General features: G+C 41.0%; 1 protein-coding gene, 2 long non-coding RNA genes and 2 pseudogenes across 4 annotated transcripts; 3 read left to right on the top strand and 2 right to left on the bottom strand.

The window, feature by feature from the left end:
* Positions 1-26,653: 26,653 nt before the first annotated feature.
* Positions 26,654-65,314, top strand: LOC105718028 (uncharacterized). 2 transcript variants are annotated; one of them, XR_001107649.2, is made up of 3 exons: positions 26,654-26,768; positions 44,572-44,705; positions 64,970-65,314. It is a non-coding gene; the product is annotated as an uncharacterized LOC105718028 (long non-coding RNA). The 2 variants fall into 2 exon arrangements; XR_001107648.2 differs by lacking the exon at positions 64,970-65,314 and adding an exon at positions 53,744-53,937.
* Positions 65,315-81,136: 15,822 nt separating this feature from the next.
* On the bottom strand, positions 81,137-82,577 carry LOC105717364 (histone H3.3C-like; annotated as a pseudogene).
* Positions 82,578-145,820: 63,243 nt separating this feature from the next.
* Positions 145,821-470,147, bottom strand: UST (uronyl 2-sulfotransferase). Its single transcript, XM_064360586.1, has 8 exons — positions 469,406-470,147; positions 332,463-332,506; positions 279,728-279,883; positions 268,389-268,468; positions 258,126-258,279; positions 203,799-203,896; positions 201,612-201,769; positions 145,821-149,105 (listed from the first exon to the last, which is right to left on the bottom strand). The coding sequence occupies exons 1-8, from the start codon at positions 469,650-469,652 to the stop codon at positions 148,822-148,824; spliced, it is 1,221 nt and encodes a 406-aa protein (XP_064216656.1). The 5' UTR covers positions 469,653-470,147; the 3' UTR covers positions 145,821-148,821.
* LOC135268322 (uncharacterized) lies at positions 192,531-201,903 on the top strand. Its single transcript, XR_010336585.1, has 3 exons — positions 192,531-192,618; positions 199,196-199,305; positions 201,179-201,903. It is a non-coding gene; the product is annotated as an uncharacterized LOC135268322 (long non-coding RNA).
* Positions 470,148-572,349: 102,202 nt separating the features above from the next.
* On the top strand, positions 572,350-572,981 carry LOC135268268 (small ribosomal subunit protein uS2B-like; annotated as a pseudogene).
* The last annotated feature ends 3,735 nt before the right edge of the window (positions 572,982-576,716 follow it).

Consider the following 576,716-nt stretch of genomic DNA (forward strand, 5'->3'; position numbering starts at 1 on the left):
CTTTCCAATGTTCTTTTTTCTTTCTTTTTTTCCTTTCTCCTCTTGTCAAGTACCTTCTAATTATCTGACACACAAATTGGATCCAGTTATGGTAAAACTGTCAAACACAGATAGATTTTGATGGCCTACAAGTAACTTAAGTTGATATTTCTGATATTTCAAAAGATTTGTGTCCCTGTTGCCTCTTTTAGAATAATTACAAGTTTTCCATTTCCAGTGTTGGGCATATAAGCTCCTGAAAGCAGAGTAAGTGTCCTCATCTTGTCGTTCAATCTGGCAATAACGTCTGTAGCAAATTGCAGTCCTAAATATATTCTAGCTGAAAATGCCAGCTTTCCAAAACAGGATTAACAGGAAAGTATTAAAAGAAATTTTTAAGCACTTGACCAAAGCACAAATTCCAGAAAGAGACCAATTAACCCCAACATCCTTTATATACATAGAACTGAAAAATGGCCAAAAAGCAGCATATGCTATCAATTACACTGACACTTTCTAAAAAATGTGTATGTAGAAGAAGATACCTTAATTCCTTTGTCAGTTCTCCTTTTATTTTTCAAGGGCCTGCTTAACTCCAACATAAAGGTATGTAGGGCAGCATTAACCTACGCATCAACCTACGAGTTGAAAAGGGAAAGCAAAGTATATTCTTACATGCCATTTTAGGACTGGTTTCTTCCTGTGGCTCTTTTGTTCTTTGAGACGTCTGTGGTCTCCCTCACCTCTTGTGGCACTGTGGGCTGGCACTCTGCCCTGGACAGGCAGCAGACTCCCGCAGAATGAATATTTCCTTCATGTCATCTGAGTGAGAACCCCAGCAAGTGGTGCCACAAGTTACACTAAACCGAGGATTACCAGGAGCCAAAGGATAACAGGATCCATCATTTCAGAGTTCAGCCCAGGAGCCTCTGATACGCATGTCAGCATCTGACAGTACAGACAGGACGATTTATGGGAAAAGTCCATGCCATTTCACTTGATCCAGGAAACATTTTTTGAAGCTTCAGAGGGCAAAATTAATACATTTTTGATAAAATGTTCCTCCTTTTCTAAAAAAGGAGGCTTTGGCTATCTTCCAAAATGATTGGGTCACCATATTGTAAGATAATACTTAAACGCAATTAGCTCCTTGTACTATTCAAAGTGTGTGCCAGGAATACATGATCACATTTCGTTCATTATCACCCTTCCTGACTCACGGGCTGCTATAAACATCATTTTTTCCCAAGGTCAGCTGTAGTTACTACACTGAGAACTGCCGAGGCATATTTAACTTTGGAGATGGGTCCAACATGCCGTTTTAAAAGGTGGTCGTATTGTTTTTCCCTGCTTTCCATTTCCGAAAAGGCGAAGCTTTGGCCAGTGGGTAGTCTACGTATCTGGCTGCAAAGAGATTACTAGGAGCCAAGCAATGTGGTGCCTAATTTCAGCATTCACTTAAGTAAAATTATTTATGACAGTCTCTACATTTTTTTTTCTTTTCCTAACGGGGGAGGTGTGTAATCTCAGCCAGAGTAAAGGAATATTTTCATTCAGCCTCAGCTACTGATACGTTTAAAATATGGCTTTGAAGGTTTTAACTAGGGATGGTATATAAAAAATGGAATTACATGTCAGAAAATGGCAAGCAGTCATTGAAAGCATCACTAAATCAAGTACGCAAATGGTAACACAGCTTCACATTTTTTCCCATAAGCAGCTGAAACAACATGAGAACTCTCTAAAACCGTAGAGGCAGTCAGTCTGTATCAGGCATTTAACCCCCTAAGCCACAGAAAACCTGCATAATGGGGACTTGAGTGGAGAGAATTGTCGTTTTTATCCACCCAGGTTTGCATTACAAATTGAAAGCATTTTCCAGCAGATTAGGACAGAGCAGGGAATCTGGACCATACTTTACAAAATAGCAAGATGATAGACAGCAAGAACCAGGCTCTAACTTGGAAACTCACAGGCACTCTTGGAATCGTTACATTTCAGAGCTGAAGGAGTCTTAGAAATCAGTTGTTTTAATTTCTCTTAGCTGCACAGATTCTGCAAACTAAAACAAGCAAAAGAGGTCCTGGAAAAGACTGACTGAGATGTCCTTATTGATAGGTCACAAAGCTCTGAGAACCGAATTCCACTACAGAAACAGAAAACAGACTGGGGTGTCTGTAAGAAAACAGAGCTGGTGAATCCTCATTGTTTTATCCAAAAAGCTTTTTGTGAAGAAACAGTCCTTTTGAATTTAATAGGATAGTCTTTTGAGTTTGTATTTCGTAAACTCAATATATATCAGTATTTCGTGTGGCATGCTTGTTGCTACTCAACAAAAAATAATTTTTTTTATTAGACTTGATCTTAGTTTAGAAAGTGAGTTTGATGCAGGAAATAATGAATAGAAGGGAGCAGTTGTCACAGGCTAAGAGAAAGATGGATTTATAATACGCTCTTCTTTTGCTTAACATTGCTTATTAATTAGTAATTCCTAACAGATGTGGTATGGATTACTTAGGAAAAAGTGATTCTAGTCAAACAGTTTTTCTAACTGCATTGAAGCCTGAGATGAGAGAGAGATTGAGGGAGAGACACAGTCTTGCACTGCTGCCTGTGACCAGGCATCAGCAAGAAGAGTGCAGGTCACACTTCGAATCACCTGTGAGTTCCTGGTTTTCAAAGGGAGTAATTGGTATAGAGTGCATTAGCCAGGGATCTCCAGAGAAACAGAACCAATGGCACATATGGAGATATATAAAACAGGTTTTTTGTTTTTGTTTTTGTTTTTGAGACAGAGTCTTTCTCTGTTGCCTAGGCTGGAGTGCAGTGGCGTGTGATCTCAGCTCACTGCAACCTCCAACTTCCAGGTTCAAATGATTCTCCTGCCTCAGCCTTCTGAGTGGCTGTGACCACGGATGCCCGCCACCCCACGCGACTAATTTTTGTATTTTTTGTAGGGATGGGGTTTCACCATGTTGACCAGGCTGGTCTCCAACTTCTGACCTCAAGTAATCTGCCTGCCTTGGCCTCCCAAAGTGCTGGGATTACGGGCATGAGCCACCATGCCCAGCCAGGAAAGGTTTATTATGAGGGATTGGCTCATGTGATTTTGGAGACTGAAGAGTCCCACAGTCAGCCTCTTGTAAGCTGAAGGCCCAGGAAAGCTGGTGGTGTAATTCCAGTCCAAACTGGAGGGCCTGAGAACCAGAGAAGCCAATGGTGTAAGTTACAGTCATAATCTGGAGGCCAGAGAATCAGGAGTGCTGATGTCCAAGGGCAGGAGAAAATGGCTGAATGGCTGTCCCGGGTTAGAGAGAGTGAATTCACCCTTTCTCTACCTTTTTGTTCCATTTGGGCCCTCTACAGATTGGATGAGGACCACCCACATTGGTGAGGGCAATTTTTACTCAGTCTACTGATTCAAATCTTAGTCTCTTCCAGAAACATCCAGGCGTCCTTTAGCCCAGTCAAGTTGACACATAAAATTAGCCATCACACATACATTTATGTGGTCAAGAGCAGATGAGTAACTTTCCCTTAAGTCTGGTAGGGGGAATGGAAATCAGGGGTTGGAATGCTGGCATTTCCCAACATCAGACTTGGGCTCAGACAATCAGGAACTCACTTCTCCCCTCCTTCATTCCAGGACTGATTATCTAGCAGAGCATATTCTACTTAGGCTTCATAGACAAAGTCCTCCCTTTGCCCTTGCCCTTCTTCCTAGACTACACAGAAGGGCTCTTACCGGTGAGTTAAATGCCACAATCAGAGTGTGTTAAGTGTTGCACTGTGAGAGGGACAGGGACCAAAAAAGTCTGGCTTTTGAGGATCCTCCCTCAGTTGGCTGTAGGAGTGGCTCTCTGTGATGCCTCAAGCCCTTTGAGGGGAACCATGAGGTCAAAACTATTTTTATGATAACGCTGAGACGCTATTTGCCTTTTTTACTGGGTTGCCTTCCCACCGATGATGCACTGGTCGTGGAGGCAGGTGAAATTGGCTGTGCCTTAGGACAAGGCAAGGCAATGGATGGCTGGCAGCAAGTTGTGCTAGCTGTCATTGTGCTGACTGTCACACTCTGGCTTGTAAAATATGCTAGTGTCAAGAATGCCCTTAGGAAGCAGTAGAAATTAATTGTATTAATCTTGATCCTCGGTTATGGGTCTTTTGAGTATTTTCAAAATGGGAAGTACACATAAAGTACCTCTGCTGCTTATATTAATCTAAGTGCCGTGGCAGGCGGGAGGAAGACCGCCATGTGGTTGTTGAGTTGTGAGCTAAACTCGCTGCTTTGTTTGAGGAGCACCATTTTACTTGACAGAATGACTGACAGGCAAACTGTGGTCATTCACACTTGGCTACATGGCAGAGATTTTCTTGAAAAGAACTAAGTGAAGTTGTCATCTCAAGGAAAATAACTGACAGTATTTGTTGCCAACAATACAATTCAAGCTTTCAAGTGGAAATTAGATGTTTTAAAAACTTGAATCCTCAGCCAGGCATGGTGTTTCACGCTTGTAATCCCAGTACTTTAGGAAGCCAAGACGAGGGGATTGCTTGAGCCCCGGAGTTCGAGACCAGCCTGGGCAACATAGCAATACCCTGTCTCTACAAAAAAAATGCAAGAATTAGCTTGGCATGGTGGTGTGTGTCTGTAGCCCCGGCTACATGGGAGGCTGAGATGGGAGGATTGCTGGAGCCTGGGGATCAGAGTTGTGGTGAACCAAGATTGTGCCACTGTACTTCAGCCTGGGTGACAGAGCAGGGCCCTGTCACAAAAAACAAACAATCAAAACCCCAAGTTGAATCTTTCAGTGTGGGGCTAATAGCTTCCCAAAACTTCAGGACTTTTCTGTTGCTATTTGTAGTGATATTAATAGATGTAATCTTTGGGGATATTATATAATATGCCAACAGTTGGAAGACCTGAATAGCTCAGTGAGCTTCCAAATGACCAGTGCATGATGTCACATAATTGTGTGTATATTCATAGTGAAATATAGTCCAATAGAGTTTAAAATAACAGAGTAGGAAAAGTTCATTGATAATGAATTTGATTCCATTTGCAATAATCTTTTTTTAAAAACTACCACTTGTAGAGTTTTGTTTTTGAATGGCATTAAATAAGGATATCCACAAGTATCTGAAATGGTTATAAAGATATTCCTCCTTTTTCCAACTACATATCTGTATAGAGCTGAATTTTCTTTATGTATTTCACCCAGGACAGCATATCATAACAGATTGAATGCAAAAGAAGGTATGAGGATCCATATTCTGTCTTCTATTAAGTCAGCCATTAAAGAGATTTATAAAAACATACATATCTTACTAATTTTTAAAAACATGGCTTGTGCATCATGAAAATGTTATTTATGCAAACATTTGATGGGGTTATTATTTTTTAAAGGTAAATCAATCAATTGTTTAAAAATATCCGAGTTTTTAATTCTGAAATGGTACATATTAGTAGATCTGACCCACATAAACAAAAATTCCTTGGGGTTCTCAATAGTTTTTAAGAGTGTAAAGAGGTCTTGAAATTGAAACAACTGGGAATTGCTGGTCTACAGGTTACAGTAAGGGTCTCTTGGGATTACTTTCAGGTCTGTCAGAAACACACTGGGAACTATCAAAAGTAACGAAAGAATCTGGCGAGTGAGGGTATGAAGAAGAGTTTCTTTGAAACAAGAGTAAACTGTGTCTAGAACACCACATCTATGCATAAGGTGCAGCTGGTGAATCAGAGCCACTGATTAAAAATAAAGGCAACATAAAGTACTGGGTAACTTTGAAAACAAAAGAGCACAGACTTCTCCGATCTTAGTTGGTCCTAAGAAATTTTTTCCAGTTCTTCATTTTCAAAAAAGAGAAGTAATTTAAAGAGCAGGTTTAAATGAACAAAAACTCAATTGGAATCCCAATAAGGCCACTTCACTGGCTGTGTAATCTGGGCAAACTAATCCCTTAAGGTTGACTTTAGTTTCCTTATCTGTAAAATGGGGTAATAACATGCAGTTGCTAGTTATAAAGTATAGCATTGTATACTTATATACTTGTCCCAGTATGTGGCACACAGCAAGTGTTCAGTGGATATTGGCAGGTTAATTAAACACACACACACACACACACACACACACGAAACATTTGGTAAAGCAAAAGTTAACCCTGGAAACAGGTTTGGCACATCTTTGGGAAATGGTGGCCCTGCCTCACTGAGAACAGAGATTTTCTAACTGTGAAGCTTCTGGGCTTTACAGCAGTATGAATTTTGGGAAGGGTTCTGTATGTCCTTTAACTCTCTGGCTGTCACTGAACACTCCCAGCCCAATTCTCCCTGGAGACTATTGTAATTAGTAACTAAGTGACAATGAAAGAGGGCTTATAAAGAAGAGATACGCCATCCAAAAAGAAAGTTCACAAATTTCCTGGACACAGCTCTTTCTTTTCTAAATCTGGTTTTTGCTGTCAGGATATGAGCAGTCTCTTTCCTTTACAGTCATGGATTTCAATGGCTTTTTGAAAAGTACTAGGTCTCCTTTCTTTACTCATGGGGTGCATGTCCCAGGCAATTCTACAGAAGTTCAAGCAGACTTCGGACACAAGATCACAGAAGATCCTTTTTCTAGAAACAATGACTGTTTCCTGTCTTCCCTGCATTCTCAGTTGGTTTGCTCTGGAGAAATAAACTTAGCCTTAAATCCTTCTTCATCCAGGCAGTCATATTGAAACTGGATCAGACAGGGTTTAGATCTTTACTGCCTGTGGTCCTGAAGGAATTCACCTCACTGAGCATTAGTCTTCTCATCTGTAGGAATATAAAAGTGTCTTTCCACCCCTACCCTGACCCTGTCCCATTGGAGGGCTTGCTTCTAAGAGGGCAGCTCCTTCTGGAAGCATGAGCCAGAGACTTGACTTGAACAAGTGTCAGCCTAAGACTTGGAGTCTCTCTTCAGGCTTAATGCCACTCTTCTTTTGCTTGTTCTTTCATCTTCTTTTAAATCTTAATTCCAAATGAATCTCTGTTTTTGTCCCTGAATAAGCCTTTTAATAAATCTTTTTTTCCTTGAATGAGTATTAATCCTTTCCCCTGAATAAATATAAAACATGCGCAATGTTCTTTTGGCCTTCTGCAGGAATACATCGTTCTGTGTGGCCAAGAACCAACCTTTCCAAGTACAAAATTGACTGCAAAGAGTTTTTTAGATAGTGTCAAACAAGGGCCATTGAGGGCTAATGATAAGCTTTTTACTCTTGAGTGTAGATTTGTCTAGTATATTTGTTAAGACTAACAAACCATCACTGAGTGCAGAAAGCCCAAAGTTGCTCAAATAAGTTGCATACCAGGTTAGTATGCAGTTCTGCAGCTCAGGGACCTAGGCTCCTTTGTTCTGCTATGAATGGCCTCCATTCTCATGGTCATTGTCATATTCTGTCACATTCTGAGGCTGTTGCTCCAGCTTCAGCTTTTGCCTCCATATTTAACATTTCAGACTCCAGAAAGGAGGAAAGGGAAGTCCAATAAGAATTTTTTCCCCCCAGAAAAAATGCATAGCTAAAATTATGCCCCATTGGTCAGGACTCAGTCACATGGCTGTATCTAGTAGCAAGGGAGTATGGGAAATTCAGTCTTTCCTTCCTTCCTTCCTTCCTTCCTTCCTTCCTTCCTTCCCTTCTTTCCTTCCTTCCTTCCTTCTTTCCTTCTTTCTTTCTTTCTCTCTTTCTCTCTTGATGGAGTCTTGCTCTGTCTCCCAGGTTGGAGTACAATGGTGCAATCTCAGCTCACTGCAACCTCCACCTCCTGGGTTCAAGCCATTCTCCTGCCTCAGCCTCCCGAGTAGCTGGGATTACAGGCGTCTGCTAATTTTTGTATTTTTTAGTAGAGACAGGGTTTCACCATGTTGGCCAGGCTGGTCTCAAACTCCTGATTTCAGGTGATCCACTTGCCCTGGCCTCCCAAAGTGCTGGGATTACAGATGTGAGCCACCATGCCAGGCTGAAAATGCAGTCTTTATTCCAGTCATGATGTGCAGGCTAAAAAGGGGAGAGGATTCTATTACTATACAGAAAGGGAAAACTGGGTATTGGGAGGCAACTAGCAGCCTCTGTCACCAGTGGTTTTCATGCTGGTCTCACCATCTGGCCAGGGAGGAGAAGCACAACAGGCTAAACCCAGAGTTGTCAAATATTTTTTTTGTAAAGGGCCAGGTAGTTAATATTTTAGGCTTTGTGGCCATGCCGTCTCTGTTTCTATCACTGAGCTCTGCTATTATAGTGAAAATATGCGTAGACAATATGTAAATGAATGTGTGTGGATGGATTTGACACTTGGGCCTTAGTTTGCCTCCTACTGGGCTAAACAACAATACTAATACTAAAATTAAGACATATTCTCCACTTACTGTGAATGTGCGAGGCACTGTGCTGAGCTGAGCACCTCATAGACATTTTCTTAATTTCCTACAAAATCTCTGTGATGTAGATAACATCATCATCATCGTCATCATCAGTTTTATCTGTGAGGAAATGGAACCATGGAGAAATTAAGTGATTTGCCGAGGGTCACATAGCTTGTCAGTGGCAGATGGGTTTTGAATGGAGACGTCAACTCTGTGACCCATTCCTGCCCTCTCTCTCTGAGCAAGTTTGGGCAAGGGGGTAACCAGAGGTTGATGACCAAGTAATTGCTCCAAGGCAGTGAATTTAGGAGGCACGAAAGACTTAAATAATGGCTTCAAAAATTTAGTACCTAGTTAGCAAAAATAGTTGGTTGAAGTGGGAAGAAGCTGTCAGAGTGTTGGTAAGAAACCTCGCTGTGAGCTGCGTCAAGAACTACGTTGTTGATTTAAGGGCTTCTTTAACTGATCTTCTGAGAACATTAATTTCTCCAAATCAGGGTAACTGGCTTTATGTAAATATTGGTGGCGCTTTTTAGGGAGAGGGCCTCACCGCAGGTAGCTGTCGCTAGGTCGGGGCTGCTGTGTACTAGCATGTGGCCATGAGGAGAGCATGAAGCGACAGGTGTAGCTCCACAGGGCTGCTCAGGGCACAGTCTGAACCTCCGTATGAGGTGGTCTAGTGGCGGGAGAAGGCAGAGGAGACAGAATTCCAGGAACCGGGGGAAGCTTGTTTGAGTAAGGTGAGAGAGCCCCGGGAGCTTTCTCTTCTCCCCTCCCCTCCCCTCCCCTCCCCTTTCTTTTTTCTTTTCTTTTCTTTTGAAACAGGGTTTCACTCTGCCCCACAGGCTAGAATGCAATAGTGCGACCTCAGCTCACTGCAGTCTCAACCTCCCAAGCTCAAGCCATCCTCCCAAATAGCAGGGACTACAGGCAAGCACCGCCATACCTGGGTAATTTTTTTTTTCTTTTTTTTCTTTTTTTTTTTTTTTTGTAGAGATGGGGCTTTGCTATGTTGCCCAGACTGGTCTTGAACTCCTGAGCTCAAATGATTCACCTGCGTCAGCCTCCCAAAGTGCTGGGAGAGCTTTATTTTCAGATAAAGGGCAAGACATTTGGTTGGAAAGAGAGATGAAAGAGAAAGTGCCCCCAGATCTTGCTGCTAGAGCAAAGCTTGAACCCAGCAGAAAACCTTCCTTTTCTGTAGGAAACTGGCAAGTCTATATTTTTAGCACCTAGGAACCTTGTATGACAAACAGGTTGCTAGGTGCTAAGATTGCCCTGCAATGATGCTGTCTCCAGGGAGGGCTATTCAGCTAAGCAGAGCACGGGTCTCCTTGGCTAGAGCACAGACTTTGCCACCACAAGGCCTAGAATTCCTTTCCAGCTCTTTATAATTTCTGGAAAGTCACCTGATTTCTCAAATCAGGGTTAATTTATTATCAATAATCTGAACATTACATATGATTTGCAGAGCAGCTGCATGTGTATTATTTCATTTGATTTTCATCAAAACTCTGAAGAGAAGTGGTGAGCAAAATGAAATTAACACATATGGATCTCAAATGCTGGGTGCGGCTGGCTTGATACTTTGCTGCATACCATCTCCCATACAGTCCTTCACCCGTCCGGGAGGCACATCATTATTATGTGCCTGCTTTAAAGATGGAAAAGCAGACTCAGAGAACTTAGATGATCTGCCCAAGACCTGACGACTCGCAGCTGGCATGTGATATTGCCTGACCTCGAACTCCATCTTCTGAAATCAGTTTCAGAGCCCCTCTCACTATTGTTTAACCGTGGGTGCCCTCAGAATGCACAACAAGGAAGTGAACACTGGTGGATATCAAGGACTTGGGAGGAAAATGTTCTACCCAAATTCCAGAGCTACTGGTCCAAATAAAATTAAAAAGCAACAGCACTCCCCGAAGAGAATTAACCTTTACAGAAAAACCAACGGGCCTTTCAAGGGGTGCAGATCAGGCCTGGACACATGGTAGGGGCTCAATACACCCTTCTTTAGTAATGGACACCTGTGGCTGTGCACGGTGGCTCACACCTGTAATCCTGGCACTTTGGGAGGCTGAGGCAGGTGGATTGCTTGAGCTTAGGAGTTTGAGACCAGCCTGGGCAACATGGTGAAACCCCATCTCTGTCACAAATACAAAAATTAGCCGGATGTGATGGCATATGCCTGTGCTCCCAGCTACTTGGGAGGTTAACGTGGGAGGAATGCTGGAGCCTGGGAAGTTGAGGCTGCAGTAAGCTGTGATCATGTAACTGCACTCCAGCCTGGGTGACAGAGCGAGACCCAGTCTCAAATATAAATACATACATATGTACATACATAAATTCTAAAAGAGCAATGGAGATCTGTGTTCCTGATGGAACAGGGAACCTAACCAAGAAACCGTTGTTGATTTATTCAGTCACTATTCAACTGACGTATTGCGAGTCACGCTGTTGAGATGCAGGGCATACGAAGGCTGATGTCCAGATGCTACTTTGCAGTTAGGCCAGCTGAGGGTTTACAGATGGGCATCCCTTCTGATGGGTTGGAGTCTATGCCAGACCTGTTGTTAAATAATTTGGATACCACCACTCAATATAGCAAATGAACAAGTTCCTACTGTCGTGGACCTTATACTTTCATGAGGGGTGAGAGCTGATTTAAAGTCAGGCAGAGGTAAGAGCCATAATACCAATAGGACAGGGTGATGTGATGAAGGTGCTTTAGACATGGTAATCCTGGAAGGCTTTTCTGAAGAGATGATATTTAAGCTGGCACCAAATGTCAGGAAGGAGCCAGCCTCTGCAAGAAGGGCATCTCATGGAGAGGGAACAGCCTCTGCGAGCGTCTGAGGTGGGAATCAGACTGGTGTGTTTGGGACAGAAAGAAGTTCTGTGTGACTGGAGCCCAAAGGGTGAGGGAAAGACAGGGGTACACAGGAGGTGGGGGGAGGGTGTGACTGATTCACACAGGACTCTGAAAGTGTTTGAAATTTCTCGTAAGTTTCAAGGAAACCATCGGAGGGTCTTAAACAAGGAGTGACATGATAGGATTTATGTTCCTAGAAGATCATATGGGTTGCAGTGGGGAGAATGGGTTCTAAGGGGCAAGACTGGTTGCAGGGAAACTTGCTGGGAAGTTTTACAGTCATCTGGAGACTGTGACATGGACTCTGGAGAGATCCATGGTGAATGAGTGAAGTGGATTGCTTTGTGCTGTGTTTTGGGTATGGAGTTGACAGCTAATTTTCCATACTGGAAAGGGAGAGGAATTGTGTTTGCCTCCTAGGCTTCAGGTCTGAGCAGTAGAGACGGAGAAGAGCAGGAAAAATCAGGTTTTTCTGTGTTAGATTAAGTTAAAAGTCAATATGCTTTTATGTGCAAGGCTTGTGGTATAAAAAGTAAACTACAGCCAGGCGCAGTGACTCACGCCTGTAATCCCAGCACTTTGGGAGGCTAAGGCTGGCAGATCATGAGGTCAGAAGATTGAGACCATCCTGGCCAATATGGCGAAACCCTGTCTCTGCTAAAATACAAAAAATTAGCTGAGCATGGTAGTGTGTGCCTTTATTCCCAGCTACTCGGGAGTCTGAGGCAGAGGAATCACTTGAACCCAGGAGGCAGGGATTGTAGTGAGCTGAGGTCGCGCCTTTGCACTCCAGCCTTGTGACAGAGCAACCATCTCAAAAAACAAACAAAACAAAAACAAAAAACAAAAAAGAGAAAAAGAACAAGTAAACTACACAGATACCATACGGAGAATCTCAGTCACACAGTTGGAAAGGATTTCTTAAGGCTTTTGCTGTGTAAGTGCAATAACATGTCAACACTCAGGGAAACTCTAAGGTGGTTAATTTTGGAGCCCAAGGTGTTTGCAGGAGAGTAGTGGAAGAGAAATAGGAGAAGCTGGGGAGAACCAGCGCATGAGAGGCCTTGTAAGGAGATGATGGAGGAACTATTGAAAAGATTTGAATGAAGAATGATGTGGCCACATTTAGTGTTTTAAAGATAATTGTAAATACAATATGTAGAACAGATTGGAGGGACGTGAGACTGGAATCACAGCGAACAAGGAAAATTTATTGCTAGCGGTCCAGGTGATGGATGACAAAAGCCGGAACTCAGCTGACAACCATGCAGAGGAAGCAGAGTGAGCAGATGCAAGAGATTTTCAAAAGATAGATTTGACTGTACTCGGGGATCTTTTGGCTGCGAGTGTGACAGTTTTCAGCCTGGGTGCCTGGGTAGATGCTGGGGCCATTCAATGAGATCCATAGCATAGGTCCATGAGGACGCAGCTGGATCTTATTCCATCCTGTTTTTGCTGTGCTAACCCTTGTGCCCATTTTCATTCCAAGGAGCTGATTGGCTTTAGCCTTTCCACTAGGTACTTTCTCATTCAAGAAAGCCTTGATCAATGACTTAGCCAAGAGCTAAATGGGATAGCTGGAGCAACAGAAACATTTAATAGGAAGGCATTAAGGATACTTGGTAGGTGTCAGGAGAACCAGAAATCTGGGGAGCCTGGAGCCAGCAGAGTAGGAAGTGAAGAAATGGTCACCAGCAGCACTGAATGCCAAGAAAAGGTCAAATGAGACAGGGACTTACAAGTGTTCTTTGGGGTAAGGCAGCAGGAGAGTTAACCAGAGCAGCTTCAGTGGTACAGTGAAGGTGGAAGCCGGGCAGTGATGGGTGGAGGAATGGACAGGACAGGAAGTGGAAAATACTTGGCTGAAAAACTTGTGGGCAGTGTGGACAGAGTTGGGAGTTTTCTCACTCATTTCTCTGTTTTCTCTGTGAATTAGGAGGAAGCAGATAATCTAGTGAAGCTGAAGGAAGCCATGTGGAAGATTTAAAGTCAGCAGTCAGTTGAAGAAAAGAGTCTTAGAGAACTCAACTTTGAGAAATAAAAAACTTCGATACTCATTTCTAGCTCACCCTAACCTCTAGAATTTTTCTTCAAGGAAAGACCTCTCTGCCCAAGAGACTTGAGTTTGACCTTGAGTGAGCAGAAGTGCAGAGACATGAAGTCTTCTACTTGAACTCATAGACCATGTCTCTGTCTGAACCCAGCATTAATCCTGGGGAAGGGGGCACACTTGAATGCCTCTGCTCTTGATTTTGAGCTTGGTACCCTTAGCCTTTGGTTTCATTTAGTATTCCAGGTCAGGCCAGTTGGTGGATTTCCGTTTACAGGGTTGATTCACTTCAGCACTTCCAGTAAACACAGAAGAGCTTGCCTTTGGACCTCTATCCACTGCTGACCCCAGTAGAGGCTGGGAGGCTGTTAGGCATTCTAAGTGCGGCCCTTCAGAAAGAGACGTTACACTCTTGTTTCTTCTGATAGATGTTGGTAGCTGTCCAGAGAAAAGTTAAAGTTCCCATTGCTTTTTCCAGAAAGAGTAATGGGGAGCCCTTGTGCTCCAGCCAACAATCCCTCTTCTCAATAAAACAAATAGGTTCTAATGCTGGCAGCATTCGAAGCTGTTGCTGAGAACATAAAGGCTGCTCTGTCTCACTCTGTGGTAAATATACAGCAAACATTTAACTCATTACTAGATAAATCACACTGAGATGACTCAGAAGAAGATGTGTCTGATACTGGCTTTTAATTTTTTTTTAACCTTGATGAATATATTTCTCCTTTCTTGACTAATTCATTCCCCAAGACTTAAACATATTTAACAACAGCAATTGAAACAAGGCAAATAATGAGAGAGATGAATTGTTTAAAGAAAATATGTGGCAGAGATTCTTCACGCTGACCCGATAGTCAGGTGTTCCTCTCCCTTTCCACGCCTTCATGGGCCAGGTGGGTCAGGGAAAATTCTGGCCAATGGAAAAATGGACAGAAGTGAGATGAGCGTTTCTAGGTAGGCCTGGCACTGAAAATCATCCTGTGGATTCTCTAGCTCTCTTTTCCCTTCTGTGATGGCTACAGAGAACATGTGCTGTAGTTGGAATGCATTTAAAATGGAGGAGGGCCGCCCAATTCATATCAGGCACTATGTGATCAAGAAGTAAGCCTTTACTGCATTAAGCCACTGAGATTTCTTTTTTTTTTAATTGTTACTGACAAAGCTTATCCCAATCCAATTGATACATAAATCAAATGATATCACCTGATCAGGGAAGACAAGGTCTTTTATGAGTCCCCAGAGATAGCAGACGCTGGAAGGAAGCAGAAGAGTTTTCTATCCCAGAGCTGTCTAGACAAAGGTCTGCTTTGACTTAACAGCGTGATCTACACATCGGTAGAAATTTCCAGAGGCTTTTGCATTTAGTTATTATTGTGGACTACAGTGTATTTCTTTGAGGCTTTCAACCTTCAACTAGCAGTCAAAAGAATGACTATCTATGGTCATTTACTCATGTGCTGGCATTTCCCAAGGCCCCATTCACCTGTGAGTAAACAGTGGTTGTGATCACAAAAGCCGTCCGTGGTTCCCTATCTCTTTTTGCTTCCCACTGGTACAGATCCTGTTATGGGGCATCTCTATGATACCTCCCATGAGATACTGAACAAGCCTGAACATCTATAGTTATCAAATGGCATGCTCATTTGTTTCTTCTTTTGTGGCAGCCCCCTCCATGGGGTACTAGGTTTCTACCAGGTATTCCTTCCTGCTCACCCTGACATGCCTACTGCTGAGTCTGTCTGAGGCCATCAGGGACCACCTGTAGCTGGGCGTTACTTCTGTTTTTGCTGGGCACAGCCGGTAGATAATCCTAGTGAGAACACAGCGCTGTACTCAGACTTACTTCCTCCTGCAATGACTAAGTCAAGCCATCTGTCTCATTTTCTTAACTTTTAGAATAAATTTTACACAGGAGACCTTTGTTGGGTCCACCTCACCAGTTTTCCAGATACATGCCAGACAAGTTGAATCTAGCCCTTTTTATGAGGCTAACGGTGAGCGCCCTGTGACACCTATAATTATCATTCTCTTTAACATTTTGTAAATGTTGATGTTAGATGTTTACTAAGCTTCCCAGGAGATTCTTAACCATTTTTCTTCACTCTCTGACTCTCTTTGGCTTAGGCGCTTCCCATTTTGATTGCATGACTACAGGAGAGACAGTGCAATTTGGAGATTAGGAAACAGATGTCTGGGGACTCTGAGTCCCCTCACTGGGCCACAGTTTGGATAATACCTTCCTGCTATTTACCCACTACAAATAGAGCCCCAGACTCGGTGGCACACTGAATCTGGGGTTATGTCTTGACTCCAGTTCTTTCTAGCCCATTTCTAAAACATATGCCTCATCTAAATCTGCTCCCTGGAACCACAGCTAGTAAAAAGCTGGTCTGAGAAGGCTGGCTTTGCAGGGGATTGTCTCTGTTGTTTGTCAACCTATTTAAAACACTCAGTGCAATTGTCAGGAAATATGCTTTGACTGCCTGGAAGAAAAGCAGGAGTAGCAAGCAAGTAAGTGCTTTGAAAAACCTACAAATATCTAAGAATCCCTCTCAATCACATTTTGTTTATATCCAAATATGCTGAGCCTTATTTGACCTATTTTCTCATCAGCAATGGATGTGTTTTATTGAGTTCGTTCTATGTGCAAGACAGTCTATAAGATTCCTTGCATATATCATCTCATTTTTCATGACAACTGTGTTGACTAAATGTTATCTCCATTTGGCAGAAATGGAGATTAAAGTTCAAAAAATTTAAGTATATTGCCCAAAGTCGTTGAAGTAGTAGATGGCAATGTTGAGATTGAAACACAGGTTTATCTTTTTCTTAAGCCTATGTATTTTTTTTTTAAAACCATGCTGTGCTGTCATAGAGGAACGTTTCTAATCACTCCAGCACTACTTATCTACCCTGTGCAGCTAAGCCTGGGCTTACTATAAATGTTCAGAGCAGTCTTGAGCACTTTCAGCTCTCTCTTCCATGGCCTCTGCCAGTATGAAGGGGTTAATGAGCCTCCTCCTTCTTACTAGTCTTGGACAGCAGGAATAGGAGTGAGGATTGAAAATAATAGATCACATTTTCTTTATCCAGTCTATCATTGATGGGCATTTGGGTTGGTTCCAAATCTTTGCTATTGTAAACAGTGCCACAATAAATGTGTGTGTGCGTGTGTCTTTATAGTAGAACAATTTATAATCCTTTGGGTATATATCCAGTAATGGGATTGCTGGGTCAAATGGTTTTTCTATTTCTAGACCCTTGAGGAATTGCCACACTGTCTTCAACAATGGTCCAACTAATTTACTCCCACCAACAGTGTAAAATCATTCCTAATTTCTCCACGTCTTCTCCAGCATCTGTTGTCTCCACAATTTTAATGATGGCCATTCTAAGTGGAGTGTGATGGTATCTAAATGTGGTTTTGATTTGCATTTCTCTAATGACCAGTGATGATAAGCCTTTTTTCAAATGTTTGTTGGCTGCATAAATGTCTTCTTTGAAAAGTGCCTGTTCATATCCTTTTCCCACTTTTTGATGGGGTTGTTTGTTTTTTTCTTGTAAATTTGTTTAAATTCTTTGTAGATTCTGGATATTAGCCCTTTATCAGATGGGTAGATTGCAAAAATTTTTCCCATTCTGTTGGTTGCTGGTTCACTCTAATGATAGTTTCTTTTGTTGTGCAGAAGCTCTTAAGTTTAATTAGATCCCATTTGTCTATTTTGGAAAATGTGGCACATATATACCATGGAATACTATGCAGCCATAAAAAAGGATGAGTTCACGTCCTTTGCAGGGACATGGATGAAGCTGGAAACCATCATTCTCAGCAAACTGACACAAGAACAGAAAACCAAACACCACATGTTCTCACTCATAAGTGGGTGCTGAACAATGAGAACACATAGACACAGGGAGAGGAACATCACATACCGGGGCCTGTTAGGGGGTGAGGGAACTAAGGGAGGGATAGTAGGGGGTGGAGGGATTGGGGAGGGATAACAGGAGAAATACCTAACGTAACTGACATGGGGATGAATGCAGCAAACCACTATGGCATGTGTATACCTATGTAACAATTCTGCATGGTCTACACATGTACCCCGGAACTTAAAAAATATATATGTATATGTATATGTATATGTATATGTGTGTATATATATGTGTATGTGTATTTATATATATATATATAAAAATATACACACATAAATAGATCAAATGTGCTCACACATCTCCCAAGAACAAACAGTATGATATGGTTTGGATATTTGTCTTGCCCAAATCTCATGTTGAAATGTAGTCCCCAGTGTTGGAGGTGGGACCTGGTGTTTGGGCCAAGGGGCGGATCCCTCCTGGCTTGGTGCTGTCCTCACAGTAGTGAGTGATTTCTTAGAGATCTTGTCATTTAAAAGTGTGTGGCACCTCCCCCATCCCAACTCTTTCTTTTACTCCCACTCTCGCCATGTGAGACACCTGGTTCCCCTTTTGCCATGATTGTAAGCTTCCTGAGGTCTCCCCAGACATCATGCAGATGCAGGTACCATGCTTCCTGTAAAGCCTGCAGAATGGTGAGCCAATTAAACTTCTTTTCTTTATAAATTACCCACCCTCAGATAATTTTCTATAGCAATGCAAGAATGGCCTAACACACAGTAATTCTCAGAAATATCCACATTCAGAAAGAGTGGCATTTTTCCTAACATGAAACACCCTCCGCACGGATTTTCCCCATCCAGAGTGTAACATGTAAAGCAGTTACTTAGTCAGTGAGTGGTGTCATTAGCTTCTTTATTCACCTGCTGGCTTCAAAATTCTCCACTCTTTCATCTTTACCTTCCCCTTTCCATGTCCAGGAAATAAGAATTGATATAAAATCACTTGCTCCTTAGCTAGACAAAAACCTAGTCAAATACTTGAAATTATTGCTTAAAACATTAAAGAAATAATAAAGGCACAAGCTTTACAACATTTAAATAGTACAGAAGGAGAGAAAGTAAACCAAAATAAGCCCATTCCTGCCCACTCCAAGTCTAAGTCCTGAGAAATAATTTTTATTTGCTGATGTTTTGAATTTTTTTGGTGGCTACTGTAACGCCATTACACTAGAAACATGCTTATGTTTCTTTTAGGAAACAACACTGGGTAGGATCTATTGGCTGCCCACTAAGAAACATGAGGGATTTTGCATACAACTATTATTTCCCACACACATCTTCTGACAGTTGTGCTGCATTTGCAGGGGAGGGAAGGTGGGCACTGGGGTCTGCTCTCTTAGCCCATTGGTGGTCCTTTTAATAGTCACCCCGCTGTCTGCCCCCGGCCCACTCCTGTTCTCTACTAGTTGACTCAGAACTTGGCATCTCCTGAAGCTTGATCAGTCAGGGGTCTGTCAGGAAAACAGAACTTATGCCAGGGAGTTCAACAGAGGGAATTTAATTAGGGGAATCAACTATAAAGGTCCTGGAAGAGCTGACAGAGCAAACTGAAGAATGAAGCAACTCAGACTTTAGAAGTAGAGGCGAGTTAGAGGATGGCATTCCCAGAGTTTAGCCTATCAGGCCCCCTTGCTGCATACTGGGAGAGCCTCCCAGCTATAGGAAGCCTTCCAGAAGGAACTAGAATCATGGAGTAGAGGTAGTTACTGCTGGAGACACTGCCCAAGGCAGAGATAGAGGGAGAAATGCCCTGGCTTCTTCCTTCCTCCCTTCTGCCAGTCCCTTGCCAGTGTCTCCTGTTGGTTGACACTAGCCAGAGCCAGTTTGGCAAGGGAGTCTGGAAAATATAGATTGTAGAGATTAATACTTTGAGACATAGAAAGGCAGAGAGAGAGAGAGAGAGAGAGAGAGAAAGAGAGAGAGAGAGATTAGGAAATGAATCTGAAAGCAAGTAAGTGATGTGTTACAGGTTAAATTGTGTCCCCCCAAAAGGTAAAAAATACGTTGAAGTTCTATTTCCTGCTACCTTAGAATGTGACCTTATTTGGGCATAGGGTCATTAAAGATATAATTAAGATAAGATCATACTGGAGTAGGATGGACCCTGAGTCTAGTATCACTGGTGTCTTTATAAGAGTAGAAGGCTGGGCTCAGCTCATGCCTGTAATCCCAGCACTTTGGGAGGTCGAGGCAGGCAGACCATCTGAGGTCAGGAGTTCGAGACCAGCCTGGCCAACATGGTGAAACCCCATCTCTACTGAAAAAAAAAAAAAAAATAGCCGGATGTGGTGAAAGGTGCCTGTAATCCCAGCTACTTGAAGGCTGAGGCAGAAGAATCACTTAAGCCAGGAATGGGGAGGTTGCAGTGAGCTGAGATCACACCATTGCACTCCAGCCTGGGGAACAGAGCGAGATGCCATCTAAAAAAAGAGATGAAGACACACAGAAACACTCAGGGAGAACCGACATAACCACAGAGGCACAGACTGGGGCAATGCGACCACAATGCAAGGGGTGGTGAGGACTGCTGGGAACCCCAGAGGCCAGGAGAAAGGCACAGAATATATCTTCCCCCCAGAGCTCTCTGAAGGAACTCACCTTGTTCATACCTTTATTTTAAACTTCCAGCCTCTAGGACTGTAAGATGATACATCTGTGTTAGAAACCACCCCATTTGTGCCACCAGTGCTTGGTTATGGCAGCCTTGGGAATCTAATGCAGATGGGGACAGGGCTCTTTGGGGAAAAGAGTTGTCACTTTTTGCTTTGATTTTGTGTCAATATGATCCTATGTATTTGGTTTTCAGAAATATGTCAAAATCTCTGGTCCACTGCACTCAGTACTGTTAGGAATTTATTCTACTTAAATGACTCGTGTCATTTAAGTGGGATTCCATGAAGGAGAGCAAGTAAATAGATGCACTTAATCTGCCGTCTTAAAGCTCAGCCTACTGTTCTATGTGAACTGGATTAAATGTTTAGGGTGTCTGCACCTTCTCCTGTCCAGCAATGGAGTCTTCCAATCACACATACAGTGAACACTGGGTGTATCACACATAAAACAAAATTTTGAATTAAGAAAATCACTATGTTCCCTTTATTGAAGATGTAACCTTTACATCTTTTATGTATTGATTGCTATAACTTAATTGAAATGTTGCTATAACTTGTTAAGTTAATTGAAATGTTTAGAGTATATAAAGATATCTATCTCATCTATAAAGAGACCTGGTTTGTCTTTCTTTAAGATTTATTTTATTAAAGTTACCATATTTCATTGTTACTGTTTTTGAGAACAAATATTATTTAATGTCCATTATGCATAACAAATGTTGGATAACATTTGCTCCTTCTGATAGCTAATTTGTTGGATAACAAACATTTGCTCCTTCTGACAGTTAATCTGATTCTTGGTGTTTCTAGAACTTCTTAAAATTCTTAAAAGAACATTAGTAATCACCACCACCACCACCACAACCCACGTGGTACAAATTGCCTGAGACACAACCATTGGCACTAAGAAAAATTACTGGTTGTGTGCCTACAGACCCCCAGGTTTAAAGGGGCCACGGAGCCACACAACTTCTAAAGTTCTTGTATAGTCTTATCATGGGCCTTGGATCAGCTATTCAGCAATTTCTTGGGATAATCTTGTCTGATGGGAAGAAAATAAAGGCAGCCTTATGATATATGATATTCCTGCAAAATGACTAATACCAAGGATTTAGAGAATGTAAAATCATTATTTTGAATGGCATTCTTACATGGCTAGTGGTATTAAAATGAATGGTTTTTATTTCTTTTCTAAAAGAAAAGAAAAGTTATCCAGATCCACTTTTCTATCTGTTTTAAATTATTTTTCTCCACCTCCATGAGAGAAAAATGATTTCCAATGGAAAAACTCTTTGCAAAGGTATATTTTGCTTTCTTGTGTATGGGAGGAGAAATCAGGGACTTACTTAAAAAATTCTTTCAACAAGACCTTCTACACTGTGATCTGAGAGGGCTCTTATTTCCTGGATTCATGGAGAATGGACTTGGTTTGTTGAGATAATCCCATTTGTGTCTGAGATTTAAGTTGGCAACATTTACTTGATTTTATTTGGAAGTTGTAATCTGTACAATACTTGTGTATTTCATAGGAATGGAAATTACTGTCTGTACCTCAATGCCTGTATGTAATACTGTACTTAGTAGAGGACTGATCATTGCTTGTGTATGAGGCTGGGGAAAGACCCATCCTAAAGGCTTACAGGGAATGGTGCCTGGTGCTCATGCAGGCCACCAGCCAGACTGGAAACCCTCCTAATACACGGGCACTGGGTAGAGAACTCAAAGGGCTTGCTTCAGCAGTAGCACAAAATTAGCTCTAGGTTAATGCTGCTCCAGACCCATCTAACAATATTAAAAACAACACCCCAAAGAGTCAAACTGTTTCCAAGTAACGTAACTGCATCCCGGAACAAAGCTCAAGAATATTTATAGGAATACAAGAATATTCAGCACCCAACATGGGAAAATCCATGATGTCTTGTCCCTAGTGCCACCGTTCAGTGTTTTGTTTCAAGTCTGGATGACTCAAAAAAATCTTGTCTTTTCGCCATAAATGGAAAGTTATTATCCTGGATTGGAATTCAAATAATTTTTGCTTCACTGATCAGTTGAAAATTCACTAGAAGAGAGATTCACTAGAAGAGAGATATTTTGTGTCTCCTGATATGATCAACAGGAAGTACCAGCTCATTCCATGAAGTTCTCCTGCTGAAAAATTAAACTGGAATCTGATCAAGCCTCTAGATCCAACCACCCTTACAGGAAATACAGGGGATGGGGAGTATGTTGAATGACACCACAATGATGCAATTAGCCAAATTCAGAGCATGGGAAGTTCAATAAGACAAATGACGTGGTTGCCTCAACAAATAAACAGCGTGAATGGTGATATGGTTTGGATATGGGTCCTCACTCGCAGCTCATGTTCAATTGTAATCCCCAATGTTAGAGGTGGGGCCTGGTAGGAGGTAATTGGATCATCAGGGAAGATTTCCCCCTTTGGTGCTGTTCTCCTGATAGAGTTCTCCTGAAAGCTGGTGGTTTAAAAAAGGGTAGCACCTCCTCCCACCTCTCTCTCCATCCTGCACAGATCATGTAAGACGAGCCTGCTTCACTTTTGCCTTCTGCCATGATTGTAACTTTCCTGAGGCCTCCCCAGAAGCCGAGCAGATGACTCGATCATGCTTCCTGTACAGCCTGCAGAAATGTGAGCCAATTAAACTTCCTTTCTTTATAAATTACCTAGCCTCAGGTATTTATAGCAATGTGAGAACAGACTAATACAAATGGGGTGGGAAGGAGGGAGGAATGGTATAGATTTAAAGAGACTTAGGTAACACATGAACCAAATTTCTTATTTGGAATTGATTCAATCAAGTTGACTGTAAAAAGATGCTTTTGAGACAAGCAGAGTATTTAAACATTGAGTGGACATTAAGAATACACAGGAACTATATAAGGAGTCATTTTTAATTTTTATTAGATATATTAGTAGTAATTTGATTATATAAAATAAGAAGAGTCCTCTGTTGGAAATATGCGCTAAAAGACGATATTGAGAATTTGCTTTAAAACATTTCAGTGAAGAGGACGGTGAGAATTGCAGGGTAATGTACAGACAAAACAAGACTGGCGAAATGTAATCATTAGGGCTGTGAGACAGATACTAGGGGGTTCATTACACTATTCTCTCTACTTATGCATATGTTTAAATTTTTCTATAGACAAATAGCAGAACTTAAATGTAAACATTTAGTTTACTATTTTATCACTTTACATTCTGCGAAATTTCTTATTTTCCTCTCACTCATTATGGTGCTATTAACTTCATTCTAAAAATATGTTAGCTCAGAAAAAAATAAAACTATGTTTTCAAATGTCCCTATATGTTACACTGAAAGAAATAGAATTACCTTATAAAATATTAAAAGACATACAAAAATATTGTGATTTCTTTTTGCATGATAATGTTAGCATCAGATAAATCACAAAATTAAAGCATGGAAGATAAGAAAAATCAAGCACTTTTTGAACTTTATATTTTTCTAGTCTCCAAAATGGGCCCCATAGAGATTGTTGTCTCTCAAGTAGAATGAGAGTCAGTTCGTGAAAATGAACCTTTAAAAAATAAACCTGCACTAAGCATGGTGTTAGATGTTCCTCTATTCCTCTTACTGACCTTGTGAGATAAGAGATTTTTACAGAGAAGGCAACTGGGCTCCAGTGTTAACCTGCTTGCTTGAGGTCCTGGCAAGCTAGATGGGGGAGACAGGCTTTAAATTCAGGCCCATCTGACTCTAAACCCATTTATTTCCCCATGGCAGCAGTAATTCAGCAGAGCCTTTTGATTGTTTGCTTTGTACCAGTTTCAAATCACATTAATTATTTCTAATTCCATATAGACGATAATTCTTTTGTGGCAGAGAGGGAGTAAGGTTTTTCAGCGCTGCAGGATGAGTTTTTCTGATATCACAAATGAGGGCTTGCTTTTTTTTTTCTTCCTCTGTTTTTCTCCTGGGGTTCCAGACCAGGATTACTAAGGAGACAAATACTCTTTTAGCAAAAGGAAGGGAGATGCCACAGAACTGTTAACTTAGCAGTGGGAAAGCTGTGATTATTCCACCTTCCCAGCCCTGAAAACAGCCCTGAGAAAGAGAGCTTCGTTTCCTTTGTTCTCTTCCAGCCCTCAGGATTCACTGCCCCCAGCACCCAGCAGTGGCTGTTAATCTGAAGAAGGAGATGGGCACTTAAAGACAAAGAGAACTCCAGGTGTAGAAGAGGTGGGCCTTTGGTTTGGGGAGGGTTAAAAATGGCAAGGAAGGCTTTCTTCAAGACTACTGTAATAGGGGAGAGAAGTTGAACTCAACTCCAGATACAACAGAAACAAGAGGAGATGTATAGCCAACAGGCAGGTGAGGAGGTGAAATGGAAAGTCACCAAGAAGAACGTGGTTAGTATATCAAGGGTGGAATTTTGGATAAACTGCCTTAGCAGGATTTTTGTTTTTTAAACTGGGCTCAGCAGGCCAAGGCCTAAGGATGAGGCCTAGCTTAAAAGTGGGCTCAGAGGAGCCTGACTGAAGTTCATCCAAGATGGGAGTCCTTGCCAGGAGGAGAAGAGATTCCCAGGTTTGGAGGATCAGAGGAAAGGGAGGATGGGTGGAGGGTCAAAGTCAGAGAGGGCAACTGGCTACAAGGGAGTGACCACATGGGCACTCAGAGAATCAATTACCAGGCCTGCCCCCTGGGAAACTGGGAAAGGCACCTGGAATACAATGGGACAATACCTGGAGTAGGACCCATAATAGAATGCATGGTTCAAATTCAAAATATAGATCTGCTTTACATATTTTTCCTATATTCTGTGTATGATTAGCAGGCTAACAGTAGGCCACGTAGGGGATATTGACTGCCCCCTCTTTTCCACACTCCAGATGTAGTGCTAGGGTAGTATTCTGAAAGGTTGTCTTACTTTTAACATTAATTACACTTACTGACTTCTCTCCAGACAACTCTCCTTAACGGTAAGTCAACTGTTTAGAACTGTATCTAGAGAGTTTTAAACAGCATTCTCAAGTCAGAGGAGAGAGCTACACACAAAGCAAGGAACTGCAGTTTCCAGTCCTCACTGTCATTGACCATTGGTCCCGGGAGTCTCCAGTCCACAGCAGCTGCTGACCAATATCTAAAGATGAATGAGGACAGATTGGTAGGTTGTGCCTGTGTTGACTCTTCTCTTGCTCTCTGTTACTTTAAGTTGTTTAATAGTGGGCAACATTCTCCTGGAAAGCTGCTGATGGATTAAAACATGATGCTTTGTTGAGTGCTGTTGTCCTCATAGGATAAGCCATGGTAAAGCCTGGGAAGTCCACCTTCTTACCTACTAACAAAAGAAACAAGCTACTGAACATCAAACAAGCAGCTTGGGACCATCATTTTCTTCCATCAAATCATTTAGAGTTTGTCAATGAAGTAGATTACAGGGTTAAATCAGAAATCCCACAGGTTCTGAATTCATTGAAATGGATTTCTATTTATTAGCAATGCCTAACTTCAGGGAGTTAATTATGCGTTTTTTTTTTTTTTTTTTTTTTTGATGAGAAACAAACCAGATCGAAATGAATGTGGCATTTGAATTAAGTGGGGAGTTTTTTTTTGGTGTTGATGTTTTGTTTTTTATAAAATCTTATTCTAAGCAGTGCAGATAAGGACCTTGTTCAAATGATTCCTCCCAAAATGCACTTGGTTACTATTGTTTCCAGAGCTAAGCAGAGAAGCTCCAGGGGAATGAAATCTTCCTCCTTCCCACTGTTCTGTTGTCTTTGAAAACAGCAGAACTGCCAAGATCAGCAGTTTGAAAGCTTCCTTTGAAGTGTTCCTCATGCCTTTTTCACTGGCTTGAGCAAAACAAGCACCTAGACTGTGTGCCCAGTCCCCAGGGGGGATACCCGGGGGGTTAGGCAACCAGGGCAGCTTAATGAGCAATGACACAGTGGAGACAGGGAGCTGCGGGAGTTGGGTTGGATCTGGGGACTCAGGAACACCGGGAAGTCACTATCAATACTTGTCAAAAAATAACGTGGGTCTGGGGTAGAACAGGGACGGGTGATCAGGGGTGCTGCGTCCACATCACTGGCCTAGAACTGTCACTCTGGGACCTGGAACCTCTGTGCCGTCCTTAAAGTACACATTTGATAGGTTGATAGGTGCAGCAAACCACCATGGCACATGTATACCTATGCAGCAAATTTACACGTTCTGCGCTTGTATCGTGCAACTTAAAAAAAAATTTTTTTTAAGTTCACATTTGTCAAAAGAATGAGATATGCCCCTTAACTTATAATTGTGAAAAAAAGCAGTATCTTTCTCATAAATATGAGAAAATGTTTCAAGATGCAATTAGGGAAAAAAAATCTTTTCAATCTTCTAGGGAATAGATGAAAAGACACTGTGGAGATGAACAAAAACCAACTAAATGAGAAATGCAGAGGCTATTCATTCAGAGATTGCAATTGCAAAGGAGTCGGCCAGTGTCACTGTGATTGGCAGAGAATCAAAGGCAGGCAGAGGACTGGGAAGGCTTTTAGTGGGAAACAGAGAAGCTTCTGGTGTGCCCCAGCTGGAGGCTGTTGGCAGGCGTAGCTGCAGGTGGGCTATCTAGGAGCGGGGCACTCACGTGATTGGCCAGGGCATTCTCTGGTTGGTCTTAAATTGGAAGTGTGGAAAAAAATTAGGGAAGTTGTTTATTATTAACCAAGTCCTGGGCAGTTGGGGCAGATTGTTCCAGAAGTTATTGTTTACCTTTCTAGTTGTCTGTAGCGATAACAATCTGGTTTCCGCCAAGTCAGACTTAATAGCAGGCTGGCTTCCTGGGTTATTTGTTGGAGATGAGGGGTTTGATTTCCTGAGCACGTTGTGGATTAGAGCCCTGTTTTTATGTATGGTCTGGCTATTGGCTGATGAGATATTCAGTCTCTCAACAGTAAGTAACCCCAAACAAGGAAACCAGCAAGTGGGAAGAGGAGCTTATGAGTTAAGCCATGCCATTTCTCTAGAAAGAAACTGTAACCGGGATTTCATGAATACAGATTAAAATTGAAATCTATATTTCTTTGTGCTTTATGACTCTCATGGGTATTTGGTTTACTTGGCCATGTGGCTTCTAGATCCACATTCTCCCATGCTTCATGCAGGAGGGACCCAGCACCCTGCTGAATGGGAAGAAAGGGTGCTCCTCTACCCTTCCTCAGCTTGTGGGCTCCAGAGATCCTTTCCTTGGAGACAAGGGCAATCTTGGCTAGGAGAGAATGGAGAAACAGAAATCTTGTCTTTTAAAATAACTTTAATTTGGATTAAAATACCCTAGTGTCTAATGTAGAATGAGAGCTTAGCTCTGGATGTCAGTATTTGATCAGATGTTGTCTCATACCACAGGCTGGGCGCCTGAAACAACAGACATTTATTTTCTCACAGTTCTGGAGAATGGAAGAACATGATTGAGGTGCTGGCAAATTTGGTTTCATTCTGAGACCTCCTTTCTTGGCTTGCAGGTGGCCACCACATAGCTGTGTGCTGACATGGCGTTTCCTCCATGCATGCCCTGAGAGAGAGAAAGGGAAAAACAGAGAAAGAGAAAGCCGTGTGGTGTCTCTTTTTATTAGGACACTAATCCTATTGAATCAGGGCCCCACCTTATGACCTCATTTAAGCTTAAATATATTTTTAAAGGCTCGATTTCCAAATACAGTCACACTGGGAGTTAGGGCTTCAACAAATGTATTTTGAGGGGACACAATATTCAATTCATAAAAGATGTGGACTGAATGTGGCAGACACATTCTGCTGGAAGGTGACATCCTATTAGCCTGTAGGTGTGTGGTGAAAGCCAATGAGATGACCCCTAAGTTGTTCTTAGCTGATTAATAATTCCTACTGCCCTACAAATAAGAATATAGAAAAATCAAGTTATAGAGTTTTAAGATTTAATATGTTTTTGATTATGAGACAAGAATCTTCACCTAAGATAAGATGTAGATTGATGAAATAATCATAATCTCATCAAATCACAAGAAGTTTTAAAATGTAATGGTATTTAAGAGGGTGCTACCTTTTTTTCTGAGATAGTATTTTGAAATAAAAAGATACATAAGTCAATATGAATACGGCCTTTTAAGGATACCATAGATCCTTAAAGGGAGATGAATTTTTATTAAATACCACCTATCCCATTTAAGCTGTCCTGCTGCTTCCATTGGCTACCAAACCTTCCATCGTTTTTCATCTTTGACAGATCAAAGTTCAAACTCTCTAAACCCAGTCTATCTTTCTAAAATTCTCTCCTAGTTTTTCTTTTCTTTGAGATGGAGTTTTGCTCTTGTTGCCCCGGCTGGAGTGCAATGGCAGGATCTTGGCTTACTGCAACCTCTGCTTCCTGGGTTCAAGGGATTCTCGTGCCTCAGCCTCCCGAGTAGCTGTGATTACAGGCGTGCACCACCATGCCTGACTGATATTTTGTATTTTTAGTAGAGATGGGGTTTCACCATGTTGGCCAGGCTGGTCTCAAACTCCTGACCTCAGGTATCTGCCCACCTGGGCTTCCCAAAGTGCTGGGATTACAGGTGTGAGCCATGGCACCCAACTTCTCCTAGTATTTTTATGCTAGTAACAGTAGTAATAAAAGTCATTACTTACTAAACACTCACTGTTTGCTAAGCATTATGATAAATGCTTTACATGCATTGTTGTTAGTTATAATAAGCATATAAAGTAGATACCAATATTTCCCTTTGACAGAGGAGGTTAAGTAACTTGCCTAAAGGCCCCGGAGTTATTCACCCAGGACTCTCACTCAGGAAGTAGAACTCCTATCCAGGACCATCTGACTCTAGAGCTCCTAACCACTATATATCTAAACTGTTCCCCACCTGCAGGCATGGTTTTCTGAAAATCTTCTGTTCCTGCTCTTGCTCTCTTTAAGGTTGTTATGTCTAGTGCTGTAGGCCCCCCAAAAGAATATACCCTTAAAATGTTGAGCCAAGTTCATAAAATAAAATGTCTTGAAATGAAGTAGACTTTCCTAAGCAAGACTAGAGGTCATAAAGGAAAGAAGAGACATTTGATTATATACATTGTTCAAAAATTGTTTGTCTTTTGTCATTTAAAAGACAAATAGTAGACTAAAATTTTTTTTGGTATATATACTCAAAAGAGGCAATCTGAGAGTTTTGGAGTTTTCTTTCTGTGCAGCTCTCTCCTCTCTAGTATTCTGCCCTTGAACTCTGGCTGCACTGATCTCCCCAGAATATCAACTTCATCTCTTTAATTTAAGAAATCTGCTGGGCTCTACCTAGATTACCCCTCCCTCTGTCATGGCCTGGAAACACAAGGTTACATGCTGGAGCAATTGTAGGACTCAGTTTACTCATTTAATTTTTTCCTTTTTTCTTAGGAATTATTCTTCTTCATTACCTGATATCCATTGTCTTGAAAACTGTTGTTTTATATATTTTGTCTAGTTTTATAGTTGTTTCAGGGGGTAAGGAAAATTATGTTTCTCTATCTTGACAGAAAGAGAGAGACTCTAAGTGGACCTCTTAACTATATTTAGTCTACCAATCCATGAACATGGTATAACTCTTCATTTATGTACAGCTTATTTAATTTTTCTTCTCAAATATTCTTTTAGTTTTCAGTGTAGAGGACTTCTAGCTATTGTTTTAGATTTATTCCTAGGTATTTGATTTTTCAAAATGTTTTTCTGGTGCCCTTTATTGTTTCTAGCAGATCTATGCTTCTATCTGGTATCAATTCCACTGGACATGAAAAACTTCTTTTTAACATTTCTTGTTGTGCTGGCTTGCTGGTCATGAATTAACTCAACTTTTATTGATCTACAAATGTTTGGCTTTTTAAAAACTATGATTTTGTAGCTTATCCCACTTGTTCTCCTTGTTAGGGTCTCTATAACATTTAAAAATACTTTAAAGCAACTTATTCTAAAACAAAATCTCACATGGAACCTGAATACATAAAACAGACCAAACCTGAATATCCTGGTTAAAACATATTTGATAGGGGCTGCCAGAGGGGGAAGACGATGTTCTACAGATGTTCTCGTTACTCTTTGCAATGTCTGCTTGGAGAAATTTTTGAGTTGTTTGAAAATTTCTGGTCTGATTATTAAGTGTAAATCTCTTGTTTGGGGGCCTTGGTCTTTACTGTATGGTTTGGCTTTCTCTATTTTCAATGTCCAATAGTCTCTTTTCTTCTTACATGCCTCAGCTTATGTTCTTCCCTCTACATAGGATGCTTGCCTGTGTCCCAATTTAAATCTCTTACCCTAGAGGATCCAGCTCACCCTTAAGAATTTCTGCATCCTCAGAGCTGTTACGGCCATTACTATTTGGGCCATACAATTTAGACATAATCTGCTGTGGTACATCTTCTCCTTGTTTGGTTAGGGTTACTTTTGCTTTGCTAGCTGACCATCCTTCCTTCCAGATAGGGACTATGTTGGAACTTTTCTTTTGTCTTATTTGGCGCTGGGAGGGATAGGTGAGCTATGAATATTTGCTGTTATCACCACTCTGGAAGCATAAAAACTGTCTTTTGGTTGAGGATTCTATGTGAGCCAAGATTGCCCTGTGTTCATGGATTAACATCTTTGTCTTGAAGCCCACATGACTTATACTTAAAATGAGTCGATTTCAGATCCTTGTCAGCTCTTCTGAGCCAGGTGTCTGTCTTTGTTTCCACAGCTATGCCATGGGATAATAGTGATGCCTGAGTACTCAGGCATTTAAACCGAATACAGACATTTAAACTGTCCTGCTTCTTCCATCCTTTATACCCTGAGCCGGTCAGTTGCAGCCATGCTAGCCTGTGCTCCATCAAGCCTTGCCTCAGTGGGGTAGACTGGCTGTGTTCCAGAGCTACACTTCAGTAGGATTAATGTGACTGTAAGAGGCGCCAACTGAGAGTGTGTCTTTTCCCTGATATGCACCGAGCTGTCAGCAACACAACTGGCCAATTGCAAGGTGGCACCCAGAATATCTAGGCAGGCTCTCAACATGTAATTGTGAGGATTTGAAATTAGTATGTTACTCTTGATTCAGCTTGATTGCTTTTCCCAGAAACAGCTATTTCCAGGCAGATCAGACCCAGAGATTTCTGGGAGATGTTTTGTCTTCAGCCCCAAGGAAATTGGAGCAGTTTTACCTTTCCCTTCTTTGGGGTAACTCAGCCAGCCCTCTTCCTCAAGTATTTTCTTTTTGAATCTTGGGGGTTGTTATGGTGATAACAATACCTACCTTACAGCATTGTTATGAATATTTAAGAAGGTACTAGCTTCTTTAAATTCTATGGACATTCTTCAATATGCATGTTTTTCAAGGCCTTTTCTGCACATTATGCATATTCTTTGTGCATGTTTTATGAATTTTCTTCAAGCCCTTTTATACGATAACTTGAGGCCAAAGCAATAAAGAAAATACATAAACACCAACAAAGTTGTTTTCTTTAAAAGGCCCAGACTTTAGAGAGGCCAGCTCCAAGTTCTAAGATCACAGAGTGAATTTTCATTGCAGCATTCAGATCAAATTAATGGCACATCTAGAGTAGGGGTACATGGGCCCTGAAGTTGCAAGCATTTGAAAGCTACATATTAAGAGACTCAAATATAATTTCATTATATTTCCAGGGGTGCACTCAACTACAATTTTCATTCATTAGATTTACATATCTTCCTCGAAAAAACCAAACTTCCACTGTGCCTTTTGTAGTGTCTAAGCCTGTGCCTTCATTCTGCTTTCATTAAATCATTTGCCCAGTGGCATTCTGTAGCTCTGAGCTTTACACTGATAAAAGCTAAAACTGAAAACCTACTCAGTAATCAGGTGGTAGACTGGGACTCTATTAACAACTCAAAATGAATGTGTTTGGGAGTTTGTGTAGCTTTAAGTCCAGCTTTAAATTTTCATGAATTGGGTGAATCCCGCCCTCTGGTAATAAGTGTGGGCACAGGTGGTCAAATGACTATGAGGAACACCAGGAAGTTTACAGTAAGAGACAGTGTATTCTCTCCCCTGCTTTGCAAAGGGAGTTATTGTTGTTAAAATTCCTTGGGACTTGGATTGCACCATTTGAGTACTTTATCATCTCTGTTCTGAAATGCAATCTCTTGGGGAGTGGAAGGACTGAAACCCTGGCTGGCAGCAGTGATGGAGGAAACGGGCCCTCTTACCAGCTCAATGGGTGAGGGGATTTACTGCTGGTGTAGATAAGATTCAATGTAGTTAGACATTGTCAGCACATCCTGGTGTAAATGCAGTGCCCTTCCTTGACTTTCCCAAGGGAAAAACAGAGCTCATGACACTTTTATTTCTCAACAATAACATTGAAAACATCTTCTTGTAAAGGCAGCTGAGATACTGGTCTTTACAGGTCTTTGTTGCTGGGCAGACTTAAGAATGTAATCTGACGTGCAGTGTTATCATTTATATGTGGACATGTTTACAAGTGCATATACTATTTTATTTAATTATTATTATTATTTTTGAGATGGAGTTTCACTATAGTTGCCCAGGGTGGTGTGCAGTGATGTGATCTCGGCTTGCTGCAACTGCTGCCTCCTGCCTCCTGGGCAGGAAGGAATGAACTAAGCTCCACTGTAGCCATTTTTGTGCTTGGCTTTGAGTTAGTTATTTATTCACTCCATGATTCTTTCTTTCATTCAGTGCTTTGCGTACGCACTATTTGCTCAGGCTGGATACTGAAGACATACCTTAAAAAGCATAGATTGTCCCATTAGGAGATTATAGCAGAATGAGAGAGACAAAATGAACAGGTAATTGCTACCCAGCAGGAAAGTGGGGTTGCGGGGGCGGTGGAGAACACATTGGAGGGTCTCAGTCTCAGGGCACGGGGCCTAGGAAGAACAAAGAGTCCTGCAAGAAGTGACCACAGCTTTATATTAAACATTTGATGGCACAGGCTCACTTACTCTCATCTTGCATTCTGTTTTTTCAAATTTCCCTGTTTTTTATGTTCATTCTTCTACATGAGCTTTGTATCATTTTTATCAAATTTCAAATTTAGATTATAACAAACTTACAGACTAATTTGGGGGAAAATCACTGTCTTTATCAGGATTGAATTTTCTTATACCAGAAAAAAATGTACTTTCCTTAGTTTTTTTTTTTTTTGTATCTTTAAAGATGACGTTTAGTAGAGTTTTATCAATATATGTTGCACACTTGTCTTTTGTTAAGGTTATTCTTAGGTGTGTTCCATATATATGTATAGTATTTTTTTTGTGATTAGCTTTTTTCCCATTGCATTTTGTAGCTGATCAATTGGAAATAAAAGAACTAGTGACATTGGAATTTATTTTTTGCCTGGGCATAGAGCGATCCCACCAGACACGGGTGATTCCCCTCTTATTTACTCATTGCCTTAGGTCAAGCTCCCTGGGAAACAGATTTGAAGTTGGAGGTCTGTGTGCAGAAGCTTTATGGATGTGTTCCCTCAAGAAAACATCCATGAGTGGCTGGGCACTGTGCTGATGCCTGTAATCCCAGCACTTTGAGAGGCCAAGATGGGCAGATCACCTGAGCTTAGGAGTGTGATACTAGCCTGGTCAACATGGGGAAACCCTGTCTCTTCAAAAAAACATAAAATTAACCAGGCATGGTGGCATGTGCCTGTAGTCCCAGCTACTCAGAAGGCTGAGGCAGGAGGATTTCTTGAGCCTGGGAGGTGGAGGATGCAGTAAGCTGAGATTGTGCCACTGCACTCCATCCTGGGAGAAGACAGACCTTGTCTCAAAATAAATAAATAAATAAATAAATAAATAAATAAAAGAAGAAAAAAGAAAAGATTCATGAGGGGTGAGGGAGGGAAGCAGGATTGGGAGAGGGAAAAATGAACCACAGGAAGGTTGGAACAGGGACCTCAGCTGCTCCCACAGGGAGCTCCAGAGCTGCGATGGTTCTTCTGAGTTGTCCTGAATTGGGGTAAGGAGCCCAGGCCTTTGTACCCCAACATTAACCCCTCATTGGATGTGGGCTACCCTGGAGGAGAAGATGTAAACTTGGTTCAGGCAGTTCCCTTTAGCAGAGAGCAAATTCAGCAGCCTTTAGAAGTCAACACTCTGGGTTGCTGGGAAACTGAGTGACTTGGTCTTGAAGGAAAGGGCTGGGCCAGGCACCGCAGCATCTACCACACTGATACTGGTTTTCTTAGATGCCTAAATGACTACCAGCAATGACACTAACAACACTGAGAAGCCCAACAGGTCAAAAAATACCTAGGTAGCTGCTCCTTCCTTTATTTCTAAAAGTCTTGCTATTTAAATTTACCTTTTAGAGGCTTGTAAAGGTGTCTCACTATTGTTTTTAATGAAGTTTTTTGAACACCTGTGACCCTCATTTTGAACTCACATTGATATTCCTTAGAATATTAAATAATTATTCTCAGTATAAGGGAAATTTCCAAGAATAGAACAGTGGGTCTTTAGTCCAAATACTATTGGATGAAATTTTAAAATGCTTTGACCAGTCCAGACCCATTGGGAAAAATGCCAATACCCCCCAACACACACACATACGGGAAGGTTTACCTATAACCATTTGCTTTTTCTTTCAACTTTATTAGGGTGTAATTATGTAACATAAAACACATCTATTTTAAGTGTAGAGTTGGATGAGTCTGACAAATGTATACACTCATGTAATCACCATGTCAGTGAATGTATAGAACATTTCCATCATTCCCTTTGCAGTTCATCCTCCTACTGTTTTCCCACTCTGCAGCCAGGCAACCACCGCCTAATTTATAGTGTTTTCTGTCACTATAAATTAGGTGAAGAAATTTCATATATTTGGATCCATAGAGTATATATTCTTTTGTGTCTGATAGCTTTCATTTGCTGTAATATTAAAAAAATAGTTTTATTGAAGTATACTTTGTACCCAATATAATTCATTTATTTTAAGTGAACAGTCTGATGACCTGATAAATGTATACAATTGTGTAATCACTGCCACAATCAAGATAAGACATAGAACATTTCCACGGCCCTCCAAAAGGCTCTCATTACCCTTTGCAGCCAATCTGTAAGGTCTAATCTGCTGTTACTCTTATCATTTGTATTTGTTATATCAGATTTTTTTTAACCTCTACAAGTTCCATTTGGATCTTTTTCATATCTCCCATTTCTTTTATCATTATCTTTATGTTTTCTTTTATATCTTTGAACATGTTGATAAGATTTTAAAATCTTAATTTTTAAATTTTAACTCTTATAAGGTCCTTCTCTACCAAGTCTGTTATCTCTGGCATTTCTGAGTCTGTAACTGATTGATTCTTCTCCTGGTTATAGGTAATCTTTTCTTGTTTCTTTATGTGCTTTGTGATTTTTGATTGGATCGTGGGCATTGTCAATTTTATGTTTTTGAATCCTCATTTTACTGTATTTCTTTAATGAATATAGATCCCCCTCCGTTTAGCAGTTACATTACTTGGGATCAGTTTTTTCTTTTTAAGACTTTCTTTTAAGCTTGTTATGGTGGGCCCACTACATCCTTTACTTAGGGCTAATTTAGCTCTTCTACTCTGGCATCATGATTCTTGACAATACAATGTTATTGTTTTTGCTTTGAAGACTTTAAAAATTTTTTATAAAGAATATATTTTCTTAAATATTAAAATTGAGGAAAAATGATCTTTTGAAAAAATGATTATCTCACTGGCTGCCTGGATATAAACTTGGAGCTGTTGGGGGAGCACAGTGGGATTGAGACTGGCCTTTTTGGCTGCATGGGAGTTGGGTGAGGCCTGTCACTGCCAGCTTTCCACTACTTCCCTGGCAACTTGTGTGATGCAGCAGAGGCAGCCATAATCCCCCTGGGTACATAACTCTGTCAGCTGCAGAAACACACCCTCATCCCCATAGCAGCTGCAGCAAGCCTTGCCCAAGGAGAGTCTGAGCTCAGACATGCCTAACACTGCCCCCACCTGATGGTCTTTCTCTACCTTCTCTGGTAGCCAAAGACAAAAGACATAATCTCTCTGAAGCTCTGTGGCCTTACCCATCACCTGGCCATCCTAGGGCAAGCTTGTATCCTCCCTGTACGACTACAGCTGATGCTCTCTTGAAAGCACCACCTCGTGGCTGGAGGTCAATCAACACAAACCATTACAGCAACTCATAAAAGAACAATCTTGCCCCAAGAAAGGAAAAAACAACAGTTAACTCCACTGTCTGTAACATCTTTGATAATTAGAGGTCCTGAGTCTGTCTACATGACAACTTTACTGCCAGGACAACCAGCATTAGAGAAAACCAGCACACTAAACAAAACTACAACCGAGGTCCAACACAGAGTCCACCTCACTCTTCTGCTACCTCCACTGGAGCAGGTACTGGTATCCAGGGCTGAAAGAGCTGAAGATGGATCATATTACAGGACTCTTAGCAGACACTCCTCAGTACAAGCCCAGAGCCTGGTAACTACACTGGGTAGCTAGACCCAGAAGAGAAATAACAATCACTGCAGTCTATGTCTTAGGAGGCCCCATCCCTAGGGGAAGGGGAGAGTGCCACATCAAGGGAACACCTGTGGGGCAAAAGAATCTGAACAGCAGCCCTTGAGCCCCCAGATCTTTTCTCTGACATAGTCTACCCACATGAGAAGGAAGCAGGAAAACAATTCTGGTAATATGACAAAACAAGGTTCTTTTATATCCCCAAAAGATCACACTAGCTCACCAACAATGAATCCAAACCAAGAAGAAATCTCTGAATTGCCAGCAAAAGAATTCAGAAGGTCAATTATTAAGCTACTCAAGGAGGAATCAGAGAAAGGTGAATACTGACTTAAAGAAATTTTTAAAATGTTACAGAATATGGATGGGAAAATCTCCAGAAAAGTAGATAGCATAAATAAAAAGTAATCACAACTTCTGGAAATGGAGGACACTCTTAGAGATAACACAAAATACACTGAAAAGCCTCAACAATAAAATTGAATAAATAGAAGAAAGAACTTCAGAGCTTGAAGACAAGGCTTTCAAATTAACCCAGTCTGATAAAGACAAAAACAAAACAAAACAAAAAACAAAAAAACCAGAATCAAAATAATGAACAAAGCCTCCAAGAAGTTTGAGATTCTGTTCAATGACCAAATGTAGGAATAATTGATGTTCCCGAGGAAGAAGATCAATCTAAGTTTGGAAAACATATTGAGGAAATAATCGAGGAAAACTTCCCTGGCCTTGCTAGAGATTCAGACAGCCAATTGCAAGAAGCTCAAAGAACACTTGGGAAATTCATGACAAAAGAATCTTTGCCTAGGCACATAGTCATCAGGTTACCTAAAGTCAACAAGAAGGAAAGAATCTTAAGAGCTATGAGGCAAAAGTATCAGGTAATCTATAAAGATAAAGGTTTATCAGATTAACAACAGGTTTCTCAGCAGAAACCCTATAACCTAGATGGGATTGGGGTCTTATCTTTAGCCTGCTTAAACAAAACATTGCCAAGAATTTTGTATCCAGTGAAACTAAACTTCACGAACAAAGGAAAGATATAGTCTATTTCAGATAAACAAATGCTTAGAGAATTTGCCACTCCCAAGCCAGGACTATAAGAACTGTTAAAAGGAGTTCCAAATTTTGAAACAAAACCTTGAAATACACAAAATAGAACCTTCTTAGAGCATAAATCTCACAGGACCTATAAAACAATAACAATGAAGGAAAAAACCCACAAGGTATTCAGGCAACAACTAGCATGATGAATAGAATAGTATCTCACATCTCAATACTAATGCTGAATATAAATGGCGTAAATGCTCCACTTAAAGGATACAGAATGGCAGAATGGATAAGAATTCACCAACCAAGTATCTGCTGCCTTCAAGAGACTTATCTAACATAAGGACTCACATAAACTTAAAGTAAAGTGGTGGAGAAAGATATCCCATAGAAATGGACACCAAAAGCAAGCAGGAGTAGCTATTCCTGTATCAGACAAAACAGATGCCAAAGCAACAACAGTTAAAAAAGACAAAGAGGGACATTATATTATGATCTGAAATATATATGCAGCTAATGCTGGACCTCCCAGATTTATAGAACAATTACTACTAGACCTAAGAAATGAAATAGATGGCAACACAATAAGGGTAGGGGATTCCAATACTCCACTGACAGTACTAGACAGGGCATCAAGACAAAAAGTCAACAAAGAAACAATGGTTTTAAACTATACCCTAGAACAAATTTACTTAACAGATATTTACAGAACATTCTACCCAACAACTGCAGAATATATGTTCTATTGATCAGCAAATGGTACATTCTCCAAAATAGACCATATAATAGGCCACAAAACAAGCCTCAATAAATTTAAGAAAATTGAAATTGTATCAATTACTCTCTCAGACCACAGTGGAATAAAATTGGAAATCAACTCAGAAAGGAATCCTCAAAACCATGCAAATACAAGGAAATTAAATAACCTGCTCCTGAATGATTGTAGGGTCAACAGTGAAATAAAAATGGAAATTAAAAAATTATTTGAACAGGATGACAATAATGACACAACCTATCAAAACCTCTGGGCTATGTAAAAGTGGTGCTAAGAGGACAGTTCATAGCATTAGATGCCTACATCAAAAGAGTCTAAAATTAGAGTACAAGTAGACAATCTGAGGTCACATCTCACGGAACTGGAGAAGCAAGAACAATCCAAACCCAGCAGAAGAAAAAAAAAATAACTAAGATCAGAGCATAACCAAACAAAATTGAAACAAAAAAATTACAAAAGACAAATGAAACAAAAATCTGGTTCTTTGAAAAGCTAAATAAAATTGATAGACCATTAGTGAGACTAAGAAAAGAAGAGAGAAGATCTAAGTAAGCTCAATTAGAAATGAAACAGGAGATATTACAACCAATTCACGGAAATACAAAAGATTGTTCAAGGCTACTAGGAACACCTTACATACACAAACTAGAAAACCTAGAGGAGATGGATAAATTCCGGGAAATATACCACCCTCCTAGATTAAACCAGGAAGGAATAGAAACTCTGAACAGACCAATAACAAGCAACAAGATTGACATGGTAATAAAATAATTGGCAACAACAAAAAAGTCCAGGACCAGAGGGATTCACAGCTGAATTCTACCAGTCATTCAAAGAAGAATTGGTACCAATTCTATTGACACTATTCCAAAAGATAGATAAAGAGGATCCTCCCTAAATCATTCTATGAAACCAGTACCACTCTAATACCAAAACCAGGAAAGGACATGACAAAAAAAAAAAAAAAAAAAGAAAGAAGGAAAAGGAAACTACAGACCAATATCCCTGATTAATATAGATACATAAATCCTCAACAAAATACTAGTTAATTGAATTCAACAGCACATCAAAAAGATAATGTACCATAATCAAGTGGGGGTTTCATACCAGGGATGCAGGAGTGGTTTAACATATGCAGGTCAATAAATGTGATACATCCCAGAAACAGAATTAAAAACAAAAATCACATGATCATCTCAATATTGGCAGAAAAAGCATTTGGCAAAATTCAGCATCCCTTTATTAAAACTCTCAGCAAAATTGTCATAGAAAGGATATACCTTAAGGTAATAAAAGCCATCTATGCCAAACCCACAGTGAACATTATACTGAATGGGGAAAAGTTGAAAGCATTCCCCTTGAGAACTAGAACAAGACAAAGATGCCTACTTTTACCACTTCTATTCAACATAGTACTGGAAGTTCTAGCCGGAACAATTAGACAAGAGAAAGAAATAAAGGGCATCCAAATCAGTAAAGAGGAAATCAAACTGTCACTGTTCACCAAGGTTACGGTCATATACCTAGAAAACCCTGAAGACTTATCTAAATATCTCCTAGAACTGACACATGAATTTAGTAAAGTTTCACAATACAAAATCAATGCACACAAATCAGTGGCACTGCTATACACCAACAGCAACCAAGCTGAGAATCAAATAAAGAACTCAACCTCTTTTACAATAGCTGTAAAATAAAATAAAATAAAATACTTAGAAATATACCTAACCAAGGAGGTGAAAGACCTCTACAAGGAAAACTACAAAACACTGCTGAAAGAAATCACAGATGACACAAACAAAGGGAAACACATCCTATGCTCATGGATGAGTACAATCAATATTATGAAAATGATCATACTGCCCAAAGCAATCTACAAAATCAAAGCAGCTCCCATCAAAATACCATTATCATCCTTCATAGAATTAGAAAAAAACAATTCTAAAATTTATCTGGAACCAACAAAGAGCCGACATAGCCAATTCAAGATGAAGCAAAATGAATAAATCTAGGGGCATCACATTACCTGACCTCAAACTATATTACAAGTCTATAGTCACCAAAACACCCTGGTAGTGTCATAAAAAATAGACACATAGACCAATGGAACAGAATAGAGAGCCCAGAAATAAAGCCAAATACTTACAACCAACTGATCTTCGACAAAGTGAGCAAAAACATAAAGTGGGGAAAGAGCACCTTATTCAACAAATGGTGCTGGGATAATTGGAAAATCTCATGTCCGAGAATGAAACTGGATCCTCATCTCTCACCTTGTCTGAAAACCAGCTCAAGATGGATCAAAGACAAAAATCTGAGACCTGAAACCATAAAAATTCTGGAAGATAACATTAGAAAAACCCTTCTAGATACTGGCTTTGGCAAAGACTTTGTGACCAAGAACCCAAAAGCAAATGCAACCAAAACAAAGATAAATACTTGGGACTTAATTAAACTAAAAAGCTTCTGCACAGCAAAATATATAATCAGAGGAGTAAACAGACAACCCACAAAGTGTGAGAAAATCTTCGCAACTATGCATCTGACAAAGGACAAATATCCAGAATCTACAAGGAACTCAAACAAATCAGCAAGAAAAAAAATCTCATCAAACAGTGGGCTAAGGACATGAATAGATAGTTCTCAAAAGAAGATATACAAATGGCTGACAAACACATGAAAAATGCTCAACATCACTAATTATCAGGGAAATGCAAATCAAAACCACAATGAGATACCACCTTACTCCTGCAAGAATGGCCATGATTAAAAAATCAAAAAATAATAGATGTTGGCATGGATGGGTTGAAAAGGTTAACACTTTTATACTGCTGGTGGGAATGTAAACTAGTACAACCACTATGGAAAACAGTGTGAAGACTCCTTACAGGACTAAATGTAGATCTACTATTTGATCAAGCAATCTCACTACTGGATATCTACCCAGAGGAAAAGAAGTCATTTTATGAAAAAGACACTTGCACACACATGTTTATAGCAGCACAATTTTCAATTGCAAAAATATAGAACTAGCCCAAATGCCCATCAATCAACCAGTGGCTAAGAAAAATGTGCTCTATATGTACCATGAAAATTCAACCATATAAAGGAATGAAATAATGGCATTTGCCACAACCTGGATGGAATCAGAAACCATATGCTAAGTGAAGTAATCAAGAATGGAAAACCAAACATTGTATGTTCTCATTTATGAGTGGGAGCTAATCTATGAGAACGCAAAGGCATAAGAATGATACAATGGACTTTGGGGACTCAGGGTAAGGTTGGCTGAGGGATAAAATACTACACAATGGGTACAGTGTACACTGCTCGGGTGATAGGTGCACCAAAGTCTCAGAAATAACCACTAAAGAACTTATCCATGTAACCAAATACCACCTATTCCCCAAAAAGCTATTGAAATAAAAAAACAAGTGGAATGGGGGAAAAACACCGATTGGTGAATACCTCTCAGGATTTTTTTTTTTGTCTAAAAAAAATTTATTGTCCTCATTTGTTATTATTATTATTTGTATTATTTTTGAGACAGGATCTGGTTCTGGCACTCAGTCTGAAGTGCAGTGGCACAATCTTGGCTCACTGCAACCTCTGCCTCCTGGGCTCAAACGATTCTTCCACCTCAGCCTGCTGAGTAGCTGGGACTATGATATGCATCACCATGCCCTGCTAGCTTTTGTATTTTTTTTGTGGAGATGGGGTTTTGCCATGTTGTCCAGGCTGGTCTTGAACTCCTGGTTCAAGCAATATGCTTGCCTTGGCCTCCCGAAGTGCTGGGATTATAGGCATAAGCCACTGCACCTGGCCATGCCTTCATTTTGAAAGGTATTTTCTCTAGATTTAGAATTCTAGAATGATAATTTTTTTTTTCTTTTTGTACTTCGAAGATGTTCTATTCCCTTGTAATTTTGTTACTAACAAGAAGTCTGTGGTCATTCTAATTCTTATTCCTTTACATAGTGTGTTTTTTTTCTTCAGCTACTTTTAAGGTACTCTTTACCACTGGTTTTGAGCAATTTGATTATAATGGTGTTGGTGTAGTTTTCTTTATGTTTCTTGTGATTCTTTGAGCTTCTTGCATCTGTGGTTTATACTTTTCACTAAATTCGGAAAAATTTTAATCATTTTTTCCAAATTTTTTTTTCTTGGACCTTTCTTCGTCCTTTTCTTGGGACCCTGATCACATCTATACAGATCAAGTATATTGTCCTACAGACCACTGTTTCATGAAAAAAAATTTTTTCTCTGTTTTTCATTTTGCATAGTTTCTATTGCTATGGTCAAGTTTAATAAACGTTTTTTTCTGTGTGGTATGCTTTTTAGCCCAATGAGTATATTTTTTCTCTTCAAATACAATATTTTCATCTCTAGAATTTCCATTAGAGTCTTTTTCATATTTTGTTTCTTACACTATCATGTTCACATTTTTCTTACGCCATGATCATAACAATAATATTTGTATTAGCCGTTTTAAAATCCTTGACTGCTAATACCATTTTCTGCCATTTCTGAGTTTCTTTCTATAGATTAATTGTTTTTCCTGGTTATGGGTTATATTTTCCTTCTTTGCATGCCTGGTAATTTTTGACCAAATACCAGACATTACAAATTTTACATAGTTAAGGGTTGGATTTTTTTCACATTCTTTTAAAGGGTGTTAGGCGTTTTATGGCAGGCAGCTAAGTTACTTGCAGTTGGGCTTAATCCCTTTGCGCTTTAGGGCTAACCTCGCCTAAGGACTGGCTCTCCTGAAATATCTCCTCAGCGCCTTGCGTACTAAGTGAAGTCTTTCTACTTTGCCTCATGAGAAACAGAACTATTGCCAACCCTGTGTCAACTCTGGGAATTGCCAGTGTACCGTTCGCTGGTGACTGTTCTTTCTGCAGAAGTTGTTTTTGCCTGGCCTTAGGAGTTTTTACCTCACACATGCGCAGACTGGTATTCGGCGGAAGACTCCACGGGACTCCTGCGCAGGTTTCCGGCTCTCTCTCTGCCTGACTCTTTCCTTACAGCTATTGCCCCTCAGAATTGCCTTGGACTCCCTAAAGTTGAATCTTTGTCTCCTCAACTCAGCAAGATTCCAGGGCTCTGTCTGCATTCCAGCATCTTGCACTAAAGTCCAGAAAGTTCTTCCAGGCAGAAAGCCTTGTCAATGGTGATGCTCACCTCGCCTGTTTTCCTTTTCTTGGGAAGAACAGTCCTGAACTGCTTGTGGTACAATTTCTGAAAACAGTTGTTTCCTATATTTTGTCCAGTTTTCTGGTTGTTTGTGACTGAAGGGTAGTTCCAGAGTCTCCTAGTAGAGCTTATGTATATACTTGTTTTTTTGTGTGTGTTTGTTTTTTGTTTGAGACAGAGTCTCGTTTCTGTCGCGCAGGCTGGAGTGCAGTGGCGCAATCTTAGTTCACTGCAACCTCCGCCTCCCGGGTTCCAGCGATTCTCCTGCCTCAGCCTTCTGAGTAGCTGGGATTACAGGCATCTGCCACCGCAGCCAGCTAAGATTTTTGTAGTTTTTAGTAGATATGGGGTTTCACCATCTTGGCCAGGCTGATCTTGAACTTTTGACCACTTGCCTCGGCCTCCCAAAGTGCTGGGATTACATGAATGAGCCACTGCACCCTACCTTATATTTTTATTTTTTAAGTATATGTTAAAGTAAACGTTGTTAGGGTTTTGAATTCATTTTGCGATTTTTTTTGTTATGATATGAATTTGATTTCTATCAATAGGGCCTTAAGTGCTTTTAACAAAAATAAGGTCATTGACATTTTATGGTTAAAAACCTACGAGCATTTAGGTGTAATTCGGTGGTTACCAGTATCGTCAGATATAATACATTATACTCCCTGATAGGAATAGCAGTTTCAGCATTAATATGGAAAAAACATTTTGCCTAGTATTACAGCAACAAATCCAAACCCCACAGAAGAGAAAACAGTGTAGATTTTAGTCATAATTAGAAATAAAACTGCACACATATCAGAAGCTGCTCAAGGAAGTTGGTATCTCTATACCTTTTCTATTTTTTCTACTTCCATGAACGTGGTTTGCTTGCTTTAAATGATCTCTACACATGAATAGTCTTCACCAAAAGATCAAGGAAGACTATGTCCCAACCATGAGTAATTGCTTATGTTGCCAGTGCCTAAAAATAAACCATGATGTAGTTAAAGAAATCAGGCAGTAAGACTACGTAGGGTTAAATGTCAAGACGGCATTGAGTCCACCTCTGAGCAGGAGGGCTCTGTCCGTTCCTAACAATGCTTATGGGTCTCGCTTTAGAATACTTGGATTGACCCCTCCAGAGAGGTATCTTCAGCTGCTATAGAGTCACCTTGCCACAACTTTTAGAGCTACAAGGGATTTTATAATCAGTGTCCTCATTTATTCTTTGTAGGGTTCATGATTTTTTGGTGCCCGGGAGGCTGCTGCTACAGCTGTTGCTTGTTGGCCAGAAGGGAAAGTATGTTCCTGGTACGCTCTGAACCCAGGATGTATTTTTCGTAAAAATCATTCCCAGATGAGGATGAGGTAAGTTGCAAACAAGTCATCCTACTCGTCTATTTATAAGACTATATACAGGAGACAATATATAGGAGTCTGTATATTTTAGGAAATAAATTGGCTTTGGGGCTAGATGAGGAACTCAGTTTCTAACACAATATGAATTTCAAACTTTAGGGGGTCCTTGCTACTCCCATATTCATTAGAGGAGTTCCTTCGGTTATGAGGTTGCAGGATGCAGAGGGAAACCAAAGTTGGAGGCAAGCAGAAACCATCGAGGCCTGAAAACTTTGCCAGTGATCTGACCACTGGGGAAATTAGTCCTTAGACAAACAACCCTTCTAGCTTAATGCTGGAGTATTTCTCAACTCACCATGTCAAGGCATTTTGTGGCTTCTCTCTTGCTGATGGTCAGATGTTAACATTCAACAATAAAGTACAAACTCCTGAGAGCCAGGAATTTATAAAATCTGTCAAAGTAGTGTTGGAGAATTGTTGGAATCACATACAGAGTGTTGACAAATGAGAGTTTGGCGGTGTTAACCTGATAAACAGCTGAAGGAGAGAAATTTAGGAAAGGTTCAGCAGGACATAACCGTAGGCAGAAAATAATTTCGTCACCAAAGGATTAAGGGACACACTGGGAAAATTAATGATTTCCTAGAAGTTTTTTTCTAATTACTTTTTTTTTTTTGAGATGGAGTTTTGCTGTGTTGCCCAGGCTGGAGTGTAGTGGCATGATCTTGGCTCACTGCAACCTCCACCTACCAGATTTAAGCAATTCCCATGCCTCAACCTCTTGAGTAGCTAGGACTACAAGCAAGCGCAACCACGACCAGCTAATTTTTTGTATTTTTGGTAGATACCGGGATTTTCCATGTTGGCTAGGCTGGTCTTAAACTCTTGACCTCAGGTGACCTGCCCACCTCAGCCTCCTTTCTTTATGACCCCACTGCAAAAGCCAAACATGAATGACAAGTGAACTATGTCATTTTAGGCTATCATGAAATTTATTTAAAATATAATAATCCCCTCCTCAAAAAAAGCCTTTATGCAATTTGTGTTTTCAAAAGTTAAGGCATAATTACATTTTAGCCTATATTTGGTTGAAAGTGACATAAATTTATCTTTTATAAGTTTTAGTTTTATTTAAGTTTTTATCAAAATGTTTTTGTACTTAGTGTGAAATTTTGGTCCCCATTTTAAGAGGGTTTACTGTAATTGACATTTACTTATTTATTGACAAATAAAAATTGTATATATATGGTGCACAACATCATGTTTTGATATTTGTATACATTGTGAAATGCTAAATCAATCCATTTTAACATATGCTTTATTTCACAAATTTATCCTTTTTTGGTGGTAAGAACACTTAAAACAAAATGACTCTCTAAGTGATTTTTAAGTATGCAATACATCGTTATTATACTTTAACTGAGCATTAACTAGGTGTGTTACTGTATCTTTTTATAATGGAAATTTGGTATTTTAGTCCTTTGCTAAATTGAGAACCAAAAGGAAATGCCCCCAGGGGACTTTTCTAGTAGGAGATTTGGGGATGAATATTTACCTGGAGGTTTCCAGAAATGCAAATTACCCATAAGAGACTAACCACATTGATGGACACTAGCTATGACCCATGGCTCTGGCCCAGTAGATTTTTCTGGCTTTCTTTATGGCAAGAAAAGAAGGACCCTGCAAATCCCAGAACATGGGAGGTCTTCCTGCTCCAGCCCTGTGTTTTATGGCCTCATCTCCCCCTTCTCCCTCCCCTGCCTACCTCACCTCCTCCACTCTGTCTCCCTTTCCTTAGACGTGTCACTATCTTTCCTGGCCCTAAGGAGTTCTGGTAGCGACAACCATCATCCTGGTAATTGTTGGAGTGTGTTGTTCAGCTTTAGATTGACAATCAGATGTGAATTATCCATGCTACCATCTTGGGGTAAAATATAGTCACATATCTTTTATTTCATTTCTCTAGAGACATGCTGAGCTGCCATTTCCCTCTTTTAGCAGGAAATTTATATTTTTCTCTTCTCTTTCCTATTCTCACTCCCACAATTACTTAAGCATTCTGGAGGCTTTTTCAGTCCAAGGAGCTTAGTCTTGTCTCTAAATGCCAGTAGGTAAAGAACTGGAAAATCTGATTAGTCTGCTAGAAGGCCCCAGTTTATGAGTACCATGACTCATTTTTAGCCCTTTGGTGGAACCACTGTGAAAACCGTCCTGTGTGGGCCAATGTGTCTTTGTTCAATGCTTTACAGATAGATGCTCTTTCTCATCTAGTTCTGCCAGGTCTTGGCACTATTGGCATGGGTTTTTTTTTTTTTAAGTTTATGCGTTTATGCTCACACACCCAACCAAATGATCCCAGGGCATAATCTGTGTGAGAAGGGCTATATCTGGAGGGATTTGCAGCCTCTGCCATACACTGTGCCAGAATGCCACCTCTGTCCCTTCCACCTCCTTCCTCTATCTAGTTGGTGCTGGGGTTGAGACTGGACCATCAGTCCAAACTCCTCATCCCTTCATGATGCTGTCCCCTTTGGGACCCTAGGGCTCCTCTTCTACCAACAGACTTCAGTAAAGACCTTTCTAACTTATTAGATAACTTCCCAATAAAATGGAACCTTAAAAAGGAACAGATGCCTGGGAAGCTTTTGCAAATTTGCCTGCCTGCAGTCTCAGTGAACAGCTCTGCGTCTCCAAGATGTTTTTGTAAAGTGCAGTTTCACACACCACAGTAAGATCTAGTACTGCTTTCCAGAGTCCTGGTGCCTGCCCACCTCACTTCGACCTAATCAAGAACGTTAATGAGCAGGCCACTCGAATGACTGCTCCTTGAGCTCCCAGAAAGATTCTCTAATCTGTCAAGCTCCCCACGCTACTAGGGGACCATTAGAGTCTCTTGCTAAAAAATGTTGGCATCATTATGCATCCTGCTACTTTTTTTTTGCTTTTGGACCCAACTCAGTACCTGGCACATAATAGGCATTTAGGGGAATATGTGTCGAGTTACAAAACTTAAAATAACAAAGACCCAATTGGATGGAGAACTCTGCCCAGGCAGGGTTCACAGGGAAAAAACAGGAGGTTGGGGAGGGCAGGAGTGTAGAGAGGCGGTGAGGCTTAGGTGTGTCATGGGTAAATATAAGTGTTGGGAGTGGTTAATGTTGATTTCACAGTTGAATTAAAACATTTGATACCTCTGTAAACAGACTCCTGTATGTTTATGTAAATGGCACACTTAGCTTGTAGTTATAAGGTACTAAAATAACTGCATGAAAATGAAAGACTCCATCAGTCAAATGGTTGTTTTGCCTATGTGAAAGTCAAACAAGCAATTGGACTGACTTTTTTTTTCTCCTCTGAATTGACCCTTTGTTATGTGACCTAACACTGTAGTGCAAACTGCCAAGTGAAGGCAGTGTTGTGCAGATTACAACCTTCCTCGGGTTCCTGTGTGAAAAACGAAGCAAGGTAAATTCCCAAAACACTGATGCTGGCTCAATAAACATTTGTTACTGATTAGGATTGTTTATTCATTGAGGTTATCAGGTAATGATTTATTCTTCCAAGGCATTATATAAGTGATTAAAGGGAGAAATGAGTGGAATAAATATGAAAAGTAGGTTCCGTTTTTGTCATTTTATGATCTAACTTAAGGGTAATCTTTTATTTTTATTGTAGTAAAGAGAGGCACATTTATGTATCTGTGTAAATATGCGCTACTTAAAGAGCCTGTGGTAGGCTGAACAATGGCCTCTCAAAGATGTCTAATCTCAGGCACCTGTGATATGCTATTAGGTTGGTGCAAAAGTAATTGCGGGTTTTGCAATTAAAAGTAACGGCAAAACCCGCAATTACTTTGCACCAACCTAATACTTTGTATGGCAAAGGGATCTCTGCAGACATGATTAAATTACGGGTTTTTGAGACAAAGAGATTATCCTAGATTACCCAGGTGAACCCAGTGTAATCACAGAGGTCCTTTAAATGTGGAGGAGTGTGGCAGGAGGCCAGTCAGAGAGAGAGATGTGAAGCTGTAGCAACACTGTCAGCTCTGAAGATGGAAGAAGGGGCCATGAGCCAAGGAATGCAGGTAGCCTCCACAAGCTGGAAAGGAAAGGTCATGAATATTTCCTAGGACCTCCAAAAGGAGGCAGCCCTGACAACACCTTGTGTGATGGTTAATATTGAGTGTCAACTTGATTCGATCGAGGGATACAAAGTATTGATCCTGGGTGTGTCCGTGAGGTGTTGTCAAAGGAGATTAGCCTTTGAATCAGTGGGCTGGGAAAGACAGATCCATCCTTAATCTGGGTGGACACAATCTAATCAGCTGCCAGCTCAGCTAGAATATAAGCAGGCAGAAAAATGTGAGAAGACTGGCCTAGCCTCCCAGCCTACATCTTTCTCCTGTGCTGGATGCTTCCTGTCCTTGAACATCGGACTCCAAGTTCTTCAGTTTTAGAAATCAGACTGGCTCTCCTCAGCCTGCAGATGGCCTATTGTGGGACCTTGTGATCATGTGAGTTAATACTTAATGAATTCATATATACATATATTCCATTAGTTCTGTCCCTCTAGAGAACCCTAATATACCTTGACTGTAGGACTCATTTTGTGCTTCTGACCTCCAGAACTGTAAGAGAATGAATTTGTGCTGTTTTTGGACACTGCATTTGGTAATTTTCTACAGCAACAATAGGAGGCTCGTACAGATGCAAAGGCAGCTCACATTTCTCTCCTGCATTATCTGGGGGGCTCCAGTGTAATCACAGGGTCCTTATAAGAGGGACGAGAGAGGGTCAGGGTCAGAGGAGATGTGACAACAGAAGCAGGAGGTCAAGTCAGAGAGAAAGACCTGAAGATCCCATGTCGCTGGCTTTGAAGATGGAGAAAAAGGCCACAGGCCAGGGATGTAGATGACCTCTAGAAATGGAAAAGGCAAGGAAATAATTTTTCCCTAGAAACTGCACAAGGAATACAACCTGTGGATGCCTTGAGTCTAAGCTTTCTGGCCTCCAGAACAGTAAGATAATACATTTGTATTGTTCTAAGCCATGTAGTTTGTGATAATTTGTTATAGCAACAATAGAAAACAGATCTATTAATTGTTTAGCAGAGAATTCTCTAAGTTTGCTTGATAAATATATTCAAATATGAATGATTCATTTGAACATTAAAATATTGTTATAAAACAAAGCCAAGCTTATTCCATGATAATCCTCCTACAAAAATATTAATATTTGTATCTTTCCTGTTGTGGACGATTGGTTTTTAGCTGATGAAGAGTTCAAGTAACAGGTGGAAGTGGCAGCTCTGTCCTTTTGGTGTTGACTCCGTGTTGCATTATTCATTGTCTTCAGTCTGTTCAACTTGCTTGTCTATTTTGAGGTGGTTTATTTGGTTGAACTCAGGTACTATGATTCATAAATATACCTAACCAGATACAGGAAAGGCACAAAACATCAGAATATGCTGCCAAGGAGAACAGAGGGCACTCTCAAACCTTGGGGCACTGCCTGAGATACCCCTGGCCTGGGTGACAGAATGGGGACGAAGAGGTACAGGGTGGTACAAATTCGTTATCCCAGCCATACAAAAGGCACTTAATAAATTTTGACCTCTCAAAATGGACCTATAGCAGTCTGAAGAGAAGAACTTGCTTCTAATGTAATATTATTTTAGAACAGTCTCTAAAGAGCCTTTCCATGTTTGAAAATCCTTATATGGGAACATTTATCAGAACCAGTCCAAGGCACCGTCAGAATCTCCATTTCAGCATTCATGAAAAGGAAGAAATTGTGAACAGGTAAAAGCTGGCTAGGCAAATACTGTTTAAGTGCCTAGTAAGAGCATTGGAAAGTGGGGCTCCTTTCCATGGAGTGATGAAATCTAAGAAAGGGGTGCAAAACTTTGTAAAACAAAATCACTGATTAGCAACTTCAGAGGCATGGCCTTTGCAGAGGGGTCCCTCACCGAGTCAGAACACACAAAGAGCAGGATTATCAGAGCCCCTTTCAGCAAAGCGAGGACTTTGAGAAAGCTCAGAGACAGAATCTGAGATGTTTGTATGAGGTTCCAGGTTTTTTCACGGGCTGCAGTCTTTGCCGTCTTCCTTTCCATGTGTAGGTCCAATGTCCTACCCTCCAACTGAGCAATCTGGCAGACTGACTTCCACAGCTCCCTTAGGACTCAGCTTACTTTTTCCTTCCATAGAGTCTACCCTGCAAACTTCAGCACCAAAGAGTAGCCCCTTGTAGATGCAAGGGCCGCACTTGCATTTGCTCTATTATAACACATTTGCTGGATAGACTTACCCATCACCTTACCCAGGTGGTGACCTGCTTTAGGGGAAGTACTGCATCTTTTCAACCTTGCAATCTCTGTGCTGAGTGTAAGACATAGCCCATTATAGGCATTCACTAAATCTTGGTTGAATAAAAGAACCATAAGCAATCTTTTTATGTACTTGGAGCAAAGGCTTCTCCCTGCCCCGCCTCACCTCTTTCCCTTCCTCCTTCTTCTTCTTTGATTGTGGTCAGTATTCACTCACTGGACATCCCGGAACTTCAGTGAGCACTGGTAGAGGGAGAGGCAACAAGTTCAAATGGAGAGTTATTGCACTGGAACCTCTACCTTCTCTTTTCCCCCTGCATCCCCTGCCCCAGGCAGGCAGAGAACATCTTCGCAAGACCCCTACAAGCAAAGTCTCCAGCTATAGCTCTTGTTCACATCCATCCTCTTTGGCCAAATCCTAGAGTTCTGGGATTCTTCTGAATTCACTCTCTAAAAACACCTAAGTCTAATTTTTTGTATTTTAATAGAGACGGGGTTTTACCATGTTGGTCAGGATGATCTTGATCTCCTGACCTCGTGATCCACCCGCTTCAGCCTCCTAAAGTGCTAGGATTACAGGTGTGAGCCACCACATGGTGGCGTGCGCCTGTAGGCTCAGCTACTCGGGAGGCTGAGGCAGGGGAATCTCTTGAACCCAGGAGGCAGAGGTTGCAATGAGCCGAGATCGCGCCACTACACTCCAGCCTGGCAACAGAGCAAGACTCTGTCTCAAAAACCAATCAAACAAACACCTAAGTACCTGTGCTAGTTTCCTAGGAATGTTGTAAGAAATTACCAAAAATTGGGTGACTTAAAACAACACGTCTTTATTCTGAAATCAAGGTGTCTACAGGGCCATGCTCTCTCTGAAGGGTCTAGGGGAGAAACTGTTCCCTGGCTTTCTTTTGGCTCTGGGGCTGCCAGCAATCCTTAGTGTTCTTTGCTCGCAGCCGCATCACTCCACTGTCTGTCTCAGGCTTCACGCGACTTTCTCCCTGTGTGTCTCTGTGCTTCTGTCTCTTCTCTTCTTGTAAGGACACCAGTCATTTTGCATTAAAGGCCCCCCTTACATCAGTGTGTTGTCATCTTAATTTACATCTTAAAAATATCTGCAAAGACGCTATTTCCAAATAAGGTCACATTCACAGGTCCCAAGGGTTGAGATGCAACATACCTTTTTGCAGAGCACAATTCAACCTGTAACAGCCCCTTTCTCTAGGGATCTGCCCTCATCTTGCTCAGCTGGGGAGGGCCTTTGAGATGTTACCTGTCCCCTGTGGCTGTATCAGTCAGCCTTGTTTTAGATGAATTCAGGGAAAGGGAAGCCTATGACAGGAATACACATCTAAAAAATAAGTCACTACCATCCCAGGACAGGAGCCCGGCACGGTCTGTCCTTGTGCATGCTGAAGCTGGAAGGAGATTCCTGATTTCAGGAGGTCCCGGGGACTTCAGCAGTCACAGTTGTGGAAGTACATTCTCATGCTCTTCCCTGAACATCTTTAGCCTGATTCGGAGTGTGGCTTTTTTCTTGCCTCACAGCAAAAGCGGCTTCCATCTCGATTCATTGATTTCAATTCTGCTCCCTGTCTCCCCTCCCCCGCTCCAACTACAGCTTGTCCTGGACTTAACTTTCCCAGGCCCGATTCTGCCTCACGACACTTCAGTTCTACGGTCCAACATCAACTGACCTATTCTTGTCATGTATCTTAGTTCGCATGCTGTTATGAACTGAATGTGTTCCTCCAAAATTCATATGTCAGAGCCCTAACCCCCGACATGATGGCATTTGGAAGTGGAGTCTTTAGGTTTAGATGAAGCATGTGAGATCATGAGGGTAAGGCCCTAAGTGTAAGGTTTGTTCTTGGGTTCTTGCCAAGTTTAAAAAGAAGAAACTGAGGCCAACACAAGAAGATCCAATATAAAGGGATTTATTCAGGCTCCCGGGCGAGGTTCTGCGGTTCAACAGGAGGGGCCAGAGAAGTCTCAGGGACTCCTCTCAGACGTGGGGTTTTATAGGGAATGGAGACGTTCGATTGGTTGTGGAAGAGCAGGGTGTGGGAAAGACGGGACTGCTATTGGGTAGGGTTACAAGCCTTTATTTGCATACAGGACTCGACTGCTATTGGCTAGAGTTACAAGACTTTGTTTGCATACAAGACTTGACTGCTATTGGCTAGAGTTACAAGACTTCGTTTGCATACTGGCTGGGTTTTTTAAGGGAAGGCTAGGCTGTGCAAGGGGGTGGACGTGTCCGAGCTCTCGGGAAAAAAAGGGGGGGTGTGTGCGTCTGAGCTCCTGGCGAGGCGACCGGACTTACACTAAGAAGGGATTGATTAGTGCTTTTTTTTTGTTTTTTTTTTGAGACAGAGTCTCACTCTGTTGCCCAGTCTGGAGTGCAGTGGTGCCATTTTGGCTCACTGCAACCTCCGCCTCCTGAGTTCAAGCAATTCTCCTTCCTCAGCTTCCCAAGTAGCTGGGACTACAGGCGTGTGCCACCACGCCCAGCCAATTTTTTGTATTTTTAGTAAAGATGGTGTTACATCGTGTTAGCCAGAATGGTCTCAATTTCCTGACCTCGTGATCCTCCCACCTTGGCCTCCTAAAGTGCTAGGATTATAGGCGTGAGCCACAGTGCCTGGCCCTTAGTGCTCTTCTAAGAAGAGTTAGGTGGAAGCATGTATTCTTGTTCTTTCTCCCTTTCTCTCTTTCTCTAGACCATATTGGGACATGGCAGAAGGGTGGCCATCCATCTGCAAGCCAGGAGGAGAGCCCTCATGAAGAATTGAATCTGCTGGCACTTTGATCTCAGACTTCCAGCCTCCAGTCAATGCAAACCAAATATCTGTTGTTAAAACCACTCAGTGTCTGGCATTTTGTTATAGCAGCCGGGCTGGCTAAGACACATGGCTGTGGGGAGATTCGGAGTGGCTTGGGTCCCCTGTATGAGGCAGGCTCCAGGCCAGGGCTTGTGAGGGTCAGGCCTGGGATGCTGGCTTCACGATTTCTCCTGGTCCCAGGGTTGGACTGAATGTGTTTTTGTGTCCAGGAGTGGTGCTCTAACCCCAAGGCTCCCATCTGTAATGGCCACTGAGACTTCTTGAGGCTTCTCCAAACAAAGAGGCTGCCCTTGGTTCTTCTGAGATGAAGCACTCACCAGATTGGGAACAGGAAACTTAGAGAAATTCTCAACATCCTTACAGGAAACCCTTGCCATTGTATATGGCACTGCGTGCTGTGGAGAGAGGCTTGTAGTGTTTGCTCTCAGGACACCCGCTGCAGCACTGCCCCCACATGTGAAACCCAGGAGCGTGGGGATTTAAGCTTGTTTGTTCTTAGGTTACTGAGGAACACCCTGTTTCATAATGAGTAGAGGCCGCCAACACAGGGCTCATGGATCTCCTTTGCTGAACCTATTCCAACTCAGAGCTGTAAGAGCCCTTGTCAAATGTAAAGAAACCCCTCTCCTCATGTAACTGAAATTTTAAGTACCACTCAGGTCTGGTTTCAACTCTGGCAATAAAATAAAAATCTTTCTCACCATCTCACAGATTGGGTCTCCCTGGTATACTTCAAATTAGTGCAGTTAGCTGAACCCTCTAATGTTTCTGGATATGAAATGGATAGGGGTAATTCAGCCTCGCAGCTCAATAGCATCCCACTTCCCATCACCGGATCACAGCTATGGAAGGGTTTTGGTTTTCCTAGCTGGACAAGAAAGTTTGATGGAAATATAAGTCCCACCTATTTGAGAGGTAAAACTGATGAAGACATAACATACAGGTCTATGCATTCTGAAGTCATTGATAGGAAAGAACTTGTTTACTCAAATCTTCTAATCCGCCCATTTCAAAGAAAGTTGTGTGCAGCACAGTTGACACGTCTTCCAGGTTCCAAAACCAACAGAACTGAGAGTTTCAGGTTACCAGAAAGAAGTCAAGCATCTGGCATTTAATGAAAGCACGTGTGGACTCAGAAAACGGTAAAGGGTGAAAGGGCAAAAACAAGACCTCACGGTAATGACATCACCTTCTAGGGTGACTCTGCTGGGCTTTCTGAGGGACACAAAAATAGCAAAGCAATAGTGCAGTCTAGTTGGGGAGATAAGATGTAACTCAGGGGAAAACCAAACAGCAGTAAAGTGTTTGAGTGACATTTTAATAGAGAGCAATGGAAGAGCTATTTCACGGGGATCCTGGGCTAGTTGCCAAAGCCATCCTATCAGCAGTAATTGCTCTGCGTTGGAAGGGGATAGCCATTACTCCAGGCTGTGAGGGTCAGAGACGTAGGGCTTGACCAAGGGAGTGAGTCGGAGCTTGACGCAGGCAGGGGAGGGGTCTTTCCTGGCAGGCTAAATGGCATGGGCAGAGGGCACAGAGGGGAAGTGAATGTGTTCAGGAGAAGCAGAAATAATGTGGTAATGTTCAGAAAAGCTCAGGCTTTTGGACTTCATATTTTACAAATACTCCAAGAGAAACGGGAGGAAAAAAAATCAATTCTAAAAGTCTGAATTGTAATGATTGCTGACAATTTTGGCTTTTTTACTGCAGACGTGTTTAAATGCGTGTTTTATTATAAAACTTCAAATAAAATATTGTGTATCTATACTGAGATAAAAACTATTAAAAACATCAGAATTTTAAAGGCCAATTCTTATACCATTTCTGTGATAGGTCTTTTTTATATCAGGTCTTTTTTTAAAAAAAATCATAGAAGAAAATTTTGCCTTATCCAAAGTGGTTTGAAATACCTCACATGGGAAGGTTTCTCAATGAGAAAACAATTACGTCATTACACTCATGTTTGTCTCATTTCTGTACACTTTAACTTCCTAGAATTAAAGCTTCTTGCTGAAGGAATTTCCCAGAAACCTCCCCAATCGTAAAACAGAACTTTGGAATGCCACCTTCATTTGGGAAAGCTGGTGGCTTTAGACGCCGGGCTTTGTGGTAGTTTGCGATGTGTCAATGGGAGGGGAGCTTGGCTGCATTTTAGTCACCCGTGTACAGCTGGCTTCTAGCAGACGGACCTCCTACAGGCCCACAATCTACAGAACCTGTTTGTCACCCATACCCTAAGTCACGGTTCTTCCGCCAGGTGACTTTGCAAGTGGTTCACACAGAGCTTGTCAGCACATGAAGGGAGGAATACAAATGACCCCTCAGGGCAGCTGTGACTGCCTTCTTGGTGTCCCCCCGGCACTTCTGACCACTTCTGACCATGCTGGTGTGGCACTGAGATGACTCAGTGGTATTCAGCTATACTCAGAAAGCATTTAGGCAATTTTCCCAAAAGCTGAGCCTGGTTAGCTTCAGAACTCTGCCCTGGCCCTGGCCTTTTAGGAGGGCACAGATCACTGTTTTACAAAGCCCATTGAGATGTAAGCCCACACCCAGAAGTTCATATTTGACTGCTGAATGTGCCCCATTGTGGCTTTGTATATGTCTTTGCTGCCAGTGGGTATTCTGTAAAAGGCCTGTTTGTATAAGCCAGTGGAAAGGGTTTAAGTGTGACAGAGTTGCTGGGTTCTGGCGAAGTGAGGATGGAAAAGCAAGGTTTTCAAGGCCCAACCAGAGGAGCCTGGAGACTCGACAATCAGGTGTTTGTGGAGAAGATGGGAAGAGGTGAGCAGGCGCAGCAAGAGACAGACTATGGAGAAGAGAGGGCTGATAGTGCCAGTTCATGGAGGCCCCCTGATTGGAGTTGGGGCTGAAGAGGGAGGGGAGGAGGACAGGAGTCAGGCGGAGAGACCTACTCAGGTGCTTCTATGTAGATGGGGTCATTCACGTGTACATGCCTTTCTGGAGTCCCCCTTCCTCTCCCATAGGACCCCAGTGCCCTGCGCTTCAGTGGATGAACCGTGACTTTTATTTTCTGTATTCTAATGCTTTGACATCCAGAGCCTTGTGTACCCTGGAGGGACTGCCTCTTTCAGGGCTAGCCAATTCCTAGAGATAGTAAACAACTTGCCCCAGGGCACAATTTTCAAATACAAGCCAACCAGCCTAGAGTCCATACCCCCAACCACCTTCTTTGCTGGGCTCTCATACTCGCGGTCACTACCCATCTGCCCTAATCCCCCCAGGCCCAGGTACTAGACAACTAGGGACAGTCCCTCTTCCCCAGAGCTGCTGAAATAATTCAAGCCATCCGGTCCTAACCAGCTTACCCTGTCTTGTTTGTTCCTTCACACAGAAACCATAGTCAAAGTTTTTGCCTGTAGTTTCTTCGCTCCCTCTGCCTCCTGATGGGCCCTGGTTCATCCCCGTGTGGCCCTCATGGTGCGGTGCCCCTTCCTCTTGGGAACTATGAGTAGCAAACTATCTTTTCAATGGTGACTGTCTCTTGATCTGTTGGCCTCACCATACCTAAATAGTAATAAAGCCTGTCAAAACATTCAGTTCCAAAAACTCTCATGAGGCAGTGCCGTTCCCCAGTCATGGCCCCATACTCCCAGGTCATCCCTCTGATTGTTCTCTCTTTCTTAGTGTTAGAGACATTGTCTGGCTGATAAATAAGTCATTAAAGAAAACAGAAGTGAAAATTGAGTTACCAGGTCACAAAAGAGCCCAATATTGTCTTGAAAATATATATTTAAGGCTGCAGTGAAAGCTGAAGAATCAGTTTTCTTAGATGTCCAATGTTTGGCTTGGGAGCAGAAAGCAGGTGAAATTAACAAGGAGATGGGAGATCCATTGACCTGGAGAGATCTGGGCCATAAATGGGCTGGGCTTCGGTGGCCATCCTAAGAGAGGCAAGGACAAGAAAAGTCTAATATTCATTGAGTGATTACTATATGGCAGGACTGTTCCAAGGACTTCACAGTGTATTTAATCCTCCAACAAAACTCCGAGGAAAATACTGTTATTTCCATTTTAAATATAAGAAGTGGACTGGGAAGCATTTTGGGAGGCCAAGGCAGGTGGATTACGAGGTCAGGAGTTTGAGACCAGCTTGATCAACATGGTGAAACCCTGTCTCTACTAAAAATACAAAAATTATCCAGGTTTGGTGGTGTGCGCCTGTAATCCCAGCTACTCAGGAGGCTGAGGCAGGAGAATTGCTTGAACCTGGGAGGTGGAGGCTGCAGTGAGCCGAGATCGTGCCACTGCACTCCAGCCTGAACGACAGAGCAAGACTCCATCTCAAAAAATTCATTCTTCGCTTTCACTGTAGCCTTAAATGCATAATTTCAAGACAATATTGGCCTCTTTTGTGACCTGGTAACTCAGTTTTTACTTTTATTTTGTTTCATGACTTACTAATCAGCCAGACAATGACTTTAATATATATTTACATATAGATGTCTCTAATATACATATATATATATATATAAAGACAGAGGCCTAGAGATGTTGAGTAATTTGCCTAAGCTCACATGGCTAGCTAAGTGGCAGACGTAGGCTTGAAATCCAGGCAGTGTGGCTTCAGAGCCTATGCCCAACCACTACTCTGTCTAGTACAGTAGAAATAGCCAGACAGATCCATGTAGACGCTTTGGCTCTACCAATTTTAGTTGTTGTGAATTTGGGTTAGTAACTTGACCATCTATTATATAAAGGTCCACCTGTAACACAAAGGTGATAATACTTAATCATTTTCTCCATCTATAATGTAAGTGTGGTAATACTTATCCACTAGGGTTATTTTGAGGATTAATAATTATGAAAACTGAGCACCACATCTGGTGCATGAATGAGTGGTAGATAAATATCAGTGTCCCTTTTTATTCCTAAGCAAGACATAGCTGGCCATTGCATTATTACTCTACTCTGGTGAGCCCATAGCTGCCCATACCTGGATTATTCTACATGGGCAGAGTCAAAAAATCGGAAAATGTATTATTAGAAAAAATTTACTTTTTGTTTTTTTTGAGATGGAGTCTCACTCTGTCACCCAGGCTGGAGTGCAGAGGTGCAATCTTGACTCACCTCAACCTCTGCCACCCAGGTTCAAGCGATTCTGCCTCGGGTTCCCGAGTAGCTGGGATTACAGGCACGCGCCACCATGCCCAACTAATTTTTTTTGTATTTTTAGTAGAGATGGTGTTCCACCATGTTGGCCAGGATGGTCTCAATCTCTTGACCTCATGATCCGCCCACCTCGGCCTCCCATAGTGCTGGGATTACAGGCGTGAGCCACCGTGCTCGGCCTGAAAAATATTGCTTCTCAGGTGGGATGCAGGCAGGCAAGGTTGACATTCAGCCGGTATGCTCTGGTATGCTCATGTCAGTTGCTAAAATATGGAAATAGGTCCACATGGGTTGGTAGTCTGATGTTGTCCTCAGTCTTTTCCGGTGGCCCCCGTCACTCCAAGCACCCAGTTTCCTCTGCAGGGACATTTGGCCCAAGCCAGGCCTCCAGGATGCTGTTTGCAGAGCCCTGGCTGGTGCCCATCCTGGTCTGTGGGAGCCTTTGCTGCCCTGGTTGTTAAACACTCAGATCACCACTGCAGGCAACAGCAGCAGAGGAGCTGCACCGCCCTCAGGCCCGAAGACCCCAGAGCCTTGGGTGTCGGCCAGCAAAAGCAGGAAGCATGTGCGGGCATTCTGCCATTCTTTTACGTGTGTAGGGATCAAAGAGAAAGCAAGCTAGCTGGGTTTTCCTCCTTCCTTTCTTCTCCTCTCCTCATCCTCACCTTCGAAAAGCGACCTCTTTGGAGGCAAGTTAACATTTCTCGACCCTTAGCAAAAATGAAAATGTCTATGTTTATGAAAGTAATATTCCAAAGTGGATCTGTGCCACATTAATTTGACCTGAGAGATAAAAACATCACCTCTTGGGCTCAAGTCAAATTGCATGTGGGCTCTGAACCATAATGTCTTGCAATTACAAGGGCCACTTCTTGAAAACACCCTACCACAAATTCCATCTGCACTGGGACCACCCGGTCTCATTCCCATTTACTATCAGTTTGGATACGATTGGCTTTGATTGTATCTTTTGAAAACATAACTGCAGTTTCCTGTGAGCTGAGCCATAAAGCCAGGAGGCATCTTAACAATCACATTTGAGCTGTCACAGTGGAGCATGGTTAGGTTACTTTGGAGTTTGAGCCAAGACTTTATCCACTGTGCTACAGGCATTTGGGAGAAGGCTTCTGAGATCTGGCAAACTAAGCTAAAGATTGTTTATGAACCGTCTTTATCACACTGCTTTCAGAGAGAAATACCTGAATCGTATTTCCTTTCATATGAAAAACCTGGACAGCCAGCCAAGTAATTCTTCATGCATAGTCTTGGGCTGCTTTCTCAAAAATCCTATAATTATCCCATTTTACGGATGAAGAAATGACATTTAGAGACATTGATTTCCTTGCTCAGTGATAGAATGTAAATAAAATCTTTCTATATAATATTCTGCCCTTAATCAAATTGCTTGGAACTGAGGAACATAGATCAATCAAGTAATAGTTTCTAGGAAGTAAAGATCCTTTAAATTTATTTTGACTTTGTTTTTAAAGAGGTTGATTAACTCATCTCCACCTTCTTAATACAGTGAGAATCTAAGAAATGAGGATAAGTTTGTATGTGAAAGCTTGTTATTTACATATATTGCAAGAACTAGAAAGGGCCTTAGCGATTAGCTAGCTCAATTTTCCCCAAAGTATATGTCTTAAGGTGTTGGTGGATGTTACGCATTAAAAGAATTTCATGATCAGATAAAGTTCAGAACAGTTGCTTATACAGTTAAACACATGGCGTTTACTATAGGGCTATCAGGAGTTTCATTCTTTTTTTTTTTGAGACGGAGTTTTGCTCTGTTGCCCAGACTGGAGTGAAGTGGTGCGATCTCAGCTCACTGCAACTTCTGCCCCCTTGGTTCAAGCGATTCTCTTGCCTCAACCCCCCGAGTAACTGGGATTATAGGTGCCCACCACCATGCCTGGCTGATTTTTGTATTTTTAGTAGTAATAGGGTTTCACCATGTTGGCCAGGCTGGTCTTGAACTCCTGACCTCAGGTGATCCACCTGCCTTGGCCTCCCAAAGTGCTGGGATTACAGTCATGAGCCATTGCACTCCACCTAACAGACTGACATGTTTGGGACTCAGAATATGCTGCTAATGCTTAACAGCCAGTTCTCTGGAGTAAAAGCCCTGCTTTTGCAGCAGCCGCTGATTTCTATGGTGTAAATATTCCCACTACAGCCGATTCCCAGCTACCAACCTATCAATGATTGTGAAGCTGGGGAGAGATACATAGCAGCACACGTTACATAGCACTTCCACAAGACAGATGCAATAGATGTAAACAACAGCACACCTAACAGTAAAAGGTAGTCAATTAATTAGGAACTATTGTTTTTGGTAATCATTGCCTTTTTAATAGAGTTTATTTAATTGGAAGTTTCTGCAGTTTCAGTTTTAATAATGACCGGGTTTAACGATTGGCTCACAAACTTCCTAGACATTTAACAATTGACTTTTGCAAGCTGGAACAAGCCGGTTCCAGCACATCACTGCTGATGATCCCCAAAAGGATTGGGTGGGTGGGAGTAGATCATGTGGTGCTCCACAAAATTATTTGACCCAAGACCCTTCCTTCAGGTAGGATTTTATAGTATTTGTGTTCTATAGAGAACACTTCAGAAACTGCTGATCTAGTCCAACTTTGTCCAATATTTTTCCCCCTAATTTTTCTTCATTTTCAAAGCTCCCCTGGCTTCCTGACTACTCACTGGGAGCTTAACATACCACACTTCCATGAAATTCAATTCAATAAATATTTATTGGGCTCCTGTTATGTACAAAACATTATGCAAAGACTCCAGAGAATTCTATATGACTGAGGCTTAGTTTCTGTCCTTAGGGGGCAAACTGTAGGACAGATACAAAGAACCACAGTGGGAAGCAGCATATGCTGAGTGCCCCTAGTGTGGTACAAGCCGTAACTTTGAGAGGTTGAAGAAAATGAAATCACATCCAGCTGGAGATGTTATGATGGGAGACACTCAAGTCCAAAGGGGGCCTGAGATTTAGCAGTGCCCCTTGCCTGGGACTGGAAGAGGCACAGGTAGACAGAGGGGCCGGTGTGTGAGGCCAGTGTGTGCTCCTCTTATTCAAAGTATGTGTACTCACTCGTTTACCATTCATTCAGCAGGCAAGGATTGGGAGGTTCTGGGGCAAGGCCAGTAAAACCTGTATTTTTAAAACTTTGCATGTGTTCATTACCAGCTACGCTTAGCATCTGCTCATGTACTAACTAGTTAGCTATTTGGTTTTCTCTTCTGATGAATTGCTTGTTTGTATCTTTTGGCTATGTTTGACAGGCTTTCCTTTCTCTTCCCTTGTCAGTTTGCAAGGGTTTCTTGTATATTCTTCTGTGTAAGTTATAGATATTTAAAATGTTTCCCCCAAGTCTCTCACTCACATGTTTAATTTGTCTCTGTTGTCTTCCAGCAGCAGTGTAGGGTAGTGGTTAAACCCGAGGGCTCTGTCTTCAGCTCCTAAATTATGGATGTGACCTTGGACAAGCTATTTAACCAACTTGTGCCTGACTCCTCACTGCTAAAATATGGTAATGACAGCTTCAACTTCTTAGGGGTGTTAGGAAGATTAGGTTAATGAATACACATTAACAACTTTGCTTAGTAAATATTAAGCTTTATTCACTGACCCAAAATCTTTAATTTTGATTTCATTGAATCTGTCAGTTTTTACTTTTCTGGTTTATGTTTTTGGGGGATTTTTGGAAAAATTCCCCAACCTTTTCTTCTATTAATTTTATATTTTTATTTATTCTTCTTTTTTTTTGTCTTGAGGCAAGGTCTCGCTGTGTCACTCAGGCTGGAGTGTAGTGGTGTGATCATGGTTCACTGCAGCCTCAACTCTGGGCTCAAATGATCCTCCCATCTCAGCCTCCTGAATAGCTGGGACTACAAGACCACGCCACCGTGCCCAAATAATTTTTAAATTTGTTTAGAGATAAGGTCTTACTGTGTTGCTCAGGTTGGTCTCAAACTCCTGGCCATAAATGATTCTCCTGCCTCAGCCTCCCAAAATGCTGGGGTTACAAGGATGAACCACTGTGCTCAGCCTGTTTTTCCTTTAATGGTGTGAAGTGAGCCTCTAAATATATTATTCTTCATGTAATGAGCCAACACCATTTCTAAGTAATCCATCTTTTTGTAAGCAATATAGCTATGATTTCTTTTACTTTTAATTCTGTTTTCTCTGGTATTAATATTAGATTAAATATATTACATGTAAATATTAAAACTGCTGTCTCATCTTTCTTTGATCCATATTTGACTAGTGTATCCTTTTTCCATCACTTCAACCTTTCTTTATTTTTAAAAAACATTTCTCTTGGAAGTAATAAGTAATATTAATTATGAATAAGCTATTACTACTACTACTAATAATAAATGCTAAAAGTTTATTTTTATGTGCTTTAATTCTGACATTTTATTAATAACATTAGGTATAACATGAGATATAATGGTATATAGTAATCATCATAGAATGCATAATAAATATTTCTGCCATCTGATTTCATGTTTTCCATTTACCATAGCTTTAGTTTATTCTTCTTTCCTATTTCCACTGGCCATATCAAATCTTCTTTTGCTTGTTTGAAAGTTGTACCTTGTAGATCACACTTATGAGACTATCTCAGCATTATCTATTCTTTAAACAAGTATTATAAAATTCTCCTCTGAAACTTTATTAAAGTCAAACATTAAATTGACTTTAATACAAGTAAAACTTTGTTCAATTTCCCTCATAAATATATGCAAATTAAAACCACAATTGGCCAGGTGCGGTGGCTTATGCCTGTAATCCCAGCATTTTGGGAAGCCAAGGTGGGCAGATCACGAAGTCAGGAGATCAAGACCATTGTGGCCAATATGATGAAACCCCGTCTCTATTAAAAATACAAAAATATTAGCTGGGTATGGTGGCATGTCCCTATAGTCCCAGTTACTTGGGAGGCTGAGGCAGGAGAATTGCTTGAACCTGGGGACAGAGGCTGCAGTGAGCTGAGATTGTGCCACTGCACTCCAGTCTGGGTGACAGAGTGAGGCTCTGTCTCAACAAACAAACAAACAAATAGATAAATAAAACCACAATCAAATATAATTTTTTAACCTCAAAAATTGATAAAATTTAAAAATTTGATAATATCCAGTGATGGGGAAGGTGGCTGGAAACAGTCACTATTGGTGGGGGCATAAAGTGGTGCAAAAATTTTGGCAGTAATTTGACAAATATCTATTAGAATTTTAAATGCACATGCTCTTTGGCCCATCATTTCTATGTACAGGAATACATCCAATGGATAAGGACTTTTATTGAAACATTGCTTGTTGTGGTAAAAATCCATACTCTTTTCAACCTTCGGTACTATTTGAATTTCTTACTATGAACATGTATCACTTTTATCATTAGAAACATACTATATAAAAATTATACATACAATTTACATATAGTGCCTTTGTGTATATATTTTTATGTAGTGTATATATATAGGTGTTTGTATATACTTGGAAAGGAGAGAAATGTAGAGATCTCACAAAGCCAAACAGAATTTCTGATGTCAAAAATTTGGGATTCTCTAACCTAATGTATCAATTTAATCATTTTCTAAATAATATTGTATCTCAGTGAAATAAAAATGGGGTTTTCTCTACTCTTGTATCATCTTTCATCTGGTTCTTCCAGAATTCAACATATAGTTTTTCTCAATTATTTCTATAAGTGGATTATCTAAGCTAGGAAGAAGTTAAAATAGCTTAACTAACTTCCCGCAGTGAGTTAATGCAGGTGCAGGCAGAGCCCTAAGCTCTGACTGAGAGGTGCACTCATCTAAGAGAAACATCACTGAGGTAACAGTGATTTTCATTTCTCAGTCATTGCTCAGTGTTTTGTATATCTGTACCAAGAGGAATAAACTCTATCCGGAATTTATCAATAAATTTCATTTATTTTTAATTTGATAGACTGCCTCAATCCATTTTTTGTGTGGCTACTACAAAATACCTGAGACTGGGAGGTTGATAAAGAACAGAAGTTTATTTCTCATGGTTCTATAGCCTGAGAGTCCAAGATCAAGAAGCCAGTAGAGTTGGTGTCTGGTGAGGGCTTCTCTCTGCTTTCAAGATGGTGCCTTGTTGCTGCATCCTCTGCAGGTGAGTAACGTAGTGTCCTCACATGGTGGAAGAGGAAGAATGGGAAGAGGGTTCTCCCTTCACCCCTAAGTCATTTTATAAGGTGCTAATGCCATACATCACCTAATCACCTCCCAAAGGCCACACCTCTTAATAGCACCACAATGGGGATTAAGTTTGAACATGGATTTTGGTGGAGAAACAAAGACTCAAACCATAGTGTGGACAATTCAAACTGACGAGTCATCTACATGGCTTGGTAATCAATGAGATTCGACAATTTTACTGGCTTTCTATTAGGAAGAATTGCATAATATTCCATGAAAATTTTGCATTGCATTCTTTAAACAGGCCTAGAGAAGGCTTAGAATGAAAGCAATGGGAAGCATGGGTTTGGAATAGACAGACCTGTTGAAGCCATGTTCCTGAGATCTGAAAGCAAGGATTAGGTGATGGAATTCGCAGACTCAAGAGGGCTTCAGAACAGGGAGTCTAGGCAGCCCCCACTCCCAGCTTTGATTTATGGTCTGTTCAAATGAAGCATCTTGCATCCTGAATGCCACTTTGGCCGAATTTCACCAGAGTAGCAATTCTTAATCCAAAGCAATCAAGAAGAATTTGCTCAGTGGTCAAACAGCATTTTTCTACTTGGAAACCATGAAGGTCCACTGTTGCACAATATTCTTGAGCAAACAAGGTAAAGGTGTCTACAGGAAAGAGGAAAACCAGTAAATGTACCAGAGTAGGCTGGGGTCAGAACAGTTCATTCACCTTGCAGCTCCCATTCCAGTCTAGTCCCAAGGTGGCAGATTTAATTTTGGTTAATTCTCAACTTTTCAGGAATATATTATTCACTACTTCCTCTATGCCTCCAAAACACTTAGTCCATATTTTCGTTAACATCTTAGCCACATTCTATCCTTGTTAGTAATTTATTCACCTATTTTCACAAATAGACTTTAAGCCCTTGAGACTGTGTAGAGTAGACTGTGTCTTCATCTTTATATTTTTCAAAGCCAAATGCAATGCCTGGTACATATTAGGTACTATATATTGTCTAAAGAATAAAGGTATAAACCAATGTCTGAAGTCTACCTGTATTCTGATTATGCAGTTACAAGATACTTTGAAAGAATAAATATAATATTTACCAATGCAAAGATTCAAAACAGGTGTGTGATACAATATTAGAAGACAAGATACAGCAAGGGGCTTTTTTCTTGGCTCAAAAAGAAAAAAAATACATCATTATCTTTATATTTGAACAAATTAAGAGCAGTTTTCGTTCTGATTATTCATTACCTAAACTCCTGGCCACCTGGGAGACTGGAATGTCAAAGGCATACAAGTTTGCATTATTTAAAAATATTTTCTTAAAGCTCTTTGGGATATTAGTAAGGTCACAGAAAAAGCCAGTGTCACAGGTCAATTTAAATCCTCTCTTTTTGTCCATAAAACTTTCCTATATGAAAAGAAATCATTTGAATTCTTACCCACCTTGAATCATTAACCCCAATAATTTTTTTACTAAATGTACACTTTTTTTTTTTTTTTTTTGAGGCTGGATCTCGCTCTGTCACCCAGGCTGGAGTGTAGTGGCACAATCACAACTCACTGCAGCCTCAACTTCCTGGGCTCAAACAACCCTCCCACCTCGACCTCACAAGTAGCTGGGACTACAGGTGTGCACACCTGGCTACTATTTTAATTTTTCTTAGAGACAGGGTCTCATTATGTTGCCTAGGCTGGTTTTGAACTTCTAAGCTCAAGTGATTCTCCGACCCTGGCCTCCCAAAGTGCTGGAATTATAGCCATGAGCCACCACGCCCAGACTGAATGTACATTTCTTATTTCCAATTAATTTAATGAACAAAATTGTGCCAATTATAATGGATCCCTAAGTTTCAGTTACTCCTACTACTCATTTATATAATGGCAACTTAGAAGGCAAATTTATATACTAATAGCATATTCACAGGCCTCTGTGTCGAAAGGAACTTGTATTTCAAATGAGAGGCAAAACATCTTTTTTCAAACCAGTAGGGAGGAATTAATTTGAATTAATGGGATTTTAGGAATGAATCTTTAGACAATTGGGTGTAATTGGTTAATAATTTTTAGAGTTGGAAATAACTGGATCATAACTTCCAACAGAGAAAACTCTGGGCCAGAGGAGTAGTGTTCCTTAGTCTGAGATTCAGTATCAACAGTTGCACTGCTTACTCATCAAAGAGATTTGAGGATGGGGGCAAGCGCAGAAGACAGTAAGAGACGCTTGCCACACAGCATCTCAGAAGGTCAAAGTTAGAACTCAGGAGAAATAGACGAAATCGAGATCATGATCAATAACGTCAGGCACTTTTATTTCTTAGATGTAATGATGGCATTTATGAGAAAAGACTGATATGGACCTAAAGTAGAGAAGAGAACCTAAAGGAGAGAAGAGTGGGGCCTGGGAAATGAAACAGAGAAAAGGGTACCTGTTTCTAGGGATCAATGGACTGCCCCTCACCCCCCAATTTAGGGGTGGTTTGAAAAATAAGAGAAGTACTTTGAGTGGTAGTCCTTGAATTCCCAGTGGGGACCAAGGGTTCCACCTAACATGAGAGGATGCTTTGTGATATAACTAGCACTTTGACATGCCCGCTGCAAGACTATTCTGTTTTGTTAAGATGCTGGTCATTTTCTAGATGGGAACATCAAGCTGCTTGTCTTCCTAGATTTTGCCTGCCAAAGGACTGCCATCTCAAGAGCAAGAATATTTCTCCCGGCCTGAGACTCTACTAAGCTTAGGGCCTTCCGGGTGGAAGGGGAGGGATGAGTTTCCAGAACTGTTCTTAGCTAGTGAGACAAAGCAGGGACCCCTCTTGGGGACTTGCAGCCACTAAACCCCACAATAAGAATGTAATTAAAGGAAAATCTTGAGTTACTTCAAGGGAAATTGCAGGCACCTAGCTAGCCCTGAGAAATAAATGAGCAGCTTGACAAGAGAGTTATAGTTGCTTAAACAGTATCCAAGGAAGTTAGAATCATGAAATGTTTGGTTCCTCTATAGAAACTAAAGACAACATCTTAACCTATGTCCCTTAGTTGTTTTTCAGAAACATGGACCCCATTCCCCCCAGTGGATCTCCTCCAGATAAGGGGGAACCAGAGACTAAAGTCTTTGTTCTAAATTTCTTCATGAGGAGCCTGCAGGAGGTCACCCCGCTGGGCCAGAACATTCTACTAATTCCACATTTTTAGATGATGCTTTGCTTTCTTAACTAATTGCAAATCGGAAAATCTTTGAATCCCCTATTATCTGTGGGCTCTTGCTTGGAGTTGTCCTGCCTTTTTTGGTCAAGCCAATGTATAGCATCCATGTATCGATTTATGACTTTGCCTGCAACCTCTGCCTCCCTGCCTTAAAAACTCTTACCTGTAATCCATCTGGAGGTTTGAGTCTTAAGCATTCACTGCCAATTGTCCTTGCTTAGCACCCTGTGAATAAATGGCTTCCTTCCTCCTGCTGCAAACCTCAGTGTGGATAGCTGGTCTTAGTGCGCCGGGCAAGTAGAGTCTAGTTTGGTTTGATAACACTAGGGGCAGGGAGAGTGTGCGTTCCTACCATAGCCACAGTAAGACCCCAATGCTTGAGGTGACTTGGATGAGTTCCTTGCAACTGAAGGAGTTGAACAAGAGCGGACATGTTTGCATGGCACCATTCCTGATGTCCAGATTATATTTGTTGATGGAAACTGAATTAAGTTTAACTGACCTTCCTGTCTTTTCCTCAGAGATGGAACCTGTGAGAGAATTGCTGCTGCTGCTACTGATGATGGTCAAGCTATTTAAACTGAACTGCATTTTGAGGTTTTAGTCCTTTATTTCATAACAACCACCGTGAGGTAAATAGGTAGCTACAGTTGCACATTCCAGCTAAGGTAGCCTCCCAAGTTCCCAGAGGTTATCTAGGCATGCAAATTAAATTTAGCTGAATGCAAACGCACTTTCCTGCTTTGTTTCAATGTCCTGCATATGAAAAAAAAAAAAAAAAAAGAGAGAAAGACAAAGAAAAGGTCTTTAAACATTTTTCATCTTTCTAGTTTTTCCATATCTTTCTGACTGGGGTAGTTCAAATTAGTATAATTCTAAGATACTATTTTAGATCACTTCTTCAAGTCTGTGCTCTTAAGACTGATATTGTCAAAGAGCAAAGGCTAAATCTGATATATTTATTCAGTGTTGAAGCTGCTGAAGCCCCTGTAACAGAGCCTGGAACTCACTCAATAGTTTGTTGGATTTTTTTAAGTGTGCCTGGTCTTATAGATCCAAATGCCCCGTTCAGCCAAAGATTCTGCCATTAATCTAATCCCTTTTGGAATTCTTTTATTGGAATTTCTATCCTAGACCAAGGCATGTGGTTTGAAAGATTTATTGGTGGCAAACTTTGGTTTTGCGAGAGAATCTGCTATTTAGAAAATGCAAAAGGCATCTGGTGCCCAGTCTGGTAAATAAGTTGAGTAATCTAACTTTTTAATCTCATTCATATGTGATTAGAAATGAACAAGACTAATTTTCTGATGCATTTCTCCATAAACTATTATCTAAAAGCAATTCCAAAACAGAAATTCCACAGACATTTTAAAGAATGGTAGTACCACTGGAATACGTGTATATCTAGGTGGGCAATCACCTTAAATGGAATTGCATTCCCATTATGCATATTTTTTAAAAACTTATGAAGCTTTGAGACTAAAACACAAAATTCCAAGTGGTCCTTATTCCATATTCACAGGCACTGCCTGGAGTGGGCCCGATTGCTGTGATGAGTATGAGTTCGTGGCCATTCTTGCAGAAAGGACGGTGCTAGTACCTTGGCTTCTTGAGCCAATTATGTTTTTACTGGAATTGGACTAACGAGCTTCTGTGCTACCTATTAACTTCCTACATGCTGAGATGAGAATAGCTTGAAGCTGTGGAAAAATGCTGATATACTTAAAATAAAGAACCAAAATAGCCATATAAACAAACCTCAGGGAAGTTTAACCAAGAAATTACTGCCAAATAAATCTGCAGCCAGTCAAAATGCTGAATATTTTATTTTGAAAAGGAACTATATTTTTAGTCTCTGCCATGCATGTCAACACTCCACTGTAATAATAAACTAAAGTATTCATTAAAAAACAAAGATGGAAGTGACCTTTTTCACAAACCCAATTAGCCGCCTCATGCACTAGTGGAAGCAGAAATGCGCAAGTGACTGCTGGATCACAAACACCAGGTCGGGGCATGTGTAGTTCATAACAAGGAAGAAAAAACATCTACTGTCAGGTGGGAGTTCCACCACAACTGTTGGCATCTGTGGGCCCTTCCCACAAGAACAAAAGATGAGGTGAAAAATAAAAGTAAACTCTGGTCATGTTTCACTGTAGTTCAGTAACCTTTTCTTCTCTCCTTTCTCCTTTAGTGTTCATTTTATTGAGCTCACCGTTGTGAAGCGAAAGGCTGAAGAAACTAATTTTAAGAGCAATATGCATCCATCTTAGATAATTTGGAAAATAAGCCACTAATCAAAAATAAAATAAAAATTACCCGTTCCCCACCATTCAGAAATAATCACTGTTGACATTTTGATATATTGCCTTCTTCTTTAAATGCATTATAGGTAAATAATTTAAAATACAATTAGGAGGATGCATATGATTTTGTATTTTTCCCTTAGCATATTATAAACATTTTTCTATGTTAGTAAATAGTCTTCAAAAAGATAATTTTTAAAGGCTGCATGATAGCCAACCATATGCATAGAACATAAATTTGTCATTGATATTCCTATTAATAGATATGCCACTTCTTTTCAGTTATATTAATACATATCTATAATGAATGCCTCTTTATAATGTTTTGTGTACTTGTATTAGTCTGGTTTCACACTGCTAATAAAGACATACTAAAGACTGGGTATTTTATAAAAGAAAGAGGTTTAACGGACTCACAGTTCCACAAGGCTGGGGAGGCCTCACAATCATGGCAGAAGACAAAGGAGGTGCAAAGGGACATCTCACATGCGTGGCAGAAGACAAGAGAGCCCGTGCAGGAAAACTCCTCTTTATAGAACCATCAGATCTCGTGAGACTTATTTACTATCACGAGAACAGCACAAGAAAGACCTGCCCTCATGATTCAATTGCCTTCCACTGGGTCCCTCCATGACACATGGGAATTATAGGAGCCACGATTTGAGATTTGGGTGGGGACACAGCCAAACCGTGCCTGTACTGTTATGATTGTTTCCTTAGTATGCATTCTAAGAAGTGAAATTCTTAAGTCAAAGGGATTATGTTCATGTTTTAGCTAATAAGTTTCTTGTTAAAAATAAATTATGCTTGTATATAAGTAAATATTGAAAACTACTATAATAATTAACCCCCCCAATTTACTTTTCTTTTAAAGATAAGCATTATCCCTTGAACCTCAGGATCATTAGTCCCATCTCTATTGGGTGGCTCCATATAAAACCAAACATGATATACAGGTTCCCTGACATGGATAATTTGTCTCTCACCTCACTGCCTGCCAGAAGGAATATGGTGGAATTTGCTAAGGGATTCGAATGTATACCCAAGAAATGTTGCAAATATGTTTGGGGTGCCTGAAAAGGTCAATCTCCATCCTTAGACAGGTGTCTGCATAGACTCTGCTGAACAATGGGGCTGGACATTTTATTTTTATAACAGGTAGGTCAGGGGTATCTGACTCTACCTAAAGGACTCAGACAGAAACCACAAAAGTTTGACTGAAGTGGCTAAGAGACTGTTATTCCATAAAGGTGATTTCTTCTAGAAGATTGAGCTGCAGCAGCATTTTTAGGCCATGAGGACTGGTGAGGAAGCAGAGAGAGCCAGAGGCAATCTGTGAAGGAAACCAGAGGAGGGAGAAAAGGCACAGGAGGAAGCAGAGAGACCATTGGGGTGGGAAGGGAGAGAAAAATAGAGCAAGCGTTTAGTTGCCAAAAGATTTGATTTCCTGTGTATACTCTTCAAATTTCATGAAATACTCCTCTCATCTTGCAGTAAGTTCCCCTTTACTCAAGCTAACCCAAATGTGAGCAAGTTATCCTGACTCAAATAATGGGACTGATGTTGATCAATCTTTCCACTGTGGCAAGCTCAAGCACATGCTGTTTGTTATATGGCTAGGTGCTGGTCAGTATATGTTTTCTTAAAACAAGAATGTATAACTGCTGAATGTACCTTAATTTGGAAATGTTATTTTGTCTTGCCTGTAGATAGGTCATATTGGTCAGACCACATGCTGACATGTGAATTTGTTCCCGCCAAATGAGTCAGTTGAGATTTTAAAAAGCAAAAACAAAAAACCCAAACACCTCCCAATTGTTCTGGAGGATAAAAAAATGAGCTAGTTGGTCTTATTGGCTTGTACTAACAAAAAATAACCTAAAAAACCTGGCTTCAGTATATTTAAAACAATAACATTAGCTGTTTCTGTTATCCCAGTGGGAACAGAGTTGTAATAAACTGCACATTGTCTGGATTGGTGTGATTTTAACCTGATAATGGGATAAAAAAATGTTTGCCACATGGTCCAAAGTTAAAATGGCAAGAACAAATTTCCTTCTTATTCACATTTTCCCAAGAAGCTCTCTGTGCATAGAAAAGTGTGAGCCTGGAATGAGAGAGCTGAGACACACTTTGAGGGACGTCAACCCCTGCTCATTGCTGCCTAGATAACGAATATACTAGAATTAAGACAAGACTCTGGAGTGGCTTTGGCTTTTGCTTTTATTTTGGAGTAGCAAAATATATAGATGAGGAGAAGATGATGCAATTTTTGTAGGTGAAAAGGGTGAAGGGACAGGGTGAGGAAACAAAAACAAGCAGAAGCTATTGCTTCTCTTTCCCCATCTTCCTCCAAACTTGAAATGCTGCAGTATCTTAGGCACAGTTTTCTGTAAAAAGGCACAGAGATGGTGTCTTAGTCTGTTTTGGGCTGCTATAAAAGGACACCCAGAGGCTGGGTATTTTGTAAAGAACAAAAATTTATTTCTTGTAGTTCTGAAGGTGGAACATCCAGGATTGAGGGGTCGGCATTTGGTGAGGACCTTCTTGCTGTGTCATCCCATGGCAGGAGCAGAAGGGCAAGAGAATGTGAACACATGGGAGAAAACAAGCAAGAGAGGGCCAAACTCGCTTTTCTAATAAACCCACTCTCACAATAATGAACCTACTCCCATGATAGCAGCATTAATCCATTCATAAGGGCAGAGCTCTCATGACTTAATCACCTCTTAAAGGTCCCACCTCTCAGCACTGTTGCATTGGGATTAAGTTTCCAACACATGCACTTTGGGGGATACATTTAAACCACAGCAGATGGAGATTTACATGTGGGAGGATCATGAGGAAGCACTCTTGGAAACAGCATCTGTGAGGAAATAAATGAAGCAGGGCTGGGAAAGGCAGAAGTGAAGCTGCAATACAGCTACAACAGAGGTCTCAGCTGATCCCATGGTTTCTGGAGCCGGGCTGTCCCTTCAGATTTAGCTCAAATTGAGGCAAGGGGAGTGGGCCTTATACTCTGCATCATCTACCAGTCATTGGATGTGGGTTGCTCCTGTGTCTGCAGCAGGAGGCATAACCTTGGGCAAAGCAGCTTCTGTCTGCTGAGAACTCTTCCTGTGGAGGTTCAACTGTGAGCTATTGGCAGCCAATGCTCCTGATAGCCAGAAGCAAATGCCTCAGCCAGAAGCAAATGCCTCATCCAGGGGGATCTGAGCAGTGCACCACAGTAGCCACTGGAGTCCACATCTCCCACAATTTGGGGCCACTTGCTTCATATAGTAAGTTTATCCCAACTGGGATAAGCTCCTCCAGGGTTCCTGGATAAATCTGCCAAAGGTAGGTTATTAGGATAAAACTATAGCCCCTGCTATTGCACCTGGTCTTGAGGTTTCAACTTATACACATTGTCTCTCCTATGACCCATTTTTGATTCCCTTCACCCTTGGTTGAGGTGGGTTGTCTGGTGTGAGCAGACTTCATTCCTGAAAAGTCTGAGCGCTGGCCACAATTCCCGCTTAGGCTGTGGCTGGGGCATTTGCCCATTTATCACTAAAATTAGGCCAGGAAGTATAAAGAGATGCTTCATTGTATCATTTAGGTGCCCAAAATATTCCTTCCTGCCATATTGTATCATTTCATTCCCACCTCTGATAATCTGGGCCACTTTACCCAGACGACTTACAGCATCAAGGATGATGACCTTTTCCTTGTCTGCTGGTCTCTTAGCATGAGGCTGTTGAAGTAACTGGGTGGCAGCTACAGTTTACGGTTAACTGATTCTTACTTTGTTACCTGGTGGAAGCATTGCCCTCTGGGAATCAGGATCTCTAGACCACAGAGCCAAGTGTTGCAGGGATGGGCAGTTTCAAGTCCCCACACTGGAGTTGTGATAAACAGGGCTGCTCCTACTTCCACCCCTTGGTTCCTGGACCTGTGTTATAGATTACATCAGGGGACATGGCTCAGTCATGTTTATTGATTTAGGATGTGTACAACATTCCGGAGAAGAGTGCTCCATACTTGCAGAGTGTCACTTCTAAGCTAGTGCCTCAGCTGTACCTTCAAAAAGCTGTTTAATTTTTATCAGGCACAAATTTTCTAGGTGGTACTGTATGTGATAGAACCAGTGGATCCTGTAGTTATGTGCCCACTGCTATACTTGCTTTGCTGCATAGTAAGACCCTTGTCCAAGATGATGTTAAGCAAGATCCCATATCAATTGGTCCAACACTTGGTAAGGTCTGTGATTGTGGTGATGGCTGAGGCTTGGCAGACAGGAGAGCAAACTTGTACTTGAAATACATATTTGCGCTCAGTCAATATGGGTAGAAATGGTCCAGTGATGTCAACTTGTCACCAAGTGGCTGATCTCTTTGAGGGATGGTGCCAAATTGGGGGCTCAGTGTTGGCTTTTCTCCTGTAAGGTTGATTGCAGCAATAGCAGCACTATCGGGCCCATATATAGCCTCCAGGCCTGCCCCCATAGCCTCTGTCCACAAGCCCATTGTGCCAACACTTGGCATAACTGATGACAGAAGCTGACTGTTGTCAACGGGTCAAATCATTCCATCTCCTTGGTTGTTTAGTGAGTCTTCTATGATGAATGTTCTGTGATGGACATTAACATGGGCAACAAAGCCCCTCCGACATGGTTTCTGCTCCCCTGTGTTCATCTGCAGCCTCTTCTCCAGATCCCCTTGTCTCTAACTTTCTAAACTTTATTTTGACAGATCCAACCAACCAGTCACATGGTTTGTCACCGTTCATGAAGCCACCTATCATCTTGACTTGAGCCACTCTCTTACCACATCATGGATGATTAAGTGTGCTGCCCAAAGCTCTGCCCACTGGGAGATCCCTCTCCACTGCTGCTTTCAGTGCCATTTGTGAGAGGGCTGTGACACAGCAGTCACCCATTTTTAGCTCTCACTCACTAAAAACCATCCATTGGTGAGCCCTGCTCAGCTTCCTTGAGCTGCTCATAAGTGATCCCCCTCCCCCATGCAGCCGAATTGGTGAGCTCAGGGAGAGTGCATGTGCGGCACTGTTGGATGTCAGATGGGGTTGGGTCACCTCTTCATGCAGCGTTGAGTGCTCTGATCCTGCTGTACCACTTCCATCTTACGGCATATTGCTGCTGGGTTTGCCACTGAGCTTCTTAGTGAGGCTTGCTCCCTTCTGAACAGCTCTGTCCTTGCTGCTCAGGTGAACAGGCTTTTTGGCTACATGTGATGTAAATTTTCTAGGTGGTACTGTATGTGATAGAATCAGAAAATCCATTCTGGCATGCTCACCTCTACAAGCCTCTTCTCCCCTTCACTGTTTGCTGCAGCAGGTCTAGCTTTTCTCCTTCATTTATTGCAAATACGTTTCCCAAGAGGCAGAGAGCCTCTTAGCAGCATATCAGCATCACCTTCTGGAATCCTTGCAAGAGTGTTGAATTTTGAATTACAAGACGATGCTCCCATATCAATGAGCTCTCCCTCCCTGATCAGAGTTTATCTTGTCTTCTTTGACTCAGCACCTTGGAATCCAGTTCCATGCATGCCCCCCAATCCCCAGCTCTAGCTAGCACTAGTCAGCTAGGTCCTGTGGGTTTTTTAAAGCATAGAGACCCTGTCCTGCCTGAATAAGCTCAGCACTTCCCATGCTGGCTTGTGTGACCTGATCCTAGTTATTGGTGTGATTTCCAGGCAGACAGATAAGGGTAGATCCTGAGAGGCTCACATGCTGTCGTTAAGTTAGAGGATCCTGTAGTGTCTTCAAGCAAGAGGTCAATGACAGTCTTATAGAAGGCAGTAGGCTATTTCTGCAATCCCAGAGCACCGCCATCCTGTAATGTCTTCAAGCAAGAGGTCACTGTCAGTCTTATAGAAGGCAGTAGACTACTTCTGCGATCCCAGAGCACCGCAAAGCCTGGGGATTTTTAAGGTTCTTGAGCGCATCAAGCCAAATCTTCACAGAGCAACCGTTAGGGTCCCCCACATACTCTCAATTTTTTGTAAGTAGAATCATATGATTTTTTTGCAATTCTGTATCATCCTTTTTTCGTTCAAAAATATTTCCAGGATATCTTTCTACGTCAACACATATACATTTATGTTAGGTTAAACTATGTGAAAAGACTGATATTCAAATGTTTTGAACCTGCAGAAACAGCACTAGAGTTTAACCTAATGGAACTTATGGAACTTGTTTTTCCTGCAGAATTCCTATTTCGGTTAATGGCTGTTCCACTTCTCCAGTTGCTTAGGCCAAAAAACTTGGAGTCATTTTCTTCCCCCTCCTTACTCTTTTCTCATACCTCTAACCCAATGTGTCAGCAAATTCCATCTAGTCTACCTTCAGAATGTATCCAGACCTTGTACTGCATCACTTTCATGGCTACCACTCTGAATCACCATTTCTCACCTGGGTTATTCTAATAACCTCCTAACTGGTAACCTTTCTACTGCCTTTATCTTCCTTCTAGCCGTACTTTAAAAACAAAATTTGTTTTTTGTAGAGATGGGATCTCTCTAGGTTGACCGGGCTGGTCTGAAACTCCTGGCCTCAAGTGATCCTCCAACCTCGGCCTCCCAAAGTGCTGACATTGCAGGTGTGAGGCACCATGCCCAGCACTTTCTACCCACGCTTAGCAAAGGAGCCAGAGAGATCCTGTAAAACATAAATAGATCATGACTCTTGTCTGCTCAGAATCACCCAAAGATCTCCCGTGTCACTTAGAATAAAAGCTAAAGTCTATGACAAACCCTTTGTGACCTGGCATCTCTGATCTTACTGCTCCTCTAGTTTACTTCTCTGCTGCTCACTTTCTCTTCTTATTTCACCAGTCTCCATTCTGTGCCTGGGCACGTCTGGCTTGCTCGTGCCCCAGCGCCCTCGCATCTACTGTTCCATAAAGCCTAGAAGGCAGCTGATCCTGGTATCCATGTGGCTCTCCCTTTTCTTCTTCACATTTTTACTCAAATGTCACCTTCTCTCATTTCCCTATTTTAAATGGCATCCTTCTAGTCCCCTTCTCTGCTTTATTTTTATCCATAGTGCTTCTCGATGTTTAACATATACTATATTTTCCACTCTCTCTCCACTGGAATGTAAGATCAAGCAGAACATTTTGCCTGCTTTGTTTACCTCTGAAGAAACTGGAATAGTGCCTGACGTACAGTAACCACTCAAAAAAATAATATGTTGAATGAATGAATGAATGGATCATTCTCAATGACTTCATCATCTTTGCAGATCTTAATTTAGCCGGTTCACTCACTGGTGGACATTTGTTTCGATTTGTTTTCATTATGAGAAAAGCATCCTCAAATATCCTTGTGAAAACATTTTTGGGGACAATCTTCTAATCCCAATGGAACTCACATTTCCCAAAAGAGAAAATGGAGTTGAATAACTACAACAACGCTTATAAACGGAACATTGTTTTAACTTTATCTTAGGGTTACAAAGCTTGGAAAATACACGTGAGAAAATAGATGTCAACTGAAGAACGGCAAATAAATTTCCTTCTCAAAACGTCTAGGTGAGGTTTGTGTGAAGGCATGCCGAAATACATGAAGGAAGTGAAGAGAAAAGTTCTTATCTTTCTCCTGTGTGCAGTCCATCCTCCCTCTTTGTTATTTACTGTCTTGGCAACAGTGGAGAAACTCTAATTTAACTTTGACTCCTCTTTAATCCCCACACCGCACTCCATCATAGGGTGTCATCTTAGTGTGCGAATTCTGGTGCTTATTATCTCTTACATTTTTCTTTTCTGTATTTCCCTTCCCAGTCCCTGCCTACCCTATTTATCTCTCACCTTAGCTGAATCCCTGCAAAGTTAAAAGCCAAAAGAAAAGGCAAAAGAATTATTTTCCCAAACTATTTTCCCAAGTTCTGTACCCAGAGGGATTCTAATCTGGAAACCTCCTTGCAGAATGAAACCATGTCACCTGGGGTCTGGAGCACATTGGGGTTAGGTCGTTGAGAAATGTTTAAATTAAATTAGGACTGGGCACAGTGACTCATGCCTGCAATCCCAGCTACTCAGAGGGCTTGAGCCCAGGAGGTCGAGGCTGCAGTAAGCTATCCTCACACCACTGCACTCCAGTCTGGGCAACAGAATGAGATCCTGTCTCTGAAAAAGAAAAATGTTACCTCAATTGCATGAGTGATTTTGTTTATGAAAACATGAGAGACATTTTTGGGGGACCCCAGGAAATATTTGGATGGAATTTAGAGGTGCCCAAGGTCTTGCACAAGCAGGTAGGGGTAATAAGTGATTACATGGATTATTGCTGTTACTGTAACAACATCTGTGTACCTCCGGTGAGGTCTGCATCAGTTAGAGACAAATGCAGTGACATTTTGCACGTCTTAAGCTAGCAACCAGCACTGAAGTGTTTTTTATTTGTCAACCCCTGCTTGTCAGAAACAATTGGAAACTCCCTCACCCGTAGTTTCAAGATGTTTGTAAATTTTCTTTTTCGTTTTAGATACTTTATAGTCTAAGAATAAATTTTATCTCTAGCTTATCCTCTAGACAAGTATGTAATGCCTTTGTGAATTTCTAATTCAGAACATTAATTTCCCCCTCTGAGTTAGCCTTGTATAAACAAATGATTATAGAAACGATAAAACAAATATCAAAGTAAAATATTAAAGGGTACAGAATTTCACAAATGAAAAGATACAAAAGTGTTGCAATCTGGGTAGGGCAGGGAATTGGAGAGAAGCGTGGGTATGCAGAAAAGCATTTTGAAAGTATTTCAGCAAGTGATTGGGTAAGAAGACAGAGTCTAAGTTTAAACCAGGGCTCAGCTTATTGGCCTGTGGCTTGGGCAGTATCATCCGGTCAGCAGTGGCCAGTCCAATGTCAAAATCTCTAAGTGGACACATCCCAGCTCCTGCGGCCAGCCAGAGGTGCTAATGCTTGTCTTCACTAGGCAAGTTGGTAAATCCAGAATAAAAACTCTGATGTAATATTGCTATTGTTATATAAGGCATGTATTTGTAGGGATTGTATGAATGTAATAAGTTTTGTCATTTACTATACTACTTTACATACGCCTTATCTGATTTTAAGATATGTGAGATCAAAGTAATTGACTTTATTATGTTTTAAAGTTTATTAAAGTTATAATATAGATTTAATGCTAGGAACGAATGTTCTCATTAAATTTATTAAATCTGCATGATAAGCATTTGAGCAATTCAGATATATTAAATACCTAATTATAGTTCAAAGTGTTTAAGAAAATTTTGTTAGTTATTTAAGAGAGAAAACTTGGTTTTTAACTTATGAACTAATTTAAACATTTATAAAGAAACGTGAAAATAGCTCTTCTTCTTTTTGGACAGTTGCTGTATTTCTAAATAAAAAAGGAGGAGATTTGCAAACCTAATTTAAGTGTTCAGAAAAATGGAGATTTTCTTAATTTATAGCTTTAATAACATGAATACTAATGTGAAACCTTGCTGTAGTCAATGATTGGGCAAGCAGACAGAATCTTTCTGGACATAAAATCTCTCATTTTTAAGAAGTCCATTGATAATTCCCATTGTGATATCAGAGATATAGAATAACTTAGGTGCTCGAGATAGAAAAAGCTATGGGGAAACCTTAAGTAAGTTGTCATTGATTTTTAAAATCCCTCTCCAGTATCCAGGTTAACACAGTCTTTGTTCTGTCTTCGTAATCTTTACATCAAATCATGCCTTTTATTCATCTTTGCTTCTTCCCTCCTTGGGGATACCATCAGACAGCAGGTATAAATACAGAATGTAATTTTTTCTACCTGGATTCCTAAAGGGGAGTTGATTGTAAACATCTCTATTTCTTTCCAAACTCTTTTACCTCTTTAATTTGCCTTCTAACCTCACTTTTCTCCCCTTGCGTCTATTCCCAATAAGCAATTTACTTACATAGAATTTCTAGTGGTTCATAAAAAAGTGTCCAGAAGAAACAAAATTTGGAAACTGACTTTAAATGTTCATGAAAATAGATATATTTTTTAATTTAATGTATTTTAATAGCAAACTTACAGGAACAGCACAGAAGACAGACAACATTAAAAACATGTACTTGCATGTAGGACAACTCAGTTAGAAAAGTATAGTGAATGGATGGAATCTACTGTATGATAAAAATGCTACAAACACCATTTAGTTGCCGTCAATAAGAAATTTACTTGTTTTAAAAAAATCCAGATGCTGGCATTGTCCAGAAAACTTTAACAGGTTTATTTATAATTATTATAAAGTTGAACCGCTGAAACTTGTTCACTGAAACATTTTAACTTGCATTAATGCTTTACGTCTCTGCATTTATATAAAAAATTCACACACAAATGAAAATGGAAAAACTGCCAATACCTGATTTCGGTCCTCTATTTTTCCACTCACAATCATATACTTAGGTACCTTTTGACCCCATGGGAAAAAAATTATCTAACGTTCAGAACTACCAATAACAGGAAGAAGAGAAAATTTTTTTTTTGAGAATGAAATGTTTCCCATCATAGTGGATTCTTAAGCACGTTCTCCACGTGTGCGGCGTGCTAGCTGCGTGTCTTGGCATAATTGTTAGGCCTTTGGCATGGATAGCACAAAGATTGGTGTCTTCAAAGAGGCCAACCAGATAGGATTCACTTGCCTCCTGCAAAGCACTGACAGCTGCGCTCTGGAAGCGCAGATCTGTTTTAAAGTCCTGAGCAATTTCTCGCACCAGATGCTGGAAGGGAAGTTTGCGAATCAGAAGTTCAGTGGACTTCTGATAATGTCTAATTTCACTGAGTGCCACAGTACCAGGCCTGTAACAATGAGGTTTCTTCACCCCTCCATTAGAGGGCGCACTCTTGCAAGTGGCTTTTATAGCTAGTTGCTTCCTGGGTGCTTTACCACTGGTAGATTTGTGGGCAGTCTGCTTTGTACAAGCCATGGTATAGAGACCTCCTTACTTATCCCTCTTCTTCAGCTGAAGTTCGGTGTGTGAGAAGCAACACTGGCGGTGGAGAGTGACCAAAAATAGAGATTCTTAATGTATAGCTTCAATAACTTGAATACGAATTTTAAACCCTGCTATAGTCAATGATTGGGCAAGCAGACAGAATTTTTCTTTCTGGACACAAAAACTCTAATTTTTAAGAACTCCATTCATAATTCCCATTGTGATCTTAGAGACACAGAGTAACTTTGTCCACACAGATCGAGTTCCATACTGGGGAAACATGTCCTGGGGGAGGGGTTGTGCGTGTGCAGTTCCCAGACGGGTCACGCTGTTTCTAGACTGACTGGAATGACCTTTCCTTGCTTTGTCTAACTCACTCCTCATTTTTCAAAGTTTCATCTTTTCACAGCTGCTTGAATTCTTCAAGGTCTTTCTTCTCTTCTACATTATTTAGACTCATCCATATTGCCATATGTAGTTATTTAATATTCATTCCATTCTATGAATGTTCCACTGTTATTTCTTCCTTTCACTGTTGATGGAAATTTCAGGTTGTTTTCAGTCTTTTTATTTATGATAAGCAATTTCTGTTATAAATAATCTTATACTTATCACCTGTTTACATATGCAAGAATTTTGCTAGTATCCATAAATATCTAGGATTAGAATTGAAGGGTGAATTCAAATAGGTGATGGTGAAGGTTGTACTGATTTCTGCTGTACATCAGCATAGGATACATCTTGTTGCTTCACATCTTTATGAATACTTGATGGTGCCAAGATTTTTAATATTTGCCAGTCCTATAGGACTAAAATTATATACACCCTTTTATTTTGAGATAAATGGAAAAGATAAAAATAGTACAAAGGACCTTAGTATACCCTATTTCTAGATGCACGTATTATTTACATTTTACTACCATTTTCTTTTGCATTCTTTCTCTCTCACTTTTTTTTTTTTTTTTTGAGACAGAATCTTGCTCTGTTGCCAGGCACCAGGCTGGAGTACAGTGACGCAATCTTGGCTCACTGCAATCTCCGCCTCCTGGGTTCAAGCAATTCTTCTGCCTCAGCCTCCCTAGTAGCTGGGACTACAGGTGCATGCCACCACATCCAGCTAATTTTGTATTTTTTAGTAGAGACGGGGTTTCACCATATTGGCCAGATCTTGATCTCTTGACCTCGTGATCTGCCCACCTCAGCCTCTCAAAATGCTGAGATTAGAGGCGTGAGCCACCGCACCCGGCTTCTCTCTCACTTTTTGAAAATCTCTTTCTTGAAACTTTTAATGGTAAAATAAGTAAATCATGGCCCTTATCCAAAATACTTCCAATATATTTTTTTATGAATAGGGATATTCTCCTAAAAGTTTGAAAAATTTGCTTCCCCCATTTAAATCCTTGGTCCATCAATAACTCATTTTTGAGTAAGTTATGAGATAGAGAGACAATATAAATTTTTATGGAGCGATCTAAGAGTCTCACACTGTGAATAACCCAAGCTTTCCTCTGCAATGTTACTTGCAACAAATATCAAGATGTCACATGTGCACGGGCTCTTCAGTTTGTCCCTTTCATCTGTTTGTCTGTCCTGTTAAGATAGGCTACATTATCTTAATTACTACTGCATTATAGTAAGTCTTGATATCTGGTTGAGGAAATTTCTCTACCTACTTTGTCTTCTTCAAGAGTGTTTTAATGACCATAAGATTTTTACTCGTTCATATAAATTTTAGAATTAGTTTGTCAATTGCCAGGAAAAATCAGGATTTTGGTTAGTAATTCATGAAATCATTGAAATTAAATACAGGAGGCCATTAAACTGAGGCTGTCCCTATACCTTGAGTTCCTATGCAACAAACTACAACCTAACTTAGTGTGTACACAAACTCAAAATTTTTTTCTAACAAATGGCTGGGTTTCAGCTAATCACAGGTAGCCAACTTATTAGATCATGTGAAAACAAGGCAAATTCCTAGCTGTAGAGATTCAGATGGTTTCTCTACTTGGCTTCTATATTCAGTCTATGGAAGCTCATAGCTCATGTTCCTGGGTAGAGCTCTCTGAACCTCTTCTGGTTCTGAATGCTGCCTGATTCATGAAATGTTCTTTGCTCAAATAAATTCTGCTAAACTTAATTGATCTGAAGTTTTTCTGTTAATACTATAAATCAATTTTCTAGGAACAGACATCTTTGCAAAATTGAGTCTCCTGATCTTTGAAGTTAGTATGTTTCTCCATTTTGTTAGATATTTAAAACATCCTTATAATATATATTTGTAGAATATTTTTGTGGAAAAATATTGCCCATCTTCTTCATATTTATGTCTTAGTATTGTATATATTCCTTCATATTGTAAATGGTTGTTTTAAAAAGTTTAAAATGCTAAATGTTTGTTATTGGTATATAGAGTACAAATTGATATTGTAACTTGTAAGCTGGCTAGAAGCTCTATGTTAATAATAAGTCTGTGAAGTTTTTTAGGTAGTCTATGCATACAATTATATGATTTGCACATAGTAACAATTTTGTTTCTTTTTTTCCCACATCTTCATATCTTTCATTTTTTTTCTGGACTCTTAAAACAATATTGAATAGAAGTGAGAATAAAGGTTCTTGAATTGTTCCTAATGTCAAAGGGAATAATTTGTAGTATTTCAACAGTGGATATTTACTGTCATTTTTTTGTGAACATCTTTTATCAAACTAGAAGTTTTCTTCTCTTAGTTTATTATATATTAAATCTCATTGAATGCTCTTCCTGAATCTCTATGATGATTAATTGCCCCTCTTTAATCTGTTAGATCATTTACATTAATAGATTTTTTTCTGAGTTTGAACTAACCTTTCATTCCTAGAATAAAGCTAACTTGATTGTGATATAATATATATTACATAGGATTACATTATATAGAATTCAGTTTGTCAATATTTTGTTAAGACTTTTGCTCCTATTTTTATATGCATGAGTTTTTTTCTGATTTTGGGAAAAAATACAAATTTTATAAAATAAGTTGAGGTAATGTTTCCTCTTTTTCTGCTTGCTGGAAGAATTTGTTAAGATTGAAAGCATCTGTTTCTAAATTTAGTGAGAACTTACCTGTAGAATCATTTAGGCTTAGAGTTTCTTGTGGGAAGATTATTAATTACTGACTCATTTGTTAACAGTTATCAAGCCATTCATATTTTCTATTATTGCCTGACTCATATTTGGTAGTTTATATTTTTCTGAGATTTTGGTTGCTTTATGTAGTTTTTCAAATTTATTTTTATAAACTTACTCATAATATTCTTTTTTTATCTTTATAATTACTGCTACATCTGTGGTTTGGTCTTCTTTTTATCTCTGTCTTAATATTGTTTATTTATAACTTCAGAGTGCATTCCATGCCTTTTCTTGATCAGTTTTGCTGTAAGTTTATCCATTTATAAGTTTTTTGGAATATACAACTCTTAGCATCTTGAACCTCTCTATAACTTTTATATTTCCTATTTTATTAATTTCTTCTCTTGCCTTTATCATTTCTTTTCTCCTACTATTTTTGGCTCTATTTTGTTTTTCAAAGTTAACTTCTTAAATTGAATGTTTAGTGCAGTCATCTTTAATTTTTATTTCTTACATATACTCAATATAATGATTATAGAAATTTATAAAATAAGTTGCCTTATCTGTACTGCTTTTTTTCCCCGCTACTATTTGGAAGTTGTGCAGTTTATTTCTAGTCTTTTAGTGTACCCTAGAATTTCATCATGTATATTTAATCAGTGTGTCTAATGTTAATGCATATTTTATTCTTTTGAATAATTTAAATATATCCATATGCTTTTCTTTCAATTACCTCCCAGTCAATTTAGATGCTATTGTCAGCAGGTAATAGCTGTATTTAACTCAGTCTGGCTTTTATTTTCTAATCTTCACAGGTTAGATATTGTTATCTCTAAGTTACTCCATGATAAAAAAGTAATCACCATTTTGGGTTCCAAGGTAATTACTGCAAGTCCTAAGGTCATTCACTGACTTACACTGGGCTTCATTGTCCTAAGGAGTGAAGACTTTTAGCCTAGGCCTGATTTGAAGGATACCAACCAAAACTATTTGAAAAGTCAAATCTGTGAAACTCTTGCTGTTTCTGAGAACTACTTACCTCAGACAAATTTCCCTTTGATTGAGATGATCAAACAACGGCCACTCTCTCACCCTTTCCTGTTTTCATACCCTGACACATACCGTGTTTTCTTTCTAATGAAACAAGTCTAGGGGATTTTCTAGTACCCCTAAAAACCTGCTTTTAAAAATAAAGTTCATGAACTATTTGCCCTCTTACTGGGGTTTCACTGATTCCCACTCATTCCCTTTCCTTTCCTTGCAACTGAAGCCTTGGCTCTTTATTGGCAAATAAAGTATTTGGGTAAGGCATGGGATATTTAATATGTGAAAACAAAAAGCCTCAGTAAATAGTGGAGATGTGGGCTTTACTTGTCAGAGTGCATTCCATGTGTTTCCTGAGTAAACATTTCAGAAAAACCCTTAAAGACAACAGACTCTAACAGGCCAGCACAGCACACATACACAAAAAAAGGCCAAGTGAAAGCATAAGATAAGAGCGAATTATGACTATTCTCTCTGAAAAGGAAAGCTCTATTTCTGAAACTGTAGAGTCAAAACAATTGAATTCTTCATGCTTACAGTCCTTCTGGGAGTGAAGAATTACCAGGTTTCTGGCCTCCAAGCTCCAATTACTAGGGCTTGCCTTCAAGCTGTCAGACTCTTAAACCCATGACCTGACGCAAATAACCCTCTCAATGGATCCCTGGTACCCGCGTTGAGTTCCTTGATTTTGGTCTCACTTAAAGATCATGGCGTGACAAATTCATAAAAAGGGAAAGCCCGTCTGTGACCAGATGAAGCAACTCTTACCTGGCTATGACAGTGCTAGATCACAGCAGACCTGCAGGCCCTTGGGGGCAACGTGGCTTCACTGCAGACGCCCTGCAGGTGCTGGGGTGAGAAGACAACAGGCCTTTGGAAGATGTGGCTGCAAAGTCAAGCCACAAAGTGATGATGATACCTCTGATTGAGAAGTAGAAGAGGGGAGGGAGACTGTTAAAATGTGATCAAGACTTTGATTGCAAAATCTACACTCAAAATTATCTTTTAGGGTTTTTTTTTGAATCCATAAAATGGGTTTATCTGAGATAAACAGACATCTCTTCGTTCAGTATGGGGAAATTTCTTCCATAAATAGGCAGTAATAGAGGATTTTTTCCCTTTGAAGTTTACTGCTTATAGTACTTCTAAATCTCAACTTGTGAACATTACCAGTATTGCAATATTTTGCTTTATCACAGAGTGTTTTGAGTTTTACTTCCCACTTCTTGAATGGTTGTGGAAACTGTCAAATGGAAGTCTGGGGCATATCTTTCCTAAACTTTCTTAGAATCCTTTCAGAGCTTATCTTATTCTTAAGATTGAGGGCTTTCATAGATGAATTTAAATTTCTTTCTATGTTTCCAGTAGAAAATTCATGTTTAATTTCTAAATGAATATAAGGTATTCTTTTTGAGAGTTTTATTTTTTTAAATAATGATCACTTCAAAAACATCTGAGTGTTTTGTGAGGATAGAAATGTTGTAATTTTATATTTATATTTATATTTATATTTATATTTATATTTATTTATTTATTTAGACGTTGTCTCACTCTGTCACCCAGGCAGTGGTGCAAACTTGGCTTACTGCAACCTCCACCTCCTGGGTTCAAAAGATTATCCTGCCTCAGAGTCCCGAGTAGCTGGGATTACAAGCACGTACTACCACGCCCGGCTAATTTTTGTATTTTTAGTAGAGGCAAGGTTTTGCCATGTTGGCCAGGCTGGTCTCAAACTCCTGACCTCAGGTAATATGTCCATCTCGGCCTCCCAAAGTGCAGAGATTACAGGCATGAGCCACCGTGCACAGCCTATAATTTTATATTTAGACATATGTTCATATGTGTTCTTTATTTTAAATTATATTAATATTTGTCCAGTGTCCCCAGTGTACCAGCTACTACTGTGTCTTACATCTAGTAATTTATTTGATCCTCATGAAAGCCCTATGAATATGTACTGTCATTATTTTCATTTTGTATGTGAGGGAGCCCGGGCACAGAGAGGTTAAGTGACTTGCCCGCATTCACACAGCTCGTGAAGGCGGATCCACGGCTGCTGACTCCTGCAATGCTCTGCTGTAATATAATAACTCTCTGGCCAGATGTGCTCAGCATTTAACCTGTTTCCCAGGTTCATCCAGATGTTGAAGTTGCATTAACTTTTAAAACCACCAGGATATTATGCTAAGCCAGACATCAAAGGACAAATGCTGTATGATTTCACTTGTGTGACGTCCCTACAATAGGCAAATTCATGAGACAGAAAGTAAAATGCAGGAGGCTGGGGAAGGAGGCATGGGAGTTGTTGTTTAATGGGTGCAGAGTTTCGTTTTGTGAGGGGAAAGGAGTTCTGAAGATGGATGGGGGCTCATTGTACAACATGTGAATGTGAATGTACATGTAAATTTACTGCTATTGAATGGTGCACTTAAAATGGTTAAAAATGCTAATTTCTTTCTTTCTTTTTTTTTTTTAACCATAGTTTAAAACACCCCACTAAAATTTCCTTCAACAGGCCAATGATTCAGGGAACACAGAGCATCTCCTGTCACTGGGAGTTCCTGGGCAATGGAAAAGTTGTGTTCAGCTACTTTGAACACTTCGGAAGCAAGACAGACTTCAAACTGAGGATTGACCTGAGAGATAGCTATAATTGGAAAACTGTGCGTGGCTTTGATTCTGTCATACGCATTTCACCTTTTAGTTTCTGCTGTGTGTTGGTGGAAAGAGAAGCTAGAGCTGTGTCTGGTGGGAGGGCTGGGGACGTGGTGGCAGTGCCCTTTCCTCCTGCACCCGGAGTAGGGGAATTGTCTTGCCTGCTGGCAGGCCTCCCCGGACTCGGCTCTGTGAGCCTCTCTCTCAGGTCTGGGCTCCAGCTCTTGGATGTTTTTGCCCCTGAGTGACCGTCTCTGGCTGCTGTGGTCTCTGTGCATCCCAGCCTGCTGCCTCCCTGCGGTGCTCCGGGACTGGGCCTCCACTACAGTCATAATCCCCACCGTTTGATCAGGCACTGGGATACACACAGTCAGGTGTAATCTTCATAGCAGCCCCTCAGGTCGGCACCAGCACCCCCTGATTAACAGAGGAGGATACTTCCTCCAATCCCCACTGATGAAATTAGCGCCCCAAATACACTTTCTCATAGTACCCTGTACATTTGATCCCAGCCCTTCCCTCCACAGAGTTGCCAGGTGGGTGTAATTTGTTGTAATGTCTAGCTCTCCTATTAGACAGTAAGCTCTGCCTCTGTTTTTGTTCCTAAAAGTAACTCCAGCAAGGGGCAACACAGTGCTGGGCATGCATGAGGCTTTTGTCCAACATTTGTAGAATAACGAAATGAGTTGCATAACATGTCCAAGGTCCCGTTGCAAATAAATGACAGGTTAAAAAACAGGATTAAAATAAAACGCTATCACATATCTCTTCCTTGTTCTCTGTTTTAAAAATTATATGTCCACAAATATGTTTGCACACAGATGTTCACATGTACATGTGTATGTGTGTACATATGTGTGTGTGCATGTGTGATGGACATGCTTTTTAAAAAATAGCATAGGAAGAAGAGAAGAGGGAGATCTGCACTTCCCTAAGGGAAGAAGCAAGGAGGGGTGAATGGCAGCCTTCAGTGACAGGCAGGGCATGTCAGAGACAGTCAAGGCCAGAGGCTTGGCTCCTGGTTGGGCAGCAGAAGCCCTCAGGTGACAACCCTCCCTCCCAGGGCTGGGATACATCAAGAATCAGGTGGAACTATTGATTGAGATCAGAGTCCACCAAGTCCACGCTGCATGCAGCTCAGCCCTCCTCCACACTGACTATCCCATCTCTGTCAGCACCTTCCACCACTGTTGCCTGCTGTGGTCTGAGAGTTTGTGCCCCTCCCAAATTTATATGTTGACACCGAATCCCCAGTGTGATAGTCTTAAGAGGTGAAGTCTTTGAGAGGTGATTAGGTCATGAAGGCTTTGGCCTCATGTATGGGATCAGAGCTCTTACAAAAGAGGTTGGCAGAGCTTGTTCGCCCCTTCCCCTTCTGCCACATGAGGATCATACAAAGCACCATGAGCCCTCTCCAGACACTAAATCTGCTGGCGCCTTGATCTTGGACTTCCCAGCCTCCAGAACAGTGAGCAATACATTTCTGCTGCTTATAAATTACCCAGTCCAAGGTATTTCACTACAGCAGCCTGAAATGGACCAAGACACCCCCATTCACACATTAACACACACACTCAGACACATAACACTCATGTACCTTCACACACACAAGCACACCCTCAAATCTACACATACAGACTCGTACACTTATACACACCCACACAGATCCACATAGGAACATACACACAGACTCACATCTGCACATACACTCACACATGCACTCACACATAGTCACACACACTTGCCCATGTGGGAGTCTGAAAAGGTTATTTTCACACTTTCTGAGGCTCCCTATTTCCCTCAGAATTATGTTCAAACTCCTTGGCATAGCATTTGGGGCTGGTCACAGGGAATGGGAACATGTTTTTCTGGCCCTTTCTCTTCCCACACACTTCTATACATGACATCCATCAGGAGGGAATTGGGTTCCAGCCTGGATTCTATTGGTTGGCAGGGAGAGTGTGAGTTGGAAGCTTGACGTTGGGAGCCCTCTTTCCTTGTCTACACCATCAAAGCTTGCATCACTGTGACATCCCTGAGGGCTGTGTAAGGGAAAAAACCTCCTGGTAGGACTTTTCACATGTTTGTTCAGGATTTTTAAATCTTCCCTAATCCTACCTATATCTATTGATTCCTTCAACAAAACACAAACAAAAGCACTACTTAGCAAATTGTTCCGCAATCCCTTTACCCAGGGGAAAACGCTTCCGAGCCCTTCATACAGAGCACTTCCATGCAGGTCTCTGTATGCCTCCTGTGCCACATACCAGCCCCACACTACAGATGCTTGGCTTCCTTCCTTCATTAAGTCTGCAGTCCTCAGACTCAGGATGCTTAGGTGTCATATTTGTGTAGTTTCAAAGACTTTAACAGGATACCTGTACAAATCGGGTCTCCAAAAAATCGTTTATTCCTCTTTGATTTAAAAGGCTATTACATTTTTTGGTCAGTAAATTCTTCCATAGTTATTTGGCTCAATTAACAACATTGTGTGTTGAAATGTATTGAAGGCAACCATTTGACTGTAAATCTCATCTGATAGGGAAAAATCGCTAGGCCAATAACTCCTTCCTGAGGTTGGTTTACATGAATAGCTCTTCCCTGGGCTGGTCTTAGGGGAAACGGAATCCTGGGGCGACCAGATGTGCAAGGGTGTCAGGGAAGGGCCAGTTTATGGGATCAAATTCTCGGTGGGAAGCAGGAAGAGGCAGCTGGGTCATAAGATAAAAGTGAGAAAACTTTAGAAAAAGGAATTCAGGGAAGGAAGAAGATAGGAAGAAGGACATAACTTAACAGAACTTAAAAGTCCCATTTCTCTTAATTAAAAACTTTTGCCTTGATTGGGCATGTCAGGTCATAGGGTCAAAACTGAATTAAGAGTTTTGTGCAAAAGTATTTCCATCACACTTTCTAAGTATTTGTTGAAGCAAACATTTTCCCACTAGAACAGTTCAGTGATTTTTGCTTCGTTGTCCATTATTTTAAAAATGATCTCTCACATGAATAGCATATCAGCATTTATATAAGCTACCATGGGTTATGAGCTCTTAAGAGGAAAATGCCTATTCCAGTAAAAAAATATTATTATTGCTACTTTATTACTTTTGAATTCAGCTGAAGCTTCGTATTGGGGCCATTGGGACATCTTACATGCATTGCTTTGATCTCTACATTATTTATTTCCCTATCAGCATGAGTTTTTTCCTGGGGAATCTCTAGTTTCTGGCTGAGGGAGTCTTTGGCAGTGCAGATGCTGTGTCGAAAAGAGTAGGTCCTTGGGATTTGCCATACAGTTCAGCATGTAGATTTACCTTTGAAGGCTTAAAAACTATTCGAAGTGGGGTTGGGAAGAAAAGAGTTATTTTTTCTTCTTACCTCTGAGTCCAATTACCTAATAAAGATTCATCATTCCTTTTGTCCGAGGAGCCCTGTGACCTAATTTTGCTCCTTGCCTGGTTTCAGATATCACAACCCATTTTTGTGCATTCTGCTTCCCTAATGAAATCCACATGTCTTAAATCAATAAAGCCATTGTTTAACTTCCTTCTCTTAAGCAGTGCCTTTTTAGCAGGGTCTATTTTGTTTGCATACTTGTTTGTAGAAAACACAGCCCCTTATCTAGAATCTTCCCCTTCTGCCCGCCACTTCGAGATCTTTTTCTTATCCTTCCTTTCGATGATTATCAGTTTGATGGTGTGCAGCTATTACATGCTCTTTAATGGACTAATGAAAAGAAAATTTTGTTTATGCAGGTTTTCTTTCTTGTTGTTTGTTTGTTTTAGATAGGCTACAAAATTAACAGTGGAAAATTCAATGTGTTTGTTCAGTAACTTTGTATACTCTTAGAATGTAAAAGCCCACCGTGCAAACTTCAGAAACTCAGTTTTTATTGCCTGTTCCCAGACACCCCAGTCTGTCCCTTTTTCCATCCAAGAATCACCAGTAAACACTACTGAGTTTTAGATCTTTTTGTACTTTTGAGGCCCCTGGATCACGGCAAGACCCTCTTAGTGGCTTTCTGTTCCTAATAAACCTAAAACTCATGAAAGTTCCCTGATGTGAAAGTCAGGCTACTTTTACAAGGAACATTTTTACTTATCTCAAAATCCAGGGATTCAACATAGAAGCCTACTCAAAGCCCCAGAAATGGAACCAATGGGTGTTTTCTTCTTGAACGGAAGAAGAAAACACCCATTGGTACCATCTCTGGGGCTTTGAGTCTCGCTGTAAATTCTAAGTAGTTCTTCATCCCGTCACTGACTTCTGATAAAGTCGGTCAAGGGCTGGCCCCACAGCACTTCCTGTGAATCCTCTGAGAATCTTCCCTTTCCAGTTTCTTATGGAATAAAATGTGAGCAGGGTTATCAAGTAGGTGCTTGAATGTGGAGAATGAGGATGAGGACGATGGAGCACCATGCTCCACTTACCATCCTACAAATTCTCTTGGATTTAACCTTGCCCAATGGGAGAGCTAGAAGAAGGGATAAACAAATGACACGTCAGACCCTCTAATGTTCACACATTCTTCGTGACCCCATGCTTTTTCCTTCCTTCATCATCTTTCTTGGCCTTTGTGTGGGATCCTGCCTGCATCTCTTTTTCTCATTTTAAGCCTCTTGCCAGAGTCAGGGCAACTGTCCTCTTCCCACATCATCTTCGTTTTCTGAACTTTTATTTAAATCCTATCCTAAAGGTGAAAAAAAATATGGCCTTTCTTTTCCTAAAGACCTCTACTGTTACCATTCTGGACTTGATGTGAGAAGGTGAGCTTGGAATCAAATCCCTGCACACAGCAAAAGTAACTAGTTAGTCACTTTAAAAATAAACAAAACCCAAAACCCAAACCCTTCCACTATCATTTTATGGACATCTTTTCTTTCAGGGCTGTCACTGAAGGGCAAAGGAGTAAGCACAGTGACCTGCTTTGTTTATCTGAGAAACACCAGAAGCTCCCAGACACTTCTGCTTTCTTCGAGGAAGACAAAGAGAGAATCCGGCTGTATCTGCTGTGACCAAGGGTCAACCCCTTCTTCTGTCTTCCACATTCTCTCCTGCTGGACTCTTCTTTCTTCTGAAATGTTCCCTCTTCGACGTCTGGGATGACCTCTTTCACTTCAAGTCTGTGCAAGAGTCAAACATTTCCTGAGTGTTGGCCTCCTTTGGCGCGCCACTTCCTTCCTTTCTTTGAACAGGGGAGGCAAGAAAGTTAAAAGCAGAACCAGAAGGCCAAGCTTAGCTTCACGGTGTCCTGTGTCCTGTAAAAGGGGACATGGTGTGGAAAAGCTGAATGAGTTCCAGGAGGAGAGTTTGAGACGTTCTGTTTTCTGCTGGTGACAAGATCCACAGGTGGTTGCAGGGCTGGAGTGAGCCTGGAGAAGCCTGACGGACCCTCCACACCTAACACTAGTTTGAGGCTAGGCTCCCCGTCTCCCTCTCCAGCACGCTCTTCTCTGCACACAGGTATTTGTTTCTAACTCTACCCTTAATTGGCCCAGGCAGCAAAACGGGGTGCTCTGAACATTATCAGGGGCTGCACTGGGATTGCAGCATTGGCGGCACAGCAGAGCCGGCACAACAGGCTGGCCACACCCATGTTGTTGTCATCATCATTTACTGACTGGGCAGTGTTGCTATGGTGAATGTGTGCCTGAGTTAGAAATGGTCTGAGATGTCTTAAAAGAAGACAGATCGTGTATAAGGACAGGAACAGCAAAAGGGTTTCATTTTGATTGCTAGTCCCAATACTGGCACCTAGAATGAGATGCTAACAAAGATTTTGAAGCTTTCTTCTGGCCCAGCAAGTGGGTGATTCGTTATGGGAGAGAGGATGGCAGGAAAGAGTGTTTTCCTTTGGGTTTACTTCTTCTGCTACCGGAAGAACGTGACTGAAAGGCAAAGGAATTGGCCTTCTCCCTTGATTCCTGGTCTGAGCCTCTCATTCCTTGCTACGTTTCCCAGGGCCCCTTTGGTGCCTCCCAATCCTGATGTATCCAGTCTCACACCATAAGTTCACTGGAAAGAAGAGTGAAGAGAGGACCAAGAAAGCAGAGACTCAAGAAAGAGAAGAGAACCTTATACGTCACACTCCTGGGGAGTGTAAGGAGTGTGTGCCCAACTCCTCCACTCCTGGCTGGGAAAGCTGGAATGATTCTAACCTCTCGGTGTGATAACTCCCCAAATTCTAGCATGAGGATAATAGAGGCTTGTTGTGAGAATTAGATGAGATAATGTATAAGAGCTCTTAGAACATTTTACTGGCTCCATAAATGTCAGCGATTGTTATTAAAGTATATGTAAGCTCTCACTTTTCCTAGTACAAGCTCCTCTCTTATGATGGCCCAGTGACTTCCCTAATGATTTCATCATGGCCTGATCCATGTCAGGGTTTCTCCCTTTTGGGGCTCTCTGAGCATCTTCTCTAGATAGAATGTGTGGCTTTTGGGGAAACAGAAGCATCGCAGGATCAGAGCATGGTAAGTCCAGAAGGCATCTTGACAGTCTTCTAATTGCCACATTAGAAATTCATAGCATGGAGCCAGAGCTGGGCTGGAGAGGACGTTCAGCATTTCTCAGCAGGTCGATGGGGACTTTGATAAAACCATAATGAAGATGATGAGGGGTGCGAGGACTTCCTCCTTCCCTTTCATACTCTCCAACTTCCCAGCTGCCCTTCCTTCTGGTACCCAGAGCTCACCTCAGTGTGTGGTCCAGGATGGATCCAGGCCTTTTCTCATGAGTTCAATAAACCTTCGCTCCTTGGGAGAAGCATCATGGTTGGGCTTTAGGAGGTATGTACTGGTAGAAATGGCTGATACATGGGATCACTTGGCAGTACTTAATACCTTTTAAAAGGGAAGGCCACTAACCAAGATTATGGTAGAATGTGGTACATTTTTTAGCTTGGAAGGCCTTTCATTCTCCACCAATATTTCAGAAAATCAGTACTTAGTAAATCAGTCCCTGTTTTTTGTACTGTTGGCTGCTAATCACTGATTCAGAGAGAACCTTCTCTTCAGCCATACTGGGGTTAATTAAAAAAAAGATTCAGGAAGGAGATGTCTACTTCGTCACATAACTCTCCTTGACTGTTCAAAAATCCTCACTATCAGGATGTTTTCTCTTGTATCTAAGCTAAATCCTGTCCGTGCTGTTTGATCCATTTTATTTCCTCTTGTCCTGCCCTCAGTGGAAACAGAAAACAGCTGGTGACTCTTTCTTGCACACAACAAAGGATTCTGGGTCCTAAGCCTATTCGATTAAAAGGAAACTCACTAAAGCAGCCACCCCCGGTGCAGAGCTTTGGGGCCCCAGCTCTAACCGCTGGGCTGGGGTCTTGCACTTCAGAAAACCAGAGGCACCACCATACACCAGTTTTATGTCCTTGCCGTGTGTGTGACAAATCCTGTGTTTAACTTGGGCGAGCTTCAGAAGGTTCTCGTTGTACCACATTCCAGCTAAGAGCCTGCCCCAGGAGGCCTGCATCTGAACCCTGCTGATGTTCTCCACAACCTTTCAGACTTCCCTAATGGAGCTGACAAAGTAGCTGCCACGGAGGACATGGATACTGTCACCATCGTGGAAACGTGGTGTTTATCCACTTGGAAGAAAAGGGGAGTATGGAGAGTGTCAATACGTAAAACCACAGGCCACTTCCCTGTGCATTCTCCTTTGTATTATTCAGCGTTTCATTTCACAGAGCAAGACTCCTTAGCCAGCTTGGTGAAAAAAAAGGGGAGACAGGTTTCATTTGTAATGAACTCAGGACTCTTGACTTCAATGTGGTTGGAATACAAGTCTATGCTGAAAGGTTCTTGCCAATACAACAAAAGCACTTCTGAAATAGGAATCAATGTTCAGGCTCTTCCCTGGCAAGTTTATCTTTGCTGTGTCATCCGCTGCTTTTCAAGTAGGATCTAGGGACTGGTGTAGAATTCCAGAAAGTAACTCATAATAATAAAAACGAACATTTGTTGAGCACACATGCCAAGTATTGGATGCATATTAACTTTAATCCTTTCAACAATGCTCTGAAGTAGGCACTGCTGCTACCGCCATGATACAGATGAAGAAACTAAGGCACAGAAAGATTAGGAACTTGCCCAAGTATCTATTATAGCAAGAGGTGAGGCACAACTTGAATCTAGGCAGTTTAGTTCCAGAGCCCAGACTCTCAGCCAAGCATGACATGACATCTGTGGCCAAAGCCACGAGTCGAATACTGCCACCTCTCTGAAAGTTCGTGTTGCTCAGTAATGAGTACTTCAACACATCGTTGTTTTTTTTTTTTTTTACAGTGATAAAACAGACGTAGCATGGAGTCTTATGCAAACATGCAAAAGCAAAGAATTTTTAGTATGCAGTGAATTGCTTCAAGCTGCACCTTGGGGTCCCCTGGGGCATGTACTTCACCTCCCGACAGCTGATGAAAAATTTAAGAGCTGGAGTGGTGTTCCTTACCTCTTCCTCTTCTCAGTTCCCCTGCACTGAAGTCAGAGGTCAGAGGTCAGATGTTAGGTGCTGATAGAGAATCTCTTGTCATGTTTTTTTTGACCATTGCTCTACCACCTTCTTTCTGGTACAATTAAGGATAGGAAAGGGGTTGTGGTGGTTAATACTGAGTGTCAACTTGATTGAATTGAAGGATACAAAGTATTGATCCTGGGCGTATATGTGACGGTGTTGCTAAAAGAGATTAACATTTGAGTCATTGAGCTGGAGAAGGCTGATCCATCCTTAATCTGGTGGGCACAATCTAACCATCTGCCAGGGAATATAAAGCAGGAAGAAAAACGTAAAAAGGAGAGAGGCTGGCCTAGCCTCCCAGCCTACATCTTTCTTCTGTGCTGGATGCTTTCTGCCCTCAAATGTCAGACTCCAGGTTCTTCAGTTTTGAGACCCGGCCTGGCTCTCTGCTCCTCAGCCTGCAGACGCCTATTGTGGGACCTTGTGATCAAGTAAATTAATACTTAGTAAACTCCTCTATCTATCTATCTATCTATCTATCCATCCATCCATCAATCATCTGTCTAGCTATCTGTCTATCTATCTATCAATCATCTGTCTATCTATCTATCTGTCTGTCTATCTGTCTGTCTGTCTGTCCATCTGTGTAATTGGTTCTGTCCCTCTAGAGAACCCTGACTTACAGAGGAAGAGTTGGGTCATGCCAGTGGCCTTATTGCAGGGTGAGGAGGGAGCATTTCCTTAGACGCTGGGGCGCACAGCCCAGAAGTAGGGTCTGTGTACTGTGGCTGCTCAGTCACTCCTTGTGTCCTTCCCAGGCTCCTGATGCCCCACCCCTGGTGTGCTGCCCTCCCTCCCCAGTGCTCTGGGCAGGAAGAAATTGAGCTACTCTGCTTGCTCATCTGCACCTCAGCTGTCTGCTGGTGACACCACAAAACTGTCAAAAGATGAGGAGACTCCTGGTGACACCACAAAACTGTCAACAGATGGGGAGACTCCTGGTGACACTACAAAACTGTCAAAAGATGAGGAGACTCCTTTCTAGTCTTGATATGTGTTTGTGCCACGCTTCAACACACTTCCTGCCTTTCTGGGAATCAGGAACACAGGGTTCAGCAAAGCGGGACCCTTATCAGCTCTTCCCCCATTGCCTGTTTACAAGGAGAAGCCAACACACAGCTGGAGATTGATCTTTGCTGGGAAACAGCTGGAAGATGGGTGTACCCTGTCTGACTGCAACATCCAGAAAGAGTCCATTCTGCACTTGGTCCTGCGCTTGAAGGGGAGTGTCTAAGTTTCCCCTTTAAGGTTTCAACAAATCTCATTGCACTTTTCTTTCAATAAAGTTGTTGCATTCCACCCCCCCACCAAAAAAAAGTGGATATAAAAATTTGTGCTCAGGTATTGGTATGAATGTAAGTGGGTGGGCCTTGAACACCACCAAGAGCTGTGCTCCCTTTCTCACTGAGGGGTCAACTGCTGGTGAGTGCAAGTTTGCGTTGGCAAAACAAATTCACTCTGCTGACCTTGTTTTATTCCTTTCTCTTCCCCACTGGATTATTATAAACAAAATGCTAAGAAAGGCTGTGGTCATAAAATGCACCTGGATCACGAATAGTGTGCTGAACCAGAGTCTACTTTGAGAATTTTCTCCTTGTGCTGTTTATATGACCTTTTTCTCTTTTGTGTGTGTGTTTTTAATTAAACCTTTTATTCTGAAATCACCATAGATTCACATGCAGTTGTAAAACAACAACGATGCAGAGAGATCTCCTGTACCCTTCACCCAGTTTTCCCCGATGGTAACGTTCTATAAAACTGTAGTACAGTGTCACAACCAGGATACTGATATTGATATAAAACTACAGAACAATCCCATCATCGCCAGGATTCCTCATGTTGGTCTTTTATAGTCACATCGACTTCCGTCCCTCCTGACTCAGCCTCTTCTTAACCACTGGCAACCACTAATCTGTTCCCCATTTCTATAATTTTCTCATTTCATTAATGTTATGTATGGAATTAAATACGGGATTGGCTTTTTCACTAAGTGTAATTCTCTAGAGGCCATGTATATCAGTAGCTCAATTCTTTTTATTACTGAGGAGTATTCCATGGTAAGAATGTACTAAAGTTTGTTTAATCATTCACTCATTAAAGGACATCTGAGTTGTTTTTAGTTTTTAGGCTATTAGGAAGAAAGTGGATATAAAAATTTGTGCTCAGGTATTGGTATGAATGTAAGTTTTATTTCTCTGGGATAAAAACCCAGGAATGTAATTGCTGAGTCATATGGTAGTTGCAAGTTTATTTTTTTGAGAAACTGCCCAACTGTTTTACAAAGTGGCTATACCATTGTACATTCCCACCAGCAATGCATGAGTGATACAGTTTCTCTGCATCCTGGTTATCCTGATAGATTATAGTAATATCTCATTGTTGTTTTAATTTACATCTCCCTGATGGCTGAAGACGTGGAATATCTTTTTGTGTACTTCATTGTTATCTGAATATCTTCTTCTGTGAAATGCCCCTTATGCCTTTTCCTTATTTTTCTAACAGGATTGTTAAGGTTTTTACTGATGAGTTTCGAGAGTTCTTTATATATAATTCTAGATACTAATCCTTTGTTGGACGAGTGGTTTGCAAATATTTACTCCTAGTCTGTAGTTTGTCTCTTTATCCTCTTAGCAGTGTTTTTTGCAGAACAAAAGCTTTTAATTTTTATGAAGTTGAATTTGTCAGTTTTTCTTTTGTGTATCATGATTTTGCTATCAAGCTTAAGAAGTCGTTGCCTAACTCTAAATCATGAAAATTTTTTTCTATTTTTCCCCCTAAACATCTTATAGTTTTACATTTAAGTCTGTGGCCCATTTTGAATTAATTTTTGGAGAAAGCACAAGACAAAAGTCTAGAAGTCTAGGTTCATTTTTTTTTTTTTTTTTTTTTTTTTGCCTGTCAATGTCCAATTGCGCCAGCACCATTTGTTGAAAATGGCTTTTTACTCTGCTGGACTGCATGTTCACCATTGTCAAAAATCAACTGGGCATATTTGTCTGAGTTGAATTCTTCCTATTTTTTCGATGGGGTCTCACTCTGCTGCCAAGGCTGGAGTACAATGGCTATTCGCAGGCGCAATCATAGTGCACCGCACCCTCAAACTCCTGGCCTCAAGCAATCTTCCTGTCTCAGCCTCCCAAGGAGCTGGGACTACAGGCACTAGCCACTGTGTCTGGCTTGTGTGAGTCTAGTTTTGTGTTCTCTATTCTGTTTCACTGATCAATGTGCCCATTATGCTGCCAATACCACACAGTATTGATTACTTATCGTATAATAGTCCTTATTTCAGAAGTAACATTTAAGATTAGATATTATGTAATGGTTCAAATTAGATAGACTGATTTCTCCCATTACTCTTTTTTTCAATTTTTAAAGCTAGTCTAGTTCCTTTGATTTGTCATATACATTTTAGAGCAATATTTTGTCTTTCCTGCAAGGACTTTGATAGAAATTGCATTTAAAGTTTACGTTAATTTGGGGAAAATTGGTATCATTATTATGTTGAGTCTTCTAATCTGTGCATATACATCTATTTATTTAGATATTCTTTAATTTCTCCCATTAGCATTGTGCATTTTTCAGCATATGGATCCCATATATAGTTTTCCAGATTTATACCTAAGTATTTAATTTTTAAAGTAATTATAGATAGTAGTATATGTGTTTTAATTTTCTTTGTTAAAATCAATTGTGGATATTTGAGATTTACGACAGGATGTTATGGGACACATATAGACAGTAAAATCATCATCTGTGAGATGATAAATATGTAAATTTGTTTTACTATAGCAACTATTTTACTACCAATAGTGACACAATTGTGTTACTATAGATAACAAGAGCAGCTACAATCTACTTATTTAACAAAAATCCTCAATACAGTATGATTTTATTAACTATAGTTCTCTTGTAGATTAGATCTTTAGTCTTGTTCCTACATGTCTGCTACTTTGTGACTTGACCCCCATCTTTCCATTTCCTTCCTTCCCCTGCCCCTCACTCTAGTAACCACTGTTTTATTCTTTATCTCTGTATATTTAATCTTTTTTTAAAGAAGGATTCTGCATGTAAGTGAGATCATGCAACATTTTTCTTTCTGTGTCTGGTTTATCTCACTTAGTGTAATAACTTTTAGGTCCATTCATATTGTGGCAAATGGTAGGATTTCCTTCTTTTTTAAGGCTGAATAATATTCCATTTTGTGTGTGTGTGTGTGTGTGTGTGTATACACACAGCAACACTACCTTTTCTTTATCCATTCATTTACTGAGATACTTGGGTTGTTTTCATATCTTGGCTATTGTGAATGTTGCTGCAATGAACATGGGAGCACAGATATTTTTATGAGGTAGTGATTTCATTTCCTTTGGGTATATACCAGAAAAGAGGGATTTCTAGGCCATGTGGTAGTTCTAATTTTTAATTGCTTTAGGAACCTCTACACAGGCACACCTTGCAGATATTGTGGGTTCAGTTCCAGACCACCACAATAAAGTGAATATTGCAACAAAGTGAGTCACACTTTTTTTTTTGTAGTTTATGTTTTTTATTGCTTCATTCTTTTTTCTTTTTTTTAATTGCATTTTAGGTTTTGGGGTACATGTGAAAAACATGCAAGATTGTTGCATAGGTGCATACATGGCAGTGTGATTTGCTGCCTTCCTCCCCTTCACCTATATGTGGCGTTTCTCCCCGTGCTATCTCTCCCCAACTCCCCACCCCCCACTGTCTCCCCCCACTCCCCCCTACAGACCCCAGTGTATAGTGCTCCCCTCCCTGTGTCCGTGTGTTCCCATTGTTCAACACCTGTCTATGAGTGAGAACATGCGGTGGTGATTTTGTGTTCTTGTGTCAGTTTGCTGAGAATGATGGTTGCCAAGTTCGTCCATGTCCCTACAAAGGATGCGAACTCATCATTTTTGATGGCTGCATAATATTCCATGGTGTATATGTGCCATATTTTCCCTGTCCAGTCTATCATTGATGGGCATTTGGGTTGGTTCCAGGTCTTTGCTATTGTAAACTGTGCTGCAATGAACATTCGTGTGCATGTGTCCTTATAGTAGAACGATTTATAATCCTTTGGATATATACCCAGTAATGGGATTGCTGGGTCAAATGGAATTTCTATTTCTAGGTCCTTGAGGAATCGCCACACTGTCTTCCACAATGGTTGAACTAATTTACACTCCCACCAACAGTGTAAAAGTGTTCTTATTTCTCCACATCCTCTCCAGCATCTGTTGTCTCCAGATTTTTTGATGATCGCCGTTCTAACCGGCGTGAGATGGTATCTCAATGTAGTTTTGATTTGCATTTCTCTAATGACCAGTGATGATAAGCATTTTTTCATATGTTTGTTGGCCTCATGAGTAACACTTTTTTTTGTTTTCCAGTGAAAACAGAAGTCATGTTTACATTACACTGTGGTCTATTAGGTGTACAACAGCATTTTGTCTAAAAAAACAATGTACATACCTTAATTAAAAAATACCTTATTGCTATAACATATCAATGATTATCTGAACCTTCAGTGAGTCATAATCTTTTTGCTGGTGGAGGGTCTTGCCTTGATGTTGACTGTTGGCTAATCAGGGTGGTGGTTGCTGCAAGTTGGGGTGGCTATGGAAATTTCTTAAAATACAGCAACAATGAAGTTTGCCACATCGATAGACTCTTCCTTTCATGAAGGATTTCTCTGTAGTGTGCAATGCCATTTGATAGCATTTTTACCTATAGTAGAATTCGTTTTCAAATTGGAGTGAATCGTCTCAAATCTTGCTGCTGCTTTATCAACTGGGCTTATGTAATCTAAATTCTTTGTTGTCATTTCAACAATGTTCACAATATCTTCGGCAGGAATAGATTTCATCTAAAGAAGTCATTTTAGTTGCTCATCCTTAAAAAGCACCTCCTCATCAATTCAATTTTTATCATGATATTTCAGCAATTCAGTCCCATCTTCAGGCTCTACTTTTAATTCTAGTTCTCTTGCTGTTTCCACCACATCTGCAGTTACTTCCTCAAATGAAGTCTTGAACCCTTCAAAGACATCCATGAGGGTTGGAATCAACTTCTTCCAAACTCCTGTGAATGTTGATATTTTGACCTCTTCCTTTCAATCATGAATGTTCTCAATGGCATCTAGAATGGTGAATCCTTTCCAGAAGGCTTAGAATTTACTTTGCCCAGATCCATCAGAGGAATAACTATCTACGGCCGCTATAGTGTTACAAAATGTATTGCTTAAATAATAGGACTTGAAAGGCTAAATTCCTCCTTGATCCATGGGCTGCAGAATGGATCTTGTGTTAGCAGGCATTCATCTCCTTGTACATCTTCATCAGAGGTCTTGGTGACCAGGTGCATTGTCAATGAGCAGTAATCTGTTGAACGGAATCTTTTTTATCTGGACAGCAGATCTCAACGATGGGCTTGAAATACTTAGCAAACCATGCTGCAAACAGATGTGCTGTCATCCAGGGTTTGTTTTTCCACTTATAGAGCACAGGCAGAGTAGATTTAGCATAATCCTTAAGGACCCTAGGATTTTCAGAATGGTCGATGAGCACTGGTTTCAACTTAAAGTCATCAGCTGCATTAGATCCTAACAAGAAAGTCAGCCTGTCCTTTGAAGCTTTAAAGCCAGGCATTGACTTCCCTTCTTTAGATTTGAAAGTCCTAGAAGACATCTTTTTCCAATTTAATGTTGTTTTGTCTACACTGAAAATCTGTTGTTTTGTGTAGCCATGTTCATCAGTTATCTTAGCTAGATCTCCTAGGTATCTTGGTACAGCTTCTATATCAGCGCTTGCAGTTTGGCGTTGACATTGTATTTTTATGTTATGGAGATGGTTTCTTTCTTTAAACTTCATAAGCCAACCTCAGTTAGCGTCCAACTTTACTTCTACATCTTCCTCACTTCTCTCAGCCTTCACAGAATTGAAGAGAGTTAGGGCCTTGTTCTGGATGAGGCTTTGGCTTAAGACAATGTTGCGGTTGGTTTGATATTCTATCCAGACCACTAGCACTTTTTCCATATCAACAATGAGGCTTTTTTGCTTTTTTATCATTTGTATGTTCACTGGGTAGCACTTTTCAATTTCCTTCAAGAAATTTTCCTTTGCATTAACAATTTGGCTGTTTGGCACAAGAGGCCTAGCTTTTTTTTTAGAAGCTAAGACAGGCTTTCAACATGCCTTCCTCACTAAGCTTAATCATTTCTAGCTTTTGATTTAAAATGAGAGACTCTTCCTTTCACTTGAGCACTTAGAGGCCATTGCAGGGTTGTTAACTGGCCTAATTTCAACACGTTGTATCTCAGAGATAAGGAGGCTTGAAGGAGAGAGATGGAGAAAGAGCCAGTTGGTAGAGCAGTCAGAACAAGCACAACATTTATTGATTAATTTTGTCACCTTATGGTTTATGGCGCCCTAAAGCAATTACTGTGGCAACGTGAAAGATCCCTGATCAGATCACCATAACAGATATAATAATAGTGAAGTTTGAAAATGTTGTGAGAATTGCCAAAATGAGACACAGAGACAGGAAGTGAGTACATGCTTTGGAAACATTGTGTTTGTAGACTTGCTTGACATAGAGTTGCCACAAACATTCAATTTGTAAAAAAGGAAAAAAAAAGTAGAATCTGCAAAACATCACAAAACGAAGTATGTCTGTAGTGTTTTCCATAATGGCTGTACCAATCTATATTCCCACCAACTAGGAACAAGAGTTCCCTCTTCTCCACGCCCTCACCAACATTTGTTATTGCTTTCCTGTTTGTTAATAGTCATCTTAACAGGGGTGAAGTGATACCTCATGATGGTTTTAATTTACATTATATTTTTACTTTTAGTCCCCATGTGTTCATTTCATATATATATATAAATATAATTGTTTTTTGTATGTTTATTTGTGTCTTGTGACCTTGCTGAATTCACTTATTAACTCTAGAAGTTTTTTTATATATTCTCGGGATTTCCTATGTAGACAGTCATACCACCATCTGCAAATAGGAACAGTTTTGTTTCTTTTTTTCCAATCTGTATGCCTTTTATTTCTTCTTCTTGCCTTATTGCACTGGCTAGCACTTACAGCACTATGTTGAATTAGAGTAGTGCATGTGGACATTCTTACCTTTTCCCTAATTTTAGGTGGAGAATGTTCGATGCTTGAAAATTGTATAAATACACCAATCAAAAGACAGAGATTGACAAAGTGGATTTTAAAAAATCAACCAAGATCTATCCTAGGTACAAGAAACTCGCTGCAAATATAAAGACATAGGCAAGTTGGAAATAAAAAGATAGAGAAAGATAAAGTGGAATTTCAAGCAAAGAAAATTACCAGAGACAGATAAAGACATTATATAATGATCAAAAGGTCAGTGCATCAAGAAGACATAATAGTTCAGTCTTTAGTTTCCAAATATTGGAGATTTTCTTATCTTTCTGCTACTGATTTCTAGTTTGATTCTTTTGTGATTAGAGGACATACTCTGTATGATTTCAACTATTTTAAATTTATTGTGTGTGTGTTTATAGCCCAGGGTATATGTGTTTATAGCCCAGGGTATGTTCTATCTTGGTATATGTTCTGTGGGCGCATGTAAAGAGTGTGCATTCTGCTGTTGATGTGTGGTGTTGCTACTATCCTATGGGGTGTCTGACATCACCCTGGCATAAGGTGGGGGTGGAGAGTGGGGCTGGGGTACCTTGTTGCAGCTGGTAAAGATGGAAGTCTAGGCTCTCCTATTGGCCTTTTCTGGTGTGAATGAGCCATAGTTTTTTTCTGTGGTCTTTGTAGGAGAGTGGTTATTGTTTAAAATAACCATTTACTACTTGGATACCCTTTCCTGGCCCTTTGGCTAGAGAGAGTAGGCTTTGATTGAAACTTTCATTTGTCTGTGCCCATTGGCATTCCCAGTTACTGGCTTTTTCAGCTCCAAGTCAGGGATTTAAAGACAAGAAGAAAACCCAGGGAACTCACCACCAGGTCATTCTTTGGGTCCCAAGTTCTCTAGCTGATTTGCCCTCTTCTTTCTACCTTTCAGGGTTTCCTGATGTTTGTTTTATACAGAATGTCCAGGGTTTTTAGAAGTACTTAGCGGAAGGAATAGGGGAAAGCATGTCTACCTCATCTTCTGGGAAGTAGAAGTCAGTTTTTCATGGTTTGACAAACGCTATGAACATGGAAAGATACATGATGCTCTAGACTCAGCTGCTTGATAATCCAATTCCTTCTTTTTCTTAAAAATTAGGCCAAATAATTACATCCCTTTGGGAGAGGCTTGATGTGAATGAGGTTGCAATGTTGCTTGTGTTACTGTGAGTTTGTTAGACTCCACCCCCTGCCCCTTTTTCCAGAAAGTAAAACGTGGGCTTCCTGTGTTTGTCTAAAGTGGCTTGTTCTTGGCGTATGTTCTGCATCCAGAGTGCCAAATATCTTCTGGAACTGAGGTCTGGACACAGATTAAGGATAAAGTTAAGGCTACTTAGGTGAAGCGGCCATAACCACGTGGAAGCTAGAGTTGGAGTGTGAGTGGTCTTAGCCAGGAGAAAAGCTCTGCATTAATTTTCTAGGGTTGCTATAACAAAGTACTACGCACTGGGTGGTTTAAATAACAGGAACTTATTTTCTCACAGTTCCAGAGGCTAGAAGTTCAAGATCAAGATCTCACCAGAATTTGTTTCCTTGGAGGCCTCTCTCCTTGGCTTGTAGATGGCTATCTTCTTCCTGCATCTTTATGTGGTCCTTCCCCTGTGTGCATTTGGGCCCTGATCTCCTCCTTTTTTTTTTTTTTGAGATGGAGTCTTGCTCTGTCACCAGGCTGGAGTTCAGTGGCACGATCTTAACTTACTGCAACCTCCGCCTCCTGGGTTCAAGTGATTTTCCTGACTCAGTCTCCCAAATAGCTGGGACTACAGGTGTGTGCCACCATGTTCAGCTAATTTTTGTGTTTTTAGTAGAGATGGGGGTTTCATCATGTTGGCCAGGATGGTCTCGATCTCTTGACCTCATGATCTGCCCACCTCGGCCCCTAAAGTTCTCTTTTTATAAGGACACCAGTTAGATTGAATTAGAGCCCACCCAAATGACCTCATTTTAACTTAATTACCTCTTTGAGACCCTGTCTCCAAATACTGTTACATTCTGAGGTACTGAAAGTGAGGACCTGAACATATAAATTTGGGGAGACATAATTAAGCCCATAACAATCTCCAAATCAGGAAAACGTGAGGTGGAGGCAAAAAGGGTAGAATGAGCCCCTTGTTGAGAGACTTCAGGATGGGCCAGGTCAGCAGAGGAAGTTCTGAGAATTTTGCTGAATGGTTTTTCCACCTGCCCCTGGTGTGATGTTTAATCCCTGCTTCTCTTCCAAAGGGTCCTGGCCTTGCCTAATTCAACTTCTAACTTTTTGTGTTTTAAACCAAAAAGCAAAGTTAGGTGACTAGGGAAATTTTCCCAGACATTCAATGTATGTCAAATATATTTTAATTTTCATTTTTTATCGCAAGATACAAGTACATAAACTACATCAAGCTAAAGTGTGTTGCTCACTGTTTAAACATGTGTACACATTTGTACCCACCATCTGGATCAAGGCGTCACAAGTCTAGCACTCCAGAAAATTCCTCATACTCTTTCTAGTCAATCCCTGCCTCTCCACCTGGAGGTAACCACTCCAGACGTGCTTCTGACCTTTGTATAAATGAAATCATAAAAGGCGTATTCTTTTGTGACTGGCTTCTATTTTTCTATTGTGAGACTCATACGTGTTATTGTGAGTATCAGAAGTATGTTGCCTTTATTGCCAAGTAGGATCTTATTATGTGGATATAGCCTAAGTTATTTATTCATTCTTTTGTTGACAGACATGTGGGCTGTTTCCAATTTGGGGCTATTACACATAAAGCTGCTATGAACATTCTAGTACATGTCTTTTGGTGAATCTGTGCACAAATTGCTCTCAGGTACATAAAACCTAGGAGTGAGATTGCTGGGTCATTTCAAAGCTACTAGTTAAATTTGATAAACACATATACATGAATTTAAGTCACTTCTCTCTTTTGTTAGGTTGTTTTAGCATCAGTTCTGTGGACTTCAATCATGAAGTTCATATATCTTTGCAATATCTAGTTAGGACATAAATTTAATCGAAGATTCAATAAACTATTTTTAAAATGCCCACTTAAAATGTACCGATTGACATCTTATATTAGAAGATACACTAAGGTGGGAGCTATGTTCTCACTCATAAGTGGGTATTGAACAATAACACATGGACCCAGTGAGGGGAATATCATACACTGGGACCTGTGGGGGGAGGAGGGGTTTGGGTAGGGATAGTAGGGGGTAGGGGGATAGGGGAGGGATAGCATTAGGAGAAATACCTAATGTAGATGATGGGGTGATGGACGCAGCAAACCACCATGTGTATACCTATGTAACAAACCTGCACGTTCTGCACATGTACCCGAGAACTTAAAGTATAATAATAATAAAAACAAAACAAAAAAAACAAAATAGAAGATGTGTCTTGAGACCTTTTGGTGGGGTGTCACCAATCAAAATACAACAGCTTTTTGCCACAGGCTTTACGGAAGGAAGAGATAAAATACAAACTGCCCAGTAATGGTGTGAATCGTACAAATTCTCTTCCTTCATATGCTTTCCTAGGGCATTGTGGACATTTTAGCATATAAGAGAAACAGAATTGATCATGTATGAACAGAATGACCCTTCATCATCAGGAGTTCAGAGATGCTGAGTGATTTTTAGACTGAGGTGAAGTTGAGGCTCAGAGAGGGAAGGTTTTAGGAAGCTGCTCCAGATACCAAGTAGCTGCGTTAGTTCCTGAGCTGCCCAGCGGAAAAATACACACATTAGTGAAAGCAGGATCGGGCTCCTCTGGATTTTCATACACCCTTCTATTGACTGGACCAAGGCTTTCAGTGATGTGCCCAGACTTGGGTTCCTTTTTCTCGGCGTGGCCTGGTGGGGTCTGGGGTTTCCAGAGCTTCCTGGGCTGTTTGTTGTTTCTGGGTGTGAGTGGCCCTGTTTATTAACCTTGTTCTCCGGTGTGTGGTTCAAATACGATCATGTTCCCCATGCACCATGACAACAGAGAGGATAGGAAGCGCTGTACTGGACCATGTTCCCTAAAGTTAAGTTGTACAACGCATCCCACACTTTTCTGGGAGAGCTTAAGTTTCATTGATTCTCCTTTCCAGAGGCTCAAGACACAGACTCTTCCCTTCTGTTTCATCTTTTTTTCTTCAGGTCCTCACATGAAATAACTTTTGTAAATAGGTATAGTATAGATAAGGCATCTGCCTATTTCCCTTTCAGGCCAAGCACTCCTGAGAAAACTGTGAGATCTGGGGCAGACATGCCTGGATGGCTACCTGGGAGGACATGAAAGAACTGGGCGTCTTCTGGCCATTTGCTGGGAAATGGTGAAGACCACTATAGACACGGAAATCCTCTTCTGTGGATCAGTGGCACTGCCCCAAGCCATAGAACAAAGAGTGATGACCAGAGAGGGGCATGGAGGATCCTAATGCTGGTGAGGAGTGAGGGATGGACAAGGAGACCTGAGCTCACAGGATCAGCAGATTGCTACCTCCCTTTCTAGAGACAGAATACAAGGGCCACTATGGGAATCTTTGCCTGATGGGATCAATTTGGGGAGCAGGACATAGACCCTTTCTGCCCCAGTGCCTTTTGCAAATGGCATTGGGGCAGAGAAGTTCTGTGTATTGCCCCCCATATGATTATTACATGATTATTAAATCTAACTCATTTTCAAAAAGAGAGATACAGAACCACCAATTACAGTTTTTGATGGGCACAAGATAACTGGCCACCACCTGGAGCTGATGTGACTCTTGCCAGGAGCAAAGCAACTCAGCATTTTTAACCTTTTCTGCCTGACCATAGTGCAGACCTAGGTATGATTTCTCCCAGCTCTTATAGAATATCTAAACTAGCTAAGGAATCCCCTGTTTCTGCCACTGTGGATACCAGCCGTCTCAGGGGGCTATGGCTGTTATGTAACCACCAGAGACCCTAGTCTGGGTCACTAGCAGGCTCCAGGGAAATTCATTCTGTAGCACCCAGCCCCTGGGCTTCTGGTCTGATCCCAGGTTCCCTGAGATATGGTATCTACTCTGCCCTCTCTTCTCCACCCCTGCCCCACCTTGATGTCCTAGGAACTTTCAGGGGTCAGCACAGTGTGACTGGAAAGAGAATAGGGTTTGGAATCAGACAGACCTGTGCTGGCCATACAGTCTTGTTATTTACATTTCCTGAATCTGTATCCTCATCTCCCAAATGCAAAAGATAATAGGATTAATTTCCTAGGCTCTTAGGAGGCTTCAGAGAGAAAGTGTGTCTATAGCAACTGGTACACAGTAGGCTTTTCAGTGCTATCCTGTTCTCATGTCATGGCTTCTCTGTGCCCTCAGAAGAGCATGGGACTGAGGGTGTGTGAAGGCTCTGCTTTGGCAACTCAAAACCGAGGGCATCTCAGAGCTAACCCAAGACCCACATTCAGAACCACTGGCAAGTGGAGCGGCTTCCTAAGGAAGCTCCAGGTTGGCCCAATACTAGACTGAATCTGATGAAATTAGAATGGAGCCAGGCCAGCTAGAGGGAACATGGTAACTAGAAAGTCAGCAGCCTGTCATGAAAACTAAATGGCCCCATCTAGGACAGTAAATAACAATCTGGAGACTTGGGGCAGCATGAAATACCTTTTCATCTATGCAAGCAGTTTACTTCTTGACAGGATCTACATTTTCACATCTCCACTAATGCTAGCAACTGCCACTGAGAAAAATTAAACCTTATGGTTCTTTGAAACCATTGTTTAGTCAAGTTTCTGTTATTTGGGGCTGAATGTAAACACTAACCAACCCAAGATGGGATGATGGTGAAGAAGGTTCTAGAAATGGAGTAGCAAAACCAATCAAAGAACCGAAGAGGTGAGAATGAAAACTGGGTTGCAAGAGATGCGACATGTGGCAATCTGCATTTTGTGGGGAGACAGAGCTTCTGTGAACATCCAGACCTCATTTGCATACATCCCTGGGCCAAACAGGTATCTCAAGAAAAGAGAAGTCACAAGTAGACTGACTGCGCAGGCAGTGCAATTCCTATATGCAAATTAACACTTTGACTATGGGCATATCAGGCTGTTGATAATGAACCTAATTTGCCTGACTTTCCATTCAGGCTGGATCACACCTAGGGACACATGGTATTGCCAGTTTCCTAATATAATCTAATTTTAAACATAATACCATCATTCTGGATGTAACAACGTACTCTTAGTTTTCCTTTCATAATATCCTGGATGGATTCCACTTACCTTCCTGGAACTGGGCCCTGGTCGGGCAATGGAAAAACCAAAGCTTGAAGCCACAGCCATCTGCTTAACCCAGCACCACTAAGCAGCTGGAAGACCTTGACCAAGCCACTTAAATACCCCGTGCTTCGGGTTTCTCATCTGTCAAAAGACAACAGTTATCCTGACTTCTGTGGATTATCATTGAGCATGGCGGAAAGGCTTAGCACAACGCTGATCACGCTGCAGGCAAAGAACTAAAGAGTGGTACCTACTCCCTGCCTTGCCAACCTCCCTGTCTTCCCTCACTGCTTGTACTAAATTGACTCTGAGTTTCACCTGCTCTTTTAAATCTGACATCAAATAAGGAATTCTCCACCTTGAAACTCTTCCATATGTGAACTCTCCCCGTACTGGTACCTGAGTTTGCTTTCTCACGCATTAAGTGATGAGTTTGGCCCTTTCCTCTCTGCTCCCTGAGTTCCTGAGTTATCTCTAATGATTGCTACTGGTCAGCATCCCCACACTCTGTGAGGCCCTGAGGTTAGAACCCTGTTGTGTCTGTTGTTCTATCTCCAGCTCCCAGCTCAGTTCTTGATTCATAGTTAATGCTCACAGACTCATGGAATAAATGAGTGAATGAATGAAGTCCTTGAGCATCATATGCATCTTGGTAGCACAGAAAGGTCCTAATAAAGTACTTTGTGCAGGCAAAGGCTCAGAAAACTTTTGTGGAACAAAAACGTTTCAGTCCTACCTTCCCAGCTTTGGTGATTAATTGCTATGAATTCTTATCACTTTTTTTTTTTTTGAGATGGAGTCTTGCTCTGTTGCCAGGCTGGAGTGCAATGGCATGATCTCAACTCACTGCAACTTTCGCCTCTCGGGTTCAAGCAATTCTTCTGCCTCAGCCTCCCGAGTAGCTGGGACTACAGGCGTGTGTGGCCACGCCCAGCTAATTTTTGTATTTTTAGTAGAGACGAGTTTTCACCAAGTTGGCCATGATGGTCTTGATCTCTTGACCTCGTGAGCCGCCCACCTCGGCCTCCCAAACACTTCCTTCTTTTTTTGCAAGAGAAGTAATCAGAGCAACACAGAAACCCCCTAGAGCTCTACAACCCTGTAACTATGTATTATAATAGCTCCGTTCCTTCACAAACCTTCCTCCTGCTTCCTGACCTACGCACAGGAGGAAAACTGGGAGCATTATCAAAACATCAGTAGCTCATCTCTGAAAAAAACATTTTTCCCTGGCTGGCCAAATTGAGCATAGCTAAGCACATTTAAGAGATTACAATGGAACCTTGAAATTATACCATTTAATAGTGACAACTACCACCACAACTGACATTAACAAGCACCATGACATGCCAGGCAGCGTCCTAAGCATTTCGTTTATCAGCTCTTCCCAACAACCTCATGACAGAGGCAACATCAGCATTTCACTGATGAGAAAACCAAGATACAACATGGTTAAGAAACTTGCCTAAAGTTACTAGTAACTGATGAAGCGGAGATTTGAATCAAGGCTATCTAATCTAGAACTGGAACGCATAACCACTGAGCTATACCAAAGTTTATTATTATTATGTTGGCCCACATATTAGGTAACATTGATTCAATCAAAAGACTTCTTAGTTTTTGGCTTACTGAATAAAACTCCTGAAAGCACAATTTCACATACATGTCACTCCCCTTCCCCCAACTGGGTCTCAAAGACAATATCAAAGAGAAATTCCACATTAGCTTGCCTACTCCTATTATGGCCCAGTCAATGTTTTTCTATTTTATTTAGAAGAACTTGTAATCTGGTTCCCGCTCTTCTTTCTTTGCATGTTTCACAGAACACATCTTGCTTGCAGAGAGAGCAAACCACACCAGTCTCTTGTGGAGCCCACAGTGCTGTGTGCTTAGTGCAGCAGTTGGGCCAGGAATGAAAACAACTACACCATAGTAACAATCCTTCATTCTGTCCATCTGCTACCCAAGAGGGATCTTAAAATAGTTTCAATTCACCTTTAAAATCCACTGCTCTATGAAGGGCTTATAACACTTGGCGGCCTTGGAAGCCTGCCTGAGAAACAGGACTGCTATTCGGACTACTGGTGTCCAGCTGTAAGCCTCCTTGGAGGGAAACAAGCCATCCATTCATTGGGCTGTTGTGAAATTTTCCTTCCCCACCAGCCCTCCCAGCCAAGAAGGAGAATACCTGGAGAAATGGCATTCTGGATTTTTGTCCTTCCTAATGTAGGGCTTGAGTTTTTACTTTCTTAATTGCCTACTCTTTTTTTTCCTTCCTGCTTAACCCTCTTCTGCTCCAACTTTCAACCTTACAACTTTCCCCTTCTTTTAACTTTTCTTTCTTCAGCCCTAAAACTGAGGGATTAGGTGTGGATTGAGGTTTTATAGTCCAGAATTTTAAAATTGATAAGTGGGGTAACTATCCCCAAACTGGTACACTTTTAATTAGGGTAGGAGTAATGAAATAGGAGGTTCCCTGGACCCCTTCTTGGGACTTGAAACAGGGATGTGGCTCATTTGCGTGACCACGGCATGCTCAAATCCCTTACAGGAGGGGAGCATGCAGGTGAGCAGGTGCAGGAGCTGGGGTGAGTGCTTTTGGGTTCTGGCCCCATGGCAGTGTCTAGGAGTATTACAATGCTTTTTTAGCCCTGCTGTCCGAGGGGGGCTTAAGTGTTAAACAGCTCAGTGAAGAGTCAGGGTGACTGACAGCATTTTTGCGTTCCTGAATCCAGTGTGTCCCAAATTCTTGTCTTGCATCCAGGAAGAATTAGGTCACATGGACTTGAAGGATGATGAATGTGGGATTTTATTGGTTGATGGAGGTGGCTCTCAGTGGGATGGGGAGCTGGAGAGGGGATGGAGTGGGAAAATGATCTTCCCTTGGAGTTCAGCTATCCTGAGGCCGATCTTCTCTCTGAATGTCCCCAGCTGAACTCCTCTCAGATGCTTCCTCTCTTCTCTCCTTCTCTGCCATGCCTCTCTGCTGCTCTGCCACTCTTCTGCTTGTGGGGCCTGGGGTTTGGGGTTTTTATGGTTACAGAATGGGAGCATGGGGGAACAGGTTGGTCTTGGAAAAGGCAACATTTGGGGGCAAAAACAGGAATGCCTGTTCCCATTTAGAGCTTCGGGTTTCCAAGCTTGAGGGTGGGGCCTTTGCTGGGAAGCTGCCCTCTACTACCCAGTATTTCCTTGCCTCCTGTCCATATCAGTAGTAGGAGTAAAGTGAGACCTTCCTGGGCAAACCCAAACATCTGGTCCCTGGGTTTAGCTGTGGCCGCACTGAGCAGCACCAAAGAGCATGGAGAGATGCTCAGCATGTGGCAGCTGGAGAGAACAGCATCGCCCTTTGTTGGCTCTTGGTTCTAGTGCCTAATTGTGTTCTAGATCTCAATGGGGCATGGCCAGTGGGGATTAAAACAGGACAGAAGAGTCTACTTCTCGCTATTTCCATTTGTTAAAAGGTTGCATTCTCAATATTCTCATAGTTTAGCCTATCAGATCTCTAGTGTGAATTTGAAAGTTAGATTGCAAAATTTCAATCTCACACATTTTTTTCCACTTTAATTTCCATTTAGGTGTGAAACCTAGCTTAAAATAAACTTACAGTTATGCTTCATATGCATTCTTTGGGGATAGTGCTATCAGATCAAGAATATCTTACAGGTGTAATTGCATACATTCTCACTTGTCACCCACACCAAAGCCATGAGGTAGGTGGCACAATTGAATCTTTTTTGAACACAGAACATGCTACTTTAATTTAAAATCAAATTATGGCAACTAGAGCTGGGCATGGTAGCTCATGCTTGTAATCCCACCACTTTGGGAGGCCAAGATGGGAGGATCACTTGAGCCCAAGACTACAGCCATTTGCACCTGTGCCCCCTAAATCCCCCACCCAGAACCTCACCAGCAGAGCCACCTGTACTTAATTCTGAAAACACTGGCTTTCCCAGCTCCCTTTGCAGCCATCAGCATCTAGTTAAATTTTCGTAAATTAAACCAGAAAGTTTTCCCTGGAGCTTCTGGAAAAAATCTTCCTCTTAAGTTAAAAGAGCTATGCAAGGGAAAATTAGTGCCTCTTCCTTTGGATACAGACTGAACTGTAACAGTTCTCTTGCAACCTCAAGGGGACAATCCTGAGGATAAATGACAGCTCACTGAAGGTAGCTGAGCAGAAAGATGACAGTCACCTGTGTTATTTTTCACCTCATTAAGCCACTAAGCCAACATTGAAAATACCTACCTTTGGGCTTCTTGTTTTACAAAAAAAACTGACATCTTTATTTTTCAAACCACATTAAGCATGCTGTTACTTGCATCTAAAAGCATCCTTAATGACTCACCATATAAATGGTATTGCCATAGTTCACTATCAGACTTAATTTCCTTTTTATAGGAAATTTTTTGTAACATTTCTTTTAATCTCTTGAAATTAAATATGTAGGTAATAAAACTTACTTCTAAACATAATTTTGAAATTCAATAGAATGTTCTTACTAAAATATACATGAGAAATGTGTAAAAAATAATTTTAAGGAGGAATGTACATTTAAATATGTAAATGCGTGGGCACAACTACAACAGAAGACATGATAAAGTAGTCAGAGCTTACATGTCTATGTAGAATCACCATGAATGTAATGGCTCTCACATGTAGCATGTTACAGGTGTGCTTCGCTGGTGACTCAAATCCCAACAGAGGTGTAGATATTAGTATTGTGATTTTTCAAAAGGTGAACAGCTCTTGGTAAAGTTCCAACAAAACAATCTACAATCTTACATGGACTTATGTGGTAGCTGCATTTTTGAAAAATTCAGTGTACATTTAGGACTGTGCAAAATTTTTTTTAGTACCTAGAATCACAGATCTATAAATATGTTTTCAGCCTCATGAATATCGGATGATACAATTGGGAGTCACGTGACACTTTGGACAATTCTTTGCAATACAGAATTAGCCTAGACATTGCAACATGTCTGGTGTCTCATCCAATAAACACTGACAGTGTCCCCCTAATTATTGTGACACCAAAACATGCCCCCATAGGTTTTCAAAGCATCCTGTGGGGACAGTCCTGCAGCCTCTCCCTCACCATGGAGGACGGTGTACTGGGGCAGGCACTCTTGGTTGTCTGCTCTGCGTAGGTGTCAGAAGCACTCCTTCCTTATTTCTGACTCTGCAAGTCTTAGACATGCTTCCGTGGGTGCGTAAGTGGAGGGAAAGTACAGAAGCAAATGGTGGATTGCTTAGGATTGGTGCTATTGCTGAATTTCAAGAGTCACTGGTTCATTACTTTCTCAGTAATGAAATTTTTCTAAGGGATCCCCACTATGTGCAAGGAATGATGGTCACTGCTGGTAGACACAGAGTTGACTAAGATTTCCTTCCTGCCCTTAGGCAGATAGAGGACTAAAATAGAAGTGGAGAAAAGTATCACATTTTAAGATGGAGCAGATGTTCTTAGCCTGAGGTCTGAGGAATGTGCTTCAGGGGATCCTTCAAAATCCTTGAAATTACGGACAGCAATGGGTGTGTGTGTGTGTGTGTGTGCACGTGCGCACATGCATGTGTATACATATTTTTTTTTAATAAAGGGTGTATAGATTTAATCACATTTTTAAAGAACTCCAAGACACAATAAAGGTTACAGCTGATGCACAGGGCAGGCTGATACACAGGTGGTAGCCTATCTGATGGATTTTCAGAAGTTGCCCTCTGTTCCAAATATCTCTTTTACTCATATTTCTTTCACTGAACTTCTACCAATAGAGATTCATTCCAATGAATGGATAGTTAGCATGGATCTCTCCAACACTGACACTCCAACAACTTTCAAGAACTGTCTATTGAGTTTCTGCTGAGTACCAGGCACTGAACTAAGGACCAGGGATGCAGCAGTGAACAGAATAGAGCTCACAGCCGAGTGAAGGAGCTAGAGTGGGAGCAACAGGCAGGTGGGTGGTGGGGGGATGAGGGGTAACTTGACCCCAAGGCCGTGGAGAGGTTCTCAGGAAGAGATAGGTGCCTGGGCTGTGTTGATGTAGTTTGAGTAATAGCTAGCTGTCTTGTGTGAACAGAGGGTCCTAGTCCATGAGAACGCTGCCTTGGACCTATGGACGCAGGCAGGCTGCTGAGGCAGAAGGTGGAAGCCTCTTCCAGCACCAGACCTCAGCTGTGTCTCAGTTTTGCTTGGGTTGGCCTCTGGGGGGAAGAGGTGGGTCTTGCAGGATGACCCTGATAGCATTATCTGCATTTTGGTGTGTATTTAAGATTCTGGTTTACATGGGCTCCTAGTTACACGTTGCAAGAGTGTATGTGAAGCAGACTGCAGACTATCTGGGATTGCAGAGTGAAGGGGAAGGGCGGTTTATAACCTGGAAACTATGTGCTGACTGTGGCCCTGTTGAGATGCAGTGTGGTTTCTATGGGTTCCTTCTGGACCTCATACATTTCAGTTTCCCCTGGAACAAGGCCTTTGCTGAGAAGGAAAACATACATTGGCCATGAAAATGCAGAGGTGCTGCCTGGGCTGCTCCAAGCAGCTCTCTAAGCCGAGGCTTAACTTGTCCTGAGGCCATCTTGTCTTTGGAAACCCTATCGAAGCAAAACACAGATCTTTTTATGCCTTCCCGTTCTTTACACAGACATTGACTAAAAAGGAGCAGGAATAACTGCCAATTCAGTAGGCTCCTTGCTCTTTTGTGCGTTTTAAAGGCATTTGCTGTTTGGGATTTGGAAGAAAATCATGAGAACTGAGAAGCTCTGGCTGTCTTGGCGGGAAGCAGGCTCATTGTTTGCAGAGAGAGCTGGTTTCCATGGTTTTGGACTACAGACAGCTGCTTTTTTTTTTTTTTAAGAGTAGTTTCTACTTGCAATTGAATCTAATAAATAGTCAAGGTAGCCAGTCTCTCAACAGCAAAGGGTCTTTGAGTTACTGAAAACACCCTAGTATATTACCATTCATGACCAACTGTACCTGGTTTTTAGTTATTAAAAGTCATGCATTCTCTCAGGATAGGTCCTGTTTGGCTCAAATTCTGCTTTATCGAGGGCAGCCAATTATATTTCAAGCCTAAGGTTCTAGTCTTAAAAGTAAACACATTCCTCTCTTTTAGGACAGGAGACTTGGGATGGTCTGGGAGAAGAATGCAGGCTGGGGGCCTGCAGTCCTGCAGGTCTGAGCGGCAAGTGCTGGAGTTGAGACTATGGGAGGTTCATGGCCTCCCCCACTCCGCTAAGCCTGCTGGCACAGCAACCATATGGTGCACTGCAGAGAAGCAACATGTGGAAACCAGTCATTTTACTTCTGTCACTAAAGTAGGACACCTGACAAATTTTTGCTTCTTTCTTTCATGACCTAAAAAGAAGAACAAACTACATTAAAATGAAAATATAACATTTTTCGGCCAGGCACAGTGGCTCACACCTGTAATTTCAGCACTTTGGGAGGCCGAGGTGGGGCAGATCACTTGAGGTCAGGAGTTCAAGACCAGCCTGTGGTGAAACCCCATCTCTACTAAAAATGTAAAAAAAAATTAGCCAGGTGTGGTGGTACAGTCCTGTAATCCTAGCTACTTCGGAGGCTGAGGCATGAGAATTGCTTGAACCTGGGAGGTGGAGGCTGCAGTGAGCTAAGATGGTGCCACTGCACTCCAGCCTGGGTAACAGAGCAAGACTTCATCTAAAAAAAAAAATAAAGAACTTTTTTTTTTTAAATTGGGACACTGGCTTGGAATTTAGGAGGATCAGGTAATGAATTTAACAATTTCCACAGTTAGTAGCAATATTAAAGCAATTATAGTGTCCCTTGTATCTCGAGCAGTGGGCTTGGCGTAGTGGATGGAACAAAAAAGTCTAGGTCTCACCAGCATGCCAACGTTACCTGTGGCTCTTACAACCCTTTAGCAGAAACCTAAGCTCTTTCTAAATAGAGGTGAATTGTGTGCTTACTCTTAAAACCACTCATGTCCCCCAAAAAAATCTCTTTTTTTTTATTGCATTTTAGGTTTTGGGGTACATGTGAATAACATGCAAGGTTGTTGCACAGGTGCACACGTGGCAGTATGATTTGCTGCCTCCCTCCCCTTCACCTATATCTGGCATTTCTCCCCATGCTATCCCTCCCCAACTCCCCACCCCCCCCACTATCCCCCCTCCCCCGCAACAGACCCCCGTGTATAGTGCTCCCCTCCCTGTGTCCATGTGTTCTCCTTGTTCAACACCCGCCTATAAGTGAGAACATGTGGTGTTTGATTTTGTGTTCTTGTGTCAGTTTGCTGAGAATGATGTTTTCCAGGTTCATCCATGTCCCTACGAAGGATGTGAACTCCTCCTTTTTAATGGCTGCATAATATTCCATGGTGTATATGTGCCACATTTTTCCTGTCCAGTCTATCATCGATGGGCATTTGGGCTGGTTCCAGGTCTTTGCTATTGTAAACTGTGCTGCAATGAACATTCGTGTGCATGTGTCCTTATAGTAGAACGATTTATAATCCTTTGGATATATGCCCAGTAATGGGATTGCTGGGTCAAATGGAATTTCTATTTCTAGGTCCTTGAGGAATCGCCACACTGTTTTCCACAGTGGTTGAACTAATTTACACTCCCACCAACAGTGTAAAAGTGTTCCTATTTCTCCACATCCTCTCCAGCATCTGTTGTCTCCAGATTTTTTAATGATCGCCATTCTAACTGGCGTGAGATGGTATCTCAATGTAGTTTTGATTTGCATTTCTCTGATGACCAGTGATGATGAGCATTTTTTCATATGTTTGTTGGCCTCATGTATGTCTTCTTTTGTAAAGTATCTGTTCATATCCTTCGCCCATTTTTGAATGGGCTTGTTTGTTTTTTTCTTGTAAATCTTTTTTAGTTCATTGTAAATTCTGGATATCAGCCCTTTGTCAGACGGGTAGGCTGCAAAAATTTTTTCCCATTCTGTTGGTTGCCGATTCACTCTATTGACTGTTTCTTTTGCCGTGCAAAAGCTGTGGAGTTTGATTAGGTCCCATTTGTCTATTTTGGCTTTTGTTGCCGATGCTTTTGGTGTTTTGGTCATGAAGTCCTTGCCTACGCCTATGTCCTGAATGGTTTTGCCTAGGTTTCCTTCTAGTGTTTTTATGGTGTTACGTCTTATGTTTAAGTCTTTAATCCATCTGGAGTCAATTTTAGTGTAAGGTGTCAGGAAGGGGTCCAGTTTCTGCTTTCTGCATATGGCTAGCCAGTTTTCCCAACACCACTTATTGAACAGGGAATCCTTTCCCCATTGCTTGTTTTTTCAGGTTTGTCAAAAAAATCTTTTGTAGGATGTTCCGTTCTTTTCTCCCTTTCCTGATCTTACAGCTGGTGTTCCAGTTTACTTTTTATTTTGTTGGCTTTATTATTATTAGTCCTTTTTTGCTATTTGATTTTCTTCTGTTTAGATCTTGCTTTGCAAGTGGATTTTTAATCCTTTGGGAGCAGAGACTACCAGAGAGTTTAATTTTCTCACGTGTTCTGTTTCCCCACCTAAGATGGATTTCTGAGTCTGGCATAGAAAACCAACTGGGAATATGTCAGACTTTCCTTCCAATGACACTTTTGTCAAAGAGAACAAGAGATAATGCTTTCCCCATCTTCTTTAAGCATCATGGTTGCTGTGGGTTAGCAGTTTCTGAGGATCACTTATACACAAATTTGCCACCAAATGTATAAACCAAAGAACGGAATCTGTTGGAGTGACTCAGTAGAATTAGATTAGTGATGGCATAGAATGGAATTGGGGAAGCTAAGGAGGGGCTGGTACTTTAATCAGTGATGTAAGCACTGCAACAACTTGTTTTTTTGCAGCCACTGCCTGTTCTTTTGGCAAGAACAAGATTTCTCCCCTAAGTGACTTACATTTTCTAACTTTCAGTCCCCTCTTAATTGTATTGCTCTATTTCTTTCTTTTGTCTAGTAATATTTATGTTATGAATTAAAGTGCTGCAATGTTGAGTGCTTGTATATTTAGGATTGTTATAGTCTCCTATTGAAGGATCCCTTCATCACTACATAATGACCTCCTTTGTGTTTTTCTAAATTGTTTTTTTTTAATTTAAAGTCTGTTTTATCTGTTATCCATATAGCTGCTCCTTACTTTTGGTTTCTTTTTGTGTGGAATATTTTTCCACCCCTTTACCTTTAGTTTATATGTGTCTTTATGGGTAAGTCGTAGGCGGCATATACTTGGATCATGACTTTTTGTCCATTCTGCCAATCTGTATCTTTTAAGTGGAGCATTTAATCTATTTTATATTCAAGGTTAATGTTGATATGAATAACATTGATATATTCAAGGTTAATGTTGAGGTTAACATTGATTTGTTCCTGTCATATTGGTAATTGCTTTCCCATTGTTTTAAAAGTGTATTTCTCTCTCTTTCTCTGTCTTGCTGTCCTTGTGGTTTGATGAAATTCTATCATGTTGTCATTTGATCCTTTTCCTTTTCTTCTTTGTGTGATTGTTTTATAAGAACAGTGCATTTTACAATTCCATGTGTTTTGTAATGGTGAATATTGACTTTTTGTTTCCATATTTAAGATCCCTTTAGACATTTCCTGACATTTCATGGGTCTAGTGGTGACAAATTCCCTCAATGTTTGCTTGTGTAGGAAATACTATGTCTCCTTTATGAAGTTTATTCTGGCAGGAAATAAAATTCTTGGCTGACAGGGTTTTTTGTCTTTTGTTTTTTCATTTCAATACTTTGAAAATGCAGTCCCATTCTCTTCTGATTTGTAAGGTTTCTGCTGAAAAGTCAACTGTTAGGCTGATGACGTTTCCTTTATAGGAGACTAGACATTTTTCTCTTGCTAATTTTTAAATTATTTCTTTCACTTTGACTTTAGACATTCTGAAAATAATATGTCATGATAAATTCCTTTGTGTAATATACTTAGCTGGGGCTCATAGGGCTTCCTGGGTTTGAATGTCTAAATATCTTGATAGACTTGGGAACTTTTCATCAATTATTTTCTTAAACAGGTTTTCTAAACTTTTTGATGTCTCTTCCTCTTTGGGAATAGTGATAATTCATAAGTTTGCTTGTTTTATGTAGTACCAGACATCTTGAAGCTTTGTTCATTTTAAAATTATTTTTTCCTTATTTTTGTCTCACTGGATTATTTCAAAAGACCCAACCTCGACTTTTGAGATTCTGTATTCTGCTTGGTCCAATCTATTATTGAATCTTTTGTATGTATTTTGCATTTTCTTCAATAAATGTTTTAGTTTCAGAATTTCTTTCTGCCTTTCAAAAAGATATCTGTTGACTTGGTAAATTTCTCATTCATATTCTGAGTTGACTTTCTAGTTTCTTTGCACTGGTTTTCAGATTATCTTGCATCTCATTGAGTTTCTTTAATATCAATATTTTGAATTCTTTATCTGGCATTCTGGGGAATTCTCTTTGATTGAGATCTATTGCTGGGCAATTCTTATTGCCCTTTGGTGGTGTCATAGTTCCCTGCTTCCCTGCTTTTTGTGCTTCCTGTGTCCTTCTGTTGATATCTACTCATCTAGTATAGCAGTTACTTGTTTCAGTTTTTTTGAAGTTGCTTTTGTGGGAGAGATTTTTTTCCTAGAAATGTATGTGCATTGATTGAGTAAACTACTTTGACTTTGATTTTGGTTGCCAATGGTACTGTGATCTTTGTATGACTTCCTTGGTGATACACAGTGTCAGTGGTATCTGTGATTTCCTTGGTGACTTAGGGTATAGTTAGTTATTAGTTGAGGTTGTGGTGAAGTTTTGCTGGGGACTTAGACACCAAATGAGCCAGTCTTCAGGCCCAAGTGGTAGCAGCCATGGAATGAATGTGCTGTTTTTAGGTGCTGGCTCTGGTGTTAGTGGACCCTGGAGCACTGATTCTTGGGCCTCTAGGTGGCTTGCTTAGAAGCTAGTAGTAGGAGTGGTGGGCCAGGTGTGTAGGCAGGTTCTCAGGCCCCTGGGAAGCTGGTGTCACGTGGGTGATGGCAGTAGCAGTGGTGGAGCAACCCACTGGGACCCAAGCAGTTTGAGTAGGTATTGCCAGAAGCTGCAATGGGTTGGGTCAGTGGGATGAGCCAGTTGTCCATCCCACAGATGCCTGTAGAAGGGTAGTGGGTATTGTCCTAAGTGTGCTTAAGGGAGCTTTGTCTCCTCTGTCTCTTCCCTGGCTGGGTGGCAGCTGCAGCCACATCACCTCAACTTGGTCTGAGGGTGGGGCATAGCCCAGTGTTAAACTCTAAAAATGGTGCTAGCCATGGGCTTGTGGCAAGAAAATATGAGGGCTTGCTAAGGCAAGCAGTGTGGGCAAGAAGCTATTCAAGTCTGAGTTTCACAGCAGCCCATAGCAGAGTGGTAGACATTGTCCTGAGTATGCATAGGGGAATCTGGTTTTCCTGTCCTTCCTTGGCCAGGTGATGGCTGCAGCTACATTAACCCAAGCTTAGCCCAAAAGTGGGACACAGCCCAGCATTAATGTTGGGACCAGGGAGGATGGTCTCCATCCCAGGCAAGCAGTGTGGGCCAGAAGCTGTGGGGAGTGCAGTCTACTCACATCTCAGTTTCCTTGCAGCCCATTGCAGGGCAGTGAGTATGGTCCTGGATGTGCACAAAATAGCCTGGGTTCCCTGTCTCTCCTTGGCTGGGCAGCAGCTGCCACCATGTTAGCCTGAACTCAAATCAAGGGTTGGGCATAGCCCAGTGTTAAACTCTCAAAGTGGCACCTTGGGCTTACCAGAGAGGGCTGGGTCCCTCTTAGGAAAGTCTCATGGGCAAGAAGTGTGGGAGATAATACATAGTTTTGGAATGTCTCCAAATGTGAAGTTCTAAGTAGCCACTTGTAAGTGACCGAAGGAATAAGTCCTGCAGGAGTTCACAGGGTAGTTGGGGGAACCAGAAATGAATGCAGACTCTGACGGCAATATTAATAGAACTGAGTAAATATCTATTGGAATGAATAGACAATTAGCTAGAATGCTTTTATCTACAATAACTTTGGATCAATGGGGATTCATTATCTATAACTCCCAGGCTCTTCACTCTGAACATGGACAAAGACACCTGGATCATTGAGATCCTCAGTTAAACAGCAAATAGCTGAGTACACAGTCACCAGAAATCCTAAGATCTTACTTGAATGGTCATTGTATTGGCTTAGTTCTTACAACCTCAATGATTGGTCCTTCTTTAATAACTGAGACTCTGGCTTGGGTGCCCCTTCTCTTATTTTCCATGATACCCTTTGACTGAAGAGAGTTGACACAGCAGAAGAGGGAAGGACAGGAGAAACGGTGTCCCTAGAGGGTCCTTAAGCCTGGTCATTTCCTTAGACTTCATTAAGAGTTGAACGTGTGATGAGAATTTCCCCTTTCTGAAGGTTCAGGCTGCTGGGAAAGAATGTGTGTATAGGGGTGGTGGGGGGGGAGATGGGTGGGGTGATGGACTGGAGCACACTGCTTTCTGCTTTATTCACGGAGGGAAAACCACACAGACCTACCCCAACATTCTTTAAGCCTCCTCACCACTGGAAAACACCATCTCTACTCAGGGCACCAGCCAGTCTGATCTTGAATGTTTTATATACATAGTATACACATCAATAAACAGCCGGTGTCCACCATTGTTAACTATACCGGACCTGCTTGGGAATAAGAAACCCTTATTATCCCATGCAGCATTTCCAAGCATATGGTCATCGATGCTTGCTCCGAGCTTGTTCAATAAATTTTAGAACAAATTCTTTTTTTCCTATGCTGGCTTAGAATTCAAATAATTTCTGTTGAAGTGTGATCTAAACCTCAGTCCCAGAAGCCTTCCTATGCAGTCTCCTTTTCTTTATATAGTAACTGTGATTTTCAATGTATGGATTTGTTTGATTCCTGTGATCCCAATTATTCCTCAGTTTATGTATCTAACCTGGTATCTGTAGAATTCATGTCCAACTTCCTTTAAAATCTCTTAGCAACTAGTAGAAAGATGAAGCCCAACAAAACACACACACACACACACACACACACAAACACACACACACACATACACACACACAATGCTTGTCCATTGAGTAGCTGAGTGGATTTAGCTGTTACTCAAAGGGGAGAAATATGTAACTTCAGGTCATTTTTCAGGCTAAGAATTAGACTTCCTGAGTTCTGGGTAGTGTTAGGGTTTGTTTCAGATTCCTTGAATCAGAGCCCTGAGTCTGCACACCAGCCCCATGGCAGTTACATTACTGGAATCTTGATCTCCTTCCAAGAAAGCTCAAAAATTACATGAAAAGGTTGAGTGAGCTGACCTGAAAAAAATTAGATGAAAGAAATAGTGTTTTTCATCATAGTATGTTGCTGTTTAACTATCAAGGATGTCTAGGTTTCTAGTCATTAAATGCTCAGTGACCTTCAGAAGTGTGCTTTCCTCCCCCTAGAAGACAGTAATACTATGGTTGCTGAAGTCAGAATACACAGGTATTTACTTGCCATGTAATCAGCATAATTGCAGAGGATCGTTCTGTGTATAACTTGGAAAGTATTTTTTTAACCTCTGGAAGCTCTGCTATCTAATTACTGATTTTCTGTTTCACGTACCACTTCCCTCTACACATAAATCTGTGATGATGTTTTTAACAAATAAGATCCACTAAAATTCTAGATGATTTGCAAGCATCCCAATTTCAGTTAACCTTTTCTTTAACAGACTAGTTTAGGTTTTCAACCCAGTAGCTAAACATACGGTATTTATCTTTAGTTTAACAAAAATTCTAACAAATCCACTTACTAATGATTAGCTGGGTTCTCCATTGCTTACTAAACTATAATGCTGTTGAAAGACAACTTTTCACTCCTGCCTGGGTGTGTCACACTTGAAGTTCTTGAAAAGCTCTTGAGGTACTTTCTTCCCTTTCTTCCTTTCTTATTTAATTAAATTATTTGTGTAGTGTGTCAGGTTCAGCTGCTGGAGGTTTTATGGGAAAAGTCACTTGCAGGCTGTAATGTGTTGTAGGTTAAAGCTTAGACATTCTTTTCAAAATTAGCGAATTTAGCATTACTTTCTTTGGACCTCCCCTGGGCACCAGTCTACTTTCTTTGAAGGGAAATCATCAAAGTTTCACTTGGCTTTTTCATACCTCCCACTCTCCTCCATCTAACCTCCAAAGACTCCAAGGTCATGATCACTTAGGGGCCTCTTGCCGGCAGGAACGTGGACCTGTGGGTGGAGGAACCTCTCATTCAAAGAAACAGGCAGACTTTACTGCTGCTGCTGATCAATATACCATGAAGGGATGGATAAAGAAAGAGGGGCAGTCATTGATGTTGTAAGAACTAAGCCAATACAATGACCATTCAAGTAAGATCTTAGGATATCTGGTGACTGTGTACTCAGCTATGTGCTGTTTAACTGAGGATCTCAGTGATCCAGTTGTCTTTATCCACATTCAGAGCGAAGAGCCTGGGGGTTATAGATAATGAATCCCCATTGATCCAAAGTTATTGTGGCTAGAAGCATTCTAGCGAATTGCCTATTCATTCCAATAGAAATTTACTCAGTTCTGTTAATGCCCAGGAAGAGAGAACTGAGGAAGCCAGGAGCAGCATCAAGGTGATGGGAAAGGCAAACCTCCTATCAGGGATGGAGGAGACCAGACACATTTCAGGCCTACCACAGAGGGGCAGTGGCGCAAACGCCCAGCCACAGTGTCATGCTAGGCCTGGGGTATCTCCAGGTATCCTGGTCTGGCTTATTGGATCTGTCTTCCTTCTTTGGGCAAATACAGTCTAGTCCCACTGAAGAAAAGCTTGCTGCATGTTTTCTCCCCAGGCTTCGGAATGCTACCAAAACTGGAAAAGAAAATTCCATAAATCTCTGCTCATCCAGATCTTTCTTGTTCTGAAAAGAAACCCAGCACGAGTTCCACAGCTCCTGCAGCCCACACCGCATTCTCCCTGTGAGCCCTACAGATTCAGGCCTGAACCATGACATTCAGCCGTTAATCATCCTCTGACATTAACCATTTTCCCAAGAGGGAGTGTGGAACCGAGAAATCCTGGGGCACACGGGGGCCTGACAGCTGTGTCCGGGGCCAGCTCTGCTCCTGAACACCATTATGCTTATGCTGTCTCGGTTTCCTTATCTGCATCATTAGAAACACAGGCTCGGTATCTGTAAGTTGACTTGTTGCTGTAAGACTTCAAGATTTTTATTTTTTTGAGACAAGGTCTCACTGTCACCCAAGCTGGAGCACAGTGGCGTGATCTTGGCTCACTGCAACCTTTGCCTCCCAGGTTCAAGCGATTCTTCTGCCTCACCCTCTCAAGAAGCTGGAATTACAGAAACCTGCCACCATGCCTGGCTAATTTTTGTATATTGAGTGGAGATGGGGTTTTTCCATGTTAGCCAGGCTGGTCTCAAACTCCTGACCTCAGGTGATCTGCCCACCTTGGCCTCCCAAAGTGCTGAGCCACCATGATCAGCCTCTCTTTGTTTATTCTCTGTTTCCTGCTTGCCCTCTCCCAAACCGTCAATCCAAAGAAGCAAGAACCGAAGGGCATAGAGGCCACAAGAAGATAAGGCTCTCTAGGCTACAGAACTGGAATTCGTGGTGGGGCAGAAGCCCATGTGGCCTGGCTTTCCAAAGGGCCAGAGACCCTTGATGGCTTCTAAGTATCCAATGACTGAAAGCCAAGTTCTCAGTGAGGTCTTGAAGACCTGGACAAGTATTTATTTTATTTTATTATTATTTTTTGAGATGCGGTCTCTCTATGTTGTTCAGGTGGTCCCACGTTCCTGGGCTCAAGCTATCCTCCCACCTCAGCCTCCCAAGTAGCTGGGACCACTGATGTGAGCTGTTGCACCTGAAATTTTATTTTGAGTGTTTTTATTTTAAACTTTAAGTTTTAAAAGAAAGAATGCAGCTGAATTCCACGAACATGACCATAATCAAAATTATACTGTGTTGTACTAGTGCTATGAATTTTCTCAAGTGTATAGTGTTCTTTTACTTTTACCACAGTCTCGTCAGAAGAAAACACTAGTATTAGTCATGTATTCCTATTGGGAAACTGAGGCATAAATAGATGAACAATAAAGCCATGGTTTTGAGCCCGGGTCTCCTGACAGCCAGTCCAGGGGGCTTTCCTTAAGGAGATGCTGGGAAAAACCTATTCTTAGAGGTCTGTTTTTCTCTCAAATGAGGTAGCTGCAGAGTTCAATCTGAATTCTGAGCAAATTAGTATTTGGAATGGTATCTCAGAATATCCCAGGGAGGAGGTTAAATCATTTTGTCCCTAACTTAACATCTGACTTTCAAACCCAAAGCCTTACTTTTTCCTTAAAAACCTGCCTGTCATTTGCCCGCAGGAGGGAAGCAGGGAGGGCGGTGATCAAGCCTAACTCTCTGCATTTACAGCCACGTTACACTCTGATATCAATCTTGTAGCTGGAAAGGTCTATGTAAGAAACAGCCACGGCCAAATTCTCTATTTTTTGGCAACCCTGACTCCATTCATCTTGATGGCCGACAGACAAATCAGTTTTATTCTAAATCAAAATGATGGGTGTCCTGGCAGTTCCTGCCCAGGCCAAGGAGAACTTAGGATGGGAGGGTGCAGAGGGCTCCCCTCGCCCTTAACTCTCCTCTTCAGGTGTCTTCTTTAGCCAGGTGAGATCAGGCTAAAATTAGACTCTAACAGGGAGGAAGAGGACAAGATTCCAGAAAACCCAGACCTGAGCAGAGTTTGTGATTCACAAGAGGAGGGCCTTCACCCTGGGGAGCAGCGTACTGAGAGTGAGGCCCTCTCTCTCCCCCTCCCCAGACCCCACTCACCTAGTCTTCACGGCCAAAGATCCTCACCGGAAGAGATGATAGCATTTATTACACCTTAGTGTGTAATAACTTAGTCTCAGTGAAGAGGAGCTTAATCTCAGTTCCTCTTCATAATTACTCTTAAAGTACATTTGCCTCTTTCACAGAAGAGAGAGCCTAGGTCTCAGAAACCTGAAGTAATCTGCCCTGGTTAGTAGGTGGCAGGGTTCGTATTTGAACCTGTGTTATTACAAAGCCCATATTCTTCTCCACTCGTCCATCCCCTGGTTCCCCAAAGCCTTCCTGTGAGAAAATAACAATGAGAGATTGTTTTTTTAAATACCAAATCACATCTTTTTCAATGTGGAGATTATGGTCTTAGTTTTTTGATGTGAAAATGTCTATTCTTTGCCCCAAATCATGGTGATGGTAGATAAGTCACCTTCTCCTCCTCTTCCTTTTTCTTCACTTGACCAATGGTGAAAAGAAGCTGACAGTCCTATTTTGGTTCCATGTTTCCATTAAATTTTTTTTCTTGGTTCATAAATCCAAAAGTCTGGGTCCCCTGCTTTACACAGAGCAACTCATCAGAGTGTTAAGAACAGCAGAGCTGGGACCCAGGGCCTCAGCCGTGTCCTAGGTAACATGCTGTTAATTCGATTTAGGATTTACTATCTGACATTGTACAATTGGTTCAAGTTTGGTGATAAACTTAAGTATGGCTACCAAGGACTTCTTAGTCAAAGGCCATCTCTTCTGTAAGCTGAAGCTTCTTTTTCTTTTAAGATTTCCACTTTCCTTCCTGGCTGGGTCCATATGTCTGGGTTCTGGTTTCTTAACTCAATAGAATGTGCTAATCAGCTAATATTCTCCTGAACCCTCTTTTATTATGTTCTATACAGTTATTTTTCTAGGTTGAAGCTGGAACATATTTTTTCTATATTAAGTGTTCTCGTGATTTTTACAAATGGTATGAGATTGCTACAGGCCTTATTAAATATTACAACACCCTTAAACTTGAACAAAGCCAGTCTGGGACAGACAGTAAGTCCGCAGCCTGACAGGCAGCCCTCCCTTGCTGACTGCACATGCTGCTGTGTTAATCAGCCGTGGGACGGGGCCACTGCTGACGCCGCTCCTCTTTTGAACACCGTCACCCGTGGACTCAGGGCAGCTGCAGGCCCTCCACTCCCAGGAGCTACATCTTCAGACACAGCTCTGTGTCTGCGTCATCCCAGCTTCAGGGCCTCCAGAGTGTCTCTCAGCTCTGAGTCCTGCAATTTCCTTTATGGACGCAGTAAATCATTCTACACACCATGGAGCAGAGGAACAGTCTGAATTATTAGACCTACCTGCTTGGCTGTTTTAGAGGCAGATTCTCATATTGAGACATTTTCCTGCTTCACTCATTATTATTCTTCTTCTTTTAGTTTTTTTTTTTTTTTTTTTGTTTTTTGAGATAAAGTCTCCCTCTGTCACTCAGGCTGGAGTGCCGTGGCACGATCTTGGCTCACTGCAACCTCCGCCTCCTGGTTTCAAGCGATTCTCCTGCCTCAGCCTCCCTAAGTAGCTGGGACTACAGGTGCATGCCATACACCCAGCTAATTTTTTAGTAGAGGCAAGGTTTCGCCACGTTGGCCAGGCTGGTCTCAAACTCTTCACCTCAGGTGATCTGCCCAACTTGGCCTCCCAAAGTGTTAGGATTACAGGTGTGAGCCATGTGAAATATTTAAATAAAGCACCCATGGAGTGTTCCTTAGAAGCTGACCAGGGGATTCTGGTTCTGTTGGGCCACTAGTGTTGGTTTCACAGAGGTGGCAAGGCTCTGTCACTTTCTTTCTCCATCTCTCCTGTTCACTCTGCCCTCCGCTTTCTGACTCCATGTTCTCCACCTTCCTTTGCTCGGTGAAAAAGAATTAGTTCAATTCATTCATTCAGTCATTCCCCCATTGGTTCATTTGTTCATACCTTCATTCTGAGTGCTGCATTTAAGTGCCATGGACACTGCAGTGAGCAAGACGGGTGCTGCCTTCACAGAGGGTGTGGTCTGGGAGGTGAGACAACAGTTAAGTGGGCATTTACAATGTAGTGTGGTGCGCGCTACCCTGGGGTTGAGCACAAAGGGGCCCTGGCCAGCCTTGGCCAGGTCAGGCAGGGCTTCCAGAAGGCCTGCACTAAGCCGAAGTCTGAGTCCTCAGCACTGGGGAGGCAACCAGGCAGCTAGGCAAATGCTAGTGTCTTTGGCTCTCTGGAATCTTTGCATATGGGCTGTATGTTTTCTGTTTGGTGACTTTAAACTGGTTATCTGACCATGATAGGAAACTCGGTGGCGGATGTGACAGGTAGAGGAAATAATGGCATGCAGAAGCTGAGAGATGATGGTGCCTGATTTTGATGTAGTTAAATAAGCAAAAGTGCAAACGGTGATTTGAGTGCATGCGTGTTTCGTGTTGTGTGCGTGTGTGTGTGTGCTATTCATTTCGTTTCCCATAATTAATCCAGTTTTCATATTCTTGTGAATTAACATCACTGAACTGAGACTAGATTTTCCCCTGAACTAAAATAAGGAATTGAATTAAGAGTTTAAGAATTTAGGAAACTTTGCTTTCAAAATCAAGACCAATAATATCTCTTGCCCTTTGATTTTTCTTTTTTCTCTTGAGGGGAGCATTATTTTGATATATTTTTGCCATTCAAGTATTCATAAAAGATTTCTGGAAGTTGCTTTTTACCTTTAATGAGTTGAAGCATGATTTCCGATCAAACTTGCTTTGCAATCTCCTTTTCACTCCTTGCATCTGTTTTCATACTTAGGGAATATATGAATGCAGAGAACAGAGAAAAAAAATCTTAGAAGTGGACTAGTGCTCCATGAGTGACATCATTTATGTGTTCCTTCTTTCCACGATGTGGATTTGTTAAAATTCAAGTGAGGCAATTTTAACGCAGAATGGTATTGGGGACTTTGTTTTCCTGGCTGCTGAATCAGAAAGAAGCCATGCATGGCTACTCTGATTGTTAGTACAGGTGCAATTATTCTTAGTCAAAAGTCTCGGTTTTCCTTTATCTATAAAAGGGAGAAGAAAATGGGAATCTGTCCTCCAGATAGATTATGAAAAACAATGAAAACAGTCGTTAAAAGTTAGTGATTAAAAATCTAAACAATAAGATGACTATAAGTAACAACAATTCATTGTGTATATTCAAATAGCTAGAAGAAAGGACTTCGAATATTCCCAACACAAATTACCCTGATTTATTATCCATCGTAGACATGTATTCAAATATCACAATGTACCCCATGAATATGTACAATTATGTGTCAATTAAAAATAATAATAAAAGAAAAAAGCTCAAGCCAATCAATCAGGCGACAATCCAAACTCTAACAAAACTTCCCTGGTAACTGGAAAAAAATTGTTTTTGATCACTAGCACTGTGCATTTCCCTCATGTAAATTATACTTCAATAAAAATCAGTTATAAAAATACATATACAAAAAAAGCTTTCAAAAAGACCCACTCCTCTTTCTGGTGTCTAGAAGAGTTTAATTGAAATTCATCCTGAAATTGTAAGGGAAATTGTTAAACAAATGAATTAGCTGCCTAACTAAAGCCTGCCACGATCTAGTGATCTTTTATCATATTACTCTGTTTTATTTTCCTGATAGTATTTATCATTATCAAATTATCTTGCTTATTTGTTTCTTTATTATCTTTCTCCTCTAGAATGTTAGCTTCTTGAGGTCAGAGACTTCATCTTGGTCATGTCTAAATCTTCCTCTTCTAGCATGGAGCTTGGCACATGGCAGGGCTTTCATAGGCATATGTCAAATAAATCAATGAATGAATATTTCTATCAGCAACTTTCTTAGGTTTATATATATATATATACATGTTTGCTGTTATACAATCAAGATTGCTTAAGTAATTCAGATTCGGGGGCTGAAAAAAAATTGAATTGTCATAGGCTTAAGGATCAGGAGCCCAGAGCCCAGTAACATTTGTGTATAAACTTTGGTTAGATGTTGGATTGCACTTACTGTCAGTTTGTCATGTGAAAACGCAACGTTAGTTTTTATGACATACTAATAGCTCCTGAGAGTTGTAATTAAATAGAAGCAATTTTTGTGAGATATCAATATTAGGTCTGGAAATAACAGATGAATGAATAAAGAAAACAGAAGACAGTAAACAGGGAGTTTGACACAACGTAGGCTGTTACATTTATGGAAATGGAAGTAAGTGACATTTGAGGGATTAAAAAAATCTTTCACAAGTATTTTTTTTTTATACGCACAAGTGGATTTGGCTTACTGAAACCCTGATCACATTATAGAATAATACTTTAACTCAATCATAGGGGAAGGGCAAGTTTTTTCATCATGCATACGTAGTGGAACTGAAAACTGTTTTAGCAACGTGCTCTTATGTGATATTAGGCCACTTTCTTTGGAAAAATTCAAAGTGCTTTTCAACAAAATTACTCCTCACGTTCCAAGGAGGAGATGGTGACATCGTATAATTCAAAAAATGAGAAACCAAGACCCAGGAGAGCCTCTCTCAAAATCAGGATGGGGTTCCGGAGAATCTGCTAGAATACAATATGAGCCTTATAATTCTCAGCTACCCCCATAGATTTTCTCAGTTGTTTGATCCAGTTGCTTTCCAAGTGGCAAAGAACCTATTTGATCAACATACCTTTTTGATTCATCAAGGTAAACTCTAAATTTTGCTTCACATGCGCTGAATGGAATCAACCAAGAAACACTTGGGAAGCCTGAAATCATAATTGAGAATCAGATCTTCCCGTCACTGAGGGAAATGACTGTGATGAACACCTAACAGTATGGCAGTCAGAGAATGAGATGGAATGAATGGAGGCACTGAAGCAACAGAGATGACACAAAGCAGGTCAAGACCTGAGAACGTGCTGTTCAAGTGGTGGCTGCAGCTTGTTCTCCCTCAGCCTGCGCTCCCTGGGGCAACGCAGACCCAAGGTGAGCTGAAATTGTACCCACAGTTCTTGTTGAGCAAGAAAGGGTTTTCCCAGTAGAATTCCACAACTGAGTTGGAAAATAAAGATTAAGATACAAGCATGTGCCTCGGGACAGAGAAGGTGACTTCTATAATGTGGAGAGAATGGAGCTATGCTGCACAAAGTGGAAAGGGAACGTTGTCACCATTAAATAAATGTAGGCAGAACAGACTCAAAGGGCTCTGAAGGGTGAAGCCCACTGAAGTTCTGTATAATTCACTATGGAAGGGAGACTCGAATCATAGCTGACTTAGTTGAACTTACATAGGTGAATCGATAATTTGCCTGAGAGATCCAATGTTGGGTTTAAATGATCTAAGTGATCTTGCCCTAAAGTCAAGCTCTGTCCAAGAGCCCCAGTAATTGAGGCAGTGGAACAGCTCTAGGCCAAACCGATTGGGTCAGCTCTATCCACGCCTTTGTAAGTGGTTTTAACCATTTCACAAGAGTCAGGCATGATGTGAGGTTAAGGGAGCTTTCCTGGGAGAGGATGCTGGGGAGTAGGACGGCTCATCCATAAGCTAAGGGTCTGGCTTGAGCATTTGTGGTTCAAATGCATGCATTGCAAGGTATGGTTTGCCTTGTGTCAATGAACCTGAGAGCAGTGAAAAGTAAAATATTAAATACGTAGCAGCTGTGAGTGTATTGTAATTTATGTGAAAGTGCTTTGAAAACTTGAATGCTGCAGTATTTAACCTTTTTCTTTGGTAACAGACCATTTTGAGAATTTGATGAAAATATAGACCCCCTTCCCAAAAGAAGTACGTACCAATATGCTTATACTTTTATGAGTTTCTATTCAAATTCAAAAAGTTCACAGATATTCTAATGTTGTAACTCCCCTGATATAAAGAGATTTATAAGTATAAAATGTTACTGAGTATTCTTTTTACATAGTAAGTGAATAGTGGTATGTAGAGTTGTATATTTAACATGATCTCAATGGTATCATATAGATAGAAAAGGATATAAGCATGTGGAAAAGACTGGAAGGATATGCACTAAAATGTAAATAGTGCTTATATTTGGGTGATGAGATTGTGGGTGATCTTAATTTTCTTCTCTAAGTCTTGTTACATTTTCTCAATTAAAAAATATTTTCACTATTTTATTGTTAACAAGAGTAGCTGTGCCTTGTGACAGATTACAGAAATTTGGGACAGAGCTTTCAAAAGCAAATCTAGGTTGGGCGTGGTGGCTCATGCCTGTAATCCCAGCACTTTGGGAGGCCGAGGCAGGTAGATCACCTGAGGTCAGGAGTTCGAGAACAGCCTGGCCAACATGGTGAACCTCCATCTCTATTTAAAATACAAAAATTAGCTGAGCAGGTGCACGTCTGTAGTCCCAGCTACTCAGGAGGCTGAGGCAGGAGAATCGGTTGAACCCGGGAGGCAGAGGTTGCAGTGAGCCGAGATTGCGCCACTGCACTCCAGCCTGGGCAACAGACAGCAAATCTAAAAAGACCCTGTAATGGACCCTCTTTTGGGTGGCTGCTGTGTTCACAGGAAAGTAGTCTCCTTTATCCTCTGTTTCACTTACTGCAGTTTAAGTTATCCTCAGTCAACCTTGATCCAAAAATATTAAGTTATTTGACCTGGGTGGGTGGAGGTGGGTTTGGAGAGGGGAAGTCACATCCACATTACTTTTATTTTGTTATGTGTTCTAGTTTATTATGAGTTATTGTTGTTAATCTCTTATAGTTCCTAATTTATTAATATAAATTAAACTTTATCATAGGTGTGTATTTATAAAAAAACACGTAGTGTATGTGTAGGGTTTGGTACTATCCTTGGGTCCAGGTATCCACTGGGGGTCTTGGAACATATCCTCCTTCTCCACCAGGACCACGGTATTTACCAGTCTCTGAGATCTGGTGATTTATACCATGGGAACATTCCTCCCGGCCTTCTGATTGGTTCAAGGATGGAGGCCTCTGACTCTAGCTAAACCAATCATTATCTTTTCCCAAGATTTTTTCTGAACTGTAATGAGCAAGAGGCCAGCTCCTCTGTGGTGGCAAAAGCTGTGAGAGTGAGGCTTGGAAGCTTTTTATTTTTCAGTGAGGGAAAGGGAGCACATTTCCTGCTGGTTTGGATGAGAGAGAAAGAGAGGGGCGTGGGAGAGAGGGAGAAATACCTGATGGCATTTCAGTCCCTGGCTCCAGTGGCCCTTGAGCCCACTGCACCCTTGCCCAGCTTGCATTTTGCTTTTTCAATTCTTTTTCTGACTTTATAGATACCCTTCTACTCTTCCAGTAGATTTTCTTTTTGCCTGAACTCGTTAGAGTTGGATTATTTCTGGCACCCAAAACCAACAAGCACATACAATTAACAAAAGTATAAGCAGTCATATTATATAACTTGGATTATATTCACAACCCCAATTGTGGAGTACAGAAAATCACCAATATTACTTGGCACAAAAAGTGATTGACTTTGTGTGTCTGACCCTGTGCAGGACAGAGGGAGAGAAAAGAAACAGACAAATTGAAATTTTTGGTTCAGATCCTGAAATCATCTTGTTTGCTAAGGAGGCAAAACTTGTCTTCTCGGCTCTATGCAGAAACAGACAATAAGAGGATTGTTCAAACTCTAGGTTATGACCATTCAAATTACAAGTCTGTTCTCTAGTTACGAATGTGATCCTTCAGATAACAAATTTACTGAGTATAAAAGAGAAATATATGTTCTAACTCAGTGAGCTAGAAAAGAATCTCTGCATTAACTTGGCAACCTGAAGATCTCTGAGCTCTGCTAAAGAGAAAATCTCAGCAAATCTGTAGAGATTCTCTACAAGAATAATTAACTCTGCACATGCGTTTGTGCTCTTCATAGCCAATTCTATTTCAACAAATGTTTAACTATAATGAGATTAGCAATAGATACTGGGACAATATTCTAGAAATATTTGACGTAGTAGAATTTCATAATGATCTTCTTAATTAAAATATAACTTACCTAAGTGAAAAGCTCCAACTTCAAATCTGGCCCTACCTGTATCCACAATGACAGTGTGGAAGATTATATCTGCCTTTGACAAATGTGTGTTTCTACTGGGCTGAGAAATGGCCTGCCCAGGATAATGTGGCAAGCTGGTGATGATGGAACCACTTCTCTGCCTTTGGAGGCTGGTTATGGTGGCACGATCAGAAGGAAAGAGTTTTGAGGTTGGTCAGGCATGGTGGCTAACGCCTATAATCCCAGCACTTTGGGAGGCCAAGGTGGGCAGATCACCTGAGGTCAGGAGTTCAAGACCAGCCTGGCCAACATGGTGAAACGTCGTCTCTACTAAAAATACAAAAATTAGCCGGGTGTGGTGGTGGTGCCGGCAGTCCCAGCTGCTTGGGAGGGTTGCAGTAAGCCGAGATCGCACCTCTGTACCCCAGCCTGGGCGACAGGGCAAGACTCTGTCTCAAAACAACAACAACAACAACAAAACCCACAACAAACACTGAGATTCTATTTTGAAACCTCTACCCAAAATACTTATTTCATAGCTATAGCATCAAATCCCAAATGTAGAATCATCTAAAGATGCTAGACTTTAGATCAAATTACTCAAAGTCTTAGTCTAAAATGTGATAACAATATCTCTCAGCCTTCAAGAAACATGAATATAGCTTTTACTTGAATTAGAATATATAGGTTATAGTATATTGCTTTAAAAAAATTTGGTCTAAATGAGACTTAAAAAAATTTAGTCTCATTATCTTAGAGTCACTCTAGATGTAAACCTCAACATTCTTTTTTTTTTTCTTTTTGAAACAGAGCTTCACTCTTATTGCCCACGCTGGAGTGCAATGGTACTGCAACCTCCACCTCCCGGTTTCCCGGTTTCCATTGATTCTCTTGCCACAGGCTTCCAAGTAGTTGGGACTACAGGCGCACGCCACCACGCCCGGCTAATTTTTTGTATTTTTAGTATAGACGGGGTTTCACTGTGTTAGTCAGGATGGTCTCAATCTCCTGATCTTGTGATCTACCTGCCTTGGCCTCCCAAAGGCAGGGATTACAGGTGTGAGCCACTGCGCTCAGCTACTGTGGATTTTTATCTGAATTATCAAATTACTTTTCAGAAATGTACCAATTTTACTCCCATCAGCGGAGCGAGAGTAAGTATTTCATTATTCTTTCTCCTCATCTCAGGCATTCACATACCTAATTATGTTTGCCCCAAAGCATCTCCACTGGTGCCGCATTGCTTCTGTTCAAACTTCTTTGATTATTAATGAGGAAGAACACTTTTCCTGTTTCTTAGCTTTTGAAACAGCTGAGGTCTGAGAATGAATATGTCCTTTACACATTTTACTCTTTTTATTGATTTATGTAAGCTCCTTCAGAGTGGCAGTTTCAATCTTTTATCTGGCATGTCTTCTACAAATGTTTCCCCTCATTTGCTTACTTTTTAGCTGTGTTCTTTTTTATTTGAAACTCAGAGATTCTAATATTTTTTCTTTGTGATTTCTTTCATTTTGCCTATGTTTAAAGTCCATCTCCACCCCCAAAATCAAATTCATCTGATTTATTTTGACAACATAAATAAATCCTGTCAATTCACTGGAGCACAAGAGATATCTGAAGTAATAAACTCATTTTAATTTTGAATTATATTTTTTGTTTATGCTATTTTAAAAAGAGAGAAAGGAGAAGACAAGAAAGGAGGGCAGATAGAAAAGGCAAACATCAGTACTGCCAGGATCTAAGAGTGTTTGGGGGATCCAAGGCTCTGTGTAGAAGCAGAAGCCACCAGTGACTTACCTCTGCCCTGGCAGTTACTTCTGGGTTTCAGATTAGTGCTCTGACCAGTCTGGAAAATAGCTAGAGGCCTGGATTTGCTGTCAACAGCTGCAGTGCAAGTTAAAACTGAAACGGGAACCTCTCCTATCTCACCTGACCATCACAGGGGTTAAGTACCTGGAAATCCAGTGATGAAATGAAGAGGAACTTCTGAAAGAAATCACAAAGAAGTAAGTGGGGGAGAGACCGGGAAGCCTGGACTCCTGACTTTTCCTCCTCCTCCGCGCCTCCCCTTCCCTACTCAACATCCTGCCCCAAGACCTGGATATCGATTTACAAGGAGTGGGAAAAGGGGACATTTTTTAAAATTTCTACTCAACCAAGCTTTTGTCTAAATTTAACCACACTGCCGTTTTTCTCTTTACATCCTTGAAACTCAGATTTGTGCAAAAAAGGGTAGGTAGAATATAGTAAAGACCAAACCAGATAAAACGTAGGTTTTAGTCTGGTAGAGTCTTCTCATTTCAGGTTTGTGTCTGGAATTAGAGCTTTAAACATTGCCCCAAATGAACAGTAATTGTCTCTATTATGATTAATCAAACTTTCAGACCAAGAGTCCAAATGCTGCTCCCATTGGCTCACCGGGGAACACTGAAGTTATTATGTGATAAACATATTCAATGAATGATGAAATGATTTTCCATACATTGGCTATGGCAGCATAATTTAGACAAAAGAGTGCTAGATAAGCAGCCAGAAAGTCCTAGAATCAATTATACCCACTATGTGACCTCTTGAAAACCAATTTGCCTCTTTGAGCCTTAGTTTCCTAATCCATATAACTATCTACACAGAGAATAGAGATCTGCAAAGAAGTAGGGAGGGCTGGGGGAGACACACAGGGTGCTAATTAGAGGAACGAAAATGATTTCTTCATGTCACTTTCGTGTTCTGAAATGCCCAAGGCTTCCTCATTGCCCTTATAGTAAAATAAAATTGTCTTCCAAAATTTGTAGCAATCCAGCTCAATCCTATCTTGCCTCCTACAAGTAATAAAAAAAAGGCAAGGGCATGTTAGATTTGAGTATGCACCCTGGCCTTGGTATTTACTGTGCTACCATGGGCTCATTATTTAACTTTTCAGAGCCCTTATTTCCAACTATACAAATAGCGATGACAATACCTCTTTCTTGCAGATCTGCTGCAAGGGCAGAGTGCTATTTTTGCTTATGATCTGCCTTGCTGTTATCTGCAGACTCCACTGTTCTAGCTCAAATCCGACATGAAACCTTCTTCCTGAGGTCTTTACTGACCTCCCATGTAGCCCCTACATGTGCCAATAAATTTTTATAGATCAAAATAATTTAAACTGAGAGTCACCTGAATCTTTTTCTAGTGTGGCCTGCCTTGATAACAGGGCAATACCGCTTTCTTGACTCTTCCTACACCCTTGTTTTTTTGCATTATACACACTTTCTACTTATCTCTATTGTTGCAATTACAGTATTGCCTGAGCGTTATCTGTGACAGTCATCACATGGATCACCTCTTGATTATTGAACCAGAATTGTAATCATGTTGTAGTTAGATGAGAAACTCAAGAAAGATGATCTGATAAAGACTGATTTTAAAAATACAATAGTAATCTAAAAACAGCAACAAAACTAAATCAGGGCAGAAGACCTGGGCAAGATAAGAACTTATTGATCAACGGACAGTGTGTTTGTACACTGGTGAATGTACCAGGTAAATACACCAACCATGAGTTTCTTCCGGGTCATACTGGTCTAAAGCAATGAAGGAAAATCACCAAGTAGGGGAGAGAAATCAGGTTCGGAAAGACCTTGTGATACCTTGAGTAAATTGTTATGGATACAGCGCCCCCTAGTGCACTGAACAACACAGGCGCCCCAGTGTGCAGTAGCTGAGAGCTCCGGAGCTGAGCAATCTCATCATCCCCGTCCCCAGCCTAACTTGAAACACCTGCGATTTCTGTTTTGCCATTGCTTTCCTTTCCACTGCACAAGCAACTGTAGGCCAGGGAAGAAAGGGGGACAGATGTCCTTTATTTAGTTGGATTTAAGCACTGATTCTCATGGGAGTCGTGAATTAATTCGAGGTACCCAAATAATATTAAAAAGTATAAAAAAAGTTACCGTGAAAAGAGTTTCTACTTTTTCCTGAGATAGAGGAATGTAATTAGGAGAATAAGCAAAACTGAAAGATGATTCCTTGTTATTTTCTAAAAATGTTATTTGTCCCCATCTTCTTTTTATCAAAATGTTCATCATCTGATGCAAACATATTTGCTTCAAGCAGGATGCATGGACCAAAATTGAACCACAGCAGAAGGAAAGCAGCTCTTCTAACGAGAAAAAACGGAATGTAATGATTTGCGCTAAAGCCTTGTTTCTCAAAGAGTAATCTCCGGAACACTAGTTCCACAGGATATTAACGGGTCTTATGCAAATAAGGGTTTCATGGCAAATAGTTTTGAGAAATTCGGAATTCAACAAAGATAAACTAATGTTTTAAAATTCTTCAGGATGCATGCGTCCTCAGTATGCTCTGAACATCCCACCATCCTGTGTAACACAACGCCATGAACTGCAGCACTTCCAAAATCATTTAACACAATGATTTCTTTTTCATGCCTATCTCACACACTTGGTTGATGAATTATCTTTTGGCAATATGCATTGGACCAGAATTTCATTCGTTTCCAATCAAAGACGGACAACACATAGGAAAGTGTGCCGAAAGGAGAAGAAGAAAATAGTAAATCTGATACGTGCAAAACTTAAGGTGACTATAAGCAAGTTTGTGGTCAGTGTCGTAACTCTCTTCTGCATTTGGAAGATCAGTAATACGACACATTAAGTTTCAACGCGGCAGTCCAATGGGAGTAGGAAGAATCAACCATGCTGAAAACACCACCAGCCCGCAAGATTATTGCCAGGTTTCTGTCACATCACGGCAGTGCTGCTACTTCTGAGAATGAGAAATGACCCTCCAAGAAGTTTAGTACCTCCGTCCTGCCAGGTTTCCATTTTTTACTAAGACTTTTCTTTGTGCACAACCTGTACTAATACTCATGGATGTTTTAGGCTCATTATTACTATTAGTCATGGGATCACAGATACACACGGTACTTTAAAGAAGTTAGAGGAAGCCCATATTTAGTACAAGCTGTGAATTAGAGATGAATCTTGTAACTCACAGCTAGACAAACTCATCCCAAAGAATGATTGAGAAAAACAGAACTCCACAGAGTGGTTCATCTTGGATAATGGCACGGTAAACGGAAGAGTGGAAACCAGGCCAGGAGGAGGGGACTGATGGTTCTTCAAGACAGGTCCTTGCTGCATTTGCTCTATCTCATGCTAGGAGGATGTGCCTGCTCCTGGCAGCTCAGTTCACATTCAGAAGTGCTGCTGTCCACAGACTTACAGCATGTTGGACAACACCACTTGCAGACATGAAGGAGCGGGGACTTCAGGCGACCTGGAATGGTTATATGTAATTCTGTGCCCTCTTGCTGGGGATGTAGTGTTTTGGGGCCAGAACAAATCTTTCATCAGCTTAGGAAGGGTTGTGGCTCTCAGTCTTTTAGCATTTAGGGGCCAAGGGTGGGATATGGTTCATACTAGAAGCAGCTCTTGGTTTTCAGTAGGTGCTCTATTTTCTCTCTAATATTTTCCAGCTGAGTTGATTTCAGACAGATGGAGGTCAAATGATTTACTCTGATGCCCAGTGAAACAGAGCAGCTGGGACTTGAACTTGGGGACTTGACGGGTGAGCAGCTCACACCCTAGTCAGTCAACTGCTCTCCCCCCAGGTTTTCAGCGCCTCTCTGGTTGCACCTTGAAGGCAGCCTGCTGAGTCTGGCAGGGCCTGTCCCCTGGGCCATCGCTGCTCAGGGCTGGAATAAGAGGCCTGAAGAGGCCTGTGACAGGTCAAGTCTGAATGTTCTGGCAGAGAGGCGCAGGGCAGACTGCTCCACGCCTGCTCAAAGCACACAGCGTCTGGTGAAAGCCAGATTGAAGATAGCTAAATGCTCATGCCAAGATTCCAAAAGGAAAAACTTAGCTCACAATTTTCCTTTGCATGGTGATTTTTCATCCTCTCCTTTTTCTTTCTGTAAAAAGGGAATCCCGGTGTTTACAAGTTGAAATCCAAAATGCACAAGTGGTCAGTTCACAATTCTGTGACCCATGAACATCTGTGGGCCTGGGTGTTTCTTGGGAATCTGCAGTGTTCAGAGCAGTGAGCCAAGCCTGCCCTAGCAGAAGGGAATTCTCCAGTGAGTCAAACAGTTCTGCGAGTGCCCGGGGTCTGCCTCTCCTCTGGTTCTGCTTTCCTGGGACATGCCTGTGCTTGACTTCCACTAGTTTTATGAACTGCATTTTGACTATATTTTTGGAGGTGGGTCCATCTGAAACTCCTTACAGGAAGTAGGACATGAATCTTCATTTTTCCTTTAAGAGAAATAAAACTCTGAAATCTGAGATGGGCAAGCATGCCCCAAGTCTGTTTACCAAGGAACAAGAACCTCTCTGTGTCCTTTGAGCAGACAGAAAAATCAAGAATACAAGATTTATTTGGCATTTGTCTCTGAGGACTTAAGTGACTGAAAACCAATAGGGCCTCCCCTCCTTCTGTGGAAAGGTGAGTCCCATAGTCCTATGTCCCCCAGGAGAGCCCCACAGAGAGGCTGCTCCTCTGTGGCAGGTGGTAGTGGGTGTGGCTGAAAGTGCCTCATCACTTTCATTCTGGATCCTAGATGGGTAGATGGGCTTTGGCTGTATCTTTTTAAATTTTTAATTTGGTAGATGCTCAAAAGTTAAGGGAACCCTCAATGGGCAAAGTTAGCATGTGACGTATTTGTGTCTCCTCTCTGGACCTTGGTTTCCTTATCTGTAAAATGAGGGAATGGACCAGATCACTGCTCCAGAGCCCAATGCAACTCTAGGAGTCTATACTTTGAGGCTTGCTTCTCTCCTAGTCGGAGTTCAGTTCCTCTGCCCTAACTTTTCTGCTGTAATCTGGGTGTTATGGGCTGAATTGTGTGCCCCACCTCAAAAATTCAATTACTGAGGTCTTAACCAAGTATCTCAGAATGTGACCACTTTTGGACATAGGGTCTGTATTAGTCTGTTTTCACACTGCTAATAAAGACATATCCAAGACTGGGTAATTTATAAAGGAAAGAGGTTTAATTGGCTCACTGTTCAGCATGGCTGGAGAGGCCTCAGGAAACATACAATCATGGCAGAAGGGGAAGCAAACATGTCCTTCTTCACACAGGAGCAGCAAGGAGAAGTGCCAAACAAAACGGGGAAAAGACCTCATAAAACCACTGGATCTCATGAGAACTCACCATCACAAGAACAACAGCATGGGGGTAACTACCTCCCACCAGGTCCCTTTTACAACACGTGGGGATTATGGGAACTACAATTCAAGATGAGATTTGGGTGGGGACACAGTGAAACCATATCAGGGTCTTAAATGAAGTCATTAAATTAAAATGAGGTCATTAGAATGAGCCCTAATCCAATATGATTGCTGTCCTTAGAAGAGATCAAGACACAGACAGGCATGGGGGGAGACCACGGGAGGTCGCAGGGAGAAGGTACCCTCTGCAAACCCAAGAGAATGGCCTCAGGAGCAACCTACCCTGCCAGCACTTCGATCTCGGACTTCCAGCCTCCAGAACTGTGGGACAATAAATTTCTGTTGTTTAAGATAACCAGTCTGTAGTACTTTTTATGGCAGGCCTAGCAGACTAACGCCACATGATACCACAGTGAATGTGCTAGGCTGTGAAAGAAGTTCTGTGAGTTTTTCTTAACAGATTCAGATTTTTGGTTTTAGCTTAAAATAGGTTTTTCTGTGGCAAGATATTTAAAACATGATGTTTGTTTATTTTTTACAAGTTTCTTTATCATTAGATGTGAAATAAACCATTTTAGTAAAATAATTCCTTTTTATCTTTACTTGAAGGGGATTTCACAATTTTGACTCACAGGGCTATCTTTTTAAAATAGCTATGGATTATCATCCTGCCTTTTAAGAAATACTGTCATTGTCTATAAAATTCATTTAAGGCCAAATAGCTCATTAGATAAACCCGCAGATGATGGCACATGTATAAAGAACCTCAGACCACATAAGCAACCGCAGATGTGTCATGGTCCAGTTTTCGTTTAGTACTTTTGGTTCTAAAGTTCATTCAGAGCAAAACATCATTTGATTTGAGTTACAGAAGGGCAAATAAAATGACGAAGAAAGGTTACCACTTATCACTGTTTAAGATTCTCATATTCTTACTTGAAATAAAACATGCTATGACCAAAGTGGATTTTTCCTTCCTTCAATATCAACATTCTGATTCTTTTACAAAATAGTCACATATAATTGGAATGTAGCATCAGATATGTAAGAAGCATAGAATTTCTTTCTCGTTGTAAGTTCCATTTGACCGCAGCAGTGAAATTTCCTGAGAAGGGTGTTTTGACATCAAGACTGCTCACTTGAGAGGTTAGAGTGGCCCAGGTTTTGAGGCTCTACAAGTCTGAGAAACAGATCATCTTAGACACCGAGAGCTGAGGCACATCCTTCTTTTCCTACCTTACCGTGAACATGCCCCTTAGATGCTGAATGACAGACACTGATAATTCAGATGTAGCACCCTGACACCAAACCAACCATGGAAATACCAATAAAATCAGTTGTTTCGTTTTTAAAATGCACAGCATGAATAAATGACTAGTTCGTATTTTTAGCCTCCTTTTTGCTATGATATAATTGCAAGAATGAAAATTTATTTTTTAAAATACATCTTTTCAAAATCCCATCTTGAAGAAAAAAGCTTGGCCAATTAAGAAGGCTGAAGGGAGGAACTGCAGGCACTTTTATTTCCAGCTATCAACAGAATGGAAAAAATGTCAACTTATTTACATTTATTTATTTATATAGGTGATGAATAAGTTAAGGAACGCTTCATGTCAAACACATATTGCTTTTATTTTAGCTAAGTTAATGTTTCAGTTCCATATATATTTTTGAATTTCCACCAATGCCAAACACCATTTTTTTCTTTCTTCTTAAAAAAAAAAGATTTACAAGCACTTTTACAGCACTCGAGAAAGTAGGCTGAAGGTTCATAATAATAATTTTCCTTTTAAAAAACATCCATCAGACCAAAATAAAATCATTTTAATTAACTCCTTCCTGAGTAACTAAAACCTTGGAATGTGCTGAAAGGTTATAATAAATAAGACAGTCAAAGATCAACTAGCTTAAAAGGTTTTTTTTTTAAATTAAACTATGTAAAATGTACAATATGTTTCATGAAGTACAAACTGTTGGGCCCAGGGCCAAAAAGATGCTGCCATGTTTGCCAAATAAGCTGACGAAGTTTCTTGACTTTTAGGACCTACGGGGTGTTGGTTGGGACAAAATCCAATTAAGGCCCCGCAAGTCAGTCCATCGGTGTCTTTTGTTGTGAAGTTATAATGATCGCTGCTGAAAATAAATGCCTTTGAACACACAGGTAAAAGTACCCCGGTAAACTTGCAGTAAGAGGATGAATGGTTCTGAGTGACCAATTGTCCCGATGTTCCGACAAGAGCAGAGAAAACCTAGCCAACTGAACTTTATTTTCAGATTGCGAGATTGCACAGTGTGTAAACTAATCATCACTCTTTATGTGGAATTTCATAGAAATGACTCACAGCGTACCAGGCAGCAGTTCCTGTCCTGGTTTTGCGTATGATAGCTGCTCTGCAGGTTGTTTTTGAAAGTATGCCTAATGGTAGGGCCTTGGTCTCTCTGAACAGAACAAAGGATATTTCCTTCTCTAAGAACATTTCCCTTAATCACTTCTCTGCCCCAGCCTCTGAGGCAGAAAGAAGGCCCACGAGTGGCCAAGTGCTAGACTCTGTGCCTCTGTGGTCCCCTCCTTCCCTCGACTCCTGTGGGCTGGAGCCTTCTTACCACACATCTCATGATAAAGTAGCTTTAGCGCTCACTCGACAGGTTCCCAATGACTTGCTTTATATCTTGGCTACCATCCAATTTTAGTGAAGGAAGAAAAAATTCTAGAGAGACTTGGTGGTTTCTGAAAAGTAGAAAATGTGTAGCTTGTGTAAAGTCAGAGTCTTATTTACTGCTAACTACTCCCAACTCACACATTTGCTAGGGCTGGCTCTAGGGGACAAATACAAAATAGACAAAATTTGTTGCAAGTATCCCTGCTGTCACCACTGAATCTCGGCTTCTCAGCTAGCTGTTTATCGTCTCCCCAGGAGAATGTGTATTTTCAGGACTTCTTTAAGGTGAAAACATTTCAGAATCCAAAGGAACAGATTTCTAATGACCAAGGCATCATTGACAGGTAGCAGGGGAGGGGCAGTGGGAGGTGGAAAGAAGACATAACTCAGGACAATGAGACTGCCCGACATCTACTCGCATCCCATTGGAGGCAGCCACCTACTTACAAAGCTGGCCAAGCAGTCTCTGCCTTAGAAGCTCTTGCTACTTCTCTTTTTGATGACTCAAGTAAGAGTTCTCAGGAGCACACAGGTCCCATAAGAAATGGGACTCTACGTGCACAGAATTCAGGTAGTTCTCGGGTAGTTCTGCCACATGCACAGAACTCAGGACCCCTTTTGACTGAAAGTGGGTACCTCTTAGGGGACTAGAAGTTACGATAGTACATAATACCAGGTCCTATAGGACCCACCTTGGCCACGGATTGTGCTTGACAGATTGTATACCATCTGTGGTCAGGCTCAGAACTTCTGCTGGAAGAGTCAAATGCCTGAGCTAAACTGGTTCCTGGAACTTCCATTTAAAGCAGTGCTGGGAGAAGATGTTTCATACTGGGTGCAAAGGACACCACCATGTCCTTTCCCTGATGCCACACAACCTTCAGATTTATCTGTCTTGTCTACATTCTTCCTTACACAGCAAACCAATTATTTTCCCTGCTAGGCTACTTAGATATCTGTCAGCACGGTGCTTGGAAATGGAACGTCTCAATGGAGCTGGCCATGCACTTTGACCTTGAAAGGTGCTCCAGGCTGTGGACTGGTTGGGGATGTGGTACAAGCTGACTTGCTCTTCTGGAGATAATTACACTGCTCTTGGTGAAAGTGCCCCCTGAGAAGGACCAGAGGCAGAACTCTACCCATGCAGGTAGAAACCACTTACTCAGGGACATCCTCCTCCTTAAAAAAAAAAAAAAAATTTAATTGAGACATAGTCTCACTCTGTCACCCAGGCTGGAGTGCAGTGCTGTGATCACAGCTCACTGTAACCTCAAATTCTTGGGCTTAAGTGATCCTCCCACCCCGGCCTCCTAAAGTGCTGGGATTACAGGCTTGAGCCACGGCACCTGGCTCCATCCTCCCTTTTGATGTCCTAATCTGTCTTACCTTCTCTTAGATCCTTCCAGAGTAGATTCCCTAGTCTCTGAAGTGATTTTGTATTTCTACTGAAATATGCAAGTCTGTATATCTCCTACCATTGAGGTAATATTTTTATAAGTCATTTTACAGATGATAAGTTATTAGGCTATGGGCTATATTTCTCCCCCTTTTCCCATCATATGGGGTGGGGGAAAGCTGTTTTATGACGAGATGCCTTGGGATGGAACCATCTAGTGTAACTGGGAAAGACCCAACGAGCCAGGAGAAAACACAAAATAAAATTAAACAAATAAAACCCGCAAAACCGGGCATCTCCCAATGACCCCAACATGTGGGAATGTTTTGTTCTTTTTAATGCACCCGAGCATTAATTTAGTCCCTTAAGGATTTTACTTCCTCAAACAAAGAACTTTCTGGAAAAGGGAGATAAAGCCATGGAAGCAACACAGTGCTGCCATCACCTCTTATAAATATCTTCCAGCCACTTTTCATCATCCTGTTCTTCATCATCGATTGGCTCGTCAGTTTCCAGTGGCGTTGGGATAAAGAAGTGTGGCCTTAGTGGGGGCTTGCTGACGCGAGACTTAAGTCCAAACTTGCGCTTCAGCAGGTGGAACTGCTCTTTGACATAGTGGTAGAACTCATACTCGTACCTCATCCGCTGGTAGAGGATCTGCACGGCCTCGGGAGAGGGGACAGTCTTCTTCACCGTCACAGTCATGTTTCCAAGCTTCCTGTGCTCTGGAAGAGAACCGGGGTCGCACATGAGACATCATTTGCAGTGCTTTAGCTTAGGCGGAATCCCGGTGAGGACCCACATGACCTGTACAACTCCGATAAGGAAGCAACTGCATATCCAAGTATCAGAAGAGAAAGGTTACTGACAATATTTGGAAGGTTTATGCAATTCTAGGTGTTAAGGTCAACATTAGTTGCCAAAGCACAAGCTACCTAATTTCCTTTCACTGGATGTGAACCATGTGCTTGGACCAAATTCAATTATTAACTGTGAGTTCTACATTCGTTTGAACAGCAGAATCTATCTGTTTTCCCTCTTCCATTTCCTGTTACACCAGGAAAGGGCTTTACCCTCAGAAGGAGGCATGGAAGCGCTGTCTAACCACTTCCTAATCATCTTGTTTTGTAAGTTTAAAAATATTGACATAAAGTTTAATTTGATACAAAATCCGTTTCCATCGCACTATTTCAACAATGCATTTGTCCAGAAAGTAAAGGAAAGGCTGCCAGTTTTCTTAATATAATTTACAAATTTTTAAAATTTATTTTTATTTTTTGTAGAGACAGGGTCTCACTATGTTGCCCAGACTGGTCTTGAACTCCTGGCATCAAGAGATCCTTCTGCCTTGGCATCCCAAAGTGCTAGTATTATAGGCATGAGTCACTGCACCCAGTCTAAATATAATTTTAACTGTTATAAATTTTAATTTTTTTTATTGTGGTAAAATATATATAACTAAAATATGCTTAATTTTATACTAATAATAAAATATGATTTTTTATATTCAATGCTGAATAGCATGAAAATATTATATATATAGGATACAATTTTAACTATTTTAAAGTGTACACTTCAGTGGCATTAATTATATTTACCATGTTGTGCAACCATCACCACTACTTTGAAAATCCTTTCATGAGTCTATACAAAAACTCAATATTCATTAAACAATAACTCTCAATCCCCCTCCTCTCCTTACTCCACCCTAGGTAACCGCTAATGGATGTTCTATCTTTATGAATTTGCCTATTCTTAGTACTACATATAGGTAGAGTCATACAATATTTGTCCTTTTTTTGGTCTAGCTTATTTCACTAAGCATAATGTTTTCAAGGTTCACCCATGTTGTAGTGTGTATCAGAACTTCATTCCTTTTAAGGCTGAATAACATTCACTGTATAGCTAGACTGCAATTTGTTTATCCTTCCATCCATGGAGAGACACTTGGGTTGTTTCCATCCTTTGCTTATGATAATGGACATTTGCATTCCAGTATCTGAGTCCCTGTTTCCAATTATTTTGGGTAGATACCTAGGAGTAGAATTGCTGGGTCATGCGGTAATTCTAAGTTTAATGTTTTGAAGAACTGCCAAACTCCACAGTGTTTGTACCATTTTACATTCCTACCAGCAATGTGTGAAGGTTCCAATTTCTCGAAATTCTCTCCTACAATTGTTATTTTCCTCCCTTTTTAAAATTGTAGCCATCCCGGTAAGTGTGGAGTGGTATCTCACTGTGGTTTGGATTTGCATTTCCTAATGACTACTGATAGTGATGCTGATGCTAATGGTTTCCCTAATTTCTAATGACCTTTTCATGTGCTTGTTGGGCAAGCACATGTCCAACAACTGCTGTCTGTGCGTATATTCTCTTTAGAGAAATGTCTATTCAAGTCCTTTGCCCATTTCTGAAGTGGGTTTTTTTTTTTTTGGTTTGTTTTCTTTTGTTTGTTTTTGTTGTTGAGTTGAAGGAGTTATTTATATATTCTGGGTAATCTGCATATATATCAGGTATATAATTTACAAGTATTTTCATCCATTCCATGGGCTGTCTTGTCACTCTGTGATGTATGAAAGTTTTTAATTTTAATGAAGACCATTTTATGCATTTTTCTCATATTGCCTGACTTTTGGTGTCATGTTAAAAAAACTATTGCCAAATCCAAGGTTGATGCATAAAAGTGTTACATTTTAATGGAGACCATTTTATCTATTCTTCTCTTATTGCCTGTCTATTGGTGTCATATGAAAGAGGCCATTGCCAAATCCAAGGTCATGAAGATGTGCCCTCACATTTTCTTTTATAATCTTGTTTTTGACTAAAATTTTTGTCACCAAATTTGAATAGGTATATAGTTTACTAAATATAACTCCAAATGGCTATTTCCAAAATCAGACTCATCTGAAAGGACACAGACTTCCTATTTTTTAGGATATTTGAGATACCTTCTGAAGCCTCCAGTAGCAATTCTAAAGAAGGAATTTGAACAATTCTCTGCGTAGAGACTAAGAAGGTAGTGGGGGAATAGGGGACAGGTGGGGATGGCTTATGGATACAAAAAATATAATGAATAAGACCTGTTATTTGATAGCACAACAGGGTGACTATAGTCAATAATAATTTAATTATACACTTAAAAATAACTAAAACAGCCGGGCATGGTGGCTCATGCCTGTAATCCCAGCAATTTGGGAAGCCAAGGCTGGCAGATCACAAGGTCAAGAGATTGAGACCATCCTGGCCAACACGGTGAAACCCCGTCTCTACTAAAAATACAAAAATTAGCTGGGCATGGTGGCACGCACCTGTAGTCCCAGCTACTCAGGAGGCTGAGGCAGGAGAATCGCTTGAACCCATGAGGCAGAGGTTGCAGTGAGCTGAGATTGTGCCACAGCACTCTAGCCTGGAAACAGAGCAAGACTCTGTCTCAAAAACAGCAACAACAACAAAAAACTAAACTAAACTAAATTAAAAGAGCATAACTGGATTGTTTGTAACACAAAAGATAAATGCTTGAGGGGATGGATACCTCATTTTCCATGATGAGATTATTATGCATTGCATGCCTGTATCAAAACATCTCGGGTACCCCATTAGCTATTAATTAAAATAAAAAATAAATAAATTCTCTGTGTAGCCAACAGCCTTATTGAATAAGGGTATTACTTTTCAAACTGACTCTTTTGAAAGTTCTTGCCAGGTTGGGTCCTTTGCACAGGGGATCCTAGCTCCTTGTAAATAGATAAAATGGTCTTCATTAAAAATTAAAAACATAACACACATTGGATATATCAGTTCTAGAATTTCTGTTAAAGAACTTGGCATAAACTCTTCTGAAATTGGTTCCTAATAGAACATTTTATAGTATCTGTCTTCTCTACAGATATGAACTCTAGCTAATCTGGGGTGGGTCACTGTTCACAGGTCTTAAGTGTTCCTTTTTGTTTTTTAAAACAGGATTTAAAAAAATCTGATGAAAGACAGACAAGAAACAAAGAGTTTTAAGCCAAACATTGAGAGGCAGAGGAAGAATAATTCTCTCATTGAAAGCCTCCTTCAATCCCTTCCTCTTAGAGAACTGTACATTGTGTAGGGTCTTATTATCTCATACAAAAAGAAAGTAAGTCTCCCAGGATTAAAAATGAATTCATTAGTTAAATTGTTTGGCCCAATCTGGCAAAGGACCCAAGGGGATAAGCAAAGGGGAGCCTAGATTCTTGTAAAGAAGTAATTTGGGAATCTGTTCTATTTCACAGCCTCAAAGCTCTTTGTCTTAAGGTTGAAACAGTAATTTCCTGAAAACAATGGACAGCAAGTATAATCAAATAAATTCCCTGACTACAAAACGATCTAAGAAATATCTATCAAATGTTTAACCTAGAGCAAGGTAACTTTCTAGACTAGTCTTCGATTGCTTGCAAAATGTTGGTCTATATAATTGATTGAGTTGACTTGCTCTAAATGGTTATTAACTTTAGGCCAGAAAAACTTTGGGAAGATTCTTTAAAAGTTACAGTATGATGAGTTTATACATTTCTCTCTTTGATTATGATGAGGTGACTGGGTCAACTGCTATAAGGCTACTCCTAGTTCATGACAATAAAACTCTCTTCCCATTCAGGGAAGAGAAGGCATTCAGCATTCCTCTATAACTGGGATGGGGGAGTTGGTGGATGGGCAGAGCAGATAAATACTCTGTCAAAAGTGACATTATATCCTTCTGAATAGTCGTTTCTCCAAATAAGACATACAAATGGCCAAGAGGTATATGAAAAAACTCAACATCACTAATCATCAAGGAAATGCAAATCAAAACCACAATGAGATATCATCTTACTCCAGTTAGAATGGGGATTATTAAAAAGACAATAAATAAAATATGCTGGTGACAATGTGGAGAAAAGGGAACTCTTACACACTGTTGGTGGGAATGCCAATTAGAACAGCCACTATGGAAAACAGTACGGAGATTTCTCAAAAAACTAAAAATAGAACTACCATATCTTGCAACTCTTCTACTAAGTACCTATCCAAAGGAAATGAAATCAATATATCAAAGGGATACCTGCACTCCCATGCTCACGTTTACTGCCACACTACTCACAATGGTAAAGACATGGAATCAACCTGTGTCCCTCAATGACTGAATGAATGAAGAAAATGTGGTATTATACACAATGGAATACTATTCAGCCATAAAAAAGAAAGAAATCATGTCATTGGCAGCAACATGGATGGAACTAGTGGTCATTATGTTAAATGAAATAACCCAGGCACAGAAAGACAAAGATCACGTATTTTCACTCATCTATGGGAGCTAAAGAAGTTGACCACATGGAAGGAGTAAGAAAATAAATACCAGAGGCTGGGAAGGGTGTGTGGGTGTGAGAGAGGGTTGAAAAGACGTTGGTTAATGGGTGCAAATGTACAGTTAGATAGAAGGTCTAAGTTCTCATGCTCCATAGCAGAGTAGGGTGACTATAGTTAGCCACAATGTATTGTACATTTCAAAGTAGCCAGAAAAAGCTTGAAATGTTCCTAACACAAAGAAATGATAAATACTCAAGGTGATGAATACCCTAGACACCCTGATTTGATCGTTGCATGGAAAAAAGATCATACATATCCCATAAATATGTAAAATATTATATATCAATAAAACGTGATATTATGTCCTTCAAGTACAAGTGAAAAGAACCAGGACATATTTGCATGATTAGTTAACTGATATGGCATGAGATGGTGACAGTCCTGGCTGAGCCTGATGCTTTGTGGTGTATTTTTATAGTAACAGCTAAAGTTAATGGGGACTGATGTGTAGCAAGCACTGAGCTAAGCATGTGAACACACAATCACACTTAGTCCTCACAATAGCCCCTTGATAGAAGAGCCATTTTACACATGAGGGAACTGAGGCCAAGACTATAACTCGTTCAAGGTCACGCAGCCAGGAAGTGGCAGAGGCAGGAGGCTCCTCACGACAATCAGCTGCTGTGCTTCTGCTGTGTTGTTTCTCGGTGTGGACAGGTGAGCAGGCTGTAACTGCTTCTGACACCTTTCTCCACCTTGTGGTAGCGCATAATGGCCATTGTCCATGCCTAGAGCCCCGTGTACTACACCTCATGTTGACTGAGGCACCCAAACTTAACAACAGAGCTCATAGGAAACTGGTAGGTGTTTTGGAGGGAATGGCTAATGGCTTTATACTCTGGAAGAAGAAAAGGGGCTGATAAAAAAAAATTGGGCTTGATCATCTCTGGGTCCAATCAGAAAGCCCAGTACCCATAGAATCAATGATGAAAACCACCCCAACAAACACTCTTTGGAGAGTTCCACCTCAGAGGTAAAACTGTGCCCTGGTGCTTTATTTAGCTTAAACTTATAATTTTATGTTTCTAGTAGGAAACATTCAATCCCAGGCAGAAATTGACCTAGGATCTGCCATGTTTGGAAAAAGACAGACTTCTGGTGATGACCAGCCTCTAAAATCCCAGAGCACTCCATCGACTCTATGACTAGGAAGGACTGGCTCTGATGATTCCATTCAGAGCCCCCTACCTTGACATATTTTATCCAACTTTTATAAAGTAGCGAGAGGTCTTTCATAAGATTTATATTTGATAAGATCCCAGGTGGCCTTTCTAACCACATTTTAATTATACGTCCCCTTCCTAGCCTGACGAAGGTGCTCTGGCTGTTTGATAGTGCTAGTCAGAGCATGAGGAGGCTGAGCCCTATGTTTGCTAGAACACTCTACAGAGAGGACAGCCTTTTCAGGCAAGAGGAAAGGGGGACGTTTTCATGTTCGGATACAAGGCAAGAGCTTTAAAACATTTCTTGAATAGTTAGGGATCCAGGGAGGGTGACCCCCAAATAAGGCACCCCAGTATGCTGATATTTCAAATTAAAGGCCATTGGAGACCAGTACATGCTGGATGAAGCTGTCCTCTGAAGTTTCCTTATCTACGTAGAAAGTGTACCTGCCAAAGAGAAACAAACTTGCCTTCAGTCTCCTCCCCTAAAACTTCATTAACCAGAGAACATCAAAACTCATGTCACAGAGGAAGGGATTGAAGATTAAACATCACACCCAGAGCCCAGACAAACATTGTCCCAAACTATTGCCTGTTCTCAGGTCCCATTCAATTGCCAAAGAGAATTATTTACCTTACATTGTCTGAGCATTGGGCCCATTCATTCCCTTAAAAATTGTTTACTATTCTTCAAAATTGCCACATTTAACCCCCATTTCCCCTCCCTTTCCCCATGAAGAAAGGTATAGAAAAAGCTTGACTTCCCTGGGTTATGGCGTAAACACTTTCCTATGATTTTCTCCTGTGTACCATTTTATTTTTAAGAGGTAGGGTCTTGCTCTGTTGCCCAGGCTAGAGTGCAGTGATATACTATAGCTTGCTGCAGCCTCAAACTCCGGGGCTTAAGCCATCCTCCCCTCAACCTCCTGAATAGTTGGGACTACGGGAGTGAGCTACCACACTTGGTTTCATGCATATTAATAAAGTATATTCCTTTTTTTCCTATTAATCTGCCCTATTGCAAGTTCATTTTCAAGAAAGCTTCAGAGGGTGGAGAAGAAGCTTTTCCCATTACCCCTCCAGTAACAACAGATGGCCACATGCATTCCAGTTACCTCAGTCTTCTTTACTCTTCTTAATCCCTCCCTAAATCCTCCATCTAAACATGAGGGTCAGTATCAGCTGGTTCGGCAGATTCTTATGAGATCTAGTGTTTCCCTAAGCCCTAGTTTTGCACTAATATCCAATTCTTGCTTCATTTTTCTACCCACCCTGCCTCCTTGGAGCTTCCTTCTCTCCCTCATCCACTCCCTCTTCTTCACTGTCAACCTCTCCCTCTCAACTGGCTCCTTCCCATCAAAATTCACTTCCCTTCCTGAAGAAACCCTTGTCTCATACACCCTCCCTCTTTCATTTCTCTCTCCTCTCCATCACAGCCCATCTTCTTGAAGAGCTGTCTACATTTGTTATAACATTTTCAGCTTACGTACGTGACTGAACTCACCAAAGCCTGCTTTCTGTTATTTCTGTACTCCATTCAGTTACTCTTGCTTCCTTGTTGATAGCTCAGAGGGCACCTCTCAGTATGACCCCATCACACTGTGGGCCACGTGCTCCATCTTGAAGCCCTCTCCTCCCCTGGCATCTGCTACAGTGTTTTCCTGGCACCCTTGCCTCTCTCTGATCACTCCCTTTCCATCCTTTCTACGCCCTCCTCTGTTCCAGCCTGCCTTGTACCAGTCCTCCTGGGGCTCTGTTCCAGCCTCTTCCCTTCTCCCTGGTTCCTCCCTGGGTGGCAGCATCCAACCCTCTACCGTTTAGTCCTCATAGCACTGTGGACAACACAACCAACAGTTTATATAAACAATGACAGCTCTTTTGACCTTTAGTTTTCCACAGAGCTGCCAAATTTAATAAGGTTAATGACATTGCCAGAGGGTTATGTCGCGGTCAGAAACAGGAGTGCTATTTTATGCCAGGAGAAACAGAGACTCAGATTCAACCAATATTGATGGGGAACTCTCATTATGAGTTTGGGTTGTTATATATGTAGTTTTATTTGATATTCTCAGTAACCCTGTGAGGTGAGTATCATGACCCCTCTTTTGCAGATGGAGAAATAGAAACCTACCCAAGGTCACACAGCTGGTTGGTAAGTGAAGAAACTGAATTTGAGTCTGGGTCCCCATCTGTGTTATGGTTTTCCTAACGGTAAGTACTGCGCCATAACAGGGCAGCTTTCGTGAACCTGTAGAAAACTATCACCTTCATATGGAAAGACCAGAGGTGGTTTGTCTTGTATAACAAGCAGAGAATTCTAAAAAATCTCATTTCAAAGACATATGGATGTGTATCTTGCTGTACGATAACCAGCGCTATGGAAAAGTCATTCCATTGCTAAGTGTTCCACATTTTTGTAAAGTGCCAGACTTTCCATCCAAACAAAACAAAGCTACATGAACTATGGAATCAGCCTCTCTCCAGATTGCCATAATAGCAGTTCTAGAGGAAGTTGTTGGGATTTTTTTTTTCAGACTGTTGTTATTTCAGCCACAAAACAATTATGCTTTAGAAATCTCTACTTATTAGTAGCATCCCTTGGGAAGGGAAGAAGCCCTTGTTAGGTGGGCATATACTATAGGATTAACCATTACGAAGTAAAGACCTCACTCCATGAGCATTTTCTGATCCTAGCAGGAACTGAGAGTAACTTCAGGGGGCTCATGTCTCTTGCGCCCACTGATAAACATTTTGAAAGAAAGAGACAAAAACAGAGCTCCTTGCATTAAGGCAGAGTGGCAAGAAGGCAGCCCAAGATCGGACTGGCAGGCAGTGTGTTGTTTGGCCCGTGGGGTATTTTGTTTTAGAAATTGACTCAGTTGTTGTAAGGCTTGGTCTATTTCACATGGAAATCTGGATTTCTGGCTTCTCTCAAAGGGCGGCTGCATTCTGCTGGAGCCAAGTGTGACTGCCCCCATGAAAGCAGCCAGGGCTCTCCAATTTGCCTCCGACCCTAAATGCCAGTTCATTCTTTTAAGTTACCTGCCTGACTGTTATAGAAATTCAAGATTTATACTTCTGCTTTAAAGATTTTAAAATTCTGGCTTTCCTAAACCTAGGGAGTAAGTACTTCTTGTCAAAATTAAGGCTTCGATGATAAACCTCATCGGTGTACCCAATGTCATCTTCCTTCCCTCTTTCTGCAAAGGTTTATTGAACAACTATTCTGCACCATGCACAGGAATTGTTGCAGTGAATGGGGCATCATCATTAGTTGGCACTTTCAGAACTTTCTCTGTGCCAAGTACTGTGAGATATCTAAACACACATTTAATCCTTATAAAACTCCCAATGCTGTAGGGTCTCTTATTATCACCATTTACAGCTGTGACACTGGAATTTAGAAGTTTGCCCAAGTTCACACAGCTGGTAAGTGGTGAAGCCAGAAGGGTGTGGGGAAGTCTGACTAATAAGCCCAGGTTTTTAACCCTCCACATTACTGACGGGTGGATGGAGCTCACAGTCTAAGGGAGATGCCTGCTCACAAGGCTTGTCACCGTCGGGGCAGAGAGGACATCTCACTCTGATTCGTTTGCTGGAGGCAACATTTCTTCTGCTTGGTCAGAAATCCTCACTAGAGAGACCAGGCTTAATGGGCTTAAGTACTCTGCATGGAGTTTGGTCTTTCATACTCACTATATGATCACAAAGATTCGCTGTATTTGCTGTGTGTGCACATCTGAGAGTACAGGTTCTGTGTGTGTATTTCAACCAAAGAGATGGAAAACTTTTAGGAGGTCTCTGAGGCACTATCCACCTCCTGAAAAATTTTCTCTAGATTTTGCTCTTAACATCTCCACCAGGTTTCATTTAGCTGTTCTTCCAATGAGGCTTTTTATGTAGAGAGTGATGAGGACAAAAGCGATACCCCATTTAACTCTGTATTTCCACAGCTCAGCACCTGGGCAAACACAGTGCTCCTCTGTGCGGCTTCTTGAGGGAACAAAGGAAACCATCAGAAGGATGGGCGTGCTGTCAGATTCGAGGAAGGCTTGACTGTGTCTGTGAGGTGGAGACACGGACAGCTGGGCGCAAAGTCGGTAACTGAAGGAGCTTCCCAGAAATTCCCAAGAGACCCATGAATGCTGGGTCCTTAGTGGGAAGAAGTCTACCCCTCCATCTGGGGTTTTTCAGCTCCCACTGGGGTCTGTACATTTCAGTGTTTAGCTTTGCGGTTTTGTTGCCTTTTGGGACCGACTGTGCTGGTGAGGCACCTTTTTCTGCCTCTCTACCTTAATTCATCAATACATTTTGGCAAAGAGAAGCTGTGGCTTCGGGATGTTTTTGATATTTAAGTTTTTTCTTATTTGCCTTTAGGGATTTAGCTAAGGGTCAAATGATCCCTTTAGTTATGTTCATGATAATTACTGCAAATTTCCTCAAAATAGGCACTGGTTTTGAGCTATGAAATGTGCAGAAGAGGGAAAACAAAGTTAAAAAAAAAAACACAACTTTTGACCCTTCTATTTAAAGAACACAATAGAGATTGTCTTTTCTTTATAGACATGTCCAATCAGCCATAGAGTAAGGGACACAGAAGGACAGACTCTTCTAGGATCTGTGCTATCCCTGGGGAGGGAGTGGCAGGGACCCTGCAGAGTAGTTACGGTCCTGAGTGGAGATTCTTCTTACAGCTGATCCCAGTGACATCAAAATCTGAAGCTGGCCACCCAATGCTAGTAGAGAATAAAACCTGGCATGAGGCCAGGAGGGGGCTGCTTTCTGTATTATTAAAACTTTACAAATAGTGGTCCAAACAGTGCAACTTCCCATGCAACTCCTGAGGAGAAGCACATCCCTCTCATTTTCATAGGGCTCTGTGGATTAATGCGCTTTCACATCGCCCCTCACTACCTTGCTCAATCTTCCCAGCAACCCATTTTACTTACAGATACCCAGGGCCCCAGAGGTTGCAAGATTCGGCTCAAGGCTGTTCGACCAGGACGTTTCAGTCCCGAGACTGGAAAGTGGGCTTTCTGATTCCCAGTCTTGCACCTTTTTGCTACACCACAGGCTGTTAATTTCCAAATTGAGTGGAAATCTATAACCACCCACTTCTCCTTGCCCTGTGTGTATTCTGGCATTCAGGGACTCTGCTGAAAAGAAGGGCTTGAGTGTTCTAAGTCGAGGGGAATGCTTTGGTAAGTCTGGGAGGATCTGGTGAAAAACCTGCCAGCCAGCAAAAATGTTTTCACATGGAGAGGGACTGTGTCTTTTTCATTTTTAGTTCCCCAGTGTCCAGTTCCACGCCTGGCACCTAATGACCCTCCATAAATGTTTGTTGATTTGAAACCTGTATTTTAAATCCATCTGCAAGACTGGATTAACCCAAAGGGCAACTTTCAGTGTTGACTATGCATACTTCACTTTTTAGCTAAATTCCTTCCTTAGTTGAGGGTCCTTCCTGAGCAAACTTTGCATTTCTGGAAATCGAATTTCTGGACGGTAGGCTGAAAGAGAAGGTTTGGATCACAGGTTGCTCTGGAGAGGTAGTGGTATTTGCTTTTCTTAGCCACTCTGTTGAAGAACACTATGCTATGGTGACAGAACGCTTGCAGGTACTTAGCCGAGCTTAAGACATACAATGATAAGGAAGGTTCACCACAAACATAACTAGCTATGTAGAAGCCACCACCTTGCAGCTAATGAATTTGTGCTGCATATGTTACTTACAAAAGATTTAATGAATCTTTAGCCATTAACTAAAGATTCAAACACTGTTAGTAAAAAGACATTTCTTTGTGTGACCTAACTGCTGTATGAATGCTGGTCAGTTACTTAATTTGCCATCACTTTTGGTACTTTTTAATGATGTTTCTCCATTAGCAAAATGGAAATGTTTTATTTAGAAGGAAAACATTCATTAGATCACATCCATTTGACCTATGTGCCAAGGACTTTGCTGCAGATGCAGTTTGAACTGTGGCTCTTCGGTCAGTCTTGAACACTTCCTGGTAGAACTTAGCCCAGGCTTTTGGGAGTATTACAGAAAGCTGGTGTCTCAGAGAAAAAGACTGTAGGGAAATAGTTCTACTGGGAGCTTGGAAACACATCTATGCCCAGTACCAGGCACACCCATCTGCATGAAATGCACATGTCAGTGGATTGTACACAGATTCTGGTTTGCCAACTCAAGGGCTCCTCCCAATGCCCTGCCCAACAAACACTGGGACTTAACTTCTGGATGTGATGATAAATATCACTCACCAGTAACCTGTCGGCATGCAAGACTGGGCAGTGACAAGCATGATGTGCTTACTGGCCAGGATTTTGCTTTGATTTTGTTTTACTGGCCAAGATCTGAACATTTTTGCAAACATAGCAGCTTCTCCAACTGTGCTGCATTGACATTATGTTTGGACTGGTTCATAACCTTCTGTACTCCTAAAAGTCCCTTTAATGTAAATAAAAAGGAAATCACAGACCTGTTCCTGGGAGTCCCCCTTCCCACCTCTCTTCAGCTGTCAAACATGCATAATGGAAAAATGGTGTAGCCCTGGCTCTGGGCCAGAATAAACAATCTGGAAATACTGTATAAATCCAGCTGCTGCACCGGAGGACAGAGGCCTCGCTTTATGACCTCCGAGATGGTTAACCATATGCAAAATAACAAAAGCTCACCACCCTCTTGCAGTGTATTTTGATGCTGGGCTGGCTCTGGCATTCCTTTCCTTGATCTGAGTGAATGCACACTCCGTGCTGACCAGAGCTCTCTCCCCTTAACAATCTGCACTTGTTTTAACCTGGCCCAGCAGAGATTATGTGCACCAAATGAATACTACATTAATAACAACCAAATGTGAGCCCGAAGTTTACCACACAAAAAAAATGATCATGGTCAAAAGAGAGGCATCAATTCTACAGCTTCAGGGGAGCTGAGTGGTGATAACTGAGAGGCTGGCTGTTTTAAAAAGCACCCTGTCTAAGAAACTGACTTACTCATCACAGGTTAGATTATAGCCAGAGATTTCCAGCACACAGGGATAAAGAACATTTTCTTAGGCAACAGGTGTGCTGAAAGTCACAGTCAAGTGGAGCACTTGGAGTGGAGGAGGAAGTATCTATCGTCCGTGTACTCCCCAGGGTTGGCAAACGCCTGCCACCTCCGTTCCCATACAGCCCCTGCACCATGCTGGCTGCTCCCAAAACCGTGTGAACATGATGCTTGTCACAGATAGAGTAAACTCATTTCCTGAATTATATAGGGAGGCCACACAGTTCAAAGAGACGTAATATAACTGCAGGGCCGCTGGACTCCCTGGGCTGCCTCCAAGGGAAATGAATGTGTGTCACTGTGGCTCACGGCGATATGTGCTGAGCTGGCTGGGCCAGTGCTACATTTGCCACTCAGGCATGATCGATGGCATGTTGAGAGCACTTCTTGGTGCCATGGCCGTTAAGGAAGGAAAGAACAAAAAGCACTTCATGGCTGCCTTGGTGCTGAGGGTTGGTAAAGTAAACAGAAAACTTTTGGGGCATGTTTGCAGTCTTTTATTCAGATCTGGAAATATAAATGATTAGAAATAATTTGAGATCACTTGGACTTTCAAGGGAATCTTTTCTCTATGTAGCCAAGTAAAGAAATGTAAATAATTAAAAAGAATTTGAGATCACTTGGACTTTCAAGAGTATCTTTTCTCTATGTAGCCAAGTGAAAGTTCATGACTTTTTTTTTTAATGCAGAAACTGTTAGGTTCCTTTGATGAAAGAGAATGAAAGGTTTCTAATGTACACACTTTGCTTTAGATTTTTGGCAGAGTAACACAGTAAAAGGAATCAGGAAGAGAAAGTATTGGCCTGTGCAGAGTAGGTCACTGAGGGCCCACCAAAACCAGGACACTGGGCCCCTGTGGAATGGAAATCAGCCCAGAGGGGGAATGCATTTTCAGGAACATCACAGAGGTGGGTCCTAACCCCATGGAACTGGAGGTGAGAGCAGCTCATTGGACGGGCTTCCAGGTTATTGCCTGGGGGATCCAACTCCACACTACTTATGCTCAGAATCTGCTGGAATTGCTGTGGCGGGAGCGGGGGGAGTGGGTGGTGATGGTGGTGGTGATTAGTTATTTTCTTGCCTTGATTTTTTTTTGCTTAGTCATCAATGCCGTGCTGAGCACCTACTAAGCTCAATGCTTGATTCCAGGAAATAAGATAAATAAAATAAAAGCTAAAAACAGAGGCTCTTTCTTTGAGGAGAAAGAGTAAACAATAAAGGGAGAAACAAAGTGCAATCCTTCCAACAACTTCCTGGGCAATCTGGAGATCTCCGTTTCACTGTGGATGGGATGGATGCTCCTCATGGTGGGGCATCACAGGAGGGAGAAGAAAGGGGGATCACAAGGAGGTGGCATTGATGGCCACAGATGTCCACCTTTCGTGTCCTTCTGCAGGGCCAGGTGAACACCTTGCTGGACAAACTTAATGTGCAACGAATCACCCAAAGAGCCTGATGCTTGCAGAGACTTCAGTTCTGAGTCGCTGATCAGCATCTCAGCTCCTGTTGATGTGGGAAACTTCCAACCTCACTCTCAGATCCTAATGCCTAGACTTGAACATGTCAGGGCTGGAGGAGATGTCCAGGCTCAACTCCTCCTGTTCCAGACACAGGCACTGAGAGTAATCAGTCCTGGGGCAGCTTCATTTCCCTCCACAACCACTCCCAGGGTCAACAGCTCCGACTTCTTGGCTTTCCCTGCTGCCCGGATTTACCAAATGAAGGGCAAGTTGCTACATTTCTTTTCTACTCAAGTTCAGCATCATGGCCCAGACCATTAAAAAGCTGACATATTTGTTTGAAAGTATATGCTACAGTAAGTACACATATGTGCTTTCCTCAGCATAATTTTTACCACTAGAATACTGGCTTGTACGTGAGGATGGCAATAAAAGAAGGATTTATTTTCACAACAACAATTGAATGAAACAGTCCTGTTTAAAAATATCTACTTCTAAAAGGAAACTTATTGGAAGACTTACTATGTCTTTATCAACAAAATTTATCTCTTTCTTAAAATATACTTTTAATTTGATATAATTATTGAGAAATGTGTTTTTATTGCTTTTGTTACTTTATTTGAAATGATATTACAAAGGCCAGAATCAATGACTGATAAGGTTTTTCATCTGGATAAAGAAGATCAAGAGAAATACTAATGCAACAGTTCTAAATTCTTTTGGTATTTGACAATTTCATAAGCTTTGCTTTTGCTTTATGGACAGGATTCTTTTTCTCTGTTCCTCATAGTCTGTATGGCATTTGCAGGTATAGGCTACTTCTCTCTCTCCCTCTCTTACACACACACACACACACACACACACATCATCCTTCTTTGACGGGGAGGAGGCCCTATCCTGGAATCACACTTCATTACCTACATCTAACCCTGATGATGTTAAAGCCAATTGTTGACACCGTCACACTCTGGGCACTCCACAGAGGGTGATATGGCCACAGGACGGTTCTTGTCTCATTTTTAAATGTTGGTCTATTATGTTTTTCTCCAGAATTTCATACAGATCAAGCTACCTAGCTAATTCCACATAAGATCATCAGAAAGCCCCTCAGCAGTTTATAAGCTTCTTAGCTTTAAACCTTAATTCTCAGAGAAAAATAATTTACAAAGTAAAATTTTTTTTTCTGGTTGTGATGTACACATATGCTGTATACATGTATATATGATGTGTGTATATACATATACACTTACATATATGTACATATACACATATGCAAATACATAGTAAAGTTTTTAGGAAACTTAGGAAGACAATTAAGAGTATAAAATAACTTTTAATCAAGCCACAATTTTTACTGCACTAGTATATTTCTTTCTAGTCTTTTTTTATGCCTATTAATTGTAAAACACATCTGTGCTATATTGTTTAGTTAGTTTTATCATCTTTAAAACTTAACTATCCATAAGCATTTCTCCTATATGTTTATTATTACCAATTATATCTTTTTTTTTTTCTAAGACGGAGTTTTGCTCTTGTTACCCAGGCTGGAGTGCAATGATGGCGTGATCTCGGCTCACCGCAACCTCCGCCTCCTGGGTTCAGGCAATTCTCCTGCCTCAGCCTCCTGAGTAGCTGGGATTACAGGCACGCTCCACCGTGCCCAGCTAATTTTTTTTGTATTAGTAGAGACGGGGTTTCACCGTGTTGACCAGGATGGTCTCGATCTCTTGACCTTGTGATCCACCCGCCTCGGCCTCCCAAACCAATTATATCTTTAATTATTACCAATTATATTTTGCAATGTGTTTTTATATGCTCCATTTTATAGATGCCTTAAAGGTCATATAACCATCTGCTTCTGTTAGATAATTGGGTTTTCTGTTTCTACAACTCAAAATAATATAAGATGCACAACCTTGTTCATAAGCAATCATGTGCCTTTTTGCTTATTTCCCTAAGATAAAGGACAGCTTGAGATATTGAGCAGGAAGTTTTCTTCTTATAGCTGCTAAGGTCTTCCGTTCTGCCAGCTCTTAAGATACCACTTATCTTCTATTGTCAGAGATCCTGAAACCTTAAGACATTTGTTTTATTGTTACATGAAATCAATCTATCACCTACCTCGCTAAAGTTTCAAAATGCACAGGGCCTTTTGAAATTCCTGCATCTCTTGACTGTGAGAATGTAAAGGAGTACAGTGGTGCACTTAATATGGGTGTATGGTTGCTTGTAAAACATTTAGTGCACCAGAAATTCTTAGTAAATTACACCACGGGATGACTATAATCACAGTGATGAAATCTTGCCTCATTTTTGGATTCTATGAGCTGAGTACTCTATGAACTGTGAGGGCAATCACAGAACTTAGTATTTTTTTTAATAGTTAATTCACAATGCATTTTCTTTAACAGAATATATCCTACTGCATTTATTGTTTTATTTTAACATTATATTTGTCACAATCATCAGCCTCGATGAGTGAACCAATGGTGAGTCTTAAGAGCCAACAACCTGGATGTTCTCTCTGGAATGTTAAACATGGGGAAATTTTGATAAACCCTTGAAGGGCTGTGAATGAAGCAGCTGTTCATGGAAGCTGAACATGTAGATAAGTGAGATATTTAACCTTCTGCCCAGGCATTAAGAAGTTAGGTTAATAGGAGGTGCTACTCAAAATAACCATTCCCAAGTCAGGAAAGTGTGAAATGAAGTTCCAAGGATGCTGTCAATTCTACTGGGAGAGTCTGCAATGTTACTTTAAAATTAAATGTACTTTATCTGGGTAACCTGTAGCCCACTGGTAGTACTCAGTCTTAGGGGAATGCAAATTAACAGCCCTACCTCCACATTCTCTCCCTGTTAAACACCAGCTTTACAACTGCATGCTAAGTAAAACAGTGTGGATATCTAAAAACATCCAAATTGCTTTAACCAGGCAAAACCCTAAGAAAAAAAGGAGATGAAACTGCAACCTTCCCATTTGTATGGGAGGTCCATTTGTTTTGCTTAAGGAAAGTTTGAAATTGACAAGCTAATGTCAGTAGACACTAGGACCATGTGAAGGGTAAAATCCCTGGGTATCATGGCTATGACTTTAAAAAGCAGGGATAGGCCGGGCGCGGTGGCTTATGCTTGTAATCCCAGCACTTTGGGAGGCCGAGGCAGGTGGATCATGAGACCAGCTTGGCCAACATGGTGAAACCCCACCTCTATTAAAAATATAAAAATTAGCCAGGCATAGTGGCACATGCCTGTAATCCCAGCCACTCAGGAGGCTGAGGCAAGAGAATCGCTTGAACCCAAGAGGTGGAGGTTGCAGTGAGCCGAGATCATGCCACTGCACTCTGGCAATAGAGCAAGACTCCATCACACACACACACACACACACACACACACACACACACACAAAGCAGGGTAAAATGTTTAATATGGACACTGACATACTATAAAAACATTACAGACATATTAAAACTTGCAAATGTAATCTGGGAAGAAAAAAATTAAAACATTTTCACAATATATTTTTAAAACGTTTGGTGTAGTACAAACTTGTATTACTATTTGTAACCAGAACTTTCTCCTAATGAGAAAAAAATAATCTCTTTCATTCTTCTAACATATGAAAAAAGAAAAGGAGAAAAGCATTGACATGCATTCGGTTTTAGGTCAACAACAGGCTATAAATGAAGGTAGTTGGGATGATTTCTTGAGCTGAACTTTAATGGCCAATGGTTATGAGAAGCTGCAGAAGCTTGTGATGTCAGATGGAAGAGAAGGGACTGATTGGCAGGTTAGATTTCATGCAGAACAAACTTAAAATTGTGGTGCAATGCACCGGCCGTTAGCCACCAGCATTCCCCTTTGATGAGACATGGGTGGAAGTGACAAAGGGGAAATGAAAAAGAAACAATCTACCAATGCTAGAAAGACTATTCCGCGAATTAGAATCAGGTAAGAAAGAGGCGCTAGTGTGACGTGCTCCTTTATGAAACGTGCTCATAGGTATCATTAGGTTCCATCAGGACTGGTTCACTTTGGAAACTGCATTAGAGACAGGTGGGAGAGGGGACAGGAGAAATGGGTAACTTGAATGACATTCAAGGTATTCTTAAAAAGTCTGTTCAAAGGATGGAAAAATCAAAGATGTTTGAAAGAGAAAAGTCAACAAATGGAAAAGCTGTAACCCATTATAGTTTAGTTTTATTGGGGCATGAAATGAAATTTCATGATGTTCTAAAAACAACAACTTGACTGCATAAAACTGAATCAGTGAATTGGCATTAAATCCATACCATATTTTTAAAAATCTCATTTTGATATAATAATAGAAACTGGTTAGTTAGGTCATAGTCCTCTTCTTCAAGTCATGCACAGTTAAAGAAATATTTCCAAAAATTTCGAATTGCTCCTACATTCTAGCAAAACCATACATTGAAATGCTGGTTGATTTATGACTTTCCAGTAACCTTTACTCTCAAATGGCTTCTACCAAATGATTTATTTACTTGGTCTATGCTGAGGTAACCTCCTGGTTGGGCTGAATGCCGTCCTTTCAGCGCGAAGTGTGAAGGACTGAGTCCCCATTTCTTGAGTTTCTGTGAGAGCTGTGGGTTCTCATGCAGATAAACTGTGAGTCCTAGGTTCAATTTTGAAATGTCTTTCTTTTGGATTGCTTGAGACTGGGGGGGGGTCTAGGCTGCAGTGAGCTGTGATTGCACCACTGCACATGAGCCCGGGCAACAGAGTGAGACTTTGCCCAAAACAAACAAACACTGTCACTCCTTCCTCGCCATTTCTCTTTGGAGAAAAAAGAAAATCATTGACAATTTCTGACCCACTGAATAATGTAAAGTGGCAAAGTTTCATACCTTTGCCAAAGACTTCTAATTTCAAGCCTTTTTCCGGTCTGCGGTGCTGTTTCACCTCACTCTTATCTTTCCTGCCTAGTTTCCTCTCTTAGATTACAAACAATCTACTAAATGCCCACCCCCAACAACAGCAGAGTTTTTATAAGCGTTGGTGTCCCCCCAGCCCCAGCATGTAAGATGCATACAGAATCTGGATGGGAGACTGCTGAGACAAAGCTAGGTATCTGACACATTTTAGCTATAAGCTCGAGATGATGTGGTTGAACATCAAAGGCAGTGGAACATGCTACCAGGAATCAGCATGTCCTCACTGAAAACTTTTACACCACTTCTACCAAAAAAAGATTAAATTCTAACTGAACGCCACTTAACTGACTCACCACCTCTTGGGTTTTACATTCGACAATAAAACGAAGGCCTACTGGTTACTGGTTGGCTAGAAGGGAAAGCAAGTGAAAGCTCTTTGGCTCTTCTTTGGGTAGATTTAATCCCACCCCCCGCTCCCTTCCTGAACATTTACAAAACCCTCTGGAGCGCAAGTATTTCTCTTTCCTTTCTTCTCCATTTTTTTCCCCATGAGATCCAAAGTCCCAGGGAGGGAGCTTCTGGGCATGGGGAGATGGAGTGAGAACAGGGTAGGGAACCACACCTGCTCTCAAATTGTGCTGATGTCTTAGACAGGGGTGACAGATGGTGGCATGAGAGCCATTATTGCTACCCTGTCAAGCTCATGGCAGCCATTTCACAGAGGTCACGGCCAGGCTCACTCTGACTATACTCATGCCAAGGTTTCTAGCTTCTGTGATCAACTGTCCAGAAAGGCACTAGATATGAGCCCCAATTCTTGCACTTTTTGGCTAAGAGAATGCTTCAAAGGCTTTTTGACCATCATGCTTCTGTGCATTCCCTGAGGTATTTAGACCCTGTGCTTTAATAAATCAGTGATTGTAACTGAGCACATAATTCCTTCTATCCACTTAGAATGTTTATGAGATAATTGGTTCTGAATTTCACACAGCACCATCAGTTCACTTCCTGATCAGATAGATTACATGAGCAACTATTTTTTCTGAAGTATGACAAACATAGTTGAAATCAGTTGACATTAGGTTATACCTCATAGAGCATAAAGTAAATAAGTCATTTCCATAACTGTCATAGAAAAAACTGCTCAACACATGAGTTTGGGTTTATAGACTCAAAGAAGAACATAGAAGATGGGGAAAAATATGACCCTGAACAAGAGCATGGAATGTTTTCAAACTTACTGATATTCACAGCCTTTATTCATAGCATCTTGATCGTATTCATGAGTAACAAAGAGCTTTGTGGAAATATCTGGAGGCCAATAATTCTTTTTAACAGACTAACGAGACCATATTATATTAGACTGATTTCAGTAGTTGGTAACCATACTTATTTCTGGTAGACTATATATTTCAAGAAACAACTTGAAAAACCAATGTCACTCAATGTCAATTCACTATAAATTTAACAGTGAATGTGTCATAAAATATTTTTATATCTAAACAACTAAAATAGGACCCTAAAAAGACTTTTAAAAAGTGTTCACTAATCACATTTTGTTCTATATAATAAATCATGCACTCTAAGAATTTTTAAAACTCCAATAGATAGTTGCTGTAACTAAACTGGAAAGGGTTCCCATTTTTGCTTTGCTATTTTAGAAAAATAAGCAGTTTTCCTTGGATTGTTTGCTTTCTTAAATTCCATTCCTCGATTCATTAAAGCCCTTATGAAAACCAAAGCTGTTGACATGACTGAAACAAATGGCTTTACTGTTAACCAGATTGAGTCTTTGCAAGCACTTTATTAAAGCGATTTTAGTAATTCCAACTAGTAAAGTCTTCCCCCCCGACCCCCGACAAAAATATAGAACAAAGTAACACATCTAGAATATCAATGAACATCACCTCAACAGAATCACTAAGCTTTCCAGAAACACTGGATTCTTGAGAATTTAGCAGAATAAAATTTCCTAGAATCCTATGTTTTATTAACTACCCCATCTCCCTCACATCTTCATGTTTTGGATTTTTCTCTTTCCAGAAAGAAAGAGAGAGGGAGGGAGGAAGGGAGAGAGAGGGAGGGAGGAAGGGAGGGAGGGAGGGAGGGAGAGATAAAGAAGATTAGACAAGTTAAGAGCATGGTGTTGCTAGTCACCTGGCCTGGGTTGAGTGTTCATGCTGCTAACAACCAGCTAGCGACATAGAAGCTTTATGAATCCTAAGTTGGCAGTTTCTTTATCTGTAAAATGGGCATAATAATAGTATCTTCCTCACAGGGTGTTCTTAGGATTAAATGAAATAGTACATCTAAAGGGCTTAACAAGATTCTTGGGACACAAGAAGCTCCCAATGAGTGTTAAAGATAATAACAACTATTATTATTATGGCTGTTATCCTTCTCAAAATATATTCCCTTGAAACGTCAGTATTCTGCCACTAAAATAGAAAAATGCTAATCTTCACAAATGAAACAATTTCAATGTAATTGAAACTTAATTTGTTAATGATACTTCATGGAATTACAGACATGAAGACTTTGAGATGCTCTGCTCCTATAAAATTTTAAGGTCTGGTGGTTTAGTGAAAGTAAAGATCCATATCCTTTATAGTACACATGTGCATTTATAGATCAACTTTCCCCACCTATATATCCATTAGCTGTATAAAATTTCAAAGCACTTCTTGATCATGAAAACCATATGACCTATAATTAATTATTTAATTCTGTAAAAATGTCAAAAATATATTTGGGATGTCTCATGTATTTTTCCCTCCCTAACAGAGTTCCATTCGGGTAGTATACTACCTCTTTTCTATTCATTGTTTATCTTCTACTATACCTTCTTGCCTGTATTAGGCAAATAATAAGCGTTCAAAAATCATTCATGACTGCAGCATCTGAAACACTTTAACAAAAAAGGAAGAAAAGTAGAGTTTCGTGAGACACCCGCCATCATCATGATAATAGCTGGGTGGTTTAGGGCAGAGAGAAATGCAAGAAGATACAAAGTGGTGATACAAAGGAGAAACCATGGCCCTGCTGAGGTCAGGAACTGTATCATTCAATTCTCTCTCAATTTCCTGGGCTATGTAATTCAGACAAAACCAATTTGGATTTGCTTTCTTAAGGAACGACATGCTACTTAACTAAGTACTGAAATGCACAGAGGAGCCACTTCAGGTCTTCAGTCAAAAGACCCAGTGATGCCCCTGAATTGGTGTTAGAAATGTCAGGCCCATTTGCAGGCCTCTCACTTCTCTGTGTTAGCCTTTCCACTTTTTCCAGAATGCTGTCCACCACTTGGCAGAGGTTACCAAGGGTATCAGAGGGCCTGCCTGACTTTCTAGGTCATATCTGGTTAGCTGCATCTCTCACAGGGATGACCTGTATGTGGCTGTTAGGTGTTGCGGAATTCTCTCCTCTTGAGCATAGATGCTTCTCCATTGATATGGCTGTGTAAGACCTACAGTTCCATGTGGAACTGAGATTGTACCAACTCCTGAATGAGGCTTGTCTTGGCTGCTGAGTCCGAGCTCATGGAATCCATATTTCACCATGGAGGTTTCTGGTCAGTGCTAGTCTGTGACCCTCACTCTTAGCATTATTCCCGAACTCCAGCATCTTTCGCTGGGTTGCCTGATCTGTGTCTCTAGACTGAAACCACCTGATGTGCCCAGAGCTTGGACTGCTTGTGCCTTCTGCCATCTCTGCCTAGATAACCACCTGCCCGGTGGTTGCCCTACCTCCAGATCCACAACTAGCCTTGGTATGTGGGCTTTTACAACACTTTCAACAAAGGAAAGGATTAGAAAGAGATGCTAAAATAGTCACATCATAGTCCACATCAAATGGGAGAAAAGGCACAGCACTTCACCTCCACATCTCATATCCTCACATCTTCTGACACACAGTATTTTTGTACAACTCATGTTTTACTTTCTAAAAACTCAGAATCAATTTATATTTACCAGGGGTATGATGGCTTTGCCTAATATGTATCCCAAAGAAAAGTCCATAGCTTTTATTTTTGTCATTTCATTTTGGAGGATAAAGCATATTTAGGAATATACTTTATTGAAAAATATCAAGCTTAAACTTCACTCCTGAATAATGCTGGCATTTACCTCTCAGAAAGGATCCTCATCAGTCACTAGGAAAAGCAAATAGGCAAATGTCATTTTAACATTCCTTCAGGACTGTGCTGTGGACTGTGAGGGAGGTTGACTAGAGTTTGGAGTGTCTACACTTACCAAACATAATAAATCAATGGCTTCAAGATATCGTAGCATGAAGACTTTATTAGGTGACATCTGTAATCACTCAATGGAAAACAAATAAAGGATATATATTTAAACGTCAGTTCTTGATATGAAAATAACCTTCAGTTCCCATCCGATTTGCTAAACCATGGTTATAATTTTTAATCTTACTGTTACAGTGACTTGTGAAGAGGAGAGTCTGGAATTTATTAAGGTCCATGGTATAAGGAAAGACTCTATTTTTTCCCTAAACATTTGGCTAACTAATTTACACCTTTATTTATTTTTCTTTTTAACGATCTTTACCATAGAGCACGTTACCTTACTTAACCTACTGCACAGTTAAGACAATGTGTTTTCAGATTCAGGACTGTTATGCTGCAATGGAAAAGATTTATGAGCTACCTTCTTGTAATTATTTTAAATATCTGTATTCAGGACTGGAAAGCCAAGTCCTGTCTTTAATGATGTTTATACCATAGTTCATATGGTAGAGAAAAATGTCAAGACTATTATAAACAGTGAAGTACAGAGTTATGGAATTTTAGTATTTTAGGGCTAGAAATCTACACACGTTTTATAGCTTCTATATACAAGAAAGGGCTGTGTGTGTTTGTGTGTGTGTGTGTGTGTGTGTGTGTGAGAGACAAGGTGAGTTTTTAAAAAACTGTCTAGAATTTGCCAGGCGAACTGATGAAATCCAAATGACAGTTGCCAAAAAGAGGTTGGAAGTCTTAGAGAGAGGGCTGGTAAAGTGACAAAAAGTGGAACCTGGGATTTCATGTGCACGCAGTTGTGCTGCCCTCCAGAGAACGACGTTCTTTACTTGCCCTCTTTTCATCCATGTTGCTGCGGACGCAGGAAAGACCGCGAAAGAGACAGGGATACAAATTCCGTGTGCTCCTAGCAATCCCACAGCAAGCCAGTGGGCTTTCCTTCTGCTTCCATATCATTTTTATCTGAACATTCAATTATTTTCCTAAAATTCATGCTTTTCCCATAATTTAAAATGCTATGTGCTTACTATCTAACAGTTGGGAAATGAAGAAAATAAATTACGAATAATCCTACCACCCAGAGATATGACTAGCAACATCAACATTCTGAGCTATTTCAATTTAATCATTTCCTGTGCTCACGTAGCTTTTCTAGTAAAATTGGTATCATACTGTAAGTATGATTTGCTATCCTTTTCTCCTTTACTTCATGCAACATCAGATTTCAAGCAATCATTTAACTGTTTTTGAAAGCATGATTCTACTAATTTAGTTGCGTGATGTTCTTTACGTTGACATATTAAAATGTATTTAGCTATTCTCCTATTTTTTCAAGAATAGCTTTTATGTACCTGTCTGATTTTTTTTCTAGCATTGAAATGGGTCAAAGGTTGTGAACATTATTTCCTCACCAAGAAATCAAGGAATCACTTACATTTAATTAACATATCAGTTTTAATATAAAATTTGATGAGTTTTGAAAGCTATATATACCTATGCCCCAACTACCACAATCAAGATACAGGGTTTTTCTATCAGTTTCGCAGCTATGGGCATTTTGAAGGCTTTTCAGATGTATCGCCGACTTTCTCTTTACCACAGGGGTACCAGTGTGCTCTCCCTCTAGGAGTCTCCTGAGGTGCCACTTACCTTCATCCTCATCCTCATCGGGGACTCCATGACTGCTCAGTGTTTGTCCATGTAACAGACAATAATAATTTAATAGAAAATGTGGTTTCATTTGAATATGCACTTCCTAGATTATTAATGTGGTTGGGCTCATTTTTTAGTGTATTTGTTGGCAACTTCTCCTTCTCTGTTGTTTTGTGTACTAACAAGGAAAGACTCCATTTTTTCCCTAAACAGAAAGCTTTTCTTACAGATTTGTAAAAAATGCTTCATATTTTAATAAAATATAACATATTGTATCATTGTTGCAAATATTTTGCCAACCTAAGTATGTTTTAAATGTGATTAAGATTTCATTTAAACAATTAGACATATTTACTCTTTACTCTCTCTTTTTTTTTTGGAGACAGAGTCTCACTCTATTGGTCAGCCTGGAGTGCAGTGGCCCAATCTCAGCGCACTACAACTTCCGCCTCCCAGGTTCAAGTGATTCTCCTGCCTCAGCCTCCTGAGTAGCTGGGATTACAGGTGCCTGCCACTATGCACAGCTAATTTTTGTATTTTTTAGTATAAATGAGGTTTTGGTCAGGCTAGTCTCAAACTCCTGACCTCAAGTGATCCACTTGCCTCAGCCTCTTAAAGTGCTAGCATTACAGGCATGAGCCACCGAGCCGGTCTTTTACTTTCTCTTTGTATGAATATGTGTTCTACTACTTTTATGCTTAGTAAATCCTTAGCAAAACCCCATCCCCACAAAAACAGTCACCTATATTTTCCTCTATTCCTTTTATGTTTTCATTAAAAAAAAATTAACTCTTGAGGCCATCTGGAATTTATTAAGGCCCATGGTATAAGGAAAGACTCTATTTTTCCCCTAAACATTTAGCCAACTAATTTACACCTTTATTTATTTTTCTTTTTAATGATCTTTACCATGGAGCACGTTACCTTTTATATTAGCATCTGTTTCTGTGACTGTTTCACTGACTTGTCTACCTGAGCTTGTGCTCTACACCATCATTTTAAACCCAGGAGTTTTCTAGTGTTTTTGAATCTTGTCAGGCATATCTCCTCTCATTTCTTTAAAAAACAATCACTGGCCATGCCACTTGTTCATTTTTCCAGATGAGCTTGAGAATCACTTTAAGCTAAAAAACAATTCTTTAAGTTAATGTGAGGACAATGGCATTTTCACGATATTCCATATTTTCATGCGTGAACATGGCCTGTCCTCTTGGTTTGCATTTCTGTGGTTGTTGCTGTTCCCTAAGTAAAGTTTGGTGCCCACATTTCAAGTAGAAATTCTGGGCTAGAATTTCTCACAAGGGCTTGAACTGTTAATGAAAAACTCTGACCTCATTTAAAACCCCAAAATGGCCTAGGGGTGGGAGAACACATAAGATTAGACTTCAGAAAGCCAAAAGGACTTTTAAATTTTGAAATGCTCCATAAATGATTATGAAAATGTGTTTCCCTGACTCTGACTAATGAGCCTTCGTGTGAAAAATTCTAGTTCTGTTGGATTTCTAATGAAATCCTAAATCTATGTCATTAAAGACATAAAGAGTATAATTGCAGTGCCATTTTGTACACATTCCTTAATTTTTCTTAAAAGCTCACTGTTACTTTGACATTAGCAACTGCTAGTAAAATATGAGTAAGTATCAGGCATTGTTTCTCCCCCATTAGTTAGCTTACTCCATTTCACAGATATGTGGAAACAAAGTCTGGCTTCAATTTGCATCTGAGATGGGGTGTGTATATATTTTCACTCTTGGTTTGTATTAAAAATAAACTAGAAGAGCACGTGGGAATGTGCCACAGGATGTGGTCACTCAACTTCATGCGACCTCGACATTTGCATTCAAAAACAACTCTAGTGACTTCAAAGGTGATTTTCAAAATAATGCAGAAGGAAAATCATTCCTCTTTAACACCAAACAGAGACACAGCCAAGAAGTCAAGTCCACTCAGATCAGTAGGCACTAGATGGGCAATTCTACTGCCACTAGAAAAGCCCAAGCCAGGAGAGTCCTCATGCCACACTTCACAAGGAGTCACACCATGGAACGCTGGAACTTGCACCATGACAAATAGACTTTGGAATAATTGTGTTGGTCTCTCCTTTCAAACTCCAAGACTTGACTAAGTTGAACACTTGAAAACCCTGCCCTATTGCAGACGGAAACAGAAGAATCAAATGAAATGATTAGAAAAGTGCCTTGGAAACTGTACATTGGTGCAAAAGCACATTATCTCCATGAATCCTCAGAACAGCTTTGTGAAGTCCCCATTCCCTGCTTTCAGACGAAGAAACAGACGTTCAGAGAGGTTAAGGAGCTTGCTCACGGTTGAACAGCTGGTAAGAATTAGAGCTGGGATTCAAACCCACATCTACTGACTCCAAAGACCATGATTAACTATGTACTATATCATTTTCACATCTCAGGAAAGGAGAAGAAAACTTCACGAACAGAAGATGTCTTCTTGTTAAAGAGCAGCTTTTAGCTTCCTAATAGATGGTCAAGAATAAGCTGAAGTGAAACAGGGTCCTAAAGATCAGCCAACTCCATAGCTGGCTGACAGGCAGTGGTGGCCCTAGCCCTGGCCAGTAGATGGTTTTGGGAGCAACCTATAACACTAACTGTGTGTGACCTGCACATTCCCAGCAGAACGAAGCCTCTAAGCTTGCTTTTATTAAACTTCCAGAATAGAGCTGAAGCCATTCTTGCTTACATTTTGTTCACCAAATAAGACTCCAGGCTCCATAAACAGGGATGCACAATGTACTCCAGGCACAGGTATGTTCTAAGTGCATTAAGGCTGTGTATGGATTTGAAGGGAAAATCTTTCTCTATTGAATATTTCTTGACTGTGGTCTGCAGAAAACAATAGTTGTTGACAGTCACACGTCTGGCATCCAGCAATCTGGCATCTGTGATGGTTTCTCGGCTCTATGGTGAGCCGGGAAAATATCCAGAACGTTTCCAAGCAGATATTCTGGGAGATGGTTTTTTTAAAAAGGTATAATTGAAAGGACTTCAAGCTTCCAAACTTGGGTAATTGGCAAAATCGTGGCACTGTGCAGTAATCCGCATCCCTTTAAATAAATAAAACATGAAATCCCACATCGATGGTTAAAGAAAATGGAGAACTAGAAGGGGGTTGCCTTGCTGTTGAAACCCCACCTCTCTTTCTTAGAGATTTTTGGTGGTTTTAAGCTCAGTCTTTCAATACCAGAAGCAAGTTGTTCAGTATGTGAGAAGGCAATACTGAACTAGAATCACTTGGGGTTCCTGGCACGTTCCAGTCACCTCTCTGGGGTGGACAAGAGAATTGTTATTAAGTCTGTGCCTAGAGATCCTCAGGGTACCCACACACACTTCTGGGTGAGTGCTATCTGTCTCCTCTCTGTTCTTCCTGTCCCTAGCAGGGTTGGGCGCATCCTCGGGGCTCAAAAACATGTTTGCCATTACTTTTCATGACAAAAACTATAATTACTTTTGCACCAACCTAATATAATAGAGTTTGTGGGCCAAATAAATCCCTTTTCCTTATTTCTATATAGCATTGCATCTTAAGTATAAATGAAGTTTAGTATACAATGAAGGGGAACTTACGGAAAAATCAGGAACACAGGAGCAACTCTCAAAACAAAAAACCAGTTTCACAAAAAATGACAAATTTCAAATGCACAGGTTTCTGAGCCCCAGATGGCTAATGATACCCCTTAACAGCCAGGAAAGCCTGTCCACACATCCACACTTTGTCTAAAGACCCTGCCCTGGAACTCAACTTCAGAAAGCCTAAAGGTCTCTGAATCTGAAAATAGGACCAGATTATAAAAGCAGTGTTTGATTAGTTACACCCCTAATTAAAAAAATAGTACTTATCATCTTAACAGAATTTGGCATACAGTTGATACATTGATTGTTTCAGCAACGTGTGCTCACTATGTGCTCACTTTGTAAAACAAAACAAAACACTAAGCCTTTGATGCTGGCATATTGGCTTTTTCTCTTGGGTGGATTCCGCTTTGCAAGTGTTTCCTGCCCCAGATTAATCTGATATCCAAAGCACGTGTTACTGGAAGAGCTTTTTGCTATTTGTGCCCAAAACGTTAGACTACTGAGCACATTATTAAGCAAACTTGAAAACGAGTTGGATCTTTTTTAGGAACTCTCCAGATGGGTTACCGCCTTTCAGCTGGGCCCAACATTCTTGTCTCTGGTGGTATTAAGCTGGAGCCACAGGCATGTAGCAGACGCCATTTCACCAATAAACCACATGGCCGAATGCGGCAGAGTGGGCACCAGTCACACTTAATATTAAGCTCAGCCTACAGATGTGGATGTCTGAATAACACTCCCACCGACCCCCATCCCCTTCAAAAGCAAAATGTGGAAACATAGGGAACTACATTTGATGTTGAAGTCATTAGCACAGATCCAGTTGTTCAGACTGTCATCTGACATCGTGTTTCCTCACTGATACTAGGGAAAAAGAGAGTGAGGGGAAATGGGAAACTTTAACCACAAAACCATAATGGAGGCCACAAGTAAGCTACTGTGTGTCAACAGAAGTCAGATACTGACAAGAGATTTTTTTTGAAATGGGAAAACATCGACATTTTAAAAGAATACGCTGATATTGCTTGAGAATTAAGAACTGGTAGAAGTCTCAGGCTGCACAGAGGGAAATGTTTAGCAGAACCCTCATGAAATTGATTTAAGTTTTACGAGGAATTAAATTACAGTTTTTGACTCTGAACCATTAAAACCAACCATTCAGCCAAAAATGTATTTGGGATTTAACATTTTCTTTTGGAAAAACATCTTAAAAGTGATGTACCCTAGTCACTTAGAGGCTGTGAAACTCTATTTTAACAATATGGTGGGGCCCACTTTCAACCAAAGCGAAGCCAATAATAATATGGTCTAAGATCAAGACTAATAACACATGTGGTTTAGTATCTACTTATAGACACTCTGGGAGTTGTGTGGTCTTCCATGATAGCCATTGGGGCTGTTTCTGGGTTGGTGAATGTAAGCTAATCTTCCATGGCCAAAGCCAGGGACCAATGCACATGCCCTATTATACTTAGGCAAACAATATCCTATGTTATAATGTGGAAATATGGAAGCATGGCAGAGCCAGAAGTCACCCTGCAGAAACACAAGGCTTGGTCACCATTTGGAGTATCAGTGCCGTACCCTGGCTCTGAAGAAAATGGCTGGCCTCCGGGACTCGGGCCAGTTCTCCTGACTGAGATCAGCTGGTGGCTCCTCCTGGTGGCTCTCCATCAGATGACGCCTGCCACAAAAAGGCTCCCACCAGGGCGCTTCCTCTCCCTTGGCGGGGCTCACAGGGGCCAGCCTTCCCAAAGGGAGGCCACAGCGCTGGCCTTCCACACAGACCGGAATGCTCACTGTTCTAGGGGATGCAGATGCCTGTGAAAATCTGAACATTCTTTGCTTCCCAGAAAAAAAGCAGGAACATGAAAATTTTTTTCTTATAAACTGGATGGCAGCCAGGAGTTGTGGCTCACACCTGTTGTCCTAACACTTTGGGAGGTCGAGGTGGGTGGATTGCTTGAACTTAAGAGTTTGAGACCAGCCTGATTAGTGAGACCTCATCTCTATAAAAAATAAACAAAATTAGTAGGTATGGTGGTGCACACCTGTGCTCCTAGCTACTTGGGAGGCTAAGGCAGGAGGACCATTTGATCCCAAGAGGTTGAGGCTGCAGTGAGCCAAGATTATGTCACTATGCTCTAGCGTGGGTGACAGAGTGAAACCCTGTCTCAAATAAATAAATAAATAAATAAATAAATAGAAAATAATAATAATAAAAAAAGATGGTGATGGAGCAGCTGAAAGATTCCCTGAAAGGCCAGTGTGGTGGCTCACGTCTGTAATCCTAGCACTTTGGGAGACCAAGGCAAGAGGATCACGTGAGTCCAGGAGTTTGAGACAAGCCTTGGCAACACTGTGAGACCCCATCTCATCATTTAGGAAAATATATGTAAAATAAAATAAAAATTCCCTGGAAACCACGTGGTGGACTTCAGGTTAAGAACTTCTGCTGTGGGCCGCACCTAGTGTTGTATGAATGGCACAGTTTGCTGGGAGGATGAAAAGTACTACTGAAAATCTGCTCTTCTGCCAAAAGCCCTCACTCTTAGTAACATGGCCCATGCCTGGATATCCACCATGAATGACTCCTTCCTTTGAAGTGGAGTGCCCTAGCTCGGGGCTCGGCTGGACCACAGGCGGCAGGGTGGTGACCTGGGTTCAGGTCCTGGCACAGTGTGGACCAGGACAAGCTACCCACGAATAGGGTTTCTCACCATACCCCATGGTAGCCAAGCTTCAACCCTCTGCCCACATTGCTAATGAGAGGAATGGAAGGAAGGGCCAAAGATGTGAGGTAATGAACCTACTTAATGGTCAACAGCTCACATCACACTGCCTGTATTTTTAGTGCACCAAATTTGGATAAACAAAATAACATACTTCCTCCTAAAATAAAAGCTCTTTAAACTAATTATCAGTACTTGTATAATAAAAAGTACCTAAAATGATTTTTTTTCTAAGCAGCCTCCTCATAAAATGAGTGATGTCATATATATATATCTCTTTAAACGTCACTTTCCTCATCTGTGAACCAGGAATAATAAAAGTGCTTACGTCACTGACTAAATTTGCACATAAAATGTTTATCACAATACATGCATTCAGCATTAATTCAACATATTTTTACTGTATACCCACTATGTGCAAAGCACTGTTCTAGTATTACTATGATAATTATTCCTATTATTAGAAATTTTCCTGGGCAGGACAAATTGTATTATTGTCAGCTGTCAATACATTCATTGTTCTAGAATGATCTATTAGGGCCCTTAGAGAGTGGGCCACAGGACAGCCAAGTTTTGGGAGAGGACAGTTCTGGTGCCAAGGGCAGTCAGCATGGAGAGGGTGGTCTAGGGCATGGGGATGGAGATCTGGAGGCAGGCATGAAGCAGGGGAATCTGTCCGGGAAGATGGAGTAGGAGGACGCAGAAGAGAAACTCTCTTTGCTCAGAGGAGGGTCTGTTCTGGTCATGATCTCCAGTCGTGGGACAGAACAAGCGATTGAAGAAGGATCTGAACAGTGGTGCATTTCATCACGACCAGAGACTGCCATCAGCACTCTGTGTCACTGTGGAGAGAATCTTCATGCCTAAACTGAAGGCCTGGTGTGCAGGGGCTACCCTGGAGGAGATGGGTTCCCTCTAGAAGAGCAAGGGGCATGGATAAGGGGACAGGTAGAATACAAAAGGTAGAACGTCCCAGCTCCAGGTCTCTTCCCTGGCTATGAACGTCCAGAGGCCAGTCAGACTTCCTGGGCACATTGCATTTGTGCTCCTATCTCAAGCCTCTGCCCGCTGCCCTCCTGCAGGATGTTGCAGTGATAGCTCGCTGGCTGGAGGTCCAAGAGAGGTGTTCTTCGTCCACTAATGAGCCAGCAGGTTCCAACCCCTCCTGGAGTGGATCACAGGGGGCCAGCAGTGGTTAGCAAGAGGTCCCAGGCAAGGCAGAAGTCAGCACAGAGATCAGGACTATTAAATGCATCCATTTTCATAAAGCCTTTATGGTGCTATGTGGCCCATAATAAGTGCAACATCACCAGTGTTTTGTTAAATAAATGGCCCACCTGCCTCTCCCTCAGGAAATTTCCTTTTCATGGCCAACCTGGGAAACATGGGCTTTCTTTAGTTTTTTTTTTTTTTTTTTTTTTTTGAGATGGAGTCTCACTCTATCGCCCAGGCTGGAGTGCAGTGGCACCATCTCGGCTCACTGCAACCTCCGTCTCCTGGGTTCAAGCAGTTCTCTGCCTCTGCCTCAGCCTTTTGAGTATCTGGGATTATAGGCACACACCACCATGCCCAGCTAATTTTTTTTTGTATTTTTAGTAGAGACGGGGTTTCAGCATCTTGGCTAGACTGGTCTTGAACTCCCGACCTCATGATCTACCCGCCTTGGCCTCCCAAAATGCTGGGATTACAGGTGTGAGCCATTGCACCTGGCCTTTCTTTAGGTTTTATTTAAAAAGGGCAACGTTTCTATATAACAGAGGTCCACCCAGGCTCCTATGGGGACACATAGGCGGTATCTCAGAGCAAGGAGGAGGATGTCACACAATCCATTCACTGGGGCAAAGGATGTCTCTACTATGGCAGTTTAGTAAGATGGTTGAGAAAATGCACTCAGATTGCGGAAACAGAAGCCAGTAAAGAGGCCTTGGGAGTCTTTACCTGGATGTTTCTGAGCCCTCACAAAGCCATGCCATGGAGTTGAGTTTGCTAGCAAACTCATGCTGGAGAACTCACAGAATCACAGGTCTTTCACTGACTGACTACATACAAAAGAAAATTTTATCTTATTTTATTTATTGATTATTTATTTATTTATTTAGAAGTTTTGCTCTTGTTGCCCAGGCTGGAGTACAATGGCACAGTGTCGGCTCACTGCAACCTCTGCCTCCTGGGTTCAAGTGATTCTCCTGCCTCAGCCTCCCGAGTAGCTGGGACTACAGGTGCCTGCCATCACGCCTGGCTCATTTTTTGTATTTTTAGTAGAGACAGGGTTTCACCATGTTGGCCAGGCTGGTCTCGACCTCCTGACCTTGTGATCTGCCCACCTTGACCTCCCAAAGTGTTGGGATTACAAACATAAGCCACTGTGCCTGGCCTATAATTTTATTTTTACAATGCCTACCTACCAGTATCTACAGACATTTGCAGAAAAAAGTACAAATAATGTAAGTAAAAGCCAGATCAAAATACTGGAAAGAAAGAATAAGACAAGTGAAAATTAAAATGCTAGGGTGACACTGTGATATATTAATGGAATCAAACTAATTGCGGGTCTTTATTTAAAAAGCTCTTAAATGCTTAGCTTTGTTACTGCCAAGGTTTGAGCTGTTTGAGTTGGAAGGGCTCAGGGTGGTATGAAAAAGAGAACAGTGCCAATTTTTATCTTCATGCCTGACCAGCCTTCGGATCTGGGGGTGCTGGAGGAACAGGACGCTGGTCACCCAGGTAGGCATGTCCAGGTATTTGTCCCAGACACGCTCAGTGAGTAACCGTGTTTTACAGGCTGTTCTGACAACTCTGCCAGGCAGGAGGTCAGAAAGGAGAGAAGGACGGGAGGAGAGCCAGCCACGGCGTTTGATGGAGAGTGTTTTGCGGCAGGTGCTGTGGGTCTCGGGAAGCGATGAGTCATGGTCCGTGTCTTCAAGAAGCCTCTGTAGAGTTGACAGCCAAAAAAAGAGGACTCCTCCACTTCACGCAAACCACCCAGGACAGAGAGCACAAGCAAACCCTCCCCTAAGGGGCCACAGCGACAGTTTCCTCGACGCTCAGTTGTGGCCCTTCTCTCTGTCCTTTTTTTTTTTAATCTGATCACAAAAATAGAAGAAACTACAAAGCACGGTGGGAAACCCACAGGGTTTGGAGCCAGACAGGCTCTGCCTTGCACCAGCCATGAGACCCTCCCTGGGTATGGTCCTTAGACTGTGGATGCGTTTTGTCCTTTGTAGAATAGCAATACTAATATCTAGCTTGCTGTGCCGCTGTGACTATTAGAAATACACATATATCACAGACATAGGTCTGGACATGGATGGTCCCTAATACATGTGGCTCGCTCTCTGTGATGCACGTGTTCACAGGAGAGGCAGAGAACACAGAAAAGTCTACAGGAGAAACTAAAACCATCCAGAAACCACCACAACTAACAACTGCGATTCTTTTGGTATTTTTCCTTCTAGTTTGTTCTCCTAAGCATATTGTGTGTGTGTGTGTGTGTGTGTGTGTATGCAACAAATACATAAAAATATTGTATAATATTGTGTCAGATTTTTCACTGTTTTTCTTTTTTCCAATGTATTAACATTCTTCAAAATAAAACTCGAATGGCCTCATTGTATTTCATGGCATCACTATAAAATCACTTATTAAGCTTTCCCCAAATGTTAGACATCTCTTTTTTCCCCAAATTCCTTTCTATAAGAAAGAAAAGTAATCCAGAGGACAATGTTCATTTTTGAAGCCAAAGGCTCTTCGTCCTAATCCAGGATTTGCTCCTTGTAGCTGCTTTGAACGTGGGCAGGTCTTACTATCACAGACCCTCCAGGTCTTCACCTGGAAATGGGGAGGAAAAGGACTTGTAACTGCATTAGTTTCCTATGATAACAAGTTACCTCAAACCAGGTAGCTTCGAACAACAGAGGTTTATTCTCTCATAGTTCTGAAGAGCAGAAATCCAAAATTAGGCTGGGCACAGTGGCTCATGCCTGTAATCCCAGTACTTTGGGAGGCCAAGGTGGGTGGATCACAAGGTCAGGAGTTCGAGACCACCCTGGCCAACATGGGTATTTTTGTATTTTTTTACTAAAAAAAATACAAAAATTAGCCAGGCATGGTGGCATGTTCCTGTAATCTCAGTTACTCAGGAGGTTGAGGCAGGAGAATTGCTTAAACGACTGCAGTGAGCCGAGATTGTGCCTCCAGGCTGGGCAACAGAGCAAGACTCTGTCTCAAAAACAAAACAAAAACAAAAAAGAAACCCAAAATTGATGTATCAGAAGGGCTGTGGCATTTCCCTCGAGGGAAGAATCCTTCCTCCTCTTCGAGTTCCTGGGGGCTGCTGGAAACTCTTGGAGCTCCCGGGCTTGTGAGAGCATCACTCCAGTCTCTGCCTCGTCTTCACTGGCCTTCTTCCTTGAGCCTTAGTCTCTCTCTCCTTTTAAGGGCACAAATCATTGGATTTAGGGTCCACCCTAATCTAGTATTACCTCATTTTAACTTGGTTACATCTGCAAAGTGCCTACTTTCAAATAAGTTCTCATCCACAGTTACGGGGGACTAGGACTTCAGCATATTTTGCAGGGGAAGGGGTCTCAATTCTTAGGAGACTCATAACACTACCTACTAGAGATGCGAAGAGTGAACCAATGTAAGTCTAAGATACTTTGCTAATGTAAAGTGCTATCCGAATGCAAGCTGCCACTTTTAAAGGTTTTAGGTCAAAAAGGAACCAGTTTTAGGATGAAAGAATTTCACTGTCTTTAGGTTTGGGCTTCTGGCCACCGCTCTGGGGCAGCACGTGTTTCAGCTTTGAAGCCAAGAAGGCCAAACCCTACGGAAGAATCATGGCGCCTCAGAGGCCCCGATGCCTTAGGAGGGGTCCTGCCACTGGATGGCCTTCTACCTCGCTGACCCAGGCAGCCCACGCTGGGAGGAAGATTGACGGCAGTACTTCTCCAATAACCTGGGATTTTTTTTCCAGATTGATACTTTTGTAAACGATGCCAAAAATAAATTGTCAGAAAAATGACCACAGCCATGTCAAATTCCCATCAAAGCTCCCAAATGCTGCTGCTTAATTTCTGCCCTTATCTCGTCACGGGCTGGTAGCAGGCAGCTTGCGGACTGGCACTGGTCCGCGGACCACACTTTGAGTCACGGTGCTCGCCTGTGGCCAGGCCACCGTAGGCACAGGGGCCCCACTGAACACATTCCTGCTCCCGGGCAGGAACACGCTTCCTTCTGTGGCGGAAGACTGTTCCCCCGCCTCCAGCCTCATTCCAGGGGGCATGCCTGGCTGGGGAAAACTCCCTCCCCCCACACCTGGGCCTCTGTGTTTGCTTTGCTTGTGTGTTCCCACTGATTGACTTTCCCTTCAATCTGGACTTTAAAAACAGTTTTCTGAGTGAACGCAGGCGATCCCAGCAGCCCCGACACCACGGCTCATATGGAATGTATTTAGAGAGGGGGAAAAAACTCAGATGGAGTGGTTATCCGATGTTGAACTGGCTTGGACCTAACATGGCTGGAATTTCGGTGCTGGCTTTTGTTTGCATTCGTCATGAAACATTTGTTATATGAGCTGCTGCTCCTGCTACTGAAGCAGCTGCTGCAGAGGAGCCTTCACAATGGCTGCTCTTCCTTCCGTCCATGAGAGGACTGGCCCTGCTCGCCCGCCTGGGGCCTTCACGCCCCACTCCACGCCTGGGCCACCGTCGGAGCTTAACCCGGGGCACGCGTTTCCCCCAAACTGACGCCTAACAGCACAGAAAACGAGGGCGCCCTTTTATATCAGGTTATACGGAATGATATCTTTAAAGGGTTAATCGCTCTGCCTCTGATCACGAGTCTCCCTTTTATCAGTTCTTATAATTTACATTTCCTCCCACAACAGGCCTCCAATACAGCCCTGATTTGTCTTCTAGGTAACTTTAAAATCATCGTGTTAATTTTGGAGCCTCATGATAGTAATGTCATCCAGGAAAAACTCAAAAAGAATTAATGAATCAGTTACCATTAAAGGATCTTGTTTTTGTTTGTTTGTTTTGCTTTTGAAATTTTACCGGGACTATAATCCCAAGACAGAGGTGCTGAACAGGCAGCACTAGGGTAGTCTGAGTCACATCATGGCTACGCAGATACTGCCTAAAAGAAATGTGTGTGACAGATCTAGCTAAGAACTGTAAACACGAAACTGGCAACAGAATCTTAAAGATCAGGTAGTTAGAACATCCCCAGTTAAATGGGCTGATTACATGCCTTCAATGCCTGTCCTTTGAAAAACTTCTCTAAAATGACAGTGAAGGAATTATTATTTTATTAAAGATGGCAAAGTCACAAGGATAAAATGCTGGAGAAGGCTTATCCGTGGAAAGCAGACCTCCACCAATTTCTGGAAGGTGAATTGCGGTTGGAGGCACACATCCGACTAGGCAAAGCAGAGGAAGAGAGTCTGAAAGCTGGCAAAAAGGAACACGGCTCAGGAATGGCAGCTCATCCAGCCAGGAGTCACAGACGGAGCACCACTGGGTGTCCCTGAGGGGAGAGCTGGGCCTGAGGCTGGCAGTCTTAAGTATGAAGCAGCTAGGGCCCCAGTCCCCTCCACAGTCAGGGGCAGGCAATCTTAGGATGGGTCTCCAGAGAGTCTGGGCAGGGTCTCCACAGTGATTTGCTAACCCAGAGGAGAGGGAAGGAGAGGTGTGGGCTAAGATTAGAGCGCTGCAGAGGCTGGCGCACTGACGGGTGCATTCAGGGAGAACCTTCAGGCCTGTTCCCACACAGCAACCAGCTGCATGCATGCTCCGCTGTCCCACCACACTTCACCTCCCATCCCCAAAGCAGGCGTTTGGATGATTTTTCAGTGGGAAAACTGGACAAACTCCAGAGAGAAAAAACTACAGTTATTAACAAATGTTTTTCCAGCAAAACCTCTATTTCTATTTGATTATCCTAAAGGTCCACTGGTCAATGAGTCTCCTTCATTCACAACACTTGCAATTAGCTTTTTTTTTCCTTTTTTCTTTTAAGATGAGGCATTACTCTGTCACCCAGGCTGGAATGCAGTGGCGCAAACTCAGCTCATTGCAACACTGCAACCTCAGCCTCTCAAGTAGCTGGAACTACAAGCGCACACACACCACCACGTCCGGTTAAATTTTTTTTTGCAGAGACAGGTTTTACCATGCTACCCAGGCTGATCTTGAACTCCTAAGCTCAAGTCATCCACCCACCTAGGCCTCCCAAAGTGCTGAGATTACAGGTGTGAGTCACTGCGCCAAGCCACAATTAGCTGTTTAGTGCCTTACTCTTAAAACCTAAAGACAGACAAATGTCACCAGAGGAAGCCTTCAGACTGAAAAACAGCCCAAACCCAACCAAGCATTACCATACAAAGAAACCTGGGGCAAGCAGAGACGAAGCAGGGAGTACATGAAAATGCTTGAACCAATCTCCATAATTTTTAGACATTTAAGGTGATATTGCGTCCATCCGCTAACAAGAACAAGATGTTATGTAAAAAGAAGAAAGGCTGAAAAAGAGAAGATTCAGCAGAGTGACTGGAATACAAATTGAGGAGCTCTTCCAGAGAAAAAATGTTCAAAAGATGGAAATTGAGGGAGGAAAAAAACAGCAAAGCATGTAGAAAGGATGAATCTAGAGGTTCAAGTATCTGACCACTAAAAGCATTCCAGAAAGGAAGCAGAACATAGTGGTGGTAAAATCATCAAAGACACAAAATGTTAAGAATTCCCAGAAATAGAAGACAGTTTTAAGCCTGAAATATCTACTGAATACTTAGCATACATACTGAGGCATATTGTAAAATCTCATAAAAGGAATAAAGAGAAAGTCCAAGGAGAGAGAAAGAGAGGAAGGAGAGAGAGAGAGAGAGACAGAGAGAGAGAGAGAGAGAGAGAGAGAGAATGAGCATGAATATGAGAACTAAACTAGCCATCAAGTTAGAGTAGAATACTGAGCTTTTCAGACCTTCAATGACTCAAAAAAAATTTCCCTCCCATGCACCTTTCATGAGGAGGCAACTTAGGAACATCTTGAAGTAAAATGAGTTATTAAATCAAGAAATAGCATCCCTGAGATTAAGAAAACCAGGGACCCAACAGAGAAATACAGTAAAGGGAAGTGGCAGTGAAGCTGTGTAGGGAGTAATGAGCCCAGATACAACAGGAGCAGAGCTCTCGGTGGAAAGAGGAGAGGGCCTCTGGGGGAAGGGAGGGCAGGTTGGGCTGGAACTGACATACTTATCTGGTATTAATACTCGAATAATACCAAAAGTAATACTGAATGCAGCAGATCTAATGGCACATATGAAAATTTTGGCTGAAAAATATGAAATTTTTGATAGGTACAAATAAATCTAAGCAAATAATTCCAGGAAACAAGTTGTGCAAGAAAGGAAATAAAATCATGATGTCCTTGGATCGGCAGCCAGCAGGACGTATATAGTCACAGCAACGTCAACAGGACCATGCATCTAAAATGTGGCCATGACCATCTTAGGAGGTTGGAGAGGAGCAAGGAAGGAGAAGTACAGGTAATGGAATAAGAGAACTCAACCATGACCCCAGTACATCAAGAAACAGCGGCCTGTGCGTACTGGTTATAGACAGTGCGATGATCATCCGAAGAAACATCTAGCTGTGTTGAAAGTGATTGGCTCTGCAAAGTCAGACTTCATCTTTGGGAGGGTTGGAATAGGAAAGTGCTGCTTTTCGTTATACATCTTATAGTACGATTTAATTTTTAATTATATACATGCACGATTTAATAAATATAGTAAAAAATGCAGGGAGGTAAAATCCTAGGAACACATGTTTTAAAAAACAGTTCCAGTAGAGTCTGGCCATGACAAAAGCAGAAGCATCTAGAAGCATCTAGAAGCATATGGTAAGGTAAAGACGGGGGTTGGGGGTGGGTTGAGACCTTCAAGTCAAAACATGTGAAAGCCCCACTTGACAAACAACACTCTCCTTTTCTCATCAGTGGGGAATTATGTTGGATTTCTCTGTGGGTTTGTGGGTATTGAAATGAATGTTCTTAACAGAACCCACAAGAAACCGCACACACAGAAGCCGCAGCAACGTGATGTGCGCAGGTATATGTCCAGCTTTTCGCTGTATTCTTTCACAATTCTGTGCCGTTTGCGAGACGGTAAAAGCCAGAACATTATGTATTGGTAAAAATGTCTGAGACATGAAAAATATACAGACCAAGAAACGATATTTTTATTTGAAAAAGATTTAGCCAGACAAGAATAGAAGCTTCCATTGTAAAATGTTGAGTCATGCAAAACGGGTAAGGATTGTACTTCGCCCCGGCAGGGGGGACATTTTACAAGCAAAGAATGTCAGAGAGCTGAGGCCATGAGCCAAGGGCCTGAAGACAGTTTGGAAATCCTTTGTCTAGCGCTCTCTCCACACCACCACATTAATCCCCACGGGTGGACCGGGACCTTGGCAATCTAAACACAAAAGAACAAAAAGACCGCAAGGTCGTTTTTATAAAGATCAACTGTCAACCCCTGGGGTCAGGTTTCCAATCTTTGCCCAAGCGTTAGAAGCCTTTCTGTTTTGTGGAGTTATCAGGAAAGTCCAAATATCGAAATCTGTGGTGACTAATTCCACCCCCTAAAAATACTCAGTGCAGAGCATATTACTGTCAGCTCAGCTAAAAACTACTCAGAGTAGAAGTGATTAAATTCTAAAGTAGAAAAAATTCACCTCTAAACACGGAAACACACTGGTACCTCCCCCGCAAACCCAGATAGTATTAGGCAGCTTCTTGCCTGGGGAAATGAATCATGAGAGAGAAAACTGTACAACCCCCAAGTCTGACCACACTGAGTAACTCGGGTAGACACAGAGCGGGGTATCTGGGGCTCTCCAGGGGTCAAGGTTGGGACCCAGAAGAGATGAATTTCCCTGGGTGCATAGGGTGGGAGGGAGGTGGGGTGTGAAGAGCTTGTTCTGGAGGGATGATCCTGAAGGCTCCCAGTGAAGGAGGCCAGGAAGAGCAGAGGATGGTGTCGGGGGACCCAGGCAGCTCAGGCCTGGCTCAGGCAGTGACTGGTAACAGAAGGAGAGTCCACACTGGTGGGCCCAGGGGAACCTGGGTGGTCAGGCAGGGCAGTAGTTGGCATCTGGCGACCTCCTGTATTCGGTGCAAGTCACAGGGCGCCTGCAGGAGCCGGTGTGAGCCTGGGTCTAGAGGATGGAGAGATCCTAGCAGGAGAGACGGGGAAGAGAGCAGGGAGAAGAACTCAGGCCGGAGGAGGATGGGGGCCTGGGAGGATCCCTGCCACACTATTAGGAAGCCAGGGAGCTTGGGTCTTGGTAAGGATGGGAAGAGGGCAGGGAAATGGGGGGAGGGTGACACAGGCCCTCTGGCAGCAGCGGCTTGGCCACTGGCGCTGAGATTGGTATGAGTGACTCAGTGCCAGGTTGCACCACAGAGGGCTGAGGCTGCAGATCCCTCTCCTGCCTCGGGTGAGACCCTCTTAAAGGCAGGGTGAGTGAGGCTGGCTCCCCAGGCTGGGCCCACAGGCGTGGGCTGGCGTGGGCTGGTGTGGGCGGGCCCAAGCCCCAGCTCTCCTCACTCTGGGTACTTCTGTGCTTTCTCACCTCCACGCCTCCATTCATGTTACTTTCTTCTGATTAAAATGCCTCCTCCCACGCCCACTTGGCAAACTCCTATACACCCTTTAAGGCCCTGCACAAATATCTCCACAAGGTTATACGCCCCAGCCCTGTTAGTGACGGCTTTCCAGCTAGACATGGTTTCCATCTTTCTACTGCCCTTCCCAAGACAGGCACATCACAGACACTCAGAAATTTATTTGCCGGAGGTGTTTGTTGAATTTTTCTGGTATTTTTCAGATGATACCTGCTATTTAAATATTAGTTTTCAGAGAAGAGAAATATTTTTGCAAAGTTACTCCTAGAAAGTCAATGTCTGTAAAGGAGGTTCTATTTTCCTGTTGATCTTTCATAAGAACATTGTAAATGCTTTCTCCTGGAGGAGAGATGAGCCCAGCAAGAATAAATTAGTAAGCAAGAGAAAAACACATTTCAAGATTATATAAAGTAATGATCCTTTCCAATAAAACAAACAGTAACAGTTGAAATAGGCCAATGCACATATATTATGCTGCAATTTAAGCTTTCATGAAGTAAATTAAACAAGCCTAGAGGCTGAATCCTTGTGAGTTGGTGATGTTTCTATAAATTGAATGAAGTTAGCAGCCTATGGTTATAGAGTTCCCCTCAGAAAAATGTTCGCTAAAAAATCACAAGCATTTAGAAGTTAATTTAAAGGGGTTTACCTTATGTGTACATTTTAATGTACTGTTTGCTCAATAGCTGCAGTTGAAACAGTTATAGGCCTTCAGCTTAGATTTTTTTTTTTTTTTTTTTTTTGAGAAGGAGTCTTGCTCTGCCACTCAGGCTGGAGTGCAGTGTGTGATCTCGCCTAACTGCAACCTCCACTTTCTGGGTTCAAGCAATTCTCCTGCCTCAGCCTTCTGAGTAGCTGGGATTACAGGCATGTGATGCCATGCCCAGCTAATTTTTTATTTTTAGTAGAGACAGGGTCTCACCGTGTTGGCCAGACTGGTCTCAAACTCCTGACCTCCTGATCCACCTGCCTTGGCCTCCTAAAGTGCTGGGATTACAGGTGTGAGCCATTGGGACCGGCCCAGCTTAGATTTTAGATGTTTTACTGTTCCCCATGTCCCCTCAACCCCCACTGAAAAGTTATCAGGTGTTGTCGAACAGATCTGTTCTCAAAATTATTGTTTTCTGTGTGGATCGCCTCGTACTGGCTTAAGGTAACACACTGGTGACCTATAGTGATTCCCAAACTCATGTTTCTTAGTGAAAAGACAGTGGTTGGACAGAGATAATCTATAGATTTAATTTTAATTTTTTTTTTTTTTTTTTGTAGAAATGGGATCTTGCTATGTTACTCAGGCTGGTCTCGAACTCCTAGGCTCAAGTGATCCTCCTGCCTTGGCCTCCCAACGTGCTGGGATTACAGGTATAAGCACAGTGCCCAGCCTAGATTTTATTTTTAAGCTCTTACCTTTAATGGCAATTTATACTAGGAAAGCTTAATATTCACTAACTTCTGAGTTAATGATTAAATATAAAGAATTTTAGAGGATCACAAATTTATGATGTTTTGTGATGGGCCTGGGGACAGAAGCTGGAATGTCAGTGCTGTCCTTTAGGACTTGGTGACTGTTGGCAAGTCGTTCAGCCTCTTTGAGCCTTGGTTTTCTTGTTTAGAACATGAAGGAAAAAAAATTTGTCTTCCTCAACTTCAGAAGATTTGTGTAAGAATCAAATGAGATCATCTATATGAAAGTGTTTTATAACTGCAAATTGTTATACAAATAATTATGACTTACAAACCTACTGGTTTTGTGATCTAAGATGATTAAATGAGATATTAGCACTATATAATAAGGAGTCTAGTTGTTTGAACATGGGTGTGTGTACCCACACACACATGCACACACACACATACATGCACACACACACGCACACTCTAGTGCTGACATTATTAGGATCTGAACCTGGGACATGACTGGTGAAAAAAAAAATATGGGGAATATTGATGAAAAATGAACCAATAGCAAATTGGAGTCCTGGTTTTACCAATGATAACCGAGTTTTTAAAAACAAATTCATTGCCTTCTAAAAATAGCTAATCTGAATTTCTCCTAACCATCATTGTATATTTGTGAGGTTCCAGAATATTTTTGAGTTTTGTTGTAGCACAGAAGCAATAGGAAGTGGAAAATAAAAATGGAAATGAAAAATGAGACAGAATTTGTTTAATTCAGACATTAAAAAATGATAATTTTTAAAAATAAAGTGAATTAGTGGTGTATCTATATATATGTTATATATTATATAACGTATATACACCATATATAATATATATCATATAATGTATATATATATAATACATATATGATTTATACATACGTATGTATATATATTTTTTAATTCACATAGACTTACTTGATTGCAAAACTCTACCCTCTTCCCCTAGTCGCCGCTGGCTTTCGTAAGTGCAGTTTGAACTACTGCAGTCAATTGGACTTGGAATCCTTTTAATATTCAAAATATCATTTTTAGGCCCCAAGTTGGACATAATTGTACATCTGTGTTCAAGCATTATGTAAACTCCCATCTGCAGAAGCAAAGTCTAACAGGGAACCTAGTGCACTTTCTTGAGAAAATGGGGAGACATCGCCACCTGCTGGACAAAGGTTATTAATTCATTAATTTAGTGTTCTGAAGTACGTAATTCTGAACATGGAAAAGTTTTTCAAGAGCTGAATCTTAGGAATCTTACTTAAAAAACTCTATTATCATCCTATATCTATTAAATAACATGGTATAGAACAGTCAGCAAAATTCAATATTCAGCATAAGTTAAGGGAATTGGCCCCAATAACATCTCAACAGTGGGTTTCATTTAAAGGTTTTAGCTCCCTGATATTTCTGGTAAGAGTTCAGGCATAAAAGCAGAATATGATTTTTTACAAACCTCATTAACTTGGATTATGTGTGTATTTCAGCTCATTAGCATGTCACTGTGGTCATATTTCCACTCAACTTATTCCCTGTGATTATTTCTGGAACAGGCTATTGACTAGAACATAATTGTTCTCCTCTGCCGAATTCAGTAATACAGAAATTTTTTTTTTTTTTAAGGCAAGAGATTTCCTTGTAATATATCAGCTGTAACTGGTGAAATAGGTCAAGGTTTATCATTTCCTTCGTTTGTTCCCTCCAAAAAAAATTTTTTTCCTTTCTTTTATGTAGACATTACAAAGAGAGCCTCAAGTCCTAGTTTCTCTCAGGGACAGCCCTGTCTCTCCTGTGACGGGCTTGGTGGGTGGGCTAATTACTGAACATTCTTCATATATAGTAAGGCTGGGCTAAGGACTCTACATGGATTGATCAGGCAAGACTCACAACAACCTATGAAGTAGATAAGATTAAGAATATTTATGCATCTTATTCAGGTGGGGAAACTGAGGCTTCGAGGGGCTATATCTTGCCTCTGGTTATGGAGTTAATAAGTGGAGGAGGGGCTCTAGCATGCAGGCTGTCTATCCCAGAACCTGTGCTCGAATCATTATGACATACTGGGCTGGGTGCAGTGGCTAATGCTGGTAATCCCAGCACTTTGGGAGGCTGAGGCAGGTGGATTACCTGAGGTCAGGAGTTTGAGACCAGCCTGGCCAACATAGTGAAACCCTGTCTCTACTAAAAATAAAAAAATTAGCTGGGAATGGTGGTGGGCACCTGTAATTCCAGCTATTCGGGAGGCTGAGGCAGAAGAGTGGCTTGAACCCAGTAAGTGGAGGTTGCAGTGAGCCGAGATCATGCCATTGAACTCCAGCCTGGGCAACAAAAGCGAACTCTGTCTCAAAAAAAAAAAAAAAAGGTGGGCAGTGGGTATAACTCAGTGGTAGAGCATTTGACTGCATTATGACATACTGTCTTCTCCATGGGCATGTGTGTGGTATGAGGAGAAAGGGATGCATATTGTGATCAGAGAGTTTGAGTTGGGATGCTTGTCTTGATCACTAGAACATCAGCAGCTGCAGGGAAGAGCACATTCTGAAGGAGTAGCTCTTCAGCCAGGATTTCCATCTGTCCTAGAGGACACCAAGAAATGGAGACTGCCCCACAACTAAACTTCAGGATTACTAAGGCAACGGGGACTGTCTAGGAATATTTTTGAAGGGGTAAAACACCTCATAATTGTGCTAACTAATAAAAGATAGAACAAGAAGCCTTAAAATATTCTACATGATACACTGGTATTAGAATCATGAGATCTTAAAGACCATCCACTTGAAAACTGTAACTGCCCTAAACTTAAGGATTACTAAGGCAACGGGGACTGTCTAGGAATATTTTTGAAGGGGTAAAACACCTCATAATTGTGCTAACTAATAAAAGATAGAACAAGAAGCCTTAAAATATTCTACATGATACACTGGTATTAGAATCATGAGATCTTAAAGACCATCCACTTGAAAACTGTAACTGCCCTGTGGCATACGGGCAGAACCAGGGCAGGCAAAGAACTAGAAGCTCCTCCTAATTCCAAACTCAACATCCTTTCCTTAAAGAATGACTGTACTTTATTATAAATAGGCCAGTCTTTCATCATTTAGTATTGAATTCAGGCTGATATTTTCACTGATGGATAAACATTTGAATTATTTCTGTAGCATACTATTTAAAAGTTTTCTTCCACATATTTGTTATCATTTTCTAGCAAATATCCTCAAAATTGAAAACTGCAACATAAATGAAATCAGTATGCCCACTACTATCTTCCTGATAGGAGATCTAATTTATCATTCATGCATAATAAAAAGAAAAAAAAGCATAATATTTAAATGTGTACTCTGTGATCGTTTATAAAAAATATTTAAGTATAAAAATAATATTTCAAACAAAGCACTCAGCTTATAAATGAACTTAAATCCTCGAAGTTAGGATTTAAGTCACTCGTTTGGAATTCGTTACACATTTTTCCTTTGTAATAGTTGGCGACCATATTCTCAAGGCAGCCCACAAAAGTCTAGTAAATTCCCTACTGTGGCTCCAGTGTTTACATTTGTAATGGAAACATGTTGAAAATGAATACTAATATAGCGCTAGGCATGGAAAGTATTTAAAACACAAGGTAAAAGAATTGGACACGTGAGTTTTCAAGTCGCTAGGAAGGCGGAAGGTAATGGGTTAATATTAGGTCACAGAGTTCTATGTCTGGATGCTAGGTGGCGCTATTGAACCAGAACAGCTTGGTTATTTGCCAAGTCAGGGGTTTATACAGGATGCTCTTATGACTGTTCCTATTACACATATTCACAGGCTCCTTGTCTTTCATGTGCTTATTTATTTTGGCCCTTACCACCATCATTTTTAGGAGATTTTAGCTCCTAAAAATTATGACTAGAAAAATATTGATGGCTCATAGCATGTCTTTAAAAGTTGAGGAGAAAAAGTATTCAGAAATACATTAATGTTCACCGCTCAGAAATAGGTGAGTCTTGCCCTTACACATTTTTGTGGATGACTATGGATCAGTCTCTCAACTTCTCTGGGCTGGCTTCAGTTTCTCATTTTTATTTTATTTTATTTTTGAGACAAGGTTGTGCTCTGTCACCCAGGCTAGAGTGCAGTGGTGCAATCATCATAGCTCACTGCAGCCTCAACCTCCCCAAGGCTCAGGTGATCCTCCCACTTCAGCCTAACCTAGTAGCTAGGACCACAGGCACATGCTACCATGCCTATTTTTTTTTTGGGGGGGGGGTGCTGTATTTTTTTGTATTTAAAATGAGGTTTTGCTATGTTGCCCAGGCTAGTTTCAAATTCCTGGCCTAAAGTGATCTGTCTGCTTTGGCCTCCCAAAATGCTAGGATTATAAGTGCGAGCCACTATATCCAGCCTCAGTTTCTCACTTTTAAAAGGTGATAAGTAATGAACAAATGTAATAGAGATTAATCAATAAAAAATATGTATATGATTACACATGTGATCATATGTAATAATTATGTATATATTTAACCAGTGAGGTTGCTCCTAACCAGTAAAGTCTGCTGGGGCCTTGGTGCTCCCTAAAATTCAAACTCATGGCCCGGACTGGGCAGTGTTTTCTGAATGCACACTCCGAGGTACTTGTCCCAGTATCAGCAGCTGCCCACTGGCTGGAAGAAATATCGAACATGCTCTCTTGGTTATCCATCTTGCTAAAACTCTAATTTTTATTTCATCTCAAGTACTTACTATCCTAAGCTTCTGAGATACTCTATTCTGTCTCTGTGAAATGCAAATATTAATATAAGATGACTATTTAAAAACACTTCTAAAGGCTAAGTTTCTCAAATATTTTTGGTAGGAGACAAATTTACTTGATATCAGCATACATTTCTAAAAGAAATGAACAGAGGAAAAGATAGTCAAGCTGTTATTGAAAAGGTTATTAACTTGTCTAAATGGTGAGTTACTGGGAGAGGTAGTATTGATTTGAAAGAATTAATGAGGCTGAGTGTGGTGGCTCACACCTGTAATCCTAGCACTTTGGGAGGCCAAGGCGGGTGGATCACTTGAGGTTGGAAGTTCAAGACCAGCCTGACCAACATGGAGAAACCCTGTCTCTACTAAAAACACAAAATTAGCTGGATGGTGGTGCACGCCTATGATACCAGCTAATTTGGGAGGCTGAGGCAGTAGAATCACTTGAACCTGGGAGGTGGAGGTTGTGGTGAGCTAGGATTGTGCCATTGTGCTTCAGCCTTTGCAACAAGAGTGAAACTCTGTCTCAAAAAAAAAAAAAGCATGAATGATTATCATTTCAATCTAAAATAAGTGACAAACCATATGACTAACAGACATTACAATTTTTAATAGTTCTCCAAATAGTCATTGCTATTAGTGTTTTATCTTCTGTAACAAGACCGGTATATATATTTTTACTATTGCTAGAGGGGAATTACTAAAAATCAGTAAACTCCTGCAGTTTTTTGTTGTTGTTTTTCAGTAACAGGATAAACACCAAAGAAAAATGGCAAGTGGTGTTTCTGCATCTTAATTCAGCTCATCAGACTTAGTTCATCTGCAGTGACTTAAAGGTGACTAGATCCCTTAACTCAGTATCTTAGATTTTAGTTTTTCTTCTCTCTGTTCTCTAATCTACTCAGTTATCAAATTCTTCAATAAAGGGCAAGAGTAGCAATTTCAGGATGCCCTAATACATGAATTTAGACTAAAAATACAGCGATGAGATGGTGAAGGGACTAGAAACTTGCAGCTATTCTTTCTTTAACCTATTTGACACCAACTCAGCTGTGGTGATGGGAAAACGATATGGGTGCTGAGTCTTCCCTGAGGCTAAACTATATTGAGAAGCTGGCCAGGAGTGTGTGTTGATCTCTTGTCCTCTGCCTCAGGGGACATGGAAACTTGTTGGGACAAAGGAACTGTGGACTTGCTTGGTCTTCAATGTTACCATAGAAACATATCACAAGAAGATGCCCAAGAGATCACAAAACACCATAGAAGTTACTGAAGCAACAACTCAAAGGTTCATTTTATTGGGCATATAATGTGTGGCAGCTGAGAGAGTCATACTGGGGTGATATTTAAAGTATTTGACAGCCAGTGCCACTCAAGGACTGAACTCAGAGCAGTTGCTGAGTGTGGGGTCCTGAAGATCCCTCCTGAGCCACAAATTAGTCCTCTCGTTACATCGCTGCTGGAAAAGGCGGGGGAAACAAGGAGGGGCGGCCAGGCTGGCAGGTGCACCCTGAAGGCCACATAGAAGCATTTCACCGTTTTAACCACTAGTCCAGCTGGATCATGTGGGCTGGCCAAGTGGCCTGGCTTATGGAAACCTTTCATCCTGCTACACAGGAATACCAGATGTCCTTTATTCTCTTTGAGATATTTACTATGTCAAACTCTGAGGGAAAAATAATCTTCAATTTATAGGTGGAAAGATCATGGCTGAAAGTAAAAGAGCTAACTAACTCGGTTTTCAAAAATCATTTCTCCTTGAATTAATGTACTTTCAGATCACAGGATGAAGGCCCACAATTTCTGAGAAGTCACATATTTAAATGGAGAAAATAGGAAGCCAATATGATATACCTTGACAAGAGCCACCATCCCTGAGACGGTGAAGGTAAGTGCATCCTCTGGGCTTAGCTTTTTATAGGTGGTTTATCTGTATTCAAAAGCATGAGGTAAAAATATCTTCATCTAGGTCCTCAGGTCCACAACCCTTGTGCTGGGTTTTGCATCCTATGAATGGTGTGTTCTAGACCCCAGGATGAATGATGATGTAATTGGAAGAGGACTCTCATGTTGGCTCACTAATCCTCCTCCCAAATGCTGAGACAAGAGCATGCTCATGAAAAAAACAAGGCTCTGAGGGTCAGAAATTCAGGGGTAGCTTAGTTGGGTGGTCCTGGCTTGGCATCTCTCATGAGGTAGTCATTAACATGTTGGTTGGGGCTGCAGTTATCTGAAGTTATCTGAAGGCTTGACTGGGGTCGTAGGATCTGCTCCCAAGATGGCTCACACACGTGGCTCTTGGTTGGAGGTCTCAGTTCCTCGCTATGTGAACCTCTCTTCATCCATAGCAGTTGACTTCTCTCAGAGCAAATGACTGAGCAGACAGTAGCCAAGTTGGAAGCCATAATATATTTTATGGAGAGTGTTCATCTCTTATGTCACCAGGATTTAGTTAGCCCTTTATCTCAGACTGTGTATTAGACACACCACACCACACCACGCCAAACCACACACACACACAAACACACACGCATGCCATACAACAAGATAAAGCCAAATGGAGAAAATGACTAACATAAACCTTTTTTTCTTCCAAGGAGTCTAATTTAGGGTAAGACCTCTCCTTGCACAAAGAACGGAGTTTATGTTGTCTTCTAGAAAAAAGAATCATATCACATCAATCACGTCACATCAAACTCTTTACATTACAATTCTGTAAACTCTTTAAATGGCTTGTTGTTGAAAGGGCAAAGGAAATCCTAGTTTCAAAACCCACTATTTAAGGTTTATTATGCTTCTAGCTATTTAACTCACATTTCCTGCTGAGTAGACACACCTGCAGGGCACACCTTGAGCTTTCGGTCATGTTCCTACATACAGGTACATGGGATCTGAACTCCAGTGAGAGCTGGGAGGCTAAGACAGCCTCTGCCAGCTATCCACCTTCCTTCAGCAAGCCTCTGATGGTGGTAGGGCCACCTTGACCTCGTGCAACAGGATCCAGGGCTCTCTGGGCGAAGACCAGTTTACCTGGGCCTTGGGACCTGCCAGTGATGCAGATGGGGTTTGGGTTTGGCTGTGGAATGTGAGGCAGCAGACTGCATTTGGGGAGCTTTTCATCTGCTGCTTCTTTTTTTTTTTTGGAGACAGTGTCACCCAGGCTAGAGTACAATGGCGCAATCTCGGCTCACTGCAACCTCCGCCTCCTGGGTTCCAGTGATTTTCCTGCCTCAGCCTACCAAGTAGCTGGGATTAGAGGCACCTGCCACCCCACCTGGCTAATTTTTGTATTTTAAGTAGACAGGGTTTTGCCATGTTGGCCAGGCTGGTCTCGAATTCCTGACCTCAGGTGATCCACTTGTCTTGGTCTCCCAAAGTGCTGGGATTACAGGCATGAGCCACCCCGCCGGGCCTATCTACTGCTTATTTTTACAGGGAAAAATGCGTTCTACCATTTCAGGACAACAAAAAACAAAACAATAAAGAGGTCACTGAATGTGTATGCAAGACTTGTTGTCACAGCAGTACATTAAGAAGAATAGGAAAAAAACACTGTTGTTTTTCTCTTTGGATAAAATGACAATGAGAAAAAATAAATGACGGATTTCTGAAAGTAATTATACTTATGACGATACCACAGGCTGCCCTTGCAATTGCTTTGCCACGTTCTATTTCTTGCTGCTACTTGGGGAACACTTGGTTTGTTAGAATAAAATCATAATTGTATTTTCAATTTGCTGCTCTATCTATTCCACTGTCAGGATTTGATACACTAGAGTGCTTTTATCAAATGGAAGTTGGGCCAGAGAGAATGCATCACAAGGATGGCGCTTTCGTACTCACGCGTGTTTCCATCAGTGGAGTCCAGGTGGGCACCCACGGATTCATTTGCACACACCCCAGCAACATGCTCAAGAAAAGGCTGATGGAGAATGTTGCCAGTTTCAGTTTCCATGGGGAGAAATGGAGCCATTAAGCCTTTGGAACATGGTGATTTTATGTTTGAACATAAAGCTCAAGATTTTGGAATCTGCATCTCCTGGTTCTAACTTTCCTTTGCCAGCCCAGGGAACTAACTGCCCTTCATCATCAGAAGAGATTGTTTCACTTCTTTACTTCCTCAGGCCTTTTCAAGGTGAGCAACCCTGGACACAGACCTCTCACGGAGAAGAGCTTGCTTACAAATGGAGTTACCTGGGTCTTTGTAGATACTGAGCACACCCTTGAAGTAATGAGGTAAAAATCTTTCCAGTAAAAGCAGCACATCTTCCAGCTCTTCAAGAATCCCCACGAGCAGGAAGTTTTCATTCACGTTCAGCTTTGCTCTTTCAAGGGCCCACTCGCCAGGCTCCCTTTATGGATATAAAAATTATTTTAAAATCAGAGATTCATATTTGAAATGCAGCAACAAGATGCTGAAAGTTTATCCCCTCTACCTCCCACCTTCACTTGCATAAGTCCAAATCCTGTTTCCCTCAAGGACCAGCCCAGATGTAGCCCCCTCCGGAGCCTCCCCAGTCCTCCCGGTCAGTGTCCTGCCCTGCTCACGGTTTCTTCTCTGTCACTTTCATCTGTGCTTCACACCAAGCCCAAGGCCTTGAATTTAGAGACCCTGCCTAAGTATTGTGGAAGAATCAATGCAGGCACAGGCTGTCAGGTCCTGACAAATACTGATCAAGGGGTGAAAAGAATGGCTTTTTAATAGGAGGACCAAATTGAACCAATTAAATGAATTTAGAGGTGTTGAAATACGAAACATACTGACATAGTATTTATGTAGAAATCAAAAGAGGCGTCAGGTCATGCCTGTTAATTATCTTATTCTTTGGAAGAGTTAAAGAGAAATGTTTGGATTTTTGTTTTGTTTTATTTTGTTTGTTTAGATTGCAGAAGGAAAGCAGCCTAGTCTCATTTGTAGATCAGATCTCTGAACTGAAACTTAGGTGAGTCAAAAAAGCCCCGGAGTGCGGGGCTCCAGGCCTGGCTGCCATTTATCATCTGGGGGAATTGGGTGAGTCAAGGTTCTCTTTTGAAAAATGGTAATAATAACCGTTACCTAGTTCAAAGCCTTGTTGTAAAGATTGTACAAGGTGACACGATGAAAGAGTTGTAAAAATCATTGTGTGTGTATCAAGGTACGGCATCATGAGTCACCTCTCCAAGATTAGGAAATTTAAAAATCTAAAAAATACTACACAATTTAAAAAGCACTTTAGGGAGTTCAAATCATATTTCTTGTTATAAAGACAGTCATTGTGATCACCAAGTGAGTCATCCAGCCCCAGATCTTCTCAGTACCGGAAGCGCTAAATGTTAACCAGGAGGTATTTATTATTGAGGCAAGGGTCGGGAGGCAGCGGAGAGACCACCTGGACTCAGGGAGCTTACGGTGAAGTAAAAAACGAACACTCCTAGCCCTGTAATTTGGACCATAAGCAAACTCTTTTGTGACAGCAAATGAAACAAGACAGGAATAACAACAATACGCCTAATACCAAAGCAGAGATCATAGCACGAGCAAAAAAAAGTACAACGAATGCGTTGCCAATGTAGAAGTAGCAGTTCTCGTCTGGCCTCTTCAGAAACACAAGGACCCTCTAGTTAATGTTTCCTTTGGGAAAGAACGTCACTTCTGGTAGCAGGGTTCATTTCCTACCAAGCAAAGATAATGCTTCATGGTTGCTGCCATTTCTTCTCCAGGCTACAGCATTTGTCTAGTACAGTGGATTTCAACTATAGCTACACCAGAAGCATCTGGGGAGGCAGCTGCACATGAGACTATGATTGGGTGGGGGTTCTTCACAAGTATGCAGGGGTGCTGATGCAGGGCCTGGGCAGACCACACCCTGGGGGTCCTGCCTATCTGAGTAAGTCACTTGCTAAAAGTCATGCCTTCAAGTAAGGTTGACAAGTGATCACTACAAAACATTTTCTTCTCTGCCTATGAAGTGTATCTACTATAGGATTGTGGGTGTGGGCTTCCAGTGTCTCAGACCCAATGAGACATGCCGCCAGGGCAGGTTGTTGGTTAAGTCAGTCACTGTACAGGAGCAGGCTGGGTGTTCGCTCCTGATCTTCATGATCACATGGGTTGAGTAGCGACAAGAATGTTTTAGGTATAAACAAGGGTTTGGTTCCATTTACAAAGCTTTATATGGTTGTCCCATGAGGCCTCTGTCAGACCCTGATTTTTAAATTTCATTATTTATAGGACATGTGCAGTCTCAAATGTTATCTTGAAAGGATGAATAGTAAATAGGAACTGAATTCCAGAAGGTTGAGAGACTAGGGATACAAAAGATTCCCACCGGGTACCAGGCTGGTGGGGTTCCTGCCCTTGTTGTGCGCATGTGCATGCCATGAGCCTGCTTTAGCCCTTACCTGCATCTAGGATGCTGTCCACAAAAGTACGGGATGATGTAAAATAACCTGGGGTTGGAACACTCGGGATAGTTTTCGAGAATACACTCATTGATATCCTAGAAGAGAAAACACAGCAGTCAAATGTCTTGTAGTCTCTGCAAGGCTCTATCAAATGCCACACAGTTTAAGTAAAATTCATGATTGAATTACACGGGCAAGCCTTGAGAAGATGGAGAGAATTCATAGATTTCATGAGAAAACTTCCTTTTTGCCTCCAGCATCCGGCTCCACTGGCCAGGCACACATAGGGCTGGGCCATTGTAGAGAGTGCATGCTCTGTTGAGTAAACTGTATCTCTGCACTTTCTGGTGGCTCCAAGTCTTAAGCTTGGTCACAGGCCTTGGGAGAGCAGTTGCGCCCACTGTGCTTTGTGGTGGCCCCAGCAGTTGCCAGCAAATGAGTAGGCATACAGTTGGCAACTCACAAATGTTTGTTGCATGAATTCAGTGTTTCTCTGTGTATCGACGCGTCCAACGATTAAGTACCTACAATAGTCTCATAAGGGTTTGTGCATTTTAGAGGGGCTGTAAAATCATTTCTAACTTTACATTAGCTTAAAAAGTAGTGGGATGTTTATATATAGATACCTCACTTTCAAAGGCAGCAGTTGTGACTTCCACGTTTTCCATTTCTCTTATATGAGGTTGGACATGGTGTTTCTGAGGGCATTACGAGAGCTTGAAATGGCTTGGTGGGGGTAAGAAGAAGGGCTCAAAATCAACTTTTATCAAAGTAGACTACATTAGACATTATAAATAAGACATGCCTGGTTCTCAGGTATTCCTAAGGAGAAAAGATAACTCAATCTACAAATAAACCAAACAGCTGTAGGATGTTTTTCTAGAGACAATATTGGCAAGGCAGATTAAGAGTGGATTTAACTCCCAAACACGGTTGATGAAATTTATGAGTCGGTAGAAGCTACTGTATCTGTATCTGTGTAGGTGTAGGCATTTAGGTGTGGGTGTTTGGCTATTAACAATTTTTTAGTTCAAGTTGGGAATGAGAGAAATATAATTTACACTTTTTCCTAAAAACAATAATCCCTTCATACTTCTTCAGGTTATATACCAATTAAGTAAATTACACAATTACAATAACAAATTCAACAGAAATAAGCAGAATCTGTAAAAACACAATTGAGAGAACTCAAGCACTTGGGTTTACCATGAGGAGCAGAGGTGCAGTTCCCAGGGAGGCACATATGAGAAGTGAACAGGGGACTACATCAGTCCATTCAGTCATGCGGTTAGGTGAAGGTGATTAACAGCATCTCATTGTGTATGAAAACCCATTAAAAATGCACTAGTCCTGAAATACTTTTCTAGGAAGAGTTTGACACTGAAAGATGTATGTGTGTATATACATGGGGACGTGGATTGCTGCAATGAATTTATTTATTACAACAAAATATGGCAGAATTTAAATCTTCATGAATGGGGGATTGGTTTTAAGAGAAATTACGGTACATTGACACAATGAAATACTGGATACTTGGAACGAATGAGGAGGATCTATGTGTGCTATCCTGAAAAGTCCTTGATAAATTTTCAGGTGAATAAAGTTGACCATAGGACAATATGAACATGTAGGACAATATGAAAATAAACATGTTTACATAAACATAAAAGCATCTGGAAGGAGACACAGCACACGATTGAAAGCAGTTATTTCTGGTAGTTGGCATAAAGGAAGATGAGAATACACTGAATTGTTCTTTATTCTTTTTTGAAGTGTTAGCTTTTATTACAATATATGCATCTTACATTTATCGTGAGAAAACGGTACAGAGATTTACACACTGTGAAACAAACCGAAGCTTGTGTGGGCAGGTGCCTGGGCTTTGCCTTGAGGATGCTCTGAGCCCCATTCCCCCTCACATTTGAGGGTGTCCTCTGGTAGTTGGCCTACCCCCAGGACCTGAGCCTTTAGTCCGAGGGACCCAGTCACCCTGGCGGCCTCCCTCTGTAGCAGTGGCAACAGGGAGGGGGCCAGGAGCTAGGTGAGAAGCAGAGCCTAGGCCAAGGCAGTGCTCATCTGCTGAGGTCGAGATTTCACAAAGGACAGAGCAAAGCGATGGAGGGCAGACAAAGAGCTGTCCCATACACAGTCAGCCCCCAGAGTCCTGCATTAACAGGAGGGGTGGGGCCACAGAGACTGCCAGAGCCTCCTACAGGGGCTCTCATGGCACCTGTTGCTTCTCCAGAGTTGCCCTTGAGCAAGTACGTGTGAGCTTGTTTAGGTTGTAGGTCCCTCGGAGCACAGACTGTTCACAGCCTCTCTAGTGCTCAGCACCCTGCCTGGACAAAGCAGGAATGCAATAGATACTGAATGAATGAGTGAATAAATGGCAGAAGGAGAGAGACAAGACACGCAGCTCCAGAGCAAGAAAGGAAGCAGATATTTCTTCCATTTGCTGACCCTGCCAGGTTCTTGTTTTCAGCAACCTTGGGCTCGCAGAAGTAGACAGAGGGCATCAGCTGGTTGGTGAGGGGAGGGCGGAGGAGGCACTGGGGCCTAAGAAGGCCACTTCCCTATTGGAATCCACAAATAACCTCACGAGGTCAATTTATGGGAAGACATAAATTCCTGGTTTTAAAAGTGCAGTTAACAATTCTTTTCTTAGACAAAGGCGCATCCTGGGGGATTTCAAAGAGCTCCATTTGAGCCCATTAGGTTGATGAATGGTGTTCATCACAACCCATCTAAGGCGATGCTATAGGAGGATATAAATAAAGATGACTGGACCGGAAGATCCGGAGGAAGCGGAAATGAGCTGAGAAGCCCCAGACATTGACATTGAGCTGACAACTGCTTGGCCACAGCCACAATAAATGGGGATGCTGCTGCCCGGCAGCCTGAGAACCAGGGGTCTGCAGGAAACTGCTGCTGGCACCTCCCACCCAGTCCACTCTTAGCAGAACCGAGACCTTCAGTGAGCGACATTTCAGCCTCCTGGGAAAATGAACGGGACCAGTGGGCTGCACTTACAGTGGCCTGTTCTGACGGGTCTCCTGGGACCATATGGTAGCCCCGGTGTTCATGATTTATCTTTGGTGTAAGATTTATTATCCTGCGTTGTTTTACAATCACCTTTTAATACCAAAGTTCTCTTAGCACATATATTTTCTAAATGATTATGGAACTTCATCTTTCCTTCCATGTAGTGCTTCTAGGGTAAGATTCCTTTTTTAAAAAAAGAAAAAAAAACCATTTAATCTGGATTTCAAACTCCTGTCTAAGATTGCCACCGCACTGATGTCTTTAGGCAAGCCAGCCTGCTTGCCAGCACTTGATCTATGACGTGCTCGCCTGGTTCCTCGGTCTTGGCACATACTGTGGGCATCCCTGCAGTGCCCTTCCCTGCCAACTCTAGCCCTCTTTATCATGGGGTCTTAATGTGAGAGCCCACACTGCTCAGGATTTTGCATTATTAGGGAAATGAGATCGTCTCTCTGAGTAAGCATTCCAGATAACTATGATAATCCTTTTTACTGCCAACACTATACAAAAATTAATCCATTTGTGTTGCAATGTATTCTAAACTATACCATTTTAGAAAGCATAAGCTTTCCTCCCTCTAGATTTTCTTTGTGGGTTCGTCTTCTTCCATTCTGATCTTACAGGAAATTCATCCTTTATCCATTTGCTCCTGTAATGTTTCCACCAGATTGATGGTGACGGGTGACCCTCGCCCTGAGTCTAAAGAGCCAGCTGGGCTCAGAGAAAACGCGAGTCACTGCCTCCAGCTCGGGGGAGTCCTTCCTGAGGCCTCTCTCACCCTCACTCCCACAGCCCCTCTTCACCCCCACAGGATGCTGACTGCAGCTTCCCAGCGAGCAGCCAGCTCTTCCTTCCACCTCTCTGCCCTGCCACTGTGCAGCCTCCAGAGTTGCCCCAGTCGCTGATCTGAAATGCAAATCCATCTACTGCACTTCCTTGCTCTCCTTGGAGGACTCTTATTGACAATGCAACAGGGATAACAATCAGGACACCTGATACAAACAGTGAATTCCCTGGCGGGACTTCCAGGGTATTTGATATGCAGGGCCAGGAATCTGCATTTGAAAGGAGGACCTCTGGCGACTCTGAAAGGATGGTCACTCTTCAGGAGCTGTCTGTGTGTTAGGTAATTCATCCCATGCCTTTGCTGCTCTTCCTCTCCCTTGCCCCTTCCTCCTCACCTGGTCTCAATAGCAGACCCAGGTTTCTGCCCGGGAGAGTTAACACACTCCAGTCCACCTGAACTAGCACTTACCGGGGTCCAGGAAAAGGGGGCAGATGTGGCCATGGGCTTCCTTCCATGCTGGCCATTCACTGCCAGCCACATCTGGCAGGTGGGGTCCCTGGGACAAGGGCTCAGGTGCCCCACATCGCATACTCTCTCCACTGTTGGCTGGAACCCAAATGTCTCTAGGAGTGGGGTCTGTCTGGAACCTCATCTATCGGCTGGGACCTGGCACTCTAAGCTAGCTTTAGTCCTTAGGGCTAGATCTGCTCCCAACATTCCCTGCCAGTGGCCAGGATTCTTTTAGAAGTGGACAGATTTCCTCCTGCTGCCCATGAAAGGACTTCCAAGCTGGACGGAGTGCCACCTGGCATCCCGAAATAACCTTCCCACCCACCTTGCAGGGAGGGGCTCCTCTGTGCATCAGCAATTGCTTCACCCACATTAGGGCTCGCTCTAGAGATCAGACTGTGCGCTGGAGGCCTGGACACCTCCCACTCCCTCCCTGCCAGCCAATTTCCACAGCCCTGCCTCCTCCTCCTCAATCTGCATTGCCAGGCCCACAGGCCTCTCGCCTGCTTCTGCCTCAGACATAAAACTGCTCATTTATTTCTCTGTAGATCAAGAACTTGACAACTGCTTCCTCTCTTGGATTTCTAGTTTTAATTTTAGAAAGGGTAGAAGGAAGAAAATCCCAAGTGGAGTTAATTTTATCACAAAAGGTGAACTTAGAGACGATCCACATGCTATTTATTCTTTTATAAGACAGCACCTTGTCTAAAAGCTGCTGAACTGAAAAAAGGGTTATTGGTGTTTTTACACAGCTCCATGCTTGAAACATGATCAGCTTTGTCCATATGGCCTGTGGCTTTCGAAGACAGGATTTCTGGCTGCTTTCAATAGCAGAATCCTTAAGAGGCCATATGCAAAGTTCCCTGAATGAGGAAAAAAAAATTAGGTGCTGGTCTCAGCTCTATGACTAATTAGCTGGGTGTCCTCAGCTAAATCATGCAATCTCTGAGTTTCTGTAAGCTACATAATCTCAGTCTATGAAACTGCAGATGGATGTACCTGGTTCCCTAAATAACCAACTCTTCTTTTTTTTTTGAGATACAGTTTTGCTCTTATTGCCCAGGCTGGAGTGATGGAGCAATCTTGGCTCACTGCAACCTCCACCTCCTGGGTTCAAGCGATTCTTCTGCCTCAGCCTCCAGAGTAGCCTGGCTAATTTTTTTGTATTTTTAGCAGAGACGAACTCAAACTCCTGACCTCAGGTGATCCACTGGCCTCAGCCTCCCAAAGTGCCGAGACTACAGACATGAGCCACCATGCCTGACAATTCCCAACTTTTAAGAATAGTTTTACAATCTCAAGATCTAGAAAAAGTGGTAATTTCCTAGATTCCAAAACTTATGAGTTAATACACGTCTTTTACTCTGCATTTATCATTTAAACTTTTTCACCTTTCACGAATGGCAGAGAGAGAAAAGCACCAAGGTTGATATCAGACAAACCTCAGTTCAAATCTTGGCTGTATCTCTTGTGAGTTGTGTAGTCTTCGGCAAATGTTCACTTTTCAAAAGCTCAACTTCTTCATCTGTAAAATGAGGACAATAATACTTGCCTCATAGACCTTTTGCTAAGATTAGAAATCATGTATGCTAGTTATTTTACCTGCCACTCACCTGTTAAGATTATGCCATCTTTATTTTACCTTCAGCATTTCAATTACATTTTCCTTAATCTTATATTTAAAAACACAATTCCTGGCCAGATGCAATGGCTCACGCCTGTAATTCCAACACTTTGGGAGGCCAAGGCGGGCGGATCACCTGAGATCAGGAGTTCAAGATCAGCCTGGCAACATGGTGAAACCCCATCTCTACCAAAAATACAAAAACTTAGCTGGGTGTGGTGACAGACTCCTGTTATCCCAGCTACTTGGGAGGCGAGGCAGGAGAATTGCTTGAACCCAGGAGGCAGAGGTTGCAGTGAGCCAAGATCGCGCCACTGCACTCCAGCCTAGGCAACGAGCAAAACTCCGTCTCAAAAAAAAAAAAAACACACAATTCCTGGTGATTCCGATAGTTTATTTTTTTATTTTTAAAATAGTGACTCTGGCTTACTCACAGAGAAAACAGAGAGGAAGAAAAATATGGAAACATGTAATGTGCTATCTATGTTAATTCAAAACAACAATAGAATTTGATGGAAACACAAACACTGTTATGCAAAATATACCTCTGTGGAACTTCGGACTTCTTATAGTTCATCTTTCTCTGCACATGACTCTACGTAACATGATGATATAAAAAGCTCTTTTTCAACGTGGATTTAAAATTGATTTTGGAACCAGTCTTCACATGCTAAGAATATGGATAACATGGAAAAGGAAGGCTTCTCTTTTTTTTTTTTTTTTTTTTTTTTAGTTGGAGTTTCGCTCTTGTTACCCAGGCTGGAGTGCAATGGCGCGATCTCAGCTCACCGCAACCTCTGCCTCCCGGGTTCAAGCAATTCTCCTGCCTCAGCCTCCCGAATAGCTGGGACTACAGGCATGCGCCACCATGCCCAGCTAATTTTTTGTATTTTTAGTAGAGACAGGGTTTCACCATGTTGACCAGGATGGTCTCGATCTCTTGACCTTGTGATCCACCCGCCTCGGCCTCCCAAAGTGCTGGGATTATAGGCGTGAGCCACCGCGCCCGGCCAGCACGGCTTCTTATGCTGGCTGTGTTAGAAGTGGGAGAGGGAAAAATGACTGAGTGTCATTCACCATTGAAACAGAATAACCCAAATCCTTGACCCATAAGTGGACCATGGTAATCAGAGTACAAGTTTAATGGGCTAAATGGAATTGGATGTGGTCTAAGCTAATTTTTATTGCCTCACACACTCTTCCTTGTAAGCCTTTTTCAAGCCTTGTAAAAAATTTTGAGCCAGAACCAGAGGAGTCAAACAAGACTTTTTAGTGAGGCTTAATGGATTTGAAAGTGGCAGATGGCCAGATACCATCATTCTCCCATTCCATGCTCATGTCTGGTGTGAATCACTGATGACACACTCCAGCTGAGATGGGAAGTGTCCTTCAGAATTCTTCTCGATACAGCCATCCAGGAAGCACCAGCATCAGGCAGAGAAGCACTTTGCTCTCCCTGCTGTAAGAACAGCATGCAATATTGGATGTTTAATATCTGTGGCATCTACTGTGGTGGCTTTGTGGTCCTTTATACCACTTCTGAGTTTATGGCTATATGTCTGATGGCAGGATGGCAGATAAAGAATTTCAGGATAAGTGAGACATCATGCTACATTGACTTTATTTCACTTTTTTTCATGTGACTTAAGCAAAGCTTTAATAAACTAATTTTAAAATTTTGGGGAAAATAAAAATAGAAATGTCTTGTTTGTTTGTTTTTTGAGACAGTCTTGCTCTGTCACCTCGGCTGGAGTGCAGTGGCGCCATCTCAGTTCACTGTAACCTCTGCCTCCTGGGTTCAAGCAATTCTCCTGCCTCAGCCTCCTGAATAGCTAGAATTACAGGCATGTACCTCCCACACCTGACTAATTTTTGTATTTTTAGTAGAGACAGAGTTTTGCCATGTTAGCCAGAGTGCTCTCAAGCTCTTGACCTCAGGTGATCTACCCACCGTGGCCTCCTCAAAAAATAGAAATATCCTTGGAATTTGTCAGAATACATTTTTTGGGGGAGCAGATCTATCACCTCAAGCATTTATTATTTGTGTTACAAATAATCGAATTATATACTTTTAATTATTTTAAAATGGACAATTAAATTATTTTTGAACATAGTCACACTGTTGTACTAGCAAATACTAGGTCTTAGTCATTGTGTCCAACTACGTTTTTGTACCCCATAACCCTCCCCACTTCTCCCTCATCCCCCCATTACCCTTCCCGGTCTCTGGCAACCAATCTTCTACTCTCTATCTCCGTGAGTTCAATTATCTTAATTTTTAGCTCCCACAAATAAATGAGAACATGCAGTCTGTTTTTCTGTGCTTGGCTTATTTCATTTAATGTAATGACCTCCAGTTCCATCCAACATGACTTCCATGTTGTTGCAAATGACAGGATCTCACTCATTTTTATGTCAGCATATCTACATTTATTTTAGCGAATATCCTTACTCACTGGGGACGCTAGTCCAATGGAGCTCTTAAATTCTGAAACTGAAACACTTATGGACACAAGAGACCATCTTTTTAAGTCATTTGGATTCTAAGAGTGTGCGTTTCCAGTTTCTATTGCATTGAACTAAAGACAAAGAAATAGTCACAGTTTTATGCTGAAATGTTCCATTATAAGATGAGGACCAATCTAGTATCCAGCTCAGTTTTCATTAGATTTTGGAGGCTCTTTTCAAAGAACTACAGCAAAGTTTACCAAGCATTTGGGATGACTGTGGGCGGGACCGTGTGCAAGCTGTCAGTGCCTCTCCCCCAGAAATATCCCTGCACTTCTTCTGGTTAACACAGTGTCACTAAAACAAGGAACCACGGTCTTTGAGGTTCAAGTGGTTTTGATGATTTTCAGAGATGGCGAGCCCACAACTACAGTGGTTTCATAGAGAGTTTGGAAAACATGGGGCGTCTAACCAAATAAAAATAACACATCCCCATGGAGTCGAACTGGCTAATAGACAAATCGGTTGCTTTTATTTCCATAGCAAAATATTTATCATAGTTATATTTAAAAGATCAAAAATATAACCAATTCAATTATAGAGATTAGGGAAGTTGTAATACATGTCATTGTAAATAATTGCAGGCATTTAAAATGTTTAAAAAGAATATGTAACTATAGGAAAAATGCTTATCTGAGAAAGTCAGGATAAAATTGTATATATAATATGATTACAACTCTATTGGTTTTTTTAAAAAACCTATATTTTAAATATAAATAGGAAGAAAATAAATTTTAAAAAAGTTTTAAATGATTGTGTCTGAGATGGTAGAATTAAGGATTTCCCCCTTTTTCTTTTTTAGTCTTAAAATCTTATTTGATGTATATGTGCTATTGAAAAAAAATTCAAAAATGTTTGTCAAAGTAATATGTACGTGTCAAGAAAAAAAATGTTATAATGAAAAGCAACTGTCTCTTGTTCTGTGCCTCTCTGCCTTTCAGTTGTGCCTCTCAGAGGTAAGAACCCGTTTTAACTGGATTCTACTTGTTTTACTTTCTCGTTTTGCTTGAGTAATTCCCCAAGTAACTTTTTGCTTTGCTGTTTTCTAGCTTGCCAGGAATTTGTTGCTAATAATGTTCTTAATATTTTGCAGGTGATGTGTGTATGTGTTGTGTGTATGTATGTGTGTTTCAGCATCAGAGGAGATTGTGTGCTCTTGATTTTCTGAAATCTCACTGTGGTAAACCTAGCATTGTGCTGAACACTTTGCAGGCCCTTTTAATCTGGGGCCTCATGTCTTTCGGGCTTAAGATATTGTGTGTGTGTGTGTGTGTGTGTGTGTGTGTGTTTAAATAATTTTCTCTCCTTTATTTTCTGCATTCTTTAATTCTAGATTTCCTTGTAATTGGCTTTTGAACCTTGAATGATCTTTTATAATTGTTACTCTTTCATCTTTTCTTACTCTTTTTGCTCTTCTTTTAAGAGATTTTTTGATCTTCCATGTCCTTCCATTGAATTTTTGATCATGACAATCATATTTTAATATCTAAGAATTCTTTATTGATGCATGCTGATTTCCTTCCTATAGCATCCTGCTCTATCTATGGATGTAGCATTTTCTCCAGTCTCTCTGAGGAAACTAAGTAAAGCTCCCTCTTAAAGCTTTCTTCTTTTTCTTGAAATTTGTCTCCCTTAGGATGACTGTTTCCGTTTGCTTATTTTAGCCCCTGTCTTTTAAGGCGCAGTCTTTCTTCAAATAGCTATGTCTGTTTACTTGTCCATTCATATTTAATGATGAGTCAGTAAAAACTGATGGAGAGCTGTGCTGACATTGGCAGAGTTTATCAACCAGTGGGCATCACCATCCTGCTGGTGATTATTTAATGGTCAGATTGGAAGGTCTTTTCCCTGGAGACATTCAAATATTTTGGGAAAGAATCAATTTTTCACCCAGTAGACAGCTGCTGGGTGCTGGGCTTTCCCAGGTAGGGATGAAATAAAGGGATCCTCTTCCAGACAGACAGCTCCAGTCCATCCTTCTGCGGTCAGTCTCTCGCTTTATCCATTGTCCTTGGCATTTCCAAATAAGCCTGGAGTCTTATTCAACTGTATTTTCTCCTCCAAATTGCACTGGAGACTGTGGCTTCCTGGCCTGACTTTATCAGCTATCAACATTGTATGCCTTCTCCCAGGTATTTGTTCAAGGGTTTCAACCTTTCATTCTCTTCACTGTTATGTGTCTGACCCTTTAAAATGTCCTTATCATCATCTTAAGGGGCACTGGGTGACAATTAAATACTGCGGTCCACTTGCCTTCTTAAAGTGAAGACTGTTCACAAGAGCTAGTTCCACCCACCTCAAGCACATACACCATGAATCATGTACAGATGGAGAAACTGAAGTAAAATCAATGCAAAGGAAAACTTAATGGCAAACACCTGAGATCTCAGAAATACTGATTGCAAATCCCTGAAACTTCAAAATAGAATCTTATCTTTTGACTCAAACATTAATGCAACATTTTAACATGTTAAAATATCTATAAATATTAAAAATGCCCTATTTTTTACAACATAAATTTCTGCCTCTCTGGGAGATTTCAATTTTTCTCCCTCAAGGCTATGGCAAATCGGCAGAAAAATCTCTCACTAAATAAGTTAGCTCCTGGACTGCACAGCAAGGCACCATAACCAGCAGCAACAGTTGGTGGCTTACCAGCTGTGAAGTAAGGTAATTTCCTTACCCTAACCTTACAGCAGCAACACTATATCTCTTAAAGAAGCCAGGAGGCAAATTTAGATAGAAGTTTCTGAGTATGAGCAACATGGGTAGAAACAGACTAAATAAATAGATCTGGGCTCTCACTGCACCTTAAAAAGAAAAATGAAATACAAAAACGTAAGACAGCAAGAGGAAGCAACTGAAAAATCCTCTTGGTTTTTCAGGCTCCTCTGCTCCTTAGGGGTGGGGACAGATTGGGACCTCTTTTGTACAGCCAAAAAAGCCGTTGTCTTAATGTTTGCCTGGAATGACATCTTGATCTCTTTTTGAAATGTTTTTTAAAAAGTAGTTGAATTCACGAGGTTAGCCATGATTTTGTGATAAAAGTCCAGTTAGGAGAAGTCATTCATTCATTCTCTCTATTGGAAGTTGAAGTTCCTAAAATCATTCAGAAAAACCCGTCAAAAGGATTACTACAGACAGAAGACAATTAATGACAGTAATATACCAAGACAGAGACGATGCTGACTCTGTGGTTATTGAAAGTGGGAAAGATGCAAAATGGAAAATTAGTTCAATATTTATGGCACAGAAATCAAAACCACAATGAGATACCATCTCACGCCAGTCAGAATGGCGATTATTAAAAAGTCAAGAAACAACAGATGCGAGAAAGGCTATAGAGAAGTTGGAACACTTTTACACTGTTGGTGGGAATGTAAATTAGTTCAACCATTGTGGAAGACAGTGTGGTGATTCCTCAAGATCTAGAACCAGAAATACCATTTGGCCCAGCCATCCCATTACTGGGTATATATCCAAAGAAATATAAATCATTCTTCTATAAAGATATATGCATTGGGATGTTCACTGCAGCACTAATCACAATAGCAAAGACATAGAAACAGCCCAAATGCCCATCAATGATAGACTGGATAAAGAAAATACGGTACATAAACACCATGAAATACTCTGCAGCCATAAAAAGGAACAAGATCATGTCCTTTGCAGGGACATGGATGGAGCTGGAAGCCACCATGCAGGAACAGAAAACCAAACACTGCATGTTCTCACTTATAAGTGGGAGCTGAACAATGAGAACACATGGACATAGGGAGGGGAACAACACACACTGAGGCCTGTCAGTAGGGTTGCGGGAGGGAGAGCATCAGGATAAATAGCTAACGCACGTGGGGCTTAATACCTAGGTGATGGGTGCAGCAAACCACCATGGCACACGTCTACCTATGTAACAAAACTGCACATTCTGCACATGTTTCCTGGAACTTAAAATTAAAAAAAATATTATGGCATAGGATGAGTGCAAGAAATGCCCCCTGTGAGTGGACTGCAGGTGGTGGTCCTGTCCAGTTGTTTTTAGTGGGTTAAAGGATCTCTTTGGCCACAGTGGGGACCCTCCTTGAGGCAACCCCCTTCAGTCTGTGCCCATGGTCAGGTTCAGCCAGAGAACTGAGCCAGGTGCAATGCTGTGAGGATCACAGCAACCCTCAGGTCTGCATTGCTCCCTCTTCCAATCGGCCACTGTCCTGGGTGTGACTGTGTTAGTGTGAACCCTGTCATTACTGCCTTACCCCAGTCTCTTGAGGGCCTTTCATCACCCACAGTCATTCTTTTCTGATTCCCATCCATCAAACATGGCTCTCAGCTAGGTGTCTGGTGGAAATGATTTCATAAATTAATGCACACAGAAGAATAAATAAATAAGTTATCAAGCTCAATTTGCTTCCCAGAAATATTTGCATTTTAGTGGAAATCAGTCCTTTAATTCAAAGAAATGAGGTCTAATGGTGGTGCAGAGAGGGAGGGAGAGAAGAAGGAAGGGACTAACCTTTACTGAGTATCAATAATGTTATTCAGTAAACACTTCTGGAATGAATGAAACGTACACTGGACACTTTGCTAATTCTCTCATTAAATGAGCAAAGTTCGGGCCCACTGTCAATTGGGTGAGATGTAGAGAGACTATTTTTAAATGGGGAATGTGGCAGCCGAGGATGCCACAAATCACACTCCTCAGGTTGCGTGCCCTTTGTCTTCTCAGAAGGCTCCCAGAGGTCACCTTAAACTTCCTGTCAGATCCTGAATTCTTCTCCGGCTTCTGGAGTCTTCTTTCCTCTACAGTCAGGGCCACTCAACCCTCTCCAATCCTATGGCTAATCCTGGGCCCAGAGGAGAGGGATGTAGGGCGTTCCAGTAAAAGGAAACATCAACGTACACAGAGGGTGCATTGGGGAGGTGCTGGATGGGCAGGGCTCCAGGACCCCCTGCCCTATCCAAGCCAGAAGAGCTCTGCTTTGCCTAGGTTTACATATTGGCTTCTCTGTAAGGCTTCATTTGATATAAAGGTTCTAGATCTGAGAATCATTGCTCTAGGCCAGCACGCTAAGGCTCAAGACATCTGATCACCAGCCTGGGCAACAAAAATTTGTTTAAAAAGTCTACAAAAAAGTTAAAAATACAGCTGGAGGTATAGTGGTACTTGCCTGTAGCCCCAGCTACGCAGGAGGCTGAGATGGGAGGATCACTTGACCCTGGAGGTTGAGGCTGCAGTGAGCTGTGATTATACCACTGCACTCCAGCTTGGGCAACAGAATAACACCGTGTCGCACGCACACACACACACACATACACACACACCCCACAGGATCAGCTAGAATGACCCTATTCCTGTGCCCTAGTTCTGCCCACTGCATTTCTTCCTTGTTTCTGAGTTTTGGGCCCACTTGATTCTCCATTTCTTAGCTGAAGCCATGTGTTTTGCTGCCTGTATCTCAGCCTCTGTCTTAGTAGTTTGCTCAGTACTCCTGGTTCATTGAGATTCTGGAAGAGGGTGGTCTGATTTGCTTTCGCTAGGCACCACCTCCAGCGGAATAGTCTTGCTTGTGAACATCAAGCCAGTCACCAGGCCCGGTTATGGGCATGAGCTTTCATGTTACCTACCCCTGGATTTGGGGCCTTTTCCTGGATGCCATGGGCTCTTCATCATGTTATTGCTGCTTCAATTTGCCCACTGCCACTCTGTGTCCTGCCTATCTCAGTGTGGACATCTGGCTCTTACAGTGCTCTCCACTTGTCTATACAAGCAGGCCCAGGAAGTCTGATCTCAATAACTGGGTCATGACTGCTGGATCCCAAGATTAAAGAGCACCTTGTGGAAAAAACAAAAATGTGAGAGAAACTTTACCCTCTTCCTCTCCTCTCTGAAGTCCTGCTGTTGATAATTCTATTCCTCTGCCCACCTTACCTTCAAAGAAAAGAGGGAGCCACCACGTCCATGTTAACAAGGCGAAGCGTAGGTTTTTTGTGTGTAGAATAGCATTAAATACTATGTTCTATTAAATACTATATTCATTACATTAAATACTATATTCAATAGCATTAACTACTATGACCTATTTTCTAAGTGCCAAAAATACCTTTTAAAACACGTGGCATCATTTATTAGAAAGAAATTTAAGTTGTTGTAATTCAGCCTATAGTGTCATCATCAGGTATTTCCAGCAAAGCATGTCAATTCCTTGACTATTTTAGTTGTCATTATCTACTGGGAATGAATAGAGGCCCTGTGAGTCTATTAAATGCTGGGGACACCAGCCTGGCCTTCGGGAAGACACACATGTTCTGGGGTGCTGGGCTGGCTTCCCTAATTCCACTCTGTGAACCTTCTAAAAGTCACACCTGCAGATCCGATGCTCTTCCAGGCTCCAGGGCAGAAAGAGTTGCCAAATACGCAGAGTTTTGCCAGGTTGTTTGGTCACTTTATTAGGCGAATAAAAGTCTACAGATTTTAGTGCAAAACCACTGGGCCCAACTCAGTTTTGCACAAACACTTCCAAAGGTAAAAGTGGAATACATTATTAGCCACTGTTCTCACCATGATAACATTTTTGGCTAAGAGTCATTTTCCTTCTGTTTATAATGTCTGAAACCTTAGCACAAAGAATGTCTTTCAGCAGAGGTTAGCCCAAATGGGAATTAGTTACAAAGCCACTGGGGGCCCTAAATTTTTTTTACCAAATTGGACATCAAAATGACCTTAAAATACTTTGGCACAAATTTTTGGGTGCAAATTTATATAATCATAAATTATAAGGACTGAATCCAGCAGTTAGTTGAAGAAATAATGAGGAAAACGGGATGGGAGAGAGCTAATATTATCTCTAATGCCATTGATTAGAAATGAAACACAAGGTAAACTTCACTTGGGATTCTAAGTTTAAGTCTTCAACTATACTCTTCTAATACAGTTTAAAGGGCTCCTATACAGGCATAGTTCCATAGGCCATAGTTCTATCATGCCATGATATGGTCTACTGTAATTTTATTTCAGAGATTCTTAATTTAGTTTAAGATGATTTGCTCATTGTATGTAAACAATTCAAGCTGGAATCTTCAACCCACAAATGCCAAGATTCTCTAATTACATTATGAATTAAGTCATCTACTATACATAAGGCATCACAGTAAGCACTCTAGCTTTAAGCAACCAACGAATAATTGGATTGATTTTCCTTTATTTGTAGTTTATAATATGTAAATAAGCTAATACTTATATAGAATATCTTCTTGGTAGTTCTCCTTATTTTTATAATTTTTTAAAATTAGTGCCTTTGCCTTATATTAAAATGTGTCAATGGCTGGGCGCAGTGGCTCACACCTGTAATCCCAGCACTTTGGGGGACCGAGGCAGGCGGATCACCTGAGGTCAGAAGTTTGAGACCAGCCTGACCAATATGGTGAAACCACATCTCCACTAAAAATACAAAAATTAGCTAAGCATGGTGGTGTGCACCTGTAGTCCCAGCTACTCAGCAGGCTGAGACAAGAGAATTGTTTGAACCTGGGAGGCAGAGGTTGCAGTGAGCCAAGATCATGCCACTGTGCTCCAACCTGGGTGACAGAACAAGACTCCGTCTCAAAAAAACAAAACAAAGAAAACGTGTCATATTATTTTTCCTACACTAAATTTATTTAGTTTTTAACTGGTAACTCCCCCAATCTGATTATTTTCAGCCTCTACTTTCAATAAATAAGCCTCCCTATTTTTAATAAATTAATCATTTACTTTTATTGAGATTAAAATACTTAGATTTGTTTCTGCATCTTACTTTGTGTTTTTTAAAATTTGCTCTTCTTTTTTTCTCTGTCTTTTTTCTTTTCATGTCTTCTGTTGGTTTAATAGAGTTTTAAATAATATTCCTTCCCTGTCCTCTACTGCTTTAGAATCTAAGGATTGCATTTTACCCTTATGTTTCTTTTTTTAACATTCTAAGTTTTTTTTCCCCAAACATATGGATGAATCTTACAGCTTAAAAAAATAAAAATAATAACAAAGTAGCTTAAGATACTTTCATTACTGAGAGAGTCTGAGGAAGGACACCAAATTTTAAAAATTCATTTGTAAATAGATGGTGAGAAAGATGAGTAAATGGAAAAATTTAAAAATGGAAAGATGAGTAAATGGAAAAAGGTGAGTAAAATTTTTTCTAACATTCAAACTTGACTAATTTTTTTTCTAAGTAGAAAAAAATGAAGTAATTTGGTTTTCTTCTATTCCTCCAAATCTGAGAAGAATTTTAGCAACTTTAATTCTCCATTAAACACCACTCACCTCCTCTTTTTAACGTTGCCTAATTACAATCTTTTTTTTAGCATATAAACAACTTTAAACACTTAATATTTAACTCATTTTACCAACATGCTTTAATCAACAGCTATGTTCACCGTTGCTTTTTATGCCCTTATTCCTTAATTTCCCCCATAATTCTTTAACAATGCTTTTGGTGAAGTCAGTAAGGAGGAAACTCTCTGTGTCTGAAAAAGGTCAGTGGAATGATTGTTTGCTGGGTGTAAAATTCCAGGTTGACAATTATTTTCTCTCAATACTTTGAAGATATTACTATAGTGTCATCTGATATCTATTGTTGCTGGCAAGAAGTCTGCTATGAGCCTAATTATGGTTCCCTCATTGGTCATCTGCTTTACTTCCTTTTCCTTGATAGCTTGCAGTTTCACTCTAAAATACTTGTGTGAATATTTAACTTTGTTTATTCTGTTCAGTAATCACAGTGTACTTTTAGTATGAAAAATCACATTTGCAATTTTAGAATATTTTGTCCTTTAATTGCTTCAAATATTTCTTCCCAACCATTTTTCCATTCTCTTTTTTCTGGATCTCCTATTAGATGCCTATTGAAACTTTACAATATTTTTTCCATATCTTTTAACTGCTCTATCTATCTATCTGTCTGTCTGTCTGTTTATCTGTGTCTTTCTAAATTGCATTCTTGGTTAATTCTTCTTGAGTATTTTATAAATTCATTAATTTTCTCTTCAACTTTATTTAGTTTAGAGTTTATTCCATTTCTTAAATATTTACTTCAATAACGATATTTTTCATTTTACTTATTTTGAAGGCATCCTCATGTCCTCGTTTCACGTCTCTCTTATGATTTTCTGCTCTTTTAAAATGGAAGCTATACACCCTTTTGTCTTTCCAAACATCCTAGGCACATTTATTTTAAAGACTTTACCAGGTTGTTCCTTAAAGCCAGCTGGAGTGTATTCATATTCCAATACTAGATTGTGCTGCCTGCCTTTCTTGGTATTAGATTTTTTTCCCCATGTTTCTTAGAATTTTTGGTCTGTAGGCTCATTTTGGGTGGAAAATTCATAATCTGCCTTCATCTCCATCTCTTTCTGCTATCTCTCTCCTCTCCCTGTCTCTCTTTCTTTCTCATTCTCACCCTCTGTCTAACCCTAGTGGTTTTGTGGCTACTACCATCTGGACTTCTGGATCCTCAGTCCAGAATCAGGTCTTATTTTTATTTCCCATTTTATGAGAGCGATGGGAATATTGCACATTTGGTTACAAAGGAGCAAATAGTTTGGTTCACTTCTTACTTGTGAGTTTGTGGTTTCATTTTTCCACCTCTTTACGTCTTTAGCTTCCTATAAAGGCATAGTTCCAGGCAGAAGATGAGCAGTTGCAACGTTTAACTTCCCTTACTTGAAAGTGAGGGGAATTGCGGCTTCTCACCCCAGGCCTTGGTTCAAAGCACTGAGCCTGATCTGGCCCCCATGTGAGCCAGGGCACTTCTAGTCTCCTTTACATTGTCCTGTTCTTGGCTGCCACTACTGGATTCTGGACCAGAGCCCAGCTGGCCTGTGGATTCATCACTTCTCACCACTCTGGAATTCCTCCATACATGACGATGTTCTTATTTTATAATAAAACTGGTAAATCCTTTGAATGTCCTCTTTTTATATTTTATCAATCATTACAATGTATTTAGAACCAAGGGAGTGTGAACTCACTATATCATCTTGATTGGGAGCCCTGTGTGGGCTAATCATTCTTCTTTGTGACCGTGAGGTCTATCAGAAGAAACGCTGAGTGCAGAGGCATGGATAACCTGGGGCGTAAGGAGTGAAACTTGCTAAGTCAGAGGAAAGAAGTTTGGGGAGATGTCAAGTCTGTGCCAAAGCAAGGTCACGTGCTTAGTGAAATGTAATCATTTTTGCTCTGTATGTCAGACAGCAAAGGGCAATGCATAGTTTAAGTCAGACATCAAACAGCATGATACCTGAGGGTTCTTCTTACAGACCCTGTAAGACACTATGTTGCATCACAGCAGTGACTTTGTCTTAATGGTGTTGCTTTGAGTCTATTAATAGTGTTGCGTGTTGCCAAAAGTTCCAATATTTGAAGTATGCCATGAATATAAAAAGTTAGTTTTCGTTCTATATACTCTGTATTAGAAATATATTCTAACCTAGAAGATTTACCTCTCTATATTATGGTACCTATCCAGTGCCAGATAGGTATTGTATTATAGTTCCTAAAAGTTGTCTTCAAAGATAATGACATTTTTATTTGAATTATGCTATGCCTAGCAAATCACCATGGGAGTCTGGGTGTCTAATGAAAGGTTTCAGATGATACTACTGCTTTTCAATAAACAACGTCATAAAAATCTCACCAGTAAAGTGAAGTCCAGAATAGAAGTACTATTATATTTTGAACAAACAGTAAGTGATCATGTAGATAAAGATAGATCATTGTTGATACTTTTGCTTACTTGATACCTACATGACTGAAATGACATTAAATGACCTTTCTTATAACAGGTGACTACTCCCTGCTGGAAAAGATGCACTCCAGATGTGGGTTCCACTTAGAGGAAAATGACTGAGATTTTGGATCTTGGTTATGATTCTCATCTCCACAGCCCACAAGGAGCCACATGGCTGGATCTCTGCCACTTGACAACTGCTGTGAGTGCTGCCTTGGTTAACCAGGCATGCACCAGCCACCTGGGCTGTAGTGCTGTGCTGCTTGGTGTATTCAGACCAGCACACAGATGGCGGCAGCCTTAGCCTTTAAGGGGCTGTGCTGATTATATTCTGAAGCATACAGTCAATGGGACTATTTATGCTTCTAATATTGACTCACCTTGAGATGCTGATGAAACTCTTAAAATAAGCAGGAGATCAGGTTTATAGAAGTGCCCCCATCCCTATCCCCTACTTAGTCACATAGAAAATGGAGAGATTGCCATTGAGAGTTTTCTCTAGGAGAGGCAGTGTGATATCATATGAATGCGCTGCCAGTGCACCCTATGGGGGCTACAATTTTGCTATTCTCAAGCTTAAAATAGTCATGGAAATATATTTTAACGTTTTTGTGTTCATGTAATACCAGAAGGAAAATGTATAATACTGCTGATGTTGGCGAAAGTTGAATTGTAAGGTGGAGAGAGAAGAATCATTCACCTCAAATCTGTTCGTTTCACCTGTTATAAGAAGCCCACAGCAGAGTCCACGTCTCCACAGTTTAGTACTTCCTGGAGGCAGTACTAAAAAGAAAGTTCAAGCTCAAACATCTTCCCAGCCAACATGAAGCTTTGTGACAGTAAGAATGGCAGGAATTCCTGGGAAACTAAGAATGTTCTTTAAGGGTTTTTATACCATAAAAGTTATTTATGACCCCTTTGGGCCACGCAAGTTTTGAAAAGCCACAGAAACTGTCTTAGCCTCAGAATTTTAATGATTTTGCCCTCTTAGCTGAAGAGGTTCAGAATTTCGTTTTCTTTCACATCCAATAGTCTAATTGTTTTGGCTTAAGAACCCAAAACAAACCACAGAAGTCACACTTTCAACCTCTGGTTATCCAGGGTATAAACAGCATGTTTGTGGATTTTTTTAGGCCAGCCCACAGCTTCTCATTTCTGTGGCTCCATAATCCCAACTCAGAAGGTCACTAAGGACCCGTAATAAGTTTAATTAAGAGAAGTAGAAACATAAAATAATTATTTTAAATTAACAGGGAATTTCAGTTTCTCAAGATTTAGTATCATGAATGACTATGAATTGTCTATGAAATGGAGCTTCACTGGACTATTCTTTTATGAATATTTAAATTTTTCCATAACATGTAAAAAGCAAACAAAAAAATCCCAGAAAAAATAAATGACATGAGTGTAGTCTGTTTCTTAGTGTCTTTTCTTGTCTTCAGAGGATATGAAGCAGGATTTATGTCGGTTCACTAAATGTATATATCCTAAAACATAGCTGCATATAATAAAAATATTAGAGAACATTCTATAAGGAAGCTCAATTTTTTTCCTGCCTTCATTTTCCCTTTTTCTAATTAATTTTTTCATTAATTCATTCATTCATTCACTCACTCATTCACTCATTCATTTTCCGTCTTTCTCACTACTTTAAAGCTTCTTGGACTGTTTATCTAGTGGGTCAGAGACCTTCACGAATCCTCAGACCTTTACAATTTTCCATCCTAAATTTATTTAGAGATCTCATTTCTGACCCTTTCATTGGCTCTGCTCCCTGGATTCTTTCTCTTCTAGAATAAAAGATGATTACATGGAATCCAAGAAAAAAAGCACAAAATCAAGCCCCTTTATTATGCTGGTATTTGAGATTTCTCTTACAGCTTCCTTATAGAATGTTCTCTAATATTTTTAGTATATGCAGCTATGTTTTAGGATATATACGTTTAGTGAACCAACATAAACCCCAGTTCATATCCTCTGAAGATGAGAACAGACACTTGGGGACTCCAAAAGCAGGGAGGGAGGGGGCAAGGGCTACAAAGCTTCCTATTGGGTATTATGATCATTATCTGGTGACAAAATCAACAGAAGCTCAGACGTCATCATCATGCAATATACCCTTGCAACAAGCCTGCACATATATAACCTGAATATAAAGTTAAAATTCTAATTAAAAACATAAAAAATAAAGGCTGTTATAATAGCATTTTTCTCCTTATTACGCTTTTCTTTCTCATTGATGTTCCCTCTCCTTTTTAGGTTAAGGGCTCATGAATCAAATCAAGGCTCTATAAACAACAACAAAAAATTCAAGTCACTAGAATAACTTTTTGTAGCTTTTTTTTAATGTAAGTATTGAAATGAAGAACTACTAAAACAGAATTTCCCAGAACTATCTTTCCTCTAATTCTCCCAAGTTGAGAACTGAAGCCAAAGAAAAGCAAATATACATGCAAGTTAAAATACATTAATTACTCTGATAATGAAGAGATCAATTCCACACACTAAGTGTAGAATTATGTTTATTATTTAGACACACAAGAGAAAGAATCTGTGGGAGGAAAAGCAGAGTCTTCCTGCTGAAAAACTGATTGAACAGGCTGGGCATGGTGGCTTGTGCCTATAATCCCAGCACTTTGGGAGGCCGGGGTGGGTGGATTACGTGAGGTCAGGAGTTCAAGACCAGCCTGGCCAACATGGCAAAACCCTGTCTCTATTAAAAATACAAAAGTTAGTTAGGTGGTGGCAGGTGTCTGTAGTCCCACCTACTCGAGAGGCTGAGGCACGAGAATTGCTTGAATCTGGGAGGTGGAGGCTGCAGTGAGCCAAGATGGTGCCACTGCACTCCAGCCTGAGCGATAGAGTGAGATCCTGTCTCAAAAACAACAACAACAAAAACCCGATTAAATATTTGGGAGGGGGCTCTTTCTTTTCTCTCTCTTACCATGAATAGCTTCCAAAGCCACAGAGTGGAAGAATCAGTTCTCTATACTGAGATAAACACTTTCAACACTCAAGGTATAACACTCAATGAACGTTTGAGTGTTGATGCTAACACTCAAAGAGTAGCATCCTTCAGCGCTGCTCTTACTGGGTTCCCAACATCTGCTGGGCACTGTGTTGTGTGCAGTCTGTCCCCACTCTGCCCCCCCACCCCTTGCTGAACACACGCTCCAGACAAACAGCAAACAGCAATGCCCATAGGTGCCTCCCAGGTCATGGAAATGCATGAATAGGGCCATGTGCCTGCAGACACCGAGGGGTGGAGAAATGCAGGGCAAGCTAGGAACACACATGCCCTGTCTCCAGAGCCCAGATGCTGGCCAGCTCCAGCCAGTTTCTGCCACACAGAATTTGTCCCAGGGTTGCCCAATATTCTCACCTCTCAAGAGAAGCTAGAATTTGGATTTGGATCTTTGTGTGAAATCTCTTAATAATTAAATGTTGGTACTCAAACAAAAACAAAACCTGTAAGTGAAATAAAACACATCAGCAGGTCAAATGTGGCCCACAGGTGGCTGGTTTATGCCCTGTTGTCTTTAATCATAGCCATTTCAAAATAAGATTTTATAATGGGAGGCTGAGGCAGGTGGATAACCTGAGGTCAGGAGCTCAAGACCAGCCTAGCCAACACAGTGAAAACCCATCTCTACTAAAAATACAAAAATTAGCTGGGCATGGTGGCATACACTGGTAATCTCAGCTACCCAGGAGGTTGAGGCAGGAGAATCACTGGAACCCAGGACGCAGAGGCTGCAGTGAGCCGAGATTGCACCACTGCACACCAGCACTCCAGCCTGGGCAACATAGCAAGACTCCATCTCAAAAAAAAAAAAAAATACTAATGCTGGAAGATAAGGAACAAGTGTTGTTTGTAATGAGACTAGAACACAGAAGATATCTGTGGAATAGAGAAGAAAACCCTGGCTTAGCTACCAGATGATCTGGGTTTGAGTCTTGCTTCTGTGCTAGCTGCTGAGTCACAATGGGGGAAGCACTCCATGTTTTTGAACATCAGGTTCCTACCTCTAAAATAAGGACAGGACTGAGCCGGGCACTGTGGCTCATGCCTGGAATCCCAGCACTTTGGGAGGCTGAGGCAGGCGACTCACTTGAGGCCAGGAGTTCAAGACCTGTATCCACTAAAAATATAAAAATTATCTGGGCGTGGTGGTGCATGCCCATAATTCCAACTACTCGGGAGGCTGAGGTAGGAGAATCGCTTGAACCCGGGAGGTGGAGGTTGCAGTGAGCCGAGATTGCCCCACTGCACTCCAGCCTGGGTGACAGAGTGAGACTCTGTCACACACACACACACACACACACACACACACACACACACACACATATTAAAGACAAAGATTAAAGACAAAGAAAAAATCTGTGAAAATGCTTTACAGACAACAAGATAGCATTAAGCAGAGTTAAGGTGAACAGGTACTTTGAGGTTTGAACCCACAGATTAAGGGCTATGAAGTGTTCAGCAACATTGGATGAAGAGGTCATGGAAATGCAAAGACTTAAGGATTCATCTTGGCCCTGGAAGAGAAACTGCAGTGATGGGGGCAAGGAAAACACAGGAAAAAGGAAAAGAAACTGGTGGTGGGGACAGAAAGAAGAGCTGTGGGTCTTAGAGAGTGTGCCTTCCTTTATGAGAAAACAAAGTAGGACTGTAAGACCACAGTGAAACTCTTGACCAGCAAATGGGTGAATATTTGCCTGGTGGATTATTTGTGGAAAATTTAACATCACAGGTTGGCTTCCTAGTCTTGGAATAGTTTCAAGACACCAACTGAACTCGCTATCCTTGAGTCAGAGAATAAGAACTCATTTCAATATTAGTCCCCCAAAAAACAAAATCAGAGGAGACCATGATGCTAGAATACTTTCATTAATTCTAATATTAAACAGAGAGACTCTTTGGATTATCAGCAGTTTTCCACTATCAGCACCAACATTCTCTTCTATTAAAGTGAATAAACTATTTTTCATTAATTTACAACCATCCCACCAGGAGAGCAGAAAATTTTACTATGGGGTTGTTTACCAGTCCTTTCTTGCTTTGCTATAAATATCTGAGGGCAGGCATGGTGGCTCATGCCCAGCACTTTGGGAAGCTGAGGCAGGTGGATCACTTGAGGCCATAAGTTCGAGACCAGCCTGGCCAACATGGTGAAACCTCGTTTCTACCAAAAACACAAAAAAAATAGCCATTGTGGTGGTACATACCTGTAGTCCTAGCTAGTCAAGAGGCTGAGGCAGGAGAATCGCTTGAACTTGGGAGGCAGCGCTTGCAGTGAGCCAAAATGATGCCACTGTACTCTAGCCTGGGTGACAGAGTGAGATTCTATCTCAAAATAAATAAATAAAAAGGCAAGAAATATTTAAGACTGGGTACTTTATAAAGAAAAGTGGTTTAATTGACCCAGTGTTCTGCAGGCTGTGCAGGAAGCATGGTGCTGGCATCTGCTCAGCTTCTGGGGAGGCTTAGGAAGCTTCCAGTCATGGCAGAAGGTGAAGTGGGAGCAGCCACATCACATGGCGAAAGCAGGAGCAAGTGACAGTCAGGAGGGGCAAGGCCACACACTTTTAAATGACCAGATCTCCTGAGAATGCACCCACTATCATGAGGTCAGCACCAAGGGAATGGTCTAAACCATTCATGAGAAATTTGCCTCCACGATCCAATCACTTCCCACCAGGTCCCACCAGGTCCCACCTCCAATACTGGGGATTACAATTCAACATGAGATTTGGGTGGGGACAAATATAGAAACGATATCAGCTTGTTATTGGTTTTATCCTTTAGAAAGTCACACAAGTCTCTAAATTCTTTTATCCTTAACTTTTATCACTAAGGTCTAGACAGTTTCTCCAAGTATAATAAAGCCTAAGGATGCTAGTTTGATTTAAAAAAAAAAAAAAAAAAAAAAGAGGAAAAAAGTTTCAATATAAAACATTTTTTCTTTCAAAAAGAGTAATCAAATTTTTAGAAACTCCCACTGGAGAATTCTCAATGTCCTAGACTGTTATGCAGATGGTGCCCAAGATCTTCCTCACTCCTAGCCCAGGGCCACACCCTCCTTTACGAAGATTGTATATTTAGCTGGTGACATGTGCCACTAGGTCTTACGGAAGGCTCAGGAGAAACTCATTCTTCTTATTCCACTTTCTTTCCATGGTTTTATTAGACCTAGAAATTGAATTTACTAACATTCAGAATTTGGGCATTTAAGATGTTAATTGACTGGGTGTGGTGACTCATGTCTGTGATCCCAGCACTTTGGGAGGGTTAGGCAGGCAGATCATGAGGTCAGGAGATCGAGACCATCCTGGCTAACATGGTGAAACCCCGTATCTGCTAAAAATACAAAAAATTAGCTAGGCATGGTGGCACGCGCCTGTAATCCCAGCTGCTCAGGAGGCTGAGGCAGAATAATTGCTTGAACCTGGAGGCAGAGGTTGCTGTGAGCCAGGGTCATGCCACTGCACTCCAGCCTGGGCAACAGAGCGAGACTCCCTCTCAAAAAAAAGAAAAAGGTGTTAACTGACCTAGAAACAAATGTGCTGAAAAACAAGTGTCGCCTCCTTTGGTGCTCCTCCTTGCCAGTTGGAACTGAAGGAAGCAAGTGGTTATTAGCCTTGAATGCTGAGCCACCCAAAGGGGTCTGTGGATAGAAGTGTATTTCAGTATAATTTGTTTTCTTTGTAATTCTAAGTATTTTATGATATGCGTTTAAAAACATTCTGAGAAGAGGTCTGTAGACTTCATTAGACTGCTAAAGAGGTTCATGACATAAAAGATGTTAAGATTCCCTCAGGTATTGGTTATTTCTTTCCTTGGGCAGGGCCATTCATTTGTTCCTGCTGTAAAATGTATTTCTTGACCTGTATTCTAGTGCTAGGTCTCTGGGGCCATGAAAAAAAGTCAACAGAGGATTATTTTCTACTGAGATTTAAAAAATTCTCTCTTAATAACTTGGTTAAAATTTCAATTTTAAAGAGTTGGACAGCAAAACTACAACAACCAACAAATTTTATGCAAATAGAGTCCTCTGGGTGGTCCAAGTGCTCAAATGAATCTGTATTTACCATTTAATCTCACACAGTGGTTCTCTGTGAGGTCCACAGACCCCAGGCAGGACTCTAAAACTCTTTCAGGGGTCCACAAGAACAAAGTGGTTTTCTTAAGAATCTTAAGGTGTTCTTTGCCCTTTTGATGGTGTTGACATGTATGTGGATGGAGCAAAGCTATGATCATAAAGAGCTGGTTCATTCACAGGACTGCAGACAGTGGATCAAACTGTTCCACAGGTCATGGTGTTCTTCATCACCACATGCACGACACCAGCTTATCTTAACAATGTTCTTGATGGAAAAGTAAAAATTATTAATTGTTCTAAACATCAACCCCTGAGTACACACATTTTTAATATTCTGTGAAGAGGTATGGGAAGTTTGCATAAAGCACTTCTACTGCTGACCTCCTGCAGTTTGATGTAGTCTAAGTATTCACTTTCAGGGCAATATGCTTAAATGTACAAAATAAAAAGGATTACAAAGGATAAATCATTATTGAATGATTTATCAAAATACTACAAAGTTGTGATAAGTAATATACATGCTTGTTCAATGTAATGAATAACAAGATTTCTCAGTGGGTCTAATATCTACCATGACACTGATTCAAGCATTATGTTAGTATGAATGATTGAGACATCTCCAGTAATAGCTGATGTAAAGTATCTATGAACTCTATTGGAGGCATTATAGGTACTGTTAATACTGCCGTTGTTTGTTGTCTACATTCAAAAATGAAGGAAATGTTAAGTTGGTAAAACTATGATGCATTTTTTCCACCATCATTCAGAAATTCTCTGTAATTTACCCATGAACTTTTTTTGTGGGGATCTGTGGACCCCATACAGAGAACACCTGCTTCAGAACAAACTTTTGATTCTTGACATAAATAGCAACCACAGTTACTCCCTGTCCTATTATCTTGCTTATTTTTCTTAACTTTCTGTCACCACCTGATATATATTATCTGCTTATTTACTATCTGTCTCACCTCACTAGGATGTCAGCTCCATGAGAGGCGGGGCTTTGTCTCCCTCGTGCACTCCTGTTCCAGGGTTTAGGAGAGTGCCAGACCACAAGAGATGCTTAACCAACATTTTCTTGACTGAATGAATAGATATGATCAGCTTCCAAGACTTACTGAGTCTACACGGAACACTGCTCTTTCCGCTTCTAGTTCCTGCTCCTAGTAGTGTGTCACTGTGTTTTTCAATATTTGTATCTCTTATAAATATTGTAGTTTGCAGCTAGTCTCATGATTTAATCTGAGGTTTTAGAAAGAAGTTGGTGCTTTAAAAGAACCTCTTAATCAATTAAGAGGTTTGCACTTTCCCTGGGATGTCTGGGGATTGTCAGGATCTACTACTGTTTCCTACTGGCTTCCACAGAGAAAAGGCCAATGACTGAAACACAGGCCAGAATTTTCTGCAAAATCCCCAAAGTAAAGCTTTTGTGGGCTAAGATGGAAAATATGAATCTGAACGTCTGAATATCTGGGATTGTAATTTTATCCAGGAAAACACACTGGTGTCACGTGGAAAGAGGTCAAACAGCTAAGTGGAAAAATACCATGTAGTTACCTTATCATGAAACGTTTCTTTTGGCTTCTCAAGCTTAATAGGCTGACCTGCTTAACTATTTGGATTTAAAAGAAAGAAAGATCTCATAGCATCAAAACTTACTCTTTGTCTTCAAGTACTTTTATTATAAAATCAGTTCCTGTTTATTATATAAAATATGGCCAAGCCAAAAGAGACAATAAAAAGCAACCATAAATCTGCCACACCAAGTAAATATTTTAAAATGAAAGATATATAGAATATAAAGAACATAAAAGTATATTGGTGTATAGCACTTTTCAGTAATTTTTATATGAAAGCCTGTTTTTCTTACTGTGAGTTGTCCTGACTGTAATGCCAAACTCCAAATAAAATATTTAAAAGAACAAAGGAAGCAAAAGCCTTTGAACTTTCTTCCCCTATACGCTTAATTTTTTTTGTACTTAAATGTCCACAAAGAGGCCAATGTTTCTTTAGCTGAATTTTCATTGACTTAGACATTCTTCCATCTAAATCACAAATGGGGAAGGATAGACTGAACAAAGCAAAATTCATTCGATTATCAAAAAAAACTCAGAAGAGTTTGTTGTTTACCATATGAATTGGTAACTTCTCACCAGCTCCTTTATTTGAGGCAGTGGCATGAAGATGAGACCGTGTCAGGTGGGACAGGTCCTTTAGCCTCTTTAATTAGAATGGGCAAGGACTGGATTGGCTTTGGTTTCTCAGTTTTACAGGCTCCCTTCTTGGGAGACTGAATGCGGTTGCCTTAATTTAACAAGGTCTCTGTTCACCTGGAAGGACTCATGACATATATGATTTCCGTTGGCATTTTTGCAGTTGGTAGAACAGATACTTCTGTTAATGCAATCCAAGTCGATTTCAGTTTCTCTGAACAAGGACAAAGGTAAATCCCTCTTGTGTTCCTTTTATTTTGGTAGCAGTCTCGTGGCTTACTTTTTAATTTAATGCCGTAGTCTTCTTTTAAGTCAGTTTATAAGAAGTGTTGGTCACATGCTAATGCAGTTTGTAAAAAGTAACAGAAATTCAGGACTTGGATTTCTTTGGGGGCTCAGCCACCTTCTTCAACAAGGAAGGTTCTGAAACTTTCAATCTCTTAATAATTCATTCTCAGTTCTTCCCTCCCTTCGCCATCCCCATTCCTTTCGAAATTTTAAACTTTTTAATCAAGGTTTTCATTTGGGGGGCCTTTGCTGAAGTCAAATATTTAATTCCACCCTCATGAGGGTCTCACAGACTGGAAGTAGCTTCTTTAGAAGTCTAGAGGCCTCAAATGATAACAACAGAAGCATTGAATTATGTGCTTCTTGTGTTTTCAAAGCCTTTGATTCTCTATTATCTCATTTTTATTGGCTGCATTTCCGGGAGGGCCATTCCAGAAGGAGCAAATGCCAGCGGGACTGTAAAGCTCATTGCTCGGTTCACTCATTGTTGGGACAGAAGCGCTGGAATAAGGGTGGGGGAGAGTGACGGACTCAGGGTTGCTGCCCAGTAGGTCAGTGAATTAACAGGAGCAGAGGGCAAGGAGGAGGAGGAGAGAAGGAACTGCATCCTTGGGAACAGGCAGAATTCTACTTTGAAGGGTGGACTTGGAAATGGTGGAGTGGAGTGGACTGGGGTGTGGCTGGGAGGAGATGGGGAGTGTGGGACAGTATTACATCTACAGCTTCAGGTTAGAGACCAGGGAAACATCCTCATCTGGCTTCCTGCCTGTCTTTCAGAGAACACCAGAAGAAAGAAAGATGGTTGTGGCTACAGGTGTTGCTATTGTTGGTTTTTGAGACAGAGTCTTGTTCTGTCACCCAGCCTGGAGTCCAGTGGTGAGATCTTGGCTAACAGCAACCTCCACCTCCCAGGTTAAAGGAATTCTCGTGCCTCAGCCTCCCAGGTATCTGAGACTACAGGCACACACCACCATGCCGGGCTAATTTTTGTGTTTTTAGTAGAGATGGGGTTTTGCCATGTTAGCCAGGCTGGTTTTGAACTCCTGGCCTCAAATGATTCACCTGCCTTGACCTCCCAAAGTGCTGTAATTACAGGCACAAGCCACTGCATCCAGGTTGTTTTTTGAATAAATGGAGTAAACCAGGTAATTGACGCATGAAACAGGATCTGCCTAGCTGTTCAGTGTCAAGTTTCAGTTCTTGCTACCTTCTGCCTCAAACTTTATACCCCAGCACCCTTCACTGCCTTTAGTTCCTCCTCTGTATAAAGCTATTTCGAGTTACACCCTCTCTGCTTGGATCTTGTACTCATCCTGCAAGACTCAACTCAGGTGACACCTGCTTCAGGAAGCCTCACAGACACGAGTTCCCCACACCTCTTGTGGTGCTCCTAGATAAAGCTCTGACGTTAGAACCCTAGTTATGTGTCTGTCTCTCTCCTTAGACAATTCCTTGAGAGCAGAATGCGTATCTTGTTTCTGAAGCCCTAACCCTCACCACTGAGCTTGGCACAAAGTAGATGCCCATGTCTGTTTGGCTGAAAGAATACACATCTGATGAATGAAAACACACGATGAAGAAGATAAAGAGGTTTGGAGCTAGAGATGACACTGCAGTGTTAGCGTCACGGCAGCAGCAATTCTCATTCTATTGACTGATGTTTCCCAAATGGTGTAAAAAGTGCCCGTCACACAGTGGGTAATGAAACAAAATTTTTAAAATAAATTAACAGTGAAGAAACATTTTTGGAAGTGATGTACAAGTGGTGAGCTACAGATTCTTTTGCCGTGTCAAAAGATTTTAAAGAGCTTTTCTTGAGGGCAAGGGTTCTTTTCAGGAGAGATCCATTTTTTCATCTGGAAGAAAGCTTCAAGGCACAAATTCTTCTGCAGCTTATTCATGTGCAGTAGAAATATTATTTTTTGGTAATTCACATGTTACACAGTCTGAAATGAGCCTAAGATCTGAGTCTTCTGAAGTCTCAGTGCCATGTAGGGCACACCACTTGGTGCAGAGACTGCAGCCCCCTGAACCTCCTGACCCTTCCTGGCTTGTTCTTTGCAGAGCTAAGCTCTCAGGCCCCAAGACACAGTGAGAGAAGAACCTGGAGATCTGAAAGCTTCTGCATACCTCCCTGCTTCCAAGCAGCATGCATATTTCATTTTCTACACAGAGCTGGGAGGATAAACAATTTCCCAACAAACAGAGTGGCCAGGAAGGCAGGTAATTAATGAGTCTACTGGTTTGTGGGTGGGAGTGGGCAGGAAGCATATCAACCAGATCCCTGGGCTGTAATGGATGTTACAGGTCTCTTAAAAGGTCATCTTGAGGTTAAAACACATCTTTCCAATAGTGTCTGCCATTATAAACATAAGATTCAGGAAGATACAACTGTATGTAGCACAACCGTTTATATTATTTCATAGATGTTACCAATCCCTAGTCATGAGTAGGGTGAGGATGTATATCAATCAGTATCACCTTCAACAGCGAACATTTACTGAGCAGCGTGGTGTGCAGGAGACCGCAGAGACAGGGAGCATAAAGTGATTGTGCTCTCTGTCCTTGAGGAACTTTCTATTCAGGGAGGGAGACATAAAAAATGATGACGATGGCAATGCAGGGAAAGGCAAAACAAAGGGCATGGCAAGCTCTTCCACAGGGATTCTGAGGAGGTGGGTGGTTTCAGGAATTTTTTGCATCAGAAATCTGTTGGGGAATCATGAAGACAACTGTGTGTAGCATAGAGGTTGGAGAGTCAGCTGTAGCGTCAGATGACCTAGCTTCAAATCAGTGGCGTGCTGGCAAATGCATAACAACCATCTTTTCAGACAGAAACAGACAGACAGACAGACAGACAGACAGACAGACAGACAGACAAAGGCCTGATGTGTAGCATATGCAGATTTTCATGGTGTAAATACTCCTACACGGCCAAATTTTCAAGCTACCATTTTCATGTCAACTGACTACTGCAATTCCTAAAAATTTAAAAATTGACTCAAAACTAGTCTGCACCAGCTCTAACACAATACTAGCTGAAATCCAGGTTCTGTTACTTACTAGTGGTGTGAATTGAGGCAAGTTACTTAACCTCTGTAATCCTTGGCATCTCATCTGTGAAACAGGTATAATAATATCAATCTTAGCTGGGCGTGGTGGCTCACGCCTGTAATCCCAGCACTTTGGGAGACCAAGGCGGGCATATCACCTGAGGTCAGGAGTTTGAGACCAGTCTGACCAACATGGAGAAACCACGTCTCTACTAAAAATACAAAAAAATTTAGCCGGGTGTGGTGGCGCATGCCTGTGATCCCAGCTATTTGGGAGGCTGAGGCAGGAGAATCGCTCGAACCCAGGAGGCGGAGGTTGTGGTGAGTCAAGACTGCGCCATTACACTCCAGCCTGGGCAAAAAGAGTAAAACTGTGTCTCAAAAATAAATAATAATAGTATCAATCTTAGGGGGATGCTGTAAAAATTAAATGAGATAGTATATGTGTGGTAGCCATGAATCTCTCCTGCTGCAGGAAGAGTAAGTAACCAATGGTCCCAGCTGCTTTGTTCTGATTTTATTACCTCATCTGTGCCAAGGCCATGCTTCCCATGGGCTAATATCAGGCAGTGACGCATGCGATAAGTTGCCTAAGGCAGGCCCATTCCTGCAACACACAGGACTCCTCTGATGAATGACTTTGGCTGACAACTTCCCCTTGGCCTGTCAGAAATTTTCTTAGAACTACACTATGTTCTAAGGCTCTCCTTACCCGCCAGTCCTCCCTCTGTTCTTGATAGCAATCAAACCTACTATGGGTCAGATGGTTCTTCCCTCCTGTTTTTCCCTTCACAGGCATTTCCTCTAATCAATCTTTTGCACATCCAGTTTCATCTTGGCATCTGCATCTCGAAGGACCCCTTTGGGTTATGTATGTAGTATATGCTCAATAAGTATTTTTTAAAAGAAGAGTGATGTGGAATCTCCTTGTCCTTTACATTCTGAGGACCTACCTCTTCCCTTGGTAAGTGATTCTGAAAGCGAATGTGACAATCCTTACCACCCGGGCATACCTCTGCATGCCTCACCAGGCCAATGCAGACCAGACTTCCCTACTACTATCTCCATTTTTCACACGGCCTTCTTGCCGCATATGCACATCCATCTTGCTTCTACCCTTGTCACTAAATGGAAACTGCTCTTGCCAAGATTACTAGAAATCTAATGGTTACGTTTTCTATTCTCATTTTAGATGTTCTTCCTAGAAGCTTCTGACAGTCATGAACCTCACGGAACTTTTTCCCTCTGATTCTCTGACGCCACCACATCTCTATATTGCATTCTTCCTGGGACTCTCGTTCAGTGTTTTTTTGCTTCCAAGTCCTCAACTGTTGCTAAAATATGGGTGACTCTGGGCTCTTTTACTTATCCTCATTCCTGATACACACCCCATGGCTCTAATTCATCAACTTCAGTAAATAATTACTGAGCACCAACACTGCTCCAGACATGATCTCAACCTTCTCAGAATAGCTATTTTATTAGATTGATTACCCTCTCTTTGGATACTGATCACTTACAATTCCACATATTCAGCCCAGCCCACTTTTCTGCCCGCTGGATGTCTCCATTCACATGTACTTCAGGTACCTGAAACTCAGCATATCCAAAGCAGAATTTATTTTTCCTGCACATCTGTCCCTTTATTCTCTAGCCTCAGCAGTACCTTGCATCAACTTGCTCCAATTAGAAACCTAGAATCATCCTGAATGTCTTTTTGTTCTTTAGCCCCATAGCCAATCACTCATGAAACAATTGTTGATTTTATTACATAGACATGTCTTAATCTATCCATTCCTCTTGATCTCATGTGTTGTGACAATCCTGTCCTAAAACAAAATACTTTACTTTGCTCTACTCCAAACATCTTCCCCTTGCATAAGATTCTAAATGAAAATCTTGGCTGAGTGCAGTGGCTCATGCCTGTAATCCCAGCACTTTGGGAGCCCAAGGCAGGAAGATGACTTGAGGCCAGGAGTTTAGGACCAGCCTGAGAAACATGGCAAGATCACGTTTCTAAAAAGATAAAAATAAAATAAAAATAAAAAAGAAAGAAAAATTAGCTGGGGTAGTGCATACCTGTAGCCTTAGCTACTTGGGAGGCTGAGGTGGGAGGATTGCTTGAGCCCACATGTTTGAGGCTGCAGTGAGCTATGATTGCACCACTGCACTCCAGCCTGCAAGACAGAGTGCGACCCTGTCTTTAAAAAACAAATAAATTAAGAATAAATAAATGAGAATTCTATCACATCATGATGTCTAGGACTTTGCATTGTCTTTAGCATAAAGCTTCAAATATTTAGAATATCTTTTTAAGGTCTTTGATGATTGATCTATTGCCTACCTCTCCAGCTTCATATTACACCCCTGTTCTCTACTTTCTAAACTCCATCCATATGAGATTCTTGCAGAACCTGGGACCCTGGACTGATGAACATATTCTGCCCATGGCCTGATCATCTCTCCCAATTACTTGTTTAATGTCTGTTTTCCCGGATAGATTATATATTCCGGGAGGGCTAGAACCACATCTGTGTTTTTCATTAGTGCATTCTCTGCATCTGCTAAAGGGCTGGCTACAGAATAGGTGCTGTGTATTTGTTGAAAGGAAGAGTGAAGGAACTGACCTTATCAGAATATAAGTAGTCTAAACATTTGTGCACATGATGTATATAATCAATTGCAGATGGGTAGGTTCCCGAAAAGATGTTGGTAACAAAATGCCAGACCCACCAGGTTTATTTATATTTAAAGGGAAGAACCCAGGAAAAACAGGGTTCTTCATTTTTTAAAAAACTTTTTTTTTAAAAAACAACTCAAATTTCAGTCATTGGCATCAATGTTAGTGTGTCAGTGTTTGTACGAATGCATGTGTACAGTGTGATGCGGGGGTGGTGGCGATAGGGTCTCCTGTGGTGATTTAGTCACCTTGAAGACTGCATCTTCCTTTTCTGGACAGGCATGAGGTTGCACTAGGCTGTCTTCAGACGTAGATTGGTGAACAACAGATTGGAAAACTTTAGGAAACAGCTGTCACTTCTGGGTTTTACCATTTTGCTTCAGAACTTAACATACACTCTTTTCAGACACTCCTGTACTTCACAAATTTGTTCTTGACATTTTATTTCCTAAATTCACTTTGCCTGGTAAACACCCCACTGGGTTCAGCCTTTGCTGGCAGCCTCATAACAGGGGTTAACTCTGTGTGGCGTTTCTAACCCTCCTGCTCCAGCCGTAACAACTCAAATGAGCGGCTGAGATGAGATAACTTCTTGAAATATTATGACTAATTGAGGGATGATTTTTTTTTCCTTTTATCAACTCCCTGGGCTCCCATGTTAAAAGACCTTGATGACAAATCCTGTTCTTCCATTTGGCTTCTTGCTTCTGATTGTTTTCATTCCTGCCTTGTTAGTGGCCTCCTCTTCTACTGTGCCAGTGATGGTCGGCTCACAGGTCAAGGGCCTACCCAGTATGACTCCATTCCAAGAGCCCCTGGTAAAGATGTTTAATTGCTTCTTGCCACAGCTTTGTCATTTGCAAAAAGGGATTAATAAGGCTACCTTGGCGAATAGCACATTCTTGGAAGATGGTAGACTTGATGTGTTTTGAGTTTTTTAAAGCGAAAAGTCCTTGAAAACTTGGTGTTAACTGATGCTGTAATGTAAAATTATTTATTTTGACTCAATCTTAAAATTCTCAGTGCTCAATATGGCTTTGCAGATAAATTAAATATAGACTGTGCTCTGATTTTCACTAATAACATTTAGAGAGAATTAGATGAGGTGTCTTTTATTAAAAACATTTAAATCAATGCTGTATTTAAAAGGCAGGCCCAAGTAGTTTTAGGTACAGGGAATGAAACAAATAATACCTTGCCCCAGTTGAGAAGAACTTTCCCAGGAAAAGGAAACCTTTTTGAAAGTTACACTCTGAAGGTTTGTTGGACTAATGACAACATTTTATTTATCTGTAATGATTAGTATTTAAAAGCAAGTGCTCATAGACCTCAAGTTTAAAGGCACTGTTAAGGCTGCTAAGCATAACAGAAGTGTTTCTTTTTGATAATAATGTATTAGTTTGGGTAAACTGGTGTAGCTTAATTTCATCAGCTGTAATGGAATGATGTACTCTGAGATCCGCTGGGCCCTGGGTAACAGCTGTAAGATCTGAACAAGCAACAATTAACTTTGCTGAGGACAACGAAGCATCCTACTATGGTTTGAATGTGGGCGCTCCAGAACTCAGGTGTGGCCAATGTGATAGTATTAGGAGGTGAGCCTTTAAGAGGTGATTGGGCCACGAGGGCTCTTCTCTTGTGAATGGGACTAGGTGGCCTTATAAAAGGGCTTGACATGGTGGGTGTGGTGGCTCATGCCTGTAATCCCAGCCTTTTGGGAGGCTGAGTTGGGTGGATCATTTGAGGTCAGGAGTTTGAGATCAGCCTTGCCAACATGGAGAACCCCCGACTCTACTAAAAATACAAAAGTTAGCCAGGTGTGGTGGTGCATGCCTCTAGTCCTAGCTACTTGGGGGCTGAGGCAGGAGAGTCACTTGAACCTGGGAGGCAGAGGCTACAGAGAGCCAAAATCGCACCACTGGCACTCCAGCCTGGGTGACAGTGTGAGACTCTGTGTCAAACAAACAAACAAACAAATAGAGCTTGTTGGAAGGAGTTCACTCGCTTGTCCTTCTGCCTTCTTCAGTGTGAAGACACAGCATTTTTCTCCTCCAGAAGAATCATCTTAGAAGCGGACAGAAGTCCTCACCAGACAACTGAACCTGCTGGCACTTTGATCTTGGACTTCACAGTCTCCAGAACTGTGAGAAAGAATTTTCTTTTCTTTATAAATTACCCAGTGTCAGATATTTTGTTACAGCAGCACAAACAGAGGAAGACATATCCATTTTATAGTTTAGAAAGAAGGGTCCAGCTTAATTAGCAGCAGTGACCCAGAGGCAACAGACATGCTTGCACGGAAAATACAGATATGCAAATTTATATGTATGAAAAATATGCAAAGGATGCACTGATGTGATCATACATTTTTCAAACTGTGAACCAAATATGTATGCATTTATTCATTTACTGAGATAATAATCTTTGAGCACTTATTATGTGTCAGACCCTGTGTGTGTGTCAAGCACTAAAGAAGTACAGGTAAAAAAGACAAGAAAATTCCCTGCGCACATGCAGCAAGTTCTAAGACCTTCCTATGCGATAAGCTCCACGGCGGCAATGGGGTGTAAATAAAGCAGTGAAGATAGCTCCTGCCCTTTGGGAGCTGACTGTCAGGCTGGGAAGGACTAAGGAATCAGTGAGAGTGTCACACAGGACAAAAAGGACCAGTTTAGCATAGTGGTTAAGAACATGGCTTCTGAAGCCTGTTTGCCTGGGTGGGAATCCTGGTTCTATTACTTAATGGAGAGGCAGCTTCACTTTAAGCAAATTACTTAACCTCTCTGAGCATCAGGATTCTCAACTCTAAAATAAGATCACAGTCACACCTTTTATAAGATCATTATGAGGATTAAGTTGAGGATTCTAGTGCTAAACAGTACCTGGAACACAGTGTGACTTCAGGAAAAAGAAATGGGGTAAAGCACAAGGGCAACTGGGACTCTAGAAAAGGAAAACACCTCAAAGGCTGGGATCGAGAGAGACTGCAGATGAGAATCTGAAAGGTGGATAGGAGGTGGAGAGAGGAAAGACAAAGAAGGCCTTTTAGGCCAGGTGCAGTGACTCATGCCTGTAATCCCAGCACTTTGGTAGGCCCAGGTGGGAGGATCACTTGAGCTTAGGATTTGAGACCAGCCTGGGCAACATAGTGAGACATAATGAGATCTCATTTCTACAAAAAAACAAAAACAAAAACAAAAACAAAAATTAGTCAGGTGTGATAGCTCATGCCTGTAGTCCCAGCTACTTGGGAGGCTGAGGCAGGAGGATCACTTGAGCCTCGGAGGTAGAGGCTGCAGTGAGCTGAGATCCCACCACTGCACTCCAACCTTGGCAAGAGAGGGAGATCCTATCTCAAAAAAAGAAGAAAAAAGGGAAAAAAAGGCCTTTCAACTTAGGATATCAGCATAAGGACAAGGATAGAGATGAGGATGAGCTTTTCTGAAAGATGATGTCAGCAGCTTGGTTGGATTAGCATGTATTTGGGAAAGCAGTAAGTGAGGGCTGGCAGGACAGGACCAGATTGTTAAGAGCCTTGAAAGACAGAGAAAGGCCCATAGGATTCATCACAGTGGGCGGGAGTCACCAAACTTCTTGAGCAGGAAATTAAATGGTGTGATGTGAAGTGCTGCTTTGGGAAGCTAATCTGGCAGCACTATGCAAGCTGAAAGAGACAGAGAATGTCTGGAATTTGAGGAGAGCAGTTAGGAGGCATGGCAGAGTTGAAAAAAGTTAAAGACTGTTGGCAGCAGCAGTGGAGGAAGAAGGGGACATCTGAGAGACATTCTAAAGAAAAACTAAAAAGCATTTCACTGCCAATTGTACTGACTGGATGAAGGAAATAACTCTTTTTAAAAAATCAGGAGCATGGTACATAAGTGATATATATGTGTTATTCAAAAGTTTTAAGTAACAAGCAATCGTACTGGATGAAAATAGATCTGACAAGATGTATGAAACTGACCGCATAAACTCTTATTGGATACCCAAGAAAGACTGTGAGTCCTAATAAAGATGAGGACCAAAGGACTTAGGGAAGGAAACAAATATTGTGAGGCATGACAAGGCCATCTGTGATGGGCCAGGTACAAAACCCACCATTCCAAACAAACAGCTGCTCGAGCTTTAATACCTGGGGTTCGCGCATAAAGGTAAAAGGCATTACGCTGATCTATGAAATTAATAATCTAAATGTAATGGGGGGCAGCTGCAAATAACAAAGTTAAAATCTCAGATACATCTTAAACTAAAACAATTCAAGTGAGTTGGTTTATTCCCTCACTCCAACTTAGTTTCCAAAAGTAAGGGAAAAATAAGCGTCGCTGCTTACTGACCACACAGAGCTAAGAGTGGGCATGGCAGGAAGTAGAGTGTCATCACTTTGAAGTTCTTAAGGTCAAACTTTAAAGAGAAACATCATCCAACCAAGCATCAATATTCTTCTCAAGGATCTTGGCTTATCTGCGTCCATATTTGTAGCTGAATGGATGGACTGAAAATTACTCAAAGCACAGGGTCTTAGTTAAAGATTTCTCCCTTTTCCAATGCCAAGTGTGCTCAGGGTCAATTCAAAGACCTTCCCAGTCCTTTTGTAGCAGCCCCCCAGGAAGTCAAAGAAGCCTTCATCAGAAGTCAGGGAGATGTGAGGTCTCCACATCAGAGGTGAACCAGCCCTAGCCAAAGACCACCTAGGCTTGGAGTAATTCGTTATTACATCTGCTGTTATAATTTAAGTAAAGTAAGATGGGCACCTCACACGACTTTCAGCCTCCAGTTGTTTTTCATCTTTCCTTTTTATTGCAAAACTAAGAATTACGGTTCTAGTCTGCATTTATTACAATTTGTTAAATGTGGTCACTGAGGAACTGACTGCCAGGGAAACCACACCCATGGGAAAAGACATAAGACAACATCCAGCCCAGAAGCCTCAAGAAAGGACACACTTGAATTTGGTGACACAGCCAGTTGAGAAGGAAGCCACTCTGGAAGTGGTGGGTTATGAAAAAGGAAACGTAGGTTACAGGTGGATGCGGGGCCGGGGGTGTTAATGTGATAGTCTTTGTCTTTTTCCTTAGGTTTTTCTATCACTAGTTGTTGAGACTGATGCTGCTTATATTCTCCCTGAAATGAAATCCCAAAGGATCTGAATCCTAAACATCATACTCTAGTAGATAAAAAGGAGAAATGAATTTGACAATTAGCAATTTAACTTTTACTTCAATTATCTGACTTGTATGATAAACCAATTTTTTTTAAACTTTTACGTTATGTTCTGGGATACAGGTGCTGAACATGCAGGTTTGTTACACAGGTATACATGTGCCCTGGTGGTTTGCTGCACCTATCGACTTGTCATCTAGGTTTTAAGCCCCACATGCATTAGGTATTTTTCCTAATGCTCCGTCTCCTCTTTCCCTCCTACCCTCTGACAGGCCCCAGTGTATGATGTTTCCCTCCCTGTGTCCATGTGTCCTCATTGTTCAACTCCCACTTATGAGTGAGAACATGCGGTGTTTGGTTTTCTGTTCCTGTGTTAGTTTGCTGAGGATGATGCTTTCCAGTTTCACCTATGTCTTTGCAAAGGACATTAACTCATTCTTTTTTTATATATTCCATGGTGTGTATGTGCCACATTTTCTTTATCCAGTCTATCACTGATGGGCATTTGGGTTGGTTCCAAGTCTTTGCTATTGTAAATAGTGCTGCAATAAGCCTGCATGTGCATGTGTCTTTATAGCATATATAAAGACTATATACTATAAAATATATATGATTTATAATCCTTTGGGTATAAACTCAGTAATGGGATCGCTGGGTCATTTTGATCACAATTATATTTAACACTGTTCAAGAGATACAACAAAAACAAATGGATAAGAGGTATAAAAACTAGAAAAAAGAAAAAACTATCACCTGGGGATATAATTTTATCTAGTAAACTGAAAAGAATCTGTGAAAATTCACTCACGAAGGTGACTGCGTTAAAGATAATATATAGAAATTAGCCACAGTAATAATATGCAACAATTGCAACAACAACAAATCAAATATCTAGAAATTGACTTAACTATGCAAGATCTAAATGAAGAAAACTTTAAAACGCTGGAGAGATATAACAGAAGTTCTGAGCAAATGGAAAGGCAAAATACATTCTCAAGTAATAAGACTCCACATAAAGATGTCAATCCTTCCTATGTTAATCTAAAGCTCAAAGTAAACCTAATACATAGGGTTTTCTGGGTATGAATGTGGGGTGCGGGTAGGCGGCAGCTAAAAAAACTGATTTTAAAGTTCCTAAGGAAAGATGAACAAAGACCCAGGATAATTGGGGAAAAAGCTGAATAAAGAGGAGAGACCAGACCCTGCCAGATAATAAAATGTATTATACAATAGTTACTCTCTATATTATTGCATATTACATAATAAAAATATGTATCATGTAATTATAGTTTACAACAGTGTGTGTTTATATATAAAATACAAATATATAGTGTTCTGTACATAAAGATATACATTAATGGAACAAAATAAAATGCAAAAGAAAAAATAGATCCCTCTAAAACAGAGAGTTTATGATATAATAAAGGTGATGCTTTAATGAGGAAAAAATTAATTATTCTATAAATGTGGGGATAATTTGTTAGTCAACTGGAAAAGAAATAAACTACATTGGTATGTTACACCTGACATCAGAATAAATTTCAGAAGTATTAAAGGTTTTAATTTGACATGAATAACAGCAAAACTCTAGAAGACATCATGGAGAATTTTTTTTTATAGTTTCAGAGTTAATAAGATCCTTCTGAATGTAACACAAAACTCAGAAGCCATAAAAAGAAAAAAGTTGATAAATTTGACTACAAATAAATAAAATTAGGCATGGAAAAAAAACAAGGAAAGTTAAAAGATTACCAACTAGTAAAACAATACTTGCAATTTATATCATAAGTATTGGGCAAATTTCTGTAATTTTCTGAAAAGTTTTTAGAAATCAGAAGTTAGCAAAATGGGCAATGATATGATGAGAAAGGAAAATACGAATGCCTCTTAAACATGTGAGAAGATGCTCAACTTCACTCATAAAGAGAGAAATGTAACTTACCCCACTGACACATCATTTCTCATCTCTCCAGGCTGGCAAAGATAAAAACATACGATAACATGGTGTGCAGGTGAGGGGCTGAGGAACTGAATGATGCACAAGAAGGACCACATTCCCAGAATCCTGATACCAGAAATATATGGACATGTCCATTCTGATGTACTGTTGACAGCACTGAGTATGAATCAGAAATGTGCTAGAGCCAGATAGTAACAGCTTATAAGAGGCAAATGCCCATCTCTTAACTCTGCTGTAGTCAGCGATGTCATGTTAGTAGTTTGAAATCACCATGCTGAGAAGTATTTACACCACAGAAATTGGCAAGGTTACAAAACAATCCCCCACCCCCTCCAGAGGTGGTTGTTAAACATTTATGAGCACTCCACTACTTATAGTTTCTGAAGTCTCTACCAGTTTAATACATTGAAAGTGATATATTGCTTTAATCTGCAATTTAAAAATTATAGATGAGGCTGAGCATTTTTTAGATTATCTGGAATTGTATTTGTAATTTTTCAGTTGGGAATTAGTCATGTTTTTACTGATTTATAAGAGCTCTTATATATTAATATCTTCAAGAACATACTCTCGTCGGCCAGGTGCGGTGGTTCACACCTGTAATCCCAGCATTTTGGGAGGCTGAGGCGGACGGATCACGAGGTCAAGAGATCAAGACCATCCTGGCCAACATGGTGAAACCCCATCTCTACTAAAAATACAAAAAAAATTAGCTGGGTGTGGTGGCGTGTGCCTGTAGACCCAGCTACTTGGGAGGCTGAGGCAGAAGAATTGCTTGAACCCGGGAGGCGGAGGTTGCAGTGAGCCAAGATCGCACCACTGCACTCCAGCCTGGCGCCTGGCTACGGAGCGAGACTCTGTCTCAAAAAAAAAAAAAAAAGCAAAACAAAAAAAAAGAATAAACTCTCATCATATTTGTAAATATTGTCTCTATTTGATTTGCCTGTTAACGTTGCCTATAATGCCTTTTTGTGAAATAAACTTAATTTATCTAAAGACAAATCTAAAATTCATTTCTTTTGTGATTTCTCCCATTGCCTGTGTGCTTTGCCATCCTCTAGCTCAGTTACATCTTCTTCCACAGCATAGACAACTCACAGCCTCCACGGCTCAGACACACATCCTTCTGATTTCTCATATTTAACCTTTTTAATCCATGTGAATTTATTTGATGTATGTCGGGTTCCTTAACTAAATTTTTCCTGCACTACTTATTGATAAACCTATCCTTTCTCTATTGGTGCACGATGCTTTTTTTCTAACTGAAATTTTATTGAGATAACTATAGATTCACGTGCAGTTGTGATGGTTTTCGATAAAATAATAATAATATAATAATGATGATAGCTAATATTACGTTTAAAGATCAGAAAGACATAGGAGTGTTTTAAGCAAGGCAATGATGAAGTCAGATATACACCCTGAACACTTTGACCATGGCTTGGAAGAAGATGAACTGGAGACAGGTTGACAGTGTCTGGCATATTACAGGTGTTCAAAATATGTTGAAATTGCACATGCAAGTGGGGAAAAGAGGTGGACGCTGTTGGAGCTGCACACATCCTCGCCTCCTTTTAATAATAAGCCTCTGTTGTTGGGAGTTTAACAGGGAGCTGTGATGGGTACTGAGACTAAAAAAGATGGCATTCTATTATCAAGTTACATTTTAGTTCAAAACATAAGACTTAGAGTAATGAAATAACTGAAGAGTTTAAGAAGCAATGTAAGAGAATGTCAAAAAGAAATACCTACACTGAACAAAACCGGTTTTGGCTAATCTTATCGCCTTGGTTCAGGACCCGTTTCTTAATCTCACAGGGTTTTTATTAACAGTGGTGAGACACAGAATGCCATCGATTATACCTGACATTTGTCATCAAAGTTTCTTTTATTTATTTATTTATTTGAGATGGAATCTCGCTCTGTCGCCCAGGCTGGGATGTAGTGGCGCAATCTTGGCTCATTGTAACCTCTGCCTCCCGGGTTCAAGCTATTCTCCTGTCTCAGCCTCCTGAGTAACTGGGACTACAGGCGTGTGCCACCACACTCAGCTAATTTTTTTGTATTTTTAGTAGAGATGGGGTTTCACCATGTTAGCCAGGATGGTCTAGATCTCCTGACCTCATGATCCTCCTGCCTCAGCCTCCCAAAGTGCTGGGATTACAGGCGTGATTCTTCATTGATTATTGAACTTGCTAACTTTGTCTTATACATCTGCTGACTCTTCCTACAAGTCTTATCCAAGTGGTTAATTACAAAACCTGGGATGAAGGATTAATGCTCTGCAGGGTGGCAAAGAGACAGCCATCTTGCTATAAAAATCACATCAGTGTTATTTCATCTTCAATGCAAAGAGAGATGCCTATGCAAACTTTTAGCTGAATGTTGAGACAATTCCATTGTGTTTTTACTTTGTAAATAAAATGCAGAGCCATATTTTAGGGAGTCAGTGCCTTACTCATTTGGCAACTGGGGCTTCTTGCAGATAGGTGTTTTAAAAGCTTTGTCAGGAAATTGAATAAGCTTTGGTTGAAATTCTTTCATTCAACTGTGAATATCTGCATGGGTTTAGGGTCAGAGAAAAAGTGCTTTGTTCTAGAGGCTGTGTGATTTTGTAGCCAGTTAAGCCCCCACCTGTTCCATTCGTTCCTGGATGCTTTCCCAGAAAGCACATAGGCTGAAATCAAACTTCTTAGGAAATTTCTGCCAAACCACTTTTACTACTATCATTTCTACTCTGTCTGAGACACTCATTGGTCAGTCAGAAAAGGGAACAAAAGTTGTTTGTTACATGTGCTTAGCAAATCTCAATGACTATAAACCAGGACCATCACAACGTCCAGGCTAGATTCTTTATTGTATAACTTGTTCAGGTATTTAATTTTTTTAATATTATAAGGCAAGTTTGAACTTTCAACTGCATTTCAGGAGATTAGGCATCTATATTACCTGTTTCTATCCAAGATTATTCTGAAGCTCCAAGATACTTAGCATGGCCTTGTCTCCCCACCTACCCACCTCCTTTTAATAATAAGCTCATGCTAACATCGACATTATGCTCCATGCTTTGGGAAGCATGCTTTGTCCTCAATATGGTGACAAATAGTCAGAAATTCCCTCCTCTTAGTTTCTATCCTTCTTGTAGTCAAAATATTTTAGCCTTGTCCTTCAACTTCCAGCCATTAGAGGGCAAGGGTGCTGCAGCTAACAAATTCTGAGTCTTGCTTTGAGAAACCTGAGTGAAGCAAGTATTTTTCCAATTACACACTATCTAATTCAATTTACATTTATTAGAAAAACTGCCAGCTATTTCATGTTAATATTGACATTTTCATAAGTACTCGCAATTAGAATTCAAGCTGAGATTCCAATAAATCTCTTAGATGTTTTACACTTACTTTTCCTGTCTTTAGACTTTGCAAAATATTTTTAAGAACATGTTTGGAGGTCATTCAGCCTCTAGAGAATTTATACTGTGTATGTAAAACAGTTTGGGCTGAGAAAAAAATATTACAAATGGCAAAGCAATTGAGGACAACTGCAGAGGCATGCCAACTTCTGCAAAAATAAGTGTGGGGTATAAAATTCAAAATTTTAACAAAGTTAAATGGAGCCATTAGTTTTTCACTTTATGTAAAACCTCATCCCACAGCTTCCTTCGATAGCAAGCCCCCTGACTGCATTCAGAGAACATTTCCTGACTGCCTTTAAAATGTAGTTCAACTCACCCACGTCTTTTAATTTTGCATTTACATGTCTTTGTATGAATTGGCCTGCATTTAAAGAATGTCACATGTCTCTTTGAAGACGTGGCAATGGACTCCAAGTGGCTTGTCAACCAAAATAAAAAGATGTCCATATGCTAAAATCTTTTATTCATCAAAGTGCTCATTCTATTTTATTGTCTAAAGCGTGGCTTCCTAAAGTGAGATCTAAAATGTACAGTATAATGCACTCCTTGGTTTGTGGATGATAAATACTGTCTACTTCAACTTTAGAATAAAGTCTGACTTAAGGCATATCTAGAATATTCATAAATACAACAAATAATATTGCACTATACCATCAAGCCTTTTTAATGACATTTATTTGCATATGCCAATTAAAAGCCTAACAAATAAAAATGCCTAAGGGAGGACAAATACAGGTTTTTCCAAATGGGCAGAGGATAAGAAGGTAAGCTTCCATAAGGCATTCAGGATGTGCTTCTCGCAATGTAAACAGCTCCTGCTAAGGCAGTCAGGAACCGATGTGTTGTTAATTCCTCAGTAGTTCTGAACCTCAGCTACACGTTGGCATCATTCCTGAAGCTTTTTTTTTTTTTTTTCAAACCCAAAGCCCAGGCTGCACCCTAGACCAATTAAACCAGAACTTTCCGGTGTGGGATCCAGGCATCAGTAACTTTTAAAGCCCTCAGGTGACTCCATGAGTGGCCGAGGCTGAGAACCACCGCCTTAGTAAGCGTTAGCCACCCCCAGCAGGGGCGCAGCGCTGAGCGCCAGCGGTGGGACACAGCTGCAGCAGCTCCACTGACTCACAGCGAGGGGCGGGGCTCACAGCAGATGCGCTCAGCTGACAGGTGGCCGGCGGATGCACCTGGCTGTGCTCTTGCGTTGGGTGTGCCTGATGGGACCTTGCATGGAGACAGCAGGTCGGGCAAACCTGCCTTGGCAGCCATCAGAGAAGCTTTGCTTTCCCACAACTGGGACATCTGGAGAAACACTTCGCCGTCCCCAAGCTCCTCGCCTTCTTAAGCCCTCTGCTTCTGCCAAATAGGTGGTTCACCATAGAGTGAGCCTCTTGCTCTCAGGCTTTTACACACTTTCTAAAGTGTCACCTCACTTGTAACTGTCTCCTCCTGCTGTCCCCAGAGCCTTCTGCCGCACCTGCTTCTACCCCTAAAGACTGCGCCCACCTCTCCTCTCCCCTCTGCTGCTCTTCTGGGAAGCTGCTCCCAACCCCACTCTTGCTGATTTCGTTCCTCCCCGCATTTTTCAGATTGCTAATTTAACACATCCCAGTCAATGACAAGTCCTGTATGGCTGCACTGAGCTATTAGTATCTCTCTCCTTGTTGGTGTTAAGCCTTTCGAGTTTGAGTCTTCTGTTGCTAACCAGGCAGCAAGCAACTAGAAGCACAGCAATGAGTCTTCCACGTCTTTGTAATTGCTCCCTCATCGCTGCCCCTGACCCCAACTGGAACTGCTCCTTGCACATGGTTGATGCCCCATAAATACTTGCTCCTTGGTTTATCTTGCACTTGGATCAGTACAGTAGCCTCTGATTAGCTGGTCTATCCACATCTAGTCGAAGCCCTTCTCCACTCTGTATGTTGTCGCCAAAGTGATTCCTCCACTGCAAAATGTAAAAGATCCAGGATGCCCTGTAAACATGCTTCTTTTGCTTTAAGTTCTTTAGTGCCTCCCCGGAGATCTTTAACAGGGTCTGGGAGGCTCTCTGGGGCCCACCCACTGCCTCCCCAAATCACTGGATTCAGCTCTTTCCTTTCTCCCTCAGCCCACCCTGCTTCAGCTTCCCTGGTTCTCTTCCCTGCTCGCTGTGCTCCCTCCTGCTGCAGGGCTTTGTATGTGCTGTTCTCTATGCCTGAGTGTTCTTCCTTCTCCTCTTTCCCCTTAGATCTAGCGCAATCATCACTTTTCTGACTTCCAGACTTGCCAACTACCCCATTCAATGTCTGGACAGCGCCATGTCCACCCCCCCACCCGCCACCCATTGTAGGATGTGATGCAGCTGTGACTTCACATACATTTGTGTGGTTTTAGGATGAATGCCTGTCTCCCTTGCAGTCTGTGAGCTCCGTGAGGACTGATGGTGTCTATTATAGCTCAACATTTGATTTCCAGTTCCTACTATAGCTCCTACTATACAGAAAGTACTAAGTCAGTGTTTATTGAGTGAATGAATGAATGATGGATGGATGAGTCACTAGTAGAAGAAGAAAAACAAAATGTTTGACTGGACACTTGGTTTTGCAGATCAGGGACAGGACAGCCATGTTTTGGTGCCACTGCACAGTAGAATGCACAGTGGCAAGCACCTGTAAGTGGCATAGCCAAGTGTCAGAATGCCTGTCACACCCACATCCTCTCCATAGTCCTCTCTGCCCCATGCTGAGTAAGTCGTCCTTGGTGACATTGTAGTAGGCAAAAATGATGGACCCTAAAGTTGTCCATATCTTAATCCCTGGGACCTGTGACTATGTTACCTCGTATGGCAAAAGGAACTTTGCGAATGTGAGTAAGGTTACAGACCTTGAGAGGGGAGACTATGGCGGATTATCTGGATGAGCCCAATCTAATGACGTAAGTCCTTAAAAGTGGAGAGCCCTTTCCAGCTAGGCTAGAGAAATGAGATGGAAGAAGGAGAGGAGTGAAGCATGAGAGGGGCTCAATCCAAGGTTGGTGTCTCTGAAGATGGCTGAAGAGAACTGAAAACCCTGGTGCAGCCTGGCCACTGACACTTGGGTGCTGGATGTGGCTCTAAGTCTCAACAACTTCTAGTTTCCATGTGACTTGGCTGTGCTGTGGGTTACACACTTCCCATGGGGCCTGGCTCTTCCTGGCGTTTCCTGGTCTTCACTGGCCTGCCGTCCTTTTGTCTTCACTCCCACAGTTCTCCTGCCTGCTGGCTCCTGTTACCAGAGGCGAGCTGAGTGAATCGTAAGCCCCTTGTAACTAAGGTAGCCTCATGCAACTCCCCCTTGTTGGTGGTTTGATCTTAACCACCCCTCAGCCTCTCTGGGATCACCATCCTGGTCCATAAGAGGGGACTGAGGAGTGCTCATAGCTACACCAGGGGAGGCTGTGAGGGCAGATGCCCCAACATGAGGCAAAGCATGCTAACCTGCTACACGCCACATGCATGGCTGCTGCTGTTTGGTGGTGGTAGCACAGGTGGCAGAGGGTTGCATTCTATTCTGGCTCCAAAATCCCTTTGTTGGTTCCTCCTCTCCTCCCTTGCCCCCTACTTCACCCATCTTGTTTTCTGTTTGCCTGAATCCCCAGGGATACCCTCGGGTCTTGCTCACCCCTAGAAGTGGCCTTTGGTCCTAAAAACTCCTGTGACTCCTTCTTTAGGAGGACACAGGAGTTTACATTTACCCAGGACAAATGTATTTCACAGCATATCTCTGAAGCAGGGGCTTCCTGGTCTTCCATGCTCCTGGATGGTTTGCATCAGCCTGGCAGAGCATTCGGCTCTGGCGTGCCTTTCTCGTTACCCCTTGGCGGGGGAGAGGGTGCGTGTATATGACTTTCCAACCCAGGGCCTACAGGAGCTTAGGTTTCCAAGTAAATAAACACAGGACAAATGTATGCCAGCGGGCTGGGATCAAAACACATCTCCAGCTGTTGGGAACACAAAGAGAAGCAGTTTCCTTAGAAACGGGTTCCCAGGGGAAGGAGTCTAGTGAGGCAATTTGAGACCACAGCAGAAGTAGACCTGCGGGTTCAGGACCCAGTATGTCCTGAGCCCCAGGAAAACAGCAGCCCCTGTGGACTCCCTGAGAAGAGGAGCTCCAGGTCTGTAGGAAAAAATGGCCCCTTTAGGTCATGTGGAGCCAGTAACAGAGCCAAAGGGGTAGGAGCATCAATACTGAAATGTGTTCTGGAGAGTTTTAGCTTCCAAAGCACTTCTGTGTGGAATGCTCAATTGACTCTCCAACAACCCTGTAATGCAGGCAAACTAGGTAATATGGTCCCATTGTACAGAAGAGACAAGCAAGGTTCACAGAGGCTAACTCCCAGGCCAAGTCACCCAGCTAAGGCAGCTGAGAAGGGAATATAAATACACCTTATCATGGGGCCCTAGCTCAGCCTGCAATTGGAAGCTAAATTTGAACTAGTTGAAGACCAAGAGACTAACTTTCTTATCTTCACAGATTTGGAAAACATAGATATTTACTGAAGCACTTAAAAAGCAGATAATCCAAAGCCCTCTTCATTTTATTTATTTACGAAAAATGATGCTTTAGGAATAGAGGCGATGCCTGAGGTTTCTTTCATTCACAGGACAGTCTCAGCTGGTCAAGACAGAGTGGAAATTTCCATACACCAGTGTTTCATATGTATACTTTCAAAGTTAAAGGACGTTCCTAGTCCAAAACTTTCAAGTAGATTAAAATGCATAGCTTTCTAAAAACCTTTGCTGACTCTGGCCAATTTTCAGACTTCTCCAGAATCCAACAGGGCCAACATGATTCACTGAATTCTTTATGAATTAAGAAGCTGTAAATTACGCATCTTTTCTTTTAAACATGCATTACTTTCCACACTTTACAGCCAAGCCGAATAAATAGTGTCACAGAGGCAGTGTTTTCTCTGGGAAAATTTTCTCCCTTCTCTTCCTATTCTTCAAATGGAGAATGGCCTGGTGAAGTGGCAATAATGGTTAGGGCAGGAGCCCAATTTGACATTTTTGAGAACTTGACGTGTGTTACCAGCCGGGTGAAAATGACAGCACAAGAAATCCACTTTCATGGAAGCTCTGAGATTAGAAAAGGAAGAGGTTTCAGCAGGAATAAGATGCCCTCCCTCATCTGGAAATGACAACAGTTGCTCTTCATTAGAAAAAGCTTTTCATCATTCATTCTTTCATTAAATATGGTCTGTGTGCCAGGTATTTCCCTACACTGGAAATAAAGGAGGCTGGACATGAGCTGGCGAAGAGTCTCAGGTCCTGGGATGTGTTCAAGTGTGCCTGGGTTCAGAGGACCCTCACCCCCAAAAAGGAGGCAGCCACTTCAGCACTGGGGAGTTTCCAGCTATGGTCAAAAAGAAATGAATCTAAGACAACTGCCTTTTCACAGTATGGCTGCTAGAAGCTGAACTTGCATCTATGCGAGCACTGATTCATTTAAAAAATGATTTTCCAGCAAATGCAAAGAAAGAAGAGTTTGAAAAGAAATAGAAAGTTTAAGAAAACCTAGTTGTTCCCAGAAAATAAGGAGTAGCTATAAGATGCTTGCATATTTGAAAACAAATTGCTGTAACAGCGACGTCTTTGTACAGATGGACAATGTTCCATAAAATGATTCTGCTTCAAAAGCATGGGACTTGGCCTAGTCCTCTTCTCCCTTTACCCTTCAGGAGGTAAAAACGTAAGGTCTGAGTGGGCAAACAGCACCAAGGTGGAGTCAGGAGGTCTGGCTTCTCCTCCTGGCAGGGACTTTACCCCACCCCGAATCCCAGGCCTATTTCCACACCTGTAAAATGAGTGTCCTCATCCTGCTTGGAGTTCCTGCAAATCCTAGGATTTCTTTACTCTTTCCATTTTCTTCCAAACCACCCTGCCTCACAAGATGATATTATTTCACCCCCAGAGCAGGCTCAGAGGCAGGCACTGGCTGCTCCCAGCTGTATGCTAAGCAGCTCTGTAAGGCTCAGGGCCAGGAGCAGAACTGTCCGATTTTTGGCAACTGGATAAAGCAAGAGGCTTTGGAGCACTGAGATCTGGAACGATGTGGTAAATCAGCAGACCCATTTCAGGCCAGCACCCAAGACCCTGTGCCTGCGGTGTGTAGGGAGGGACCTCTGACGGGAGGGGTGGCCTGCGAGGAGGGGATAGTGGGCTTCTCACAGCTGCCTGTACCCCGCTGAGACACAAACAACACCCTCTTTTGAGTCAAACAACTGACCACCCAGGCTTTGCCAAAATGAGGACAGACCCTTCTGAAAGGGGGCAATTTTATTTCAAGGGTCTAATGGGATCAAGGAGATGGAATTAAAAGTTTCAGCTATTAAAAAAGGCAATAAACCATCTTCTTCCAAATAAACAAACTATCCTTTGAACAAGAAGACAGCCTTCTAACCAGGTCAGGGTAGAACCAGATCATGAAGGGGACACACTCCCCCCACCAGCTCTTCTCTCTTGAGTTCCCTGGGTTTCTGCTGTGCTGCTTTGGGGAGCCCTGTACTTTCCTGCGGGGGCCTTGCCAAGGATCAATCTCATGACCTCATCTGACATAGATCCTTCCTGAACACAGTGCTTACATTTGGAAAGGGGCCCCTACAAATCTCTAAGGGCAGAATTCCAAGCAGGGAGATCTCCCTACAATCTCTCAAGTCACATAATAAAGGCAGTTACCAGCTCTTCAAAAATATAAGACTTACCCCAACTACCAACTTTCAACATTTTATGACCTTTTTAAAAAAACTCCAAACCAAGCCAGGTGCGGTGGCTCACATTTGTAATCCCAACACTTTGTGAGGCCGAGGTGGGTGAATCATTTTAGGTCAGGAGTTCGAGACCAGCCTGGCCAACATGGTGAAACCCCACCTCTACTAAAAATACAAAAATTAGCCGGGTGTGGTGGGAGGTGCCTGTAGTTCCAGCTACTCAGGAGAATGAAGCAAGAGAATGGATTGAACCCTGGAGGTGGAGGTTGCAGTGAGCAGAGACCTCGCCACTGCACTCCAGCCTAGGCAGACTCTCAGAGACAGAATGAGACTGAGACAGAGTGAGACTCTGTCTCAAAACAAAAACAAAAACAAACAAATAGAAACTCCAAACCATATTTTTTCCCCTCACATTTGCCACCTTTCTCTCTAATGATTGCAGTTTATTATTTCTGTGAGTGTGTGAAGACTACGTCATATGAAATGATTTACAGGATGGCAACAAAAGCTTGACAGAGCAAAAAAAGCTAGATCATTTCTCTCAACTCTTACATTAATATTTGAAGAGCAGTGTTCATAAGACGTGTTTTTGTATCATTGGTTTTTCAGCGTTTTCTGCTATCCTTTGGTCCTAACTTTCTTAGCATGAGGATTGAATCAGAACTATGAAAGAATTATCTGGATTAAATGGAATGTATGCTGTTTTTAAAAGAACATATAGCTATATTAATCAAGATCCAAAACAAATAATGAAGATAGAGAAGACATTATTCTTCTAGTAAGTGGTTCTATACTACAATTACACATCTCACTGAATTAAAAAAATATGGTCATATTTATAACCTATAGTTTATTTTTAAATTTTTATTTTATTTATTTTTATTTAAAAATTGTTTTTTTGAGATGGAGTACTCTGGTGCCTAGGCTGGAGTGAAGTGGCATGATCTCAGCTCACTGCAACATGCACCTCCTGGGTTCAAGAGATTCTCCTGCCTCAGCCTCCCAAGTAGCTGGGATCACAGGCGTGTGCCACCATGCTTGGCTAATTTTTGTTTTTTTAATAGAGATGGGATTTCACCATGTTGGCCAGTATGATCTCCTGGCCAAGAGTGATTCTCCTGCCTCGGTCTCCCAAAGTGCTGGGATTACAGGCGTAAGCCACTGTGCACAGCTTCATAACCTATAAAGAAATAGATTAGGGTTTGGCAACAGAAAAAAAAAAAAAAGCCACTTCTAAAATAGATCATCAGCGGAAGAAAATAAAAACAAAAAACATATCACCAAAATACTTCACTGAAGCCTTAGGCAGTGGATGAAATACTGAAGGTGAGTGGAAAGCCATGGGTCTGGTGTCGTCATCCAGTCCTAGAAGTTAGAGACACTAACTTCTCTGTATCTCAGTTTTCTCTACTCTAATAATGGATTTGAAAACACGCACATGACACTGAGGGGACATCATCCCTAAATGCTCCCAGCCTCTGAACATCCACTTCTATTAGGTTTTTAAAATGAGATGAGGAAGCAGCCGTCCTGGCCGTGGCCCCGAGATTAGGTGCTTTCCTCCAGCGGCCAGGCTGCTGCGGAGGGCATATCAGCAGTGGCTTCGGCGCTGGGCGATCTTCCAGCCCTGGGAGCGACACATCTGAGTGATCCTCAACACTTCCTTCTTTTCTGCTTGTGCCCGGAGACAGCCCAGGACGGGTCCGGGTGAACCCCAAGGGCTCTCTCAGACAGAGACCAGGATTTCAGCCTACTGGGCACTAAGCTGTCAACATCTCAGTATTTCTCAACATAGTGATGGGAAATGTCCCTTTCGTTCTAGTGCTGAAAGAAAGACATGCAACTCCACACGCCATTTTTGTTACCAACCTCTGTGCTGCGGAAATAATTACTGGGTTCATCCCTTACGGAGCTGAGGGTCTCAAAACAAGTCCAGAGAAAGCAAACAATTATTGCTGCAATGACAGGGTTCTATCGTGCTGTGGTGGAAGGAACACAGACCTTGAAGGCAGGGGATGGTCACAGTTGTGTCCTTACCTGAGAGACGACTGTGGCAAATCCCACAACCTTTGGAATCTCAGGGTCCTCATCTGAAGACACCTCTCCCTCCCCGGGTTGCCATGGGACCTGAATGGGCTGAGGGATGAGAAGGGGCGCTGCCACCCTCTAACAGACGCCCCCAACACCTCTGTTCCTCTTAACCATGTCAGTGCTAGTCAGGACTCACGAAAGACTGTTTCTGCTCTGGGACCCCAAACCTAGCGCTAAAGACAACTGAGCAAAGCAAAATCAGAAAATCATTTGAGGAAATGTTCATTAGGGTCTGGGTCACCTGGAACCAGTTTCTCTCGCCAAGACCTCCTTCCGGCGGAAGCACCCTCTCTGCGCCACGCTCGGTGGAGGCGCCACGGGAAGGCCGCGGAAGGGGAGAGTGAGCCTCCTCTGCTGGCGGGACCGCTCTCCGGGCGGTGGGGAGACCACCTTTTGCTTGCAACATGACTTACCAGGTAGCGCTCCTCCTGCCTCATGCTGGGGGTGCGGATCATGTGATTCTGTTCCCCTCTCCAGTCTCCAAAGCGACGGAAGAAATAGTTAGATAAGAACCGGTTGACGGGGTCTCTAATGATGTTGATGTAGACAGGCTGGTCTCCTCCAAACCTAATACACAGGGACACAAACATGGCGTTCGTTATAACCCATCACTGCAGGAGGAAAACAGGGTCTACTTAGACATCTCCCCTCGAGGTGAACTTATTGAAAGACGACCTCCGGTCTGGCATGCTGGCTCACGCCTGTAATCCCAGCACTTTGGGAGGCCGAGGCGGGCAGATCATGAGGTCAGGAGTTCCAGACCATCCTGGCTAACATGGTGAAACCCCGTCTCTGCTAAAAATACAAAAATTAGCTGAGCGTGGTGGCATGTGTCTGTAATCCCAGCTTCTCCGGAGGCTGACACAGGGGAATTGCAAATCGCTTATGGCTTGAACTGGGGAGGCAGAGGTTGTGGTGAGCTGAGATCGTGCCACTGCACTCCAGCCTGGGCAAAAAGAGCGAAACTCTGTCTCAAAAAAACCAAAAACAAAAAAACAAAACAAAAAAAGATGACCTCCTATGCTAAGGTGCCAATGACACATAATAAGCAAACAGTGTTTCCCAATAGACATTTTATTATTGTGCAGGAAATGGGAAGGATGATACCTGTTCCAGGTACCTGTTGAGAGGCTGTGAGGACATTTCATAGTATAGCAAGGTACAAATCATGCCATTGTACATGTTAAGGAAGAGATGGTGTCTAGTTTTCTCACTAGGCAGTAGGTTTCTTGAGGATGGGGGCCACTCTTTATTGGATTTAGTATTCCCAGTGTCTGGCACAGAACTCATGGGTACCCAGTTGGCCCTTGGTGAATGTTTCAGTTGATTGGTAGGTTCTGAACTGCCTTGCTGGGTGAGACAGCACTTCCTCTACATTGTAATTCACAGTCCTGGGTGAGGTGCTCTGCAGTAAGCGGGTGAATAACAGCCAGTCTTCACTGAGCACTTGCTATTCACCTTGTTCTAAAAACCTCATGCAACCAGCTAGCTGAAGCCTTATAACATGTCAGTGGAGTAGAGACCATAATTATCCTAATTTACACTTGGAGAAACTGAGGCAGGAATAGGGTCCACATCTTGTAGCTGAACTAGGATATGGGTCCAGACAATTTGGCTCTAGAAACTGTGCTCTTAATTATGGAAAGGTGAATTACAGAGTTGAGGAAAGTTTGTGTGGGATATCAAGAACGAAAAAAAAAATCAATATAATTAACTTCAAGTGATATCCAGTGGCTTTAGATAGAAATAGAGCAAATAGCCAGGTGTTTCATGTTAATTCCTTCCATGAAAGGATTAGACAAATGCACTAAATCCTGGCCCAAGAACAAGGTCTTCCTGAGGCAAAGTGATGAGGTTGGCTGGATTTGTCTTAAGAATTCCTTCTTTTTCCCTTTGAACTGCTTGAAACCAGTAGCCCTGAGGAGTCCGGGGAGAGTGCCCCAGTCACTGTGCAGAAGTCATGCTCTGGTGACCTTCTGAGGGGCCTGCAGACTTTTTTAGCCCTATGATCTTGTGACCTTCTGAGGAACGTGCCTGGACATTCTGTCAGGGGTCAGAAAGAGGTAAGAGAAAACTGACAGGACCCCACTCCTGCCTCTCTCCAGCTGGCAGACTCCGTTCACCTTTCAAAACCCAGCCTGCAGTCACATTGCATGCCTCAGCAATCAATGCCCAACCGAGGGTCCATGCCTCCTTCCTCTATGCCCCAGGCCCTCTCTTCTGCACTGTGTGGAAATGTCTGCCTCTCCCATCAGACTATGGGCCTCCTGCAGTCAGGAGCAATACCCTGTAGCTCACTGTGTGGCACACAGTAGGTGCTCAACAAATGATGACCGAATGAAGAAATGAACATCTGGGTGTGTGCCTCTCGGTCGTTAACGTTTCTTCCCATATCACGGGCTCTGTTGTCAGAGGAAAGGCATAACAATCCACCCATCCTTTTTGTGTAGGAATTCATATAATGTGGTCCCTAGTTTGTCTGCATTTTTAAAAAGAATCTTCAGAGAGAAGAATCCAAAGGAATGACTGTGACATAGTGGAATTGCAGGCACCAGGACACATGAAGGATACACTGGAGCCTGTAAATGCTACCACACTGACACTGCTCATGGGAAAGTTTAGCCTTGCAGTGTGAATCTTGTTAGTTCTCAGAAATACACATTCATGCAACTGGATGAACAACTAACTGGAGTCCCAGGAGTTAGCTGTGCCAAGCACTGGCTCACTACTGTACACAGCCCAGATTTATCACCCCTTTAAAATTAAATTGGGTTTCATATCTATGATAAACAGCAACCAAAGTAACAAAGCTAGGGACTAGGAAGACAAGACTTGCATACCAAATATGCACCTAATCAGACCCTCAAAATTGCTTCATGCTTTTAAAATCCTCAACTGTTCTTCTATGCTCATGTAAAGAACGACTACTAGTGCTAGTTAGCAGAACTGCCCAATCATGTGAATCCATGCACAGCTTCCCATCAGGAGATGGTTCTCAGCCTCACAACTGCCATCTCTGATCAATGGCAAGAGAAGTAAGGACTGGCATGTCTTGATGAGCATGGAAGACTTGCTCTTGTTTGCACATTGCAACCCAGTGCAAGATTTCCAGAATAATTCCCCAAAATGGAAGATGAAGATCCGCAGCAGGGCATAATTCTCTAGGAACTGTAACCGCATGGTTCTCATTCTGAGAGGCATTTCCAAACACCTCATGCTGAGCATTTTCATCAACAACTGTCCCACTCTGCTACCTCAATCAATTAATCAACTCATCAATATTATTAGTCACTTCTTCAATAGTTACACAAAACACTTGGGGAAAATTTTGTTCTGTTTTGTTTTTTTGAGATGGAATCTCCCGTTGTCCAGGCTGGAGTGCAGTGGCGCAATCTCGGCTCACTGCACCTCCACCTCCCAAGTTCAAGTGATTTCCCCTTCCTCAGCCTCCTGAGGAGCTGGGATTACAGGCGTGCACCACCACGCCTGACTAATTTTTTTGTATTTTTAGTAGAGACAGAGTTTCGCCATGTTGGCCAGGCTGGTCTTGAACTCCTGACCTTGTGATCTGCTGGCCTTGGCCTCCCAAAGTGCTGGGATTACAGGAGTGAGCCACCACGCCCAGTCTGGGTGAAAATTTTTGCTATATTTTCATCAAAATTTGAAAGGCATTCTTCCTGAGGTAACAATTATTGCACATGTTAAATCAAGACTTAAGACCAGAATTATCCTGGAGAACTAAGACTATTCTGTACTCCTATTACAGCAGAGATTACTGTGATTGGAATCTGCTTTTGAAAGTGTATCTCGTTCTTTTAAGAAATTCTGGTAAAATACATATTTACCCTTTTCATAATTTTAAAGTGTACAATTCAGTGGTATTAAAACATTCACATTGTTGTGAAATCATCATCACCCCCCATCTCCAGTGCATTTTCATCAGCACAAAGTGAACTCTGCTTATTCAACAAAAAAATCCCTTTTTCTGCTCTCCCCACCCTGGTAACCACCATTCTGCCAAAAGCCTATCTCCTTTTTAGCACCTGGCCTAGAAGTATAAGTTATCTTTGTGCTGCTATCTACATTAAAGGGTGAAAAATACCATAGGCCAGAGGCACAGGACTTTGATTCTTGTCAGTGAGGGAGGAAGACACTTTGAAGTGAGAGAAAGGCCATCATGGAAAAGGACAGGACCGTTTGGGGACAGAGTAAGGTTAGTGGCTGAGGCGGGGAAGGGTAGTAGAGCTGACTGTTTTTTTTGGGAGGGAGTTTCACACTTGTTGCCCAGGCTGGAGTGCAGTGGCGCAATCCCTGCTCACTGCAATATCTGCCTCCCAGGTGCAAGCGACTCTCCTACCTCAGTCTCCCAAGTAGTTGGGATTACAGGTGCCCACCACCACACCTGGCTAATTTTTGTATTTTTAGTAATGATGGTGTTTTGCCATATTGGCCAGGCTGGTCTCAAACTCCTGACCTCAAGTGATCTGCCCACCTCAGCCTCCCAAAGTGCTGGGATTACAGGTGTGAGCCACTGTGCTGGGCCAAGCTGGCTGTGAAAGCGCTCTTTGCTGGAGCCTGTCACAGAAAAAAGAGCCTCTGGGAAGTCACTGATGTCCAGTGGGGGCCAGCATGGCAGGGAGGTCTGGCCTCTGTCCTCACACCCCCTGCAGTGGGCACTTCCATCTCCCCTGCCCAGGACTGGACCCCTCACCCCCCACCACTGCCCATCACAAAACACAAGCAGAGGAGACAGCTGTGCTCTGCTCTCCGGTCTGTCCCAAGGCAGAAGAGATGGAAACATTTGCTGTGAGAATCTGAGACAAATGGGGAAGGAGGTGGGTCGTTGGGTTAGGGCTCCTACTCGGAGAGGAAAATAAATTGACAAGGCATAAAATAAACAGTAAGGAATAATCAGGAAATGAGGTGGGCCGAGGGGAAGTCCAGATTATATTCGTCCCTGATGGGCCAACACAACTAGTGACCCATGCAGCAGCAGAGATCCACTCCCCATAGAGGGAAAAGCAGAATTGTGAGGTATAAAGTGCCATTTTAGGAAGACGAGCCCAGCCAGGGTTCACATAGGGAAAACCCAGAGAAAACTCGCCCTTGTATACAGAACTTCTGTGCTGTGTTTAAGTTGACAGAGACGGTGTTAACTGCTAATACCAATTTTTACTTTGGTGTTTTCTTCAGAGTTTGCAGTGTCTGTCACATGATAAGAGATTTGAAGGGCACAGGATTGAAATGGATCACTTGGCTAAGAAGAATAAAAAACAAAGTCAACATTTACAAATAAGAGGTGGAAACCAAGTTGACTTGTGGAATTAGCGAAGTCTGATTTGTTTTGTTAAATGATGCCATCAGAGGGCAGAGTTTGTTCACAAAAGTCGATATGAAAAACACTGCTCACATCAGCACTTGAGACTTCACTTGCAGGGAAGAGAAAAGGTGTCCAATACACACTCCCTTGCACATCGCACTGCGCTGCTTTTCTGGTGATTGACTTATTTTCACATTTTTGTCTGTTTGTTTTTGCAAGTGACTGTTGGCACTGGAGCCACCATCTGAGATACATGAGAAAACAGAAATGGACGCAAAGGAAGAGAGGGGTCATGGGAGAGAAAGAAAGAATGACATGTAAAAAGGTTAAGGGAAGTGGTGGCTTGATATTATTTAGCTTATTGGTGTTTCTTATAATGCATTTAGACTATTTTGATAACACTGGGCTCTGAGGCAAAGCTTCTTAAGGTTTTCCCTGCAAAAGCACATTTGGAAGAGTGAGGGGCATTGTGGATTGCAAAAATATTTATACTCCCCCAAAACATAAAAGCATAGAAAACAAATAAGATTGGGGGCAGGGGATAGACAAATTTGGATTGTACTTTGTCACAAGGCTTTCTAGTGTGTAGATCTAAGATAGATTTGGAGGGATGCTGTTGATGATGGAATGTTGATCTTTTTCAGAAATTGCTTCCTAAAGTTACTCTGAAGACTGGGAAAAGATACATGCAATCATAGTATGCAAATACTGAAAACCCTACTGAAGCATCCTAACAAAGAGAAGCATCTTTTAGGCTAAGGTAGTTTTGACTCAATTCTCCAGATAGTCCAGGTGAAAAACATTCATCTGGCTTGAATTTCCAGGGAGATCTAAAACTGTGTGAAAGAGCAACCCAATGTGAAACTCAGGAGTCCACACCGAAGCTTGAGATCTCATAGAGCTAGTTGTGCGTAAGTCCCTGGGCAGGAAACCTTCCCTGAGGCAAAACACCTGATTGGTCTGAACCAATTACTTCCCATCTTTGGATTCATGAAACTAGATATAGTCAAATGGTTCCTTCTAACTCTAAAAAAAAGAAAAAGAAGAAACAGGATAAGAAGACTATACGGTGAAAAAACAAAATAGGTCAGCTGTAGAAACACCAAGTGCTCACAGGATAGCATTTTACATGACTCATGAGTGTCTAAATTTCAAGGTAAAATGCCATCTTTAATGAGATTTAAAAAAAAAGAAAGGGCAATTAGTTATGGTATAATGCCATACCCTTCAAAAGTTCTGAGCATTTGTGTGCAAAAAAAAAGTGTAGAGAGAGAGGCCTGACTTTCATGCTTAAAAGTCCACTTGCCAGCAAGTATCATGCAGCATGTTAACGATGTGCGATGGATTGGAAATATCAACAAAGAATATTAGGTTACAGTATCAATTCTTCTCATGGGAACCTTATTATCCTGAAACAAGCAATACCTCTGTCAGCAGTTGTAAGAGTAGGTTTCTTAAGATCCACTTCATTATCTTTATACCTTATCATTGAAAATACATCTGAAAATTATTTTTTAATGTATGTTACGTTCCTTGGCTGGGTGCAGTGGCTCACGCCTGTAATCCCAACACTTGGGAGGCTGAGGTGAGCAGATCAGTTGAGGCCAGGAGTTTGAAGCCAGCCTGGCCAACATGGTGAAACCCCAACTCCACTAAAAATAGAAAAATTAGCTAAGTGTGGTGATGCATGCATGTAATCCCAGCTACTTGGGAGGCTGAGGCAGGAGAATCACTTGAACCCGGGAGGCAGAGGTTGCAGTGAGCTGAGATCGTGCCACTGTGCTCCAGCCTGGGCAACAGAGTAAGACCCTGTCTCAAAAAAAAAAAAAAAAGGAAAAGACTAAAAAGTATGTCAAAGTCCTCTTACTTAACAAGTCCCAACTTAGTTGTTTTTCTCTGTCAATTGCATATTGATGGAGAAATTTTCCTTAAATAAAGCAATTCCCTTAAAGAAGGAAAAGCTGATTTTTAATGTCCCATGATTTGTGAGTGAAACGATCATAGTCTTGTCATATATTAAAGTTCAAATGATCATTCTCTTCCTTTTTATGGAAGTCTGGTAGCTAAGGTTAGGCCCTGGCATGTGGATGTGAAGAGAGGAGGAGGCGGTTCCTCCGGAGTCGGTTTTGGCTTGCTATTGAAAACAGCAGAGCTGGTCAGGCAGTCTCTTGTTATTTCTGCCTAAAACTCTGACTGCTGTTCCAGTCCTGTCATGTCCATCCTGGGCTGCACTACATCCCTTTCAGTTCCACTCCGCACTGCTCTTCTGCTGGTCGCTGTGCTGGGAAGAGCACAGCCGCTCACTTGTCTAAAGCTGACCCATCCCTCACATCCCTGCAGAAACACCTTCCCTGAGTCCTTGTCCCTCAGGGAGGTTCGTGCCTCCCACTTCCCCTAGGAGAAGCCCTGTGACCACCTTCTCCTTAAAATCCATCATACTTTAATATAAGAACTTAGAGTTTCCCGAAGGCAAGAGAAACATTTAATGTTGACTGCAGAAGCCCAGTTCTCATGCAGTGTATAGAAGAAAGGACTCCATAGATATGTGTTTAATTGAGCAAAGTGAAACTGGGGGAGGAGAAGCAGAGCCCAGCCCTGCCCTCAAGGTGTTGTCATAGAAACCAAGTCAGGAGCTGGGCAGTGGGCTCGGCTCGAGACGTCTACAGGACTGCCTTCTTAAGTGCCCCTTTGAATGTCTATAGCATCTGATACAGTTTGGCTCTGCGTCCTCACCCAGATCTCATCTTGAGTTGTACTCCTGTAATTTCCCTGTGTTGTGGGAGGGACCCAGGGGGAGATAATTTGAATCATGGGGGTGGTTTCCCCCCTACTGTTCTTGTGGTAGTAAGTTTCATGAGATCTGACGGTTTTATCAGGGGTTTCCACTTTTGCATCTTCCTCATTTTCTCTTGCCGCCACCATGTAAGAAGTGCCTTTCACCTCCTGCCATGACTCTGAGGCCTCCCCAGCCATGTGGAACTGTAAGCCCAGTTAAAACCTCTTTTTCTTCCCAGTCTCGGATATGTCTTTATCAGCAGCATGAAAACGGACCAATACAGCACCCTTCTCTGAGAAGGCCTTTCCTTCACAGGTTCAGAGCATCCCTATATGGTAGGGATGACAGAACTGTCCCTGTTTTACAGATGAAAAATGGAAAAATGGAGACCAGCAAGAGGTTGAATGGCTTCCAAGAATCATGACCAGTAGGGAGGCCAGTTCTGACACTAGAGGTCCTGACAGCCAGGCCAGCACTGTTTTCTGTAGACATGGTATCTTCTAAAAGGATTTATCATTTTTTTCCTTTCAGAATTAAAGCAATGAAGACTAAACTCCTGTACATGTGTTTGATGGCAGAGGCCGTAACAGAATATGGCCACCATGTTGTGTTCTGCTAACCTAATTAAGATAGTGGCCACGGCTTCTAACTTGTGTTTCATACTACTGTTCAGAGATAATTATTTAAAATTTGTGGCACTGCAATCTGTTTGGTTGTAAAGCTTTGACCTATGAAGCGAGAAGTGTTCATGAATGAGGTTTGAGGACGTCAGGGGTGACTTAGAAGGAAACACACTAGAACAGCAAGAATCAGAGAAGCAGTGCTTTTCTCTTTGCAAGTCATAAAACACAATGCCTGAAAGAGCTGACAAGCCTTGTTATCTAATCATGTCTAATAATATGCTTGTGGCCTTCTAGAATTAAGAGGCAGGGCACACACCTCGGACAATCCAGTAACAAGCCACTTTATAAATGTGGTTGAAAACACACTCCTAGCTGCCCAGCATCTGGCTCTAGGTCACTGCAGAAAATTTGCAGGTGTCCTGTTACCATCCCAGGGAACTCTGGTTATCAGGAAGGCCCAGGAAACTTCAGGGAACACTTGCTTTGAAAGATAAGGCAGCAACTCCTTTTTTCTGCTTAATCACTTGCTTTACTGAATTTCATTCTTTGCACTTAATTTGCCCAGGAATTGCTGCACAGCAGGAAAGTCCTTGCAGGGCCGAAATTTTCTTCCAGCCAGGTGGGTAGTCAGGCACCCTGGACCAGGGCAGCAGCTCCTCCAGAGCCAGCCTCCCTGGTGCCTGCAGGAGCCACTAGGTCGGCACTAACTCACAGATGTTGCTTGCTGCTCTGGGACCTTCGGTGCTCTTGGGTGGACCTGCAAGGCACTGTCATCCCCATGTTAAGATGACAGAAGTGCTGTCAGATGGCCGACAAGGGAGGCCCGGGGGTTCCAAGGCTGGTCCCCAGCAGATCTGCCTCTGGAACCAGTGATCTGTCAGTCATTAGACAGCAGCTGTGAGTGCAGACTTGGGCCAGCACAGGGAGAGCGGGACACTAAGGGCCATCAGCTCAGGAATGAGGCACAGTGACAGTCAATCTATGCTAATGGACCACTGGGGAAGAGAATACTCAGAACTTGAAGCTAGTAATTTAACAATAGAGAGTCTAAAAACCTAAATGTGAAGATTTGTATTGTTATCAGAAGACCACAGCTGCTAGGGAAAAAAAACCTCAGGATTCTAAATACCTCCCCAGCATCAAACATGCAAGGCTTAGAAAATCAAACGGTATACAGTCATGCATTGCTTAATGTCAGGGATACATTCTGAGAAATGCATCATGAGGCGATTTCGTGGTTGTGCAAGCATCATCGAGTGTGCATACACAAACCTCGATGGTGTAAGCCTATTGCACATCCATGCTGTATAGTATAGCTTATCACTTCTGGGCTACAAACCTGGACAGCACGTGACTACACTGAATACTGGAGGCAACTGTGACACAATAATAAGCATTTGTGTATCTAAACACAGAAAAGATATGGTAAAAATACCATAATACAATCTTATGGATTAATATGTATATGAGGTCTGTCATTGACCAAAATGTCATGATGTGGCACATGACTGTGTTAAAAAGATAGACAGAGGCTGGTACTAGCTCTTTGGATCCTAGAAATTACTCATTACTCTACCACTAAATTATTCCCAGAGTTCTGTGCAGGTTCAAATTGTATAAAAATGTGCAATAAAATATTAATGCTAAAATACTCATCTCCTGACTTCTTATTTGTTTCAATACAAAATCTGATTCCTTTTTAAAAAAGAGTTATTAGGTCAAATGGCTTCTCATTAAAAAATAATTCCAAGTTTTTATAAGATTTAAGACAGTAGTCCAGGAAGAAATGACGTTTCTGTTCAAATATTTCAAATTTTGATCCATCCGTAGCAAAAATAAATGGATTAAAAATGTCTGTTCAAGGGCAATTGTACTACCTTGTAAATAAAGGTGGATTTCTGAAGTAATTGTTCATTAGAAGAAAATGAAAGAACCATTAAACTGGAAAATGTCTTACCTTGAGAAGTTGAGGAAATGAACGTGTCGAGTGAATAAATAGGGCTGTTCGGCAGTACTTATATTTTTAATCAGTTCCATCTATTAAAAAAAGTACAGAATTAGCACATATAGGATCTGATTTACCAAGCCACATTAAGTTAAAGGTTATCTATCTGACTCTTTTTATTCCCACTTATTACGGCTGGACCAGAGCCAAACAGCTGGACTTTGTGCAACATTTATGAAGTTTTACATAAGGCTCCTTAGTGAATAAAACAGTGCTATCCAAACTGAAGTCCTGTGCCTCATTTAGGCATGGTAACATGCCTGTTACCATGAAAGCATTTTGGCTGGAGAAATCAGTGTGTTGCTGCACTAAGATGTAAATAAAAGAATGCCTTCTGTCCCCTCCTTTAAAGGCAAATCAAGGAAAGAGGTTAGCCATTTTCTTATTCTATAATGATATTATTGGGATCTACAAAAATATTGAAACAGGTGCTGCGGAATTTAAAAATGGGAATAAAATGAGGTGCTACTTCATTATTCTCCTTGTCTATAAAATTTATAAAGAAAATATTTTATAGGAAACACGTTAAACCCCCAAATGTCTTGGTTTGTGGTGGGTGGTCATCTGAATTATTTATTTGCAGTTATTGGCAAAGCAAAAAGCAGTTTATATTCATATAAACTAACTTTTATGGCCTTCTGGAACATGTCATGATACAGAAAATATTTAGTAAAATCTGTTAGAAATTCCAAGCATTCTTATGACTCCCTAACTTCCTGAACTTCTCTTTCCCCAGTTTTTCTAATTGGCCCCATCAAAACAGACGCACGGTGGAATTTTTAAAAAGCACATTGCAGCTTGCTACTTTGGATGAATGTCAGAAGTGCAGGATTTCATGTTTTATGAAACAGTTCAAGTTGAAAAACTGGAAACAAAACCAGTCATTCACATGTTAACCGCAGTAGCAACAAGAACAATAAAGAGTCTGGAACTCCAGGCTTGTCTCAAGCATGACAGAAAACCCGAGCCTGCCTTGTTCCTTCATGTCTGACACAGGGTTGACACATATATAAGTGCTCGATAAATATTTGTTCAATGAATTAACTCCAACTAGCACACGCTTTATAGATTATTATGCTAGGATCTCAGTGTGTAAACCTTGTAATTAGATATTGGAGCTCACAATGATTGAAGGAATGAAATTGAATTTTAAAGGTAAATGACTCTCAGTTCACACACCCTGTGCTTCTGTTAGTCAGTGGCAGGTATGAGTGAATAATGGTCTGTCTGTCCTCGAGCTTCAGAATAAAAGGAAATTGAATCCTGCCTCTTTATCTACTGTTTATCCTCAACACACCACCTGCAAGTGCTTGTTTTTGGTAGTAAAACTTCCTGCATGGTCACATTGTTAATTTTGACTTTTGATGGATTTGCTAATAGAATTACTGATTTAGAGACATACCCATAGGTAATTTATCCCTGAGGGTGCCTGCTTGGAAAAATAACTCTTGACTGTGTGTCTGTTTAATGTAAAGACCAGTAATGCTTTCATCTCTAGATTATTTTATTCAGATATTTCTCTGCACACAGAAGAGTCATACAAGAAAGCCCACTAGTCCTGTACAAGAAAACTGAAGAATAGGTCAGAAGGAAAAACATTTTCTTCACATATTCAACATTATATTATATTCTCTAAACACATGTCAATGTGTTAAATTTAATGGAAGAATAGTAGTAGTTAGATTTTGAGAACAGTGTCATAATAGTCATAAAGCTGTCTATTTCACAAGGAAGAAATGGATTAGCAGTGACAATGTATAACTCTCTCTAGACGTATCTTTAAACATAGAATGAAGGCACTAATGCTCATGTTTATTGCATTAGCACAGTGAAGGCAGAGGGTACATTTCAGCTCTCAGTGGTTTGATCTTCGCAAGTGCTAAGACTCTCCTTGTTTCTGGTGACAAGCAGTCATCTTCTGAACTTGTTGGTGCCATCACTTGAGGTCTCTCGCCTGGTCCTCCCGCCATGGCCAGCAGCCTGCCTCTTTCCTCGCCTTAATCTTGTTTGCAGGAGAGTCATCGGGGGTGAAATGGCACCACCTAAAAACACCACCAAGACCACTTCTCCTTTCCCGGCTCATGCATGACCATTCCCAGCCTTTATTCTGATTCCATGGCATAAATTCACTCATCATTCATCCAGTATTTATTAGACACTGGAGATAAATACAGGAATAAGGTGGGTGGGAAGATGCATGTAGAAGACAATGGAGTATGTCCCAACAGTGCCCTCCAATCCACCATGGCCACAAACACACTTAATCCTCACCTATCTTTACTCTATCCAGCCTCATCCGTCTCTGGATGGTCTGGTTCAGGTTAATGGTGCTCGGCGTGCTCCTACCTGTGATGCAGCTCTTTCCTGGACTTCCACATTCAATTGCGTGTTCAGCCGTGTGAATTCTACCTGTGCTATTTACCTCAACTGGCTCTCAGGACCACACATGCTGTGGTCAGCCAAATGACAGCACTCCTTGTTCCTTCCTCACACCAAAGCCTGACCAAGTCCAAGCTCAGGTTTAAGTCCCCTCTTCTAGAATGTTCTTCTGCTACTCCTTGTGTGTCTAAATACTAACCACTCTTTACCTCTGGCTAAAATATCTACCACCTCCAAGTAGCCTTCCTGGATAGCCCTTTTCATTCAATATCCATTGATATCCCCTCTGTGTCAGGCAATGTACTGCTCGGGGTTATGGCTATGGAGATGATGGGTTTGGTCCTTGCTGTTAGGAAGCAGAGTCTTATGGGTGAGGTGGACTAAGAGGCAGGTACAATCATGTGATAACTGCCATGAGGTAGATGGTAGATAAGTGAGGCACGTCTTTCTACCTTCAGATGGGGAGGTAATGCTTCCCCAAGGAGGTGTTCCTGAGTGGTCTGGAAGGGCCTAGAGGAGTTAGCCCAGAAAGAAAGGAATTCATGGCATTGCAAAAAATCAAGAGCAGATACAAAAGGCGAAACATAAAATGACACGACACCAAGAAACTGCAGGAGTTCAGTGTGCCGGAGGTGTTCAGTAATCCGAGATGGGTTCAGCAAAGTAGCAGGTGAGACTAGAGAATCAGGTAAGAGCTGGATAATTGAGGGAAGTGCAGATCACAGCAGGAATTCTGACATTTATTCTGTGGGTGATCACTAGCCAGAAAAGACTCTTTTTTCCAGATCTGAGGGCAGGGTGGAGAATGTGAAAAAGGGTGAGGATTAGATACAGAAGCTCAGCCAGGAAGACTGGGCGATAATCCCAATGGTAAATGACAATGGCATGAACTGAGGTGATGGTTTTCAGTATGGTCCCAGACCTCCAGCATCAGCATCATCTGGTACTTGTTAGAAATGCAAATTCTCACGCTCCACCCCAGACCTTCTGAATTACAAGGAACTCTGGGGGAAGGGGTTCCAGCAGTCTGTGTTTTGCCAAGCCTTCCAAGGGATGCTAAGGCCCAAAAGTGTGAGAACCACTGAACTAAGTCAATGTAAGTAAGACAGATGAGGAGGTTCCAAAAAGGTTAAAGAGGTGACCACCTGGCAGTGGAAGGGAGGCACGGGGAGTGGCCGAGAGAGCTTCCTTCCCAGATTCCTAGCTAGAACAACTGAACACGTGACGGTATCCGTTTGTGGAGATGGGCAATGCTGGGGAGGAACAAATTTGGCTGCAAACAAGGGAGTAAATGGGCTTGGTTTTGAACATGACCTTCCACGGCACTCTATCTGAACATTTTGCAGGATATGCACTTTCTACATTACATTGAAGTTGAGTTTGTGCATGAGGTTTGAGCTGGAATGTAACTTCTGTGAGGGTTGGGGGCAGGCTTTATCCCCTAGAAAGCCTACTCAAGCTACCTGCACAGAACATACACCCCAGAAATATTTATGAAACGAAGATATCATCTTTAGAAATCCTTTTTCGAGTCAAGAAATGTATAGTTAGCTGAAAACAGGATTACCTAGCATTCAGACTACAAATTTAGCCTTTTTGAGACAGACCCATACGTTCATTATCCTGTTGTTGCATGGAGCAAATAGTCTTACCATCATAATATCCATGACATAACACCATTAAATAGACTCCCATTTTTTGAGTGCACCAAGGTGTTCTTTATACACGTGCTGTCATTTAATCCTCACAAGAACGCCATGGATAATAATAATAATAATAATAATTGTGATTATTATTTTGAGATAGAGTTGCCCAGGCTGGAGTGCAATGGCACGATCTTGGCCTGTTGCAACCTCTGCCTCCTGATTAAAGCAATTCCCCACTCTCAGCCTCCTGAGTACCTGGGATTATAGGTGCCTGCCACCATGTCCAGCTAATTTTTGTATTTTTAGTAGATACGGGGTTTCACCATGTTGATCAGGCTTGTCTTGAACTCCTGACCTTAGGCGATTCACCCGCCTTGGTCTCCCAAAGTGTTGGAATTACAGGCATGAGCCACTGCGCCTGGCCATGGATGAGTATTATTATTCCTACTGTATAGGTTAAGAAACTGAGGCATGAAAGGCTGCATTAGTTGCTTTAAGTCTCATCCATACAAAGAGGTAAAGCCAGGATTGAAATCCAAGTCTTTCCAATCCCTAAATGCTATTTTTTTTTTTTAAATGAACTGGCTGCAATCTACTCACCATTCCCACTGAAATTTGATACGTATATAACCTTTCAAAATGGAAGGAACAGATTGGTTAGCACAAAACTCTGGAGAACAAAGAGAGTTTATGGAATAAATGTTCTACTTTTCTTGTGATGTGCTGAAAATTTTAAAGAAAGTTCTAACAGATGAAAAAGCATTAAGAAATAATACAAAAATAAAAGTTTTAGAATGCCAGAGATAATACTTTTTAATTCTAGGTGAGAAAACAGAGTATATCCTAACAAGAACAGGAAATTAATTTTTTGATACTAAAAAAGATAACTATGTAATGGAAGATATCTAAAAGAAAAAAAAAAATCAGATCACAGTGTATCAGGAAGTAGTTTCTAGTCTTTTGCTTTCAACCTGACTGGCTGGGATGATACAGCAGAAGGCCTTTACCTGCAGTTCTACCAACATAGTCAGACTTTGCAAATACTTGACAGCAGAGATGGTATCTAAGCCCATGTGGTTCATGAGTGAATTCTGTGTGACTCATGAACACCTAAATGTCCTATAATTTTGCAAAGCATTTTAAAGAAAGAACATGTTTTTAACATATCAAAGCAAAATAAAGAGTAGCTCAGAGGAGGATCCTTGGCCCTTGAACCTCAGAGGCCAGGAGGATGGCTGGAGGCTCCGGTGACCCTTCCCTCTTCCCGCAGTACGGAGTAGCCCTGGTAAGCTGGAAGCAGGATGGACTGCAGGAAGCCGTCAGGGCCACACACGCCTGCAATGAAGAAGAAGTCCACCAGGGGGAGCAATGACATGATCAAGGCAAGAGCCGGGTTCTGAATTACAGAGAAAATCAGTGTCATGGCTGCAACGGGAAGGAAAGGAGAAACTAATTTTATGTTTTCAGGACTTGCTTTTCCCTTTTTTTTTTCTACCAAGTTTCTATTAGCGGACTCAGTTTCTGTCTGTAGGGCTCCAAGACTAGACGTCTGCAGGGCTGTGTGAACTGATCCCTGTGGCGTGAAAAGGGACCAGGTTCCTCTCTTTGGTTTGACTCCAAGGTCCAGGTGGAGCACCTCTCATGCCTGTGGACACTGTCCCCACTTCTTTAAGATCGGGAAGAGCTGAGGGTCATTCTAAGAGAGGCTTTTCCAAAACCTGTCAAGCCAGAGAGAGGTTCCCAGGATAAATACAGAGGCTCCTGCAGAGACACTTTAAAACTTCCGGGACGCATGGAGTCTTCAGGGGTTTCAGAGTCTCAGGTGAGAGCGGGAATTTCCTAGGTTAGTGAATGATTCACTCCAATATAGAAAAACTTTCTAATAATTAAAGGCTTTCGTGCAATGATTCCTCGCCTGAGCTGTGCGTGAGGACCTCTTCGGGTGTTTTCCCCCAAAATACAAATAACTTTGGCTCTACCTTTACAAGTTTCACTCTGTATTTTGCAGTGGCACCTGGATACACATATTGTGAGAAAGCTCCCCAGCAGATTTTGGTGCTTAAAATGGTTAAGAACCATTTTTTATTAACCTTTGAATGCCTAGTGTTCCATTATTGGAAGGCTAAGCATTCCAAAGAGTTATTTAAATCCTACTGCTCAAGGTCATCGCCAAGGTCTGATTGCAAAAATTCAAAAAATTGCAACCTCAGGCATAAATGTGTTAAAGTTTACCACTGTCTACTGAAGAAAGTTCCAACTCTTAAGCCCAGCCTTTAAAGTTCAGGATTTGACCCCTGTTTGCTTTCAAGTCTTATTCTTCCACATTATTCTTAATTTACACTATATTTTAATCAGATTCCTGTACACACTTACTCCTCCTTCTAAAATGGGGTGATAATGCTTTTCTAAGAATGTTGCCTTGAGGATTAGGCATAGGGTGCATTAATATCTAGTGGGCTGTCTGGTGTTTAGTACGCACATTAATACTAGGTCTTCAATAAATATTCATCAAAGTGAATGAACAAAAAGCAGAGAAATCTGCTTAATCTGCTTAAAAATGAATAAGTGCACCTTTATTTATTTATTTATTTTTTGAGATGGAGTCTTGCTCTGTCGCCCAGGCTGGAGTGCAGTGGTGCAACCCCAGCTCACTGCAATCTCTGCCTCCTGGGTTCAAGTGATTCTCCTGCCTCAGCCTTCCAAGTAGTTGGGATTACAGGCGTGCACCACCACGCCCAGCTAATATTTGCATTTTTAGTAGAGACGGGGTTTCACGATGTTGGCCAGGCTGGTCTCAAACTCCCGACCTCAGAAGATCCACCTGCCTCGGCCTCCCAAAGTGCTAGGATTACAGGTGTGAGCCACGGCACCCAGCCTACCTTGATTAAATAGAGGCCCAATAACCATGCCTTAGGGATCCCCGTAGCCTCTAGACTTTTTCAAAGTTAACATGGTTTCTTTAGGTGAGTTGGGTGTTTTTTCCCTGTAAGTCTCATTGCTTTCTAGTCACCATTCAGACTTGAACATTGCAGTGGGCAAGAGCAGTAGGAGAGGGATGTTTAAAATATTGTAAAGAAATACTGTTTCGATCAAGAGACTAAAGCTATCTAGGGCACATGGGCATAGGAGCTCTCTCTTCTCCACCCTTTACATAACTCTTCAAGGTTTTAATAGTTTGAATAGCTGTGGGTAAGAGTCAGAACAGAGGTGACGTTCATAGTGACATAGTACTCTTCATTGCTTCAACTGGTAGAAGGACATGGACTTGCCTAGTATTCTACAAACCATGAACTGGAGCTCCGCGCAAATGAATACAAATGAGTCAGAAACATTCATAAAGAGTCCCCTGATCAATGAAGACTGTAAAGACAGAAACCTAGTTAGTTTCTTTATTTTTGTTTGCAGTTTTGTTTTTAATTTTCAAAGTCTTTAAAATGTGAATAATCATTGTGAATTGATTCGTTTAGGACAAGGCATGCAACATTTACCACACTTATTGAACCATAATATTTTCTTTCTTTCAGTGTCTTAGAGGGCTAGGATTCTCAGGAACATACCGAGGGGAATGCTGATGTGATGATTTCGACAGAGCTTCTTAACACTGGCTGCATCATAAAATCTCTTATGGCACTTTATTAAAGAAAAAGTTTTCTGGGCTCTTCCCCAGAATCTCCAGGAGAAGTGCCATTGCAACTCCAGGTTTTAAAAGGCTCTGCTGGAGATTCTGCTGTCCAGCCAGAGCAGATAAACATTGCATGATGAGAATGCCTTTTGGATTAAGGAAGGCCTAGGTTCAAGGCCAAGTGCCACTGATAGTCATTATAATGTATTTGGAAATTTACAGTCTGATTGTCTTAGGTGTCTCATCCATAAAACAGGGATCATACCCACTCAGTAGTATATTTTTAGGTCCAAAAAGTTCAATGATACAATGAAGGAAAACAATTAGTATGTAGTAGGTACTGTATCCAATATGTAATCCTCAGTTTCAATAGAAATAGAAGTAGTAAAATTATTTGCCTTCTTAGTACGCTGGTAACTTTTGCTTTTCTTTAAAAAGAATGAAATTAATTGTGGATTCTCATAGCTGTAATATGCCTGCAGCATGTGGCCTTTATTGTATTTAGAGCAGTGTTTGGAAAGCTAGTGTCACTTCTTAACCAAAGATAGTTATGAGTTTTTTTGGCAATCACACCCTACATCTTCTGGGGAAAAAATGTCCTATTTTTCAAAGCTGTATATAATCTCTATTTTTCAAGAGATCATTTCAGCCAGCTTAAGGACCTGAAATCTGGTTTTTGAGCATAAGTGCAGCGATATCATCACGGGTTTGCGTTATGAGCTGTGCAAAGGTCCAACACTTGGCCAGCAGCAGTTGCCCATGCTCTGCTGTTGAGGCGGAGTTTTCCAAAATACGAACTTCAGAGGTATTCTATTTCTATAAGGACAGATGTAGTGGGATTTTTATAGGCATTCTAACATTTGGTGTCTTCACGTTCCCTTTCTTTTTTAATAATCCCTTCAGAGCAATGCATGTGTGAATCTGACTGTGGCCCAGAGAGGTGCCTTTTTGTATGAATGAAATGGAATAGATAATTCCAGTCCTTAGAAATGGATACTATTTCAAAGTTCATTTGTAAGTCTGTAGTTTGGAACTTGGAGCACATTTTCTCATAAAAGAAATGCTCTACATGGTGGATAAAGTCCCAGGCCAGCCCGCAAGAGTCTGTTAACTCACACTGCACCTGAAGCGGAACGGTTATTAACTCTAGAGGACAATGATTCTATGGGAACAAATTTTCAGAATTCCACTGTTTATGGGTAAGAACAACTGGCTAAAATTTCCACTAGTCTTCTAAACCATTTCTCCTTCATTCCTCTAATAAATTACCAAAAAAGGAGCTCTTCATACCACAAATTATTTCTTGATTATATTATATTAAAATAATATTTTTTCTGTTTTACACACATTGAAACTTTAATAAAAGCAACACATGGACCAAAACAAAAAAGTGAAAGTGTTACTCTCGGTGTGGTTGAACTTCAAACTGGGTTTCTCGTCATTTTATTTCCTGGCTACTCTCTCTCCAGGCCAGAGCCAGATGAACTGGCTGCAGAGAGGCAATGGTCACTGTTATTAGTTTGTTTTTACATTAAAATTATATATTTGTTTTTTCTACCTTATCTTTACCTTTGCCATGGGTTTTTAAAACTGCCTTATGATTTAATAGAAATCTGGAATACGGAAGTAATGAAATACATTCTAGGTCACACTGACCACAGGAATCAGAAATGTTTCAACTGCACAATACACAGATTATGCTAGAAGTTGTACAAATATGTCACAGAATCACAGGGCTGGAAAGAAACTTAAAAGATTGTCTAGTTTATTCTCTGGCTTCCAGACAAGCCAACCATTCCAAACAGATGACAGTTAGCCTATATTTTAGAAGAGAAGGATGACTTTGTCTTTAACCCTTTCTGGATCTAACAATCTATGCATGGTTAGTAAATTACTGGTTAATTTTTATTCTAAATTCTTCCATTCATAGTTACAATTGTATTTTACTTTTTCATGTCTGTTCCTCAGAGGAAACCAAGTAGGTTTATCTATATAAAATCTCATGCCATATTTAAATACTGCACTTTGTGTTCTTTCTTCTAAGCATCCTGAACATCCCAATGTCTAATCCTTGAGTTAACATTTGTCCTACTCTCTGCGGGTAGTTTGCACTCTCTCCTGCAGTGGGAACTAAAATCTAGCACCTGTGTTTTAAGAGACATCTGGGAACTGAGCATGATTATATTTAAGTATAATCCGATAAGCAGGCCACTAAGCGTTAAAAGAAAATCAAATTTAATAATTATAATAAAACTGCAATAATGCATTTATTTATTTATAATTTCTTTCAGGCAGTAAAAAAGGCATCACTAGCCTAATTATATTAGCTCTTCAATCAAGTAAGGTAATCAAAGACAACCTGCCCCTATTAAACAATGTGATACATAAAATTCAATATCCTTAAATGCCACCAATGATCATTCTTTTCAACGGAGACCCTACTACGGAACCTACAAGGTATAATCTTAAATATTTTCTGCTGATTCATAATGACGTTTTCACTATTGGTGCTGGTAATGACTATTTAAACTCGATACTGAATGATTCTTTAAGGGAAATTTGCAAAGGAGTGGGCAATTTGATCTCTGTATTATGAAAGACACAAAACATAGTGGCTTTAGAACAAGTGTGGTTGGCTATGTTACTGCTGTCTTAAAACAGTTCCACCTTCCCCCAAGATAAAACGGAAATACAGAATTGGTAAACTAAGAATGAGATTCCCTCCATTTGTGAGGTTCTGAATGTCTCAAAGCTGGAGATTACGTCCAAAGAAAATGGACATGGGTGGAAATTTTTATAATGATGATCTCAACCTGGGAGTGAGCCACGTTCTTTGTTTCTTCCCCACATGTAGCTACCGCTCATTTGGTGGCTGTTCATCCTCTGTATGTAAGGGGACAGAAGCAAGTTTCTGAGACCAGGATGACAAACTCATCTCTGTAAAATGACCATGAGACCACTCCATCTAACTTTTCTACATTAACAAAGCACCTCCACAGAGACTGTTGCCCCTACCTCTGTACAGGTTTGCAAAGTAAACCCTTATAGCTTCTTGGAAGAGAACAGCACTCCCATCCTACCACCAGCATGTCCACTGGTACAGCTCAGCTATATTACGGCAAAAGTGTTCCTGTAAAGTGGGGTGATTCTTTTCCTTCCACTGAACATTCCAAATGCTGCTCTGAAAGCCTAAGATCCTCTGAGTTCTCCATAGCAGGAAACTCATGTCACATCAACCAATACAACCCTAAAGATCCTGGACACTGGTGGGAAAATGCAGAGGAAAGAATATTAAAGTAAAATCTTCTGATTTTGGCAGTGAGGATGTCAGCATTATTTATAGCTTGGTGGTGTGACTCTGAGTTGTATATATTGCTGATTTTAGCTAATTAGACAATGGCAGGTGCACAAAGTCCTTCAACAGTCGTAAAGGAAGTATACCTCCGTGGAAATTCCCTGGTTTACAGAGTTCTTGTGGAACCCTTAACTTAAATTTCCTTCCACATTCTAGCAAAAACACAGCATGAAATTGAAACTCTGGTATTCATTCATCAGGAGTCTGAAGGATGACCTGTAAGGCACCCACTAGTTACACAAATGAGCTGAAGCAAAATACGGTTTAACAACAGGCAACGTCAACTTACTTGTTCATTTTTAGTAAGCCTGGTTTTGTTGTGAATGTCTGATGTGACCAAATTAAATCCGTGCTTCTCCGACAAGATTCTCAGAAGCAAGACCACGGTACGGCTCCCACACTTGCCTACTCTGTTGTATACCACCTGGCTTGGGAAAGGTAGTACCTGGGAAAAAACCAAGAGAACAACCATGAAACGTATGTATGGAAATACTTATGATTCTTCCCTCAGTTTCAGAACAGTAAGTGTTCGATATAATAAATCTCAGTGAAAAGGGTCTACAATCAGGTTAACAAAAAGGATGTATATCGTTCATCAGAAGTGATAAACTCTATTTATCTTCATGGTATAACAAGAGAAATGTTGGCCTTATTTCTCTGCACTGGTAAATTTCATGCAGTCTCTAAGCTTGATTATTAAATTTGTTTTGTTTCTTTTTAAAAACAAAATACATAAATATGTTCCTAAATGCCAATATTTTTTGCAAGTTTATGCTTTATGAGAACAACTTAATCTATAGAGTGATCAAGAAAATACATGGTAATTTTCAAAACAGATATAATTCACATACTATAAAACATACTCTTTGTAAATGCATACTTCAGTAGCTTTTTGTATATTCACAGAGTTTGCAACCATCACAACTGTTGGATTCCAGAACGTGATTTCATTGGCCCCAAAAGAAACCTTATACCCATTTGCAGTCACTTTCCATTTCCACTATTGCCCCTGGACCCTGGAAGCCAACTGATCTACTTTCTGTCTCTGTGGTTTTGCCTATAGGAATCTGGATATTTCCTATAAATGGAATCACACAATATGTGGCCTTTTGTATCTGGCTTCTTTTACTCAGAATAATGTCTTTCCAGGCTCCCCCACGTTGTAGTGTGAGACAATACTTCACTCCTTTATATAGCTTAATAATATTAATAGCACATTGTATAGATATACCATATTTTGTTTACACACTTGTCAGTTGATGAAAAAGTGGATTGTTTCCATTTTTTTGGTCACTCTAAATAATGCTGCTATGCATATTTGTGTACGAATTTTTGTGTGGACATGTTTTTGATTCTCTTGGGTATATACCTAGGAGTGGAATTGCTGGATCATATGGTAATCCTACATTTAATTTTTTGAAGAACTGCTAAACCATTTTCAATACAGCTGTACTATTTTATATTTCTACCAATAACATATGAGGGTTCCAATTTCTGCACATCCTTGCCAACACTTGTTATTGATATATATGTATTTTTTCTTTTTGGACAGGGTCTTGCTCTTCTGCCCAGACTGGAGTGCAGTGGCATGATCCTGGACTCACTGCAACCTCTGTCTCCTCAGCTCATGTGATCCTCCCATTTCAGCTTTCCAAGTAGCTGGGACTACAGGCACACACCACTGTGACTGGCTGATTTTTGTAAATTTTTTTGGTAGAGACAGGGTTTCATCATGTTGCCCAAGCTGGTCTCAAACTCCTGAGCTCAAGCAATCTGCTGGCCTCAGCCTTCCAAAGTGCTGGAATTATAGGCATGAGTCATCACGCCTGACCTGTTACTGTCTTTTTGGTTGTTTATTATATCCATCCTTGTGGGTGTGAAGTGGTATCTCATTGTGATTTTGATTTGCATTTCCCTATGACTAATGATGTCGAGCATTTTTTCATGTGCTTATTGGCCATTTGTATATTTTCTTTGGAGAAATGTCTATTCAAATCCATCATCCATTTAAAAATTGTCTTTTCATTACTGTATTTTAAGAGTTCTGTATATATATTCTGGATTTGCAAATACATAATCTGCAAGTATTTTCTCCCATCCTGTAAGTTGTCTTTTCATTTTCTGAATGGTGTCCCTTGAAGCACAAAAGATTTTCATTTTGACTAAGTCCAATGTATCTAATTTTTCTTTGGTTGTTTTTGGTTTTGGTGTCATATTTAAGAAACTATTGCCTAATCTAAGAGCATAAAGATATACATTTATGTTTTCTCCTGGGACTTTTATAGTTTTAGTTCTAACATTTAGGTCTTTGATCAATTTTAAGTTACTTTTGTGTGTGGTGTGAGTTAGTGGTCTAACTTCATTCTTTTGCATGCAAATATCCAACTGTCACAGCACCATTTATTGAAAAGATTACTCTTTCTATTCTTTCCCCACTTAGCTGCTTAGTACCCTTGTCAAAAATTCACTAACCATAAGTGTATTTGGGGTCATTATTATTTCTGGATTCTCAATTCTATTCCCTAATATATATGTTTATCCTTATGTCAATACCACACAGTCTTATTATAGCTTTGTTATAAGTTTTGCAATTGAGAAGGTAAGTCCATATAACTTAGTTCTTCTTTTTCTTAGGCTACTCTGGGTCCTTTGCATTTTCATGTGAACTTTAGGGTCAGCTTGCTAATATCTGCCCAAAAATGTATTTGAGATTTTGATAAGGACTGCATTGAATTTGTAGATGAATTTGATGACTACAGCCACCTTAACAATATTGTCTTCCAATCCATGAACATGGGATGTCTTCCTACGTAGTTCTCCTTTAATTCATTTCTTTGATATTTTGTTGTTTTCATTGTTCAAGCCTTATACTCCTGAATTTACTTTTCTTGATGTCATTATAAATGTACTTCTCCTCTTGGTTTCATTTTGGACTGATTATTCACTGGTAAAAATACAATTGATTTTTCTACATTGATCTTACATTCCACAATCTTGCTGAACTCATTTATTAACTCAAATTGCTTTTTTGTGTGTGGATTCTTCAGGATTTTCTATAAATAAGATCATGTCATCTACAAGCAGAGAAGTTTTACTTCTTCCTTTCCAATATGAATGCCTTTCCTTTCTTTTTCCTTTCTAATTGCCTAATAGATAATGATTTTTATATATTATTATTTACTTTTTATCTATCTTGATATACTACTTTTGATCTATTTTGATATACTATTATCTACTATTCATACTATTATCTACTTTATTATATACTTTTCATAGCTATTATGAAAAGCATCCATGATTAATCATTTACATCTGCAATAAAAATATTATTTCCATTTTGAATGCTCAGCATTGATTAACAACTGACAATAATCAAAAGATTCCTTCATTCAGCACATACTCATAACAAAAGGTCATTTTGAAAAGCTCAAAACTAAATAATAAAGTACAGTATAAAGTTATAAATATACTGCAAATTCGTCTACAGTAGGCCAGCTGGATTTTTGCCTTTGCAATTATAGGTTAATTTAATTTTCCTGAAATATTTGTATGCAGAGTAGCATTAAATAAATTTAAAGCTTAAAGGCTAGTTGTCACTGAAATGAAAATACAGTATTGATATCAGTCACTTAACAACCAGTCACATGCCATTTTGGTGCAGTATTTCCATTATGTATTTTTTTCTTATGGTAAGACTTTATTTCTTGAGGGCCAGCCTACTATGTGTCCCCACAGTGCCTAGAATGTGCTTTGTACATAAAGAGGCTTAACAGACACTGAATGAGTCCTGACTGCTCTAAGGAATTTAATGCACCACTTAACATTAATTAAGACAATGATTCCCACTAAAATATGAAACCAAGAGTATCTTCAAATACAGCTGCTTTATTTGACCAAATGCTATTCAAAGTTATCAGGGAAAATAAAAAGATGGTCATTTTAATTGGTCATTTTTACTCATGGTTTCATCAGCGAGTACTTCAAAAGTCTGTTTGTTGGCAACTATTGCATAAATCCAGATATTCAGAAAAATAAATTACATTCTTGGCCATAAGATTATGAACAGGAAGGCTGAATTAGGCTTCATGTTTAGTTTAATGATACAAATAGCATTTATAAGATAGACTTTCCATTACAACCAGGCTGGGGCATGAATTATGGCTATGACAGAGCTGCCAACATAAACTCAAGAGTTTAATTCCTCCATAGAAACAAACTGTTCAACAATTGGGATAGATGCATTTTTTTCCTGCCTTATAGCACATTACTGAAGAGCAAGGAAGAATTCGTTACACCTGAATTAATGATCTAGAAGATGTGAGTTACCACATAAGTCAGCACTTTATTACAAAAGTACAGGTACATCTTGGACAATTTAAGTGAGTAACTGAGGCACTTATTTAGAAAACTTAGGTGAAATCACTTAATTTCTCCTGAATTGTTTGGGTAATCAACACAGTAGCAGGCTTAGTATCTATCTTATTCTTTTCACTAATAACCAACAATGTTACTTACCTTTAGGCTATTGATTAATTCATTTTTTTTAAAAAAGTTAATTCTATTTTTTTAATAGTTGTGGCAAGCTCCCAACTAACGGTTTAAAATTTTGTTATTTAAAAAGAACACTTATATAAGAACAAAAAATCCTGTATCATTCCTGCAGCTGGAACTATGATAATAATTTAAGATAAAGGAGTGCTTAACATCCTCACTGGGACTGTATTTCTGTCATTTCTCTAAACACCAACACACGCCTACATGATATGAACCTAAAGGCAGGAAATGTGTTTTCACTAAAATTTCTGGAATCAGACTTGTGTGTTTTAAAGACATCTTATGCACTACCACAAACATAAACCTGTCTCAAATTTAGGGTGGGGTTTTTAATCATTTTCTAAAAGAACCTATGTAATGCACTGAAACTTGTTGAATTAAGCAGCCTAAATCAATGTGTTCATTTTGGATACAGTGTTAAAATGAACAACAAGAAGTGTGGTGTGCGCCTGTAGTCCCAGCTACTCAGGAGGCTGAGACAGGAGAATCGCCTGAACTCAGGGTGTAGAGGTTGCCGTGAGCTGAGATTGTGCCATTGCACTCCAGCCTGGGCAGCAGAGTGGGACTTCATCTCAAAAAATAAAAATATAAATAAATAAAATAAAATGAAATAGATTTGTTTCTGAAGCTCTGCTTTAAAAATGATCATCACCTTTTATTTGAAATGTACTTTCTGGAAGGATGACAGAAAAAAAAAGGGACTGATTTTTAAGGAAGGAAGGCTGACCCTGTCCTAGGTTCTGTGCCGTGTAAACCTTTTCATCCTTGATTAACAATACAGAATCAAACAGCATAACTGTCTTTTACTCTGGCTGTGCATTTCTCTAAGAGCGTAAATTATCAAATGGCTTAATTATCATTAGTAGCATCTAAGTAACTCCTCTGTGTGCCCCCCATATTCCTCGTAGTCACAGATTCCTAGCATAATGGAGTTTGAGGTCCAAAAGCAATTTAGAATAATCCACCCATTCAATACTACCCCCCACAACTATCACCCTCTGTGACCCCCATCTCCAGCCCAATCTGTGTTTGATTTGGATAAAATTTTCCTATACACTACGTAGATATTATAATTATTTTCACATGAGTAAACTGGGGCCCAGAAATAGCATTTGGCATCTTCAAGTTCACAAAGCTAGTGACACAATCACAAAAGCCCAGCTCTCGGCTCTCCTGACTCCTAAGATGACATTTCTTTTAAGACACAAATCAAATAGTGAAGAGAATTTTTAGTTTGACTTCCGTGACAGAGATACTATTTCCTTTTTAATGTCTTACATGTATCCAACCTCATTAACTACACTATTTTTCAACAGTCAGCGATCACAACCAGTACCACCAGCCGTTACTCAGTCGTGACTCAAGTCCCTAGAAGGCTTAAGTGGAACTGACAGGAGCAGATTAGCCTCTCTCTCCCTCCTAAGGACTCTTTCTAGAAAACTAATGGAAGCCCAGAGTGTCAACGCAGCTAATGGGAGAAGAAGGTGGCAGGATGTGTATTCTTCCCTTCCTTCCTTCCTTCCCCTGATATATCACAGGCAGTCAAAATGGACAGCTGGCTCAAATATTGCCAACTGCTTGCACTGGGGGAAAAAAAACAAACAGGAAGCAGTAAGTTACAGTAAAATGTATACACAATCCTAAATACATTTGGAATGTCTATCAAGACAAGCAAACGCCCTCAAATGATAAACTCAATCACTGTGAGAAGACTTTTAAAGACTTCTTCAAATCAGTCTCAAAATCCTCGTTATCCTTAACCAATATTTGCAATTGTCAGGCAGAGAGCTCCATCCTCTATTTTAAAGTTCCTATTACCATTTTCACACCGAGTTTGAATGCTCACTCTTTCTTTAGGTGCCCTGTAAAGAAGTAGACATGAAACTCCTCAAGCACCCTCTCCATCCCCCAAGTGATTCTTCATTTTTGGCAACTGCGGTTATACGAATGTTATGTCTGTGATTTCTATTTTATGGCCAATTTGTAAAAGTGAAGGGGCCTCCGAAATATTTCATTCTATGAATTATATATTTTTGTGCTGCCTGCCTTGTAAGTTCTGCAAATGCCACAAATCCCCAGAGCCTGACAGGCTTGTGTGGGGCATGCCAAATAAACAGAAATCTTTCCAAGTCCTGAGCATGACAGTAACCATCGCCAGATGACATTCACAAGTTCAATAGCTCAGCCCTGGTTTGAAACGGGGAGAAGAGAAGGAAGGCTTTCTAGGTAAAAAGCAAATGTGGTCTGGATCACAACTTTCATAGTCTGTGAGACCCAGAGTCTGCAGGGCTCTTCTGGGGATTGGTAATGTTGGAAGAATTAACATCGGTGCTGCTTTTAAGTCTTTGCAAAATGATCCTTAATATAGTACAAGGTATGGTTCCCAAATAACTGCATATTCAAATTCCTCGTGGAATCTTTAAAAATGCAGATTTCTGGGCCCCACTTTAAGACTAACTGAATCAGAAAGTCTAGGATGAGAGTCAGGAGTCTCTCTCTACAAAGCTCACCAGGGCCCTCTGCCACCTCCACTAGCTTTGAGAAAGGGCTGTCACAGAGGACTCAGCTTTCTGTATTAAGTGGCTGAGTGGGTCCTTGCAGCCTTCTGAGGGATTAAGGCTGGGGCGAAGGTTGCCTGTGGGATCATGGCGGGGAGTTGAGGTGAAGGGCACTGTGGTGTCTTCCTGGGGTCTTACTGTGTGTTGATGGGCTCCACTCACATTTACCAGTCATAATTAACCTCAAAGTATGCTCACACTCTCCCCAACTGGTTAGAGAACAGGTGTGTTGGTTAACTGAATGTGTAGGTTAATGGAAATTTATACTAAATGCTGTTGAAGCGTTAGACCCTTAACACGAGTATGATACGCATGCGAACTGACTTTGCTTGACGAATAAAACTGCACTTGATGACTTTTCAGCACCTCCATTTCATGGTTAATCACACTAACACTCAAAAGAGTCACAGCCAGGGCTCTGCAAGACCTGGATTCAGAGATAATTCTGTTCCTCACTGCTGAGGAACAGAATTGTCCTCACATGGAGCAGCTTAAATCCACTCAGCTAATCTGCATGTTAAATTCCTAGGAGACTGTGGTGCTAAGAGTCAGTCACTTCACATCCTTGAGCCTCCATTTCCTCACCCATAAAAAGGGGAAAGTTAGGTTATAACCCAATAAATTATATTTTCTTCTGAAGCTATTAAATTATTAATTTCAATCTATATTGCTACCAGGATATAACCTGGAAAATGCCTTAAAAGTTAAAACTAGATTTTACCATGTTTCCTTGTGGAATATATTCATTAAAGAAACAGAAGCACCAGGTGTACTGGCTCACGCCTGTAATCCCAGCACTTTGGGAGGCTGAGGTGGGTGGATCATGAGGTCAGGAGTTCAAGACCAGCCTGGCCAAGATGGTGAAACCACATCTCTACCAATAACACAAAAAAAAAAAAAAAAAAATTAGCTGGGCACGATGGCAAGCACCTGTAATCCCAGCTACTTGGAAGGCTGAAGCAGGAGGATTGCTTGAACCTGGGAGGTGGAGGTTGCAGTGAGCCTAGATCATGCCACTGCACTCCAGCCTGGGAGACAGAGTGAGACTCCATCTCAAAAAAGAAAAGAAAAGAAAAAAAAAAAAGTTCCATTAATTTGTGCTGATGATATGGGTTCCAGCTCCATGGGCATTCTCACTATTATTTTGGAAACCCTGGCTGTCCTATTCTTATTTGGGCTTGTCGCATAATAAATCTACCTTTATCTTCCTTTTATCTTTCTCTTCCTTTCCACAGTTTTAATCATTCCAAGATTCCTGTTTTGAGATCATTGCAAGAGCCTCCCAGAACTCGGCAGTGACTCTCACTGGCCTTTGCCCATCGAACCATCTGAGCTCTTCTGTCACACGCATCTGTTTTCTAATTGTTATCATCGCTCCTGCTCCCAGTCTCCACTCCTCCGTTCTAGAGGAGGAAATACACAGAACCCATCTAAGAATTCTATTTCCCCTCATTGCAATCCTCCTGAACAGAAGGCTCTTTCCATCCACAACTCTCAATGACATCCTGCGTCCTTCTCATTATTCAGGCCCATCTTCTCCAAGAGCCATGCCAAATCTGAACCTTTGGCTTTCTTCTCTTCCCCTGCTCTCACTTGAAACAATTCCACGTGTACTGCTACCTACAGAAAAATAAATGTAGCCATTGATCATTTACAAGTCCATCTGGGACTATCTGTTATGTGCATAGTGGATAATTAATAAAAAGAATCTATCTGTTACATACACAATGGATAATTAATAAAGAGTATAGACTAGACTATTGGGATGAAAATCCTATTATAGTAAGTGTTGTAGAACAAATGCTGTCGTATTTATTAAGGATGCTCTTTCAGTTATCTCTTAAAACTATAAGAAAATCTACCGATTTTTTCTTAACATCATAATATTTTGAAACCCCTGATATGCTATGTCTCATGAGAAAAAGTCTGTTGAAGTAGAAGGTTCCCTGCACTGAAAGTCATGAAACTCTGGCATTGCCCTTGGCTTTATCACACTAAGTAGTTGAGTGACTTTAGCAAATGATCCTGAACAACTTCTCTGAGCCAAAGTTTCCTCAATAACAGAATGAGGGTACTGAACCCAATGATTCCCAAGGCTCCTCCCGTCCGTGTGTCGTAATGTTAACTGAGAGCTAGGCAATGCTTATGGATAACCACAGGGTGACCTGAGTGGCATCCTGCACTTCTAAATATTCATCTCATTCTGTATACTAATGTCCTGCTATCTCCATAATGGACATCGTCACTACACTATTCCCAGGAACACAGCACCCTGCATACTGTACCAGAATCTTCCCACAAAGAAGCAATCTTCACAAGGAGCCAGAAGTCATTTTCTGGATGTGATAGTTAAGCTACCATAGTTGGATCCTTGAAGAGTGCTTCAGGAAAAAAATACAAGTCTTCCAGTTTGATTAGGAACTCAAATTTCAGGTGATACTGGTGAATCCTATCAATGCCATAGATCAAAATATGAATATTTTCAAATTTCAAATTCACAAATGTGAAGAAAATATACATACGAGGAACAAAGGGATTCACTTTAAATTCTGCAGTATGCTTTAAGCTTCTTTGGTCAGTACACAAATAACGGGCAAAAAGAAGTCCATAAACTGGGTATCTCATTGCCACAGAATGTTAGTTTTTTGTTTTTTTTTTTAGACAAGGTCTTGCTCTGTTGCCCAGGCTGGAGTGCAGTGGCACAATCTCGGCTCCCTGCTACCTGTGCCTCCCATCCTCCACTGATTCTCATTCATCAGCCTTCTGAGCAGCTGAGATTACAGGCGCACAGCATCATATCCGGCTAATTTTTATATTTTTATTACAGACATGATTTCATCATGTTGGTCAGGCTGGTCTCAAACTCCTGACCTTAAGTGATTCACCTGACTCAGCCTCCCAAAGTGCTGGGATTACAGGCATGAGCCACTGTGCTCAGCCAAGAATGTTACAGTTTCTAAAATTCAAACCTCAGTTCGGTCCATAGGAATCCATGGAATACTTGTATGTTTGACAGAAAGAGAAATGAAATCTACATGACACACACATGAAATGTAAGCACAATGGGAGAGTGCAAGTTTGCAAGGCTAAACCATCCTGAAGGCGTATTTCAAAGAGTTCACCTAAGACTTGTCTTGCTTTTGCATACACACGGTAGCCCCTCTGCACTTGTGCTTGGCGCTTCTATCCGCTCTTCTAAGAGCCCTTTCATCTTCTCTAAGGCTTTTTATGATCAATATCAAATGGGGACATTCATGTGGATGTGGCAGTCCTGTTTAACCTCATCTTCCCGTGAACATTTGTTGTGCATGTGTATGTGCCCTGTCTGCTTTTGTTGTGTTCAAAGACATTATGAGTAATATTATTGGAGTCACATCTGACTTCTAGCCATTTCTGACACTTTCCTACATGCTATCTATTCAGTGGTCCAAAAGTTCCTTATTAGACAAAACTCTGAGGATGAAAGTAGCAGGGTCCTCAAATTAGTTATAGGTCTGCAGTTGTTCCATTTTTAGCATTAATCAATTCAATTAGCTTTTTACATTAACTTTTGGACAGGAGTATGGAATTACAAAAATGCACTTGGATAGATAATCTCTCCATCAGACCCACACACTTAGTTTGACTATCCATCCAGATCTGTAACACATCTTTGTTTAATCACACAAATCTCCAAATGAAACATGCAGAGATACTTTTGTATATATAGACTTCTAAGATTCAAGAGTCTGCTCTAAAGCTAAGTTTCATTTCTCCACATTTGCCCTATTTTGTTTTAGTTAATAATTTATACTCTGAGCCCAATCTGAAAACTCATTTGTTGTTATACAGATAGAAGAGAAGTGTTGGTTATTGATTGGAGGTTTCATAATTTATAGCAGATATTGTTGGCATGGGCCAACCACTCGATTTAGAATGGTTTTCCCTGGATGTTAGTGGGGAAAGAGTCCGTTATTCTCATTGCAAACCTCAAAAGAAAAGACTGCCCTTATTGTAAATAGTATAAAGGCTGGGGAAACAGCCACGCTTGGCCGCCAATACTCCTCTCATGAAAGCACTGTGCAAAGATTTTTAAGACCAAAAGCTTGGATATACTGTTCACTGTGAATCACATCATTATTTTCCATTTGAAATGTCTGAATCAAATGTTAGTTTCTTGAGTGTGAATTTTAGTAAGAAACTTATTCTTAGACTCAAGATCATTGTTTAAACCTGTTAGCTGAGTTTCAGGCTTATATAACATAACTCAGAATTTAAAATAAGGCAGATTGGTATAGTAATGGCCCCTGACCAGTCCCACCTCTTCCTCTCTCTGCACCGTGTGACCTCCTTCCACATGGCCCTCTGGACTGGCCACATGACTTGCTTTGACCATTAACACATTAGCAAGTGCAATGCGAACAGATGCTTGAAAACAGCCTGCCCGTGGGGGCTTCACTTCTCTTTCCCCTAGGAGCCTTTTCACCACTATTTGAACTTAGGCTAGATTGCAGGAAGATAAAAGTGGCAAGGAATATTGAAAATTCTGTGACTAAATTCAGCAAGTAATTATTGAGCACTTACTGAGTGCTAGTCATTTGGTTAGGCATGAGAAATCGGTTGACTATTGTAATTATTTGATTGTCTGTCTCACTAGACTTTAAATTCCATGACTGCAGGGGTCACATCTGCTTTTCCTGACTATTGTATCTTCAGTGTTCAGCTCAATGACTGGCACATAGTAGACACTCAATAAATAACTGTTGAATAAGTGAATACAGCAAAGGTTACAAGTCTCTTGCCCTGTAAGAACTCAAAATCTAAGAAGGGAATCAAACACTGACACTGACATAGCTTGTGCCGATACCATGTGGTAGGTGCCTCACTAGAGATATACATACAGTGGAATGAGAACAGAAGAGGTGATTAACTTGACCTTGGGAACTCAGGGAAGGGGTCACAGATCACATGGTATTTGAACTGAGCCTTGGTATCTCTAGAAATTGTATGGCCTCAAAGGGATAGCCATTTCCCCTTTGCAAAGTATACCTACCCAATTCCTGTTGATTTGCATTAAAAAGAAACTTTCTAGCCCCCCTCCCATGTTTAATTTGGCTATGTGGAATTGGCTTCCCGGTATTTTTCACATTGCGTGTGTGTCTGTGTGTTGCAACACACCATACAAAATTCGTCAACTCTCTGGCCTAGTGTTGCCCCTCATACATACTGAGCACAGCAACACAGCAGGACAATTGAGGAGTTGGAGCTCAAGAATAACTGGGTTAAACATGGCTAAAGAACTTCTCTGCTTTATGTTACATCTCCACATATCAATAAGAGGATGCTTGTGTCTGCAGGTAACCAAAAACCCAATGCAACTCAAACAAAAAAGATAATACATTCTCTTATAAATAAATAAATAGCAAAATATATTCTCTTACAAAACAAAAGTCCTTAGGTATGGAGGTTTTAGGCCTCATTCCATATTTTCATTCTATCTTGCTCTGCCATCCTGGAATGTCAGCAACGTCCTCAGACTAGCTTTCCTTACGTTTCATGACGGTTGCTGCAGTTCCAGTCATCCCATGCAGAATTACAAAATCCAGGGCAAGAAGAGACTTCTGGGTGCTTCCTTTAAGATCTGGAAATCCTACCTAGAAAGCCCTGAGAAAATTTCTCACATTCTGTTGGTTTGGTCTAAACTACCAGTGCGCATCTCAACTAGCCATGAGCAGAGAAAATAAGACAACCATGCTAGGCTTAGATTAATCAGGACCCACTCGTGAGCTGGGGATGGAACTGTCTTCCTTTTAGGGCAAAACTTGAACAAGTCAGATATCTGCTAAAGAGGAGGCAGCTGTGGGAGAATGGCTTTTGGGTAAGTAACCAATAGGGTCTGCTGTACCCCACCACTCAAAGGCCCTGTTGTTATAGATTCTTCTAACACCTGTTCATGAAAATCTCCATTCCTCATCTACAGAAAGGGAGTAAGAGTGGCAAACACCAAGGACATTCTTAACATGTGCCAAGGGTCCATGGCTGTGTTCTATCTGTATCCCCACAGCTGCTCCCTGCCTTAGGCATAGATTTGCTGATAGCTGGAAAAGAGGAGAGATGAAATATATTCCTTTCTACGTAAAATGACATTGCCTCCCACACACTGAAATGAGATGGAGAATTAGCAACAAGGTGAACTTGAGCTGGGAGATTAACTCCACAGAAGAATCCAGAAATCATAAAGTATTTTTAGCTAGAGATGGAACAAGACATTTAAATTGCTCTCAGATGAAATTACGTCTTAACTGCCTACATGTTGGGGGCTTTTCACAAGTACACCTTTTTTATAAATGAATTAATTTTGAACAAATGTGGCATGGAATCTAGACCCAATCTACCCGCATAGATCTGATCATGGAATATCCTTTTCCACAGTATCTATTGGCTGGTTTTTGCTTTCATTTGTTACTTGGTCCTGGGTAAGCAGATTTTTCAGAAATCTCCATCAGGATGGATGAGGGATCCCATTTCCTATAGGGAAGTGTTATCACATTCAGGCTCTCAAACAGTGCTAAGTAAAAGCAATCATTATTCAAAAAATATTGGCCGGGCGCGGTGGCTCATGCCTGTAATCCCAGCACTTTGGGAGGCTGAGGCGGGTGGATCACGAGGTCAAGAGATCGAGACCATCCTGGTCAACATGGTGAAACCCCGTCTCTACTAAAAATACAAAAAATTAGCTGGGCACGGTGGCACGTGCCTGTAATCCCAGCTACTCAGGAGGCTGAGGCAGGAGAATTGCCTGAACCCAGGAGGCAGAGGTTGCGGTGAGCCGAGATCGCGCCATTGCACTCCAGTCTGGGTAACAAGAGCAAAACTCCGTCTCAAAAAAAAAAAAAATTTAATAAAATAGATACAGATATTTTCCATCTCTTGGGAGTTTGCTATCTGATGGAAAGAGAAGAGAATGGCAGTTTGCAGAGCAATGATTGTCTCTACAGCTAGACTCACTGAATGGATGTAAAACTTCTGATTTCCCCTATAATGGTTGAGGAGTTGGGCCTGCCTAAGTAATAAGAAAATCCTTCTCAGCAGAGTTTAGTTAAAGACACAAATGAAGGAAACAGAAGTTTAAAATAAGGGTAAGAGCCCCAGGTTTTAAGAATCTATTGCTGATCTCAGACTGTACTTGCCCTGGGGCAATGGAGGAAAAAGGAAAAATCCTAGTGATTGGTTGAGCACTCACTTGGGCCAGAGTGTGGGCAAGGCCACTGTTTGACCTTCGTCATTATAGTGCAGGAGCTTATCCTCCACCAGTGACACAAATACCTCCCCTCCAGGCCTTCACCAGGAGCTGTACCATGGAGAGCTGCTTATGTCTATCAAAAGGCTGGCTGAAGGACATCATAAGTACAGAAGATTGTTTGAGGACACAGAGTCCATCCATTTCTCTGTACATTTTGAACTTTTAGTCTTGGTCCAAGTAAAAAAACATCAAAAGACTGGCTACTGAAGTATAACTTCTTGGCCCCATCGAGAGCTGCTTTGACTGAGTGACATTTTGGCATCATATCCTTGGTGGCTGTGAAGGGACACCATAAGATAGAGCATCCCACAATCCAGTTCTGTTTTGGAATGGGGATGTCACTGAGCACATTGTCTTCTTTCTCATTTTTTTTTTCTCATCCCAGGGCTCTTAATTGGCTGGTGACTTTCATGCAATATCTCACTTAATTTATAAAATGACCTCTCAACCATGAGTACTAGTGCTCCCATATTAAAGAATAAAAGGGTGGGAATTAGGGGGATTAAACAACTTGTTCAAGGTCTCTTCGAGAGCTGGCACTCAAGCCAAAACTCTTGCTCTCTGAGCCACTACACTGTATGAAAAATGACTATATTTCTTCTTCTGACGGAAAATGAGAACTACATAACCACTTATGGCCCCATTTTCCTTGGCTTCCAGAAAATCCAAAGTAAAGTTTGTTCAACTACAGCAATTAGTGGTATGATGGTTCATATAATTCTTTTTCACCAATTATGCTAACCTGATGAACTCACTAGCCTGTCAGGCTATGGGAAGGCCAAGACTTCTAAGTATTACTATGATATTTTCCTTCCCTCCCACTGGTCCTCCGCCTCTTCTTTCCCTACCCTTTCTCTCCCTATCTGTCTCTTTGTCTTGTTCTCTCTTTGCAACTGTACTTAGCCCAGTACATAACAGGGATGTAAGTACAACTGAATGATGGATGAATTCTTACCATGCTCCAGCAATAATGTCTTCAGAGAAGATTTTAAATTCAGAAGGTAAATATATCCTATTACTGTATTGCCAATTGCTTTCTTTCATCCCTACAGAGTCCTGACCTTCAATATGGAAAAACATTTTTTTTTTTCTGAGACAGAGTCTCGCTCTGTCGCCAGGCTCAAGTGCAGTGGCACGATCTCGGCTCACTGCAACCTCCACCTCCCAGGTTCAAGCGATTCCCCTGCCTCAGCCTCCCAAACAGTTGGGACTACAGGTGCCTGCCACCACACCCAGCTAATTTTTTGTATTTTAATAGAGATGGGGTTTTACCATGTTGGTCAGGATGGTCTTGATCTTCTGACCTCATGATCTGCCTGCCTTGGCCTCCCAAAGTGCTAGGATTACAGGTGTAAGCCACTGAGCCCAGCCTGAAAAAACATTTTTTTTCAAATCTATTACCAACTATATAGAATATTTTGAAATGACAACCTTCTATAGCAGATTCTTTTAGTTGCTTACCTAAAATCTACTTTTCCTCTCTTTCTAAAGGAACCATGACTTCATTCTAGGTAACAATATGCCTAGCTAAAAGTGTTCACGTTCTTAGACTCACCTGAAGTTCGGAGTGATAGAGTGATCAAGTTCTGTCCATTCATTCAACAAATGAATGAGCTATAAATGGACACTGCTTAGTTGGCCTCTTGGGCAATCTTTTAATGATAGACAGATTCCTCTGACATCCATTGACTTTCTATGCTTTTCTATTCTGTTCTCTGCCTTGACTTTCCATTCTTTTCTCCTTCCTGGGACACAGACACCATGCCCAGAATTGCAGAAGCAATCCTGTGACCATGAGGCAACACACATGAGGGCCATGCTATGAGTCGAGATCTCCAAGCTAATGAGGACAGAGAAAGAAGAAAGGAATGGCTCACACCTGTTATACCAGCAATTTGGGAGGCTGAGGAGGGCAGATCATGAGGTCAGGAGTTCAGGAACAGCCTGACCAACATGGTGAAACCCTGTCTCTACTAAAAATACAAGAAAATTAGTCAGGTGTGGTGGTGCATGCCTGTAATCCCAGCTACTCGGGAGGCTGAGGCAGGAGAATCCCTTGAACCCAGGAGGCAGAGGTTGTGGTGCCAGCCTGGGCAACAAGAGCGAACTTCCATCTCAAAAAAAGGGAAGGGGAGGGGGAGGGGAGAGAAGGGGAAGGGAAAGGAGGGGATGGGGGAGGGGAAAGAAAAGGGAAGGGAAAGGGGTAGACCCCAATGATGTCACAGTGCCACTACCCTGGACCTGGACTGTTTAATGCATGAAATAAACAGGGCTCTCCACTTATTTTGGGTTACTCTTGTCAGGTTTTCTTTTAGCCCAATGCATTTCTGATACAGGCCTTTCTCTTTCTAATTTTTTGGTAATTTTATTCATTATTTAAAATGGCCACAGGTATCACTATCCTCTGAGAAAATCAAGTGCACTCATGGTGAAAAGAGCTCTAGGTCTCAAATCACTCCTTTTGATCCTGTAGTACACTGACATTGTAGCAACAGCACTATTAGCTTCAAAATTCTGTATCGATGATCAAAATATGTCAGGGGAAAGGAGCTCATAAAGTATGCTGCTTTCTTTCTTCAGTTACTTTAGAAGTCTGTCATTAAACATTTTTGGGGGTAGTTTATAAAATATTTATGGTTGGAAGCCAAAGGTAGCTGGAAAAGAAATGTTTGTTATAAATATATTTCTCTACTCATAAGCTGTCAAAGTAACTCACTGTAGCTTTTGTAATCTGCTGGGCCATGGTAAAGGCTCCCTTCTGTGAACATATGTGGTCTACTTAAAACAACAATACCAACCACAGTAATTTGCTCAGAAGTACAGCTAAAGAATCCTTCAGCCCCTGAGTAATTTTAGTGTAAGTGCATTAAAAACTCATCTTGCACTTGGAAATTACGTGGTCAATAAACAACTTTTGACCAAGTTGTGTGAGTTGCTTTCAAGGTCAAACTATGTTCTTCAAATCATCATGGGGAGTGACAAAGGGTCACTTGCATCCAAAGGCGGAAATGCAATTTTATTTTTCAGGAACTTATAAACAATTCCTTTGAAGAGTCAAGAGAAGTGAATATTTAGTAAGCTTTGATATTAAATGTTTAGAATCGTGACTTGGAACTATTCCCCACTTTCCTCCACTGGCCAATATGTTTGCAAGCAACCTACACATAGGTAACCTTTGGAGAAAACCTACTACTATAAACTTTAAAGGCTTTTTCTTCCTTTTTTTTTTGGTAGAAAGTTCAAAAGTCATTGTGAGTTGCAAATCTTTCATGTGCATTCATCCCTTTCTTTTTAAAATTGTTCCTTATCTGTTGAAAAAGACTGTGCCTGCTTTTGCCTGAGAATTGTAAACTGCTCAACTCAGATCGCTGGAAGTACCTTAAACCTCTGCTGCCCTCAGACACTCAGTGTCCTGCTTTCATCTTACGTGCTTTAATTGGTGGGCTCTTTCGGACGTTTTTATGGAGACAAGTAGTCAGGCCACAAATCAGTCTCCTTCTTTCTTGCTTACACACACAGAGCTCAAGTTCATTGTAAAAATCATGTTTAGCACAGAAGGAACCAAAACAGGAGGGCATATCATGTCAGCAGTGTTTGCATGGCTAATTCCATCAAACGCCAGTGAAAGCTCTGGGGTAAAGGCAATGCATCAGCTTCTGTATGAGGAATTCAACATAAACATGAATATTAGAAAAAATAAGTGGAGACTAGAAATTCTTTGAAAATGCCCCAAAGTAATAGAATCAAGCAGGCATAGTCACGCCTGCTTTTTAAATTTAGAATCTCAAAAACACTCATTCCACTTTCTCTCAGTCTAGGCCCATCCAAGAGAATGCAAATCCTGAATTCATGCAGCCTGGCTGAGAGAAAGCTCTGTCTTTCCAGGAGGGGCCCAAGAGTTACTGGATCCGGATCTGTTACCCACAGGCCAAGTTTCTTCTCCGGAAGAGAGTTGTGAATTACCAAGAAATATGTTCCCGGGAAGTCCAGCCCATGTGTGACGGCCTAGGGGAAATTCAGTGTCCCTCCATGCTAATGAATCTGGGGACACCATTAGGGCAAGGACATTGCTCTGCTCAAATGCAAGGCACGGGAGGACAGCTGAAGCCAAGTGGCAGTCTCCTCTCCCCGTAGGACTTAAGCAAAACTGTGCAGCTGGCAAAACTGTCTTCCCGACTCCCTTTTCATTCCCTGAACTCATACCTGCTAACCTCCTACTGTGTGCCAGAGGATGCAGGAGAAGCTGCTGATTGTCTCCTAGGGATTTCTTTGTGAAAGGGCTGTCAGAGATAAGTACAAAGTGATAAGGAACTAATGAGTAGGGACAGCTAGCTGATCCTGAAGTGGGAGTGGGCCGGACACGAACGAGGGGCTGTCAGAGAAGGGCCTAAAGTAAGAATCAGAAAACTTATGTCACATATTCTTTGCTTTTACTACAACCCTTTAAAAAATGTCAAAACAATTCTTAGCTCGTGGGAGGTAAAATATTAGTTTGATGTAGCCTATGTGCCATAGTTTGCTGACCATCTTCTAGAGAAAATAATACCTATGCCAAGTCCCTTAGGATAAGTAAGACATACAATTAACTACTCTTTAGTAAGCACTTGGAATTGTCAGGTCTTAGACCAGTTGCTTTATAAAGTTCATTTTACTGAATCATCACAATACCATAAGAGGGCTTTAGTCATCAGAAGGAAATATTTTTATCAATATTATTTACTGATGGGGAAACTGAGGTCCAGGGGCATTAAATCCCTTGTCCAAAGTCAGAGCCTTCAGCCCAGCTGAAACAGGAACCCCGGCCTATCCGGCTTCCAAGCGACCAACTATAAGCCAAGTACAGTTGTATATATAAGTCCTGCCCTGGACAAAGGGATTGCAGGAGGGGTGAGAGGCGAAAATTCTGACCACAGCCTACTGGCCAATCCCTGATCCTGGGCGAGGAGCTGCACCCAGCCTGAGGTTGGAATGGAGGTGTTTTTCTTTGCACAGAGGTGCCATGTACTGACCAAGTCACACTCTTAAGAGGCTGTGTCAGCTGGGAAGAGAGGAGAGTCTCTTTCTAACTCATTCAAAGCCTATGATCCTTAAAACTGTAACTAAAAATAATTAGGAAGAGACACTAGCATTTTGCTTATATTTCTGAAACACAAAACATGCCAACCGTTTAAACACTGATTTAAAAACATGGAGTAATCACAATGAGATACCACTTTATACTCACTTGGTTGACTATAATCCAAAAGAGGAACACCGATAAATGTTGGATACAAAGACACTGGAAGCCCCCTGCATTGCTGGTGGAATGTAAAATGATGCAGCCACTTTGCAAAACAGTTTGGCAGCTCCTCAAAGAGTTAAACATAGAATTACTATATGACCCAGAAATTCCACTCCTAGGTGTATACACAAGATACGTCCCCAAAGTCTTGAATAGAAATATTCATAGAAGCATTATTCATAATAGCCCAAAAGTGGACACAACCCAAATGCCTATGAAATGATAAACAGATAACTAAAATGTGGTATGCCCATACAATGTCACTATTTTAAGCATAAGCATATTTTTTTAAGGCTGGGAGTTGGGTGCAGGCAGATGGACATTAGAGGAAGACCATCTTGACCGGGCATGGTGGCTCACATCTATAATCTCAGCACTCTGGAAGGCCAAGGAGGGTGTATCACTTGAGGCCAAGAGTTTGAGACCAGCCTGGCCAACATGGTGAAACTTCCTCTCTACTCAAAATACAAAAATTAGCCAGGCATCATGGGGCATGCCTGTAATCCCAGCTACTTGGGAGGCTGAGGCATGAGAACTGCTTGAACCCAGGAGGTGGAGGTTGCAGTGAGCCGAGATCATGCCACTGCACTCTAGCCTGGGTGACAGAGAGCATCTCTGTCGAAAGAAAGAAAGAAAGAGAGAGAGAAAGAAAGAAAGAAAGAGAAAGGAAAGAAGGAAAAGAAAGAAAAAGAAAGAAAGAAAGAGAAGGAAAGAGAAAGAAAGAAAGATCATCTCTATTCAAATGAGGAATAGTGTTCTGCCATAGAAAGGAATAAACTGATACCTCCTAAAACATGGATAGACCTTCAAAACATTACACTAAGTAAGAGAAGTCAGACATAATAGGTCACATATTGTATGGTTCCATTTATATGAAATGCTCAGAATCCTATAGGCAAAAATCATAGAGACAGACAGTAGACTAGTGTTTGCCAGAGGTTGGGGGTCACAAGAGAAGTAGGGAGTGACGGTCAATGGGTAATTTCTTTTTGGAGTGACGAAAATGCTTTGAATTGGACAGTGGTAATGGTGGCAAAATTTTGTGAATATACTAAAAACTACTAAAGTGTACACTTTAAAAGCGAGAATTTTCTGGTATGTGAATAGAATTACATTTTTGAAAAAAGTAGTGTACATCTTGTCTCTCTTCTCCATTCTCCTCTCATGCTAAAATCTGAGGTTGTTTCCTGTGGCTGACGTCCTCTTTACTAACCCTGGCTCTGACGACGCTGGCTGTGCGGGGAGAGGGAGGCGACTGGAGCCATGATCTGGGCAGAGATGCATCGTGTGGCTGGGGCACAGGCTGGGGGAGTGGGACATGGGTGGGGGCAGTGGGGACAGCCAGCTGGAGGGAGATGGTTCTGCAGAGGCACCCGACCATGTGGAGTGGCACTTCATGACTGTGATTGGACGCTGAAGGGCCTCTGTCCCCTTCCTGTGCTTGCTTAAACCACAGGGCTGCTCCAAGTCCATCCTGCTCAGAGAAAGTTTCTCTATAGTTGTCCACCTGGTGTAGAAAGCTTGGTGGGTCCCTCCTCTTGGAGATGTGAACATTCCAAAAGATGGCCCCAGAGAGGGCAATGCTTAATTAATTCTAACACAATATCTTGTTCTTATAGGCTGCCAGACACTGAGAGTCCCTGGAGAGGTAGAATTTTTGTTTTGAGGCTCTAGCCTAAACTCCCTGTAGGAACTGAATGCTTTTTTACAACAACCTAACAAAATGACAAGCATACCATACAACACATGAAATCACTTAGGAAAAAGCAAGTTATGATTTGTGTTGAACCCAAACACTCACATCTTCTCCATCTCTGGGGGAGTCTCCTGTTCACTCATTGGACTTAAATTATTAGCACAGAGCTCGGCACTACATTATTCTCAACTCCTTAATCTGCATGTGTTCAATCTTCCCAGAGAGGCTACAGGCTCCTCCAAGGCAGGAGCTCTGTCTTCCTGGATCTTTTGCCCTTCCAGGCAAAGGATGAAGCTCAGCCCAGGGACTCTGGATTGTGTCTGTCTGATTGCCACCAGCAATTGGACAGTTGCTGTCCAATTTAATTGGACAGTTGCTGTCCAATTTAATTGGACAGTTAAATAACATTAACTGATGTTATTTAAACCTTCCTTGTTAGAGCTAATTAATAGACTCCTCTTGTGTACTATCAAGAAAATGCCTCTGAGACTTTTACAAGTAACTGCATCTAATTACCTCTCCAGCCATCTATTTTAGGTGCCAGAAAGGCCTAATGAGGAGAGCTTACAAAGGGGTCCATAACACTTGCTGGTGGGGGCTCACTCAGCTTCTGTTTGTCCTTTTGACGCTCCTGATGGGAGCACGGCTAGGGTACAAACAGATATTTATTAAAAATAACACATCATCTCTTAAAGAGTCCCAGTCTTGCTTTTAAAAGAGCAGGCAATAAATCACAAGGACTTATTAAAAACCAAAAGCATTGGGAGGCCAAGACAGGTAAATGGGTTGAGCCTGGGAGTTCGAGAGCAGCCTGGGCAACGTGGCAAAACTGTGTCTCTACAAAACACAACAAAAATTAGCCAGGCATGGTGGCATGCACCTGTGGTCCCAGCTACTCAGGAGGCTGACGTGGGAGGATTGCTTAAGCCCAGGAGGTTGAGACTGCAGTGAGCCAAGATTGGGCCTCCGCATTCCAGCCTGAGTGACAGAGCAAGACCCTGTCTCAAAAACAAACAAACAAAAGCAAGCAGAGAAACCTCTCCAGAGTGGGCAGGGGGGTTAGGGTGGAGAAGAAGAGGGCAGACCTGTGCTCCTCCCCCTTCCATCCTGAGGGCATCAGGAGAGGTTGAAGCAGGAGGCCCCCAGAGGGACCACATTGGCGAGTGTGGATGATGGAGTGGTGAGGGCGAGGTGGGAACCAAAGACATCAGTAAGATCTGTCTCAAAACGTACAGCAGTTAGGACCAAGAGGCTCACAATGTGTCCTCTAAAGATCAATATCCAGCATCAAAAAAACCCTAAAAATGAAACAAAATCTACCATGTATTTAAGTGACATTCTTCTAAGTATGTGAGAGAAAGCTTCCCAAGGGGAATCTGAAACAACATGTGAGGACATCGGGGGGGTTGAGGAAACCCCTGTGGCTCTTCTCAGGGTGGGAGTAAAACCTTGGGCCATTTGCTGGACACGTGGCACATGGCAAGACTCAGCTATGTGGACCTCTCTTATCCCTCACACCAGCCCTATGAGCTGGAGGCTATCACTGCCCTCAATGTGTGGGCAAGAAAACTCTGAAAAGGTTACTAACCAGCCAAGTTCTCCTTGTTAAACTAAGTCAGATTATTTTGAGTTGCTACGTAGCAAACTGCAACCTAACTCAGTATGTAAATGAATGGAAATCTAACTGGGAGTCTAATTTTTGTAAAGATAGCTGGATCTCAGCCAATTACAAGCCACTCTGAGCTTCAGCCAATCACAGGCTGCCAACTGATCAGATCACACCCAATGAACCCAAAGCCCAGGTGTAGGGAATCAAGCTGTTTGTGTACCTGCCTTGTATTCTGCCTATAAATAATGCCTATGATGCAGGGTGCAGCTCCCTCTGAACCTCTTATGATTCTGAGAACTGCCCGATCCATGAATCACATTTTGCTCAAATAAACTCTGTTAAATTTAATTTGTTAAAAGTTTTTCTTTTAACAATGTTATGTTAGCAAATATGGGCCTTTAAACCTGTATCTGCCTGACCGTAGTCCTCAAACTCAAATTAAGCCATTTTAATGGATGAAGCCACCTGGCAACACCCTGGAAAATCAGTGGTCGGAAACCACCTGGCAACACCCTGGAAAATCTAAAAGGCTTAACTGGCACCATAGCCATAAAAAAGGAAATATGCTTCAGAAGTAATGACATAAATTACTTGTTTCATCAAAGAGGACAAATGTTTAGAAGAAAAACATCAAGAAAAAACTTGGCACTGAATAAGTCTTCAGAAGACAAGCTATTTTGAAAACTTTTGGGTTCTGCATTTTGCCATGACCACCATAGTACTTATGGGACAAGATCACAAAAGCATAATTTTTTCATTATGTAGAAAACCTTCTTGATAAACCTTCTTCCCTGCTGGCCTGGGAACTCACTGTGGCTACAGAAGCAGGTGTTCATAGTCACCTACTTGTAGCTCCTACCAACAGAAGTGTACACACACACACACACACACACACACACACACACACACACGGCTCTGACACTGAGCACACTGTGGAGAGAAAGAGCAGTTCTCCCAACTTCAAATTGCCTCTGACGTTTTCCTTGGCTGGGCCGGAGCAGGTAGGGAGAGCAGGAACTACCACAGCTCTGAGCTGGAAAGACCTCTGGTGGTGGCAGCCATGTTGGAAGGCGCTCAGTGGCAGTGAGGAGGTAGTGGAACCCTTGAGAGCCTAGTTGTAGAGAAGGTGGAGGTGCACCCCATGGTAGAGGTTTCTGGAGGGGAAAGACATATCCTAACTGGGTGGGAGGAAGCATTTGTATGTAAAGGATGCTGTGAGTTGGAGACCAGGTATTAAGGGGTTCAGTTTCATTTGTCTTGCAGGAAATTAGAGTACTGTAGTAAAGATCACAGGCTTACAGCAACATCCATGCAAAGATGGTGGTGGGAATCAAAATGAACCAAAAGTTGGACAATATGAATTAATATCTTGGTTTTCTCTATTCGTGCTCATTAAAGATACATAGGTACACATATCCTAGTTTATTCCAGAAAAGTTGCAAGGTAGCTGACAAAGATATCTTCCACATTAAAAAAATGCACACATTAAAAATACAACTAAAAAAAGTTTAACAATAGAAAGAATGAGATAAAGAAAGTAAAGAAAAAGGACGTGCCTTGGGACCTAGCACGGTGCTAGGATTGAGTTCCAATGTGCACCATAAGAAGGTTACCGCTGCACCTCTGGCATATTATTACGCATGGTAGGAGCCATCTGTCTGAGCCTAATGATAAACTATAGTTAGGAAATATGGACTCAACCACACACATTTCCTGTGGTATTTTAATCATCATAAGAAAGCAAGTAAGGGTAATAAAAAAGAGAGTATTTTGTTTGATAAAGAAAAATCTAAAGACCATGGCCCTATAAAATTTACATCAAAAGCACCAGCAGGCCAATTTTTTCAAAAGCACATTGTCTGCAGACAAATTCAGATGTCAGCTGATGAAGATCACTGAAGGATGAGAGAGTCACCAGGCGCTCTATTAAATCAAATGGCTATTTAACAGCTGAAAGTAGCGGAGATAGGCTGGGGGAAAAGTCATTAATTTTGATTACATATGTAAGACAGGATAAAAATGTTTCTTTTCCAAGTACACTCTCAAACAAGTCTTTGTAAGCTTTTTACATGGAAATCGTATCTTAAACTCACTCAAGAACATTCAGTGAAGATTCTGAATGGGAAAAACCAAAGTCCAATTGATTTAGGAATAGTTCCAGGTGAGTATTCAATTCATAAAGCAGTGGGGTTTTCCTCCTTACCAATGGTTTTGCAGCAAACACTAAGACCCTTCTGTGATTTTAACCCCACGAGGGCTCAGCTTCCATTCTTAAAGTCGTCTGGCTTCAGACATGACAGTGCCCCTAATGGTATACGGTACATGTGGCTTGCAGCCACCTGAGACCCACAGTTATCGATGCACTGAGAGGGCAGCATAGGGTATCAAGCAAGAGCGACAGAGTTTTAAGAAAGATCCAGAAACGCTGCATAGGTCATTTCTCAAAATGAGTTCCATGGTCTACCTGCCTTAGAATCTCTGGGGACACACGTTAAAAATTCAGATCCCCATCTCCACTGAATCAGAGTCTCAGGTGAAGCCTGGGAACTTATATTTTTAACAGCATCCCAGGTAATTCTTCCATTGATGAATGTCCAAGCATCCCCTCTTTTAAGAATCAGGGGATAAAGACTGTGTCTTTATAAACAATCAGTATGTGATTTCAGCTTTTATGAGTTCAAGAACTGTGATAATAAATATTGAATTCTATTCATTCAATATTTATTGAGGTCTTGCTATGTGCATGACCCTGTGTACTAGGTAATGGGATAAATGCAGCTATGAAGGTGAGTAAGTCCCAGCTCTCAGGGCAGTGTATACAGTTGGTGGAGAGAGAGGCAGATATTCCAGAAAACAGAGCAAATGGCTGAGGGGGAAGAAAGGGGGTTGGAGAGGCTTCTGCCCTAAGCAGTCTTTCTCCCCAGGCCACTGTCTCAATTTGGAGCCTATAGGGTGATCGTCATGGCCTCCAAGCTCTGCCTAGGACCCCTCCCCTCCTCTTCCCTTTCTTCACTCCTTCCTCCTCTTTGCACACCGCACGAGGCTAGGCTGTGTTGTTGCATCAGATCAGAGGAGCACATGGGAATTGGAAGGGAGGAGAGGAAGGAGGGAGGGCTTGAGGGATTGGCTCTAACTATGCAAGGTGATAAGCAAGGCAGGAAGAAATTGCCTCTGTGTTGGTCCACACTTTCTGTCAAGGCTGGGTTTTGCTATACGACTAAATTAAAATGGCTTATCCATGCATCTCAGTGCAAGTCACAGGCCAAATACATATTACAACACTGAACTCAAAATCTGAGGCCGGCACAATCTGGGAAGTGGTGTGCTCAAATGCATGGTGCTGGGGCTCTGTAGGGCTAAGGGTCAGTTTCAGGGTAGGGCTGAGGCGTCTCCCACAAGGGATGTGACTCAAAACTGCTCTCAGAAGTCGAAGACGTGAAGGAGTGGTAGAAAGGAGGAGGGGTGGCAAGTTCTAGGGCCTAAGATTGCCCTCAGCTTTCTGGGCTCAGATCTGCAAGTGAGTGAGGCGCTAACGAGGGGCAGCAGCCAGGATCCAGAGAAATGTCTGCACTAACACCACGAACCCCAGACAATCTCTTCTCCCCGTCTTACTTTCTATGATGAAGCAAATTAGAGCCAATGCCGTATTCTCTGTCTCCTTGTTTCCCTTTACGATTTACAAAATATACTCAGGGGAGGATCTGTGTGACAGTCGATCTATTATAATACAGCATAGTGCCAGGGTTCAAATCCCAGTTCTAGCTCTTATCTGCAGCGTGACTTTGGGCAAATTACTTAACCTCTCTGTGCCTCAGTTTATCTATCCAAAAAGTGGGCTAGTAATAGTGCCAATATTATGGCCTGTGATGTCTAAATGTAAACTACTAAAACAGTGTGTGGCACGCAGTAAGCATCCAATAAATTTTAGCTATTACTCTCTTCCTATTCAAATCTCCTGCCAAAACAAACAAGAAAAGCAAACAGCTAAACAGACCATTTACTTGGAAAATATAAGTGCATAACAACAGCTTAAACGTTTAGAGAAGTGACAGTCTGTTGGCTCTGGTTGCTGGAGAAACTATTTGTTTCGTGTTTCTTTATATCACTGAGTAAAACTATGAACACCTATGTCCCACCACTGGCTTAAGCATCCATTCCCCGCTAAAAACCCTCCCCCACGCCATCTTCCAAATCAGGAGTCCTGCCTCTTTTTGGACAAACCTGACTTGGCCTTCCATTTCAGCCTGGTGTTAGCTAAGGATTTCTCTGGATTTTTATGCATTCCTCTATTTTTCATATTGAACCAATCTTTTTTTCCAAGATGTGGTAATCATGCTCACATAAGAACAGTTGCACTAGGATGCAGTTCTACACTACAGGTAATGGAAGTTTACCTTATCAATATTTTGACAGCTTCCCACAGTGTGAATCCTGACTTTCCAACATGTCCTGCTTTTGTGGAAGGTAGGAATGCCATTTTGAAATAGGCAGAAGTCCTTGTTTGGGGTCTGGGACTGGCTTTGCTGGGAGGTAGGGCTTGTTTTTCCTACCCCCTCGCCTCCATGTCTGTTACCAGCCGGAGAAGCTGATAAGATGGTTAGAGCTCCAGGGAATATTTTGGAATATGAGGCAATCTTAAGCATGGGAGACATGCACCTGAAAATGTGTTTCCTAGATGACTGTGGGGATGTCATACTACTCAGAGCTGCTTATCTTTAGGCTTGCTACACTGCCATCTTGTATAGGCCATTTGTATTTTGTCTTTTCTATGACACGCAGTCCAATTGAATCTGCTAGCTTTTGAATGTTTGTGTCCTTCCAAAATTTATATGCTGGGACCTAATCCCTAATGTGATAGTATAAGAGGTGGGCTTTTGGGAAGTGATTAGGTTTTGAGGCATAAATGAGATTAGTGCTCTTATCAAAGAAGACCCCAGAGAATTGCCAAGCCCCCTCCACCAGGTGGGAAGGCACCATCTGTGAACCAGGAATCAGGCAGTGACCAGACATTGAGTCTGCTGCTACCGTCTTGATCTTCTGACCTTCCACCCTCTGGAACTGTGAGAAATAACTTTCTGTTGTTTATACGCTACTCAGTCTATGGTATTTTGTGATAGAAGCCTGAAAGAAATAATCTTTTTTATAATATATATAATAAATATAAATTTATGTATTATATTTTATATATTTAGTTCTATATACCATATTTCAGGGATCCCCAACCCCTGGGCCGTGGACTGGTATGGTCCATGGCCTGTTAGGAACTGGGCTGCACAGCAAGAGGTGAGTGGTGGGCAAGCGAGTGAGCATGACTGCCTGAGATCTGCCTCCTATTAGATCAGCGGTGGTATTATATTTTCATAGGAGCATGAACTCTTATACTATCACATTAGGGATTAGGTTCTGACATATGAATTTTGGGAGAATACAAATACTCAAACCATTGCGAATTAAATTGGACTATATATCACAGAAAAGACTGAACTACACATGCATGTGTAGGTAATATATTAATAGGTTACACGCTCCCTGTGAGAATCTAATGCCTGACGATCTGAGGTGGAACAGTTTGATTCTGAACTGTCATAAGAAAGTTAAGACTATATTTAAAGTTAAGATTATATTTAACAATATTGCAAAAAAAGAGAAACGAAACCTTACGTATCTCCTAATGCAGTACAATGGAAAACATTCACCATCAACTGGGACACATTTTTACCAAAATACTGCACTGGAATGGAAACTGATTTCCCACAGTTCTGGAAGCTGGGAAGTCCAAGAGTAAGTTGTATCTCTTCCTATACGGGCACTAATTCCATTTATAAGGGCTCCACCCTCATGAACTAATTACTGCCCAAAGGCTCCCCTCCTAGTACTATCACATTGGGGATTAGACTTCAACATATGGATTTGGGGGAGACACACTTGGTCCCTAGCACCTTAAGTTGGTAACCAGTGCAGCTAAAAGATGGGTGCATGTAGGGCTTTGTTAACTCATACTTTTGTTTTTATATGTTTAAAATTTTCTATAATTAAAAAAATATTTAAAGACAATAGTCAATAAAACTCCTGTATTTTCTAGTAGATTCAGTGTTTTTCCTTATTTTGATAAGATGACTTTCATCTAACACAGCAGATCCTTTCTATAGAAGCAATAATTAATAAAACCAGAAGCTTGTATGAACTGGCATAGGAAAGCCAAAGCATTGGAATCAGGATTTCATGTTAAGGCATCAAAATCCCAGGAAAAGGATAACTACTCACTATTACGGGTTTCTTCTGAAACTCCTTATTGTGTCTAAAACATTTAGGGACATTCATTACTGATAATGAAATTATCTTTTGTAATTTAACAGAAATACATCTGATCCATTCTAACTAGTTCCTTGGGTCATTCCTAATCCTCAAAAAAAGATTTTTGGTCCCCATATGGACGGTAGAAATTGCTTGCTCCTGTAAATACAATGTTGTACATAGCCTTAGAAATGAGTCCTGTAGCTTGCCGGTGGACAGAGTCTAGAATAAAGGCATTCTTGAAGCTACTCTTCCAATGGGCAGTCAGAACATCAGAATCAATTCCGGGTGGATGTTTGCAGAGGTGCTGTCCTGGCCAGCGACAGGATTTTCCTTGCTTAAGCTATTAGTTTCCAGTTGGGCAATTTCCCTAATGACTGGCAAGCTGAGGGGCCCATAAAAGCCACTGGCATTGCAAGTCCTGACTGGCTCCACTCATTCAATAAGAAATTTCTGCACAAAGTTATTTGAGACCTCTAGGGTCTCTCAAACTTTGCTGTGTAAAGTGAGAAACAGGGACCAGGCATCAAAATAACATGGAAGCATGTCAAAAATGCAGAATCTCGGGCCCAGCTCCAGACCTACTGCATTTTCATAAGATTCCCAGTGGATTTAAGTACATGTTACCACTGATAACTGATCCTTTAAGAAACAGCTGTGCAACACCCCGTATCTGCTCCATAGTACTGCGCAGGGTACAGTTCATTGTGAAACGACCACCTTGTTGGCATGCTGTAAAAGAATTAAATACTTATTCTCCAAAGAGATTTTGGTAAAAGTGCTATCTGCTGTGCTCATCAAGGGTGATTCATTGCAAGATAAAAATAAAACACCTCTTCTTGGGAATAGTCTACCACACCTGATAACTCCTTATCTTCCTGTCTTGCCAAAATATAAACAGGTTCTGACCGGCCAGGGGGAGTTTTTCTCATTGCTTGTTTCTCCTTGTGGATAAATTATGGAAGCCATTACAGGCAAAAGCAATGTAGATAAGAGTTGCTTCTCCTTGATCCTGTGTTCTCTTAAATTGCACACTACATGGCTAGAGTTATTGATTAACAGCAAGGTCCGAAACTCTTCAAAGTACAGACTTTAACGAAACATGGCTCAGGACTGATGCAGTGGTATCAGCCTGCCCGCTCTGCCTTTGTCCTTTTCTTCTGTCATGGTTAATGTTGTTTTATGTCCTCTGATAAGCAGCCTTGAGATGAAAAGAAACAACTCATGGATTGAAACTTTCACTGAGGTATTTTTTCAGTGGTTTATGTGAACTCAGGAAATGCACACAAGGTGCCACATAAAAGACCCATAGAGAGAGTATTTGAATCTATTTTATTTTATTTTATTTTTTGAGATGGAGTCTCGCAGTGCCACCCAGGCTGGAGTGCCCTTGTGCGATCTCGGCTCACTGCAACCTCCATCTCCAGGGTTGAAACGATTCTCCTGCCTCAGCCTCCTGAGTTACAGGCATCCACTACCACGCGCAGCTAATTTTTGTATTTTTAGTAGAGACGGGGTTTTACCATGTTGGCCAGGCTGGTCTCAAACTCCTGACCTCAAGTGATCTGCACGCCTCAGCTTCCCAAAGTGCTGGGATTACTATGCCTGGCCTGAATCTATTTTAAATTATCATTTCTTTGCTGGCAAAAAGAATTTGAGCCAGTTTACCACTTTCTCCATCCCTCTTCCCTCCAGAAAGCAGGGAATGAATAAGACAATACAAGAACAAAAGAAAGACGTAATTTAAAAAGGAATGGAGACAATATAGAAAAGAAGACAATTTCGGTTTCATGTCTGATTGTTTTTTTTCTGATAATTACTTTCTATCTTCTGTTCTTTTGAGCTTCTACATTTTCATTTGTGACTTTTTGGGAAAGCTATTTGGCCTGAAACCTTAAATTTTCCAACGCCAAATGATTGAGAGGAGAGTGGCATGGAATCTAAAGAGCAAAACCTGAAGGAGGGAGGCATCAAATGTATCAACAGAACCAAAGGTTGGTAAGAATAAGGTAACAGCTGCTTCCCAAAAGGAGACAAAGGTTCAATTAGTCAACAGGATGAGGATAAAGAGGGACAAGATCAGATTTTAGAAGCTGTTTGGGCCCCTAGGAAAAGGTCTAGTGGTCCTCTCCCTTGGGCCAAGTGGTCTAGGGAGGAACAAGTTGACAGAAACCGCAGATGTTCTGTGAGTCCTACAGAACAAGGGGCTGGCCTCCCACGGTGTGAGCTCCGAGGCTCTAACCCTTAGAGAGAGGTCTGGCTTCTTATCAGAGCTTGAGATTCAGAGTGGTGGTGGCGGAGCGACCTTCTCAGACACATGATCCTGGGGCAATTCATGATGAGAACATTTCTGGAATTTTTCTGAAGCTCTGAAAAGGGGCTAGAGGGGTCTGGGGTCAGGGCAAAGGGGATGCAGGGCCTCTGGGCTTGATCAGAGACCCTAGAGGGGACAGGGTCGGCCAATTCAGACATGGCAGCAAGGGGCTGAATCCCAAGACCAGGCCTAGTGAACTGAGACAATCCTGGACAGAGGAAAGCACCTGGACAAGGGTCTGCTCTCCTAAGGCCCGCTGGGAACTTGGATCAGCCAGAACGAGAAAGGAAGAAAGAAAGAGAAGGGGAGACCCCTGAGAAGCTGAGATTAAACCATTAGAAACAGACACCTTTCTACCATCAGTGGAAATGGGCAGTTCCTGTGCTTGACCTTAGGATGTACATTAAGTATTATCTTAAATAATGTAAATGCACCTTATTTAACCTATAATGTTACATTTTTGCACACCTAACTCATACCTTTTATAAACATACATATAACAATATAGACACATTTAGTAGAAAGTTGAACTTACTCTGATTGATGAGACAGCAGAAGAGAAGGGCCCGTATAAGGGTTCTGAGTTAATTTGGCTAACTTTCTTTAAAGATGTGAGCCTGTGGTTGTGACCTAAAGAACAGGTGGGCTGCAGTATGACAGAAGATGGAGATGGCTTAACTGTCCTTCACACCTTGAACAGGGTTCTGAAGGAAGGAAAGAAAGCTGAGTAGAAGTGGGGGTGTCACAAAAGCATCCCAAGCTACCTTGGGAGATTTAAATAATCAATTTTGATTGTGAAATGTATCTGTATTTCCCAAGGTAATCAAATTAATGCTAAGTTCCAATGACAAGAAGCAAACTTCCAAATCATTAAATAGCAAACATTTCTTCCCCAAAACAGTGCAGAACAGTTGTCTATTGCTTTTCCTCAGTAAGCTTTGCTAGCAATTTCTACATTTGCATAATCAAGACAATAACTCTTAAAATATTATACACTATCCTGTGAAAATGCAGCTTGCCTGTTTAGCAGTTATTTGAACGCACCATGTCTGCCATCATTTTTGCTGGGGGTCGGGGGGACAGTGCTTCAGGAATTACTACATAGCAAAAGATTTATCTTCATTCAGGTACTTTGAGCGTAGCAAAGTACTCACTTAGAAGGCAGGAGCACTGGCTGGCAATTTTCTAAGTGAAAATGGAGGTGGTCTGCCAGCACACATCCTCGCTGCTAATGCGGAGTTCCAGGAACCGCATGTTAAGCGATGTTGCATGAATAATGTAGATCCTGAGAGCTGCTTCATCCCTGAGGACCCACAGACTCTCTACTGCCAAAACAAAAACTAATCAAAAACTGCCAGGGCAAAGCACCTTTGGGTACCTGCAACTGGAATACAAGTAGAGTCTTTTTAGAGTAAGATGGAAAATCTTAATTTTATACATATAGGTAAAAGAATATTAAAAAATCAAACATCTATTTTTGGTGCCTTTACCATGATTATAAGAAAACCATTGCCATATCTGAGCGGTAGGAAGCACACGGGTATCTCTCTATATGGATGGGACCCTTGGAATTCTGTTGAGGCTTCTCAGGGCCAAAACCATATGAAACTACCTATTACATCCTTTAGCAGCCATCACAATGATTACCATTAAAGTTCAGTGCTCTTTATAAAAAAGTTCAGTTACTGTCTATTAAATTTGAATTTCTGACAAAATGAATTGAGGAGGAATTTTACTATAATATACTTATTCTCAAAGAGAAAATCATAAGATAAATATTATTTCCAATAAAAAATTGTGAAATGTAGCATAATACAGAAGAACATATGAAAACGCATCCTTGTAATCCTTAATTTTGAATGAATTATAGCTGTGAGCTATACTCAAGCATTCGATGGTCATACAACCATAAAATCAACAATAAATAATTAGACAAGAGTAAACTATTAAAATATTTTTTACTAAGGTTTAAACAAGAGATGCACATGAACTGATAGAATAATTTAAGTTCTTCGACCTCCAATAAATGCTTCAGTTTTATCATCAATAGCCTTTTGTTATGCTATAAAAAGATTTTCTTCTTTTTCAGCTAATTCTAGTTACAAGATCATTTGGCAACTAAAATAAGGGAAAACTGAACTTTCATTGGCACTTTTTGAACTAGATATAGGTAGCTGAAAATATGTTGTTTGCATAACTCAATAATTCAAATTACTCAGGTTCACAGAGTCCAAAATAATTTGATATTAATCATTAAAATATAAAATTATAAATCTATAAATTTGTTTTACACACATTCAAAATACAAAAGCCTTGTATTTCAGTTAAATGGCAAAGAAAAATAATTAAATGTAATAAGTAACATAATATCTTCTGTTATTTGGGATAACGATAACAATGGTTGATTTTCTCATATGCTAAAATTAAAAAAAATACCACCAAACGCCCAGGATTTTGAAATGGAAATGATTATTCATTTGGTGACTTCACTGATATACTAACTGTCTTGAAGTATACAATAATCACTAAGTGGTTCTTAGATTTCTGATGAGATGAAACATTATTCTAAAAAGGTATTCCAACACATCATCAATTAAAAATATACCATATATACCTACTAAAAGTATTTGGTAATAAGAGCACATTTTTACTAGGAAAAAACACTAATTAAAACAAACTTTTCTGGCAGATTTAAAATTGATCTGCCTTGAACCAAATGCCACAAAACATAAAATTACACTTAGCTAAAATGAGACCCTGGTCAGGAGTTCGAGACCAGCCTGGCCAACATGGTGAAACCCTGTCTCTACTAAAAACACAAAAATTAGCTGGGTGTGGTGGTGTGCACCTGTAATCCCAGCTACTTGGGAGGCTGAGGCAAGAGAATTGCTTGAACCTGGGAGATGGAGGTTTCAGTGAGATGAGATTGCACCATTGCACTCCAGCCTGGGTGACAGAACAAAACTCTGTCAAAAAAAAAAAAAAAAAAAAAGCCCTGAAAGACGTTGACATATATTACAAATTGACAGTTGTTAAAATAATATCTATAAAAATTAGCTATTCAGATCAGTAAAACACAATTCAGTTAGCCACACTAGGGAATTTAAATTATGTCACGAAATTTGTTAGCACTTTTCCATTCTAGGGCTCTGTATATATTGCAGAGTTGCAGAATGTTCTCTGCATCAGGGATTTTTACACCCTGCAACTCATACCTGAGCCAGTGCTAAATAAACCAAAGAAATGACTGAAGGCCGTAAGAAAATGGTCACCGTTTTCTTTCTTTGCATTAAGAGGTCCTTGAAATGAAGTGGTTCTCTTTTGCCATGTAATTGTTCCTACAATCATCTGTCATAGTCTTGATCTTTATAGAGAAAAAGGCCCATGTCACCCTATCTCCCTTCTGAATTTTTATGGACCTCAAATTAGCAGGGATCATTGACAGTGCATTTTTCGCTGGGTGCAGTGGCTCACGCCTGTAATCCCAACACTTTGGGAGGCTGAGGCAGGTGGATCACCTGAGGTCAGGAGTTCAAGACCAGCCTGACTAACATGGAGAAACCCCATCTCTACTAAATATACAAAATTAGCTGGGAGTGGCGGCACATGCCTGTAATCCTAGCTACTTGGGAGGCTGAGGCAGAAGAATCGCTTGAACCTGGGAGGCGAAGTTTGCAGTGAGCCGAGATTGTGCCATTGCACTCCAGCCTGGGCAACAAGAGCAGAACTCTGCCTCAAAAAAATAAAATAAAATAAAATAAAATAAAAATAAATAAATAAAAGTGCATTTTTCCCCTATGTGTGTCGTGGTATCTCTACACCATATGCTTCCTGAGATCTGGAGTAACATTTAGTATAAGTATACCTCTGTAAAATATCTAGAATGGTATTTCCTTGCAGAATAGAATTCGGTGTGATCTCCAAACTATGGTCTGCAATACACTCAATTTCTTATCTTAAATGTAGTACTTTTCAGTAAACAACTGCTGGATAATTATGGCTCAAAAGTATACTTAAAATAGCTTCAATTCCACTGTTGCCCAGACTGAATACAAGTGAAAATACTAATCCTACCAAACACAGAGATTTTTCTCTCTCACATTATTTGTTGTGTGCACATTAAAGAAAATCTGTTTTTTGTCTTACTGTAATAAAATAAATAAAACATATTCATTAGTCTTGCTTTAATCCCATCTGTGGTTAACCAATTTAGAATAACTTGAAACGGCAACATCAGAGGTCAGAGCATGCACTTTTGAAGGCTTACATAACTCACACTCTGCTTGTTGCTGTAACTCTTAGAACCCTTCCTCTGTATTTGCACAGGCATACTTGTGTGCACATCAAACCCACTAACTCATACCACACCGACAACTGACTAGACTTTCATTAATCCAGGACAGACTAGGCCTGTACTAAGCATTTTCGATGGTTTCTTTCCATTAATTTTCTGAACAACCCTATCAAGTAGGATCCTTTGTTCATGAGGAAACTGAGGCTAGCAGAAATTCATAAATCTGTCCCAAATCATACAGTAAGAGGCAGAGTCTTCAAGTGAATGTAGGTTCACTAAGCTTCAGAAATTAAGAGCTCAACTACTATACTATGACCTTCAATGACAAAAACCACCATCACTTTTGACCCAACCTAATACAATGGCCATTAAGCTAATAATATCTCTTCTCAGTGACTATCTTGTATCTGAACACATTTTGAAACTTTAGAAACATCAATTAGATAACCCTCATACCTTGTCCATTAAGGAGACAGATGACAAGCCCAGATCAGTTATTTTTGCTTATTTTTTTTGCAATATTCACCCATGATGAAGTTAAATTGTAGCAAACTATCATATTCTAAATCAAAGGACCTGAAATCCTCATAAAACTGCAGTCTGCACATTTCTCATTATTAATGCCCTGACATACCACTTCACTGGCATATCTTTTTGGCCAAGGGGAAGAAGGTATCTGGTTTTGAAGAGGAAGAAAGAAATGGGAGAGGCATGAAGATCAAAGCCAGGCAGATAAGTGACTCTGGGCAAGAAGCATCCACCTCTCCAGATCATCTGCGATGCCCCACATCCTACAGCACCGCGCTAGGGGCACTGCATCGTGGAACCATGCTGGATGCGGCTTCCGTAACTGCGAAGTTCATTCCGGATACCTCTGACTCCTAGATGAAAGGATTCCTCTAGGTACATATAATTAGTCCATATCCATTAAGCCAAAAAAGATGTATAAAATATGTTCCATTCCCTTGAGGAATTACAATACAGTTGGGGAGATAAAAATATATGCATACAGGTAACAGTACGACGTATAATGATGTGTGCCAGCTTGTTACAGGAGAGTATTATCAGATCAGAAGTGACATTCTCAGTCTGCTTTGTAGTTTTGCACACTGTGATCTCTAACAGGAGCTCACGGCTGCCTTCCTCTTAGAGGAGGTGAAGTCCTAAGATCGTGTATTCCTCAAGGACAAAATTAGGCTCTGGTGACAGGAAATTATACTCTCAAATGCTACAGGGATGGTACAAAGGGTTTTCAGGCTGTTTTCCACTTGGTCCCTTCCCTGGGTCTCCTTCTGTTGTTGGCTGGCTTCACATTGTTCATTTTTGTCTCATGTCCTACACAGATAGGATAGAAAGTAAGTAGCTCCCAAAATTTCCCCTTAATAGGGCCTGAGAAGGGAAAGGGAGCCAACGGGGCATCCAGGTGCATCTCGCCCAAGGGAAAGGCAGTGGGGAAGGCCCTGCTGGTTTTGCTCTGCTCTAGGTTTTAGGGGGATACAGTGACTATTCCCTTTCCAAGGGGTGGAAGAAGGGGAGCTCAAGGTCAAGATGCGGGCATGAGCCTAGAAGAGAACTGCCAGAGTCTCCGTCCAGTCTGCCTTTCACTAGGCTTTAGGCTTGAGGGGAAGAGGAGCCCTGTAACTGCACATAATCAAGCCTGCTTGGCAGAGCAAGAGGCCACGTGGGGGTTCATTTGCAGGGTGTCAGGGACCTGGAAAGAGAGAAGTAATGACTCAGAGGTTTGGAAAACAGGCCAGTCCATCTGTACCCATCAGTGCACAGCCAGCACCTTATGGCTCCCAAAGCACTTCTATAAACGTTAACTTGATTTCCTTTTCCAAAAATGTGAATGTGAAGAATATTGGGAAATCATTACTTCCTATTTTATAAGTGAGAAAAACAAAACTCAGAGAGAGACAGTGCTTAGCTTTGCCAGGATGAAAACTAGGAGGAGTGGGAGCTGGGACTTGGACCAGCATCTTCAAACTCCTGCTGCTGATGTCTTCCCAATATTGAGCTTCTGCCTAGGGCAGCTGCAGGAGGTGGAGGCTTTAAGCCCTGCAAGATGGGGGATCTGAGCAGGAGCAGCCCACTGAATGCTTTGGAGACAAGCACCAAAAATTACTAAATTGGCCAGGTGTGGTAGCTCACACCTGTAATCCCAGCACTTTGGGAGGCCAAGGCAGTTGGATTACTTGAGGTCAGGAGTTCAAGACCAGCCTGGCCAACATGGTGAAACCTAGTCTCTACTAAAAATACAAAATTAGCTGGTTGTGGTTGTAGGCACCTGTAATCCTAGCTACTCGGGAGGCTGAGGCAGGAGAATCACTTGAACCTGGGAGGTAGAGGCTGCAGAGAGTGGAGATCACGTCGCTGCACTATAGCCTGGGTGACAGAGTGAGACTCTGTTTCAAAAAAAAATACTAAATTGTAAATAAGAGTCAATAACCACTAACTAATATTCCTGTTGGAAATATTTTTCACTAAGTTTCTTATTTTGTTATATATAAAATAAGAACGATCTTATTGGATTCAAGAACATCAACTCCAAACATTAGCTATCCCTTTAAACAACCCTGCACTTTTCCTAATCCATTGTGGATTCATCATCCATGAATATATATCAACTTTTATAGGGACTGATTTATAGTTTTGGCCTGTACTGTCATTTGGGCAAATGAAGTCCAGCTGTTTACTACCTCCCACAAGAAGCAAAATGTCCTTCAATTTGCCTTTGATATATTGTATTTAAGATCTGAGGCACATTGAGTCTATTTAATTTCAGACCAAAGATGTGTTCAAGGCCTTGGTGAAGAGTTTTGTGTGCATGTCAAACACACCACTGCTGGTTTTATAGACTTTGATGATTTTCCAGAGTCAATGTCTCTCCCGACAAGAATCATAATTAATTTAGTCTTTGCTTCTACCTCCCAAGATCATTTTGGTCCTCAGTTTCTGAATGTTCTCCGGCCAGTTATGCCTCTCTTGGTCTTTGTTGAGTAAAACTGCATAGAATCTCTCAGGCATAGATAAATCATAGCTTGCACAAGACACAGTCATATTCTGGGCTCAGGGTGCCCAGTGCTTTGACAGCCTCTTCGGGTTGTAGTACTGGGCTGGGAGGAGGCCCCTACATTACAGGCGACAGAGACTCTGAGTTTAGTAGATAATCCTGTGGTTCAGTAGTACCAGAAGAAAAATTAGAGTCACCTGCAAACTCAGAGTTTTCTGAATATCTCCTCTTCCAGGTCACTAGTAAAAATGTTACAACAAATCAAATATTGATAAATGGTGCCTGTCTCCACTTCTCAACCTGTCTGTCCCCATTAGATAATAAAATGAAATTGAATTAAGCTCATTCAACACATGTTTCTGAGGGGAAGATCACAGGCCACAAAGGAAACACATTTTCTCAAATAATTGTATGCTTTCAGGAAATTTGAAAATGATATTTTGTTAACATGATAAAGAGTATGTATGTTAAACTAAAAATTACAATTATACTCAACGATAGAACATTTTTAATATTAAAACTTGAAGCAAAAGAGAGATACTATCTATAATGATCATTCATTCACCTGACATATATTTATTGTCAAATAAATAGGTACATGTCCTAAATGTGGAGGACATGATGATAATTAATATATGGTCTCCCACCATGGACTTTACATTACTTAATATCATTCTGGATAGTGCTAATGTGTGTGAAGGCTCCTGGGAATTTACATAACTGGAGAAAAGTTCAAGGATAAATTGGGGATCATAGAACAGTATGTAATTAAATTTACAAAACAAGACAATTACTTGTTATAAAGGGAATGAAAAGACAAGCAGGAAAGGAGGCATAATCATAATGGCTCAGCTGTCACTCCTGTCTGCCTAGTCTCAACAATAAAATCACTGGGCATTGATTTAGCCCCAATAACATACACCGAGGCAAGAAGGATGGATGACAGAGAAGGGTGCTGGGGGTGGTGGGCAGGTCAGTTGCAGTGAAAGAGCTAAATCCTTCTCTTCCACAGGCAGTGCCTGAAGCTGAGTGAAATCTGGAAGCAGCAACATAGCAGGTTAACCAGGGATATGAAGTTAATACCAAAGAACCAGATAAAAGAGCAGAAAGTGATGTGCAGGGCACTGTCAGAGGCCACTGTTTTTCAATGAGGCCTTTGGTTCTGTAAACTCTGTGTGTTACGTGCATGCACAGCTTTGATTAAACATACAAGGACTGGCAAAATATTTGCATCGAATGTGACAGAAGGCTTGAATATTATTAATATACTATAAAGACTAGACAGGCTTGTGAAAAATGATTCATTTTAGTTGCCCTTGCATGGTGGCATAGTGGGTGATCATTTTTTCCTGCTAGTCTATAATTTTCTGTACTTTCCAAACTAAAACACAATAGAAGCATGCATAATTTTTAAAACAAAGAAATGATCATGCAGTCAAAGAAAAAATAAACAAGCAAAGAATTAGGTAGCTATATTGGGAGCTGCTAAGATGACAAAGTTACTACAACTTCGAAAACCCTGAGGCAGCTGCTACTCTGCCAAGGAGTGGTGGTATGGGTTTTCTTAATTTGCTAAAGCAATTTCTTGATTAAATATGCTTTCCAACAACAATGCACAATTTTAAAATTTCATGCTTCATTTAAAGCCCTTCATTTTTGTTATAAACATCCCAGCCCCAACAACCAGTTAAGCCCATGATTGTAACTAGTGCTGGTTTGGATAAGGCTTGGTGAATATCTTATCAGTGATAACTGGCCCCTGGGGATTGGGGTGGGGAAGATACTGAAGGAACAATTGCATAAACCACATATTTTAAAACCTGTGGCTTCATAGAATTTTTTAAACAAAAAAAGTGAAAGATGTGCTTAATAGCACTAAACATTTGTGGAGGAAGAAATGAATCTGTTATGTTCTTCTTGGGCAAGAGTAGACACATTACATGCTCATAAAATTGATAAATTTAGAAGGACTGTGTCTGAACTTGGACATGGATCTTCACTGAAAGCTGAAATCTCAGAAAGCAGCCAGCTGGACCAAACACTTCCACGTAAATGGTTTAAAAACTGTGATGAGCGTGAAGTAAGAGTGAAGTGAGAATACAGATGACTTTGGGATTAAAAAACAATAACCCTATTATGTAAGGTTGATTTGTTTTCCTTTTTCAGATTCTTTCACCTTCTAAGCTATTAATTACCCATCTCCAACAGAATACCAAAGCATAAAGTTCTTTATAGCATACATTGGTCTCAGAAGCTCTTAGAATTATTTAAAAATAAAATATTCATGTCATTAATTTTCCTATCACTTGCAATGATAAAAAAAAATGAGAGGGTGGAAGGGACTCTTTCAAGGTCATGTTCATCAGAGAGAAACGGATTCCTAACTCCCAGCCTCATTCTGTCTTGCTGGGTCTCTCGTCCTCTAAACCTGATATATTTATCATGAATCATTAAACACAAATCTATGACCCAGTGCAAATGATTCTTCCATAAAATGAAAAGCAGTTTCACTTTTGTACTTTTGTAGGATAATTTTTTTTTTTAATTTTAAAAAAGGACTTTGAGCAAAGTCAGGTTTGAACACAGAATAATATATTCTTAAGGAAAAACAAAATGGCGAGGGATTGTGAAAGGCCTTATTTAGTGTCCTCAATTAGCCCAAAGGCATCAAAGTGGGGATAACTACCAGACCTCAACGTTCTTATAAGGTAAGAGATTCGTACATGGTATACCATCTGGCATGTAATTGCTTTTAAAATTCCAAAGAAGCCAGTTGCAGTGGCTCATGCCTATAATCCCTACACTTTGGGAGGCCGAGGCTGAAGTATTAATTGAAGCCAGGGGTTCAAGGCCAGCTTGGGCAACAGAGTGAGACCCCCCATCTCTACCAAAAAAAAAAAAAATTAGCTGGGCATGGTGGCACACACCTGTTAGAAGGCTGAGGCAGGAGGATACATTGAGCCTAGTAGGTCAAGGCTATAGTGAGCTATGATTGTGCCACTGTACTCCAGCTTGTGCAACAGAGCAAGACTGTGTCTCTAAAAAAAGATTAAAAATAAAAAGGTAAGACTGGGAATGGTGGCTTACAACTGTAATCCCAGCATGCTGGAGGCCGAGACGGACGGATCACTTGAGGTCAGGAGTTTGAGACCAGCCTGGCCAACATGGTGAAACCCTGTCTCTACTAAAAATACAAAAATTATCTGGGCGTGATGGTTCATGCCTGTAATCCCAGCTACTTGGGAGGCTGAGGCATGAGAATCACTTGAACCTAGGAGGAGGAGGTTGCAGTGAGCCCAGATCATACCACTATACTCCAGCCTGGGCAACAGAGTGAGACTCAGTCTCAAAATAATTAAAAACAAATAAATAAGGTAAAAATCCAAAGATAATAGGGTGTGGGGTAGAGTGGAGGATTGGAAACTAGGCTTGCTCTAAGTTATAGCAAACTGAGTTACTTGAATCTATATCAGGGAAATAGCTACAAAACCAAGGACCCATTCTGGGTGATTACCGTTGAGTCAGGCACCATGCTAAGTGCATTCTAGCGATCTCATTTCAGACTCATAATCCTAAGAGGTGGGAATTACTATCCTCTTTTAGAAATAGAAAATTGAAGCTCAAAGGGGTGAAGTACTTATTTTAGGATATCTAGGGTAACTAGTGACACAGTTAGGATTTGCACTGAGATCTGATTCTAAAACCCATGCTTCTCTGCCTCCTCCCAGGCACCAAGAATGAATGGGAAAGACAGAAGGAAGCATACAAAAAGTTAATACGGTCTCATGTTTTCAGCCTAAGGGGTGGATGAGTGCATTGGGCATATTGGATATATATTTTATTAGTCTCACTCATTTTTTGTGTTTGGAATAGTTCTCAATTAAAATATAATTGAAAAGTTAAAAATAAAGAAGCTTCATCATTTCAGCCTTAGACAAAAATAAGTAAGTATCATAAATTTCTTGAGAATGCCAGTTCTTTGTTCTTCAAAGAAAATCAGACACCGTGAGTTTTGACCATGTCGGATGTTCTTTACAGAACAATGAAAAGCAGCCGTGGAGCCAGGGCGCCCTCTTGGCAGCAGCAATGGCTCAGACCACATGGAAGCATGCTAGGCAGGGTGCCCCGCACACAACACAATTTTGTGCCAGAGATTTACTTGCTTCTTCTAGGTCCACACAGAGAAGAGGAAAACCAGGTAGATGACCGTGTCTATATCCTGAAAAATAGGTTTTGAGGTTTGGGAGATAGAAACAAGAAATCCATTTTTCTCTGAAATCTACTCTTCCAAGTAAAAGTGATGCTGACCGAAGGAGAGTATATACACACACAACATCCAGCAATCCTGCTCTCTGGGAAATGGGGACTTTTGGCTCCAAAAATCTTCCCCAAGGTCACCCATGCTTAGCCAAGCCCACTCAAGGTCATTGTACTCTCAATACCTTCTGTAGGTAATTTATGTACTATGATTATAATATATTTGAGTTTTCCTCTTTAAGCTCAAAGCAAGGAATGGACATTACGGCTTCTTTACTACAAAACATTAGACCTTTTTCTGCCAATGTGTCTCCAAGTCTAAAGAAGTTATTAAAAGGGGAAAAAAAAAAACAAAACAAAAATGTACAGGAACTTGGTGATAGTTTTGTGTATTAGTCTGCTCTCATGCTGCTGACAAAGACATACCCAAGACTGGGCAATTTATGAAAAAAAAAAAGAGGTTTGATGGACTCACAGTTCCACGTGGCTGAGGAGGCCTCACAATCATGGCCGAAGGTGAAAGACACATCTCACATGGCAGCAGACAAGAGAGGAGAACGAGAATCAAGTGAAAGGGGTTTCCCCTTATAAAACCACCAGATCTTGTGAGGTTTATTCACTACCACAAGAACAGTATGGAGGAAATCGCCCCCATGATTCAATTGTCTTCCACCGGGTCCCTCCCACAACACTTGGGAATTACAGGAGCTACAATTCAAGATGAGATTCGGGTGAGGACACAGCCAAACCGTATCATATTGTTAACCATTAGGCTGAGAAGTCCCTGCAGATACAGGGACACCTGTTTTGAAAGAAAGCAGACTTCCTTACTGTTTTCCTTTGTTGCTCTCGTGTGCCTCCGTTGTGTTGCAACGGGACACCTCTCTTCAGTAACTTTGTTGTAAGTGAATTGTCACTGAGATCCTTTCCAAAGAAAGATACGATGGAATGTAATATGTTTTTTATATAGAAGATAACACAATTTGAACAGTAGAAATAAATTTTAAATAGATGAAATTGGAGAGAATGTTGTAATAACATAGCTAAAAACATGAGAATGACGAGGAAACGTGAAGAAAGAAGGCTGGGGAAGAAACCTGAGTAGCACAGAAGATTGGAGAAAACCTTAAAAATGCACTGACGGTATCCTAAGGATAAACTTCTAAAAATGGTTTCAATGTTTCTTAAACCGAATAATGCCTAAAAGGCATAATACTTAACGGTATCCTGGTAACTGAAGATATTAAACTCAATCCATTTGTATTGCTACCTGGGGCTGCTGTGACAAACTACCACAAACTTGGTGGCTTAAAACAACAGAAATGTACTGTCACAGTTTAGGTCAGAAATCTAAGCAAGGTGTCTATAGGGCTGGCTTCTGCTTGGGGGTACAGAGGGGAAACCTGCTTCATGCCTCTCTTCTGGTTGCTGGCTGCCAGCCATCCTTGGTGTACCTTGGTCTGTGGCAGCATAACAGCATAATGCCAATCTGCCTCCATTGTCCCTATGGCATTCTCTTGTGGGTCTCTATCTCTGTGTTCAAATTTCCCTCTTCTTTTTTTTTTTTTTGAGATGGAGTCTTGCTCTGTCGCCCAGGCTAGAGTGCAGTGGTGCAATCTCAGCTCACTGCAACCTCTGCCTCTCGGGTTCTTGTAATTCTCCTACCTCAGTCTCCGGAGTAGCTGGGACTACAGGTGCATGCCACTATGCCCAGCTAATTTTATTTTGTATTTTCAGTAGAGACAGGGTTTCACCACGTTAGCCAGGATGGTCTCGATCTCCTGATCTCATGATCCGCCAGCCTCAGCCTCCCAAAATGCTGGGATTACAAGTGTGAATCACCACGCCTGGCCCCTCTTCTTATACAGACATCAATCATTGTCCACCCTACTCCACTATGATCGCATCTTCATCTGCAAAGAGCCTAATTACAAATAGGATCCCATTCACAGATTCTGGGGTTAGGATTCAACATATCTTTTGGGGAAACCCAATTCAATCCATGACACCATTCAAAACTGGATTTGTGACTGATCATTTCTTTCCTACTCCACAATTATATAGACACCATTGGTCTCCATTACCTTAGCTATCACCTTTTCTCTCTCTTTCCTGTTAAAGCCAAGCTCCTCAAAGCAGTTCATATTTCAATTTCCCACCTACCACTCTTAAAACTCCAGCAGTGAGGCCCGTCCCTTCTCATCCTTTCCATCCTAGACTTTTTTTTGTAAGAGATGGAGTCTCATTCTGTCATCCAGGCTGGAGTGTGGTGGTGCAATCATAGCTCACTGTAACCTCCAACTCTCTGGGCTCAAGCGATCCTCCCATCTCAGCCTCCAAAAATGCTGGGATTAGAGGCATAAGCCACTATGCCTGTCCCCATCCCAGATTATCTGATCTATTTAGTTCCTCCTACTCAAGCTTCAGGACTCGCACCTGGAAAAAAGGTCAAGCTGAGCTTCCTGTGTTCGCCTTGTGTTGAGTGCGCATCCGTATCAAAGCACCCAGCAGCCCACTTAGCGTACTTACTGTACGAATCTGTTTGCCAGCCTGTCCTTTGACTGGACTAAACTCATAGAGGGCAGAGACTGTGCATTCTGTGGGATAGCCTCAGCACCCAGTACAGAGGCCAAGGCAAATTTGATGCATAGTAAACACTTGGGTGAATGCATGGTGATCTGCATGTAGTCATTTAGGCTTAAGAATCTATCAATCACAGAACCATGTGCTCTCAGTCTTTGATTCCATCAAACTTTATGATGCAACCAGATTATAAACTGTTAGATGACAGAGATCATCTTCAATTTTCTTTTTTCAGACAGAGTCTTGCTCTGTTGCCAGGCTGGAGTGTAGTGGCACGATCTAAGCTCACTACAATCTCTGCTTCCCAGGTTCAGGTGATTCCTCTGCCTCAGCCTCTTAAGTAGCTGGGACTACAGGTTGGCACCACCGCACCCGGCTAATTTTTTGAATTTGAGTAGAGATGGGGTTTCACCATGTTGGCCAGGATGGTCTTGATCTCCTGACCTCATGATCTGCCCACCTCAGCCTCCCAAAGTGCTGCGATTACAGGTATGAGCAACTGCACCCAGCCCATCTTCAATTTTTTAAGTGTCTTCCTGATCCCTTAGACTAAGTAGGCATTCAACAATTAATACTAAAGGGAAATTAGCTTCTGAAGGTGTGGGTAGGAAGGACTCACCTTTATTGAGCAATGGTTCATTGCCAGACACCGCAAAGCACTATACAATTATTATCTCAGTTCATATTACTCCTCCTCATTCATTTGGAGATTGCTGGCTCAGCATAATAATTGTAAGCCTTCTTATAATAAGCCCATTTTACAACAGAATTTTGAATACTAATATTTTATATGCAAAAAATAATATTATTTTATATATAAAAGTGCCTTTATATACAAGTGTAGACTTCAGTAACATACCTGAACCCTCAATATACTATCAGTATCCACTGAACCCACTTTTAGTATTTTAGATTTTATACATTTCAAGCAGTTCTAACTATTTGTATGAATTAATATTTTATAACTTCATTCTTTCTGAGAGATGTTATAAAGAAAAAGAGAAAATATACTTTTTTTTAAAAAAAAGAAAGATAATAAAACTCAGTCTACCTTGCAACTACCGTATGGGTCCAGCGGACTGTTTAAGAAAATCTAAAATCCACTATGGAATCTTGGTGATTTTATTATTCCTATATCTTGAAACATTTTGCTATCTCATCATCTCAGGAATAATTACCCACCAGTTATATATCAAATATTCCCAAATAAGCTTTCAAAAGACTAAAGTAATAGAAAAATATAAGAACAATGGAATGGATTAGGACACTGCTGTTTAGTAGAATATTTCTTGATGATGAAAATGTTCTATTTTTCCTTGTGCAATACGGTAGCCACTAGCTGCATATAGCTACAGAGAATTTGAAATGTGGCTAGTGCAATGGAGAAACTGAATTTTTATTTTTTAAATTTTAGTTAATTTAGATTTAAATAGTTATCTGAGGCTAATAGCTACCATATTAAACAGGGCAGGCCTAGGGGAATGACTCATTAGTGAAATAAATTGTCACTATTGCATCATCCTCCAGATTTCTTACTGTGTTTCCCAATGTCTTACATTATCTTTTTGGAAGATCTAAAAGGAGAGTAGAGACACCACATTTGTAGTTTGTTTTAATTTTCATCGAATAGAGTGGAGCATTTAGAATTTTTCATTCTTGCCTATAATGAAAAAAAGAAGAAAACTGACAGAAAGAGAGATTTCACAAACAATAGAAGCATCAGAGATGAATGCAAGCCATCAGACAATGGTACTGAAGACTCTAATGATGATGATAAAATTGATTATGGAAATACAACCTCAGACTCTGACTCTTCAGATGATGACATCATAGATTAATTGTCTTAAACTCTCTAAAAATATTGAATGAATAATATTTTCCAAGGATTAAAAAAACATGCTATTCTTATATAGTCAATCATTCAATAGGAAGGATTCCCTCAAATAATATTTTGTGAAAAGAACCAGAAACATCTTGTTTAGCTAAATGAATGTGGGATGGTATTCTTTCACCTTTTCAAATTTGTACACCAAAATTTACTTTATATACAGTTTGAAAATGGTCAGGTGCTGAAGGCAGGTAAGTATACAAAGGTTACTATAAGAAAACAGATAAAGTAGGTGTGAAAAAATTCACTGCATTGATTAAAAAAAATGAAGTGTCCTTTGAACCCAAATAGTAAATGGTGATGACTATTTTTTTCTGGCATACTGAAGGGTAAAATTTGTGTATTGTACTAATCAATGTACCACATTGCTTATTTAAAAGTGCAAAAATTTAGAAATAAGGTAGAAAATTATTGTATTTCTACTTGAATTAGTAATCTTGAAATGGCTAAAAACATGGGCTCCGGAGCTATATACACAGCCCTGGTCTGGAATCCCAAGTCCAACGTTTACCTAGTGTGTGACCTTTGGCAAGTTAGCCTGTCCCTCCAAGATCCAGTTCCCTCATTTGTAAAGTAAGCATTTAAAAATGACTTCCTCTCTGATATCATGTATAGAGATTAAGTTTTGCATGCAAAGTGCTTAGCATAGTGCTTGGCACACAGGAAAAAACAGACACAGTATCAGCTGTAGATAGGGATGGTGATTATATTATCTTTGAGGTGCTTAGAAAACAGCTCTCCCCTTATCTATGGGATTTTGGAAGCTAATGTATGTGAAACGATATCCACATCCTATTTGTTAGCAACAGAACTTATCATTGCTGCTGCCTGCTGCTTGCACCAGGTACCCACGTCCCAGGTGAAGTGAAGCCAAGGGGGGATAATGTCAGCTTCTTGGGTCTGTGGACACTGCAGATAATGCTGCAGAGGACAGAGCACTGAAGCCTTTTCAACCCCACTTTAATCTTCTCTCACACCAGAAAATTTCTTTTTCTGATTTTTAGATCCAGCAGGTGTTACTTTAATGACCTCAAGTTATGCAGAAAAGTATACAGAACTGGGTAAAAACTTCCCCAAATCTCACCCCTTGGAGAAAACACTATTACCCTTTCCAGGCTTGTCACTGTAGAGGTATATGCAAACATATGCATGCAATTTTACAAAAAGAGATATCACGCTTTTGTTTTTGTGCTTCCGATTATCTTTCTGTTTCATTCGCTAGAGAGCTCCATGCTCATTCTTAATCAGTGCTCTAACATTAAACCACTGCATTCTGTGTACATACAAAGCAGTAGTAAAATGTGGCAACCGAAGGAAAATATTAACATCGACCTTCAAATAATGGCCTAGCTCAAAAACTGAGGTGAGCTGTGAGGTTCAAGTGGATTTTAAAAACAAGTGAAAATCAGACGCCTTTGTTTTTTTCTTATGAAAACACTGGAGAGAACGAGGACCTGGGCCCAGTATGTGCTGTGTGGCACACCCCATTCCCTAAATCGCTATTACTTGTGGAATGTGAAACTTGTGAAATTGAACTTCTAATAAAATGAGAACTCGCCTGTAACCTCAGTATATTTTCAGGGTTTAAAAATCTTATTCTATCTAAATCTCAACTCTTTCAGTCTTGGCATCAAAAAGTTATTTTTGAGCGCTAAACAAATATGAAAAAGATGGGTCTGGATTGAGTCTTGCTTTTCCCTGCCAGGGTGAGGGTTCGCTCCAGAGGCCAGACATGTGTGAGTCCTTGTCCTCTGCATGCCACCCTGTCCCTGGATAAGCCAGTGGTCTGTAGAGCTAAACAACTGAGGCCCCGCCCCAGGGGACGCTTGAGGGGCCTTTATCCGGAAGTCTGACCTCATCACTTCTGGGATTCATTTCCACCCTGCCAGAAGCAATAAGACGGATGAGAAGATGTTCACAAACCAGTGTTACTTTTACCCATTGTTATAGTCTTCTTATGGGTACTGCTTAGAAAATCAAGAGTGTTTTTGCTACTCCAATCCCAGATAATGAAAATATACTGAAAGATTCTGTAAACTTCTGCTGATTTAAGAGGATTACGCTCCCAATTTTCAAACTTAGGAAAGAGTTTATAAAACTGGATTGACTCTAAAGAGGTCTGAATAATCTGCTATAACCTGATAATTTTTTGCGTATTCCAGGGAGCTTTAGTTACAGGGTGGGGGAGATGGGGGTAGTTAAAGAGCAGACTGCAGGGCAGAGGGAAGAGGCACAGCTAGGGAAGACCCTATGGGAGAAGGGGAAGTGAGGCCAGCAAACACTGAATCCAGACACTGACCCTCCCAGCAAAGAGGCAGGCAGGACAGACAACCTAGACATAGCAAAGCCAGCAGGAAGACCAAAGTGATGACTCAAGCTGGCCACCAGGGAAAAAGTTCAAAAAGGCAACTTTGTAAAAAGAGGGTCTGGGTCTTCAGACCAGGTAAAACCCTGTTTATCAAGCCAGGAACAACAAGCCATTGAGGAAAACAGCTGATGGGTCCCATTGGCAGAGCCACCTAATCCTGCTCCCTGACATCATGACAGGGCAGGGGGCTGTGGAGGGCTTCACCTGGCCCCTACTCAGGAGACAAAGGAAGTCACTGATGGGGACACCTACCAGACCTTTGGCACCATTTGTCTTTCCCCCTCTATCGTCCCTCCTAGGCAGGTGATTGACCCCTCTAAAAACGTTTTCACTACAAGAAAACTTACAATGGTGAGTCATGATTATATTAATAAATAAACTTTAGATAATAAGCCATATCACTCTCTCTAGGCTACTAACAGTGAAAACACTACAGAAAATATCTAAGGAAATGGTTCTCTTTATATTCATGGCCTTTAGAACAATGGCTCTCAAATGTGAACCCCAGATTCACAGCATCAGCATCATGTGGGAGCTTGAGAGAAATGCACATTCTTGGGTCCCACCCCAGACCCACTGAATCAGACACTCTGGGCCCAGCAATCTGTGTTTTAATAAGCCTCCAGGTACTTCTGATGCAAGCTAAAGTCTGAGAATACTGGCTTAGTGAAAAACCTGGGATGGAAGCCAGAAGACCTAATGCAGATTCCAACTCTGGATTCCATGGTCTAATTCAGTGAAATTTAATGAATAGTCGCGATGTGCCCCTGCGCATTGAAGCTAATGCAAGAATGTGAGGATACTGAGATGAGTTAGACACGGTCCTTATCCTGAGAGAGAACGTAATCCTCTACATTCTTTTGCTCCTCTAGAATGGAGGCTATTTTTGTTGTTGTTGTTCTTGCTTTGTTTTGCATTTGTATTTCTACTGCCTGCAGCATCAGAGTCATTCAATAAACAGGTGGTGGATGAAGTGACAGAACCATTCGATGACTGTGATAAATACAACGATTTTAATGTTTCTGCAGTCTAGTTAATGCCAGCCACCCTTGATTTAGTGTTTATTGCATGTCGGTGTCAAGTGCTCATCAGACATCAGCTCATTCAATCATTTTAGGGGTCCTGTGCTGTGGGCAGTATTTTTAGTCCCACCCTGCACATGAGAAACTGAGGCTCAAAATATTAAGTAGTTCATCCAATGTCACACAGCTAGAAAGTGGCAGCACCAGTGTTGAATCCAGAAATATCTTCTTCCAAAGCTCATGCTCATGAGTGTGGTGGTTGCCCGACTTTGGGGCTGATTTGCTTTGGATCTGTGTCCCCACCCAAATCTCATGTCTGATTACAATCCTGAGTGTTGGGGGGCCCAGTGGGAGTGACTGAATCATGGAGGTGGTTTCTCATGTCTGATTACAATCCTGAGTGTTGGAGGGGCCCAGTGGGAGTGACTGAATCATGGATGTGGTTTCTCATGTCTGATTACAATCCTGAGTGTTGGAGGGGCCCAGTGGGAGTGACTGAATCATGGAGGTGGTTTCTCATGTCTGATTACAATCCTGAGTGTTGGGGGGCCCAGTGGGAGTGACTGAATCATGGAGGTGGTTTCTCATGTCTGATTACAATCCTGAGTGTTGGGGGGCCCAGTGGGAGTGACTGAATCATGGAGGTGGTTTCTCATGTCTGATTACAATCCTGAGTGTTGGGGGGCCCAGTGGGAGTGACTGAATCATGGAGGTGGTTTCTCAGGGTTTAGCGCCATCCCCATTGGTGCTGTTGTGGTGATGGTGAGTTCCTGTGAGATCAGGTTGTTTAAAAGCATGTGGCACCTCCCCCCATCTCTCTTGCACCTTCTCTGGCCATGTAAGATGTGCCTGCTTCCCCTCTGCCTTCCACCATGATTGAAAGTTTCCTGAAGCCTCCCCAGAAGCTGAGCAGATGCCGGCATTATGCCTCTTGTATAGTCTGTGGAACTGTGAGCCAATTAAACCTCTTTTCTTTACAAATTACCCAGTCTCGGGTATTTCTTTATAGTAATGCAGGAATGGACTAATACAGGAGTACATTTCCCCAAAGCCTCTAAGGTTGGTGGTTCATTATCTTCTCACCACGTATCACAACTGCATTTTGTAGGCATCACCTTAAGTGGTCAAAGACTAAGAAGACCAAGTACGGGGAGAGCTAGAGTGCTTGCGTCTATACTTCAGGGTTTCACAGGCCAGATAGAACATTCCTGAAGTAAGAATGACAGATAGGGGGTTGCCAACTTCTTATTTTGCCAAGTACAACCCCTTCCCAGGTACTAATCAACTATCCCCATCATTTCCTACAAGAAAAAAAAATGTCAAAAAAGTACCAGGAACATAAGGTTAGAATAAAGGATAGTTGATTGCATCGCATGTATTTTCTTATATATAACGATGAATTTGTTCTCGTTTTCTCGTTTTTCAGTAGATTAGCATTTTGTTTTCATTGAGCTCAAGAAAGTAAACAGTGTTAGGGAAACTCTACTAAAGGACCATTCTGCCCTTTAAGTCAGACAAAACTGCTTACAGGAAAAACAAAAGCAGACTCACAGGCCAGGCCAGCGCAGCCTTGAGGAGGTACTGGCAGAGCCTCGAGTGGAGTATCCCAACCCAGTTAGGCAGCAGAGAGCAGGACAGATGCGATTCTAGCCCCAAAGCCCGAAGGCATGGGGAGGCCGGGTGTGGCAATAACACCGTGGGCCAGCATCGATGCCAAGGGAAATGAAAATGAGGTACAAACAGGAGAAGCTGCCAGAGGTCTGAAGTCAGTCTCAGGCTCCAATGCCTTGGCAGCTACAGCCACTGGTTCAACGATGGCTCCTTCTCCCTGTCATCTGGCCTGTCTTCATGCTCTTCTGCTTCCTCCCTGTTAGAAGCTAAACATCAATTTCACATCTGTCATCTGCTTCTTGTGAATGATTCACGTCCAGGAGAGATCTGTTCCTGCTTGTTGGAGGCTGTAAGTCTGATAAAAGAAAAAGGGAACTTATATCCCAAGCAAACACCTTACCTTACTAGGAGGTGGTCCATGGTCATCCAAGTAAGTGGAATTTCCTAGAAAATAAAAAAGTTGATGAATCAATTTTTAAAATCACAAATGAATTTAGTGCAAAGTCACTGAAAATCAGCATTCTAGTTACACAGTATTTCTACTCAGACAACAATGCCAAAGAAAAATAGGCAATTAATCACTAGTTTGACAATTTTGCTGGTATTACCATGTTTGATTAATAGTTTCAGCTGTTACAAATATTCTACACACATGGATACGTATGCACACAAACATACATAACAGACGCAGTAACACGCAGCATTATTCCTCACCCAATATCCGCCGAGTTTAGCTTAGATCATTGGTTCTCAAATGTTAGTGTACATCAGAATTACGTGTAGGGCTTGTTAAAACAAGATTGCCCAGACCCACTCCGAGAACCTGCATTTCTAACCAGTTCCCAAATGATGCGGATGCTGCCAGTCCTGAACGCCACACTCTCTTTCTCCAGTCTGTCTTAAAATTGTCCATTTCTCTTCTCTCCTCAGGCTAGCGTGCTTCCGGAGCTTGATCTGTCTTCACTAATAGCCATTTACTGGCATGTGTGTATTCAGAGTGCACGGCTATTGTTTCCTGATGAATTAAAGACTCAGAGGGATTTGGAAGGGAATTAAAGTTTACTGACTTCCTTTCATGTAGCAGGTACTTTGCTAAGTGCTTTACAGGTATTTATTTAGTTAATGCAAATACCAGAGGTGGATTAGAAGTGCCCCCTTTTAACAGAGGAGAGAACAGAGGCCTGGAGAAACTCAGAAACCTGCGCACAGTCACGCAGCTGGTAGACTGCAGAGAGGAGAGGAGACTGGTTTTTCCAGGGCAGGTTCAGGCATCTACCCATCTGAAAAGCCTACCTACCTAGAGTCCTGCCATCTCAGGCTTTTGCGTGGGGCAGGCATGGTAAACAGTACCATCTGGAGACGTTTGATCACCTAGAGGAGCCAACGATGCAATCAGTATAATCGGAGGCGCCTACTCAAAAAGGGAGCTCTTGTGAGTCTAGAAAAAATCATCTCAACTCTTGTGAGTCGAGAAAAAGTAAAAATGACCAAACTTGCGAATGGAATGAAATGTAGAAAATCATGGAGCCATAAGAATACTTCTGGAGAACAGTAGATGATTGGGGAATAAGATCAGTGTCTTAGTTTGAGTGGATGAAAGGTGCTTTTGACAGTAGAGAGCAAAAATGACTTAAGAAACTGGACTAAAAAAGAGGAAGCAGAGCTTCAGCCAGGGACAGTTGAACTGGGGAAACGTATCCAAACATAATAAATAAGTGGGTTCTGGCTTATAGGTTTTTCCATACGGAGTCATCAGCCATCCCTTTTTCTTTGTCATCTTCTGATTTATAGCCCACTTGGTGTCCACAATGGCCATTTGTATACAGTAAAGGGACATTGGGGTCCAGTTTTAGCGTACAAGACACTCAAACACAAACACCTGGCATGCCCATGATTGGGCTATTTTAGGATCTTTTAAATGTGAACATGACGAACAATTTGTTAGACCTTAATTAATGTACTGAACTCCACCGAGAACGTGCATGAATAGGATGTAAGGTCTATGTCACACTTAGTAAAGAGGTTATATGTGTCAAAGAATTCAGAAAAATAGCTGCCTGTGCCTGGAGAACTATTTAGAAATATTCTACCATCATGCAGCTGATGTGGTTGCCTGGAGCTCCCATCTGCTCAGCATGGGAATCTGTCTTTCCCAGGGGAAATGTGAGAAATCCCAACATACACCAGCGTGTTCTCCAGGAATCAATCTCGAGGATCAAAGACAGCCTTAACAACTAAATATTTCTAAAATACTAAAGGTTTCCATAAGAATCAAAGTTCCTAAAAACTCCTAAAAAGAACGATTGAAATGCCTGACTGCTACCTCAAACTCCAGGCTCGGTTACCTACTAACTCCTTAGCACCTCAGCTTGGATGTCTAAAGGCATCTCACATTTACCCTGTCCAAAACAGAACTCTACTTGCTCCAATTCCATCCTCCAAATTTCTGCCTCCCCTGTCTTCCTTATTGGATTATACAATATATCCCATCCCCAAACATGGCCCATTTTTCAGGCCAAAGCCCAAGAGTCATTCTTGATCCATCTGTTCCCCTATGCTGTAAATACCAACCCAGTGACAAGTCCTGCTGCCTTGGCCTTCAAAATATAACTCAAATCTGATTACTTCTCACCAGCCCCTCTGGGCCATATGAGACATGTCCTGTGTCCTACCCATATATCAACCAGAGAGATCTTTCAACCGTATCAATCAGATTATGGTAGCCCTCTGCTTAAAATCAATTTTTCTAAACACACAAGAGTCAACTCCTTACCACAGTCTGTAAGGCCCTGCATCCTTCAAGCCCCGCTCCCACTTACACACACCACCAGCCACCACAACCTTCTCTGGGGTTCGGAGCACTCCAACCTCTTGTTAACGAGGGGCCTCTTGAACTGGCTCTATCCTGTTCCAGAAAAGCTCTTCCCCACCCTCTTCATTCAGTCTCTGTTCAAATGGAACTTCTTTATAGATGCCCACTCTGAATACCCTGTCTCAAACAGCACACTCATTTACTTGCTTGCTGTCTATCTCTTGCAGCTAGTGTGCAAGTTTTATGAGAACAGGGACTTGTGTGACCTGTTCATTGCTTTAGTTCCTAGAACAGTGCCTAGGTAGGTAGTCAGTATTCACTTAATGAACGAAATACCACATTCACTAACTCTTTACACCAAAATCTTAGCAATGGCTTGTAAGAAGAAAAATACTATCAGTGCATTAGCCCGGTTTGCTCCTTAGCCATAGGGTCTCCAATTTTGTTTTGTTTTGTTTTTTTGAGACGGTTTCACACTTTGTCGCCAGGCTGGAGTACAATGCTGCGATCTCAGCTCACTGCAACCTCCACCTCCTGGGTTCAAGCAATTCTCCTACCTCAGCCTCCCGAGTAGCTGGGATTACAGGTGCACATCACCATGCTCAGCTAATTTTTGGGGTATTTTTAGTAGAGACAGGGTTTCTCCATGCTGGCCAGGCTGGTCCTGAACTCCTGACCTCAGGGGATCTGCCTGTGTCAGCCTCCCAAAGTGCTGGGATTACAGGTGTGAGCCACCGCACCCGGCCCAATGCTTTTAACAAGTGAACAAAAGTACAAATCATGGAGTTTTGGGGAAAAGACCTATCTTAGAGGACAGAAATTGTGCAGAAGTCTGCCTCATTTATCCCCTTATAATTCAATGCCATGACTTAGCTATCTGTATGATACTGGGTCATTTTCTTAACCTCTATCTCTCTCTTCTTGTGTAAATGAAGAGAATGATGGTATCCAGATCATAGCCATGGTGTGGGATTAAGTAGAATAATGCATATAGAGCACCTAAGTCAGGACCAAGCACCAAGAAAGGCCTTGATACAAGTATTGTCACTCTTGTTATTATCATTGTCTATTCAATCTCAGTGGAAACAGGAAGTCCAGTTTGTAAAGTTTCTACATAGATGTGTAGAATACTCAACAGTTCCATAAGAACCAAAGTTTCTAAAAACTCCTAAAAAGAATGATTTAAATGCCTAATTGTTTCCTCAAACTCCAGGCTCGGGTACCTACTAACTCCTTAGCTCCTGAGCTGGGCAGGTCTAACAGCATCTCACACTTCCTTCCTGACACTCCTCACTACCTTCCACCTGGTATTGGTCTGAGTCCTATAGCATACCTTTGACTCAACAGTTAAATCCTTTGTTAGTTCTAAATGTGAGAAATACTGAAACTACAACAAGACAACAGTGTATCACAGCAAAATGGTCAATTCTATCTTTTTTGTATTCAGTGACTTTTTAAGGACACTGGCTTCATGGCAGTCTTAACAGTTACCTCTACACTAAATTCTTTTCCTGGTAGAGTTAAGCATTACCTCATAATTGAGAAGTGCTGATGGGCATGATGAAAGTTCCTAAGCTGGTAACAAAAGATGTGGCCAATGTGGGCAGCACTAGTTCTTTACCTCCCCAGTAGGCATTCTCTCACCTAGATAGTATTTACAGAGCACTTCCTATCCTGTAGAAGGACCTAGAAACCAAATAAGAAGAGAAAATCTGATTTTTTTGCCACTGGATTGTATAACAACCTTTATAGAAGGACCTAGAAACCAAATAAGAAGTGAAAGTCTGACTTTTTTGCCACTGGATTGTATAACAACCTTTATAGAAGGACCTAGAAACCAAATAAGAAGTGAAAATCTGACTTTTTTGCCACTGGATTGTATAACAACCTTTATTGAATGCTTACTACTTGCCAGGCACTTTATAAAGATGGTTCTATCTAATCCTCACAAGCTCCCCTCAAGGTGATATAAGTTGAGCATCTTACCCATATTGCCAGTAAACACAGCAGAATTCAAATGCATACAGGTTGACTACTGTGGACACCTCCTGCTCCATAAAACGCAAAAGTATTTTAAGGTAATTTGTCATTTTCTTATCTTTCCCCTTCTTTCTTTCCTCTCTTCCTTTAACTTCCTCCTCCCCCCATTCCTTCACTGTAGACTTTGATAATCAGATGGCACATGACAGAAATTAGACAACTCTCTTTTTTTTGAGATGGAGTTTTGCTCTTGTTGCCCAGGCGGGAGTGCAATGGCGTGATCTCAGCTTACTGCAACCTCTGCCTTCTGGGTTCAAGTGATTCTCCTGCCTCAGCCTCCCAAGTAGCTGGGACTATAGGCACCTGCCATCATGCCCAGCTGATTTTTGTATTTTTAGTAGTGACGGGGTTTCAACAGGTTGGCTAGGCTAATCTCAAACTCCTGACCTCAGGTGATCCACCCGCCTCAGCCTCCCAGAGTGCTTGGATTGCAAGTGTGAGCCACCGTGCCCAACCAGAAATGAGACGACTCTCTTTAATGCTTCTTTCTTTAATGCACAGAATGGGGATTCTCAATGGAGAATCTCACCTGGACCGTGGGCCCTGTTACCTCAGTTATCTCGCCAGCAGATCACCATGCTGCCCCGGGTTCTTAGAACACAGAGACTATACATTCTTTGCTCTAATAAGAGAGGTATAAAAAGGTGAAAAGAAAAGTAGCACAGACACAAGGTATTTCTTTAGCAGAAGACAGCGACTTTCTCTTCTTCTAGGGTATAACTATTTTATTATTTGATATTTAGGTAGAGCTTTTCATCCTAGGATTTTACGCTTTCATCAGAGTGCAAAGTCAACAAAACTGTCAGAATTTTTAAAAATGGAGTTGGTAACTTGCACCCTGTGGAGATCAAAGGATGAGTGCTGTTATCAAAACGAGCTTTCCTGGAGAGGCTCCCAGGCATCAAAGGAGCTTCTGGCTGCTCTGCCTTGTCAAGGAGTCCATGGTGGGTGTTAAGTTGTGGGAATGGAAGGGCAGACGCAGACACTCCAGGCCTTTGAGCATGGAGCTCGAGATCTAAATTCAGGGAAGGGAAGGAAAGGTGGAAGGGGGCTGGCAAGGATCTGCACCAAGACAGAGGACAAGCACGCTCCTGACACCCTCCTCCACGTGTCCTGTGCACACCCACCCAGGACACCCCAGGCTCAGATCTAGACGGCAGCACTCTGCCAGGCGGGACATTCTTATTTTCAGAGGCCTGTGTGGGTAAATCATTTCATTTCTTTCTGGAAAGTAACCTATACCTTTAGAGTTTTGATTCCAGCCTTGTTTTCATGGCTCAAGTCCCTCAATTGGGGATCACAAATTACAGTGTCTTGTCAAGCCAGAAAAACCTGGCACATTTCCATTCCTATCATCAACCAAACTTTCTGGGTGACCTGTCACCTAACTGCCAAGAAACCACCAGTGAGGGCTGGCCATAGAGCTTACCCTCTTAGAGGCCTCTCAGGTAAGTGAAGGAGATGAAGGGTGGCTTTGAAGCCCTACTCCATCCCTGAGAACCCCACGCTGCTGTTCTATACCTTGCGGCTGGTGGAGGTTGCATGACTCTGTACATTTATAGAACAATACATCAAACCGACAACAATGTTAACACATTTATAATATTATTATAGTATTGTTCTATAGTATCTTTATAGCATTCTTCTATAAATGTGTTAACACTGAAACCAACAACACTACACTAATGATTTAACATGTTTTTAAAATGACCTGACTAGAAGGCAAGTGATCTTAGACTTTGCAACCAGCTAAATTACAGCACAATCGAAATTTCACCTTACCCATCTAGGCCTTCACCATGGGGCCCTCCCAGGGAGGCTGTAAATGTAACATGAGCGATCACATGCAAAGGCGCAAAGGCGTTAAATCCAGGTAACAGGAGTTTGTGCGCTTGGAGGACTTCATTTGTACTACTAGAGTCTCTGCATGGCAGTATGTTATCAAGGTCTCTCTATTTTGGCGGTTTTATAAACTATTTTGAGCAAAGATGCATTTCAAGAAACTCATGTGAAGTCTGATTCTAGGAATTAGGCCAGGATTTGTAACTCAGAATCTGAAGATCACTGTTTACTGTATTACACCTGGGTCTCAGCTGTCATAAGTCTTCTATGACAAGACAATGGATATGAAAAGTCAGATATCTGGCTGGGCGCAGTGGCTCATGCCTTTAATCCCAGCACTTTGAGAGGCTGAGATGAGTGGATCACCTGAGGTCAGGAGTTTGACATCAGCCTGGCCAACATTGTGAAATCCCACCTCTACTAAAAATACAAAAATTAGCTGAGACTGGTGGTGGGTACCTGTAATCCCAGCTACTCAGGCGGCTGAGGTGGGAGAATCACTTGAACCCAGGAGGCAGAGGTTGCAGTGAGCCAAGATCATGCCACTGCACACCAGCCTGGGTGACAGAACAAGACCTTGTCAAAAAGTCGAAAAGAGGAGGGGAGGGGAGGGAAGGGAAGAGGAGGGGAGGGGAGGGAATGGGAGGGGAGGGGAGGGGAGGGGAAGGGTGTGAAGGGAAGGGGAAGGGATGGGATGGGATGGGAGGGGAGGGAAGGGGAGGGGTCAGATTTTTTGTGTTTCTGCACCTAGACAAGCAGGTTACATTTCACCTTTGTAGTAGAGAATGCCCCAAGAAATGTGATTCCACTCTGAATACATTGCTGTACCTCCTCAAAGTTTTTCATGTACTCATCTGTAAAAACGAAATAAGCTGATAGGTCATTGTAAGGAATTCATGAGAATCATTTTGTTCTAAGAAAAACGCTCAGAACGCCAGCACGTGCTAGGCAGCTAGCAAGTGTTCACCAGCGGTACTAGTTGCACTACCAGGAGCGGCAGAAACAGTTCTAGAGCCACCTTCACTCCGTCTCCATCTTCTCACTTAAGGTTTTCAGCCCTCCCTGCACATTCTACTTGCCTGCTTTTAAGAAATGTTGCTGTCAGGGCCCAGCCTTAGCGATTCTGATTTTAATTATTCTGGGACAAGTCCATGGTATTTGGTATTTTTAAAGTTCCTCATGTAATTCTACTGTCTAGCCAAGGTTGTGAGCCACTGAGCTGCAAAACACAAATTCATGTACTTCATAATTCAGGCTGAATCCCACTTTCCAGAAGCAAAATATAACAGATCTTACTGAGGCTCATTTTCATCTCAGGTCACCGCCATCATTTCCGGTGGGAGATTATACAACACAAGCTTCTTGTCGAAAGAAAATGCTGATGGAGTGTGGATGATCACAGAACTCCCAGCGACGGGGGAGCTGACCAAGCAGTTGTGGTCAGCACCTGTTCCAGGGGGGTGCAAAGAAATTAGAAAAGACCAGGCCCCGCTCACAGGCTGCCTGGGAGTGGGCTGACACAGGGCACCTCTGAGCATAGAGGTTATCCCCTAAACCATATTGGAGCCTCAACCTTTCTGGGGCCCTAAAAATCTTTTCAGAAATAATTTTCAGAGCTTATAATTTCAGAATATATAGTTCCTGCAAACAATGTATTGTTTTATTGAACCTTTTGTTTCATGGGTAAAAAGAGGAGCTAAGAGCATCACCCTTAATCTGTCCAGAGTTCTCTGGGCCCCACTTGACTTAAACCACCAGGGGATATTCTATCAGTCCTGGAGACACTCACACATGATCCCCCCACTCACATGATCTCCACACTCACACATGATCCCCCACACTCACACATGACACCCTCTTGCATGATCCCCACACTCACACATGATCCCCCACACTCACACATGACACCCTCTCGCAAGATCCCCACACTCACACGATTCCCCGCACTCACACATGACACCTTCACACATGATGCTCACATTCACACATGACACCCACACTCACACATGATCCCCCACACTCACATGTGATCCCCACACTCACACATGATCCTTACACTCATACATGATCCCCACACTCACATGACACCTTCACATATGACCCCCACATTCACACATGACCCCCACACTCATACATGATCCCTGCACTCACACATGATCCCCCACACTCACACATGATCCCCACTCACACGTGATCCCCACACTCACATGACACCTTCACACATGACCCCCACACTTGCACATGATCCCTGCACTCACACATTATCCCCCACACTCACACATGATCCCCACACTCACATGTGATCCCCACACTCACACATGATCCTTGCACTCATACATGATCCCCACACTCACACATGATCCCCCACACTCACACATGATCCCCACACTCACACATGATCCCTCACACTCACATATGATCCCTGCACTCACACATGATCCCCCACACTCACATATGATCCCTGCACTCACACATGATCCCCACACTCACGCATGATCCCCACACTCACACATGATCCCACACACACTTTGTGGGACCCCAGGATCCAAAAGTAAGGGCTCTGGAAAATCTGAAGCAAAGACATCCTCTGGTCTCATTCCTGAAAGGCACCTCCCCTCTTTCCAGGCTGTCAGAGTGGGATGGAGAGGAGATAAAGAAACGTAGTCAGTACAGAAGAGTTCAATGCCATGCCCATGTGAATTCAATAGAGAACAACAACAACAAAACAAAGAAGAAATTGTTAGAATTGCTGACAAGGGAAAGGACTATTGAATGATCAGGGTGCCATGTATTTTAAATAGTCACAATCATGCATATGTAATGTGATAATGAAAAGGAGCCAAAGGGGAATCACTTAATGGATTCAGTAGAACTGACTAGTGACAAAGAATGTGGCCCAGGGGTTGTAGAGTCAGTTCTGCAGACTGCAGAGCCAAATGACCTGGGTTCAAATCTCAGACTTGCCCTCTACTAGCCAAGTGACTTTGGAAATCCCACTTAATTTTCCTGATGTTTAATGACCCCATTTACAACTTGAGGACATCAAGTCACAGAGTTAAGATAATTAAATATATTGATATAATTTGGATGTCCCCTCCAAATCTCATGTTGAGCTGTAATCCTTAGTGTTGGAGGCAGGGCCTGGTGGGAGGTGTTTGCGTCATGGGGGCGGATTCCTCATGGCTTGGTGCTGTCCTTGTGGTAGTAAGTTCTTGCAAGATCTGATTGTTTAAAAGTGTGTGGCACCTCGCCAACTCTCTCTCTTGCTCCCACTCCTGTCCCGTCTTGTGAGACCCCTGTTCCTCCTTCACCTTCTGCCATGCATGTAAGCTTCCTGAGGCCTCCTGAGAAGCAGATGGCAGCACCATGCTTCCTGTACAGCCTGCAGAGCCATGAACCAATTAAACCTCCTTCTTTATAAATTACTCAGTCTCCAGTATTTCTTTATAGCAATGCAAGGACGGCTTAATACATATATTTAATGTAAATTTAAATTTAAAGTCAAATGTAAATTAGATGTATTAAATGTGTACAGCACTATCACACTGCCTGTCCAGGATATAGAAAATGCTTGATAAATGATCGCTACTTCCCCATCTTATATTACCGAATTTTATCGGTTATATTTCTTTGTTTGTTTGTTTGCTTTTTTGAGGAGTCTCGCTGTCGCCGAAGCTGGAGTGCAGTGGCATGATCTCGGCTTAGTGCAACTTTTTCCTCCCCAGGTTCAAGTGATTCTCCTGCCCCAGCCTCCCAAGTATCTGGGACTACAGATGACTGCCACCACACCCAGCTAATTTTGTATTTTTAGTAGAGATGGGGTTTCACTATGCTGGTCAGGCTGGCTTCAAACACTCTGACTTCAGGTGATCTGCCCACCTCAACCTCCCAAAGTGCTAGGATTACAGGTGTCAGCCACTGTGCCTGGCCAGTTATATTTAGTTATAATTCTATTTATTATTCAGAAAATCAGAAGGAATCCTGAGGCCAGGGAATAGTTTACTGTATAAAGGACAAATATCAATGTAAAATAATTATTTGATATTTCCTATTACTTTCCAATATTGTCTTGATATATCTTCTAAAACACACACACACACAAACAAAATTCCAATTATCTGAACTACCTTTAACAATGTGCAAATGAACTTCCAGAACCTCAGGGCCTATAATTTATTCTTGACTCTGAAGCCTTGCAATAGCAGATTTATTTTAGTCTGAATTAGTCCCTGAAGAATACAATGTTTTAATTCTAAATCACCTTATGGAAACCATAATATGCATTAGTGTCAATGTCAAAGAAACTGCCTTGACATTGTGTCAATTTTGATCAAACACAAGCAATTCTTTTAAGAATCTTTCTTCAACAGGTCCTTTTCAAATCATAATCACAAGTAATTTAAATCCTTTCCCTTTTATTCAGAAGGAGCCATTTCCCACAGGATTCTGGTTACCTACAACACGATCATGTGGCGGCATCTCGCCCCTGGAGTCCAGGCCTTGATAAGACACTGTTAATGAAGGAGTCACTGTGGAACGCAATGCTGCAACCACAGCTTTGTCCCTGCCAAAAAATTATGCTAATGCCACACTTTCCACCATTAAACCATGGGTTGCGTTTCCCTAAGAGGTGGCTGTCAGCACACACCAGCCATTGCTAACAATGAGGAGTCTGTGTGCTGTGTAAATGTCTCCAGCAGCTCCATGGCTCATAATTAACACAGCCCCAAAACACTGTGATGAAGGAAAATTGCTGGCACAGCTTTATTTAAGCCGTAATAAAATTATTTTCCACTGAATTAAGACAAATGTCTTTATTAACCATCAATATTTAAATATTTTTACAACAATATCTGCTTAAAAAAAACTTGAATGCTCACCCGACTGGTTAACAAAGGCAAACATATCCTGAAAATATTTTCTTGATCTTAAATGTGAAAAATGAGCATTCCAGACACTGAAAAATAATATCCTAATTAAAATGCCATCAATTATGATATAGAAAGTCATTCCATTTCTAATAAAACTTAAAAAGCAAATTGATGCTCTTTCCTTATTATTTCAGGCTCAAAAACACTGCTTTGTTTTATAACACATCTTTTTTTCCCATTAAATCTGAATATACATTTTAGGATGTCAAGGGTAAATTTGTAGAAGGAAATTACTTTTGGAATCAAATGATCAGTGCACTGCTGCTATAATAACAACCGAAATATAAATATGTGCAATTTCCACATTAGCTCAGGAATTCGTCACAATATTATATGATCTTATGCAGGTAGAAATGGATTATCAAAGAGAGATGGAATCACTTAAGGTTTCTGTTTCATTCCATCTGAAGTCATTGCTGCAGTCAACTGATCCCACCTGTGGAACTCCAGTGCACCTGCTAATGCAGCAGCCCAGCCCTGCACATGCCAAGCCTCTAACCAGCAGCCGGGTAGGTCCTTTTCCATCAGGACCTAGACATCGTGTGGCTGCCACGATGACTGACACTATCCATAGTGCGCTTATTGCACGAAGCACCCCGATAAGTGCAGTGCAAGGTAAGGTGAAGATGACTAAGAATCTACCCTGGGAAAGAAAACAAGACAAGGCTGAAAACATCAGCATCCTCATTCTCACCATCAGTGGTCAACACTGATGCTGCACTCAGCACTGTGCAAAGCACTCTCCAGACCTCATTCTATGGCTACCTAGGAGGCAGGAACCCCAGTTTACAGCAGAAGCAGCTCAGGAAGGTGAAGAGACCTGCACCCTGTCAGGCAGCTAACCAGCAGGAGCACCAGGATTTGACACCAGCGGCCTGACTCTGAAGCCCTGTTGCACACCCACACACTCACTGCCTTGCTCAGATTTCAGATTCCCATCTGGGAGCCACAGCAGGCTTTTGAGATCTTCATCCCTTTGAGGCTGATCTGTCTAGGGCTGCTCTGGGGTGGCCTAAGCAGAGTGGGGTCTTAGCTCTGTGAGCAACATCCAGCACTCCCCAGCTAGATGTGTACTTTAGGCAGAGTGTCCCCCGCCCATCAAGGACAAAGGGCTGCAGAAGAGCCTCACTCACGGAACCCAAGGAGCCTGCACAGTACTCAGCGGGGTGATAATAGCGGGTGGAGAGGTACAAGTGAGACGGGAGGCTTCATCTCAGCAGCCACTCAGAGGCTCTGCTTCTAGCTGATGTGTCCTTTTCCTGGTCCTGGTTAGCTACAAGATGGCTATTCTGCAAGGGTGTGCCCATTCCACAGAGTCACCATCACTTTGAAATATTTGATATAAAAAGTGATCTTGGATTAGAAATCCATTCACATTATTGCAAGAAATTTCAGCATTACATTTGTCAGCATCAGAAAAAGAAACTCTGCTTGATTCTTTAAATGTAATTTCAGTTGACGGGAATTTTTGAAGGGTGGTTGCGATCAGCTGAACAATGATGCCCCCACTACAACGTTGTCCTCATCTCCAAACCCTGTGAGTCTGTTACTTTATGTGGCAAAAGAGACCACAAGTCAAAGAATGCAGGCGGTTTCCAGGATGCTGGATGATCCTGGATTACTTAGGAGAACCAATGTCATCACAGTGTCCTAGTCAGAGCCAGGCAAGACGGTCGGAGTGGGAGGAGGAGGTGTGACACTGGAGTGATGTGATTTGCAGATGGAGGAAGGGGCCACGAGCCAGGGAATGCAGACAGTTTCAAGGAGCTGGAAAAGGCAAGAAAACAAATTCTTGCCTAGAACCTCCAGAAGAAACACAGCCCTGCTGACATCTTAATTCGAGCCTGTTCAAACCCAGTTCAGAGGAACTGTAAGGTAATTATTTTGTGCTATTTTAAGCCATTACCTTTATGGTAATTTGTTACAGCAGCAATAGGAGTTAATAGTTGAGTAAATGATTTTTTATTTTTTGTCATAGCTTTATATGAACAAAATTTCTTGTAAGTGGGAACTCTCTCAAGAATTTGAAGAAATATTTTTCCAGCCATGCGCGGTGGCTCACGCCTGTAATCCCAGCACTTTGGTAGGCCGAGGCGGGTGGATCACAAGGTCAAGAGATCGAGACCATCCTGGTCAACATACTAAAAATACAAAAAATTAGCTGGGCATGGTGGCACGTGCCTGTAGTCCCAGCTATTCAGGAGGCTGAGGCAGGAGAATTGCCTGAACCCAGGAGGTGGAGGTTGCGATGAGCCGAGATCGCGCCATTGCACTCCAGCCTGGGTAACAAGAGTGAAACTCCATCTCAATAAAAAAAAAAAAAAAGAAAAAGAAAAAAGAAAAAAAAGAAATATTTTTCCAAAAGGCTCATCCGAGAACTGAATGAAGCATTTCAAGTTTGAAATCCAAAGACAGGTCATCACTCTCAATTACCAAACGATAAATTTTTAATTTGGAGGTTTCCCACAACTTCACAATTTAAAATCTTCCCTAATGTTTGTATTTTGTTTTATCCATAATTACATAATAAAATGTGGTGAAGGTTTTCATCAAGCCTCATGTAGACACTGTCATCTCACCAGTTTACTTCAGCATACCATCAAAATATTATCATTTTTAAGTATTCCATGATTTGAAAAGTTTTGATGCATTGCTTTGCTTAACAAATATATAGAACATCAACAAACATAGTGCTGTCTTTGAAAGGGGGCTTTAATTCAACCAAATTGCCATTGCGCTAAGCCCGTATTCTCTCTGGCTTTGTTGCCAGAGTCAGCACAGGTTGCCTGCCCCACAAGTGTGTACATGTGCGCACGTGCACACACACACACGATTCCAGAACAGAAAAATAACCGTAGATATCACATAGTACATCCCCTCAAGTTACAGAGGAAATAACCGAAGCAATGAGAGGTTTAGTAATTCAGCTGAGATGCATGGTTGGTTAGGAGTGAAGGTTAGAACAGCCCGGGTGCCTGCTCACTCCACAGCACAACAACCTCACGACCTGCCACTTTTGACCCTAAGTGGTCCCAATTTTCAAGCTTGATCACCTAGCTTACTCTCCAAACTTGAATTGGAATGAGTGGTTTTTTCTTATGTAATGAAATTCTTTCCATAATGACACATATATATCCTCATTGAGAGAACTCTTCTTAAAAGCTTCAAGCATTGAAGTCACTTCCCAAATGTGATACTCCAAGTGTCGTGCACATGGCTGCAGGGAGTTTACAGCCTCCCAGCGTTACTACACTAATGGAGATGTTCATGTTTTAGCATGTTTGTTGAAAAGAAGGAATACTTGTGAACATCAATCTCAGTAAATGACTCAAGCACATCAGAGACCAGGCCTGGGCAGTAATGTGAGTGAAATGCTAGCTGTCTGGGAAAGGATAGAGGGAGTGTGACAGGTGATGGGCAGAAATCAGGCAGGACAGTCACTACTGCACCCATCTAAGATTTATTGAAAATTTAATTACTGCATGCTGGGCATGGTGCTGGATCCTGGGGATACAGTTGTAGTTCGGACTGCTGTAACAAATTGCCACAGACTAGGTGGCTTAAATAGCAAGCGTTTATTTCTCATAGTTCTGGAGGCAGGAAGTCTAAGTGCAGGGTGCTGGCATCGTCAGGTTCTGGTGAGAGCCCTCATCCTGCCTGTGTCCCCACATGAGAGAGAGAGAGAGAGAGAGAAAGAGAGAGAGAAAGAGACAGAGAGAGAGAAAGAGACAGAGAGAGAGAAAGAGACAGAGAGAGAAAGAGACAGAGAGAGAGACAGAGAGAGATAGAATGCTCTGCTGTCTCCTTCCTTATAAGGTCCCCAATCCCATCATGGTGGCCCAACCCTCAAACCTAATCACCTCCCAAGGGCCCCACCTCCAAATATCGTCACAATGGGGGTTAGGGCTTCAATATATAGATTTTAGAGGGATACAACCATTGAGTCCATAGCACTGTCCCTTAGAAATCTGCAGTAAAAAGAGGTGACAGACGTTAAACAAAGGATGATAAAATAAGTATTGATTTATGATTGTGATGAGTCTTACAAAGGTAAATACAGAGTGGTGTAGTCAAAAAGGAACAACAGAGGCCTTGAACTCCAGGAAGAGCAGGAGTGAGGGTGAGAGCATCCCAGAAGACGGCGGGCAGCCTGTGCTGGGCTCCAGGTCAGGAGGGAACAGGCCACTGTGAGTAACCAAGAGAAAGCTGGAGTAAATGCATCCCGTGGTAGAGTCAGGCACAGCTCCATGTAAAGAGTCTCCCCACCTGTATCTGGAAGAACAGAGGGGCAGTGACAGCAAGGGAAGGGCAGACACACCTGGCCAGGGCACTGGGTACCTTCAGCAGGGTGTGGCACTGGGAAGAGGGAGGGGCATCTGCATACCCAGGGGACTGCTGGATGGCAAGTCTAAGTTAAAGATGTATTTATGACTTGAAACCAAGATCAGAAAAGGTAGTCTCATTCAAGAGGCAAAAGGAAGTCCTTGCAAAGACAACAAAGGGATTGGGGCACATCTGAAATAAGCTTACATGTGTGCGGAACTTTAATCTGTCACATATCATATTGGCAGCCCCTCCCATCAACCCCAGGGGTCAGCAGGGCACTAAGACTCTCACCCTTCATAAAAAAGGAAGCTGAGCCCAGGTCACATGGCTGGGTGGTGTCAGAGCTGGGCTCAGACTGGGTTCAAGTCCCAGTCCAGGACAGTATGCACAGCAAGGCAATGGGTAGACTGGTTTCCTGCTGCCACTGTGTGTGTGTGTGTGTGTGTGTGTGTGTGTGTGTGTGTGTGTGTGTGAAACTTCACCACCATGAAGCTGGAAGAAAGCTAAACCCAGAATCCAATAGAAGTAGTCTATGAGAACTAAGTAGGCCTTGGTGCTTTTCTATGAATGGAATAATTCTCAGAAATTATGGGTATGGGTCACGTGCATGAAGGTTTGTGTCAATGCACACATAGTTTTAAATGGGAAAATAAAACTGTGCTTCCGGTTCTGCCTCCTGTTTGATGGGTTTCTGGCCCAAGACCTGTTGTGGCTGGTCATGAGTGTCTGTGTCTTTCACATTCTAAACGGATCAATCCTATATTTGACAGAGAAATGACTTGTCACTTGCTAATTCTTCTCATGCTTTAGGGAAATGCGTAAGAAGGAACATTTTACCGGATGTTTCATATAAACTGCATTAAAATGATATGCATGTGAACAAGAGACTTGAAGAGCTGCTCATAAATGCTGATGCTGATTTAGGAAGTGTGTGGATGAAATGGATTTGATGCCAACGTCAGTCTTATACAGATGTTGTGGGACAGACAGAACCATCCCATCTGGGATTATGCTTTCCTATAAACTTCCAAGTAAAACAAGGAAAAGATCATAGTTTCTCTATATTAGGCCTTCAAATGTAAAAGAAGATTTTTAACAGAGCAGCAGAAATTATTGAAGTCACTTGGAAGGGTAATCCTCACAAAATTAACCAGCAATCTAACACATGAATCTGATGGTGTCTATTAAAAAGGAGTAAGCTTTAATAAATTCGTCACTCTCCTTTTCCTATCACCTTTCTAGTTCTATTTTGTGTCAGCTTTAATAGGATTTAGGTGAAATTTTGTGGTTCACGGAACTATAATATTGGAAGATAAACGAGGATTAGCATACCTCCATATGTTACTCTATGCACAGATAAACACAACACCAAAAAACAAAACTACACCAAAGCCAAACAAATTGGTACCTTAAAATCAGAAATTTCTTGCCAAAAATGAGCTGAAGGCAAAGGGAGAGAATGCAGGGGAAAGAATGTGAGCGTGGCAGCCAACAGCCCAAGGTAGTCATCTACTTATTGGATGTAACCTTGGCAAGTTCTTAAAGTGTCTAAGTTTTAGTTTCTTCATAGGTAAAGCAGGAAGAATAAAACTTACCTCAAAGGGCTGGGGTGTATGGAATGGGGAGTGGTTAAAATCATCATTTATAAACTACCTGGCATACAAACAAAAAGTTTAACTCTTATATGATTATATTTAAAATAGAGCCAATTTAAGAACATAGTGCAGTAAATAAAACATCTTCCAAGTAGTCACATACATAAACATCAGTCTGGCACTGAAAGATATAACCCTTGTTATGCTCTTAGAATGGCCTGTCACAGTCTTCCTCCACGTTTTTCAGGATTTGTGATCAGGGGTTATACCTGGGCATGAATGAATGTAACTTTTAAAACCCTGGCAGGGTTTGGGTATTCCTACACTTGCATTATGATTCTGAAAGATAGAGCGTACTGTGGCTCATAAACACTCTTTAGCACTTAGTAGATCGGTTTTCTCTTCTAGTGAAGTCTTAGTTCTACGTTTCAACAAAATGAGTTGGGGAATCCTTTCTAAAACCCTGGCTGTTTTGAATTCATCATAAATCCAGAAATATTGATGGTCTTTTCAAAGTCAAAGTGAGTCACTCACTTTTGAGTCACTGAGTTTAAGGGTTGATGCAGATACAGGCTTGAAAGCAAAGGCCAGCACTAGACAAAATCAGAGTTCGTCTTTGCATCAAAACAAACATCAAGTTTTCTGCTTTGCAGGGAACTAATGGAGAAAACATATTTGTGAATTCCAAATATATCCAAGCCTACTTAACATCAACTTACTTGTTGGAAAATGCTTCTTAATAGAACAATTTTTCTGCAACAGCAGAAAACATCAATCAAGTAAGTCTATCCTTACTAAAAGTAAAGTCATGATCATGGTGCAAAAGGGAGGAGCAGCTCATCAGAACAGAGCTTTTGGTCTAAGGAGTGACCTGACATGGAGTGGGGCCTTAGATCACAGTGTCTTCGCAAAGAAATGATGACACCAGGACTGCCCAACAGTGGCGAGCTCATCAGTGATGAGCAGTCTCTGACTGAGACATTAAGAAGATTACTGTGCTGGATGGGAGGAGGCACAGGGTAACCTTCCAATCTTCCTTCCAATTCTCAGATTTAGGGACTCCCTGAAGATCCCTTATGGCAACAAACAAAGCAAACTGCCTATCTTTTAAAAATCACCTTATTTGTTATGTAGATTTCAATCCTACAAATAAGTGTGTATTAGTCTATTCCCACTCTGCTGATGAAGACATACCTGAGATTGGGTAATTCATATAGAAAATGAGGTTTAATAGACTCACAGTTCCATGTGGCTGGGGAGGCTTCACAATCAAGGCGGAAGAGGAAAGGCACATCTTACATGGTGGCAGACGAGAGAATGAAAGCCAAGCAAAAGGGGTTTCTCCTTATCAAACCATCAGATCTCATGAGACTTATTCACTACCACAAGAACAGTATGGGGGAAGCTGCCCCCATGATTCAGTTATCTCCCACTGGGTCCCTCCCACCCATTCTCAGGATGAAGTTTGGATGGGGACACAGCTAAACTATAACAAAGTATGAATGACAAATATCAAGAAGAAGGATATTAATGATATCAAGAAGGTATTTTAACGTGGGTATGACTCTTTATAGCACAGAATTTTACAAATGGAATGGCTTTCAAAAATACATACATCCACATATATGTGTGTGTATATATATATATATATAAAATCAACAATGCCTCAGACAAAGGTAGAAATGGGAAGGGAAAGCTGTTTGATTAATGCAAACTGGGTTTTTCTCTCAGGAATGACTTTATGCCAGGCAAATGACAAAGGTTCCACAGATTTTTCACTACTGTGACTAGCAGGCAGATGTCCTGGTTTACGTCCAGTGCAGGGGTAGGAACTGGGGTCATGTGAATAAGAGATTATCTGACTTCAGGACACAAAGATTGAAGTTAGTTGAGGATAAAAGAAGTGAAGATTCTTGCTTTCACAGCTAAGGTTTTACAAGAGAAGCCACAGACCAGGCAGTAAGAACAGGACTCGGCTGCCCTTGAGGCCATGACCGTTTCAGAATCAAGCAAAGCCATTACAAACCTAAAGAAAAATAAATGCTTTGTAGAGGTCGTAAAAAGATAAATCAAAGGAAGGTACATGTAACAGAGAATAATTGAAGAAACCACTCAGCGATGGAGGAAATACATTTCATGACAGTACAAAGAGGCACCAAAGCAAAAATAACTTGTAAGGATTATAAAAATAATAATGCAGGGTTATAAATGAGAAATTGAATATGCTAATGAAATTGTGATGTGGAAAGCTGGAAAGGCAGAATAAAGTTATACTAGCTAATAGAAATATGAAGCAGTGGAAAATGAATTTTTAGGTAGGGAACCCTTGATCTTTTCCTGAAGTCCAGGAAAACAGAACCGAACTGGCATTTATTGTGTCTATCGTGAGTTGTGCATTAGGCAACTCACTAAATGTAGCTCTCTCATTCAACCTTCAGGTGCATGTTGTTTTCTTATCATGAGGAAACAACCCTCAAGGGCTCAAAACATTTTCCCAGGAAGGGACAAGTAGCCAATGGTAAGAGGCAGGACAGATTTGGAACAGTCTGTTTCCAGAGCCCATAGCTGACTTTCTTATTCTGCAAATCTATCCCCCATTACTGGTTTTTCTGTTTGTATAACATAAGCAATTTAATAATGGCACAGATTTTGAAAAATGTCTTTCCAATAAATAAATGACAGAAGTAAGGTTTGGGAGCCCATCACCGGTTTTCTAAAGTACACTATTTTATTTTTTAGTTATTACATAAAATAACCAGTATTGTCATGGAACAAAGCAGGGAAGAATTTAAAGTCTAACTCTTGCTTTCCCCAATATGTATATGTATTTGTATATGCATATATATATACATACACACATATACATACACACACATATATTCTAAAGTTATATAAATAATGTCACATAAGGCTGTGCATATATGTAAGAGAAAATTGTCTAAGGAAGCCTGCTTTCTCAATTTAAAAGCCTCATACATACATTCCATGCATATTCCCCCAAATATTTAGAGTCAAGTTTACAAAAGCTTGTTTCCTCACCTGGAGTGTTTTTATCCTATTTTTCTACCTATCCAAATTTTAGCCATTCATGTCCCCAATTTCTTTCATTAAGTCCATTTCCAACACTCTAAGCCACATTAATCTGTGTCTTCTCTGAATTCACACACACACACACACACACACACACACACACACACACTATTTCAGCAAGGAAAGAATGGGCCAACGCCCAGCCTGGATGCTAATCACATTTGATTGCTGCATGTTTCATTTCACTTTGGCACAGAGCCAGCTTGCCTAACAACCAGGTGTTTTTTTTCTCTCTCTCTCTTTTTACATTCTTTCTACTAAAAGTAATAAGTAAATGACTTTTCCTAAAAAGCCAAGGAATTTAAGAAAATACCTGACTTTTCTCTATAGTGTACCTCTGATCACAAAATTAGACACCATACTGAAAATGCAACACTTGATTCATTTCTGTGGAGAGTCTTTCAAAAGCTTTAAATATCATGACCCCACGCCTGAAAGGGCACCTGAAAGACAATTTCAAAAGTAAGCCCTGCTGTCACTCCACTCCAGAGATCATTTTGAGCTTCGCTTCCACCATGAATGTCACGAAAATGACCTACACACCAAGAGAGAGAGCTGCGCTTTGAGTCCAATCCCTCTAACAGCAGTCACTCTTGAACACGCCGCACCAAACAGATGGAGTCATCGATGTACTCTGTGTAGCACCTGTGCTTTCATCTAAATGCCACCTGCAGTACAGGCCAAATGAACTTTTAAAGGTTCCAAGCCAACGTAACGTTCACAATCATCACCACTTCTAGGCCTAAATATTACAGAGTACAGAGTCGCATTTTGAGTTAGCTTACCTAGATTTTAAATCTTTTATGAATAAAGCACCTTTATACATAATGCACACCACATTTTAAAAATTTTTATTAGCACTTGTGGAGAAAATAGGCATCAGCCTTTCTGAATACTGAGCATTGTGTACTGAGGGCAAAACAAGGGAAACCAGAAAACCATCTCACTGCCAGTAAACTGGACAGCAGACCACACTATTTTGTCAAGTTACAATTCCTCCCTTTGCTGTAACTATTGATTATGACATTTTCAGAAACAGGCAAGGATAACTACTAAGTATTACATCAATACATAACATTCCTGTGATGGTTCATATTGAGTGTCAACTTGATTGGATTGAAAGATGCAAAGTGTTGTTCCTGGGTGTCTGCGAGGGTGTTGCCAAAGGAGATTAACATTTGAGTCAGTGGACCAGAGAGGCAGACCTACCTTCTCTCTGGGTGGGCACCACCTAAACGGCTGCCAGCACGGCTAGAATAAAGCAGGCAGAAGAGCGTGGAAGGACTTGGCTTGCTGAGTCTTCTGGCCTTCATCTTTCTCCCGTGCTGGATGCTTCCTGCCCTCAAACTTTTCAGACTCCAGGCTCTTCAGCTTTTGGACTCTTGTTACACCAGTGATTTTCCAAGCACTCTCAGGCCTTTGGCCACAGACCGAAGGCTACGCTGTCAGCTTCCTTACTTTTGAGGTTTTGGGACTCGGATTGACTTCCCTGCTCCTCAGCTTGCAGACGGCCTGCCGTGGGACTTCACCTTGCGACCGTGTGAGTCAATAATCCCTAATAAACTCCCTTCATATATACATCTAGCCTATTAGTCTGTCCCTCTAGAGAACCCTGACTAATGCAATTCCCAACCAATTCCTGCAAAATGCTTTCACAGTCTTAGAAGGCAGTGTGTGTATGTTTGCATCACACAATATATTCTACAATGTTGCTACAAGTAAACATACTCTTTGCAATCAACACATGCTTGGATTTTCTTCATTTTTACTCAAGTGTTGGGTTTTTGTCTAATGAAGATCCCTATTGACTGACAGGAGAGACTACCATCCTGTGGTTTCTCAACCACTGGCCACCCAGACCTGGATCAGACAGAAAAAATAAACAACGACGGAGAAGCACTCGCTATGCTTCTTCCTCTTCAAACATCTGGGAATTTTTTTTTTTTTTTTGAGACAGAGTCTCACTCTTTTGTCCAGGCTGAAGTGCAGTGGCATGATCTCGGCTCACTGCAACCTCTGCCTCACATCTGGGAAATTTGGTAAGGGGTAAGAGCACTTCAAGACCACCTGGAATCTTCGCCATGAATAAGCTCTACAATATCGGTCAAGACATTCAGCTTTTCTGAGTCTCACTTCCTCATATGCAGATTTGGAGTCAAGATGAATATAACTAAGTATCTAATGCCATGGTGCAAATACAGTCTGTGCTTTAAGTTCTGTCCTTCTGGACCTGTCCGTAGCACTTAGATATACTTACCAAGTTGTGTTAATTGACTGTACATTCACAGGAAAGAGTAGAGATAATGTTGGCAGAACTTACAGCGGAAGTAATACATTAGTTGTGCCTTAAAGGACGGGTATGACTCGACTTAGTTGTGATAAAAGGAATAACATGTACAGTGGGAAACAGTACGGCCATGAGAATGACAGGCAGAATCAGCTTGGTGTGTATGTGTGTGCTTAGGGGACTCTGACTGCGAGCGTTATCTGTGGGTCTCCTTCAGGCGTCCTTACAATTTGTCACGGATCTTGTCGGTGAAAATTCACAGTTGAAGCCAAATTCTGTTCACTGAATGTGTTTACCAGTTTCAAGATGTTGTTAACTTCCTCATGAAAATGATGAGGAGCCCAAAAAATTCTAAGATGACATACTCCTACACCTACATTCATTCCCTCCTTTAAATTATATATATATGATTATATTATGTGTATATAACATATATTATACATTTTATTATGTATTATATGTATATAATATATGTATATTACATGTAATTGAATATATATATCATAAAGCTCTCATTGTCAATGTTTAGCAATTCAACTATAAGAAATTATTTATTCTAAAATGTTATCTCTGATTTTCTTCCTTAGAAAAGGAGGAAAAAAGAGAAAGTCAGGGTTTCAACCATGGTAACATGGTTTAGATCCCAATTTTCAATAAGCTTTGGTATGAAGACCAACCTGAAATGTAACTTAGGGCGAGTTTATACCTGTCATTTTTCTCTTCTAGTCAGTTCAAAGGCAGCCTTCCTGACCAAGGCAAAAAACTCATGCATAAACACTTGATTTACCTAGATCATCTCTGACATCACACAAGAGATTACATGGGAAGCCCACCCCGCTACAACCAACCCTAGTCCCATCTCTTCAAGAGGTAGCTACTGCCTAGTCACTGGCCTTTACTGACTAAAGGAAAAGCCACCACGCAGACATGCTAGGTTCACAGCACCTCTGCACAAACATTATCACCTGTAGCTGTCTCTGATGAGTAGGACTTAGTAGATATGTACTTTGATATACAATCTTTTACTGCATAATGTTATGCTGATGGGTGTGGTTCTGGTTTTGTTTATTTGTTTAACATGAATCATTCCTGTGAATATTTCCCATATTTATCTTACATAATATTAATCAAAACATATTTTTTCAGTTGTAAGCAATTTGACTAGGTTGTAGAAAGTTGGAATTGATCACCTAAATACAAAGGAAGAAATGGGTCATCTATCAATTGACTTTTTTGTCATGTCCAAGTGCTGCCCTTCTTCCTGCCAGTTCAAGTGTGTATAATTTACACAATACAAATGGTAGTGCACAACATCTGCAGTGGTACCCGTGGCCACACTCCAGGATACACACCTTGCTCAGCTTTCTAGTAAATCTCATTATAGGGGTCTCCTTTTTCTCCTGAACTATTAAACTCAGGCGAAAAAATACAGATTTCTACCTGTGTGCGTGTACATGGAGACATGGAACTGCCTTCTGCCAAAACCACTTTCAGAAACTCATCCCCACCTTCCTCGATCCTTTTCTACTCTGATTGGAAACTGCCGTTTAATTTTCTTAGTTATCTGGCTTTCAGGCTCCAAATAAGTCCCTCTCCCTGGGAACAGTGACCTTCCCAGCAGGGAGCTTGTTCCTTCTCTCCCGTCTGTTCCCACTGGCCTTCCTCACTTGGCCTTCACCAGAAGTGGGTATTTCTTTAGCTAAGACAGCCCACTGCCTGCTTTCTGTGAGTGAATCTTCCCCTGGTGAAAAAGGGGAGTGATCTGAGAATAAAAGGAAATTGTTAGAGCACTATGAGAGAAGATAACTAATCCCTGGTGGGGCAAGTAGGCTGCAAAGGAATGACTGTTTGAAGCACACTGTGTAAAAACCTAGGAAGACCCTGATACGGTTTGGCTGTGTCTCCATCCAAATCTCATCTTGAATTGTAACTCCCACAGTTCCCATGTATCATGGGAGCGACCCAGTGGGAGGTAATTGAATCATGGGGGCAGGTCTTTCTTGTGCTGTTCTTTTGATAGTGAATATGTCTTCTCGAGATCTGATGGTTTTAAACACAAAGAGTTCCCCTGCACAAGCTCTCTCTGCTTGCCGGCATCCACTTAAGATGTGACTTGCTCCTCCTTGCCTCCCACGAAAATTGTGAGGCCTCGCAAGCCGTATGAAACTCTAAGTCCATTAAACCTCTTTCTTTTGTAAATTGCCCAGTCTCGGGTATATCTTCATCAGCAGCATGAAAACGGACTAAAACAGACCACTAGTGAAGAATTATCATTGGAATAATTAACGTCCACTACAATGCAAAACTATTTCAACAACAGAGGCTTCTAAAATGTTTTCCTACCTTTAATTTCTACCCTCTTGACCCAAGTGTTGTGTATTACACCATGATCTCACCCCATTCACATATTAACTTCAATTCATCAGGAAACAGGAGCTCACACCTCCGCAACCTATCCTTGCTCCTTCCCCTACCTGATATTTTTATTCCAGTGCAATACTTGTCTAGAGTTTTCCAGCACTGACTTCTACCAAAGTGATAATACTAAAATTAAGATTTGTTCCTCAGTGAATTACCTTTTCCTAAAATAAAAAACTAGGATTGTGTTTCTGTAGACAGTATACCGTAATGCTGAGAATGTAAGTAAATATGGAGAAAAGCACATTTAGACCAAACTTAATTTCCAGTTCTACAAAAGGAGAAGACAAAGAGTAGCTAAGATCTTCTGTGGGGAAAATAGAATAGCCTTTCCAGAAGTGTGTAATTTATCATCTTGAAATAGATTGGGCAAGTTCCAACACAGCCACACATTCAGGATCAGATCCACATTCTGTGCACTCACAATGAACAGGTCCGTGCCTCAATTCCAAGATCCTACAGCATGGGCTCAGTGGAACAGGGACAGGTGCACAGCTTCAGGACAGACGTAGCGGAGGACCTGTATTTGGGAATGCTCAATGCAATATTTCCAAGTCATATTTTTATAATCAAATCAAGGTGATCTTACTCTGAAGATTCACAGGCTTGCTTTTTTTCTTTAAAAACAAAAAAATCCCTTTTGTTTGTTTTTATCAACTACCTGCCACTAGCTATCAGACTTAATCATGTATGATATCTGTTAGGGAACAAAGAAAGAAATTTGTTATATGATGCAAAAGTCACACATTTTTGTACTTATGTATCTAGAGGACTGGAAATCTAAAATGTCACCCCAGTATTTTGGGTATGCAGGGGGTAGAGAGGTGGCTCTGGGAGCAGAAAGTGTTACTTGGAGTGCAGGAGTCCCTTACTGAAGAACAAACACCTTTAAGAAAAACAAACAACCCTTTTAAAAAGTGGGCAAAGGACATAAACAGACACTTCTCAAAAGAAGACATACATGTGGCCAACCAAACATAAGAAAAAAAGTTCAACATCACTGATCATTAGAGAAATGCAAATCAAAACCACAGTGAGATACCATCTCACATCAGTCAGAATGGAGATTATTAAAAAGTCAAGAAACAACAGATGCTGGTGAGGTTGCAGAGAAACAGGAATGCTTTTGCACTGTTGGTGGGAATGTAAATTAGTTCAACCACTGTGGAAGACAGTGTGGTGATTCCTCAGAGACCTAGAACCAGAAATACCATTTCACCCAGTGATCCCTTTATTGGGTATATATCCAAAGGAATATAAGTCATTCTATTATAAAGATACCTACACATGTATATTCATGGCAGCACTATTCATAATAGCGAAGACATGGAATCAACCCAAATGCCCATCAATGATAAAGGAAATATGGTACATATATACCATGGAATACTATGCAGCCATAAAAAGGAACAAGATCATGTCCTTTGCAGGGACGTGGATGAAGCTGGAAGCCATTATCCTCAGCAAAGTAACACAGGAACAGAAAACCAAACACCATATGTTCTCACTTATAAATGGGAGCTGAGCAATGAGAACACATGGACACAGAGAGGGGAAAAACACACATTGGGGCCTGTTAAAGAAGGGAGGGAGAGCATCAGGAAAAATAGCTAATATATGCTGGGCTTAATACCTAGGTGATGGGTTGATAGGTGCGGCAAACCACCATGGCACACGTTTACCTATGTAACAAATCTGCATGTCCTGCACATGTACCCCGAAAGTTTTAGATAAAATAAAAGAAGACAGGTGTCTTCATTCATTCAACAGGTATTTACTAAAGTCACATGACAGGCACCGTCCTCGGTGCTGGACATAGCAAAAGGGGGCTGGAGGGTTCTGACCCTCACAGACCTTACAGCCTGGGGAGGTTTGGAGACAGGAAAGCAGTGGGAAGCTAGAAAAGCCCAGTGGAGGAATAACCAACTCAGGCTCAGAGGGGTCAGCACAGGGTTTCTGGGGAAGATGCTACCCGAGCTTCCATAAAAAAAAATAAATAGGAATTAAGCGACAAAGTTGTGGATTGGCAAGAGAGACATTCCAGGCAAAGTGAACAGTTCACTAGGCAACTCCTACCCTACATGCCCTCAAAGCAATCTCCTATGCTCCAGATCGCTGAGGATTATGATATTTCTTCATACAAATGGATAAAGTAAAAACAGACTTGGCTTACATGGTGTTAGACTGTAATATGTATTTCAGTAAAATCTCCAGATTGAAAATCAGTAAGTCTGAGAATATAGGAGTCTCAGTGGAACATGAACAGGCCTAGGCTCTTTTCCTGAACTATAATCGTTTAAACACACATCCAGATCCAGGGCATGCAGCACAGCCTTGGCAGCAGGAGGGCAAATAAGAGATTAGCATTTAGCCAAACACAACATATGTTTTCAATAGATTTAGTGTAATTCGTCTATTTACAGGGACTGTCTCTTTTTCCCAGAGGAAAAATCAGTGGTCTCTGTCCATGTTTGTTTCTAAACATTTTAAACACAAAATATTCCCGACTCTGCTTTGCTTGAGGTCATTTCTTAATGACTACACTGGCATCAATCACAGATTCACAACTGTGGGTGCAGGTAAAAACGCCCTTTCTGGACAGAGATGAAAGAGCATGGCTGCTGGTTTGCTTAATCCCTTTTGCTGCTAATTAAATCAGCACCCAGACATCATCCTCGGATTCCTTGCACCTGGTTTGAACAAAGGTAAGAAGTCATTGTTTGATACCTTTCCCAGCCACATGCAGTGTGGGCCTCACTCGCTTGGCCTCATCAGGGGCAGCCCCTCGGTCGGCAGCCACGGTAAACACAGGGTCAACACCAGCCACTTCCATTTCAGCATTTGTCCTCTAAGCCACCAGGCAGTGAGCTGGAGGGCTCCTCTGGGCTTTAGTCATTCTCTTGTCCCCATGTACACATAAAGTCTCCAAAGATTCAGGAAAAATTGCACAAACCCAGATGTTCTGATCATTCTCTTTCCAGCCATCACCTCACCCCAGGAAAGCCCAGTCACAACATTCTTCTTATTTCTATGGACTAAAATGGTGATTCACGTCAGCATTGATTGACCATAAAGGTCGCCTGTCTGAGTAGAAAAGTGTGCCAACGGCCTGCTTAGTATGGTTAAATCTCATACAGTTATTTCTGTAAGCATAGAGATATACATTATATGTATATATGCATAGAGATTTGCATGAAAGGGTATTTAAAATGCTAATGTTCCCTTTTTAGTAAATATAGCAGTATCTGTGAGTGGCTGGATTTCCAGGAATTTTTACCGTTTTTTTTTCTTGTTCAAGATTTGCATTTTTTCTTTATAGTTTTTTTTTGTGATGCCCAAATTGCCTTTATATTGGTAATGTTTCATTTTATTATCAGTAAAAACCATTTAAAAAGGTGTATGTGTACATGCATATGTGTGTGTATAAACATATTACATACACTTTTTCAAGTAAATCCAGCAGGCTAGTCTGTCCCTAGGCTATGTGTCAGGGATGAGGGAAGCTAAAAATCCACGACAATAACTGCTTGTTGCGCAAGATGTCCAGGAGCAGGAGCGAGCCTGGCTACCACGGTCCACAAGGACTGGCTGAGCTTTCCTCTGCCCCTACTGACACCACCTCCAAACAAGGGCAGGAGGTCCTGAGCCATCAGCTTCACAAGAGTAAGTTTTGGAATGGCATGGATACAGTTTAAAGCCCATTTGGAATGATACGGTGAGTTTCAAAGGAAGAGCCTAGGGGTTCTGATGCTTTGCTCTACCCTCCAGCCCAGGAATCCCAGGAGAATTCCAGTAGAAAGACCGCAGACGATACAATGGGAGAATCTTCCCTGGCTCCTAAATGTGGCTCTGTGAAGACCTCTTCTGGGTGAGACAACGGGAATCATGGTGAGGGCCGAGTCCACAACCTCATAGACACCACAACCACACCTCAGAAACTGCTCATCTGTTCCCATTTTTCCCTTCTTGGCTCCTCTGTAATCCCACATGTCAACCTGGAGGCTGCACTTCCTTTTGCCCATTGAGACACTTCACAGACCTCCATCCATTCCTGCAACTTTTGGTGTTGTTTTCTTATTCATCTGGGAAGCATTTTTTGTTGCCCTTTCAGGACCATAATGAGGCCATTATTGCCAGGCATTTACTTTCTTTAAAATAGTGAAGTGTGGGCTTTCTTAGATTGGTTATCCTAACCCAGATGCTTGGGCCAGGCTGGAGCAAGCGTGCTTTTTTGGTTCATTTGTTCTCCTTAGATAAAAGGCGCTGGTTTGTCTTGGACTCTGGTTGATTCTGCTTCTTCAGCGTCAGAAGGGTGGCTATGGCCTACACATGCAAAGGTAATGGATTCTTCAAGACTGGGTGTAGCATGATAGTTAAGAGCAGACGCTGGTCCAGGCTGCTGGCATTCAAATGCTGGCTCCACTGTGGACTGTTATGAAGCCCTGGGCAAGCTATTCAACTTCTCTGTGTCTCATGTGCCTCTTCATATAATTGGAATAATAATGGTACCTATATCACAGAGTTTATTAAAGGATAATTTTCAAAAAGTGAAAACAGTATGGTCATAGAAATATAAAGTGAGCATGCGTCAAATATTTATTTAGCTCATTAACCAGAGAACCAGCAAGGTGAGAACTAGTATATGTCATAGAGCGGCTATATATCCCTAACACACACACACCCCCCACATAAAAGTGTACCTGGCACATGACAAGCAGTAAGCACTGTATAACTATATATATGTAACTATATAACTACAGTTATACAGTATCTAACACCATCATTATTTTGTAACTAAAATAAAATTGCTCTTTCAGTCTGTGTCTGATGCTTTGGCCCTGTGTCTCCACCCAAATCTCACTTGGAATTGTAATAATCCCCACATGTCAAGGGCAGGACTAGGTGGAGGTAAATGAATCACGGGGGTGGATTCCCCCATGCTGTTCTCATGATAAGAAAATGTGCCTTCCGCCATGATTGTAGGTATCCTGAGGCCTCCTCAGCCCCGCAGAATGGTGAGTCAAAATGGTGAGTCAATTAAACCTCTTTCCTTTATAAATTACCAAGTCTCTAGTATGTCCTTATAGGAGCATGAGAATGAACTAATACAGCATCCATCAAAAAAGGCATTTTTTTCCTCAACGTAAATTGCCTGGAATGAATTTGAAATGTGGCAAAAGGAGTTTCTGGATGTCTATTAATATTGCCTTTTTCAACTAGAAGACATAAATATACTATATTCTACTTCGCTGGAGTGATTAATTCTTATACTCAAAGAAGGTTTATGTAGCTTATTAAGGAGATGAGTTTTTAAACTTTTACATGCAGCTCTATGGCTATAATGGTTAATTTCAGGCATCAACTTGATTGGAATGAGGGATGCCCAGATGGCTGGTGAAGCATTGCTTCCTGTGTGTCTGTAAGGGTGTTTGCAGAGGAGACTGGTATGTGAGTGAGTGGACTCAGTGGGGAAGATCCGCCCTCAACAAAGGCAGGCACCACCCGCTCATCCAGGACTTGGACAGAACACAAAGGAGGAGGAATGGCAAATTCAATCGTCTCTTCCAGAGCCAGGACACCCTTCTGATCCTGCCCTAGGACATGCGAACTCCAGGTTCTTTGGCCTTTGGACTCTAAGACTTGCACCAGTGGGCCCTGGGGCTCTAGGGTCTTTGGCCTCAAACTGAAAGTGGCATTAGCTTTGGTTCTTGGGCCTTCCATCCAGCTCGCAGAGAGCCTATGGAAACTTTGCAGCCTCCTTGATTGTGTGAGCCAATTCCCGTAATCAATCTCTTGTCATATGTCTCTCTCTCTCTGTACAAGAAACAGAGAGAAACTTTCAAACCTATTAGAATAGTGTAATCATTTTTTTTATAGCCTGAAAATAAGCCTTTGTGCTTAGTTCAAATTTGGGGTAAAAGCATTTAATATTTTTTTTAACAACCAAGAATAGGTAGAATAACTATACTATGGTCAAGAACAAGACTCTGCTGCCTTCCTTGACTGTCTAAACTCTCCAAAGCTAAGTGTTAAAGCCTGAATATCTTCCAGGCAGCTTCTAGCAAGTAAAATATTCTATTTGCTCTGTTTCTCATACATATGACTGACTTCTTAAATTAAAAAGATTCTCCCAAAAGCTATGACAAGTTAGTTTCATACGACCCTAAGATTTTTTTCTGTGTGTGGTCAGGGCTAACCATTCCATTCCAGATAAGCAAATTTATTGACAAAAAAAAAAAAAACCAAAAAAAAAAAACTGGCTTCCTACACTTAGGTTATAGGGGTCATTCTGCCAGTCTCTTTAACCCATGGCAAATTTCAGAGCGAAAGCTCCATCCAGGAGCAGATTAAAGACTCAATTCACCTGCACTGAATGAACCCACTGATGAGTATTTATCCAGAAATCACTTCATGTTTTCCGATCAATCTTCTGTACCAGTGAACATAATTTACCCAGAACAGGCTCTCTGTGTTGGAGATAAAGTTGGAGCCCCTGAAATGATTAATTAGAAGAGTAACAAAATGTAATACTCCTTTTGGGTCAAAACAACTACTTTCCTCATAGTATCTGTATTTTTCCACTTTCTAAAAAGAATTTTAATGGAACATCTGTGACAGACTCCCAGAGAACCTCCCAATTCTCCCCACCTCCTGGTATTCACGTCCTTGTGTAAGGAATGAGGCCAAATTGCAAACAACCACGCAATGAGGGGAAATTTTAACTGGGCCAGAGGTGACAGGGAGTGACTGGGTTTCAAACATCTTATGTCAGGCCTGAAAATGAATGCTGAGGCAGCAACTATACTTCACAAACTTATGACAGCAATGAACCTGGGGCGGCCTCTGGCCAACATTCAGCAGGCAACTGAGGCCCCCAGTCCACCAGCCCATGTTTACCTGAATCCTGTAACAACCACTTGAGCTTGTTAGCAGCTCCTTCCCCAGTCAAGCTTTGACTCACCCACAGCCCCAGCTGACTTTGACTGTAGCCTTGTGAAGCAGAAGACTCTGCTAAGTTATGCCAGACTCCCGGCCCACACGAACCTTCAGATAATAAATATGTGTTGCAATGAATAATGTGTTGCTTTAAGCTGTAAGTGTCTTCTCATACTGTTATATAGCAACAGGTAACTAAAATATCATCCTAAAAGATAGCAAGTCAGAGGTCGACAAGCTAAGACATTATGGTTTCCACTGATATCAGAGTGGACTGTTCATGTCAGATGGACCTATTGCTGAAGCATGGTCTCCCAGCACATAGTGGGACTCAACAGCCTGTCTCACTCAGGAGAGCCCATGCCTGGCTGGTCACTCAATTCCTTCTGAAGATCACTGATCTGCCACTTCACCTTTGAAAGGCTGCTACCCTCTAAAGGCAACTAGCCAAAGCCCTTTCACTGTAAAACTACCTGTATGCCCCATAGCACATGGTCAAGGTTCCAAATTGTCACTGCTAGAAGGGACTCTGACAACTGTTTCTGCAATTCTCAACTTACAGCCTCATGTGCATTATATTTATTGCACCATACACTGAGCTAAGCATGGTGGATACAGAAATGAATGGCACGTGTTTCCTGACCTTGAGAGGCTCAAAGTCAAATGGGAAAGACGACTTTTTTAAAGTAGCATAAAACTTAAAAAGACCATCAGCACCAAATATTGGGACAAATATGAATTAGAACACTCATACATTGCTAATGGGAGTGTAAAGTCATACAGACACTTTGGAAAATTGGCAATTGCTTATAAAGTTCAACATGCTTCTACTCTATGACCCAGGGATTATATACTTAGGTATTTACCCAACAGAAATGAAAGCATATGTCCTCAAAAAGATTTTTGTACATTCTTGTATATAAAGAATATTCATAGTGGCCTTATTCACAACAGTCCCAAACTAGAAACCATCCATCCAAATGCCCATCAGTAGGACAATGGATAAATAAACTGGTATGTTCATGAAATGGAATACTGCTCAGCAATAAAAATCAATGAACCACTGATATGGTGGATATCTTCACATATCACAAGATGGATGAATCTCAAAAAATATTATTTTGAGTAAAAGACATGAAAGACAAAAAAGAATACATACTCTAGAGTTCAATTTCTATGAAGTTCAAGAACAAGCAGCCCTACCAGGCTGTGGAGAAACAGAAATGTATATGCACTGTTGGGGGGAATGTAAGTTAGTCCAGTTAGTTCCAAACTGTGGAAAACAGTTTGGAGATCTCTCAAAGAACTTAAAACAGAGCTACCATTCAACCCAGCAAAACACATTACTGAGTATATACCCGAAGGAATATAGATGATTATACCACAAAGACACATGCACTCTTATGTTAATCACCATGCTATTCACAATAGCAAAGATATGGAATCAACCCAGGTGCCCATCAATGGTGGATTGGATCAAGAATAAGTGGTACATATACACCATGGAATACTATGCAGCTGTAAAAAAAAAAAAACAATGAAACCACGTTCTTTGCAGCAAAGCTGGAAGCCATAATCCCAAGCGAATTAGCACAGGAACAGAAAACCAAATGCCACATGCTCTCACCTGTAAGTGGAAGCCAAACATTGAGCACACATGGATATAAACACGAAAACAATCCACTCTGCAACCTACAAGAGGTGGGAGGAAAGGAGAGGAGTGTGGGTTGCAAAACTACCTATTGGGTACTATGCTCACTACTTGGGTCCAGTATACCCGTGTGACAATCCTACACATGTACCCCTGTATCTAAAATAAAAGCAGGAAAAAAATAAAATTCGACTGAGAGAAAAAATAAAGAAATAAATTAATTAATTTAAATAAAAAACAGGCAGCCCTCATCCTGAGTAGCTGGGGCAGACAAGGAAGGAAAATGAGCTAACTTTCTGATCAGTGGACATGTTCTATATCTTGATTAGATCAACGGTTAAGCAAAGGTCTGTATTACCAAAACTCATCAAACTATACAAGTAAGATATGTGCACTTTACTGCAAATTTTACCTTAATAAGAATATACAGGCTATAGCAGAGTTCCTATTGCATCTTTGAAATTCACTAACTGTAAGACCTGGGGCAGGTAACTTATTCTCTTTAAGCCTCACTTTCCTCACTTGTAGCATAGGACAACAGCCCTACCTCCCAGGGCTGTTTTGAGGATTAAAGAGACAAAATGTGTAGATTATTTAGTTTAATGCCTGGCGTAGTGCACAATAAATAAAAGTTATTTTCATTCTTACTTTTAAAAAATGACATGGAAACACATAGAGAGCACTAAGTCATACACAGATGAGCAAGCAATTCTGCCTCAGTGACAAAGTGGGTCAGAGAAAGTTACCTAAAGGAGATGATGGTATAAATGAGCCCTTGAAATAGTATTTTACCAGGTGAACAAAAGTGTGGAGAGGATCCATCCCTGAACCCTTTTTTTTTTGTTTTTTGGTTTTTTTTTTGAGATGGAGTCTCGCTCTGTCTCTAGGCTGGAGTGCAGTAGTGAGATCTCGGCTCACTGCAACCTCTGCCTCCCGGGTTCAAGCAATTCTTCTGCCTCAGCCTCCCAAGTAGCTGGCATTATGGGTGCACACCACCACACCTAGCTAATTTTTCTGTTTTCAGTAGAGACAGGGTTTAATCATGTTGGCCAGGATGGTCTCACTCTTTTGACCTCGTGATCCACCCACCTCAGCCTCCCGAAGTGCTGAGATTACAGGCGTGAGCCAATGCGCCTGCCCCCTCCAAATCTTTTTAACCAGAGTTACTTTGAGTTTTTTAAATTAAGCAGCTTTCATGGGGCTCAACGTATCTGAAATGAATTAATTCAGCAAGTATTCATTAAGTATGTGCTCTATGCAGAACATTGTGCTAAATGCTGTAAATGGGAGAAATAACAAAACACAGAAATACACCATAAATACCTGGATAATACTGGAAGTGTGGTCAATTTCAGCTAAATGGAAAACCTAGTCAAATCACAGATGTAGTTGAACTTGCTAGGTCCACTTGCATTGGAGCATGGCTAGCAGGTGTTTTAGGGAAATGATGTAGTTTTAGGTAGACAGAGCTGGGTCTGGAATCTGGAATGAGCCACTTTCCAGTGGCTTCTGCAAATTACTTCACGTCTTAGAGCCTCCATTTTCTTACCTGCAAAATGCCTAAGAAAGTTATCTTCGTGATTAAATGAGACAACCTGCGTATTTTGCACAGGACAAAACCAAAGTAAATAACAGAGACGTGAAAACATTGGCTCACTTCTGAGAAAGGCTACAGAAATCCAAAGACTTGAGTGACAGTAGTGTCCCTTAAGCTCAAACTGTAATCATATCGATTGGATCACTGCCATTTAAAAAATTCTCCTTTTAAAAATATATATTGTCAAGGTTTAAAGAAATCTATATTTTAAAATCACAAAACAATTCCACAGTAAGGACCAGTATCTTCTGAGTTGGCCAAAAGTCCCCTAGTAGAAAATAAGTGTGACACTGACCTGGACCAGCGGCCTTTGCCGACTTATGTAATAGGAAATGGAGCCATTCAGAAGGGATGTGAATTTTAGGGGCGCCTGTCTCACTTACCATCTGCTTCCCCTTCCCCCTATGATCTGTCAAAACTTTTCCAAAATATTTTACCCAAATAAGACACTTGATAGATGTTGCTTTCCTGAAATTTTAATCTGGGAAATGATGTTTGTTTATCTACAGGAATCTTCAGGTGCCTAGACCACACTCAAATTTAGGGTTGCAAAATTTCATTTCTGGCAATAATTACATAGGTGTGTTCTTCATTTTATTTCATATCTCTTTCCGGTGTTTTATTTAGCTTCCAGAACCACACAGAGTATGTCATCACTGCGACAGAGTGGTTTGTAAACCCACTAAGTACTACTCACTAGGACGGCCACAGACTAGGCCTGTTATAAGAAACCTCTTAAAATACACAGACGAGGGCCACGCTGTATTTGCCTCCTCCAAGGGTAGGAGTGAAAGGCTAAGTGCTAGCACATGCCTACCGAGGAAATGGTCCGACACTTTTTAAACATATCAAATACTCCAGCAAAATAAAGCAATACATGGTTTAAATATTTTCACTTTGCTGGGATAACCACAGAGGGAGGAAGTGCCGATGGAAAAACTCCCCACAACCTTCCCTCAGGCTCTTTACTCCCTAGATCCCTTCTAAAGACTGGACCCCATTTTCCTCAACAAAGTCAGCCTGTTGCATCCACACTGTAGTGATCATGGCCTCATCTCCTTCACGCACTTCTGACTTGAAACACATGCAGCTAAAACCAGTTTTTGCAATTTCCCTCAAATAGCTAGATCTTGTCAATAAAATCGTGATTGGTGTGAGACAATTACATACAACAAATGTGCACATATGATCGTCTGACTGTCCCTCAAAACACAGATGAGAAAGAATGGCTTGGAAAGCCCCTTCTTGTCTACACAACAAATTAACTGAGGCTTAGCTTGGTTTTTCCTGGAAAGTAATTAAGACAAATTTTCCTTATTTCACTGATGTTTTCTGTCCTAAGGATGACTGCAGAAACACTATGTGCTGCTTTGGGAGGGCCCTTTGGATTTGTTTTTTGGTTTTTGTTTTTGTTTTTTTGAGACAAGACAGAGTCTCCCTCTGTCAACCAGGCTGGAGTGCAGTGGCGTGATCTCAGCTCACGGCAATCTCTACCTCCTGGGTTCAAGTGATTCTCCTGCCTCAGCCTCCCAAGTAGCCGGTATTACAGGCGTGTGCCACCACACCCGGCTAATTTTTGTATTTTTAGTAGAGACGGGGTTTCACCATGTTGTCCAGGCTGGTCTTGAACTCCTGACCTCAGGTGATCTGCACACGTTGGCCTCCCAAAGTGTTGGGATTACAGGCGTGAGCCACCACACCGACCCACTTTGGATTTTGAATGACACATGATTAATGTACGGATATTATAGTATTTTAAGGGTAGTGAAAAGTTAAGTGATCATTCTTATTCTTCAGAGACTGTTATTTGTTCTAAGTAAACCAAAGGAAATTATTCAGAAAAACTGCTCAGATACACATAGAAATATGACACAGCTTTTTTGCATCTTCCCTAGAAAAAGCAGCAACAATTGCTATTTATTTAAACATATGACAGAAAAAAAAAAGGCACCCTTGGGCAAATTATAAAGCACAGCCAGGGAGAAAATGAAAAGTACTTTAAATTTTTTAAATAGTAATTATCAAATAGTAATTAAACCAAAGTAGAACAGGAACAAACCAATCTATCAACTTAGGGGATTTACTGTCTCCCTAGTTACAAGGAATATAACTTTTCACAGATGAAACTTGATGCAGGGTAGAATTCTGGCATTACATAAATCAATAATTCATTTTCTCCTTAAGTATTAATCATAAGAGAAATTATGTAAATAAATGCAGGTTATGGAAATTTGTTTAATGAATATAAATTAATTACTGATGCTGTAAGAAATTTTCTATCATCATTTTTATGTATTCACTTAATAAAAAACGATCTTTCTCTGCTTTTTAAAAACATTCTTCACAAGCTATGAGAAATACATTTTATTCTATTCTAAATCTTACGGGTCTTTTTTTTTTAATCTATCAAAATATCAAGAAGAGTAATTGTAATTTTTCAGTTTTGTTTTTGTTGGTTTTTTTTTTTTTTTTAATTTCAAAATGTTCTTGGTCATGGGAAGAAATACAAGGCAGAGCATGAAGAAAAGTTTTCATTAATAAATACCAGAGGCTACAGCATGGTAAGGACACACACCAAGCTGTGTGACCCCGACCCAGCAGGGTGACCATTGAAGGGGAAGACACAGTGAAGGCAGCGGAAGACAGGCACCCGGGTGTCCAGCCGCTGGGGCTCCACAGTTGAGGGGCTCCGTAGGTGAGGGGCAGGCCCAAAATCCCAAAGAGCACAGCAGTTGACTCTTAAACATAGGTTCAAACTGGGCAGGTTCACTTACATGCAGATTTTTTTCAAAATACAGTTGGCCTTCCATATCCACAGGTTCCATCTGCAACCAAACATGGATTGAAAATACAATATTCTTGGGGTGTGAAGCTTGTGGATGTGGAGAGCTGACTTTTTGTATCCACAGGCCCCTCAGAGTCCACTGTGGGACTTGAATGCGTGTGGATTCTGGTACCTGTGGGTGGTCCTGGAACCAATCCCCTGCAGATACCAACAGCCAAGTGTATTGGATTCCTTTTGATGCCAACCACTAGGATATGGCCAATAGCTAAAGAAAGATTCAGCATTCAGAGTATCTACTGGCATTCTTGCACATACAAAAGAGAAGCATTCTAGCAAATATGGCCTGAAAACTGAACGCGTAAATCAAACCCGTTTTCCCACGGACAATTCTTTTGAAACAGGGTTTGGATTCACATGGGGCTGAGGGTCTGGGAGAAACTTGGCTCCAGTGGTTCCAGCGTGGGCACCAGAAGCAGTGTCTCTAGCAGAGCAGCAGATGCAAGCTCCAAGTTTCCATCCCAGGATCCTAGAAGTTGCCTGATATCTGGGAACACACCTCCCTTAAGGTTCCTTCTGCAACGATTCCTTTTGTTCCTCTCACCCTCTCAATACCAAACCTCTTGTACTAGATACCCTCTGTTTGCAATAGCCAATGAGTTTCTGTTTCCTGATCGGACTCCGATTCAGACAACATTTCCTTCAATATCTAGCACAGTGAGTTTTGCCCAAAATAGGGAAGTAGAGAGGAAGTGTGGTACTATGAGTTTTGCCCAAAATAGAGACGTATAAGGAAGTGTGGTACTATGAAAAAAGCTCTAAATTTGGAATTAGAACTAAGTGTAAATCTCCATTCTACCACTTACTGGCCACATGACCTTTGGCAGGTTACCCTTTTTATCTCCTCTGTACAATGGAAACAATAGTACTAGCCACCCACCTGGGAAATTGCTGGAAAGCGTCTAGTTCTGGTTCTCAGCCTTAACTGTACCAAAGCATCACATGGGAAACTTCTTCAAAAATCTCCCACATTTGGAATCCTCCCAATGTGGGAGGAGAAGCTAATATCAGAGAAGCTGATAATCCATTTCCGGTGGGATCCAAGCATTGGTAGTTGCAAAATCTTCCCAAGTGACTCTCTCACAGCGTGATTTGAAAAACACAGATGTAGCAGCATCAATGTCACCTCTGAGAAAGGCGGACTCTCAGGACCCACCTCAGTCCTATGAAATCATGTCAAAAGATGAAATTACAACAGATTTATTTTAAAGATCGGATAAGCTTTTCTTACTGATTCTAGAATCAGGCAACACCTTATTCCATATAAAATAAAATAGTTGTTCCAAGGAGCTGAGCAGAGGAGGTTGGCTTTATAGACAAAAAAAGGTAAAAGAAAGCAGAGACGGAAATCAAAAACGTGAACTGGTGGTTTCAAAGTTCCTTTTATCAGAGGGTTAAAGGAGAGGGGCCTTCTGATTATGCTGACTCAGGTTGATTGGAATCTCCTCTCTTTTAGGAAAACTGGCCCGTTTCAAAGTTCAGTTTGAGTACATGGCACTTAGCACAAGTGACTCCATTCCGGTTTGATCTATTCTGCTGCGGCTAATCCAAAACAATGGCCTCCCATAAACTTTAACTGAATCCACATTTTGCAATTTTCCAGGTGATTCCTCTGCACATTAAAGTTTGAGGAGCACTTGGTCTAAAATACAGTAAGTACTCAATGAACAATAGCTAAATCTGAATATTAGCCAGTTAAATGGATAATGAAATCGAATATTGGGAAGCTGCATATGGGGGCACATACCTGTGCAGGACCCTTCAGGGGACCTACTGGGGACCTGCTAGACCGTCTATTTTGGAGCCTCACGCTCCAGTCACACTATCCTGGATGCCTATGCCCTCACATGTAGTTCAGTAGCTTCTAACTGGTCTCTCGCCTCTACTCTTCTTCCTCTGTAATTCTTCACCCTCCATACAGCAAAGTGATCATGTAAAAAAAAATTCTGTAGAGACAGGGGTGACAGGGGGTCTCACTATGTTGCCCAGGCTGGTCTCCAACTCCTGGCCTCAAGTGATCTTCTCGCCTCAGCCTCCCAAAGTGCTGTGATTACAGGCTCGACCACCACGCCTGGCCCAAAGTGACCATTTTAAAGGTGAAGGAGAGCCTTGACTCTGACAATGAAGTCTATGGACCAGCAGCAACAGCATCCAGGGAAGATGTTAGAAATGCAGAATAGCAGGCCCCGCCAGGCCTCCTGAATCATGGTCTTCAGCTGAAGTTCCTAGGTGATCAAAATACACCTGCTTCAATACTCAAAAGGCGTTCTGCTATCTTAGGAGGAAACCTCACATTCCTGGCTGATCTGGCCCCACTTCCTCTCTGACCTCGTGTCCTGGCACTGTCCCCACACTCACTGGCACCCACACATGCTGGCCTTCCTTCCGCTCGAGCCCACCCTGCCCTTTCCAACCTTGGGCCTTAGAACTAGCTGCTCCCTGTTACCCCCACCCCCAGGCCTTTGTGTAGCTGGCTCCTCCGCCCATATGGCCCCTCCTGAGAGTGGCCTGGCCTGGCTACCTATTTAATGAGTCACCTTCCTTCACTCTATCCCTGGTTGTTCTCTATCATATGATACTGCTTTAATCTCTTCAAGGCATTTGTGAACATCTGAAAAGATCTTATTCATATGTTTACTTATTATCTTCCCCCTCCAAGGATGTAAGCTCCATAAGAAGAGGGACCTTGGCCAGGCATGGTGGCTCATGCTAGCTGAGGTAGGCAGATTGCTTGAGCTCAGGAGTTCAGGACCAGCCTGAGCAACATGGTGAAACCCTGTCTCTATAATAAATATAAAAATTAGCTGGGCATAGTGGCACATGCCTGTACGCTCAGCTTGGAGGACTGAGGTGGAGGAGGATTGCTTGAGCTCAGGGAGGTCGAGGTCGAGGATGCAGTGAGCTGTGTTTGCACCACTTCACTCCAGCCTGGGTGATAAAGTGAGACCCTGTCTAAAAAAAAAAAAAAAAAAAAAAAAAAAAGAGGGACCTTGTATGTCTTGTTTTCTGCTGTACCTCAGAACCCAGAAAAGCGCTTTGTACTTGATAGGCATTTAATAAGCATTTGTTGAATACATATCTTCATATTTTCCCACTACAATTCCCAATGTAACAATTAGTTCAAGGCTAATCGTTAGGAAGAGTCTTCCCTCCCCGCCCCTTGGGATTCCAAGTGAAGGAAATTCAGCTATAGGATATTCCTGACCTGACATCTCTCCATCTCCTGTTAGTAACCTGTCTGATAGATGAACTTTTGGAGAAAGCAGCAAGACATTTCTGCCTTTTAGAACAAACCTATCTCCTTGATTCTGACACTCTTTGCTACTAGGTTGTCTGCATGGAGTAGGCTTTGTCCCAGGAAGGGGTGGGGATATGAATTTAGGAGGATAAGTTCGATTTAGAGGAGAGTCAGGGAGTCTTTGGGATATAAATTAAAAGCCATTTTTTGTCATAAATTACCTGCCTTCAGTGGTCTAACATTGCTCCAAAATTCAGGAGATAACTAAAGGGGTATTATTTATTAAGCCACCTAAATTGCTAACACACATCACATTACATATCAGGTGTGCTGATAATACCTATCAGTATACACGGGATCATTTGAGAATGAAAAGTCTTCCTCAAATATCCATGGAGTAATCTAGAATTCTGTTCTATGCCCTCATGAGTTATCAGCTGAGGAAAATGATCCTAATTCTTGTGATTTTCCATTACTACTTCTAAAGAGAATTGCTAATATTTTCTTCATAGCATAGTAATCTAGTCACCCAAATGTAAGTGTCTTCAAAGCTTAGCTCTGTTGAGCATCTGTTTCACCTGAAAGTGTTCTGCTTTCTCACCCACCGTGAAGGCAACTCCTTGGCTCCCCAGGGGGTCACCTGTGTACTCCTGGATCATCCACCCCTCCCCAATCTGGATACTTGTTGGACCCAATGTCCATCTTTTGCAGGGCCTCTGTGTTTCCAGTGGCATCTTAAATAGTAACAAGTCTCAGAGAGCTGCAGATTCATCCTAGGAGCAATTAGAAGATGTTCATCAAGTTCAAAAATCTCTAATTTCCTTCAGAGCTAGATGGAACTTAGAGATTTTCTAATCCAATCCCTGTACCAAGAATCTACTGCTCAGAGAAGTTCAGTGATTGGTCCAAAGTGACTCAGCCAAGGGGTGGCAGTGCCTGAATGCTGGAATCAGTTCAAGAAGGACCATCTCTATAATGGATTTTAATAAAGGAACTAGGCAGTTGTGTCAAACACTGCCAGATACCAAGTAGGTCCTATGAAATTTGTGTTTGTTTGGGTTTTTGTAAGATGGAGTTAACACACGCAAATGTGAGCCAGACATAAGAAAAAATGATGAAACGCTGCCAAGTCATTATAGTACCAATAACAACTATAGCTAAGAAAAGTAACTCATGACTCAGAATAAATAATTTCCATACACATTAAATTAGCATTGGCTTTTGGCGAGTACATCTTCGAGCACACGTAGCTGCAGGGCTTAACCGAGAGTGCTGTTGAGCAGATGCTCCCTACACCCTCCCGTGTGGGTTTGGGCTGCTTTTCCTCTTCCACAAAACATGATGAACTCTGATAGTTCCAATTAAAGAAAAAATGAAAGTCCCCAAAATTCTGCTTTCAGTCACCACCACCCAGACCTGTAAATCAGCACCGCTCATTTTAGTAAGTTATTGGCCAGACGACAAGAAAGGTGGTTTCTTTGAGTCCTCACTGAACATAATTGTGTGCCATCAATACAGGAAAACACATACCCATCTTTAAACTAACCAAAGTTTCTAACATCCCTTCTTAAAAATAGCCATAACATTGAAAAGGAAAAATATTTTCCAAGGAAAGCTGATTGCTCTGAACTTCCTACCCCACACACTCCCGTATTTTTACACAAACGTCAATACTTAGGATTCAGAAATGAATCAACCAGGCTGCATCTTGGAAAACACTAAAGCCCCCCACAAGTCATGGAGACTGGCCAGTACTCTGGGGAGCCAGGGATGCCTGGCTCGGTACACTCAGGGTGCCCATTATGCAACATGACAAATGACAGATTGGAGACTCAGAAAATGATGGCATTTGAGCTCTTTGAAACAAAACCACTTGATGGATAAGTCATTAAACCTTAATAAGTCAAGACGAGAGGTGACCAGGGACTAATATTCAATACCAGGGGACCAGAGACACGCTTGATTAAGACACAGTCTCTCTGAGAAAGCTTACTAAGCTATTGCCGTTCTCCCAACTGGAAAATAGACTATTGACCACCTTCTATGTGCAGTCATCTCTCAGTATCCAAGGGGGACCAGTTCCAGGAACCCCACAGACACCAACATCTGAGGATGCTCAAGTCCCTGATATTAAATGGCATAGTATTTGCATATAACATACACATGTCCTCCAGTATACCTGAAATAATCTCTAGATTACTTATAGTACTAAATACAATGTAAATGCTATGTAATAATAAAGTTATTTTACTATAATTTTTTATATGTATTATTTTTATTGCTGTATTTTTTTTTCTGAATATTTTTAATCATTGGTTGACTGAATCCACAGACACAGAACCTGAGGATCCAGAGGGCTTACTGTACTGCATAGGGATCGTAACATGTTTTATATTCCTGTTTAATTCAATAACAAGTTTTCAGGTTTCTTGGGATAAAATTTAAAGTTGGTAGCAACATACTGCCTTAAAGATTGACTATTTATTTGTATACTTTGGGTACTGCATGTTAATAGTTCATGCTAAATGGCTGTTTTCTATTAGTAAACTGGAAGAAATTTATCTTTAAAAGTATGGATGCTATGATAGCAGGGTCTGTGTTTTTCTCATTTAAAAATCCCCCCACATAGCATAGTTCCTAGCTCATATGCTCTCAGTAACTGTTTTTTGGTTGTTTGCTTGCTTTTTTTTTGAAACAAGGTCTTTCTCTATTGCCCAGGCTGGAGTGCAGTGGCACGATCTTGGTTCACCTCCTTCTCATAGGCTCAAGTAATCCTCCCACCTTGGCCTCCTGAGTAGCTGGGACTATAGACGTGCACCGCCATGCCTGGCTAATTTTTGTATTTTTTGGACAGGCAGGGTTTCATCATATTGCCCAACTCTTGAGCTCAAGCGATCTGCCGACTTGGCCTCCCAAAGTGCTGGGATTACAAGCATGAGCCGCTGCGCCCAGCCTCAGTAACTCTTTAATAAACCAAGGACTAAATGAATGAGTGGCTTCGTTATCGGAAATAATGCTGCTTTGTAAAGAGAATGCTTTCTCAGAAATGATTTACTTTCACCTAGAAAAATCTAATGGTTACCTACTGGTATCTTAAGGTTTTCCTGTTAAGAAGTAACAAAATGGTAATATATTGTTTTATTCTTAAAATGTGGTCAAGGAATTAACATTATTTTGGATGTTATTTATCTTTGTTTAAATGTATTCAAAGTTAAAATGAAATGAACCTTATAACTTTATGTGACTTTTTCTCCTGGGTATATTAGTGCTATTCTTTTGAAGTCTTTTTAAAAGCTGTTAAACAATGTAAAACCACGGAGACAAAAGATGGAAAAAATTACATATCTAGACAGACTCTTACCCATATTGTTTCAATAACAGCATCAATTTATGAACAAAAATACAAGATGGGGAAAAGGTCAACACAGCAACTACCTCTCTCAAAATCAACCATTTCACAGAACGCTCACATTGATAAGAAAAACACTTCACCCTTCCACTGTCACGGTTTATGCTGGCCCTTAAGACCGTGCTAAGATGTTGAGAAATGTTTTTTCCTTTAACCTTTTGGATGAAATGGGTGGTTTTAAGAAATAATATTCAGATTCATGCACGTTGAATTTTAATCACTCTGCTTCTCTGAGCTGGAGATCTATACAGTGAACAACTCTGTGAAGTTTACAGGTGGGCGGTTGGAAAGGCGACACTATTTCCAGCAGAACTAGAACATCTATAGCCTGCTTGTCTACACCTAAATTTCCCTGACCACAAGGTATTCTTTTCATCTTGAACATATATTTTTTTCTTCCTGGAACTTTCTTGTTCTCCTTTAAAGCCAAGGTTAAGTCTTCCTTTTTCTTTCTATAGTTCCACAATTTTCTTTCTCTTTCTCTTTCCATTTCCCTCCCTCCCCCTCTCCCTCCCTCCTTCCCTTCTCCTTCCTTCCCTCCCTCCCTCCCTCCCTCCCTTCCTTCCTTCCTGTCTCACTCTGTTGCCCAGGCTGAGGTGCAGTGGCATGATCACAGCTCACTGCAAGCTCTGCTTCCAGGGCTCAAGCAATCCTCCCGCCTCAGCCTCCCAAGTAGGTAGGACCACAGGCACACACTACCGTGCCTGGCTAATTTTCATATATTTTAGAGAGAAAGATTTTGCCATGTTACTCAGGCTGGTTTCCAACTCCTGAGCTCAAGTAACCCCTTCACCTCAGCCTCACAAAGTACTGGGATTACAGGCATGAGCCACTGCGCCTGGCCAGGTTCCACAATTTTAAAAAACATGCTTATGATATTTTTCTATTATTGCAAGTAACTGTTTCATTATGCCCTATGATACTGTTCATAGTCCTAAATGAAACAGTGGTGAGAAGGTCATGAATGATCCCGTGCTTTTTCTGGGAGGATAAGAGGTCAAGAATGATTCCATCAAATGGTGTTGGATAAGGGAGCGCATATACTTTCTTTTCTTGTTATTAACGATTTGAGATGATGGCTTCTTCTCATCCTTTTCTACCAACTATTTGTTCTGACAGTTATGACAAAGAAAAGACAGAAAACAATACTGAGTTGGCACTGCTTGTTAGTTTTAAGAAGCAAGTTGAAAAACAAATCAAAGAATATAAATACTTTAGGAGTTTTGAGTCCTTGCCTAAATATCAACTAAAACTCATCTGACCGAGCTCCAAATGGAAATTGACTACACTTCTCCACTGGGTATCCCAACTCTAAGGCTTATGCCGCGGGATTTACATTTCTTTCTTTCCTTCCTTCCTTCCTTCCTTTCCTTCCTTCCTTCTTCTTCCTTCCTTCCTCTCTTTCTCTCTCTCTTTCTCCTTCCTTCCCTCCTTCCTTCTTTCCTTCCTTCCTCCCTTCCTTTCTCCGTCCCTCCCTCCCTCCCTTCCTTCTTTCCTTCCCTCTTTCTTTTGGCAGAGTCTAGCTTTGTCACACAGGCTGGAGTGTAGTGGCGTGATCTCAACTCACTGCAATCTCTGCCTCCCAAGTTCAAGCTATTCTCCTGCCTCAGCCCGCCACCATGCCCAGCTAATTTTTGTATTTTTAGTAGAGACAAGGTTTCACTGTGTTGCCGGACTGGTATTGAACTCCTGACCTTGTGATCCACCCGCTTTGGCCTCCCAAAGTGCTGGGAATGATTATAAGCATGAGCCACTGTGGCCAGCCAGGTGGATTTGCATTTTTCTAGTTCACTTTCCAATGCAAGATTACCTTGACTTCTGCTGAAAATGTTTCTCCAAACAACTAAATCACCATCAGGTTTATAACCAACTCAATGTGCAATAATCCTGACACCATTACATCACCTTAATGTGGCGGTGCAGACCTGGGGATGTGCTGCACACAGTTATTTCACTCTAGTGGATGCTGATCAGTTTCAGGTCTCTCTCAGTTACACCTTTAAATTACACTAGTGCTGTATTCACATCCTAAGGGCTTCATACTAAGACATGTAAATTATATTCATAAGCAAGATGTTTCATTGATACTTTTTTAAAGGATTTAAAAAAAAATATGGACCCCAAAACCTGGCATCCCATTTTGGATGATTTCAATAAGGATCTCATAAGTCAGATACATCTCAGAGTCAGAAAGAATACAGTTACGGTGTTTGGTCTAAAGTCAATTAATATTCTTTTGGGAGGCTGAGATGGGTGGATTACCTGAGGTCAGGAGTTCAAGACCAGCCTGGCTAACATTGCAAAACCCTGTCTCTACTTAACATACAAAAATTAGCCAGGTACAGTGGTGCATGCCTGTAATCCCAGCTACTCAGGAGGCAGGAGAATCGCTTGAATCTGGGAAGTGGAGATTGCAATGAGCCAAGATCATGCCACTGCACTCCAGCCTAGGCAACAGAGTGAGACTCTGTCTTAAATAAATAAATAAATAAAATAAAAAGTCAATTAATATTCTATCAAATGTATCTATAAGTTTTAGACCCATTGCTTATCATCAGGGTGGGTAATTGAGTTTAACTGCAATGAGTCAAAACTGAATTTGAATCCACCACTTACTAGCAGCTCTATACATGACTTTGGGAAAGTATTTAAACAATCTGGGTCTCAGTTCTTCCCCACCTACTTCTTTTTTTTTAAAGAGACAGGGTCGTACTCTGCCCAGGCTGGAGAGCGGTGGCACAATCATAGCTCACTGCAGCCTTGAACTCCTTGGCTCAAGCAATCTTCTTACCCCAGCCTCCCGAGCAGCTGGGACTACATGCATGAGCCACCACACTCAGCTAGTTTTCCTTATTTTTAAAATAGGGGATAATAATTGTTCTCATCTCTGAGGGTTATTGTCAAGATTATATGACTTCTTATTTGTCAGGCACTTAGCACAGTGCCTTGCTTCCAGTAAGCACTATATAAATGTCTGCTAAGTGAAAATAGAAAATACTCACAATGCCTGGTGCACAGAGGGATTCTATAAATGATAGCTAAATCTGAAGCCAATAGCAATAAAGACTTAATAAAACAAAACTAAACTATAAAGCGAATTTCCTATAATAATAAAGTAAAAAGAATACTCGTCTATGAGACATGAAATGACTGTCCCAGTCACAAATACACCCCGTGGCTGTGGAAAAGACACTTCCTCTCTCTGCACCTGAAGTTTTTTCATCTGCAAAATGAAAGAATTGTACAGCAGAAGTTACAGTAGTTTCCAGATGCTGGTAAGTGGCTACGAACCAGTCGGCGCTGGTCCAGTCTGTGAGAAAGGAGAAAGCAAAGGGCGCAAAGGCCAGTGCATTGATCTGCTTCATAAAGTTCTATTTCACAATTTTAAAGTAATGTCCTTCAAGATTGATTCCTCCCACTCTTCCTCTTTCCTTTTTCTTTCACCTTTCATTTAATTTTCCTTTCTTTCTTTCTTTTCAATGTGAAAATTTCCTTTCTTTTATGCAATGGTGATGAAAGCAGAATTTGATTGTGGTAAAATACCTATATAATTGACCATTTTTAAGTGGACAGTTCAGTGGCATTGAACACATTTACAATGTTGTACAATCATCACCACTATCCATCTCCAGAACTTTCTAATTAGCTCAAACTGAAACTCTACCCATTACACAATAACTCCCCATTTCCCCCTCTCCCCTGTTTCTGGCAACCACCATTCTATTTTTGTTCCTAGGAATTTGACTATTTTAGGTGCTTCATATGACTGGAATCATAAAATATGTGTCTTTTTTCATTTTGCTCATTTCACTTAGCATAATTGTAGAATATTTTAAAATGCTTTTACTTGACAGTCCCCAAGTAACGCTCTTCCTAGTTTCTAACCCAAAAAACCACTGGACTAGAAAACCTCTGAGGTCTCATCTAACACTAAGATTCTATAGTTCTATGATCAACGGCAGTGGTCACATTTTCAATGCATTGCGGCACCCAACACTTTATGGGTGAGTGCTCCCGAGAGGAAATGATGTGGCAGGACCCCGGGCTGCTGCTCAGTCCAGTCTGCTGCTCAGTCTTCGTTGGGGTAGAACTGGATAGAGTGTGTGTTGGGTCTATCACCTCCCATATTAATTGCCATATCTCTTTTATGCTCTAAACTAGTTACACTATAAGTGTAGAAATAAAAGAATAATGGAAAATACGATTTTTGAATCCATGCATCATGTTGCCAGACAAAACCTGGCCCACTAGCCACAAGTTGGCAAGAATTTGGTGGGTGTGGTCCAGTTTCCAGCAAATTCTACAAAGCACCTCCTCATGTCTGACCTTTGAGCAACTCAGTAAGTGGCTCTATGAAGGGAACTATTTTAGGGAGGTATTGGTTTCTCTAATTACCTTTAGAATCACAGATCTCAGGTTTTGCTGTTTTTCACTCACCCAACCTCATGGACAAGAGGCTTCAGGAGTTGTAGGCTCTCTGTGGCATTCATTATCCATCTTTTAAGTGTAGTGTCGGTGGTTTTTAAATGTTAGCAGAGTGGTATGCAAGTCTTTCCCCATGCTACTAACCCCAGGATGTTCTTGCACTTTAGGTCACAAACTACGAAATTACTTTTTAAAACACCTTCCAAAATAATATTCCCTAGGTTAGACTAACACAAGTAGAGAAATACATAATGATGGGTGTGGTAAAATAGTTTTGTGTTTTGAGAACTGAAGCTACAAGTAACTATTAGAAAGAAGAGAAATACGAAGAACAAAAAGTCTTACAACGAGAGTTTCTGAATGTATAAAAATTAGCTCCCAACCATTTCAAACAAACTGAGGGTAAAAATAAGGAGTAAGGACCAGAAGAACACAATGGTCATAGGGAGGGGCTGGTGCAGAGTCCAGCAGAGATATCATGGCCTCAGAAGGGCAAGTAGAGATGGTGAGAGTGAGGTGGATTCGAGCAGGATTTTGGAAGTAGATTGAACAGCACAGAAAACACTTAATTCTCGTGTCTGGAATCTCACACAATATATCAGTAGCCCATGTGCTCTCCTCGCTTCACAAAGATGCCCAGATGTGGCTGACGATGTCTGCATTTTTCAGATAGGGAATCTGGGCCTAGAGATGGTCATTAGCGCACAGGGTCCCTGCTCACATTGTTGTGTGGGAGGAGCAAGGCCAAAAAACATATATGCATGGTTACAGCAGACCCAGGTGCAGAGGTGCTTGCCCATATGAAGATGTACATTGAGACCTCTTTCCTCTAGCAATGTGAAATATGGTTAATCTTAAACTTAACTAAAATCTATCCATCTGTCCATCCGTCCATCCATCCATCCATCCATCCATCCATCCATCCATCCCAGGGCTTAACTTGAAATGTCCACTTTGTCCCTGGGTACCTTCAGCTAGATCTGGGGCATATCTCTTCTTAAATGGATTTTCCACTTCTTACTTCAAGGAATTGGTGCCATTGAGTTTCTGGTAGATTATGCATATTTTGAGTAATTCCTGCTTGTTCCCTCCCAAATAAATAGCATCTGCTTTCTAATTTTTAAGGAAGAGGCAAATCTGTTTTCAGCTGAGCACTAATGAAGAGTTAACCACAATGTACTACTGGTTATAAAATGTTATTGTAACATTAAATTATTTCTAATGTTGATCTGATTAATGTAATGATTCATTAAGACTTGAAAAGTGGCTGATACTTAGTAGGTAGTCTGTAATTACTTAATGAATACTTTTGCTCTAAAGCTTATTAATAATAATAAACAATCATCATTATCATTGCAAATACTTGCATTTACTTACTATGGGTCAGGAATTGTTCCAGGTGTTTTATGTGAGTAAATTCATTTAGTCCTCTCCACCATTTTACAGGTGAGAAAGTGAAACCAAGTGGGGCCAAGCAACCTGCCAAGGACATAAATCTAGAAAGTGAAAGCCAAGAATTTTAACCCCAGCAATCTGGTCCCAGAGTCAGTGCTCTTAATAGCACATTATATGCTTGTCTTAAGTGAATGAAACATACTTTTTAAAACCTAAGGAGCATGTGATAATTTCAATATTTTCCCAGAATATTATATTGCTATAACTAGCTCTGCATGCTTAATTTTTCCAGTAAATAATGGCATTATTAACTTACAATTTTCCTTTTTCTGAGCTCTTTCTACATGTAATTCTTGACCTCAAGTCAGGCATTAAAATAAAAATCAGTGAAATATCACAATTACAGTGTTCGTTGTGAAAAAACAAAACAAAACAAAAATAATACAGACTAACAAAGTATTTAGGAGCATCCATCATCAGACTTAAGTTGAACAAGTCAAGACATATGACTTGTATCAAATTACGTATGATTCAGAAGGGATTTCAATTCAGAAGGTACATCGTTCAAATTCATTCTTAAACATATGTCAACATTTGACAACCTCTATGAAAAAGTTTTTTTCTCCAAAAAGAACAAATGAAAATCGATTGTTATAGGAAGAATTTCTTACTCTCCTTAATGCAATCACTCCAAAAAAGTCATAAAAACAAAAAAATGCTTTTAAAAATACATGCTTCAGGGTAAAAATTCTCTACCATCTGTTTTAGTAAACCACATATGCTCACCTAAATATCATGTCAAGTTTTATTTTAATGAATACAGAGTACACTTTAATTCACAATTAGGTTTTGTGGTTTTTTTTTTTTTTTTTTAACAAACTAGAATAATTTCAAAATTGAGAAAATGGCAAGCCAGGATTATGACTAATATTCTCACTGAGATCCTCTCTTTGGGAGTTTAGACCCTTCTTTTTTCTTTTTTGAGACAGAGTCTCGCTCTGTTGTCCAGGCTGGAGTGCAGTGGCATGATCTCAGCTCACTGCAATCTCCACCTCCCGGATTCAAGTGATTCTCCTGCCTCAGCCTCCCGAGTTGGGGTTAGAGGCATACATCACCACGCCCGTTTAATTTTTATATTTTTAGTAGAGACAGGGTTTCATTATGATGTCCAGCTGGTCTCAAACTCCTGATCTCAAGTGATCTGCCCACCTCAGCCTCCCAAAGTGCTGGGATTACAGGTGTGACCCACCTTGGCAGCCCCAGACTCTTCTTTTTTCAATGAAAGACTACAGACTCCTCTTTATATCTCATGTAATTTTAAAAAGTCGGAATCTAATTCCACTCTACAAGTAGAATTAAATTAGCAAATCTATTCTGATGATAATTGGAACTGTGCAAAAGTCCACTTGCCAGCAAACCTCAAAGTGTGTCCCTTGCATAAACCACATGCATATAGAAAAGAAAAATCTTCTGCATTTCAGGCATTATCAACAACGCCCTTATTTATTGGCCCTCAATGATGTTTATGTCCTAACTCCCAGAACTCTGTGAATATGTTACCTTATGTGGCAAAAGAGATTTGGGGAGATTGTCCTAGATTATCTAGGTGGGCCCGATGTAATCACAGAGAGGCAGAACAGAAAGTCAGGGACTGAGGTGTGATGATGGGAGCAGGGTCAGTAAGATGCAACATGAGAGGCTCTGAACCTGACTTCATTGGCTTTGAAGATGTGGGTGGGGGTGTGAGCCAAGGAATGCAGGCAGCCTTTAGAAGCTGAAAAGGCAAGGAAACAGATTCTGCCCTAGAACTTCCAGAAAGGATAGCAGCCCTCCTGGCCCCTTGACTTTAGCCCAGGGTATGTGTATTGTTTTAAGCCACTAAGTTGGTGACAATTTGTTACAGCAGCATAGAAAACTAATACAGGTACATAAAGTTGAAAGTTAGACAATGCCAATGATTTCACTGCAAATTCAAATGGCTCATGAAATTTAGGTATCTAGGAAGCATATTGTTCAAGAAGAGCAAAACTGTGGGCAATTCAATTTAAAAAGCACATGTCATTTTTGTATAAAGACAAGTGAATGTTCTATAACCTATGTAGGTCATCCATTAAAAAAATTATGATGGATAAAAACAGGAGCCTGAGTGCCATGGCTCGTGCCTGTGATCCCAGCACTTTGGGAGGCTGAGGCAGGTGGATCACCTGAGGTCAGGAGTTCCAGACCAGCCTGGCCAACATGGCGAAACCCCATCTCTACTAAAACTACAAAAATTAGCCACGTGTGGTGGCACATGCCTGTAGTCCCAGCTACTTGGGAGGCTGAGGCAAGTGAATCACGTGAATTTGGGAGGCAGAGGCTGCAGTGAGTGGAGATTGTACCACTGCACTCCAGCCTGGGTGACAGAGTGCAAGGTTCTGTCTCTAAACAAAACAAAACAAAACAGGTTGCTCGTAGACAGAACTCATTTATCTACCCACTGTCAAATTCATGCTCTTGTCTCTGATTTCTAGGTCCCAATCTTGGCTCATTCCATGATACTTTGCAGAACATCCTAGCAGCTCTCACGGTCTCTTTGTGAGACCTCCTTAGCCCTTAACCCTATTCCTACAACACCGATACCTTCAACTCTGCTTCTCATAATTCAAATGAAGGAGGTATTTCCCCTTTGTAGAAATTCACACTGAGGCCAACCTTCCCTGTACTTCCTCTTTTCCCAGATGCTACATTATTCTAGAGACTTCTCCTCCCCCACCCATGGGAAGACATAGAAAAGTTGATCGCTGTCCTCTGCATCTATTAGGCTGAGAATTCTTTGTTTGGGCATAAAGGCAGCTGAGTCAGCTTCTGCTGAGCTCATGGCAATGTTATGCCAATATCTGGCTCTCTTGAGATTTGTATACCAGCGGGTTCGTGGAAAGATGGATGGTCTCATAATACATCACCAGAACTCCTTCCTCCTGGGTAATTTTGGATGGCTTGTGAACTCCAGGAGGTGCTAGAGACTCAGGAAAGTAAAGATAATAAGCCATAAAGTATTTACTAGCTATGCCAAGATTTAGACTTTTCTTAAGTGCCTACATGGCTCAAGTCCTAGGCTTAAAAGTGTTTTGTATCTAATTTCAACACTTTTTGGGTAGGTAGCAACCATTGTTTAATTAACAATGTGCTCTTCCGCAGGGGATGCACAAAGGACCTGTGTTCCTGTCTTTGCCACTACTGAAGCCAAACAAGCAATTTAAATACAGCCTGCCCAGCAAAATAACGTCAGGCTCCAACCGAAATAACAGAATGTGCTGGCCTACCATCAGGGGACATATTAGTCAGACTGCCAACCCACATCCCTCCCACTTTCGGTGTCCACTGCCTGCCTCTCGAGTCCAGAAAGGGGATGTGTCACCCCACTCTCCACCCCCATACCAAGCCACGTGATTCAAGTGACCCAGGAAACTCTATTGAGCAGATTCCGTACTAAGAAAATTCCATCTATTCCCCTCAAATTGGACTCAGCGGTAGTGAAAATAAATCATGAGTATACCTCCTAGCAAAAACCATCTCCCAGTAGCTCACACCTCTTCAATGTATCAGTGATCTTATTGATGATGCTAATTGCATATGTCAGAATGGTATCCACCCCTCGCAGAGGCTGATCCCCAAAGCTCTCCAAGAGCAGCCAGTTTCTTATACTGCGCAGTCTAAGTCTTCAAGAAGACTCCTGTTTTGCTGACCAAGTAGAGTACATTGGCTCTGAGATTGCTGAGCAGGAGGCCAGGGAAATGTCTCTTCCTGTATCTATATTGCACAATCACCTAGTGACTGGGACACAGATCTTGGCGTGAATCATCTTCTTTTCAAAGCTAGATAATAGCCAGCGTTATCCAATACGTTCCTGTGAATCAGTGCTCAACACCTAATTTCTCCAGACCATCTGAGCATGCTTCTTCAACACAACTTGAACTTAGAGGTCCAGAAACATGAGTTAAAGTTCATGAAGCCAAATACACTCAGATGCTCCTAACAAGCCTAAGAGTTAAGTTATAGTGGAAAAACTCTCAGAACATTAAGTACATCTTCAAATTTTCCTGCTATTATTAGTCCTTCATTCTCATTTCCTTCCTGTATTTCAGCTTTTTCTGTTATCTCCTTGTATCAGTCAAAGCCATGCTCAGACTTCTAAATCCTTCCATTTTTGATGATTTATGAGTGACAGGAAAATTGCTTGCAGACAAATAGTGAAAGACTAGAAGTCTACCTGGAGGGAGAATAACATCAAACATGCCTCATCATCACCTGGAGGTGATTTTTTTCCCTTTCATTCATTCTGCATCTAAAATTCCATAAAAATCTCTCTCTTCTCAGTCTACAGAACACAAGATAAAATCCACCAGAGAGCAATGTCAACTGATACCCTAAACACAGGGGCTAATCTTTCTAATATATGAGGCAAGGTTTAAGAAAGCTTTTATTTTCTATCCTTCCAAATTAAGGTACACTGCTACCAATCCTAATATCACATTTCTTTTACTGTGCGATCAACTTAATGATGAAAAGGAAATGTGAGTAACAGGATAAGGCAGCACCAGTAGCTAACAGATTAAGGAAGAAAATATAATCCTCCTCTAAATTATGCTTATCACAAAAATGCACAGTTCCTCTGTGGCTTAAAACACAGAAGGGCAACTGTTCTCTGCAGGCAATCAGATTACTATTGATTTCAAGAAGATCTGATGTTAGCTGGAGATATAAAAGGCATTCTTAGAGCAAAGGGCTGCAGATTAATTTATAGGTAACTATTTCCCAAGGGCAATTTTTATAATGTCAATGATAAACTTCCTTTCTTTCTAGTTTGCTTTATTTAGATAAAAATCTTTCCAAATCATTCTTTCAGATTTCGTCATTAACCTCTATGCAGTCTGAAAGAGCATGCAGTTATGCAAGAAAAGTGCTCTAAAAATCAACATCTTACATGATATTTTACATTTTTCAACTAAAAGAACAGTCTCTGCCAACCCCCTCCTCTAAAACTAAAGGAAATTATCTCTACCTCTCTGGTGATGTAGACAGATGTGGGGAAACACACTACTCAGTGTATGTCCACACGTGCGTATATTCCCACTAACCCACAAATACAAACACACTCGAGTCATTTAAGAGCCAGGTAAGAGCTGTAAATACATTACATCAGCTCTATTAGCACTTTTTACTGGTTAGGTTATTTAATTTGTTTATTAATAAAAACAATTAAAATATTATTTATTCTTTACACACACACAAATTTTTGCACTATCCATAATATATATAGTTTGCCTTTTCAAGTTCTTCCACTAACATTTTTGCTTTTGATGCAAAAGTAATGTTTTACGCTTATTAACTATGCTCTACATTTGAGATCACAAACCCCCTCCAAAGTATGAGAAATCAGGTTTGTTTGTATCATTGGAAACAGCAAATTACTCATATTCCCCAACAGAGATATTTCATACCTCATGGTGACTTAGGCTGTAGAAGTCAAAATCTGCCTTGAGACAATACATGGGGCTTGGTTTTATAGGCTATGCATAATACTATATTCTCTCTCTCTCTCTCTCTCTCTCTCTCTCTCTCTTTTGTGAGATGGAGTTTTGCTCTTGTCTCCAAGGCTGGAGTGCAATGGCGTGATCTCACCTCACTATAACCTCTGCCTCCCAGGTTTAAGTGATTCTCTTGCCTCAGCCTCCCGAGTAGCTGGGATTACAGGCACCCACCACCACACCTGGCTAATTTTTCATATTTTTAATAGAGATGGGGTTTCACCATGTTGGTCAGGCTGGTCTTGAACTCCTGACCTCAGGTGATCCACCCGCCTCAGCCTCCCAAAGTGCTGGGATTACAGGCGTGAGCCACCGTGTCTGGCCTCTCATTTCTCTTTCTATGCATTCAGTCTCTTTCTCTCCTTACTTCAGTTTCATCAATTTTGCCAACTAAGAATTATTGCATCTTTTTTCTCATGTGGGGTCAGGGCCAGTGGATCAGAGCCAAGGAGGCAGCCCAAAGGTATGAGAATTGGGTATACACAGAGACTTGAGCAAAACAGTAAATATATTGACAATAACAGAGGTCAGCTTCTTCTGAAAGAGGGAGTTATAAATATGGAAAGAGGAAAGACTAGAATAAAACCAGAGTGTTAGGTTAGAATTAGAATACTAATGTAAGCATAGGATTTTTCAAGGACAGACATCTAGAAATTGATATAGATGTGTGTATGCATGCGTATATATTCAAATATTTTTCTATCTCTGTTCTCTGATTCCTAGAAGTGGCAACCTTCCAGTAGCAATGTGCAAACCTAGCACCCATATCTTGGTTAATAAACACCATTATCTACTAAAAAGAACCAGACATCCTTAAAGAAATAGCTGATTACAGTGCAGGGAACATAAAAGGTGAGTCTGAAACATCTTGTTGTATCATGAAGTAAGGGAAACGCTCAAAGGATGACGGGGACATGTAGAAAGAACACAAGATCCAACTTGATGGGATTCCCGCTGGCCAAACCTGGGAAAATTTGAGCATTAAAATAAATACTGATAATAATGGATTGTAGCCCATTGAATCAAGTAGGATGCCATGAATCTATACTGATAAAGATAAATGAATGAATGAATAATAAGTAAACAGGGGAGAGAAATTTCTATTTCACAGTAGAATCCCAACTTATAAATCTACAAAGAATGAGAAGATAGAAAGTCATGATTTGGCAGCAATTTGGTAATAACTGCATTCATTTGGTAATAATTGATTCTGTCAAGAATCATCAATGAATGCTAAAATGAGTAGATAAAATTCTAATGAAAAACAGAGTATTTACATAGTTTTAGTGGCTCCTTATAAAATATTTATTAACTACTTGTTAGTTATAAGCACAAAATAGTTATTACTTGAATTTATAATATAGAACTTGGCAGATGCCATTTTATTGAAGTGATAAAAGTTAATATCACCAGTGATAAGACAAGTCAGCCTCATGTACTTCCCAACATGATGCACTGAGAACGCAGCCTCCCTTGTGCAGTATTTATTTCTATAAAACAGCGTAATTTGTATCTAACTATGAGGAAACATCAACACTACCAAATTAAGGGACAAGGTAATTCTACAACGTTACTGGCTTAGACTTAAAAAAAAACAAAAAAAAAACACTCTTCCAGAAAGAGGCTGAAAGGACATAACAATTACATGTAATACATGATCTTGGATCACACTGTGGATCTATAAAAGGCATTATTGAGATAAGCAATGAATTTTAATGGGGTTTATGCATTCAATAGTAGTGTTGTATCTCTGCTAATGCCCTGATTTGATGGTTGTTCTGTGGTTATGTAGAAGAGAATTCTGGATTCTTTAAAAACATATTTTTAGAGGGAAAATAAGGTTTAGAGGTAAATGAGGCACTGCATCTCCAGCCAACTCCCACATAGTTCAGAAAATTCAATAATAATGATATGCAGAAAGAGAAAGTACATATATGCACACATACATGTGTCTAGAGGGAGAGAAAAGAACGAGTATGGTTACCTTGATGTCGTGGCCTCTGAGTGACAGCATATGGAAATTTTTTGTTGTGTTCTCGTGATTTTTTCATAAGTTTGCAATTATTTTTGAATAAGTATTTTTAAAGGAAAAAGATGAGAGGATTTTAGTATGTCGATATTTTCAAACGGTTGTCACTAAGCACCTACTGCATGCCAGGCTCTGTCACACAAAGGAGCCAGACCTGACCTCTGGCTACCTAGAGGAGCAGGTGAACACAGGTAATACTATGAGAACAGCCTGAGACTAAGCTGGCACCCAGAGAGAGAGGGCCCCATGGGCACAGATGGGCCTTCAGAGCATTCTATTAAGAAATAGCAGCTCGTGAAAAAGTTGAAGGGTATAAACCCCAGAAAAGTTAGGAAATTAGAAGCAGAGTTTTGTGGAAGGAGGTATGGATAATAAGGACACTCTTTTTGTTTGTTTGTTTGCTTGGTTCTTTTTTGAGATGGAGTTTCGCTCTTTTTGCCCAGGCTGGAGTGCAATGGCGTAATCTCAGCTCACCACAACATCCACCTCCCAGGTTCAAGCAATTCTCCTATCTCAGCCTCTTGAGTAGCTGGGATTACAGGCATGTGCGACCATGCCCAGCTAATTTTTTGTATTTTTAGTAAAGACGGGGTTTCTCCATGTTGGTCAGGTTGGTCTTGAACTCCCGACCTCAGGTGATCCACCTGCCTTAGCCACCCAGAGTGCTGGGATTACAGGTGTGAGCCACTGTGCCTGGCCAGCAAGGCTACTCTTAACCAGAACTTCCAATGGAAGATGCTATTCTTTTCTTTTTCATCCACAAAAAGATTCTAGGCAGGCTACAATATGTTTGGTACAATGAAAGAAGAGAGTGTTACTAATCTTGATGGTCATACTCATTATTTGCTAACATAAGTCATTAGTGATACATACACAAAATAATCCTTTTTAACAGCCACCACATATTGACTTTTAAAAACAATAACAAAAAATACAACTCCAGTTCTTAACCTGTCAAAGAGCATAAAATACATAATTATCCATCTGGATGTCCTTTCATTGGAAAAGTTACAAAGTCTATATACGTTGTCAGTAGGTGAATAAGACAAAGTGATGTAAGAGATTCTTAATATTTTTCTATCTCTAAGTGAATAGATTTTCCAGTCCAATTCGAATCACAGTCTTGATTACTTTTGCAAATGTAAGAAGTATTAGGTAACAGAGCTTAGTTTTCTGACCCCAGGGTAACCATACAATGAACATTATGTCAAATCATATTTTGTTCTACTGAGTAATGAGAAAGCATAAATCAAGAACTCACAGTGGTATTTTTACAAGTTTTTTTTTTTTTAACATTTAAACCATACTTGCTTTGCATTTCATCATTATCTCTGCTAACAGGATCAGTAATAGAATTCAGACTACTTTTCAGGCTGAAAAGCAACCAAAATTGAAATCTATTACTTTCTTTTGCAAATCTGCCCTACCTTTGTGATGTGAAATTCACTCACAGAGCCCAGCGGGGTTCTGCTTCAAATGCAGCCTTTCTATAAAAGTGAAAATTCAGTGAGTATTAACCCTTCATTTCTCAGGTCTGAACTAACTTTTTTCCCCTAAAGAGTGGTTTTACATTACATAAGAACCCAGATTTTGATTATCCCCAAGATGGAAAACCAGGATATTATATGGGCCTGAAAACCATAGCATTTGGGCACTGCAAGACAGAAGAGAGGAGCAAGACCATTTTTTCCTTTCTCATTTCTCCCTCTCTTTCAATATAATCCTCTGTGTATGAAATTCAGACACAAAAACACAAGTATGAATGTTCACAAATATACAATTTGAATGGACTCAAATGATGTTAATTTATCATCCCAATCACACCCAATGAACAACATAATCCTGTCCTCAAATAACTTAAAATTGTCTTGAATAGTTCACATTTTTCTTATTATTTGGCAAAGACTCTTTGAACTTGGCTAGCAGCCTAAAATTTCCTTACAATCACAGAATTTGCCCCAGGGTTAAAAGCCAGCCACCCAGGTTTGAAACATTTACGTCTGAACCTGCAATTTGTTGGCCACCCACACTGGCTCATTAAAATGTTGGAACCAAATTTGCTTTGCCAGCTTAATTATCAAAGCCAAGAAATCCATTTCCCACCAATTGAATTAGGGACAAAGTTCTCTCTTAACGGAAAAATGAAGACCTGTGTTTTACCCCTTTCTCCAGGTTACTTAATTGCACCTGTCTACTTCCAATGAAAAGTGATATTAGAACAAGTCTTCTGTACACACCGAGGGTCAAACCTAGCACGAGGCCAGGGGGTTCCTTCACCCCAAGTCACACTTTGGCAAATAAAATAAATCATTTATTTCTGTGGCCTAAGACACATCGTCTATTGTAAAATTTATACCACTTCACTTTAATCTTCTGTTTTGAATGTATTCCATTCTAGGTCTTTTTATCTTATGTGGCTATTGGAGACAGACTTCTGACAGACTAGCAAAATATCAAAGTCTTCTGGTGAGGGTCTTATTTGTTCTAAGGGGAGTAAATGTATCAGGTAAATATTCATCCTTTAGCAGGTGGTTGGCAAACTTCCTGTAAAGGGTCAGATAGCAAATGTTTTAGGTTTTGTGATCTCTTTTGCAACGACTCAACTCTGTCATTGTAGTGTGACAGCAGCCACAGACTATACTGTAAATTAAAAATAAAATTCTAAGGTCCCCCAACCATCTGAATGGACTTCCTTGTTGACCAGGGCGCCCTTCAACTTTAACCTGAGACTGGTTCAGGCCATGATTGAAGTAGGACATGCCTCCTGATATCTCTCCAGCACGAACCTCAACAGACATTAAGTCTCATAAGAAACACTTTACAACCTATTATCTCTGAAGCATACTACCTGAAGGCTGCCTCTGCAAATAAGAACTCTGTTCTTTATAATCATTGATCTTAACCCAGACATCTCCTTTCTATTGATCCCAGGTCTTTAGATAAACTCAACCAATTTTCAACAGAAAATGTAAATTTGCTTATAGCCTGGAAGCTCCCCTACCCCATCCAGTTGTCCGGCCTTTCTGAACCCAACCAATGTATTTCTTAAATGTGTTTGACTGAAATTTCATGTCTCCCTAACATGTATAAAACCAAGCCACACCCTGACCACCTTGAGCACATGTTCTCAAGACCTCCTGAGGACTGTGAAACGGGCCATGGTCACTCATATTTGGCTCAGAATAAATCTCTTCAAATACTTTACAGAGTTTGACTCTTTTCATCAACAATACCTAAACAAATGGGCATGGCTGCATTCCAATAAAGCAGTATTTACAAAAATAAAAGAAGGGCTGAATTTGGCCGGCAGTCAAAGGTTTGCTGACCCAGCTTTAGTGTTTCTTGGCTTTGCTCTCTACTGAAAGTTAGCCTTTATTTAGCCAAACCAAAACCAAAAAAAAACAAAACAAATGCAAACACTGGAAAGGGGTTTCTGAAAGAGCAGCCATGTGCCACCTGCACCAAAATCTCCTAGCATACTTCAAAACTAGTCCTATCTCTGGGCTCCTATCCTAATTTACTCAACCTGGATGCCCAAGAGTGGGGCCTAGGAATCTGGATGTTTACCACTTTCCCGATTAACTCTTTCAGTGCCAAATTTAAGACCATAAGGGCCATGACTTCCAGGTAAGATGGGACTGCATCTATTCGTGGTAATGGTCTAAGGAAATTCTATTATCCAAACAGTAAGTTCAAAGGAGAGATACATTCATTCCAGGGACTATTCGTTATCCCACAGATGAGTATAACATTTAGCTGTTTGTTGAAAAAATTTTTAAATCCAAAAAAAGGAAATAAATGTTCTATATCCTCTCCTCTGTTTCTCCCATATAGCCATTTAAACCCAGCTTTGGTTTTCTTATATAAATAATACTTTACAATTCATTCTTCACCAGTCCATTTGCATATACTTGATAGCATCACTCTTTTTTCCTTTTTTTCTTTTTTGAGAGAGAGTCTCACTCTCTTGCCAGGCTGAAGTGCAGTGGCATGATCTTGGCTCACCGCAACCTCTGCCTCCGGGTTCAAGCAATTCTCCTGCCTCAGCCTCCCAAGTAGCTGAGACTACAGGTGCGCGCCACCATGCCCAGCTAATTTTTGTATTTTTAGTAGAGACAGAGCTTCATCATGCTGGCCAAGATGGTCTCAATCTCTTGACCTCGTGATCCACCGGCCTTTGCCTCCTGAAGTGCTGGGATTACAGGCGTGAGCCACTGCGCCCGGCCAACATCACTCTTTTGTTATGTTTCGTTTTGGTTTCTTGGAAAACTTTTCTTTTAATAGGAACCAGCTATTTAATATGCTGCACAGAATTCTATTAACTCCTTTTACACATTAGACTTTGTAGAAATGCCCTCATCAGGGGTCTAAACCTATTTGCTGTTTAACCTGTCTCTTCTTTCAGTAACATGCTCAGTATGGAATTTAACTATTCTTCCCCAAACAGACACACCTCTCAGGTGGGTGCAAGGGTTCCTCTCTCTGCATAATCCATTTGTCTGTCTGGGTGTTTGGTGATTGTGTGGCTGCAATTCACTGCTCGAGACCAATTAGGGGACTATGGTGCATCACAAAACATTGGCTTGCTTTCCTGGACACCTGAGAATTTTAACTCAAGTGTGCAAATACCAGTGAAAACAGCACAGTGTATAATTTCAAGTACTCTATCTACATCCCAACTAGCCCATCCTGAGGCACTCCACAATCCCGTGTTGCAGAATGCAGGTGTCGTGTAGGTCACAGCCAAGCCCCCTTAAAGAGTTTATGCATTGGCATGAGACACGTCAGATGTGTAGTTCATAAGCAATGAAATGTACCAGACAGGAAGGCAAGATAAAAGGTGGGAAGCTGAGTGTAACGAAAAGAAAAGCAGATTCACGACTCAGTCTGTCTCTAATCACAAAGCCGAGGAGTGTCTGATTAGCAATAAAATTCTCCCATTCTACAATTTCAGTTCATATAATCAACTATTTAAATCTGAAGACAGGAGTTTATACAGAATAGGAAAAAATGTGAGAAACATTGACAAAAATAATGTATCCAAACCCAAATTCATTTCCTCCTGACCAAGACCGTGATTCATTCTGAACTCCTTTTTCTGTTTTTGTTTTTCTTTCTGGCCAAGATAATTTTCATATTGAAGGGCAACGATGTTTTAAGTATGTAATATAGACATTAAAATAAAAACCAAGGGTGATTTTTCCATGTGATACGTATTTTTTCACTTAACAAATATTTATTGAGGATCTACCACGTGCTAGTCACGTGCACACTGGGATCGTATGGTTAAAAAAAGGTTGGGGAGCGGGGCAGGGACTTGGCTCCCTGCCCTCTTAGGGTTCACTTGTTACCCCCACCCCGAGCTTCGATTCCCCCAGGCCTTATTCCAACATTGTTTTCTTTCAACATTTTATTTATTCACTCGAGGTTCAAAAGGCACAGAAGGTTGCACAGTGAACAGTGTCCCTCCCATGCGTGTCCTCTGGCTCCTGAGTTTCCTCCCTGGAGGCAACTAATACTATTTGCTTCTTATCTAGCCTTCCAGACAAATGTTATACTATTTAAGCCAACAAGTATATTCTCCCTCTTTCCCTTTCTTTAAGTACAATAAATATTCATGTATATGTTCCACTTTGTACCTTGCTTTTTACAAGTAAGTGTTGGAGTTCATTCCATATTGGTGCATCTTGTTTATAGCTGCATAGTATTCCACTGTGTGGATATATCATGGTTTATTTAATAAGTGTCTTTAATGCACATTTATGTTGCTTTCAATCTTTTGTTATTGCAAACTATTAATGTATATTCTATTACTCACATACACACACATCCTAATATACAAAGCCAAGCTATCATCACTAATGAAGTAAGTTGGTTTAGTGTATTTCTTGCGCATACAGGGGGTCTCCAACCCATAAGCAAAAACAACAGGGGCTGACCCTGACCCCTCTGCACCAGGAAGCCCCTATCACTCCGAAGAGATATGTTAAAGAGAATTCACTGCCATTCAGATCCTGTTGTGCTCTGTATCCTGGAAAGTTTCCTCATGAGAAAGGAAAAGTGAAGAATCCAGTAGAGATTCTGGAAATCTGTAAATAATTATCATGCTTTTCTGAGGTCTACAAACAACCACAGTGAACTGCATCAACCCCTGGTGCAGCCAGAAGCTGACCAGGTCAGCTACAGGGTTAAGAGCTTACAGAGCCACAACGCTGGTGTCACACACAGAGTTCAGACATCGGGTGTCATAATCTGCAAGAATTCCTTGCTCAAAGGCCCTCTTGGCATGATTTTTTTTCAAAATGCAGTTAAATGTTCAGGGTTTTTCTTCATGTCTCCCTGCAGCTGCAAACTCTACTGGCTCACATGCCCCTACAAGAAGGCATAACTGGTGTGTTTCCTTTTAAATCAAACACCTTCTATAGGTACTTTGGCAGCTCTTCTAAGTCTCTAAAAGCAGAAGGGGCAGAGAAGACCACCCACACAGTTAGGTTTATTTGTACAGCATGATCCTTACAGCGGACTGTAAAGGGCAGCCCCTCCCCACACACCCCTCATACAGGTGGCTCCTCCTGCCCTCTGTTCCGGCTCCTCCTGCCCTCTGTTTGCATTTCATCATCAGTGCAAACCATGTCATTAGTATGAACAACCAGAGTCCTGTCCTTATTACCCCATCATTTAACTTGGTGATGGCAATTTATTGAGCGCCCATAACATGGAAGGTGCTATAAAATTTATTAAATTTTGAAATGATGGAAAGTGCATCGTGTAAATGAATCCAGATGGATTTCTGGAAAGGCTGAAAAGATTTTTACAGACATGAAAATGAAACAGTTATATTTTATCTCACATAAATGGCAAAGGGGGGGTGTGTGGACTCAAAATATATGAGTATTAATTGAGTATTCATTTATCACATATTAAATTAGTTCACAGATTGTAATAAAGGCTTCAAAAATTACCTGATATATAGAATGGCCCTTTCAGTACCCTGGTCTAGAGCACCAGTGCCTTACATTGCCTCAGAAATATAAAAATGGCACAACTGTAATTCAGCATAAATGATGAAGGACACATTCTGTTTTATAATGGCCAAGTTTCTTGGCAATTAAAATTTCCTCTGCTATAGGAACTATTCGTGGCAGTGGCTTATATTAGGTTGGGGGCAGTATGGCCTAATTTATAGAAACCAGGCACAAAATTTAAAAGTAAAAAGCTTCTGGGAGATGACAGGAATCAGCAGTTTCCCTCTCTCATTTCTCATCCCAAACCATAGCCAACCAAGGGCACTTTCTGGAAGTTCACTAGCAACTACATGCTTTGTAAAATGTAGTGAAGCATTTTATGTGCACATTAAAACCATAAGGATAATTATGCAAAAATATAAAATATAAGAATATCTTACAATGTAAATATATATGTGTATATATCTACATATATACACACACACATATATACATATATGTGTGTGTGTATGTGTGTGTGACTACCTTAACATAAAAAAGGGCCACTATTAAATGGTTGATCTCTATGATCTGATAATTCTGCACAGGGGAATATGCTAAAAGTAAATGGCCTCTTATTTACCAACAAAAAGCAATTTTGAAAGATGTTTATAGCAATGTATAGTGTCCAGGCTTCAAGATGACCTGTCATTGATCCCCACCTCTTGCCATTCACACTCATGAATAGTCCTCTCTCATGCAGTGTCAGGGTTGGTCTGTGTGACCAATAAAATATGGCAGAAGTTAAAGTATATTACTTCCAAGATTAGGTTATAAAAACATGACTTCCATTCAAGTGTTCTCTCTCTTTCTCTCATCACTCATTCAAGGGGAAGTCAGCTACCATGTTATGAGCACACCTATGGGGAGACTCATGTGGCCAGAAACTGAAGACTCCTACTGGCTGCCATGTGGGTGAAGTTGGAAGTGGATCCTCCAGCCCCAGTGAAGCCTTCAGATGAGACTGCAGCCCCAGGCAACAGCTTGACTGCAACCTCAGGAGAGACTAATGAACAGTTAAGCCACTCTTGGATTCCTGACCCCAAGAAACTGCATGAAACAGTAAATGTTTACTGCTTTTAAGATGCTATGTCTTGGGATAATTTGTTACATTGCAATAGACAACCAATACATGATGCTATCAAGTTAGTGTAATTGTAATAACAGAGATACTCAAACTGGGAAACTGCTAAGCAAATTATGATATATTGTCTTGATGAACTCCTGGATAATTATTCTAAAAATTACAAGCGTTTTTGTGTTTTCCCTATGCATGTGTATATAAAATGACTTGAAAAAACTAAAGTGCAGATATATGCACTAATTAAACAATACAGAAAGTATGCATGTATGCATTTTCTCAAAGATCACTGAGAATTTGGAATGAAATAAATAGCTATCCTTACTCATTTCCTGGACTAGTTTTAAATATACAGAACTATACAAAGTAAGAAAAAATTCTGCACATATAAACTGCAAATGCACTATTTAATGTGAATGGTGAATGCTAAAGATAATAACACCATGACCTGACATTGCAGAATGGGAGAACTGATTTCTCTCCACGAATAATTGTGGTAGATTAATGGAGACTTTAAAACCTCTCTGACACTCCTTGCACCGAGAGGTGAGAGGTATTTTCCCTCCCTTTGAATTCAGGCTTATTAATGGCTTGTTTGTTACCAACAGAAGTTACTGGAAGTGAAGACATGTGGCTTCCAAGGCTGCATCAGACCAGCTTCTGCCTGGTTCACTTGGGACACTCATTCTGAGGGAAGCCACCTGTCGTGCTGAAAGTCTGACTACTCACATGCTGCAAAAGCCATGTGTAGACACCAACTGCTATCCATGTGGGTGAGGCAAGTGACTCCCAAATGAGAACTGCCAAGCTGAGCCCTTCCCAAAAGCCTAAACCACAAAGCTGTGAACAAAAGAAGACAGCTTCCTATTACTGAGTTTTAGGGAACGTGCTAAACAGCCATAGTAGCCAGAGCAAGACTGACTTTTAAAATGGTGCCAATTCTCATCTATCCCAATATCCATACTTTTCACTCTAAGACACTGAGAAGCAGAGTTTCTTTCCTCATTTTTTGAATCTGGGTTGGACTTATGGCTTGCTCTGATGTGCAGAGAAGAAACGGTGTGCTGGTTTTGAGCTTAGGCCTCATATAGCCTCTGCCTTTCCACCCTCATAATACTCGGGCACCACTGAAAGAACAACCTAGATTTGTCTGTTGGAAGATGAAGGACCATGTACAGGTGAGCTGACTTATCCTCGATACTCCCAGACCAATCAGTTGGGGAGTCACAACACATAGGTAAGTCCCCCAGGCAAGATCAGAAGAACTGCCCAGCTGATCTATAGATCATGAGCAATAATCAATGTATCTTTTTGTATGCCAGTGAGATTTTGTGGTTGTTTGTTACACAGCATTACTGTGGCAATAGATAGCTGATATAATCATCACATTAAATCAATGTCTTTGATAAACTGGTGTACCTTTCATAAAACTTGAAAATGCCAGCTTGGAAAAACTCAATAATGTCATCTTACATATGTCAATTTCTTTTATGACCTGATGCAGGTTAATTAGTATACAACACTCTCAACTTTCTTTGGGATATTAGTTTGTATTTTAGGTGATAATATATAACTCATAATGATAGATAGGAAGGGATACTATTTGAGAAGTAGTTTTAACATCTGAGTCATGTTCACTGGCAATGCATGGTGCTGGTAGTAATAATTTTATAGGCTTAAAAAAAAATTGTCCTTCCTCTCTGGTGGCACCTCCTATTGTAGCTTTAGGGATTGTAGGGAGTAAAGAGAGTTGAGCCCACCTCCCGAAAAGCCAAGGCCAGAACTACCCTGGTACTTACTTTGACCCTACATTGCTTGGCAGATGGGTAACAAGGTTCAAACAGAACCAAATAGCAGGGTGGATTTTACCCACACAATTTTCCTAATAATAGCCATGCAGTAATTATGTGCATGGCAACTATGTACCACACTACGTGGGGATCTATTTAAGTAATAGAAACGGAAATCTCTACATACTATACTTATTACTCATAGGAAAAGACAAACTTAAATACTATTTACATCAATTCAGATAATGCACTACGACTAAAGCCAATAGCAAACCATATAATGAAGTGTTGAAAGAACATTTTTAAACCATACTTCTGGCCTTTATTCTAATCCTGATCTATGGGAGCTTACCAAAAATTTCCAAAGGCAACTATAATTCTAAGCAGGCTAAAAATATATTGCTACTCAGTCCACTCTCTTCCTAACCTTTTAACCCCACAATGGTCAGCCATAATGTTCAATATTGTGGTCAGAGTCCAAAAGTTTTAATCTTCAGCTTACATCTGGCTACCAGGTTTTCTCTTCTAGCTACTAATTTAACCCAACTGCATCCTAAAATTGACCTTGGCAATGCATTTTTAAAATATGGGAAAAACAGATAAAATGGCTCTGTCTCCTCCCTGTCCTCCAACAGAAAACGCTTCTTCCCACTCAAACTGATACCAACTTTCTGTACATGATACTGTTGCAGCTGCCAATTCGGATCTAGCAGCAGAACGGGGGTGAGGACGGATGTATATACACACTGGGCTGAACAATGTAATATTTAAATAAAAGATTAAGACAACAGCTGGAATAATGCCACAGGGCAGTACCTGTGAACTGGAGACTAAAATGTGGCTTTGGACAAAGTGGCATTTATAGTGTCTTCCAACCCTGAGACTCACTGATGGGTATCTACACAAATGGCAAAGGTATTTAAAAGAAAGAGAAGCTTCCAGCAGGTTGAGATAATCTGAAAACGTAGGCGTGCTAGAAACAATGATACCCCAGAGGCAATCCGCGTACCTAGCTCCCAGCTTCTGCTTTCCAAATACCCTTCCCAGTTCTGTTTCTGCTAAGGATATAGAAGACTGCCAGAGAATGCCACTCCCACCCTAACAATAAGAAAAACAAAAGCGGATAATCCACAAAATCATAACTTTTTGAGCCTGTTAGTGTTGAGATAGAAAGGCAACCAAGTGAACTGACTTCCAAAGGGCACCATGCACCTCTGAGAAAGAAAAGACACAAGCACGGTTTCAGCTTTGACAGTGCATGGGAGAAAGAGGTGGCAGCAAGAAGAGCAGGTGAGGAAAAAAAAATCAAGATTTTAAGAAACTCTGTGTGGGCTAGGGTGACAGATCAAGACTTCTGAGATCCCCAAACATGAGAAGTCTGTCCCTGCTTCCAACTCTTTTTCCACAGGACTCTAACTCCCCTGAGAAACTCTGAGGACAAAGCCAAAGGCCCGAGTGACCTGTGCTCAGGACATAGGCCCTGCTGAGGTTTGAGCTGGGGACAGGAGACTCCTGACAAGCCCATCTGCACTTTAGGCCTGGCTTAAGTACAAGGTGATGATCAGTTGCCAATGAGGGACAGTGTCTTAGTCAGCATGGGCTGCTATAACAAAATACCATAGACTGGGTGGCTTAAACAACAGACGCTGACTTCTCACCATTCTGGAGGCTGGGAAGTCCAAGATCAAAGGGTCAGCAGATTCGGTTCCTGGTGAGGGCTCTCTTCCTGGCTTGCAGATGGCCACCTTCCCACTGTTTCCTTACATGGTGAAAAGAGAGAGTTCTGGTGTCTCTTCTTCTTCTAATAAAGGCACTAATTCCATCATCAGGGCTCCATCTCCATGATTTAATCTAAACCTAATCACCTCCCCAAGCCTCCACCTCCCAATACCATGACATTGGGGGATGAAGCTTCAACATGAATTTGGGGTGACACGAGAACATTTAGTCCATAGCAGATGGTACTAAATCCACCCATATCCCAACTCTTCTTTGATTTATATCAAGCAAAAGCCATCTGCTGCTGGGGAGACAGAAACCTGCTCACATTCCACACCTGACTTTGCTTCAGCATGAGACAAAAGCCATATGCTACTAGGGGTGGGGCAAGAAACCCTCCCACCCATCTATCCCCATCCCAGGTAAAGGGTGGCTGCTGCCAGGCAGGAGTAGAAAACCCACTCCCCTCACAAGTGGGCAAAAACCATATCTCCTGGGAAGAGACTCATGTTTAGGATCCTACACTGGAAAAAATATTTTAAGAAAAGCAAAGGTAAGAAAACATTTGCCTGTGAGGGTGGAGGAATAGGGTGTCTGTTGCTCTTGCTGTTCCCAAAGCCACAGGACGTAAGAGACTAGGTAAGAAAAGTGAATGTCCCCGAGGAGACACTAGGCTCCCTCAAGGCCTGCCTGAAGCACCCTTTCTGTGAGTGGACACCCACTGATTCCAGCACGAATGCCCCTCACTCCTCTCCACTTTAGAACGCCCATGGAAACTCCAGCCACCTCCAAAACAAGGGTGCCTGTCCTTGGATGTCTTAGCTGTATCACTGACATCTGTGACCCCAACCAGCCCCAGCCCTGTCTCCATCCTGGCTTCCCCACCGGCTTCTGTTCATTGCCCACATTTAAGTATTCATCGACCAGGGTCAAAGTCCAGTTCTGTGAACAAGGCAGTGTCTTGTTGCTCCTTTTTGGATGGTTTCTTCTCAGCTAGAAAGTGAGTTCAGGGAGCTTATTCTTTCCCTTCTGAAGTCTTTAAAACCATGGTATCAGCAGATATTCACACCTGACAACTTCTTGTTATATCACAAGTATCCAGGGTGAGCCTGCAATCCCTTTCAGATATACTAAACACATCCCAAGCTGGTTACAGGCTACCCTATCACGATTTCCCAATATGAAAATACAGCCTTTCCTCTTTGCTTCTTACCCAATCCCCCTAAACACCCTTGCTGAAGAAATCTACAGATATATCTGTAAATGTATCATGCACTGTCTCACCCTGAGCTCCCCCGGTGTAGTTCATCTTACTGATCCAGCCCCCTGTCACCTCACTCCTGACCTGCTTGCTGACCTTCCAGAGGGAAGAGAGAGGAAAACTGGTATTTACTGCACACATACTAGGCAAATATACATTCCATTATTATAAACTCATTATTATCCCTCAAAAGAAACAAAAGCTCAGGGAACTTATAAATGACCTAGTGGTTGATAAATGGAGAACTGGGATTGAAACCACTAACCCCATAGGTCTGGCTTTTTCCTCCATTCCTCGATGCCTCCTTTGAAGGCCTGAAGAGGTAAGGGTAATGAGATCAGGTAATGTGGGGGAGGCTTAATCAGATGTATTTTTCTAGTTTTCTATCCAAGTCATTTTCACCAATGTATCAGTAAAGGGGCTAATGCTTCCCACTCTCTGCAGTGGATGGAGAAACTGACCAGACCCATAAGAGAGGTATTTTCTAGACTTTGACAAAGTTAACTCTCCCTCTTTGCAGGCATTTTTCATTCACTCCACTCCTTTATACCTTAGAAACTTGAATACTTAGCTATTTTCAACACACAGAGATTAACAGAGAAATAAAAAGGAAACTGCTGTAGTTTAATGTCCCCTCCAGAACTCCTATGGATTGAATTGCCACATTAACAGTGTTGAAAGGTGAGACCTTTAAGAAGTGACCAGGTCATGGGGGCTCTGGCCTCACGAATAGGCTAATGCCGTCATAGTGGGAGCGGGTTAGTTATCGAGGGAGTGGGTTTCTGATTGAAGGATGAGCGTGGCCCCTCCCTCTCTTGCTCTCTATCTGATGCACTTGCACCCTCGCCATGTTTTGATGCAGCTAGAAGGCCCTCACCAAATGCAGCCCCACGATCTCGGACTTCCCAGCCTCCAGACCAGTGAGTCAGCTCAGGCATGCTATTACAGCAGCAGAAAACAGACTAAGAGAAAAATGAATTTGAAAGGCACAGGAGCCGGACTCAGTGGCTCACACCTGTAATCCCAGCATTTTGGGAGGCTGATGTGGGCAGATCACTTGAGATCAGGAGTTCAAGACCAGACTGGGCAACATGGTGAAACCCCTGCTCTAGTAAAATACAAAAAAAAAAAAAAAAATAGCCAGGCACAGTGGTATGTGCCTGTAGTCTCAGCTACTTGGGAGGCTGAGGCAAGAGAATTGTTTGAACCCAGGAGGCAGAGGTTGCAGTGAGCTGAGACCCCACCACTGCTCTCCAGCCTGGGTGACAGAGCAAGACTGTCTCAAAAAGAAAAAAAAGAAAGAAAGAAAGAAAGAAAGGCATAGGAAAGATAAATCCTTTTAAGTTTCAAGACTAAGCTTGGATGGTGATCACTTTTAAAATAATACAGCCATAGGCAAATGCCTGAAGATTAGTCTGATTTAGCATGAGTCTACAACAACCAAAAGGTGAATCCAATTCAAGATTCTCCTCAAAATTTAATTTGAATAACATGGTTCAGGTTATAAACAGTAAAGCACTGGCTACTTTCAAACTAAGCAGTAATTATACTATATAAATCGACAAAAGAAAAAAAGAGTGTTCCTTTGATTTCTCAAAATGTATATTCAGGCCAGCCAAGAAACTGGTCCTCCCAGTTCCTGTAAATCTGAGCACACATCTTCTTTTTCCCCTTGAATAAGCTCTAGTACATCTGTAAAGATAATAGAAAAACACGAAGAGTTGCTTAAGAGCACCTAAGGTAGAATTCTGCAGTTAAAGTCTCTATTCGCTGGCTCCATAAAGTTTTTTTAGTAGAGATAAGAATGTAAAAAAATGTTTTGAAGTTATAAAACATGTGTTCTAACCTCCCTCATAATCTGGGTGTTCCAATCATTCACCACTTTCAAGACACAGCAGAGTAAATTTAAAATTTCCAAAGCGCCAAATGATTTGAAGGCCTATGAAAAGTTTAAGAAAATGAAACTTTAAAGCCCGTATTCTGAATAGTGTTGGCAAATTACATCGACTTTCAATTTCCTCTCCAAATGTGAATAGCCTTAAAAAAAGAGGTACTCTCTATTCTGGGAAACTCATTCCAGAAATCCTCACCATTTTGCTGTCATTTTCACTTATAATCAAATGACCTTTTAGGGTACTGGGTTAAAGATACAATTTTTCTCCCCTTTTTATGTCATGCCTTTTCTACATACCCTTTAGAAGAAGAACAAAACAAAAACAGGAAAACGTCCATAAATTTTCCAACATCTCAGGCTTTTTCCAGTTGACTTTGGATAGTTGATCATGGAATCAAAACTTCAGGCAGATTATTCATTTCCTATTCTTTTTCTAATTAACATGATTTATGAACATTTCTACACAATGTAACAAACACTGAAATATTTCTTGTTCAGAATCCCATGAAGACATTTATATCAACAACTAAATTGCATAATGACTTTGGGATACTGAAGAATATCCTTCAAATGTGAAATTGGAAATAAACAAAATTATATGGGAAGAAAAATGTGAAGCCCTTAGCTCTACAAAATGGTCTATTTTATGTACATGTGTACATCAACCCTCAAATACAGAACTTTCATCATGCGAAACTCAAAATAATATGCAAACATAGAGGGGCAGCACACTGGAAAAATACTGTATGTAAAAGATAGAATTTTATACATTTTGCAAGTAAATTTTCATTTTATGAACCATATACATATATACGTGGCTTATAAAATGAAGTATATATATTTATGTTTATATATTTATATATATTTACATATAAAAATAGTAAGCACAACAACAAAGTGCTTAGTAATTACAATTTCATATATTTCCCATTAAATAATTTTTTTTTGAGTCTGAACTCTGATTTCAAAATAATACAAAATCACTTACATTTGCAGTATATTATATTCTCACATAATCCTTAAAGACAAATGTTTTTAATACTCATCAGAAAACAAATGACAAAATTCCAGCTGTAACTTCTCCCCCTGAAACATGCTTCCAGAAAGCCTTGCCCATTTAGGGAGGAAATGTAAGGATGGTATATACATGGTGAGGCTGTTTACATGGGACACTCATTAATTAAGCCTTGTAAACACACAGAGGAGCACCAAGCCACTTCACCCTTGCATAGGGCACTGCAGTCACCAACGGTGGCCCTCCAGCAGGTGGAATAAGAGGGGCCCATGACCCCTCTCACATGCACACAGTGCAGACAGATCACAGAGGATACAGAGCTGAGAGGGGAAAGGGGAACATCTAGAAGGCATCATCTTGCAGGGAGGGTTTACAAACACGATCAGCTGTAAACTCCTGAATGTGAAGAGAAGGACCGTTTCCCTCCCTCCATCTCTGAGATCAGAGCATTCTATATTGGCCACTCCAACTGACTCCTCCTGATGTGACAATGACTCAGAGATTCATACAAGTCACGTCTTGAGTTGCAGGAGTTTTTCAAAAGGAGGCTAGTTGCCCTGTCTTCAGTTCCTGCATTTCCCTCATTTCTTTTATTTATTCATTTAACAAACATTTATGGAGTCCTTCTGTGCCAGGCCATTGTAGGCCCTGAGGATACAGTGGAGACAAAACCCAGACATGTTCTCTGGCCTCACAAAGTGCATAATCAAGGTCGGGGAGATGATGGAGTTCCAGGAAAGAGTTTAATGGGCAACTTAGGCAAGACTCTCCTGAGATCTGAAGGAGAAATAGGGATTAAGTCATGTCATGAGAACTTCCTGTGGTGAATACTGCATGCGCAAAGGTCCTGCAGCAGGATGTAGCAGGGCAAAATCAAGAAGGCCTGTGTGGTCAGAACCAGGACACCAAGGTGAGGAATGATGGAGAAGCAAGAGGAGCAGGTAGGGTCTCCTCAGCCACACTGAAGGAGTTCTGGGAGTCAGGGAAAACCACTGAGGGTTTGGGAGCAGGATAGGAGAGGTGTGGGGGCTGGGATTTATCTGATTTCCATTTTGGATATTCTGGCTCCAGAGTAGAGAACATTCAGCATGAAACCTGAATAGATACAGGTAAGCTAGTTAGAAGACTACTACAGAAACCTAGGGGAGAGAATTCTGTGGCTTCTATAATGGTGTTAATAGAGGAGCTGCATAGAAGAAATAATACTCAAGAGACATTTCAGAAGTAAAGTCATCAGGAGTAATGATAGACTGTGTGTAAATTTCTTTTAGAGGTGATGCCCAAAAATGAATATGGACTCTGGCCTATATAGAGAAGGAAAACTAGGTCTCTAGAATATCCCAGAAATGGTAAGAATCAAGAATCAAGATCTTGTTTTCAGTTTGATACCATGCCTAAGGTTTCTTTCTTCCCTTTCCAAGAAGGAGAGTAGAAATGGATTGAGAAGGAGTAGACGGGAGGGAGAATTATTCTTGATTCTAGGGAGATTCTATGAATCTACAAAGTACCAGCCTTCACTGGCAGAAAATACTATAATCTGAAAAGTCAACAATTACAATAATATCATCTTGTTCCACAGACTCTAAAATCAGAACTCCAGCCCCTGCCACAGAACTTACTGGGAAGACACATTCTCTAACGATAATAAAAATAATGATAATAATAAAAATGTTCGTACACATCACCATTATCAATAATCTAAAATAATTACCTTTTATTGAGAGCCTTGTAGAAGACAATATATCAGGTATGTTTCATTCTTACAAAACAATGAAGCTCAGAGATGTTGAATCAAAATCTGTGCTAGCAAGGGAACCAAAATAGCCTCCTTCTGGGTCTACCATTCTGCTCCAAGCTCTGAGACCCCCTTCACAATTTCAGTTCTAAAATTGTTCTTGCCTATTTGGGTAAAGGGATATGTTTACTCCTGAGAATGCCTTGGTCTCCTTGAATTTCTTCATGCTTCCCAAGCATAAAATCTGGGACAATACATTAGCATTTCCTCCCTCCCTGGCTCTCAATTCTCATCATTTACAAATCTGGCTGTAGTTAAGAGCCAAGAGAGTGTATGTAAAATTCTCCATATGAGAAGGAGAGAGCACAAGAAAGGGAAAATGAATCGATGTGCAACTTAAAGTGATCTCTGAGGCCCTTAGTCCCTAACTTTGAATTGGGTTGGTGCAAATAATCTTCCCTACTCATACTTTTATGCCCAGATCCATCGTAGTCTTGCTCCATTGAGCCTTAAATAAACTTACATATTCACTGTGTTCTCACAAGTGAAAATATAAGATGACAAAAAGTTAATTTCAAAAATACGACAGATGGTTTATTCGTATTTTGCTGATTTATTAAACTCCATCTAAACTTTGAAAGTAATTCATCTTTGGAAGAACTATGACTGCTTGGGGTTGGGGGAAAGCATTGTGATGATGTCTTAGGTTAGGTTTCCTAGAAGCAGAGTCTAAGATAGGAATTTGGATGCAGTTCTTCAGAGCAGCAGCAACTACGAGCCTTAGCAATCTACACTCACCTGCACTGGGCAATGGAGGCATTTGCCCAGCCTGGGGACTTGGGCAGGATATCAACGACATGCACTACAGGCTGTTTTTACAACGTGAACTTGCTTTCATGGAAACTTTTTAGTATATTAAGTGTCTGTGAGGTATTATGCACCCTCCTCCTTTACAGAGGAGAAAACTGAAATTTAAGAGTGCAAAGCCAGAGAAACAATTAGCAGAACCAGTACTTTAACCCAAATCTTCAAACTTCAACTTCCATTTATGTGGCCTGACAGAGTCAACCTGACAACCTGGAAACTCTCCCAGGAAAAAATACATAGAAATGTTGGATAAAATATAATAAACATCCTATTACAAGCTTGGTTGGGCTCAGAGAGAGAATGGGATATGCCAGGGGCCAAAAAGAAAGGGGAGGGTGATTGCTAAGCATGAGCTGATGCTCAGGAAGCCCCAGGGGAATGAGGGTGAGAACCCAGGAGCTTGGAAGTTGATGGCCAAAGAGGGTTAAGGGTCTAATCTTGGCTGCAAAAATGGAGTGAAATGAGAAGCAAGTACTTCCTGTAAGAGAGACCATCCCAAGTCTACCACACTCTGTGCAAGGATGCTGGCCTCAGTATGGGCTTTGGGTAGAAAAAGAAAGAAAGAAAAAAGAAAAATTATCCCAGAAAATTCATAATTGGAAGTTGACTGTCATTTGGGTTGTGAAAGAAAATCTACCCTACCATCTAGTCTAGGAATCCTAATAAAAAGGGATTAACATAAGTGGTCTCAGATCAAAGTTGTCCTGGTGCTGTTGTCAGAATTAAACACTAAAACACATCTGTAGAGAAACACCCTTCACCAGACCCCATGAAATCCCACAGATGAAGTACACTGAAGATGAATCCACAAATCAAAGCTATAAAATACCTCAGGGGGGGAATATCCACTGGGAATGCATCAATAGACATAATAAACAGCAAAACTAGATCCTCATGTTCTCAAAACCCAAATGTTCTTTCTACTATTTAACTTCCAAGAGACTAAACTAATGAGGCAGCTGCACTGCTGATCAACTTCATTGATGGAGTTGCAAGCTATGCTCCAGTTCATTAACTTCAAAGATCTATTAAGCTTGTCAAAAACACTGCTGTTAGAATTTGATTTTAAGAGAAAAGTGGATATGCTCCTCTAATTCCTAAAAAGAGAGGGATTTACCAATATCTTTCTTAGATAATTTAAATGTAGATGCAGCCAGAGGCAAGCAAGTGGAATAGTTTTCTTCTTGAATCCCCTTAGGGTTTTAAGAGTCCATGAGGATTCCTCTAGAGCCACGTGTCTCCAAAAGCTTTCCAAAAAAAAAAAAAAGAATCTGATCTGAAAATGTTATGCAATCATTGGCTGTAATCAAAAAGAGGGTGGATGAGGAGGCCGCATTCTGTGCCAACCAAAACAGTAACTATGTAAGAAAAACCCAACTCCTTTGTTTTCGGCAATCCCTCTAATTTTGAATCACAGATGATGCAAATATACCTTGCAAAAATCTAAAGTGACCCATTGTAAACAAATATATAATCATTGCTGGTAACCAGTAACACAGGTCATAGACAATAGCCCAAAGTCTCAGACCATAAGACAAGGACACTTTCCAACTCAAACTCAAAGCCAGATTCTTAAATAAATAAGGGAGAAAAGAAATTCTTTTCCTGCATAAAAAGATTATTTGACTGATTTTCAGTGCTTTGCTCTAATTAAGGACAAAAGATGGGGGAGGAAGAAAGATGAAGTAAAAATGTGAAGTAAGGGAAAGAAAGGAACCTTCAGTTCTGACTATGATATAGGCCCTGTGTTCAGTGATTTGCAAACAGTATTTCAGTGAATCCTCACAAAATCCTTATGAGGCTGGCTTCTGAACCAGACTCACAGATTAAAAAACCCAGTGAGGGTCAGTAACTGCCCACAGAGCCACTGAGGAAGAGCCTTATCCACGTCCTTCTGATGCCAAAGCCCAGCATTTTTATTAGACTTTGCTCATAAAATCCATATTCAAATTAAAGGCTCATGGAAGCTAGGAAAGAAAAGAATCTTCCTCATCAGGATGCAGACAGCTCTCATATTCACCTTAGGGTTTGCAATTTTAATGTCAACTATTTTTATATTGGCACCTGACAAATTTAATAGCATTGATATTTGTTAAAACACGAGATACAGCGAGAGAGAGGGGGCGAGAGGGAGCGAGAGAGAAAAAGAGCGAGCGAGAGAGAGAGAGAGAGACAGCGAGAGTTTTCCTCTGATACCTCATTCTAATTCTACTTCCCCATACAGGCCAAGATTAAGATCCAAAATATATTTCACAATGAACACCACCACCAATCAAAAGAATGCCAGCAATATTCTGCATATAGGCACAATAAAGGAATTAAGTACAAGCTTCATCAGCTTCTAGCTACTTTCTGATAAGAGTGTGTATACAAATAGCAACTGCAGTAAAAGAGAGATAAGAAACTGGCAAGAAAAAAAGAGAAAAAGGGAAGGACGGAGGGAAGGAGGTTGGAAAAGAAAAAGAGTGACAGAGACCTAAGTACAGATAAAAGAAGAGGCAAACTAGGACACGCTTTTTCTTAAATGGTTTAAGTAGGGAGGGATGCAAATACCTTCCCTGAGCAAGAAGGAGTCCCTGAGAGTGGAGTTTTACCACTCAGCTGCTGGGAACCACCATTTCTTCAACCTTATCAATGCTCCCAGATAGTATCTATTAACTGACCACTTTGAGCCAAAAACCTTGCTACAATGACTGACAGACATAAAGGAAAGCACACAGTTGCTCTGGCCATCAGGGAGCTGAGCGTCGATCTGTGGCGATCCATCTTGTAAGCAAATAACTCCCCCATCCCAGGACTCGGAGAAGTCATAATGTGTGACCATGGTAAATCACTACCTTAACCTGGGATGTCTACCCACCTTTCCTTCATTATCCAAACCTACCTACATTTTAAAGTCTTTATTTAAATCCTATCCCCTGGCCAGGTGCAGTGGTTCACGCCTGTAATCCCATAACTTTGGGAGGTCGAAGCAGGTGGATCACCTGAGGTCAGGAGTTCAAGACTAGCCTGGCTGACATGGTGAAACCCTGTCTCTACGAAAAATACAAAAATTAGCCAGTCATGGTGGCACATGCCTGTAGTCCCAGCTACTCAGGAGGCCGATGCAGGAGAATTGCTTGAACCAGAGAGGCAGAGGTTGCAGTGAGCTGAGACTGCACCACAGCACTCCAGCCTGGGTGACAGAGCGAGACTTCATCTCAAATAAATGGATGAATGAATGAATGAATGAATGAATGAATCCTATCTCCTCCTGCATTGCTTTTTCTGACCACTCCAAGCCTCAGTCATTTCCCTCTCCTCCTAACACTCAAGAGTAACAAATGTTTATGAGCACTGACTCTGGGCTAAACACTTTCAGCAGTGTTTAGCCCTGGTGAGCGTTCCTTCTCAAAGCTCTCCCCTTCCGTGGCCCCCATAACATCACTGTCCTGGTTGTCCTCTGGCATCTGTGTCCTTTTGAGGCTCATCACTTAAATGTGAGTGGTCCCCAAGGATCCAGCCTTGGTCCTCGTTCTCACACTGGCTTCCTAGGCTCCTTTATCTGCATTCTCTAATCTACATGGCAGTCACACTGATGACTCCATAGCCTCTATCTCCAGACCACAGCATGTTCCTGGGAGCCTGATCTGTACCATCAGATCTGACCATCTACTCATCATTTCCTCTAAGATAACCCAACCCACCTGCACCACAAACTCAGTATTCCCCAAACATAACCTGTTAGCCTCCCTCCCATTCCCCACCACTAAGCCCACTCTTCACATATTAGCAAATGGGGAAACAGAACAAACCAATGAAATTCCTTCTTTCTAAAAGTAACCACTCCTCCCCTTGGCTCTGAGGGAAGCTCAAAGCTGAGCTGTGTAATGTAGATGCACCCCCAAGTCCACAGTCACATTCTCTAATGTCCCATTCTGCTTCCATCATGTGCCTACTTGGTGAGCTCTCTTTCTTCTCTGGGCTGGATTATTCCTACATCTGCCCCCAGCCTCCACCTCAGTCTGTTGCACACCATTTCCCTGATGCTGGCTTCAGGGAAAACACTCTAAGAGTCAAGCCTCACCATGTTGCTCACCTACTTCAAATGGTTTGCCATCCATTAGGATGATAGCCAAACTCCCAACCCCTTAATGGAGTACACAGGTGTGTTCTTTACAAACATGCCACTGCTTACCTATCTGGCCTCATCATTTGCCACCACCCCTGCCCTCCTACACCCATCCCTTTATCCACGAGGCTCTAGACATGTTAAATGATTGGCTGTTCTCAATATCATCACACTGATCTTCTCACGTATTGTTCTTCTTGCCTGAATTGCCTTCCTTCCCTCCTCCTGTGAACAACTCCTCCTCATCCTTCAAAACTCAATGCAAATATCAACTCCTCTGAGAGGCCCTCCATGTTTATTCCAACCACCATCCCTCTATGCTCCCACGACATCCTATGGATACATTTTTCCATCACTAGCCTTATCACTGTGTACTCTGAACACTCACTTACCTCACTGTCTTCCCTTCAGAACAGGTGCTGAATGATTTTAGACTTTGTATTCCTAATGCATGCATACCACAATGCCTAGCACACAGCAGGTGTTCCATAGAAGTTTGTTGAATAAATCAAGAACATATTAGGAATGTTTTTTGACATGGTTCTTTGTTTTTCCAACGTATTGACCTTTGAGTCATTTGTAAGAATTAAAATATATAAAGCAGCATATACAATTGTGCTATTTATTATTTTGTTGTTACTGTTGCTTTTGTGGGGTTTGTTTGCTTTTTTGTTTGTTTTTAGAGACAGGGTCTCATTCTGCTGCCTAGGCTGGAGTGCAGTGGTATGATCCTAACTGACTGCAGCCTCAAACTCCTGGGCTCAAGTGCTCCTCCCACCTCAGCCTTCTGAGTAGCTGGGGCTGCAGGGGCATGCCACCACGCCCGGCTGACAGTGCTTTCTAAACTGTTAAGAATTATCATAGAAGGCTGGGCACAGTGGCTCACACTTGTAATCCCAGCATTTTGGGAGGCCGAGGCGGGTGGATCACTTGAGGGCATTAGTTTGAAACCAGCCTAGCCAACATGGTAAAACCCCATCTGTACTAAAAACACAAAAAATAGCTGGGGATGGTGGTGGGCACCTGTAATCCCAGCTTCTCGGGAGGCTGAGGCAGGAGAATCACTTGAACCTGAGAGGCAGAGGTTGCAGTGAGCTGAGATCACACCATTGCACTCCAACCTAGGTGGCAGGGCAAGACTCCATCTCAAAAAAAAAAAAAAAAAATAGAGAATTATCAGAGAAAGCTGGTTTTTAAAGAGCAATAATGCTGGGTGACGAGAGCCTGTACTAGGGAAGCAAGTGTACCTGGGCTTCCTTGAAGCCTAAGGGGTATCAGTTTTCATTTCAGCGTGCTTCACTCTCTCCCTTCCAGCTCTTTTTTTTTTCTTTTTTTTGATGTGGAGTCTTTCCCTGTCACCAGGCTGGAGTGCAATGATGTGATCTCAGCTCACTGCAACCTCTGCCTCCCAGGTCAAACGATTTTCCTGCCTCAGCCTCCAGAGTAGCTGGGATTACAGGTGCCCACCACCACGCCCAGCTAATTTTTGTATTTTTAGTAGAGACGGGGTTTCACCATGTTGGCCAGGCTGGTCTCAAACTCCTGACCTTGTGATCCACCCACCTTGGCCTTCCAAAGTTCTGGGAGCTCCTTCCAGCTCTTAATCTGTGATTTGATTTATAAAATGTCAACCTATATACAATTATCCAGAAATGTTTCTGTTATCAACAAAAGTTCTGTATATAAAACTTCAACTTACATACAATTATCAAGAAATGTTTGACCAAAATCCTATGTCCTTTGTAGGTGTATGGACAAATATACTGAAATAAAGGGCAAAGTCCCAAGTTTCTCATCTCAATCCTCATCCTGGAGAGGATAAGGATTCCAAACCACCCTTCAGTTTCTTGGGCTGTGAAACTGCACGGAAGCAGTCTGCCCGGGCATCTCAATGGGAATTTTGGTGTCCTGTCTTGTTTGTTGAATGATTAAACCACAGTTACTTCAGGTCTAAACAAGATTAACTAAACTATAAATATTTTCCCGGGGATAGCATATGCAGGTGTAGTTAAAAGCCAACCTTTTGTTCTGCTTATAATAAACTGTCTCTGAAAATAAAACAAAATTAATGGTTGTTTATCACTTTAACCAACCCATAATGAATCGGCAAAATAAATGAGTCAATATTATTACATTAACATTTATCACACCTGACATAACAGATATATAAATCAAGCCTGTGTCATGGTTTTAGAGCTCTGTTAGAAGGCAAAAATAATCTCAGCAAAGATGCAAGATTTTAGAGCAGATTTGAGAGCATGGACTACAGACCCACGCCCATCCCACCACCCCACTGGAAGAAGCTATTTTGCCTAAGGGTATAGTTGCTTTTTTTATTTTAGTCCCTGGGTAAAACATGGTAGGCATTAAGAGGACTTTTTGCATACACAGTAGAGAAAAAAGCTTTTTAAGACTTAGTAATAGACCCTGCCTAAAACCTACTCTTGAAGAAAACATGTTCACACTAAGTCCAAGAAATCAAACAAGGAGACACTTTGTATCACAAATCAGAAGCACATCTGCCATGATATGCAGGTGCTCGTGAGCAAAGCCTCGGCAGGCAACCTTTTAAGTTAACCAGCCAGGACAGCCCTCCCACTGTCAGAGCACTTCCCAAGTCCATCGAAGACCAGGCAACTGAGCCTCTGTTTCCAACCACACATTGGTACCACAAGCTGGGGACACCCTCCTGTCCCTTCTCATTCAGCTCACACCTCCATCCCAAGCCTACTTCTCAAATATTTCTTCCTACAGCTTTGCAAAGTTTTGAAATTTAATTTTCCATGATGAAAAACATATTACAAATCACATTACAGAAAATTACAGAAAGGATTCTTTGCAACTGGACCAGAAACAGAAGTCAGGAAACTGAAGATTGGTTAGGCGCTGCCTCAACAACAGTGCCCTTTAATATTTAAAAACAACATGAGTCAGTATTTAGTATGACTGACTGCCTTTCCTTAGGATGTGGAAAAGACAACGCAGCCCTCAAAGAGGCTGTGGACCTGTGTTCTTAACCGGCGAATGCTCAGAGATGAAAAGGAGTGTTAAAAGGGTGAAGGACACCCACAGCTGTGCGGTAGAAACAGACGGAATAACTTCCCCAACCTCCACACTTCATTAATTATTCCATGTATTCCATTATTCCATTAAGTATTCCATATATTCCATTAAGTCTTCCATGTATTTAAGGGCCTCAAATGAAAGACCTTCCACACAAAGCTTCTGCTAGTTCATCCGATGTTGTTTGTTATTTCACCTGATGTTCTTTCTGTACAAGCAGCCACTTCTATCTGGCCAGAGCCAGGTAAATGCTCTGGCTCTGGGGTCCAGCAAGCAACATGGAAACTAAATTTTCTGGCAATGGGCCTTGCTGGTCTCCCAGGAGGTCATCAACTATTTCTAAATGGGGAGGACATTGACTTTTTTTAAAAAAGGTTGCCTATAAGATCATCATATCTCCTAGTCTAAAGCTGACAACACTTAGAAAAGGATTCTGTATTTTTTAATCATACCACTCTAGCATTTTTTACTCTAAAAGCAGCTTCATTATAAATAAATTTCTGTTCATTGGAATAAAAAAGTATGATACTCTCAAAATTCAAATAATGCAGTTACTAGAAGAAAAACGTTGTCACCTGTTCTTCAGTCACAAGAGGTATAAGAAACTTGAAGCTGTTCTGAGGAAAGAGAAGGTTCATCTTGAACCATCAAACACCACTCACCTAAAAAATGTACACAATGACACAAGAGTTTTCTAGAACATCTAATTGATATTCAACTTATAGCTGTAACCATAACAGAGATAAAAACTGTTTCCAATATGACAGCATCAAATGATTTAGGAAAGTTGAAAGCATTCTGAAGAAATCTTATAATCAGCACTGGAAAATATAGAGGTGTAAGGGTATGTTGGTACAACCACTCCAGAAAACTGTTCAGCAGTATCTACAAAAGCTGAAGAGAAATATATCATGCGAATCAGCATTTCCATTCCTAGGTAGCCCCGAACAGAAATGTGTGCTGATATTAACCAAAACAATGTTCAGAGCAGCACTATCCAGAATAGTGCCAAACCAGAGACAACCTGAAAGTCCATCAAACAACAAACAGTAAAATGAATGAAAGCAAGGTGGTATATGTACATAATGGAACTCTGCAAAGCAGTGAAATTGAACAACAAAAATAATGTTGAGCAGAAGATGCCACGAACCCAGAAGGACACATACTATATTATTCCAATTGCAGTCATGAGTCACATATACAATGGTGGTTCCACAAGACTACAATAGAGCTGAAAAATTCCTATGGCTTAGAACTGTCATAGCCATTGTGATATTGTAGCGCACTGCATTACTCATCTCTTGGTGGTGATAATGATGTAAACAAAGCTGCCACACTGTCAGTCATATCAAAGTCTAGCACGTAACATTTCTCAAAAAGTGTCCCCATCATTAAGCAGCACATAACTTCATTTGAAGTCCAAAAAAACAGGCATTCACCTCTGTAGTTAGAGGTGGTGGAAGGTGAGGAGGGTGGGTTCTGGAGACCTGGTCGATCCCATTTGAACTGGGTTTGGGCTATATAGGTGTCCTTACTTTGTGGGAATTCAATAAGCTGTCACTTATGATTTGTATACATTTCTTTATGTGTTTCACAAACATCACCCTTATTTTTAGTAACTTTTTTTTTACTTATTACAAAAGTAACTCCTATTCAGTGTAGAATATATTTAAAATGCACATAAGAAAAAAAAATTACATGCTCATAATCTCATTACCCAGAGGTAACCACTGGCTACATTTTTAGCATAAGTCTACAGGGATAATTCCCCTTCACTATAACCTTGTTTCTCTTAATATTAAAACTCATTTCATGTCATTAAATGGTCCTTTCTGTCTTTCTCAACTGCTGTATCACAAGTCATACCATATACATACAGGATAACAAATTATTTAATTACTCCTTTCTTTCCTTGATATTTAGGTTGCTTATACTTAATCATTATTGCAATCAACACTGTAAAAATCATAACTGTAGCTAGATCTTTGACCACAGCTATCAATATTTCCTTGAGATAAATTTTCAAAAGAATGTTTAGATCAAAGGATATGTAAAAAATTATCCCCAGGAGGAAGTTTGGCTAATTTACTTTCCTAACTGTTGTGTTTAAGAGTTTCTATTCATGTAACATTAATTTTTGAATAGTACAGCAAAAGACAGTTAAAGCAATGTTGTGTCAAACATTAAATTTTTCTCCCCCACTTATGGGATTTTTAAAACAGATCCCAGAAAATGGTTAAAGTTAAACTATATCATTTCCCATAAATTGAAAACCCCAGCGACACGAGACACACATCTCTGACTGAAATGTGAGCTCCCACAGTTTGGGACAATATCCTTGAGCCACAGGCTGACAGCAAAAAGGTGGCCAGAAGGACCTCATGTTCCCTTTCAGAAGATTTTTCAAAGTGTCTGGGAGACTGCATAGTTTACACAGTTCACGGGCACAGGGGACTTTGGGGTTTGCTGAGCACTAAAGCCTGGGGCTTGATGTTAGCAGGAGAGCAAGACTGTGAGCCCTCATTGCCGGCCCGGGGTCAGCTCTGGATGAAGTGCAGCCTCTTGCTTTTATATCATTTATGAAACTCACACAACTTGAATATATTTTGGTCTGCATAGTGCCAAGGATAAGTTATTCAAGGGTGGAAAATATTTTAAAACTCACGTTAATGGGAAACATCATTCTCTAGGTCATCAGCAATAATCAATCCCAATATCCTAAAATTCCATAAGGTCAGAAAGAAGCAGAGAGATACATCCATCTTCCCCTTTGAGCTATCTGCTGACTCCGAGGCTCTTATTCCCTCTTCTCAGACCCGCTTTCCCGGCTTCCTCTGAGGATTTTGCAATCTCTTTCCTCTTGGATGCTGCTTTCCAGAACCAAAGGTAGATTACACTATTTGAGAATGGGGTTTCCATTTGAGTCTCCTAAAGTAAGTGTGCAAGCTTAGCTACACCATCCTGTATCGCGTGATTGATGCGCTGGTCCTGACTTACTCGCTCGACAATCATTTACGAGTTTTGTGCTAATAAATATGAGTTCCCATTTAATGCATAAGACTGGTAAGAAGAAAACAGGAAACCCAAACTGCAGGATCCTGGTATGAAATTCCTGGATTTACATTTCTCCCTTATTGTTACTCTAGACAGACAGGAGGCAAGAGAAATTATTTATTATTTCCACCCCAAGAAAAACAGAAAATCTAGGACAAGTGGTCACAGGACTTAGGATAACAAGAGTATTGTATTTAAATGTGCTTCTCCTGGGTGCTTAGTGATCAGTACTGCTGCCAGCCTCAGGATTACAGAATAGAACTCATGTTTGTTTTTATCCCCAAGAAGCAAATGAGTGGAAATACCGACCTTGAGTGGCACTTCTCTGACCCTACACACTTCTTATGTGTTGTCCGCCAGTAAATGTAAACTACAGAAAACACATGTAACAAAAATACATTTATTCACATGATAGTTTTAATATGGAAGATTGAAACACTGAGTCCACATCCTAGGAAAATATGATGGAAAGGCAATATTGAATTCTTACTTCTCTATCTTTGTGACCGATGCTCATCCATGCATTGAGCAGTTTCTCAGCCTCAGCACTACTGACATTTGAGTCCAGATAATTCTTTCTTGTGGGGACTGTCCTGTGCATTGTAGGACATTTAGCAGTATCCCTGGCCTCTACCCTCTAGATGCCAGTAATAATCTCAAGACTCCAGACAAAACCAAATGTCACCTGGGGAACAAAGTCACCTCTGTTGAGAACCACTGCACTCGAGGGAGTCAGAATAGTGGAGTCAGAAAAGCACTAGATTGAAAAAGGTTCCAGTCCAGATTCAGGAGTCAGCTAAGTGTAACCCTGATCACTGAGTGTTGTGAGATTCCATTAACGCACGTGCCTTTAACTGTTGTGCAGACCTTGAGGTAGAGAGGTGCATGTACTCAGACACAACCTGCAAAGGAGTGGAGATGCAGGAACGGGTAGAGAGAGAAGGCAAACTACGATGCAGCTGTAACAGAGCTCAGCCTGTCCCACAGGAGCTCTGGAACCGGGATAACCCATCAGAGTTGTCTCGGATTGATGAAAGGGGATCAGACCTTTGTATCCCCGCATCAACCAGGCATCAGATGTGGGGTGTCCCAAGAGAAGAGGCATAACCTTAGGCAAGGAGGTTTTCTTCAGCACAGGGCACAGCACTCCTTCCAGGCTGAAGGAGGGACTCAGCCATGAGCCATCAGTAGCCACGCTCAGAAGCTGGCAGCCTGAGTGCCTCTCTGAATGCTGGCACACCACAGCATCCACTACATTACCTGAAAAGTACAGGGCTGACGTTCACCAGGCATGAGGTAGGACATGGAGGTGATTCAAAATCAAATTCCCCAAGGAGGAATCCCATCTACCCTTGGGCACACTGCCTTGACCTCATCTGAATCACTGGCCTCTTTTTCAGACCCTTGTGGTCTCTACTACTCCAGAAACAGCAAATACATAGTGAAGGATTATTCTACATCTGACATCATGAGGTGCTGGAGATACAGCAGATGGCAAAACAGGGTCTCTACTTCCAAAAGCTTTCATTCTAGTTGGAGGCAAAGAAGAGCAAGGAGTGAGATTAGCATGAGCATGAAGGAATGAATCCGAGGTAACCACTCAATCCACCTGGCGAGGCTGTTGCCTGAGGAGGAGACACTGCATGACACTGTCGGGAAACTAGTTACAGGAGGCAGCTCAAGTCTGACACTGCTGCAAGGATAAGAAGACAGCAATGTGAATGCATTATTCCCAGAGAAAGAAAAAAGCTAAAGAAATCAGCTTTCCCAGACAGAAAGGATAGGCACTTAAAGCTGAACAAAAAAATCCTGAAATATTGATGACAGAAAAAAAGCTGTTGATTTTCACTGACATGTGTGATATTTACTTATGAGTCTTCATTATGAAAATGATTTTCATTTTCGGCCAGGCAAAGTGGCTCATGCTTGTAATCCCATCAATCTGGGAGTCTGAGACAGATGGATCACTGTGGTCAGGAGTTTGAGACCAGCCTGGCCAACATGGTAAAACCCTGTCTGTACTAAAAATACAAAAAATAGCTAGCCATGGTGGCAGGCATCTGTAATCCCAGCTACTTGGGAGGCCGAGGCAGGAGAATCACTCAATTTGTGAGGTAGAAGCTTCAGTGAGCTGAGATCGTGTCACTGTACTGCAGCCTGGGTGACACAGTGAGACTCTTGTCTCAAAAAAAAAATATTTTCAATGTTGCATTATTTTCTTTTCATTGAATGATCAAAAACATTTATATAAATAAGATACGTTTGAAAGTGTGTGTGTGTGTGTGTGTGTGTGTGTGTGTGTGTGTGAGATCTGCACAAGAGTTCTAGATCCTTGCTACTCAAAAGTGTGGTCCGTATAGATGTTTCCATTGCATGCAGCTTCTAAGAAATTCAGTGGGATTGGGGAGGGCCTGAGATTCTGCATTTCTAATAGTTTACAGGTGATGCTGATGCTGCTGACTCACAGAATACACGTTGAAGAGGACACTTTCTAGATCATTCAGCTAAAATGGTTATTAAAATTCAGGTGAAGAAATAATTGAGCATTCTGGAGAGGAAAAGAAATATGGAAACAATATTGCACCAAGAAACTGGCAGCAAAGTGAACCCTAATTAAAACTTTCAGCAAACCAAAAGATAGTTCCTTCAGCATCTAAATGTAATTGCCACTAGATCTAGGACAACACTAAGTAGGTATCATTCATGGGCAAGCATAGGTAGCTACATGGACTCTGAATGTATTATTTACAACATAAATACCACAAAACAAGACCTGAATAATATTATTCTGTGTGAAAATGAGCCAGCCCTTCACCATAGCATTTTCTTGAACTGAACTGGCACTCATAACCATTCACTTCAAATGTCAGAGCTGGGCCCTTAAGTAAAAATAATTTGCTATAGGCAGCATGTTGAGACCATTACTGAACATTTGTAATAAAGGAGTAAGATTTGATCTTAAAATAAGTCAAAGATCATTAGAGACAAAATTAGTTGAGTTTCTCTTGACAATTTTATTCTAGATGCCTGGCATCATTCAAGGATTTTATCCTTCTTTTAAAAATTAAGAGCTCTTGGGAGGAAGTTCCAAGATGGCCAGTTAGGTGCAGCTCAGGATTGCAGCTCCGAGTGAAAGTGCAGAGGGTGAGTGGACGCTGCATTTCCAGACGAATTTTTATTGCCCACAGACCAGGAGATTCCCAGGCAGAGGAGCCCCACAGGTCACCAGGGCGGCTGTTTTGGCTGGCACGGCTGTTTTGCCTGCACCCCGGCACAGCAGCTCCCGGTTCAGAGTAAACACGACTGTGTTCCCACTTAGCCAGCAAGGGGAGCTGAAGTAGGGAGCCAGGCCAGGAGATTCCTGGGCAAAAAAGCGCCACAAATCTCAGAGCCGCGGTTACAGCCAGCGCAGTGGGTCGCCGCACGGGAAATCACACAGATCCTGGTGCCTATTCAACAGGCGACCAGGACACCTGGGAGAGAGCCAACCATTCAACTAAAAAACAAAAGTTTCTGAGGCAGGGAGCCAGGAGATCAGGCCCTGCTGGTCCCACCCCCACAAAATCAAAAACAAAAACAAAAAACAGCAATTGGAAATGCTCTGGGTTGAGAGTTTCACAGCAAGCACAGCTGAACCCGGGATGGTCCAGCTCTGTGGGGGAGAGGCGTCCACCATTACTGAGGCACTCCACCGTTACAGAGGCAGCCTGCCATTGCTGAGGAAACCTGCCGTTACAGAGAGTCTCTCATTACAGAGGGGGGGCCAACATTGCAGAGGCAGTTCTAACTATACCATATAAACAGGACTGCAGGGAAGTTCACACGGCAGCTGGGCAGAGCCCACAGCAGCTCAGTGAAGCCTCTGCAGGCTGAGAGTGACTAGGCTGTCTCCTTGTGGGCAGGGCAGCCCTGAAGAAAAAAAAAAAAGGCAGCACCACAGCGGAAACTCATAAAGCCCTAACTCCCTGGGACAGAACACCTGGGGAAAAAAAAAAGGGTTTATGAGTTCTGCTGCTGCAGACTTAAATTTACCGGCCCAGCAGCTCTGAATGAACAACAGGGCTCACAGCTCAGCACCTGAGCTAATATAAAGGACAGACTGTTTCCTCAAGCAGCTCCCTAACCCCCGTATATCCAAACAGTCACCTCATAAAGGAGAGCTCAGACTGACATTTGGCAGGTAGCCTTCTGGGACAAAGCAGAAGAAGAAACTGGTAGCAACCTTTACTGTTCGGCAGCTGCTGCAAGTGATCCCCAGGCAAGCAGGGCCTGGAGTGGACCACAGCAGTCCTACAGCAGAGGGGCCAGACAGTTGAAAGGAAAACTAAGAAACAGACATAACTTCATCAACAACAAACAGGACGTCCACTCAGAGACCCAATGAGAAAGTCAACAACTACAAAGCTGACAGGTGGATAAATCCACAAAGATGGGAAGAAACCAGTGCAAAAAGGATGAAAACACCCAAAGCCAGAACACCTCTCCTACAAGGGATCACAACTCCTCACCAGCAAGGGAACAAGACTGGATGGAGAATGAGTGTGATGAAATGACAGAATCAGCCTTCAGAAAGTGGGTAATAAGAAACTTCTGTGAGCTAAAAGAACATATTCTAACCCAATGCAAAGAAACTAAGAACCTTGAAAAAAGATTTGACGAAATGCTAACGAGAATGGACAACTTAGAGAGGAATATAAGTGAATTGATGGAGCTGAAAAACACAACACAAGAACTTCGCGAAGCATGCCCAAGTTTCAACAGCCGAATTGACCAAGCAGAAGAAAGGATATAAGAGGTCGAAGATCAACTCAGTGAAATAAAACGAGAAGGCAAGATTAGAGAAAACAGGGTAAAAAGGAATGAACAAAGTCAACAAGAAATATGGGACTATGTGAAAAGACTTAATCTACATTTGATAGGTGTACCTGAATGTGATGAAGAGAATGAATCCAAGCTGGAAAATACTCTTCAGGATATTATCCAGGAAAACTTCCCCAACCTAGCAAGGCAGGACAATATTCAAGTCCAGGAAATACAGAGAACACCACAAAGATATTCCTCAAGAAGAGCAACCTCAAGGCACATAATCATCTGATTCACCAGGGTTGAAATGAAGGAGAAAATACTAAGGGCAGCCAGAGAGAAAGGTCATGTTACCCACAAAGGGAAGCCCATCAGACTCACAGCAGATCTCTCAGCAGAAACCCTACAAGCCAGAAGAGAGTGAGGGTCGATATTCAACATCCTTAAAGAAAAGAACTTTCAACCCAGAATTTCATATCCAGCCAAACTAAGCTTCATAAGTGAAGGAAAAATAAAATCCTTTACAAACAAGCAAGTACTCAGAGATTTCATCACCACCAGACCTGCTTTACAAGAGCTCCTGAAAGAGGCACTACACATAGAAAAGAACAACCAGTACCAGCCACTCCAAAAACACACCGAATGGTAAAGAGCATCAACACAATGAAGAATCTGCATCAACCAACGGGCAAAACAGCCGGCTAGCATCAAAATAGCAGTATCAAATTCACACATAACAATATTAAAGCTAAATGTAAATGGACTAAACGCCCCAATCAAAAGACACAGACTGGCAAATTGGATAAAAAGCCAAAAACCATCAGTGTGCTGTATCCAGGAAACCCATCTCACATGCAAGGATACAAAAAGGCTCAAAATAAAGAGATGGAGGAAGATTTACCAAGCAAATCGAGAGCAAAAAAAAAGCAAGAGTTGCAATTCTCATCTCTGATAAAATAGACTTTAAAGCAACAAAGATCAAAAGAGACAAAGAGGGACATTACATAATGGTAAAAGGATCAATGCAACAAGAAGAGCTAACGATCCTAAATATATATGCACCAAATACAGGAACACTCAGATACATAAGGCAAGTTCTTAATGACTTACAAGGAGACTTAGACTCCGAAACAATAATAGTGGGAGACTTTAACTTCCCATTGTCAATATTAGACAGATCAACAAGACAGAAAATTAACAAGGATATCCAGGACTTGAACTCAGACCTGGAACAAGCAAACCTAATAGACATTTACAGAACTCTCCACCCCAAATCCACAGAATATACATTCTTCTCAGCACCACATCACACCTACTCTAAAATTGACCACATAATTGGAAGTAAATCACTCCTCAGCAAATGCAAAAGAACAGAAACCATAACGAACAGTCTCTCAGACCGCAGTGCAATCAAGTTAGAACTCAGAATTCAGAAACCAACCCAGAACTGCACAGCTTCAGGGAAACTGAACAACTTTCTCCTGAATGTTGACTGGATAAACAATGAAATGAAGGCAGAAATAAAGATGTTCTTCGAAACCAACGAGAACGAAGACACCACATACCAGAATCTCTGAGACACATTTAAAGCAGTCTCTACAGGAAAATATAGCAATAAGTGCCCACATGAGAAGAAAGGAGAGATCTAAAATTGACACCGTATTGTCAAAATTGAAAGAGCTAGAGGAGCAAGATCAAAAAAACTCAAAACCTAGCAGAAGACAAGAAATAACTAAGATCAAAGCAGAATTGAAGGAGATAGAGACACGAAAAAACCTTCAAAAAATCAATAAATCCAGGAGCTGGTTTTTTGAAAAGATCAACAAAATAGACAGACCACTAGCCAGATTAATAAAAAAGAGAAGAGAGAATAACCAAATAGATGCAATAAAAAACAATAAAGGGGATATCACCACAGATTACACAGAAATTCAAACCATCATCAGAGATTATTACAAACAACTCCATGCACATAAACTAGAAAACCTGGAAGAAAGGGATAAATTCCTGGACAGTTGCCTCCTCCCAAGCCTAAACCAGGAAGAAGTCGAAACCCTGAATAGACCAATAACAAGGTCTGAGGTCGAGGCAGCAATTATGAGCCTACCACCCAAAAAAAGCCCAGGTCCAGATGGGTTCACAGCCGAATTCTACCAGACATACAAAGAGGAACTGGTACCATTCCTTCTGAAACTATTCCAAATAATCCAAAAAGAGGTAATCCTCCCCAAATCATTTTATGAGACCAATGTCATCCTGATACCAAAACCCGGCAGAGACTCAACAAGAAAAGAAAACTACAGGCCAATATCCATGATGAACATAGGTGCAAAAATCTTCAATAAAATACTGGCAAGCTGATTGCAACAGCACATCAAAAAGCTTATCCACCATGATCAAGTAGGATTCATCCCAGGGATGCAAGGCTGGTTCAACATATGCAAGTCTATAAACGTAATTCACCACATAAACAGAACCAAAGACAAAAACCAAATGATTATCTCATTTGATGCAGAGAAGGCCTTTGACAAAATTCAACAGCCCTTTATGCTAAAAACCCTCAATAAACTAGGTATTGATGGAATGTATCTCAAAATAATAAAAGCTATTTAAGACAAACCAACAGCCAATATCATACTGAATGGGCAAAAACTGGAAGCATTCCCTTTGACATCTGGCACTAGACAAGGATGTCCTCTCTCACCACTCCTATTCAATATAGTACTGAAAGTTCTAGCCAGAGCAATCATGCAAGAAAAAGAAATAAAGGGTATTCAATTAGGAAAGGAGGAAGTCAAATTGTCTCTATTTGCAGATGACATGATTGTATATCTAGAAGACCCCATCGTCTCAGCCCAAAATCTCCTGAAACTGATAAGCAACTTCAGCAAAGTCTCAGGATACAAAATCAATGTGCAAAAATCACAAGCATTCCTGTACACCAATAACAGACTTAAAGACAGCCAAATCAAGAATGAACTGCCATTCACAATTGCTACAAAGAGAATAAAATACCTAGGAATACAACTAACAAGGAATGTAAAGGACCTCTTCAAGGAGAACTACAAACCACTGCTCAACGAAATTATAGAGGACACAAACAGATGGAGAAACATTCCATGTTCATTGTTAGGAAAAATCAATACCGTGAAAATGGCCATACTGCCCAAAGTAATTTACAGATTCAACGCTATCCCCATCAAGCTACCAATGACCTTCTTCACAGAACTGGAAAAAACCACCTTAAACTTCATATGGAACCAAAGGAGAACCCGCATAGCCAAGTCAATTCTAAGCAAAATGAACAAAGCGGGAGGCATCACACTACCAGACATCAAACTCTACTACAAGGCTACAGTAATCAAAACAGCATGGTACTGGTACCAAAACAGAGATATAGACCAATGGAACAGAACAGAGGCCTCGGAGGCAACACAACATATCTACAACCATCCAATCTTTGACAAACCTGATAAAAACAAGCAATGGGGAAAGGATTCCCTGTTTAATAAATGGTGTTGGGAAAGCTGGCTAGCCATATGCAGAAAGCAGAAACTGGACCCCTTCCTGACACCTTACACTAGAATTAACTCCAGATGGATTAAAGACTTAAACATAAAACCTAAAACTATAAAAATCCTAGAAGAAAACCTAGGCAAAACCATTCAGGACATAGGCGTAGGCAAGGACTTCATGACCAAAATACAAAAAGCATTGGCAACAAAAGCCAAAATAGACAAATAGGACCTAATAAAACCCCACAGCTTCTGCACAGCAAAAGAAACAGTCATTAGAGTGAATTGGCAACCAACAGAATGGGAAAAAATTTTTGCAGCTTACCCATCTGACAAAGGGCTGATATCTAGAATTTACAAAGAACTAAAACAGATTTACAAGAAAAAAACAAACAAGCCCATTCAAAAGTGGGCGAAGGATATGAACAGATACTTTACAAAAGAAGACACACATGAGGCCAACAAACGTATGAAAAAATGCTCATCATCACTGGTCATTAGAGAAATGCAAATCAAAACTACATTGAGATATCATCTCATGCCAGTTAGAATGGCGATCATTAAAAAATCTGGAGACAACAGATGCTGGAGAGGATGTGGAGAAATAGGAACACTTTTACACTGTTGGTGGGAGTGTAAATTAGTTCAACCATTGTGGAAGACAGTGTGGCGATTCCTCAAGGACCTAAAAATAGAAATTCCATTTCACCCAGCAATCCCATTACTGGGTATATATCCAAAGAATTATAAATCGTTCTACTATAAGGACACATGCACACGAATGTTCATTGCAGCACAGTTTACAATAGCAAAGACCTAGAACCAACCCAAATGCCCATCGATGATAGACTGGACAGGGAAAATGTGGCACATATACACCATGGAATATTATGCAGCCATCAAAAATGATGAGTTCGCGTCCTTTGTAGGGACATGGATGAACCTGGAAACCATCATTCTCAGCAAACTGACACAAGAACACAAAATCAAACACCGCATGTGCTCACTCATAGACAGGTGTTGAACAATGGGAACACATGGACACAGGGAGGGGAGCACTATACACTGGTGTCTGTTGGGGGGAGTGTGGGGGACAGCGGGGGGTGGGGAGTTGGGGAGAGATAGTTTGGGGAGAAATGCCACATATAGGTGAAGGGGAGGAAGGCAGCAAATCACACTGCCATGTATGCACCTATGCAACAATCTTGCATGTTCTTCACATGTACCCCAAAACCTAAAATGCAATAAAAATAAATAAATAAATAAAAAATAAAAATAAAATAAAAATTAAGAGCTCTTAAGGCACATTATAAGTCAACATTTTGGATCTTTTTTAATCACAGCCATGCAGATCGGATGTATCAGAAAATTATTATATGAGGATGATAAGTGATTTGTACAAACAGCTCAAGTTTATGGATGTTAGTAGAACTTTATGAAATGAATAACAGCATAACAGCATTTTTAAAAGAAATTTCTGATTATTTCAGTGATATTTTCATACAATAACGTTTCCTCAAAGTGACTCAAATCTAGTTTAAACACCCAATAAGGCTTATCCTGGCTAATTAATAACTTTCACTAAATGTGTGTGTGTGTATATTTTATAGTTGAATGATGGTATGGCTTGGCTCTGTACCCCCACCCAAATTTCATCTTCAACTGTACTCCCATAATTCTCACATGTTGTGGGAGGGACCCAGTGGGAGATAATTGAATCATGGGGGCAGCTTCTCTCATACTGTCCTTGTGGTAGTAAATACGTCTCACAAGATCTGATGGTTTGATAAGAAGAAATCCATTTTGCTTGGCTCTCATTCTCTCACTTGCTGCTGCCATGTAAGAAGTGCCTTCCACCTTCCACCATGATTGTAAGGCCTCCCTAGCCAGGTGGAACTTACAGCCCATTAAAACCCTTTTCTTCTCAGTCTCGGGTATGTCTTTATCAGCAGCATGAAAACAGACTAATACAAACAATCTATTTTTTAAAATTGACTTAAAAATTCAAGAACGTAAACTATTCAAAAATTATCTAATAGGAAGAAAGTATTCACAAAGATTTACCATGTAATATCAGTGGCTTTCATTATAATTTTTTTAATAGCACTGTCACTAGCTCGGTTGCTCATGGATAGGAAGAATCAATATTGTGAAAATTACCATACCACCCAAAGCAATTTATAGATTCAATGCTATTCCCATTAAACTACCATTGACATTGTTCATATAATTAGAAAAAAATTATTTTAAAATTCATATGGAACCAAAAAAAAAAAAAGCCTGAATAGCCAAGGCACTCCTACCCAAAAAGAACAAAGCTGGAGGCATCATGCTACCTGACTTCAAACTATACTACAGGGCTACAGTAACCAAAACAGCATGGTACTTGTATAAGAACAGACATATAGACCTACGGAACAGAATAGAGAACCCAGAAATAAGGCCACACACCTGCAACCATCTGATCTTTGACAAACCTGAAAAAAACAAGCAATGGGAAAAGGATATCCTATTTAATAAATGGTACTGGGAGAACTGGCTAGCCATATGCAAAAAAAATTGAAACTGGACCCTTTCCTTATACCATATACAAATATCAACTCAAAATGGATTAAAGACTTAGATGTAAAACCCAAAACTATAAAAAACCTAGAATAAAAACTAGGCAGAAAACAAGAATTATTTTATTTTGCTCTGTTCAGACAAAAAAAATCATGTTAGCTTTTTAAATAATATGTACATACAAAAATATCATGTTAACTTTTTAAATAAAATTTCCAGCTTATTTTAAGTTCTGGGGTACATGTGCCCGATGTGCAGGTTTGTTACATAGGTAAACATATGCCATGGTGGTTTGCTGCACCAGAACATCCCATCGCCCAGGGCATAGGCATTCAGGACGTAGGCACAGGCAAAGATTTAATGATGAAGACAACAAAGGCAACTGCAACAAAAGCAACAATTTACAAATAGGATCTAATTAAACTAAAGAGCTTCTGCACAGCAAATGAAACTATCAATAGAGTAAACAAACAACCTACAGAATGGGAGAAAATTTTTGCAATCTATACATCAGACAAAGGTCTAATATCCAGCATCTATAAGGAGCTTAAATTTACAAGAAAAAAAATACCCCATTAAAAGTGGGCAAAGGATATGAACAGAGACTTCTCCAAAGAAGACATGCATGCATTCAACAAACATTTGAAAAAAAGCTCAACATCATTGATCATTAGAGAAATGCAAATCAAAACACAATGAGATACCATCTCACACCAGTCAGGATGGCAATTACTAAAAAGTCAAAAAACAGACGCTGGTGAGGTTGTGGAAAAAAGGAATGTTTTTACACAGTTGGTTGGAGTGTAAATTACTTCAACCATTGTGGAAGACACTGTGGTGATTCCTCAAAGACCTAGAGGCAAAAAATACCATTCAACCCAGCAATCGCACTACTGGGTATATACCCAAAGGAATATAAGTAGTTCTATTATAAAGACACATGTACACATATGTTCACTGCAGCAATATCCATAATAGCAAAGATGTGGAATTAGCCTAAATGCTCATCAGTGATAGACTTGATAAAGAAAATGCAGTACAAACACCCCATGGAATACTATGCATTCATAAAAAGGAATGAGATCATGTCTCCTTTGCAGGGACATGGATGGAGCTGGAGGTCATTACCCTTAGCAAACTAACACAGGAACAGAAAACCAAATACTACATGTTCTCTCTCATAAGTGGGAGCTAAGTGATGAGAACACATCAATACCTGGGGAGGAACAACACACACTGGGGCCAGTCAGAGAGATGGGGGTGGGAGGAGGGAGAGGATTAGGAAGAATAGCTGGGGGAGCTGGGATTAAAACCTGGGTGATGGGATGTTCTGGTGCAGCAAACCACCGTGGCACACGTTACCTATGTAACAAACCTGCACATCCTGCATGTGGACTCCAGAACTTAAAACAAAAGCTGGAAATTTAAAAAAAAAGGAAATTAATAGCATAAAAACCCTTTATCTAAAGTAAAGTTAGTCTAAAACTCAAGAGTTGAAACTCTCCGAGGCAAATTTAATGAAAAGAGAATCATATATATCTGTCAGAAAAAAAAAGATTTGTCATAGTAGAATTTACATCAAGCAAAAATGTCTTAAGATTGAGATCCAATTGTATATATTATTTAAAAAGCTAACATGATATTTTTGTCTGAACAGAGCAAAATAAAATAATTCTTGTTTCTACCGCTCAAAATATCCATAGAAGCAACTCCTACAATTCTACTTCTCTATATCCAATGATGGTTCCTCAATTCATACATTTTTTTATAAGCAAGGGATCAATAATGAGTAAATGTATATTTTAAGGAACTACTTTTTTAACACATGTGGTTGGGGTATCAGTTAGAGTGGATTCTTTTCCTAAGCTTTTTTTTCCTGAACATTTTATACTATTCAAATATTCAAGTGCTGGTCACAAAATATATAGAAATAGCTTGAAATCTCAGCCAAATGACTAATTGTGTTAGTATAGCTTTGATGTTAAAGATATTTTATTGTAATTATTTTTAACCAGAGACATGTACTATACTTCTATTATCCAGAATGTTAAAATAATCAGCATGCCATAGTCTTCAACCATTCTGCATAAATGGCAGTTCACTGGTCATTTTAATAGTATGTAATTTCAATACAGGCAAATTAATATAGCACTTCAGTCTTTATAAAGTAATTTTCATTTGCATTGCCTCATTTTAACCCTCACAACAACCTTTGAGGTAGACATTATCATAGTCCTCATTTTTATATCTAAGGAGTCTCAAAGAGATTATGCAGTTGTCCCCAAATCATCTAGCTATTGAGTAGTAAAATCAGAAATCAAATCTTGGGCTGAGATGCTTTTCTCCTCTTGATGCATAAAGTGAAGTGTGACACAGACTATAAAATATAATGGTGCCTAAAATGCATATATGATCTTCATTATCCATTAAATATTCCATGGCCATGCTCTGCTCTTCCTGAGTCTGCTAAGTCTTCTACACTGCATATCCACTGCGAAGGCATTTCAAAGTGCCTTGAAACAAAATGCAGCAACCTGCTTTCACCAGTCTATTGTTTCTGCCTGACTTGAGATAGCACTGCCATTCACCATGCATTCATCCATTCATTCGACAAATATTTACTGGGCTTTTATCATATAGCAGGGACTGTGTTTTCAGTCTTTCTAATGGTGTCAGTGGACACACACACAATATAAAAGCCAACATATATACAATTCCCCACTTGTTCTTTCCAATAGTATACTCTGATTGCCACCAAGTCTAATACCTTACAGTTAGCTTAGATACAGACAGAGGTATGATTTGCCTGACAAAGCATTCCATTTGGGGAGACTTCCTTATGAATGGGTACACAGCTCACTCACTGCCAGAACTTGGAGAGGATTTGAGATGGTTTGTAGGTTAGTAATTTTGTGGACTTAGGTTCAGAGAAATGTAGTTTCCTTCGTAATTTTCATTCAGTAATTCTGATTACATAAAAAATAATGTCATTGTTTGGGGCTGCTGTATGTTTAACCTCTATAATTTTCTAGTCTCTCTTTTTAGCAGAGAGAAAGCTTCAGGCTCAGAACCTTAAGCAGGCAACTTCAGTTAAAATTTAATATATTTTTTCATTGCATTTATTTTTAGTGTTACCTTTTTCATAGTGAGTGAAATGTGGTTACATTTCCACATAGAATATGGATAAAGTTTCTTTTATAAATTATTCACACATAAAAGTCAGTCTATATTTAACATGATGAAGCGTATGATGGTTGGGGTTTTGTGATACGCCATAAGTTATGGAGGCAGGACAGAAATCACTGACACTGGGAAAACTTGTAGGCAGAAAAAGCAGTGGATTGATCAGCAGCAGCCTACTCCTAGGCCAGGTTATGTGACTTTGAAGATATTGAATTTTGTAGCTCCTCATCTTCATCTTTAAAATGTGGGGTTGGATGAGATCTATAGTGCAACCTTTTTCCCAACCCTCTGGGGACAGAAAATTCCCACTGCACTGAGGAACCTTACTACTGTAATGTTGGCAGACTAGAAATTGGAAGGTTAGCAGGAAATGTGTAGTTATTCCAAGTTCCCCAGGCTTCCACTCCCAAACATCTTCTATTCATTATGTTAAGAGCATGGTTAGGGGTTGAGAATCACCAGACAAGATCATCTCTAAGGCCTCTTGCAATTCTAAAACCGTAAGAAGCTCTGATTTTACATATAAATGTGCATGCAAAGACATCAAGGACATTTGGTAGCTGTGAGAAGAAAATATGCCCATAATTTTTCCTAAGAAGGAAGAATTATTTAAACTAATGATAGGTGTGCTTCTTTAGGGGAAAGGTATAGATGGGAAAACTCCAGGAGAGAAATGCTTTTTGCTAGGTTGATTAAAAGCTGAGCTCTGTTAGTCAATGAGAATATGGCTTCTCTGAATCTGGCAAAAACTCCTATCAGATTAAGGAAATGTATTTATGTATATGTGTGCCAAAGATATTGGAGGTTCAGTTCCACACCACTGCAATAAAGCAAATATGATAATATAGTGAGTTTTTTTGTTTTCTAAGGCATATAAAAGTTACGTTTATATTACACTGTAGTCTATTAAGTACGCAATACACCTATATCTAAAAAATAATGTATATAACTTAATATAAAAATTAAAATGCTTAATTGCTAACAATCATCTGAGCCTTCAGTGAGTTATAGTATTTTTGCAGGAGTAGGGTTTTGTCTCGATGTTGATGACTGCTAATGGATCAGGATGATGGTTGCTAAAGCTTGGGGTGGCTGTGGCACTTTCTTAAAATAACAATGAAGTTTGCCACATTGATGTACTCTTCCTTTCCTGAAAGATTTTCTTGATAGCATTTTACACACAGGAGAACTTCTTTCAAATCTAGAGCCAATCCTCTCAAACTCTGCAGCTGCTTATCTGCCAAGTTTATAGAATATTCCAAATTTCCTTTGTTATCATTTCAACAATGTTCACAGCATCTTCGCCAGGAGTAGATTCTATCTCAAGAAACCACTTTTTGGCTTATCCATAAGAAGCAACTTGGCCAGGCATGGTGGCTCACACCTGTAATTCCAGCACTTTGGGAGGCTGAAGAGGGTGGGATCAGGATTTCGAGACCAGCCTGACCAACATGGTGAAACCCCGTTTCTACTAAAAATACAAAAATTAGCCAGGCATGGTAGCAGTTGCCTGTAATCCCAGCTTCTCAGGAGGCTGACACAGGAGAATCACTTGAATCTGGGAGGTGCAGGTTGCAGTGAGCCAAGATCACGCCACTGCACTCCAGCCTGGGTGACAGAGCCAGATTCCATCTCAAAAAAAAGCAACTCCTCATTTGTTCATCCATACAAGTTTTATCATGAGATTGCAGCAATTTGAGTCCCATTTTCACATACCATTTCTCATTCTAGTTCTCTTGCTATTTCCACCACATCTGCAGTTACTTCTCTACTGAAGCCTGGAACCCCTCAATGTCATTCCAACTTCTTCCAAACTCCTGTGAATACTGATATTCTGACCTTCTTCCGTGAATAACAAATGTTCTTAATGGCATCTAGAATGTTGAATTCTTATCAGAGGATTTTCAATGTACTTTGCCCAGATCCATCAGAGGAATCACCATGGCAGCTATAGCCTTATAAAAACTCCAGCCTTGGTGACAGAACAAGACTCCATCTCAAAAAATAAAAAACATATTTCTTAAATAAAAATACATGAAAGTCAAAATTAGTCCTTGATCCATGGGCTGCACAATGGATGCTGTGTTAGCAGGCATGAAAACAACATTCATCTCCTCATACACCTCCATCACAGATCTTGGGTGACTAGGTGCATTGTCAATGAGCAGTAAGCAACCTTTGAAAGGAATCTGTTTTTCTGAGCACTATTTTTTAAAGCCCAACAGTGGGTTTAAAATAATCAGTAAACCATGCTGTAGACAGATATGCTGTCACAGGTAGAGTAGATTAAGCAAATTCTTAAGGGCCCTGCGATTTTCAGAATGGTAAATGAGCATTAGATTCAACTTTTAAGATACCAGCTACATTAGCCCTTAACAAGAGAATCAGCCTGTCATTTGAAGCTTTGAAGCCAGACATTGGCTTCTCCTCTCTAACTAAGAAAGTCCTAGATGGCATCTTCTTCCAATAGAAGGCTGTTTTGTCTGTTGCTTAGTGTAGCTGCCTTCAGCAGTGATCCTAACTAGATCTCCTAGATAACCTGCTGCAGCTTCTACATTAGCACTTGCTGCTTCACTTGCACTTTTATGTTTAGCGACAGCTTCTTTCTTTAAACTTTATGAACCAACTTCTGGTAGCTTCCAACTTTTCTTCTGCAGCTTCCTCACCTCTCTCAACCTTCAAAGAACTGAAGAGTTAAGGCTTTACTCGGGATCAGGCTTTAGCTTAAGGCAATGCTGTGGCTGGTTAGACCTTCTATCCGGACCACTCAAACTTTCTCCATTATCAGCAATGAGGCTCTTTAGCCTTCTTATCATGCATGTGATCTCTGGAATAGAACTTCTCATTTATTCAATAACATTTCCTTTGCTTTCAGAACTTGGTTAGCTCTGTTGCTAGAAACCCAGCCTTCAGTTTATCTCAGCTTTCAGCCTGTTTCAGCTTTCGACATGCCTTCTTCACTAAGCTTAATCATTTCTAGCTTGTTATTTAAAGTGAGAAACGTGCAACTCTTCCTTTCACTTGAACAATTAGAGGCCACTGTGCTGTGGGGTTATTCATTGACCAAATTTCAATATTGTTATGTCTCAGGGAATAGGGAGGTCCAAGGAGAGGGAGAGAGACAGGGAGCTGCAGATAGGTGGAGCAGTCAGAACACACACATTTATTGAATAAATTTGCTGTCTTACATGGGTGCAATTTGTGGCACCCCCAAACAATTACAATAGAACATCAAAGATCACTCATCACAGATCACCGTAACAGATATAATAATGAAAAAGTTTAAAATATTGTAATAATTACCAAAAGGTGATACAGAGACACTAAGTGAGCACATGCTATTAGAAAAATGGTGCTGACTCTTCACAATAGCAAAGACACAGAATCAATCTAAATGCCCATCAACGGCAGAGTGGATAAAGAAAATGTGGTACATACACACTATGGAATACCATGCAGCCATAAAAAAGAACGAGATCATGTTCTTTGCAGGAACATGGATGGAGCTGGAGGCCATTATCCTTAGCAAACACAGAAACAGAAAAACGAATATCACATGTTTTCACTTATAAGTGGGAGCTAATTGATGAGAACACATGGATACAAAGAGGGGAAGAGCAGCAGACACTGGGGCCTCCACTGAAGGGTGGAAAGTGAGAGGAGCAAGAGAAACAGAAAAAATAACTATTGGATATTAAGCTTAGTACCTGGGTGATGAAATAATCTGTATAACAAACTTCCATCTAGTAATGGAAATTCCAATAGGTAAACAGGAAATGAATTCATCTACATAACAAACCTGCACATGTACCCCTGGACCTAAATAAATGTTTTTAAAAAAAGAAAAATGAGAAATGGTGCTGATAAACTTGCTCGACACCAGTTTGCCACAAATCTTTAATTTATTTTAAGAAATGCATTATCCGTGAAGCACAATGCAGTGAACCACAATAAAGCAAGGTATTCCTGCATAAGTATAGATATATGTGTACATGTATTTGTATATGTATGTATCTATAATAAAATACAATCGTACCTCACTGATCCATAACTCAGTGTCTGGAGACCTCTTGTATCTGGAATAAACCTGAGTATCAGTAAATAAGCAGCCAAAATCAATATCACAAAGTCTTTCTGCTTTGGTTAACATGCCCTCCAAGAACACTCACAGCAGTTCATAGAGGCAGCTAACAAGAGGGGGAAAAACATTGAGAAACACTAAGTTAAACAGAATTGAAGAAGATTTCTTTCCTGCAGGACGTAGGGGAGCCTTTAAAATGTTAAGATGTGTAGAGAGCCCCCAAGGAGAGAATAATTCACTATTTTGTAAACGTACTTGACCAAAAATGCCCTTTTCTTTCAAAGCTATACTAATATTTCTAGTCATGATGGCCCCTACATTTCTAGAGCCACCTTAAGGTTTGAATTTTCCAAGTGTTTCTACATATATCACATCTCATTTTGTCCTTACGACATCCGGTGGAGCTGGCTGAGTGGGAATTATTTCCCTGGGGTGGTGGGAGCAACAGAGGCAGGACCAGGACCGGAATTCTCTCAGCCCTGCTCATTCCTCCAGATGTCAGCAAGTTCGCGGATGTCAATACATGACATTCTCCTGGATTGCCTTCAATATGTCTTCCCAGAATTGGAGATTTCCTTTTTCTGGTGAAGAACCAAGAGGAGGAACTGACGTCAAAGAGATTCCCTTGAAAACATCCTGAAATTCTCAAAGTATTCTTGAAAAGAGTTGTGATGAAATTTAATGTTACATAACACTACTTCTGAAGACTGTATTTCATTTGCTCGACAGAATGACAAGGGTCTGAAATCCACACTTGAAAACGAGACAAAAGTGCTGAGTCAATGGAAGGAAGTACAGTGATGTTTCTGAAATAACGAGGAATTTTCCAGGAGGCTTGAGGTAGCACTTTCTGGTTGAAAAAAATGTTCCACAAAGAACATTCTTTGGTAAAGTAAAAGCTTCGTCATTCGGAAGAAAAAGAGAGAAGTCCCACAGCGGCATCCATAGTGGGTAAGGCCAGCCACAGCTGCGGCTGCAGCCCAGCAGGGTGGGGGTCAGCCTTGCAGAAGAGAGCAATGGGCTGAGCTGCTGTGACCGCCAGGAGGATGGAAAACAGAGGGAAGGGAGAGAGGGGTGACAGCCTTGGCCAATGCAATCTGGTTCTGGATGGGATGGAGGGGGCAGGCCTTGGGCACCATCAGAGAAGACCAGAGCTCTGGCTCAGGGCTCCACCCCCTACCCTGTAATGGCTTTATAATCCTTGGCAAGTTGCCCCAGGCCCGGAGTTTCAGTTCTTAAGTCAACACAATGTCAGTGATGAGGGCTTACTTGCCTGTGGACCACAGGTGCCCAGACAGACCCTGCGAGCCTCAGGACTCAGATCTATGAGCCCCTGATGATGTTCCTGCCAGGCCCCACAATCCCGATGCAGGGATTGTCACAGGATTGCACCCCACACCAGCCTGTGTCCCCCCCACCACGTGGCCTGGGAGGAGGGGCTGAAAGGGAGGCCATGCTCCATTCACAGGCCATGGAGCCGGCGTCTGCCTCAGGAAGGGCACCATCGTAGAATTAGTCCCAAGGAGTGACTTTGGTGTTCCCCACAAGGCCTCAGCATGTCGCCTGGGCCCCGGATTCTCTCTCAGGTTTTTCAGTCGTTAAGTCAAATCACTTAATATAAAAGAAAATAAGACCAAGAAACAAACCTCTAATAGGCAAAATCTCCACACCTTGCTTCTGAAATTCTTGTTTAAAAGAGATAAACAACGCTTTCTGAGTGGCCTCGGAAAAAAATTGGAACTGGGGTTCTGTACTCCAGGAAATCCTTATGGGAAAGGAGACTAAACCTCTATTCTTCTTTCTAAGATGAAGGTTAAAAGTTCAGTTTATCATTACAATTATTGTATTATTTTTTAATTTTCCATTTTGCTGATATGTAACTACAGCCATTCATTGCTTAACAATGGGGACACATGCTGAGAAATGCATTGTTAGGGGATTTCATCATTGTGCAAACACCATAGCGTGAACCTGCACACAACTAGATGGTACGGCCTACTCTACATCTAGGCCAGATGGTATAGCCTACTGCTTCTAGGCTACAGACCTCAACAGCATGTGACTGTATGGAATATGGAGTAAGCAACTGTAACAGAATGGTATGTACTTGTGTATCTAAATATATCTACGGCAGGTGCGGTGGCTCACACCTATAACCCCAGCACTTTGGGAGGCCGAGGCAGGTGGATCACCTAAGGTCAGGAGTTCGAGACCAGGTTGGCCAACATGGTGAAACCCATCTCTATTAAAAAAATATATAAATTAGGTGGGCATTGTGGCGGTTGCCTGTAATCCCAACTACTAGGGAGGCTGAGGCAGGAGAATCACTTGAACGCAGGAGGCATAGGTTGCAGTGAGCCAAGATCGCATCATTGCACTCCAGTCTGAATGACAGAGCCAGACTCCATCTCAAAAAACAAAAAAAAACTAAACATAGAAAAGGTACAGTAAAAATAAAGTATTATAATCTTATGAGACCACCATCATAATATGTATCTATCCTTGACCAAAATGTCATTATGCGGCGCACAACTATACAAAAAATCACAATTAAAAATATTCACACTGTGCCTTGTTTTAGCAAAACGAATCTTTTATGTGTGTATGGCTTCACATCTGTTTGATTAGGTATTACCTGAGAGAAACTGGTAACTGCATAATTCAATTAAATCTTATTTATTCAGTCATCCATCAGGCTTGCTTATGTAAAACACAACTGAAAATAGGAGCTAATGGCCTCACGTCTAAAAGAGGTAAAGAGATAAAGATGAAGCCTGCTGTTCCCTTATTCATTAAGTGCAATTGGTATTAAGTGCGGTAAGTGAGCCGGCACACCAGGATAAAATGGCTCCCGTCTCCAGGAGAGGAAACGCCCAGCAAGCATTCAGAGCTCTAGCAAGGGCCATTCCCGCCGTTTTACAAATACCAACAAGTTTTATATTTGCTCCCTGAATTTACTGTCTGTTAGAAGCAGCAGTTTAGTGGCTACTACCAGCCACTTGAGAGCAGGGAGAAGGCTAAGTGATCACACAGGAGACGCACGCCTACAACAGACCCAAGAGTGCACCCCGCAGGACAGACCAAGGGTGGGACAGTGGGTCCCAGCCACAGTGACAGATCCAAAGGATGGCTGGATCACAGCCAGATTCCAGAAACGATGCCTTACAATATTCAAACAATGGCTAATAGTTCCACTGGAGAAGAAAACCATGTGAAATATATTTTAAAGAGATTTCCAACAAATGGTTAAAGAAAAGGGGGATGGATAAGATGGTTAAAGCTCTAAATTTTACTTTCTAGAAAACACCATCATCTGGGCTCTTCATTCCACGCTATTCCAGATAAGTAAGTCCTTACACTATGTTTTACTACAATTATCTCTCTTTACGTCTTTTCAAAATGCCCAACTCCAGCTGCTGTATCTCATTAAACTTTAAGTTTCACTGCAAAACTCACCACGTGCAGAAAAGAATGAGATGATTTTGCACAAAACTGGTAGTCATAATAAAACAGCTTTATTTCCAAGTCGCTGAAATGCTCGGTTGTGTCATCGACCACACTCCCACCCTCAAAAATCCACCACAAACACTTCTGCTGAGAAAAGGATTGAACACATAGGAAAATGTAAGCTAACGGTCATATTTTTTTAGAAACTTGGAAGAAGATCCGCCAAGTGCCTGAATGAGAACCAGAAAAGTGCTCCAGAAACCAGGACTGGAGGTCTGAAGCAAAAGCCAGAATTTCCCAAAGCAGGACAACACTAGGCTGGTATTTAAAGAGAGGATCTGTCTTTGTCGTTTATTTTTTTTCTTTCAGAGGAGGTAAACTTGCCCTATTAATTCAGCCAAAATAAATAAGGACAATTCTCTGGAATTCACATGTCCTTTAAAAAATGCAGAAAATAAAGTGTAAGTAATAAAATTTCAGCTCGTAATTCCTCCAAGTTATAAAACAATAGCAACAATAATCAAATAGAGATGTCTTGTTCTCCTAGAACAAGGTATAAAATTCATATTTTACCAGGCCAGGCACAGTGGCTCACATCTGTAATCCCAGCACTTTGGGAGGCTAAGGCGGGTGGATCACCTGAGGTCAGGAGTTCAAGACCAGCCTGACCAACATGGAGAAACCCCATCTGTACTAAAAATACAAAAAAACAAAACAAAACAAAAAAAAACAGCTGGGTATGGTGGTATGCACCTGTAATCTCAGCTACTCAGGAGGCTGAGGCAGGAGAATCGCTTGAACCTGGGAGGCGAAGGTTGCAGTGAGTTGAGATCGTGCCATTGCACTTCAGCCTGGGCAACAAGAGCGAAACTTTATCTCAAAAAGAGAAAAAAAAATTCATATTTTACCAAGTGTAGATAATTGTGATATCATAAAAATAGTTCCCATATTTAAGGTTCTTTTCCTACAAGGTCAAAACCATGGCCAATGACTCTTCACTGCCAAGGACTGACAATGGAGAGGTTGAGAGTGTATGATCTGGAGGAAGACAGCCTAGGTTCGAATCCTGCATCTCCACCTACCTCACAAATTACTTAACATCTCTCAGCCTCAGTTTGTCCACAAGTAAAATGGGAGGGCTAATAACGCAGGAATTTGTGAAGATCGAATAAAATACATGACATGGGGACTGAATCCAGAGTAGGTGATCACTAAACATTTGTTTTATTTTGTTTCGTTTCATAGACTAAAGCTGCTTAAAGTTCTTTGGGTCACAGTAGGTGTTCAATAAATATTTTTGAATAAACACATCAATATACTTTAAAATCAGTAAAATTCCAAATTCCAATTTAATTCTATCTGCGTTGCTTTTTTTTTTTTTTTTTTGCTAAGTGCTAATACAGCACCAGATACTGTGACAATCAAATAAGGCATGCCTGCCCTGTCACGAAAGAGTCTGCAAACAGAAGTGAAATAAGGCACACAGCACAGTTAAATAGCATCCCATAAGGATTGTCAGGATCAAGCTGGGTGTTACCTACTACCAGCACCACCAAAATGGAAGATGATTTTTACTATGACAAAAAAAAAATGACGTGATTATTTTTAATCCTGGCTGCCTCTAAGAAACTAGTAACTAAAGGATTTTCTATTTGCTGGGTGAGGGGATGGGTGTGAGAATGTCAAGTATGGAAGGGCTCAGAGAGAATTCAGATGCTCCAAATGAGATCAAACAACCTTGCAGATAGAAACTAGCAGTTTCATTTTTTGTTCCTAATTAAGCGTGTAAGTCGGAACAGTGCTAGGTTGGGGAAGATGGGGAGGGGTATAGAGCAGGAATAAGAAGGAAGCGAGAATGGATGGAGGAACTGGTTTTCTATGCCTCTCTGGCAAGTAGAGGCAAAACCAGGACATATCTCGATGTGCAACATGCTCTGGGCATCAAGACCTGTTAATAGCCCCTGGTGATCAGGACAGTTTCTACCATTGAGAAACTTCTGAATACACCATAGAAGCCCTTTCCTCCTTACAGTCAGTTAGGAGCTCTCTCAAGAGAATCACAGGTGTTTAGGACAGCAACGACTATTCTGCATCATGACAGCCTTCAAACTTCTGTGATCACATAACCCCGTAAGAATTTTGAAAAACTCTATACACCCTAGCATATCTTAACTTCACATCCAGAATTTTTCCTATGTTTGAAAAGTAGCAAGGGATGTAATTTCTCACATTATATATATCAACATTTAAAAATAAAACAAACTATTTGTACATATAAACATTTATTTTATATAAAGTTAAAATAGCCCAGGTGCAGTGGCTCATGCCTATAATCCCAGCACTTTGGTTGGGAGGCTGAGGCGGGAGGATAAACTGAGGTCAGGAGTTTGAGACCAGCCTGGCCAACATGGCAAAACTCCACCTCTACTAAAAATACCAAAATTAGCTGGGCATGGTGGTGGGTGCCTGTAATCCCAGCTACTGGGGAAGCTGAGGCAGGCTTGAAACCAGGAGGCGGAGGTTGTAGTGAGCCAAGATCGTGCCACTGCACTCCAGCCTGGGGGATACAGTGAGGCTCTTCCTCCAAAAAAAAAAAAAAATTGAATTAAATTAAAAAAAAATAAAGTGAAAACCAACCAAAACCAACACAGTTTTCATGGATGTGTGAGTGAGTGTATGATTTATGTATGCACACCCACATGCACGCGTGCACACCCATATGCACACACACACACACACAAACACACACATAGAGGTAGTTTCACAGCGACTGCTGAAGCTTAAATTTCAGGAGCCCTTACTTTTATGTGCTCATTTCCAAGTCTGAGGCGGGGCTCTAACAATAAATGAAGATGCTCCATTTTTAAAATCTGCAAAAGGAAGCTATTTCACTGCCACTGTTACAGACACCGCCTCGCTCCATCCTAACTTCCCTTCTCCACGCAGCCTCTCGGACCGGGTGACACCGCACTGGAGTAGGCATTTTTGTTTTTTTACTGACAATGTTTTATACTTTGTCCTAAACCATGCCAAGTTTTGCAGGGCTTCAGTATTGAAGTATAGAACAATAAAGACAAGACCAAGAACACTAGTTACCTTAGGTAAAGGGGGGACCCTGGGAGGGATGGAGAGGATAGTATATGTATAAGTTATTCTCAATATTGGGAAATCCTTGTTAGAAGTGAGATCATTATGAAGTCAAGGAATAATTAACATGCTGTTCTTTCATGCACTCTTTTTTTTTTTTTTTTTTTTTTTGAGATGGAGTCTCATTCTGTGATTCAGGCTGGAAGGCAGTGGCACAATCTCGGCTAACTGCAACGTCTGCATCCCGAGTCAAGTGATTCTCCTGCCCCAGCCTCCCCAGTAGCTGGGATTACAGGTGCCTGCCACCACACCTGGCTAATTTTTGTATTTTTAGTAGAGACAGGGTTTCACCATGTTGGTCAGGCTGGTTTTGAACTCCTAACCTCAAGTGATCCACCCGCCTTGGCCTCCCGAAGTGCTAGGATTACAGACGTGAGCCACTGCACCTGGCCTCATGCACTCATTTTTCTCTGAAATTCACAAATCCTCTAAAAAATGCTAAAAAGAAAATCTGAGTAACTTTCTTTTTAGCTTTTCAGCTTGTATTTTCATCCTATTCCCCCACAGATTTTTGTTATAACAGATTACACTTCCTGCTTGAAATTATTGTATTGATCTCTCTGTTCTATTTCTATATGACAAAACTATGTAGGCAAAGTTAAATTCACTAAAAAAAATTCGTGTGACCATATTGCTTTAAGAGCTTAGACTATATATCCTGAATTTGAGTTATTATTAAGATTACTTTTGTTTCATAGTTGATCAAAACAATATAAAGATTTTACACATTTCACAAATAATTAAAACCAAAAATGGAATGTGCTCACAAATGCATTGAATAGGGCCTTGTCTATAAGTGAATTTCACTGATTTCAATTTTATTCCTGTTTATTCATTATGATAAATATGAACCTTGTTCACAGTAACAACAGACAGGAATGGAGAGTGTTTAATTCTAGCCATGTCACACACTTCTTTAACATCTTTCTAAATCCCATAGTGATCTGTTGATGATCTACCTGAGGAGACAACTAGCTTACATCTTCCTTCACTTTGGTTGAAAGCAGCGAATAGGAACCACATGACACGCAAAAGGGTTTGCTGTAGTCGCTCATCATTCACTTTCTCTATGCGAGGATTTTGAATTCTTACTCTGGCACCTGGAGGTGTTTGACACCAGCACAGAGTCAGTTAAGCTTCTTTATAAAGTCTGGGAGAATAGAGGGGAACTGGTGGGAATTGGGCTGTAAGGCGAGTTCTCAGGGAGGTCAGTTTTAGAGAAGAATAATCTGGCGGCGGACATTTGGCAATTTGATTCTTCTTAGACAATCCCTGCTTAACACCCGCCCCCTGCCCAGGAAGTCTTTATGTGCATGGTACCCCACGTACAAAGAAACCCAATTCTGAGCCCTAAACCTGACATTTGGTGCAAATTCACACCTTCGCTCTGACATCTGTCCCTCACACCATCCTTTTCTTCAGTGTAAAAGGAAAGTATGAATGTCCTATAAAAATATTTCAACAAAATGTCACCCAACAGAAAGGATTGGAATATTTACTTTTCCTTGTGTACTAAAAATAATGTGGTTTTGTGCGTGCAAATAAAACAGTTTTCTGGTATTTGTGTTTACCTAATTTATACTTGAAAAATAAATTTGACTTAATACACATGTCATATAATTCTACACATGAAAATCAATCACCATTTTAAAATTCATATAAATTTAGGTGAAATTAAAAGATATGGAAATTTAAGTCTCAAATTATAACCTATTTTATAATTAGTTTCAAAATAGATCCTATTTTCTATAATTTTTTTTAAAAGTTCCTTAAACACTTTTGTAAGATCAGGTACCCGTGAATGTCTAGAATACGTTAAGACTTATGAAAGTTTGCTGAATCGGAAAAAGAGGTTCTCAAAAACATTTTTAATAAAGTTGTAGAAAAATAGTAAAATGAATTCCATCATCTAATTGGCAATGGTTGCAAAATTGGAAGTATGTTTGATTTTTTTTAAAAGTTCCTCTAATAGATAAGGTTTTAAGACATTCAAAATATGTTCATTTAGAACTTCCCCCTTTGAGAAAGATTCTGGCCCAGATCTCATGTCTTATGGAGGAGAGTAACCCTGAAAGTTCAGAAGGGGCCGGGTGCTGTGGCTCAGCCTATAATCCCAGCACTTTGGGAGGCTGAGGTAGGAGGATCACTCGAGGCCAGGAGTTCAAGACCAGACTGGCCAACATTATGAAATGTCATCTCTACTAAAAATGCCAAATATTATCCGGGCATGGTGGCACGTACCTGTAATCCTGGTTACTCAGGAGGCTGAGGCACGAGAATCGCTTAACCCCAGGAGGCAGAGATTGCAGTGAGCCGAGTTTGTGTCACTGCACTCCAGCCTGGGTGACAGAGTGAGACTGCATCTCAAAAAAAAGAAAAGTTCAGAAGGGCTCACCCAAGGTACATTCTCCACCAGGTCCAGCCAACCCCAAGCAGGCTCCTCAGTAAGAGGGAAGAAGGAAACAGCACGTTGCCTGGCTCCTTAATCATGCACCCAGTGCGACTGACACTGAATTTTTATGCCTTGGGCACACAGCATCCTTCAACTGACTGCTGTCCTGTTCCTGCCAAAAAATAAGGCTGCAGAAACCGATAGAGAGAAACCACCAGGCACAAACTCAATATTCTATTGCTCTCTCCTTTCTAAACACATAAAGCCAATGAAAAGTAAGACACCTACACTTTAAAGGCTCAGCTCCCTAGGGAAATACCATCGCTGAGCTGCGCTTTGATATTATGCTTTTCACTTTTATAAAGGGCCAATGTATAACACAGCCTCAGAAGAACATGTCTCCATTTCTAAGGGAAAAAATATTGTAGGAGGCATTGTCCCTTATGATACTCTAAGATCGAATAGTTAGCTCCTTTAGGGGAAGGTAGAAAGAGAGAGGCCACCCTTTCCCAATGTGCTGGCATGCATCTTAGTCTGGACAATGGTTAACATATGGCACATTCTCTTTTTGCTTTGGCCTCCAGAAAATTCAGCTATAAATTTAACAGTTATCTGCAAAAACGCTCTCATTTCAGGTACATGTTATAATTACCTTAGTAAACATACATCATCCAATGAATTCTAGATCATGTGTAAGTTCAGGCGGGCTCACTTGGGGCATGGAGCACCCGTTTGAGCTGTTTTCTTCTTTATCTCTTCTCTAAAAAGATGCCTTTAAATTCTAATAGTCGAGTCATTATCTAAAGGCCTATCCACTACCCATTCCATCTCAGCACTGTTCAATTTTCTATGACCTAGACTCACTCTCTTCCAACTATATTTTAACAAAATTAAAGAGGTAGAAACTTGCTTCTGGTTTAAAAACAAAAATGACTGGAACATTTTGCTTTAGACCTCTCCGGAGCAGGTGGCAGAACAGGGTGGGGCTGGATGTCATCCAACAAGTGTTGGAAGGCTGAACAGCTCTACAAAAAGCCACGCTCAGAATGCAAGCTCAACAGCCCCAGCCTATGTGACCTACAGTAAGATGGAAGTAGCGCCACTTCTATAATCTTCAATAATCGCACAAAGAAAATAAATCTGCCTTACTCAATAAACAGTCATTTTCAAACAGCAAGAAATTACAGCCTCAATGCCAACTTAATCTATGACAAATGGTATGATCAAAGTTACTGAAATAACTGAAACATAAATTCAAGAGATGTTTTATCCTATCCTAATAAAAGCACACTGGAGATTTTTCTTTCCATTTTAGCTAATCAGAAAAAACAAACCATCGGCTTGTAGAATGCTATCATAACAGGAAAATGTCACCAATGAGGCACAGCAACATGACTCTATTCTACTAAATCAATACCTGCAGGGTAAAAGTTGTTTGTCTTGTCAAACTTTTTTGTCAAGATTAAAGGTACTTGGAAAGTCAAATCTCATTTTAAAAATTGGAAAAATATTTCAGTATTTTGCTGAAATATGCTTCCCCGTGGCATGAGGTGAAAAGGCAAAGGACCTGGGTGGGAAGTTAGACCTCTCCCTCTGCCTGCTGCACCAGCTGAGCAATGCAGGGCCCTTCGTGTCTCTGGTCTCAGGCTCCTCATCTGCAAAGGGAGCTTAACACCCTCCACTCAGGAGAGGGAAGACGTGCATGTGATAACAAAGGTGCAGTACTTTCTAAACTGTAAAGCACTGTTCAAATAAGAGGATCATATCAGATACCTGCCCGAGGCTTTCCCATGGCTACAGCTCTTCCTTTCTGTTTATAGAGTTGAGCTTGTGAATACGAAATCTCTCACTCTGTGGTCTAAATATGTTTGGTGGCTTCCCATTGCATACCAATTTGTGTAACACACAAGTTGGTTGAGATTCGCTCTGGGTGGCTGGCAAAATATTAGGGAAATATTAGGGAAAGTTAGACGATTATAGTCTCAAATCTTTTGGAAGGCCAAAAGGTTTTGATGGAACGGGCTGAAGGCAGCTAGTTTGTTAGAATTTTAAGTCATAGTGTAAAAGATAGGGACAATAAAGCTTCCCCAGTTAAGTTCTGTCTACCCCACATTCCTTTGTCTCTATTCAAACTGTTTGCTCATGTAAACTTTGTGCTGGATGGTCCTCTCAATGGGAGGTAAAAGGGGGATTGCCCATTAATGGTGTTTACTCTGGGCCCTGGAACCTAAAGCTTTTATCATTCGTAAAACCATTCTTTTAACCATGTTAATTATCCATAAGCATATTGACTTAGAACCTCTGTTATTAAATCTATATGGAATAAATGTGAGGAGGTACAGGGAGTTATGCTCAGTTAGCTGCAATCACCCTCTCAAAGCAGCTGATGGCCACCCCTAGCCCACTCAAAATCACTGCACTGGGTATGAGAATGCATTCATTCATCTGGTCATTGAGTCAGGGTGTGCAGGACAGAACTCCTCAGGTGGTGACCCCAATGTGATCGAGGTCTCAGGTGGTGACCCCAATGTGATCGAGGTCTCAGGTGGTGACCCCAATGTGATCGAGGTCTCAGGTGGTGACCCCAATGTGATCGAGGTCTCAGGTGGTGACCCCAATGTGATCGAGGTCTCGCAAGTTCCTTTTACTGTAGGCGCCTCCCTTACAGCAACCCTCTTCCCTTTCCCTGCCATGGTTTCTGGCCAGGTACTGTGCACTGCTCCACATGCCCACAAATGCCACAGTTTTGCCCAGTAGCTTGCCTTTGCACATGCTCTTCTTTCTAGACTCTAGAATGCTCTTTTCCCACGTCTCTACATAGAAAACACCTACGTATGCTTCAATGTTCCCAGCTCAAGTATCACCTTTTCCCTGAATCCCTCTCCTTCTCTCTTCTCCTCTGGGGTACCCATGTTATGTAGGCAAATCTCTATTACCAAGAATGTCTGCATGGAAGTGATGAATTTATATACATCTGTATCAGAGGCTAGACTAGCAGCTCATGCAAGAAACTTTATGTCATCAGCATATTCAATTTTTTTTTAATTTTGAAAAAATTAAAATCTTATCCAATGATCACAGGGTGAATGTTTTAGAACTTTTAATCATCGTTTACAATTTAAAGTGAGGTAGTCGGAGGTCTTACAACATACAGACAATTTTTATCTAGTCCTTTGAAAGAACAGGAAATGCATAATAATGGCCAGTAAACTAAACTGTAATTTACATAATTATACAAGCTCTTTTCTTATTAAAAAAATTGACAGAAAGAGTAGGGATCTATACAACAAACGACCACTGTTTATGAATGCCTAGTGGCAGAATTTTTATAAGTTTGGACAACACACACACACACACACACACACATGCATACATACACACACACACACACACACACACAGCCTCCTGCATTCCTATACTCCCATCTGCCACCTGCTCTGCTCAGGCTTCTGAGTGACTGACTAAACTGAAGACATGTATGTTTATTAACATGTATTATAAATGCAAATTTCCACAGTATTCTAGGATGGAGAATATCGGATAGTAGGCTCTTTGTAATTCGAAGGTAGTTGTTCTAGAACAGAAAGAGTCCCTCTAAAGTTCCAACAGAGACTCAGAGAGGTTAAGTGAATTACCCAAGGTCACACAGCTGCACGGTAGCAATGCCAGGACACAAACAGAGGACTTCTGATTTGAAGCCCAATGCTTTGTTAACATTACACTGCCTCTTGTGATATGAAACATCCTGTTAAAGGCAAATTCACAGAAGAAAATGTAATTACCTAAACAGAAAATATAGCTGTACTGGTCCATCTTATTGGCCTTTAAATGTCTGTGGTGCCTTGAATTTTGTAGACATTAAAAAGAACTAAAATTCACAGGAACTAAACAAATGATTACCATCTAGCTGCTTATACAAATAGTGTTCAAACGAGTGCTGTCTCTGTTCCTGAGATACCTCAAATAGACAGCCAGTCTGTTGTTGAGGAGCTCACCCAAAGGGTGTATGTGCAAGGTTGCATGCAGCTGTCCAAGGGTTGCAGTTTTTGCTTGAGACCCAGTAGGAACCCAGGAGGCTGAGACCCATACAGTTGCCCAATCCTGCACATGGGCTATCCAGGCGACAGTGGGCCAGGAAGGACAGTGGTCATGTCTGCTGGCCTGAGTGCTAGCAACTACAGGTTCCACTGATGTGGGGATAAAAGTTCTCTCCAGAAACAAGAGCAGCTGTGGACCCGCGCTGAGAATCACAGCTGGGAGAGGCAGCAGAAGGGGAGAGGCTCAAGCACAGGTTCTAGTACTGCGAGGAGGGACCAGATGGCCTCAGAAGCGCTCCCACTGCCAAAATCTAGGATCAAACAACAAACAGTGCTTTCAAAAGTCCTCTAAAAAGCTTTCAACTCAAATCAATTCATTTTAATGTTTTAAAAATGCATTTACTGTTGAAGAAGGATATCATTCAAAATGACAACATTATTTCCAGATAGACTTGCAAAAATCATTGAGTTAATTTACTTTACACCAAAATAAATGCCAACGGGATTTAAAAAGTAAATTAAAAAGTGAAATAGCAACAGAATGAGAAGGAAATATAGACAATATGTATCTGATGGGATATAAGGCTTTTCTAAGCATAAAAGCAAAGCAAAGAATAATAAATGGGAAAAACATAATTAAGGCACAGGAAAAATAAAAGAAACTGACTTTTAGAATGAAAGGACAAATAAAAAGCCAGGAAATTATTATTTGCATGTATGTCAAAGGGTTAATATCCTTCATCTCTAAAGAGCTCTGAGAATTGATAAGAAAAAGAATAACACATCTATAGGGAAAAATTGCAAAAGAAGTTTAAAACTGCAATTCCCCCAAAAAAGACCCATGTCTTACAAGCATAAACTGTTCACTTTCACTAATATTGAAACACGTGCAAATTAAAGAATAAGAGTGTCACTTTCACCAATTCAATGGGTAAGGGATTTTTAAAAGATTGTATCCAGTGTTTTTAAGGGTATGGGCAAAACAGCTAATAGACTCCTAGTGAAATATACAAATCTGTATCAATGTGTCAGTTTGTAAAATCATTTTAAAAATGGGTATACATTTAATCAAGCAATTCCAAGTCTAGAAATCTATCCCAAGGAAATAGGGAAGTCTGTAACAATTTAATAACATTCATCATAACCTTATCTACAACCACAAAAAATTGGAAGTGGGCCAAATATCAAAAAAGCCTTGTTATAGGAATGAATACTACATTCAGTTCACAGGCTACTTTGTCACCATGAAAACCCAAGTTGTAGAAAAATATGTAAAGATGTGAAATGATATTTATGATACCACAGAGTGGAGAAAGCATGTAACCAAAGCAGGTGTGAACAAAGAAATTAATGTGCATTTTATTTTCTTCTTTGTGCTTTTCCTACACCTCAATAATTTACAATGAGCATGTATTAACAGTTTTAATTCATTCTTAAAATTGTGTTTGTTTTTCTGAGACAGAGTCTAGCTCTGTCACCCAGGCTGGAGTGCAGTGGCGTGATCACAGCTCACTGCAACCTCCGCCTCCCAGGTTCAAGCAATTCTCTGCCTCAGAGACGGAGTTTCACCATCTTGCCAGGCTGGTCTTGAACTCCTGACCTCATGATCCACCCACCTCAGCCTCCCAAAGTGCTGGGATTATAGGCATGAGCCACTGCGCCTGACCAAAATTGTGTTTTTAAAGAATTACCCAGAGTCATTCTCATTATTCACTCTATTTGCATCTAATTATTTTCTCTGGCAAAAAACAAAAAAATTGTACCTAGAATATTTGGATGTTAGCAACCTTTAATAATGAATTCTGATACTATACCTCACCATCAAAATGTAAAACGTTACCGAATCTGCAATAACTATTTGAAGAAACTTCATCTCTAAGACCAGTTGGTGTGCTCTCAATGCTTACTAAAAATCTTGACATTAGGTCAAAATCTGTATGTTCACAAAACTCCAAATAGCCTACCTTTTAATAGTATAGTTCACAAAGATGAATAAAAACAGCTATTTTAAACTTGAAATTATACAAGGGTGTGATTCTCACTTAAGAAAAACTTCATGTTCTTACACTGGAACAACCAAACTGGTGAATGAAAATTCAGTTCAAAAGAAATCTATGAAATGCTTAACAGCACCAATCTTTAATGAGCTAAGCTGAACCCTGTCACATTTGTTATTTACAGGTATTCATTATTGCTCAGAAATGCTATGGCGTATCTTGCTACTCAAAATGTGGCCCTTCAACTGCAACCCCAGCTATACCTGGGAGGTTGCTGGAAATGCAGAATTTCAAGCCCAACTCCAGACCTGCTACATCAGGATCTATAGCTTAACAAATCCCCAAGTGATTTGCATGCACATTAAAGTTTGAGAGATCCCAGCATAGAAAAGCTGTAAGCTAAAGTGTTGTAAGTCATAGATTAATAAAAGATTATAGATTAAGATAAAGCATCCCTAAATAGTACTGTAAGAGGATTTACTGCACACACAAAACTCTCCAACCCTGTATCTACTACAGCGGTTCTCTACCTTGGTTGCATATTAGAATTACCCAGGGAGCTTTTAACACATACAGATGCCCAGCCTCACTTGACCAAATGAACACATATCTGTATTCTCCAAAGCTCTCCAAGTCATTCTGTCATCCAGCCAAGCTTGAGAATCCCTGATCTACTATCATCAACAAGGCCTTTAGGAAAGAGATTATCAGTCTAACCACATCCAGGCATGACCAATCCCTGCCTCTACTACCTCCTTTAACTCCCCCTGTTCATCACACCTCACATGGAATCTTAAGTCCTTCTCTGACCCTCCAGATACAACACAGCCCCATGAGTGTGGTGATTAAATCTTAGTGCTCAGCACATAACTGGTGCTCGATGAACATTTGTTGAAGGAATGAATCTGTATAGATGGAAAAGACAACAGAGGAAGGCGGCCAGGCTAAATGTAAAGGAGGGCAAGTAGGTGAGTGGATGAGAGCAATAGGAGAACATGTGTCTCTGATCCTGTAGGTCTCACTGATGTGAGACCTCAATGAAGACTAAGCCTTGTGAGCAAGACTTATTCTGCAATTAACAAAGTCAACTATCATTCTGACAAGGTGAAAAGAAAAAAATCTGGGGAAGAGGGGCTATATTTTGGCACAGAAATGCATTATACCATAAAACAAATGAAGCACAAAGATATAAGCCTAACAAAAACCATACAATCATCTCAATAGCTGCAGAAAAAACATTCGGTAAAATCTAACATCTCTGATAAAAGCCCTCAACAAACTAGGCATCAAAGGAACATACCTCAAAATAATAAAAGCCATATATGACAGACCCACAGCCAACATCATACTGAATGGAGAAAAGTTAAAAGAATTACCCGTATGAACTGGAACAAGACAAGAATGCCAACTCTCACTACTCCTATTCAACATAGTAGTGGAAGTCCTAGCCAGACCAATTAGGCAAGAGAAAGAAATAAAAGGCATCCAGATTGGAAAAGAGGAAGCCAAATTATCTCTATTGGCTGATGACCTGATCTTATACCTAGAAAACCCTAATGACTCCTCCAAAAGACTCCTAGACTTGATAAATTACTTCAGTAAAGTTTCAGGATACAAAATCAATGTATAAAATCAGTAGCATTTCTATACACCAGTAATGTTCAACATGAGAACCAAATCAAAAATTCAATACCATTTACAGTAGCCATAAAAAATAATAAAATTCCTAGGAATGCATTTAACCAAGGAGGTGAAAAATCTCTACAAGAAGAATTACAAAACATTGATGAAAAAAACTGTAGATGACACAAACAAATGGAAAAGCATCCCATGCATGTGGGTTGGAAGAATCAGTATCATTAAAATGATCATACTATCCAAAGTAACATGTAGATTAAATACAATTCCTATCAGATTACCAATGTCATTTTTCACAGAATTAGAAAAAAAAAAATCCTAAAATTCATACCGAACTAAAAGAGTCTGAATAGTCAAAGCAATCCTAAGCAAAAAAGGACAAAGCTGGAGGGTTGGCATTATCTGACTTCAAATTATACTACAAGACTATAATAACCGAAACAGCATGGTACTGGGGGGGAAAAAAAAGGCATACAGATCAATGGAACAGAGTAGAGAACCCAGAAATAAAGTCACATACCTACAACCAACTGATCTCAAACAAAGTTGGCAAAAAATATACAATGAGGAAAGGATATCCTATTCAATAAATGGTGCTGGAAAAATTGGATAGCCATATGCAGAAGAATGAAACTGGACTCCTTTTCTCGCAATATAAAAAGTTAACTCAAGATGGATTAAAGACTTAAATGTAAAACCTGAAACTGTAAGAATCCTGGAAGAAAACCTATGAAAAACTCTTCTGAACATTGGCCTAGGCAAAGAATACATGACTAAGCAATGCAACAAAAATAAAAATAAACCAAAAGGACTTAATTAAACTAAAGAGCTTCTGTACAGCAAAAGAAAGAATCCACAGAGTAATCAGACAACCTGTGGAATGGGAGAAAATATTTGCAAAAATGCATCCCACGAAAGACTAATATCCAGAATCTATACAAAGAACTCAAACAACTCAACAAGAAAAAAAAGCAAATAACCCCATTAAAAAGTGGGCAAAGGACATGAACAGACATTTTTCAAAAGAAGACATACAAATAGCCAACAAAAATATGAAAAAGAAAATGCTCAGTCTCACTAATCATCAGAGAAATGCAAATTAAAACCACAATGAGATACCATCTCACACCAGTCAAATGACTAGTATTAAAAAGTCAAAAAAACAACAGATGTTGGCAAGGATGGGGAGAAATGGGAACGGGGAATGTAAATTAGTACAACCGCTATGGAAAACAGTAAAAAGATTTTTCAAAGAACTAAAAATTGAACTACCATTCCACCCAGCAATCCCACTACTGGGTATCTACCAGAAGGAAAAAAAATAATTATATCAAAGAAACACCTGCCCTTGTATGTATATCATAGCACTATTTGCAACAGCAAAGTCATGAATGAACCTAACTGTCCATCAATAGATGACTGGATAAAGAAAATATGGTCTAAATACACCATGTCTTTTGCAGCAACATGAATGGAACTGGAGACCATTGTCCTAAGTGAAGTAACTTGGAAACAAAAAAACCAAATACCACACATTCTCACTTCTAAGTGAGAGCTAAACAATGGATACATGCGGACATACAGAGGGAAATAATAGACACTGGGGACTCTCAAAAGCAGGGAGGGAGGAAAGGCTTGATGATTGAAAAGTTACCTTTTGTGCACAGTGTTCACGATTTCAGTAACGGGTACGCTAGGAACCCAAACCTCACCATTATGCAATACACCCATTTAAGAAATGTACACTTATACCCACTGCATCTGTGATAGAAGCCTGCCCAGCAATCAAATTCAGCTCTAGTAGGTTCTCCTGACCATACTAGGAAGCACCCCAAAAACATGCCTAAACACACACTCTATGCCAGAGTTTGGGTCAGAGTACCATACATTTCAAGACCCAATCACATAAAAAACACATGCCTCTCTTCAGCCACAAGGAATAGGAGAGAAAGACAAGGATGCTTGCGTAAAGTATCTTCCAAATACATTTGAACAATTCACCATCTTATGAAACCCAAACTATTATCACTGAATGGTAGCTCTAGATATCCTTTGCCCAGGTGAAAAGGGGTGACAAAAGCCAGAGGTTATGGATCTTAACAAATATTTCCTGTTCCCTCCCATTAGTTTCTGGGAACGTCTTTCCCTCTCAGCACGAATGAAGAATATAGCCACAAACATTTCAGGCTCTCTCAGGCCTTGGATCTTTGCTCAGCAAGCAAACAAGAACAGCCTTTTGAGTTGGAAAATTCATGAGCAAAGAAAACAAGATGGCCTCAATCCTGTCAACTACTAAAACAAAATAAAGACACTGCATCATTTGGTTTTTATATTTACGTGGCTTTCTGGAATCATTTCTCCATTTTTACCTTTGTGTCCCATGCAGCTGTTAGGAAGCTGCTTCTACGGGCTGTTGGGAGAGCACACGACACATTTTCAAGAGTAACTCATGTTAACCCCGCACTGCTGAAGCTGGCTCCACACCCTGAGGTTATGTCAACATTCTCCTCCTTCGAGCAGATCTTCCACACAGGAACTCCTCCCTCCACCTGCTAAGAGGTGACCACACCACAGTCCCAGGGCCAGGCTGGCAAATCTGCAGGGGTGAGTGTGGTCAGGCCCAGGTTGCTCAGACACCCACCCTCCTTCCTGAGCCCTGCCCTGCCTTCTCCACCAATCGGCATTTTCTGGTTGCTTCCCCGCTGTGGTAAAAATAACTTCCTCTTGAAACGTCTAAATCTGTATGTGATTTTACACACATTTTTTTTTTTTTTGGCACGTTGTCGGATGAATTCTGACACTAAAGCAGAATGAAATTGCAAGGGATCTGCAATCACATTTCTGCAAAGCTCTGACCAAATGAGTCAGTTCCACTGTTTTCTCGAAGATTGAGAAAATACTTCCAGGCAAGATGCTGCGTTCTAAGCATCACAGAGGTTCCTTCTCCCTTAAGCTTCTTAGGAACTTGGCAGTGTGGTAGATGGAGGGAGGCGGAGCAGAAGGCAGGATGCTGTTTGTTGTAATCTGCCCATGGCTTACTGGCTGTGTTCTGAGCACAGAGAGGGCGTCTCAGGGGACCCATCAACCAACATCAACGTGGCTCCCAGAACTTGCCTGCACGTGCTTGGAGAAGCTGAAGGAAGGCTCTAGCCAGCCCGCTGGGAGCCTTGAAGCCAGGCCCTGCTGCTAACACCCTCAGAACAGCGGTGGGAGCAGCAGTCATTCTCAAAACGACGGTTTAGAAGAGGATCCCTTCTGACAGTAATGTACCACTGCACAAAGTAGGCTCACAAACAGAGGGGACTGGAAAATTGTTCCATTCTGAGGGCTTTTAAGGGCCACCTAGACAAAGGAAGCGGGGGCTAAGATGTGTAAGGGAATCAAAACCATTTCATTGCTCATGTGCTTATTGGCCAACTGTGTCTCCTCTCCTGTGACTGCTCCTATTCTCTGCCCACTTATCTCATGAATTGTTTATCTTTTTCTCATTGATATACTGATATAAATTGCATTTCCTGGGGAGATGTCTGTCCCCAGTTTGGGTCTTTTTTTTTTCTTTCTACATTTATGGCATGTTATTGTATTGTTCATATTTCATTTTAATGTAGTTTATTTTTTCTTGGTGATTTTAACATTCTGTGTCTTAAAATGACTTCTGATGAGAAAGTACTGGTAAATAGACCCATTTGTCTGGACAAGATTTATGTGTGTAGCAGAGGGGGCTAGACATAATAGTCATTTTAGTATCTTCAATTATTTGAAAGACTATAAAGTCCAATAGACAAGTCTATGTAGCTTCCAGAAGAACTAGCAAAAAAATGGCTGGAAGCGATAAAGGAGTAGATCACCATGCTGTGAAGAACCCTCTTATCCACTGGAGCTGCCCATAGTGAAATGGGATGGCCAGCAGCAGGCAACTGGGCGGAGGCTGTGAGAATCCTCATCAACAACACAGCTTTCTTATCCCCACTGGTTCCCTTCTTCCTTCTTTCTTGCTATCACATAGTGAGACTCTGAACTCTGGAAACACGTCTTACTCTGCCTCTTCACTCTTGGACTTCCCAGGGATATTCTGCTTCCCCTAATTTCTGGAGCAAGTTCTGGTGGAGGTGGGGGAAGAGTGCTGCTGATTTTATTTTATTTTTTAATTTAACTATGATTAAGACTCAGAAAATGATGGCGATGATGGCCTAAAATGTTTTTGTGTATTCTACTTGCCTTAGTCACTTGACTCCTGCAATTTTTTAAGTAAGTATTTGGGTCCAAAGAAAATAGCCTTATATTTGTTTCAGCTGCTATAATTAAATGACCTCTTATCTCTTTCAGCACGTGATGTTTAAGAACAAAAGAGATCTTAGAAAGATCTACTTCAGTGATTATAAAGAGAAAAGAAACACTCTCCCCTGAAAGTGTGCAGAAAAATTACTTCAGGGACTTTCTTTCTTTCTTTCTTTCTTTCTTTCTTTCTTTCTTTCTTTTTCTTTCTTTCTTTCTCTCGCTCTTTCTTTCTTTCGAGACAGAGTCTCGCTCTCTCAGGATGGAGTACAGTGGCATGATCTTGGCTCACTGCAACCTCCACCTTCAGGGTTCAAGTGATTTTCCTGCCTCAGCCTCCTGAGTAGCTGGTATTACAGTTGCGTGCCACCACATCCGGCTAATTTTTGTATTTTTAGTAGAGACGGGGTTTCACCATGTTGCTCAGGCTGGTCTCGAACTCCTGACCTTGTGATCTGCCCACCTCAGCCTCCCGAACTGCTGGGATTACAGACGTGAGCCACCATGCCGGGCCACCCCAGGGACTTTTTAAAAGGACTTCCAATGCCATACCCTCTCTCCCTCTCCTGGCCACTGAGATGTATTCCCAGAGTGACAGTCAAGACCATGTGGAAACAGTGCTACAGATGAGCATCCTAAGGAATGAAACAGCTGAGAATCACGGATTGAATGAAACTCCTTCATTAGAGAGATGAAGACAATGAAGCCTAAGAGGCTCCTGTGACTTAACACTGACAACTGACTTATTGTCGGGACTCCTTGCCCACCCAGGCCCAGTGCCCCTTCCATCCAGCCGCATGGCTCTGCCTGACAGTTCTCCTTCTCCAATGGGAAGGCGTTCATGTCAAACAGCCTTTGTGTTAAATCAGGAGGCTGTGTGCTGGATTGCAAGGTCATAGGTTTTAAGATCCCCAAGCAAAATACAACTTCTATGAAATAATGTAAAATCAGCATTTGCCTTCAACTGCTCAAGGAACCAGGTGACAAGCCAAGCCAGATGGTAGGGCTCTCACTCGCCCCAACATCCATTTGAGGCTGACAGAGCAAGGCAACACAGAGAGGCTGACATGGGAAACAAGCAAGTTCACCAGCCTTTTGGTGAAGACACAAGATCTGCTTCTGCAGTTCACTGCTCTTGCTCTGACTGCCACTGAGAGGGAAGTGGGAACCGAGAAAAGAAAGCGGCCATACTGCTGGATGTGGTAGTTTCGTGATGAATGGGAGAAGTTCTGGTTGCAGGCACAGTGTATGCCTGGCACTATGATTGTCTCTGAAAGGGCATGGTTTATGGGTCACTAGTGCAATCCTAGAACAGCTGGCTATCCCAGAGAGTAAGCTATAGCATACTCTCTCCCCATAGCTATTTTTATTTTGTGAATGCAGGAACAAAAAAAGTAGTGTGGACACATTCAAAACAGAGGCTGTGCAAAGAGTGTGTCCTTTAAAGACTGTTTTCAGGAAGCAGAAGAGAAGAAGCAAGAAGGTGTGGATATATGTAATTAGTGGGGTGGGTGCATTACTAGAACTTGTCAGCTGTTGAAGAGTCCTTGTCAATCTGAGACTGGCAAGACGAGCCACAAAAATACTAGTTAAGTAATTTTGTATTTCTGGGATTGATTGGTTCTTTCAATTGGAAGCCCAGTTATCAGTGAATCTGCATACTCACCCAGCCATGTGCTGGTATGAGTGTGTGTGCATTCATATGTGTATGTGCGCTAAATGAATAGGGAGTCAGAGGGAAGCAAAGAACAAGCTGAGAAAATTGACAATTGTTGAATTTAAATGTCAGGCCTTGGGTTAGAGAAATATCCTATAAAACAGCAATCATTAATTCTATTGTATGCATCAAAACACCAGAGGTTCAGAGAGGTTAATAAAATTGCTCAAGCTGTCCCAGCTAATAAACGGTAACACAGTGCTTCACACCCAGATCTCTGCTCCAAAACCTATATCCTTCCTAGTGCCTGATGCTTCTGCCCAAAGAAGGCCTTCGTGAATATTTGTTGAATGATTGAACAAAGGAATTCATGTGTCTCAGAATATTCTCATTTTTCTTTTCATCAAGGTTATGAAAGTTGTACTCATTGAACTAAAAAAACAGCAGTGCAGTACAGTTAAAGGTAATATGTTATTTAAATCATCTATTACTGAACTAAAAATTACCTAATCAAAGCCATGACTTAAGGTTATTACAGTATCTTTTACCCAAACAAGGGTAAATGGGTTGGTGCATTGAGACCTAATTTTATGGTCATACTGCAGTTCTAGGTTAAACTCTGTTCGGTCACTATTTCAAAAATCACTTCATCCCATGGTCTCATCTCCTTCATGACTTAAAGTCATAGTTGAAACATACTGGCTTATTTAATACAAATTGTTACCTAAAGAAAACACTAACCTACAGAAATAACTGCTATTATGTAAACTCCCAAAACAACTGGTCCAGGATTGCAGAAAAATGACAAGTAACAAAAAGTTTGCATTCTAACTGTATGCACACAAATCTCTAGATTGACCTCAGATATTCTTAATTACAGAGAGAGCTCTAAAAGCGTAATTCCAAATGCCCAAAGGTAAGAAGTGGACAGTTATCTCTGAGCACAGAAGAAAATGTTTGTGTTACCAGGTATGATGGCTTGCGCCTGTAGTCCCAGCTTCTCAGGAAGCTGAGGTGGGAGGATGGCTTGAGCCCAGGAGGTTGAGGCTGCAGTAAACTCTGATGGCACCACTACACTCTAGAATGGGTGACCATCTTTAAAAAAAAACTATATGTACTTATATGTTATAAGTGGTTGTAATGTATTTGCTTGGGGCACCAGTTTCAAAGAGCAAGGAAGAAATACGCTAAAGACATCAATTGAGCTAGAGTCCTTCTCGGCATCCCTCCCCATATTCTCTACTTAAAATAGAGACCAAACAAAGCAGGGTTTGGAATCCTAGTGAATAACAGTTGCTCAGCAAATACACTGAATCAATGGCCACTTCCTGAGGGCCTGTGCAGAGCACCCAGAAGAGGTGTCAGAGCAGAGAAAGCTTCCTCCCTTCAAGGCGCTTGATCACAATACAAGGTAAAATGTCAAAACTTCATAAGAGATCATGAAATAAATAAATACAGGAGTTTAGAGATCCTAATTGGAGTTTTAGCTTCCTAAACAATCAGCACAGAGGCATTAGCAGAAGCCTAAGCAGGCAGTGAGACAACAAAAATGAGCCAGTGGCAGTTTTGGGGAAATTACAGACAATCAATATAAACCCTGAAACAGATCAAGAGGCATGGCATAGCTTTAACACTAAGCAGCTATATCTGGTTCCCTGGTAATTTCGAATATGAGTGTATTAGTCCATTCTTATGCTGCTATAAGGACATGCCCAAGAGAGTGATTTTTAAAGGAAAGAGGTTTAATTGACTCACAGTTCCTCATGGCTGAGGATGCCTCAGAAAACTTAAAATCATGGCAAAAGGGGATGCAAACACGCTGTTCTTCACATGGCAGCAGGAGACAGAAGTGCCGAGCAAAGGGTGGAGAGCCCCTTATAAAACCATCAGATCTCATGAGAACTCACTGTCATAAGAACAGCATGGAGGTAACTGCCCCCATGGTTCAATTACCTCCCACCGGGTCCCTCCCATGACATGTGGGGATTATAGGAACTACAATTCAAGATGTGATTTGGGTAGGGACACAGAGGCAGACCATTTCAGAGTGTTACCAATTATTCAAACTGAGGTTCTACTAAACAACACCTAATTTACTACTTATTTAGAGCTTCTTATTTTGATCATATATATTTTTGAAACCTAAAATTTTCTGTCATTTTTACAAAAAAAAATTTCTTCTTAAAACTCATAAGCTATTTTACTAAAGAGAAACATACATAGCAAATATGTCCCTATATATTTGTCCTTCATATTATACCACAACATGAATATAAAATAAATTGCATATGAATTCCAATTTCATGAGAATGCTTAAGATTTCCTTGATTGCTTCATATATTGTCCAAGGAACATAATGGACTCAAGTGTTTCCCCTACCAAGCTCATCAGCTCCATTCTAGTGAGCAAACATAAAGACAATATATATCCATTGTACTATAATCTGCTGTTCAAAAATTAGCTACACTCATATTCCACATGCAAGTCACAGCAATCCTTGTGACATCTCTAAAATAGGTAAGTGTTAACTATCCATGAATTATCATACCTTAGAGATAAATGTAAAGTGTTTAATATTCAAAGTAATCCGTAACTGTAAAACAAGACCCCCAGGATTCTTCAGAACAGGTCCTGGTTTTCAATCCATCTTTGGAGTTTATTTAGGTTTTACTATATACCCAGATACCGTACTTAATGCTTTAAAAGTCATTTAAGTATAAAACTAATTTCTTGCTCCTTGAAAAAGTGAACACTTATAATATAGTGAACAAAACATAACAATACTATATTTAAATCAGTATCATATTTCCCAACCTCCAAATTAATAGCAAAATCATATATCTGAAAAGGGTCTAGTGTTACGAATATATAAATAATGTTGACAACTCAACAACACAAATACAAACAACCCAATTCAAAAATAGGCAACTGAAGTAACTCAGGAATGGAAAACTAACATCATATGTTCTCACTGATAAATGGGAGCTAAGCTATGAGGATGCAAGGGCACAAGAATGACACAATGGACTTTGGGGACTCAAGGAGAAAGGGTGGGAAAGGGGTGAGGGATAAAAGACTGTAAATTGGGTTCAGTGTATACTGCTCGGGTGATGGGTGCACAAAAATCTCACAAATCACCACTGAAGAACTTACTCATGTGACCAAATACTACCTGTTCCCCAAAAACCTATGGAAATAATTTTTTTTAAAACCCACAAAATGTGAATAGACATTTTTCCAAAGAAGATATATAAATAGTCAATAAGCACATGAAAAGATGCTCAGCATCACTAATGCATAACACAACCCCAATGAATATACCATTTCACACCCATTAAGATGGCTATAATTTAAACAACAAAAAAAAAAGGAAAATAAGAAAAGTCAGTGAGGATGTTTAGAAACTGGAATTCTCATAAATTCCTTGCCGGGGGGAGTATAAAATGGTACAGCCATGGTAGAAACAGCTTGGCAGTCAATAAGTTAAATTTAAAGTTATCGTATGACTCAGCAATCCCACTCCTAGGTATATACCCGTAAGAATAGAAAACAGGTGTTCAAACAAAAACTTGCATCACAAATGTTCATAGCACTACTTACACTAGACAAAAGATGAAAACAGCCCAAATGTCCATCAATGGGTGAATGGATAAACAAAATGTGGTATATTCATACAGTTTTATGGAACGTTTTATTCCACAATAAAAATAATTCTTAGGAAATATTATTCAGTCATAAAAAGGAATGAAGTATTGATACATGCTATAACATGGAGGAAACTTGAAAACGTTATGTTATGTAAAAGAAGCCTATCACGAGAGACCACATATTATGTTATTCTATTTCTATAAAATGCCTAGAATAAGCAAATCTATAGAGACAGAAGGTAAACTAGTGGTTGCTTAGGGCTAGGGTTGATGGGGCAAAAGTGTTAGATAAAGAGTATGGTGTTTCTCCTTGTGGTGATGAAAATCTTCTAAAATTGTGGTAATGGTTACATTACCACAATTAATATATTATAGATTATTAATATATAGATATATGAATATATTATAGATATATTAATATACTGACATGTTAATAATCTATAATATATTAAAAGCTATTAAACTATTAAAAACTTTAAATGGGTGAATTATATCTCAACAAGCTTTTTAAAAACTAATAGCAAATGCTGAAATGTTCTTCATTTGGAATTTCCTTACAAAACACTTGCTACATTGACTCTTGCAAATAAGAATTTTTGGTGAAATGTTAGTGTTTCTGTCCCTATTTCTGATTTTTTTTAAAAAGGGATTTATGTATATCACTGTTTGCTTAAAGCCAAGTTTCTATTTAATACAAATAAATATAGGTATGACAAAATTCATTTGTGGTCAAGTCTTACTTCTTTCCCAAAAACAAAAAAGAAGCGATAATTCCTAATAATTCTAGCAGCTACAATCCATCAAACAAGATGCGTTTTCATTGTCCATCATGGACTCCCACCAAGTACAGCTGCGGGGTAAGCTACTGTTTCTGCTCCTTCAGCCTCCCTCTGAGGAAGCAAAAGATACTATTCCTTTTGGGACTCAAAAAGCTTGACCACTTTCTTTCCATTTCTCCAAAACAAAACTAACCAGTGTCTTAAGCCTGGATTGATGACAGGAATTTGAAGAAAGACAGTATTTAGATAATCCACATTTATATGTGTCTTAAACAATTCATACTGAGACCAGTCTATATTAAAAAATAGTTTGCAAGGCAGACTGCTTTTCACCATTCATGCTTACAGAACATTTGTTTACAGAACAGATGACCATAGTTGAATTCCATTCTCTGTCCTTTCTCTAATACAGTGCCACGTGTCCCCAACCAACTCTATAGTATAAACGTTTAGCTATGAACAAGAATGTCATTTTTTTCTATGTCAACAATTTCTATTGATAACATCATATTTTATGCATTCATTTCCTAGATTACTGTTTGGAGCCTAAAGTACTACATTTAAATCATGTGTGAAATGCAGGAGAAAAATAAAATTTGGCTTTTAAGGTTCAAAGCAACTATTTGGTAACAGATATGAACCTGTATTTTCACATTTTCCTTTAAATTCGCTTAAACTTAGAGAATTTTATATTCAATAAAATGACATAGTTTTCATTTTTTGACTCTAAATTGCCAGTCTCATATATAGTATATGTAAAGATTGGCAATTCTGAGAACTAAGGCTCTATACCTCCATTTAAAGTGGTATAAATTAAAAATGGAAAGCATATCAACTTGGAATCAGTCCAACAAGTTTAGCTCCCATGAAGTCTAAATCACATATCCAAGGCTGGATGATAAATCATGAGTTTGCCGGTTGTACAAGATCAGTAGTAAGCCATCTGGCTTATTCTGTTTATATCAATGTAATGAGTGTTATTCCAAGTTTTTGATATTTCCACAGCTCATAAGCAATCAGGCTACTGGCAGCAAGGCTGCATCATAACCTAATTTCTGGGGGAGATTTTATTTGATTTTTTGTTTGTTTTCCTTAGCAAATCAAAGTTTGAATGCCATTTCAAAAAAAATTCACTGAATTGGAAAGACCATGGTCTCCACGTTGAAGTATAGCATTTGCTGTATATTTCTGTTTACCTTATTGCATGTTTGTGTTCTCCCCCCTCCCAATCTGAGGGTGGGGAATCAACATAACTGTTATCCTTGATGATTTTCCTCCCCACCACTTCCTTCACTGTTTTCAAATGTGTTACAGCAGAACATTCTTTAAGGAGGACATACTCTGCCTGTCCCCAAATTGTCTAGAAAGAAGGACTGTTTGCCACTGTCTCCTGTGGGGAAGAGAGAGCAGCATCAGTGACTGTTCTCTTCCTTTCCCACACTGTATTTTCCGGTTGCCCCAAATCGCCCTACTCCACACCTCTCCTAACCTCAGAAAGTCTAAAACCAGCTGGGGCTGGCGCTGCTGGCTGGTCCTTCCCTCGAAACAATGGGGCTTAAGTAGCAAAGAAGATGCATTTATAAAAGTTGAAATTAAAAAGTGAAACCGTGTCCATTACCTTTCAATACTTTATAAATCTACCTACCTCCCTCACATTCCTGCTCCTTCTCTCAAATACACGGGAAGCCTCCTGAAAGCAATGCGTTGCTCTACAATAATGGTTCTCAAATTCTCGGCATTGGAATCACCTGGAGGACTTGCTGAAGCACAGATCGCTGGGCCCTGTGCCCAGACTCATTCAGCAGGTTTGGGATAAGAACTTAAAATGTATATTTCTGACAAATTCCCAGATGAGGCTGACATGGCAGTCCCAAGGACCCACATTAAGAACCACTAGCCTAGACACAGCACAACTGCTAAAGAAAGAGAAAACGCCCAGAAGATGTGATTCCGACTAACATTACTCCTAGCTTTTGTCCAGCTCAGGAACAGTGTAATTCCCTAAATAGATGGAGGCAGCATAGTGGGGATTAATATAGGAAGGTAGAGTTAAAGCAGACCAGCAGCTTGAATTACTTCCCTTCTCTGCTGGCTCCTCAAGATACTTAGAGTACAAATATCAAGAAAAGGAAAGTGGAATTATGGAAAGAAATGCGATCGTTTTTAGCCAATCCAGCTTTTATTTATTTATTTATTTATTTTTAATTTTACTTTAGGTGTATACTATATCCCCACTTGCATCTTGGCTCTCCCTGCCTTTTCTCTCTGAAACTGACCATAGCGCTAGGCAATGGGTACTGAAATCAGACAGACATGGGTTGAAGTCCTGCTTCGATTGCTATGTGTCCTTCACAACTCTTTACCCTCATTTTTCCCATACAGAAAACAGAAACAACAATAGAACCTACCAACCATGTTGCTGTGTAGATTGAATGTCACCCTATGTATGCATTGACTGGCACGTGCGTGATAAATATTAGCTTTTACTATGAATACTACAGCTCTTGGCTTTCCTGTGAGAATATTCAATATGTTAAATATCACACTACCTGTTTGATACAACAGGTTGAGTCATTAATCCCACCAATATTTACTGAGTAGCCGCTGTGTGTCAGACATAGAGTAGTATGTAACTATACTGAAATCATATTCTGTAAAGAAAAGTGTTTGATATAAACATTATTTTGATTTGGAAAATTTTGACTTTATATGAACTTACATTTATGAAAAATACTTGCTTCCAAAATTGGCTGAGGAAACTGAGAGGACGTGTTTACTAACCACAAATTTTGTTTTGACAGACACTAAAATAAAAGAATGGAGAAAAACAGGGGAAAGTAATTCTGCAGATATCTTGGCGTTATATTATTAAAGGTATATTTTAGACCATCCAAAATACCACAAGCCCACTTTCCCCAAAACTCATTATATTTATGTGACAAGACAACAAGGGACGAATTTGGCCAAGGGTGTCCTATTTTCAGTTCACAGTGATGTCATTTTGAACCCATCACATTGTCAGAAATGTAATGATCTGTTAGTAACAGGAGCAGCATGCAATCTTTCAGTTCTTCCTAGTTCCCTGAGCAAAAGCTAAGAATTCACCCTTCTACCAACTGACCATCCAAATTTGTTAGGCCTCATTGTTTGGAAATATAAAGTGAAAATGTTCATGCAATATATGTTGAATTTGCTTGATTTCATCCTCAGTAGTACCTTTGCTCCTTCCTCCTCCCAGATTCTCCCTTCCCCAAGAAAGGTGTCAGAACCCCAAAACTTTAGGAGCTGGGTGGAGGTTTCATTGACAGTCTAGTTCAGCTTCTAATTCTGCCATGAAATACCAGGCCTATGAAGTCTGAGTATCCTACGCAAGCCCAAGTGCTTCGAGGACAATGAGCACAGAAGTCTTCCATCCTGGTCCATTCACTTTTCCCTACTGGCCTTCATACATTACATAAAAGAACTTCTGCAAGAATTCATTGTCAGATCTAATGGAGAAAGACCCTGAGCCTCAACACTTGCCTCCCAATGCCAGTTAACAGGAATTTTTGTTGGTGATGAAAATATATTTAACTTTTGTGGCACTAGCAGGTGTCAAGAGTGTGGAAGAAGCTATGAGACTCCACAATACAGAACTTAGGAAAAGAAGAGGTTTGATTCCCTAATAAAGGGTATATTGTCCCAAATCCTCTATGAAACCAAAGGCTACGGAAATCTACTTGGGCAATCTTTTGCTCTAATCTATAGTTTCCCAAACAGAACCTACCAACAGTGAAATAAAAGTGTAACTTTTAAAATCTGAGCTCTTCTACAAGGTAAAGAACATTATTTAATCCATCTCTACATTTCCAAATGCCCTAACACATTTGTAACTTGGCTGATGATTTTTGTTTGTTTTTTCTCTTTTCTCCAAACGGTCTGCTATCTAGACCTGTGGCTTCTGCCACGAAGTGACATTTGGAGTAAATGTGGCAGCCTCCAGCCGGCCCGGGTCATTTGGCCCATTTTCCTTCCAGCATTTCGGTGGCTCTGCTTCCCCGCACTCGCTCTCATCGTGCAGATGCTCAGGTTTATCACTTCAGATGCTTGCAAGAAGCTGGAGTTCTCCCAGTCCTCACCCCCGCACGACCTCTTCTGGCCACAGACTTGGGAGGGATCTGCATCATCCCTTGGCTTGAACGCGCGTGCCAGCTTCGTCCCTGCGACCTGGGATTGCGCTCGCCCGGCCCTGGTACCCTAGCTCCCGCAGCCAAGACGAGGGAGCTGCGGGGTCACGCCCTCTCGCTGAAGCGGCTCTTTCCCTCCCATCACAACCCCTTCCTTACTTCTAAAAATAGGCGGCCTCTCTCCTAATAAATCACACACACGCGCACACAGACACATACACACACACACACACACACACACACACACACACAGACACAGACACAAGTTTTGACTTGCGCTTGAGACACACACAGCGCAGAGGATCCTCGGTTTACTGGAGGCGACATTGCTGGCCAGGCTGACTCGCGCCCTCGAGCAGCCCCAAACCCCTGGATGCAGCCAGTTCCCCGCGCCAGGCTCGCTGAGAGCGGCCGGGTGGGCAGCAGCCGCCAAGGGATAAGCCAGCCCGGGGACAGCGTGGAGCCACCGGGGCCGGCGGGCAGGAGGGGGATCCGCGGGACAGAATTCTCAGAACCGACCGTGGAGAGGGGCTTAAACCTACTCGCACTCCCTGGGGCTCGGGATGGGACTGAACTGTGTTCACTAACAATGCCACAGAGCGGACTGTCCCTTCCCTTCGCGTCTCCCCGCGCCCCGAGTCCTGAAGATACACACACTCCTGCACACACACCCACACACCCATCCACTCCGCCCCAGTCGGGTGGGGGTGGCGGGGGTGGGGCGGGGGAAGGTGCCCGGTGCCCCGCCCGGGGGTACCTGTCGGCGCGCGACCCAGAGGCGCCCCCTCCTCGGTAAGTACAGCCGGACGCGCGGGACGAAGAAGGCGCTCCGGACCGCGGCACAGATGCTCGCGGGCTTCGCACCTGGAGAGCCCCGGGACGGCGGCGGCGGCGCGCGGTGGCAGCGCGAGAAGTCCCCAGCGCACCCCTCTCCCCGCCGCACAACTTTGCGCAGCCGGCGCCGCCCTCGCGCCTGCCCCCCTTCCTTACCCAAATACTGCCGCAGGTCGAGCAGGAAGCGAGGGGGTCCCCCGCTGAACTGATAGAGGAGGGAGCCTAGGCAGAAGATCAGCAGGGTGGCCATGCAGAAGCCGTAGTCCCGGAGGGAGAAGCGCAGGAAAGGCAGCAGGGGCACCCGGCGCTTCCAGCTGCCCAGGGCCGGAGGGGCGCCCCCCAGAGGGGCCCCATGGGGCCAGGGATCCGCGCCTCCGCCAGGATGCTGCTGCTTCTTCTTCATCGCCTGCTTCGCCGCCTCGCACAGCCTGCCTGTGCCAGGAAAAGGTCACCCATCCGCTGCGAGGAGGAGAGCCCGGCCGGGCGGCTGCACATGGGGAGGGCCGCGCGGAGGGCAGCCGGGTGGGGGCGGGGAGGGGCCGAAGTTGCCGGGCTCAGGAGACTTTCCTCGGCATGGTCCCCGCCGCCGCGGCCCGAGCGGCCGAGGTGTCCGGCCCCGGTTCGGGGGCGATGCCCGCGCCCGGGCGCCGCGCCCGTCCCGCGCCCGCTAGCGCCCCCGCTCCCCGCGCCCCGCCGCGCCTCGGGCTCGCTCGCGACCGCCGGGGCTCGCCTCCAGCGCCAGCGTGGACCCCCCGGCTTTGTGTCTGTCGGTCTTGGCGTGTTTTGTCCCGGTTCAGGCTTCTCTAAAAAACGGCAGGGAGGAACAGGAGGCGGACACCATCCCCTCGCTCCACCTCCTTGACAAGGGTTTTCCTCCTTCTCCTCCCCTTTCTCCCTCTGGCGCTCCGCAGCTCTCTCCTCCCTCTCCCCTCCCTCTCCGCTCGGGCCTCGGGATTTCGCTCCGGTGTCACGTTACTGCTCCTGCTGGGGGCGTGGGGGGGGGGGGGGGGCGGCGATTATTCGCAACAAGGAAGAAAGTTTCTAGGGTTTTTTTTTTTCCTTCCCCCTTTCTTTACAGTCTGGCCGCTGTTCCTGCGCCACCAGCGACCTCTTGGGGGCCCCGCTGACTTCTCTCTCGTAAACAGTCACCAGCAGGAAGAAGCACGACTGATTTTACTATTCAGATTTTTTTTTTCAGTTCAGAAACTTGATTCTGCTTATATATCCCGTGCGAGCTGCTTACACAGGGCCGATGAAAGGTACTAGGATACAGGCTTAAGACTCTGCTGAGATGGAAAAAGAGCAAGAGGTGCGAGTTATGGTCAAACACACCCCAGAGGGCCAGGCGCAGCGCCCCGACTCCCGGGAAGGGGAGCAGAAAAGGACGGTCTCTTCTTGCTTTTCCTGGTCCTACACCTACTCCACCTCGTAGTGGACCAGAGAGGCAAGTAGGGGGCTGCATAGCGGACTCCAGGAGGTCATTGCCCCACGAAGGGCAAGAGCCCAGTCCCCATACACGCCAATTTCATTGCTGCCTCTCTTCTCTCCATGGGGAAGCTTCTGGACCTGAAAGAGAACCTCCCGAGGCAGAAAGGCTCCATGGTGGACACAGATCCTCCGATGGGGTGGTTGATCCACGGAAGGGCTGCTCTGATCGCCCACACTCTAAGTAAAAGTACTATATCACTATTTATAGAAGCTGTAGCACCTGAGGCCTGTGTGCCTCACCCGAGGTCCCAGAACTAGTGGTAGGAGTTGGACTGGGAGTTGCACTCCAACCTATTGGACCCTCAAAGCCACTATACTAACCACACTGCGCAGCATTACTTCCCAGCCAGACCCCTTTCCCTCCGCGTGGCATAGGAGGATGATATTTAATTAATTTAGTCCAGGCCACGTTGAGAAATGAAAACCTCAGTTTCTGGTGCCTCCCATGTGCAGCTCCGTACTCGTTTGTATATTCCAGTAATGAACAATTGGATTTAGGAGGAACCAGCAGCTACGAACCTCTATGATTCTAAGACTAGGCTCCTGAAAACCTTCAAGTTGGGCATCTGAAGAATTTTCTATGGAAAATTACAAAATAGGATCCTAGACCAAGAACTTACCCTTTAAGAATATGTCTTAACCATATTCATATATGAATATCTCTGGTTGATGATTCGAAACATATAGCATGAGCTACAGAGATGTGTAGATGGGGTGGGAGGTGCTGTACACATGTACACACACACACACACACACACACACACACAATTCTACTGCCCAATTTTATGTTGTCCTAGCCACTTTCTAAGGGATGAGAAGGTTGCTTTGGGGTCCCAAGAGAAGAAAAAATCTTTTGTTCTGTCACAGAAAACCCTGAATAGAGTGTTAATCATTTGTTTCACATTTATCTCATGAATCAGAGTTTTATTTGGATTAATACGCATATTTTAGAAATGTGACTGCCCCTAAGAGAATTGAGTAGATCAGTCATTGCCCATTAATGTGAATTACTTTAATCAGTACAATGAGTAGCCCAGAATAGACTCCCAATTAATAACGTTTGAGCTTAAGAAGAGGGACTAGGAGACAGAAGGAGCAAAGCAGTGTCCATACTGTTTCAGGGACGGCCTCCCACAAACTGGACCTGGATCTGAGGCCTGGCCCTGTCATCTGAACATTCTCGCTGGACACAAAATCATGTGCAAGACCCTCTGTGTTCACAAGTCCCACCCCCAGGAAGTCCAGAGACTTCTCACAGCATGCTGTGGGAAATATCCCAATTTTTTCTCCTAAGGAAAGGAATCTAGGGAACAGGGAGATGGAGCAGGAAGAAAGGAAACAAACATCTGAGAAAATAAGTAAATATGAGAATAAATGTTTTTTTAAAAAAAAGATGAAAAAGTTGTGAGGAAACTACACGGGGGCAAAGTCCAGCTTAGAAGAAACAAGCTATGCCATGAACAATTTGAGAGAGAATAAACAGATCAATTTTTAAAAGACTGCATTAACAGACTTGTCGCCTAAAAAAACTCACAGAAGAAAAAGGAAAGATATCAAGATACAAAGAAGTTTCACATGGAAAAAAAATGCTTTGTATTTTCACCCAACAAAAACTTAGTTGTTTGGATAAAACTTTGTTCTTTGAAGTCCCATAAATATTCCTTCAAAAAAAATAAATTTAAAGTGCTTAGACTCATGAATAGTATATTTATTCAAAGCAGATAACAAATCTAATTAAAGGAAGTTGTAAATAAATTTTATTATTAGCCTTATAATTGAATATGCTTTATTCAGCACCTTGACCTCCATTCAATATCTTCAGCTTCTTAATTCCTTCTCTCCCCAGTGACTCATTTGACCTTGTACTCGCTGGTCACTAACTGCATCTCCTCCAAAATCTCCTTTTTCCCCCTTCACAACCTTCTATCCTGTTTGGCTTCTCTGGAAACCACCCTATTTTTTGGTCTTTTCTTTTTTTTTTTTTAATTGCATTTTAGGTTTTAGGATACATGTGAAGAACATGCAAGATTGTTGCATAGGTACACACATGGCAGTGTGATGTGCTGCCTTCCTCCCCATCACCTATATCTGGCTTTCGGTCTTTTCAAGAACTGTCAACTCTCTGCTCATCCAGCTCATGTGTTTACTTCCTTCTTTACCCAGTTTTCATTCCTGATCAATCATTCTGATCTCCTTCTTGCAAACACACCCCTTCATTCTCGTTTCTCTCATCTTATATCCTACAGGCTTGTCTGGCCAAACCCAGGTTCAATTAAACCCAACCATGCAACCGGACTAGACTGCAAAAAAACACACAGCACTGGTAAGTGGCTTTTCTTTAAATTAGAGAACACAGATTTCAGAGGGATGCACACCCACAGCTGCCCAGCAGTTCCACTCACTATTCCACAGTGTCCCTCTCTTCAAACCTCCCATCTGCATCCTCTGCTTTCTTCCCTTCAGTCTCAGGGGATGACCTGGATCAGACTTTGTTGACAAAATAGAAGCAGTAGGACAAGAGCTCACTCATTTCCTACTCATCTTTGCCCTATGCTCTTGGCCCCCTTCCTGTTTCATCGTGTTCCTACTTCTATTAAGGCCATACTGCCACCTATGCCCTAGACTGCTGTCCCCACCAACCCCAGTCCCACACCCAAGTCTGCCCCCTCCATAGCTTTCGACAACTCTGTAAATCATTATACTCTCAAGTCACTTGGGTCTCAAACCAGAGGTCTTAGTTTTTCTATTAATAGTTCTTTCATTCTAGTATCTAAACCATCTGCAAATCCTATAGGCATTACCTTTCAAAAAAATCCAGAATCTGACCTCCTTTTCTACCACCCTGGGCCTAACCACTGTCTTCTGTCACTTGGATTGTTACAAAGGCTTCTCATATTCATTGTATTTCAGTTTAGCTACATATAACCGAAAAATCCAAATTTAAAAACCAGTGACTTAAACAAAAAAGAACTTTATTTCTCTCTCATGTGAAATGTGTCCAGAAATAAGGCAGTCCAGAGCTGGTGTGATATTTCTGTGCCATCCTCAGAGACTCACTAGGGTTTTCTGTTCCACCATCCTCAGCATGTGGCTTCCATTTTAAAGGCCATCTTATGCAATGTAATCAGCATTTCAAAAAGGTATGAAATCGTCATACCTCTTTGATATGTTGTTCATTGCAGCATTGTGCACAATAGCCAAGATATGGAATCTACCTAAATGTCCATCAATGCATGAATGGGTAATACTATTCAGCCTCAAGAAGGAAATCCTGTCATTTGCAATGACTAGAGAATATTAATCTGGAGGATATTATGTTAAAGGAAATGAGCCAGACACAGAAAGACAACTACTACATGATTTCACTTATATGTGAAATCTAAAAACGTCCATCTTATTGAAGCAGAATGTAGAATTATAGTTACCAGGATTTGAGGAGGGGAGGGTAAGGATTGAGGGGATGTTGGTCAAAGGATACAAAATTTCAGCTAGGCAGCAGGAATAAATTCAAGAGTTGTATTCTACAACATGGTGAATATAGTTAATAACATTGTATTGCATACTTGAAAAGTGTTAAGAGAGTAGATTTTAAGTGTTCTTACCACAAATAAATGATAAGAATGCAGAGAGATCCAAGATGGCTGATGATTAGCAGCTCGGGCACGTACCTCCCAGTGAAAGCGCAAAGAACGAGAGGACGCCACACTTTCAGACGAATATTTGTTGCTCACGGACCAGGAGATTCCCAGTGGAGGAGCCCCACGGGTCGCCAGGGCGACTCTTGTGGCCGGCGTGGTGGTTTTGCTGGTGCCTTAGCACGCCAGTTCTTGGTGCAGAGTCCGGAGATTTCCGGGCAGAAAAGCACCATCAATCTTAACACCGCTGTTTTGGCCGGCTCAGTGGATTGCTCAGATCTCGGCGCAGAGAATCAACAAGTTGGACGTCAGAGACCCAGTTAGAAAGCCGGTAATTATAAAGACGACAGACGGACAAATATATAATGAAGGGAAGAAACCAGCGTAAAAAGGCAGAGAATACTCAAAATCAGAATGCCTCTCCCTCTACAGGGGATTGCAATTCCTCATCAGTAACGGAACAAGGCTTAATAGATTACACGTGTGCTCCAATAACAGAAGCAGGTTTCAAAACGTGGGTGATAAGAAACTTCTGTGAATTAAAAGAACTTGTTCTAACCCAATGCAAAGAAACTAAGAACCTTGAAAAAAGGTTTGACGAACTGTTAACGAGAATGGACAATTTAGAGAAGAATATAAGTGAATTGATGGAGCTGAAAAACACAACACGAGAACTTCGCGAAGCATGCACAAGTTTAAACAGTCGAATTGATCAAGCAGAAGGAAGGATATCAGAAGTCAAGGACCAGCTCAGTGAAATGAAACGAGAAGACAAGAATGCAGAAAAAAGGATGAAAAGGAATGAGCAAAGTCTCCAGGAAATATGGGACTATGTGAAAAGACCTAATTTACGTTTGATAGGTGTACCTGAATGTGATGAAGAGAATGAATCCAAGTTGGAAAATACTCTTCAGGATATCATTCAGGAAAATTTTCCCAACCTGGCAAGGCAGGGTAATATTCAACTCCAGGTAATACAGAGAACACCACAAAGATATTCTTCAAGAAGACCAACCCCAAGGCACATAATCGCCAGATTTATTAGGGTTGAAATGAAGGAGAAAATACTAAGGGCAGCCAGAGAGAAAGGTCAGGTTACCCATAAAGGGAAACCTATCAGACTTACAGCAGATCTCTCAGCAGAAACCCTACAAGCCAGAAAAGAGTGGAGACCAATATTTAGCATCCTTAAAGAAAAGAACTTTCAACCCAGAATTTCCTATCCAGCCAAACTAAACTTTATGAGCGAAGGAAAAATTAAATCTTTTGCGAACAAACAAGTACTTAGAGAGTTCACCACCACCAGGCCTGCTTTACAAGAGCTTCTGAAAGAAGCACTATACATATAAAGGAACAACCAATATCAGCCTTTCCAAAAATATATCAAAAAGCAAAGAACTTTAACACAATAAAAAATTTACATCAACTAATGGGCAAAACAGCCAGCTAGAATCAAACGCCGGTATTAAACCTATATATATTTTAATTGGATAAAAAGCCAAAACCCATCGGTATGCTGCATCCGGGCCCATCTTACATGCAACAATACACAAAGACTCAGAGAGAAGGAGGAAGATTTACCAATCAAACAGAGAGTAAAAATAAACTAATAAACAAAAAACAGGAGATGCAATTCTCGCCTCTGATAAAGTAGACTTTAAAGCAACAAAGATCAAAAGAGGCGAGGAATGACATTACATAATGGCAAAAGGATCAATGTAACAAGAAGAGCTAACGATTCTATAGATCAACGAGATAGAAAATTAACAAGGATATTCAGAACTTGAACTCAGACCCGGAACAAGTAAACTTAATAAACATTTATAGAACTCTCCACTTCAAATACACAAAACATACATTACCACCTCATACCTATTCCAAAGGTGACTATATAATTGGAAGTAAATCACTCCTCAGTAATCGCATAGCATTTCATAGGTTTAAATGAAATATTGGTTGGCTGTTTGTTTGTTATCTTCTTCCCTTATTCCTTCCTGACTACATCATTAAGTATAATTATCAGTATAAAAGAGCTTTTCAGGGAGGAGATCCAAGATGGCCGCTTAGGAGGAACTCGGGAATGCAGCTCCGAGAGAAAGCACAGAGGGTGAGTGGACGCCGTATTTCCAGACTGATTTTTACTGCCCACAGACCAGGAGATTCACACGCAGAGAAGCCACACGGGTCACCAGCGCCGCTGGCGCCGCTGGCTTGAACGGCGCAGCCGCTGGGCCGGCACCCTGAGGCAACGGTTCACTGTATAAAGTGAGAGAGTCTGAGTCCCCTATAAGCCAGCAAGGGGAGCTGAAACGGGGAGCCAGGCCAGCGCCACGAATCTCAGAGCCGCGGCTTTAGCCAACGCAGCGGCTCCGGAGGCAGATCAGATGAGACGGTGTCCCCTCTTACCCAGCAAGAAGACCTGAAACACAACTGAAACCGGGACGGTCCAGCTCTGTGGAGGAGGGGCGTTCTCCATAGGCACCCTGCTGTTCTGTACCAAGGCAATCCGCCACTACAGAGACTCCGTCACTACAGGGGCGGGCCAACATAGCGGAAGCAGTTCTAACTACACCCAGAAGCTCACACGGAAGCTGGGTGGAGCCCACAGCAGCTTAGCGAAGCCTCTGCAACCTGAGTGTGACTAGGCTGCCACCTTGTGGGCAGGGAAAACAGCAACCGCACAGGGGAACATCATAAAACAGTAACTCCCTGGGACAGAACACCTCGGGGGAAGAGCAGGGGGTTTATGAGTTCTGCCACAGCAGACTTAAAATTACCAAAATCAGAAAGACAACAACTACAAAGTCAGCAGGTGGAAAAATCCACAAAGATGGGAAGAAACCAGCGCAAAAAGGATGAAAACACCCAAAACCAGAACACTTCTCCTCCTACAAGGGATCACAACTCCCCACCAGCAAGGGAACAAGACTGGACGGAGAATGAGTGTGATGAAATGACAGAATCAGCTTTCAGAAAGTGGATAATAAGAAACTTCCGTGAGCTAAAAGAACATGTTCTAACCCAATGCAAAGAAACTAAGAACCTTGAAAAAAGACTTGACGAAATGCTAACAAGAATGGACAACTTAGAGAGGAATATGAGCGAATTGATGGAGCTGAAAAACACAACACGAGAACTTCGTGAAGCATGCACAAGTTTCAACAGCCGAATTGACCAAGCTGAAGAAAGGATATCAGAGGTCGAAGATCAACTCAATGAAATAAAACGAGAAGGCAAGATTAGAGAAAACAGGGTAAAAAGGAATGAACAAAGTCAACAAGAAATATGGGACTATGTGAAAAGACCTAATCTACGTTTGATAGGTGTACCTGAATGTGACGAAGAGAATGCATCCAAGCTGGAAAATACTCTTCAGGATATTATCCAGGAAAACTTCCCCAACCTAACAAGGCAGGCCGAGATTCAAGTCCAGGAAATACAGAGAACACCACAAAGATACTCCTCTAGAAGAGCAACCCCAAGACACATAATCATCAGATTCACCAGGGTTGAAATGAAGGAGAAAATACTAAGGGCAGCCAGAGAGAAAGGTCGGGTTACCCACAAAGGGAAGCCCATCAGACTCACTGCAGATCTCTCAGCAGAAACCCTACAGGCCAGAAGAGAGTGGGGGCCGATATTCAACATCCTTAAGGAAAAGAACTTTCAACCCAGAATTTCGTATCCAGCCAAACTAAGCTTCATAAGTGAAGGAAAAATAAAATCCTTTGTGAACAAGCAAGAACTCAGAGAGTTCATCACCACCAGACCAGCTCTACAAGAGCTCCTGAAGGAGGCACTACACATAGAAAAGAACAACCAGTACCAGCCACTCCAAAAACACACGAAAAGGTAAAGAGCATCAACACAATGAAGAATCTGCATCAACCAAAGGGCAAAACAGCCACCTAGCACCAAAATGACAGGATTGAATTCACACATAACAATATTAACCCTAAATGTAAACGGACTAAATGCCCCAATCAAAAGACACAGACTGGCAAATTGGATAAAAAGCCAAAAACCATCAGTGTGCTGTATCCAGGAAACCCATCTCGCATGCAAGGATACACAAAGGCTCAAAATAAAGGGATGGAGGAAGATTTACCAAGCAAATGGAGAGCAAAAAAAAGCAGGAGTTGCAATTCTCATCTCTGATAAAATAGACTTTAAAGCAACAAAGATCAAAAGAGACAAAGAAGGACATTACATAATGGTAAAAGGATCAATGCAGCAAGAAGAGCTAACGATCCTAAATATATATGCACCTAATACAGGCGCACCCAGATACATAAGGCAAGTTCTTAAAGACTTACAAAGAGACTTAGACTCCCACACAATAATAGTGGGAGACTTCAACACACCACTGTCAATATTAGACAGATCAACGAGACAGAAAATTAACAAGGATATCCAGGACTTGAACTCAGACCTGGAACAAGCAAACCTAATAGACATTTACAGAACTCTCCACCCCAAATCCACAGAATATACATTCTTCTCAGCACCACATCACACCTACTCTAAAATTGACCACATAATTGGAAGTAAATCACTCCTCAGCAAATGCAAAAGAACGGAAACCATAACAAACAGTCTCTCAGACCACAGTGCAATCAAGTTAGAACTCAGAATTCAGAAACCAACCCAGAACCGCACAGCCTCATGGAAAATGAACAACTTTCTCCTGAATGTTGACTGGATAAACAATGAAATGAAGGCAGAAATAAAGACGTTCTTCGAAACCAACGAGAATGAAGACACCACATACCAGAATCTCTGGGACACATTTAAAGCAGTCTCTAGAGGAAAATATATAGCAATAAGTGCCCACATGAGAAGAAAGGAGAGATCTAAAATTGACACCCTATCGTCAAAATTGAAAGAGCTAGAGGAGCAAGATCAAAAAAACTCAAAACCTAGCAGAAGACAAGAAATAACTAAGATCAAAGCAGAATTGAAGGAGATAGAGACACGAAAAACCCTTCAAAAAATCAATAAATCCAGGAGCTGGTTTTTTGAAAAGATCAACAAAATAGACAGACCACTAGCCAGACTAATAAAAAAGAAAAGAGAGAATAACCAAATAGATGCAATAAAAAATGACAAAGGGGATATCACCACAGATTCCACAGAAATTCAAACCATCATCAGAGATTATTACAAACAACTCTATGCACATAAATTAGAAAACCTGGAGGAAATGGATAAATTCCTGGACAGCTGCCTCCTGCCAAGCCTAAACCAGGAAGAAGTCGAAACCCTGAATAGACCAATAACAAGGTCTGAAGTCGAGGCAGCAATTAAGAGCCTACCACCCAAAAAAAGCCCAGGCCCAGATGGGTTCACAGCCGAATTCTACCAGACATACAAAGAGGAACTGATACCATTCCTACTGAAACTATTCCAAATAATCCAAAAAGAGGGAATCCTTCCCAAATCATTTTATGAGACCAACATCATCCTAATACCAAAACCTGGCAGAGACTCAACAAGAAAAGAAAACTACAGGCCAATATCCATGATGAACATAGATGCAAAAATCTTCAATAAAATAATGGCAAGCCGATTACAACAGCACATCAAAAAGCTTATCCACCATGATCAAGTAGGATTCACCCCGGGGATGCAAGGCTGGTTCAATATACGCAAGTCTATAAATGTAATTCACCACATAAACAGAACCAAAGACAAAAACCACATGATTATCTCAATTGATTCAGAGAAGGCCTTCGACAAAATTCAACAGCCCTTTATGCTAAAAACCCTCAATAAACTAGGTATCGATGGAACGTATCTCAAAATAATAAAAGCTATTTACGACAAACCGACAGCCAATATCATACTGAACGGGCAAAAACTGGAAGCATTCCCTTTGAAATCTGGCACTAGACAAGGATGCCCTCTCTCACCACTCCTATTCAATATAGTACTGGAAGTTCTAGCCAGAGCAATCAGGCAAGAAAAAGAAATAAAGGGTATTCAATTAGGAAAGGAGGAAGTCAAATTGTCTCTATTTGCAGACGACATGATTGTATATCTAGAAGACCCCCTCATCTCAGCCCAAAAGCTCCTGAAACTGATAAGCAACTTCAGCAAAGTCTCAGGATACAAAATCAATGTGCAAAAATCACAAGCGTTCCTATACACCAATAACAGACTTAAAGAGAGCCAAATCAAGAACGAACTGCCATTCACAATCGCTACAAAGAGAATAAAATACCTAGGAATACAACTAACAAGGAATGTAAAGGACCTCTTCAAGGAGAACTACAAATCACTGCTCAACGAAATAAGAGAGGACACAAACAGATGGAGAAACATTCCATGTTCATGGTTAGGAAGAATTAATATCGTGAAAATGGCCATACTGCCCAAAGTAATATACAGATTCAATGCTATCCCCATCAAGCTACCAATGACCTTCTTCACAGAACTGGAAAAAACCACCTTAAACTTCATATGGAACCAAAAGAGAGCCCGCATAGCCAAGTCAATTCTAAGCAAAAAGAACAAAGCAGGAGGCATCACACTACCAGACATCAAACTCTACTACAAGGCTACAGTAATCAAAACAGCATGGTACTGGTACCAAAACAGAGATATAGACCAATGGAACAGAACAGAGGCATCGGAGGCAACACAACATATCTACAACCACCTGATCTTTGACAAACCTGATAAAAACAAGCAATGGGGAAAGGATTCCCTGTTCAATAAGTGGTGTTGGGAAAACTGGCTAGCCATATGCAGAAAGCAGAAACTCGACCCCTTCCTGACACCTTACACTAAAATTGACTCCAGATGGATTAAAGACTTAAACATAAGACCTAACACCATAAAAACACTAGAAGGAAACCTAGGCAAAACCATTCAGGACATAGGCGTAGGCAAGGACTTCATGACCAAAACACCAAAAGCATTGGCAACAAAAGCCAAAATAGACAAATGGGACCTAATCAAACTCCACAGCTTCTGCACAGCAAAAGAAACAGTCAATAGAGTGAATCGGCAACCAACAGAATGGGAAAAAATTTTTGCAGCCTACCCATCTGACAAAGGGCTGATATCCAGAATTTACAACGAGCTAAAAAAGATTTACAAGAAAAAAACAAACAAGCCCATTCAAAAGTGGGCGAAGGACATGAACAGATACTTTACAAAAGAAGACATACATGAGGCCAACAAGCATATGAAAAAATGCTCATCATCACTGGCCATTAGAGAAATGCAAATCAAAACTACATTGAGATACCATCTCACACCAGTTAGAATGGCAATCATTAAAAAATCTGGAGACAACAGATGCTGGAGAGGATGTGGAGAAATAGGAACACTTTTACACTGTTGGTGGGAGTGTAAATTAGTTCAACCATTGTGGAAAACAGTGTGGCGATTCCTCAAGGACCTAGAAATAGAAATTCCATTTGACCCAGCAATCCCATTACTGGGCATATATCCAAAGGATTATAAATCGTTCTACTATAAGGACACATGCACACGAATGTTCATTGCAGCACAGTTTACAATAGCAAAGACCTGGAACCAACCCAAATGCCCATCGATGATAGACTGGACAGGAAAAATGTGGCACATATACACCATGGAATATTATGCAGCCATTAAAAACGAGGAGTTCGCGTCCTTTGTAGGGACATGGATGAACCTGGAAACCATCATTCTCAGCAAACTGACACAAGAACACAAAATCAAACACCACATGTTCTCACTCATAGGCGGGTGTTGAACAAGGAGAACACATGGACACAGGGAGGGGAGCACTATACATGGGGGTCTGTTGTGGGGGAGTGGGGGGGACAGCGGGGGGGTGGGGAGTTGGGGAGGGATAGCATGGGGAGAAATGCCAGATATGGGTGAAGGGGAGGAAGGCAGCAAATCACACTGCCACGTATGCACCTAAGCAACAACCTTGCATGTTTTTCACATGTACCCCAAAACCTAAAATGCAATAAAAAAAAAAAAAAAAAAAAAAAAAAAAAAAGAGCTTTTCAATACCCATTACTAAATTGCATTCTAGCCTGGGCAAGAAAGCAATACTCCCATTCTCTCTCCCTCTTTCTTTTCCTTCTCCCTCCTCCCCATTCTCTCTCTCTCTTTCTCTTCCTTTTTCCTCCTTCCTATTCTCTCTCAAAAAAAAAAAAAAAAAAAAAAAAAGAATGCAGAAGGGGGAAAAACAAAAACAGAAAGGTCTTCTTACAGTTGGAGATGGCTGCCAGAGCTCCAGCCATTATGTCTGTGTTCCAGGTTGGCAGCAGAAGGAAGCAAAAGAGTAAAAAACTCCCCCCAAAGGCAGCAAATCACACTGCCACGTGTGCACCTATTCAACAATCTTGCATGTTCTTCACATGTACCCCAAAACCTAAAATGCAATAAAAAAAAAAACTTCTCCCGATTGAGTAGACTTTTTTTAAGCAGTGCTCCAAAGTGTGTTATAAATCTACCTTCTTATAGGTCATTGGCCAGAAATTAATCACAGGACTCTGTCTAATTGTAAGGGATGAGGGGTGGAGTACCTAGGAAACCTAGACTTCAGCTGGGTGATTGCTGCCCAAAGAAGAATCAGGGTTCTATTGCTAAAGAAAGAAAGGGCAGATGGCTATATTATGTGACAATCAGCAATTCCCATTGTTCCTCCTAACTGGTCTGCCTGCTTCCAGCCTTTCACTCCATATTCCATTTTCCTCAGAGCAGCCAAAATAACCATTGCTGCTCAAAACTTGCCAGTGGCTTCCAATGCACTCGGAGTAAAAGGAAGCACCCTAGAGTAGCCCATAAGGTCCTACTCAATCTGGCTCCATTGTCTCTTTGACCTCATCTCTCATCACTTTTCCTGCCCATCCTTGCCTATGGTCATTCATCAGACAAAACAAACTTGCTCCTCTATTAGGACCTTTGCATTCACCGTTCTCTCTGCGTAGAAATTTTGTTTCTCACACTTCTGCGTGGCTTGACCTTTGACTTCCAGTTTTGCACAATGTTGCCTTATCAATGGAGACTTCTGAGACTACTCTGTATGTAATGCACATATGCACCTACATTCCTTATTCCCTCGACCTCTTTAGCTTTCTCCATGGAATGTACCATAATCTGAAATGTTAGTGTTTTGTATGTGCTGTATATTTCTCCCCCCTAGAAAACAAGTATCTTGAAGGCCATGATTTTGTCTCATTTGTTTATTGTTTTATCTCCAACACCTAGAATATTGCTTACAGGTAGTGATCACTGAAGAGATGTTTGTTGAATAAAAAGATTAATTTTTTTATAAGAAGCGTCTGATGTTCGGTTGGTCAAATTTCATTGATTCCATGCTTGGCCAAGTGGGGATGAGAGGTGGATGTCATGGAAAGCAGGCCTCCGTGCTGCTAGAGCATTCAGGTAATCATCAAAGGAATTGTTTGCAGTTGAAGGTGTATTCACTGAAAGAAACAGTGAAACCCCGTCTCTACTAAAAATACAAAAAATTAGCTGGGCACGGTGGTGCATGCCTATAATCCCAGCTACTCAGGAGGCTGAGGCAGGAGAATTGCCTGAACCCAGGAGGCAGAGGTTGCGGTGAGCCGAGATCGCGCCATTGCACTCCAGCCTGGGTAACAAGAGCAAAACTCCGTCCCAAAAAAAAAAAAAGAAAAGAAAAGAAACAGTGAATGAATGAATGAATGAGGCCCTCACCACCTCTGTGACCCCTAATTAGCAAAGCAGCTACTCCCTGTGATTATGAACGCCTCATGGAATCATAAAAGAGATGTGCATCCATTGGCTTTGTCTGGTGTTGCCATTCACCTTGGCAAAGAGGCTGCTGCTCTTTAGGACTGCTGTTCATTTTAGGGATTGGGGCCATCAGTCTCTTAGAGAACCAAGCTGTCTGAGCTTCGACTGTGGAAAAGAAAGAGCCAAAGAAAGAAGCTGGAGAGTAGCTCTGGTTTGTGGGGCAAAAATGCACTGAAAACTATCTAGGCAGGTAGTGTTTGCCTTTGCCTGAACAGTCTCTCGAAAGCATATCTGACCAGAGTGTACGATCTAGAGGTACATTTGGATGGGAGGACTATAAAAACCGCACTTAGTAGCCAACAAGCTATTGCTTATATTTAAACTCCTATGCAATGACACAACTTTTGAAAACTCAGCTTTTAACTCTGCTTAACAACAAATGTATTTTAAATCAAAACTGCACTATACAGCTGGCCCCTGAGATGGGCTAGTGTGACACTATTAGCCACCTAAAGACTTTGTTGGAAACAGTCTCAGTACTGTCTGTATTTTTTATGAAGTACAATAGACCATTAGTGTAAGCAGAGGGAAAGGAAAAAGCAAGTCAAATACTTACCAGTTGCGTTCATGTTATCTTCAGTTGCCTCTTAGTCTGCCATGAGTAGAATCTATACAGTTGAACCTCTGACCAACCTTAATTCCTCATTTTCAAGATCCTTGTCAGTTTACAATGTTAAGCTAGCGCTCTTCTCATTTTAGAGGTCATTGTCTGGTGTTAATGCATAAGAGCTGAAATCGATGTAGAAGTGATATCCTTTTTCCTTCCTTCCTAACAATGTCATTAGTCCTTGTTCCATGGGCACATTACATATCTTCCTGTCCTCTCAGAAAAAAAATATTACTCAAGCTTTGCAAAGTACTTTAAAATAATTTTTTGAAGAACAGCCAAATACTAAACTATGAAGATAAGAGTCAGCTCTCTAGTGAAGAATTTAATAAAGATTCCCAAGGTCATCTTAGTAGAAAATTTAAGAAAATATTACATTGTGAAGCATAATCTTTCAGCCCTGAAAATTACTAACCTTCTGACCTAGTCAATTACTTAATCTCTTTGTGCTTTCGTTTTCTCTTCTGTCAGGAGTGGATGATAAAGCCCGTACTCCTGGGTTCACAGGGCTCTGGTTTATTACCGGAACGTGCTTGCCTGGCTAGGGAACTCTATCACCAGCCAGCTGCTTTTCTCTATGGTACTTGCTATGAAGTGGTCCAAGACATTATCCCACCCAAGGAAATTGGACTGCAAAATGATGGTAGTGCAAACTCTTATTTAAAGAGCAGGCTGGGCACGGTGGCTCACGCCTGGAATCCCAGCCCTTTGGAAGGTGGAGACAGGCAGATCACCTGAGGTCAGGAGTTCACCACCAGCCTGGCCAACATGGCGAAACCCTGTCTCTACTAAAAATACAAAAGTTAGCTTGGTGTGGTGGTGAGCACCTGTAATCCCAGCTACTTGGGAGGCTGTGACAGGATAATCACTTGAACCCTGGAGGCGAAGTTTGCAGTGAACCAAAATGGCACCACTGTACTCCAGCCTGGGCAACACAGCAAGACTGCGTCTCAATAAATAAACAAATGATAAAATAAAGAGCAGACAATTTAAAGGGTGGGAGAAGCATGGATCTTGATCCAGAACTTAAATGGGGACAAATGTGATTTGTGGTGAGTAGCCTGAGTAGAGCCTCACTGTCGTTATCTGTGAGATACAATAGAGCACATAGCATCCCGTGATGGACTTAAATATATATTAAATGTGGGTACATGTAAGTCAGAAAACATGTGAGTCAGATAATTTTTAAAGATAAGAAAACTAGAATGTAAATAAATTACATAATCTACACAAATTTGCATTATTTGTGACTGATGTCACCAGAACTCAAATACAGACCTTGCAAGTCCATCTCTAATACTTTTTTTTTTTTGAGATGGAATCTCACTTTGTTACCAAGGCTGGAGTGCAATGGCGTGATCTCGAGTCACTGCAACCTCCATCTCCTGGATTCAAGTGATTCTCCTGCCTCAGCCTCCTAAGTAGCTGGAATTATAGGTGCCCACCCATGCCTGGCTAATTTTTTTTCTTCATATTTTTAGTAGAGACGGGGTTTTGCCATGTTGGCCAGGCTGGTCTCAAACTCCTCAACTCAGCTATCCACCCACCTCAGCCTCCCAAAGTGTTGGGATTACAGCCGCGAGACACCGTGCATGGCCTCTAATACTTTTTCCACAATAAAGTGAATTTTATTTGGACCACTGACCCCCTCTGAATATCTAACAAACCTATGAATCTACCTCCCAGAAAAACAAATGTATTTTCTGCATATAATTTCAGCACATCCATGGACCTTCTAGGGGTCCATGGACTCAGATTAAGAACCTGACTACTACAGGCTGTGGGCTTTCCTGAATATACCTAAGTGCATTTACTAAAGGAGAATGTAATTTTTGGCCCTTATGTCAGAAGAGAAGAGCAGATTTTATGGTTCTAAAACAGTTTGGAAAAAGTCTTTAAAAGATGTTGGAAATGGAGAATTTTTCTTCACAATGTCATGGTCTTTATAATACTCCTGGGATGCTTAAGAGGTTCCAGAATTGGAGCTGTATTCAAACATGCATTCAGTCGATCCTTACTGAGGGCCAATGTGTGCCTGGCCCTGGGATTGCAGTAGGGCCAAAGACAAGCCCTGCTCCCATGAAATTTACATCCACTGTGAGGGGAGATGGACGATAAATAAACAAATATATTACACTAGGTAGTGTTAAGTGTTATCAGGAACATAAGACAGGGTGATGTGACTGAGAGTGAGGGGTTGCAAAGGAGAGTCCACCACAGGCTGTGTGAACAGGGAAAACTTCTCTAAGGAGTTGCCCTTTGCAATGTGACCTAAGGGATGAGAAGGAGCTTCCTGGAGAAGATCTGGGGCACAAATGTTTCATGCAGAGAAAACAACCATTTAAGGTCTTCCTGCCTCATATCTTCCCTAAAATGGAAATAGACTTTGTATGTGCCACTGTGATGGGAGTAGGTCACCGAGAAAGCAGGTGACATGAGATGAGGCTGAAGAGGTGGGTGGTGCCAGTCCCTACGGGGCTTTGTAGACCTGGGTGGAGAGTTTGGGTTTTATTCAAGGTGGGATGGGAAACACTGAAGGGGTTCAATGATCAGCATGAGCTGATTCGTGCTTTTAATTCATCACTTAGTGTGCCGTGTAAGATTGGCAGTGAAAGTGGCAGCGGATGGATGAGTCATCCAATAAAATGGTGAGGCTGGCTGGGCTCAGGCTGATAATGGGGAAGATAGAAAAAACGTTAACAAACTCAGGATAAGTTTTTTTGGAGGTTGAGGGTATAAACTTGTCAATGAAGTGATTGAGGGGCAGTGAGAGAAGAACTAAGCTAAGAATGATACCTAAGGTTTTTGTCAGAGCACCTGGAATGATGCTGAAGCTATTTTTCTGTTTCTTGAAATGCAGAATACTGAAGCAGGAGCAGGCTTGGGAAAGGGCATGGGTGGCCCAAGCAACCAAGAGTTACTATCAGCTATGTTAAGTAGGCGACTGGATATATGAATTTGGAGCTCCAGGGAAAGGTCATGGCTAAAGACATAAATTCAGAAGTTATTTCTATCATATATAAAATCACATAATTGAATAAAATCACCTACAGAAGCATGTAGATAGAAGGAATAAAAGATGACACAAGACCAAGCCTTGGAAAAGTCCAACATGAAGAGGTCAAACACAGTAAGTTCACCCAGCAAAAGAGACTGAGTGAGAAGGCAGAGGGGCTGGAGGAAAACCAGGAGAGTGTGGTGTCACTGAAGCCAAAAGAACGAAAGTATTCCATGAAGGAGAGAACGATCCTCTGTGGCAAATGCTCCTAAGATGTTGTGGCAGAAACTGCTGCTTGTCCTCTGTACCCGTTTTCTCCATTTTTCTTTTAGTAATAGAAACCACTGAGCTCTAGCTGGACACAAAGCCACTCACAAGAAGACTACATTCCCCGGTCTCTTTTGCAGCCAGATGTGGCCATGAGGCTGAGCTCCAGTGGGGTGTGAGAAAAAAGAGCTTATGCAATCTGCTATACTTGGTCTTACAATATTGGGTGTGCACGCCCTCTTTCTCTTTTCCTGACTTTCCATATGCTGGAATGTGGACATCGAAGCGACACCACTTTGGTCACGCGCATGAGGACAGTACTCCAAGGAATATCAAAGACACTGGTGAAAGGAACTTGGGAATCTGAATGCTCTTATGAAGCAGAGCCGTCTGTCTGCTGTGGATTGCCTACTGCCACGTGAACTCCCTTGTGAAAGAAATAAATTAAATTCTCTATACAATCACTTTATTTTGGGGTCTCTGTTTTGGCATCATAGTCGACACCATAAATAATTCACATATCAAGAAAGATAACAGACACTTTGGGAGGCCAAGGTGAACACATCATCTGAGGTCAGGAGTTGGAAACCAGCCAGGCCAACGTGGCAAAACCCCGTCTCTACTAAAATACAAAAATTAGCCAGGCATGATGGTGTATGTCTATAATCCCAGCTATTTGGGGGGCTGAGGCAGGAGAATCACTTGAATCCAGCAGGTGGAGCTTGCAGTGAGCCATGATCACATCATTGCACTCTGGCCTGGGTGACAGAGCAAGACTATGTCAAAAAAATAAAATGAATAAAAATAAATAATGGAAAAGGAAAAGAATAAAGAAAGATGACAGACGAAACACCTTGGAACTGATTGGTAAGTATGACAATTTCAGAGGTATGACTGGGATAGGAATAGATCGAAGAGCTAATCCAGTCATTCACTCTTTTCCTTGTTCCAAATATTTGTTGAGTTTAGAGGGAACAGAAACTGCAGAGTCCCCGAGGCGGGAATTCACTTGCTTAAGGAATAGAAAGAAATAAGATGTGCTATAGAGCACAGCACATGAGATGATCAAAGTGGGAGATGAAAATGAAGAGAAAAAAAGATGCCAGATCATCAGTCATCATGGGGGGTTTAATCAGATTTTGCATTTAAAAATACTGATCCTGCTGCTATTTAAAGAACTAGATGTGAGGGTAAGGGTGAAATCGGTTGGTTGATTCGAGTTATCCAGGACAGAGAGGATGGTTCTTTGGGCTTGAATAACAGCAGTGAAGGTGGTGAGAAGTTGTGGATGGCCGTAGAATGGCTGCTACAGAAGCGTCCTTGGGATCATCTGCTATGTAGGGGTGCAGAAAAATGAGCAGCAGCTGGAAAGCTTATAGGGATTAAGGAAGTCTCTCTCATGCTCTCTCTCTCTCTCTCTCTCTCTCTCTCTCTCTCTCTCTCTCTCTCTTCTCTGCCTCCTTTTTCCTCCTCTGTTTTTTAAAGATAGGAAATACCAGATTTAATGTGTTAATGGGGATGATCCAGTAGAAAGGGATGCATTTGTGATGCCAGAAAAGAAGTGAAATTTATAGGAAAAGGATGGGGCCAGAATTTAGAAGAGGGTTTAGTCTTTAATACACTTCATTCATCAAAGAAGGCAAAATGTACTGGAAAATTTGTTGGTGAGAAAAAAATTCATATGGTGGCATCCATTTTATCAATGAAATGTGCAGCAGCTGAGAGTAAAGATTTGAGCAAGAAGAGAGGTAGGAGGTTTGAATAAAGATAACCCATAGTGGCATGATTATTTCAGAGGGAGAGACATACAAAGAAAACACATAGGATTGCTGAACAGTTTGAGCTCACTTAAACTTGGTGGTTCTGAATTTCAAGTGAGTTAAGTCAGCACCAGTGTTGTGTTTTCTGGTGGCTCAGTTTGGTAACTTGTGTGCAGGTGCTGAGTAGGTGTTTAGTTGTGCTTAGATATTGCTGAAGTTTTACTAGGGAAATGGAGAATATGCCAATAATGTTTGGAATGTTTGCAAAAGAGCAGTGTGATGTTGGTCCCTGATATGGTTTGGCTGTGTCCCCACCCAAATCTCATCTTGAATTGCATCTTCCACAATTCCCATGTGTTGTGGGAGGGACCCAGTGGGAGGTAATTGAATCATGGGGGCCAGTCTTACCCGTGCTATTCTCATGATAGTGAATAAATCTTATGAGATCTGATAGTTCTATAAGGGGGAGTTTCCCTGCACAAGCTCTCTCTTTGCCTGCTTCCATCTTTGTAAGATGTGACTTGCTCCATCTTCCCTTCTGCCATGATTGTGAGGCCTCCCCAGCCATGTGGAACTGTAAGTCCCTTAAACCTCTTTCTTTTGTAAATTGTCCAGTCTTGGGTAGGTCTTTTTCAGCAGCATGAAAATGAACTAATACAGTTCCTCAAATCTAAACTGAGTAAGAAAAGAAATAAGGAAGTAGAGGAACAATAATCCAAATTTTATAGGCCTGAAAGTAATACAATTGAGGGGAAGCCCTATTAAAGATGAAAAGACAAAATTATAAATACAGAATTAGGTATGAGACAATATTAATTTAGAATGACAAAATTAACTCTAACAAATTATGAATTTATAATGTTGATATAGATCAACATAAAAACCAGAAAATTTACATATTTTTATTAATTAACTGTTTGAAATGCCATTATTATATTTTTTCTTATGTAATATGCATATAAAAGATGATATAAGGTGAGCAAACAACACATGTGTAGGTTGCATGCCCTTTGATCTGCCGTTTCACATGACAACAATTTTGTAATAATTTTTTAAATTCTGGAAATGGATAATTCAGTTCTTCCTCTACCATGGGGGATGGAAACTGAAAAAATGTTTAACTCTTGATATCTGGGATGCAAAAATCATGTGATTTCACACACACATGCACTTACTTTTTTTTTGAAATGGAGTTTTGCTCTTTTTGCTCAGGCTGGAGTGCAATGCTATCTTGGCTCACCGCAACCTCTGCCTTCTGGATTCAAGTGATTCTCCTGTCTCAACCTCCCAGTAGTTGGGATTACAGGCACCCACCATGATGCCCAGCTAATTTTTTTTTTTTTTTTTTTAGTAGAGATGTGGTTTCACCATGTTGGCCAGGCTGGTCTCAAACTCCTGGCTTTTTATATTACAGCTATACATTTCTGCTGTCCTGCTGCAGAAATTTTGATCAATTCTATTTTACATGATTCCCATCATAAAAGAAAAAAAATCCACATGGTGATTTTCTGTACTTTACATCCTTGAGAATGTTCCTTACAGGAGAGAATTTCTGTTTTGCCTGGGCATCACTGAGATCAAAGGCTTCACTGAAACAACTGTGCATGATTGGCTTCCCTACAGTTTTAACCTTGTTTCTTCTCCACTACCTGTTGCTGGCAGAGGCCTGTTGTTAGCGTAGGCCATGTAGGCACAAGGTCTTGTGAGCATAAGTCCCCCAGCCCTGCAACTTTGTGTCACTACATGAGAGGAGTGGAGCCGGTGTGTAGGCAGGAATCCTGCAGCCATCCTGACTCTGGCGATTACATGACTCTACTCACAGGTGGTTGTGAACCCTATGACCCCACTAAATCCAATATAAATGCATTCCCAACTAAACTTTCCCTCATGACATCCCTACAACGCCCACAGCACCTCCAACACCACCTTCCTGCAGGGGAGATGTGATAGGAGGGAAGGCAAAGTGGAAAGGGATGTCACTCTTTATCATCACTGTTAAATATCTAAGAGCTTCTATTGAAGTGTCTCAGTCTATGTCCTTTGCCCATTTTTTTCTCCTTAAGTAAGACTGCCTTTTCTCTTTTGATTTTTAATCATTATGAATTTTAAAACATTTGCTTGGTCTGTATCAAGACATGTAAAATGATCTAAAAGTCACTCTGAGAGTGTACTTGCCACAAAAAATATCTGACCAGGTGAATACAGTTGATCCTTGCAAAATGCAAGTTGAAACTGTGCAGATTTTATATGCGGATTTTCTTCCACCTCTGCCACCCCTTGAGAGAGCAAGACCAACCAGTTCTCTTCCTCCTTTTCCTCAGCCTATCACCATGAAGATGATGAGGATGAAGACCTTTATGATGATCCACCTCCACTTAATGAATAGTAAACAAATTTTCTTTTCCTTATGATTTTCTTAATGTGTTAGTCCATTTTGATGCTGCTGATAAAGACATACCTGAGACTGGACACTCTACAAAAGATAGAGATTTAATTGGATTTACAGTTCCACATGACTGAGGAGGCCTCACGATCATGGTAGAAGGCAAGGAGGAGCAAGTCACATCTTACATGCATAGCAGCAGGTTAAAAAAAATAGCTTGTGCAGAGAAACTCCCATTTTTAAAAACCATCAGATCTTGTGAGATCCATTCACTATCACAAGAACAGCATGGGAATGAACTATTCCCATGATTCAGTCATCTCCCACTGGGTACCTCCCACAACACGTGGGAATTATGGGAGCTACCAGATGAGATTTGGGTGGGGACGCATAGCCACACCATATCACTTAATAACATTTTCTTTTCTCTACTTATTTTATTGCAAGAATACAGTTTATAACACATATACAAAATACATGCTAATCGACTGCTTATGCTATTAGTAAGGCTCCTCATCAACAATAAGCTTTTAGTAGTTAAGTTTTAGGGGAGTCAAAAGTTATGGTGCATTTTCGGCTGTGCAGGGAGTTGGCACCCTTAACCACTGCATTGTTAAAGGGTCAACTGTACTTAGCTGGAGCCCCTTCCCAGCCTTGCACAGACCTGTGCTGGGAGGGGCCCTAAAACTTAGGTTTGGTGTTTTCATAATAAATCTGGCTGGGACCAAAAGACCAGAGTGTACCTCTGAATTAGCTGAATGTGAAAAGGATTACTTTCCGTACTGAGAAATCCAGGCCCCCTACAGCTTCCTTGGCTGCCCGGTTATACCTCACCATCTTCCCTTTTCCCTCGTGGCCCCGTACCACTTCCTCTCAGGTACATGCATGTGGTGCATCATGGAGGGGGCATGGTGCATGGGGATTGGCTAGAAAGCATAAATCCTCATCTTTCGGTTCACAATTGGGTCAGCAGTCTCTTTGAGACTTGGTTTCTGCTTCATTGTGGGTTGGGAGTTACCTTTGCAGGGTGTGAGTGCGGCAGGAAACAAGAGAAGTGCATGAGAAAAGATAACCTTAGGAATACTTCGCAATGTTGTCCTGCCACAATTGAAGAAGTAAATTACAATAGCTCATGGATATTAGATTTCTCAAAACAGGAACAGCCCCATATAACTGGCATTACTGGTGATGCCAAGGCTAGAACTACAGGTCCTGCCTTACTGAAAGGCATCCATGTCCTTTTCATTTGTTTGATGAGGGCTGTCAAAAGAGCTCCCTCTTCAGAAAGGTCGGCATCACAGATCTACTTGAAACTCCCCCCATTGGAATATCCCCCTTAAGTTCTACCAGGAGGCTGGTTAAAATAGGGCAGATCACAAGGTCAGGAGTTCGAGGCCAGCCAGGCCAACATGGCAAAACACCATCTCTACTAAAAATACAAAAATTAGCCAGGCATGGTGGCACCCGCCTATAATCCCAGCTACTCTGAAGGCTGAGGTGGAAGAATTGCTTGAACCTAGGATGCAGAGGTTGCAGTGAACCAGAATCATGCCACTGCACTACAGCCTCGGTGACAGAATGAGACTCCATCTCAATTATATTTTAAAAAATAAAATAAAATAACTTTTGTCAGGAACAAACACATTAACATGGCTTAGTTTCTAAAATCAGCTTAACAGTCTACTAAGGGTACTAATGAAATGTGAGCAAAAACAAGTATGTTTTGATGGTGAAGCAAAGTCTGAGAAGGTAAGAACAGTTAGTAGAAGAGTGGTGAGTATAACACACTTTTATTTATTTGAAAATAAATCTAATTTCACAAATTAACCTAAATGTGAAATTTCATCTTATAATTTTGTCCTCTTAGCTGCTGGGGAAGTGAAATTTCTCATTAAACAGGATTTTGAGGGAATTTTGTCTGGAAATTTAAACCACTCCCTTAAGATGAAGCATTATTTAAATAGAATATTTCTTCTTCACTATTTGCAAAACTGAAGAGACAAACCTAAAAATTCCCACTACCAAATTACCATATCTAGAAATACTAGGTAGTAAAAACTGAAAGATATGCTCGAATGTAAGGGTTCCTTCCCACTGGAAATTATTCTTCAGCAAGTGGATAATTATATTTCAGCTCTTACAAAGTTGCTCATAATAGAAGATCCTATCCCAATTATGTTATTTAAAACCACAAAGTATTTTGAGAAAATCATGTAGTTTGAAAATGGACTCAGTCAATCTTACTTTGGACTGATTACAGAATAGGTAGAAAGCCCAGGAAAAATTTTGTTTGAGATATAATTTATATACCATAATATTCACCTATTTTAATTCTGGATTTCAATAAGGTTTAGCAAATGTATACTGTCATGCAACTCATCCTTATAATCATGCTTTAGACCAATCCATCATTCTAAAATGTAACTAATCCCTGCTGCCACTCCCACCCCACAGCACCAGACAACCACTGATTTGCTTTCTGTCACTAAACTTTGCTTTTCTAGATATGCAAACGGAACCATACGGTGTACTCTCTTGCCTTGCTCCTTTCACTCATATAACGTTTTTGAGATCTTTTCATGTCTTGCGTGTATTAGCAACTCATTCATTTATTTTTGTACTTAATTTTGTAATTGTGGAGAATACACCTAACATGAAATTTATCATTTTAGCCATTTTTGAGTATACAATTTGGTGGCATTATGTACATTCACAATGCTGTGCAAGCACCACCATTATTCATTTTAAGAACTTTTTCTTCTTTCCAAATGGATACTCTATACCCATGAAACACTAGCTCTCCATTCACCCCTGCCCGCTGCTCCTAGTAATCATCACTCTACTTTCTGTCTCTATGAATTTGCCTGTTTTAAAATCCTGTATTGGGATCATACAATTTTTTTTCATGTCTAGCTTATTTCACTTAGCAAAATGTTGTCAACTTTCATCTTTGTTGTAGAGTATCTCAAAATTTCATTCTTTTTTAAGACTGAATAATACTCCATTGTATGGCTATTGGATTACATTTTACTGATTCATTCATCTGATGACGGACATTTGGGTTGTTTTCACCTTTTGGCTATTGTAAATAATGCTACTGTGAGCATTGGTGTACATATTTGAGTCCAGGTTTTCAATTGTTTTGGATGTATTTCTAGGAATAGAATTGCTGTATCCTATGGAAAGTCTATGCATAATGTTTTGAGAAACCACTATACAGTTGTTTCTTTTCTTATTGGAGCAATTAGAGTGGCATATAAAGATATTTCACTGTAATTTAAATTTGCATTTCCTTGATATCCAATGATGTTGAACATTTTTTATATTTTTGGTTTAGCCACTTATATATCTTCTCTTGTGAAGTATCCCTCTAAAACTTTTGCCATTTTCAAATTGAGTTGCTAGTCTTCTTACTGAGTTGTAAGAGTTTTTAATGTTGCTTTTCAAATATATGTTTTACAAATACATTTTCCTAGTTTATGGTTTGCTTTTTTATTTTCTTTAAAATGATATGCATACATTTTAAAATTTGGATGCTAGTCCAGTTTATAACATTTTTCTTTTTCAGTTCATGCCTTTTACGTTCTATCTAAAAATTTTGGCTTACTTCAAAGCCATAAAGATGTCTGTTTGTTTTCTTTCTAAGTTTTGTAGCTTTAGCCTGGTTGTATATGTACATTATCCATTTTTAGTTAATTTGTGTCTATGGAATAAAAAAGGAGTTCATTTTCCCTCAAAATATGTTCACTTATTCTTATTCCCCTTATTGAGGGAAAACAAAACAAAAACGCTATTCTTTCCCCCACTGAATTACATTGGCAAATCGATCATATGTATGTGGGCTTTCTAGACTCTCAATTCCATTGATCCACATGTATAGCCCTATACCAATACTATGCAATATTGATTGCTAATTTTTATTATATCTCTTAAAAATAAGTATTGTGTGTTTTCCAACTCTTTGCTTCTTTTTAAAAATTGTTTGGACTACTTTAGGACCTTTGCATTTTATACAAATTTTAGAATCAGCTTGCCAATTTCCACACACAAGAAAATATCTGCTGGCATTCTGATAAGAATTGCATTAAATCTACAAATCAATTTGAGGAGAATTACCATCTTAACAATATTGAGTCTTTATGAATATGGTATATCTCCATTCATTTAGGTCATCCTTAATTTTTCTTAGCAATGTTTTGTGTTTTCAATATATAGACTTCAAAATATTTTCTAAATTTATTTCTAAGTATTAAATGTGATTATAAATGACTTTTTTTTAAATTTAGGGTTTAGATTGTTGTTAGAGGATAGACCGCCTAAATTCACTTATGAGTTCTAACAGTGTTTTGTAAATTCTCTATGATTTGCTAATTCATGATCATGATTTTTTTATTTTTGTAAATAAAGCCCAACTTGTATGCCATGTGTTTCTTTTAATTGTCTTATTTTGCTGGCCAGAATATTCAGTACAATTTTGACCAGAAGTGGTAAGGGTAAATATCTTTGTTTTGTTCTTGACCCTTGGTAGAAAATATTCAGGTTTTCACCATTGTGAAAAACCTGTAGTTTATTTGTTGATGACCTTTATTAGATGGAGAAAGTACCTACTATAGTTTGGTTTGTTTGACCCCTTCAAACCTCCTGTTGAAGTTGGGGTCTAATGGGAAATGTTTGGACCATGAGGGCAGATCCCTCATCAGTGGCTTGGTGCCATCACCACAGTAATGACTCAATTCTTGCTCTGTTGGTTTCCATGAAAGCTGACTGTTAAAAAGAGCCTGGCACCTCCTCCCTTTCTCACTCTTGCTTCCTCTCTCACCATGTAATTTCTGTATATGCTGGCTTCCCTTTTCCTTCCACCATGAGTGGAAGCAGCCTTGAAGCCCTCACCAGAAGCAGATGCTGGTTCCATGCTTCTTGTAGAGCCTACAGAACAGTGAGCCAAGTAAGCCTCTTTTCCGCCTCAAGAATTTCTTTATAACAACACAAAGAGACTAAGATAGTTCCCATCTATTCTTACTTTATTGAAAGTTGTTTTCTTTTGTTTTTGTTTGTTTATTTAATATATATTTATTGCACTTTAGGTTCTGGGGTACATGTGAAGAAAATGCAGGATTTTTGCATAGGTACATACATAGCAATGTGGTTTGCTGCCTCCATCCTCATCACCTATATCTGGCATTTCTCCCCGTGTTATCCCTCCCCAATTCCGTACCTCGCATTGTCCCTCCTCTAGTCCCTCCCAACAGACCTCAGTTTGTGATGCTCCCCTTCCTGTGTCCATATGTTCTCATTGTTCAACACCCGCCTATGAGTGAGAACATACGGTGTTTGATTTTGTGTTCTTGTGTCAGTTTGCTGAGAATGATGGTTTCCAGGTTCATCCATGTCCCTATGAAGGACATAAACTCATCTTTTTTATGGCTGCATAGTATTCCACTGTGCCACATTTTCCCTATCCAGTCTATCATCAATGGGCATTTGGGTTGGTTCCAAGTCTTTGCTATTGTAAATAGTGCTGCAGTAAACATATGTGTGCATGTGTCTTTATAATCGAATGATTTATAATCCTTTGGATATATACCCAGTAATGGGATTGCTGGGTCAAATGATATTGCTATTTCTAGGTCCTTGAGGAATCGCCACACTGTCTTCCACAATGGTTAAACTAATTTACACTCCCACCAACAGTGTAAAAGTATACCTATTTCTCCACATCCTCTCCAGCATCCGTTGTCTCCAGATTTTTTAATGATCGCCATTCTAACTGGCATGAGATGGTATCTCAATGTGGTTTTGATTTCCATTTCTCTAATGACCAGTGATGATGAGCATTTTTTCATATGTTAGTTGGCCTCATATATGTCTTCTTTTGTAAAGTGTCTGCTCATATACTTTGCCCACTTTTGAATGGGTTTGTTTTTCTCTTGTAAATCTGTTTTAGTTCTTTGTAAATTCTGGATATAAGTCCTTTGTCAGATGGGTAGATTGCAAAAATTTTTTACCATTCTATTGGTTGCCCATTCTCTCTAATGATTGTTTCTTTTGCTATGCAGAAGCTCTGGAGTTTAATTACATCCCATTTGTCTATTTTGGCTTTTGTTGTCAATGCTTTTGGTGTTTTGGTCATGAAGTCCTTGCCTCTGCCTATGTCCTGAATGGTTTTGCCTAGGTTTTCTTCTAGGATTTTTATGGTGTTAGGTCTTATGTTTAAGTCTTCAATCCATCTGGAGTTAATTTTAATGTAAGGTGTCAGGAAGGGGTCCAGTTTCTGCTTTCTGCCCATGGCTAGCCAGGTTTCCCAACACCATTTATTAAACAGGGAATCCTTTCCCCATTGCTTGTTTTTGTCAGGTTTGTCAAAGATCAGATGGTTGTAGATGTGTGGCATTGCCTCTGAGGCCTCTGTTCTGTTCCACTGGTCTATATCTCTGTTTTGGTACCAGTACCATGCTGTTTTGATTACTGAAGCCTTATAGTGTAGTTTGAAGTCAGGTAGCATGATGCCTCCAGCTTTGTTCTTTTTGCTTAGAATTGACTTGGCTATGTGGGCTCTCTTTTGGCTCCATATGAAGTTTAAGGTGGTTTTTCCAGTTCTGTGAAGAAGGTTATAGGTAGCTTGATGGGGATAGCATTGAATCTTTAAATTACTTTGGGCAGTATGGCCATTTTCACGATATTGATTTTTCCTATCCACGAGTATGGAATGCTTTTCCATCTGTTTGTGTCCTCTCTTATTTCATTGAGCAGTGGTTTGTAGTTCTCCTTGAAGAGGTTCTTTACATCCTTTGTTAGTTGTATTCCTAGGTATTTTACTCTCTTTGTAGCAATTGGGAATGGCAGTTCATTCTTGATTTGGCTCTCTTTAAGTCTGTTATTGGTGTATAGAAATGCTTCTGATTTTGCACATTGATTTTGTATCCTGAGACTTTGCTGATGTTGCTTATCAGTTTCAGGAGATTGTGGGCTGAGATGATGAGGTCTTCTAAATATACAATCATGTCATCTGCAAATAGAGATAATTTGACTTCCTCCTTTCCTAATTGAATACCCTTTATTTCTTTTTCCTTCCTGATTGCTCTGGCTGGAACTTCCAATACTATATTGAATAAGAGTGGTGAGAGAGGGCATCCTTGTCTAGTGCCAGATTTCAAAGGGAATGCTTCCAGTTTTTGCCCATTCAGTATGATATTAGCTGTGGGTTTGTCACAAATAGCTTTTATTATTTTTGAGATAGGTTTCATCAATACCTAGTTTATTGAGAGATTTTAGCATAAAGGGCTGTTGAATTTTGTTGAAGGGCTTCTCTGCATCTATTGAGATAATCGTGGTTTTGTCTTTGGTTCTGTTTATGTGATGAATTACGTTTATAGACTTGCATATGTTCAACCAGCCTTACATCCCCGGGATGAAGCCTACTTGATCATGATGGATAAGTTTTTTGATATGCTGTTGCAAACATTTGCCAATATTTTATTGAAGATTTTTGCATCTATGTTCATCATGGATATTGGCCTGAGGTTTTCTTTTCTTTTTGAGTCTCTGCTGGGTTTTGGTATCAGGATGATCTTGGTCTCATAAAATGATTTGGAGAGGATCCCTGTTTTTGGATTGTTTGGAATAGTTTCAGGAGTGGTACCAGCTCCTCTTTGTATGTCTGGTAGAATTCAGCTGTGAAGCCATCTGGACCTGGGCTTTTTTTGGTTGGTAGGCTATTAATTGCTGCCTCAACTACAGCCCTTGTTATTGGTCTATTTAGGGTTTCGACTTCTTCCTGGTTTAGGCTTGAGAGGGTGCAAGTGTCCAGGAATTTATCCATTTCTTCCAGGTTGCTGGTTTATGTGCATAGAGTTGTTTGTAGTAATCTCTGATGGTGGTTTGTATTTCTGTGGAATCTGTGGTGATAGTCCCTTTCTCGTTTTTTATTGCATCTATTTGACTCTTCTCTCTTTTCTTTTTTATTAATCTGGCTAGTGGTCTATTTTGTTGATCTTTTCAAAAAACCAGCTCCTGGACTTACTGATTTTTTGATGGGTTTTCTGTGTCTCTATCTCCTTCAGTTCTGCTCTGATCCTAGTTATTTCTTGTCTTCTGTTAGGTTTTGAGTTTTTTTGATCTTGCTCCTCCAGCTCTTTCAAGTTTGACAATAGGATGTTGATTTTAGATCTTTCCTTCCATCTCATTGGGCATTTATTGCTATAAATTTTCCTCTAGACACTGCTTTAAATATGTCACAGAGATTCTGGTACGTTGTGTCTTCATTCTCATTGGTTTCATAGAACATCTTTATTTCTGTCTTCATTTCATTGTTTATCCAGTCAATATTCCAGAGCCAGTTGTTCAGTTTCCATGAAGTTGTGCAGTTCTGAGTTAGTTTCTTAATCCTGAGTTCTAATTTGATTGTACTGTCATCTGAGAGACTGTTTGCTATGATTTCCATTCTTTTGCATTTGCTGAGGAATGATTTACTTCCAATTATGTGGTCAATTTAAGAGTAGGTGTGATGTGGTGCTGAGAAGAATGTATATTCTGTGGATTTGGGGAGGAAAGTTCTGTAAATGTCTATTAGGTTTGCTTGGTCCAGGTCTGAGTTCATGTCCCGGATGTCCTTGTTAATTTTCTGTCTCATTGATTTGTCTAATATTGACAGTGGAGTGTTAAAGTCTCCCATTATTATTGTATGGGAGTCTAAGTCTCTTTGTAGGTCATTAAGAACTTGCTAGATGTATCTGGGTGCTCTTGTATTGGGTGTATATATATTTAGGATTGTTAGCTCTTCTTGTTGCATTGATCCTTTTACCATTATGTAATGCCTTTCTTTGTCTCTCTTGATCTTTGTTGGTTTAAAGTCTATGTTATCAGATACTAGGATTGCAACTCCTGCTTTTTTTTGCTCTCCATTTGCTTGGTAAATCTTCCTCGATCCCTTAATTTTGAGCCTATGTGTATCCTTGCATGTGAGATGTGTTTCCTGGATACAGCACACCAATGGGTTTTGACTTTTTATCCAAATTGCCAGTCTGTGTCTTTTGATTGGGGCATTGAGCCCATTTACATTTAAGGTTAATATTGTTATGTGTGAATTTGATCCTGTCCTTTTGATGCCAGCTGGTTGTTTTGTCCATTAGTTGATGCAGTTTCCTCATTGTGTCAATGCTCTTTACCATTTGGTACACTTTTGGAGTGGCTGGTGCTGGTTGTTCTTTTCTGTGTTTAGTGCTTCTTTCAGGAGCTCTTGTAAGGCAGGCCTGGTGGTGATGAAATCTCTATTTGCTTGTTCTTAAAGGATTTTATTTCTCCTTCACTTATGAAACTTAGTTTGGCTGGATACGAAATTCTAGGTTGAAAATTCTTTTCTTTAAGGATGTTGAATATTGGCCCCCACTCTCTTCTGGCTTGTAGGGTTTTTTGCTGAGAGATCTGCTGTGAGTCTGATGGGCTTCCCTTTGTGGGTAACATGACCTTTCTCTCTGGCTGCCCTTAGCATTTTTTCCTTTATTTCAGCCGTGGTGAATCTGACGATTATGTACCTGGGGTTGCTCTTCTTGAGGAATATCTTTGTGGTGTTCTCTGTATTTCCTGGACTTGAATATTGGCCTGCCTTGCTAGGTTGGGGAAGTTCTCCTGGATAATATCCTGAAGAGTGTTTCCAGCTTGGATTCATTCTCTTCATCACATTCAGGTACACCTATCAAATGTAGATTAGGTCTTTTCATATAATCCTTTATTTCTTGGCAGCTTTGTTCACTTGTTTTTACTGTTTTTTCTCTAATCTTGCCTTCTCATTTTATTTCATTGTGCAGATCTTCAATCTCTGATATCCTTTCTTCTGCTTGGTCGATTCAGCTATTGAAACTTGTGTATGCTTCACAAAGTTCTCATGTTGTTTTTCAGCTCCATCAATTCATTTATATTCCTCTCTAAGCTGTTTATTCTCATTAGTGTTTCATCAAATCTTTTTTCAAGGTTCTTAGTTTCTTTGCATTGGGTTAGAACATGTTTTTTTAGTTCAGAGAAGTTTGTTATTACCCACCTTCTGTAGCCTGTTTCTGTCAATTCATCAGACTCATTCTCCATCCGGCCTTGTTCCCTTGCTGGTGAGGAGTTGTGATCCCTTGGAGGAGGAGAGGCATTCTGGTTTTGGGTGTTTTCAGCTTTTTTTGCACTGGTTTCTTCCCATCTTTGTGGATTTATTTAGCTGTGGTCTTTGTTGTTGCTGACTTTCAGATCAGTTCTCTGAGTCGACGTCCTTTTTGTTGATGTTGAAGTTATTTCTTTCTGTTTTTTAGTTTTCCTTCTAACAGTCAGGCCCCTCTAATGTAGGACTGCTGGAGGTCAACTCCAGACCCTGCTTGCCTGGGGATTGCCTGCAGTGGCTGCAGAACAGTAAGGGTTGCTTCCAGTTTCTTCTTCTGTTATCTTTGTCCCAGAAGGATACTCGCCAGATGTCAGCCTGAGCTCTCCTTTATGAGGTGTCTCTTTGGATATACGTTGGTCTTGCAGCTGCTTGAGGAGACAGTCTGTCCCTTATAGGAGCTCAAGCCTGTCCCTTAATGGATCTGTGAGCTCCATTGTTCCATTCTGAGCTGCTGGGCAGGTATGTTTAAGTCTGCTGCAGTGGAACTCATAAATGCCTTTTTTTCCCAGTGCTCTGTCCCAGGAAGGTGGGGCTTCATTTATAAGTTCCTGATGTGCTGCTGCCTTTTTTCCAGGATGCCCTGCCCAGCGAGGAGGTAGCCTAGTCACAGTCTGCCAGCAGAGGTGTTGCTGAGCTGCCATGGGCTCTGCCCAGCTGCTGTGTGAACTTCCTTGTTTTGTTTATAGAGGTATAGTTAGAACTACCTTGGAAATGGCAGTCTACTTCAGTAATGGCAGACTGTCTTTTTAATGGCGGACTGCCTTGGTAATGGTGGACTGCCTCAGTAGTGGTAGACTGTCTCAGTAATGTCAGATGCCCTTCCCCCCACAGAGCTGGACCATCCCAGGTCCAGTTGTGCTTGCTGTGAAACTTTCAGTTCAGAGTTTTTCAGATTGTTGGTCTTTGGTGTGGGGGAGTACCAGCCAAGCCAGATCACCAGACTCCCTGTTTCAGCCCCCTTTTTTTAGTTGAACAGGTGACTCTGTCTCCCAGATGTTCCAGGCACCAGTTGAAACAGCTCCCAGATTTGTGTGAGTTTTTGTGCAGAGACCCACTGAGCTGGCTGAAACAGCCATGCTGTAGACTCTTGGTGCTTTTTTGCCTGGGAATCTCCTGGTCTGTGGGCAGTAAAAATTCGTTTGGAAATATGGTGATCACTCACCCTCTGTGTTTTCACTGGGAACTGCAATCCAGAGCTGTTCCTATTAGGCCATCTTGTATCCTATTGAAAGTTATTTTTTTTTAAATCATAAATTGGCATTGGAATTTGTTAAATGCTATCTCTCTGTTTATTAAGATTTTTCCCAATTATTCTAGTAACATGGTATAGTGCATTAAATGGTTTTTGATACCTTGCATTTCTGTGATAAACCCTAGTTATTCATGATCTATTATTCTTTTTGTATGTTGCAGGTTTATTCATATTTTGTTAAGGACTTTTGTATCTATATTTATTAATTACATGGCTCAGTAGTTCTTTTTTTTCTTTGTGATTTATTTTTTCATCTATATATTGAGGGAAATTTGGCCTTATAAAATGAGCTGAGAAGTTTTCTTCCTTCTCTATTTTTTGAAAGTAGGATTGGTATTATTTATTTCTTGTGTGTTTGATTTAACAGTTAATTCATCTGTGCCACAACTTTTCTGTGTGGAAAAATTTTTAATTGGTAATTTAATTCCTTTACTACATATAGAGATTTTTCAAGTTTTCCATTTCTTCTTGAGCCAGTTCTGGTAATTGATACCTTTATTTGAAATTTTACATTACCGCTAAGATGTCAAAAATATTGATATAAAGTTGTTCATAGTGTTTCCTTAGTATCATTTTAATTTTTGTGGGACATATAGTATTGTCCCTTTTTTCATTACTGATACTGGTTATTTGTATCTGTCCAACATTTTTTTGATCCAGCTAGCCAAAGTTTAATTGATTTTATTCATTTTTTTCTAAGAAGTGACATTTAGTTTTATTGATTTTTCTATTTTGTAAATTTTATTAATTTCTATTTATTGGTTTCCACTCTGATCTTTTAAAAATGTTCTGTTCTTCCACTTACTTACTTTGTGTTTTATTGCTCTTCTCTTCCAGTTATTAAGGTAAGAACTTGTATTGCTTTTAAACTTTTCTTCTATTATAATATACTCATATAAAGTTATACATTTTCCTTTGAGCACTCTTTTAGCTACGTTCAACAATTTTCATATATTGTATTTTTATTTTCATCTAGTTCCATAAAATTAAAAAATTTTCTCTTCTGACACATGAGTTACTTAAAAGTGTGTTAAATTCTACATAATTGGGAATTTCTCAGATATATTTCTGTTGTTAATATCCAAGTTAATTCCATTGTGGACAGATAATATATGTTTTATAATTTTAATCCTTTTTAATTCATTGAAATTAATTTTATGGCCCTCTATATAGTCTATCTTGGTGATTGCTCAATGTGCACTTAAAAATAATGAATATTACTAAAACACCAAAAGCAATGGCAACAGAAGCCAAAATAGACAAATGGGATCTAATTAAACTTCAGAGTTTCTGCATAGCAAAAGAAGCAATCATTAGAGTAAACCAGCAACCAACAGAATGGGAAAAAATTTTTGCAATCTACCCATCTGACAAAGGGCTAATATCCAGAATCTACAAAGAACTAAAACAGATTTACAAGAAAAAAAAAACCCATTCAAAAGTGGGCAAAGGATATGAACAGACACTTTACAAAAGAAGACATATATGAGGCCAACTAACATATGAAAAAATGCTCATCATCACTAGTCATTAGAGAAATGCAAATCAAAACCGCATTGAGATACCATCTCATGACAGTTAGAATGGCAATCATTAAAAAATCTGGAGACAGCAGATGCTGGAGAGGATGTGGAGATATAAGAACACTTTTACACTGTTGGTGGGAGTGTAAATTAGTTTAACCATTGTGGAAGACAGTGTGGTGATTCCTCAAGGACCTAGAAATAGCAATATCATTTGACCCTGCAATCCCATTACTAGGTATATGCCCAAGGGATTATAAATCGATCTATTATAAAGACACATGCACATGTATGTTCATTGTGGCACTGTTTACAATAGCAAAGACCTGGAACCAATCCAAATGCCCATCAGTGATAGACTGGACAAAGAAACTGTGGCACATATACACCATAGAATACTATGCAGCCATAAAAAACGATGAGTTTATGTCCTTTGTAGGGACATGGATGAATCTGGAAACCATCATTCTCAGCAAACTGACTCAAGAACAGAAAACCAAACACCACATGTTCTCACTCATAAGTGGGTGTTGAACAATGAGAACACATGGACACAGGGAGGGGAACATCACACACTGGAATATGTTTTGGGGTGGGGGACTAGGGGAGGGACAGTAGCGGGCAGGGAAGTTGGGGAGGGGTAACACTGGGAGAAATGCCTGATGTAGGTGATGTGGGGATGGAGACAGCAAACCATGATGGCAGGTGTGTACCTATGCAACAATCCTGCAAGATCTGCACATGTACCCCAGAACTTAAAGTACGATGAAAAAAATAAAAATTATAAAAAGACTAGTAGAGGCAGACAAAAAAAGATGAATATTCTGCTGCTTGGAAGTGAAATTTTATGAGGTCAAATTGGTTGATATTATTGTTCATGTTTTCTATATCTCTACTGATTTTCTATTTTTAATAATAACTACTGAGAAAGAAATAAAATACATAATGTGTCATAATTTTTCATCGAACACATATATTTAACAATTTTAAAAATTTTTTAACAGAGATCTAAGTTACCAACTGATACAAATTCCTTTCAGCCTAAAGAGATTTCATTAGTATTTCCTATAGTACAGTTCTAGCAATGAATTGTGTCAGTTTGGCTTATCTGAAAATATCTTTATTTTCTCTTACCATTTGAAGAGTTTGGTGGCTATAGAATTCTTGGCTGACCTTTTTTTCTCCTCAGCAATTTGAATTTATCATTCTATTGCTGTCTGGCCTTCATTATTTTTGATGCAATGTCAGCCATCTTGTATTGTTTTACTGTTTATGTGATGTGTTATTTTCCTCTTGCCACTTTCAAAATTTTCTCCTTGTCTTGCAGTTTGACTATGATAGTTTTGGGTATGGCTTTGTTTGTATTTAGCCAACTTGGTGTTTTTTGAGCATCTTGATGTGTAAGTTAATATTTTCACAACATAAAGAAAGTTTGGATCCACTGTTTCTTCAAATTTTTTTCCACTCTTTATTTTCTTTCCTTTCCTTTGGACCCCATTTTTATACAAGCTGAAATACTTAATGTTGCCCCACATATGTCTGAGATGCTATTGGTTTTTTTCCCATCCCCTTTTTCCTTGAATTTTTTGTTTGTTTGATTGGTTGGTTTTGGACTGACTGGATAATCTATTGATCAATATTCAATTTCACTGATTCTTTCTTCTGACATCTTAAATCTGAAGGTAAATTTATTGAGTGAATTTTTAATTTCAATTATTTTACTTTTTTAGCTGTAGAATTTCCATGTGGCCTTTTTCATAGCTTCTATTTTTCTATTGAGATTTCTTATTTCAACTCATTTTTAGTGTATTTACTATTAATTCTTTGAACATATATGTTGAAGTTTCTTTATACTAAAATCTAACATTTGGGCCTACTTGGAGTCCATTTTTATTGACTGTGTGTCTGTGTTAAACCTGTAGATTTGTTCTGCTTCTCTGAATGTCTAATAATTTTAAAAGTGAAAATTGGACATGGTAATAATACACTGAAGCAACTATATTTATTTTATTTTTTTTCCCGAGGGTTGTTTTATGTTTATTTTAGTAAATTACCTGTATGCAAGCTGAGAAATGTCTACACCACGACAAACAACTTCTGATGTCTTTGCTCAGATTTTTTTTAGCCTCATTCCATAAGTCTTCCTGTGCCCGCATAGCTTAGCTGTTGGCTAATTATTTGGCAAAGATTATACTTAGACATTTCTGGCCCATAAAGCTTCTATCCTTTTACACTCAAGCTGTGTGTAAGTTGAGGAGTGCTTTCAAAGTCACAGCCAATTATAAAATCCCCTTTGGTCCTCACTTTTAACGAGGTCTCTGGGTTCTCTCCCATATATACGTAGTTTAGCAATTATCCAGAGATTTGTAGAAAGTTTTATTTCAGCCCATCTATGGCTCTCACTTCCAATACCTCACATTTAAATTTCTTGCTGGTTGCCATCTTCCTTGAGTTGAAGTAGTTATACTGTCTGATAAGGCTACAAGTTTTATGCTCCTACCCCAAACTGAATCTGTCATCTCCAGCTGGAAAAGACAAATTTTCACCACCTGTTAACAACAAATCAACTACTGTTGGATAATGGTCTTTACCTGAGCTGTGGAAGAGGAAGGATGAGAAACTTTTCAGTTAAGAAGCCCACAGTCTTATTGGTCTCACTTCATGCAGTAGCAGTTTTTCATGAGTAGATTTTCCTTAACTTGTTGTCTGCCTTTGGTCATCTTCTAGTACCTTGTGATGGTTGTTTTTAATGGTTTTGTCCAGTTCTTTTTTTAAATAGTTTTCTGCTCAGAGATAAGAAAGAAATTTAACACAGACCTAGTCATCCTACCCAGGAACTTACAAGTATAACTACATAATTGCAGACCATCAAACATTTTTAAAGATCAATACTAAGGCCGTGTGCAGTGGCTCACGACTGTAATCTCAGCACTTTAGGAGGCCAAGGTGGGCAGATCACGAATTCAAGAGATTGAGACCATCCTGGCCAACATGGTGAAACCCCGTCTCTACTAAAAATACAAAAATGAGCTGGGCGTGGTGGTGTGCACTTGTAGTCCCAGCTACTCAGGAGGCTGAGGCAGGAAAATTGCTTGAACCTGGGAGGCAGAGGTTGCAGCGAGCCAAGATCATACCACTGTACTCCAGCCTGGTGAAAGAGCAAGACTCTGTCTCAAAAAAAAAAGGGTGGAGGGGCACAATACTAAAAGTGATTAGGTTGTAAAGATCTTACAAACATGTAACCTACAAGATGAACAGAAACAAGAACAGCAGAAAAAGTCTATTCTAATGTTTTCCAAATAGTGCCATTGGTTGTCTACAGAGAAGCCTTTCTCTCTACTTCTTTCTTTCTTTCTTTCTTTTTTTCTTTTTTTGAGACAGAGTCTCACTCTTGTGGCCCAGGTTATAGGGCAATGGTGCAATCTCAGCTCACTGCAACCTCCACCTTCCAGGTTCAAGCCATTCTCCTGCCTTAGCCTCCCAAGTAGCTGGGATTGCAGGCACCACTAATACACATGGCTAATGTATTTTTAGTAGAGGCAGGGCTTCATCATGTTGGTCAGGCTGGTCTCCAACTCCCGACCTCCACTGATCCACCTGCCTCGGCCTCCCAAAGTGTACTTCTTCCTTTCTAACAGAATCAGAATGTGTTCGCATATTGTAAGATATATATTTCATATGTTTCATATGTTTCTTCCTAGTTGTGAGGGATGACTATTAATTAATCCTAGTCAATCATGATTAATATCCATTTAGAATAGATCCATTTATAAGTATGGTTTTATGATACATCCCTGGTCAATGAAATAAGAGGAGAACTCTGCCAGGTGGCTTCTGGAAAGGTTTTCTCTTTCTCATATAAAGGGACATAAGACAGAAATTCACTCACTGTCCTACTTTCAGAAGATTTTGGATGAAGGTATAATACTTGGAGCTGCTCCAAGAGGACAAGGCCAAAGACTGAATTGGTGATATGATAGGGTTATGAACCATCCCAGCTTGCCTGAGACTATACCAGTTTTAGCACTGAAAGTCCTCTGTCCCAGGAAAGTTTTTAGCCTTGGAATAATCAGAACAGTTGGTCCCCCTACATTGCTCTGCTGCTGAATTGACCAGCCGATATGGTGTGGCCCTACTATCAGACTTCTTAAAATATGAGTAATTTATTCACTATTATTTAAGCTATCTCTAGTTGAATAGTAGATTCAATTGGTTACCTGCCATATGCATAGTAGGTATTATATGCCTTCTATGAATAGTAGATTCAACTGGTTACCTGCCATGCACATATTTGGGTACTATAATAGTTAGGTACACCATAGATGTACAGCCAAAAGTGTCCTAACTATTATAGTACCCAAATATAAACAGCATTAACCAATTCATCCTTGTATACCCATTCACAAGTTAAAAGAAGTCTGCCCTAGGAAGTTTTCTTTTCTTTTTTTAGAGGGAATGGGGAAGATGATGGTGAGGAAGAAAAAGTGGGGATACAGGCAGTTTGGGAGACAGGCAGGGAAGAAGATAGATAGGAGAAGGAGTGGGGAAGAAGACAGTGACAGGGAAGAAGACAGGGAGAAGGAGCCGGGGGAGGAAGCTAAAGAGAGAGAGCAGAGGAAGCTAAGGAGAGGGAGCAGGGAAGGAGACCTGGAGGGGGGTCTGCCCTAGGAACTTTTGATGCATATTAGCAATGTACATCATAACTGCAGTGGTGGCCAATGTCAGTTATCCATTGAGAGAAAATAAGCTGTGTGAAATCAGAGACCATATCTGTCTTGTAAGGAGCTGTATTCCCCATCATTCCCAGTCCTCAGCACATGGCAGGTAACCAGTAAATATTTGGTGAATGAATATTACTCAGTACTTTGACTGAAAATTCTCAAGCAAATAGGAAAGTGGCCCCTGGTGCCAGTAGAGTGAATTAAACAGTGAAGTAAACTTTAAAATATTGATTTGTAGACAAATCTGGTATATCACAAGTCAGAATGGGCCAGAGCCTCTGAAATCTTGTTGGGGAAGGGTGAATCAGGAGAGTAGCAGAGGGAAAGCTGGCCTAGCATCTGGGAGGTGAGGGTGAGGAAAGAGGATAAAGCTGATGAAAAACTCCAAATATTAATAGAAAAGTGTACATTTAAGTAGAGTTAAAGTTTGTGGGTAGCTACAAGTTGGAGAATGTATAATTCTAATTAACAATGGAATATTGCAACATGATCAGGAAGGGTAGACCTCAGTTTTATCTGAATGATGCAGGTGGTGAATGGAGCTGCAGCAGGGGCAGCCATGGGTTGACTGGGAGAGGGCAAAGTGATCTCACAATGAAGATTGGGAGTGGACAGCCAGTCCAGATGCCTGGCTGGAGACTCTGGCAATGGCTTGAGGGGGCAGCCAGCAGGAGCCAAGGTATGGCTGAGTCAGCCAGGGGAGTGGTGCTGGGAGCAGAACTGAGCCAAAAGGACAGCTCATCAGTTCAGACCTCAGCTTCAGGGATCAGCAGGGTGTACAGCAAACTAGCAGACAGGGCACAGCCCCAGAGACAACGACTAGAAGACACCACGCTTAAGACCCTGAGTTCCCTTTATCTGCCCATGTCCTTAATCTACCTTACAGAGAAAGGCAAGGGAGGGGAAGTCTATCTGAGAGGCAAAACTATTTGATTTAATAGTCAACATAAAATACCAAATTGGACTAAGCTTTAAACCAGATTGGACATTTCACTAGTTTTCACTGCTAGCCAGTGATGGGAGCTTATGAGGAAGACTGTAACAGATACAGGCTAACTAAAGAAGACATTTTTTCCATACATGAGTTGTTGTTAAGTTTCTTGGCCCTCCTCCCCCACATACATATTCCATGTGGACTGTAAGGGGAAAAGAAGGAGCGTGGCTTTCCAGGAAAGCTGGAGCTGGAGAGCAGAAGTGCTGGAGCAAGAATGAACTTCCTGGATTACTCAGAATGAATGTCTCTGAGGCCACAGCAATGGGAGTTTTGATCCCAGAAAACACTGGAGTAAATCTGAATCTGCTTCAGTGAGTCAATCCAGGGCTGTTCGTCTGTGTTATTCGGCTTCCCTCTGCTCCTAACCTCTTTTCTTCACTATTCTTTATCATGAACAATTGGCTCTGTGTACATTTTCAATGTGTGTGGCCCACTGGTTGGGTAGGGAGTCAGGGGTTAGATAGCCAAGCTTTACTTTCATCCTTGGGTCTCATTTCCTGCTCTGGTTGGAAATCCCAGAGTTCCAATGATAACTTGATTTGTACTAAGGCATCTGATGCCAATAGTATTTTCTTCTCCAAGGTATTTATGTGTAAACTTGAAAAAAATCATCAAAATCTAGTAATGAATTTGTAAGGTGATGGTTTACACAGTGGCTCTAAAGTGTCCTATATACATGAATAACCTTGGAAACATGTTTGAAGACAGTGGAAGATAGTGATTTATAAAACACAGAGAAGAAGAAATTCAAAAGGACTGGGGACCCAGTGAAGTCACTGATGGCTTGGGAAACATTGATAATAAGAGGAGACCAGACTCCCAGACCATAAGCAACTCCAATGTCCTTGTCTTAGGGTCAAACTATAGCATTTTGCAGTGTGGTCTATGCACGAACTCCATTAGAATCACCAGGGGGATCTATTTAAGCTGAAAATTCCTGTCCAGGTGCAATGGTTCATACCTTAATCCCAGCACTTTGGGAGGCTGAGGTGGGCGGATCGCTTGAGCCCAGGAGTTCAAGACCAGCCTGGCCAATATGGTGAAACTGCATCTCTACTAAAAATACCAAAATTAGCCAGGTGTGGTAGTGGGCGCCTGTAATCCCAGTTACTCAGGAGGCTGAGGCAGGAGAATCGCTTGAGCCTGGGAGGTGAAGGTTGCAGTGAGCTGAGATTGCCCCACCACACTCCAGCCTGGGCTGTCTAAAAAAAAATAAGTAAAAATAAATAAAATAAAATAAACTGAAACTTCCTGAGATCCACTCTTTGTCTCTCTTTTTTAAAAAATTATTTTTTCAGTTTCTCTTTCGTAAGTACATATAACATAGAATGTGTCATTTTAACCATTTTTTAGTATTCAGTTCAGTACTATTACCTACATTCACAATGTAGTGCAACTATCTCCATTATACATTTCCAAAAGATTTTCATCATCCCAAATAGAAACTGCACCCGTGAAACTAAAACTCCCCATTTCTCCCTCCCTTTCCCACCAGTAGCCTCTATTCTACTTTCTGTCCCTGTGAATTTGCTGAGGCCCGCTCTTGACCTTCCTGTGTTGTCCTCTCAGCCAGGATGGCAGAACTGACAAGGGAATCTGCATTTAAATAGAAAATTCCTAGGTCCACCGTCTCCCTTCCCCTCCCCTCCCCTCCTCTCCTTTCTCTTCCCCTCCCCTCCCCTCCTCTCCTTTCTCTTCCCCTCCCCTCCCCTCCTCTCCTCCTCTCCTTTTCTTCCTCTCTCTTTCTTTCACTACGATTAATTACACATGACATAAACCATCTTTGTAACCATTTTTGAGTGTTCAATTCATGACTTCATGACTTCCAAGGTGACTGTGGCTGGCAGTGCCAGGTGCTCCAAATGTGTCGGGACCCTTGTTCCACCTTCGGCTGTTGCCCTTACCACAGCCATGAATAGATGCTCCTGCCCCACCTACTTCACAGAGATGCTTCCTCCTCCTTGGTGGTGTGAGTGCCTGAAGGCTGAAAGCACTGATGTCCTCGTTACTTCCATTTCACAGAGGAACTGTGAATGTCAGGTTTATTTCACTTGTTGTCTGTTAGGGACACCATACCACAGTTTATCTAAGATTCCAGCCTTGGTCCAAAGAATAATAGGACCTGTGAGATCAAAACATACTCATCAGTTCTTCTCCACACTTTCTTCAGAGTGAGTCCCTCTCCACATGACATATTGTGTAGGAGATAAAAGCTGTTCCTGGTTTCCCAGGGTAGAAGGTTCATAGAAGTGCTGTCCTCGGAGTAATCAGACATAATGTGGGGATTCCTTTTCCCCTCATACCTCGGGCACCTTGATTCTTCATGTCAGCCCCTTCCTTGACATCCTACCCCTTCAGCAGCTGTTTTTCCTTTCTCTTTTTCTTTTTCTGCTGAGACAGAGTCTCGCTCTGTCACCCAGGCTGGAGTGTGGTGGCACAATCTCGGCACCCTCCACCTCCTGGGTTCAAGTGATTCTCCTGCCTCAGCATCCCAAGTAGCTGTGATTACAGGCACCACCACCCTGCTCGAATAATTTTTGCATTTTTAGTAAAGATGGGGTTTCACTATGTTGGCCAGGCTCATCTCAAACTGCTGACCTCAGGTGATTTGCCTGCTTTCCCCTTCCAAAATGCTGGGATTACAAGCATGAACCATTGTGTCCAGCCTCCCTACAGCCCTTTACATGTGCCTGGGTAAGTGAGGATTTCCTTGGATTTCAGTTGCATGTATGTCCAAGATTCATGACTCTAAATAGTATTATACAGTTGATTTGAATATATTGGGAGTTTGAGTTCACACAGATATTACGAAAGTTATTAACACCTCTTACAAATTATCAGACATTTCCCTACAGTTTTGTAGGGAAAAATGCACTTTTAAAAAGTGCACTTTAATTGCATTTCAATGTTGTGGTTTCAAATTTAGAATTTCATCAAAGAAATCCTTCTAGAGTTGGGCTCACCAGTATGTGGATTGAACTCCCTGTGATCCAGTGCTGACTGCTTATAAAATGGATTCTTTTCCCCCTTGGATGTGAACTAAATCTTACAAAGCTATATTTTGACAAATGGTGTTTAAATGATCTAAAAGCAGACAAATTTAGTTCCCACTGAATTACATAGGGGTTTGAAAAGTAAAAGTGCTTGCTAGGATGATTTTATAGCTTAAGCAACTGAGTTGATTGGTTGGTGTAAAATATATCCAAGTTTGTCCGTATGTCTTCTCATTTCTTCTAAGCATGAACCCTTCCTTTTTAAAAGGATTCATACTTTATATTTTGATGAACTATCACCATACCTGATTTTCTCATTGTTTAGATTTCTGATCACATGTGGTTTTGAGTTAGTAAGGAGAGACCGAGAGAGTGAGGGGTAGGAGAGGGAACAGTGGAGGACAGGAGAACAGAAGACAGAGTGATTTGAAATTGCGGCTCCTTCCTCTCTTGTTCATTTTAAGCAAATGCTCATAATGTTTTCTGGGGTTTTTCAGGATTTTCCCTGAAGCTGGTATTTTCCTTCTGTGTCTTATGAAGCTTCAAAAGGCAAGAGCTCTGACGAAGTCGTGTTTGTATTGTCCTCGGCCAGGCACACACGTTGGACCCAGAAGGCACTGAAAACATCAGAAACAGCTATTGAATGATGGCGATCTTACTTCAAAAGAAAATTTTAGGCAAGCTTTTCTTTCTTTTCCTCCTTACCCCAAAGCAGGCCTTCTTATCCCTTCACAGGGATTTTCCAGGGGAGAAGGAGAACAGAGAAGTAAACGCACCACCGAGGTCACAGCCTGATGTGTTCGGATTTGTGGCCCCGCCCAAATCTTACGTCAGGTTTAAATCTTCAGTGTTGGAGGAGGGGCCTGGTGGGAGGTGATTGGATCATGGGGGTGGATTTCCCCCTGGCTGTTCCTGAGGTAGTGAGTGAGTTCTCAACAGATCTGGTTGTTTAAAAGTGTATAGCATCTCCTGCTTTGTTCTTGCTCCGGCTCTGGCCATGTAAGATGTGTCTGCTTCCCCTTCACCTTCCACCATGATTGTGAGTTTCCTGAGGCCTCCCCAGCCATGCTTCCTGTGCAGCCTGTGGAACCGTGAGCCAATTGAACCCCTTTGCTTTATAAATTAAATTACCCAGTCTCAGTTTTTTTAATAGCAGTTCGACTATACACAGCCTATTAGCAAAACAAAGGTAAAGACTCTAGCTGTCCTCATCTTTCCTTTTTGGTTAACTCTTGTTTCTACGTTATCAGAACAATATATAAAGATCATGGAGAAATCTTTCTTGGCACTTCTTTATAAAAATACACTCGTATTAAAATTTAATGATGTTCTATTAGGACAAAGTTGTTTGAACCAGCTTGGCTTCCATTTCTTATTTTCTTAAGGCTACATACATGTTAATATCACAATTTACATGACTAAAGTGCATTCTCTCAAACAGTTGAGAGATTATTTTAAGAACCTGACAATATCCAGATGACTTGTATGCCACTGATTCATTTGCTTGTCCTATCAACATTCACTCAACAAATGCTCATGGGATCCCTCTCATGTCAGTGCTAAGGATGTAAGGACAAAAAACGCTGGCTCCTTTTCTCAAGTTGCCTGAAGGCTTTGTATACTGGCCTGCTTTTTATTTGAAATCTTGCTGTGCTTTGATAAAGGGAGTCGGGTGCAGTTGCTCATGCCTGTAATCCCGGCAGTTTGGGAGGCTAAGGCAGGCGGATCACGAGATCAGGAGATTGAGATCATCCTAGCCAACATGGTGAAACTCTGTCTCTCCTAAAATACAAAAACTTAGCCAAGCATGGTGGTGTATGCCTGTAGTCCCGGCTACTCAGGAGGCTGGGGCAGGGGAATCACTTGAACCCAGGAGGCGGAGATTGCAGTGAGCCGAGATCACACTACTGCACTCCAGCCTGGGTGACAGAGCAAGACTCCATCTCAAAAAAAAAAAAAAAAAGAATGACAAAGGACCAATTAAATAACTTAGTATTTCTATGATCCTTTCCACAAGGAAGCTTTAAAACTTAATTTCTATTTAGGATATTCATATTCCTCTCACCTCCCCTAATCAAACCAAACATTTCTCTGATTGATTGTTGTATTTTCAACATGACGTGGTAAGAAAAAGTACATCTCAGTCAAAGTAAAAGTTCTGCAATCATTCATTCATCAAGTAGTTGTTTACTATTTTGTTCCAGGCATTGTTCCAGCATTTTGGAGAGAGAGTGGTGAAGAAGGCAGGAGAGGTCTCTGCCCTTCAAGAGTTTCTATGCTCTGAGAGGAGGAGGACGCCACTAGCTGCTTGTCCAGTAACCTCCTGCTGCCTTATTCTTAGCTATTAGAGCCCTAATGTAGTACAGGTTCATAATGTACACCGTTGAAAATACCTGCTTCATCTTCCTCTGACTTGAGGACAGCAAACTGACCCATTTCAGCATAAGCCTAAGTCATCAGATAGGACTTCTTTAAAAGATTTCAAAGTCATGCTCCTTTGCCTTTTGCTCCTCATTCTTCATCCTTTTTGCCTAGACACATGGACGTGATGCCTGGAAGTGGAGGAGCCATCCTCTCTTGTGGCTATGAAAGCCACACTCATATAGAGAGGGAGCAGGGAGCTAGAAGCAACCTGGTCTTTTGGTGCTGCCAGGGGAGCAATGCCCCCGTTATTCAGAGATACATAAGTGCCTACACTTGGTGGTAGCGTTTCTGTCATATGATGTCAGAAACCCAACTACCAGTTAGGGTGAGTCTAACTGATTGTTGCAGGTTGGAGTCCCTAGAGGCAGACTCTGAAGCAGTGATTTACACACAGGAAGAGTATTAAGGAGAGTGTCCTTGAAACAGCACCTGTAGATCACGCAGAAGGAAAAATTCCAAGCCTGGGAGGGCCTTTCAGACTTGTCTCCAGGTAGATGGATGCAGCTGGGCCTTTATACATGTGTAATGCCCAGTCATTGAATGCAGGTGCCCAAGGAAAGGGGTATGACTTTAGGTGAGACACCTTTCCAGATGAGTCACTTCCTGAAAAAGGCTGACAATGGGACTTTGTCTGTGGGCAGCACTTTCAGAAACATGGAAAATAAGTTCTTCATTCCTAAAGGAGAATCGGGGAAGCACATTACGACACCCACAGCCGTCCATCCTCTATACCCCTTAAATATACTGATAAACGTAAGTTCCAGAAGCAGCCCCCTTGGATTCCATCAAGTCTCTTTTCCTGGGAGAAACTTGTAAGCAAAAGGTTAACAGGGTAAACTACAGCCCCGAAAATATTTAATAGAAAGGAAGAGCTGCATCCGGTCCTGGAGTTGCCACTGAAGCTCATTTAATCCTTCTTCTATTATCCATTTTACATTCCCCTCACCTTCAGCTGGCATGTCTCAGTGGCTTACCTGGTAGTGTGACCCAGATCTGTACCACTGAGGGCTCTGAGCTGCTGGTCACCATGCCTTACTCAGGCCACCACTGCAGCACTCATGCATTAACCATCAAAATCAGACGAGGGACTACTGAGAGATGCTTAAGCGGATCACCAAGTACCAGACACCTTCTTTCCTGCCCTCATTATACAAGAGCAGCCAACCTTCTCCTAATGATCAGGGTCCACTGTCTGTTAACAAGGCAGTTGCTCCTTTTCTTTCCTGCTGGTCCTTTGACACGTGAAGCCCTAAGTGTGTAGACAATAGCCGCAGTTTATACATCAGTGAGGCTAATGATGTGTTCCTTGGTAGAAGCATTTCTGTTTGTGAATTAGAATCTCCAAACCCACAGAGCACAGAATTGCAGAGACAAGAAGCACAGATTCCCCGAATAGATGACTGAGGCTGATGCTAAGCTAATGTGATAATTGAGAGAGTGTTTAGAGAAGTCCCTTCTGTGAAAATGACATTGATACTGAGAGCTAAAGGATGAGAATGATGCAGTCAGAAGAGCTGGATAAAGACTTTCCTAGACAGCAACAAAAAGAAACTGCAAGTGAAAAATCTAAAGTCAGAACAAATTTAGTTTGTTACAAATCAGTGAATCTATACTGTAGAGAATGTGGGGAAATGGGTATAAAGTGGACTTGCAGAGGTAGGCAGGAGCCAGATTATGTGTGATCTTCGAGGTGATAGTGAGGACTTCACATGTTTTCCAAATATGAGGCAAAACCATCAAAAAGTTGTAAGTGGGCCTGGTGCGGTGGCTCATACCTGTAATCTCAGCACTTTGGGAGGCCAAGGCAGGTAGATTGCTTGAAGCCCGAAGTCCTAGACCAGCATGGGCAACATGGCAAAACCCCGTCCTTACAAAAAATTTTAAAAATTAGCAAGGCATGGTGGTGCATGCCTGTAGTTCCAGCAACTTGGGAGGCTGAGGTGGGAAGATATCTGAGCCAGGGAGGTCGAGGTTGCAGTGAGCCGTGATTGCACTGCACTCCAGCCTGGGCAATGTGAGACATTGTCTCAAAAAAAAAAAAGTTATATGCAAAAGAATGTCACCTTCTGGGTTACAATTTTAAAGGGCTAAACTGAGGAAAGTTGGGTCAGATCGCTGTGCAAGAAGCTACTGGGTTTTAATTTTCCTAAATCCACCCAAAAAAGCCCACAGCAATTAGGATAACAAGCACATAAAACCTGGACAACATCTATAACAAAACTAAATGAAAAGGTAACCTCATTAACTCCAAAATATAAGCGAGTTGTATCCTGACAGCTTTAAAATATGCATAAAATCGGCATTTATGAAGGAGAAAGCAGAGGGAAGCAATGGGACAACTGATGGATTGAAGAACTTTGGAATAACCACAGGGGCTCCCCTGCAGCTCTGTACATCAGTCTGAGAATGGTAGGGAACACTGGGAAGGGTTTTTACCCTACAATAGCAAGCCAATGACAAGGCCCTAAGTTGCTGAAGTGGTCTAGACCTATGAACCCTCAAAACTAACTAGCAAAAGCTCCCTTCCAGGACAACATTCCACACAGAGGTGAAATTCCTGCAAACCAAATCAAAACTGAGCAGGAGAGGGTCAACAGAGACCAAGGAAAAAAGAAAGTCTGACTAAAAATAGAAAGAGGGAAGAAAGCCAAGAAATTTCAAAATATAAGCCATTGTACAGTTCTTCCCTGGTATCCATGTGAGATTCGTTTCAGAACCTTTTGAGAATGCCAGAATCTGTGGATGCTCAAATCCCTGTTGTAAAATAGCATAGTATTTGCATACAACTTACACACATCCTCCCATATACTTTAAATCATCTCTAGATTACTTATAATACCTAACAAAATGTAAATGCTATGTAAATAGTTTTTATACCATATTGTTTAGGAAATAATGACAAGACAAAAAATGAACATGTCAACACAGATGCAATTTTTAAAAATATTTTCAAGAGATATTTTTAGTCCTTGATGGATTGAGTCCATGGATGTAAAGTCCGTGGATACAGAGGGCCAATTGTATTTTCAAACATATCACAAACAACAGAAGAGGGAGATCTAGATCCATGAGGTTGGAAACATTAAAGTTCAAAAAATTAATTTCATGTAAAAATGAGCAACATAAGGGAAATAAAGTCATATTAAATGGAAAAGAAAAAAAATGCAAAATAGTATTCCTAAAAACAATAAAAGCATGCCAAAGAGACATGTGCACAAATAGATGAAAAATATAAAATTATATTTTAAAACACCATAAAGCATATTTTAAAAAAAAATGCAATGTCTAAAAGGACAGACTAGAGTAGAAGAAAATTTGGGAATGAGAAGACAGAACTCAGAAAACAATTAATTTTTAAAAATTGGTGGGCTCAGTGGCTCATGCCTGTAATCCCAACACTTTGGAATGCTGAGGCAAGTGGATCACGAGGTCAGGAGTTCGAGACCAGCCTGACCAACATGGTAAGACCCTGTGTCTACTAAAAATACAAAAATTAGCTGGGCATGGTGGTACCCACCTATAATCCTAGCTACTCAGGAGGCTGAGGCAGGAGAATTGTTTGAACTCTGGAGGCAGAGGTTGCAGTGAGCCAAGATCACGCCATTGCACTCCATCCTGGGCAATGGAGTGAGACTCTGTCTCAAAAAAAAAAAAAAAAAAAAAAAAATTCTGAGATAACTCTAAGTCAGAAGAAACATAATGAATAAATAGAACAGAAAATGCTTTAAGAAAAATTAAGATTAAGAAGAGTAAAACTTTAATATAAAAATAAAAGAATAAAGAGGTAGAAAGGGTTAGAAAGAAAGTAACAAATTCAGAAGGCAAGCAAGAAAGATCCAACATCCATGTAAGAGGAAGCTCTGAAGAAGAAAACCAAATTTAGTAAACAGAGCAAACAATAAGGACTATGAAAAAGAAGGGAAACATTTTCTTATTCTAAGTAACAATAAAAAGATTAATACTGCATATTGAAAAGGCACAGTGCAATCCTCAGAAAAACCAAACCAGAGTGACCAAAATTGAAATAGATTCTAATAAAATAATTGGACTTAAAAAAATTCCTTCAGCACTTAGCACAAAGCCAGGTCACTTATAAAAGGGAAATAAAATAGGCTGTCCTAAAAAGGTTTGAAAGCAATACTTTATGCTAGAAAAAAATGGAATATAACAATTAAGATGCTCCAAAAAAGGAAATGTAGAACCAAGAATTTTATATCTAGCCAAAATGGCTGCCAAATGTTAAAGACCACAGACAAACTATGATCAAAATGTAAAAACTCAGAAAATACTGTTTTCGATGGTTCTTCCTTGAGAAACTGGAGAATGGGTTTAAGACAACCAAAATCATAAAAAAATAAAATAAAATAAAATAAAGACTAGTGGTAAGCCCTAAATATATAATTATATGAAGAATTAATAGCAACTGAAAAATGGAAGGGAGAGAAAAAAGTAAGTTATTTCTGACAATACAGAAATAGAATAACTAAAACAAATGGGAAGACTTCCAAAAAAATAAATGTAAAAGTATTTTCATAATCATATTGCTAAAAACACTGGTATTGTTAACCTTAGATTGTTTTATGTGTAATTTAGAATAAACCAAATGAGTAATATGTGAAATTCTCATTTATCATCTCCCATTCTTGACAACCAGAATTTGTGGTGTGGGTGAATGGAAGAGCAAGTCTCACATTGAAAAGATTAAGTAAAACACCTTGTAGTTTTGAATTTAGAAAGATACACCTGGTACCTTTTAGGGAAACATTATATCTAAATCAACATTGCTAGTAGGTTGGTCATTCTTTCCAGGTTTTTTTCAGTGTTGAAAAGTAGAATATACGCCTTTTCTTGATTACACAATGTAAACCGCCTGGATCTTAAATGTCACTCTGGGAAGAACAAAGACTTGTATAGTGCTGAATGGACTGAGTTTGAAAATTTTGAGAAAATCTTAAGTGACTAAAGAAATCTGGAATTCAATTTTCTGAATCATCAGTGGATGAGAGTTAGAGGCAAAATTCATTCAGTTACAGAAAAGTAAGTATACTTTTCTCACACCAGCACTTATGATTGTGAGATTTGTTTCTATGATATTTCTGTTACTACAATGAAAAATAAAGCAAAGCCACCAGCTGAGGGTGGGGAGGGATACAGGGCATGGGCTGTTTAAGCAGAGAAAGAAGATATAAAATATTATCACAGAGGAGAATAAAAACTTACTGGAAAACAGGGATACTGAGCAGCATTGAGTGCTTTTTGAAGTTTGTAGCTATGAAGGAACGTCGAGCTGGTTGAAAGAATAGATTAATTTTGCAAGTAGAAGGTTGACCTAGTCAGGATTAACCAGTGAAGTGCTGTGTCACAGGAAAGAGAGACAGACAAAATTGATGAGTGTAAACAATTTCGATATGTCATATTTTAACGTTAGAATAATGTGAAAAATGTAATGTTTCAAAGCAAATATAAGCGCTGGGTGCAAAATTTCCTCAAAAGCTGGTCATGGTGGGTCATGCCTATAATCCCAGCACTTTGGGAGGCTGAGGAGGGTGGATCATCTGAGGTCAGGAGTTCAAGACCAGCCTGGCCAATATGGTGACCCTGTCTCTACTGAAAATACAAAAAATAGCCAGGCATGATAATGGGCTCCTGTAATCTCAGCTGCTTGGGGAGGCTGAGGGAAGAGAATCGCTTGAACCTGGGAGGCAGAGGTTGCAGTGAGCAGAGATTGTGCCACTGCACTGCAACCTGATGACAGAGCAAGACTCCACCTAAAAAAAATTTCCTCAAGGATGTTATTTTTAAAAAATAGCCACTGCATACATTGCAGAAGTATGAGCGAAAATGGAAAATAATTTTGTTACTTCTAGTTTGTAATTTAAAAACTTATGTTTAATTCTATGCTTGAATTTTCGTTGTGAGTTAAAGAAATTGCTTTGAGGTTAATGTGTATTGGGCTTAAAAATTCAGTGTTTCATCTTAATGAATGTAACTTATTAGTAGGGAACCATGTGACTAAAACGAACTTATTTATTTCTCACATAAGAAAAATAAACACGGCCAGCCACCGTGGCACACGCCTGTAATCCTAGCATGTTGGGAGGCTGCAGTCAGTGGATCATTTGAGGTCAGGAGTTCAAGGCCAGCATGGCCAACATGGCTAAACCCTGTCTTTACTAAAAATACAAAAATTAGTTGGGCATGGTGGCGCACCTGTAATCCCAGCTACTCAGGAGTCTGAGGCAGGAGAATCACTTGAACCCAGGAAGCAGTGGTTCAAGTGAGCCGAGTTCACGCCACTGCACTGAAGCCTGGGCAACAGAGTGAGGTCGTTGAAAAGAAAAGAAAAAAGAAATGAAAAGAAAAGAAGAGAAAAATAAGCACAATAGAGTATCGCTATGGACTGACTGTGTCCTTCCAACATCCATACGTTGAATCCCTAATTTCCCATGTGATGGTTTTGGAGGTGTGGCCTGTGGAAGGGAAATAGGTTTAGATGAGGTCACGAGGGTACAGCCCCCAAGGTGGATTAGTGCCTTTATAAAAGGATGAAAAGACCAGAGCCTTCTCTCTGTCTCTGCCATGTGAGGATACAACTAAAAGGCAGGCATCTACAAATCAGGAAGAGGCCCTCACCAAGAACCTAACCATGCTGGCATCCTAATTGCAGATTTCCAGGCTCCAGAAGGGTGAGAAATAAATGTTTGTTGTTGAAGCCTCCTAATCTATGATATTTTTCATAGTAGCCCCAACTGGCTAATTCAAATTGCCCATGTGTTAAAATGTTGGAAACATTTTAAAAATATTCAGAACACTAACGCAAAACAATACATTTTGCCAATACATAAAGCATTTTGGAATTTTGGAATCAGGAGTACAATTAATGCTGCAAACACGTGTAAATTTCTCAATTATGGAATCCACTACATTTACATCCTACTTTTCAAAAGAAATGAAATGTTTATAGAATATTGAAAATTATTCTTTTTTAAAAAAAAGATTTAGAAAACATATTCAGTGCATGATGTAGTTGAATTATACACCATTCCACAAGAAGATTAAAGAAAATACCATTGTTTATTGGCTAACTCTTAGTTACTATATAAGTCTCTGCCAAATACCATTTCCTCTGAGAATCCTTTCCTGATCCCCTGAGTTTGGATTAGGTGCCCTTCTGCTGTGTTCTCCAAGCATCATGAATTTACCTCTAGTTGCAGGTTATGGGAACAGCCTATTTCTTTCTCTCTTTTCCTACCATACTGTAAACTCTTTGAGGATGAGGTTGTGCTTTGTTCATCAAAACATCCTGGCATTTGCCTAACCCTGCTCCAAATAAGAGCTCTGTGTCTATTTGTTGAATGAATAGATAAATCATCTCTATAAAAGCCACTAGCCCACTATTAAAAGTAATGGGAAAACCCACACTTACTTTTGCACCAACCAAATAGACAATTGTAAAATAGGTTTTAGAAAATGCAAGGGGTGGCCAGGTGTGGTGGCTCATGCCTGTAATCCCAGCACTTTGGGAACCCAAGGTGGGAGGATTGCTTGAGCCTAGTAGTGCAAGACCAGCCCAGGAAACATAGGGAGACCCCATTTCTGTAAAAAATAAAAATATACCCAGGCTTGGTGGCACATACCTGTGGTCCAAGCTATTTAGGAGGCTGAGGCTAGAGGATCGCTTGTACTTGGAAGGTTGAGGCTGCAATAAGCTGTGATCTTGGCATTGCACTTCAGCACAAGTGACAGAGCAAGACTCTTTCTCAAAAAAAAAAAATAAGAGAGAAAAGAAGGAAAATGCAGGAGTTTCCTTCCTGTTTTTGTTGAATCAAAAGAAACAGCAAAAAAAAAAAAAAAAAAGAAGAAGTAAAAGGCTAGAGTTTTCCAAATTGCCCATGTGTTAAAATGTTGGAAACATTTAAAAAATATTCAGAACACTAAAGCAAAACAATACATTTCGCCAAGAAGGAAACAAGAATGTGACATTGAAATGAGCACTGCCATTCCAGAATTTGAAAGGCAAATATCAGAGGAATTTTTGAGGAGGACAATAAAAGCTTTTGTTAACATGGAATAGAATAAGTACCTACATAGTACATACAGAGAATGTATTGAAACAATTTCATTTGATGCAAACAGGCCAGTGAGCCCATTTTGGCCCTTTCGTTTGTTGTTGTCTTTGTCCAAAATCATGTGCTCTGAGGAAAATTACGAATTGCTTTAAACATTAACAGATGCTGGATTTAAAGAGTGATCAACTTCTAAACTGCTGATTACCATGGAAAAACTAAATACATATTCTCTGTTGTGTACCAAGTTTGAAGCTATTATACTATGAAGAGGTTTCTTATGTTTGAGAACATGTGACATATGTGACACAAAAGTAGTGGCTTTACGGCTGTTCATTTTCTCTTTGTATTTGGAATTGGTTGACGTCAACCAATTTTGCCTGTAATATACCCAAACATGATGACAATAGCCAACAGTTATTGAGGGCTTACTACGTGCCTGGCACTGTTCTATAAGATGTGCGTGTATTAATTCATTTAAGCATCATAATAACTTCACGGGAAGTATTATGCACCTTTTACAGAAGATGAATTTGTGGAGAGAAATTTGCCTAAGGACACAAGCTGGTAGCTGGGGCATCTGTAATTTGAAGCAAAGCTGTCTTGCCCTAGGGCCTGAGTTCAGAGTTGCAACAAAAGCCAACTTGGTTCAAGTTCGCAGAAAAGAGAGTTGTTCAAAGAATAGTGGGCAGCCCACAGAATTTTGGGAATGTTGGAGAGCTAGGCACAGGGCTGGACAGCCAGCAACTATCCCAGAAACCCCAGCGCAGAGCAGCTCTGGTGAGAAAACCACCACTGTGACCCACTGACCAGTAGATGTTTGAGAGACCAGATGCGATAAACCTTTCTCTCGCTTTTGACATGAACATGCAACAGAAAGTCTCTTACTCTTTTTTTATTTTTATAACCAAGTTGCATATAGATTACTATTTTATCAATGTCATTCCACTGTCCACCAAAGCAGAAAATTACACTTATCAGTGTTTAATGAATGAACTGGATCATATGGGCATGGTGGAAATGGTTTTCTGTGGTGAAATATTGTTTCTGAGCTAAAGAGGTCAGGATGCGGCTTAGGGGAAGAAGGGTGTGGGAAAACTCTCCTATTTTCTTGTGTTTTAAAATTCTTGTTACATTTTCTCCATCATGTTTGGGGAGCTACTGCATGCTTCTCGGATGTTAGGTCAGGCAACAAAGGCTATTTTTGTTTATAAGGGGGTCTCACTCTGTCACTCAGGCTGGAGTGCAGTGGCGCAATCAAAGCTCATTGCAGCCTAGAACTCCTGGGCTTAAGCTATCCTCCCAACGAAGGTTGATTGTAAGGGACAAGAAACCCCTAGGAGCAGGGTTCTTATCCAGGGTCAGGTGCAGAGTTAATTAGACCCCCTATCCGTAGCATGCAGGGGCTGGAGAGCCAATTGTATGAATCTCTTCACAATTTCACATTCAGTGACACCATATTGGTGGCTCAAAATAGGCTGATTTTTATAATAAATACCCCACTATTTATTAGTGGGGTATTTATTATATATAATAATAATAAATAGCGGGGTATTTATTATATACCATGGAAATTGGCAAACACCCCAAGAGCACCAATTATTAAACACTTACCAGCATATTCTATCAGGTATATGTGCTTTCAACAGAACTGCTAGAGTGAAAAATCAAGGAGGTCCATACACAGTATTTTCTTCAGAGAAAATAGCATTTGAAAAGTCATGCAGGAGGATTGTGATGGTTATTATTGAGTGTCAACTTGACTGGATTGAAGGATGAAAAATATTGTTTCCTGGGTGTGTCTGTCAGGGTGTTGCCAAAGGAGATGAACATTTGAGTCAGTGGACTGGGAGAGGCAGACCCACCCTCGGTCTGGATGGGCACCATCTAATCAGCCGCCAGCACGGCTAGGATAAATCAGGTAGAAGAATGTGGAAGGTCTTGATTTGCTGAGTCTTCCAGCCTCCATCTTTCTCCCGTACTGGATGCTGCTGCCCTCGGACATTATCAGACTCCAAGTTCTTCAGCTTTTAGACTCTCGGACTTTTAGTTTCTTGGACACCAGTGGTTTGCCGGTGGTTCTCTGGGCTTTGGGCACAGACTGAAGCCCGCACTGTCAGTTTCCCTATTTTTGAGGTTTTGGTACTCAGACTGATCCACCTCTGGCTTGCGTGCTCCTCAACTTGCAGATGGCCTATTGTGGGACTTTACCTTGTGATCCAGAGAGTCAATTCTCTTTAGTAAACTCCCTTTCCTATATACATCTATCCTATTAGTTCTGTCCCTCTAGAGAACCCTGACTAATACAAGGATGAACCTTAAGCTTCCTAGAGACATTTATTTTAAAATGAATAGCTACAATAGTGTCACCACTGATACACCTTAACAACACACGAAGTTTAGATTTCAATGTATTATAGTTCATATACTGAAAATACATTCAGGGTCAAAGAACTTTGAGAATTTTGACTCGGAGGATGGAAAACAGGAAAGATACAAAAATGGAAGAAAATAATATTCTCAGTAAGCAGTAACAACCAGAGCAAGAAACTAAGAATGTGTCAATCAAGATGCTGCTGATTACTTAAGAAATGAACAAATCACCGTCAGCCCAGTGCATGCAGATTCCTCTCTCCTTCTACTTTCGTCTACTCCCACTGAGCTGCTTCTAATAAGAGGAACAGCCCAGCATCCCAGCACAGGCTGCAGATGAAGAAATGAGGTGGCACGGGGTGTCAGGTAGAACCACGGGTCTTGATGGGGCTGAAGAAGTCAAAATACATTCTCTACTTTGTTGCCCAACATGGTGTCCAAGGATCAAGAAGAAAAGTAGAGTTCGATGTGATATCCCTTATGGTTTCTTTCCTGATTATCCACAGGTTGCCTGGCCTTGGTGGAAGTCACTGCACATCTGTGCTCCATCTGTCAGATGTTATGGCAATGTTGGATGTGTCCAACAATTGTGTCCGGAGGCTCCAGTAACCTCCATCACATCAGCCAAGTGGACACAGGGCAGTCATTCCCCAGAACTCACTAGACATGCTGTCTTAGCTTGGGATTTCTAGACACATTTGTGTGTATGGGGAACAGTCATCACTCCAAACATGAGGGTCAGGGAATGGTGCTTTTCTATTGCAGGCTTCTGGGACTGCCTGGCTGATACTATTCATGTCTGACGGAAGGAGGCTTATGTGATGGCTGTCTCCCTCTCTGATGCCATTATATTCGCCAGCTCGGGCTGCCCTAATAAAATAACATAGAATGGGGCCTTAAACAACAACAACATATTTTCTCAACGTCCTGGAGGCTGAAAGTCCAAGATCAAGGTTCTCGTGACTTGGTTTCTGGTGAGGACTCTCTGGCCTGCAGACAGTCACCAGGTCGCCTTCTCAGTGTGTGTGTCCCCACAAGGCCCTCCTTCCATGCACGCTTACGGTGGGGGAACGTGGAGCGAGCTCTAGGTGTCTCTTCTCCTAGGGGCACTAATCCTATCAGGTCAGGGCCAACTCTTGTGACCTTATTTAATCTTAATTAATTCTTCGGGGCCCCTTTCCAAACACAGCAACACTGGGGGTTAGGACTTCAAAACATGAACTTTGGGGGAACACAAACATTTAGTTCCTAACAGCCACTGACCACAGCATTCTGGGATAGGGGGTCACTCAAGATCGGGAGACAAGCACTGAGCCCAGCAGCTCTCATTGTTGAGTATTAGGATTCCCGTGGATTTTCAGCTGAGGTTTCCCACATAATGCAGAAAGGAGCCAAAGAGAGATGTCCTCCTTTTTTTTTTTTTTTTGAGACAAAGTCTCACCCTGTCACCGAGGCTGGAATGCAGTGGTATGATCTTGGCTCGCTGCAACCTCCACCTCCCGGGTTCCAGGGATTCTCCTACCTCAGCCTCCTGAGTAGCTGGGAGTGAGGCGCGCACCACCACGTCTGGCTGATTTTTGTATTTTTTAGTAGAGATGGGGTTTTGTCATATTGGCTAGGCTGGTCTTGAACTCATGACCTCGTGATCTGCCTGTGTCGGCCTCCCAAAGTGCTGGAATTACAGGCATGAGCCATCATGCCCGGCTGGGATTTCCTTTTTGTTGCCTGAATAGTTAGGACTGAGAACAATCGGGGAAGATGATACAAATAAAGGTGCAAGAACCAAAAAAATGGAGTGGGGCAAATCCTACGTGAAGACTTTCATCTGGTCCATTCATGCTGGGATCGCCCCTCTGCAAAGGGGTTTCTCACTCAGGCCCAGAGTTCCTCTTGGGGCTGTGTGGCTGAGAGTCCAAAGGAAGCAAGCCCCGCTGTGAAGTCAGAAAGCCTCTGCCCACATCTATGCTGGAACATCTTACTACAGAATATAAAGGGGACCTTGCCATGCTGTCCTAGGGTACTCCAGGCAGTGAAGCCAAGGAAGAACTAAAATGCTTTAAAAGTGATCCCTGACTTTTAAAATTAGGGATACAAATTGTTTATTTTTTATTTTTAAATTTTATTTACTTATTTCAGAAACAGAGTCTTTCTGTTGCCCAAGCTGGAGTATGGTGGCAAATAGTAGCTCACTGCAGTCTTGAACTCCTGGGCTTAAGCAGGAATACCAATTTTTAAAATGTTAATTAATGATATTAACATAAAAATGAATACTATTAGAAGATAATTAATTAAAATGAAGAGTTATACATTTTAGAACTATTTTTTAAAATTAAAACACAATTATCATTTTGTCTTTCAGAGAAATCCTAACTCTGCAACCCCAGTGATGGGTCCCCAGGCAGGTCTGCAGGCTTGTCATGGAAACATGCCCACTTCCTGCCATCTGAGCACCTGGGTGTTACTCTGGATGCTTTCACTGGGGAGCTAAGCCTGAGACCACCTCAGTTGTGCATCACCAACTCTTTCATTTTCTTTGAGCGGTCTGATCATTTTTGTTGTTGTTTGCTAACATGTGGGCTTTGCCCACTATCTAATTATTACATTCCATCATTACAGAGGGTGAGTCTGGACTAGCTATTTGAATGAAAGTCAATGTTTTATACTGACATTTTAATCAGTGGAACTTTCTGTCATAAAATCTCTGTGAGACAGTCATGATTTGCCGAACCTAATATACATCTTTTGTACAGCCTGGCATCTGTGTATAATTGACCAATTTATTAGATGTTTGTGGTTCATTGATTTTCTAGACAGAAAAAAAATTGGATTGGAGTTTCTAACTGCTGTTTTCCTCAAATTGATCATGTTGGCTCTCATAAATGTTCCCTTTGTGCTCATGCGCTTACTGCTGCAAAAAAGAAACTGTATTATGTGCAGTGTGGTGTCACTGGCCTTGGATTTAGAGTCGGAGTTGTTTTGTTCTTCCTCCTGCAGGAGCTAGCTCTTTTTTTGTTGTTGCAAAGTATTTTAAAGACAGTTTTATTCAGAGAAATTTTCCTTACAAAAGGCTGCTTCTTTTCTGAGTATATTTCTCTTCTGTGTAGCATTATTCCTGCAAGGGAAATTTTCTGAAAGCTACTTTGCTTGATTTATAATGATGCCAAAAAAAAAAAAAAAAAAACTCAGACATTTATTGACAATTAATTCCAGGATGATTTCCAAGACAAAAATGACTTTCAGAAAATTTTTCTTTATGCTATCACTGATAATAAGACATTTCTGGCTTGGACGGGAGTTTTATGAAAATAAGTCACAGTGTTAAAGCATCAGGACACTAAATGATTAAAAGCTAATAGTTGTCTCTATTTCCTTGCATAAAATGGAAACAACATATGGGGTGAGGCAAGCCATGTTTAATAGAGATGAGTTTAGAATTATTGACCATTTTTGGATGCATGAAAAAGAAAAAGCTAGAAGTACAAAGAAACAAGGACAAAATAGAAACAGAGGAAAATACTTTTGAATTCATTAAATGAAACCAGCCCAACCTTAATGCCAAAACTAGATAAAGGCGTTACAGGAAAGGAAAACAACAGATCAGTAACTCTCAGGAAAATGGATGCAAAAATTGTCAACAAAATATTAGTAAATTGAATCCAATAATATATAAAACAAACAATACACCATGACCAAATGGAATTTATTCCAGATATGCAGGGCTGGTTCAACATTTGAAAATCAATTAATGTATTTAATCACAACAGGCTAAAGAAGAAAAATTATATGATCATATCAATAGATGCAGAAAAGCATTTAACAAAATCTAACATCCACTTATGGTAAAAACTCCAAGCAAACTAGGAACAGAGAGGAACTTTCTCAAACTGATAAAGGACATGCACAAAAAATCTACGGCTGGCCGAGTGCAGTGGCTCACACCTGTAATCCCAGCACTTTGGGAGGCCAAGGCGGGTGGATCATGAGGTCAAGAGATCAAGGTGATCCTGGACAATATGGTGAAGCCCTGTCTCTGAAAATATAAAACTTAACTGAGCATGATGGCTTGTGCCTCTAGTCCCAGCTACTTGAGAGGCTGAGGCAGGAGAATTGCTTCCTGGGAGGCAGAGGGTGGAGTGAGCCAAGATCACGACTCTGTACTCCAGCCTGGCAACAGAGCGAAACTCCGTCTCAAAAAAAACAAAAAACAAAAAAGAAACAAACAAAAAACAAGGAACTAGATGCTTTCCTTTTAATTTAGGAAGGTAAGGAAAGGCTATCTGCTCTCACCAGTCTTATTTTATATCATCCTGGAAGTCCTAACTGGTGCAATAAGACAAGAAAAAGAAATTAAAAGCATACAGATTGGGAAGAAAGAAATAAAGCTGTCTTTGTACATAAATAGTATGATTGTCTAGGTAGAAAATCCCAGAGAATCAACAACAACAAAAATCTCCTTCTGCAACTAATAAGCAATTATGGAAATGTTGGCAGATACAACATTAATATATAAAAGTTAATTGCTTTCTTATATATCAACAATGAATAACTGGAATTTGAAACATTTAGGTATAAATCTAACAAAATATGTATAAGATTTATATAAGAAAAGCTATAAACCTCTGATAAAAGAAATCAAAGAATATATGAATAAACGGAGAGAGATACCATGGACATGCATAAGATTTAATATTGTCAAATATCCCTTCTTCCCAATTGGATCTACACATTCAATGAAATCCCAATCCAATTACTAGTAAGGATTTTTTTAAAAAATTTTACTTTGACAAACTAGTTCTAAAGTTTGTATGGAAAGGCAAAGGACCCAGAATAGCCAACCAATACTGAAAGAAAAGAAAACAGTCAGAGGCCTTACACTATCCAACTTCAGGAATTACTATAAAGCTACAATAATCAAGACAGCATGGTATTGGTGAAAGAATAGACAGGTAAGTAGAGCAGAATAGAGGGCCTAGAAATAGATCCACACAAATAAGGCCAACTGATAGTCAATGCATGAGGAAAGGCAGTTTAGTGGAAAAAAAGGTAAGTCTTTTCCACAAATGGCGTGTGGGAGTGGGGGAGGTGACTATAGGAGCTCTGTATTTTCTGCACAGTTTTTCTGTAAGCCTAAAATTGCTAAAAAGAAATGAAGTCTATTAATTTTTTAAAAATCTATTCCAAAGAAAGGGCAAAAGGAGAGATTCATATAACCATACAAACTTTTGGGTAAGACAAAAGCTTTGACATTAAACACACGAACACACCAGCAGAGGCTTAAATACATGAAAAAAATTACTAAGAACCTCTAGATTTTGTAGTAAGTTGTATCAAAACCTGAAATGGCAGGAAAAGAAGCAGCCAGAAAGGAAAATAACATATTCACTCAAAATAAAAAAAAATAATAACCAGTACAAGGCAATAAAATGAGTACTCTGAAGGGCCATGATAAAAGCAAAACCACAAATAACCCTTGAAAAAAATCACCCTCACCGAGACTGTGTAAGCTGGGTCAACAGACCACTATACAGATGTCCTGTGAAAAACAGTTACAGCAGCCCTTTCCAGTTTAGGCGAAGTTTCCTGAGCCTTTGCTCCAGTCTCAGTAGAAGATTTGAAAACCTAGAGGACTGTGGAACCAGAGAGAGCATGTTTCAAGTCTGGATTCCCACGTACTAATGGATGATCTAGGACAGAAAATAACCTCTCAAAGACCATAAACCAGGGCAGTAGAGCAGAGACTTGGCATCCAGGCCCTCTGGTCACACTGCACGGGTCAAATTCTAGCTGTCTCTTCCTGGAGGTGACACCATCAGAATCCAATGAGAAAATAAATGTGCACGTTGGCTGTTCATCTGATCTGGTTTCTACTCCATTGCTTACCACATAGAGTCTCTGGTTGGCCCCTTGCATTGTCAATTTAATTGGACAAGACAGATAATATTATTTTGATTCCATACCCAGGAAGCTGCCTCTTGTCTCTCTTTCTTCTTTTCATACAATGCAGCTTCTGTCTCCTGCCCCAGGTCTCCGGGTCCCTGAATTCCAGACAGAGGATCAGAATGCTGATGCTGCTTGCTTTGAAAAGAAGAGCAGTGACTGGGCATGGTGGCCCAAGTCTGTAATCCCAGCACTTTGGGAGGCCACGCCGGTGGATCACAAGGTCAGACAATCGAGACCAGCCTGGCTAACACAGTGAAACCCTGTCTCTACTAAAAATACAAAAAATTAACCGGGCATGTTGGCACGTGCCTGTAATCTGAATGTGACAAAGAGAATGAATCCAAGTTGGAAAATACTCTTCAGGATATTATTCAGGAAAACTTTCCCAACCTAGTGAGGTAGGACAATATTCAACTCCAGGTAATACAGAGAACACCACAAAGATATTCCTCAAGAAGACCAACCCCAAGGCACATAATCGTCAGATACATTAGGGTTGAAATGAAGGAGAAAATATTAAGGGCAGCCAGAGACAAAGGTCAGGTTACCCACAAAGGGAAGCAGGTGGAGGTTGCAGTGAGCCGAGATCGGGCCATGGCACTCCAGCCTGGGCCACAGAGCAAGACTCAGTCTCAGAAAAGAAAGAAAGAGAGAGAGAGAGAGAGAGAGAGAGAAAGAAAGAAGGAAGGAAAGAAGGAAGGAAGGAAGGAAGGAAGGAAGGAAGGAAGGAAGGAAGGAAAGAAAGAAAAAGAAAGAAAGAAAAAGAAAGAAAGGAAGGAAGGAAGGAAGGAAGGAAGGAAGGAAGGAAGGAAGGAAGGAAGAAAAGCTCCAGAGCCAATGCGGCATCATTGTATCTGCAAGATTAGGGTAACAATTATTTACAACTCAATGGAAAAAGATAAAGAAAACATTCACTATTGGCAATGTGGAAGTGCAAACAAAATGAAAATGAAACTAACTTATTTACACAAATAAGACGCCCTGGACGATTATTGACAGGCAGCTATGTGGGTCGTGACATAGGTAATGCTATTGAACAGGGCCTGAATCTAAGGAAAGTAGGGGAAATAGGGCTTCTCTGCCTCTGGCTGCGGGGCTACACAGCCGGCAGCCAGCCATAGGAGCAATTTTGCATCTGATTTTTTACAGCCTAATGACTGGGCGGAATTTTATGGCCAATAGCAGCAAAAATCTGGCAACTACACATTTGGAGCCCAGAAACTGAATCACCAAAACAATCCAGGGAAAAAAATAGCAAAATGGTAGAAATGAAATTCATCCAATCATTAGAAAATAAGACAAGAATATTTTTAAAATGTAGAAGTTTGGGAGAAGGGCAAAGTTTGGCTCAAAAACAGAAAAGGAATTTTTTAAAATGCAAAAAGACTTGGGGAAAGGAGCACCATGGAGCTTTTCCATAGCTTTAGGGAATGAATGAGATGTATTTCAGAAAAACCCAAAATTGCACAATCATTTTTTGAAATTAGTACGAGATTAAATTAGAGATGTAAAAATAAAGGAACACTGAAAACAGAGTGACTAGTTTCTCAGTATCTGAAATAAATATTTGCTTTGTTAAAAAAGAAAAGAAAAAGGAATGAAAAAAATCACAAGTATTCAAAAAGAAAATTTTTATTTAAAAAAATACTTAAAGCACTAAAAACTAACCCAATGTTTACTAACATCCAATTAATTAAAATCATAAGATACCAGAGGTCAGACTCCTAATTCTGAAGAAATTATATTTACTATATTATCATGTCAGTGAAGTTTATAAGCAGCAGGTCCGTGAAGTAAAATAATAACTGCCATTATTATTTTAATTACTGGTAATAATGATAGTAGATGTTGCTTTTTAGTCAAGAACTAGGTTAACAGAGTAAAAGGTCGGACCTAGATTCTCCAAATTATTGAATATCAAGAGTATTTGTTCATGTCAGAAGAATTTTTAACATCTAAATAATTTATTTAGAAGAGAAGTTTCTTGTTGAATGTCACATTTTAACAGCCTACTCCCAAAGTTCAAGAATTTTCTCTCTTTCTAGTGGTTCTGAGTGCAGACTCTGATACCAGGATTGCTGGGCTCAAAACCTACCGGTTTGTGATTTGTTGCCCGACCTTAGGCAAATCATCTGTTAGCTGTGCCTATTTCTTCATCCACAAACTGAGGGTGTTAATAGCACATACTCTATAAGGTTGCTGTGAAAATGAAAAGCATTAACACAGGGGAGGATCCTTTAAAGCCAGAAGTTTGAGACCAGTCTGGACAACAAAGTGAGTCCCCTCATCTCTATAAAAAACTTTTAAAAAATTAGCCAGATGCAATGGCACAAGCCTGTAGTCCTAACTACTCAGGAGGCTGAGGCAAGGCAGGAGGATCGCTTGAGCACATGAGCCCAGGCGTTCAAGGCTGCAGTGAGCTATGATCGCACCATCGCACTCTAGCCTGGAGCTAGGCCGTGTCTTTGAAAAAAAAAAGAGACAGAGCAAGATCCTGTCTTTGAAAAAAGGAAGTTAAAATAGGTAAATTCATTAGAGCTGTGAACAAAGCCACTGAAGCATCAAAAAAAGAAGAGCAGGGGATCATGGATTTAACAGCTTAAGAAACACCTTCTCCTCAACCCACCCCTTTCACTTGCAGCCCTTGCGTGGTGCCCAAGAAGTCCAGATATTCTCCCATGCCCTGGCAGGGTCTGCAGTAGATCTGCCAGCAAGTGCTCCAGAGAGAGCCAAGGGGGCCATGAAGGAAGGCTGAGAGATGAATCCTCTCCAGTTGGCCTGACTCTAAAGAGGTGGGAAGAAACTGCAGCAGTGTGGGGCCTAAGTAGCAGGGCAGGTGACCCTGGGCTCTGAGCATGCTGAAAATAAAATGGGAGGTACCCCAGTGGAGCCACTGGGGCAGCAGACACATTGAGGGCAGGGCCCCATGCCTAAGAGCTAGAAGGCTGGCCTGCCCATCAACCAAAAGTCGACAGGCACAGCAGTGACTACCCAGTAGCCTTCACACCAAAGGATCCTCACCGAAATGGACAATCTTCAGGAAACATCCACAAGCACCCAGACGTTACCGGGAAAAGGGAAGGAAGAGAGATGGGCACCGAGAGCCCGAGCGTGGGTCCCTAGAGAGACTGAGCTACGTTTTAAGTCTGAATCAAGCTGTGCTTAAATGGCAAAATTAAATTTTTTCAACTATCAGTAGAAATAGAGGTTTAAGGGAAAGTCGAGATCAGTCTTTAAAAAATAAAAAGAAACTGGCCAGGGTAGCACTTCTCAGAGCATCAATCTTGACTAAGGTAGCTATCATTTCAGTTTGCCCAGGATGGTCCTGCTAGGCGCTTCTCCCAGGAAGACCAGCAGCTCCCCTTTCACTCTCGACAGGTTTGGACTGGGACGAATTGTATGGTCTCCCCAGTCATGACCTGTTCAATTTCAAATGCTTTGTCTAGGATTGCTGAGGCTTGCTATGTAGGTTTATATCACTGAATAACAACAATTCTAAATGACAAAATGGAACTGTGCATCAAACGGGGTGCAGAGCAGAGGTGAGCCCTCAGAAGCAAGAGCAATGTTGAAAACAGAGCTGTCAGCTTTCCCGGAGGACCTGGAGAAGAGCTTCATCCAGCATGTAGTCCAAGGGGAATTAGAAGAACTGGACTAAATATTTAAAGAAAAACATTCTATGGATAATTTGTTTGGATTTTCTTTTTTAGATGGAGTCTCACTCTGTTGCTAGGCTGGAGTTCAGTGGCGTAATCTCAGCTCACTGCAAACTCCGCCTCCCGGGCTCAAGCAATTCTCCTGCCTCAGCCTCCCAAATAGCTGGGATTACAGGCACCAGCCACTACGCCCAGCTAATTTTTTGTATTTTCAGTAGAGACAGGGTTTCACCATGTTGGCCAGGCTGATCTCGTACTCCTGGCCATCAGATCTCGTGAGAAGTCACTCACTATCATGAGAAGAGCATGGGGGAACTGCCCCCACAATCCAATCACCTCCCACCAGGTCCCTCCCTCAGCATGTGGGGGTCACGATTCAAGATCAGATTTGGATGGAGACACAGAGCGAAACCACGTCAATGCCTTTCCTTGAAGGAGCATTGAATGTTGCTGCGATTGATTTTTGAGGGCCAAAATTAAATATCAAAGCTGAAGATTCTCTTTTGAATTGGGTGGGGGGATCCAGCAATCATGTGAACACAATCTTTGTCAGCAATCTGGGCTCAGGTTAATTCAAAACAACTTAGTTTTCAATGATGGTTAACAACAACTTTTTTCCACCTCCATCTTATGTTCTTTATTCATCATCTTACTCATTGTGATTTTTTTGCATTTTTATGTTTCTTATTGTTTTTCTAATTATTATCCACATCATAAATGATCATTATTGAGATCTATTATATTTGACTCTTCTTGTTCATTTGTTTCTTTATCTTTTTCCAAGAAGAGTGATGGACTTTGGAATTTCCTTCTCAGGGAACTTTACGTTTCAAAGTCAAGTGGAAGTTGCCTGAGGACAATCTATTTCTGGCTTTTGTGTTTGAAAACAAAATAATTAGGAGTCTTTGACAGAAGAAAGAGAGACAGGTAACCAATGTGGGAATGAAGGAGAAGATAAGGGATGAGAGAGAATGATTAATCAGACAAGAAAGCAATAGTAGTTAGATTTTTGCTTTTAGCAACTGAAGGAGGTTATAGAACCTCAGAGGAGCAGGAGGGTGGGCCCATCTCTGGCAGCTGGTGCCAAAGCACTGCACCCCAATGTCTAAGGGTGGCACCCAAACCGTGGTGCAGCTTCCAAGGCCTACGAAGCCTTAGGCAAGTGTAATCAATATCAAGGTTGGCCAGAATGGGCCACAGAGAAGTGGAGCTTCCCAAACGTTCTGCTTTGTGTAAGACCACAAAAGCAATAAAGGGATCCTGGCTGGCAACCAGGGACGATAGAAAGAAATAGAGAATTGAGTCCCAGTAATCACTCTCTTTAAGTTTTCTATCAGAGTTAGATTAAAATGTATTTATGAAAAAAAAATGAAGTTAATGGCATGTTTCATTTCTTAACAGTTAGTACAGAAGAGTACACATCTATCATACAAAAAGAAAATTCACCAGAAAGGGTACAGATAATGGAAGTGCATAAAAACAGTCCTAAATCTGTCAATATTTTAAATTCAGACCTTTGAATTAGAATTGCAAACAACTGTTGAAGTTGACAAATTCAAGTTTCATTTCCAATTGTTATATCCTCTTTGTAGTGGATGCTCCAATGGGCCTTATGTTTGGAAAGGAGGGAAACCAAGGGTGAAAGAGACAAGCAAAAGAACAAGAAAATTGGTGGACTGGCAAACTAACATCTAAATTATTGAGAGGGCCAGGCCTGGTGGCTCATGCCTGTAATCCCAGCACTTTGGAAGGCCAAGTAGGCAGATCACCCTAGATCAGGAGTTCAAGACCAGCCTGGCCAACATGGTGAAACTCTGTCTCTACTAAAAATACAAAAATTAGCCGGGTGTGGTGGCAGGCACATGTAGTCCCACCTACTTGGGAGGCTGAGGCAGAAGAATCCCTTCAACCCGGGAGGCAGAGGTTGCAGTGAGCTGAGATCACACCATTGCAATCCATCCTGGGTGGCAGAGCAAGACTCCATCTCAAAAAAAAAAAAAAAATTATTGAGAGGAGACTAATATTAAGATGGCTTCATGCTAATATTACTAATATTCCAGTAGGGACGAGTGGCAATTTTGCCATAGCTCTACATCTCAATGGGCTTGTTTTTCTTTTGTTTGTTTGTTTTAAATCTTTGTTTTCCGAATTAAAGATCTCTTTTAAATGATGTTATTTTAAGTACTGTCGCCACAAGGCTTTCTAATGTAAGTTGTCTTTAACATGGAGTAGTTTCTGACTTGGTGAGGAATGGAGCTCTGTCTCTTTTGAGTAGATGTGAAATTGGCATGACTTGCCATCAAGAAACTCAAACAGTCCGTGTTCAGCAGAAACAAAGATTATATTTTTTGGTTATAACCTTTTAGGAAAGGTGCTGTTGACTTATTAGTCCCATTTTATAGTAGCCAGGAGGAAAAAAAATTAAGAAGAAAACTGCTTAAGTATTTTTGAAAGACTTCCATTTTCATATTAGTATGCTGAATATTTAAATATAATTTTTACTCTTTTTAACAGACATCAATGGAATTTCAAAAAGTAAGAAATTATTTAAATTGAGGATTCATCTTTAGCAACTCTTTTTAACAGACATGAATGGAATTTCAAAAAGTAAGAAATTATTTAAATTGAGGATTAATCTTTAGCATTTTTACTTCCTCATCAACTAAGATTATTATGCAGTATATACCAAAAAATTCTAAAATCTACAGGAAGGTTTTTTTTTTGTGAGAGAGGCAGAGTTCTTGAGAGCTGAATGCACTTATAGGTCATTTTAAAGAGACATTTTGCAAAATAATTACTTGTTATTAAGTTATTTGTAAGAAATTAACACCATGAAACATCTGTAAGTAAGTAAGTATCTGATTATGTCAGGGAACCATTTCACCCACATTTTTAGTAATATCTGTAGTATGTAAGAACTGAATAAGAGTATTTCTGAAACAAAGAAAAAGAGGAGGTTTTTCTAAGAATTTGCTGAGTTAATATTATACATCTCTGTGCATGGCAATGTAATGTATTTAGTCTTAGAAGAATTTTCTAAGGAAAAGACCTTTCTACCTGAGGATCCAGATTCAACTGGGTTTGCTCTGGAGAACTGAGTCTTTACCAAGTCTCTGCTAAATCTAGGACTGCTAGCATCAACCTGTATCTGCAGGGCTGCAAGGCTTAATCAAAGCAGTCATGAGGACATAAATCTTGGATGGGATTCCAAGTAGAAAGTGCTTCAACTCATTGCATTTCAGTATCTGTGGTCCTTAGAATAGTTTCTTACTGAAGTGAAGTTGAAGATGAGGATGCAGTCTAGTCTTGGTAATCCCATTTAGCCCTTGTTCTGTCAGCATAAAGTACAGAAAGTTCTCATTATCCAAGAATAATAATTGATACCAGGAAGGATCCACTTCACAGTAAATCTGCACAAAATGGGAACCAAAATTTAATAGTAAATAGAAAATAAAAAAGAAAGCTTGACTAGGCTCTTAAGAAAAGTGCTGTTAAAATTATTAAAATTGTTTCATATTGCATTAAAAACTTTTAGGTTATAATTGTATCTGTTGTGATAATTCTTAGGATAAAAGAGTAATTAACTACTGATTGCTTTTGAGTGGGAAGAATTTTTCCACAAAGTTATCTGATAGCACAGTTTGCATTTGTATCTTTTGCAAACTAGAAAGAGGATCATTTTTCTTTGCAAATATATTCAAGAATTTTCTCATATTTTACAAGATCTTTTCTTAATCCTTTTTTATTAAAATCATTATTTTCCAAGTATCATCATCCTTGTCAAATTTCTCTTCTTCAGTTGTCAACTGTTCTCTGTGAGATCTTTATTTGCCAGTGGCTTTGTGAATAGGACAGTTCTTTAGCATTCTTTTCAATGACTTTATGTCATCTTATATAGATGGCAATTTTTCTTTTGAGTTAATTTACATTGTATTGTAGAATGTTTATACCATCAAATTATCATCAATATTTGGATAACCAAGATTTTGAAGCATGGCTGGAGACTGTTTTGCAAATGGGATCAGGCAACTGATAAAATTTTTCAGCTTGTGACATCTCTTGCAATCTTATGATATCAGGGACTTGATAATGAATGTTTAGATAATGAGAAGACCTCTGTACAACCTTGAAGTTGAGAACAGTATCGGTAGATGGGAAAGGGCCTACAGCCAGTTGTTAGTAGTTTCAAAAAATCACAAACACCTTTGCTCCCTATTAAAAAGTAAGTGAAAAACCCCAATCTTTACTTTCTTGCTATTTTTCACATTATCAAAGAACTTAACCAACATGATGGCAAGGAAGCTCCTTTCTGTTTTGCCACACAAAGAGACAGCTTGTGCAATGAGGAAACAGGAGATTCTTTGAAATACATTGGCAGTTAGATTTTATTTTAGCAGTCTCTGCTGACACTCCCCATCATGGCTGTTCCTTGCAGTAGCATTACCCAGTGTATTAGTCAGGGTTCTCTAGAGGAACAGAACTAATAGGATAGATGTATACATAAAGGGGAGTTTATTAAGGAGTATTGACTCACACCATCGTAAGGTGAGGTCCCACAATAGGCTGTCTGCAAGCTGTGGAGCAAGGAAGCCAGTCCATGTCCCAAAACATCAAAAGCAGGGAAGCTCACAGTGCAGCCTTCAGTCTGTGTTGAAGATCTAAGAGTCCCAAAACTGAAGAACTTGGAGTCTGATGTTCGAGGGCAGGACACATCCAGCACAGGAGAAAGATGTAGCCTAGAAGACTAAACCAGTCTAGTCTTTTCATGTGCTTCTGCCTGCTTTTATTCTGGCCATGTTGGCAGCTGATTAGATGGTACCCACCCAGATTGAGTGTGGGTCTGCCTCTCCCAGCCCACTGACTCAAATGTTAATCTCCTTTGGTGACACCCTCACAGATACACCCAGGATCAATACTTTGCATCCTTCAATCCAATCAAGTTGACACTCAATATTAACCATCACACCCAGTAAATTTTAAGACCCCTGAAAGAAATAGCTTCAAATTTAAAATGTATAAATGTGAAAGTGTTTAAGAATTCGTGGACATCAACATTTCTCTTTGACATGTACCTAAAAAGAGAAAAGACAGCTTCTGGTTTGGCAAGAACTATAGGAGTTCCTCTCGGGGGACCCATGGTTTATATCCCGTAGACACAGCTGAATGTAGTGGTTAAGTGCACGCTGTCTGGGTAAGGATCCCAGCTCTGCCTCTTACTAGCTGTGTAATTTTTAGCAAGTTATTTAACTCCACTGTGCCTCACTTTCCCTCAACAAACAGAAATTCTAATAGTGCCATGAAATAGGATTGTTATGAAAATAAAATGAACTAATATTTGTGAAACAATTAAAATAGCGAGAACCCATAGGAAGTACACAAATTATAATTTTTTTAAATAAATACACAAATATGCAAATAATACAAATCATTAATTACTAAAGAAACTGGAACATCAAGGACCACAAGGGAAGCGATTTCTCAGAGGGCTTCTGGTAGCTTCATATTAACCTATGCAAAATTTCTAGGAATTTTACCAAATTAAGCAAAGTATGCAAGAGGTATTCAAATTCCATTTTAAATCGTTACAGAGCATTGCACGTGTTTGTAACATAACTAATAAGCAGTTTCATAATCTGTTTTGAGAGTAGGCTTTCTTACTGCAGACCCAGGACAAGTTCAGGGCTTGAGTCTTCTGATGGTCACTGTGAATCTACCATCTGCTCTTGAAATTGAACACGTGTTTGGGCACCTGCATCGGTTCCTCCTGTGTAAGTTCTAACCAGAGAGGCACCATGAGTCTGTAGCACTCAAGGGCAGGGGAGGGGCATAGAGTTACAAGACTCTTTTACTCTGTTCCTCCCCTGCAATTGACACCTAAGTCAGCTGCCCAGTGAAGACCAAGAACAGCGTCTGAGAGACTCATTGGAAGCCAGTTTCTATGAGCTGAGGATGCATAAGCATGTAGCATCGTGAATGATAATGTAGTTAGATCAAATACATTGTGTTAGGGACCTTCAGAGGCAACGAGGTCTATGTCGTTTTGAACTGAAGAGCCATGACATTGTGAATTATAATGATATTACTCCTTTTATCTCACTGGGAAAGATAGGAAATTAGTCTGGAGTGGAACATGTGACAATAAAGTATGGAAAGATGGTTCCCGGATCTGCACAGGAAGATATGGCACCTGTACGCTATGAGGACTCATCTTCTGGTTGAACTGATTCGACAATAACGAAACACGTAGGCCCTCCCCTCTACCCATTATTCCAAAGCTTCGTTGATAAATCCCATTCCTTAGATGGGCCTGTGAATTCTATAATACATTTTAATAAAATTGTACAGATGAGAGCCCCATAAAAAATATTAACACAGGACTGTATACTTTGAGGATTGCCCTGGTAAAGAGTGCTTGCTTCAGAGCTGTGTACTCTTGAGCAAGGTACTTAATCTCTCTGGGTTTTTTGTATTTGTTTTTGTTTTTGTTTTGAGACGGAGGCTCGCTCTGTTGCCCACGCTAGAGTCCAGTGGCACGATCTTGGCTCCCTGAACCTCCACCTCCCTCCACCTCCCTGGTTCAAGCAGTTCCCATGCCTCAGCCTCCCAAGTAGCTGGGATTACAGGTGCATGGCTAATTTTTGTATTTTTTAGTAGAGGTAGGATTTCATCATGTTGGTCAGGCTGGTCACAAACTCCTCTCTGTTCTTTCGTTTCCTCATGTACAAAATCATAATAATACAGCACAGGTTGTTATAAAGATAAAATAAATTCATCTATGAAAGCCAGTGCCTGGCCCATGGTATGAATTCAATTACTATTTGTTATCATCTATTTCCGCAAAGACTGAATAGTTATGTGGCTTTTGATAGTGTTGTGAAACAGCTTTCCTAAACATTTGGCTATAACATCTTTAAAACATGCAATTTCCTCACATGTTAAAGTGGCCTGTTCATAAGAATGATACAATGGATTTGGGGATGTGGGAGGAAGAGTAGAAGGGGGCAAGGAACAAAAGACTACAAGGAGGATGCAGTGTATACCGCTCGGGTGATGCATGCACCAAAATGTCACAACTCACCACTGAAGAACTTACTCATGTGACCAAACACCATCTGTACCCCAGTAACCTATGGAAAAAAATTTAAAAATAATTTTAAAAAATTAAGTGGCCTGTTTGGGTTAGCCAAATAAGATGGAAGAATGAAATAGAAAAAATAATAAAGTAAGGAAAAGAGAAGTATGGGAAAGAATCAAAGTTGAGTGGGGGTGTAGGGGAAGGTGGAGGAAGAAAAGGAAGAATATATGAATGAACATGAGAAATTATTCTTGATGTGTTAAGTGCTAAAATAATATTGTGACTACTACTTCGTGTGTACTAGCCCCTGTTGATTGGATCCTAGAACTTAAAGATGGATTTGTCTGTGTTCTTACCATAAAACAACAACAACAAACAAAAGCAAAATAAACACACACACACACACACTCACACAAAGGAGCACACAAAAAAGCTTTGGAAGTGATGCGTATGCTTATTACCTTGATTGTGGTTACAGACAGGTGTGTGCCTATGTCCAAATCCACCAAATTGTGTACATTAAATGTGCAGGGTGTTTTGCATATTAATTATACCTTAATAAAGCTGTTTAAAAAAAGATGAGCGTCTATGTTGTCCTTTTATCTCTCTCAAAATGACTTTTTAAGAGTCAGCAATACCTTGATGAGATTCTACAATATCTACGTAGGATCTCACACTGCCGCTCTAATAATTAAGAAGGAAAAGTATTTAAGCTAAGTAACCTGAAGATTAAAAAAAAAATTTACCCTGATAACATGAAATTAAATTCTGCATCCTCAAACTGATATATATATATATATGAGATGGAGGCTCAGGCTGGAATGCAGTGGCGCTATCTCAGCTCACTGCAACCTCCTCCTCCCAGGTTCAAGTGATTCTCTTACCTCAGCCTCCTAAGTAGCTGGGACTACAGGCACGTGCCACCACACCTGGTTAATTTTTTTTTTTTTTTGTACTTTTAGTAGAGACAGGGTTTCTCCATGTTAGTCAGGCTGGTCTTGAACTCCTGACCTCGCAATCCACCCGCCTCGGCCTCCCAAAGTGCTGGGATTACAGGCATGAGCCACTGTGCCCAGCCTATATATATTTTTTAAGATGGAGTCTTGCTCTGTCACCCAGGCTAGAATGCAGTGGTATTATCTCAGGTTGCTGCAACCTCCACCTCCCAGGTTCAAGCAATTCTCCTGACTCAGCCTTCTGAGTAGCTAAGATTACAGGAACCGCCACCATACCCAGCTAATTTTTGTATTTTTAGTAGAGATGGGGTTTTACCATGTTGGCCAGGCTAGTTTCAAACGCCTGTGATCTGCCTGCCTTGGCCTCTCAAAGTTCTGGGATTATAGGCATGAGCCACCATGCCCAGCCCTAAGTAAGATTTTAGGAAAAAAAAAAAGTATCCCAGTTATAGAGGTTATTGAGGCCAGGAAGTTAAGCTTTTAATTTCTGAAGAAGCTTCAGGTTTCCCTGAAATGAAGAAGATACAGCTGGGGTCTTATCAGCAGTGAGAATCATAGATAAATATGACTATATTTATGGGACTTTAAATTACTTTCCATAAAAATAACGTGACATTTTTATTTATATATCCCTGAGTAATGCTTAAACTTAATGCAATTAGTGCTAAGGGGCAGCTGGAGTTTTATATATTATTTTTATTTCTGGAAGATAATCCAAACAAGAGCCAACCACAAGTCCTTCTAACACTGCAATTCCTACTCTTCGTCTATTCTAGGCACACATAGCTTAGTATCATTGAAGATGCATCATTGAGATAAATTCAGGATATCCTATAAAAAAGTATACCCTCAGGTGGAATGAACAGAAATTAATTTCTGCCATTTGAAAAAATCTTGTGCAACAATGAATATCAGTCTCCTACCCCACCTCTGCCCAACCTGCAAAATCATGGTTGAACAAAACACTCTAAATTACATAAACGGACACATAGGCTACCAGGCTCTGCTGCAGAATGTGTTTTGAGATTGCAAACATAATTTAATCCTTGACAATTTCTCTCCCTCCCTCTCTTATCTCTACCTTTTCTATGCCAGTATAGATGCTTCGTTTTCAAGTTTTGTTTCGCTGTGATATAATTCTCGTTGTAGTAAACAAGAATCTGCCTACTCATGTGGGTCCCCAGCTACCAAAAGCCTCCTACTGAGGATTCTTCATATGCATTTCACGTGTGCTTAGAAATGTGTCTGGCCAGATTTCAGGTCATCTTCCATCTATCCATTCTGACACCTGTGTCAGTAAGAAAGTCTTTTAGTATCTCTATTTTTCTTTAATTCTGAGTATTTCCTGTTTCCTTTTCTTATCCCTCCATCCTGCCTGGGCTTCTGGTGTTTGAGCCCAGAGGTCCAGATTGAGAGTATAATTAGTAAGTATTCCATGCCTCAACCCCAGGGTCCCTGGGAGCAGACTGCTCTGCTGGCCCTGGCCTGCCCCTGCAGGATACCACCCCTGATGCTGCCTCAGGAGAGCCCCACACAGATTCTGCAGGGCCCCCCACTCCCTCCAGACCTGGTGGTCTCCTTCTGGGTAGTGCTTCTGTGTGCACAGACCTCTGCCTAGGACCACAGCTGCAGCTGCTGCCAGTGATGCCTGGGAAGCTTCCAGATACCAACACTGTCTGTTGGCCACTGTCCCCTTCCCTATCTCTCTTATATCACATTCCTTAAGGGAATTACCCAAGCAAAGGGAATATATCCCTTTGTTAACCTAAATAAATAAATAAATAACCCCCCAACTATGACTTACAGCCCTTTCTTTTCCTAGAACCCAGATGTAGTGTGTTGGGTGCTGATGACAGATCAGCAAAACTGGCACAACCCTGTGCTCCAAATTACTCCCCCCGGTGACCGTGAAGTCTCTACAGCAGTATCAATCTGGTTGTGCCCGGTTTCTTTTTCCCTTAGGATGAATTGCCTCCTAGGAACTACCTTAGCCTTGCAAATAGGCTTTCATCATCTCATCCGACCTGTCCACCAGACATAATAACCAGAAGTGTATAAACTCCTGGAGTGACCACAGTTCTACCTCAGGTGAAACCTCTCTTCCTTTGAAAAGAACAAAGTCCATCTGAGACTTAGAATGGAATGATATGGGGAGAATCTCATGGTATTTACAGACCTGAGTTGTGAAGAAAGCAGAGGGAATGAAGGAGCCTTAGCCAGGCCCTAAACTAAAAAACATCAAAACTAACTTCTAACTAAACGAAATTTACCCTGTTGCTCTCACCTAAGTGAGAACAGTTGGTGGCTTTAAAGTGTATCTCAATGGTTCTTTACCATGTATTTTGCTAAATTTTGTACTAAAGTTATAGGTTAGCTTTGACATAATTGCAAATTTGTTTTCTAAACTATTCTAGGAAGCTTAATTCTGGAGCCCTAAAGGAAGTCAAAACTTTTTCTGTGCAATTTAGAAAAATCTACTTGTAATTTAAACTCTGGGCAACAATGTATACTTAGCACACCACACACGGGGCATATATGTGTATATTATAACATACAGAGCATATTCTATAGGGACCATTCCTGAGATTTGGGGTGCTGACTAATCATACTCTTGCTCTTCTCTGGGTTCTAATCCGTTTGCTGTGTCAACAGGAGACAGATGGGAGGTCAAAGGGTTAGGGGAGAATGAGGCTTCCTTCTCCTCCCCCAGCTGAATCTGACTTGCCCTCGTAGCCACAGTCAATGCAGCTGGGGAGACTCAGTCAGGAGAGGCCCTTCCTGCTGAGTTCACCGCGAGGGAAGGTGAAATGGGAGGCGGTGGAGACGTGGACCTGCTTCCACTTCTGCTTCGGCTCAGTTCAGAGCCTGTTGGACTCTCCCATCTCTCCAGTCAAGAAAGTAACTTCTTCCAAAAAGAGGTCAGTGTTACTATAGGTGGAGATAATTGAGAAGCTTCCTGATTTAGCACATCCTGATGATGGTGGCCATATTGGGGGAGAGGGAGGAAGCTCTTATTTTAGGCATTAAAGTGAATTTAAGAAAATCAAAGTGCCTTCCTTTAGAAGAGGCAGAACTAGTTTTTAATATTTTATGGAAGCTACTGGAATATTTTATGAAAGCCTAAGCTGTAGAGAGGTCATCTTTAAAGCAATCATGGTATAATAAGCCATATATTAAAATGTAATTTTAAACTTAGACTGAACTATTCTATTTTAAATTGGGACTTTTTAATAACAGAGAATTATGTCCAGTTTTTTATGATCACATGTGCACATGCACACAGGAACAAACACATAAATAGGCAAAGTAATGAAAAGATACCCACAAAGACAGCTCTGTGTGAAATTCAATGTGGCATTGTTTTTATCCTTTGGTTTATCAATTTTTTTCCCTAAGGTTTCCAAAATGTTACTTTTCTAATAAGAGAAAAAATGTGTGTGTGTGCCAGAGTGTGTGTGCATGTGCACGTGTGTGTGCACATGTGAGTGTATGTGTGTGTATGTGTCCACGTGCGCATGTGTGTGTTTAAGAAACAGTTCCGTAGCTCCTGAGCATCGTCTGGCCTGATGCATAATAGCAGGAATAAACAAAGTCCGACCATTGCTGTCCCAGGGAAAGCTTGGCGGCAGATGAAGGACTGGGAAGAATAGGAAGGGTAAAGCCAGCAAGATTAAGCAAGACAAGCCCTTAATTCCTAGAGAATGAGGAATGAGGACATGTGACCTAGCATTGGTCACATGTCCCCATAAGACACATGGTAGTACATTAAAAAACTGTGAAGAAAATTTAATCAAGTAAGTGATGACAGCTAAATTCATTCTGATTGTTGGCATTTTGGGAAGTTTTACAAGTTGGGCTTTTATAGCTAGTGGATTTCCCCAAAATACTCTTATATGGCAATAGTGCATTTAATTCTTTATTTTCCCATGTTAAAGACAAAGTTTTAACTGAAAAAATTAGAGGGGGAATCAAGGAGATGTTGGTAAAAGGATACAAAATTTCAGTGAGACAGGAGGAATCAGTTCAAGAGATGTTCTGTGCAGCATGGTGATTCTAGCTAATAACAATGCATTGCATACTTTAAAAGTGAATGCTTTCACCAGCAAAACATGATAAATACGTGAGGAAATGGATATGCTAAATAGCTTGATTTAGCCACTCTACAGTGTACACATGTCAAAACATCATGTCATACCCCATAATGTATACAATTTTATTTGTTGATTTAAAAATTTTTAAGAAGATAAATTAGAAATGTACATTTAAGACCTATTTTTTTTGTGAGGTGGAGTCTTGCTCTTGTTGCCCAGGCTGGAGTGCAATGGCATGATCTTGGCTCACTGCAACCTCTGCCTCCCGGGTTCAAGCGATTCTCTTGCCGCAGCCTCCCAAGTAGCTGGGATAACAGGCATGCACCACCACAACTGGCTAATTTTGTATTTTTAGTAGAGATGGGGGTTTCTCCATGTTGGTCAGGCTGGTCTCGAACTCCCAACCTCAGGTGATCCACCCACCTCGGCCTCCCAAAGTGCTGGGATTACAGGCATGAGCTACCACGCCCAGCCTAAGACCTTATTCTTACAAGTGTACCTTTATTATAAGATATACAAATATAGAAAGAAGGAATAAATTAACACAGCTACTGTTAAAATTTTGGTGTAATTTCTTCAGCCAAGGATATTGTCTGCCTGCAGGAGATTGATTCTAAGCCACACACACATGTCTTAGATGGTGATGGCAAGGTAAAGGAGAGAAGATAGCAGTATAGAGGTGAAGGATAGATCAGGCAAAGTAGATTTTCTTCAAGTAGAAGCTGCTGATAATTTTTCTGCCCTTAATTGTCTTGGTTGATTTTACTGTAGTTGTTCCTATGCACAGACACATAGTGTAGGGGAAAGATAGTGAGCTTGAGCTTGCTGGAACTCTAGTTCCAGACCTATCATTCACGATTCTGTGTCCTTGGGAAGGTTACTTAAACAATCTGAGTCTTGTTTTCTCATCTGTAAAATAGAATTACCAATGCCTATTTCAAATGACAATTGAGAGAATGAGATATTAAACACATAGTACTTCCACATACATTTTTTTTTTTTTTGAGACAGGGTCTTGTTCTGTGGTCCAGGCTGGAGTGCAATGGTGCAATCACAGCTTACTGAAGCCTTGAACTCCCAGGCTAAAATGATCCTCCAGCCTTAGTCTCTCAACTACAGGTGTGTGCCACAATACTTAGATATTTTTTTTTTTTGTAAAGAGGGGGTCTCTCTATGCTGCCCTGTCTGGTCTCAAACTCTAGGGCTTATGTGATCCTACCACCTTAGCCTTCCAAAGTGCTGGGATTACAAGCATGAGCCAGCACACCCAGCCCCTTTTTAAAAGATTCTTTAAAAGATTTAGTTTGACTGGTAAAGTTTTACCCATTCATCTTTCCACTTTAACTGCTTATGCTTTGTTATGTCATTGCTAAACAAGGTGCTTGTGTTTGATACCTAAAGAAACAATTGCTGCCCTTAACGTGGCTCTGTCACCTTCCACTAAACTACATATTTTTGATCATGGAGAATCCCTTTCTAAAGTTTTGATCTGTGCAACTATAACCTCAAACATGTTAATTGGTAACTATAGGGGCTGGAAAATAGAGACCAGTAAGCCAAATTTGAGCTTCTCCTTCATTTCAAAAAAGGGAGAAGTATTACTAAATTAAAATTTGAGGGATGACTTCTTTCCTTGATGTCAACAAAATGAAACTCCTCTTAGTAATTGCTAAAAGAGAAGAATATTATTCATCTATAATTTATATTTACCTCTCCTTTTAAATAGATCTTCTAAATTGAGAGGTGAATGAAGAGTATCAATAAGCTATTTAAAAGATAAAGTTGGTAAATGAAATTTTATTTTCATCTCAAAGAGTTTACCTTATAAATTTGTTCCAGGGGAAAAGCTCAAATATGATGGCATCTGATGTAAATTGTAAAATCAATTATTTAGGTGAGGTGGGGCAATCAATGAAGGAACCAGGCTTTGGGAAGCTTTGGTGGCTGGGCTCTCTTCAGATTATCCAGAACAATTAAGTAGACTCACTAACTCGTTTTCTTTATTCTTTAACTTTTTTTTTTTGAGACTGAGTCTCACTCTGTCACCCAGGCTGGAGTGCAGTGGTGCTATCTTGTCTCACTGCAACCACTGCCTTCCAAGTTCAAGTGATTTTCCTGCCTCAGCCTCCTGAGTAGCTAGAATGACAGGCATGTGTCACCAAGCCCTGCTAATTTTTTGTATTTTTAGTAGAGACAGGATTTCACCATTTTGGCCAGGCTGGTCTCGAACTCCTGACCTCAAGCAATTCACCCGCCTTGGCCTCCCAAAGTGCTGGGACTACAGGTTTGAGTCACTGCACCCAGCTCCTTAACTTTTAAAATTACCGAATTGCCTGTCACTGAGTAAAGACCTCAGGATCCTCAAAAACTTGAACTCATACGGAATGCTTTGTTTAAGACCTGGGGGTGAGCAGCTGTTAGTAAATGCAAATGTTTACATGCTACGGCTACACTAAAATTGTGGATAAAATTTAGAATAGTAAAGCATTATGCCCTATATGCCTTGGCTTAAAACACAATTTTTCAAAAATCCCAGTGGTCACATTACTGTTACTTATCCTAAAGAGAGATTGTTTAAAGGTTCTCCTCTGCAGTAAGCATCACAAGCCCCTGCATGAGTTGATGGGAAAGACAGGACCCTGCAAGGCTGACTGTATTAATCCATTCTCATGCTGCTAATAAAGACATATCTGACACTGGGTAATATATAAAGGAGAGAGGTTTAATGGACAGACAGTTCCACATGGCTGGGGAGGCCTCACAATCATGGTGGAAGGCAAAGTAGAAACAAAGGCACGTCTTACATGGCGGCAGGCAAGAGAGCATGTGCAAAGAAACTCCCCTTTATAAAACAATTAGCTCTCATGAGACTTATTTACTATCATGAGAACAGCACTGGAAAGATCTGCCCCCATGATTCAATTGCCTTCCACCAGGTCTCTCCCACAACGTGTGGGAATTATGGGAGCTACAGTTCAAGATGAGCTTTGGGCGGGGACAGAGCCAAACCATATTAGTGAGTAAGACCATGATGGGGAGTCATAGCCACTTTGGATGCTGGCACTCGGTAAGCAAGTCAATGTCTCTCGGCCCAGCCATTGAACACTGCGTGTCCACATGGATGTTCGCTATCAGTGAGGAAAGGGTTTCCTGGCGCCCACAGCTTGCTTCTAATTGTGAGGACTTCCTATTCTGTAGCCCCCTCTCCTGTCTAGGACCCTGGTGGTGTTTGGGCCCCTGATGGAGGAGGAAAGACTATTGCTGTCCTCCCCTACAGTCCTTAAAAAGCTGAGGCAGTGGAATCTACTAAAGAGGTCCATCGTCACAGTGAATTTTATCTTCACAGTTCAGAGCATTACTGCTGTCCCTCCAGCACCAGCCCCATGTCCAGATAGCATGGGCAAAGGCTTGAGAGCCCTGCCAGGGCCACAGTGGAACTGAGATTCCCAATTGCTGATGACCCTTGGGGTTTTTCGTCAAAGAGTTTCTTTAAAACAGTTTTGTGTAGGGCTGGTTCATAGTGATGTAGTGACCTGAATTAATTAATCCACTTACCTGTGGTGAATAGTGCCCTAAGGTATTCGATATAGACCAAAGAGGGTGAAGCTGGAAAGCTCTAGAACGCAGCCCATAATGTAGCCATAGAACTAGGAAGAAAGCTGTGAAAGAAAAGGTGATCTCCCCGATTCGGAATTTGCCATGTCTCAGAATTTTCTCTTTTTATGCTATTGGTCTTGCTCGCAAGAGAATTCACTCAGCACAGGCCTTCAGAATTTCTGCTTTTCAACAAACGAATCGAATTCCTTTAAGCCAGCACCGACCTCCTGGTTGGCTGCCTCTTTTCTCACCTAATATAATTATTTCCTGTGAAGATGGATTGGAGTTGAGATTTCATAATGCTGCCATAGTATTTTTCTCTCTCACTCTCCTGCTTCAAACTCACAGTGACATTTGGGCCATTTTTTCCCTCTGCATAAATGCACAGTCCTGCCATCCATCATGCCAAGGGCAACTATGAATGAAATGAGCATTGAGCACATTAGTTTTCAATGCTATTAAGTCCATTAAACATATTAGCAGGCCCATTACTTTATTTTCCTACAGTTGTTTTAGTATTGTGACCTCCAGTCATGAAGAAAATGCGAAGCCTTCCCAAGCAAAAACCGCTAATAATATGGACAGGAGGTGAAGTTCACATGGGCCAAATCAGATCACTAATGGAAAATTATGCAGGCTCCAACCTGCCGCGTGACGTGGGCAAGTGTGAGATACCACACAACCAGGGAAGACACTGAAGCGCCTTCTTTCCCACACACCTAGTTGTACACAACTCATTAATTTGAAAACCCAAAAGAGGAAGTGAAATTAGGAATTTCAGTCTTCGTCTACCTCTCTTCTGATCTACCTTTAAGTGGCATCTACAGAAGCAGAATAGCCTGAAACTCCAGAAAAATGTAAAAGTTCTTAATTTAAGTTTAAAAAATCGATTAGAAAATCTTAAGGGAGCTAAAAATAATCTCTAATTGAAGGAGTTACTTCAGAACCAGACTTGGAAACATTTAGCATAGTCTTTCAATTTATTCTGAGGATAGTGCTGAAAATATATCTATCTACCTAATAGCAGAGAGAAAAATCTCCAACTTTGTCTTCTGGCTAGCTTTATTTTACCCTTACTGATACGCCTAGTTTACAGTATTCCCCTCACCTCCACCCACCCCACCGCCATTTGTAGTTTTCGTTTCAATTATCCGTGGTCAGCTGTGGTCTGGAGATAGATGATTACAGTGCAGTAGGATATTTTGAGAGGGAGAGACCATATTCACGTAACTTTATTTTATTTTATTTTGTTTTATTATTTGAGATGGAATCTTGCTCTGTCACCCAGGCTGGAGTGCAGTGGCACCATCTCGGCTCACTGCAACTGCCGCCTCCCGAGTTCAAGTAATTCTCCTGCCTCAGCTTTCTGAGTGACTGGGATACAGTTGCCTATCACCACGCCTGGCTAATTTTTGTATTTTTAGTAGAGGCGGGGTTTCACCATGTTGGCCAGGGTGGTCTCAAACTCCTGACCTCAGGTGATCCACCTGCCTCGCCTCCCAAAGTGCTGGGATTACAGGTTTGAGTCACCTCACCTGGCCTACATTCATATAACTTTTATTACGGTATATTGCTCTAATTGCTCTATTTTATTATTATTGTTAATATTTTACTTGCTTAATTTATTAATTAAATTTTACATCAGGTATGTATAGGAAAAAACAGTGTAAACAGGATTTGGTACTGTGATGATTAATATTGAATGACAACTTGATTAGACTGAAGGATGCAAAGTATTGTTCCTGGGTGTGTCTGGGAGGATGCTTCCAAAGGAGATTAACATTTCAGTCAGTGGACAGGGAGAGGCTGACCCTCCCTCAATCTGGATGGGCACCATCTAATCAGCTGCCAGTGTGGCCAGAATAAAAGCAGGCAGAAAAACATGGAAGACTAGATGGATTTAGTCTTCTGGCCTACATCTTTCTCCCATTCTGGAGGCTTCCTGCTCTTGAACATCAGACTCCACGCTCTGCAGATTTGGGACTCGGACTGGCTTCCTTTCTCCTCAGCTTGCAGATGGCCTATTGTGGGACCTCACCTTGTAACTGTGGGAGTCAATACTCCTTAATAAACTTCTCTTTATGTGTACATCAATCCTATTAGCTCTGTCCCTCTAAAGGGCCCTAACTAACACAGGTACCAACCTTGGCTTCAAGCATCCACTTGGATGTTTCCCTGCAAATCAGTGGGAATACCAAACTTACCCTAGGAAAAGCACCACCCTCAGTACCTTCTCAGATATAATGTACCCACATGAGAAAGAGGCTGTCTGCAACAAAAATGGTGCCATGGAAGCTGGAGAAAATGATTTAAAGCTTTTGCAAATTACTATTGGGAAAAGTTAAACCTAATGTAAAATTTTAAACTATATCCTCAGATTTAAAAATCTCTAGCCTTCCAGTTTCATGTGTAACACTGAGGAACATTTTGAGCTGTAAGAAAATGAAGACCTATTCTTAATCATAATGACATTTGTTGTTTTCATAAAGGATCAATGGTCTCAGTGTTGATGCAAGCAGCTGAATAATGTCATCAGGGAGCCAAACTCTTTCTATATTTCTGCTCATTTATTATTATTATTTTAATTGCATTTTAGGTTTTGGGGTACATGTGAAGAACATGCAAGATTGTTGCATAGGTGCATACGTGGCAGGGCGATTTGCTGTCTTCCTTCCCTTCACCTATATGTGGCATTTCTCCCCATGCTATCTCTCCCCACTACCCACTCCCCGCTAACCCTCCCCTATTTCCCCCCAACAGACCCCAGTGTGTAGTACTCCCCTCCCTGTGTCCATGTGTTCTCGTTGTTCAACACCCACCTATGAGTGAGAACATGCAGTGTTTCATTTTGTGTTCTTGTGTCAGTTTGCTGAGAATGATGGTTTCTAGGTTCATCCATGTCCCTACAAAGGACGCGAACTCATCGTTTTTGATGGCTGCATAATATTCCATGGTGTATATGTGCCACATTTTCCCTGTCCGGTCTATCATCGATGGGCATTTGGGTTGGTTCCAGGTCTTTGCTATTGTAAACTGTGCTGCAATTAACATTCGTGTGCATGTGTCCTTATAGTAGAACGATTTATAATCCTTTGGATATATACCCAGTAATGGGATTGCTGGGTGAAATGGAATTTCTATTTCTAGGTCCTTGAGGAATCGCCACACTGTCTTCCACAATGGTTGAACTAATTTACACAACCACCAACAGTGTAAAAGTGTTCCTATTTCTCCACATCCTCTCCAGCATCTGTTGTCTCCAGATTTTTTTAATGATCGCCATTCTAACTGGTGTGAGATGGTATCTCAATGTAGTTTTGATTTGCATTTCTCTAATGACCAGTGATGATGAGCATTTTTTCAAATGTTTGTTGGCCTCATGTATGTCTTCTTTTGTAAAGTATCTGTTCATATCCTTCGCCCACTTTTGAATGGGCTTGTTTTTTTTTCTTGTAAATCTGTTTTAGTTCTTTGTAAATTCTGGATATTCAGCCCTTTGTCAGATGGGTAAACTGCAAAATTCTTTTTCCCATTCTGTTGGTTGCCGATTGACTCTTATGACTGTTTCTTTTGCTGTGCAGAAGCTGTGGAGTTTGATTAGGTCCCATTTGTCTATTTTGACTTTTGTTGCCAATGCTTTTGGTGTTTTGGTCATGAAGTCCTTACCTATGCCTATATCCTGAATGGTTTTGCCTAGATTTTCTTCTATGGTTTTTATGGTGTTAGGTCTTATGTTTAAGTCTTTAATCCATCTGGAGTTAATTTTAGTGTAAGGTGTCAGGAAGGGGTCCAGTTTCTGCTTTCTGCATATGGCTAGCCAGTTTTCCCAACACCACTTATTAAACAGGGAATTCTTGCCCCGTTGCTTGTTTTTGTCAGGTTTGTCTAAGATCAGATGGTTGTAGATATGTTGTGTTGCCTCCGAGGCCTCTGTTCTGTTCCATTGGTCAATATCTCTGTTTTGGCACCAGTACCATGCTGTTTTGATTACTGTAGGCTTGTACTATAGTTTGATGTCTGGTAGTGTGATGCCTCCCACTTTGTTCTTTTTGCTTAGAATTGACTTGGCTATGCGGGCTCTCTTTTGGTTCCATATGAAGTTTAAGGTGGTTTTTTCCAGTTCTGTGAAGAAGGTCTTTGGTAGCTTGATGGTGATAGCATTGAATCTGTAAATTACTTTGGGCAGTATGGCCATTTTCACGATATTGATTCTTCCTAACCATGAACATGGAATGTTTCTCCATCTGTTTGTGTCCTCTCTTATTACGTTGAGCAGTGGTTTGTAGTTCTCCTTGAAGAGGTCCTTTACGTTCCTTGTTAGTTGTATTCCTAGGTATTTTATTCTCTTTGTAGCAATTGTGAATGACAGTTCATTCTTGATTTGGCTGTCTTTAAGTCTGTTATTGGTGTATAGGAATGCTTGTGATTTTTGCACATTAATTTTGTATCCTGAGACTTTGCTGAAGTTGCTTATCAGTTTAAGGAGATTTTGGGCTGAGATGATGGGATCTTCTAGATATACAATCATGTCATCTGCAAATAGAGACAATTTGACTTCCTCCTTTCCTATTTGAATACCCTTTATTTCTTTTTCTTGCCTGATTGCTCTGGCTAGAACTTCCAATACTATATTGAATAGGAGTGGTGAGAGAGGGCATCCTTTTCTAGTGCCTGATTTCAAAGGGAATGCTTCCAGTTTTTGCCCATTCAGTATGATATTGGCTGTTGGTTTGTCGTAAATAGCTTTTATTATTTTGAGATATGTTCCGTCAATACCTAGTTTATTGAGGATATTTAGCATAAAGGGCTGTTGAATTTTGTTGAAGGCCTTCTCTGCATCAATTGAGATAATCATGTGGTTTTTGTCTTTGGTTCTGTTTATGTGGTGAATTACATTTATAGACTTGTGTATGTTGAACCAGCCTTGCATCCCCGGGATGAATCCTACTTGATCATGGTGGATAAGCTTTTTGATGTGATGTTGCAATTGGCTTGCTAGTATTTTATTGAAGATTTTTGCATCTATGTTCATCATAGATATTGGCCTGTAGTTTTCTTTTCTTGTTGAGTCTCTGCCAGGTTTTGGTATCAGGATGATGTTGGTCTCATAAAATGATTTGGGAAGGATTCCCTCTTTTTGGATTATTTGGAATAGTTTCAGAAGGAATGGTACCAGTTCCTCTTTGTATGTCTGGTAGAATTCGGCTGTGAACCCATCTGGACCTGGGCTTTTTTTGGGTGGTAGGCTCTTAATTGCTGCCTCGACTTCAGACCTTGTTATTGGTCTATTCAGGGTTTCGACTTCTTCCTGGTTTAGGCTTGGGAGGAGGCAACTGTCCAGGAATTTATCCCTTTCTTCCAGGTTTTCTAGTTTATGTGCATAGAGTTGTTTGTAATAATGTCTGATGATGGTTTGAATTTCTGTGGAATCTGTGGTGATATCCCCTTTATCATTTTTATTGCGTCTATTTGGTTATTCTCTCTTTTCTTTTTTATTAATCTGGCTAGTGGTCTCTTTTGTTGATCTTTTCAAAAAACCAGCTTCTTGATTTATTGATTTTTTGAAGGGTTTTTTTGTGTCTCTATCTCCTTCAGTTCTGCTCTGATCTTAGTTATTTCTTGTCTTCTGCTAGGTTTTGAGTTTTTTTTGATCTTGCTCCTCTAGCTCTTTCAATTTTGATGATAGGGTGTCAATTTTAGATCTCTCCTTTATTCTCATGTGGGCACTTATTGCTATGTATTTTCCTCTAGAGACTGCTTTTAATGTATCCCAGAGATTCTGGTATGTGGTGTCTTCATTCTCATTGGTTTCGAAGAACATCTTTATTTCTGCCTTCATTTCAGTGTTTATCCAGTCAACATTCAGGAGAAAGTTGTTCAGTTTCCATGAAGCTGTGCGATTCTGGGTTGGTTTCTGAATTCTGAGTTCTAACTTGATTGCACTGTGGTCTAAGAGACTGTTTGTTATGGTTTCCATTCTTTTGCATTTGCTGAGGAATGATTTACTTCCAATTATGTGGTCAATTTTAGAGTAGGTGTGATGTGGTGCTGAGAAGAAAGTATATTCTGTGGATTTGGGGTGGAGAGTTCTGTAAATGTCTATTAGATTTTTGGGTCCAGGTCTGAGTTCAAGTCCTGGATATCCTTATAAATTTTCTGTCTCGTTGATCTGTCTAATATTGACAATGGTGTGTTAAAGTCTCCCACTATTATTGTGTGGGAGTCTAAGTCTCTTTGTAAGTCATTAAGAACTTGCCTTATGTATCTGGGTGCTCCTGTATTAGGTGCATATATATTTAGGATCATTAGCTCTTCTTGTTGCATTGATCCTTTTACCATTATGTAATGTCCTTCTTTGTCTCTTTTGATCTTTGTTGCTTTAAAGTCTGTTTTGTCAGAGATGAGAATTGCAACTCCTGCTTTTTCTGCTCTCCATTTGCTTGGTAAATCTTCCTCCATCCCTTTATTTTGAGCCTTTGTGTATCCTTGCATGTGCGATGGGTTTCCTGGATACAGCATACCAATGGGTTTTGGCTTTTTATCCAATTTGCCAGTCTGTGTCTTTTGATTGGGGCATTTAGTCCGTTTACATTTAGGGTTAATATTGTTATGTGTGAATTTGATACTGCCATTTTGATGCTAGCTGGCTGTTTTGCCCATTAGTTGATGCAGTTTCTTCACTGTGTTGATGCTCTTTGCCATTTGGTATGTTTTTGGAGTGGCTGGTACTGGTTGTTCTTTTCTATGTGTAGTGCCTCTTTCAGGAGCTCTTGTAAAGCAGGCCTGGTGGTGATGAAATCTCTGAGTACTTGCTTGTTCACAAAGGATTTTATTTTTCCTTCACTTATGAAGCTTAGTTTGGCTGGATATGAAATTCTGGGTTGAAAGTTCTTTTCTTTAAGGATGTTGATTATTGGCCCCCACTCTCTTCTGGCTTGTAGGGCTTCTGCTGAGAGATCTGCTGTGAGTCTGCTGGGCTTCCTTTTGTGGGTAACCCGACCTTTCTCTCTGGCTGCCCTTAGCATTTTCTCCTTCATTTCAACCCTGGTGAATCTGATGATTATGTGCCTTGGGGTTGCTCTTCTTGAGGAATATCTTTGTGGTGTTCTCTGTATTTCCTGGACTTGAATATTGTCCTGCCTTGCTAGGTTGGGGAAGTTTTCCTGGATAATATCCTGAAGAGTGTTTTCCAGCTTGGATTCATTCTCTTCATCACATTCAGGTACACCTATCAAATGTAGATTAGGTCTTTTCACATAGTCCCATATTTCTTGTTGACTTTGTTCATTCCTTTTTACCCTGTTTTCTCTAATCTTGCCTTCTTGTTTTATTTCACTGAGTTGATCTTCAACCTCTGATATCCTTTCTTCTGCTTGGTCAATTCGGCTGTTGAAACTTGTGCATGCTTCGCAAAGTTCTCGTGTTGTGTTTTTCAGCTCCATCAATTCACTTATATTCCTCTCTAAGTTGTCCATTCTTGTTAGCATTTTGTCAAATATCTTTTCAAGGTTCTTAGTTTCTTTGCATTGGGTTAGAACATATTCTTTTAGCTCATGGAAGTTTCTTATTACCCACTTTCTGAAGGCTGATTCTGTCATTTCATGACACTCATTCTCCATCCAGTCTTGTTCCATTGCTGGTGAGGAGTTGTGATCCCTTGTAGGAGGAGAGGTGTTCCGGTTTTGGGTGTTTTCATCCTTTTTGCACTGGTTTCTTCCCATCTTTGTGGATTTATCCACCTGTCGTCTTTGTAGTTGCTGACTTTCTAATTGGGTCTCTGAGTGGACATCCTGTTTGTTGATGATGAAGTTATTTCTGTTTCTAAGTTTTCTGTCTAACAGTCTGGCCCCTCTGCTGTAGGACTGCTGAGGTCCACTCCAGGCCCTGCTTGCCTGGGGATCACCTGCAGCAGCTGTGGAACAGTAAAGGTTGCTACCAGTTTCTTCTTCTGCTTTGTCCCAGAAGGATACCTGCCAAATGTCAGTCTGAGCTCTCCTTTATGAGGCGACTCTTTGGATATACGGGGCTCAGGGAGCTGCTTGAGGAGACAGTCTGTCCTTTATAGTAGCTCAAGTACAGAGCTGTGAGCTCTGTTGTTCATTCAGAGCTACTGAGCAGGTACTTTTAAGTCTGTAGCAGCAGAACTCATAAACCCCTTTTTTTCCCCCAGGTGTTCTGTCCCGGGGAGTTAGGGCCTTATTTATCAGTTTCTGCTGTGCTGCTGCCTTTATTTTTTTTCAGGGCTGCCCTGCCTGGCAGGGAGGCAGCCTAGTCACTGTCTGCCTACAGAGGCTTCGCTGAGCTGCTATGGGCTCTGCCCAGCTGCCGTGTGAACTTCCCTGCAGTCCTGTTTATATGAGTGTAGTTAGAACTGCCTCAGCAATGGTGGCCTGCCTCTGTAATGACGGACTCTCTCTGTAATGGCGGGTTGCCTCGGCAATGGCAGGCTGCCTCAGCAATGGCAGACTGCCTCCGTAGTGGTGGAGTGCCTCGGTAATGGCAGATGCCCCTCCTGCTCAGAGCTGGACTGTCCCGAGTTCAGCTATGCTTGCTGTGAAACGCTCAACCCAGAGCGTATCCAATTGCAGTTTTTTTGTTTTTGTTTTTGTTTTTGTGGGGGTGGGACCAGCCCAGCCTGATCACCTGGCTCCCTGCCTCAGAGCCTTTTGTTTTTTAGTTGAACAGTTGGCTCTCTCCCAGGTGTTCTGGTCGCCTGTTGAAAAGGTGCCAGGATCTGTGTGATTTCCCATGCAGCGACCCACTGCGCTGGCTGAAACAGTGGCTCTGAGATTCGTGGCGCTTTTTTGCCCAGGAATCTCCTGGCCTGGCTCCCTATTTCAGTCCCCCCTTTATTTTTTTTTAATCAGATGAATGAGTGACTCTGCCTTCTCAGAGCTTCCCGAAGCTCCCCTTGATGGCTAAGAGGGGACCCAGTCCCGTTTACTCTGCACCAGGAACCATGGCACTGGGGCGCCAGCAAAACAGCCATGCCTGCCAAAACAGCTGCGCTGGCGACCCGTGGGGCTCCTCCACCTGGGAATCTCCTGGTCTGTGGGCAATAAAAATCTGTCTGGAAATGCGGGATCCACTCACCCTCTGCGCTTTCACTGGGAGCTGCAATCCTGAGATGCTCCTAACCGGCCATCTTGGATCTTCCCTGCTTATTTATTCTTATGGGGCTTTTTGTTCTCATGACTGCATCCTCCCTCTCACAACATGGCTACTGAGGTTCTTGGCATCACATGTAAAGGCAAATCCAAAGGAAAGAGCAGCCCAGCAGCGGAGGTTCTCTGAAAAAGAACAGGTTTTTTCCACTAAATTATGAAATCATTAGACTAGAAACTGTATCCATTTTATCTTTGTGTCTTCCACCTTCTCTAGACCAGCTCCAGTAAGGACACATAGTAGATGCTGAAAAATGGTAGAATTAACAGGAAATCATATAGTATATTCTAATCATGTTTGTCAACAACTATTAGTCAGTGGATTTTTTTCTTGTATATCTAGTGTGTCCACATTCTCATCATCCTCACGATTTGCCATTTAGAAGATGGATAGAATGGTATAGATCACACAGTGTGATCTCAATGAACAGACTTGCTTAAAGTATCCCCTAAAGCAAATTCTGCTCTGTTGAAAAATAAAAATGAATTAACACAAAACGTAGTTGGCCTATTACCACAGCTAAGTGCTAAAGGTGACTTTCTTACTGTGGGGCGTAACAAAAATATCTTCATTTGTGATTTTTTTTTAATCCCTGAAGAGTTAGAAATAAATATGACCACCCCAAACCAAATTTAAAGAATATAAAAACATGTTGCTCCTTTTCTCCATTTTTAGACAGTTAGGTCAAATGGTATGTACTTTTAAATGGCTTTTGACTTATACTGTTGGATTCCTTCCATAAAGCTCTCTGTAAGCACTTATGAAAATGTCCCTAAACAGAAAAGTTGTGTTATTGATCATTTGTTCCTGTGTTCGGTGTCATTACTTTTCTTCTTTGACATGCTAAATTAGGGAAAGTGAGCCGTGGATATGCCTGACTATAGAAGATAAACTACTGGGAGCTTGTTGTGGGGAATTGCTAGGGTTTGCTTTCTGTATTCCTACTCCCCACATCTGTGGAGTAGGAATAAAATTTTGCCTTCAGGAGAATCTCCCATCGTGTAGCCTTGCTCAGAAAGATAAACAGCTTTCTTGCCAAAGCATTTCTTTTCCCTCCTACAAAGGCCACGCTCTGCCAAGCAGATACTCTCTCCTGAAGTCAGAATCATTCATGACTCTAGCAGGGCCAGTGAGTATTCTTGGCATTCATTTGCTATGTGAAAGTAGTGGCGTGTGAACTAACCTCTTCTTACTATCTAATCCTTCCAATAAATTCCACTTTGTTCTTAAGATGGCTACAATGGGTTTCTGCTGTTTGCACAAATCTTTACTAGGTTTTTTTTTAAATTAATGACAAATCCTAAAAGATCTGTCAATAATGCCCAGCAGTCATCTGTGGTTCTCTAGAAACCTGCCACTCCACTCCCTGAGATTAGCATTTCATGATACCTTTCTCCTCAGATTTCCTTCCTCAAATCTCAGCCAACTACCTTGACTCATGCTCCTCCAAAAAGAAAGACATGAGGCCTGAATGTCCTCATATTCCCATCACCAAATTACAACCTCACCTGCACCTATATTAGCTTCTCTGCCTTTCCTGCATCAGAATTGAGTAATCATCTCCACTCCTCTTAGAGGCCACCTTGGATCATGAAGCAGAAACTGTATGTTGAGGAAAGCAGAGAAATAAAATAGAAAGAGCTTGGGTTCTGGCAAGATGAATGTGGTAGATGCCACAGTATGCTGCACAAATATGTGCCTCCAGGATGGAAGCACTCAATCTCCCAGCTTCTAGGAGTGGTGGCAATATACTGTTGCCAGCTGATCCCTCCTCTGGCCTATTCCCTCAGCTGAAGTGAGCACCACTGTTTAAGGTCAAGCCCCTTCTTTGTAACAGCCCCCATCCAATGACAGGTCAGTGTAAAGATATAAAGGCCTATCTTCCTTGCCCCAATTCTGGACAACTCTGTAGAGCTATCATAGCTCCAGAATGGACCATAGGATAGGCTGAGATCTTTATTGATTGCATCAGAGTTCAAATTTTCTTATTGCCAAAATCCTATTTTCTTCACTCCTGTGAGCACGCCCTAACACACTCATCAACAAATCTTTTACCAGAGTGTGCTGCTTGGGAAACCTGTCTAGTAACAGTTAGTGCGAGAAGTAGTCTGAGACAGCAGACTCTAAAATGAGATTTTGGATCTAGATCACTTGCAGGCAACTGGCAATGATGATCGCTTAACAGCTGGTAGTTACTGGTAGACCTTGGCATGTAGTAGCATGCAATTGTTAAAAATTTTACCGTGATGAACTGAGATGTTATACTGATGTTAAGTAATTTACCGGCAGGTAAAATGTGTGAGGCATTTTAGAGATAGAGAAAAAGAGGATAAGAAGTATAGAACATAGAGGCCATTGCTAGGGTCAATCAGTGCTTTGGAGAAAAACATGAAAGACTAAGAGTAAATTATTCAGCAAGAAAAGGCCAAATGTGGGGAGGATCCAAGGTGTCAGAAAAGGAACAGCTCTGGAGTGCAGTTCCCAGAGAGAATGCAGAGGGTGAGTGATCACCACATTTCCAAAAGAGGTTTTACTGCCCACAGAGCCAGAGATTCCTGGTTAGAAAATGCCACAAGTTTCCAACCTGGCTGTTTCAGCTGGTGCAGCAGGTCTTCACACAAAAACTCACCCAAATCTGGGTGGCTGTTTCAACTGGCACCTGGAACGCCTGGGAGAGTTACCTATTCAACTAAAAAAAATGGGGCTGAAACAGGGAGCCGGGTGATCTGGCTTGGTGAGTCCCACCCCCACAAAGACCAGCAATCTGAAATGCTGTGGATGAGGGTTTGACAGCAAGCACAGCTGGACCCGGGACGGTCCGGCTCTGTGGGGGGAAGGGTATCTGCCACTACTGAGGCAGTCCACCATTACCAAGGCAGACCGCCATTACCGAGGCAGTCTGCAACTTAGAGAGCTTAAAACACAAATCTGTGCAGCTCCAAAATCCGAGAGGGAGCTTACCCATAATCTCCAACCACTCTGAGAGATCAATGGATGCAAGTAGCTCCTGCCAGTACCTTGAGTGTTCACTTAGCACTTCTGGGGGTCGCTAGAAACTCCACTTCAGATCCCGCTTCTGACATCATCTGATAAAAGAAAAACTTCAGCCAAATTAAATTTAAAGGAGTTTAAAATAGACAAACTCAACCAATTGACAGCCATAAAATTTTTAAATTTCCCCATAGACTGGAAGCCATGCTTCAAGTTGTCCTGCCTTTCTGGACCAAACAAATGTATTTCATTCGTATATATATATATATATTTATAATTGCATTTTAGGTTCTGGGGTACGTGTGAAGAACATGCAGGATTGTTGCATAGGTACATACATGGCAATGTGGTTTACTGCCTCCATCCCCATCACCTATATCTGGCATTTCTCCCCATGTTATCCCTCCCTAACTCCCTACCCCCCCACTGTCCCTCCCCTAGTCCCCCCCAACAGACCTCAGTGTGTGATGGTCCCCCCTCTGTGTCCATGTGTTCTCATTGTTCAACACCCACCTATGAGTGAGAACATGCGGTGTTTGATTTTCTGTTCCTGTGTCAGTTTGCTGAGAATGATGGTTTCCAGGTTCATCCACGTCCCTACAAAGGACACAAACTCATCATTTTTAATGGCTGCATAGTATTCCATGGTGTATATGTGCCACATTTTCCCTGTCCAGTCTATCATCAATGGTCATTTGAGTTGGTTCCAAGTCTTTGCTATTGTAAACAGTGCTGCAATGAACATACATGTGCATGTGTCCTTATAACAGAATTATTTATAATCCTTTGGATATAATACCCAGTAATGGGATTGCTGGGTCAAATGGAATTTCTATTTCTAGGTCCTTGAGGAATCATCACACTGTCTTCCACAATGGTTGAACTAATTTACACTCCTACCAACAGTGTAAAAGTGTTCCTATTTCTCCACCTTCTCCAGATTTTTTAATGATCGCCATTCTAACTGGCATGAGATAGTATCTCAGTGTAGTTTTGATTTGTATTTCTCTAATGACCAGTGATGTTAGCAGTTTTTCATATGTTTGTTGCCCTAATATATGTCTCTTCTTTTGAAAAGTGTCTGTTCATATCCTTTGCCCACTTTTGAATGGGTTTGTTTATTTTTTTCTGGTAAATCTGTTTTAGTTCTTTGTAGATTTGGGATATAAGTCCTTTGTCAGGTGGGTAGATTGCAAAAATTTTTTTCCCATTCTGTTGGTTGCTGATTCACTCTAATGATTGTTTCTTTTGCTGTGCAGAAGCTCTGGAGTTTAATTACATCCCATTTGTCTATTTTGGCTTTTATTGTCAATGTTTTTGGTGTTTCAGTCATGAAGTCCTTACCTGTGCCTATGTCCTGAATGGTTTTGCCTATGTTTTCTTCTAGGGATTTTATGGTGTTAGGTCTTATGTTTAAGTCTTTAATCCATCTGGAGTTAATTTTAGTGTAAGGTGTCAGGAAGGGGTCCAGTTTCTGCTTTCTGCACATGGCTAGCCAGTTTTCCCAACACAATTTATTAAACAGGAATCCTTTCCCCATTGCTTGTTTTTGTCAGGTTTGTCAAAGATCAGATGGTTGTAGGTGTGTGACATTTCCTCCGAGGCCTCTGTTCTATTCCATTGGACTATATCTCTGTTTTGGTATGAGCACCATGCTGTTTTGATTACTGTAGCCTTGTAGTATAGTTTAAAGTCAGGTAACATGATGCCTCCAGCTTTGTTCTTTTTGCTTAGAATTGACTTGGCTATGTGGGCTCTCTTTTGGTTCCATATGAAGTTTGAAGTGGTTTTTCCAGTTCTGTGCAGAGGATCATAGGTAGCTTGATGGGGATAGCATTGAATCTGTAAATTACTTTGGGCAGTATGGCCGTTTTCATGATATTGATTCTTCCTAACCATGAGTATGGAATGTTTCTCCATGAGTTTGTGTCCTCTCTTATTTTGTTGAGCAGTGGTTTGTAGTTCTCCTTGAAAAGGTACTTTATATCCTTTGTTAGTTGTATCCCTAGGTATTTTATTCTCTTTGTAGCAATTGTGAATGGTAGTTTGTTCTTGATTTGGCTCTCTTTAAGTCTTATTGGTGTATAGGAATGCTTGTGATTTCTGCATATTGATTTTGTATCCTGGGACTTTGCTGAAGTTGCTTATCAGTTTCAGGAGATTTTGGGCTGAGATAATGGGGTCTTCTAAGTATACAATCATGTCATCTGCAAATAGAGACAATTTGACTTCCTCCTTTCCTAATTGAATATCCTTTATTTCCTTTTCTTGCCTGATTGCTCTGGCTAGAACTTCCCATACTATATTGAATAGGAGTGGTGAGAGAGGCATCCTTGCCTAGTGCCAGATTTCAAAGGGAATTCTTCCAGTTTTTGCCCATTCAGTATGATATTGGCTGTGGGTTTGTCATAAATAGATTTTATTATTTTGAGATATGTTCTGTCAATACCTAGTTTATTGAGAGTTTTGAGCATAAAGGGCTGTTGAATTTTGTCAAAGGCCTTCTCTGCATCTATTGAGATAATCATGAGATTTTTGTCTTTGGTTCTGTTTATGTGGTGAATTACATATATAGATTCGTGTATGTTGAACCAGCCTTGCATCCTTGGAATGAAGCCTACTTGATCGTGATGGATAAGCTTTTTGATGTGCTGTTGCAATTGGTTTTCCAGTATTTTATTGAAGATTTTTGCATTTATGTTCATCATGGATATTGGCCTGAAGTTTTCTTTTCTTGTGGACTCTCTGCCAGGTTTTGGTATCAGGATGATGTTGGTCTCATAAAACGATCTGGGGAGGATTCCCTCTTTTTGTATTGTTTGGAATAGTTTCAGAAGGAGTGATACCAGCTCCTCTTTGTATGTCTGGTAGAATTCAGCTGTGAACCCACCTGGACCTGGACTTTTTTTGGTTGGTAAGCTATTATTTGCTGCTTCAATTTCAGCCCTTCTTATTGGTCTATTCAGGGTTTCCTCTTCTTCCTGGTTTAGGCTTGGGAGGTTGTAAGTGTCCAGGAGTTTATCCATTTCTTCCAGGTTTACTGGTTTATGTGCATAGAATTGTTTGTAGTAATCTCTGATGGTTGTTTATATTTTGTGGAATCTGTGGTGATATCCTCTTTATCATTTTTTATTGCATCTATTTGATTATTCTCTGTTTTCTTCTTTATTAATCTGGCTAGTGGTCTATTTTGTTGATCTTTTAAAAAAAACCAGCTCCTGGACTTACTGATTTTTTGAAGGGCTTTTTGTGTCTCTATCTCCTTCAGTTCTGCTCTGATCTTAGTTATTTCTTCTCTTCTGCTAGGTTTTGAGTTTTTTTGACCTTGCTCCTCTAGCTCTTTCAATTTTGACAATAGGGTGTTAATTTTAGATCTTTCCTTGCTTCTCATGTGGGCATTTATTGCTATGAGTTTTCCTCTAGACACTGCTTTAAATGTGTCCCAGAGATTCTGGTATGTAGTGTCTTTGTTCTCATTGGTTTCGAAGAACATCTTTATTTCTGCCTTCATTTCATTGTTTATCTGGTCAACATTCAAGAGCCAGTTGTTCAGTTTCCATGCAGTTGTGTGGTTCTGAGTTAGTTTCTGAATTCTGAGTTCTAATTTGATTGCCCTGTGGTCTGAGAGACTGTTTATTATTTCCGTTCTTTTGCATTTGCTGAGGAGTGATTTACTTCCAATTATGTGGTCAGTTTTACAGTAGGTGTGGTGTGGTGCTGAGAAGAATGTATATTCTGTGGATATGGGGTGGAAAGTTCTGTAAATGTCTATTAGGTTTGCTTGATCCAGGTCTGAATTCAAGTCCCGGACATCCTTGTTAATTTTCTGTCTCATTGATCTGTTAATATTGACAGTGGAGTATTAAAGTCTCCCACTATTATTGTGTGGGAATCTAAGTCTCTTTGTAGGTCATTAAGAATTTGCTTTATGTATATGGGTACTCCTGTATTGGGTACATATATATTTAAGATCATTAGCTCTTCTTGCTGCATTTTACCATTATGTAATGCCCTTCTTTGTCTCTTTTAATCTTTGTTGGTTTAAAGTCTATTTTATCAGAGACTAGGATTACAATTCCTGCTTTTTTTTTGCTCTCCAGTTGCTTGGTAAATCTTCCTCGATCCCTTTATTTTGAGCCTATGTGTATCCTTGCATGTGAAATGGGTTTCCTGGATACAGCACACCAATGGGTTTTGACTTTTTATCCAATTTGCCAGTCTGTGTCTTTTGATTGGAGCATTTAGCCCATTTACATTTAAGGTTAATATTGTTATGTGTGAATTTGATCCTGCCATTTTGATGCTAGCTGGTTGTTTTGCCCATTAGTTGATGCAGTTTCTTCATTGTGTCAATGCTCTTTACCATTTGGTATATTTTTGGAGTGGCTGGTACTGATTGTTCTTTTCTGCGTTTAGTGCTTCTTTCAGGAGCTCTTGTAAGGCAGGCCTGGTGGTGATGAAATCTCTGAGCAATTGCTTGTTTGTAAAGGATTTTATTTCTCCTTCGCTTATGAAGCTTAGTTTGGCTGGATATGAAATTCTAGTTTGAAAATTCTTTTCTTTAAGGATGTTGAATATTGGACCCCACTCTCTTCTGGGTTGTAGGGTTTCTTTTCAGAGATCTGCTGTGAGTCTGATGGGCTTCCCTTTGTTGGTAACCCAACCTTTCTCTCTGGCTGCCCTTAGCATTTTCTCCTTCATTTCAACCCTGGTGATTCTGACGATTATGTGTCTTGGGGTTGCTTTTCTTGAGGAATATCTTTGTGGTGTTCTCTGTATTTCTTGGACTTGAATGTTGGCCTGCCTTGCTAGGTTGGGGAAATTCTCCTGGGTAATATCCTGAAGAGTGTTTTCCAGCTTGGATTCATTCTCTCCGTCACATTCAGGTACACCTATCAAATGTAGATTAGGTCTTTTCACATAATACCATATTTCTTGGAGGCTTTCTTCATTTCTTTTCACTCTTTTTTCTCTAATCTTGCCATCTCATTTCATTTCATTGAGTTGGTCTTCAATCTCTGATATCCTTTCTTCTGCTTGGTTGATTCAGCTATTGAAACTTGTGTATGTTTCACGAAGTTCTCATGTTGTGTTTTTCAGCTCCATCAATTCATTTATAATCCTCTCTATGCTGCTTATTCTCATTAGCATTTCGTCAAACCTTTTTTCAAGTTTCTTAGTTTCTTTGCATAGGGTTAGAAAATGATCTTTTAGTTCAGAGAAGTTTGTTATTACCCACCTTCTGAAGTCTGTTTCTGTCAATTCATCAGACTCATTCTCCATCTGGCCTTGTTCTCTTGCTGGTGAGGAGTTGTGATCCCTTGGAGGAGGAGAGGCATTCTGGTTTTGGGTGTTTTCATTCTTTTTGTACTGGTTTCTTCCCATCTTTATGGATTTATCTACCTGTGGTCTTTGTGTTTGGTGATTTTCAGATGGGGTCTCTGAGTGGACGTCCTTTTTGTTGCTGATGAAGTTATTTCTTTCTGTTTCTTAGTTTTCCTTCTAACAGTCAGGCACCTCTAATGTAGGACTGCTGGAGGTCCACTCGAGCCCCTGCTTGCCTGGGATCACCTGCAGTGTCTTCTGCATTTTTGCTGGGAACTGCAATCCAGAGTTGTCCCTATTTGGCCATCTTGTATCCTATGCCCCGGTGTATTTCTTAAATGTATTTGATTGAAGTCTCATGCCTCCCTAAATTGTATAAAACCAAGCTATGCCCCAACCATCTTGGGCACATGTTCTCAGAACCTCCTGAGGGTTGTGTCATGGGCCATGGTCTCTCCTAGTTGCCTCAGCATAAATCCCTTAGAGTATTTTAGAGTTTGACTCTCTTTTCATCAACAAATTAACACTTTGCTCTAACAAACATTTTCACTTTTCCCCTCAACTCTTCCCCCACCTTATCTTCTGGAAACCACAATTCTATTCATTACTTTTTGAGTTAAACTTTTTTTGATTTCACCTATAAGTGAGATCATACAGTATTCATCTTTCTGTGCATGGTTTATTTCTCTTGGCATAATGTTCTCTAGATTCACCCATGTTGTCACAAATAACAGAACTTTATTTTTTTTGAAGGCTGAATCATATTTCATTGTATACATGTACCCTGTCTTTCCCCATTCATCCACTGATGGACACTTAGGTTGATTCCATATTTTGGCTTTTGTGACTAATGCTACAATGAACATGAGTATGCAAGTGTCTCTTTGACATGCTGATTTAAATTCCTCTGGCTGTATACTTAGAAGTAGGATTGCTGGGCTGGGCATGGTAGCTCATGCCTGTAATCTCAGCACTTTGAGAGGTCAAGGCGGGTGGATCATGAGGTCAAGAGATTGAGACCATCCTGGTCAACATGGTGAAACCCTGTCTCCACTAAAAATACAAAAATTAGCTGGGTATGGTGGCACACGCCTGTAGGCCCAGCTACTCAGGAGGCTGAGGCAGGAGAATTGCTTGAACCCAGGAGGTGGAGGTTGCAGTGAGCCGAGATCACACCATTGCACTCCAGCCTGGGAAACAAGAACAAAACTGTTTCTCAAAAAAAAAAAAAAAAAAAAAAGTGGAATTGCTGGATCTAAGTGCCTTCTTAATTGCTGTCCACCATAAGTTAAGATCTCCACTGTTTTCACAACACCTTAGGCATGAAATTCTCTACACCATTTTCCTATGAGTCAGTTCCCTTGGGGAGAGCTACAGAGCTTTGTCCTGAATAAAGGCTACTGCTCTCCTAGTGCAGGAACTTTGCAGATAGCACAGGAGCATGGGTGCAGATAATAGCCTCCTTATCCTGGTGACATCCCTGCTCTATTGGATGCTGGAGGGAGGGAGAATGATAACCTCCAGCCTTCTCAGCTTGCCTTCTCCTTATGGAACGTCTGCCCTAGGAATGACAGGAGTAGGACCTGGAGCCCCAGTATTCTCAGTCTGCTGGTCCTGAAATAGTATTTCCACCCTATAAGTAGGGTCTAGGATGGGAGCCTCAGCCCTTTTGACTATGTATGATAGAAACTTCAGTATAAAAGAGCTTCTGCAGGAGGTTGTGTATGATAAGAACAAAGCTTCTCATCACAGGGGAGGACAGAAACATCAGCAGCCTGCATTCCCAGAGTGAAACTGCAGCCCTATTCTGGGACACAGGAGGGAAAGGGATCCCCTGTATCATATTCTTGGCTGCATTGCCTGAAATTGAGGCCCCAGAGCAGTGTTTTCATAAGACAGAGCTTGGAGGTAGGGAGGGGAGAAGCATTCGTGGCTCAGGGGATACTGTTAAAGTGAACTAAATATGGCCTGAGAAGGACTCTGTACTTCTATATTTGAGTCCTTGTGGACAAACTGCAACATAGTTTAATAGGCAGACAAGATTGAAAACCTAACTTAGGAGTATGCACCTGTAGCAATAGATGAATCTTGGCCAATTCCAGTGGCCGTACTTCAACCATTTACACACTGCTGAGTGTTCAAGCTGTGTTCAAATAAGGCAAATGCCAACTTGTAACCAATCCAGCCGTTCTGTACCTCACTTCCAATTTCTGTACCTTATTTTCCTTTTTTGTCTATAAGTCTTCTTCCACTACATGGCTGCACTGGAGTCTCTGTGAATCTGCTGTGATTCTGGGGGCGGCTCAATTTGAGAATCATTCATTGCTCAAACTCCCTTAAATTTAATTCAGCTGAAGCTTTTCTTTTATCAACACACACTCTGCTGTTACCAAGATTTAGTAGATTTTCTGGAATAAGTGTTTCTTTGTTTGCTGTATGCCCTCAGAACAATTTGAGCAAATTTTAGAGAACGATTTTTTTTAACTTTTGTAGTAAAACAATTGTTATGCTCAGTAGGCCGCTGTGCTTCTCACTTCTTCTTTCTGGAAATCTGTTAATAATTGCAGTCAATTGATTCTTGACAAAAGTACAAAGGGAATTTAATGGGGAAAAGGATAATTGTTTCAACAATTGATGCTGGAACAATTGGATATTTATATGCTAAAAAATTACCCTTGTTTTTTTTACCTCATTCCATATAGAAAAATTAATTTAAAATAGATAAAGACCTTAAGGTAAGAATTAACAGTATAAAACTTCTAGAAGACATAAGAGAAAATCCAAGCAGTCACAAGTTAGAAAGTTTTCATAATTAGGCTTTCTGCTCTACCCAGAGGAGGGCCCATATGACATTGTTCTGGATTCCATTGTAACTTAAAGGGAAACTTTCAGAATGTCTGGAGCCTTTGATATCCTGCAAATAAAGGAGGAGGATGTCCTCAAGTTTCTTGGAGCAGGGACCCAATTAGGCGGCACCAACCTTGACTTCCAAATGGAACAGTGCACATCTACAAAAGGAAAAGTGACAGCATCTGCTTCCTAAATCTGAAGAGGACCTGAGAGTAGCTTCTGCTGGCAGTTTGCACTGTTGTTGCCATTGAAAACTCTGCTGATGACAGTGTTATCCCTTCCAGAATACTGGTCAGTGGGCTGCCCTGAAGTTTGCTGCTGCCACTGGACTCACTGCTATTGCTGACTGTTTTACTCCTGAAACTTTCACTAATCAGATCCAGGCAGCCTTCTGGGAGCCATGGCTTTAGGCGATTACTTATCCCAGGGATGACCACAAGCCTCTCACAGAGGTGTCTTATGCTAACCTGCCTACCATTGCTTTGGGTCATACAGATTCTCCTCTGTGCTGTGAACATTGCCATTCCCTGCAACAAGAAGGGCGCTCCCTCAGTGCGTCTGATGTGGTGGATGGCAGCCCGAAAAGTTCTGCACATGCGTGGTACCATCTCCTGTGAACACCCATATGAGGTCATGCCTGATCCCTACATCTACAGAGATTCCCAAAGAGATTGAAAAGAAAGAGCAGGCTGCTACTAAAAAGCTGAGGCTAAGGAGGAAGGGACTGCCCTAGCTCTTGAGTGCACTGCTACTCAGCCTGAGGTGGCAGCCTGCTATGAAGGTGTGCAGGTCACAGGTGCCCCCTGTGTCTATTCAGCAGGTCCATATCATAGACTGAAGCACTCAGTCTGCCACGGAAGACTGGTCCACAGCTCCCACTGCTTGGGCCACTGAGTGGGTAGAAAAAACCACTGAGTGGTCTTGAGCCATTTGGAAATAAGGTTGATGGAAAATAAACATCAGTTCTTGAAAAAAAACAGTTTTTTTATAATTAGGACACAAAAGTACAAAGTATAAAGGAAAAAATCAGGTAAATTGGATTTCATTAAAATAAGAAATTCTTGGTCCTCAAAAGAAATTTAAGAAAATGCAATGGTAAGCCACAGACTAAGAAAATATTTCAAATATTTTCAGATACAGAATTTGTATCTGAAATATATAAATAACTCACACAACTCAGTAATAAGACAAATAACCCAAATAAAGATGAGCAAAAGATTTAAACAGACACTTAAAAAAGATATAGAGAAGGAAAATAAGCACATAAGATAGGTGCTCAATATTGCTGTTTGTAAAGGAAATGTCAATCAAAACCACAATGAGATATCACTAAACATCCATAAAAATTGTTCTAATTGAAAAGGACAATCATACCTAGTGTTGGTGAGGAAGCAGAGCAATTGGAATGACCATACACTGTGTGAACATGACCTGGAACGCCTTTGGAAGACTGTCAGTTTTTTAAAAAACATAAACCTGTTCTACCATGCTGCCATTTCAATCTTAGGTTTTGCCTAAGAGAAATGAAAGCATGTGCCCATACAAACACTTGTACATAATCTTCATAGCAGCTTTACTCTTAAAAGCCCATAACTGGACAGAACCCAAATGTCCATCAACAGGTAAAGGAATAAAGAACTTGTGGAGGAATAATACAAAGATGTACCACTCAGAAACAAAAAGAAACTATTGATACAGACAATTGAATGAATGTTTTAAGTATTATGCTAGGTAAAAGAAAGCAGAAACAAATGCTTATAAACTGTATAATTCCATTTATATAAAACTCTGAGAAAGGCAAAACTAGGTTGGTGCAAAAGTAATCGCAGTTTCAGACCATGAATTTTAAATCATTACAACTAGGCTCAAACACATCTTTATTAATCAAAATAGGAACCGTTACAATCAATACCTTTTTGCCAATGATAAATAAGTTTATTTATTCCTGAGGCATAAAAAATCCTTGCTTCAGGATTCAACAAACTCTTGGAAAGCATTTTCTGCAACCTGCTGGTGTGGAAGTGTTTTCCTGGACAAAGTTGTCGAGATGCTTGAAGAAGTGGTAGTTGGTTGGAGAGAAGTAGGATGAATATGGCAGATGAGGCAAAACTTCATAGCCCAATTCATTCAACTTTTGAAGTATTAGTTGTGCAATGTGCAGTTGGGCGTTGTCGTGGAGAAGAATTGGGTCCTTTCTGTTGACCAGTGCCAGCTTCAGACATTGCCGTTTTCGGTGCATCTCACTGATTTGCTGAGCATACTTTTCCAGTGTAATGATTTCACCGGGATTCAGAAAGCTGTAGTGGATAGACCAGCAGCAGACCACCAAACAGCGACCATGATCTTTTTTTGGTGCAGGTTTGGCTTTGGGAAGTGCTTTGGAGCTTTTCAGTCCAATCACTGAGCTGGTTGTCACTGGTTGTCATATAAAATCCATCTTTCATTGCATGGCACAATCCGATTGAGAAATGGTTTGTTGTTGTTGTGTAGAATAAGAGGACAACACTTCAAAATGACGATTTTTTAAATTTTCAGTCAGCACATGAGGCACCTGTTTATCAAGCTTTTCCACCTTTTCAATTTGCTTCAAATGCTGAACGACCATAGAATGGTCGACATTGAGGTATTTGGCACCTTCTCATGTAGTTGTAAGAAGATCAGCTTCAGTGATTTCTCTCAACTGGTCATTGTCAACTTCCAATGTCCGGTCACTCTGCTCGTCATCTTCAAGTCTCTCGTCTCCTTTGCAAAACTTCTTGAATCACCACTGCACTGTACATTCATTAGCAGTTCCGGGGCCAAATGTGTTATTCACATTGTCAATTGTCTCTGCTGCGTTATGACCCATTTTAAACTCAAATAAGAAAATCACTCAAATCTGCCATTTATCTAACATCATTTCCATAGTTTAATATAAACATCAAGTAATAAGTCATTAGCAAAAAAAACATAAAGTGAGAAATGCGTATTGAAGATGATGCAATATGCATTTCTCACTTTATGTTGTGAGATGTAACCACATTTATTTAAGTATGTTCCAATATCAAATGCCAAATTTCAACAATGTAAAAAACCACAATTACTTTTGCACTCCCCTAATATGATGATAGGAAGTATGTCAGTGATTGCCAAGAACCAGGTGATGGTGGAGTGAGGTGACTGTAAAGAGGTTGAAGGGGACTTTTAGGGGCAATGAATATGTTCTATGTCATGATTGTTGTGATTGTCATATAACTGCATACATTTATCAAAACTCATCAAATTGCTTACCTAAAATTAATTTATTTCATTTTGCATGTAAATTATCCTTAATGTAGTTGAAAATAGTGAATATGTTCAGTATATCATATATATATAATTGTAAAACACCAAAATAATATGATATACTGTTTGTAAAGGTGTGTGTTACAAGTGTAAAATGATACATGGAAAAATATTCCCATTTTAGGACCATGGTTACCTCTTGGGAGGGAGGAAAAAGAAGAGGTGGACTTTGGGAACTTTCTTTGTGTCTATAACGCTTTGTTTCTCCCTCTATACCTTTCCTCCCTTCTTTTCTCCCTTCTTCCTTCCCTCCTTCCTTCTTTTTTCTTTCTTATTTGGATAGATTTTATATTTTAGAATAGTTTTAGATTTGTAGAAACATTTGAGCAGATAGCTCAGATAGTTCCCGTATAACACCATCCCCCTCACAGGTTTCCATATTAGTAACATCTTGCATTACTGTGATATATTTGTTATAATTAATGAACTGATAATGATACATTATTATTAAATGAAGTCCATAGTTTACGCTAAGGCATACTTTTCGTATTGTACAGCTCTATTTGTTTTGACAAATAATGTCATGTGTCCGCCATTACAATATCATACACAATAGTTTTGTTGCCCTAAAAACCCCAGTGTTTCACCTATTTATCCCTTTCACCCTTTCTCTGACCCTATGACAACCACTCAACTTTTTACTGTGTTTATAATTTTGCCTTGTCTACACATCATATAGTTAGAATCATACCATATGGAGCCTGCTTTCAGACTGGCTTCACTTAGCAACATGCATTTACATTTCCTCCATGTCTTTTTGTGGCTTGATAGCTTGTTTATTTTTATTACTAATTAATGTTCCTTTGTTCAGTTATACCACAGTTTGTTTATCCATTTGTCTTTTGAAGAACATCTTGGTTGTTTACAGTTTTTGGCAATTATTAGTAAAGCTGCTATATATATATACATATACCTGTGCAGATTTTTGTATAGCCATAAGTGTTCAGCTTAATTGTGTAAATATCTAGGAGCATGATTGCTGGATTGTATGGAAAGACTATGTTTGGCTTTGTAGAAACTGCCAAACTGTCATCCAAAGTGATCCTGTCTTTGTACAGTCCCACTGGCAATGAATGAGAGTTCCTG

This window comes from Aotus nancymaae, unplaced genomic scaffold (genome assembly GCF_030222135.1).
Source record: "Aotus nancymaae isolate 86718 unplaced genomic scaffold, 86718_ANA_hifiasm-v0.15.2.pri h1tg000040l, whole genome shotgun sequence".
Taxonomy (NCBI): domain Eukaryota; kingdom Metazoa; phylum Chordata; class Mammalia; order Primates; family Aotidae; genus Aotus; species Aotus nancymaae.

Bases quoted from the DNA above. Each gene is read 5' to 3' on its own strand.
- UST (XM_064360586.1), bottom strand. From the start codon at position 469,652: ATGAAGAAGAAGCAGCAGCATCCTGGCGGAGGCGCGGATCCCTGGCCC. The intron at 279,884-332,462 runs GTAAGGTGTTTG...GTTTTTTCCCAG, and splicing joins ATGGACCACCTCCTAGTAAG to GTACTACCTTTCCCAAGCCA. The intron at 258,280-268,388 runs GTAAGACATTTT...CCTGTGTATTAG, and splicing joins CATTTCCTCAACTTCTCAAG to GTTTGGAGGAGACCAGCCTG.